This window comes from Prionailurus viverrinus, unplaced genomic scaffold, assembly GCF_022837055.1.
Source record: "Prionailurus viverrinus isolate Anna unplaced genomic scaffold, UM_Priviv_1.0 scaffold_53, whole genome shotgun sequence".
NCBI classification, from domain to species: Eukaryota; Metazoa; Chordata; class Mammalia; order Carnivora; family Felidae; genus Prionailurus; species Prionailurus viverrinus.
In genome coordinates, this window is record NW_025927616.1 from 538,059 (window position 1) to 1,018,151 (window position 480,093).

Sequence of the window (480,093 nt, forward strand, 5' to 3'; positions counted from 1 at the left end):
TGTCCCGGGACCAGGCACCCCGCGCCGTCCCAGCTCTGTCCCAGGACCGGTCACCCTACACTGTTCTCCGAACACTCTGCCAGTATTGACACAAGCCCCCCATTCAGTGTGAGTTTCAACAAACAACCATTACCTGTTTTTTAGTAATCTGTATCACCAACTCTCCACGTGGAGCTCGAACTCATGACCCCAAGATCAAGAGCCCCACGCTCCACCGACTGAGCCTTTTAGTGTAAGTACGTCCCTGCAGTATCTGGGGCACACTTACGCTAAAAAAATACTGGTGTTAACCTGAAATTCGAATTCACCTGCGAAGATGTCTGTATTTGCCAGCCCGGCAGCCCTGCCCGTGATCATCACAGGCCTAGAGGCCTTGGAACCCGGTGCTGCCGGTGGCCAGGTGTGCGACAGTGGTAGTGGGTGGGCCGGGCGCTCGCACCTGTGAGACCAGGGCGTCGCTGCAAGGCTCCCACGAGGTGACCTCTGCAGAGCCGCTGGGACAGTGTCTGGCACAAAGTCGGGGACTAACTGATGGCAGCGAATCTAGTCCCCGCCCCCCCCCCCCACCTCCTTACTGCCCTGGGGGTGCTGAGTGAGTTATAGGTCCGGCAGCAGGTTGCAGACCCCGCCCACGGCGCCGAGGTCACCCCCGCGGGGAGGCACCCCCGCCGCAACCGTGCTCTGCGCCGGGAGGCCACACCCCCACCGGGAGGCCACGCCCCGCGGCGCCGAGGCCACATCCCTCCTGAAGGCCACACCCCCGCCCACGGCGCCGGCGCCCGGGCCACACTCCCGCCCGGAGGCCACACCCCGCGGCGCCGAGGCCACACCCCGCCGGGAGGGGGCGCCTCCCGCTGGGGGAATCACAGCCTGCAGAGCTGCAGACCGCAGTCCAGCCGCAGCGCACCGGGCCCGGCCGCGCCCCTGCAGACACAGGCTCGCCCTCGCTCGCCGCGCCCCTGCAGAACCGGCCCTCGCTCGCCGCGCCCCTGCCCAGACCCCCACCATGGCCGGCATCGCGGCCAAGCTGGCGAAGGACCGAGAGGCGGCCGACGGGCTGGGCTCGCACGAAAAGGCCATCAAGTACCTCAACCAGGACTACGAGGCGCTGCGGGACGAGTGCCTGGAGGCCGGGACGCTCTTCCAGGACCCCTCCTTCCCGGCCATCCCTTCTTCCCTGGGCTTCAAGGAGCTGGGACCCTACTCCAGCAAGACGCAGGGCATCGTGTGGAAGCGGCCCACGGTAGGCGGCGCGGCGGGGCGCGCGGTGGGGGGAACCCGGAGGCATGGGAGGGGTGCGCGGGTCCGGGGAGGAGTCCGGGGGGGGGGGGGGCAGGGGGTCCGGGGTGCGGGGTCCAGGCCTCTGGCCGAGGGCCTGCGCCGGCCGCCGGGAGCGCGCCCCTCCCCGTTACTCGGCGCCCGCTCGTCCGCCCCGCGGCCCGGCCCCTCCCCGCCCCGGCGCTGCCCCGGCCGGTCCGGCGCGCCCTGCCCTCCAGCGCAGGCCGGGGAGCCGCCTTCGGACTCCACGGAAAGTCGCGGTGACGTCAGGGGGTCCCGAGGAAACTAATCGGAGTCCCGTGGGGAGATGGCGGGAGGAGGGGCTGCGGGGAAAGGAGGGAGCTGGGAGGCACGCAGTATGTGACCAGGAAAAGGGGGGCTCCAACTCTGCCTCGGTCTGCTTCGGTCTGCTTCGAGGAGGGCGGGATCCACAGCCTGGGGCCTTTGTGAGTGAGGACTGTCTCATGCGTGGTGGTTACATGTGTCCAATCAGAGTTCCCTGTCTAGTTTTCCAGATGGGAGCTGGCCAGACCTCGGCCAAATATTTACCCTGATGATTGAGGAAGGGCTGGGGTGGTGCGGCAAGGGCCAGATGTTCCTCCTCGTTGCCTGGCCCACAATCGTCCCTGGGGAAGCTCGGGGCCCCTCTAAGCTCCCTTGTCCTGTACCTCCTGCCCGGGCAGGCCTTGGGACAGCTTGCCCTCTGATCCGGTCGCGTCCCCCCGCCCCCCCAACCCCAGCTGGCCTTGGATCCACTGCCACCTGCACCTCCGCAGACTTCGTGGGCTTCCCCCACCAGACCTAAACAAGGATCCAGCCTCAAGATTCCTGACGGAGAGCAAGGTTGCTGCCCCGCGGCCACTCCTCTGTACCTCCCAGGTCACCTCCTGGTCCCCCAAACCCCCGCCCCCCATAGGCCGCAAGTGCTGTAGGAATGCCCCGGACCCTGAGTGCATTCTCTGTCCCCTGAGGGGTGACCCTGCCCCAACCATTTAGCGTCTCCGCCTCCATTTCTTCATCGAAAAGGAAACATGTTGCCTAAATGTTTTTCTCTTTATTTATCTCTCTTTATCTTTTGTTATTCGTCACTGAACCCTGCGGACTTCCCTCAGGTATTTTCACAATTTAGAGAGACAGTTGCATATTATGGTCCTTCCTACTGAACTGGGGGGGCCAGGGGGCCAGCATGGGTATCATTCACCGATATACCCCAGAGCCCAGCAGGGCTAATGCTCTTTGCAACATCCATTCACCCATCCAGCAATATTTACGGAGCACATATTCGATGCCGGGCTCTGTCTCCGGTGTTTGGAATATGTCCGTGAACAGAGAGATGGCGATTCTTCGCGGAATGAGTGAGTGAATGAATGCAGGACTGTAACGAGCTTCCTCTGAAATTATAGTTGTGGAAGTGGTCGAGAAGACGGCGCATCCCCCTGGCATTAGCATAGCACTTCACTCACAGTTTACAAAGTGCGTTTACACACTCCTTCACTTAACTCCTGCGTTCATCCCGTAAGCATTAACTGAGTACCTACTGTGTACCAGGCACAGTGCATATAGTTTCTGCCTCTTTCGACTTTAGGGGCAGGTGGAAATGCCTGTAGGGCTTCCAGACAGGAAAGAGGCCTGGAGCCATTTCAGGACCGCTGCTTAGGGGAGGCTGTTACGGTCCCATTCGGCGGTTGAAGAAATGGGGGCCTGCAAAAGTTAATATGTGCTCTCACGGGTGTCCGGGGTGGAACCAGGAGGCTGTCCAGTCTGTGGGTGTGCGGAGCCCTCGGCTTGCAGCTGCCCTCTGCCTCCGCCCTAACTTCTCCAGCACCGCTGTGGCTGGGGTCAGGCAGGGGAGACAAAATGGCCCCCGGATTTGGACACGAGCAAGGTCATTGGTGACTTTAACAGGGCAAGTGCCGTGGGAAGGGGTGCAGCGCCTGGCTGCTGTGGCCTCCAAGGAGGGAGTGTCCCAGCTACATTCTGAGGGTGTCTGTGGAAGGGGACAGGTTAGTGGTGGGCAGGGCCGGATTTGGGGGTTGAGAGGCTGTGGCAGGTGAGAACGACCTGTGCTGAGTCACCGAGGAGGAAGGGGTGGGAGACAGGCAGAGAGGAAGAGGTGGGGGAACAGGGTCCCCAGGAAGGGAGAGCAGGGAGGGGTCGGCGCAGGAGGGCAGAGGGTGTGCTCCTTCCCAGGCCTGGAGCTCACGGGCTGGGGAGGGGGCTGCAGTTACGCAGGCAGGAAACCACAGCTAGGACAGGCGTGAGTCCCATTGTTCCCTGAGCACAAACCTCCCCGAGAGGTTCAGGACTCGCTTACACCGCCTCAAACCTTCTTCTCCTGCCTCTGGGCTCCGGGGGGATCAGCAACTTGTCTTCCCCTGATAATAATAACAGGTGATGTCTGTGGAGCGCTTACAGAGGCGTCTCAGCATACTTGTCACACCGTCCCCATTTACAGATGAGGAAAGTGAGGCCGAAGGAGGGGAAGGAACTCGCCAGGGTCCTAGAACCCGCTGAAGTGGCAGGGCCTGGGTTCCGACCCCGGTGGTGTAAATCCAGAGCCCACACCCTCGGCCGCCCCCCTGGGACTGTCACAGCCCTGTTGAATCCAGTGCCCCCATGCTGGGCACAAGGGTCGGTTTTCTAAGCACCCCTGGAGCCTTCTTTGACAGGGCTGCCCCTGCAGCCCCCTGGAAAAATCCATCGGGGTTAGGCACCCGGCACACGGAGGAACAGCGGCGGGAGCCCCGTGTGCAGGTTAGTCTGCTGCAGGGGTGCTCGGCTGGCGGGGAGCTCGCCTTGGCAGAAGCTCGTTCTCACTGTCCGTCCCCCGAAACAGACCGACCTGGGCACGAAAGGAATGTGCTTTGTTGCAGATTTCGGCTGCAGGGCAGGGGCCGGACCGGGGCACACCCGGGAAAGGCTCCTGCTTGACCGGAGGGGTGCTCCGGGCGCCGTGGGGTGGAGCCCTTGCAAACCGGGTTGCCGGAGCTGACGAGAACCCTGATTTATGCCCCGGCTTCCTCTGTGGCTCTGGGGTGGGGTGAGCGCTTCAGAGTCCGGAAACACCGAGGGAGGGCGGCAGGAGGGGCCAGAACGGTTCAACAGTGGCTCCCACCAGGCCACTTGCGGGACAATCCCGAGGCCTGAACGCCCTCAGAGACTTGTTGCTAATCAGTTAGAGGAGCTCCGGAGCAGAAAGAGCTGGCTGTGTGCCCGTGAGTTCAAATCCCGGTGCCCTCTGTCACAGAGCGCTCGCTGTAACTTCCCGCACATTGTGCTCCGTGGTTTTATCTCCTTCGCCTGCGTCCTCACCCGCAGAGTGGGGACACGCCCGTCTGTGTTCCCGGAGGGGCTCCGTGAGATAAAGCGCCACACGCAGCCCTGCTCTACGGCAGGTTCACAGGACGTGGATGCTGCAAGGGTCCTGGCCCCGTGAATGAATTCAGAAGGCTAGAAAGTTCCCCTGCATGTACCCGGCAGCACCACCAGACAGGGCACAACTAAACACCAAACCGCAGAGTACAAGTGCGCTGGGGCCCAGAATCCCGGAGATGAGCGAGGGCTGGGCGGTGGGTGAAGGAGGGCTTCCTGGAGGAGGCGGCAGTGAGTCATGAAACGTGGTCTGAGGCGAAACAGGAGAGAGTTGGGCGGGGAGAGGTGCAGGGACAGAGGAGGGGGGCTGGCGTGGCTGGCGGGGCAGCTCCGGAGGCTGAAGGGACTCCACACGTGGCAGAGAGGTGGCATCGTGGCCCCGGGCGTGGCGACACGAGTGCTGGGGTTCCCCGGAGCAGGGGAATGATAAGGACCCAGGGCGGTCTGTCTCGAACCGCAGAACTTCTCCGAGGGGGGAGTGGGAGGGGGGAAGGCGCCTGCTGCGCCCACCGGGAACCGAGGTGTCCTGACCGCAAAAGCGTGTGCTGGTGGCTTGATGGCACCTTGTGGGTCTCGTTCCCAGGAGATCTGCGACGACCCCGAGTTTATTGTTGGAGGGGCCACCCGCACAGACATCTGCCAAGGAGCCCTGGGTAAGTGAGGCATCTGAAGGGGCTGCGGGGTCCTGTCTGCGAGGCCCCACCTTCCCTCCCCTCTCAGGAAGCCCGGTGATTTCCATTTCCGAGGCTTCCTGGAATTTCTCGCCCTCCCCCCGCCCGGGGGTCCACGCCGAGGCTCACAGATGCGCCTGTGCCCCCTGCTCTGGGCTGCTGTTGGGGTGTTGGCCTCCACCCCCTGGGGGCAGCCTTGCTCGCGGCCTGTGACATGGCGGGCTGCGGGCTGAGGGCCAGGGGACGACTCGGGTCTCCGGGGCTCGGGGACCTGGACGGGGACTCAGTGCGAGGGAAGAGGACGCTGTCTGCTGGAGGAAGTTCAGGCCCCAGGGCGTCCTCCGCGGGAGGCGGCCTCGGTGGGTGTGACGTGCACGTACAGCAGGCAGGTGGGCGCGGGTCTGAGGCGGAGGGCTCGCCGCGTCCCGCGTCGGTGGGAAACTCCCGAGTCTGTGGAGGGGTCTGGACAGTTGTCTAAGATGCTCACGGAATCCGCTCGTGGTAAATGGCGGATGTCCGCTCCCGTAGACCTGCGTCCCCTACCGGCTTCAGCCTGCCCCCTACACAGCTCCGTCGGGAGCAAAACTGACCTGAACCGCACCTCCTCTCCTGGCCCGCTTGGCACAGGCCCTGGTGCCCAAAGCAGGAGCAACCATGTGTCCCGAGTGAGTACCGTGTGCCAAACGCTGAGCTGTGACAGCACAGTCCCCATGGCCCTGTGATTATTCCCGGTGTATAGGCGAGGGCGTTGAGGCCCCGGGGAGCTGGGGGTCTGGCCCACAGGCGCAGACGGTCTGACCCCGGGGCCGTCGCGTTAGGCCCCGGGCTAGACTTGTGCAAGAGGGCCTGGAAAGTTCCGGGCCCTGCCGGGGGTCAGGGCAGCTGTGTGAATCGTTAGGCTGGGCGCCCCAGGAGCCCCACGGGAAATGCCTCTTCGAGAACCCGGCCAGCTGGTCCGAGCCTGGCCTGTGCGTGTGTGCAGATGCCTGAGATGCCGGAGCACATTCTTAGTGGGAATCCTCCCCCATCCTCCCCCCTCGTTCCTTTCCACCCCCCCCCCCCCCCCCCCCCCCGCTAGAAGATAGAAGCCTCTCCTCGAGCAATGGGACGTAACAGGCCTGCAAGTTGGCAGAAGCCTTGGCCAACCCTGGGGTTTGGGAGATCAGAACACACACACGGCAGGTGTCACACCCGGCCTGTCACACGCAGCTGGCCCTCGCTCCACACCTGGCCCGCACCCCACACCGGCCCCCCTCCACACCGGCCCCCACCCCACACCGGCCCGCACCCCACACTGGCCCGCGGAGTGTTAGGACACCTTAAGGGCCAAATTGCACCTAACAGTTGCAGGATTTAAGCCTTGTTTAAATAGCACCGGGCTTCTGGAAAGGAGCCGGCGGAGCTCACGTTCCTGGGGTGAAGCCCCTGGAGTGGATCGAACGGAAACAAAACTGCGTGTGATAAGCCCGCTTAGAACGCCCCTGCTGGCGTGTCCTTCCTAAGCTGTCTCACGCCGTGTCGCGGTCTGGCTGTCTTAGCCTTCCTCTCGGAGGCTCCTGGTTCGATGACCATCTGTGACATGTGGTTGACGGAGCTCTCGCCCTGACTCTGGGCACGGGGCGGTCACTGTCGCCAAGTGCCAGCAGGCTCGGAAGCATCTGGAAGGGGCCGCCGCGGCAGCGGCGTCTGGTCACACGAACAGAGGTGGCAGCCAGGGCTCCCCTCTTAGATCGTAGGCGCGTCGTCACTCGGAACCTCCGTCTCTTCTAAAAATGGGGGGAAACGGGGCAAATGGTGTGGCCTCAGAGATGCCCTGAGATGAAGACACACATGCAACCCCCCCCAAAACTTGACTACTAGTAAGTATCGGAAAGCAGTTTTAGATAAATTTTGTTAATGTTTATTTTTGAGACAGAGAGAGAGAGAGAGACAGAGCACAAGCAGGGGAAGAACAGAGAGAGAAGGGGACACAGAATCGGAAGCAGGCTCCAGGCCCCGAGCTGTCAGCACAGAGCCCGACGCGGGGCTCGAACCCACGAACCGCGAGATCATGACCTGAGCCGAAGTCGGACGCCCAACAGACTGAGCCACCCAGGTGCCCCTAGATGATTTAAATGATAGTTTTCAAAAGTCATTCGTATGATAGGTGCCTTTTAAGAAACGTAATAGGCTTTATTTTTCAGTGCAGTTTTAGATTCACAGAAGAATTGGGGAGATAGTAGAGAATTCCATTCCCCCCACCCCCACCTCACGGTCCCTGCGCTTGTTACGTTAATATCCGTCATAGTTAAGCAAAGTCTATACTTGCTTTAGATTCACGTCCTGACTCTGTGCCGGGATCCCATTCGGCGACCACGTGACGTGTCGACTCATGTCAGCTTGGCTCTTCCGGGTGGCAGGTTCAGATTCTCCTTGCTTTGCAGGGATGTTGTAGGACGTTGTAGGGTGCTGTAGGGTGTCGCAGGACGCCCTGTATTGCATTTGCAGGTGCCTTTTTAAAAACTAATGCATGCAGTTTAAAAACAAAAAAGACTGGGACTGGGGCTCCTGGGGGGGCTCAGTCGGTTAAGTGTCCAAGTCTTGATTTTGGCTCAGGTCATGATCTCAGGGTTCATGGGTTCGAGCCCCAAGTCGGGCTCCACGCTGACAGCATGGAACCTGCTTGGGATTCCCTCTGTCTGTCTCCCTCCCTTCCTCTCTCTCTCTCCCTCTCTCTCTGCCTCTCCCCCACACTCGAGCTCTCTCTCTCTCTCTCTCAAAAAAAAAAAAAAAAAAAAAAGGACTAAGAACTAAGTGTCAGCTGCTTTGATGGAGAAAGTAAGTGCCTTCCCTTGTGCTTCTCAGCTGGCGCGTCCTTCGCCCCCCGGGGCCCCTCCGCTCTCGGAGCAGATGTGAGGCGCCCGTGAGTCATTTCCTCCCACCGCCCCCCTGCCAGCTGTAAACGCTCCATCAGGGCCTTGCTCCCCGTGTGCTCCCAGATCCCTTCCTGCTGCCGGGAAGTCTGGAGCACTAGGCCTGCTGTTTGGCGGGACCGGTGTGGGGGTCCCTGTCCTGCCCTGGCTGCCCAGCCGGGCCCACCACACAGCAGGGCTCCTGACCTCCCACCCCCTCACTGCACACGCTTGCAGCGGAGGCCCCAGAGTGCCCAAGAGGACTTTACGGGGTTCCCCTGCCCCCTGCCGGCACAGTGACTGGGCCTTTGTGGGGTGCTCCCTTGGATCCCTTTTCCTGAGGTCCCGCTGCTTGTGACACTGAGAGGATGCTACCCTCTGCTGGCGGACCCCAGTCCCTCCCACACCCGCCACGGGGCTCAGCCCTTGTCCTGCTCCACGGTCCCAGGAGCCTGGCTCGGATCACCCCACCAGTGTCCACGCAGCGGCAGTGCGGGCGAGGGAGCTCCGGGCTGAGGGTGGTCCACACGGAGTCCGGCGCCTGGCCAGCGGGTGCACGCCAACGCTGAAGGACGGGGTCCGTGTCTGCACTCTGTGCCGTGAGCCACTTGGGAGCCCCTCAGGAGGGACTGATGCAGGCGAGGAGCTGGGTTTAATTTTCCAAGTGTAACTGCCAGGAGCCTCGTGTGCGTCGCAGCTATCCAGGGGGTGGTGCAACGGGCCGTGTCGGGATCCAGCCTCCCATCCCTTGCCCTCGGGCAGGACGGTCCCCACAGGCCTGTGCGTCCCCCCCAGAGCCACGCAACAGGTGTGACTAGCGGGGTCAGGAGTGAGCACGTGCGTGTGCGTCAGGCAGAGCGTGGCCTCGGCTCGGCCGCTCGGCTCTCGCTTTGGGCGAATCCCGGGGTCTTCAGGCCTCCGTTGTCCTCATCCGCGAACGCCACGGGGCTGAGGTGACACTAGGCAATGCCGACGGGCGCATGGGCCTTAGAAGCTGCAGGTTGGAAGTTGTCTTCGGGGACGAGCAGCTCAGGTGAGGCTGGGGGCGGCGCGTGTAGCCGTGCGACTCGGTTTCTCCATCTGGCCGGGGGGCCGCATCAGAGGGAAGGACCCGTGCTTCGTGGGCCGCTTTGTCATGTGACCTGGCCGCCCCCCACCGGAGGCTCTGTCCCCGTTCTGTGCTGCGAGGGCCCGCAGGGGCTCCGGAGGTGAGGTGCTCCCCGCTGTGGGCCGTGGGGGCAGCAGGGACGGGGGAGGAGGGGCGTGGGTCCCCGAGCTGGGACCGCAGAGGAAACAGGCACCTGGTGGCTTCCTCCTCCTGGTCTGGGCGGCAGGGCCTCCCTTGCGAGCGTCCCTGATCCAGGCAAGTGCAGAGTGAGGCTGGGAACTTCAGGGCTGTGTCTTCAGCTCCCCCCCCTCCTTTTAGGGCCCTCCTCCAGCAGGGGAAGGGAGGGGTCACTGGCCGCTGGCTGCCAGCTGGTTAACCAGGGCTGACAGGTGGGAGTAAGAGGGGACCCGAGGGGTGTCCCCTCCCCACAGCCGTGGACGTAAATGAGAAGTGATTGAGCGCCGGCTGGGGTGGGGGGAATTCCGGTTTGCGGCTACCCTCTTCTGGGCCGCTCTCGGCATGAAACCGTCACGGAAGGGACGCCCCCGGTGACTCCTCAGCCTGGGCCCCTGGCAGGGTGTGCACGTCCTGTGGAGAAGCTCCGGGGTGACCTGGGGGCGGGGCCTCCCAGCTGCTGGACACTGTTAACCACAGGTGTGTCTGCAGGGTCAAGTGTGGGCGGAAGCAGCCTCGGCATCTTGGTCTGTTTGGTGTTTACGTCGCCGTCACCACGGAAAGCAAAGGAAAAACACCGAGGCAGTGAGCCCCGGGTCAAGCAGGACGGGAGGCAGGGCAGGGCTCCCCGGCCTCAGGGCCGTGGACGGTGGGGGCCGGGTGCTCGTGGGGGCTGTGCCACCGCCCACTAGATGCGCCAGCCCCCCACCCAAAGCTGACAGTCAGAAATGCATCCAGACGGATTCCCTGGGGTGGGGGAGGGGAGTTGGTGACCACGCCCCTGGGGGTGAACCACATAGGCAGGTCCCACAGGCCCTGAGAGAAGCAAGCGTGGGGCGTGCTGAGGCTGGGAGGGCTTCCTGGAGGCAGCGGGCTGGCCTTGGGCTGTCTGCTCTGTCGGAGATGAAGAGCTTCCTCGGTCTTCGTTTTTGGTGTGTGCGTGTGTGTGCGCGCGTGTGTGTGTGCATGCCGCATGTGTGCATCACAGACACGGACACATATGTGCTCACAGTGACACGGGCCCTGCCCTCACGAATCTTCCGTTCTCTGGGGACAGGCCACAGCAGCCGTGCTGGGACGTGAGGACCCACAGCTGGGACAGGGGACAAAAGCCCAGCGTCTCCTGGACTCTGTGCCTCAGTTTCCTGCTTGCGGAGGGAAGGGCTGATGGTAGGGGCAGAGAGGGAGCACCCAGAAGTATCACCGTGCTCCCCTCTGGGAGAAACTCCCGGCAGCCGCAGGTGTTAGTAACCTCTGTCCGTGTCCCGCAGGGGGCCTCAAGTGACCTCGGTCGTGCACCAAGCTGCCCTTCAGGACAAAGGCGAAGGCCCGGGGAGCACAGCCCTGGAAATGTACTGACACGGCTGTGTCTGAATTCACCTTTTCAGAAGGGCCTTGAAGGAGCCATTCATAAGGCGGCCGGGGAGGCCGTGTCCTGGGCGCGGCCTGTGTGGGGAATGGGGGGTGCCTGGAGGCGGGTGAGCCCCCCTGGACACAGTCAAGCCTTTGTCGGGGTCCAGAGGGCGAGGCGGCTGTGCCCAAGGACCCAGAGACACAACCAGTCCCACTTTTCCCAAGCAAGTTAGGAGGGAGGGGGTTCCCTGGGGCCCAGGAGCAGGTGCCTGAGGGTGGGCCCGAGAGACGGTCACCAAATAGTCCTCGGACACGTGAATAAATGAGTACAGGAAGTCTCTCTGCCTTAGGCACAAAATTCGTGGGTAAAAATCCCTCTGAAAACCCATGGCAAGTCACATGCGGAGAACGCGGTCATCCACCCGCAGGGGCAGGGGCGGTTGTGTTCTGTAAGGGGCCCCCCCAACCCCACCCCCATTGTCAGCTGTCACCCCTTCCGGGGCCACAGACCCCGGCCTCAGAGACATCTCCCGTCTGCGGTCCTTCCGCCAGAAGAAGGCGTGTGCTCACATTTCACCTTCACGCAGAGCATTTGGGGTTCATCTCTGAAGCCCCCCCGTGGACCCCAGCTTCCCTATCCACCTGCATGGCCGAGAAAGCCTGGGGTCAGAGAAAGGGAGACATGTCCCCGGGTTCATACACCACGAGCGGGGCGGGCTTCAAATCCAGGTCTTCTTAGCCCGCATCCTGCGCTCGTCCCACCTGGGTCCCCGCCCCCCCCCCCCGGCCGTCGGGGGTTCCTGAAGGCCCAGCGTGGAACAGGGTGTGTGAGGGCCATGCTGGAAGGACACACCCGGGCAGAGTGGGCAGACAGGGCAGCCGAGAGCCAGAACCAGAACCAGATGGGAACCAGGGAGGGCGGAGTCTGCACAGGTGCCTCCAGGGGTGACAGAGGTGAGGGAAGGTTCCGGAGAGGGCAGGTGAGGGAAGGTGAAGGAACGTTCCAGTGAGGGCAGGTGAGGGAAGTTCCAGTGACGGAAGGTGATGGAAGGTGACGGAAGGTTCCAGTGAAGGCAGGCGACGGAAGGTGACGGAAGGTTCCGGTGAGGTCAGATGCTTGAGGGAACAGGTGCGCACACAGCCTGGAGCACACACACCTGTGCGGGGACCCAGAGGTCCCTGCTGGGGAGGGGAGGGTCTCTGTCCACCTAAGTGAAGGACAAGTCAGCCTTGAGGCCCTGCACCCTGCCCCGGTGATTTCTAGAATGCTGGCCTTCCAGCTGCCCCCGGCCCGGCCTCGGACCCCCGGAAGCTCTCCAGGGCGCTACTCAGGTCCGGTCTCCGAGCAGGGCGAGGACTCTCTTATGCTGTGTTCGGGAAGAGGGTGCAGGCTCCTGTGGGCAGCTCCTGCCTGCCTGAGCCCGGGCTGTTGGGGCACCTGGGCGGGCTTCTAGGGCAGGAAGCGGGCCAGAGAGGCCTCTCAGGCCTGTACCAGTCGAGTGTCTCCCAGAACAGAACAGGCCGGGCAGGGGTTCAGCTGGGTGTCGGGGGGCGGGAACCTGGATGTGGGAAGGGCTAGTCTGTCTAGCCCTCCGGGCACGGCCTTGTCTGCTCCATTAATGATGGATGTGGCCGGCAGCCAGCGTGTTCAAGGACCCGTAGTGACCCGGCTCTGACACTTGTCCCTGCCCACGGCCGGGGCGCTGCACAGACCGGGGCAGGCATCGGACTCCCAGGATGAGAGGGTGAGTCACAGCTTTAGACCAAGTGGACGGAATGTGCCAGCATTTGCACAAGCCTCGCCTCAGTGGGGCCCAACCCCTCCCCGTAGTGCACGCGGTAAACCCCGTAGAGAAAAACAGTGAAGAAAAGACGATCCAGAAAGAAGTTGGTGTCACCATCCAGAGAGAAGACGCAGGTGGTGTCAGAAGGACCTTAGCTGACGGAGGAGGCCCCTGCCTTTCGGGCCGATGCCAGACTGCCACGGGGGAGCCTCGCCGGACCCCCAGGAGGAGCTGGTTCTGAGGGGCCCGGTCCAGGGACCCTGCCCGGGTGGGCCGGCAGCCGACGCGCCCTCCCCAAGCAAGCCAGAAGGTTCCAGGGTCGGAGACATGGGAAGTGCATTGCACCCCTCTCCCCTGACCCCATAGAATTACCGGAAAGCTCTAAGCAGCCTCCACTCTTGACCTGGTTAGCTTTGCCCGTCCTGTGGAAATGCACTTGACCGCAGGAACCCTTTCTCAAGGAATACCTGGTAACTTCTCAACAGAATACACGTTGGGGGCCCAGGAGGAGGCGAACTGATTAGCTGTTCTTGCCGACGGTTGACCAGTTCTCACGGGAGGCCTCGACCGGAAATAATTTTCATTTAGAAGAACGATAGTAAGCTATTTTTCTCCTTACTCTAAGGGATGACATGACCAGCTAATCCGTTGAGGGCGTCAAAACGTCCCTAGCGTTTATGTCAAAGGACACATACAACAGTCATCCAGAAATACCTTCAGTTTGTGAAGACAGGACTTACAGAGGGACCCACGGCGCTCCCCCACCTTCTCTCCCACCTGCCTTTTTCCCTTTCCTGGCGTGTCCTACGCATGTTCTGTGCCCTGCTCTGGTTTACGCGACCTCTCGGAGGCTGGTCTGTGTCCCCAGAGAACATCGTCATTCCGCTCTGTGGACGGATGACCAGGGCTCTAGGAAATGACTTATCACCGTCCTTGGTTCACGTGAGCATGTCCGTGGACGACTCCTGCGCCTGGGATTTCGGGGCACGCACTCCGCGTGGTGTGACTGCTCATGGACAGGTGTGAGTGGGTCTCCCCCGGCCCCTCCGGGACCACACGACCTTACTGTGCGATCTGAGAGGTGGAAGTGGTTCAGGGGAACTTCCCTTTATATTTCTTTTATGACGAGTGATGGGAGCACCCTTCAACATTCGGGGTTTTTAAATTTTTTTAAATGATCTCTGTGCCCAGTGTGGGGCTCAAACTCACGACCCCAAAATCAACAGCCACTGCTCCACCAACTGAGCCGGCCAGGCGCCCTGAATATGGCTGAGACACTGGTTTTTCCTTTCTCCGTCAACTGCTTATATCTTTGTCCATTTTTCTATGGAGCTCTCATTTCGTCATTTACTAGAAATCTTTCTATATAACGTCTCGTCTGGGATCTGAATAATAGATATTTTTCCTTGTTACTTTCTTAGTTTGACTTGATCATGATATTTTTACCATGTAGACTTTTTTCTTTTTACTTTAGCGTCGTTAAATGTGTCATATAAAAAGTTTATGGCTTCAGGGGCGCCTGCTGGCTCTGTTGGAGCGCATGGCTCTTGTTCATGAGTCCAAGCCCCACGTTGGAGGTGGAGATTACTTAAAAAAATCAAAAACTCTTTAAAGAAAACTTATGGCTTCCAGGTTACAAGTCGATAACATGTCTTCACTGGAATTCTCCTGTTGTCTTTTCCAGAATGTCGATGGATTTATAAAAATATTGTATTTGTAGGGGTGCCTGGGTGGTCCAGTTGGTTGAGCGTCTTACTTCAGCTCAGGTCATGATCTCGAGGTTCGTGAGTTCGAGCCCCATGTCGGGCTCTGTACTGGCAGTCAGAGCCCAGAGCCTGCTTCAGATTCTGTGTCTCCCTCTCTCTCTGCCCCTCCCCGCTTACGCTCTGTCTCACTCAAAAATGAACAAACGTTAAAATTTTTTTTAAAATATATGGTATAAATACATAGGCAATAAATATATAAATAAAACAAATGGCTCGTTGGGGTGCCTGGGTGGCTCAGTCGGTTGAGCATCGACTTCACCTCAGGTCATGATTCACAGTTCGTGAGTTCGAGCCCCGCGTCGGGCTCTGTGATGACAGCGCGGAGCCTGGAGCCTGCTTCGGATTCTGTGACTCCTTCTCTCTCTGCCCCTCCGCCTCTCACGCTCTGTCTCTCTCTGTCTCTCTCTCAAAAATAAATAAACCTTAAAACAAATGGCTCGATTTACCATATTGACATATCAACTACGTCAATAACGTATTAAAATACATACTTACAATGTGAACATTATTCCATTTGGAATGTATTCCTGTGACAAGATGAGCTAGAACTTGATTTTTATGTTTTGGATGGCCACTCCGCTGTCCCGGTCCCACGTGGGTCCCCTAGTGGGTCCCCTGATGAGAGGCGTTTCGGGTCTTCAGCTGTGAAATGCTCTGACCTGTTTCCTCCTGTTTGCTGTGCTCCTGGTGCTGTTGCCTGGAAGGTGCCATGACAGGCCACCGTCCCGTGGCCTTCGTGACTTACGCTGCAGCGGGCAGGCGACGCATTTCAGGATCTCACGGGCGCATGGTGTCAGGTGTTAAGATACGATATAGGATTTCAGGGAGCTGCTGGCTTGTTACCCCATAGTTTTAAGTTTAGGCTGCGGTTGGGTATTTCTATTGTGGTCTCTCCTGCATTAAAGGAATCAGACCCTCTTAACCAAAAGAAATCTCTGGCAAGGCTCGGGTTTTAAACAAAACCTGGGATTTGATTTAGAGGATTTGCTTTCGAGACCGGCTGGCTGTCTGGTATACAGGCCCCCGAGCTTCGGTTTCTTCATCCCCAAAAGGTGACGCTAACATGGGTAATCGCCCCGTAAGACTTACACATAAACGGTGCAGCGAGTTCTCCGTAAACTGCACTGATCCAGAATGCTGACTGCGCTCGCTGCTCACTGCTGTTAAGAGCCTGAGCTGGAAGGGGAGCCTCTCTGCCCCTTGCGGGATCTTCTGGGACCTTCCAGACGTGTGACCTGAAGCAAGGAAGTCGGCCTCTTAAAGCCGCAGGTCTGCCGTCCAGAAAACACTCTGGGTTGACACGCCCTTCCGGAGGAGACCAGCTAGATCGGAATAGCCCGGCATAAGAGCGCTGTCTCCAGAGGGCAGGGGGCACTGGGGCCTTGCTCCCCCCGCACGGTGGCCAGGGGAGACCTGGAGGAAGAAAACCAGAAGCCACGGAACACGGCCACTGATTCCCGGGATGTGGCAAGAGCCTCCGGATCTGGTGGCGAGCGGTAATCTGAGCTGGGTATGTGGTCAGCACTGACCTAGATGTCAGGCTACAGACACCAAAAGGCAGCACGGTCACCTGGAGCCAGTCTCCTCCCTGCACCCAGTCACGGCCCAGAACAGAGCGCTGTCAGCCGGGACCTCTGAGCGGCCCTGCCCCTCGGGGCCCGGCGGCCACCCTGAGTCCCCAGTCGCACAGACCCGGCGGCTCATCTAAGGGGGTTCAGGGACTCGAGGGGGCTGTGCGGGAAATGTGGGAGCTCTGGCTTCGGTCCCTGGACTCCCCACACGTGGGCCCCTGCTGTCCACGAGCCCGTCTGGCCTCCACGTGTCGACAGACCCAATTCAAGCACCGCGGAGAGTCCCAGAAAATCTCACGCTCACTCAAGAAGAGTGAGAGTCACAGGCACGTCCAGGCTGCCACAGATGTGGCAATGGCCCTGCAGCTCCTGGGGAGTGGCCGGCACATAGGAGGGTCTCAGCTGCCCTGGTGATCAGGGAAACGGGGGTGATCAACTCATGTGCCAGGAAAGTCCAAGGCAGGTCGGGCTGCAGGTACGGCTAGATCCAGGGTCTGCAGGGCTGCTGGCAGGACTTTCCATCCCCGGCCCCTCTTCCTCCGAGTTGGCCTGGTTCTCAGACTGCCCGTCCCACAGCAGCAGCGGACTGTACGTCACTGAGCAGACTCACGGGGCACCTGTCCACTCTCGCCGACACACCAGTGAAGGTCAAGGCACGTTTCCCGAGCCGACCCCCTCAGCCGGGCCGCCTCCTGGAATCGGGGCAGGGTCTGCACTGCCAACACCTCGCAGACTGAGCGTGCAGGGCAGCTGGGGTCTCAGAGGGACGCGGGCTCCCAGGAGGAGAGCGGTGGCCACGAGGTCCCCAGCACCCCCACACTGCCACCCGAAGGAGCAAGAGGATGCATTTGCCTCCCGTTGGTGGCGGACACTCCCTGCAGAGCCGCTGGCACACCGTCACTTCCGAGCGCCAGCGGGAGAGTCTCGTCGAAGAACCGTCAGGGCGCATTCTCCGCGGGCTGCTCCTGTCACTGTCCAGCCCGAACCCCCCTCCCAGGCTGCTCCTGTCACTGTCCTGGGAGGGGGCAGGAGCACGCCCACGCCTGTAGGAGGAGGGTCAGCCGGCCGCGGCCTTTGGGGGGAGAATGTGAGCCCCCACCACGCACTGTCACAGCCGACCACGTAGGACGGTCGCAGTGCTTGTGTGTCGAGCACCTGCCATGGGTGCTGGGTGTGTGGCAGCTCGCGCACGTGCTCCCGTGACGTCTCGGTCACCCGTGGGCCACAGGAGGCCCGCCCCACCGTCCCCACTCTTGTGTCCCGCACGGTGCCCTCCCACGCCCCAGAAGTGACTGCCATGTGCCCTCGGCCCCCGCGCCCGCTCCAGCCAGGCACCCACACCTGCCCCACTCACGACCTGCCAGCCCCGCCTCCCCACCCGACCCCGTCCCTCTGTCTCCCCCTGCTGCCCTGTCCTCTGCTGCCCAAGCCCAGCGGTGAGTCCCGCGCTCCCACAAGCGTCTGCGTCCTCACACCAGAGGGGGCCGGGGCGGGGGCCGGGCTGGGAGGGCTTCCCCCCTCCAAACTGCCCCCCAGTGGGGACTGTCCACACCGGCCCGTCCTTGGCTTCAAGCTCCCAGAGGGGGCACATGGTGTCTGATGTCCTCCTGGTACTGAGACCCCTGCTTGGAGCTCTGTGCTGTGTTCACAGGTGACTGCTGGCTGCTGGCGGCCATCGCTTCCCTCACCTTGAACGAAGAGATCCTGGCCCGAGTTGTCCCCCTAAACCAGAGTTTCCAGGAAAACTATGCTGGGATCTTCCACTTCCAGGTGACTTGGCAGGTGGCTCAAGTTTCTCTCAGCAGGTGCTGGGGGCTAAGGACAGTGCTGGGGACTAAGGACAGGTCCTGGGGGGCTAAGGACAGTCCTGGGGACTAAGGACAGTCCTGGGGTCAGGAATGGGTCCTGGGGGCTAAGGACAGGTCCTGGGGGCCAGGAATGGGTCCTAAGGACTAATGGCAGGTCCTGGGAGCTAAGGGCAGGTGCTGGGGGCTAAGGACAGGTCCTGGGGACTAAGGACAGGTCCTGGGGGCCAGGAATGGGTCCTAAGGACTAATGGCAGGTCCTAGGGGCTAAGGGCAGGTTCTGGGGGCTAAGGACAGGTCCTGGGGGCTAAGGACAGGTGCTGGGGGACAGGAATGGATCCTAGGGACTAAGGACAGGTCCTAGGGGCTAAGGGCAGGTGCTGGGGGCCAGGAATGGGTCCTGGTGTCTAAGGACAAGTGCTGGGGGCTAGGAACAGGTCCTGGACGCTGGAACAGATCCCCTGGCTTGGTCAAGTTTATCAGACCCCAGCGTTTGTCGACTCCTAGGACACGCTGTTCTACAAAGGACTTTGAGAGACTGCAGGAACTCCCTGGCCTGCCCCTGACGGGGACCCAGGGAGGATAGCAGCGGGGAACCTCTAGGAACTTCTGCGGAGGGAGGTAGAGCAGGGTGCTCAGGAAGGAATCCCCAAGTTCTAGAAAAGGGACACAATGGCGAGGTGCTGCCTGCCGTGCTCCTTCGATGCTGGTGAAGGAGAGCACGAGCTGGGGAAGAATGGCGGGGGGGGGGTGGGGGGTGGGCTCAGAGGGAAGGACGTGGGCCGTGCCCTCTGTTCCTCAGCGAGGACCCGCCTCCCGGGATGGGCTGGCGGAGCCTGTGCCGAGGGGCCGCCGAGGCCCGGGGTCCCCGTGCTGCCCCCCAGCACCCCCTCCAGCACCCCCGTGTCTGTGCGCCCGCAGTTCTGGCAGTACGGCGAGTGGGTGGACGTGGTCGTGGACGACAGGCTGCCCACCAAGGACGGGGAGCTGCTGTTCGTGCACTCGGCAGAGGGCAGCGAGTTCTGGAGCGCCCTGCTGGAGAAGGCCTACGCCAAGTGAGCGACCCTGCCCCCCGACCGCCCCGGCTTCTGGGGAGAGCAGGTGGTGTTCAAGGACCACCTCGAGCAGGAGTCCGTTCTACACAAGGACCGCTTTGGCCAGAACTGGGCTCGCGGGCTGCCGGCCGCGCCGCGCCCCGAATCCCGACGGCGATGGCCCTTCCCGACGCTGTGCGCCGGGACGGGCTGTGGCGCCCAGGGCTGGCTCGGGAAGGACCCGCTTCCCTCGCAGGTCACTGCCGGGTCATGTCACATTTTCATCAGCCGGGGGCAGCACGGTTTCTGCCGGTGTGTACCCGCCGCAGGCAGGACACAAGGGTGCGGAGTCCACAGACGAGGGACCCGTCCCCTGCGGCCCCTGCGGGGAGGAGGGCCGGGGTCCCCACGGCCGGCTGGGAGAACCGCTTCTCAGTCGTGGGTCCAGACGGCGCAGCCGGAAGCCGCGGGCCACCACAGGGCGGTCAGGTGCAGCGTGGGGCGCTCTGTGCGTAGAGGTGCTCTCGTCACTGCCCTGTGGCCTGTGTTGAGCTGTAGATGCCCAACAGCCCCTGAGCAGGCTGTCCTCGCCGTCAGGACAGACAGACAGTCCGTGTGGGAGGTCGGACCTTCCGCCCCCGAGGTTCTAGGAGATTTTCGGGCGGCCACGTGGGGGGGAGTCCGAGCGGAGGGTCCCTGGAGCTGCCCGCAAGGGAGGCCTGGGGCAGCGGGGGACACAGGGGCAGCGGCTTCCGTCTCCCCTCAGGGTCAACGGCTGCTATGAGGCGCTCTCGGGCGGCGCCACCACGGAGGGCTTCGAGGACTTCACCGGGGGCATCGCCGAGTGGTACGAGCTGAGGAAGGCCCCTCCCAACCTGTTCAAGATCATCCAGAAGGCTCTGCAGAAAGGCTCCCTCCTGGGCTGCTCCATCGACGTGAGTCCGGGCCCCTCCCTGCCTGCTCTGGCCGTTGGGAGCCCAGCCCCTTCAGCACGGCGTGCGCATCACCTGGATGTGTGGCCACCGCCAGGCTGTCTGCGGGCCGCTGGTGGGCGAGGGTGCGGCCAGCCTGGACCACAGGTTCCCCGAGGCCCCCACCCCTCGGCAGGTCCCGGGGGCCGGACCATGTCCAGACTCCTGCCCCCCGCAGCCTCCCCTGCGCTGCCTCGGGGCCCAGGGGCCTGGGGGGGGGGGGGGCTGCAGGAGGCATCGGGAGGGACATCTCATGGCGGCCTTGCCGCACGGCCCCCCAGAGGAAGGCAAGGTTGCCCTGCGTCCCGTCCCCAGGCCTCTTCCAGGCCGAGCCCACTCTGGAGCCCGGTGCTGCTGTGGGCTTGTTCCCCGCGGGGACAGACGTGAGAAGCCCCCACCCTCAGGGCCCAAGTCTCTGGGCAACTTGCTAGACAACAAACTCCTACCCAGCAAATTTGAAGACCTAATTGGCCTCACTAAGCGGTTCTTGAGTCAGGCGTCTCCCCATCCAGCCGGGGGGTGGGGGGAGGGGAGGCGTCCGCAGAGCTGCACCAAGTGGAAGGGACCCTGACTTCGCCCGCACACCGTGTTGGGGCAGAAGACCCTCCTCTCGGCCCCTCTGCCTGGTCACCAACACAGCGGCCCCCCTTCCGCCCAGTGGTTGGGGTGGGGGGGCTGAGGAGGTTCTAACACAACAGGGGCACATCAGCAGCCACGGCAAACAGCTGTCCTCCTGGGAGCAGCGGGCTGGGCCACCAGGGCCTCCAGCACCCTGAGGGCGTGCCCTCTCCCGTGCCCCCTGCAGAGGGCCGTGAGCGCCCGTCCGCTGGGCTCCCCAGGCCCGCTCCGTCCACGGGCAGCCGGGAGGTTGTCCTCCCCCAGGCCCGGGGGCCGGGGGTTTGGTGGAGGGACTGGAGGGAGCAGGGGTGAGGGCGAGGCCGCTGCGTCCACCTGATTCCTCCCCCGTCTCCAGATCACCAGCATGGCGGACTCGGAGGCCATCACCTTCCAGAAGCTGGTGAAGGGGCACGCGTACTCAGTCACCGGGGCGGAGGAGGTGAGGCGACCAGGGTTTTCGGGGGCGGGTGTCGTGTCCCTGACGCGGCGGTCGGCCTGGCTGGGCGGGTGGTCACCAGGAGGAGGGGGGCGGCCTCATTCCCGCGGCCCGGCCGCCAGGCCTCAGATCCCTGAAGCCGAGGGAGCCTGGGTGGGGCGGCCGGCTGGTGTCCCCTCTCGGCCGGGTCCCACCCTCCCACTGTGCTTGTTTAGACTCACTTTGCCCCCGGGACCGGCTACTGCACGCGCAGAGTGGTGTAGACCCTTCAGAGTGCTTTTGCGTCTGACGTCACAACAATGTTAGCGCCCAAATTCCTGTTCAGATCGGACGGCCTCTGGCCGGCGGCCTGGGCAACTTCTCCTAAACCCCCGCCCCTCCGTACCCCCAAGCTGGAGGCCGTGATGACACACACCATAGGGCTGTTCCCCTGCCCGCGGTCCCCGTCTGCCCACCCACCCCCGCTGCCCGCGGTCCCCCGTCTGCCTGTGGCACCCGCTGCCCGTGGCCCCCTGTCTGCCCGCGGGCCCCCACTGCCCGGGTCCCCGTCTGCCCGCAGTCCCCATCTGCCCACGCAGCGTCACTAGAAACAGGACAGCCCCACTGCCACGTACAAACCCCATGTCGTCTGACTTGTCCGGGGCTCCGTTTCTTTTAAACCCGGGACTTTTATTCTATTCTCCGTCCACCACCCCCCACGCATCCGTTGTTTTATTTTGAAAAAGTTCAAGTCTGTGGAAAAGTTGCAAGAACAGTGTGATGCCCGCCCCAGTGCGGTTTCCCCAGACTCGACACCTAGGGCTCTGCACACGTCCTCCCTCCCTGTGCTGCTTTCCGAGCCGCATGGGAGGAAGTGTCAGACGCCATCACGCTCTGCCCCCGAATACTTCCACGGCCACCTCCCGCGAGTGAGGACACTCTGTCACGTAATGCCATCTCCGTTCCCACGCCAACGAAAATAAACATCCACCCGGCAGCGGCATCTGACACAGGGTTCATGCTACGTGTTCCCAGCTGCTACAAAACACCCTTCGTAGAAACACCCCCCCCCCCCCCCCCGGGATTCACTGGAGATCCAGGCGGCGCACCTGCTTCTCAGCACCTTGTTTCTGCGACAGGTCGGGAGGCGCCGGGGGCTCCCGAGACCACAGCACAGTGAAGCTGAGGTTCGGGGTCAAAGACCCGGGTCCTCCCACAGCCGGCCCCTGGAGGGGTCTGGGGTCCGGCCCTTCTCCCTTTTCTGACCCCCTTGTAACATGGACCCCACCCCTCCTGGCTCGTGGAGAAGGGGCCTTGGGCCCGAGCGCGTCCAGGCCCGGCTGGAGCTCAGCGTCCCCCCTGCCCCTCCCTGTGCCCCGTCTGCAGGTGGAGAGTGGGGGGAGCCTGCAGAAGCTGATCCGCATCCGAAACCCCTGGGGAGAGGTGGAGTGGACAGGCCGGTGGAATGACAAGTGAGGAGAGGAGGCTGCGGGCGGGGGGAGGCCGGAGGCAGGCGGCTGTGCAGGAGCAGGGCCCCGGGGTCACAGGGCCGGGCACCCTCAGGCAGGTGCCCCTCTAGGGGCCACCAGCACATCCCAGCGGTCTGGCGCCCTCGTCCAAGCCGGCGCTCCTGCCGTGAGCTCGAGGTCCACGCCTCCCTGGCTCAGCGTCCCCGCTGGCGGGCCCCGGGGGAGAACACAGGTTCCCGGGCAGGCGCCACAGCGGGGCTGCGGCCAGGTCAGGCCAGGTGCCTGCAGGTCAGCGACACCTTGGATTCTCTGTTCCCGTTAAAACGGGGCTGTCTGGTCCTGGCCGCCAATGCCGCCCCGTCTCCCCCCGGATTGGCTGTCTTCTTCCCGCCGCCGTCCGGGGCGACATCTGGCCTCACCCCCTCTGTCCCTGCGGCTCCTGGCCCTCGAGTGTGTCCCCAGGGCCTCCACTGGGGTCCTGGGGACACATCCTCGCCGGCGCTGGTGCTAACGCCCTCCCGTCACGTGGCTTTCCAGCTGCCCCAACTGGAACAGCGTCGACCCAGAGGTGCGGGAGAGGCTGACCAGACGGCACGAAGACGGAGAGTTCTGGTAAGCTTGCTGGAGGGGTCTGCCGGTGGGCGGCAGCGGGACATTAGGGAGACGGGGGCCGTGGGATCTGCTCCCATCGTTTCAAATTCACCGTAAGACCCTGAATGGAACCATTCGTCCCTCTCAACAAGGGGGTGGCACAACCCCTCAGAAAGCAGGAGGGAGTCCTGCAGGCGTGTCCAGATCCCGACAGAAACCGGAAGGACGGGGCCGTTCTCCCCACCAGTTCCGAGTTGTCCCCACACTCGAGAACCAGGCCTTTCGAGAGCAGGGCTGGGCCCGCGGGTTCACCGGTGGGCAGTGCCCAACGCGACCCAGCGGGAAAGAGCTGGAATCCGCGCCTGCTGGCCGCTCTGCCGGCCCTCACCGGCTCCTGGGCTGGCCTTGGGCGGAAGGTCAGGGTTCGGCAGCGTGCCCTCCGGTGACCGGGGCGCCCTCGCCCTGCCTCCGCCAGGATGTCGTTCGGTGACTTTCTGAGGCACTATTCCCGCCTGGAGATTTGCAACCTGACCCCCGACACCCTCACCAGTGAGTCCTACAAGAAGTGGAAGCTCACCAAGGTGGACGGGACCTGGAGGCGGGGCTCCACCGCGGGAGGCTGCAGGAACTACCCGAGTAAGGCCGCCCGCCGGGCCCTCGTCCGCGCTCGCCTGGCCCCTGCCCGGCCACACCCCACACGCGGCCTCCCCAGCCCTAGGTTCCCCTGTGCCGTGGCCCCCACCACACCCCGTGAGGCCGAGCGTGGTCCCAGCTCAGGCCCACGGGCCACTTCGTCCACGTGAAGCCCAGGCAGCCCCGCCCTGCAGGGACCTCGCCCACGGGGCCGCTGCACACCCGGGCCCCAACCGTCGCCCGCAGCCCTCTTGTGCACTCGGGCCCGGCTCAGACGGGGTCCCCGGTCCCTCCCTCGTTGACCCCCGACCCTCTGCCTTGTGGCCCAGGGCCCCCCTCCCCCCGAGCCGCAGCAATTGAGTCGGTGTGATATGACACATCGGGCCTGGGGACCGTCCCAAGTGGTTTATGTGTGTTTGTCCCCCTCCGTCCTCACGAGCCTCCACGGCGGGCACACTGCTGTCCTCTTCATCTTCAAGGCGAGGGGACCACCGCTTGGAGAGGTTAAGTGACCTCACGGTACCCCTCACGGGGAGGTGACGCAGGCAGTCTGACCGTGGAGGCCACGTGATGGTCGTGTGCCGATCCTCCACTGATGGGGAGACTGGGGCTCCCGTGGCATCCCGGGCCACGGACAGGTGGTGGGACCTCGAGTTCTGGTGCTTCCAGTCCTTCCCCTCCAGCCACCAAGTGGCGGTCCCAGAGGTGCTGGGGAGGCCGTCTGCCCCCGACAAGCCGCTCGCTGGATGCGGGGCCGGCAGATCTCTCAGGGGCCAGATGGGAAACATCTGGGGCTTGGTGAGCGTCAGTTTCTACCGCTTTTCTGTCAGCTCCGCCGCCGTCACCCGAAGGCCGCCAGGCCTTCAACAACATGGCCGTGTTGTCATAAAGCTTTATTTACGGAAACAGGCGGCCAGGGGCCCTCCGAGCTGTAGTTTGCTGACCCCTGCACCAGATGATGCCTTTCCTTCCCCAACAAAGAGTTTATCCTGTTAGGTGGGCGAGGGGAGTTGTTCTCAGACGTGAACGAGTCTCCGGGCCTTCCATAAATGGACTTTGGAACGGGGCGGGGGGGCAGACACACCCTGGGGTGGACAACGGGACACAGAAGAAGAGGCGGGAATTTGCACAGGATGTTCCTGCCTCGGGGTTCACAGAGGGCGCGCGGGAGCGTGTGCCCCCACAGTGCCCCAGCCCGGCCAGCTGGGCCTGGGGCGGGACAGGGGCCGCAGGGGCTCAGCCCTAACACCCTGTTCCCGACTGACAAAGATGAGCCAGCCTGAGGGCGGGCGAGAGAACCGTGCGAGGGAGTTTCTGACGTGGGTCCCCGTGGTCCCCAGGCAAGTGCCGGCCGGCTCTGTCCACAGCCCCCCAGCGCCCGCCCACCTGCCCACCCGTCTTTATGGGGCTCCCTCCTCCTCCCCGTGCGCACCTGCGGGGACAGGGGCGGCCCCGAGTCCTCAGTGACCCGGCCCCTCTCCGGCCGCAGACACGTTCTGGATGAACCCTCAGTACCTGATCAAGCTGGAGGAGGAGGACGAGGACCAGGAGGACGGCGAGAGCGGGTGCACCTTCCTGGTGGGCCTCATCCAGAAGCACCGGCGGCGACAGAGGAAGATGGGGGAGGACATGCACACCATCGGCTTCGGCATCTATGAGGTGGGGGCAGCACGGGCCGCCTCCTTCCCTGCTCTCAGCCCTGGGGGACAGCCCTCCCCACAGGCACGGTGGGCCCTGGGGCCCCGTCGGGAGGCTGGGCCAGGGAAAGCAGGGCTTTTGCAGCAAAACTCTGTGTGCGAGACGTGGCGGCCGGGCCGGGCCGGCGCAAGGAGACGCCCCGAGGTCCCTGCAGCTGGTCCGTGTCCCCGGAGGTGCCTAGGGCTTGCCTAGGCCCCACAGCCGCTTTGGGGACAGTCTACTCTTTTTAGAGGCCTCCCGCCTCTTCTGAGACACCCCCCCAACCAGGCCTGGTGCTCTGCTTGGCCCGCCGACCTCCAGGCCTAGAACAGAGCCCCCACAGGGGACACCTCGGGCAGGAACCGCTCCAGCGTCCGGCTGGGACCAGCTCAGGACCGGGAACGCGAGCTCTGTGCCGCCCGCAGGGGCTTCATTTCCAACCAAGTCAAAGCAAGGCCGGGCTCTGCCCCCCACCGTGCCCGCCCCACTCCTCCCTGCAGCACGGCCCAGAGCCGGATGAGGAGGGGCAGTCCCCACATTCAGGGAAACCGCCGTGGTGGGGAGGGCAGCATGCTGCTGGTAGAGGTCAGAGGTCAGACGCTCACTCATCACTGGCAACAAGGCGCCCGTAACAGGACCCCGCCTGTAGGGTGGGTCACCTGCCGTCGCTGCAGGCGTGCACATGAACTCTGAGCCCCTCGGCCTCTGAAACGGGAGCTGAGGACTTCCGCTCTGGGACAAAGCAACCCCAGGGAAAATGCCAACGGGACGTGACGCAGAGCCCACCCCCCGCCTCATGGGTGTACAAAGCCGGTCCTGGGCTCTGGAGCCGGGGAGCACGGGGGGGTCACTTGGTCCCCTTTAGAGACAAGGAAACTTTGGCAACAGAGGGAGCTGACTTGCCCAAGGACACACGGGCTGGGTGTGACGCCTGCTGGCTCCCGGCCCGGCGGGCACCCTCGAGTTGGGGGCGGGGAGACCTCAGCCGGGCGTTTCACGGCTCCGTGCCCCGGTTTTATGCTCCATAAATTAGCAATGGCGCTAAGGGCTCAGCCACATTGTTGCTGGGTCACGAGGTTTGTCCTCCGTGTGGGAACGGTTGGGGCCCCTTGGAAAATAATTACCGTGCTGAGTCACTTCACGTTGCTAGAGCTGCAGGGGACGGGGGGCAGCAGCCCATCACGGGGGTGACCTCGTACAGCTTCCGGGAATCTGAAGTGTGCTCTCCTTTGTGCCTGCAGGTGCCGGAGGAGGTACGCCTGGGAGACGCTGGCTCGTGTTCACCACCAGGCGCAAGGCCCCGACTGCTGGCTTGGGGGGTCCCGGGAGGCCTGGGCAGGGCTGGCGGCTGGGGGCACCCTGGGGAGGTTGCTCAGGTCCCAGGGCCTGCTGGGCCGAGCTCAGGGCCAGGTCTCTGGGGAGTCCCTGCGGGGCACGGGTCAGCTCTGGGTGGACGACGTGTGGTCTGGGACGCAGGAGGCTCTCCACGGAGTCCTGCAGTTCCCCCTAAAACAAGCCTGAAGGGAAAGGTGAGCCCCAGGACTGTCTGTGCCTAAGATGATGTGGGAACCCAGGGGCCTGGATCCACGCCCCAGCCCTGCCATTTGCAGGCCATGTGACCTCAAACAAGTTATGGGTCCTCTCTGGACCTCGGTTTCTTTTTCTTTTTTTTTTTTAAATGTTTTAAATGTTTTATTATTTATTTCTGAAAGAGAGCATGAGCAGGGGAAGCAGAGAGAGAGGGAGGCACAGAGTCCCAAGCAGGCTCCAGGCTCTGAGCTGTCGGCACAGAGCCCGACGCGGGGCTCAAATTCATGCACAGCGAGATCACGACCTGAGCCAAAGTAGGACGCTTAACCGACTGAGCCCCCCAGGCGTCCCTCTCCGTTTCTTTTTCAATAAAACTTGGTCCACGACCCACCTGGAGGGACCATAGCGATGAGGTGAATGGCGTGAGAGCGCATAGTAGGCTCACAGCTGGCATTAGCAGGACTGGTGGGAAGTACGGCAGCCGTGTGGGTCCATAAAGGCCGCGGCTGATCCAGTGGCCACGCGGGGTGCCCCCCTCCACCCTAGTGGTATACACTGTCGGGCCGGGCAGTGCCGTCGGGGCAAGCTGGGCTTCTCCGGATCCCTCTGGTGAGTTCCGGCCTCGCGGCGGCCAGCCCGGCCACACCGGCCACACCTGCCTTCCTGGCCCGGCCCCGTCCCGACTTTTGTTCACATGTCACACACCACACAGCACTGATCCGACTCCTGCGGGGGGCCTCACGGCCGAGCCCCTCCGTGTGCAGATGGGGTCTCTGCAGAGCTGGGTGCGCGCGGGACCCCCGCCGCACGTGCCCTCAGCCCCTCCGTGGACATTTGTTCTCGTGGGCGGGAAGTTTGCGTTTGATCTGGAACGACGGGCACCGTCGCCTTCTCCGTGAGCGAAAACAATGCGGATTTGGGGCTCTCTCTGCCGTCTACTCCCTTCTGTTTCTGTTTGTCCCTCAGATGACTGGACAGACTAACATCCACCTCAGCAGAAACTTCTTCCTGACGCACCGGGCGAGGGAGCGGTCCGACACCTTCATCAACCTGCGGGAGGTGCTGAACCGGTTCAAGCTGCCGCCTGGGGAGTACATCCTGGTGCCGTCCACCTTCGAGCCCAACAAGGACGGGGACTTCTGCGTCCGGGTCTTTTCCGAGAAGAAGGCCGACTACCAGTAGGTGCTCCTGCCCTCCTCCCGGCCCCCCGGCCCCGTCCCCGTCCCCTGGAGCGCGGCGCCCTCCCTCCGAGTTTCTGCTCTGCGACACCCGCCCGCTTCCAGGTCGCAGCTGGGAGGACCTCAGCGTTACATTCCAGGGAGCAAAGAAATGAGCCACGCGGGGTATTCGCGGTTAGAAAGGGCGGCTGTGGAGCCTAGCGCAGAATCTGCCGTGGCAGCTGCGTCTCCGAAAGATCGAGCTGTCACATTCGCCGTGACGACACGGGTTGGACGGCTGAACCCAGGGACCTCACAGGGAGAAGCCGGGCCGCACCGTATAATCCTTTCCGTCCAGCGGCCCTCGAGTGACGGCCTCGGTGGTCACTGGGCCCAGCGGTCCAGGGCCCCTCGTCAGGATGGCTCGGTTCCCGGTGGCTCCTGCCCCGTTGGCCGCTGCCTCAGCCACATCTATTCGGTTGGGCACCTGATTGCAGAAGACGTAATCCTCCTCGGCGGCTTAAACAAAAGGAGATTTACGGAGGAACACGGGGGCTTTGAACAGATGGGAGGCAGGGCACACGGCACGTGCTGTGTTGCCTCTACCTCGTGCCACGGGCTCCCATCAGACCCAGGACAGTGTGTCCGATGGGCCGGCTCGGGCCAGCCGCGGGCACAGCGGCCGGGGCCCTCGGTGGACCAGTGGAGGGTCCCGGGGCCCAAGAAGGGCCCAGCGCCGCACACAGCACGGGGCGCCGCCCGAGCCGCCCGAGATTCAGCTGAGACCACACCCCGGCCTCCGAGCAGGACGCGTAGGCAGCAGGGACCTTGCCGGATCCCGGGTGTGGAAGGTTTATGTGACAGAGATTGCCGCAGAATCGGAGAGCGGGTGCCGGGGTCTGCTGTCCCCACACATGCTTCTCGAGGAGCAAGAAAGTCCCTGCCCGCCTCCGCCTCCTCCGTGCAGGGCTGCGGTCCAGTGACCCTGCCCGCCCCGCCCTGCGCTGCCCTAACAGTCACACGTGCCGTCGGCCTTGGTTTTGGCACCACGTGCGTCCCACCCCCACCTCCTTTCCGGTAACACAGTCTCCCTCTGTTTCCAGGGTGGTCGACGACGAGATTGAGGCCGACCTCGATGAGGTGTGTGTGACCTCCGGACTCGCCCGCTCTGCCCCCGACTGCCCAGGACCCAGAGGGGCCCCCCTCATCGCTAGGGGGCCCCAGGACCTCGTGCCCCCAGCTTGAAACTAGGGTCGCCCCCTGCACCTGCACCGGCCAGCACGTGGCCCTTGACCACCCCACCCCCACGCACGGGACCACGGGCTTCTCGTCGCCACCTTTCCTGGGCCCCAGTTTCCTCATCTGTAAAATGAAAACGCTGGGTGACGAGATTTCTGAGGCTCCCGAGGGTAACACCAAGGGTCGCTGTTCAAATAGTGGTGAATCCCGAGGGTTTGGGGGTCCCAGGGGAGGCCTGACCACCACAAATCCCAAGTCCAGGAAGGAGACCACAGCCAACATGATGGAAGGCCCTTCCTCTGTCCCCTGTCCCCAGGGAGAGAGTGAATAGTCCAGGGGGCCACTGTCAAAGACCTTCTAGAACATTCCGGCTGGGCTCTGCTTCTGGATCCCCACTAGTGTAGGTCAGGAAGGGCGTCCTGGTTGAGGGCTAGAGGAGACGCCTCCGTGAGGACTTGTTAACCCCTCCCTCAGGCTTTCCATCCCTCTCTCATCCACCCTTAATTCCTCACACTGCCCTTGGTCTCAAGCCCACGGGAGGCGCCTCCTTGGCTCTGACCTGCTCCCGTATCCCCCCTTCCAGAACGATGCCAGCGAGGACGACATTGACGACGGCTTCAGAAGGCTCTTTGCACAGCTGGCAGGCGAGGTGGGTGTCTGTGCACGCGGCCTCTGCCCTGTGCTGTGGTCCACTCGAAGGGACAGTCTCGTCCCCGACGCGACTCCAAAGGGGCAGAGGCAAGAGTAGAACCAAGAGGCGTCGCGGGGGGACTGGGGCTCCTGCCCACACGGTGGGGCTGCCGCTTGGCGTCTGCTCTGGCTCCGACTCCCTCTGGCCTTAGGGTTCCGGCTGCTTCCTGTCCTCTGCGTCCAGCTGGGATGTCCCTGATGTCCACAGAGACGCTCAAGGGACAGAAGGGTCGCACATCTCAAGAGCACGGCTCAGGGCACAGTTCCTTCAGGCACTACCCCCCCCCCCCCACCACCACCGTGCGGCCCTGTCTGCCCAGCCAGTCCAAACAGAGCTCTGGGGCCACCGGGTCTCTGGCCCCATGACACAGACACCTGTTCCCGATGGTCTGCGGCACGTGGGCCCCGCCCCCACCCCTAGGAGAAGGGACTGTGGCCCATGGTGGTCTTGCGACTTGGGCTCGTCCCCCGTCCCTCCTCCCCTGTCCCCCAACACGAGGGCGTGTGTAGGGCACCAGACCCGCCCCGGGAGCTGGGGCCTCAGAGGCAGAGCGGCGGGGAGACAGCTGGGCCCTCACCAGCTTTGCAAGGAGCCAGACCCGAGTTTCAAAGGGGAGGAAGGGGCGACGGGCGGAGGACTAGGATCAGAAGGGCGTCGAGTGGGACCGCACGCGTGGGTGGAGCGGAGGGTTCTCAACTGTGTCCACGGGGCCTGCAGTCCGCCGAGACGTGCGGCCTGCAGGGGGCGCTGGACCCGCACATCACAGGCCCCGCCCAGCCCCGCCCAGTGCACCTGACGTGGGCGGAGCCTCCCTCGTCCCGCGGCCGCCGGGCGGTGACCACGCTTTGCTTCGTGTCCACAGGACGCGGAGATCTCGGCCTTCGAGCTGCAGACCATCCTGAGGAGGGTGCTGGCCAAGCGTAAGTGCCCTCCTGGTGGGGCCCCGGTCCCCTCCCGGCCGCCGGTCCCCTCCCGCCCGCACGTAAACACCCGCCAGCCCCCGGCCCCCTGAGGAACTGGGCAGAGGAGGCTCTGTGTGCCCTGGTCACTCAGGATCAGAGGGCCCCAAGTCGAGACCACCACTGGCCGGCTCTTGCTGGAAGCCCGTGCGCGGAGAGCCTCGGGCTCTCTTGCTGCACCTGGAAAGCAGGAGCGTCACTACCTAACCCCAGAGATTGGGGAGCCTCCAACGGGTGCCCTGCGAAACTGCCTGATGCAGAGCCCGAGCTCCGTGTGGCGGCCCCTCCGACGGTCAGCTGGAAGGGGGGCGGAGCCGTGGATGGAGTGATACCACCTCACTCAGTAGCCAGGTTGGAAGGGTAAACGGGCCGTCTGGAACCACGGAACGGTGTGCAAAGCATCTCCCCAGCGTGCATGTCAGGAGCCTCGTCTGACTGGCATGGTTTCCCTTGAACTGATGAGCCAGGCCAGGGACCTGAGGGCCCAGAGGCGGCTGGCAGGCTCCTGGAAGAAGGGGTGAGGCCCAGAGGGGCCTGAGGAGGGCCCGGGACACCTGGAACTGCGTCCGAGTCAGAAACGGGACAGGCCAGCCCCGGGGACACATTTCCTCCCCCGCAAATTATCACAAGAGCCGCACGGCCCTCAAAGAGACCGCAGTCCCCGCGCGGGTCTGTGTGAGGTCAGACCCCGCGAGCCCCGACGTCACCGTGTCCTGAGCAGCAGCCCCGGGCGCCACCAGCAGCCGGCCTAACCCATGGCAAACTCCCTCACAGCCAGAGAAGAGCCTGGCCGGCCGCCCATCCACCGCGGAGGATGTGGGGAGGGATCCGCTCGTAACCGGTTCCTCCCCGGGCAGGCCAGGCGCGGACAAGAAGATGGTGCGAGTCCCAGAGGCCGCCAGGCACGAGTGAGGTCACAGGGCTGCTGAGGCATGTGGCCGTCAAAGCCTCCTTGTTCCCGCACAGACGGAGGCAGAAAGAGCCAGGCCGCGCCGGGGCTCAGCCTCCCTGCCCCCGGCTGCCCGCTGACCCCTGCCTCTGCCCCGGGCGGAGAGCGGTCTGTGCCCACGAGGGCAGCTGCGAGTTAAGTGGCAGCCTTTACAAGGACAGGACAAGAGGGGGACCCCTCATGGAGTCCGGGAGGGACCAGGCTCCTACTTGTGATGAGGGTCTCCTGCAGGCCGCCAGCCACCCGCCGCGGCCACTCCGGACAGGTTCTGGTCCTCGGGGCACGCGCTCGTGTGGCGAATCACAGGCGGACGCCCCCCTCCCCCGGCCCCTCCGACAGCCACCGGCCTGCTGGGGCCCTGGAGGGACGGATGAGCACTTCCTCGAGGGGGCTCCCGGGGACAGCGCGTCTCTGTGGGACGTAACCATCACTGGCACTTTGTCTTGCAGGCCAGGACATCAAGTCGGATGGCTTCAGCATCGAGACCTGTAAGATCATGGTGGACATGCTGGACGTATCCTTCCAGGAGGCAGAGCCCAGACACGGCGTTTGAGACCCCCGCCCTGGGGGCTCTGACACCGCGCCCCTCCCGTCCAGGGCCCCCTGAAGGGGAGTTGAGGAGCTGCAGATGAGGGGAAGCCGAGGGCCGTGTCCCAGGTCCCCGCACAGGAGGCGGCCGCTCAGCTGTGCCCAAGCGGCCGTGGAAAATACCCTGCAGACCAGTCTCCTCTGGTTGTGGGTTTTCCCGATCTGTGGGCGCGGGGCCCGCCCGCCGTGGGCAGCTCCTTCCCCGGCCGCCCACAGCCTCGACTCGTGGCTCAGGGACAAGTCCTGGGCACGGATGCTCTGTGCTGCTCGAAGTTTTCTCTCGTGGGCTCACAGTGGTTGCCTCACAAGAGGCCTTAGAAGCATTGCAGAACTTAGCGGGGGGGGGGGGGGAAACCTCTGCAGGTCATGTGACAGCTCGTTCTCACCGGGGCCGGGGCCCCCCGCGTCCCCAGACCAACCAGCAAAGGTCAGGGTCGCCAGAGGCCTCCTTCTGGGCCCTCCGCCAGCCTCAGAGGCAGGCCGGGTCCTACAGCAGGAGCCGCCTGCAGATATGCTGTGGGCGTCAGCGCCATCCGGTGGAGGGGACGCACCCACGGCCGGGCTCTCCTTAACCGCGGGCAGTCAGATGGCAGCGGCAAGCTGGGGCTGAAGGAGTTCTACGTTCTTTGGACAAAGATTCAGAAGTACCAGGTGAGCGCCCGGGGGCCGCCGGGGGGCGGGGGGGCTGTGTCGGGGTCGTGCGGGGTCCGTACAACCCTTTGCCAGGTGGGAGGGACATCCCCAGGGTGGCGACTGGACCCACAGAGACAGGCTGGCCACACGCAGACAGCAAAGATGAGCCCGCCTCCTGCCCTCGCCTGGCGCCGACCGGAAACGGGGTCCCCTAACAGCTGCTCCCGAAAGCGTCCCGGAGAAGCCACGTCGCCTTTTGTAACATGGGTTTTTAGCAGCTCGAGCACACCAGTCGGATAAGATAACGTGAGCCGTGGCGGCTGGCTGGTCGGCTGACGGGCATGTTGACAAACCGGCTCACGGGAGAGGCCAACGCTATTAGCTAATCAAGGCAGAAAGGTGGGCGACTCTTCCAAGGCCACCGGAGGCAAAGCTGGGAAATCTGCGTCCGTGCGCGGCGCTCGGCGCGAGCCAACTCGCTGCCTGCCTCGCTTTCGGTCATGGTTCTTGGAATTATTTCTCGTTCCAGAAAATTTACCGGGAAATCGACGTGGACAGGTCTGGCACCATGAACTCCTACGAGATGCGGAAAGCACTGGAGGAAGCAGGTAACGCCTCGTGGCTGTTTTCTCCCTTCCGTCCGGCTGCGGGCTACGCCAGCGCTGGCCCCGTCCCGGCTGTGGGGCACGGGAGACTGTGCTCCGCACCCTGTGGAGGTCGGTGACCGTGAGACAGAGCGGGTGCTGCTTTGGCACAAACACGTCCTTTCCGTTCCCCTTTTAAAAGCTCCCTGGTGAAACGCTCTGCCCGCCATACCTTCCTGAATCGACGTTTCCTCCGAGAGGCTGGCGGGGCGAGCGGGCCCCCGGCCCTTGCCAGGTGCAGGGCTGACACGAGGGTCTCCGCTCCCCTCTGGAGTGAGTCCCCCACGGGCAACATAAAATCCCGACACCGAGACCCCAGATACCTGGATTCAGCGAGAGCCACCTCCCCCCACGCGGTCCCAGTGCGAGGGGAGGTGCCCCCCGCTGCGGGGCCTTCCGGACTAGGACGGCAAGGCACCCCGGTCGTGTTCTGGCAACGGGTGGACAAAAGGAGGGAGAGATGGGCTCCCCCCGCCGTCAGGCACACGACCCCCTGGCAGGACTGAGTCACAAGCCCTCAGTGTGCTGCAGGGGATGCAGGAAACATGGTCCTGATTTCAGGCAGCCGTGGCCCAGTGGAAATCCTGCCACGGGAACAGAAATTATCGCTAATCTCGGACAGTCTGTGCCATGGGCATCCAGGAAGTTAGTCTCCAGGGGATTCAGAGCTAAACAGCCGGGAGAGGAAGCACAGGGAGAGGTGGCCACGGGGACGGGCCACAGGGGTGGGGGTGGGCCACGGGGACAAGGATGGGCCACGGGGACGGGGGCGGGCCGCAGGGTCAGGGATGGGCCATGGGGATGGGGATGGGCCACGGGGACAGGGACAGGCCACAGGGTCAGGGATGGGCCATGGGGGCGGGGACGGGCCAAAGGGACAGGGATGGGGACAGGAAGCCTCATGGCAGCCTGCGGGGACAGGCAGAGCCAGGTGAGCGGTCAGAGTCGGGAGCAAGGGTGGGAGCGGCGGGTCCCCAGGCGAGCACCAGGGGATGGGGCGGCGGCGACGTGAGGGCCACGTCTGTGGCACGGGCGCCGTGTGACGCACACCCTGAGGCCGCGCCCTCTTCCTCCGACTTCAGGCTTCAAGCTGCCGTGTCAGCTCCACCAGGTCGTCGTTGCGCGCTTTGCGGACGACGACCTCATCATTGACTTCGATAACTTCGTCCGGTGTCTGGTCCGGCTGGAGACGCTGTTCAGTGAGTGGCCGCTTGGGGAAAGGCCCGTCCCAGTTCTGTGCTTGGCGCAGGGGAGGCCGCCTGGAAGGGCGTGTGTGCGCCGTTGACTGCACAGACCCTTGTGGGCGGAGGGAGGACCTGGTGACTGAGCAAGGAGGAGGAGGAGGTGGCGTGAGGAGGAGGAGTGAGGAGGAGGAGGAGGAGCGAGGAGGGGGAGGGGGAGGAGGAGGGGGAAGGGGGGGAGGAGGGGGGAGGAGAAGTGAAGAGGAGTGAGGAGGAGGGAAGAGAAGGAGAAGGGAGGAGGAGGGAGGGGGAGGAGGAGGAGGAAGGAGGAGGGGGGAAGAGGAGGAGGAGGGAGGAGGAGGGGGAAGAGGAGTGAAGAGAGAGGAGGAGGAGGGGGAAGAGGGGAGGAGGAGGGAAGAGAAGGAGGGGGAAGAGGGGAGGAGGAGGGAGGAGGAGGGGAAGAGGAGTGAGAGAGAGGAGGAGGGTGGAGGAGGAGGAGGAAGAGGGGAGGAGGAGGGAGTGCTCACCGGGCGGCTCTCCTCCCACCCCCCACCCCCCTCCCTCAGGGATATTTAAGCAGCTGGATCCCGAGAACACTGGGACCATCGAGCTCGACCTCATCTCTGTAAGTCAGCCGCTCACAAGGCACCGGGAGCTGTCACGGGGGGGGGGGGGGGCGGGACAGGGACCCGTGGCTGTTGGCTTAAAAAGCTCCACCTTGCAAGTGTGGTGGCCGTGGGAGGCGGGCCTGTGAACGGGTGTGAGGTCCCACCACAAACGTGCACACCCTTCCCCGCACCCCCCCCCCCCCCCCCCGCCGACCCTCGGGCCCCGGGAGACACTCCCGGTTCCTCCTCCCACGCAATTTGCCAAGTGCACACGCGGGAAAACGTCGAGGGGAAAACGAAGTGCTTGTTCACATGAACGAGAGATGGTGGTCACGTAAGAAAATTCTCCTGCATGAAATTCAAGTGGGTTTGGGGAAGATGTGTCCTTCTTAGACCAGACCTACTTAAAATACTTCCTGGGCAGATTACCTTATTCCCCCACCCCCCGCCCCGGTTAAAAATTCCATCGAAAATACATAAACTTGCCGTAGAGAGTTACCGAGCTCCTGGTCCGGAGCCCCAGCAAGGCCCAGGGGACCGTCAGTCCCAATGCAGCGGGCTGACCGGTCCCGTGAAAAGCAAAGTGCAAAATGTCCTGTCACCCTGGTGCCAGAACGTTCTCCCCTCCAGGAGGAGGGGCACGCCCTCCCGGTCGTGGCCTCACGTTTGCTGTCAGGGGAGCCGAGCTCGGAGCAGCACAGGCTGGCGAGGGCCGGTCAGGGGCCGGTGCCCAGGGGAATGACACGGTCCCATGCTCCAGCCAGGAGCAAAGTGACAAGGGGACAGGTGTAAGGGACTAGGGACTCCTGTCCTTGAACTTTGACCCGGGGGAAGCCAGAATGAAGTAGCTTTGCACCTGCTATGATGCATTATAAAGGACCTTCAGCCAACTGAGAATACATTTTAGCTGGCTACAATGACACTAGGTAACTTCTAGAACGAGGCTGCAGTCTCAGTCTCGGCCCCGGCTGCACGATGCACCAAGGGCAGCTTTGCAGAAGCCGGGGCCCCGGGCCCGGGTCCCGGACCGACTGGAGCAGAGTGTGACCCAGAGCCCCCACTTGACCCCCAGTTGACCGAGGTCGAAAGCACTGGTTTCGGGGACAGCCGAACTAATGTTCACCCGACCTGGAGGGGGCGGCAGGAAATGCCGCGTGGTCCGGTCTGTCTCGTGGCTGTCGGCCTGTGAGCCGGGTCGTGCCGCTGACCTGGGCCGGGCCAGGCTGTAGAAGTGGGGAGGAGAACCCGCGAGTCTGTGCCCCCATCCCTGTCTGCTCCAAGTCGTTCTTCCAGAATGACCGTTAGTTCTGCACAAGGTGTCTGAGCTGACCGGCTGTCTTCCTCCTCACAGTGGCTCTGCTTTTCAGTCCTCTGAAGTCCTAACTGATCTGCCTGAAGACAGCCAGCCGAGGACGAAGCCCCCACAGAGAAACTTTTTATCTGGACCCCAAAATGACGGGAACATTTACCTAACCGATGAATGGCTAGAGCTGAAAATAAAGATACTTTTTGAGACAGGTCTCACGTTTCACAGTAAAAAAGATCTGCGTATCCTGGTATTACATGCAGGTGACTCACTCCATCCTGGGTTAGCTCAGAGAAAACCTTCCATCTATAAACAGGTCCACGGTTTACTTTTACCCACTTGCCCGCTTATGGCAATATCCAATTGGAGAAAAACACAGGGAGGTATTTTTAACCGCTGACCAAACACGAAGTCAGTCTCCAAGGACACGAGGTCCTTGCTGGGAACATTGAAAGTAAATTCCCGATTAACAATGCAGCTGTGGCATTTGCCAAACAGCAGTGCGCGTCCCTGGAGTGAGACGGAAAACAGGAAGCGTCGAAGAGTGACAGGCCGGGCCAGCACGCACACCTCCGTCACGTGGTTGCAGAGAGAGCCAGGTTTTAAGTAGAACGGCCCGGTGACCCGTGTGTCGCAGAAGATGCTGAAGCCACGCGGCCCTCGGCCCGCTAACCGAAGCGTGCACGAAAGCAGGTGCCTGGTGTCCGAGCCCATTACGGGAAAGGACAGGACGAGCCGTTCGTGGCCGGGACGTCGGCACCCCCGCGCTTGTGCGTGGAGCCGGGAGGGACACGGGTGGGAGAGCTTGAGCCCTGCTTCACCCCGGAAGACGCGAGCCGCCTTACACACCTACCGCCTTGTTGCCTTACTTCCTGCTGAACGTGCTGTTAATAAAGGGTGACCCAAGCGGTCGGCGTGCCGTGCTGTCCTTCGGGGGCCCCGCGGCGGGCGGTGCGCCCGGGTCTCGGCCTGTTCCCGCTCCAAGGTCACCTCTCGTTTCCCACTCTTGAGAGTTAAAGGCAGCTTGGAACTACGCAGTTTCTTAATCCAATTCAGAGGCTCTCAAGTGTCCACAAAGTAGGTCCGGCTCTCCTCTGCTGCCCCTGGCCTCCCCCGAGGAGGCCCAGGCAGGTCTCTCGGGTGTGGGGACGAGAGAGGCAGACAGGACAGGCGCGTCAGTCACGGGCCTGCCGGTGGTGCCCCTGCGGGAGCCTTACGACCCAGGAGAGGTGTGCGACGGGCCGGGCCGGGCCGGGCCAGCAAGCGTATCTCCCAGCCTCGTCCAGTGGGGGCTGGGCACACAGGAAGGGGACGGAGGCGCCTTCCCAGGTCGCAGAGGCCCACAAACCGCTTCTGTGCCGGGGGCCGCCCGCAAGGCCCCTGGCTCGCCACCACCTGCCCTGCTCCCTGGTTCGTCGTCACAGCAGAGGAAACAGAGACACGAGACAGCCAAGGGCTCCGCTCCGCTTAGCTCAACCCATTTAGAAAAGGACTGGGGACAACGACCAAGCACCTGGGTTCCCCAACCGGGGAGCACTGGTCATCGCCTCCCTCATGGCGAGAAGGTAGACGTGCCCCCGCCCCCTTTAAAAGCCCCACTTCCGCGGTTTACAAAAACCTGAACTGCGGCCGTGAAGATGCCTCACGGGGCCACCGCGTCTGACCCCGGGGTCCTTCCCGTGGCGGCCCCGCGCCCACAGCACGACAGACACCACAGCCAGAGCAGAAGCGTCTGCGCCCCCCCGACCCCAGACCCTTCTCTGTACCTGCAAACCTTCCCCGCAGACCTCGGGTAAGACGTAAACAAGTAAAAACCAAAAGAGAAAACACGTCGTGGGTATAGGGCTGAGGGGACAATGGATGATCACGGTTCACCAGCAGGTGCACGCAGAGGCCGCTGTGGAGGGCACGGCCGGGTCACGGTCGCTTGGTGGCCAGGAACCAACCCAGGTGTCGCGCTCGCTTCCTGTCACTTTATGCGCTTAAAATCACCCATCCCCGGGGGCCCGGCGCAGCGGGTGATCTCGGGGTCGTGGAGATCACTTAAAACTGTCCCCTAGCGGGGATCCCCCCGCGGCTCCAGGACCAGCACCCCCCTCCGTGCAGCCGGACCCAGCGGCAGCCCCTGGGGAAGCCACTCTGTCCAAGGTCAGCGATCCATGCCGTCCCGTTACCGCAGCGCCCACCGGGGGCCCACCCCACAGCCCCTCACTATCCTGGGGAGCTGGGGGGTCCGAGGCCGGGGTGCGGGACCCTTCGTGGCACGCGTGTGGCCGCCCCCTCGTGGTGACCTCACGTGGGGAGGGGAGGTGGTCCCTTCCTCCTCCAAGGACGCAAATGCCTTAGGGAGGGGGAACTTAACCTGGTGACCTCACGTGAGCCCCACCTCCAAACCCTGCCAGGCGGGGGACAGCAGCAGGGTGGTCCTCTGGTGTCCAGCCCTCGGGGTCACCGCCTTCTCTGTTACCCGCAGAGCGCGGCCTGTTGGCTCTTCCCCCGCCTTCTTGCTGGAACTGAGCTGCCCACAAACAGGCCGGGATTGCGCACAGCCGGTCCTTCCCGCGTGGCTCCTACTCGGTGACCCCACCACACAGAGCCACGGGCTCCGCAACGACTCACAAACCGGGTAACCGATCACAAACAATGCAGACTCAGTCTGAGTTCTTGTCCGGTGAATCCCTGCAGACAGCACCACGAACACCAGACCCTTCCTCTCGCAGAGGCGTGGGGACGGGGCCACCGGCTGTCCCCGTGGCTCCCGATCAGGGCCACCGCAGAGCTCACCAATTTCAAAACCCAGCCGTCTGTAAGAACCTCACTCCTCACTGCAGCCACACGGCCGGGGAAGAAACCGCTACTCTCCCAACAGCGTGGGAGCTTCAACAAGGCTTTTCGTGACACAAAGAACAGAAACCAGTAAAAAGCTTAGAGTCAAAAAGTTTAATTTTATTACAATTGTTTTTAAAGTCAGCAACGATCTTGATAAATTTCATGGTTAAGTCTATATAGCGAGTCTCCAATTTCCAGGATACAAAAGACAATAAATATAGATTCAAATCCCCCTAAAAACCAGATTCCACATTCAGGTAGCTGTGCTGTGGCTCGGTCCCAGGATTCCTTCCACACGCGACTCCGAAGACGCTACAAACTCCTACACGAAGGGCCGCCCACACCCGCCAACACGTGGTTCTGAGCGTGTGGCCTGTGTCCCAAGGTCCCGGGGCCGCCTCCACGGCTCTGGTCCTTCCCGGTGGGGCGGGTGCAGGGGACGCGCCGACCAACAGCAAGCAGGTGGGACACGGAGCCCACGGAGCGGCCCCACTTCTCTCTCAGACGAACATGCTTCCCCAGCACAGCACGGCCAGTTTATCACGCCGAGGTCCCCCTCGGAGAGCCAACTCCCCACATCCTTCACCTCCCTCCAGAGCCCAATCCAGATGCCTTCCAGTGACGTCGCCAGCAGTCTTGTGAAATGTTTGCCACAAACGATCGCGTCACTTCTCCTTACTGATAACAGGTGAGTTCTTCAGAAACTAAAACTCCGTAGTTTCAGGCCAAGCTCCTTTGTCTGGGTTTAATTCTGGGGTACAGCTGCAAGAGAACGGAGAAATGATTTACATGCTGCAGAGACAAAAACCTCGAGTATGGGGGTCTGGTGTCACCGGAAAGAAACGAAGAAAAGGACTCTTTCTGCACGTGAGGCACCCAGCGCCGCCCCAGGACACAAGATTCACACTCGGCACCTCCCCTGCAAAGTCACAGGGGGTCCCACGTAAAAATGCAGGTGGCGCTGAGCACCGGCCCCACCCGCGCGGCCTGCAGCTTCCCGAGCGGACGGGACAGATCAGGGTCTCCTGTAACCTCACTGACAACAGACCCGACTCCGTGACAGGAGACTGAGCGACAGGATGCCACAGACTCAAAGTCTGCCGATTTCAGGGAGGATAAGTGGAGGTTTTTGTGTGGGGATTTTTGTGGTTTTGTGTTTTCTAGAACAAGAGCCGGAGAGAAGAATGGAAGGTCCTGAAGCCACGGGTGAGCCCAACGAGTCATCCAGCTGGCGCAGTAAACAACCCCCTCCTCCCGCCTACACAACGGGAAAAAGGGTTTGCTGAAAGAAAGTGGAGTCAGACTCCAGCCAAAACTGAAAAACGGGTGATCGACACCACACAAAAGATGACTTTTCCGAGAAAACAACTGGTCAATACAATTTTCTAGACTCAAATTTGAACCGCTGATTAAAAACTCAACATTTACGTGAGTTCCTTTTTTCTTTTAAACTCAAAGGAAACCAAAAAAAACGTTACTTAGAGGCAACTTCTACCCCGGGGAGACCTCCAAAAGGCTGGGGTGAACACGAACGTCTCCGACCCAGCCTGACGCGGGCCTCCCGAGGGCCGAGCACCTGGGCCACGCGGCCTCCTCTGTTCAGGAGTCACAGGACCGCTTGGAAAATCACAACAAAAGGTTCCAATAAGCAACTAGTTCCGAGAGGTCTTCAGAGGCAGGAAACGTCAAAAGGTAGAACTAGTATTTGCTGCTCGTGTTCGGCAGGGGGGCGGCTGCAGAGACTCCGTCGGGCTGGATAGAACTCTGGTCGGGTCACTGGAAAGCTCGTTTAAAGGGCTCCGTGGCCCGGGCACCTCAGGTAAGCATCTGACTTACACTCAGGTCATGATCTCACGGTCTGGGAGTTCGAGCCCCGCATAAAGCTCTGTGCTAACAGCTCTTTGGAGCCTGGAGCCGGCTTCGGATTCTGGGTCTCCCCCTCTCTCTGCCCCTCCCCCACTCACGCTAAGTCTCTGTCTCAAAAAAAAATTTAAAAAAAATTAAAAAAAAATAAAGGGCTCCATGATCAAATTTACTTTAACTTTCATCAATTCTTTGTAATTTACATCAGAATCACATGTGTGAATATGATCCAGGCTCAAAGGTTTACTTAACGATAAACGTTGTGAGCAGGGGCAGCAGTCGGGACACACGAGGTCACCCACACGGCACACGAGACATGGGAGCCGACAAGAAGGGTCAGGAGGGGGCGCGGGTCGGAATCCAGGCAGCCAGGTTCCGACACCACGGTCACTCGGCGGAGTAACACGGGGCAGCGGAGCGCTCGCACCCAGAGCCCTGGCTAGAGACCCAGACACCGGAGCGGCTCCGTGCCGCTCAGCCCGCGTGGGTCCGACCTGATGAAAACCCCCATAAAAACCTCTCCCCCATCGCTGCCCATCAGACGCCTCAACAATCTCAGGAGGTGGTGGCCCTCCGGTCCCTCCCGCCACGCCCAGGTGCAGGGGGACTGCGCGGAGCCGCGCCGCTGACCGTCGTCACCTCCCCGGCCGGGCTCTTCCACCTTCCCACGTCGGTCCTCTCCTCGCTCTCCGTTATCTGTCCCGCCCTGGCGCCCACGGCACTCAGGTCGGCAATGCAGCGTCTGGAAAGCGCTACGCCCCCTCCCTTCTCTTGCCCGCTCTCCCGGCCTCCTCCCTGCAAACGCTCCCGAGAGCCCCCTCCACCTAAATCCAGGACAGAAGGTGACTCCTGCCCGCAGTGCCCTGCCCGGTCCAGCCCCGGGTCCCGTGAGGAGCGCAGGAGCTCCGAGAGCACGGGACCCTGACCGTGCCCGGTGGCTCGCCAACACGGAAAATGTGGCCGGACGCGTGAACCCGCCACCGTCCAAACGTGAGGATTCGCCGTCGCGCGCACAGAGGACACACTTACCCCCAGCAAGTTGCGGGGCACGTAGCCCTCCTGGTCCTGCAGGCGTGCCCACCACCACTCGGTCTCCTCCTCGTCCTCCCGCCGCAGCACGGCCAGGCAGTCCCCCTCTCGCAGGGGCAGCTCGTCGCCGTGCTGAGGCTCGTAGTCCCACAGCGCGTACAGGACCCCTTTGTTCATGATGCCCATCTTCTCCTGCACTCCTGAAACCACGGGGGAGCCAGCGGATCAGGGCCCGACGCCCGACGCGCCCCCCACCCCCCGACACCTCCCGTCCCAGGTGCCCCTGGCACGGAGCCCCCGCGTCTGACTGCGCGGACACGCCTGGGCCGCCGGGCCCACACCCGGAGCCTCCCTTCTCTGAGTCTTGGGAGAGGCCCCCTGGAGCAAGCACAGAAGCCGCATCCGTCCCTGCCTCCGAGGCCGCCCTGTGCTCAACGGCCAGGACCGCGCACGACACACAAACGTTTCCCCGGATGCTAAAGCTACTTGGCAACTGCACCCTAGAAACTCCGGGCAAAGGGAGGCAGTAACCCCACACTCGAGCCAGCTGTCGCGAACCGTAAAGGAACTGTGAGCACTGGGCGTAGCCCTCCTCCACCTCCTCGCACTTGTCGGCGGCGGTCTGCGTGTCGCTGTAGGTGGTGGCGAACACGGCGGCTCCGGACTCCACCAGGAACTTACACACCTGCACGTTGTTGCAAGAGGCCGCGCAGTGCAGCGGGGTCCTGGGGGGACACGAGGCAAACGCGCTGGAGGACCTTCCCGTGCACACCACGCCCACGGGCTGGGCTGTCTGCCCACAGCGTTCCAGACTCCACGGTCTGGGCCTTTCTCCTAAAACCTCTTACACACGGTTTTAGAAATCAGTTACACCCGGGGACGCTTCAGTGTGTGTGTGTGTGTGTGTGTGTGTGTGTGTGTGTGTGGCGGGGGGGGGGGGGGTGGTGGGGGGGGGAGTCATTTGGTCAAGCGTCTGACTCTTGATTTCGGCTCAGGTCACGATCTCACAGTTCGAGGCTTTGGGCCCTGTGTCGGGCTCTGTGCTGTCAGCGTGGAGCCTGCTTGGGATCCTGTCTCCCTCTGCCCCTCTCCCTCTTGTGCGCCCTCTCTCTCTCTCTCTCTCTCTCAAATAAACTTAAAAACAGTATCAGTTACACATGGACACATGAACCCGCCGAAGACCGACAGCCACAAAGGGACATGTTGCATACAGGCCACACCGGGCGCCCAGCAGGGCAGCGCGGAGGGCCAGGGGAATCAAGGAAATGAGTGAAGGACAGGAAATCCGTGCAATCGTCTCAGAAAGGGTCGGATGTGTTCTGGAGCACCTGCCTAGTTAGTGCCAGCCTTAGCGCCCGGCCGTGCCAGACCGGAGGGCACGACCGTCTTTGCGGTATAGGCCTGCACTTGAAACATGGGCCTTTACGTGTTCCCTTGTCGTTACCGCTTCTGAAGAAATTAAGGTGCACACAGAAAACTACCTTTCCTTAACGGCTGTTAAAATCCAAGGTGAATTTTAATTGGTAAAAAAAACCCAAAAACACCTTGGTAGTTCAATGCAGACGAGAACAGGGACTGTCAACCGCACACGTTTCAGTCTGTTTGGCAGCTGGCCGGCAGGGACTCACAGACACCATACGGGGAGTCCCCTCCAGCACCTCAGATGTCCCCAGCGAGCGCTAAGTGATCCAGATCCACGGAAGAGGAAGAGGACCCGGCGCCGCGGCCCAGCTCAAGCGTGAACTGGAGGATGTGGACCAGGCCCCGAATTACACAGGTTTCATGCTTTCACCTGTTTCCTCTCTCCCCTCTTTTTATTCCTCTCGAGGGCACAGTCTCTAAGATCACGTATTCCCCCCACCGCTCACTTTGGTATTACTGCAGATTTGTTAAGTGCGTGGTTTTAAAAAATGAAAAACTATACATAAATTCCTAATAAAAGGGAAACGAAGACGTTATGACACATTAAGAACTTGTTGTGGGGCGGGGGCCAGCTGGCTCAGAGGAATGTGAGACTCTTGTTCTCAGGTCGTGAGGTCAAGCCCCACGGTGAGCACAGAGATCACTTAAAAAATTTGTTTTGCTTACGGCTTAAAGTTAAACCAAAGAATTAGGCTAAAATACGTACGCGTACGTAAGCTTTAAAGGAATATACTTAAGAACCACTGATGCTGATCTCTCTACGTCGTGGGGTACGAATGGCTGATCTCTTCCCATTTCCCTTTTTTACACACATTTTCCACAGAGCATACACGTTACTTTTATAAATGTAATTTTTGGGGCGCCTGGGTGGCGCAGTCGGTTAAGCGTCCGACTTCAGCCAGGTCACGATCTTGCGGTCCGTGAGTTCGAGCCCCGCGTCGGGCTCTGGGCTGATGGCTCGGAGCCTGGAGCCTGTTTCCGATTCTTTGTCTCCCTCTCTCTCTGCCCCTCCCCCGTTCATGCTCTGTCTCTCTCTGTCCCAAAAATAAATAAATGTTGAAAAAAAAAAAAAAAAAAATTATAAATGTAATTTTTAAAAACCGTAACCACAATGCTTTGGAACAAACACCCGGGGGATGATCTAAGTGTCGAACAAGAGAGAGAGTCACTCCTCGCAACGTAGGGCTATTCTGCACCTGTGTACACGCACGTGACATGCACCTGTGCACGAGGTCAAGCCGACGTCATCGTACAGCCGCTTACCACGTTATCAGAAAAATAAGCTATAAAAATACCTGCATAAATATCTTCACGTGATTCCAGGTTTTTAAAAATCCTATACGGAGAAAAACAAGTCTTCTTCCAAAAAAGAGCCTATCATAATTTAAAATTTTCTTTTCCCAAAAAGAAAGAAAGAAAAATTACACAATTTACTCTCCATTCTATTACTGTTACCGGGCTGACAATACCTTATCAAGACCTTTAACTCGTTATGTAACAATCCATTATCGCATGAGGAACACTCATCACTTATAACAGTCCCTCCTATGCTTTATGCACATAAAACCATTTCACAAAATGCTCCACAAAAAATGGATTCCACGGTCACGTGTATTTGGGAAAGTCTACAGACCCGACTCCCTCGTGCAGACGTGCAATGGACAGCAGTATATTAAAAACGGAGGTTTCATGGGTGAAGGGACCTTGCTTAAATCGGCATTTCTCAAACTCGCTCGAGTCTACTAACTGTGCGCGGCTGTGACATTTCCTGTTTTTATTACTTAATTACTAAACTCCAACACTCCACGTGCCCCAGAACGGGAACGAGAGGGGAGTCTGGACACGAGCCGTGGCAGGACGCACGCGGATGCTCTCACCACCCGGCAGGGACCTCGCGGTGACACCCTGAAGCCGGGGCGGGGGTCAGCGAGGACCTTACCATCCGTCACTGTCTGCGGCATTTACGTTCACACCAAACTGCACCAGGAACTTCACGATTTCTGTATGGCCCGCGCACACGGCATTGTGAAGGGCGGTGATGCCCTCATCATTCGGCAGGCTTGGGTCATCAACCTGTGACATCGAGAAGGGTGACTGTCACTCACACTTCTGTCACCGTTCAGATCACAATCCACCAGCTGTCCAGGATCAAGAGAACAGACGCAGGCTCCTGGGGTTATTTTCCGTCACAATTAAACCTCAGGAGCCAGGAAAATTCTACCAAGAGCAAGTCTAGAAACGAGGGCGGCGGGGAAGCCAGAGTAAGCAGGCGCTCACTATAAAAAGGCTCTTGCCCATGAAGAGGGGCCGGAAACTCTACCCTCAGAGCCACTGATGTTTACTTACCCTCCGACTCCCACCACAAATTAGTGTCCAAGGACAAGGTGCACTTGCCATGGAATGGAAAACAGGCCAACTAAAAATATTTCAAATAGCAGGCTTCTGAAATAAGGCCCACACCTGCAGTTTAACGCTGCACGGTCCTGACCCACACAGGCACGACCATGAACCCTGTGCGGTCCGGACCCATGCAGGCACAACTGTACAAGAGGGTGGAGATCTCCCAGAGGAAGACCAGACCCCAGAGGGCCCCCAACTTTATGTCACACCTTCCACCGGCACAGCCCGTCCCGGGGCGTGCTCGCCGCCCCCCTTCGACACCTCGCCCCGACCCCCATGATTTAAAGATGCAATTCCCCTCTCTCAGATCGGAGATCCGAATGGGACAGAAGGTCGTATCATTAGACGGTACCTCATAGATAATTCTCTGCACGAGGTCAAACTCCCCCTCCAGAGAGGAGTCCAGGAGCAGGGCCAGGGGGTTGAACTTCACCCTCATGCCATGGGCGATCCTGTCAGAGCCAGTTTTACGTAAGTTTGTCCTTTTGCCCTGCAGAAGAAAGGTGTGAAGTCAGGGCCCTGGTCTCAGCGCGGAGACCGAGGGAAGGGGGGAGCGAAAGGGGCTTCACAAACACACACTTGGCCCATTTTGTAGACACGTAACATCATCCAGACACGGACGTGTATCGTAACATACGGCTTAATGAACGAAGAGGGAAGAACTGAACCGTGTCCCGTTCGGGTGACCCAAGACACCACGGCTGGAGCTAAGGGTGTGACGTGCGATGGCGAGAAGGCTGCTCTGCCGTTGGGTCGAGAACTGGTCTTTGGGTTCCCCTTCTATTTAGTGCGACAGACCCCACAGACTGGGCACACAGTTCTCTGGGCGGACATTGAACGAACGATCATTCGTGAACTCCTCACGAGAACCCCATTACCCCCTTTTACAGATCAGGAAACAAGGCACACGGCCAGTAAACATCAGGGCTGGAATTTAAATCCAAGCGATCTGGCTTCTTCAACTCCCTCCCTTTTAACCGTTTCGTAACAACAAACGCCTGCTTCGGGGGAGAGCGGACAGAATTAAGGAAATAAGAAATATGATCATCTGCCTTAGATACCCTGGGAAGAAACCTTCCGGTCTTAAAGCGCCGTCACTGCCGTCTACTCACAAGTCTAACTACACTCCGAGATACACGACTAAGCTACTCAAGCCCTTCGACCGTTAATAAGCCAGACTTAAAAAACATACGGCGAGTTCGCAAAGACCAGCCCTAACACCGCATACGGTAAGTGCCTCGCACACAGCCAGCAAAGCGGCAACTTCGCGGAGGTGCGCCGTGCTGCACACACGCGGCGCGGTTTCGGGGTGGACAACCACGGCGCTGCGGAAAATGTGCGGCCATCACTCCACTGACGCGCGAGGACTAAGATGTCGTCTCTTGGAAAAGGGAAGTGTGAACGTTACGTGACCGTGACGCGCAGCGCAGGGGCCGTGCGGGGCAGGGGCCCTGCGCCCGCTCGCGAACAAGCAGACACAAGCTGCCCCGGGTCACTCGAACCCAAGCAAGGAGGGGATGGCTCTCCCGGGACAATGGTCACAGACTCCTGAGCAGAAAGCACGACGCGGTCACTAACTGCGGTCTCCTCCGTCCCTGAGAGGACCCATCATTTTGACTGGATGGCCGGCGGGGTGGGGGGGAACGGCCAAACCAGGTGTGAGACGTCTTTCCTTTCCGCTGTTTAACACCAGCTGCAGGGAACCGCACACCAGGCTGAGTACAGTGTGGGCTCGAGGTTAACCTCCGACCGCAGTCGAAGAAACAAGCGTGGTTTGTATCGCAAAGAACCGAACTCTGATTCTTCACAGAGAAAAGGGCTCTTCCCTAAAAACTAAGGTCGTTCTTGGGGCACCTGGGGGGCTCAGTCGGTTGAGCGTCCGACTTCGACTCAGGTCATGATCTCACGGTTCACAGGTTCGAGTCCCGTGTCAGGCTCTGTGCTGACAGCCTGGAGCCTCCTTCACATTCTGTGTGTGTGTGTGTGTGTGTGTGTGTGTGTGTGTGTGTGTGTGTCTCTCTGCCTCTCTCCCACTCACACTCTCTCAAAAATAAATACTAAAAGAAGTAATGAAAAAGTAAAGGTATTCTGAACGTGATGGATTTTTAGGACACTTACGAGACGCACTGCGTGCTGAGGGGGCTGTGAAACAAAAGGTGGGCTGCAGACATGTTTGTCGCCCTGGGCAAACGACCCTGCGAACTCAGAGGTGGTTCCCGGAGCTCTGCCAGTCGACCACCTGGGACACCGTGATGAGGCGGGGGGGGGGGGGGGGGGGGGGCCTCCTGAAGGGACCAGGTGACACGCCACATTACTTACAGGAGGCAGAGAGACCTGCCCCGTGATCTCGGGGGGACGCAGGCTCCCAGAGTCCTCTCCCGGCCCTTCTGGCTCCCCGGTCGGGTACGGCGGGGGCGGGTACGGGGGGTACTCCTCCAGGTACACCTCGAGCAGGTGCGGAGTCTCTGCTCTCGGTTCTTCCACACTATTCTGGAAACGTGGGCTGCCGTCTGGGACTCCTTCGGGCACACAGTCGAGGCCTGGTGAAGGAGCTGGAATGTCGCCGTTCTCCGCACCGGTGCTCCCCACTTCCTCCGGGGACACCGATTCGGGAACCAGAGAGACCGTCTCCTTCTCTGGCTCCACATGTGAGTACGGATTCTGGATTTCTCCTGGGCCTTCTGAGTCGGCCGTGCCTGGAGGCGGCTTGGACGGATACGAGGGGACAGAGATGGTCTCCATGGCAGCGATGGTGGTCCTCTGGTACAAGAGTTTCTGGATATTTGGCCCATTGGGCCCCTCTGGCTCTGTAATGGAGCTCCGTTTTTTCAGCGGCCGTGGGGCATTGGACAGTTTCTTCCGCAGGGCTTCTAAGTCAGCGTCACTCTGGTTCCGGTAGGGATTGGACAAGAAAGGCAGCAATTTGGTCGGGCTGAGCGGTCGAGGAATTCTTTCGTTCTCGTGGTTCTCCTGAGCGGGCGCCACGGGCTCCGGGTCAGGTTCGGGACTGCCGGGCTCGCCCTGGCTGCTGGAATAGACGTTCTCCGGATGCTGCTGCTGGGTCTGGGAAGCAGCGAGCACAGGCTTGCCGTAGACTGATTGGAAAATGGAAACAAAGCCCCGATCAGTATTCAATAAAGCCGGCAGGTCACAGACCCAGCTGACGATAATTAAAACGTCTTTTAATTTTCCAGTCATTACCCAGCACCCTGCACCACAACCGATTTTTACACCCAACGAAGGACAAAGCAAGGCTTCCATCGTGGCACAGTGAACTCGTGACAGAATGAAAACCCTCGCTGACTGTAACACGCCATTATTCTATGTGCCGCTAAGAAAATGCTGCCCTTGTAACTGTTAAGCAATCACTGGCTGTTGCACACAAACTTAAAATGCCAAACCGTGAAAACAGCATAAAAGCAACGGGGGCTGGTAATCCTCTCCTGCGTCCAGATTAAAAGGAATCACGCACCACCCTCTCTTTCCCACTTTTCAAAAGCAAACCCACGTGGAAAATCATATTTGGCTTCCTGAGTTCTCAAGAACCACTTCTTTTTGCCCAAACCCTTCCCCTTATCGTTCTGATTAGGTCAGAGCTATCCAATTCCCAAATCACTGTGTTAGCAGGCCTCACTAAGGACGAGTCCGCTGTGGCACGTGCGGGACGTGTCTGTCGTCTGATCACTTTCGGGGCACTTCAGGCCACAAATGCACGCTGATTTCACGACTAGAAAGCCAATTTCATTCAGTAAAAGAGAGTGAACTTTATTCTAGTTTTATAAACTAATGACTCTCAGAACCCAACAAATTAACAGACTGTGTATCTTTTTATGCTTTTATGTTTAACTAGCAGCTCTGTGCTCATCAGAACGGCTTGAAAGAGAGGGAGGAGCGCTCTTCGGAAAAGCACGCAGGGGCAGCTATCCAGGCCTCCTCGCGCCAAGGGCATGTGTGCGGTCTGACCCGCAGCGAGGACGTGGCCCGGTGCGCGGGGACCGCCTGTGTGCGCCTCGCCCACCAGGAGCAGGGAACAAGTGCACGGGGTCGCCACCGTGCAAACAGCCATGTCCGCCATGGGTTCTAGTCATCTATCACCTACGCTCCCCAGCGCCTACTGCAGTGGGCTGACGTTTAACGGACGTTTCACCTGTTTAAGGTGCCTGAGAACAGAAGGCAAATTAAACAAAACCCCGCGAACAAAGCCATCTCGCTGTGTACCGAGAGAGGACAGCTCTGGGGAGGACATGACCACGTCACCCGCGGCCACCCGCACTGGGGAAAACCGGGCCCAGAAGCTCACCGCTTGAGAAGTGCGGGCCTCTGGAATGCGTCTTGGTCAACGCGCTCTGCACGGCCTGCTGGAAGTTCTTCCCGGGCGCCTGGTGCTGCGTGTACATGGAGTATATGGAGCTCGTGGCCACCGTCTGGGGCTTTCTGAAGGGCGGAGGAGGGGCGTCTTTGGAAGGCTGCGGAGTGAAGGGCCGGACGGCGGCCGCAGGGGGACTTTCTTGCTTACAAGCTGGAGCGAGGGCCGGGCCCTGGCCGACGGAAGGTGCGCCGGGGGACAGCAGACCCCGCTGCTGCCCTGCTGTTTTGGGTTTATTTCCCACGGATGCAGCCGCTGTTGATAACTGCTGAGGGTTTCCGTCCGGCTTAACGTCTGAGGGTGACGGACTCGTTTGCCCAAAATAAGGCAAATTAATCTGTTTTGGTTTTGACGGAACGGGAGGCGGTACTTTAGACACGTTTTTATTTGCAGCCTGTAACACACACACGTACAAAGCCAGTCAAAACACTGCCTCAATGGGTCCGCGGGATGTCTAGACAACCTCATTTCGCCAATATAAGTCACGCTAAAAACACTAGCTCTACGTTTTTAAATCACTAAAAAGTTTTAAATCTCTGAACTTAACCACATTAGATAAGGAAGCTCAGTAATGCAACACCATCCCTGCCCCGAATGACTCCTCGCTGCCACTCCCTACGTAGGAACCCTTGGGTGCCCGCTCGGAAACCTTAACTGCCACCTTACGTACTCGGCGGCCCCCAAACCGAACATCCTCTGCACTCATCAGGATGGACACAAACCAGGCCGCCGCCTCGGGCAACACGCCGTCCAAGGCCGCGGTTCTAACACACAAAACCGTCACAGACATAAACTCAGCTCCCGGTTTTGAAGAACCAAGGTAACTGAAGGACACAAATACGATTGTTCTTCAACGCACCCTCAGTTTTTTAGAGAATCACGCGAAACATGAACCAGCAGCAGGCAAAGCAGCCGCTCTCCAACACGGGGTGAGACCACAAAGACACTTAAGCCGCAGAATTTAAAATCACCAAATTCTGTTCTGTTTTCTCATCTTGCAGATATATTTTGGTCTGTTTTCCTGCTCTCCCTCATATAACATTCTCTCTTCTGAGGGGCACGTACGGAACGAGCGGCGGGTGTTAACACTGAGCTATCCCAACGCACCTGAGCGTCCCGCAAGATGTCCTCACTGCTCTGGTTTTTCCTCAGACCCCCACAGGGGGCAGGGCCAGCCGACTGGTCCACCGAGTCCAACATTGAAAAGGGGCGAACTTTCTTCTCCTTCTCTCTCAGGGGAACCTCTCCATCGTCGACTGGAGACAGAAAAAAAAAAAATCACATGGATATTCAAGCTGTTTGTAGTACAATTTCTTTTGCACACAGAAGTTTCTCTCTCTTCAAAGTCTTTGAAACTCCGTCCCCAGTGCCAACACACGAGAAAACAAGCTAGAGGCTAGAGCCCCACCTCGGTCCCCACCTTGGTCCACGGCCCGCCCAGAGCCGGTGGGGGCAGGCCCGGAAGGCTGGCTCACGGTGACGTCTGCACTTGGGGGGCTCCAGTCAGGGCTGAGTGGATGGATTTTAGAGCCTAGGATGCAGAAAAGCAAGACGGGTAAGCCGGCGCTGGAAAGGCACTTGCAATGGCTCCTTTTGCCACAGGGTTTAATCTCTAAAAACAGCCTCAAGGGACACCTGGGTGGCTCAGTCAGTTGGGCGTCTGACTTTGGCTCAGGTCAGGATCTCACGGGTCCATAAGTTTGAGCTCCACGTCGGGCTCTGTGCTGACAGCTCGGAGCCTGGAGCCTGCTTCAGATACTGTGTCTCCCTCTCTCTCTGCCCCTCCCCTGCTCAGGCTCTGTCTCTCTTTCTCTCTCTCTCTCAAAATAAACAAACGTTACAAAAAACTTAAGATGTAACAATAAAATAAAACCAACTTCGTATTTCAGACTTACAACAATCCCATTAAACTTCCTTAGAAAAATACTGGACTTTATATTTCTAAATTAAATGTACTCGAACTCTTTAAAATTAATCACAGTAAACAGAAAATCTGCTGGAAACAGCGAGGACACGCTACCCCTCGGTCACCATCGCACTGAGAAAACACTTTCCAACTTGGCGGCCCCAGGACTCCGGGTGTAGCTCACAGACCAATGACGCACACGCAACAAAAAAGGCAAAAGTGTGGACATCGATCAGTCTTTCACAGATCGGCGCCCTCAGGCTCTCTCCCCACAGACAAGGAAGCATCAAGGCCACAGCTCTGTCCTCACGGAGGCAAAACTAAAGCAGTTCTTTCCACGGTAACACCCGGGCCGGGCAGCTCTAGGGCAGCTCTAATGTTTCACGCGGGCAAACAGTAGTGACCGTGAAGCTGGCTGTCTCCCGCACGTGGCAGCCAGCGGTCAGACGGAGCCGGCTGCTCCCTGCCTACAGGGGGTCTGAACGAGGCCTGTAAAGGTCGTCTTTACCCTGCTTTTATTACAGCCCTCCCTCCGTCTGCTCCTCCTGCCACGAGACTCCGGCCTGCACCTCCACACGCACCCGAGGACTGCACCGAACGCCAAGGTCACGGACACAAGGAGCCTCTGTCGGTTCACCGTAAGCTTCCAGTATGTTTACTTTTATCGCACAAACTGCTAGCAAGCAGATTCTCACGCACAAGCGCGTGTGAACAGCGCACACACCTCTCGGCAGAACGCACTCACCACCCTGCCCTCTGAAAACACGGCACCACTGCCCACATACGGGGTTTTACACAAAAAGAAAAGCTGTCAAGGTACAGAGATCAGATCAAAATCTCCTTATTAACAAGAAGGAATCGAGAACAATTTTCACTCCAAAAATACTACTACATTTTATTTCCCAGACAGAACCGTATCATTTAGGGTTCAGAAACTTATCACTGCACTAGCAAAAACCACAGGGAGGTTCTTAAAATTTGCACCCGAACGAGGGACAGGAAGACCTTTTGTAAAACCCCCAACCCAGGGGAAGGACACTGAGGCCAGGAGGGCGAGCCGCGGAGGGCCGGGGGGACCGAGTCACCTCTGGCCTGGGCGGCAGCCGCAGACCGCGTGCTGGGCAGCGTGTGTACTCTGAGCGCCCCCTCCGAAGCCTGCAGGGCCCCGGGGCCGTCAGGCAGCGCGGGCTTCACCACCAGTTCCGGCCTCGAGGGGACGCGGGGCATCGTGGACGACTGGATGTAGGGGCCCACCGCGGCCACGCGGCTGGGTGCCGGCAGCCCCTGCGGGGGCGGGGTCCCGTCAACCTTGGGAAGAGGCACAGGTCCTTCAGCGTGACGACCCAGACGGCACTGAACTCAGAGCAGGCCGGGACACCTCCCTCACGTCTACGGGCCCGTGCTTCCGTCCGCCCGGCAGGGAGCTGTGGCCCCGCTCCGCGCTCCGCCCCCCGCCCCGGAACCCTGCAGGCGGCCGGCGCCCCACCTGCCCCACCTACCCCACCTACCGGGGGGCCCTCCTTGTGCTGCAGCGCCGCCTTCTTCTTCCACAGCCGGTCCCGCAGCTCGTTCACGCGCTTGTCCATGACCGCCACCTCGGAATTGCGCTTGTTCAGACACTCCCGCTGCTGCTGCAGCTTGGCATTCTGCTCCTGATTCAATTTGTTTCGTAACTGCATGGGGGGGGGGGGGGGGGGGGGGGGCACGGCAGGGAGCAGGAAGAAAATTTCCCAGACAATCGCATGCTTCCCTCTTCCATACTTTCCCAAACCGCAAGGCCCCCGCCCCCCCCCCCCTCCACCCTCCACCCTCCACCTCCTGGTGTAAAGTGAACGTCGGCCCACGGCTGCGGCTGTAGGGAGGCCCCCGACTTCCCACGTGGGGCACTCGGACGTGCGTCCCGGACCTCGGGGTGACGCGCCCCCGGCTCACCTGCAGCTCCTTGTAGAGGCGGTCGAGCTCGGCCGCGGCGCACCTGCCATCGTGCCGCCCGTCCAGCCGGCCGTTCTTGAGCACCTCCAGCTGCCTGCCCAGCTCCTCCACCTTGGCCACGGCCAGAACCAGCTCCCTCTGCTTCTGCTGGAACAGGCTGTTCATCTGCTCGATCTCCTCCACTGGAGGGACAAGAAGAAAGGCAACCAGGGCTGAAAAGAAAACTACGAACGAGCGCTCCCAGGCAACCTGGCTTTCCGACGAGCCTCGGAACACAGCGCAGACATTTCAGAAAGGCCCCGGAGCCTTCTCTTTCACAGGCGGCTGGAATCGGCAGACGCATTCTGAATGAGCCTCCCTCTGGAGGGGACTTTGGCAGGACCTGGATCTCGAGTATTAAACTGCACACTCGGGCAACAACAAAATTTATTTAGGACTCTGAATCTGCGCTTTATAAAAGCGGTAGAGGGAGCCGTGAAGTCACCAAAATTTTAATTAAGTGGTATTGTAACAGAATACCTATGAATAAAAATCCTTCGTCAAACTTCCAGTCAGAAAGTATTTAGAGGGGAAAAAACCCAAATAAACCACTAGGACAGTTTCCAAAGGTGAGTCAGGAACCTTGTCGAAAGCGCCCAGCAGCTAACTCCTATTCACGGGTGTCCAAGCTGCAGGGAATTCTGCTTTCCAGCAACTCTGAGGTCCCTGCGCACAGGGTCCCGTCCCGCTCTCACCCCTGGCAACGCCTGTCGCCAGCCCCCGCCCTGCCCCCGCACCCACACCGGCCGCCCCCGGGCTCCGCTCACCGAGCCGGCCGTTCTTCAGCCTCTTCTGCTCCACGTGGCCCCTGAGCGCCCTCACTTTCTTCAGCTTCGCCTCCTGGCTCTCCGCGATCTCCTTCAGCCTCTTCAGCTTCTCCTGCTCCGCAGCCTGCTGCTGCTGGCGCTCATCCTGCTGTTTCAAAAACTTCAAGCGCTGTTCCTGAAGACACAGGCCACGGTCAGCGCGCCCTTCCCAGCAGGTGCGCCACAGCCCGGAACGAACCCAGGCCAGCCCGCGAGGCACCCGCTCCTGGCCCCAGCCGTCCATTCTCATGGGGACAAGACCCAGGAACGAGCACATTTATTCCCCGTGGTTCTCATGCCGCGAGCGAACAGCGATCCGGAACTGGTTCTCATGGGCCGTGGCTACAAGTTTAGGAGAAGCTCACACAGAGACACGCTCGCTACAAAGGCGGCTTCGGAGCCAGATTTGGACTCCCAACCCGCGTGCTGCCACTTACTGGCTCTAAGACTGGGCAAACCGCATAACCTCACCGCCTTCCTCAGCTCTAAAGTGGGGCGACCGGCAAGGAGCGAACCGTGAGATGTGACTCTCTTCACACAGCACCTTGCACAGCTAGTGCACACTCAACACACACTTAGGAAAGAGGTGAAGAACCACTTAACGCTCTAGAAAACCAGAGCGTAACATTCTATCATACTAAAATTTTTAACTAAAATCGAGTAACAGAGTCACACAACTTATCATCAAGAGTAACCTCAGGTTAACATGCCTGAAACAGAAGTAACACAAAATAGTTTCGAAATAAGTCCCCAAAATTGAAGATTTGTTCCATTACTCAACCTTATTTTTATCTATCAGCACAGAGCCTGACGCAAAGCTTGATCTCACGAACTGTGAGATCATGACCTGAGCTGAAATCAGGAGTCGGATGCTTAATCAACTGAGCCAACCAGGTGCCCCAGAACATGCATTTTTTTTAAATGTTCATTTTGAGAGCGAGAGAGCGCATGAGCAGAAGAGGGGCAAGGAGAGAGGGAGAAGATCCCAAGCAGGTTCCAGTCTGTCAGAGCACAGCCCGACATGGGGCTCGATCCCACGAACCGTGAGATCATGACCTGAGACAAAATCAAGAGTCAGACACTTAACTGACAGAGCCACCCAGGCGCCCCCAGAACATGCATTTTTAGCAAGACCCCTAGGTGATTCATATGCACGCTGAAGTTTGAGAAGCAATGCCACACCGGATTTTGAAGGTGCTGGTGCCTGGCATCAGAGACAGAAACGGATACATGGGAGCCCTGGCACTATGACAAGGAGGGCCACAGGGCGTGTCGCTGGGGACCTCACGCGCCAGACCACCACTGGTACCCTAGCTCCAGTGAACTTGCAGTCACTAAAAGACTGGTCAGGGGCAGACACTGAGTGTTCAGACCAGGGACGGCAGGTGAAGTCCAGCCTGCTGTTTTTAGAAGTCCGGTTTGGGGGACACAGCCATCCATTCGTTTGCGCCCACGGCCATTTTAGTGCTATAGCCATAGAGCCGAGACCGTTAGCCCGCAAACCCCAGCCTCTCTGGAGGAAGTCTGATGACTCAGACCAGAAACCTGTGGCCGGCAGGAGAGGGAACAGGGAGACCGGTCTGGGAGGTAATGGAGGCTTCTTTTGTTTTTTCACCTGTTCGAGGCCAGGATGAGCCTTAGTCTGTGGGGGCAGGATGCCTCAGAAGAGGGCAAACAGCCGGTTATCAGTGTCACGACGCAGAAGGGGACAGAGTTAGCAGGACTTGACTATAAAGTCCCTCTCGCTTTAGCAACCAGTCAGGACAAGGCCAGTCCGGAGCGGTTCCCACCAGCCAAGTGGAAGCGTTCCTTAAGCTCTTCCTCTGTTACCGATACACGACAGGAATAATTTTGCTCAGGATCGGGGGTCCGGCGATCCTGAACGCGGGGGATGATCTAAGGCTTTCCAGAAAATGCTGCAGCAAAGAGAAGCAGGCTCCGGGAAACAGGAACCTCGTGGGCTGCAGTCTCCTCGTGTGTCTGGGAGGCGACGGCGCACAGCGTGAGCGGCCTCACTCACGCATCAACGGCGGGCCCGCCCGTCCTCCCACGAGACGTTACCTTAGTGGCCAGCATCTGCTGCTGGGCCTCAATCTGCTGCTGCTGGCGGGACGCCATCTCCTGAAGCTCGGCCAGAGTCAGATCCATCCCGGGGCTGCCAGCCTGCAAACGAAACCACAAGCGCTCCGGCTGCCACGAAATGATCACAGAGACCCTCCGCGAAGGTCTGCTTAAGCCGCACCTGAACCCATCAGGCCAAAATCGGCCGTTTTTCTCCCGTAATATTAACGAGACCATTAAGTTTCATGTTAACATCCCCACAGTGACTTATTACGTTTAGACGTAAAATGTACCAATAGACCAGCGCTCTTCAAGTTATAAATGTAAAAGTAAACAGCTTCAGTAGTCGGTGGCCGAAATGGAACTACTTAGAATTACCTTGTTCTGTAGTTAATTTATACTAGAAAAATAACATTTGATCACACTAAACATGACGCTGGGGCACCAGCGGCTAACCTAGAACACAGTCATCACAACGACCCTTAAAAACATGACACTAGCGAGGCGCGCCTGGGTGGCTCAGTCAGTTAGTTAAGTGACGTGATTTCTGCTCAGGTCATGATCTCGTGGTTCGGGAGTCTGAGCCCCACATCGGACTCCACGCTGTCAGAGTGTGAGTCTGCTTGGGATTCCCTCTTTCCCTCTCTCTCTGCCTTCCATGCTCCCTCTCTCTCTCAAAATAAATAAACTTAAAAAAAGGTTTTTTTTAATATGACACTAGCATCAAAAATATTCAAGATACACTGAGTTATGAGGGACAAACAAGATGTCTACTCTCAAAGCATCTACTCAACACGCTCCTAGAAGTTCCAAGCCACGGTAACAGAAAAGAAAAGGCCAGAAGTTGTATCCAGTTTGGAAAGGAAGAAAGTAAACTGTCTTGACTCACAGAAAACGTGATCTGTGAGGAAAATGCTACGGAGTCTACAAAAGAGCCGCCAGAACTAGTGAGGTGTTTGCAACATTGCAGGATAAACGATCAGGAGGCAAAAATCAACTGTATTTCTATATATTGACAACCAGAAATTGAGGAAAAATTTCATGTTTACTTATCTTGAGAAAGAAGGCACATGTGCACAAGCGCATGCATGGGGAGGGGCAGAGAGGGAGAGAGAATCCAAACTCGGGCCTCGATCTCGCAAACCGTGAGATCACGACCTGAACCCAAACAAAGAGTCGGATGCTTAACAGACGCCACCCGGGTACCCTAGAAAAGCATCTTTAAAGGCCGTTTCCAGTAGCACAGAAACCATGAAGTACTTAGGAATAAATTTAACACGATGCACAAGACCTGCACCCTGAAAACTCACAAACTGCTGAGAGAAAGGCCTGAATGAAGCTGGGGTAAGTGACATGCTCGTGAATCAGAAGCTCACGCCCACAAGATGACCACGCTTCCCGAACTGACCTGTACACTCGGCAAAGTGAACTCCCAGCAGGCTTTTTTTAATTCTTAAAAAGGGATTAAAGGTTATTTTTTATTTTAGAGAAAGAGAGAGCGCACGAGTGGGGAAGAGGGGTGGGGGGGTGAGAGAGCAAGAGTGAGAGAGGATACTAAGTGGGCTTCATGCTCAGTGCAGAGCCCGACGCGGGGCTCAATCCCACTAGCCTGGGATTATGACCTGAGCCAAATCAGGAGTCAGACACCCAGTCAACTAAGCCATGCAGGCATCTTCCAGTAGGCTTGTGTGTGTGTGTGTGTGTGTGTGTGTGTGTGTGTGTGAATGAACAAGCAGATTCCAAACTCCCATAAGGGAGGGCACAGGATCTAGAACAGCCACAACAACCTGAAAAGGAATAAATTTAGAAAAGTCACACGGCCTGACCGGAAGACTTCCCCATGCTCTGGTGACCGACACAGCACGGTCAAGACAGAGGAACGGAGAGCACGGACAGACCCCCACGTGTACGGGGCAACGGCCTTGAGACGAAGGTGCAAGGCCCTGGAGCGAGAAAGCACGGCCCTTCCAACGGGCATCCAGCTTGGTCACCTGGACGTCCGCGTACACAACAGCACGAGCTCGAGTCCTCGTACCACAGCCAAGTGTTCAAAGTGGGTCATAAAATTAAATGTAAAAGAACGCGACAAAACTTCTCAATTGAGCGACTATCTTTTATTAAAATTAGGAACACGTCACAGACCAGGGAGAATATTTGCAAAGCATATACCTCATAAAAGACTCGGATCCAGAATAGAGTGCTCGAACTCAGTACTAAGAAAGCAAACAAACCAACAAGGAAAAGTATAAACAAAAGAGGTCAACAAGTATGTCACCAAGTAAGACACACGGGTGGCAAATAAGCGTGTGCACCACAAGCCGTCAGAGAAACACAAGGTGAAGCCTCGGGGGACCGCAAGGCCCCGGTCAGTGACAATTACCAGGACTGACCACGCCAGATGCGGGCGAGGACACAGAACAACTGGAACTCTTGGATGGGAACGGAAAATAAAACGATCACCTTGGCAACCAGTCTGGCAGCTTCTTAAAAAGTGAACACGCCCCTGCCGCGTGACCCAGCACCCCACTCCTAGTAGCTGAAGAGAACTAAAAGGACGTGCCCGTACACAGACTAGGACCCAAATATGACAGCTGGATACAGACTAACCAGAACCGGCAACAAGCCCAACATCCGTCTACAGGTGGATCAGCATGTTGTGCGGATGGAGTGCGTCCCAGCAATGAAAAGGAACCAACCACTGACCTCCAGGACGGAAGGGATGAAAATAGCTATGCTGAGCACATTCAGACAAAAAGACTATATACTGGAGGATTCCATCCATGTAAAGTTCTGGAAAACACAAGTAATTTGTAGCGACAGAAAGCAGACAGGGGGTCCTTGAGGACGGGGAGGGAGGCAGGAAGGGAAGGTTATAGAAGGACATGCGGAAACCCAGCGTGATGGACACTGTCACTATCTTGACTGTGGTGACGGTTTCACAGGTGTGTACGCGTGTCAAAACTCACCAAACTGTGCACTCGAAATATGTGCAATTTACTGTCTGTGGGTCAACTATAGTTCGATAAAGCTGTTCAAGAAGAACCCAGTGAGGGGGGAAGACACGCTGTGTCAAGATGCACTCAAATCCTGTTAATGGCTGAGACCGTTTTTCATCATCTTTATATGAGCCTTCCAGCCCCGTAAGAGAAGTGTAAGATCTAAGAGAAACAAGGAGAATTTGGGGAAAGAGGAGCAAATGGTCTGGATTCTCACGTAAATTTACCATAGACCGGGGAAAGATAACGAGGCGAATCCCTAACCGTATTACAAATTCTGAGCTCTGAAAAGAAAATGTCTACCAGGTGCCCCCAAAGATACTTACTAAAACTCATTACTTGCTCAACATTTGTTTTGTTCTGAATGTGAGGCATTTCCAGCATCTAAAACTGCTCTCGACAGTCACCCATGCCGAGATCATTAAAATCAATCCTTTGTATGAAATAAATTTACAATAACCTTTACAGAAGAGGGCCATCCTTCATAACCCATTGGAGAACAAAGTAATAATGAATGCGAGTTGAAGGTCAAAACAGCAGATCACTGGCACACGTGCGGCACGGATAGAAACAAAAAAAACGATCACTTACGCCATTCTCCTTCCTTCGATGTTCACCAGGAACTTTTACACCGTTTCTTCTTAAACTTGGATCCTGAGACCTTGGTCCACTCACTAAGCACAAAATTCAAAAACCAGGCATTAATACTAGAACGGACAGGTGCCATAAGGAGCAGGTCACCTTGGGGTTGTCACTATCGCTCCTGGATACCGGAAGCAGAAAGGACGCCGTAAACAAAACACCTCCCATCATTTGTTCACACTGCTGCTCCTGGCTCTCCACTTAGCTAGTCGGTTGTGAGATCAACAACTTTCACCGAAAGAAGTAAGTGAAAATTAAATCCATCCTTCCCCGTGCTCATCAGGTGTGTTGTAACTTCCATTGAAAAGAAGCAACTGAAAACAGAGTTAAGAGCCGTCTTGAATATTTTTGGTTTACTGGGGACATTTTATGGTAGTTCATAAGTACTATGAAGTACTTCCCCATTTATTTCAGTAAAAAAATTTCCATTTTCTTAACTTGGGAAAATACTAACTAGAGAAGAACACTGTATATTCTGCTTTACTGGCTAAAAAGAATTTTTCTGGGGCCTGAAGCCTGCTTTGGATTCTGTGTCTCCCTCTCTCTCTGACCCTCCCCCGCTGGTGCTCAGTCTCTCTTGCAAAATAAAAATAAAAAAAAAATTTAAACTGATACGGTGTAAGAAATTTGTAATTTGAAATATCAACAGCTTTTTAAATAAAGAAAATTAAGCTTATATCTGTACTCCCCGTATATTAGAAAACACAGATCTCCCAAGAAATTTTAAATTTTTTTTTTTCAACGTTTATTTATTTTTGGGACAGAGAGAGACAGAGCATGAACGGGGGAGGGGCAGAGAGAGAGGGAGACACAGAATCGGAAACAGGCTCCAGGCTCTGAGCCATCAGCCCGGAGCCTGACGCGGGGCTCGAACTCACGGACCGCGAGATCGTGACCTGGCTGAAGTCGGACGCTTAACCGACTGCGCCACCCAGGCGCCCCTACTAGTTTTATTTTTAAAACACTGTTCAGTTCTGACAACGCGGCTCAAGTCATCTGTCACAATATTTCCACAAGAAAAAAAACCTGCCACTTAAGAGTAATTGTTTTCTTCACCACCTCAAAGAGAGGGCATGCAACCAGTGTCTCGTTAGCATGTTCAGGACTCAATCAGAGTCAGAGGCCCAGGTCCTGGGCCAAGGGCACAGGGAAGAGGGCGGGCGTCCCCTAACCCAGACTCGCACCTCACTGGCGGATGCCGCTGCGGCCCAGTTCGAACGCTGCGGGGCCCTGGTGTGTGCGACAATGTAAACGGCTCCTCGATCTTTGGACTGGGCTTCTCACCTTACAGACACACTGAGGCTGTGTACTGCACTCCTATTTAATAATTTACCCACGACCTGCCCAGAAGACATGGGAACTGTTGGGTGAAAAGGTAAAATTCAACTTATTACCAGAGGATGTGTGCGATAATGTAAGTAAAGGACAAAACAAAAACGCGATTGCAGACGCCAATTTACAACTACAAGAAAGGCGGCTCGGGAACAAAATAAGTGAGGGTTTAAAGGACACCTACAGACAGCAGTGAGGATGGAGAGCGTGCGGCCAGCCTGACTGAGGGGTCTCGGCTGTGCTCCAGGTTCCGCCCCAGACGTGTGACCTCGGGCAGGGCAGGTCACCTGCGTGCCCGCACTCTCCTGCAGTGGGGACGAGGCCACACCACGTCACACGCCACACGTAAGCATTTCTAATGGCTGGGCACCACGCGGGCGCTCGGATTAAGGCAGTAAACTCGAGATGTTCTGTTACATGAGAGCGAACACCCGTTTCCTACATTCCTACTCACGAGAGTAATGTCCTGAGATCACAAACCCTCAAGTTCCCATTTTAAAGGTTCTCACACTTTTAGAAATACCTAGTACTCCCACTTATCGGGGGGCTTCCCCCAGGAACAGAGCCCCTCAGGGTCCCCAGGACGGCTCCACCCTCAGGGTCCAGCCATGGTCGGCCCGGCGTCCCTCCACTGGCGTCTTCTCCCTCCTCACCTCATCTGCACGCCCCGGTGAGAACCCTCATCCCCACAGCTGCGACCACAGCCTCCGTCCAAAGCCCGCCTCTCAGCCCCTAACCCTGGCTCATCTCCTGGCCCAAATCCCCTACAAGTGCTCTCCCTCTGCGATCCTGAATTTAGACGGTCTGGGTTCGGACCCTAACTTCCCGTCACTGCACCTGTTCAGGAACCCGGGACCGCAGTCTCCTCCCCTGCCTAGCCTCTCCCTGCAGATCCCCTCCACCCCTTCCCACCAGCTCAGACGCCGTCCGCGTCCTCCTCCCGATTGGGCCGGCAAAACCCCAACTCTGGGGCAATCTAACCGTCTTCTTCCAACATCCAGACTGCAGAGCCCGGCTAGAAGGAAAGCCCAGGGTCTGGGATCCGCTGTGTCCCGAGTCCGTGGCTGACGCTCTTCTGTTCCCTGTGACGGCTCACGTGGGCCTCTGTGCCCCCCCCCAACCTCAGAGAAGACGACCAGAAGCCCTTCCTCCAGACCCCACACCACCGCCAACCTGCATCTGTCCTCTCTCCCTCTGCACCCAGGAGAAGGTCTCGTGGGCTGAGGGCGCCGCTCCTCAGGGACCCGCCAGCACACATCGCCGCCCCCAAATTTCCACCTCCTGCTCTAGGGACTCCTTTCCGCCCGATTCTCTCCTCTTCAAACACCACAAATCAAAGCAAACCACACCCTTGGCTCCCTGGCGGTCAGGTCTTGGCAGCTGGGCCGTCCTCAGGCCTCCACTCCCTCCCTCTCCTGCACCCTCACTCAAGTCACCAGGCTCCCGACACCCCCCACCCCTTCCAAAGCAAGCAAAGTCCACAGCCCTGTTCGGATTCACACGACGCTACCCACCTGTGTCCCTCCCGGGGGGCCGTTCGTGACGAAGGAAGAAACGAACTTCGTTCCTCTGACTTCCAGACCGCTGCAGAGCCTCAAACATGCGCTCGTTATCAGCAACCGGACGCTCTATGGAAATAAACACATCATGTGACCTGCAGGTCCAACGAAGGGCATTTGCTCCCATCCTTCGTGCAGATTCTGCTGATGGGAATACTTAGCGTCTTAGATAACTTTCTTCCCATTAAAAGAGCCCTTAGATGGGGCACCTGGGTGGCTCGGTCGGTTAAATGTCAGACTTGGGTTCAGGTCACGATCTCGTGGTTTGTGAATTCGAGCCCCACGTCAGGCTCTGTGCTAATGGCTCGGAGCCTGGAGTTGCTTCGGACCCTGTGTCTCCCTCTCTCTCTGTCCCTCACCCCCCCCCCCCAAAAATGAATAAACTTCAAAAAAATTTTTAAAAAGTAAAATAAAAGAGCCCTTAGAAATACAGTGTCACAGATGCTCCACACAGTCCGTGTCCAACCGGGGGGCACAGGAAAGAGGAACCGGTCAGGGCCGGCCGCCAGGAGCACGGGACTCTAGCTCAGTGCCTGATGGACTAGCCGCCGGTAACCTCGAGGGGTTTCTGAAGTCTGTCAACTGTGACACAGGATGGTCTCTGAGGTCCTTTCTAGCTCGGATGTTCTAGGGCTCTCTAAGCATACAAACAAGAAATTAAAAATAACTTTCCAAACAGCCTAGTCTTCCTATTAGGCTATTTTTAAGTTATAATTCTATAAACTATGTTAAAAAAAAAAATCAGACATACCCGTTTCCTAACAAAAGGCTGCTTACTGCACTGAAAACACAATAGACCCTTGAGTAACAGCTATGACCTGTCCACGTCCACTTATGCGGGAATTTTTTTGATAAATACAGGGCAGTCCTGTAAATATTCCTTATGGTTTTTTTGGTTTTTTACGGTTTCTTTACTTTGAGAGAGAGATAGAGAATGTGAGCCAGGGAGGGCAGAGAGAGAAACAGAATCCCAAGCAGGGTCTGCACGGTCAGTGCAGAGCCTGATGCGGGGGCTCGAACTCAGGAACCGGGAGATCATGACCTGAGCCGAAGACGACACTTAACTGACTGAGCCCCCCAGGCACTCCACGTTCCTTATGATTTCCTTACTAGCATCTTCTCTCTAGCTTCCTTGACTGAAGAACAGTGTGTAATACACACGACATACACAACATGGGCTACCAGACTCCCCAGGCGAAAGCAGGCCATAAGCAGTTTGGGGGTAGCTGAAAGTCACATGCGGGTTTTCGACTGTGCCCCGGGGGGCCGGTACCCCAACCCCCCACATCGTTCACTGCATGTCTATTCGGCCCCTCTTCCGGTGAGACCGACAGCTGTCAAACTTTTCTAGAGACAAAAGGACACAGCTAAACACTCTAATAAATGCGAAATTCAGGAGAAACCATGGTTGTAAGCTCCCCTCAAAATACCTTGTCATCTCCAGGATCTGGATATAAACACCAAACCTACTGCGCGCGGACACAACTGCTCCCAATCGGAGCAGCTCCAGTGGCGTCAGTGTGCTACTTACTCAACGTGAGGACGTTGAAGCGGCCGGCGAGAACTCGGCGCGCCTGCCAGTAACCGAGACCACGACGCCAGCACCTGCAGCGACCACAGGGCGGAGAACAGGCAGCCCGTTTTGTGGACTGACCCTGAACTCAGTCCCGTCAGCTCCAACAAAGTACAGTTGTGCTTCCAGTCACGGTAAAACAACACGCGGAGTTCAGAGGTCCCGTCTCTTCCACAAGCCACAGAAATTCTAAGACCCCCCAAAAGGAACACCCCTGACAAGAAAGACACCCCCAAAAGCACTTCTGAGCAGACCTTCTACCTCCTCACCCAACAGAGGCACACACGCGCGCGCTTTCAGAAAAATGAGATGAAACCCCCAGGCTCCAGGAGCCAAGAGACAAGTCAAGGAAGTGAAGAAACCCCAGTCCCCATGGGGGGACTGCTCAGCAGGTCTGGGAGCCGGGGTCCCGCTGGCCGGGAGGACTGACCGCAAGTGCAGGAGCACACTTCGGGTTCCGCAGACCCCCTGCCCACACCCCCTGCCCCAGGTGAGCGGGGCCCGCCATGGATTCCAGGGAGGGATTCCGGGGAGGACGGTGAGGTTAGAAGGCTAGTAAAGGGCAGAGACAGGACTTGATACCCAAGATCTTGCTCCTAACCACAGCGCCACACCAGCAACCCTCAAATGAATTATGAATTCACTACAACCCACCCAAATCCCAATAGGATTTTTCCTGGAACCTTTTAAGGTCCTTCTACATCGTATTTGGAAAAAAAAATACAGAAGAACAGCTCAGGTATTCTTTGAAAAAACAGGGGTGCCTGGGGGTGGGGTGGGGGGTAGGCTCAGCCGGTCAAGCCTCTGACTCTTGATTTCGGCACAGGCCCTGATCTCACGGTCCGTGAGTTTGAGCCCCATGACAGTGCAGAGCCTGCTTGGGATTCTGTCTCTCTCTCTGCCCCTCTCTCACGCCTACACATATTCGCTCTCTCAGAAATAAACAAATATTCGAAAACACAAAAAAAGCAGAACAGTGAAATGCACACCTGGCTTACCGATCCCTAACACGCACTAAAACGACACAGTACTTAGAACAGTTTGGTTCTGTTGTGAACAAAAGACACAAGTGACTGACGGAAGCTGGCAGGAGTGAACCTGGCACGAGATCTACCACGTACACAGAGACGGCTCACATCGGGAAGGAAGAGAGCACCGATCGGAGGGGCACTCAGAACAACTCACTCTCTGTCTGGAGACAAGAACCGGCCCCCTAACTCTCACGAGTCACAGACCGATGGGGGAGGGACAGAAACCACTAAAACCAGCTTTACGGACCAGGAGAACGGGTTCACAGCCTCGAAGTAAAGAAGAAGCCTTGTAAATCACACAGAGAGACCCGGGCTGCAGAGTAGTTGGTTTTGGTTTTAACGCCTACAGATCAAGAGGCAAAAAAGCCAAGGGAAACCTGAGCAATGGCTACAGGGAAACAATTCTCTGAAAATGGAAACCCAGGGGGGTGCCGGGTGGCCCAGCATTTACTCTGGATCTCAGCTCACGACCTCTCAGCTCATGGGCTCGAGCCCCACCTCAGGCTCTACACTGACAGGGCGGAGCCTGGAGCTGCTTCGGATTCTGTGTCTCCCTCTCTCTCTCACTGCACCACCCCCGCTAGCTCACGCTCTCTCAAAAAGTAAAATAAAACATTAAAAATAGTAATAATTTTAAAAAAGGAGCAATTACGTGGAGTACTGAGGGATGGGAGTAGGGACGCGCTTCTATTCTGTCTATATTATTTCCTCTTTTACAAAAAAGAATACGTTCAGGTGCTGTCATTTATTTTAAAAACTAGAAGAGGAGGGGCGCCTGGGTGGTTCAGCCTCTGACTGATCTTGGCTCAGGTCATGATCTCGAGGTTTGTGAATTCGAGCCCCACGTCAGGCTCTGCACTGACAGTGTGGAGCCTGCTTGGACTCGTCTCCTCCTTTGTGCCCCTCCCCCACCTGCTCTATCTTTCTCCAAATAACTTTAAAAAACTAAAACATAAGTTAGAAGACACAAAATCTTCTAAACATCATCACCACACAGTAAAGGGAACTCAAGTGAGCAAGACACGAGAGAAGAAAGAACAGGTAGAATCAGAGTTTCCAGGAGACACTGAGCCTCGGCAAAGAGAGGGACGCCTCTTCCTCTACGAAAAGGGAGGAAGGGCAGGCGGGTCTGGAGAGAAGGTGAGGGGCGCACGATGGGTGCTTCCGATCACCTCAGTAAACCATACACAAGGTCACTTCTGATGCAAGGAGGCTGCCAGAAGCATCCAGCAGTGCGCGGATTCACTCAGGAAGTGCTCAATGAGCACCGCCAGACCCCAGGCCCTCCCCTGAGCCGGGCACACCAATGACAGGGACACGCAAGGCCTCTCCTCTTAGGGAGCGACGTTCAAGTGCACGTGTGTGGGGCCACGGGGATTAAAGCGGCAAGAGACGTGAACGCTCAAGAACCAGCGTGACGTGTCTTAGCAGAGGGGCAGATCAGGGTGACATCACGGCTACTTTTCAGCAGGAGGTTAACGTTTCAGCTGAAGTCCAGGCGGCAAAACCTGGAGGGAGAGCGACACAGGCAGTAAAGGAGCCGGCGCCTGTGGCCCTAAGGAGGGAAGGAGCGGGGATCATTCAGGAACACCAGAGAGCTGCAGGAGGACGGGGAGGAGCCAGTATCCGGCAGCCACAGTCCAAGATCAGAGTGTGGATTTGATTCTACGCAGAAAGCAAGTCACTGAGAAGAGGAAAGTCAGACTACCATTCGGGCCCCTCTTGCAAATGGTCTACTCTAGCTCCCCTGCGGGGGGGGAAGGGAGGAAGTGAGCCAGGGAGAGGGCACGAGACCTCTAGGACGCCCACCGGTAAGCGAGTCGACCAAAGGTGACCAGGAGGTCTTGCCTGGGCCACCGGAGCATCGGGAACGGCGTGGACCCAGTCCCCACGGTGTGCGGCCGGCGCCGGGACACCGGGGGGCAGGGGGCGCTCATGCAGGCTGCACAGGACTGAGGCACAAATGACGGAAAATTACTCCATCTACAAACTCCTCAGGGGCAAGAAGAGCAGGCTGTCCCGCTTCAGAGCTACAAAGATACAAAGAACTAGAGTGAGGGATTGATCTCAAAGCTTAAAACAATACCCAAGACCTCAATCCCCCCCCCCCCACCACGGTGACGCCACACCGACCGCCTTCCCTAAAAACCTGCAAACACGTGCAGAGGGCGATGCACTCGGGACGCCTCACATCTCTAACTCAGTCAAGTCCAAGCACCCAGAAAGCACCTCGTGAGCACCATACGGTTTCCCGGAAGCTTCCACCGGTGCATCACCTGCCTGTCCTCTGACCGCGCACACCACGGCGGCTTCAGTGTATCGCAGGGAAAGAAAGAGCAGAAAGGCTTTATGTGTCACACCACAGCTGGACGGACGCGCTCCCGACGCACGTGTGCCGCCACGTCTACAATCCAGGAACCACACAACGCGGCCTAAGGGGCGCGAGGGGCGCCCGCCTCGTACCAGAGCCGCAGCGCACTTCAGCCAGGTGGCACTCGCTCTCGCCAGGTTCTTTGCACAGATCCACCACATCTCGGCACGTGGTCTCGGGGGTCACGGGGACCTCGGTGAAGTGCTGCTCGTTGTCGCTGAGGAACACGGTGAGGAACATCTGCCAAGAGAGAGACAGCAGCTGTCAGCGTCCATTCCTGTCCCCAGAGGCCCCGTCCAAGTGCGTATGTGCTGGCAGCCATCCCCCCCCGCACGCCCGCCCCCCCCACGCCCCCCGCGGCACACAGCCTGCAGAGCCCCTGGGGTCCCTGGCGTTCGGTCAAACCAGCTCACACAAAAGGCCAAACCGAGTCTTTCTGTAACGCTGTCTTCTGTTTATCATAGACTCGTACGGTTCGTGGTGTGTGTCCCACCCGTCCTGGAAACAGAGCTGCCCACCGATCCCGAGGGCAGCCGGGCCACCACACGTGCGCAGGCTCTTTGGAGGGAGACCTAGAACGTGACACGTATCGCTCTAGAGGTGGGGAAGGGAAGCAGGAGGCAGAACACGGAGGGAAATCTAGTATTTACACCACGCGCGTGTATCACCTACTCAAACCACTGTGTTTCTGGGGCAAAAAGGTTTTAATCAAATCAAATGCCTATGTTACAGCCTGAAGTCTCCATCGACGAGGTACGAGCAGAACGACTCTTAGGGTAACACTTGGCTGACCTCGTAAACACTCGGGCAGCAGAGGCTGGAACCTAACCCCGTTAGCAAAGCCTCTCCTTCTAAGAGCAGACGCTGCATCTTAACACTGATAGAGCAAAGAGTGCAAACTCTCACACCCATTCAATTACCCCCCAAAATGTCGTCCGTTCCCAGCCCAGCCACGCAGGCAAGCGACCCTGGCACCCTCAACTCCGGGGGTGCCTCCTCCGTGCCAGTCGACAGGCATCAGGATAAAGAACCACCTCAAAGGGGCCCAACTGCGGGCATCCATCCTGTGGAAATACTTCCCCAAAGAGAAAGGCAGAGTCGTTGGCACGTCAACCTGTGGACCAGCACGCCTTCTGTAAACATAATTAACCACACCACTAAGCACCGCGAGAAGTTCGGGTTGTAAGGCCACCCAGCAGCAGCAGGAGCAGGACGCGCACTGCGTGCACGAGGACACGCGAGATCACGGGGCAGTCCCGGCACCCACAGCACCCGGCTGCCCCTGCCCGGACACCCTCGCCCCCCAGGCTGGATGCGACAGCCGCAGCACACGTTTCCCTGCAAGAAGGCAGCGCAGGACGCCACAAGGGCTGGGTCGGGACAGGGCACACGCACGGCAGGACGCACTCCCCGGGCACCCTGCAGCCCCTCCTTCGCCCCGCCCGTGTCCTCTGCAGGGCACAGCCCCCCCTTCGGACAGTCCAAGCTCTCAACGCACAGGAGCACGTGCACGTGCAAAGTAACCCGGAAGACCGGAGCACACGAGCAGGTAACCCAGAAACGTTACAACAGCGGGCACCGTTGCAACAATATGTAGGACGTGAAAAATCCTGCACCCTCTCCCAGGATGAGCTGAGAAGCTTCCAAGCTAACTCTATCTGGTTTTCACACCCTGACGAGCTCTATTAATAAAGACACATGGTTCCAGGCCTCACCCGGCCAGAAAGGCAGCCCGTGAACGCACACCCACGCAGCCTAGACAGAATCACCAGGGCAGATGACAGTAACGGAGCTGGCACTCGGCAGCGTTCCCCACACCAATGCTCTCCCTGAACCTGAGCGCCTCGAAAACAGGAACGCTTTTACCGTAAACAACGGGCTTAAGGTGTCCGTTAAACTGCAGGAACATTCTGCGCGCAGTCTGTGCCCTAAGCACACCGGGGGCTGCGACAGGTCCCAGCGCCTGGCCCGGCCCGCGTCCCCCTGTGGGACCTCAGAGACTCACATCAACCCTGAGAGCTGGAGCAGGCACTGTTATCTCTTCATAAACAAAGAGGACTCACGGAAAGGACCCGCCTGGCCACTAAAATGACAGTCAACTCTGCTCTTCCGATCCAGCCTTACCCTTAAGGCTGCGGCCTACGGCAGGAAAATACCAGGAAAACTGGGAAATGCTCTATGCGCCAGTCACCCAAACTTTACTATCTGGGCAACAGCTTTGTTTACTTTAAGCAGGATCACAAGTAAGAATGACGAGAGGCTGTTGCAGGTTACCAACCCCGAAGAGCCACAGCCCTGGCGTGAGGGGCGAGTGCAGAGGCCAACCCCACGTCTACCTACCGCGTGCAAAGAGGTCCTCTGGGGTACGGACTGCAGCAGGTGTCCCGAAGTCCTCGGCCGAGAGCCGGGTGGCACTGCTCCAGACTCCTGGGCAGGAGGTCTGGGCTCTACCCCCAGCTCTGTTAATAATTAGTTAGACCGCCTTAGGGAAATCACATCACTGAATCCCGGTCCTCCCCTTCAAAGTAAGAGTCTTCGGCACCCAAACGGCTCAGGACAGCTCTCTACAGCAGCCTGCAAGCCGCAGGTAGCAGTTCAGGCACCAAGTGAGGGCCTGAATGAGGGCAGTGCATAAGGAAATATTCCGTAGACAGGACCAGATCTGGTGACAAAATGGAGGGGTGGGGGGGGTGTGGTGCTGCGTGTGACCCCCCCCCAACTCTGTGGATGCAGAGTAAATTCGGGAGGAGGAAGCAGGGCTTTGCGGCTGTGGCTGCATCAGGTGGGAAGTTTGTGTGGATTAGCTGACTTGTGACCTGCGCACACCAGCAGCTGCCCCCGTTACCTTTCCAGCACCCCCCATTGCCCCATGTCCGTGACCCTCCCACGCAGCACGCATGCCGGGTCCTGGGGGCCTGTGCACCTGCCCTTCCGTCTGCAGCCCACCAAGCTGCCCCCCCTCCGCCCCCCTCAGGTCTGCACTCAAATGTTGCTTTCCCAGTGAGGCCTTCCCTGGCCACCCTTCCAGAAAATCCCAATACCACCCACACCCGCGCACATACTCCCTGCTTTGTGCTCTCCTTGGCATAGTCACTAACGTAGCGCACATTGTATTTACTTAACTTTGCTCTCTCCATCTTCCCTTCCAGAGGGTCAGCTCCACACGGGCCAGCATTCTGACGGTCAATGCTGCACCCTCAGCACCCTGCACGGGGCCTGGTGCGCACCAAACACGCAGCGGCGGCGTATGAACGGATGAACCCTGGAGCTGGTCCTGCATGTCGCAGAGCCGCCTCGGACAGCACAGCTGGACACGATGCCGGACGGAGACGAGGGGCTGTCCATCCGCCATCACCTCCACAGCATACACCACGCCAGCCAGCTTACGTCTTCAACATCCTTCCTGTTCGTTCAGTACTTACAGACCGTCAAGTGAACAAACTAAGTCCTCAGGTGGAAACCACCTTTAATAAACAGCGAACACTCGGAGGCAAGGGAAACAAAAACAAAAAGGAACTACTGGGACCTCATCAAAATAAAAAGCTTCTGCACAGCGAAGGAAACAATCAGCAAAACTAAAAGGCAACCGACAGAATGGGAGAAGATATTTACAAATGACGTATCAGATAAAGGGTTAGTATCCAAAATTTATAAAGAACTTATCAAACTCAACACCCCAAAAACAAATAACCCAGTGAAGAAATGGGCAAAAGCCATGAATAGACACTTCTCCAAACACATCCTGATGGCCAACCGACACATGAAAAAATGCTCAACATTACTCACCATCAGGGAAATACAGATCAAAACCACAATGAGATACCACCTGACACCTGTCAGAATGGCTCACATGAACAACTCAGGCAACAACAGATGTTGGCGAGGATGTGGAGAAAGAGGGTCTCTTTTGCATTGTTGATGGGAATGCAAGCTGGTGCAGCCACTCTGGATAACAGTATGGAGATTCCTCAAAAAACTAAAAAGAGAACTACCCTACGACCCAGCAATTGCACTACTAGGCATTTATCCACGGGATACAGGTGTGCTGTTTCGAAGGGACACGTTTTGAAGGCACCCCCATTTTATAGCAGCACTATCAACAATAGCCAAAGTATGGAAAGAGCCCAAGTGTCCATTGATAGATGAATGGATAAAGAAGATGTGGTATATACATACACACACACACACACACACACACACACACACACACACACACGCACACAATGGAGCATTACTCGACAATCAAAAAGAATGAAACCTTGCCACTTGCAACTACGGGGATGGAATTGGAGGTTATTATGCTAAGTGAAATTAGTGAGAGAAAGACAAAAATCCTATGACTTCACTCATAGGAGGACTTTAAGAGAGAAAACAGATGAACATAAGGGAAGGGAAACAAAAAGAATATAAAAACAGGAAGGGGAACAAAACAGAAGAGACTCTTAAATATGGAGAACAAACTGAGGGTTGCTGGAGGGGTTTTGGGAGGGGGGATGGGCTAAATGAGTAAGGGGCACTAAGGAATCTACTCCTGAAATCACTGTTTCACTATATGCTAACTAATTTGGATGTAAATTTTAAAAAATAAAAAATTAAAAAAAATAATAAACAGCGAACACAGCACACAGCACAAAATTCAAAACAGAGGGGGCCGTGCGGAGAGGGACCCCCACCTCTGGGAGCACAGGGCAGGAAGGAGGATGCAGAGTGAACCTGGAGGGGCTCAGGACCACAGTCCTCCAGTCCACACGCATCTGCGCGGTCCCAGTCTGCAGCCATCTAAGGGGAAAGGGAGCCCAAGGGCCTGGAGGAAGGGCTGGGTCACACCCGGGGCGGAGCAGGGTCAGCGTAGAGAGAGCAAGGGACAGAGGAACCAACGAGGCCGCTGGTCCTCATGCCAGGGTGTGGACAGAGGGCTGTCCGCCACGGGCTGCAGGGCTGCACCCCCAGCGCCTGCGTGGAACCGGGAAGGGGGCCGAGGGTCTGCGCGTGACTGGAAACCACCATTCAAAGGCCAGAGCAAGGAATGTGGACTCCAGTGGAGAGCCCACTGGAGGCAGAGGCGCCAGTGGTGGCCAGGGTCGCGGTGAGGGACCACTGACAGCTACAGGGCCTCTCTAGGCGTGATGAAAACGCTCTGGAATTAGTGTGCCGGTTGCACAACAGGTGGAAAGAAACCCCTGCAGGGCACACTCAGAGTGGTGGTATGTGAATTGTATCTCCATTTCTCTTTTTTAACAAGAGGTCATTGGAGGATTCCAAACAGGGAGGTGAAGTGACGTCACTGAAATCATTCTGGCTACTACGTGAACAGACACAGGGGACACGCAGCACCTGCAATGGACGGTGACCCGAGCGGCAGGGAACAGCAAGGGTGGTGAAAACGGCTAGACGTGGACAGATCTGAAGGCTGGGCCAGGAGACGTGCTCAACATGAGGCACGGGGCAGGGGCGGGATGTGAACGCGGGGCAGGGGCGGGAGCCTGGATGTGAGGTCTCAGCACCTGGAGAGCCTCAAGGAGGGGAGGAGGGGGCCGGCAGGGGAGCGCCCACGGACCGGACCATCGGGGTCAAAGGGGAGCTGCCTACCAGACACAGGGACTGGCCAAGGAGGCTGCAACACACACACACACACACACGCGCGCGCGCGCGCGCGCGCGCGCGCAACCATCTGCCTGGGGCGAGAGGACACGAGGCCTGAGGGGCCAGACACTGAGGAACACCGAGGGCTGTGCCTGGAGCTGGCCCTGTGACCTGCAGACACCCCCCACCCCCCCAGAGGGCAAGCACTCCGCCAAGGACTGAGGCACCACCAAGGAAACAGAAACTACCCCAAGGAGTGTGAGGCCCAGCAACCAAGTCGAGAGTGTTTCAAACGAAGCCCAACGAACTCAGAGCTGAGAACTGACCCCGCAGCCCCCCCATGTGGCACTCTGGAGCCTCTGGGAGGACAAGCAGAGAGGGACCGGACCACAGACCCCGAGCGGAGGACGCAGACACAGCACCGCGAGGCCTCCAGAGACAACCTGGGTTTATTCGGAGGCCTTTTCAGACAATCATCCAGTATCAGGAAGGAGTTTACCGGCCAGCACATTTAGGCAAACACAGTCTGCAAAAGGCCCTCAGTTCTGGGTCCTGATTGAAGGCCAGAAAGCCTGGACACGAGGTACCTCAGTCCACCTGCCCTACTTCTTACAGAAGAGATCTGTATTAAAATGCAGCGTCCCGTTAATGGGCCATTTTTCCTCATCTCCTAGGGAGTACTGAGGCCAGTATTACAAAAAAAGATCAGTTTCATCTTGTTTTGTTTTTAGATCTTGCAACCTGAATGGATTCCAGTGGGTTAAAAGGCATCCCAAGGGAGAGTCCTTGGGGACTAAAGAAGATCCCACATGTCCTCAGTCTCAGAGAGCATAATCCCTTTCCTCCAGCATACTAGAACGACATGGGGGACGGACAAAGGGCTTTTACTGGGATTCATGGGCCACTGTGCTACACTTAGCCCAGTGTATGCCGAAAATGCACATCCACATGGCTGGAACACGTTTACGAGGGCACTGCTGAAAGAGGCAGGGGAACAGACCTTGGCCCTTTTAACCCCTCCTCGACAGCCAACTATCGATATGTAAATTACTGTCGGGCCAAAAGAAAATCAGTGCATCCTACAACCAAGGGGAGTCTTGCTTGGTCACAGTCCATACCACCCCCCCCAACGTCCTGTAGGCGGGATACAGCATGGAGGAGGAACTGGGGAAGACAGATCAGCTCTCGGAGGCAGAGTCAAGCCTGGGTAGGAGCCACTGCTCTCTGCACCTCACAAGACTGACAGAAAGTAGGGCTTTCTGTTACCAGTCAAACAGCCAAAATGCGGGGCCAGGAGATGAGGCTTCTCCTGGCCAACAGGGTCAAAAGATGAGGCCTCTCCTGGCCAGCTATAGGAAACTGAGATGAAGGCCACCTTTTCCTCCTCCTTCCTATAGATGGGCAACTCCCCAACCAAGGCCAATACCCCTTTAGGATGCATTCTGAAAACCTGACATGGTTTTGATCCACAAACCCTACAGAAAAAGGGGCTCCTTTTCTTCTGCACCGAGGCCTGGCCCTGATACAAATTGGAGGAAGAAACCTGGCCGCCAGGGGGAAGTTATCAATTATAACGCTATCCTACAGTTTGACCTGTTTTGCAAATGTGAAGGGAGACAGGGAGAAGGTCCCTAGGTTCAGTGTTTTTGAAGCCTTAGAGAAAATCGAGGGACGTACAAGGTCGATCCCGGCCTACTGGCAACCCTTTCCAAGGGCCCACAACAATGAAAGGAGGGAACTAAGGGCGCCTTGCTGCACCCACAGCAGACCAGAGACAGGGGAGGGGAAGACTTCCACCTCCACCTCCTCCTGCTCAGGTCCTCAATCTACATATCCAGACTTAAAAACCGTGCACTTTTGCTCCCTGCTGCCCACCTTACCCAGGCCCTCCCCGTAGTGTAACAGGTGTGTTTCCCCAACAAGAAGCTAGGGTGCAGGGAGTGGGGGACACAGGGAGGCACCACCATAAGGTTACAAGTACCTTCTTCATTGCAAGATTTAAGACAGATAAAAGAACAGGTATGTTTTCTGATGACCCTCATAGGTATATAGAGACTTTTCAGAATATTAGTTATGTTCCTGAGTTGACCTGAAAAGATACAATACTTTTGTTGAATCAGACTCTTAATGAGACAGGGAAGTGTGGTGTTCTGGCAGCCGCTGAGAGATACGGGGACGAGGAGCTCCTTAATTACCATGGGGCTGGAGGTCCTTCAAGAACTCCCAGTTCCCTACTGGGGTTCAGGCAGTTCTGCCCCAACATCCTAATTTGGAACTATGATAATCCCACTGGGGAACTGTATCACTACCATTTCCAAGCTTGTATGTTGGAGAAATTAAAGGAGGTCTGAGGTAAAACCCTTAAATTATGCTAAGTCGGTCACTATTTTACAGACACAGGACGAGAGCCTTCCTGGAAAGGTTAAAGGTTAACGGCTATATTTAGCCGAGACCCCCTGAAGCTGAGATGATTTTAATGGACAGATCTGTCACTCAACCAGCCCCAGATATTCGAAGGAAGCTGCAAAAATTGGCTGTTGGCTCGGAAGGGACCCTGGAGGAGCTCTTACGAGCTAACAAGTGGATACATTACAACCGCGATCAAGAGGAGAATCAGGAACAGGAAAGGAGGCCTAAAAAGAAAAATCTAAGGCCTTCATCGCGACCTTGCATACTATGTCAGATCAGACTTCCCGACCGAGGTCCTGGCACCAAGTGCCATTTACGTGGCCATTCAGGGCACTGGAAACGAGAATGTTCTCAGAGGGGACAACAGAAGTGGAAACCCCATAAGCTGTGCCCCTTGTGTGGAGACAGTCACTGGAGATCTGCATGCCCTCGGGGATCTCAATCTGCCAGGGCTCAGATAACCCGTGTCCCTGAAGGGAATGGATGGGTCCTGGGGGGCTCATCATGGTGGCTCCCCCGAACCAACTGTCCACTGGAAACCCAGAGCCTCAGGTAACTCTGGAAATAGAAGGAACTGAGTTCCTTCTTGACTCTGGAGCCGCCTTTTCTGTCTTCCTTTCCACTCCAGGCCAACCATCCAAACACAGCGTTAACAGAGGCGCTTCTGGAAAACGTATGACTAAATTTTTCTCTCAGCCCCCAGGGTGCATGTGGAGAGATTTTTTTTTTTCCACATTCTTTTTTGATAATGTCAGAGAGCCCCACTCCCTTGCTAGAAAGGGACACTTGACTGAATTAGGGACGACAGTGCTGCTAGCTCCAGGACGGATAAACAACTGCCTGAACTTAGAGTAATCTGGGTATCGAAGATCAACCTTTCCTCGAGGTAAAGTTAAATACTCCTTGTGGAGCTATTCCTATGGAAACCGGATGGCCAAAGGAAGATTGAGGATCGAGAACCAAAAACTAGTTCAAATGCTTAATTATTCTAAGCAATAATATCAAAAGATCCAAATAAATGTGGAAGAGGGATAAAAAGCTAGTTAAATTAAAAAAAAAAAAAACAAAAAAAACCAAAAACCTGACCACACACGTCAGGGACTCTCTGGATGGCTACTTCCCATGGTGTGACCTCCTCCCTAGGAGGCATTGCATTTGGAACATTAACGCTTGCTGGTCTAATATTCTTTTTTCATGTCATTCGTAGAAGCCACTGCATATGCCAGAAAAATAAGAAAATTCTACTAGCCCAGACATTCCTGATGCCCTCCCGTTATTTTGAACTTCTGGATAGACCTCTGAACCTGCCCTGACTGCCGGTACCCCTGTCACCGCCCCCCTCCTAGCAGGAAGCAGTTAAGGTGGGTTGTCCCAATTCTTAATGGCAGTTAGGAGTCACATGTTCAAAGGGGGGAATATGACAGAAAAGATGGGAGTTCAGTAGGCAGAGAGGGAAAAGGTTAGGCCCTGAAGTCCCTGAGTGGGGGAAAAAAAAAACAAAGCACACATATTCTAGAACAATGCTGGGTGGGAGCTTCTGACCACAGCAAACCCCTCGGGCGTAAGATTCCTCTTAAGAAACAAATGTCTGTGTCTTATGCCCAAAATAACCTATAAATGAAAAGGGAATCAACTTAGCAAAGAGGATTGTGAGAAATGAGATGATTCATTTTCGGAAATACCGAATAAAAGCTGTGCTGTCCGGTAAACAATAGGTTTACAACCCATGGGAAATGTGTGTGACACCCTCCCCCTCCCCACAATGGAGTCCCAAACCCCTGGAAACTTCACTTCCTGGCTCTTCCCCTCCGTTTCCTGGGCTTATTTTCACGGGCTTTGCAATGAGCATGCGCCAAAGAACTGAAGTCTCTGTGTCACCTCAAGGAATGTACGCTTGTCCCAATCAGACTACTTTTCGCCTTCCGTGGGCACAGGCGACTTCCGGGGAAGGCTGTAACCTCTGCAGTATCGGCCAATGAGGAGCCAGAGGTGCAGCGTCCGGCTCGGGGATAAACGGTCTGCTGTAACGGCCCTGGGTGTGCCTGTCGGGCAGACACCTGCTCTTGCAAGAACTTTCGTTAAAGCCTCGTTTCACTGTGCTCCGAGGCTCCGCTTCCCCCCCTTGAATGGGTCGGTGGGCTCATTTCTCACACTATGTAAGATATAAAATCTAAGGGAGACGAAATTTGCCCATGGAAACAGGAGACAACAATTTACTACTAAGCTAGATGCAGGAGACTGAAGGTAACATGTAAATTCAGAAATGAAAAAACCGAACATGACTGGAGACACACTGACGTTTCAGCAGATGCACAAATTAATGGAAATTATAAGAATAAAAAGTAATCTATAGTAAGCTTACTTCCAAATATGCCATCTTTTCCCGACACGTTGGTAAAACACTGTATTTTCAAGAACACGGAAATGACTTCATCACATCCTTCCCCACAGGGAAGCAAGAGAAATGGGGCCGTCAGAAGCCGCTCCCCCATCCTGACCGCTCTGGCCAACCCCAGCTACAGGCGGAGCCACACCTCCTGGAGCCTCGGAGGCGACCCACGTTCATCACGAAGTGTGCGGCACCAACCAGGTCAAGGAGGCCCGTGAGCCCTCGCAGATGCACCTGACAGCACCAGGACCGTGAACCGCTGCGGTGGACAACATGGGAGACGGGAGAAGCCAACCCCAGATCAGCCCCTCTCAGGGGCAGAGACATGCTGACTTCTTTCTAACCTGCCCAACCTGCCCAACCTGTCAATCAGGAACTTCACTTTTCATCAGATGAGCCACAAAGAGATTATTCAATGAACAATAAACTCTATCAGAGCAGAGGACAGAACAGACGGAGGACATGAGGTAACACGAATGGCAATCCCTGGGAGAACATAATGGTTTTAAATAAATTACAACAATGAAGTACCACTTACAACTATTAAATTCATAATTTGATTAAAAGATCCAACAGAGATGAGACTGTAGGACAGTGGTTCACCCCTGACATGGTGATGGCACTGTACATAAACTGTCAAAACCCTTTTGGAAAGTAAAACGGTCATGTGTCAAAAGCAATAGAATTACGTATACCTCACGACCTTACATCCGGTAATGCATCCCAAAGAAATAACTGAAACGAAGAAAAGTTCTAAATGCCTGAAGATTTTCCCTACAGTGTTAGATCCATGAACAGTAATTTGGAAAACTAAATATCCAGCGACATAGAAAGTAAGTTTAAATACCTTTGCTGGAAGGATTATGATCCAGCGACCAACTACTATGAATACGGGGTCAGCGGTGAAAATAAAGTTACCAAATAGAATCGCGTCAAGTTGTGGATTATAAGCACTTAAATTATACATACATACAAACTGGCTTGTATGGAATAAACAAAATCACTGATTAGGAGAAAAGGGATAGATGTCACTTTAATATTTTTACAATCTCAACGTTAATATATTTTCACGGTAATTTCAGTTGAAAAGTACCCTTAACATACACTGTGATGAAAGAATGTGAAAACACTTCATTAAAAATGCAACGGTGATCATTATTTGCATCTACTTCGTCAGGTGCTCCATCTGAAAGGAAAGAAGGTTCCGGAGAAGACACGCACTCCTCACACTAAGTGGCGCCCAGCCCTCCACACTCTGCACAGCCATTCGTGCCCAAGTCACGTCTGAAGGAGACTTGCCCTTCCAAAAATCCAAAGTCCCAGACAATTTTCATTTAAAAAGAATGGGTCACAGACTTATTTTTAAGAGCTCCCTTTTTAGAGGACTTGTATTCGCTGTGACTATAATGTTCTGCTATTTACATAAGAATGATTCATCTTCAAGGAGGCATTATCTCCGATTAAAATTTGGAAGACTTTTCCAAGAGGAAATACAAAAAAACTGGCTACGGCATTTACAAGAAATTAACTTTGTGCCAGAGGCTAAACTTTATTTCTGGGATTTAAAGAGCCACGTCAAGTTCCACAGAAAGAAAAAGGAACCAGCAGTGGAAGATGCTCCTGGTCACCAAAAGGCAACAAAGCTCTGCAACAACACCTTCGAGTTTTGACTTCTCAAAACTGAAATCCCTCAGGTCTACCGAAGAGAAAAAAGAATACGAGTGGGAAAAAAATGTCCTTTCGAGAAAAATGAACGACCTATAAAAGGGGTGATATGAATCCTCCCCAGACCTTACAACGCACAGGAAACTCGCCAGAAGGACAGCCAGCTAAGGACTTCCCGGCTGGAAGATCAGGGAAGGGTCTGCATGGCTTGGGCTTTAATATTCGGCTGTGCAGAGAGAAACAGAAACTGTCACCTCACTTCTACACTGTGCGCTACCCCTCCTGGAGGAGGGCCCCCGAGTACCTTCCAGAAGAGACTGCCACCAGGCCTCCCGTAACCTGCTCAAGACAAACACCTCCCTCCACACGATCACTTAGAGAGGGGACTCGATTAAGACAAGGAACAACATCAGCCAAAGCTTCTTCAACCTCTCAAATGCACCCAGACACCGGGCCCAGGCAGAAATGAGACTCAGGGCCTCCGCGGCTCCAGGGGTTTTCCGCCCCGCCCCCTCCCAGGCTGGCCACCCCGGACCGGCCGCCATCCTGCGTGTTCAGAGTCAGCACCGCTGCCGTGAAAGCCGCGAGGACTCCGGCCTGCAGTTTACTCTCAAGGCCCTAAAGCTGCTTTTTAAAACCCCCCTATTTCCAGGAGCTACATGTCCCAGGCTCCACCAAGGGCCGGCGACACTGAGACCTACGCTAGGCGCACTGCTTCTTCTTATGGCGTTTCAAAATCAGTCCATCGGTTTCTAAGGCCAAATCTGACTTATTTAAAGCAAAATCATAAAATCATCACTGGGGGTCTTTTTTTTACTCTTTTGGTCACTACAGCCAGTGAATAGAATCTAGAAATCAACAACACATGAAGTCTCGATACCAATCACTGAACACCCAGGACCCACTGCGTGTCATCCAGAGCGCCGTCACTGTCTGAGATGATCACCCTGCCAGAAAAAAACGGTAGAACAAGTAGAAGTGGCTACTTTATTGTGGAGAAATGTTCTCTACATACAGAAAGAGGGTCTCAGAACGCTGCACGCTGGTCTCGGATGTTAGATCACACCCCCACTTCGTACCCGCGGCGACAGAGCAGTCACCTCCGGGACTTGGTCCTCCTCCCAACGTGAGTCCCTCTGGAGAAGCTCCTGGTTCTGAGCCCTCCCGGTCCCAACTGCTGAATGACCTCTGTCACAGCCAGCAGGGGCGAGGACGCTCCAGGGGAAGACACCGCACACGAGGGCTGAGTCGGGAACGATCACGGCGCCAGGAGCTAACCTGATAACACTATGGCAACACCACCTCCATGTGCCCTGGCATTTATTTCTGCACAGTCCAAATTTCACGGAACGTAGTTTAAGGGACAGCCTCAAATCACCAAATGAGAAATCGAAACACCCACAATTTTCCTCACTCACCTCCCTAGATTAGCTCAGCTGTTCCCTACACCCTGTTCCCTACCGTCTAAGCCACCCCATCCTTCTAGGATAATTCAGAGACCTTAAAAGTGCCTCCAGCTCCTCTTCCTCCTCCACGCGCGCGCACACACACACACACCCTCCAGCCAGAAGAAAACTTTCTTTGTCCAACATCTACTCACACTGCAGTTGTTTGTATCCTGTCTTATCTGCCTCACTGGTCTACACATTCCTTTAGGACCGGAGGCTTTGGCCCTAAGGTTTCCTCCACCCCCGAACTACCTTGCTATCTTAGTATCACAAACCGCAAACATGCTCGCTGAGCTGCACGGACACTGTGGGTCAGAGATGCGAAGCTCCACGGCACACGGGAGTCAGCAGGAGAGCAAAACACGACCCAGAGTGAGCTCCGGGGCACCTGGGGGGGCTCAGCCGGTCAAGTATCCGACTCTCGATTTCAGCTCAGGTCATGATCTCATGGTCATGAGATGCAGACCCACTTTGGGCTGTGCACTAAGAGAGCAGAGCCTGCTTGGGGTTCTCTGTCAAAATAAAGAAACATTTAAAAAAAAAAAAAGTGAGCTACTACACGAACACACGGTGCAACTTCTGTGAGCTTTCTCAAAGCCAGACGCCGTCTCTAAAGAAGAAACAGAGCACTCTGCTTATTTGAGGGTAACTTGAGAAATCTGTTCCAGGGGCGCCTAGGTGGCTCAGTCTGTTGAGTGTTGAATTCTTGACTTCGGCTCAGGTCATGATCTCACCGTTCACGAGTTCAAGGCCCGCGTCGGGCTCCACATTGAGCATGGAGCCTGCCTAAGATTCTCTCTCTCCCTCCCCCTCTACCCCTCCCCCACTTGTGGTCTCTAAAGTTAAAAACAAAAATGATAAAGAAGGAAAACCTGTTCCCTCCTTTTCAACCGTGCCCGACGCCAGACTTAGACAGACTTCAAACCCCAAGTACACTCGCTCCAGGCCACTCTGTACTCACCATCCATCATAAACAACAAATAAAGTAAGAGGACTAAAATCTGAACTGCGTCATTCCACACCTGCAACCCCTCCTTCCCTACCGCTGCCAATGCTCTCCTCTAAACTGGGCACCGCAGCCACTTCACGTAAAGGCACTTCCTCGTCCTGTTCTTTGCTCTTCCTCACCGAGCACACGATCTTCCTGATCCACCAGGACACCGGGAGCACGAGCAACCCACTGCTTCCAGTTCTCCCCCCAGCGCCTCCGACTCCATCCTCTGAGACGTCAGCTCTGGGAACTCTGAGGAAGCTCAAAGCCAAGCCAACGATGGACATAAACGAAGCGGGTGAGAACTAGCGTCCCCAAGGACAATCGCCGGAACGATGTGCATCAAGTCCCCACGAGAGACCAGCATGCTCCAGGTGCCAAAACGCACAGGTGTACGCAGGGCCGACAGGCGGACGCACGGGAGAACCGCCCGCGGGGTGCGCACAGCGCCCTGGGACGGAGACAGGCCACCCTGTCACCGTGCCGCTGAACTGGAACCGACAGGAGTGAGCCGAGCAGGAAGAGGAACATCCGGGCAGAGACACAGCACACAAGCACAGCGGCGTGCGGTGACGACTGCACTCCGGGGCTGCTGGGCCATGCAGGCGGAGTGAGACTGGACGGACAGGCAGGGACGGGTCACCGCTCGGCCCGTGAGGCACAGGCATGCTGCGGAAGCCCCGGCGCACGGGCCTCATCTCACACACGCACACAGCTACAGCACGGTCACGGTCACGGGGAGCAGAGCGTCGTGGGCAGAAACGTACGACGGCGTATGCCTGCTGTGACAAGAGGAACGCTGGCCTCAGTCCTGCCCACGGTCCTCACGCAGACCCCCCCCCAGGGAGCACACCCCAGGTGTGAGCGCATCTTAGGAGGACAACACAATTCCGAAGGCAGGCCAGCGAGTGGCGGCACGACCGACACGGCCTTGTTCAGTGTTCTGACTCTACCACTTCCTCTGCGAGGCCTGACACCCTGGAACGAAGTGTCCGGATGACACCAAAGGGCCGAAACCCACTGGGCTGGATGACGGACACTCCGTCTCTGCGGAGGGAGCTTCTCCCATATGCCCTAACAGAAATCGGTCTTGGAGCATGCTGGAGAAGGAAGACACAGACTTCGGTTCAGGAAAAACCACACGGAGGAAGTGCGTGGAACAGACTAAAGGCGCAGAGAGCAGGGCAGGGACGAAGATGGCAAGGAGAGGGCCTAGGCAGCGGAGTGACAGCGCGGGAGAGGGCCCATGACACAGGTGGCGCGGGGGATGGAAAAGCAGAAGGGGCGCCTGGGTGGCTCAGTCAGTTAGGCATCCAACTTCAGCGAGTTGAGGAGTTCGAGCCCCGCATTGCACTCTGTGCTGACGGCTCTGACCCTGGAGCCTGCTTCGGATTCTGTCTCTCCCCCTCTCTGCCCCTCCCCTGCTCACGCTGCCTCTCTCTGTCTCTCAAAAATAAACATTAAAAAACAGGAAAAGCAGAAAGAAATGGCCACAACACCCAGGTCTCCAGCTGCTGAGAGCAGCAAGCCACAGGTACCGGGAAAAGACTTTTCTGCCTTTAAAATGAAAGTGACCCAAAATAGTGGCCCTTTTCTGGAAATCAGCAAGTTACTAACAATTACCCACGTATCACAAACCCTCCACATCTTGCTGTGGTTCAGAGAAGCAATGGCAGGACACCCTGTAGAACTACGGCAACTCGGACTGTAATCTCCCGGATGTCAGGCTACACGTACCTCTGGCAATAAAACGAAGCATCTTGGAATTAAAAACAACTGGTAAAGGAACTTTTAGGTGAAACCATCGGAAGCCGTCCAGGTGGTGTGTTCCCGTGGTCAAACGTTTTCAGGGTTAGGGCTTCCTCAGGAAACCGGATCGGCCCCGCTCGGTTTCACAGAACCACAGAGACGTAGGCTCGTCTTGAGCTCTTTAGAACTTTCTTCTTCCACGAAGTCTGGTTTCCCCTCAGCCCCGCAGGGAGGAGCCCGTGGGTTCGGAGAAGTCTCCCCTTACTACATCCGGCCCTGTTCCCAACCCCAGGCAGGCCGTCCTGTCTCCACTCTCACCCTGACACTTCTCCGCATCTGTACCACCCGAGCAAGTTATTCAAGCAGGTGACAAGATGTGTCAATTGAGTGTTGTGAAGATTAATACAGAGAAACATCCCTAAAGCGGATTCTGGATGCAGAAGGGGAGGCTGGAAGGGGGAGCTGTACCGCTCAAGGTCAATCACAGGAAGAACTGTCAATTACAGACCCAACAGGAAAGCATCCTGAATTCCAGGCCCCATGGGGAAGATGCGTGGGCATCTCCTCCGAGAAGAGACACCCCCCCCGCCCCCCCCACAGCTCAGCCACTGAGAAACCACCATCACCCTCAACCCCGCTGCTTCTCCAGCGGACTTTGGTTCAAAACAACCCCTCCCAACTTCCTTTTTGTCCATAAAATAACATTCCTCTCCTCTTTGTTGGACTTGCCTATGGTTGTCCCAAAGCCAGCCTGTCCCCAACCTGCAATTCTCTGTCGTTATTTCCAAATAAACACATTCCTGCCAGTTTTACCTAAGGTTGACAAGTTCACGCCCAGTTCACACTATGTGCTGGGCCCTTGGGGCGACAAGGTGTGGCTCTTCCCCATTCCAGGTAGCTGTCCATGGACCTTCCACCCCCACTCCTCCCCTTCCCCCCTCCCCGCACCTCCACAACCTACTCTCCACACAGCAGCGCGGGGGTCTGTGCTCATCGAGGAGATGCCGGCCCCTCCCTGCTGTCCCCCCTCAGGGGCACTGCATTCCCTGCAGGCCACTCGGCCTATGCATGTGACCCACAGTTCTGACTAGGTGACAGGCTCCATAGGCCCACGGTTCTGACTAGGTGACAGGTTCCACTCCGTCTCAGCAGGCCCGGCCCAACCCGCATCCAGTCTAGAGTGACCATCCCGGCCACCTTATCCTGCTGAAATCCCAGCCTCACCTTCTCTTCCGTATTTTCCACCCCGAAATTAGCTCAGGGGAGGGGAGCTCCCAGCAAGTGGGGTACCCTTTCCTGCACCCACCAGTGCCCCCCACACACAGCAGACGGTTACTAAGTATTTTCTCACCAGAAGCTGGCCCAGAGTGGCCATCCAAATACAACCAATAGGTAAATGGGGAAGAATGAGGCACATGATTTAAGGGGATTCCATCTAAATTCAATCCCTTGTTTACTTCCGATAAACTCACATCACCGGGCTGAATCGCTCTTCCTTGCTCACTCGGTGCCCATCTCGGCTTCCTGCCGACACCGTGCCGGGCAGGCCACTGCTGTGCCACCCGGGACCCTTCTCTCGCAGGCGCTGGGAGGTCCCCGTCCCTCCGCCTGCCGCTCCCGACCCTTCCTTCCTTCCCTGCATCATCGGCATCATCGCCTTGGAGCCCTGTCTACAGAACCCTGAAGAGAAAGTGACCCCCCATGGTCGCACAGAAACCAGACAGGATGGCCAGCCTACACCAGCGGGCACGGTGCGGTCTCAGGAGAGGCTGCTTCCCGTCCCCGGGGAAAAAGCGGGAGCCCAGGACACACGTCACTCAGGAAGTGTCCTCTCCGCTGCGGGGACGAGCCAGCTGTCCCACCCAGCTCCGACTGGAGAGCACTTTAAACTGGAATCCTGCAACAGTTCATGCATTATGGTTTTCTACTGCTTTTCTCGACTTGCATCTTACACGCTTTTATTTGAAATGTTGGAAACTTAAAGTAGTACTAAGTTAAAAACCTGTTTCTAGAGACACCAGTGAGGTAGGCATTTCAGAAGTAAAAGTTCAGTATTTACTGGCTCAATAAACATTTTCAATGAATGTCTAGTCCTATTAGCACCCCAATAAATCACTTGATTTTGGATATATTTTATGGAGAAAAAAATCAAAATGACCACAAGTTGTGGGAAGCTACTTTTCCTACAGATGATCTATGTTTACAATTTGCGTTTCTCCGCTGAAATAACTTTCTTTTGCTGAGACCTTACACAGAAAGTTTTTGGAGTTATGCCTCCATGTGGCTCAGTACTTCTGCAGGGATCCCCTCCTGACCACAGCCTCTCCTTGGCTCTCCCCAACAGAACGTAAAATTTTAATGTCTCACTCGGCACTCCAAAGTAAGTAAATATTTCAGAGTCTATCACCTGTGTTTTCTTTTCTCAATTACAACTCATTAAAGAAAAATGCTCTCTTCAGTCCATAGCACACCATCAAAAAGCAAGTATTTAAATAATGTTTGACTTGACTAAGTGGCATGAGCTGAAAAGAACACTCTGGATTCCTAAACTCTCTCTCCCACTCTCCTTATCCTTTGATAACGTAGTGGGAGTTGGTGAGAGGTTCACAGCCCAGGATGGCACCCCCCCACCGGCAGGGCCGAGGATGCGTGAGGTCGGCTTTGGACAGACTCAGGGAATGCCTGCCACACACCCTGACAGGTCACCGGACGATAAAAGTCTCAGCATTCCTTACAGGCTTCAGAAGAGAGAGATCGTGTTTTACTGCTGCTGCTTTCTACCTTTGGGGGACGGTGACACAGAGAGGGAGAGAAAACAGCTCTTCCTGGAAGCAGTGCATGACTAAATGACCCTCTGTTTTTGGGTCCTGCAGATAAATGTCCCTTCCAGATAAATAAATTCTATGCAGCTGTTAAAATACAAGCAGGTGTATGCTTGTGCTCAGTTTCTTTGTAAAGTCTAAAATGTTCCCCTGAAACATAAAAATACAAAAAAAAAAAAAATTAATGCTTTTCAGCTTTTAATTAATACAGCAGAAGTCATAAGGCAACAAATCTCACTATAGCACATAAAATGTGAGGTTTTTGCCACATTTTTTAAAACAGAGGATGTGTTTAAGAGCCTTTGAGAATTACAATCCTATAAAGACAGAGAACCTACCTTAAACTTTACTCTGGAATAAAACCTAAGCTTGCTTACTCAACAACAAGAAATTCTTTCACCACAAGGTACAATCATACAAATACAACGTTCTAAAGCTAGAACTTGAAACCTTTCTAATCTCAACACCTAATTTCAGTTTGGAAATATGTGCAAATAAGACTTTTTTTACACGAAAATAATACAAGCATTTGAGCAGAAGTCATGCCTTTGGTCTGTGAGGTGCCCCAGGTGCAGTCTCCTATAGAAATACAGAAATCCTACTGAGCAGGTATCAGACTCCTAAAGGAGATACTGTAAGAACCCATTTTCATTTTAACTCTGAAGTTGGCTGACTTTTTTTTTTTTTAATTTATCTTGAGAGAAAGAGAAAATCCCAAGCAGGTTCCACAATGTCAGCATAGAGCCCCATGCAGAGCTGGATCCCACGAACCGCGGGTGATCATGACCTGAACTGAAATCATGAGTTGGACGCTTAACCGACTGAGCCGCCCAGGTGCCCCATGCCCATTTTTTTTTTTTTTTTTTTTGCTAGACTCCCCAAACTAGAAGCTCAGACCATCAGATATTATCTTACGGCAGCATCATGGAATAACTAGAGATAATCAGGACACCTCTGCAGCACTGGAAGGTAAAATGTCACAAATTTAAAACTTAAATCATGATCAGCACGCCTGGGTAGCTTTCAGCGAAGCCTCCGACTCTTGATGTCCACTCAAGTCACGATCTCGGTTCGGGAGTTTGAGTCCTGCATAGGGCTCTGGGCTGACAGCGTGGAGCCTACTCGGGATTTTCACTCCCTCTCTCTGCCCCTCCCCGACTCACACCCGTACACCTGTGCGCGCGCGCTCTCTCTCTCAAAATAAATAAATAAACTTAAAAAAAAAAAAAGACTTAAACCATGATCAGGTCAATTGAGCTTTTTAAAATAAGCAATCATTTTCTTGAAAACATTACCTGCAGCAGGGCTGTATGATGAGATTTGTTCAAAGAGAACACCAAATAGTTGGAACACACATTTTCCAAGTCATTAGTGGTAGACAGGCCATCACTATTTGGTTTTAAAGCATTAACGGGAACGTGAAGCTGCAAATACATCACTCAAGGGTGAAGTTCTTCTCTGTGCTACCTTGTCAGACTGCCCTGCCCACACAGTGGCCACCAGGCACATCAGCTATCTAGATATATTTAAACTAAATAATCTTTTTAAAATTTCAGTCCCATTAGTCACATGCCAAGTGCCAAAGCTGCAGGTGGCTGGTGGCCCCCATGCTGGCCACAGGGACAGGGGACATCCATGCCCGAGAGAGGATATCTACCAGAGACAAATTCGAGTCCTCTGGCCCTCCATGTGGTTCTGCAGAATACTGTGTGCGGTTCTGTGTGTAGTTTTGGTTTTTGCTCTTTTTTAATTTTTTTTTAAATATCTATTTATTTTTCAGACAGAGAGAGACAGGGCATGAATGGGGGAGGGTCAGAGAGAGGGAGACACAGAATCTGAAACAGGCTCCAGGCTCTGAGCTGTCAGCACAGAGCCCGACGCGGGGCTCGAACTCACGGACCGCGAGACCATGACCTGAGCCGAAGCCAGCCCCTTAACCGACTGAGCCACCCAGGCACCCCGGTTTTTGCTCTTTTTAATCTACCATTTTGGTAGCAGGTACAAATGTTTATCAAGTCATATCTGAACGCTTTCAGAGTTAGCTAACCTCTCTCATAGAAATATTTCTGAATATATGCTTCCTTTAAATATAATGCTTTCCAAAATGAAAGTACGAAACAAGATATACGATATAATTTTAAATAGCTGAGAAATTTTGCTTTTAATCAAATTATCTTTATCTGATAACCAAATACAAGGAGGATGGCTCACTTAAAAAAAGTGACACTCAACCTGCAAACAATTCGTTCTTCAATGAGGGAAAATAAAGTGTCAAGGATGAAACACTAATCCGTTTCTTCTTACCAAGTTGTAGAAATTATCAGAGAATCAGAGACACTGTGGTGGGTATCTGGAAACGAGTGTTAATGATCTCGCCTGCTCTGCTGTACCCTATCATTACCTCTACCCTGACTCTCAGCGTTTGCCTACTTATTTTTAGTTAGCCTACTAAAATGCACCGTCCCCTTCTGGTTTTGGGTCCAATTATCACTTCATGTCCCACATGAAAGTCACTTGACTCTCTACCATTTGGTGAGAAAATACACAAACACATTTATCTGTACACTTTTAATATAACACTGTCTAAGTAGCCAGCTGTTATCTTCAGAATGTCTTTAAGGGCAATGCAAGGAATGTGTTCTTAATGCCACAGGGCTACACACTTAAAAATGGTTAAAAGGGCAATTTTTGTTATGTACATTTAACCACAACAAAAAAAAAAGCACATCAAGACAACGGTCTACATCCTGTGCCGAGCCATCTGTTCCTATTAATCACAACGCTTTTCCTAATAAATTGGGTTAAGATTTTTAATAACTGGTTAAGTAATAAAATGCAAAACTTCGCTCAATGCTAAAATTAAAATCCAAGTGCTGTATATTAAAAGCCAGAGAGGAGAAATACATTTAAGAAAATAGGCTCATTTTCAGGCACCCCAACTATTACAGGATAAAGACACAGAGAGAGTGGTGTTACTGAATGAACACCTGCTTCCCGTGGTTACGTGACACACAGGCTACAAATGTCTGAGGTGGCCAGTCCTGCAAATCCTGCACGAGCCCTTATCCAACACCTACCCCAAGCTGGGGCTTCAGAAACAGGGACCCCACCCCGCTCCTCACAACCACCCTGAGAGCTGGTGTTACCATCGTCCCCATTTACAGATGGTGAGACCGGGAGACGCATCGCTTTTCAAAACAAGAAGGTAGTTCTGGTCACAAAGGGGGCTGAGCAAACACAGAGGCTCTGGCTCCAGGCTGGTGTGCATGGATGGGAAGAACCGTACCAGCCCCCAGGGCCAGCAGCTCTTTACAAACTGGTCAGCCGGTGTCCGGCTGCGACAAGGAAAAGTCTTCTGTTTTGTTTTTAAGCAGGCTTCATGCCCAGCACGGGGCTCGAACTCACCACCCTAGATCCAGACCTGAGCTGAGATCAAGAGTCGGAGGCGGACCCCACTGGGCCCCCCAGACGCCCCAAAACTCTCCCAAGTTTTAAGAGAGCCCAAAGGATACCGTGAAGCCATCCTTAAGAAATCACCTTGCAACAACCAGTACTGGTCTTGCTCCTTAATTTGTAGGAAAATTCGGAGACAACTGCAGAAGTCACTTCCAAAGAAAGAAAAACGTAAATCCCAGGATACAAATTTTAATTGCAAATTCCTTCACCCTCCCCCATGGTCCATTCACATCACAAACCTGACTTCGTAAGCAGGTACTAAATTAAATTGGGTGCAGGACACCGCGCACACTCTAATTCCTTGAATCCTCGCGGGCCAAAACAGCATCGCAAAGCCGTCGAAGTCAATTACCAAGCGCAATGAACTAAGTCGGCCGAGGCAGTGAAAGTGAGGACCCAGGTGGGCAGCCGGGGCACAGAATTTTCTGCTCTGCACCCGTAACTGCGAACGACCGAAACGCGCCGTCGCTCCGTTCCGCAGACGGTGGAAAGTTGCCCGCTCCTTTGTCTGAACACGGGAAGCCCTAGGAAAACACCGCGGGCCGCAAAAAGACCCCTGGACCCGGGGAGAGGCGCGAGCACAACCTCCTGGGGGCGGGGGGTGGGGGTGGGGGTGGGGGCGGGGGGTGGGGGTGGGGGTGGGGGCGGGGGGTGGGGGTGGGGGTGGGGGTGGGGCTGGGGGCGGGGGCGGGGGCGGGGGGCGGGGGGCGCGTGCACGAGCCCGCAGCCCAGCCCCCCCACCCAACCCGCGGGCGCCGAAGGGAAGCGCCTCGGCGCTCCTGCGTCAGCCCTGCGGCCGCCGGGGGCCTCCAGGGTCTGGAGGAGGGGGAAGGTCGGGATCAGGGAACCCGCCGGTTCGAGGCTCAGAGGAGGGGGAGCAAGGGGCTGGGGGCGGGGGGCCTGGGGCTCGGGCGGTTCAGAAGCTCGAGGAGCCGGGGGCTGGGGGGGGGGGGGTTGGGGGCCTCGGGGGGGGGGGCCCGAGGGCCGAACGCGCCGCGAGCACTCGGGTCTCCAGCGACCTGACGACCCCCCCAACCCCGCGCGGGCGCCCTCGCACACCAGGAGCGACAGGCAATCGGACCTCAACAGGCTCCGCTTCACTCCCAACAAAAAGTTTTTAAAAAGACAAAGCACCCGACAGCCCGGGGCCCCAAGTCTCGACGCGCGAGACCCGCACGGAGTGAGGACGCAGGCGGACGCGCCAGGAAAGTTTGGGCGGCTGCGCGCCGGCGGCTCCCTGCCCGCAGGGGTCGGGGGGCTGGGGGGGAGGGGGCGGGTGGGGGATGGAGGAGGGGGCCGCGGCCTGGGGACTAGCCGCCGGCCGCGCGCTTACCGGCATCATGTTGGACCCGAACCGCATGGGAGCCGCGGCCCGAGCCGAGCGGGGCGCCCGGGTCTCGGGAGCGGGGGGCGGCGGCGCAGGGCGAGGCTCCCGGAAGGCGGCCGACCTGTTGCGAGGCGAGGCGGCCGCGGCGTCGGCGGTCGGCGGTCGGCGTAGCCCTCCCCGCGGGCGGGGGCGCCACCGAGCCCAGGGCCCACCCCTCGCGGCCCCGACGCGGCTTTGTCTCCTCAGAGCCCACGACGGCCCGCGCTCCGCCCCCCGCGCCCAACGCGCGCGCTCCCCCCACCCCGCGCGCCCTCCGCCCCGCCCCCCGCGCGCCCTCCACGCTCCGCCCCCCGCGCTCCCCCGCCCCACCCACCTCCGCACGTCTTGCGAGGGCGGGGCGGGACCGGGCGCGGAGGACGCGCCTGCGCAAGAGCTGCGGGGTTCCGCGTCCCACCGCGGCGGCTCGCGGCTGCCCGCCTTCAACCTGGTCATCGCCCGTCGTCCAGTGTAGGACTCAGGTCTGCGTGGCTTTAGGTTAGACACGAATACACTTAAAAGTGACTCCCAGGGTGGAGCCTGCGTATTCTTATCGCAGTCGCAATAAACAAGCCTCTAAAACGCCTAAAAGTGTGTGGAGCGACTTCGGAGGGGCCGCTTCTTTGCCGCTCACGCGGGTCGGGGACTCGGCTCGCTACCCCAGCCCCCGATGGCGGGCCGTGGGGGGCTGCAGGGCTCACGGATGCTCAGGTGGGGGCAGCCCCGGGGGGAGGCGCGATGTCCGGAAGGGTGGTGCAGTCCCGATGGGGTCACCTCCTGGGGGGGGGGGGGGGCGCAGCCCGGAGTGGGGGATGGTGTAACCCCGGTGGGGGGCGCTCCCGCGGAGCCCGGCCTCTTCCAAGAGCCTGAGAAGTGGGGTGCGGAGAGCACCTGCCGGCGCCTGGCCTCCAGGACCACACACACACCCCCTCCCCCACGCCGTACACCCGGTCTCCACACCTGGCAGTAGCGAAGTGTGCTAATCCCATTAGAAAGCAGACTTCTCCAAACCCGAGGTTCATGGTCCTGAGTTCAGCAAAGGGGCTCCACCGCGTGGTTCGTTTCAGCAAGAATTTATGAAACTTTGGCCACGTGTTCTGAGTGCAGATGTCCCGAGTGCCACCGACGCATCAAACAGAACTCGGATGGACGGGAAAACCAATAGCGAAGTAGATCAATAGCCAACGATTACGTGACTTACCAGTTCGATTATAAGGACAGAATTAAGGGGGTCAGGGGAGGAGCCAGCAGCTGCCGTTCGGCAGACGGTGACCAGGCAGGCCGCCTGAGCCACCTGAGAGCCACCTGAGCCTGGCAGTGGAGGGAAGGCTTCTGGGAAGAAGGACCGGCAAGCGGAAAGCCTCGCGGGGAGCCCACCTGGCTGTTCTGCGACAGCTGCAGAGACCGCAGGGGGACAGCAGGGTGACCCACGGGCCGCGGGGCGCTCGCACCTATGGGCCGGACTGAGGGCTTTGGCCTCGCTCCTGCCCAAATGGGGAGCCCTGGGGAGGTGTGGAGCAGATGACCCGACTCCTGTCTCCGAACCTGCGCAAAGCTCTTGGGAAGTGGCTGGGGCAGGACCCCTGGCTGTGCTGAAGGGGGTCAGGTTTGGGGTGTGTTTTGAAGGCCAGCCCCATAGAATTTCCTGACAGGTTAGACACGGACTATGAGAGAGAGAAGGCAGGGAGAAGTCCAAAGTGTTCATCTTGGGGGATGAAGCCCATGAGTGGGGCATCACACCCTGAGGGCCAGCACGTTTGCGCACAGGGAGTCTTTTCTGGCAGCCCGCAGCTCATAAAGGGACCATTTAGCACTAAATAAAACACACAAAAAAACGACCTCCTATTACACTGGTTTTCGTTATTTTCTTGCACACAAAGAAATCTCAGAAACAGCCTAAGATACCATGATCCACAGTCTTCTAGAAAAAGAATTCTGGGCGTTGGTCCCTAAACCTCCAGTCCTCAACAATGGAAAAGCTGTCTCTATCCCCCGGCAGCAGGTCACATGCTACAGTACCTTATATTTAGCACGAGCAGGGACAGTCCTGACTTATTAATTAAATGACCAAAATGGAAATAGAAGCAAGGAAAGGAAATCTGTAATAAGATGGCGCGGTCCTACTACTGTCTGTTGTCACAAAAGCCTTTGCCAAGGGCGCAGAGGGAAGGACACAGGGGCGGGGCCAGCAGCTGGCACCTCGTCCCGAAACTCACTCCCAGCGATGAGAACTCCCTGCTGCCTGTGTTGAGGGTTTGGTTTGGTTTGTTTGTTTTCCTTTTTTTGTTTATTTTAATCATAGAAGCGTGAAACCAAACAAATCTTGTCTCCGCTTTGGTTTCGTTCTCTCGAATGCCGTGCAGTTCGTGTCTGGCTCTCGGATGGGTTGCTTTGTCCCTTCCAAGTTTCACTTTGTTTACTCCCGCCCGCGCCTGCCCGCTCAGTCCGGGGCCTCTCCCCGCTTCTCCCTGCTCTGGGATTCCGTCCGCAGCCTCCAGAGATCAGCCCAGGCTGGGTTTTGTAGCACAAGCTCACCTCACCCCCAGTGCGATTAATTACCTTCTGGGCCTGAGCGCCCAACACCCTCGGCAGGTCCAAGCCTTGCACTGCTGCCCTGTCTCGGGAGGTGAGGGTCCTCCTTAGCCCCTGCAAGGCCAGCTCCCGGGCCTGGCACTCCTGGCCACCCTCCTGTGTCCTTCGAGACTTTCTTCGCACTGACATTCTTATGTCTGTATTTTGCGAGGCACTGGTCTGCACACAACGGCAAAGGGCACACACACTCTGACGTCATGAAGCTCGTGTCCTGGTGGGGAGCTAGACGGTAAAAGAAGAGGAGGGGAAAGCGACCGGTAAACCTAAGAGAACATTATCTGTTTAAGACAGGGTGGTCAGAGAGGGCATCTGAGGACAAAGGAGGGGGGATTCAGACTCCAGGTGGTGGGAACAGCAAGGGCAAAGGGCCTGAGGAGGAGTGTGCGGCGTCCTAAGCATCAAAAAGGTCAGCGGGGCTGGAGCCGAGCGACCAAGGAGGGGGGTTGTCAGATCGGAGGTGGAGGAAGCAGCCGGCCTGGACCACGTAACACCATTTAAGGTTCCACCAAATGCCCTCCCTCCTGAAGGGTCAGAGTCTCTGTTTTTCCAGGTGCCTCCAGACTTAGTTCTGAAGTCCCCTCGAGGCGACCATGATTCAAGAGTGAGATGGGGCCCAGGCTTCCGTCCGAAGCCTCCTGACATCTAGCCATGTTTTCCCCTTGCCTTAAATACCTTCCCCCTTGCCGTACCTTGACTCATCTTTAAGTGCCTACCTAAACCGAAGGCCCTTCCTTCCCTGGAGGTCATGTTTGATGTTAATCAAGCAGAATTAATCCAGATCTCATCATATTGAGTGGCCATTTATATATATATATGCATGGATATATGAATATGTACACGTGTATACTGTTTGCTTTTTTATTTATCATGGGACTTACCACGTGATATAGGAAACAAGCCACCTGTCACCCCAAATTGACTCGATGGCAAAAACCATTTGCTATTCATTTATTTGTCTATCTTCAGGCCTAACATTGCGCTTAGGGCATAGTAGCTCATCAATAAATGTGGAATTGATGGTACCTAAATAGCACCATCGTAAGCTTACCTTCTCGCTTCTCTCTGCGGATTTGGTTCAGTTTTGTCCCCAGCTCCCGCAGGAGCCTGGGGAGGGTCTTCCTGGGTGTGTCATCTCACCGGAGCGGTTGGCAACTTCTAGGCCAAATCCGGCCCCTCTGCCCGTGTTTGTATTGCCTGTGAGCAAAGATGGCTTCCACACTTTTCAACCGTTGGGGTCGTGGGGAGGAAGCAAAGAAAGGAGATTTTGTGACAAGCGAAAATCAGGTTCAAACTTCAGGGTCCTTAAGTAAAGTTTTATTGGAACACAGCCGCTCTTCCTTGTTTCCGTATCATCTACCGCGGCAGGCAGGACTGAGTAGTCGTGATGGCAGTTGTGTGGGCTGCAAAGCCTAAAATATGTACCATCTGGCTCCTTAAAGAGGAAGGCCCCCCCCCCACCCCTGCTCTAGCAGCAACAATGACCTTTTTAGCAGAAGTGGAAGGGTGTCACTGCCACGATTAAAAGTCTTCAGTGAGGCCGGTGGGCCTGTGATGGGCAGGATAGAGGGTCGAAGGGCACTGGGGTCGTGCTCGGACGTTTATTACACTTTTCTGTCTTCTTGTGTTTGCTCTAGCTTCTAGATAATACAATGTTTTAATTATCTGTTCAAGGGGGAGGGGCAGAGAGAGAGGGAGAGAGAGAATCCAAAGCAGGCTCCTGGCCCAGCATGGAGCCCGATGAGGGGTTCGAACTCACCAACAGTGAGATTCACGACCTGAGCCGAAATCAAGAGTCAGACGCTCAAGCGACTGAGCCACCCCGGCACCCCAAGATAATACGATGTTTTCAAAACAGAAGAATGAAAGCCTTCAGTTGCTGTCCAGTGCTGTCGGGACAGCATGCTGTCGACGCGGCCTCCGAGGCCCTGCCTGGGCTAGCTCGTGCCTGACCTCCGAGAGTTAGGGTCCGCAGGACCAGCCGCGGTGGGTACCTCCCTGTGTTCCTGACAAGACTCAAGCTTGGTAAATTTGTAGGACGCTCTCGGGGCTTCGAAGACCTCTGTCTGTGCCATTGGCCGTCCCTTGATTTGTTTAAATAATTCCCTGCCTGACCGACGACTTAGGGAGCAAGGAGCTCGCGACGTCTTACGCTCCGTTCAGTTCTCTCTCCAGCACCTCGCCTCCCCTTATGCAGCTGGCCTGTCGGCCCCAGGCCTCCCCTGAAACAGCCAAGGTCACCAGGGATCTTCATCTCACGGGTGCAGTAAACACGTTCAGTCGTCTTCCTTGGCCTTCCAGAAGCACGGAGATGTTGCCCGTCCCCTCCTCGCGATAGACACTTTACACTTGACTTTGGGACAGCGCTCCAGTGGTTTCTTCCTCCTCCTCTGACCGCTCCTTCTCTTTGTCTCTGAAGGGCGTTCTTCGTCACCAGCCTTGACCTTGCCTCCCCATGGATTGAAGTTTTGTGTGTTCTTCCTGGAAGGTTTCTCCGGGCTCCAGAAATGCACTGCCGAGCGCGACGTCCCAAACCGCGTACAGCCGTGGAATGTGCCGGTGCAGCCAAGAAGCTAAGATCCTAACTTTTTACGTTCTATTGCCAGTGTGCTGAACATACAGCGTTAGATTAGTTTTAGCTGTAAACTGCTAATTTTAATCAGTTTAATGTACATGGCCCCGTGTGGGTCATGGCTACAATGCTAGACCGCGTAGGTACGGAATACGTCCACCGTCACAGAAAGTTGCACTGAACGGGCTGGGGACCCTGTCCAGTCATGTCCAGCTCCTGCTGGACGGTCCTCTTGGCCATCTCAAAGCATTGCAAGTGCGACTTGTCTAAAACCCAACCCATGGCCCCTCTCCGCAGTCCCGGGCTTCTACGGTATCTGCACGAGTGTTCATCCGTTTTCTCAGGCCAGACACGCCCGAACCATCCTCGACGTTCTTGTCCTCACCTCCGACACGCATTCTGGCCGCTCGCCGTGTCCCCAGGGACCCCACCACCGCCGTCCTTGGTGCTACCACGTGGGCTGGGGGACGGGCCGCTTCCAGCCCCTCCTTAACGCCTCGTCCAGGCCCTGAGTGTCTGTCCCCCTCCCCATACCCCTCCCACTCTGAGACCCAGCTACAGCGTCTTTGCCCCCCTGGTGCCCCCGGTACAGGCTGCAGCATAGCCCCAAGGACCTCACCTGTCACCCCTGCCACTTCAGACTGGTTTGCATCACCAGTGTCATTCAGTTAATGTGTCTCTCCCACAGGACCACCAACGGTAGAGCAGGGACGCATCCCTGTTTACTACTGACTCTTCACGACCTAACACGGGGCCCGGGACACGCTAGCGCAGGGTTAGCGTGCGAGCAAAAGAGTGGACGATGAATGATTTGGTCTGTCTGTAGCTCGTGTGGTCAGAGCCACCGCAGTAGTCAGCTTGCTTCCGTAACGGAAAATCACGGACCAGGTGGCAGAAACTACAGGGACTTATTTTTTCACAGTTCTGGAGGCCAGGAAGTGTAAGACCAAGGTGCCCGCCAACGGTGTTCCCAGTACGAGGGCCCCACCCCCCCGTGACTCACAGAAGCGTGATTATCTTCCAAAGGCCCCTCCTCCAAATACCATCACGCTGCGGGTTAAGGCTTCAACACGTGAGTTTTGAGGGGACACAACTAGTCCATAGCAGCCAATGTTCTGGGGCACCTGAGTGGCTCAGTCCGCTAAGCAGCCAATGTTTTGTACGTGTTCCCAATCCCTTGGCCACAGATTATATTTATCACCCCAAAGTACCATCTCATAAATGCCTATAGGAGGTTCGGGTTGAAGGGGACAGAAGATCCACGGAACCGAGCCCACTGCTGGAACGCCACTTGCCCGTGGGGCGGCGTCCGTGAAGAACTGTATCTATAATTCTAACAGTGCTTGAAAATAAAGAAAATCTCCTTGATGAGATGCATTTCAGAAGGTTAAGTTGAGGCTTCACTGTGGACGGGCAAGAGACGTCTAGCTCTAACGTGCAGACAATAGACGCTTCCACTGAGAAGGCGCCATGAAGCCCGTGGCCATCTGCAGAGGCTGCCGTGGCCTCCGTGGCCCCGGCGCAAAGGAGCCCTTATTTCACAGTGAGAAGCGTACATGCATTTCTTCCTGGTCTCTCTTAGAATATTAGAATACTGGCGGGGCACCAGGGTGGCCCCGTCGGTTAAATGTCCGACTTCGGCTCAGGTCATGATTTCGTGGTTTGAGAGTTCGAGCCCCACATCGGGCTCTGTGCTGACCGCTCAGAGCCTGGAGCCTGCTTCTGATTCTGTGTCTCCCTCTCTCTCTGCCCCTCCCCTGCTCATGCGCTCTCTCTCTCTCTCTCTCTCTCTCTCTCTCAAAAATAAACATAAATAAAAATTTTTTTTAAATATGCTTCTGCTGGGGCCCCTGGCCAGCTCCATCAGGGAACCATGCGACGCTTAATCTCGGGGTCGTGAGTTTGAGACTCACATTGGGTGCAGAGATTACTTAGGTAAATAAAGAAAACTTAAAAAATATATGCTTTTATTTATAAAAAAAAAAAATTTACATACAGCTTTTCGGGTTAACTCAGTAGACACTACCGAATGTCTGATATGAGCCGAGACCTTCCTGGGGCGCATCTGTGTGGAATGAAGTCCGCTTACTGAGGCGAAGGCGTGACTTTAAGAACCCCGTGTGCTGGGAGTCTTTTCATCGCCAAGGTAGCCGTGAGGCTGTGCTTTAATTATCCTCATTTTATGAATGAGGAAGCTGAGGCCCAGAGAGGTTAAGTGACTGGCCTGGAGTGTCCCAGCTGATGAGTGGCAGAAGCTGGGATTTGAGCCTAGAGTCTGTGTGTGTTGTTTTTTTAAATTTTTTTTTACATTTATTCATTTTTGAAAGACAGAGAGAGACAGAGCACAAACAGGGGTGGGACGGAGAGAGAGGGGGACACAGAATCTGAAGCAGGCAGACGAGGCTCTGAGCGGTCAGCACAGAGCCCCATGCGGGGCTCGGACTCCCGAACCACGAGATCATGACCTGAGCCGGAGTTGGACACTCAACCCACTGAGCCACCCAGGTGCCCCTAAGGGTCTGTGTTCTTAATCACTACGCCGCTGACCCTTCACTGCCCTGCTGCCCTTTACCCCTCCTGCACCTGCACTCAGGTGCACAACGTTTTCTCATATAATTGTCGCCAACTTTACAGGGACGTACGATTACGTCCATCGTACAGACAGAGAAGCTAAAGCTTTGAGGCGCAGACTCTCTGATCCACTCAGTAACTACTAAGAACCACACGTGCCAGGACAACCCTAGGCCCTGGGGAAATCGCGGTGAGACAGGCGGATGCCACCCTGCCCTGACCTCTGGATGCTCTCGCTCTCACCGAGGGTGACAGATGATAAACCGGTAAGTAGGACACGTGCTGGGAAGGAATTAAGACGACGCCGTCGAGATCAGATGAGGTAAGTGTTTTAGAAATGGAGGTCCAGAAAGTTCCATCTGAAGGCATGGCATTTAAAGTGAGATCTGAATAAGGAACCGCCCTCAGCAGACTGGGATGAACGGGCCGGGCCGGGCAGAGGGAACAGCAAATGCTAAACCCTGGGGCAGAAGTGAGCCCAGCGCCCTGGGTGCAGAAAGCCCAGGGCGGCTGGCGGCTGGTGGAAGATGTCACCCCAGGTCGTGTAGCTGATATCCAGCAGAGCTGATGGTCGGATCCACGTCTGCCTGAGGCCACACTCTGCCCCTCGGCAAACTGCCCAAAGGAACGACCACGACATTCCGTCTGCTGTCATGGCCTGCTGTGTTTTTAAGTTAACTTGGGCAGAACCCCAGGAGGGGAATTAAGAGTCAAAATAGAGGAAAGCCGCACGCGGAAGGGCTTCCCTCGGACGGGAGACACAAAGACAAACGAAGTGCCAGACCCGGCTTCGCGCCCCGGGCCTCACCCTCACCCCGTTATTCACCCCTGCACCCCGCCCTGGGCCTCACCCTCACCCTGGGACGCGCCCTCCACGCTCATCTTAGACGAAACCCCGTGTGGGCCGCAGGGGAGGCAGCTCAGATGCCTGAGGTCAGGAGTTCAGCTTGGCTTGAGGTCAACGGCCCCTCCAGGACCGCCTGGGGGCTCAGCCAGTTAAGCGTCTGACTTCCGCTCAGGTCATGATCTCACGGGTTCGTGAGTTCGAGTCCTGCGTGGGGGTGGGAGGGACGCTGTCAGTGCAGAGCTCTCTTCGGATCCTCTGTCTCACTCTCTCTGCCCCTCCCCCCTCAAAAATAAAGAAACAAACAGACAGACAAAACAAAACCCGTCCAGCTCCTCGCAGGTGTGGGCAGAGAACTAGAGTCTGGAGGCAACTCCAGGAGAGTGGGGCGGGGCAGACGGCTCAGGAGTGGCGTAGCGGGAGTGCACAGGGGAGGCGGGGGCCAGTGACACGGGCGTTGTCATGGGGTAGGAATCCTGAGGCGAGCGTCAGGGCAGACGGCGGGCAGGAGTCACAGACAAGGAGGGCAGCAACGCTCAGTGACATAGGACAGCACGCACGGATCCCAGAGACACGTGTTGTGCCGATACGTCGCTGGGTCCGATGAGTCCACTGCAATCACATCAGCCTGGGTCTCACCGGGGCAGCCACCATCCCAAAGAAAGTTCACTTCTTCCCACAGGGCTGGGTGCCTTCTCTGGATCGAGGTATGCAGCTGTCCCAGCGCAGCTGGGACAGGAAGGTGACGTCACTCCCCTGCTGAGAGCTGGCATAAAAGGAGGAGCTTGTCCAGGCTGTGATGTGTGTGACCCATGGCTGGTGGGCGGACGTGCCTGTCCACCCCCAGGTCTGCAGAGGCAGCTCTTGGTCAGTCAATGAGCCAGGAACCACATCCCTGCATGATGTCGTTGGGAAAACCCCACTGATGATAAGTTCCATGCCAGATCCTGAGAGGACAGCACGTTGCATCTTACTAAACTGTGCCGACACCCCTGTGAAATCGATGCAGTGATCGTCCCAGTTTGCAGACAGAGAGACGGGGACTCAGAGACGTGAGTATCTCGTGCAGATGAGAAGCTGTCCCCGCTATGCACACTTTACCCGTTTAATCAGCGCCATTCAGGGCATCGTACATCTTAAGCAGGAAGTTGTTTGGGTTTTGACAAATGCATAAACTCTCATAAACACCGGAAGGTCCGCCACAGCCACGTCCTACCCCCGCACACCGGTCAGCCCAGCGTCTGCCAACCACCGATCCACTTCCTATACTAACGGGCTCTAGTGTCAGAGACATGAAACCCAACAGCATGAACGCTGCTGTGTCTTCCATGTCTGCAAACTTCTTTTGCTCAGCGTGACGTTGCTGAAATTCACGTTCCTGCTTCTATCGGTGACCCTTTCTTGCTGCCGACCGCCACTCATTGTCCAAACGTTCCCCTCACAGACATCTGGCTTGTTCCCTGGCCCCACTCCTACCAACGAGCCCGCTGTGACCATTCACGTGGTGAAGTCTTTTTCCGAGTATGGATTTTCATTCTCTTTGGTAAATATCTAGAAACGGAACTGCTGGGTCATTTGGTTCATGTCCGTTTACCTTTTTAAAAAATTGCCAAGCCATTCTCCAAAGTGGTTATACCGTTTCACGTTCCCGCCAGCCACGTACTGGAGCACCAGGTGCTGCATATACCTGGGAACATCTGCATCGTCTCATGACTAATGAGGAGCTTCTTTTCGTGTGCTTTTGGGCCATTTGTATATTTTCTTTTGTGAAGCATCGAACCAAGTCTTCAGCCCATTTTAATTGCGTTGCCTGTCATATTACATTGGATTAAGAGCGTGAGTGGGGGCGGGGGGGGGGGGGGAGGTGCAGAGAGAGGGGGCACAGAGGACCTTAATGGTGTCTTTCAAAAAGTGAAATTCTAATTCAAAATTCAACTTATCACTTTTTTCTTTGTTTTGTGCCTTCTGTGCTTTTTGCTTAACGCAAGGTTTCAAAAGTTTTCCTTCCATATTTTTTATGTAAATTTCATGATTTTACCTTTTACATTTAAACCCGCAAGCTAGGGGCGCCTGGGTGGCGCAGTCGGTTAAGCGTCCGACTTCAGCCAGGTCACGATCTCGCGGTCCGTGAGTTCACAATCTCGCGAGATCTCGAGTGATCTCGCGTGAGTTAGAGGCCCGCGTCGGGCTCTGGGCTGACGGCTCAGAGCCTGGAGCCTGTTTCTGATTCTGTGTCTCCCTCTCTCTCTGCCCCTACCCTGTTCATGCTCTGTCTCTCTCTGTCCCAAAAATAAAATAAACGTTGAAAAAAAAAATTTAAACCCGCAAGCTATTTTGGGTTACTTTGTGTGTGTATTATGAAATAAGGTCATAAGCTTTTTTTTTTTTCCCGTATGGATCTCCGGTTTATTCTAGTGAAGTAGGCCATACTCTTCCCGTTTAATTATCTCTGCCCCTTTGTCAGAAATCAATTAACCACATACATGTGGGGTTACTTTTGAGCCGTCCATGCTGTCCCCTTGACCTCTATGTCCCACAGCATCCATGGCCCCCCACTGCCTCCTCTCCAGTCCCCTGCTCAGCCTTGGACTCAAGCCACACCCACAGCCTAAAACTCTGACCTCTGCCTCCCCAGCTCAGAGCCTGATGACACCAAGTCCAAAAGGTATCCCCAGACAGAGTCAGGGCAAACGGGGCTGACCTCACGAGCTTCTTTTTCCTCAGGGACCACAGCCCTGGACTGTGCGTTGTTAAAGTGTCTGAAATAGAAATACTTGTTTCTGGCAGGAAGGCAGCTCGGGTCCCGATCGCTCGGCCAGAAGTGCAAGAAGTGAAATTCATGCTTCTGGCCAGAAGTGAGTGGGTCTCTTGGAGCGAGGGGAGGCCTGGGGGTGGGGGGGGGGGGGAAACGCCTGAGCAGAGACAGCAACAGCGGTAACTCTGTGGTTCCCCACAGGATCGCAATCACTTTTGCTGGTTGCTCAAGTGCACCCTTGGGGGGGGGGGGGCTGATGCCCTAAAAACCCTCAAGAAGGGTTTCATCATCCCCTAGAAGCATGTGAGGACTGGAATCCGCTTATCTGGCTCTCTGTGTGGACACAAATGCACAGGTGTCCACTAACGAGCAGATTCTCCACCCCAGTTGAGGTCTACCAGAAGTCCCAGGTGCCCACGAGAGGGTTACAAGCCACAGTGTCCCTTGGCAGGGCCTCAACAGTCCCGGCAGGGACACATGCGCATCCGGGGAGAGCCTCTCTGGGGGGGGCTAACAGACTCACTGAACCACATGACAGCCTGGCTGTTCCCCGGGGCGCAGGGGACCCAGAGCTGAGCCACACAGCTGCTCTCAGAAGCCACACGCACCGTGACACCATCACCTCTAGGACGTGTGTCTTTGGAGAAGCAGCCCGTGATGCTGGGGACGTGGGCCGAATGTGACCAGTAGATGGGGCGGTCGGTCAGTCTGTGCCCCCAACACCGGCCGGGCCTCAGGACGGCGAGAGGCGTGCACAGATCCTGGTGGACGGGATCGGGTAATGCCAGCAACCTAAGTCAGGAATCTTCAGCCCGTCTGAGAATAAGTCTTTTTGAAAAGATACAGGGCGGGGTACCTGGGTGGCTCAGTCGGTTAAGCGTCCGACTTCAGCTCAGGTCAGGATCTCGCGGTCTGTGGGTTTGAGCCCCGAGTCGGACTCTGTGCTGACAGCTCAGAGCCTGGAGCCTGTTTCAGATTCTGTGTCTCTCTCTCTCTCTGACCCTCCCCCATTCATGCTCTGTCTCTCTCTGTCTCAAAAATAAATACACATTAAAACAAAAAATTAGAAAAAAAAAAAAAGAAAAGATACAGGGCACTAAAAAATCGAGGGAATTTTCAACAAGCCTGAGTTCACCGGCCAAAGCCTGCCTCTAAAATAAAGCCTATTTGGTGTTTAAAAACTTCAGTCTTTGAGGGGCGCCTGGGTGGCCCTCAGTCAGTTGGGCGGCCGACTTCAGCTCGGGTCACGATCTCATGGTCCGTGGGTTCGAGCCCCGCGTCTGGCTCTGCGCTGACAGCTCAGAGCCTGGAGCCTGCTTCGGATTCTGTGTCCCTCTCTCTCTGCCCCTCCCCTGCTTGCTCTCTGTCTCTCTCTCTCTGTCTCTCTCTGTCTCTCTCTCAAATAATAAACATTAAAAAAAAGAACTTCAGTCTCTGAAAACTTATAAACCAGGGTGTCTAAAATCACAGACTTGGTGTCACACAGGACCCAGTGGGAAGCCGCATCGGCCACTTAAATAACCGTGTGGCGTTGGACCGTTTGATTTCAGTCTCTGGAAACCTCAGTGTCCTCATCTGTAAAATGGCAAACGACACTTAGCTCTCAGGTTACGTACTGGTCGTGACGCTACACGGACCTAATCCGGGCCCATGGGGCACCGCACCGGGACCCGGCAGCAAAGAGGCAGTTCAGGTGCGCCTCTTGGCGGTTTCTACGATGGCCCCAGGGACTAGCGGACTTATGCTCCCAGTCTGGGTGCCTCCAGGGGCTGAAGGGCCCAGGGAACTACTTGCAGTCGTAAAAACACTTTGCAAACGGTCTGATCGTACGAATAATTCAGACTATAAGAAATGGAATTAACAAGTTATAACTCAAAACGTTTGCAAAAATAAACTCCCATTGGATTAAAAATGACACATTCTCGTGTAATTGTGAACTCTGTACAGTGGCTGGATTTAAATTTTAACGTTATTGTTGGGGCGAGTCTGAATAAAGTTTCTACCGTGGGCCAAAACACCTTCCTCTGAGCCTCGTTCACAGTCACCGTATGTACAAGACGTGTCCCGTGGGCAACTTATGGCTATATTCCCGTCTTCTGAGTGTTTGAGGTTTTTTTTAAGTTTATTTATTTATTTTAAGAGAGAGGGGCGCCTGGGTGGCGCAGTCGGTTAAGGGTCCGACTTCAGCCAGGTCATGATCTCGCGGTCCGTGGGTTCGAGCCCCGCGTCAGGCTCTGGGCTGATGGCTCAGAGCCTGGAGCCTGTTTCCGATCCTGTGTCTCCCTCTCTCTCTGCCCCTCCCCCGTTCATGCTCTGTCTCTCTCTGTCCCAAAAATAAATAAAAACGTTGAAAAAATTTAAAAAAAAAAAAAGAGAGAGAGTGTGCGAACAGCGGGGGAAGAGAGGGCGGGAGAGAGAAAGAATCCCAAGCAGGCTCCACTCTGTCAGCACAGAGTCTGACGCGGGGCTCGATCCCACAAACTGTGAGATCATGACCTGAGCCAAAACCAAGAGTCAGACACTCAACCAACTGAGCCACCCAGGTGCCCCCTGGTGTGTGGTTTTTGTGGGTTTTTTTTTTTTTTTTTTAAATTTCTGAGACAGAGACAGAGCATGAGCAGGGGAGAGGCAGAGAGAGAGAGAGACACAGAATCGGAAGCAGGCTCCAGGCTCCGAGCTGTCATCACACAGCCGGATACAGGGCTTGAACCCACAGACCATGAGATCACGACCTGAGCTGAAGTCAGAGGCCCAACCGACTGAGCCACCCAGGCGCCCCGCCCCTGGTGTTTTTTTAAAAAAAGGTCTTTCTACGGGAATCCTTTCCCAGAAAAAAGGTCATACGCTCAACCAAACTGTCACTTAAGAGTAAGTGACTGGTCCCCTTCCCGTACGGGCCTGAAGTGATCTCTGAAAATGGATCGCTGTCCCCTGGACCCAGAAACCCCCACAAAATCATGCAGATCTAGAGGCTCCAATCTTCATGTCCACTTTAGGAACACACGTGAAACTGCCCGGGTGTGTGCGAGTCCCCGACGGACGGCGTCCTAGGGCATAGCGCGTGCCCCTCGGTCGCCGTCCTGGAGTGTTGGCACTCACCTCCTCTCCCACGGGACTTCATTCCTGTCCCGGCTCTGTGCTTTTTCTTTAACATTTTAAGATGTGCCCTTTATGAGCCTTTCTGCATTTAAATCTAGTACAAAACCAAAATACATCGTGGCACAAAAGTACTCAGAGACGACGAGGAACCAGCACTGGGGAAGAGGAGCGGTGGGTCAGTGAGGCCAGTGCCCTTATTCTCCGTGGCGAGGACAGCATCACGGTGGCTCGGGGGGGGACACGGTGGCTTCACTATCACGACGTCGAGGCTCAGAGGAAGGAGGCAGCTCTCGCTGAGAGGGGCCGTAGAACTCCTGGAAGACGCGTGCGGTGGCCGATCTCTAGGAGTGACCCCAGTGGCCCCACCCTTCGTAACCTCACGTCCTTTGAGCGTGGGTGGAACAGGACGGTCTTGCCTTCCTGCACAAGGGAGCTTGTCCGTGTGGCCCCGTCGAACCCCCGAGTCTTCTGTGGCAGAAGGAGGAGACGTGAGGTGTGGGGGCGTCTCAGGCGAGGCGCCCCTCTGTTTCTCTGTCGCAGCCCCCCCACCGAGAACAGGGACCTCCTTCCTACGACTGCAAGGAACTGAGGTCGGCCGGCAGCCTGGACGAGCTGGGGAGCAGAGCGGACCCCAGAGCCTCAGGGGAAAAGCCGGGAAAGGCCCCCAGAGGCCCCCCTGACCCCCGCCTGCTCAGCGGGCTCACTGCGGTGCGGTGCGGTGAGGTCGGAAAGGGCCGTGGGGGGGAGCGGCCAAGTGTATGGGTTTGCACGCAGCAACGGACGACTAATACAGGTGACCTGGGAGCTGTGCCCTGAGGGACAGGCAGGACTCTGGGTGGAGAGAAGAGAGGGGGGAGAGTGTGGCCACGCGTGGGCGTGGGAAGGTCTGGGCCACTCAGGGAGCCGTCGGGGCCCTGGCCGGGGCAGGCTCCTTGCAAGGGGTTTGACGTCAGCCCAAGCTGCTAGCCCCTTCTCCGGGATGTCATGACCACATACCGGAGTCTTTCGGGCACAGGAGTCCCTGAGAAGAGCTGTTCCTTTATGTGGACAGTGGGCGGGAAGCAGAGGCGGGAGGACTGTTAGGAACCTGTCACAACCGCCCCGCTCACCAGACACCATGGCACCACGTCCTGTGCCCCGAGCCCCCCCTCCCGAGATTGCGGGGGACAGGCCGTGGTCCTTCTGGGTCCGCCAGGCCCAGCAAGTGCCGGGTCCCCTCAGTGACGGGGACAGAAGCACTGGATAAACGTCTGTCTTCTGGAGGCATCTTTCTGCTTCCTCGGGGGTCCCCGTGGAGTCCCATCTCTGTTGCTCAAAGCAACGTGGACCCTCAGGTATGATTTTCCTCCTTCCCTGTCCCTCTCCCCTCCCTGCACCTCAGATGAGGCTCTGCTGGGGGACAGTCCACGCTGAGGCAGCCAGGCCAAGAGCGTCCAGCCCAGGCTGCTCAAGAAGGAGACAGGCACACCGCGTGGCGAGGCGGGCTGGAGACCCACCTCTGGGATGCGGGGGAGCCAGAGACCAGGCCGAGGCCTTACACCTGTGGCTCCGGGCAGGAAACGGCCCACGTGGGGCGGAAACGCACGCCGTGTGAGGTCCCGGAACCGACATTTACACCAACGTCAACAACACGCACCCTCGGCGGTTTCACATTCTACATCCTTTGGCATAAACCGCTGAGTCAGAAATGCTGAATGTTATTTGTGTAAAGGGGTGGGGGGGGCCGACGCAAGCCCCCGATGGTACCACCAGCCCTTAAAATGGCAAACACCCGCATGGGCCTGCTGGTGGCTTTGCCTGTGGCGGTCACGTCACCTCCCAGGCCCCGGCCCCGTGGGATCCTGCCCGACTGATGTTCCCAGCACCTGGCCGTTCACAACCTTCTAGAACCCACGAACAGCTTACCTCCCTGGGTGGAAAGATGCACGATTTCGTCTTCCTTTCACCCGCAAACAACGACAGAAAGTGTGTATTTTCTGAGCTTCCAGCAAAACCGTAGGTTTCTCCCATTTTTTAAAAAAGTTCATTTATTTATTTTGAGAGAGGCAGAGAGAGCACAAGTGGAGGAGGGGCAGAGAGAGAGAGAGAGCATCCCAAGCAGGGCTGCCCCACGGGGGGAGGGGGAGGGAGGTGGGGGGGTGGCTGAAGAGTGACCTGCCACCCAGGATGGGACAGGCCGGGCCCTACTTCCTCTGGGTCAACAACCCTTAACCTCATCCTTGTGATCACAGGGGGTTTCCCGTGTTTATTTTCCAGAAGAATAGAGGCCAATGGTTTGCTAACGCCCCGCGGATCAATACTGATAAGTCAGCCCCAAATGAGTGCTCGAGGTGTTACGTTTCCTGAGATGACTCACCCTGTGGCCCTCGCCCACACGTGGACCGGCCAACGACCCTGAAGACACTGGTTCTCTCTGAGCTGAGCCTCCCTCCACCCTCCAGGGTTTCCCCCTGGAGGTGGGGCTCCTCAGTACCCACCGCTGCCGAGGAGGCATCGCCAGCAGGACAGAAATGGGATCCCCACCGTGTGATCGTCTAACGTCCTCTTGGGGGGCGACAGTCACACACACCCAAGCCCGCAACATGGCGGAGCGCCAGAAGCAGCCTCCAGAGCAGCGTCCCGGCCCACTCTTCCTACCAGAGCTACCTCCTCCCTCCGTGCACGAAGGGACTGCACATCAGTGCGGGGGGTACAAGGTGTGTGGTAGGAGTTTGTGCGGCTTCTAGAATGTTCCATGTGTCCAGCTAACCCCGTCTTACCGGAGCTGCAGACGGGAATCGTCGACAACACAACTGCTGGTGTTGATCTCCCGACACAAATAACACGTTAGTCAACGTGCGGAAAATTCAGAGAGGCTGAACTCCTTCCCAAACTCCTATTAGATGAGATCGTAGTCCTTTCCTCAAATTCTGGGACGTCCGACCCGCGTCATCTGCCAGCAGAAATAGACCCTGATCGTGGCCTGAGTCAGCGAAACCAAAGCCCTCGAAAGACCAAAGTGTCAGAAAGGAGGTGAGTGCGGGAGAAAACATGGGTCCAGGGGGACAAAAGAGGCCAGAGGCATCTCTCTCTGTCCAAGACCCTGCGTGTCCCCCCGTCAGTGGAGAAGTATCCTCCGATGAGAAGGGGCTTGTCACCAGGAGAGTGGGTCAGGCACTCGCCACAGCTGTGTTTTCTCGTCTACGTTCTATGCTTCGGAAACCACCGTCTGACCCACGACGCAGCCACTGGGAGCCCTTCTTCCACAGGTGAGGGCTGCTCTCCTCCTGCGGGCGTGGATCAGAGACCCAGGCGTTCTGGTCACTGGACGGGGAAAGCCCTCTTGCAAGTCTTCTTGCTGGGATTATAATGATCATGAGCCTGTCACTGGGTGGACGAAGAAAATCCAGGTGCTGGACCTAAAAATCCAAGGACTGAGCTGAGCCCTGAGCTCAGGGACCCCTCCAAGGTGCGTCTTGGGCCCCACTGGATTCCCATAGGTGAAATCCTCGCCCTCCCCTAAAAAAACGCCCTTTACTCATCAGGATGCTTAAAAGTCACACCGGAGTCATAAGGAACCATTTGTGGGGCACCCGGGTGGCCCAGTCAGTTAAGCGTCTGACTTTGGCTCATTTCATGATCTCACAGTTCATGAGTTCGAGCCCCACATCGGGCTCTGTGCTGACAGCTTGGAGCTGCCTTCAGATCCTCTGCCTGTCTCTCTCTCTCTCTCTCTCTCTCTCTCTCTCCCTCTGGCCCTGCCCCACTAGCACGCATGCACACACACACCCTCTCTCAAAAAAAAAAAAAAAAAAAGATTTTTTTTTAATTAAAAAAAATGAGGAATCATTTGTAAACATCTTGCTAGGAAATAATTTTTAGGTATTTGGTTGCCCGCAAAAGTATCTGATTGCTTCCCTTCCATCCACAAGGGACCGAGTACATGACACATGTTTGCACGTACGTACACGCCTATACGGCCCAGATCTGCCCTTAAAGGAATCTCACTGCCTTCAGAAAAAAGTGTCCAAAGCACCAGGCCTGGCGATCCAGGTCCTGCAACATCCATGCGCCACGCCTCTCGGTTCCCTCCGCGTCGCTGTCACCCGGACGGAGCCACTGGCTGATCCCTAAATGGGTCCCGGGCAACCCCCGCTCACGTGACCCTTGCTTGGCTCACACGTTCCCTCCCTCAAGCAGTCAGACAACCTTTTGCACCTGAACCCCTTCTAGAATCTGCCTGCACCAAAGGGCAGCAGGGGACAGCAGTCACAAAAGCCCCAACAGCCCTGTTGTCCAGCAGGCGGTCACATCTGGGGCCAGTGTGACCTCATCACCCTTCGACACACATACCGACTGTCTCCGGGCTCCTACCCATGAGCCCTCACGACACCGCTTTCTGAAAGCTTCGATTCTCACAGCTCGGGCCACCTCTGTTGTTTTCCTTCCCCTCGGCGCCTCTGCCTTTCGGCGACAGACCCTTTCAGCCGCCTCTGGAACCAGGAGCCGTGACAGGAGCCCCATCCCCTCAATCCTGCGCGTGTGAGCCCTCCCCAGCCTTCCCGGGCCGGCCCAGACTTCCTCCATGAGTCCTTTCCGAGTCCTTCAGGCGGGAAGAAGCCGCCCCACCCGGACCCTGCACACCACATTCATCCCCCCACTGAGACACTCGTCACCGTAACTCTACACGTTTCTGGGACTTGGCTGAACTCCTTTCTAGGGAGGAGAATCCAAGTTTGATAAACCTGGGTTTTATTTTTAATTTATCTGTGTTTCCCTCCCAGCCCGGAAGCCTAGGACACCGGCCACAACAAATGCTAAGTCTTTTGTTCCATCGAGGAATCATCTTCTCGCTCTGGAGCCGACTCTTCCCGGTCAGAGCCCGGCGTCCCAGGCTTTCAGGCTTTCGGCCAATTACTCAGCTCCAATTTTAGCCCCCGAAACACAAGGCTATTTCTGTGAGGTGAGCACATCAGAACGCGGTTAGCAGTCTTGCTTGGGATTTTGCGACCAGAATGGTAATGCAGACCCTCGCTTTTAACAGGTGTCAGTCGTCAGTAGCAAGACACGACCCACGTGAAATGCGTTGTTCACATAAACACACACATTTTATACACCCCACGGGACAGACACGCACTCAGGAGCCAGCGACCGAGGGTCCGTCTCAGGGGTTTCCACCCCGGTCCGCAAAGAGCCACTGCAGCTGATGTCTAAAATAAGGTTTGTGTGCAAAGGGCAAGGAATGGACGGGCAAACAGCATCTCCCAGCCGCCCGGCCGCCCAGAGGCCCCAGGCTGAGCCTGTCTTGCAGCCGTGCCGGGGTGACCAGGGATGGCTGGGCTGTCCCTCCCTCTGCTCGACGTGCCGGCTGCTTGTGACAGGCATCCTTTTAGTTGAAAATCATTCATCGTTTTTTGTTTATGTGACAGCTTGATTGGAATTGCTACTTAGGCCTTCGCGGGACCCATAAACAGAAAAAGCGAATCCCTGTGGCCTGCCGGGGGCGGGGGGTGGGTGGGTGGTGGGGAGACGAGATCGGATGTTAAACTCAGGCCAGAATTCCGTAAAGCCGGGCCCGGAACCAGTCAGGAGGCTCCTCTGGTGGCCTAAACCAATTCACAAAAAGTGAGCAAGGAAGGCCCTAAGCTCTAAACCAGAGTAATAAATGGTTTTGCCCCAGAACACTTAAAAAAAAAACTTTCCTGGGGCACCTGGGGGGCTCAGTCGGTTAAGCCACCAACTCTTGGTTTCCGCTCAGGTCATGATCTCGCGGCTCGTGGGTTCAAGTCCCATGTCGTGCTCTGTGCTCACAGCTCGGAGCCCGGAGCCTGCTTCAGATTCTGTGTCTTCCTCTCTCTCTGCCCCTCCCCTGCCCTCTCTCTCTTTCTCTCTCTCTCTCTCTCAAAAATAAACATTAAAAAATTTTTTATTTAAAAAAAAAGCAGACAAGGTATTACAATGGTGTATATGTAGTTATTCTCAGTGCTTTAAAGCAAATGTATAAATACAAAAACATGCACACGTTGTTTATACGATGAGCAAATCCGGGGAATAATAAAAAAACAACTAGTTACTTCTGGGAAAGGAAGTTAGGAGACTTGATGGAGGCGGAGACTTCTTACGTTCTGTTGAGCTTTTTGGATTTTATTAACCTACTTAAGAGTATTTAATTTCAAAACAGCTTCTTCCCAAGAACAATGCAACGTAAAATTTTTAAGGGAAGGTTAAAAATTGGGAACGTAGGGGCGCCTGGGTGGCTCAGTCGGTTGGGTGGCCGACTTCGGCTCAGGTCGTGATCTCGCGGTCCGTGAGTTCGAGCCCCGCGTCGGGCTCTGTGCTGACCGCTCAGAGCCTGGAGCCTGTTTCAGATTCTGTGTCTCCCTCTCTCTGACCCTCCCCCGTTCATGCTCTCTCTCTCTCTGTCTCAAAAATAAATAAACGTTGAAAAAAATTAAAAAAAAAAATTGGGAACGTAAGTGTGAAAAACATAACCTAGCAACACGACATTGAAAATGAATAAGGCTGGCACTCATTTTCCCCTCCACGGGCGGTCACGGTTGCTGGTGGAGACGGACGGAGACACAAAAACACAGACAGGTGATGGTTGTAGCGGAGACCGACCCGTCGCTATTGGAAGAAATGCAGGTTCAGGCAACACCAAAGATGAAAACAGATAAAACAGGAGTTTATGAAATGGTTCTACGCGTTCAGATGCTGTCTGAGCCCTTTCCTGCAAACATCGCCGATGTGCACCTGCTGAAAGGCACCGAGGGTCCCACCCCACCTGCCGTTTCAGAAGGAGCAAGGTCGCCTGCCAGCTGCCAACAAAGGAGGGAGCGAGGGGCACCTGGTGAGGGGAGAGGGGGGAGGAGGGACCGTTTGCAGCTCATCAGGAGACAACACCAGCAATTTATTTCTTGTTGGGAGTTGGAGCTTTAGGGAAAGTGGCAATTGAAAAAAAAAATGTGGGTTTTTTTCCCCCTGTAAAACTACCTGGGAAAATATAATGAGAATTTAAAATTGTTCTTTAAGGGGCGCCTGGGTGGCGCAGTCGGTTAAGCGTCCGACTTCAGCCAGGTCACGATCTCGCGGTCCAGGAGTTCGAGCCCCGCGTCGGGCTCTGGGCTGATGGCTCGAGCCTGGAGCCTGTTTCCGATTCTGTGTCTCCCTCTCTCTCTGCCCCTCCCCCGTTCATGCTCTGTCTCTCTCTGTCCCAAAAATAAGTAAAAAACGTTGAAAAAAAATTAAAAAAAAAACTGTTCTTTAATCCTTTATTTGTACTTTGGTGTCAAAAACCTCCATGTTCGTATCAATGCTATTCATAAAAATGGAAACATGAGAAATAGGTTGAAACTTCATTTTGCTTTTTCTAAAATATATGGAAACGGCTTCTAACGGGGTGTGCGCTAGGTTTGGGGCGAACGGCTGCTTCCGTCCTCAGAAACGAGCCTGTCCGTCCGGCAGGCGCTGTGACAGCACGAGGCAGAGCTGACGACACGGGAGCAGGTCGGCCCTGGCCGAGGAAGGATCGCAGAGGATAGGACACCGGTGTCCCACCTTCGTACCCAGGCGGCCGGCCGGCCCAGGGCTGGGACTTTGCCACACGCAGGAGGGTTGAAGGCCACCTGGTGGCTACATTGGAGAAGCACAGCCCTGAGTCCGGGGGTCAGGTGCACGCCCTGACCACCACTTACCATGGGTCACGCACACAGAAGCATCTTAACGGGCTCCCGGTTCGTCATCACCAGTTCCTGCACGTCCTGTGACTTCCTCTCCGTCTTCGCCGAGGTTCTCGGTCATGCCTTCTCTCGGTCCCAGTCAAGAGAATGTCCTTCTTCCCCGTCTTTCCCCCGAATGCCATGTGCTGGGTATGTCCCCACTCCCCTCCCGGGAGGAAGACCATCGCTGTGCCTTAGCACACCCCTCTTCTTGTCCGGGAACACACAGCCATGTATTTCACTCAAAACAACAAAAATCGAAGTGGTGCTTGATTTACAAAGATAAATACACATTATGTTTCAGTGTCTCTCTCTTTTAACGTCTTGTTCAGGGGCTCCTTGGGGGGCTCAGTCAGTTGAGCATCTAACTCTTGATTTTGGCTCAGGTTGTGATCCCAGGGTATGAGATCGAGCCCCAAAGAGATTGAGCCCCAACTTGGCCACCTCACTGAGCACGGAGCCTGCTTGGGATTCCCTCTCTCTCTCTCTCTCTCTCTCTCTTTCTCAAAAAAAAAAAAAAAAGATAAATACAGTTATTGGCTTTTTAAAAAAAATAAAACACATAAATGTCTTGTTCATTCCATCATTCAGTCAACTCTTGGCTATCCTTTGGGACAGTTGGGGCAATTCACATAATTTAATCGCAGACAATTTTTGCTAGTTTAAAAAAAATTTTTTTTAATGTTTTGAGAGAGAGAGAAACAGAGCACAACTGGGGGAGGGGCAGAGAGAGAGAGGGAGACACAGAATCCAAAGCAGGCTCCAGATTGTGAGCTGTCGGCACAGAGTCCGACGCGGGGTTTGAACCCGCAAACCACGAGATCATGACCCGAGCCGAGATCAAGAGTCAGACACTTAACCGACTGAGTCCTCCAGGCACCCCTAAGTCATTTTTAAATACAAGGGTGTCAGAGAGGCTCAGCCGGTTAAGCGTCCAACTTTGGCTCAGGTCATGATCCCAAGGTTTGTAAGTTCGAGCCCTGCATCGGGCTCTGTGCTGACAGATCGGAGCCTGGAGCCTGCTTCGGAGTCTGTGTCTCCCTCTTCTTTCTTCCCATTCACACTCTGTCTCTCTCTCTCTCTCTCTCTCTCTCTCAAAAATAAACGTTAAAAAATAAACATTAAAAACAAAAAGAATCAGGTCTCCTCCTTCTATGTTTTCACATGAGTGAGAGAGGAGGACGTTCGCCTGCATCTCGTGCGTGAGCCATGGTCGTGCGACCATCTGGGTTCCATCATCTGTGTCCGTGGACCTGGTGAGGCCCGTCTCTTCTGAGAAAGAAGGCATCGGTTTGCCTTGGAGGGCATGGGCAGGTCTGGGGGTCCCTCCTGGGAGCCCGGCTCTCACAGCCCGAGGTGGAGAGCAGGGAGGGCCGTTCTGTGCTGTGTAGACAGAGGCCTTCTTTTTTTCAAACACTCTAATCCAAGGCGGTAGGTACGTGACTCCAGAGACAAATTCGCTGACGTTCCCCGGGAATCTAGTGCATCTAGTCCGCGCGCTTACGTCCGCTAACTTCCATGGTCTGTTACGTAATTTTTTCCACAGCTCATATAGGTTTCTCCACTGTGAGCCATCTGGATTTCAATCTTTCGTTTTTGAAAACGGCAGTTTTGCTTGTTAATCCAATTTCGTTTCTGCAGAAGAATTATAGGGAATCATTTGGATGATTCCCTGGCTCGTACCAAGGGAAGAGGGTCCTGGAGGCTTTCGAAGCCAGCTCTGTTTTCCAGGAAGCTCGGAGGCAGGAGGCTTGGGAAGGATGAGACGCAGAGTGAGGCGGCCTGGAGTTCAAACCTCATTCCAGCACAGAGCGTCTGATAGTCAATCTACCGAGACAACAAGAGCGGCTCCCGGGGCTGTCCGTCTGAAACGTGCGCTGAGCAGTGTCTTTGAACAGCGACTAGAAAGTCAACCTCGCATTGTTATTCTTACTTTAAGGACAAGACTTTTTGATCATGATTTTTTTTTTTTATCTCCAATAACGTGCTATGCAGAATGTGGACTAAGACACGAAGGAGAGAGACGTTTCCGGACATCTGCTTTTCAAGGTTTTGATCGTACAGAAATTATACTGGTCAAGCAGAGACCCACGGGCTAAGATATAAAAAGGTAACGTGTGGCGACTTTCAGATCTGAAAGGGAACCTGGGGGCCGACCGTGAGAGGCTGCCACACAGACAGCGGGTACGTTCTCGCTCCCCAGAGAGCCCGCCGCCGCCTTTTCAGGAGGGCATTGAAGAGGTAGGCGGAGGAACGGGAGGTTATGGGCGAAGCAGTTCCCAAACCACCCAAACTCGGGCAGTTGGTATGGGACAATTCCACCGCTAGTCGATCCTTTGTTTTAATTGTTTAATTTCTTTGTTTATTAAGTAAACTCTCTATGCAACGTGGGCTCGAACTCACGTACCTGAGATCGAGAGCTGTCTGCTCTACTGACTGAGCCAGCCAGACGCCCTGCTATTTGATCTTTTTTTTTTCAACGTTTTTATTTATTTTTGGGACAGAGAGAGACAGAGCATGAACGGGGGAGGGGCAGAGAGAGAGGGAGACACAGAATCGGAAACAGGCTCCAGGCTCTGAGCCATCAGCCCAGAGCCTGACGCGGGGCTCGAACTCCCGGACCGCGAGATCGTGGCCTGGCTGAAGTCGGACGCTTAACCGACTGCGCCACCCAGGCTCCCCTGATCATTTTTAATATAATATGTACCTCATTTTATTTTATTTTAAATGTTTATTCGTTTATTTATTTTAAGAGAAAGAGAGTGTGTGTGAACAGGGGAGGAGCAGAGAGAGGGTGAGAGAGAGAGAGAGAGAGAGAGAGAAAGAATCCCAAGCAGGCTCTGCTCTGTCAGCAAAAGAGCCCAACGTGGGGTTTGATCTCACGAACCATGAGATCATGACCTGAGCTGAAATCAAGAGTCAGACACTTAACAGACTGAGCCCCCCACCTTTTTTTTTTTTACCTAATTTGTTCAAAGTCAGTTACAAACCTTTCTCCTGAAAAACTCCCTGCAATGTACATGTTTTCCAGGCCACAGCACACGCCCAGCCTCCCTAGTCCCCACCAGCCCCACATCTTACCTTCTGACCATGTGGACAGACGGCGGCTGAGGGCTTCCCTCGACTCATTTTCCACCTGCAAAAGCCACGACCTAGACGAATGGTCACCCAGGGAGGCCCCCATCCTTGGTGGTGAGCCGGAGTGCTCTGTGCCTTGACTCCCTCGTCTGCACCCGCCATCCGGGCGGTGCGAATGTCCTAGAGCCAGTTTTGGAAGCGTCCCGCGAATATACTGCGACCATATCCGAGTGACAACTTGACTGGAGCTTGAGGGGCACAGCCCGCCCCTGCCCCCCCAGGAATGAACATCCCTGTGGATCATCTCTGACTGAAAGGGCTCCACGGGTCACCACTGGGCCTCACCCTTGACCCTGAGGGGTCCCGAAGCCCTTGTCTGAGTGTCTAACACGGTTTAACACGGTCACGAGACGTTCTTCCCCGGGGACTCTTCACGACAAGAAGTCCGTTCCCGAAACAGGCTCTAAGTGAAGCTGTTACTCAGGAGTTACATAACCTCTGAAAGGTTTTTCCAATTGTGTTTTGTTGGGGGTTTTGGGGGGTTTTTTTTTGTTTTTTAATTCTCTTGGGCTTCCCCGCTCCCTGCTGCCCCCAAAGACAATAGGAGAGGCTCCCAGGGTAAGGTTATTACATTCAAGTCTTCCCAGAAAACATAAGAAAAGGACTCCTGTTTGGTTGGATCGAAGGAGGAATCTTCCTAAAAATACACCGAGTCTGAGTGAAGAGAATAAGAAGGTTATTAGGGAGCACGGTCAGCAGTTCCCTTCCGTGTCCTTCGTCACCAAGCGATTTGCTTGAACAGCGGCGGCCCCGTGGCTCCGTGGCCTGGCCGTGGGCGACAGAGCATTTCATCTGCGGTCGCCCGTCCTGCCCGAGCAGACGCTGACGTGTGGTGGAGGCTCGCCATGCCCCGAGTATTACTCTCCCCGCGGCGTCCTGACCCTCGCCCGAGCGCAATGACTTCCCTACAGAGAAAGACCACCGAGAGCTGCCACAGGACCTCGCCAGGAGGCGACGGCCGGGGGTCGGACGCGGGAAGCTGCCGGGAATCCTGCCCCATCAGTTCCTAAGAGCGTCGCCTGGGGATTGATAATCATAGCTGCCTCCTGGCTGTCCCCTGAGAACGAAATTGTCTCTGGTTGGATTTTAAGGGAAGGAATGCATTGGTGTCCTCGGCCGCGTTCTCTGTAATCGCAAAGTATTGCGTATCACCACACCGTGTTTCCCCCACACGGTCAGGTAGGAGGAAGCGTGACCTTCTGGAAGCTCCCTCCAATTAGGTCAGCAGAACCCACTCCCCTCTCTGGAGTCCGATGCCCTCTCCGACCAGGTATAATCACAGGGACAAGTGGCTTTCAAGCTTATGCCCACCCCACGCGCTCTCTGATTGCTGATTCGCCCCCGAAGGAGGGTCACTAGACAGTGTTGTGAGTGCTGAGTTCTCTGGCTGCCTGGGGTTGGGGACTTGCCTGGCCCTTCGCCGCTGACGTGCCCCCTGGATTCCTGACCCATCCCCGACCTCTGGCATCACGTGCCCCCTCACACTGTCCTACCACCCGATTAGCGATTCCGACTGCTGGGCTCCTGGGCCAGGCCAATCCTCGCCTGCGGAGGGTGGAGCCCTCTTGGATGGAAAGGCCCACGCCCGGGTTCAAGATCAAGGAGGACAGACCAGGCAAGGACTCAGGGTCCGTTCAAATGTCCAGACGTGACTTGCCGTAAGGCCTTAGATTTCACACATGACGTACATGGTTCGTGCCCCTTCAGGACACTAACGAGGGACAGACTTGTCAAACCTAGGTCACAGCACAGCCCAGCCTAGCCCTCGAAATGCTCACTGGAGCAAACGGCCAGAGATACGCGGGCCCAGAACAGCCTCTCCCGCCCTGAGGACCACGAGCTGGGTGTCATCTCAGACCCTGTACCGAGAGGCCACACAGGGCGTGTTCATTCTGGGAAGGTCTTTGTCGTTTGCAAACACAAAGGCAGAGGATGTAAAATCCCTTCTGTTTCACAGAGAAGTTGTCATTTTAAATGTTCAAATCTGTCGGGGAACTTGAGGTGACAAGCGTGTGGGCGAGAGGCTGGCGCGGAGGGCCAGGAGGACGCTCCCCCGCTCACACACTCTCTTTCAAAAGAAATAAATAAACCTTAAAAAAAAAAAGTTGGGGTGCCTGGGTGGCTCAGTCAGTTGAGCGTCCGACTTCAGCTCAGGTCACGATCGTGTGGTCCGTGGGTTCAAGCCCCGCGTCTGGCTCTGGGCTGATGGCTCGGAGCCTGGAGCCTGCTTCCGATCTGTGTCTCCCTCTCTCTCTGCCCCTCCCCCGTTCATGCTCTGTCTCTCTCTGTCCCAAAAATAAATAAATGTTAAAAAAAAATTTTTTTTTAAAGTTACTTAATTCAAGCACTGACCCTTCAGGGGTGCAGAGGACAGTCTGTCCCAGACGGCCCACGCCTTCTCTGCGCAGCTCGTGTGGGAGAAGGGTCTTGATCTGAACTGCCAGCCTCCTCTCTACTTTCCATCATCGGTCCACATCCCAAGCTCCTGGACAACGTGTCCAAATGACTCCGTCACCCACGTGGCTGCTCTTTCCTTCTCCCATGCCCCGTCCTCTGTCTCGGGCAGAACTTGGTTGGTTACTTCACATGTCCCTCAAATCTGGGGTCTCAGGGGCACCTGGGTGGCTCACTCGGTTGAGCGTCTGACTTTGGCTCAGGTCGTGATCTCATGGCTCGTGAGTTCGAGCCCCGCGTCGGGCTCTGTGCTGACGGCTCAGAGCCTGAAGCCTGCTTCCAATTCTGTGTCTCCCTCTCTCTCTGCCCCAACCCACTCACATTCTATCTCTGTCTCTCTCAAAAATAAATAAACATTAAAAAAAATTTTTTTTAAAACCTGGGGTCTCAAGTCCTGTCTGCTCTGTTCACTGTTGTCTGGTTCTGTTCTGTGCTGTCACCAGCCTTAAAGTGTGGGGCAGGTGACAGGGCAGGGAGGGACATGGAGGAGAGAGGGAGCATCTGAAGGACAGTCACATCACATCGTCCAATTGCTTCGACCTCAGATCTCAGCCTTTCCACATACGTGGGCATTACTCAACACCTTTTACGTTCTGTGCTGTTTAATTCGAATTTTCTTTTTTTTCTTTTTTTAAGTAGGCTCCACGCCCAGTGCAGAGCCCAACGTGGGGCTTGAAGTCACGACCCTGAGATGGAGACCTGAGCTGAGATCAGAGTCAGATGCTCAACCAGCTGAGTCCCCTGGGCGCCCCTGATTGGAGTTTTCGTTTCAAGTATAGGACGTTAGCATTTGTCCCTGTTGGATTTCATCTTGCCGATGTTGGAAGAGCCCATAAGCAAAGCCCAAGGCGAAAGGGGATCGGGACTGGACCTTCAAGGAAGAGGGAATAAGAACTAGGCACGGAGAAGCAGAGACACACTCGGAAGCCTGGCTCGGGATCCGAAATGAAGAGGGCGGCCCGAACTCTGCGTTTACTTTTGCTCTTCCTCAAGCCTCAGGAAATCAACATGATGGGGATTTTTTTTTTTTTTTTTTTTTTTTTTTTAGTCATCAACTTACAAAGATCAAGAGGAAGGGGAGGCCATAGCAGCAATGAAATTTTGGAATCCGGAAAGCTGATGGACAAGTGGTTACGGACTTAGCCTATCTAAGAAAGCAGGTTTCTAACCAGCAGTGGGGAAAACCAAGGAACAGTTTGACGTGCGGCCCCGAGTCCTAAAAGGCTCAGAATTGACGGCTTGGGTTCTGTGGGCAGCGGAGAGCGAGGCAAAGATCAGATTGAGGGCGTAAAGGTTGCTGTGAGGAGCCAGCAGATCCTCGAGCCCCACCCCCACCCCGTCAGGAGGAGGTACATCGTCCGGACAGCAGGGCTCTGTGGAGGCTTGGCATACTGTTCTCAGGGGACAGAAGGAAATATTTCCACTCAACCTCTTTCCTACTGGGAAAATATTACTGGATCCTTCTGTACAGACTTCAACGAGTGCAAAGAGGAAAGACCCAACAATCTAGACTGTATGGTTCCTCGGTGAAATGGCTCCACCTCCATCATCTGAGAAAGCCAACAAACGAGCCTTGTCCAGACCTCGGACTTTCCAGAGAGCCTGCAAGGGTGACCCTCTTTCAACATAAGTAGACATCTAAGGCTCACCAAGCAGCTGAGGAAAATCTCCAGCATGAAAAAGAGATCACAACAAACACACAGAAAAAAGAAAGAAAGAAAAAAAACCCGACTTGGAGGACACGGAGACCACAGTGATAGTAAGACATCACAAAACTACAATTAATAATCTCAGAAAGGTAAGAAGATACTGCATTCATGAAGAATATTTAGAGACCATTAGCAGAAATAAAACCCAGAAGTAAAAGGTTTGGAAGACAGAGTTGAAGAAATTCCCAGGAAGTAGAGCAAAATGACAAAAGGTGGAAATAAGACTGTGGAGAAAAGAAAAGAAAAAGATCGTTCAAGAATGGCTAACATTGAACAGCACACAGGCAGGAACTTCTCTGACATTGGCCGGAGTAACTTCTTCCTAGATCTGTCTCCTGGGGCAAGAGAAATAAAAGCAAAAATGAACCACTGGGACCTCATCAAAACAAAAAGCTTCTGCACATTGAAGGAAACAACCAACAAAACTAAAAGACAACCTACAGAATTGGAAGAAGATATTTACTAATGACAAATCTGATAAAGGGATAGTATCCAAAATCTGCAAAGAACTTATACAGGGGCGCCTGGGTGCTTAAGTCGGTTGAGTGTCTGGCCTTGCTTTTGGGTCAGATCATGCTCCCAGGGTTGTGGAATCAAGCCCCGCATTGGGCTGCACACTGAGCATGGAGTCTGCTTAAGATTCTCTCTCTCTCTCTCTCTCTCTCTCTCTCTCTCTCTCTGCCCCTCCCCTGCTCATGCATTCATGCCCCCTCTCCCTCTAAAATTAAAATAAATAAATAAATAAGAATAAAAAATAAAGAACATCTACAACTCAACACCCCCAAACCAAATAATCCAATTTAAAAATGGGCAGAAAACATGAACAGACATTTTCCCAAAGAAGACATCCAGATGGCCAACAGACACATGAAAAGATGCTCAACGTCACCATCATCAGGAAAATGCAAATCAAAACCACGATGAGATACCACCTCACACCTGTCAGAATGGCTCAAATCAACAACACAAGAAACAATAGGTGTTGGAGAGGCTGCGGAGAAAAAGGAAACTCATGCACTGTTGGTGGGAATGCAAACTGGTACAGCCACTATGGAAAACAGTATGGAGGTTCCTCAAAAAGTTAAAAATAGGAATACCCTACAATCCAGTCATTTCACTACTGGGTATTTACCCAAACCATATACAAATACTGGTTCAAAGGGTTACCTGCCCCCCAGTGTTTACCGCAGCACTATTTACAATGGACAAGATATGGAAACAGCCCAACTGTTCATCAACTACTGAATGGATAAAGAAGATGTGGTCTAGGGGCGCCTGGGCGGCTCAGTCGGTTGAGCGTCTGACTCTTGATTTCAGCTCAGGCCATGATCTCAGGGTGGTGAGATCGAGTCCCTCGTTGGGCTCTGGTCTGAGTGTGGAGCCTGCTTGAGATTCTCTCTCTCCCTCTGCCCCTCCCGCTGCTGACACTCTCTCTCATTCTCTCTCTCAAAAAATTAAAATAAAAAGAATTAAGGTCAGGATTTTATTTAAAAAATAAAAAATAAAAAATAAAAAATAAAAAATAAAAGCTGTCGCCTCTGAGGAAAGAAGTAGAAAGCAGGGAAGAGCAAACATTTTCTAACAAGCCTTGCAGCATAATATGACTCTTTAAACTAGGGGCAGGAAAACTGCAATAAAAATGAAAACCGATGTGAAACACGGGCGAACAAAGGAGGTGAGAAAGCCATCCGGCTTTGCTAAGAAAATCTGCTGAGGGGCGCCTGGGTGGCTCCGTCAGTTGAGCGTGGGAAAGAGGAGCCGTGGTCAGTGACCAGGGCCCCCAGACATGCGCTGACTTGGTGGCGGGGTCCCCGAGCACTCCCACTTCCCGGCTAGGGGCTGGCATTGTGCTCTGGGGCCACAGCGGCCTCCCCGCCTCCAGCCTGGGCCCCTGCACCCCACGCCCCACACCCCAGCCACCTGGCCCATTCTAGAATGAAGTCTGATTGTATCACCCCCCTGACAAAATGCTGCAATGGCTTTGGCTGCTCCCAGCACGAGACCAGCTACCATGACTGGACTCCGCGTGTTTGATCGGCCTCTCCACTCCCATTTGCGTCCACCTAACAGTATGGAAACAGGGCCTTCATCCGGGCCGCCCCACTCTCCTGCCACTGAGCCCCTGCACTCCTGCCCTTGTCACCTGCCTCATTCCCGCACATCCTGGAGGGACTCTGCCGGGCGTCCCCTGGCCTCCTAAACCTGGATGGTTCCCTTCCGCGAACCCCCATGACCACCCCCTCCCTGGGGCCCGCAGCTCATCCCTGTTTCTGGACTGCTCCCACCAGCCAGCGAGCTCTACCAGAGCTGAGCCGAGCTCTGTCTTGAGCCCCTCTTAGCCTTGATCCACTGGTGACAATGACCGCCCTCCAGCTCCAACCAGCAAACGCAAATGGGAACTTATAGGCTGGCGTGTGTCTGCGGGGGAGACAGGTCGCAAACGTCGCTGGAGTCCTGGGCTCCATTCCTTCCCTCTCTTACAGTCTGTCGGCCAGTCTTGCTCTCTCCCAGTGCAGACAGACTTTCCTACCAGCTCACGCCTTCCAACTTTGGGATCCAAATTAAGTAGGCAGTCTTGTCTGCGGGCTCCCGAGGAAAGTCCCGGAAACACTCTGGTTCTCCTTGCCTGGGTAAATGCCAGTCTTGAACGAAGACCAGAGCACCGTGGCCAGGCCCGAGGCCCCGTGGCCAAAGGGACTGGATGCTCCACATGGCCATCCCCAAATACGGGGAGAATTAACAGTGTCCTCAGAACACCTGCCACGTCACCTCCGTGCTCAGCGCCCAGTAGACACATGGTCAATGTTCAACGAATGTTTGCAGAATGAACAGACTTTATGCGCTGAGTCCCAGATGCTGCATCTGCTCTGTCTTCTGACAGCAGTTTATAAAAGCTTGTGATTTCTGCAGCCCTTTGATTGGAAGAAGTTGATGACGCAAGCACCTACAGAGCTCTTCGCATTCGAGGCATCGTTCTAAGAGCTTTGTGTACGTTAACTCTTTTAATATTTAAATTTTTTAAATGTTTATTTATTTTTGAGAGACATAAATGTTCATTTATTTATTTATTTTGAGGGTGAGCAGGGGAGGGGCAGAGAGAGAGGGAGACACAGAATCCGAAGCAGGCTCCAGGTTCCGAGCTGTCAGCACAGAGCCCGATGCGGGGCTTGAACCCGCCGACCGTGAGATCATGACCTGAGCTGAATTCGGAAGCTTAACCGCCTGGGCCACCCAGGTGCCCCCCTTTATAAAAATTTTTTTAATGTTTATTTTAACTTGTTTAATCTCTAAAAAACAATTCTGTGAGGTAGGTATTATTATTAACTGGATGAACCACACCGTAAGAACAATTTCTTCCACCAACACCTTTGGCAGGGGAGCCCGTTCGACCCCAAATCGCGGTTTGAAGTTTGACTTTGCTCTGCAAGCTGCCTGCCGCCTTTGCCGAGAGCGGAACTCACCACCGCTTCCTGCCCGGCCGCCCGGCCCCACGATGCCCGTGGCTGTGGTTTCCTGGCCATCTGCTCAGAGGTCTCGACCGGTGATGTCCCGCAAACCCATCAGACGGGTCGCACGTCACGTCCTTACTGTATCCTGAAAGCAGTTTCCCTGCTGACCTCACGTGCGGTCAGACCCCCGCAGCTCACGGTGCAGACTGGCAGCACGTTCTGGGCTGCATGACCCTCAGGACAGGTTCCAGAGCTCGGGCCACTGACCATGGCGCCAATCAAGAAGCTGAATCCACTTACTGCCAAAGCTCCGTAAACAATTAGTCTGAAGCTCCGTGCCCTTGCTTCCGTACTTCGTTTTCTAGCCTCTTGACATTCTGTGCTTCCTCCTTAATTTGATTTTCTAATAAAAAAAAAAAAACACAAAAAACAAAGCAGAAAAAACCAACGTATCACGTGTAGGAAACAAAGAGCTTTTACAATGTTCTGCCAGTTAAAATCTTTGCCTTCCAGAATCTTTGAGCCTACCGGACTCTTCCCATCCTCGGTGTTTTTCTGTCTCTGTGAAGGACCACACGAGCTTCACGGACGCGCCTTGAAGGTCAGCTATTTATCGTAGTAGCTACAGCTCACTCAGTGGCGAGGTCGGATCTTTCGAGAGCCTGGTGTCGGGAGAGACCAGCGGCTTCCCGTCCTGACCTTCGCAGTAGCTCATTGCACGCCCTCAAACGGGACACCTACGCCCACAAAAGCTGACTGTCCTCGTCTGTAACATAAGTCGGTGAGACTAGATGACACAAAACCTGTCAAAATTCCACAGTCTATGATCTCGTGGGTACCTAATCAACGAGGATGTTCTTTTTTAAAAAATCGTTTTTAATGTTTATTTATTCTTGAGAGAGAGAGAGAGAGAGAGAGAACGAGCAGGGGAGGGAGGGAGCAGATCCCAAGCACCGGGCCGGACGTTGGGCTTGAACTGATGAACCGTGAGACCACAGCCTGAGCCCATATCCAGAGTCCGATGCTGAATGTACAGAGCCACGCAGGTGCCCCCAGGGAAGATGCTGGAAGACAAATCACCATCCTCGTGAGCCGCCCCGACTGTGAACAAAAGCTTCTGACACGGCTGCGGCATTCTCTGCCTCCTGGCGACCACGCCCTTGCAGTGTGGGCCAAGCCTTGGGACTCGCTTCTAACCCAGCACAGAGCGTGGGTGGGAACGTCACCGCGGGTTGAGGCGTGATGCCACGGTGCCACCTGCCGTGGGCGCAGGCTGTGCAGACCTAAGGCCACAACCCACCAGCACCCCCCGCACCTCAGCTGCAGCCCCAGGTCTGGGGGCCCCGAGCCACCAGCTTGCACTTCATACCCAGGGGCCTCTCCCTATGTCAGGGTCAGTAGTTCACTAGAGTGACTCACAGAACTCAGAAGTACTGTACCTATAATTACCGTTGTAAGGGTACACGTCGGGACAGGGCAAAGCTGGAGCAGGTCCCAGTGCAGGACTCCCCGCGTCCTGTCCCCGTGGAGGAAGGACATGTTGCTGGGCTCCCCAGCCAGAGAGCTCGCCTGAACTGTAGCGTCCAGAGATCTTGCCGGAGCTTCCCTCCATCAGTGTCTGGTGTGACTGGACTCCCTCTCCAGGCTGTTCTCACAGGTGTTCAAGTTCAAGCCAAAGTTGCCCCTCCCTGCCCCGGCACGTGGTTCGTCTGCCAGACTGTGCGCCCTGGGTCACCTCATCGGCAGAAACTCGAAGAAGTTTCGCTTCTACGGGGCTTTGAAGGGGTTTCAAAGATTCAGAGGTCGTCTCCCAGGAGCAGGAGAAAGGACCGGAATCTCTACTGTGCCGCATCGGGCATGAGAGATCGCGGCCTTTGTGATGCTTGAGGAGCATCTCTTTTGCCGGTTTCGAGGGAGTAAACAGCATGTTGTGTCCAACAGCCCTTGCAGCACGGAATGGCATCAACCACACAAGGCTGGAGCCTGTCTTCCCCGGTGGAGCCATCGGATGACACCGTTGCCGGCAGCCCGAACCAGACGACCCGGCAGGGCCCTTGCGGGTTCCTGACTTCCAGGGAATAGTCAACTACGAAATGATGTATGTGCGCTCTTTAATTTGCTGGATTGGGGGATAATTGGTTACACAGCAATATGTGTAACAAATACACGGACTCTCTCGGCACTAAAATTCAGAGTGGCGAAGGCAAGTGCGTTTCCTGTAGTTACGTGAAGCAGGCGAAGAAATGGGATGGGTAATCGAGCAGCAAACGACCAGCAGGGAGATCAGGTGACGCGTCTTAGCTCAAATGGGAGGTGAGTGATAGACTGAAGACGTGACCCCCAGTGGCCAGAGTCCAGAGCCTACACGCTGCACGACACGGCCGCTGGCGAAAACCGGGCCGCGAAGCCACAGGACACTTGCCCAAGGTCAGCCACTGCCAAAGACTGCGCCCCTGGAGTTTTTAACTGTTTATTCACGTGCCACTGTTTCCAAAGAGGATATCAAGTGTCTCAACAATTCCAGAAAACGCTGTAATGGAAATTAAAGGGAAATCAAGTGAGGCCATCGGCATGAAAAGAATACAGGGTAGGAAGAACTGAAGGAAGCTGGGCGGGCTTATTCCCCGGGTAGAGACGGGAGCTACGGACCCTGAACTGAGAGTGGAAGGTTCTAGGGCAGAGGGAAGCGGGTTCGAGCCCAGGACGCACGGCGTGCTCTCGGGAGACTGACGAAGCTCTTCCTTGTTGAGACCAGAGAACGCCTTCGTCCACAGGCGCTCAGGAAGGAAATCCTGTGTCACGAAGTCAGCGTAGTCAGCAACAGTCCCCAAAACATCTGCAGGGGCCCAAATGAGGGGGTTCAGCTTCCTGCTGGGGCCCAACGCACGCGCGGATCCCAGACGAACCAGACAGATGGACCCAGCACCCAGCTGCTCTCTTTCTCTCTCAACGTGTTTCCTTCTCAGCATTTTAAAGATTTCTCCGGCCCTCTGACACCTGCTCTCTGGTGTTTTGAGCGTTAGTGGAGAAGCTGTGGTGTCTTGGGCTGAAAACGAAGACCAAGTGTGACATCACTATGACCGTCCCCGCTGTCACAAAGAGGGGGAGGGGCGGAAAGGAGGCTGTCACCCCTAAGTATATCAACCGCTTCCTTCCCGTTGACAAACCGACCCTCCTCTGCAGACATGAGCCCACGTTCCGCCATTCCGCTGGTCAAATGCAAACGCCGTCAGGACACGTCGATCCCAACACCGTCGTCTCCTCCTGCTGCAGCGACCAGGCGATGCGTTTCCGTTTCTCCGCCATGCGATCTCAGCTCCACGACGCGGCCCTCAGTGGGCCCCCCGGGGGATGTGCTGCCTCACGCGGCTCTTTCAAGTCTCTGCCCAACCCCTCTGGTGTCCTGGACCCCAATGACCTCATACATGACGCTATTACATGATTGTGGCAGAGCTATTAAAAATAATGTCAGGAAGCTGAGGGCTGGAAAACAAAGACATCAGTAATTGCCCGGGTCGTGACTGCTCCACGCTCGGGATCCTCAGTAGGCCAGGCTCCCAGGTGGGGGGGGATGTGCCACTGTCCGGGGTCAGTGCCGATGGCTAGCATCCGAGGTCCTGCAATCGCTCCTGTAGGCAAGTGACTCTCAGGGGCAAGGACCATCCCCAGGACCTCTCGGACCCTGGAGACGTAAACAATATAAGCCAAAATCGCACTATAATGTGATGATGTGGTCGTACGTTGGGAAAAAGGAAATGACTGTTTGTACTTTGTAATTTACATCCAAGTTAGTTAGCATCTAGTGCAATCATGACTTCAGGAGTAGATTCCAGTGATTCATCCCCTACCTACAACACCCAGTGCTCATCCCAACAAGTGCCCTCCTTAACGCCCCATCACCCATTTAGCCCACCCCCCCACAACCCCTCCAGCAACCCTCAGTTTGTTCTCTGTATTTAAGAGTCTCTTATGTCTTGTCCCCCTTGAAGTTTATTTATTGAAGTCATCTCTACACCCAACGTGAGGCTCAGACTCACAGCTCCCAGATCAAGGGCCACGCGCTCCGCTGACCGAGCCAGCCGGGTGCCCCCATAAAGCCGGTTTTAAAAGGAAATCTAACACCTTCAAAGCGAAGCTCTTGGTCTCCTCCTTCAGACCTGCTCCTGTAAATCTTCCCCATCTCGGGAAATGTCTGCTCCCTTCCTCGTTTGCTCAGATCCTGCAGTCACGGACTCCTCTCCATATGGCATCTGTATTTTATTTTCATCGACGTGTTAAGGGTGCCCAACCTCTGGTCTCTCCCACCGCCTTCCACTCCTCTGGCCACCTTCCTTTCTTGCCTGACTCGGGAGCCTCCGGCTGGCCTCCCTGCTTCTGTCCTCGCTGCTCCTCTAACTGTTCTGTCCAGTGACCTGAGACATACATGTGACGTCTCTGCTCAAAACTCCCTACTGTTCCCTTTCTCACACAGCGTATACCCCAAAGTGCTTGTATGGCCTATAGGACCCCCCAGATCTGCCCCTACCCGCCCCCCACACTCACATATTCTGCTTCAGGACATTTGACTTGTTGTTCCTTTGCTTTCAGTGACATGGGTTTTGCCCCAGATATCCCAGGGCCTCACCAGAGGGGCCATCCTTATATAAACAGCATTCCCACTAAACAATTATGATACAAATAAAGGGAGATGGACTTTTAAATCTCAAGACTTGGAGGAAATACATTACAGGTTTGCAAGCATTTTTAAAAACTTTTTCTAATGTTTATTTTTGAGAGAGAGAAAGAGAGAGAGAGACAGAGCACGAGCAGGGGAGGGGCAGAGAGAGAGGGAGACACAGAATCGGAAGCAGGCTCCAGGCCCTGAGCTGTCGGCACAGAGCCCGACGCGGAGCTCGAACCCACAAACTGTGAGATCGCGGCATGAGCTGAGGTCGGATGCTCAACCGACTGAGCCCCCCAGGCGCCCCACAGGTTTGCAAGCATTTTAAACGTGAAAGCCGTAAACCAGGGCGCCGGGGTAGCTCAGCTGAGTGACAGTCCAACTTTTGATTTCGGCTCAAGTCATGATCTCAGGGCCATGGAATCAAGCCCTGTGTCTGGCTCTGTGCTGACAGTGAGGACGCTGCTTGGGATTCTCTCTCTCTCCTCTCTCTGTCCCTCTCCTTACTCTGTCTCTGTCTCTCTAAATAAATAAATACATAAACTTAAAAAAAAAAGTAGTTAACCAATTTCTACCAATGAGGAAATATTTTATGTTCCAATCTTAATCCCTTTGACTTCAAAATACTCAAACTTGTTAATTCACTACTATCATTCCTGAAAAACTATTTTCAAAAATTTTAATTTTTTTAATGTTTAGTTTATTTTGAGAGAGAAAGAGACAGAGCGTGAGCAGGGGAGGGGCAGAGAGAGAGTGGGAGACACAGAATCCGAAGCTGGCTCCAGGCTCCGAGCTGTTGGCCCAGAGCCCGACACGGGGCTCGAACTCCCAAACTACCAGATCGTGACCTGAGCCAAAGCCGGACGCTCAACCGACTGACCCACCCAGGCGCCCCACCATTTTCAAAAATTTTAAGGGTAAAAACCTACACATCCAAAGTGTTTATCATGTCGTGTGTACTGTAAACAAAAAACTAGCAACAACCAAAACATCCAATACTTTGTAAATAGGTAAATTACAGACATTTAACATTATAATCACCAACCTTATACAACATCAAGGAAAAGATGTTTCTGATCGGTTTTCTACATGCAAAAGAAACAGAATAAAACTTCCCGTGTTTTAACGCGTACAAGCACGTAACCCGGGCTTACAGCATCTGACAACCTGCAGCGAGGTGGACCCACTGTATTCCAACAGCAGAAATAGAGTTCGGGTTTTCAAACTTCTCTTTAATGTTGATTCAGTACGGTTTTACAAGAACATTTTTATAAAAGCAGAATGAGGTACGCACGCTCGGATCCCGCGAACACCAGTGGCAGCACATTCCTGAAGACGGAGGATTCCAGACCGGGGGACCCGAGAAATCTGCCAAGTTCTTGTTCGTGAAGGTGCCCTGTGCCAGGTCCCCGGATCCGCACCTCCAGAGGACGTGCCCGGGGAGCCGTCTTTTTAACCAGCACCGATGACGAGGTAGCCACTAGAGCAGGGCAGAGACAGCATCTTCGTGACATACAAGATCCCAGGGTACTTTCCTGGCCACTAACTGCTTTCGTCCCATCTGTACGTATATGTGGCTCACTTTTCCTCAGCCCCTCTCGTTCAACAGCCTCAGAGAACCGTCTCAACAAGCCTCCCAAGCTACTTGTTCTTTTTTTTTTAATTTATTTTTTATTTTTTAACGTCGTATTTATTTTTGAGACAGGGAGAGACAGAGCATGAACAGGGGAGGGTCAGAGAGAGGGAGACATGGAATCTGAAACAGCCTCCAGGCTCTGAGCTGTCAGCACAGAGCCCGACACGGGGCTTGAAGTCACCAACCGAGAGATCATGACCTGAGCCGAAGTCAGACAACCGGCCGAGCCAGCCAGGCGCCCCCCCTCCCCCCATGCTACTCGTTCTATGAGCTCACGAGGCAGCAACTTTCTCAGGCAATACGTGGTAACAGGAAAGAAAGGGAGCCTGACTTGGGTCACCCAGCAAAATTACAGGTGGAGAGTAGACCAGACCTTGTTTATGCGATCTGGAGACAGAGAAAAGGAAGTTGTGTGTTTTGTGTTTTGAGGGGGTTTTCTTGCTTTATTCTGTTTTTCCATATGTGTGTTGTTTTTCAGTTTCTGTTTTAATTCCAGTTAGTGGGCCTACAGTGTACTATGGGTTTCAGATGCACAATCTGCGACTCAACGCTTCCATACATCACCCTGTGCTCCTCACAAGCCAGCCCCCTCCTTAATCCCCGTCCCCCAACACCTCCCCTCTGGAGCCCGACAGTGTGTTCTCTGTAGTTAAGGGTCTGTTTCTTGGTTTGTCTCCCTTTTATCCTTTGCTTCTTTCTCGTGTCTTACATTCCGCGCATCTGCGACATCATACGATATTTGTCTTTCTCTGGTTGACTTATTTCACTTAGCATAATACTCTTTATCTCCATCCACGTCCTGGCAAATGGCAAGATTTCCTTCTGTCTGATGGCTGAGCAGTGTTCCCCCGGGTATACATATGCTGCTTCTTTATCCGGTCATCGGTCCGCGGACACTTGGGCTGTTGCCGATGGTGCTACAGGAAACATCGGGGTGGGGAAGCTGTGGTCTTCAGGAGCATTAAAGTGACCGGGATGGCAGCGTAGGGGGAGGGGGAGGTGACGGAAGAAGGAACCGGATAGGAACACAGAGCCTCCTACGATTGGAGGGGAAGGCACCCCGAGTCTTCGGTTCCTGCCCATCCTAAGCCCGGGGTAAGGGCGAGAGCCCCGCGTAGGCCCCTATCCAGGGACGCGGCCCAAGTTGCGTTAGGCTCAGTGCCGGGAGTAAGGTCCCAGGGGAGGTGGTGTTCGTGTATTCATGCCCGATGTGTGACCACAAGAGCCTGTCAGATCAACGATGAGGACCTATACAGCAGGGGAGTCAAGAGAAAGAACAAAAGACAAACCAGGGGTGATGGCTCGAGGCCAGGTCCTCGAATGGAACGTACTCTCTTTTCCGGGCAACAGCCTCACCAGACGGCGAGGGCGGCAGGGCTCCTCAACGCCCCATCCGCACTGGACCCCACCTCGTCCTCCGCTCATCGTGTCCACCCAGCCCGTAAGAAAAGGTCCTTGCCTGCTTGTTTCGCCTTGAACTCTGCAAGTGCACACTGCGTCAGAGTCCGGCCCAGAAGGTTACTAGCTCAGCCACAGGGTCCAACACAGGCCCGCCTCACACGAGCCCTCCCCGCCCGCCTCCTGTGCTGAGAGGATTTCTTAGAACCACCGTTCTGCCACATCCTGCCCCAACCCACGGGACAAAAACGTCCTGGGATAAGAATGCCATGGTTTGCCAAGCCCCTTTGGGATAATGGGCCGCTGGCGGCCCCATCCGAGGGGACGGTTTCTTTACCTCTGGTCCCACCTCGTGTCCTTCGTCCTAGCATCTCAGGACAGGGAATCCGAACGATGCTCAAGGACGGTGGCATTTCATAACACGGCCAAAGATCAAGGCACCTTCAAAGAGGTGACAGTTTCTGATTTCCTCCAGAGGCTCAGCACCTGAACAGGACAGGCATCTCGCTCTTCAGAAGCCCTTCTCTCTGCCCCCCATGTCCTGAGATGCATTTGAACCTAGTGGGGGGTGGGGGTCTGCATCGCAACTGCTAGTTCGGAAGGATCCCCGGGCACCCCAAGCCTGCAGCTCTCTCGCCTCGTCTTGGCCCCCACTCTGTGCCTCCGGTCCTGCGGTCCAGCCCCCACTGCTGGGATCTTCTGTTTCGGCACGTGATCACTTGGCTTTGTGCCCTGACCCCCTTCGCTGCCTAACCTGACACCTGCTTCCACTACCAGTGCCCTAAAACATGCCCCCTTCTGTGGAGACGGGACCATGACCAGGGAACAACAAAGACATCCAAAACGCTGCGTGTCGTGCTTCTATACAAAGTTTGCGGGCGTTTTTTCTTTTGAAAGCTGCGGAACCATTCCGGCTCGTTGTTTGTGTATGGCTTGGGACTCCAAGCCAGGGTATCGCATTAGATGAAGGCTAGAGAAACAGGAAGCGGTTATTAATGAGCCCCATCATCCGCAGAACCAGAATTTCCACCAAAGACCCTAAGGCAGGAGTCTCTGGTTAGTCTGGAGTCAGAACCACTTTTGTCCCTGGAATATGGAGATCGGGATTGATTCAGGGGACGACCTCCCCCCCCAGACCTGCCATGGCTCACACTGCCGACGGCTCCACTAGGCACTGCTTGCTGCCTGCCCTGCGGACGGAGCGGTGATGCTGAGCCCTCCACGGTTGATGAGCTGCCCGCGCCCATCCAATGACTAATAAACAAACACCCCTCGCTCTGCATCATTATTACACAATCTAGTCCCTCGGACAGCTGTCAATGTGCCGTGTGAGGACTCAAGGCATCCGGGGATCTAGGAGACAGGTTTTGTCTCGAAAAGAATCGCAGACGCAAATTTAGGAAGAAAATAAAAGTGGAAGTATTTATTCCCCAAAAGCTGGGTAACCCATTCCCCTCAAAGCTTTATGAAAATCACTAAAGTAGGGGCCAGCACCTCAAAGTCAGGGGAAAATAAAGAAAAAGCGTCCTTGGTTAACTGACCAGAAAGTCCGAGTTCCAGAAGCACTATGAACTTGAGTCACGATCACGCAATCTGAAAGCCCAGCTCCTCACAGATTAGGGGGGTGGGAGAGTGGGATAAATACAGACGATCCAACCGCGTTCCCAAGAAATGGGTGTGGACACAAATAATAAGACGCCTAGGAATAAACGTACGAAGGGTTAGGGCTAGGGTTAGGGTTAATAAGGGTTGATAATAGGGTTAATAATAAGACACCTAGGAATAAACCTACAAAGAGGTGAAAAGACCTGTATTCTGAGAACTGTAAAACACGGATGGAAGAAATTGAAGGCAACACAAAGAAATGGAAGACGTCCCATGCTCATGGACTGCAGGAGACACAATGCTGGTCCCCAGAGGGGAGGTGGTGGGGGTGGGGATTGAGGAGGGCGCTTGCTGTGATGAGCACAGGGTGAGGCAGGGAAGTGCTGAATCACTAGGCTGTGCACCTGAAACTAACATAGCGAACACTGTGTTCGCTATACTGGAATTAAAATAAAACACTTAAAAAAACAAAAACCCAAACAAACAAACAAAAAAGAAATAGGTGTAGGACTTATTTATGATAAAGACCCTCAGATTTGGTGGCTCTCGGGTGGGAATCTTCGTTATTAACCAATGTTCCAGATGGTTCTGATCCAGGATCCTGACCAGCTTGGGGACGTGCTGAGCCAGGGCAACAGGCAGCAGGGCAGGCTGTGGGTAGCTTTGCCAGGAATCACATGGAACCTTCAAATAGCAACCCGTCTTGCTGTCTTGCGCGTCAGCTCTCACCGCCCTGCACCGAAAGCTTCTGTCCAAGGGAGAGCAGCGAGCGGCGGACCCCGAGGCGCACGCTTCAGTTTGCTCTACGGTAGGTCTGCCACATGAGGAGGAGAACTGTGGGAGCACCTACGGGGAAAACGACCGTGAGAGGGACAGGGTGGCAGGGGTACAAGAGGCCAGGGTGACGGCGTCCAGGAGTCAGGAGGAGACCGTCAACGGTGAGGTGACAGCTGTCCAGGGCCCACATTTGCCTGTGCAAGGACCTGGGTTTTCCCTGAGTGGGTGGACACAAGCGGAGGGCCGTGGTCGGCCTCAGGCTGGCGACGGCACTGTGGCTGCTGGTTAGGACACCCAGAAAGGACGCCGGGGAGTGTGGGGGGACCCCCGGCTGAGAGGCTGTCTCAACAAGGCAGGAGGCGATGGGGCAGGGAGGCAGGATCTTCGGAACGGGTCTGCAGGTGGGGCCTACGGGGCTCGCTGACGGATTCGGCGTGGGCCGTGAGAGAGAGGAATCGGGAATGACTTCAACCAAGGGTGTGGGGTCTCTTTCTCGGGTGTCAGAAGTGCTCTGAGATTGACTGGTGACGGTTGCCCCGCTCTGCGAATACCCTGAAAGCCACTTTATGTGGGGGAATCGTATGAAATTCAAATCACATCGTAATAAAATTGTTTTTATTTTTTGAAAGGATGACTTCAAGTTTGGGGGCCTGAGTGACGGAAGGGTGAGACCTCATTAATGCAGATGAGGACGTCTGTGGAAAGGTCTGGTGGGGCTCAGCGGGGGACACGGCAGTTTGGGGCTCAGGTGCCTGTTAGATGAGATGGAGACGTTCCTCAGGCTGTTGGATATTTGACTCTCAGATTCACAAGAGTGGACTGGGCTGGAGATACACTCATTTTAAAGGCACTGGGTAAGATCAGCAAGTATAGACCATAAAGAGAGGAAGTCCAAGGACTGAGCCCCGAGGAAGCCAATGTTAAGGGGTCGGGGGACAAAGAGAGACTGGTGGGTCAACGGAAACCCGGACGGCAGGTGACCTGAAGGCCGGTGCACAGAGTGTCCTCAAGAGAGCAGAGCAATCAGCAGCCTCAAATGCTGCTGACGAGTCAGGTAAGATGGGGACTGAAAATTGGCGGTTGGGTTCGGTGATGCGTAGGCCCCGGAGAACCTCAATAAGGCTGGAGTGAAATCCCGATTGGGGCAGGATCGAGAGAGAGCACGAGAAGCACAGCCACAGGCCCTTTGGAGAGGTTTTGCCGGGAGGGGGTGGCGGGAGGGGGCACTGGCTGCAAGGGTAGGTGAGGCCCAGAGTCGTCTTCTAGGGCGGGAAGAACGGTGCATGAGTGTGTCCAACATACCGGGCGAAGAGAGAAACTGTGAACGTGAGACAGGACGCTTGCCGAGCGAGTGCTTGAGCGCCGGAGACAAGGCGGGCGGAGCAGGTGCGAGGTCGGCCACGCTGGGAGCCCGGAGCTCGGCCAAGGAGCAAAAGAGGGCAGGTGCCGGTCAGCACAGAGAGGACAGGAGCTGCTCAGAGGCCGGGGCACCACCGATTGGGGAGGGGCCGGGACGGGGCGTTGAAGGTCTGGGAACAGAAGGGAGGCTGTGAAGTAATCACCTAGGAAGACGGAGGGGGGAGGAACCCGGGGACGCACGATGACTGCAGGTGCAGGGCATCGAGAACGAGATGTGGGAACGGTCAGGGGGCGCCCGGCCGGCTCAGCCGGTGGGGCGGGCGTGGGTTTGAGCCCCACGTCGGGGGTAGAGAGGACTTAAATAAATAAAACTTAAAAACAAAGCGAGACCAGTCAGCACAGTTGCTGGCAGCCAGGCTGGCCCTGTAACGCGGGGCGAGGGAAGCAGGGCGTTGGCGCTGTGTGTTAACCACGTTTTAGCGAGAAGCTCCACAAAGCCTGAGAGTGGAGATGGGCTGCCGGGAGAAGTGGGGTGGGGGGGTGAGGCAGGAGGCTTCCAGAGCAGGACTGGGGCGGGGGGAGGGTCCTGGGGTCAGAAGATTGTCGGCATCCAGGTAAGAGACACAGAAAACCGCAAAGACGGAAAGAGGAGGCCAGAGACACGCTTGGGACATGTTTGAAGCACAAAGAGTTGCAGGCAGAGAAAGCGAGTGCCCACGAGCAGCTAAGACCCAAGGGAGGCTCCTTGAGAGCAAAGCGACGTGAGGTCCTGTTCTTTGTTTCTGTGTCTTATGAAGCTTGGGTGGGGCGGGGGCGGGGGGGCTTCTCCAATCTGGGGGAGGGGCTTCCCCTCCGCAGGGTCAGCACAGTCCTAGAGAGGACTTTGGGACGCAGACCAGCCCATCCAGACTGCATCTGCACACTTTCGTCAGCCCCCCCCACAGTTCGGAAGACTGTCCCCAGGCCCCGAATCACCCCAGAGCCAGTCCTAGATGACTAGTCCGTCCTGTGACCCAGGGCCGCTGAGACTGTTCAAACTGTCCAATCCTACAACCAGCCCATCCTGCTTCACCTGTTCCTCCCCGTGAAGGCTCTGGGCCAGACTCTCTGCTCCCCTGCCCCCCCCACTCCCCCTGCCCCCCACTCCTCCTGCCCTGCCTCTACCTGGCACACCCCTTCCTGCAGGTGTGGAGCCTTCCTCCCAGGGGTTGTCTCTGTGTCTGTTGTCCTACTCTACCTGATGAACACAAAATCCTGGGCACATTTAAAAACAGGATGCAGAGGGAATTAGGGCATCTGGAAAAGTCATCGGCCCGTGGTGACCATTCCATAAATTAGAGCTATTGTTATAATTCTCAGGATGCCTCAAATCAGACTCATTTTCTCTTCTCCCATCCCCAACCTGAGCCTCTCCCCGTAACCCTCGCCTCCCTCAATGACGTATCTGCCGTCCCGTTGCTGAGGGTGTGTGACAGTATTATCTTTAACTTCTCCGGTACCTTATTTCTAGCACCCAATCGTTAAGTACGGCCAGTTTGTTTCAGTCCGGTCAACTTGAACGATTTCTCTTCTCCACCTTGAAAATCATTGTTCCAATTCACATCCAAAATCTTATTTTTCCCTGACCACGATGCCGTCCTCCTAACCGGGATCCTTTCCATACCAACCCTCTGCCTTCCAATCTGTCCCCAGAATTACTGCCCCAGACACACAACTGAGTCATTCCTCTACCGCTACGGGCTCCCGACGGCCCACAGCGATCGCCCTCAAGTGTTTGCGGACTGGTGGTCAGAGACAGGCTGCCTCAGGGAACAAGAGGGGGCTGTGGGGGCCGTGGGGGGCTGTGGGGGCAAGTCTGGGGCCTTCCCCCTGCTTTGCCGGGAAAGATCTGTTAGGCTGTATTCAGGTTCCCGAAAGATCTTCACTGTAAAAACAGGATTTCCCTACTGTATCAGTCTGAGTCTAACAAAGAGACAGAAGCCAACAGTAACTTGAACAGGGAGAGTCTAATACCCCTCCATGGAGGGAAGGTGTGTACAAAATGGTCTCCAAAGGCAGGAGGAGTCATAAGACAGAATGAAAAGGCCGATAAATCCAGCTTGTGAACCTTTATTTATTTTTGAGAGCGAGACAGAGTGCAAGCAGGGGAGGGGCAGAGAGAGAGGGAGACACAGAAGCTGAATCCGGCTCCAGGCTCTGAGCTGTCAGCACAGAGCCTGATGCGGGGCTCGAACCCACCAACCACGACCTCATGACCTGAGCTGAAGTCAGACGCTTAACCGGCTGAACCACCCAGGCGCCCCTGGAGAAATGGCTTATTAAGGGGACTTAAGTTTTGGGCAGTCACCAGTGAGTAGGTCTCCGTACCCCACCTCCCTCAGGACCTGCTTTTAGAGCTGGAGGCTGGGAGGACGCCGGGGGGCCACGGGAAGGGGTGGGGGGAGACGGTCACAGTCAGATCTCCAGGCCTCGAGGGTAGACGTAGGGGTGCGGGTGAACAAAAGGAAAGAGTGGGGGCAGGGGCTGGTGCTCTAGATGGTCGCGGTCACCAGAGGGGATTTGTTCGAGATGGCGTTAGTCGGCTTACACAGACACCACAGCGGCAGATCGGAACAAGAAGAGACTGGCTAGCCAGCAGGAAAGAGAACTCTAAAGAACGCAGGAACACAAATGTAAGGAGTGGGCACAGCCCCTGAGCTAAGACACAGCCTCCGAGGAAGGGGATCCCTCAGGGCTGAGCCCCAGAGCTTGCTGGAGGGCACAGCTGTGGCTCAGGGGTCGCAGGGCATCGCCCGGGGGCTGTGCTGACAGGTGGACAGGACTTGCTAGAAATCCGCCTCGCTCTCCAGGATGCCAGGGAAGGCTGCTCTTGGGGAGCCCCCCGTCCCCAGCTACTTCCCTATAGACCATTCATGGGAGCAGGGGTGCAGGGGAGGCCGCTGACGGACCGGGCCCTGGAGTTGACATGGCTCCATTGCGCGTTCCAACGGCTCTCCAGAAAGGAAGGATATTTAAAGGGCCTGAATCTGTCTTCACAAAGCAGGCGAAAAAAAAAAAGTGATTTTGGAGCTCAGAGGCAATACATTGAAAACTGGCACAAGGATTTTAAAAGAATTAAGAACTAAAGCAATCGCCACTGGTCTAGGGAATTAAAACCCCGACTCCTGGGCACACGTGCAGGTACCTCCCTCATCTTCCAGCCGCTTACACAGTTCATGCCCTTTGCTCCTACTGTCCCTTTTTCTTTGAAATGTCCTCACATCCTCCTTCGCTTTTTCACTGACAAACCCCTGCGAGTTCCCCGACGCCGTCATCCTTCGAGGCCCAGCTCAACCGCCACCGCTTCCGTGAAGCTCTCCCTGATGCTTCGGCTCAGAACTGATGACCGCTACTCACACGTTGTCATCGGTTTTTGTCTGCACACTTCACTAGTGGCTGGAGGGCGCAGCTAGCTGAATCACTGGGTCTCAAGAACAGAGAACAGTCTGGGAGACTCAACCTATCTCTCCGAACATAACGATGTTGGGAAGACGGTGTGTGAGGAGCCCCCCTTCCGGCCTGCCAGGTCAGTGGGGCCGGTTCAGCGGATCCATGGGACGATCACCTCCGCAACCAGGTCACTTCCTCTTGAAGGCGGGCGCGGGGGACACTATCTTGGTGTCTCCCCAGGGCCTTATCCATTTAGTAACCAATATCCACTTGCTGATTTGAACTCGGGTGGGCTATCTTTCCACAGCGGCAAAGCTTTAAATTAAAAAGAGTGCATCTAATGACAGAATCCCGAGCATTAGCCACGGCAGGAAACTTCCCACGTCATCACATAGTGGGTCTTAAAAAAGATACTTAAAGCAGAACAAAGTTGGAGGCTTCGCAATTCTTGATTTCAAAATGTATTACAAAACTATACTAACCATGACACTGCAGAGTGTGGTCCTCACGTAAAGACAGACATACAGACCGAAGAAATAGAGACAGCCCAGAAATTAACCCTCACATATATGGTCAAATGATCTCTGCCAAGGGCACCAAGACTAACCACTGGACGGAGGGCAGGGTCTTCAGCAAATGGTTCTGGGAAAACCGGACAAACACAAACACGAGAACGACGCTGGACCCCCACCTCGCTTTGCTTACAAACATTAACTCAAAACAGATCAAAAACCTAAATGAAAGATCTAAAACTATAACTCCTTCGAGAAAATCATGGAGGAAAGCTTCATGACATTGGATGTGGCAATGATCTCTTGCCTACGACACCAAGAGCACAGGCAACAAAACTAGATAAATGGGACAACATCAAACTGTCAAACTTCTGTGCATCTAAGGACAGTCAACAGGGTGACAAGGTAACCCACAGAATGGGAGAAAAGATTTACAAATCACATACCTGATGAGGGGCTAAGATCCAGAATATATAAAGAAGTCACACAACTCAACAACAACCATGAAATACACAGACCAATTAAAAACTGGACAAAGTTCCAGAGATGATATACAAATGGCCAATAACCATCTGAAAAGATGCTCACCAACACAAACAGTTCAGGAAATGCAAATCAAGACCACAAGGAGGCATTACCTCACGCTGACTGAAATGGCTACTGTCCAGAAAATTACAAGCGTTGGCAAGGATGGAGAGATACTGGAAACTTGTGCACTGCTGGTGGGAAAGTAAAATTAAAATAGTGTATCCAAGGGGTGTCTGGGTGGCTCAGTCGAGCTCTGCGCTGACCGTGCAGAGCCTGCTTGGGATCCTCTCTCTCTGTGCCCCTCCCCCATGCGTGCTGTCCCTGTCTCTCTCAAGATAAATAAATATACTTTAAAAAATTATAAAAAGAGAAATGGTTAAGATGGTAAATTGTGTTATGTGACTTTTTACTATAATTAAAAAGGAGAGGGGCGCCTGGGTGGCTCAGTCCGGTAAGCATCGGGCTTCGGCTCAGGTCATGATCTCGTGGTTGGTGAGTTCGAGCCCCGCGTCGGGTTCTGTGCTGACAGATGGGAGCCTGGGGCCTGCTTCGGGTTCCGTGTCTCCCCATCTCTCTCTTTGCCCCTCCCCCGCTCACGCTCTGTCACTCTCAAAAAATGAATGAACATTAAAAAACATTTTTAGGGGCGCCTGGGTGGCGCAGTCGGTTAAGCGTCCGACTTCGGCCAGGTCACGATCTCGCAGTCCGTGAGTTCGAGCCCCGCGTCGGACTCTGGGCTGATGGCTCAGAGCCTGGAGCCTGTTTCCGATTCTGTGTCTCCCTCTCTCTCTGCCCCTCCCCCGTTCATGCTCTGTCTCTCTCTGTCCCAAAAATAAATAAACGTTGAAAAAAAAAAAAACATTTTTAAAAGGAGAAAAAATAGTTAATTACAATCTACAGAAACACTCAAACCTCTTTCAAGTTAGTCTATGGGCTCACCCTTCTTTCTCCACATTATAAACCTGCTCAAACATAGGAAAAACAACATCTGGTTTTAGTTTCCTCTTTTTCACATATAAAGCCCTTCTTCCCGTGGAGGGGCCATCGCTTAGCTCGCCCGTCACCAAGACCCACGGCACCGGACCCAACACACCCTGACCAGGAAGGCAGACGGAAAAGGGAGGCCAAGATAACGCCCGCTGTCTGCGTTACAGTAAACTGACTCGACCGTCTTTAATCTGAGGAATTCGAAACTCCACCCATTTGCTGTATCTGCTCATCCTCACACTTGAGACCACCGGCTTGCAAAGGTCCTCCAGTACTTTGCTGGCATGAAACCTCATTTAGAACCCCTAACTCCTACAAGTTCAAATATTTGTTTCAGTTACAAGTTATTTGTTTTGATTGGAGAGGATCTTCAAAGCGAGCATTGATTTCAATAATTGAAACAAAAAAACCGTATGTTTTGAAATTTTCTCTATTAAAAAAAATGTGGGTGGCTCAGTCTATCGAGCATCGGACTCTGTTTCCGCTCAGCTCACAATCTCAGGGTTCATGAGTTTGAGCCCCCGAGTCGGACTCCGTGCCGACGGTGTGAAACCTGCTTGGGATTCTGTCTCTGTCTCTCTCTGCCCCTTCCCCGTTCACGCTCTCTCTCTCTCTCTTTCTCTAAAAATAAATTAACTTAAAAAAAAAAGTATAGGGAATATAAGGCCACCAGATGCAATATACATAAACAGAGGACAGTTTGAATGAGCTTACTGGCAGAAAGTGTTAAGTTGTTTGCAAAGTTTTATTCTGTTGTGCTGATCCGTGGTCACCTGCCCCAGGTTAACCAGTTGGCCACAGGTGGAAAGGGAATAGAATGCTTTTCACACACCGCTTTCAAGCAAAACAAAACTGCATGCAACTAGTGAATTTAAAAAACAGACAAATTAAATTAGGAAGTGATAATTCACTTTTTAAAGAATTTTCCATGCGTTTCCTTTATAATGAGAGTTCCCACAATGTATTTAAAGCATAATTCTATTTATAGGGGTCCAATTTCAATCCAATCTATTTTTTTAATGTTTACTTATTTTTTTTCTTTTTTTCTTTAAATTTTTTTTTTAACGTTTATTTATTTTTGAGACAGAGAGAGACAGAGCATGAACAGGGAAGGGTCAGAGAGAGGGAGACACAGAATCCGAAATAGGCTCCAGGCTCTGAGCTGTCAGCACAGAGCCCGACGAGGGGCTCGAACTCACGGACCACGAGATCATGACCTGAACCGCGAGATCATGACCTGAGCCGAAGTCGGCCGCTTAACCAACTGAGCCACCCAGGTGCCCCAATGTCTACTTATTTTTGAGAGAGAGAGAGAGAGAGAGAGCGCACACGCGAGCGAGCAGGGGAGTGGCAGAGAGAGACGGAGACAGAGAATCCCAAGCAGACCCTGGGCTGTCAGTGCAGAGCCCGCCTCGGGGCCAATTCCATGAACTGGGAGATCATGACCCGAGCCAAGTCAGACGCTTAACCAGGTGCCCCCCAAGCCAACCTATTAACAAAGTATCAAATTTTACTAAAACAGGGTAGAAAATAAATTTCAGACCAATTTGTAATTGGTTCTATGGAGAGCAATAGCCAGGCAGAAAGTGAGATTATAATCTATTAGGGGAGATGAAACAAACATCATAAATTTGTAAATGTATCAGAAACATTTTGGCATAAAGCATTCACTGATGCCACCGTGCCCTGGAGGTGGGGCGGGGTGGGGCAGAAAGAAAGAAAGAACTACGAAGGATTTCACAATCTGCAACAAGATAGGTGCCCACAATGGGGAAAGTGGGCCAAGTCGGCCAGGCCAACCACCACCCCCTCCCGTTAATCTCCTTGCTTTAGTTGACCCCCTTTGCCAAAGCCTGTTTACTCACTTAGCTTTTCCTGCAGTTTCCGCATCTACTACGCAATAGTTAGATTCCAAACCAGAGCTGCAAAACAAAGAACACACTGGAGACTTTTGAGACCCAGAACAAGGATCAGAAAGCTTCAAAAATTAGTCATTTATGCACCCTTATCTTTGTTATAGGATGAGGATACAAAAGTATGGAAATATTAAGTGCTAACCTTAAAAATAGGAGTCAGTTACTTTACCAGTGAAAGTAACTGACTGTTGTTATTTGGGAATAACAGAGAATTGCGGTTGGGGACAGGCCCGCTTTGGCAAAAACCATAGGCAAGTTCAACGGAGAGGAGAGGAACGCTATTTTACGGACAAGAAGGAGGAAGCTGGGAGGGGTTGTTGTTGTTTTTTTTATAATTTTTTTTTTAACGTTTATTTATTTTTGAGACAGAGGAGAGCATGAACAGGGGAGGGTCAGAGAAAGAGGGAGCCACAGAATCTGAAACAGGCTCCAGGCTCCGAGCTGTCAGCACAGAGCCCGACGCGGGGCTTGCTTGAACCCATGGACCGCGAGATGATGACCTGAGTCGGACGCTTAACTGACTGAGCCACCCAGGCGCCCCTGGCAGGGGTTGTTTTGAACCAAAATCCACTGGAGAAGCAGCGGGGTTGAGGGTGATGGTGGTTTCTCAGTGGCTGAGCTGGGGGGGGGGGCAGGGGGGATGTCTCTTCTCGGAGGAGATGCCCACGCATCTTCCCCATGGGGCCTGGAATTCAGGATGCTTTCCTGTTGTCTGTAATTGACAGTTCTTCCTGTGATTGACCTTGAGCGGTACAGCTCCCCCTTCCAGCCTCCCCTTCTGCATCCAGAATCCGCTTTAGGGATGTTTCTCTGTATTAATTTCCACACACACACACACAACCTTTAAATTTTTTTTTTATTTTGAAATAATTGCAAGACAGTGCAAGGAACTCTTGTAAACTCTTCATCCAGATTTGCCACTTGTTAACATTTATGGTATTTGCTTTGTTAATCTCCTCTATCTATTGAACCATTTGAGAGCAAGTTGAGATATGGCCCTCTACCCCTAAAACTTCAATGTGTATTTCCTAAGAGGAACATTTTCTTACGAGATCACAATTATCCAAATCAAAAAATGACATATGATTACATTATCTAATACATAGCCCATATTCAAATTTTGCCAACTGTCACAATAATGTTCTTTAGAGCTACTTTTCCTAATCCAGGACCACCCGTTTAGTTATTTTCTCTCCTTAGTCCCTTTTAATCTGCCACAAATCCTTAGTCTTTGTCTTTCATGACAATACTGTTTTTACAGAGCACTGATCAATTATCCAGGTTTGCCTACCTCGAATAAAGGTTATGCCTTTTTTTCTTTTTTGCAGGAATGTTATGTTGTGTCACATCCTCAGGAGGTACATGATGTCCATTCCTCCCATAACTCCTGATATTAATACTGATGATTTGGATACGGTAGTGGCCACCAAATTTCTCTGTTGCAAACTCCTTTTTTATCTTTGCGATGAACATGTAACTTGTGGGCAATTATTTTGAGACTACCTAAATATTAGATTCCACATCACACCTTTCACTTTCTCAGCTTAGTATTTTTTTGATGATTCCCGCCTAAATCAACTTAAAATGTTTATTTATTTTCACAGACAGAGAGCAAGAGAATGAGTCCCAAGCAGCCTCCACCAACCCAGGGCTCCATCCCACCACCCTGAGACCATGACCTGAGTCAGAGGCTTAACGGATTGAGCCACTCAAGCCCCCCTAAATCAAGTTTTTAATTTAGATATAATTCATATATTCTAAAAATCACTTTAACATTTCAGGGTACTCACAAGGTTGTGCTTCCTCTATCTCAGACTCTGAAGCGCCTTCATCCCCGGCCCCACAGGACGCATCTTCCTCCCCTCTGCCCCCCAAGTCCCCGCTCCTCCGTCCCTCGCTCCTTCTTCCTCACCCCAGCAGGACCCTGGCCGCAGCAGGAAGCAGCTCCCTCCCCCGCATCCCCCCCCCAGCCCTGCACACATCTCCCCCAGCCCATTACCCAGCAGGACGGCCCCGCACCCCACCATCACCCAGCAGCACCTTGGCCCCGCACCCCCCCCCATCACCCAGCAGCACCCCGGCCCCGCACCCTTCATCACCCAGCAGTAACCCGGCCCCACACCCCCAATCACCCAACAGGCCGGCCCTGCACCCGCCATCACCTAGCAGCATCCCGGCCCCGCACCCCCCATCACCCAGCAGGACGGCCCCGTACCCGCCATCACCCAGCAGCACCTTGGCCCCGCACCCCCCCATCACCCAGCAGCACCCCGGCCCCGCACCCCCCATCACCCAGCAGTACCCCGGCCCCACAGCCCCCATCACCCAACAGGACGGCCCCGCACCCGCCGTCACCCAGCAGCACCCCGGCCCCGCAACCCCCCCCCATCACCCAGCAGCACCCCAGCCCCACAGCAGGAAGCAGCTCCCTCTCCTGCATCCCCCTCCCTCTTCCCCCTTCCCCGCCCCCTCCGCGCCACGGACTAGGCTGCAGACTTCCAGAAGAGTGTTGTCCCTTGGACCTGGTTTCTGTCATTTAGCTTGATGTCAAGGTTCTTCCACTTGCTTGTTGCAATCAGTACCTCACTCCTGTTACCTGCCTAAACGAATCACTGCTGGGTCCGCGGAAACCACGACTCTGAGCCGCGTCCCACCTGCACTCAGGCGACACTGTGGCCACCGTCCCGCGTCAGGGGGCGCGCCAAGAAACGCGCTCCGGCGGACAGCACTTCAACCGGCCGGGCTCCCTCGCGCTCCGGCCCTGGGCGGCTTCGGGTCGCCTTCCCGGGGCGGACACGGCCCGACCCCGCCTCCCCGCCGCGACGACCTGCGACCTCAGCGGCGACCTCCGCGGCTCCCTCCGCGCGTCCCCGCGCAGGCTCCGCCCCTCCGGCGCCCCGCCCCGCCCCGCGCCCAGGCGGAAGTGACGCACCGGAAGCGCCCCTGGGCCCCTTGCAGTGGGGGGAAGGCATCAAACCCCCAAGATGGCGGCGGCGTCGGAGGAGCGGATGGCCGAGGAAGGAGGCGGCGGCCACGGCGACGGCGGCCCCTGTGCGGCCGCCGGCTCTGCCCAGCGCCTGCCGCCCCCGCCCCCGGCCCCGGCCCCGCAGCCGGGCTCCCAGGCGTCCCCGGCCCCGCCGCTGGCTCCCGACCAGCTGCCTCAGAACAACACGCTGGTGGCGCTGCCCATCGTAGCCATCGAGAACATCCTCAGCTTTATGTCCTACGACGAAATTAGCCAGCTCCGCCTGGTGAGGCCCCCGCGGGACCCCCGCCGCCCCCTCCGCCGGCCGCGGTCTGGGGAGGGGGCGGAGAGGCGAGCGCGTCCCCGGGGAGGGAGGCGCAGCCGGCTCCGGGACGCGGAGTCCGGGCGCCGGTCAGCGGGGTCGCCCCCCTTCCTGCCGCGGGGTCGGGACGGCGGGGCCCGGGAAGCGGGGCGGGAGTTGGGCGTCCCGCCGCCGCCGCCGCCGCGCCCGAGCGCCGACCTCGCGGCTCCGGTCGCCGCCTTTTGTGCCCCACCTTCCAGCCCCCCGGCCGGGCCGCGCCAGGTTCGGCTCGTCCGTGGGGATCACGCACTGTGCCCCCCTCCGCCCCCTAGGTTTCCCTGCTGGTCAGGCCTCCCCCACCCCGGTGGGCGCCCGGAGGGGCGGGAACGCGACCCGGCACCCCCCTCCTCCGGCTGGCCGGTGACGAAGCCCGGCTGGGCCTCGCCCCGACCCTCCCCACCCCCGGGCCGCGCCGGGTCTCCCGGCCGTTTCCTAACTAGTGACCCCGGGCCCCCGGCCGCCGGCTCTGGGGGACGCCGTGCCCCCTCCCCCCCCTCCGGAGCCGCGGAGGTTCCGCGATCTGTGCCGTCAGGACCCTACCGCGCGCCGAGCTTCGGCCGAGGGCTTGACGAACGGCTCAGTTGAGGGAGAGGTTGTGCTTCCTGTCGTGGGTTTGTCTCCGAGTGGGAAGGAGGTTGAAGGAGGTGGACATTTTGAAGGGACTGCAGACCGGTTCTGTGTCGACGCGAAATCCGGGCTCGGGGTGGCTTCTGAGAGGACAAAGACGGACTTCTGGATGCGCTGTGCGCGGCAGCTTCCCGTCGACCGGCCGCGTTCACACCTGCAGCTCCGGCTTGGCCATGACCGCGCTGTGGGAGGGAGACCAGACTTCTCAAAGGAAAGTGGACGAATTTTGATTCAGACCGACGGCCGGTGTTCTTTCTCGCCAACCCGGGCTGCAGGGCGGAGAATTCTTCCGCTGGAAAGTGCTGTTTCCAAACCGGTTGTCCCCGAGTTCCCAGAGCATGGCACCCTGGAAGTCCCTGTGGAACCTCCAGCATTCCCTCGGGTTGGTAAAGCATGGTGTCCGATCAGGCTTCCTGCCGTCCTGTCTTGTGTCTGCGGGTCGAGCCTCTGAGCCAGACAATGGCTCTGTAGAGCTTGGCGCGGTCACACTTCTGTAGGTGTGGAGGACACTGGGTTCTTTCTCAGTCGTTCACTTTTTTAGAAATTAAAAGCATTTTTAAAGGGGGTGGGGGGACTGGCTTCTTACGGGACAGAGTTAAAATGCATCCCAGTTTATTGATAAATGACGTCTTTCCAGTGAAATACTGAGCTGCATTCTTAAGCTGTCACCTGTCCCAAGCGTTTAAGGATACGATTTGTGGTCTCAAACAAGGATTTTTCATAGGGAGTCCCTTACCATCCCCTGCCCCACCATCGCCCCCCACCCCCACCCCAAAAGGTTCTGCAGCCAATTTTATGTCTCAGAGAGGGGTGCTTTTTCCCTCTGGTTTAGTAATGAGGAAATTCCTTTGTTTACTTAAGATCAGTAGATGATTCTTAGATTAAGTGGATAATCTTTTGTGGGGATTTGGAAATGTCTTTGGTTTCAGAGTCATTGGTTTGGTGTCCTAAGGCACAATTCAGGTAGCATTATAAAAGAAAGATGTTCTTTCTTGCCACTAGATGTCAGCATTAATTTAGTTGTGGTCTTTATGAAATTGGCAGTCTAGAAGCTGTGTGGCGGGTGCAGGGGGTGCCTGACGTGCCCTTTCTAGCCAAGTGGCCGTTTGTACCTAAAGAACTGTTTGCCAGAAACTCCAGGAACGTCAGTGTGGGTGCTGCTATCTGGAGCGTCAGTTTCTTAGCTCCTTTCATTTCTAAGTGTGTGGGGATTGTTTGTTTGTTTGTTTGTTTGTTTGTTTCATGGAATTAAGGCTGGATATGCTTTGAAGAGGGCGATATTAATTAAGAACAGAATTAGCTTCCGTAAAGCTAAATGTCAACTACCCAGCGGTTGATGTTGGGATATTTGGGGTTTTTCTTCCTTCCCAGGTTACTTGCCTTACTAGGACCTCAGCTGTAACTGTTAGCACCTAAATTAGGGAACAGGCACAAAAGATTTGCTCTCAAAAGGTTGAAATTGCTAAAATAACATTCTCGAATTCTCTGTGCACTTTGGTTGGTGTAGTCTTTGCTTCCTGTGGCCACGAATAATTTAAATTTGACTCCGCAGTCTGGCTACTTCCAAGGGATTGTGCAAATAGCCTGTTGAATTGTTGGGGCTTCCCTGCCATTGACTGTTACTCCAAAAATATGCCCAGAGCCTGGAAATCCTGGTTACACAAAAATAGTTATTTAAATATTTAACTCTTCCAACATACTTAAAATTATTTGGCCAAGTAGAACTTTTGAAATGACAAAACTTGTACTTTGAGTTGTTTTTCCAGTAGATCAGACAGATTTGTGCTGATGCAGCTTTAGACGGTCACCTAGGCCCCCTTGACAAGTTTGAGAGTTTTTGAAACAAGTAGCAAAGGTTAAGAAGTGAGTTCCTGCCCTGTTAGGGAGCTTGTCTAAGCCAGGCTTGAGCGCAGAGCTCCGACTGGTGAGCACGGTGTTCTCACTCACTGAATCACGAATGTGGCAGGCATTTTCAAAGATGTTTTAGCGAGATCCTAGGAGTTTTTTCCTGTGTGGTTTGAGCGTAGCTCCTGTAAATTTAATGGAATCCTATTAGCGGTTCAGGTCATAAGTACGACTAAAGGTTAAATTCAGAAGGCTTGCTCGTTATCTAGAAGGAAATTTTTCGGTAGGTAACCAAATGCAGACATACTTTATCCCAATGTATTGCCTTAGACACTCTAGCTACTTAAATCTGTTCCCCGTTTATAGTTCCTTTTCCAGCTTGTGTTCAAATATGCTAGAAAAGTGTAGTCACAGAGAAGGTTGATTGGTAGAAAATACAAAGGAAAATGAGAAACAGTTATTCTTTATTTTTTAATAGCCAAGCTGTTTTCCTCATCTTTGTTGTTCTGTAACATTTTTTTTTTTTTAAAAATCCGGGACATCTTTACACTCTTAAAAGTTATTGAGAACCTAAGAGCTTACCTTAGAAAATTCTAGAAGACACAGGAATAGACAGTACATACGTCATCAACTGTCAAAAAACGTTATCACGTGTCCCGTTGCCTCTGGAAAAGCCCACTATGTGTTATAAAAGAACGAGAGTAAAAGTGGCAAGTTACATCTTGGTATTAGGAAAATAGTTTGTCCTCACAGACTCTCAAAAGGATCTTGGGGAGCCCAGGGGTCCCTAGAGCACACTTGGAGAACCACTGCTCTTTGTTGCGGTGTTACAGAGAATATATTCTTTGTGTTGCTGATTTGTGGCTCCCCCCTCCCCATCTCATCATTAGGTTATTTTTATTACCAGGTACTTAAGTACAGGTACATGATTATAACATGTGGGGGACAATTCATTATTCCTGAAGATTCTAGTCTGAAAGAGGGTTTCAGTCAGTAAGCCTGCCCGCAGGATCATGAAAACAGAAGGAGCATACTTACAAGGCGGCAGATAGCAAGTGCAAAGATGATAAATACAAGAATGTTGAGGTTATTCAGGAGAGGCTTCCTCAAGATGAGTTTTTGTCCAGTTAGTAACAGTGAAAGAACGTTCCTGGCGGAAACAAAAATGACATGCAGTGTGACGAAGTGCTTGGAGCAGGGTGACTAATCAGAGCAGCAAGAGGATTGTGTGGCGTGTCATATGACCTACGGCAATGGTCAGGCTCCCCCTCCCTTTGCCCTTTTTCATGTCACAGACCAGCCAGATTTAAGAAGCTGTTTTGAGAAGCTCCAGCGTGGACAACTTTTGGGGGGGGGGGGGGGGGGGGGGGCAGGTGAAGACATCAGGAAACAACCCGCACCCCTTCGTGTCATCATTTCCTGACCGGGGCCAGAGGCACCTGCGCGCCCCACATGCAGGGTGTGCGGGTTCTCGCGGGGTGGGAGAAGGTGCTAGCTTCAAAGGATGGCCTGTGCGTACGGTCCAGTCTTTGACGTTTGAGACTAGGAGCAAAAGATCACCTTTGCAAGAGGTTTCTCCCGGGCACCTCCTTCCAGCGTCTTGCACGAAGGTCGATTGAAACCAGCATCGGGGCGCCTGGGTGGCTCAGTCGGTTGGGCGTCCGACTTCGGCTCAGGTCACGATCTCACGTCCGTGGGTTCGAGCCCTGCGTCAGGCTCTGGGCTGATGGCTCAGAGCCTGGAGCCTGCTTCCGATTCTGTGTCTCCCTCTCTCTCTGCCCCTCCCCCGTTCATGCTCTGTCTCTCTCTGTCCCAAAAATAAATAAACGTTGAAAAAAAAAAATGAAAAAAAAAAAAATGAAACCAGCATCGTCGAGCTGTTGGGTTTCCCAGATACCCCAGTCCTGCAAGCACGCCTCTTCTGTCCGCAGCCGCTCCTGCCTGTCTTCGGGGTACACCGTCCTGTTAGCACCGCGGGAAAGCCTCTGGGATTCTTGCCTGAACTTGACCCCCTCCTGTTCCTCGGAGTTCCCCCTACAACACTGCTGCTCTTGCGTGTTGTGTTGGAATTGTCTCCGGAAGGGCCGGTCGAGCGCTGAATTTAGGCTCCTTATACCCTTTCATCAGGGATCCTTCATAGTCTGTGATTCTGTATCAGTATTCAATATTTGTTGAATAAATGAAATCGTTTTCTCTCTCTCTCTCTTGTTTAAGTTTTTTACTTACTTTGAGAGAGAGGGAGGGAGAGAATCCCAAGCAGGCTCTGCACTGTCAGCAAAGGGCCCATTGCAGGGCTCGGCCTCACAAACCGTGAGATCATGACCTGGGCCAAAACCAAGAGTCCGACGCTTGACCAGCTGAGCCACGCAGGCACCCCTGAATCGTTCTAAAAAGCACTTCGCTGCCCCGTGTGACGAACACAACATAAATGTTGTTGTGAGGGGAGTGTATTTTCTGTACAAATTATAGCAGAGCTGAAACGTGAGCTGCTTCGTATTTACCTCCAACAGACAAGATGAGAAAATGTTTTAATTTAGGAGCATTTTAAGAAGCTTGAGTGAAAAATTGTCTTTTTTTTTTTTAACGTTTATTTATTTTTTAAAGAGAGAGAGTGCGTAAGCAGGGGACGGCAGAGAGGGAGGGAGACGCAGAATCCGAAGCAGGCTCCAGGCTCCAAGCTGTCCGCACAGAGCCCGGTGCGGGGCTCGAACCCACGAACTGTGAGATCATGACCTGAGCAAAAGCCGGACACTTAACCCGCTGAGCCCCCCAGGCGCCCAGAAAAATACTCTTAATGATAACAAACATCGATAAGATGATATGAAGCTAGTGTATAGTTAGTGAGTAGCTGTCTGCAGGAGAACAAGAGACAGAGCAAGACAGACAGAGTGAGCGGCAGAAGGGCAGACAGGGAGGGAGAGACAGAATCCCAAGCAGGCTGTGCGCTGTCAGCACAGAACCCGACTCGGGGCTCGATCCCACGAACCTCGAGGTCATGACCTGAGCCAAAATCAACAATTGATTGCTGAACTGACTGAGCCACCCAGGCGCCCCAGAAAAGTTTTTCTCTTTGGCTTTTAGGAGGCATTATAGAAGTCCTGGGCACAGGCTTTTCTTCCTAATTGTTTTGCTCAGTCTGATAGTAAATTTATATTTTCTTTCCAAGTGAACATCTACGGGGGAAACCCAAAAAATGTAAAAGTTGTGATTCTAGTACATAATTAACTCTGTGTCTCTTTATATGGGATTGTATATTAGATAATCCATACCATGGAAGCACAATTTTTAAGTGATTTGTTACCCATCATTAACTTTTTGCCACATTTGCTTTATCTCTTTCAGTTGTCTGATCATTCTCTCCCTCTCTAAATCTACACACAGATTATTTATTTCACTAAACCATTTGAAAGTCAAATGCAAATAAAATGACATTTTTGTCCTTTTTGTAATCACACTATTATCACTTTCCAGGGATTTAAAATTACATTTTACATTTTAATTTCTCAATTGTCCCCAAAATGTCCCTATAGTGTTTTTTTGGTTTTTTGGTTTTTTTGGTGGATGATAAGTGCTTTGAATCTAATAAAACATTTGTCTCTTTAGAACATTCTCCCTCCTTTTTTCATTCTTTCACGCAGTTGGCATTTTGAAGAATCAGGACAGATGGCTTATAAAATGTTTTACAGTGCAGATTTGTCTCATTGTTTTCTGGTTTTTGAACTTTGGAAGAATTTTAGAAAGATTTTGGTCTAGCGCCATCTCTCTAACCTCAGCACTGTGGGGAGAACACCCACCGATGTCCTTGAGACCTCATGTTGCCTGCTCAAGAAGTCCTACTTGAGGCCGCTGCTGACAGTCCCTGCCGCAGGACAGTGTTCGTGAGACCGCAATCAGTTGAGAGTAATTAGGGTGATTATTTCCATCTCTGTGCTGCCGATTGCTAAATTTAAGAAGATACTAATTAGAAGCCTGAATTCTTAATTTTACTTTTGCCACTGAATGGTGTGGTGACTTTGTGCAAATTACATAATTTCTTAATGTCTCCATGTCCTCACTGAAGGTTCTGGTGTCTTAAGTTCCTTCCACTTTGAGGGTTATTAGTAAGCAGCCTAATCTTTGGTAATAGCTTCTGGATTCATTGGAGAAAAACATCAAGTATTCAGTTCACTTGAGAACGTAGACCATGAAATAAGTACATGAAAAATGTGGTTCCATTACAATATTTCCTTGATTCTAAGATACAGCTTCAGATTTTAACATTTTTGAAATCAGAATGTGTCTTGATCAACTTATATGTAGATTTGTGTAGCAGTGTTTATGTTCCCGCCCCCCCCCCCCGCCAGAAGAGCTTTTGTTAAATTAGTAGCATCTTAAAGTCTCTATAACATCTTAAACAAAATCAAAGAAGTCCACCATTTTATATTCCAAGGCATTCTAAGACATCTGAAGAAGAAATGCTGCCAGTTATAATTCTAGGACCATTTCCAATGTCAAATGTTAAAATATGCAAAAATGTGCATCTTAGAATCAGCCAAGATTTTGATATTAAGATTAGGTTTAACAGGGAAATTGTGGGTCGCACACATTGATGGCGTACGTGTCTTGCATCGTCAAGAACCGTGGTGGCACAACATGTCAGAAAAGATTTCTAAACAGAGTGAAGAAAAATTTTCATTACTACTTATGTTAGAAAATGATGAAAAAGATAAACGTGGCATTTTAAATCTTGAAGTACTTAACAAGGAAAAACCACATCTGTTCTCTCAAAGCAGGACAGCAAGAGGGACCCAAACCAAATGTCCCCATTAGAGGCTGATATTCCATCAGCTCCGTTCTATATTGATAGTGTAGGTTTTGGCTGATCTATAAATGTCATGGTAGTTTTTGACAGAGTCATCATCTTTGTATATTAGACTTCAGAATTGTATTTTACTGTCTTAGGCAAATGGCTGAATTGCTAGGATTTTTGTTTTGTTTTATAAACCAGGGAAATAAATACTCTTCCCTTTAGCTTTGGGAAATTCTTTTTTTTTTTTTCCAATATATGAAATTTATTGTCAAATTGGTTTCCATACAACACCCAGTGCTCATCCCAAAAGGTGCCCTCCTCAATACCCATCACCCACCCTCCCCTCCCTCCCACCCCCCATCAACCCTCAGTTTGTTCTCAGTTTTTAACAGTCTCCTATGCTTTGGCTCTCTTAGCTTTGGGAAATTCTTAAACTACCCATATGTATAAAGCTATATTTTAAATGAGATAATTTTGCATTGCAAGCTAGCATACATAATCAGGTATCGCAGGGGGAATTAGCGTACAGTTGACCTTTGAACAACGCAAGGGTTAGGGGCACCAACCACGATGCATTTGAAAATCCCCATAGAACTTTTGACACCCCCCCCCCCCCCAAAAGCTCAACTACTAATAGCTTACTGCTGATCAGGAGCCTCACTGGTGACATAAGCAGTCCATTAACACATGTTTCAGGTGTTGCACATATCATATGCCTTATTCTTATGATAAAGTAAGCTAGAGAAAAATCATTTACAGTTAAATAATCTTTAAAAAAAATCATAAGGAAGAGAGCTGTACTGAATTTATCCACAAAAAGAAAAAAGGAAAATGCATGTATAGGTGGCCCCGTGCACTTCAAATCTGTGTTGTTCGGGGCCCAACTGTTCAGAGGCCACTTTGCTTCTTTCTGAATTCTCCACAAAGATATATGATCCGTTGTATCTTTGTTTTTGTGCTACGGTCAGTCCATGCTTATCAAACATCCAGGAAAGAAAGAATACCACTTTAAAGGCTGATCTTTTCCTACAGTATTGACTAATGCTTAAAATATTTTTGACTTCAGCTTTTTTGGTGCTGTTCCAATTTGTCTGTCTTTGTGACCTCCTGTTTTCTCTTTTTACCAGCTTTTTTTTTTTCAAGTTTATTTATTTTGATAGGAACACCCTGGAGGGGAAGAGGGAGGAAGGGAGAAAGAGAGAGAGAGAGAGAGAGAGAGAGAGAGAGAGAGAATGAATGAATCCCAAGCAGGCTCCACACTGTCAGCATGGAGCCCAATGCGGGGCTCAAACTCACAAACCATGAGATCATGACCTGAGCCGAAACCAAGAGGCAAGACACTCAACCGATTGAGCTACCCAGATGCCCCATCTTTTTACCAGCTTTTAACATTAAATATTACTTGAGGGGCACCTGGGTGGCTCAGTCCGTTAAGCATCTGACTTCTGCCCAGGTCATGATCTCCCGGTTTGTGAGTTCATGCCCTGTGTTGGGATCTCTGCTGTCAGAGCAGAGCCCACTTCGTATCCTCTGTCCCCTTCTCTCTGCCCCTCCCCTGCTCATGCTCTCTGTCTCAAAAATAAAATAAACACTTTTTTTAAATTTTGAGACTCTGTAGATAAGCCTTTATTTCTTTATCTTCCATTTCTTCCTTTGGGGGTTCATCTTCATGGATTTTCTGGACCCACATCTTTGGTCCTAATAGTATAGCTGCTTACAGAAAATGACCATTCTCCATACGAGATCTTTCCCAAAATGGGCAGTCTTTTTAAAGTTCTTTCTCGTTACTGATTTCTCTGCTCCAAGTATTTCACTCACTCAGCTTTGCCTGCACATCTGCTCTGTTGTCACTATTTGCTCAGTGGCGTAGTCACTCCAGACCCTGTGCCTTCGCACGGGCCACACCTCTATCTTAGGCCCTTTGTCCTCTTGAATGGAGCACTGGTTCTTCAGGTTTAGTCCTGGGATCCCAAAGCGGTTCCCAAGACCCTTTGAAGGAGTCTGTAAGATCTAAAATATTTTCATTATACTACTAAGCTGTTCTTGCCCATTTTTTCACTCGCCTTTCACAAGTGGACAGAGCTTTCCAGTAGCTGTTGCGACATTAGATGATGTCAGCAAACCGAGAGTTCATGAAATGTATCCTTGTGTATTATGTTTTCTAGGATTTTCCAAGGTAATATCTCAGTAGATTGAATACAGAAGCAGATATGATATTTTACATCCTCTAAAGCCACATATCAAAGAGATTTGCAAAAATGGAACTCACTAGATACTTTTAGAAGCATTATTTTTCCTTTAAAAGTTATTTATGTTGGGGCACCTGGCTCGCTCAGTCGGGGGAGCATGAGACCCTTGATCTCTGGATCGTGGGTTCAAGCCCCACGTTGGGTGTAGAGATTACAAAAAATAAACGTTAAAAGTTATCTTGATACATATTGTTTTTATTACTGTCATTTTCTTTAGTAGACATTGAAGGTATGTTGACAGTTGGTTTATTTTAGTTAGAAACAGATCCCTCCAGGGCAGCTGGGTGGCTCAGTGGGTCAAGCGTTAGACTTCAGCTCAGGTCATGATCTTGTGGTTTGTGAGTTCGAGCCCCACATCAGGTGAGCATGAGCCCTGCTTCTCTCTTCCTTCTCTCTATGCCCTTCGCTCACTTGTGCCCTCTTTCTACCAAAAAGGAAGGGGGGGGGGGTAGAATCCCACCATATTTTAAAATACCATTTATTAAGAATTACTCAGTACTTAAAATTTGCTGTTCTTGTTTTCAAATTGAAAAGCAGTGTTTTTTAACACCTTTCATCTGGCGCGTTGTGAATTAGGAAGCCCATAGTATTTAGTACTAGAGCAGTAAAGCCTTCATTGTCCAGGTTGCCAGAATTTGTGTGTCTGTGTTCTCAGGGGAAAACAGACACCAAGGATTTCATCAGCATTTCCGTTTCAACAAGGGAAACGTTTGTGCAAGCGTTTGTGCTTGGGCACCACGAGAGATGGGAAGAAGCACATGACAAGCCCACCTGCTTGACTTGGCCTTGGTACAGATTTACCTGTGTCGTGCACTCTCAGTGTCCACACTGTGCAGTGAGAGCTGGTGTTCAAGTTGATGGCCGAGTCACTGCCAAATTCTCAGGGATCAGAGAAGAAATGGATTTTGCGTAGCAGGTTTTGTTAGGATAACAAAGGTGCCGGGATGTCGCAGAAATCTAGCATCTATGGAACAAAGTTTTCAAATTAGTACGAAGTTCAACAAAATTTACTTAATGTAATCTTTACATAGTACTTTAGAGTTTACCAAGTGATTTTAGCGTCTGTTGTTTCATTTAATCCTAATGATCTCCCTGGGAGTTAGATGCTGCCCACCTTTTACACACGGTAGCTGACTTGCTCAAGAATGTGTAGAAGTCAGGCTCCACTTTAGATGTTCTGACTGTGGTTTGGTGCTTTTACTCTATAAAAAGTACAGTATTCCTCAAAGATTCAAAATATTCAGGATTCTGCTACATATGTTAAAATATGTCATGGAGACTATGGTAGTCTAGCAGAGACTAACTCTCTGTAGTTAACCCTGACTGGTAGAAATAAATAAGAATTCTCATTCTGATTATAGGTGATATAAACTTTATGAGAGGTTGAATACACATTTTTAGCTAAAGGAGAATTTTCTTTTTTCAAACTTGGAAAAACCTTTTGAGAGGCGCCTGGGTGGCTCAGTCAGTTCAGTATCCAGCCTCGGCTCAAGTCATGATCTCACATCTTGTGGGTTCGAGCCCCTCGTCGGGCTCTGTGCTGACAGCTCGGAGCCTGGAGCCTGCTCCCGATTCTGTGTCTCCCTCTCTCTCTACCCCTTGCCCCGCTTGCGTACTCTCTCAAAAACTTAAAAAAAAAAAAAAAAAAAGTTTAAAAACCTTTTGAATACGTTGATCTTCATGACTATAGTTCTGACCATAGTGGTGGGGATACATTCAGAACATTCAACAAATAGCTAAAGGTGAAATATCCCTTGTCTACACTAATATTAATTTCTTAACGTAATGTTGCAAGAGTTAGAAACTATGAGGCATTCGCCCGTATATACTGATTCAAAGATTCAGACGGCAAACGAGGGGGCAGCATCAGCACAGAGCACTTGCAGCTGACAGGAGTCTAGGTTAATTGTTATTTATTTGGTTTTTACTTTTTAAAATTCTTTCTCCTTCTTCCTTCCTGTAGGTTTGTAAAAGAATGGACTTGGTCTGCCAGAGAATGTTGAATCAGGGATTTCTAAAAGTGGAGAGATACCACAATCTATGTCAGAAACAAGTTAAAGCACAACTTCCAAGGTACGCTGTGGCTAGTGACGGCAGTAACTTACAAGTGGGGGTTTTTGTTCGTTTCTTGGTTGTTTATGTTTTTGGAATTTATGTCATCTCTACACCCAACATGGGGCTCAAACGCATGATCCTGTGATCAGGAGTCACAGCTAGGCACTCCTGTTTATTTGGGGTTTTGTTTTTTAATCTGGGTAAGTTGACGTGTTACACGGTTTCCAGATTTTTGTAGGGAAGGGTACCCAGATCACAGTAAGTGATTTTGACCCTCGTTTGTCCACCATTTCTGTTCAACATTTTATTGAGGGTTGTAGCCAGGGCCGTTAGGCCAGAAGATGAAATAAGAGGCGTCCAGGTTGGAAGGGAAGAATTGATACTCTCTTTTCATAGGTGACGTGATCTGACACGTATGTGATCGCGTACATAAGGAGTCCACTAATGGTTAGAGCTAATAAACACGTTCAGCAGGGCCACAAGATGTGAGATCGATACACAAAAAGGAGTTGTGTAATTGTACGTACTAGCAATAGATGATCCAAAAACCAAAGTAACACCGTTCCAGGGTGCAGGGATGGACAGAGTGGATGAACAGGAGTGGGGGATACAGGCTTCTGGTTACGGAATGAGTAAGTCATGGGGATGAAAAGCACAGCACAGGGACTCTAGTCAAGGGTACTGTCACGGCGCTGTGTGGTGCCAGACGGCAGCTCCAATTGCCGCGAGCGTGGCATAAGGTACAGAGACGTTGAATCACCACACTGTGCGCCTGAAGCGAATGTAGCACTGTGTGTCAGCTAGACTCAGAAAGGGGGGTGGCTCCCGGCGGGCTCAGTTGGTAGAACATGTGACTCTTGGTCTTGGGGTTGAGTTCCAGCCCCACATCGGGCGAGAGCTCACTTTAAAGAAAGGACCAATCCCAGGGGCACCTGGGTGACTCAGTCGGTTAAGCATCCAGCTCTGGCTCACGTCATGATCTCGCGGTTTGTGGGTTTGAGCCCCCCGTTGGGCTCTGTGCTGACAGCTCGGAGCCTGGGTCCTGCTTCGGATTCTGGGTCTCCCTCTCTCTTTCTCTGCCCCTCCCCCTCTCGTGCTCTGTCTCTGTCTCTCTCAAATATATTTTTAAAAAGGCAGTTCCATTTACAGTACCATCAAAAAGGATAAGATGTATGTAATGACTGTAACAAAAGACGACTTGTCCCCTGAAAACCAGAAGACATTGGTAAAGGGGATTTGAAGAGACTTCAAAGAGACATTTCACGGTCACAGATGGGAAGACTTCATACTGTGAAGACAGCAGTTCTCCCCAAGCTGGTCTGCACATTCACTGCAAGTCCCCTCAAAATCCAAGTTGTCTTGTTTTGCAGAAAATGACCGGTTCGTCTTGCAATTCTTACTCCGAATAACCAAAGCAATCTTGAAAAGGAGGAACAAAGTTGGTAGAGTGCTACCTCTTCCCAGTATCAAAACTGACTGCAAAGCCACAGTAATCGAACCAGTGTGTTGCCGACACAAAGACAGACATATGGACCAACGGAGCAGAACTGAGAGTATGGAAAATAGATCCTGATACGTTTACTCCGTTGATTTTCAACAAGGACGCAAGACCACTCAGTGGGGAAAGCGATGTTTTCCACAGATGACGCTGGGACACTTGGGTGTCTGTGCGCCAAGGAATGAACTTGGACCCCTTCCCCACACCATCTACGAAAATGAAGTCCAAATAGATTACAGATCTAAGTGTGAGCGTCAGGGCTGGACGATAAACCCTTAGATGGAAACAGAGTCCTGACCTCCATAAACTTAGATTAGGCAGTGGTTTCTTTGCTAGGACACCAAAAGCACAAGTAACAGAAGAAAAAAGTCTGGACTTCATCAAAATTTTAAACTGTGCTGCAAAGGACAACATCAAAAAGTGAAAAAAACACCCACACAAGGGGAGAAAATATTTGCAGCTCATACATCTGTTGAGGGACTTGTGTCCAGATTGTGCGAGGAACTCTTAGAGCTCAACAAGAAACATAATTGAGTTAATCCACTGACAAATAACCCAATTTAAATGTGGGCAAAGGGCTTTAGTAGGTATTTCTCCGGAGACGATAAACTGAAGGCCAGCACACACGTACGGGGGCTCAGCATCATCGGTCAGCAGGGCATTGCCCAGCGGAGTGCTGACATACCACTGAACACCCACTGGGACGGCTGAAACAAAAAAGACAAAACGTCTTGGGAAGGATGTGGGCAAACCGGAACCTTCACAGATCGCTGGTGAGATCGTACACTGGTTCTGCCACTTGCGAAAACACTTCGTTCCTCAAAAGGTTAAACATAGAATTACCATGGGACCCAGCGATTTCACTCCTAGGTATATAGTTAAAAGAAATGGAAGCATAGCCACACAAAAAAATTGGGACAGGAGCATTCAGTGCAGCATCATTCATAGTAGTCAGGAAGTGGAAACGACCCAAAAGTCATCAGCCGATGACCGGAAAATCAAAGTGGTGGCGTGTCTATATGATAGAATATTAGTCGGCCACAGAAAGGAACGAAGCCCGGGTGCACGCTACAACGCGGCCGAGCCGGGGGAAGCGTGCTGCGTGAAGGAAGACGCACACAAGATGCTGCAGGCGCTACCACTCCAGATATCTGAAGTGCCCAGAATAGGCGGATCCAGAGAGACAGAAAGGAGACCAGCGGTTGCCAAGGGCTGGGGAGTAGGAGTGACTGATGACAGTTACGGGCCCTCTTTCTGTGGTGTGAGAATGTCGAGAAGTTAAATCATGCTAATGGGGGCACAGCTCTGTGAATATACTAAAAGGCATTAAATTATACACATTAAAAGCGAATTTTACATGTGAATTACTTCCCAGTGAAACTTTAAAAATTTGAGCTGATTTTATGGGTAAAAACATACAGTTCACTTGTCTCTGTGTCCCTTTGTAATTCTTTCCTTTACCTGATTTTTCTGATTCAAATGGCCATTCGGCTCGATATAGCCAAAACACAAAGAAACTGACATTTTTTTTCAAGTATTTCACCAGTGCGTACTAGTCTTCGGCAGGGATTTCTGGATATGGCGATTCATTGATCGTTAGTTACAGTTAAATGGTGACCCGACTGTAGAGATCTGAAGTAACATGTAAATGTTCAGACTATTTCAGTAAGGCTTTTTTTTTTTTTTTTTTTTTTAACTTGAGTGAGAGAATCCTAAGCAGGCTCCACACTCAGTGCAGAGCCGAGCACAGGGCTCAGTCCCACAACCCTGGGATCAGGACCTGAACCGAAATCAAGAGTCTGATGCTCAACCGACCGAGCCCCCCAGGCGCCCCGAGGCATTTTCATTGCTTAACATTTTGGTCCACGGTACTTCGTTCATGATGCTTTCCTTTATTACAGGAGGGAGTCAGAAAGAAGAAACCACTCGTTAGCTCGCCACGCAGACATTCTTGCCGCCGTGGAAACAAGGCTCTCACTGTTAAATATGACTTTCATGAAGTATGTGGATTCCAATCTCTGTTGCTTCATCCCAGGAAAGGTAAACTAGGATTGCTTACGTAGGACAGCTGGTCGCTCTGCTTAAGCTGAAATTACTAGAAAGTGATTGTTGAAGTGTCCGAGTTGTTCCTGCCTCTCTGGACTGAGTTTCTGTGAATGGATTTGTTTAGCTTCAGTACCGAAACTGATATAAATACGTCCCGTATGTGATCTTCATGTTCAAGGTTCACGTTAGGAAGCGAACAGCAGAAGCCCTGCTGTGCTCTCGAAGCTTGTTAGAAAGTTTATACTGCACCCCAGTTAATACACCGTTTCCGTAAATATGAAGGAAAAAAAGAGTTCATGCTGAAGAACACATCTGTGAGCTTTGTACTCCTTGTTAAGAACGGCAGCGAACAAGATAGGTGTCTTCCCCGCCTTCAACTGTTATAGTTTGGGGGTCGGGGGAGGGAGAGGGACAGGCTAGTGTGGTCGTGTTTGAGAAGTGTTTCCTGAAGACAACTCAGAAACTTCCAGGTTTGGTAAGAATAGATGGTCACTGGATAGCGGCACACACAGGGCTGAGGAAGAGAGTTGTTTAACGGGTGTAAGTCTCCTCTGGCATATTTACTGTCCCCAAGGTAGCTGAGACTCCAGCCCTCCATGTGCCACTCCTGCTGCGGACAAGTACTGCGGCGTATATAACTCCGGCACGGCCTCTTGCTGCCGGAGTGGAGAGTAAATTCAGGCACGGTCTGTGTCTGTCGTGTGTGGAAGGCGTGGAGAGTGAATGATAGTAGCAAAAGATGCCCTTACTGTGGTTGGAACCTAGTAAAATTTAAAAAAAAAAAAAATTTTTTTCTGTCATTTCCATGGATCATGAACACTGGTAATATTTTCTATATACTTTTCTTCAGTTTCAATTTTCTGTGAGTTTATGGGAGGGATTCCATTTCTTATTTTATTTGAAATAGTCTTTTTTTTAATGTTTATTTATTTTGAGAGAGAGACTGAGTAAGTGGGAGGGCGGGGGGGCAGCAGAGAGAGAGAATCCCAGGCAGGTTCCACGCCACCTGCACAGAGCCTGACGTGGGGCTCAATCTCACGAACCATGAGATGACCTGAGCCAAACTCGAGAGTCGGATGCTTCACCGACTGAACCATCCAGGCACCCCTGGAATATTCTTCAGTATATCTCACTTCCCACGTACTAGCTACAGATTCTTTTGTGGGGTACTTAACTGTAGAAGGTGACCAGTCGGAAACATCAGATTCTGATTCTTACGCCAGATTTTGTCCAGGTCTGCTTTATCGGCCTTAACACTGAAGTGTTCTGGGAAGTCCATTGAACTAGCATAGGTTGTCCCCTACAGTCTCCTGGGTTTTTTTTTGCATGTCTCAATGTTAAGAATATGGATATTTAAGAAACATCTTACGGTTTTCATAACCTCAAAACCGATTCAGCCAATCGTCACCAAGCAGAGTGGAGTAGTTTGTGCTAAGTGCACGTGGCCTGCAGAGCCGAAGCTGGTCGGTGTCTGGCCTTTACCGATGTCTCCGGTCTTGGGTCTGAGTGACCAGGGTCACAGAATTGGAACGCTGGTCTTCGCTGTCTGAAGGAATAAGGTCAGGTCCAGATGAGTCCTGCGGGGTTTTGCAAGTTTTTGTTGACTTTTCGCTCCGTTTCTATAGCAGAACAGCAGCCGAGGCAGCCACGGCCGAGAAAGTGTGCGGTTTTCAGGTGCAGTAGGCCCTGGGCGCCTTTCTGCGCCCCCCGCGGGAGAGCAGGTGCGAAGGAGCCCGGTGCCCGGCTTCCCCTGGGCACAGCTGTCCGCCCGGCCCTGTCCCCAGCCGTTGCTCTTCCTCTTGCATTCGCGAACCACTTGGGACTCGCGGAGTGCTCGTCTGTGCCCGGACTCGTGTTCCGGTGGGAAGAGAACCAGGGCCTGGCGAGCGTGCAGGGAGTGTGCAGGGTTTGAGCAAAGCTACACTCGAGCCTTCTGATGTCCCGGTTGTGTTCTTTACCATTTTCTCCCATTTTTTCTTAGTAGTGCCCGTGCCCTCACAGAAACTCCCCGTGACTGCTACTCCTCCTGTAAACCTGACAGACAACCCCACCAGAAAACACAAGCGAGTTTTGTTCTTATTATCGCGCTTAACTCATCTCGGGCTATTTTGTTTCTTAAAAGTGCCGTCTTGGGGCGCCTGGGTGACTGTCGGTTCCGCGTCCGACTCTGGACTTCGGCTCAGGTCATGATCTCACAGTTTGTGGGTTCGACCCCCCCGCCTGGGATTCTCTCCCTCTCCGCCCTTTCCCCACTTGCACTTTCTCTCTCAAAAATTAAAAATGAAAAAAAAGTTCAGGAGTTTTCAGACTTTATAAGGGAACTCATTTCTCTGGTTTGTATAGAACATATGCACCTCGTTAGAATTGAGGTCTATAGGAAGCAGTTCATTCGGAAATTACTCTCTCATGAGCTACTTAAGTGAATCTGGGTCATATCAACATTGCAGTTTAAATGAGAACACTTGATCTATATCAGAGTTTTGGGATTTTACACTAACGGCTGGAAAAAAAGCTTTGTTAAAATTATTCTCGAAAGAGCAGATTTACTCTTTACATCGAATGGTAGGTCCAGGATGGCAGACTGAATACATGTTTACCTCTGACCCGTCCCAAAGCTTGCCCAGATAGCGAAGGAGCTAATTTTAAAGAGGAAGAAAAGACGGAGACCCGTGAGAGCGAGGTCAGGAGAGCGGAGCACCAGAAGTCTGGGAGCTGGGAAGTACACGAACCAGTGGCAGCAGGCCTGGCAGAGCGGAGGACTTTAAACCCTAGCTGGGCAGTGGGGAGCCGGGAGGCAGCGCTGTCTGCACAGCCAGCCTCTGGAAAGCTCCAGGCACCGGCGACAGTGGGGCCGACACGGGAGGCTGGGTTGCGAGTCTCCATTTAGAAATGATTTAGGGGCTGCTGGGGGCCTCAGTCGGTAAGTGTCTGACTCTTGATCTCGGCCCAGGTCACGAGCTCAAATTAAGCCCCAGTCGGTCTCTGAGCTGACAGCGTGGAACCAGCTTGGGATTCTCTCTCTCCCTCTCTGCCCCTCCCCCGCTCGCACACTCCTGCTCGCTCTTTCTAAAAAGTATAAGATGAAAATAAAAATGATTTCAGCCTACGGGTCCCTTCTCCAACTCCTCACAGCTAGGTCATTGCCTTTCTACTGAGCGAAAAACCAGGTCTGACGGAAGGGGGTTAAGATGGCGTCTCTGGACGGGGACGATACTGGTAACGGCGTTAGGAGAAGATCTCTAGAGTTCAGAGCAGTTGGGAGTTTGCCACTGTCCTCCCTGGGGAGAGATCCGCAAAGTTTTCCTGTAAAAGGCCAGGCGGTACGTGTTTCTGGCTTTGCAGGCCACGTGGTCTGTCACAGCTCCTCCTGTGTGGGGAACAGCCGTGTACGACACTCGGGGAGGACACGTGTGTGCTTGTGTTCCCGTGAGACCGCTGCGGGTCCACCAGGGCCGCAGCCGCCGACCCCAACCGCTCTGTTGGTCCTCCGTTCATCTCCTCTCAGAACTGAGAGCTTGCAGATACCGGGCTTACCCCCGCGTACGGTTTTCAAGCCTTCTGACCTGGAAGTCCCACTTCTTACAGTAAGTTCGTGGTCCGTGTTGGCAGTTCACACATGCTGAGGCACACAAGTGAGCAGAGGCCAGCTAACCGTTCTGGGACATGGAAGCAGAAAGACAGGGACACGTCCCTGTTCTTAAGCGTTACTAGGGGCCCCGGAAACACTTCTGCTGAAACATGCTGGTTCCCCAAAGTCAGGATTTTCAGTGTAAGTGATGATGCGAGGTCACGAGTCTAGATTTCCCCCGAACAAACTTCAAATCTACGTATTAGGTTTTGTGGGTTTGTTTTTAGTGTTTTGGCCGGAGAGGCGGCGGGGGACTGGTGGGGTAGCATTTTTTAATCTCTTCTCATTTTGGTAACTTCTTGTCTCGATGCAGTTTCACGTTCACACAGCAATTGCAGGAATCGCACACTGAGCTCCTGTGTGTCTCTTTTCCACATCCAGCAATTGTTTACTGTTTGTCCGTCCCGTTTGTTTCACTCTCTCTCTGAATCTGGCTTTTTTTTCTGAAAATAGTGGAGATACTGTGATCCTTTATTCTGAAATATTTCCACGTATTTCCTGAGAAAGCACATCTCTCTTACTGAGCAGCACAGTCATCAAAATCAGGAAATGTAACCTTGATAAGGTAACACTTCCCCGACAGCCCACATTCAGATTTCATCCCTGATCCAGCGATAACCCTCCCTGCTGCTTTTTCTCCATCCAGAACCCAGCCTGGGGTCACGCGCAGACTTTACCTCCTTAATGTCCCCCCTGGGATAGTAGTGTCCGCCACCCCCCCCCCCCCATGGGAGTAGTCCCCTGTGCTGCTTCTGTGTTGTCTCGATCTTCACCTTTTTTAAGAACACGGGTCCCTTGTTTTGAGAAATAGCCTTTAATTTGAGTTTATCGAATGTTCCAGAATGTTGTTTTTTTGTTTCTTTTATAATTGATTTTAACATGAAGACACTCTTAAAAATCAGTGTTATTTAGGAGCATTTCTTCCCTTTACTGTACGTGTCCCAAAATAAATATAAACAGTCCCCGAGCCTTTACATTGAAAAAAGAAGAGGGGGTGCCTGGTGGGCTCAGTCGGTTAAGGTCTGACTCTTGATTTTGGCTCAGGTCACGATCTCCCGGTTCGTGAGTTCAAGCCCTGTGTCAGGCTTTACGCTGTCAGTGCGGAGCCTATTTGGGATTCTGTGTCTCCCTCTCTCTCTGCCCCTCCCCTGCTCATGCTCTCTCAAAATAAATAAACTTTAAAAAAGAAAAAAAGAAGAATCAGTCTGTTCTCACGTTGACTTTTGTGGCCACCCCACCCGCTGTCTTCGCTGACCAAGGGGTTCCTATGAGCCGTCTGTGTGCTCCGGTCTTAAATGGGAACAGAGAGGAAAGAATCACCAAACTGATACAAAACACAATAAAACAGGGAAAACACCTTTGAGAAAACCATACAAGAATATAAAACTTAAAAAAGAAATTGTGACTAATATTTTTTTTTTTTTTAATTTTTTTTTTTTTTCAACGTTTATTTATTTTTGGGACAGAGAGAGACAGAGCATGAACGGGGGAGGGGCAGAGAGAGAGGGAGACACAGAATCGGAAACAGGCCCCGGGCTCCGAGCCATCAGCCCGGAGCCCGACGCGGGGCTCGAACTCACGGACCGCGAGATCGTGACCTGGCCGAAGTCGGACGCTTAACCGACTGCGCCACCCAGGCGCCCCGACTAATATTTTTTTTTAATGTTTATTTTTGAGGGAGAGGGACAGAGCACAAGTGAGGAATGGGCAGAGAGAGAGAGGGAGACACAGAATCCGAAGCAGGCTCCAGGCTCTGAGCTGCCACCACAGAGCCTGATGCGGGGCTCAAACCCACGACCTGAGCCAAAGTCGGACGTTTAACCGACTGAGCCCCCCCAGGTGCCTCTGAAACTGACTAGTATTCTAAGAGAAATTTTAAAAGGATACAGTCAAACACATGCCACGTACAAATCTTCAGAAAATTTTAAATGCACTTCAGATTTTAAACTATGAACAAAAATGTTTGATTAAAGGGGTAGAAGCGAAAAAGATCTCAGGTACAAAAAGATGGAAAGTGAGAAAAAATTGAGGACACAGGAGGTTCAGTTTTCTGATGGGAACTTTGCTGAACAGTGGATTAGACAAGATAGAAATTCTCCCTCACTCACAAGAGTCTGAAGACTTAAATCGTGTCCATAATATGTCATTTACTGCTGTGCCAGTGGAAACACGAGCGTGACTGGATTCTCCCAAAACCAGTATTACGCTATATGTTAACTAGAATTTAAATAAAAATTTGAAAACAAATGAAATGAAGCAAACGTGAGCACGACACGGTGAGCTGCGTGTTCTAAAAATACGGTGGTCCCTCACCATATCTGGTATGTATCCTACTTTTAAAATATTTTCATTATTTTTATCATCTCACGCTCGGGTAGGACTCGGCATGTGGCACGTTTGAAAGCTGTAGAAACAGCCAGTAAGAGTTTAAGCGACCGGGGGCGCCTGGCTGGCTCGGTCAGTGGAGCACATGACTCTTAACTTCAGGGTCGTGAATTTGAGCCCCACGTTGGGTGTAGAGATTACTGGAAAAAGAAAAAGAAGATTGAAGGAATGCTCTGCTGAGAAGTAGAAAATCAAAAGTTACTAAAATAAGAGAGTTTAAGTGACCAACCTGTGGCCTGTGATCTCTCCAGGAGACCTCAAGACTCATTCCGCCATTACGTTCTTGCTGCTAAAGTAATTAAACCCAATTAGAAAGTGAAATATTGTGAACATTGGGTAAATACCGTGTTTTCTTAATAAGTGCCATTGCAGCCACTGGTGACCGAATGGGAGAAGCGTCGTGGGGCCGGCGTGCCATGGTCATTCCTCCTTCATCTTGTCCTTTGCATATAATTTTTGGAAAGAGAATGTTCTTAGTTTTACTGAAAACATGAATTATCCCACTCGACTAAAAGAATCTGTATGTAGTAAAAGTTAGAAATGTTGCCTTTTTTAATTATCTTTATTCACTTATTTTTTTTTAATTTTTTAATATTTATTTTTGAGAGAGAACGAGTGGGGGAGGGGCAGGGAGAAAGAAAGAGAATCCGAAGCAGGCCCCACACTGTCAGCACAGAGCCTGACGTAGGGCTCGAACTCACTTGTGAGATCGTGACCTGAGCCGAAGTCAGATGCTTAACCGACTGAGCCCCTCAGGCACCCCCAGAGTTTACTTTCCCTAATGGAAGACTTGAGCAAATGGAAAGAGATAGCTCGTGTTCACAATATATTTAAAAGCCCACATACACTAAAGAGAATATGGTACGAATGAGTTGACAGGTGTGATTTATCAGTTCGTTCTAGGGATGAAAGCTGAGGGTGGAAATGCAGGTTCAGCTACGGTTCCAGTAAGAGAACTGGGAGCCAGGGTGGTCGGAACGGTTTCTCCTCCGTGTCTGCCAGGCCTGTGTGTGTCCCCCACTGGCAATTCCCCGCGAAGGGAGGAGTCTCTTGCTACCCTTTGGGATCGCGGGAAAGTGGGGTCTGGGGACACCTCATTCCGGTCCACAGCCGGTCTACAGAAACAGAACCCGGAGGATCGAGCCCCTGCCGACAGCGAGAGGAAAGGACTATGGGAGGCACTGGGGCCGGGGTGGGGGGTGGTCTGGGGCCGGAGCGAAGCGGCTCGTGCCCCACCCATGTGTCGCCCGGTTTCACTGCGGTCTCCTTCAGAACAGGAGCTGTATTTTATTCATGCTCGCTCGGCCCCAGCGCCTGATACGGAGGATCTGTAGAAACGTGCGATTGAAACGCGGGGAGTGTTAGAGCCGGCCCGGCCCTCTGGTCTCTGTGGGGACCGGAGGAGGGGCCGGCCCTTCTCTCCTTACTGGGCCATTGCCTTTTAAAAGCAAACTTGAAAGTGCTAACGAGAACTCTTTACTTTAGGTGATCGACGAGATTTACCGTGTGTTGAGATACGTCAATTCTACCAGAGCCCCTCAGCGAGCTCACGAAGTACTTCAAGAGTTAAGGGATATTTCCTCCATGGCGATGGAGTACTTCGATGAAAAGATCGTCCCAATTCTAAAGAGGAAATTACCAGGATCAGACGTCTCTGGAAGACTCATGGGCTCTCCTCCAGGTATCCTTGTTTATTATATGTTCCGTTTAAAGTAACACGCGGAGTTTTGTAACTCACTTTTTCCCCCCATTTAATCATATATCTTGACCTTTTCTGTGTGTAAATGTGTATCTGTAACATGATCATTAATGATAGATTGATTAGAGACCGTAACTTGCATAACTGATCCACTACCGTTAAGCACATTTGTCTCTAGTTTTTCGGTATTTAAACTACACTTTGAAGAACGGTCTCGTGGCTAAATCTTTGTACATATCCATAGCTACTGACTCACAATACATTTGTTAGAATTTCTGGGTGAAGAGCTATAGATATAGGGAGTTTTTTGTTTTTTTGTTTGTTTGTTTCTGACTAGTTAATATCCATTATGCTAAAACAGAATTAAACATACGAGGGAAAAAAACCCAAATTCTTCATCATGGAATATTCAGGTAATTATTTCAGTCCCCAGGCTGTCTGGCTGCTACTTTAAAAGACAAGGTGCATAAAGGTATTTTAAACACTGTCACTTCTTCTGTGGTAGCTATTTTGCAAAAGTACATCATAGCCTAGAGATTTGTGCCTTTATCTACTGAAAGACCAAATTGTTCAGAATATCTTCAACCCTTGCAAATACTTTAAATCAAGAAAACACTTTCAGTAAGACATTTTGTTTTGTTTGGATTAGTTAGCTCCCTGGAGTACTCAGTGGGGTAATCGAGTGGCTCTCTGTAATTTAATAATAAAGCCTACAGCATCTCAGCGTTAATACGTCAGTTATTTATCAAGTACCTGTTATGCGCACAGCACTGTACTGTGTCCTGTGGAGACTAAAAGGAAGTGTAATACGTGGTGTCTGCTCTCGAGGATCTTACTGTGTCCCCAGGTAAGATATATGCAGACTCAAAATGAAATTATCACCGGCAAGAGAGATATTTTAAAGAAGTGTCCGTTGAAATGCCAAACAATTAGGACAGAGAGAATCTTAAGGAAGATAGAGTCATTGTTGACTGGTCTGATTGAGAGTTCACAAGAGGTAAGGATTGATCGAAGCCTCGATGTGGTTCGTGGAAATCAGATAAAGGTAAGCAGAGAGAGGAGGAGGAGGGATGTGTCAGTCGAGGAAAATATCCTGCTTATGTGTGTGTGCAGGAGAAAGAGAAAGGAATGCAGGGTATGAATAGATCCACCATTCTTGTAGAAAACAAGAGGTAACATTTTTTTAAAGGTAGATTATAATAGTGGGTTTTTGGTTTTTTTTTTTTAAGTTTATTTGTTTATTTTGAGAGAGAGGGACAGAGAGTGTGAGCGGGGATGGGGCGAAGAGAGAGGGAGAAAGAGACAGAAGGAGGGGCAGAGAGAGAGGGGAGAGAATCCTAGGCAGGCTCCTGTCAGCGTAGAACCCTACCTATGCTGGGCTCAAACTACTGAACTGAGATCATGACCTGAGCAGAAACCAAGAGTCACATGGTTAACAACTGAGCCATCCCGGTGCCCCTAGGATAGTGCTTTTTATGCCGATGTTACATTCTATTCCTAAAACAGAGTGATTCCAGATCCTTCCTGCATGTCAGAAATTCTTCATGATCATCACGTGTGATGTAGCCCCCCTTTTTTAATGGCATCTCTGTTTGGCTGAAGTTGAAGCTTTTACATCTAAGTGCACAGAGGACTTACGAACATGATAGGCCTTGGGGCGGACGCCTGGGTGGTTCAGTCGGTTACGTGTCCGGCTTCAGCTCAGGTCACGGTCTCATGGCTCATGAGTTCGAGCCCCGCGTCAGGCTCTGTGCTGACAGCTCAGAGCCTGGAGCTTGCATCAGATTCTGTGTCTCCCTCTCTCTCTGTTCCTCCCCTGCTCACATTCTCTCTCTCTCTCTCTCAAAAATAAAGACTTTAAAAAAATGTTTTTAAAGAACATGATAGGCCTGTACTTCGAAGTCTAACGTTTGTATTTGCACGTGAGAAATAAGACGGAAAATAATCGTATTCTAATTTTACTACTTTTGTTTTCTTAGTAGGTCTTAAAAACGTTTTATAATACTTAGGACAGGTTTATGTCAGTAAGTGCCCTTGTCCACGTGCTGGCGGTGCGCATCGTGTGGCAGGAACAGGAGGATCAGGAGTCAGATTCCGGTATTGTTAAGTTAACGCAGTAAACCGAGTGGGCTTTCAAGAGGCGATAGCGGGAGTCCTGCTACGATGATACCCCGCTTCAAAATAAGCCTCCTTACTGAAGTGTTGCCAGGAGTGAGACGTTTGAAGTGATTGACTGACCGCTTGAAACTCTCCCTCCCCAGTTCCGGGACCTTCTGCGGCCCTCACGACCATGCAGCTCTTCTCCAAGCAAAACCCGTCGCGACAGGAGGTCACCAAGCTCCAGCAGCAGGTGAAGACCAACGGCGCGGGGGTGACTGTGCTCAGGCGGGAGGTGTCGGAGCTGCGCACTAAAGTGCAGGAGCAGCAGAAGCAGCTTCAGGACCAGGACCAGAAGCTGCTGGAACAGACGCAGATCATCGGCGAGCAGAGCGCGCGGCTGGCCGAGCTGGAGCACAAGCTGCGGGAGGTCATGGAGAGCGCCGTCGGGGACGCTGCGGCGTCGGGGCACGGCGAGGAGGCCCCCCGGAAGCGGAAAAAGGCGGCGGAGGCCACGGACTCTCTTAGGAAATCTAAGCGGCTCCGGAACCGGAAGTGAGGCGGGGCGTGCCTGGAGCTGCAGAGGGGGACCAGGCCCGGCAGCGTTGGCGGTGACGACGGTGGCGGGAACGGTGACGGTGACGCGGACCCGGACGCCCGGTCGGCTTCTCGGGCTTTCGGGACACACCTTCCGCTGGAACCCTCCGGGCCGGGACGCCGCGTCCCCGCCTCCCGGTGGGACCGACGCACAGATTCTTTTTACTTTGCAATAGATTTGTACTAACCAGACCTGCTCTATCGTGTCGAGGAGTTCACTTTTTTCTGTGCGGATGGTGTTTAAAGTCGGTTTATTTGTCCTGCGTATATGCACATTACAGAAGGACCTGAAACAAAGTCTGGACAGACTAGAAGTTAAGTCAAATACAGAAAACGTCCTGTTTCACTTGAAAGAAGAGACCTACTTTTTAAACGGACAGTATCTTGTTTAAAAAAAAAAAAAAAAAAGCTGACCTTATGTTATAAGTGACCTTTGTCTGGAATGTCTGAAAAGTAGTAAATGCTTTTTGGTATTGAGGTAATGGGTAACTAAGACGGACTTCCATGGCGTTGACTGTAGAAGGGGCCTCTACAGTATTGACTCTCTATTTTTATAAACTACTGGCAAGGGACTTCTCCAGTTGTTAGATACATGTTTTCAGTTCTCTTTGGGGGCCATGTCCTACATTTGCATGGATGGATGCATGCATCGCCTAGTCAGCCCACTTAAACAGCTCTTGCACTGGTATTGATCTGGAACCTCTGTACTCCTCCACTTTTTAGAGCAGCAGCGGTTTCTTTCAGCGCTTCACGCCCTCCACCCCGGCAGCTCGCCTCTAGGGAGGAATCTGTTAGTCCGTTTGCCCTCCGGTCTTACAGGAACCAGAGGGCTCTGAAGCCCATCGCTTTGTCTGTTCTCTGTAGGGTTCAGGTCCACTGGCCAAGGCAGAAGCCCAAACTCCAAGACGCTATTGATGTCGGACTCTGGTGACTACAGGTATCCTTTACTCACCACCGTGTGTGCTCACGGAGCCGTGTGGCGATCACCACGGCGGTGAGTAGGGGACCTAGCTGTGGGATGCAGTTTTGCCATTGAAAGGAAGCTCACTGAAGAAAATCGTACAGCGAGAAAGCATTTTGGTCATGTCGTTTCTGGGGGATGACCCGAGGGAAGCTTCTAAATGTTAATTTCAGGCTTTCCTTATCCTACAACTTTAAACAAAAGCTTTAATTTTCGTTTGCACTCCTGTTTTGAGCGTGTAACTGGAAAAGCATGTCTTGCACTGTTCGCCCTTCTAAGCGGTCACTTTAACAACCTCCAAATTGTGTGCGGTGGTTATTTCCCCCAGTTGTATATTTTTGAGACATTTCACCTCTTACTGTCCTAGGTTTATTTTAATGTACTAAATTATGTAGTTATTATTTGACTGGTGAGTTCTTTTAAACAACTGTTGCCGTGGGCTTCGGTTATTTAAAATAGGTTTAGGTGTAATATAGAAAACTGTCCCTTTCCAGGTGGGAGTCTGACACCTGCATAAAACCTAAGGATTTGGTAAGTCCCTTAGTTGAATAAAAGCACAAGGTTACCACCCTTTTTATCCGTCCAACACGACATGGTTATGCATCCTTTAACCTCACCAAATGGAACTTTTTCTTATCCATTTTTAATATTGTCCTTACAGAATACTGTCCTTAGATTTTGGTCCATTCTATGTCTGACTTGGAAACTCCATTGACAATGTTGTGTGTTTGCAATGAAACACCATAACATCCAAGTGTTACATGGTTTGTTGGGAAGGTAATTTTAAAATAAAACAATTTCCAAAAAACATTTGTCAGCCAAGGTCATCCATAAAAGTCCCCGTCTGGAACTCATTTTCTCAGCAGGTCTCGTTTTTGTAATCCTAGGATTTAGCCATATTGTCCTAACTTTGGAGCAGGCCCACCGGATACTCCATGGCCTTTACTAGTCTGCTTTCCTGGTGATAGGAAGACTCTTTAAAGTAACATGTTTACAGGTTTACAAAGTCGGATCCTGATGCATCAAAGGATAGAACCTCAGATGATCAACAGTTGTTAATTGTTTCAGCTTTTCCAGGTTCCTTTGTAAACCACATCTAGATACCCTAAATGTATGTGTAGTCTTCCATTAGTTAACATGAGTGTGTGGCTTCCATAACAGGCATTCACACTATCAGAAGGTAGATTTTTCTGTTTCAAAATCCACATTTCCAGAGGACACGCTTGTAACCACGTGTCACGAGGTCAGTGCCCGTAGCGGTGGGGGATGAAGCACAACACATTCATCAGCGGTTTGTTGGAGGCTTAAATCTGGCCGAAGATCTCTCGCTGAAAAGCATGTTAGGATAGCGCCTTGACCAATTTGATGGCTGTTGTACTTGCTTTTGGGTAGCGGTATTTAAGGTTCAGCAGACGACAAGTTACTGGCATCAGCTAAAACTGCCACGTGGCGGCAGGAAAGGTGTAGATGATCCTCCCGCGCTGGAGCTGCCTCGCCCCGTGTCAGACGGCAGGCGCTTCGGTGCTGCGTGTGAGTTGTTGTTGTCCTGGGACCGCACTTCACGAATCGCCCTCGGCTGCTTTTCAGGGGAGGCGTCTCTATCGTCATGGGTCGCGCCCACTTGTAAACTGGGTAAGGTGAGCGCCATAGACCTAGACACGTGGGGAGAGGCGTAAGAAGGCAATGACGGGGACTTGCCCCTGCCTCACCCTAACGGAGCCGTAATCTGAGAGATGGGTTATTTCAGAGCCCAAGGTTACAGAACCTGCTGCTTTTCAGTTCCTCTTTTATGTTCAGAGCCTGGAAATAATGAGGCAAACACAGATGTGGCCAGAGTAATTAATCACACTGTTTTAAAAACTATTGGGTGCCATCTGGTCTAAAGCCACTGGTTTTGGAAGCAGCTTTTTTTTTTTTTTTTTTTTTTTTTTTTTTGGGTAAAACGTGTTTTTTGGAGTACTGAACTTTACAGGGGCTTGCCTTAATCTCTAGTAGTTTCAAGATGTATGCGCTGTTATTCTACTTGTTAAAATGTTAAAATGTTCTATGTAGCCCCGAAGGTGGGTAAAACAGTATAAGTAATGCCTAAGTAAATAAGCTAAAGGTGTCACTACAGCTGAATTTTTTTTAGAAGAGATGGACACATGAACATAGGTTATGTGTAATAAACAAAAATTATGGCACCTGAAGATTGCACTATTTTATGCATTATTTTATATGCCACGTCATAGCCCGCACTTTAATCTCCAAAGAAACGATGTATGACGTCCCAGTTGTTCCTTATTACTAATAACCTTTTTCCTAAGACAGGGCACTTAACTCTATTTTCCTGAAATAGTTTCTTGGAGGTGGATTCTTTTCTTGAGTTCTCTATTTCCTTAGCCATAATATTTTCTAGGATCTAGGAACTCCCTATCTTGTCTATTTCCAACAGTATATAATTTTAATTTAATGTGATGTAAAATCTCGTACTTGGTGATCAGCAGCACACTCTTACGTCCTGCCCTAGCAGTGAGTACCCATTTGTTAGTATTTACCAAACCCTCTAAAAATACCACGCAAGTACGATTTGAAGCCAAGAATAAAGGCATTCTGAAAGGAGCGTCCTCTATGATGCAGTCTCTTGGAAATGACTATTTCTAATCTATAATATAAAGTCCCGATTCGATAATGCCATCCAAGTTCTTGAGATCAGAGTCCCTTTAGCCCGTGAAAGGTTAATTAGTAGGTTAAGACTCCTCTGAAATAACAAACATCTGTAGCCTGCCGTCTGAGGTCGAGTCTTTTCAAAAAATATTAACATAAAAAATGAAACTAGCAATTAGTTGACTGCTGCTTACCGTTTTATTTTTAATAGCAGTCCATTGTACTCGTGGTAAGTACGATAGGCTTAAGTAGTGTCGGCCTTTTCCAGCTTCCTAAGAATCTGTTAAATTCCTAAAATTCAAAAGTTAAATCCAAATTTTTCCTCTTGTGTCTGAAGAGAATGATGAGATTTACACGCTTACTGGTGATTTATTAGGTCCACTGCCAAAGTGTGTGGTCCATATTCAAAGCTATTACCAAAAGTTGAGAAGTGTTTAAAACTCCTTTATGTGGTACCGTGTCTGTTTACTTATGCTCATGAGCAACAATAAATTACTAGTTTACCTTCTGGAATTTTAATTGTTATAACCGAATTCAATTATTGGAAGTGAAAAGCACCTCCCGGTCACACAACAGGGTACGTAAATAAATGTGTTGTAACCAGTGCTACTTGTTTTCTTTGTATTTCATGCACAAAAGGTTGTGGAGCTCTGCTTCCAACAAGCTATATTCCTAGCCATCGCGTCCAGAAGGACTGCTGTGTGTATGTTTTCCGTATGTTCCTACAGGCTTCACAACTGCCTTTGAGAGCAGGGTTTACTCTAGCTGCAGAAGCTAAACACAGGGTAGGCAGCATATCTCCGGGATCATACGAGCAAGTGCCTGAGTGGGATCTGAACACAGACCTGCCTGCCTCCAAAGCTCAGATACTTCCTGCTACACTCTACTACATTCTGAAGCAGCTGGGAGCTTCGAGACTCTAGATTATGTTAACTCTTACGTTTAATAATAAGTATATATAGATGAACATTCTATACAGCTACTAGAAGCAGCCAGTGGGGGCGCCTGGGTGGCGCAGTCGGTTAAGCGTCCGACTTCAGCTCAGGTCACCATCTCGCAGTCCGCGAGTTCGAGCCCCGCGTCGGGCTCTGGGCTGATGGCTCGGAGCCTGGAGCCTGTTTCCGATTCTGTGTCTCCCTCTCTCTCTGCCCCTCCCCCGTTCGTGCTCTGTCTCTCTCTGTCCCAAAAAATAAATAAAAAACGTTGATAAAAAAAAAAAATTTTAGAAGCAGCCAGTGGCAAAATCACTAATGGTAAGAGTAACCTACGGAACTTACTATCTCAAAACAGTTGGGCTTGGAGAAGACAACTTTTGTCCTAAAGTTTTTTGGTAATGGGTTCACCCTAGATATACAGGCGAAACCTTTTTAAGGCTTCTAGAACCTCTAGTCCTAAGAGGCAGTCCTAACAGTAGATGGGGTCTGAGGCCACTAACACAAGTCCGTAGTTGCCTTACTATATGTTGCCAAACAATTCAAAAGAGTGATCACCCCAGTTCATTTGCCCTGCCAGGGAAGAATATTCGTCCTCTTTACAAAACTCCCTCCAGCTCTAAAACTACTCAGAATTTCAATGAAATGAACATATACAAATCACTTTCACAAATTGGCTTTCATGAAAATTTGAAACTTTTGTGCATCAAAAGACCCTATCGACAGAATTAAAAGACAATCCACAAAATGGGACAAAATACTTGCAAGTCATAAGTGGTTAATATCCACAATATATAAAGAACTCCTAAACCCCAGTGATAAAAAACAAAATTAAAACCATGTAAGGACTTGAATAGGCATGTCTCCAAAGAATGTGTACAAATGGCCAAGAAGCACATGGAAAGATGCGTATCGCCACCCATTAGGGAAATGCATATCAAAACAATGAGATACCACCTCACATCCACTATGATGGTTACTATATTTAAAAAACAAAAATCTGGGGCACCTGGGGGGCTCAGTCGGTTGAGCGTCCGACTTGGCTCAGGTCATGATCTCAGGGTTCATGGGTTCGAGCCCTGTGTTGGGCTCTGTGCTGACAGCTTGGAGCCTGGAGCCTACTTGGGATTCTGTGTCTTCCTCCATCTCTGCCCCTCCCCCACTCATTCTCTCTGGCTCCCTCTCTCAAAAATAAACATAAAAAAAAAAAAAATAAATGAAGGATGTCTGGGTGGCTCAGTCAATTAAGTGTCTGACTTCAGCTCAGGACATGATCTCACTGCTGGTGGGTTCGAGCCCCACATCGGGCTCTGTGCTGGCAGCTCGGAGCCTGGAGCCGGCTTCGGATTCTTTGTTTCCCTCTTTCTCTGCCCCTTCCCCCCACATTTCTCTCAAATACAAACATTTAAAAAAATTAAAAACGAAGTATTGGCAAGGATGTAGAGAACTTGGAACTATCCTGTTTTGTTGGCAGTAATGTGAAATGATACAGCTGCTGTGGAAAACAGTGTGGTGAACCTGCAAAAAAATAAAAAATAGGAACTTCTGGATTGGTGAACACGTGGAGATGTGGAGAGGGTCATGTGCCTGGAGGGGGCACAGAATTCCAAGCCCTTTACCCATACCTCGCCCTGTGCATCAATTCCATCTGGCTCTTGGTTCATATCCTTTGTCACATCCTTTAATCAGTTGGCAAACATTAAAAAATTAAAAATAGAATTACCACGTGATCCAGCAATTCCAATTCTGGGCATATAAAAGAATCGGAAAGCAGGGGCTTGGAAAGATATTAGCACACCATGTTCATGGAAGCAATTCACAATAGCAAAAATATGGAAGCAACCCAAGTGCCCACTGACGGATGCATAAGCAAAACATGGTGTATGCACACAATGGAATACTATTCAGCCTTCAAAAGGAAGGAGACTCTGACACCGGCTGCAACACGGATGAACCTCGAGGGCATCGTGCTGAGTGAAATAGCCAGCGACATAGGACAAATACTGTGATTCCACTTACATAAGGTACTTGGATGAGTCAAAATCAGACACAGAAAATAGAATGATGGCCGCCAGAAGCTGGGGAGGGAGTTTCAGTTTTGCAAGATGGAAAGAAACAGTCCTGAAGTTTGGCAGGTGGTGATGGTTGCACAACACGAATGGACTTAATATCACTGAACTGTACACATAAACCATGGTTAAGGTAGTACATTTATGTTGTGTGTATTTTACCACAGTAAAAAAATAAAATGTTGGGAATAAAAAAAGCATTGACAGCTATAGATCTCCCTCTACTGAGTTGCTGAGCCTCATCACGTTTGGTGTTCTGTGTCTTAATTTTCATTCAGTTCAAAGTTTTTTTCTAATTCTCCTTGCGACTGTGTCTTTGACCCATGGGTTATTTAGGACTGTGTTGTTTAATTCCCACATATAGGTGAATTTCCCAAATTTCTTTCTATTTTGACTTTCATTCCATTGCTCAGAAACATTGTATCATTGCAATCCTTTTTACTTTTCAAAGCTTTGTTTATGACCTAAGATGTGGTGTATCCAAGAGGATGTTCCATGTGCATCTGAAAAGAATACATGTTCTGCTATTTTTGTATAGAGTGCTCTACAGATACTTTTTAGGTCTAGTGGGTTCATGGAGTTTTCAAGTCTTCTATTCCCGTGTGGATCACGTCTAGTTGTTCTCTCCATTAGTCAAGTCTCCAGCTACTACTGTTGAACTACTTGTCCCCTCACTTCTATCAGTTTTGCTAGCATTATAAAATGTCCTTTATGTTTCAAGTCTGTTACGCCTGATATTTGCAAAACCACTCCAGCTTTCTTATGGTTGCTGTTTGCATGATATGTCTTTTCCCATTATTTTATTTTCAAGTTATTTGTATCTCTGAATCAGAAGTGTGTCTCTTGTAGTCACTATATAACAGATAGTCCCCAACTTAAGATGGTTCGGCTAACGATTTTTCAATGTTATGATGGTGTGAAAGCAATATGCATTCAGTAGTACTTTGAATTTTGAATTTTTATTTTTTTATTTATTTTTTAAGTTTATTTTGAGAGATACAGAGACAGAGTGAGTGGGGGAGGGGTAGAAAGAGAGGGAGAGAGAGAATCCCATGCAGGCTCCACACTGTCAGCACAATAGCTATCAGCACAACCGGACGTGGTACTCAAATCCATGAAACTGAGATCGTGACCTGAGCCAAAACCGAGAGTCAGACGTTTAACCAACTCAGCCACCCAGGCGCCCCTTGAATTTTTATTTTTTCCTGTGTGAGGCAACACTGTTTGGTGATGCTTGGAGGCAGCAGTGAGCCACAGCATCCAGGCAGCCATGTGATCATGAGGGTAAACGACTGATACACTTAAGCATCCTGCTCTTCACTTTCAGTACAGTATAATTCGATAAGTTATGTGAGAAATTCAACACTTTATTATAAAATAGGTTTTGTGTTAGGTGGTTTTGCCCAACTGTAGGCCAGTGTAAGTGTTCTGAGCACATTTAAAGTATGCAGAGCTAAGCTATGATGTTCTGTAGGTTAGGTGCAACCTACAAAAATGTATTTTGACTTAGAGTTCATATTTTTAACTTACCGTGGGTTTATCAGGACACAACCCTATTGAAAGTCAAGGAAGAACTGTAGTTGGAGCTTATTTTTTTATCTAGCCTGTCAATCTCTGCCTTTTGATTTGATTCTTTAATACGTTCACACTTAATGTTATTACTGAGATAGCTAGATTTATCTTTGCTATTTTTACTTTTTGTTTCTGATATGTCTCATGTCTTCCCCCCCCCCCCCATTCCTCCTCACCACTTTCTTTTGTATTTAGTGAATATTTTCTTGTGTAAAATTTTAATTCCTTTAATGATTTTTTTTCACTACATGTTTTGGTTATGTTCATGGTGGTTGTTCTAGGGCTTACCATATACAACTTACTTATCAGAATATTTCAAGTTTACTGTAACCTAATTCCAGTGACATATAAATGTTACTCCTATATAGTTCCATTTCTTTTTCCTCCACTTTGTGCTATCATTGTTAAACATATTACATCTGTGTATGTTACAGGTCCCAAATACACCATTATAGTTGTTAGTTTCTATGATTTTATGCCTCAGAAAGAAACTGAGAGGAGAGAAACTGTATATAGAGTTTGTTATACTAGCCTTCTTACCATTTTCATTTCTCTTCATTGGTTTCTGTGGATTTGAGTTACCATCTGGTGTCATTTCCTTGATCCCAGGGAGCTTTGCTCCCATCACATCTTTTGTGCTGTTATTGTTAAATATTTTATATTTCTATATGCTATAGGGCCAACAATACAATTATATACATATTGCTTTATATGATTGCTTTTTAAAAACATTTTTATTTTACTTTTTTAAAGTTTATTTATTTTGAGAGAGAGAGAAAGAGAGAGCAAGCATGCAAGCGGGGGAGGAGCAAAGAGAAGGAGAGAGAATCCCAAGTACACACTGTTAGTGTGGATCCTGATGTGGGGCTAGAACTCATGGACCGTGAGATCAAGACCTGAGCCAAAACCAAGGGCCAGACGCTTAACCAACTGAGCCGCCCAAGTGCTCCTACACAACTGCTTTTTAAGCCAGTTAAGAGAAGAAAGTAGAAGAAAAAAAGTGTTTATGCCGTCTTTTATATTACTTAGCTTTTCTGATGCTCTTTATTTTTTCACGTGGACTCAAGTTACATTCTGGGGTCACTTACTCTCAGCCTGAAGAACTTCCTTTAGTATTTCTTATCAAGTGACTCTTTGAGCAACAAATTCTCTCAGTTTGTGTTTATCTGGAAATGTATTTTACCTTCATATTGGAAAGATAGTTTCGCCAGGTGTAAGATTCTTAGTTGCCAGGGTGTTTTCCCCCAGTACTTTGAATATGCCATCCCACTGCCTTCTGGTCTCCACTGTTTCTGATGAAGAGTCAGCTGTTAATGCTGTGGAGTCTCCTTGAATGTATTGAGCCACTTCTCTCTTGCTCTTTCCAGATTTTCTCCTTGTCCTTCGGCATTTACCATGATGTGTCTGGGTGTTGATCTCCTGTTTTGTCCATTGAGCTCGTGAGCTTGGAGTCCATTGTGCTTCTTGGATGTAATAATGTTTTTCGTCAAATTTGTGTAGTTTTCAACTATTCTTTATTTGAAAATTTTTCCTACATTCCCATTACATGTGTATAGATTATCTTGATGTTGTTGTCTCACACTCCTCTTAAGTCTCTATTCTTTATGTATATGTGTGTGTTAAAATGTACATAAGTTACCATTTAACCATCTTTAAGTGTATAATTAAGTGGCATTGAGTATATTCACAATGTGGTACAACCATCGCCACTATCCATTTCCAGAACTTTTTTTTTATCACCCCAAGCAGAAACTCTGAATCCATTAAATGATAGCTCCCCTTTGCCTTCTCCCTCCAGCCTTTGTTAATGTCTATTATTTTTTCTTTGTCTATGTCTGGCCAACTTTTATACTTTAACCACAGCAGCTCCCTTTTTATCAGGCTTTCAAGAAGTTGTGGGGCGGGGGGAGTGGGGTTGGGAGCAACTATTTAGCTTAAATATATCATTTGAAGAAAATTACTGCCTGGGGAGAAAATAGAAAAATATAAGCCAGGTGGGGATGAGAATGGTGATGAATTTCATTCAAAAGGATTTTTTGAGTAACTCTGTGGTTGGAAATTGTCCAAATTGAAATTTGATATTCAGAACCTGATAGGACAAAGAAGACATACGTTCATGCCGATAGGCACATGAAAAGATGTTCAACAGGGGCACCTGGGTGCCTCAGTAGGTTAAGCGTCCAACTCTTGGTTTCAGCTCAGGTCACGGTTTGTGGGTTTGAGCCCCACATGGGGCTCTGTGCTGACAGTGTGGAGCCTGCTTGGGATTCTCTCTCTCCCTCTCTCCCTGCCCCACCCACACTGTCTCTGTGTCTCTCAAAATAAATAAATAAACAAAGAAAGAAAGAAATAGAACCAAACACACACACACACACACACACACACACACACACAAAGATGTTCAACATCACTCACCATCAGCAAAATGCAAATCAAATCTACAATGGAATAACACCTTACACCTGTCAGAATGGCTATTATTAAAAAAGCTGTTTTCTTGTTTTATTTTGATACTTTTGCAAAAGCATTCCTGCAAAATGCTTCATCTTCAAAGAGATTCATGGAAAGGACTCTGAAAAGTACAAGTTTCTGATAACTTCAAAATCATAAAACTGGGGCGCCTGCGTGGCTCTTTCAGTTAAGCGTCCGACTTTGGCTCAGGTCATGATCTCACGGTCCGTGGGTTCGAGCCCCGCATCGGACTCTGTACTGACAGCTCAGAGCCTGGAGCCCGTTTCAGATTCTGTGTCTCCCTCTCTCTCTGCCCCTCCCCTGCTCATGCTGTGTCTCTGTCTCAAAAATAAATAAAACATTAAAAAAAAAAAAATAAAAGCCTCTGAGGCCAGGAAGCCAAGCCGAGGATTTTCATCACATGTTACCTGCAATACTTACAGTTTGGGTGAATTCCTGTCTTCTTGAGACCCCCCCCCCCCAAATGCCGAGGTTCCTGGTTCTACCAGGAAGTGACATTCCTAACTTACCTGGTAAGGCTGCCAAGAACCCTATGAACAAGGCTCCAGAGTGACTTATCCAAGCAGTTCCCGAAAGCTGTGTGGTCATATCTGAGTTTATGCACCTCTCGCTCAAATATGACATTCCAGTCAAACCCTTGGTAAATAGCCAGTGTTTCCAGTTGTTTCCTGTTACGAAGAGAACAGATTCTTACTGAGCTTATGCAAACAATGAACTATATGGCATATGAAATGAATACTCAAGGGTTTCTGAATTCTGGAGGCATCAGGTATGGAGAAAAGGTAAATATTTCATCTTTATTTACAAAGGTATACTTTACCAAATTGCTGTTAATTCACAAATAGTTTAAGAGAATACATTTCGCTTAAGTCTAGAAAAACAAAACATTAAGGAAGCAGCAGTGTTTAAAACAAAAAGTCACAGAAAAATTACAATTATCTCCATGAGTTTATTCAATCCAATATAATTAGTTCTTGTTCTGCTTGAATCTAGTTTTTCTCTTCTGGAAATTTGTACCCAGTTTAGTTTTGTGATTTTATTTAAAAAACATTTTTTTTTAATGTTTATTTATTTTTGAGACAGAGAGAGACAGAGCATGAACGGGGGAGGGTCAGAGAGAGAGAGGGAGACACAGAATCTGAAACAGGCTCCAGGCTCTGAGCTGTCAGCACAGAGCCGGACGCGGGGCTCGAACCCACGGACCATGAGATCATGACCTGAGCCGAAGTCGGACGCTTAACCGACTGAGCCCCCCAGGCGCCCCCTCAGAGGCTTTTAAAAGTTCAGTCTGAGATCCCTTATGAGAAGTTCAAGCCTTAAAACGAGTTTATATGGCTCAGCCTTAGCGCCATCTTCTTGGAAAACTCTGCGCCATGAAGGCTAAGTGGAGGAAGAAGCAAATGCGCAGGCTGAAGCGTAAGAGAAGAAAGATGAGGCAGAGGTCCACGTAGACCAGTAGTGTGTGCACCCGGAAAGAAGGAAAGCCAGAGGCCAGAGACACTGCTACCAGTGGTTGGACTGCGAGCCTACTTTCCAGAGCTTGATTCAATGGATCTAGACCATCCATCACCATCTGATCGCAACCACCACCTTTGAGAGACTCCCTGGGCCTGTGACTTAAAGCACTAATTCTGTTTTCGTTTGTGGCTGAACGTAACACGTGTATGATAAACCATCTCTTCTGCTGCCTTAGCTGAAGAAGAATAAATAAAAGAGTTTATATGGTCAATTGCTATTCTTGATGCACTACGTAGATAATCAGACCAAATTTCATAAAAAAAACAAACCCATTTGTTTACTGTGGTTATCTTGGTAGGAAAAAAAAAAGCGGGGGTGATTCTAGACAGGAAAACTATGTTTGCACCTGTGTAGACATTAGATTCTAGTCTTGCTGTCGTAGAGGATGTGTTATGTGCCCGTAAACTGGACCGGTTCCTGAATGTTTCCAGCTCAAATACCTGGCTGTGACTGTCCGAATTAATGTTTCCAATTCTCTCCCACCCTTCTGATTTGCGATCACTAGGGACAAAGACTGTGCTTGAACCCCCTCGTAAGGGACTAAACCGGTCCTCAGCCACACTGCAGGGACCTGAACCTTGGGTACACATCCCACCGCAAAAGAAGGCTCCACCTGCCATCTGGTCCTGTGCAGACACTGGAGACCTCCGAAACAAACCGGCAAGGAAGGGAAGCCGCTGACGTCATCGATGGAGACTGCTTCTTCCCCAGATGCCAGATCAAGACGTCATACTTAAACGTAAAACCCTCTCTCGTCTCTCTTGTCCTTTATTCTGGCATGGCCCGGAAAGGTAACACCTACGTCTGTGTCTCCCCGGCCATTGCGCAGTGGGGCGACCTTTCAGACTGCTGGCTTTGCCATCAAAAACTCCAGTCTGTCCACGATGCTAGAGATGGGTGGTCCTCCCCGTGACCAACTTCTCTTCTATTTCCAACGCATCCCCCCTCCCTCTTAGAACTCACTCGTAGAGTCTGATCTTCATGGCCACAGCACCCGGCGCCTTGCTTTTACCTTTCTCCAATGATAACTGCACTCGCCCAGTTAGACACAAACACCTACGCAAGTCACAGCACATTCGCACCCCCACGTTCTCATGATTATCTAAACCAGATCTTACCAGTGGCAGGCATCTCTGCAAGGACAGAGTTGTTTCCGATGGCAGGACAGGCCTTGATCGTATCTTGGTCACACAAGGGGGCGTCCGTGCTGCGGCCACCACCCCAGTATTAACGTTTCTGCCGAAGCTGAAACTCGGCCTCCCGAAATCACCGAACGAGCCACTTCACGTAGAAATTCGGTCACTCCCTCAACACGGTCTTTCTCCGGCTCGATTGCGGTTGGTTCGGGTCTCGGGGGCCGTGGCTCTGAAGCGCACTCCAGACGCCGGGGCCACCCTAAGCAGGACCACCGCGGTCTCGCCGGCCGGCTGGACGCTCTCAGAAGCTGCGGAGGCCTGTTCGCAGCGCCGACCACCGGGCGCATCGGCCCCCCGCGACTGGAACGCCAGGAGAGGAGCGGAGACGAGGAGCCACTTAAAAGGCGAGGGCCTCAAGTCGCGACCACGGGGCGTCAGCACACGCTGCCGGGCCTGCAGAGCGCAAGCGGGGAGTGGCGCCTAGGCCTCACATTTCTGGCGTCCTGAGGCAGGCCGAGGGGCGGGCCAGAAGAGGGGGCGGTTGTTCGGAAGGAGACAAGGCCCCAAACGGACTCACTCGGGCCGAGTCCCAGTCGGCAAACCAAGACGTAACACCCAACCCAACTGCGGTCTCGGCCTCTCCCAAAAGGTGACCTTCAGCCCGTCGACCTGGGACCCCCATCCCCACCAGCCAGGGGACCTCCTGGCACGGGGAGGGGACCGCCTGACATGGGGAGGGGACCGTCAGTGTCGGCTTTGAACCCCCGGTCCCCACCAGCCAGGGGACCTCCTGACACGGGGAGGGGACCATCTGACATGGGGAGGGCACCGTCAGCCGTCGGCTTGGAACCCCCGGTCCCCACCAGCCAGGGGACCTCCTGACACGGGGAGGGGACCTCCTGGCACAGGGAGGGGACCATCTGACACGGGGAGGGCACCGTCAGCCGTCGGCTTGGAACCCCCGGTCCCCACCAGCCAGGGGACCTCCTGACACGGGGAGGGGACCTCCTGGCACAGGGAGGGGACCATCTGACATGGGGAGGGCACCGTCAGCCGTCGGCTTGGAACCCCCGGTCCCCACCAGCCAGGGGACCTCCTGACACGGGGAGGGCACCGTCAGCCGTCGGCTTGGAACCCCCGGTCCCCACCAGCCAGGGGACCTCCTGACACGGGGAGGGCACCGTCAGCCGTCGGCTTGGAACCCCCGGTCCCCACCAGCCAGGGGACCTCCTGACACGGGGAGGGGACCATCTGACACGGGGAGGGGACAGTCAGCCGTCGGCTTGGAACCCCCGGTCCCCACCAGCCAGGGGACCTCCTGACATGGGGAGGGGACCTCCTGGCACAGGGAGGGGACCACCTGGCACGGGGAGGGGACCATCTGACACGGGGAGGGCACCGTCAGCCGTTGGCTTGGAACCCCCGGTCCCCACCAGCCAGGGGACCTCCTGACACGGGGAGGGCACCGTCAGCCGTCGGCTTGGAACCCCCGGTCCCCACCAGCCAGGGGACCTTCTGACACGGGGAGGCGACCTCCTGGCACAGGGAGGGGACCACCTGGCACGGGGAGGGGACCACCTGACCTGGGGACGGGACCGTCAGCGTCGGCTTGGAACCCCCGGTCCCCACCAGCCAGGGGACCTCCTGACACGGGGAGGGGACCGCCTGACATGAGGAGGGGACCGTCAGCCGTCGGCTTGGAACCCCCGGTCCCCACCAGCCAGGGGACCTTCTGACACGGGGAGGCGACCACCTGGCACGGGGAGGGGACCCTCACCCCAAGCCCGCCCACTCCTCCCCCGAGGCTGCAGGCCGCGCGGCTCTGAGCTCCTCTCTGACAGACGGGACGCGGGGTTAAATCGCGCTTTTCTTTGAACGTCATCTTCCTTTCTGTAGTTTCAGCCCAAGTTTCTTCTCGACGGGAGAGGTGGGAACGGGCTGTGTGACCGCCGCCCCTCCCAGGAGAGGCCGTGGCCGCGACCGGCCCCGACGAGGCTGGACGGCGGGGGCAGGCAGGTCCTCGTCCCTTCCCTCTCCTTGCCGGCAGCGGCTTCTCGTCTCGGTCGGCCCCCAGCGGCCGCGCACCCGCGTTCTCCTTCGGGCCCCGCTTCCCGCAGGGGCCGACAGGCGCCGCCGAGCGCCCGCGCGGCACAGCTCACCCGAGGTCTCGCGCCGTGGCGCCACCGGGCGGCGGGAGAGCCCGCCTTCCGCGTAGGCAGCCCGGAGGCGGCGGGGCGGGGCCAACGGAGCAGGCGGGGCCGCTGGGGGCGGAGCCCAAAGGGCGGGACCAATGGGGCCGGCGGGGCGAGGCCGGCGGGGCGGGGCCAGAGGGAGGACCGCGGGGCCCCGCCCCGGCCTCTGTCTCCGCCGCTCCGCCCGCCGCCGGCTGACAAGAGCCGGGAGCCGCCGCCGCAGCCGCCTCACAGGAGCCGGGCCGGAAGCGAGAGCCGGAGCGGGGCCCGCCAGCCGCCGCCATGGGGAACCGCGTCGCGCGAGAGGATTTCGAGTGGGTCTACACTGACCAGCCCCACGCCAGCCGGCGCCAGGAGATCCTGGGTGAGGCCCGGCCCGCGCCCCGTTATGTGCGCGCGGCCTCCCGCCGCCGGGGCGCGCTCTGAGCTCGGCCTGCGCTCCCCGGCGCCCGTGGCCCGTTAAGGGCCCGGAGGGAGGGGTCCCTGCGGGGGAGGGGGTTCCGATGTGGAGCGGCCCCGGCGGCGGGGGACTGGGAGGGAGGGGTCCCGGCGGTCGGCGCGGGGAGGCCCGGCTGCGGCCCCGGTGGCGGCACGGGCGTGGAGCGGCCCCGGCGGGCGGTTGGGCGGCTCGGAGACCCTCCCCCCACGGCCCCCGGGGCGCTGCCGCGGGCGTGCGCGGAGCAGGGCGTAGTCCGGGGCGGGGGCGCGGGGAGGACGGACGCTCGGAGGAGCGCCGGCTGGTCCCCGCCGCAGACTCGGGGCCCTTCCCCGCCGGCGAGCTAGGCCCCGCTCGGCCCTGCGGGCGGAGGGCGCGCGCAGCGGATGGAGGCTTCTCGCGGTCTGCAGGGCCCCCCTCCCCGGAGGCCCCAGATACTGGGCCCGGGCAGCGTGCTGCGTGGGCCACAGACGTGCCCCGGGGTAGGGCCTCGCAGTAACGAGGTGGCTGTTACCCCATGTTAAAGATGAGGAGTAGGTAAAGGGCGAGTGAGCCGTTCCAGGGGGAGTTCTGATCGCGGTCATGTTGCCTCCAAGGCAGGTGCTTTTAACTTCTTGGAAAAAATCAGAAAGCTGATGGGTGCTGAGTGGAATAGGGGTAGTACTTAACTGGTTTTTATTTTTTGTCTCAGCACCAATTGGCCCAGTGAAAAGGGAGAGCAAGCTTTTTTTTTTTTGCTGGGGTGTCTAAAGTTAGAAGTTTCACGCTTGTTTGCAAATAGGAGTTAGTAGGTCCACTTAAAATGCATTAAAAAAAAAATCGAATCAGTAAAGTGGTAGCTTGAACCTATACAGTTGCGTGCTATCTTTTTTTTTTTTTTTAAGTGTATTTATTATGAAAGAGAGAGCGAGCACGAGTGGGGGAGGGGCAGAGAGGGAAGAAGAGACTCCCAAGTAGGATCCAGGCTGTCCAGGCAGAGCCCCACTGGGGACTGGACTTGGGACTCCAGCCTAACGAACTGAGATCATGACCTGAGCGGAAACCAAGAGTCTGGTGCTTAGCCGACTGAGCCACCGGGTGCCCTTGGATGTGTGCTTTTTAATTTTTAATTAAATTTTTAATTTTTAATTAAAGCAAATATGATGCAAATCACTTAGACGAAGAGATAGCATAATGGTACTTTTTACTTATGACTTATCAACGTGCTACACAAGAATAAGCTGGTATCCACCTTGTAAAAACCCAACGCCTCAATACTGGAAGTTAGCCATCTATTTAATATTCAGAAAATCAAGGAAGTGGAAAGGTGCTTATTGATGCTTATCTCGGCCATGAGCCTTTTCCCACATACTTAACATCACTGAACCATTTCACTTGGAGAGTGACAAATGCCGTTGATAAATGTCTCCGTGAAAATATAATCTTCAGCGTAGGTGCAAATACTGCTCAATGTCCCATTTCAGGAGCGGAGATGGGAAAAACCTCAGGAAAGGTAACACTTAAACGACAAGACGTGTGTGTGAAAGTGTTGTGTTTTGGGGGCAGAAAAGCAGTGCCTGTGTTCATCAGTCTCTCTCACTCGTCAGCTCTGGGCAACCCCTAATCTACTTTCTGTCCCTCCAGATGTACCTATTCTGGACATTTCTTAAAAGCGAATTCATACAGTCCTTGGTCTCTTGTGGCTGGCCTCTTGCCCTTAGCCTAACGCTCATCCATATTGTAGCATGTCAGCATTTTATTCCTTTTAGCGGCCAAGTAGTACTCCATTGTACGGGTGGATGGTCCACATTTCGCTTGTGCGTTCGCCAGCTGGTAGACTGTGGGGCTGTTTTCACCTTTTTTTTTTTTTTTTTAACGTTTATTTATTTTTGAGACAGAGAGAGACAGAGTATGAACGGGGGAGGGTCAGAGAGAGGGAGACACAGAATCCCAAGCAGGCTCCAGGCTCTGAGCGGTCAGCACAGAGCCCGACGCGGGGCTTGAACTCACGGACCGTGAGATCATGACCTGAGCCGAAGTCGGCCGCTTAACCGACTGAGCCACCCAGGCGCCCCTGTTTTCACCTTTTGACACCGATGAATAATGCTGCGGTGAACACTCGCAAGTTATCAGATGGATGTGTTTTCACTCCTCTTGGGTAGCTAGCCAGGAGTGGAATTGCCGGGTCATTGGTAGCTCTGTGTGTAGCATTTCGAGGGAAGGGCCAGACCCTTCCGAACCAGCTGTACTATTTGACACGGTCCCCAGCAACGCGCGTGGGTTCCAGTTTCTTCACATCCTTGCCATTGCCTGACTTTCGACATAGCCCTTCTAGCATGTGTGAAATGGTAGCTCATTTTGGCTTCATAGTGACTAATAATGTTGAGCACCTTTTGTGTGCTTATTGGCCGTTTGTATATCTGCTTTGGGGAAAACTCTGTTCGGACTCTCTGCCCATTTTAAATTGGGTAACGAATGGTAAGAGCTTTAAGAGTTCATCCTGTACTCTAGGTTCAAGTCACTTATGAGATAGGTGATTTGCAAACATTTCCTCCCATTCTGTGGGTTCACTTTCTTGATGGTATCCTTTGCAACACCAACGTTTTTGGACGCTAGTGCAATTTATCAGTTTTTTACTTTTGTTGCTTATGTTTTTGGTTATAGTATCTAAGCCAGCTACGGTTATGAAGATTTCCTTCTGTGTCCTTGTAAGAATTTTATAGTTTTCCTACATTGAGGTCTGTGATCTGTTTTGAGGTAATTTATGTGTATGGTGTGAGGAAGGGGTCCAACCCCATCCTTTTGCATGTGGATAATCAGCTGTTGCAGCGCCATTTGTTGAGAAGGCTCTTTCCCTGTTTACTCATATTGGTACCATCGTGGCACAGACTTTACAGACTAAAATAAGCTTTTCAAGAATTTGGTACAGAATCACTTGGGACAACTTGATTTGTCCTAGAGAACAATGCATAGGAGTTTCGTCATTTTATTTTTTATTTTAAATGTTCGGTTAGAGAGCGTGAGCAGGGGAGGGGCAGGAAGAGAGGGAGAATTCCAAGCAGGCTCTGCCCTGTCAGCGCAGAGCAGGGACATGGGACTGGGGACGTGGGGTGGGGTGGGGTGTTGTCAGGAGATCATGACCTGAGCTGAAATCAAGAGTCAGAGGCCTAAATGACTGAGCCCCCCACATGCCCCTCCTGATTTTAGAATACCTATAAAATGCGTATCGCCTTCTATGCTGTGGCAGATGTGTCCATTGAATCCTTGTATAAGGTGAAAATACCGGAGCTCTGTCTAAACAGAAATACATATTTTAGTACCAGTGAGTTACTGCTTATCCACCAATTAACTGAACAGTTGTTCTCCTGTGGTGGAAATTGCTCCCCAAATGCTCCTATTTTAACGAGTGACTGAACAACTTTTCATTCATATGAGGAAAATTGGTTTTAAACTAATTCACGTCTAGGCCTGTAGGGTTACTTTTTTTGGTCTCTTGCCTACAACCCGATTAACATTTGATGAAATGAACTAAATCAACAAAGACCAGAGGGAGTGGGGAGAGAGAAGTGGGAGTTACTCACCGGGGGTTAGCGCCACCCCCATGTCCCATATATAAAACTGGATGAAATTGCTTCCTGCCTTGTAGCTTAAGCTTTGGTTGAGTTCGTCATGTCACATGTAGGGAAAAGAGGGTGAAGCTGCACTCTTCCCTTCCGTATCTTTTCCAAAATATTCTGAATGACCCGTCTCCAGAGAAAGGGCCTTTGGGGCGCCTGGGGGGCTCCGTCGGTTAAGCGTCCCGACTTCGGCTCAGGTCACAATCTCATGGTTCGTGGGTTCGGGCCCCGCGTCGGGCTCTGTGCTGACGGCTCAGAGCCTGGAGCCTGCTTCGGATTCTGTGTCTCCCTCCCTCTCTCTCTGCGCCTCCCCCGCTCATGCTCCATCTCTCTCTCTCTCTCTCTCTCTCTCTCTCTCTCTCTCAAAAATAAATATTAAGAAAAAAAAGTAAAAGGTCCTTTGTCCTTATGCCGTCCTGGGTCAAACCTAGTCAGCAGCACATAAAACCAAAGGTTCACCATGCCTGGGCTTCCCTCCACAGGCAGGCCGTGAGACCAGAGAAGAGTCAGCATTTGCCCTTGGGGGACACGTGCTGAGATGCAGAGTTTTTGCTATTGGCCTTTTTCCTCCTGCTTGCATATTTGCGCATGTGCTCAACAGAGAGAATAAGACCCCAACAAATTAGCAGTTATAACACAGAAATGAGCCCTTAGGAAAGTGGCATTGTAAATCAGCAGAATCCTTTCTGTATTATCCTGATGACTGTAAGAAGCCTACGCTGGCAGAAATATGAGAAATCTAAATGTCTACAAATAGGGAAGTGGGTAGAAGTGAAAACTGGCAACCAGAAGTGATTTAGTCACTGTAAAGGAAATTATGAAATCTCAGTACATACTGTCTGTAATATAGTATTTATATGTGCAAATAGATTGCATATGCATTATATATAAGTATATACATGTATTATCATAAGTATATAATACATTCTGTCAGACACTAGGATAGATTTCTCAGACTATGATCACAACTTTGTAAAACTTATAAATTTTATACACAAAGAATTACTAGGGGTGAAAAGGGAATCGGATACCATGAAATCTTTACTCATGTGTGACTTTCTTTCTGTTAGTATGGAGACTCTAGATTTTGAGGCTAATTTTTACTGCATAAATTCTCAATTTGTGGCGACATGGTACTTAGTACCTTTACTATGAGAACATACCCCTCCCTCCAATAGAGGCCATTTAATGATTTGGAGAAAAAAATTAACTCATGGGTTAATTTAACGGCGTTGGCTTAATTAGAATTACAGAACTATTATGTACTCTACTCAGTTCCTGATTGTTTGTTTTTTCTTCACAGCAAAGTATCCAGAGATAAAGTCCTTGATGAAACCCGATCCCAACTTGATCTGGATTATAGTGCTGATGGTTCTCACTCAGCTGGTTGCGTTTTACTTGGTGAAGGACCTGGATTGGAAGTGGGTCCTGTTCTGGGCGTACGCCTTCGGCAGCTGCATTAACCATTCCATGACCCTGGCTATCCATGAGGTCTCCCACAATAGCGCCTTCGGCAACAACCGAGCTCTGTGGAATCGTTGGTTCGGAATATTTGCTAATCTTCCCATTGGTGTTCCATACTCCGTTTCCTTTAAGAGGTATCACATGGACCATCATCGCTACCTTGGGGGTGATGGCATCGATGTGGACATTCCCACCGATTTTGAAGGCTGGTTTTTCTGTACCACTTTCAGAAAGTTCGTGTGGGTTATCCTTCAGCCTCTCTTTTATGCTTTTCGACCTCTGTTCATCAACCCTAAACCGATTTCTTACCTGGAAGTGATTAATACTGTGATCCAGATCACTTTCGACATTATAGTTTACTACGTTTTTGGAATTAGATCTTTAGTCTACATGTTGGCAGCATCCTTGCTCGGTCTAGGTTTGCATCCGATTTCTGGACATTTTATAGCTGAACATTACATGTTCTTAAAGGGACATGAAACTTACTCGTATTATGGGCCTTTGAATCTACTCACCTTCAACGTGGGTTACCACAACGAACACCATGACTTCCCCAACGTTCCCGGGAAAAACCTCCCACTGGTAAGTAAAGGATTTGAAACATTCTAACTTCTGATGATCATATGACCAAAATCAGTTGTAACTTGCCCATTTTATTTATTTATTTATTTATTTATTTATTTATTATTTTTTTATTTTTTTAATGTTTATAAGAAAGAGAGAATGAGCAGGGGAGGGGCAGAGAGAAAGGGAGACACGGAACCCCAAGCAGGCTCCAGGCTCCGAACTGTCAGCACAGAGCCCAACGCAGGGCTCAAACTCAAACGGTGAGATTGTGACTTGAGGCGAAATCAGACACTTAACTGACTGAGCCACCCAGGTGCCCGTAACTTGCCCGTTTTAAAAGGAATCTAATGTATTTTGTCCACCTGAGTTGCTCATCAAAGCAGACAACAAGTAGAGATCCCGAGTCCGCCCCCCCCCCCCAGTGTTACAGGATTTACTCTCCGAATCCCTAAGTCTGGGGGTGGCCCTTGGGGGTTAGGAGCTAAGGGTCTGCCGGCTTGCAAAGTATATCCGAGATCGAGCAGTGCCTATGCAAAGGGAACCGAAGTTGACGTTGCTTTATCACTGTTAGATCGATGGGCTCAGCTAAGATTTATGTGCTGGCTTGTTGGGAAATACACACGTCCTGTGGAATTGGCCTGCACGGTCTGTGAACGATCCATTCCAGAGCTGCAAACGTCCCTCGGGCAGGGACTGTCTGTCTCCCTGCCCGTCAGACTTGTATGTGTTGTTTGTGGAGCACATGAAGGAACACGCTTGGATTTCCCTGTAGGTTTTTAAATGCTGACTGATGACAGACACACATCACATGAACACTAAATGGGGACAAAGCATTGTGGACTGGATTTGTGCTTGAGGAAGGAAAAATCCAGAGAGAGGACTTTGGGTCCGTGGGGAGGCTTTCAACCTATACCGTGTAACAGCTAATACCGTGCGGATACTCACTTTCTTGAGTGTGAACATGGTATCCTGGCTTTGTGGGAGAAGGTCTTTGTTCTTGGGGAATACTGAGGGGGAACGTGAGGGTAGGTTGTCACAGAATGTCTGCAACTTACTCTCAAAAGGCTCGGCAAAGAAAGCAAATTACGTGGTGTGAATCTGCAGAGAGAGAGACTCACGGTTTCCGTTGGGGGGCCTGGGGAAAGGGCATGTGTCTGTTTTACTCTTCTCTCAACTTTTCTCTAAGCTTCACGTTTTTCAAAATAAAATGGAAACCACACAGCTGAAGACAACTTTGAAAGCATCTTAACGTGACACTGGCACAGCTCCTTTGTGTCTTTCTGGCCGAGTACAGGCCCGAAGACAGCGTGTGGCCTGTGTTCACTTCTGCCCGAGGAAGTGGACTTTTTACTTACTTTAAAAAAATTGTTTTAATGTGTATTTATTTTTGAGAGAGAAAGAGAGCGTGAGCAGTGGTGAAACCGAGAGAGAGGGAGACACAGAATCCGAAGCAGGCTCCAGGCTCCGAGCTGTCAGCACAGAGCCCGAGGTGGGGCTCCAACTCAGGAACTGTGAGATCATGACCTGAGCCGAAGTCGGGACGCTTAACCGACTGAGCCACCCAGGCGCCCCTTTACTTACTTTTTAAAGAGGCTATAAAGGTGGTTGCCCTTTGGACAAAGTCATTTTTTCAACATTAACCATACAGTTGATCCTTGAACAACACTGGGGTTGGGGTGCCAACTCCCCGCATGGCTGAAAATCCACATGTGACTTTTGACTCCTCCCAAATGTAACTGCGAATAGCCCTCCTGTTGACCGGAAGCCTTACGGATGACTGTGATGACTGACGTAAACAGTCGGTCAACACATGTTTTGTATGTTACAGTGTTGCGTACTGTGTCCTTGCAGTAAGGTAAGCTGGAGAAAGGAAAATGTTAAGAAAAATCATAAGGAAGAGAAGACACATTTACAGGACTGCACCGTGTATCTGGAAAACACGTCTGTGTGTTAAGTGGACCTGTGCGGTTCACACCGTGTTGTTCGAGGGTCAGCGGTACTTGAACTCATAAGTTTCCTGAATAGCCCCCAGCACACTTGGCTCGGTTCAGGTTCACTTGACGTAAGGCCCAGGGCTCTGTAGTGTCCTCCTGGTTCCCGCTCAGTGCGTGCGGTCTTAGTCCTTAGCTCCTTACACGTGTCCACGTCCTCAGTGCTGTGGTCGCCTTCCCTCTCCTGCCCTTCCTGTCCAGTGCGTATCAGGGAGCATTCTGCTTCCTCCGCGAATAGCTGGTATTTACCAAGTAGTGACAATGCATGTGACTAGCACGTCGTTAACCGGTGTGCATGACGAGGTTTCTTTTGAACACTTTACTGAGCTGTAACTCACGTACACAGCTCACCTATTGAAAATACACAGTTCAGAGCGTGATGGGAAAGACTCCATAATCCTCGAGGGTCAAGTATATTTTGGTGTTGAGATGCAAACTGTCTTGTGGTAGCATTCCCGAAGCCGCTGCCTTTCCCGAAGTGTTGGCTTTCCGGAGGGCGGAAGGTCTGGTGGTTTCTCCGTGTCTGTGTCGGGCATCCGTCTGTCCCGTTCGATCGCGCTCGGTCAGCGCTCACTACCCACGTTGCTGTGTGTTTGCTCTCGTAGGTGAGGAAGATAGCGGCTGAGTACTATGACAGCCTCCCTCACTATACCTCCTGGGTCAAAGTCCTGTACGACTTTGTGATGGATGATACGGTGAGTCCCTACTCGAGAATGAAGAGGCACCAGAAAGGCAAGGCAGCCCTGGAGTAAGTGTCACCGCGGCCGAAGGAAGGTCCTCTGTGAAACTTCACCACAGCTGAAAAGTGGCGTTTCTACATTATTCATCCAGGACCGCGATGCTGAGAAGCCCCTCTTACGGGGTCTGCACGTGACCCCCGCGCCACCAGGAGCTTACCTGGCTGTCAACAGCCGGCCCGCCTGGCCGCCTTCAGCTGCGCTCGCAGAGACGTGTGTGCTGCGTCATCGTGGGGGAAGTTTTCCCTGGTGTCTGAGGTTTTGTAAGCATATCATAAAAAAGCTTTAAAAAAAAGCTCTCTCTAGTATGTTATTTTCACTATAAAGTTGTACTTTGTTAAAACAGCTAATAAACTGAGCTATTAATCACGTAGCATTTGTGACACTTTCATACTTGACTGTCCTCATCTAGTACGGTACTGGGGTGAGTCTACTTCAAAATGTCACCGCCCTCCAAAAAGAACGATCCGGACACCTCTTTCCCTGTAAGCCGAATTTTTAATTCCTCCTATTGTACACGGTACTGGGGTGAGTCTACTTCAAAATGTCACCGCCCTCCAAAAAGAACGATCCGGACACCTCTTTCCCTGTAAGCCGAATTTTTAATTCCTCCTATTGTACACGGAACTTACATCACGCTGCTGAAACTCGTAGCCTGTTCCCAGAGAAGGTGCCGCGTTTAATCACATCCAACATTTCACTTCCTTTTTCAGACGCACAGACTCAAATTAGCAGCTGAGCTGAGGTTTCGTGTCATCTCACTGCAGCGGAAGCGGGCTGCGATCTGGTGGCAGGGAGCGGCTTCCGGCAGCCGGCATCCCGGGTGTCAGGCTCGCAGCCCTGCGTCCCCGGACGGTCACGTGGGTGAATTTAGTGTAATGCGGTACAGTATTTAAAGATAATACGCGGGATCAAAAAGTCAAGGAGGTCTCCAACACAGCCCTCAGGTAGCTGTACCGGGAGATGTGACAACATTCCTCTAACGTCATGACCGCCCCGCTCAGGGTGAAAACAGAAGCCTTGGCCTCCGAAGGGCCAGCAAACCTGCTTGACAGACCTCGTCTCACCCCCACAGGACTTTGCTTTCCCCTCCTGGCCCTCCCGCCTGGGAAAATCCCCGGTCCCCGAACTGCTGCTTACAGAACCATCGCGTGAACAGTGAGCAGCGTTCAGAGCACTGACGCGATGACAGACGACACCATCTGTGCAGCACGCCCCGGACTCGATGCGTTGAGTCTGCTGTGTCCTCTCCTGCTGTCCTTGCCTGCGGGACGCAGCCACGCAGGCCGATGGCCCCCGAATCCCCCCGCCCCGTCAGGCGGCTCTGCCTTCTCCGAGCCCCGTCACTGCACAAGTACACGCCCAGTTGGTCACCCTCAATATACTTGGTGCACACGCTTAACCCTTCCCCAGGCCTGCGGCTGGTGGTCCCGTCACCCGTCCTCACCTGGGTGGTGGGTCTCCTAACCCAGCAGCCCCTTTTCTGTCCCCAGCAGTGACTTTTCCCAAGAGAGGCCTCTGACTCGGGGGGCCGGACCCGGCGGCCGGGGAGCTCCAGGGCGGGGCGTGTGAAATCCTCCCATGGCTTTGCACAACTCCCTTCTGCCCACATTTCCTTTCCCCTTCCGGTCCGCTTGGCTCACCTCAGAAGTCACGCCAGCCCTCGCGGGCTGTCCCCACTCCCCAGCGGTCCAGTGCCGCTCTTGGACGCCCCGAATGATTCACGGCCCCGCGTTCTGCTTAGACATGTGTGGTTTGTGTCCCCGTGAGGCGGTAGCTCCCGGGGGGCAGGAAAGATCTTTACTGTCATCTGCCAGACCTAGCAAGGTCCACGCTTGGCTCTGAGGTGGGCTCGTAGTAGATGGAGAGCAACTTACGGAGATGGTCCTTGAACAAAGCCAAAGCCGGAGGGCGTTTGGGGTTCCGAAGACAGCGACCCTACCGCCCGCGGAGCCTGCATCCGGCCTCCTTGGGTTCATCCTTCCGCGACGCACACAGAGACGGCTTGGCAGCGCTGAAACTGGCCCGAGGCCGCCCTGGGCGAGTGGCAGGGGCGGCTTATCTGCTGAGCCCGGCTCAGGAACACGCGAGAACGAGTTCCTTCCAGGGCCTGGGCGAGCACTTCCTACGTGCCTGCGGTCAGGCTATATCTCTGGGGTTTAAACTTTTAACCATCCCAACTCTGGCGTTTTAGAGTTTGGCTTTTTATCGAACGTGTTGCAGCAGGGGTAGTCGAAAAGCCCAAAGCCCAAGCTGCCGCCAGACTCCTCAGATTCTTCCTCTTGGGTCCACTTTCTCCTGGGGGGAGCGTGGCACTGGGGGGGGGGGGGCATCGGGGGGAGGGCAGGGCAGCTCCCCCAGCCCCTCCGCTGCCCCTGAGGCCCCCGATGTGGATGCCGGCCGGCGCCTCTGCAGACGAGCCTGCCAGAGAGGTTCAGTATTTACGCCGGCATCGCTCTCCCCTAAGTGACGTGCCCGTCGTGTACAGGAAGGGGACCGAGGAGACGCGGGCAGCGTGCACACGGCTGCCGGGCGTGGTGAGCGCCAGATGAGGCGAGGGCCTCACCCCGACGCACCCGAGCGCCTAAGCCGAATCTGAGGAAAGGGCCGGCCTAAAATGCCACTCTGGAACATCAGCGTGTAAACTCAGAGCAAAAATGCATTTCCTTATTCAGTCTACAGGCACTGCGTCAGGCAGTGAGGACGCGGCCAGAGCCCGGTCCCAAATTAAAGAGCTGATGCTCTGGGGCAAGGACTGTGCGTGCAATCGAGATCCCCCCTAAAACAGGGGGGTCCCGTGCGGCTACAGCCGAGGGGGGGCGCACAGCTGCCTGCAGGCCACTGCGTACCTCGTGCTGGGCTAGCACGGAGGGAGCCCACACTTTCTCAGGAAGAAACGTGCGGCCCGAGAGACTGGCCCGAGGGTGTGTGCAGAGCGGCCGGGCCGTGGGCCGGGGCGCCTGTCGCACTCGCCCTGCCGGCTGGGAGGCTGCGCGTCGGATGAGGAAATGTGTTCTCTCTTGTCTTGCCGGAGCGTCTTCCAGGAGCCTTAGTCATGTGGAATGAAGAAGGATGGGCCGGCAGGCCCGGAAACGCCACCCCAGAAGCCCGAGACCCTGGAGCGGCAGCAGCTGGTGGGGAGGCCGGGGGAGGAGACAGAGGGCGGGAGCCACGCGGGGCGGAGGCGAGTGCCACCTCCCGGGCAGCCCCAAGTGGGAGAAGGGCAGGCCGTGCAGGTTGCATCGGGCCGGTGCCCTTCGGCTGGAAAGTCGACGCGGTTGAGAACACAGAATGAGGAGCAGGGGGAAGAGGGCGGCTTCGTGGCTTTGTGGTCGCCAGGTCCGGCCCGCCGTGGCCGACGGCCCAGGAGGGCCCAGCGGAGGGAAGCTCTCCCCCACACCGACACACGCAAGCCTCGGGGCGGTTGGGAAGGCAGCTCAGGCGGGCGTGGCTCAGCAAGGGGTTGGGACGCTGTCCGAGATGTGTCGTCTGTCACGGGGCTGCGTGGGGGTGGGACACACCCCTTCTTGGCCTGGGACACACACCTGGCATTTTCTCCCAAAAGGCAGGATGCACAGACACACAAAGAGCGTGCTCACAGCCCACGTCCTTTTATCGGTGGCCCCGGCGAAAGGAAGAGAATGGGGGCTTTGTGGGAAAGGCCTGGAGGAACTGCAGTGCCCTCCACGTGGGGCTCCGGATCCTTGGAGACCAGCAGTTTGCTGATCCAGCACGGCCTCTAATCTACCCCCACAAGGCCGCTGGACGGGCCGTCGGTGGGGGGAGGGGGGGTGGGAGCGGCCCTGAGTGAACAGCCGCTTGTCAAAACGGGAACAGGGCCGGCAGGAGCCCGGGGGGGGGGGGGGGGGGGTTTAGGCCTCGAGTTTCCCTCCCACTTAGCGGAGGTGTCCCAGCCCCAAGCACACACCCACCGTCCGCCTTCCTCTGCGGTGGCTGTTGTCTTGACCGGCACATCATGTCCCCTCGCCAGCTGGGGCTGTCAGAGCGCTGACGGGAAAAGGGCCCCCAGCCCCGGGCCCCTTGCGGCCCCTTGGGCGCCCTGGCGCTCCAGGGGCATCGGCTCTGGGCCACCCACGGCCAGGTTCCCCGGTCAGGAGCCCGGCGCTTCTCCTCAGCCGAGGGGGCTCCCCGCTGCGCCCCACTTGCAGACTCCAGTTCACACGCTGCCTCCTCCCCAGTTTTGTAAAAGCGACTCTTAATCTCCGGCTACCGTCTCAAAAACAGACAAATACAAGCGAGAGGGCTCAGCGACAATCAAGACGGAGTGACAAACTCAACACACTCTTGACAGATTCTTTCTCCCCCTTGAGCGCATGTGACCCGCGGACCCCAGGCCGCGCTCTGGGCTTCCCCCGCCACCCACCGGGGGCCCGGACCCCAGGACGGACCCAAGCAAAACCCAAACTCCCGTGGCCCCTCGGGAGCGGAGGTGGTGCCCGGCTAACGGCTCCCGAGCCCCGGGCCCCACGCGGTCCACCCATCCCGGTGTTGGCTCCTTTCTCCGCGGACCAGAGACGCGTGACGACGCCCTGCGAGAATGTAGCCACGTTATCTCCTCTCAAATCAGACGACTCGGTTAAAGGAGCAGGACAGAGACAAAGTCAGGCCGGCCGCCCGCTCTCCGAGGAGCCGCAGAACGACAAGCTTCAACTAGATCCTTCTGAGCAGGAGCCCTTGGCGCCAGGCCACCTGCCTCCCAGCACCCGCCTCTCTCGGTTCCCCATGTGGACCGAGGGCGCTGGGCCACGTGTGAGGGGCCCTGGGTCTGACTGGGGGGATGTTCTGCGCTGAGGGCTGGGCCCCAACATCTCCCCGCCTCCCAGGGAGAAGGACCAGCCATCTCTGCACCTCTAGGGGCCACCTGGCACGGCTCCAGGCCCCGGGGGACCCGGCCGCTCAGACGCTGCCCTAGCTCTGCATAGGTTCGCACGGGGCCATCTCTGCCGCTTTGCAGAGTTACATGTTACGAGGGCAAAAGAATTTTCTGAGGAGGAGAAGCCAGCGGATGCACATGAGCTACCTATGCACAGAGTCCTGCCCGGGGGTGGGGGGTGGGGGGCGCGCGGTGCCGAGGGGGCTCCTGGGGGCGGGGTCTGCCCGCGTGCCTTCAGTCCCATCATCCTCATTGTGCAGCTAAGGAAACAAATTCAGAGTCTGTGACATTTTTCTTGAATCCAGGGCCCACTTCCTAATTAGTCTGACAACTGAAGTGTCAAAGACGGGATCAGGTCTGTCACTCCCAGGAATGTGGCCCTCCTCCCCCACCTCCTGGCCATGTGGCCGGGCGGGTGTGACTGCTGCTCTTCAAGCTGTCTCCTCCAAGTGCTCCCGAGGCCCGGAGCGCACATCTAACCTAGCATTTTTTTTTTTTTTTTAATGTTTATTTTTGAGAGAGAGAGAGAGAGAGTGTGTGAGCAGGGGAGGAGCAGAGAGAGAGGGAGACACAAAATCGGAAGCAGGCTCCGGGCTCCCAGCTGTCAGCACAGAGCCCGACGCGGGGCTCGAACCCACGAACCGCGAGATCGTGCCCTGAAACGAAGTCGGATGCTCAGCTGCCTGAGCCACCCAGGCACCCCAAACCGAACGCTTTTAAGAGCTGGCTCAGGGGCAGCTGGGTGGCTCAGTCAGTTAAGTGTCCGACTTCGGCTCAGGTCATGATCTCACGGTCGGTGAGTTTGAGCCCCGCGTCGGGCTCTGTGCTGACAGCACGGAGCCCGGAACCTGCTTGGGATTCTGTCTCCCTCTCTCTCTGCCCCTCCCCCACTCACACTCTGTCTCTCTCAAAAGTAAATAAACATTAAAAAAAATAATAAAACAAAAAACAGTTCAAAAAAAAAAAAGAGCTGGCTCAGAATCATACGGTTTGCAAAGGACACAGCTCTGTAGAGACCATCCCGCCCCTGTTCTTGGAAAAGCAGGCAGGACCTGGGCCCAGTTAGCCAGCAAGAAAGGAGGTGGGCACGGGACGCAGTGAGCGCCCCTGCCTGGGAGGACGGGAGTGGGGGGGCGGCCGCTGCAGACCCAGCTCCAGGGCCCAGGGCCCAGCCCCGGCCTGTGAGCGGGGCCCTGGGAAGGGAGCCCGGCCGGGCCACCGCTGTTCCGTGGCGCTGGGAGGACACCGCGTCACCTCTCGACACCTTGGAGACAACAGGGAAGAGAAACCGCAGCAAAGCCCTCTGTGCCGCTTCCCTGTCCTTCCGTCCACCTCCCAGGGCGGGGGAGGGGGGGACGCGCTGGGGGACCCTGTATTGAGGGCACGGTCACTGCCTGGCCTTAGCTCCTCCTGCCCCTGGGAACGCCGCGGTGTTGAAACTGGCCACCAGCCGTCTGCCGCACGGCTAGCTCTGGAACGGGCCCCCCCTACGGAACGGGTGCGTCTACACCCACAGAACGACTGCCCAGACGCTCCTCCTGCCCCCGAGGCCACCACTCCGCCTTCCGTGCCTGTGATCGCGACGCGGGTGTTCCTGTTTGAAAAGAAGCGCAAGTCTTAACCGCGCACCGGCACCCACAGCAGTCGCTGCGCGGGAGGCCTGTGTAGGGGCAGCCGCGCCCACCCCGCTCGGCTCGAGGCAGCCGCCGGCGGCTGGGGTCCACGGGCACGACCCCGGCCCGCGGGAGGTCTGCCTGCCACCGGGGCCTCTGGGCCTGGGGACCCGCACGTCCCGCGTTACCGACAAGACCTGCTTTCCTGACCGCCTGATTTGAATAGATTCTTGTCCCGGGACTGGAATGGCCGCGTGACGTCGGCTTTTCAAAACTCAGCTCGCCGTGAACGTGCGCCTGAATGTGGACGCGCGGGTGCAGCTGGGCGGGGTGGGCGGCGAAACGGGAGGAGCGGGCGGGCCTCGCGCCTTCTTCCCGCCTCCCCCGGGACTCACATACGTGTGAGCGAGCACACGCGTGTGCCCGCGGGACCTGGGGGCCCCGTGTGACGCGGCCTCGGCTCCCCCACTCGCCGGCGGGGCCCCGGCTGCGGGGTCTGCCGCGCACACGCTCGGGCCCCAGCGGCTCCAGGGGCTCCGGCCGCCTCTGCCCGGAACCGCGTCAGTGTTTTCACTGAGGGCAGAGGAGGGGAATTAAACACGGAGACGAAAAAGAAAGCACGACTCGGGCGCCGGCCCGGCGCGCCCTGTGAAGCACCAGGCGGGCGTCAGGGAAACGTCCCGGTGGTGGGGAGGCCCGCAGAGCTGCGGGATCTGTCCCCCAAGGGCCCCGTGTCCCGGAGGGAGCGTAGGGACAGAGGCAGGTGACCGGTCAGGGACGCCAGACCTATTTGACGGGAAGTGTTGATCAGGGACAAAACCACCCGGCGCGTCTGACGGGAGGAAAACTTAGGCACAACGTTTGAAACACGTGAACAGTGCTGGTCTCGGAGAAGTGGGATTCGGTGGGATTCGGCCACCGTTCTGTAAGTTTCTAGGGATTCCTGTAGCGGCAGGAAGGTCAGCATCGGCATCGCCAGCGAATCACGAGCTGGTCAGCGGACCCGGCGCCGGGCACCCCCTCATCGTGTGGACCTGAGGCCGGGCTTCCAGGACTTGAGTCCTCTCTCCCCGGGTGAGTCACCGCTCTGCCTTGGGACGGCTCGCGGAGCAGCGGCCCAACCCCGGACCAACTGCCCCCGACCGTCCGTTGTGTCTGTAAAGAAAGGGATTTTCAGCCGCGAGCCAGCCGGCTGCTCCTCTGGCTGTGGCCGGCTCCTCGCGCCGTCGGGGGTCACTTTCCTCACCTGCTGACCCGGCGGGGTTGCCAGGACTGCCCCGGAGCGTCTTTGCGGAGGGGGCAGGACAGACACACGGACACAGGACTGCCCGGCCGCAAGGCTGCGGCCGCGAGGGGCCCACAGGGCCCACACCATGATCCCACGCAGGGGAGCCCCGCGGGCCTTGCCGGCTGCCTGTCTGCTATCCCCGACGCGTCCGCACACAACGGCACGCTCGGCCCCTGAGCCCCGTGTGCCCCGTGTGCACGTGAGCATCCGTGTGTCCGGCTCACTGACCAGACCCCCACCCCCAGGAGAGCCCCACGGGGACTCTGGGTGTGCTCAGAGCGGAGCGGCCAGGGACCATTTTTTGTTGAACCAATTCACGAAATCTTTGTCTCTGCCCTTGGGTCTCCAGTCCCAGGCCCCGCTGGACGCCGGACGGCCGTGCCCACCAGGCTTCAGGACGCGCTTCCCTGATGACCGTGGTTGGCGTTACTTGCCGGCACGTACTACGGGCCCGAGTGGACAGAAACGGGGGTCCTTCGCGGTTGGCGACCTGAGCGTCTCCCAGGCTCCTTCTCTGAGCTTTGCGACCCTGCGTTTGTCCCTGATCCCCCCTCACTGCTCAGCCCGCCTGGCCCCCGGCCCGGGCCACCCCGCAGACTCTCAAGCAGAGGCGCCCTTTCACCTCAGCAAACACCTGCCGGGCCTGGCGCCCCGGGGAGGGCAAGGGCAGGAGCAGGTGCCGAGACACCAGTCTGCTGGGTCGGAAGGTGCTCCCACGGGCTTCACCCCGCGAACAGGCAGGCCACCCGCAGCCCCGGAGGCGGGCACATCTGTGTGGTGAGTCAGGGCTGGAGGGAGGCTGAGGGTTCCCGGCCCGTGTGACTGCCTCTGTGACCTTGAACCTGAGATCGCGTCTCCCTCAGCGACTCTCAGTCGTGCCGTGTTTCCCGAAAGCAGCCCCGACTCTAAAAATGCTTCCTTTGTGAAAGACGCCACAGATACAGGAAGGAGCGTAAAATGTCCGCCTGGCACTTGAACGGTCACGACAGAGCCAGGATGGGGTCACCGGTCAAGGGCACAAAGCGTGTCGCAGGAGACGAACCGTGTGTGTGTCGTGCCCTGAGCCGTGCTTACCAACGCCGCGCCGTCTGCCTACAAACTCAGAAAGCGGGTAGATCTAAGGTCACATGTTCTTATCACGAGCAGGAAAATTAATGAGGGTGGGAGGAGGTGACAGGTTTATGCCACGGAATGTCATAACGACTTCACAGGTGGCCGCTTATCTCCAGTCTCCTCCAGCCGTATTCAGTGGGCACGGCGTTTTGTACACAGTTGTACTTCAGTAATGTGGGTCAACAGGAACGAAGCAGGACACGCGCGCCACAGAGGACCCCGGGCGCCCGCCCCACCCCACCCCGTCCCCCCAGAGGAGACCATTACGTGCCTTTTGTGCCAATCCCTTCCTTGTATGTCTTCTCTTTTTGTGAAGTTCTCCACGAAAAAGTGTCCTTGAGCTTTTCGAGGAAGCGGAGATCAAACGCACTGTGAACACGCTACCTTCTAAATTGCTGCAAAACGTTTCTCATCTATTCGTTCAGGGAATTTCTTCAAATTACTGCCACAAAATTTTTTTTTAACGAGAAAACATTTTTTCATTAAAGCATAATCGGCGTGCGATGTTCTGTCCATATTTCAGGCGCACAACAGTGTGGTCACCCTCTGCCATCACACGATGCCGTGACAGGAGTACCGACGGCATTCCCCATGTCGCACGTCACATCCCCGCGACTTACTTCTTTGTAACTGGAAGGTTCTGCTCTGGATCCCCCTCGGCCTCCCTGGGGCTCCCTGGGGACGCCGAGGCAGGTGCCAGGCGCGGTGTGAACGAGGTGCCCCCTGTCCGGCAGGAACCCGATCAGAAGCTCGGAGGGAGTGCGCCGCTCTGGGCCTCCTGCCTCCAGACTCGCTGGCTGCCAGACGGCGGAATCCGCGCACTCGGCTGCTCGGGAAGCGAGGTGACCCGCTCTCCGGGGAAGGGACAGAAGAACACGTGCTGAGGGAAGGGGGCCAGGCAGTCTTCATGTTCAAAAGACCGTGGGAGGCAGGTGTTCGCGCCGTGGTTACGCCCCGTGGCGGGTCCGTGTTGTGAGCGGCTGCAGGCTGGGCAGGCGGCCTCCCCGAGGGCCCCCGGCCTCCTCCCTCTGCCCCCCGTCTTCTGTTCCTGGGGTTCCTCCTCATTCTGGTGGGGCGCATCCGGACACCCTCCTGAAGGGTGGAAGGGGCGGGAGTAGACAAGACACCCCCTGCTTCCCGGGACCCCCCTCGCCTCCCTGGAGGTCGGCGGGGGGGGGGGGGGGGGTGGTCCCGGAAGAGGGCTTGCCACTGGGCTCAGGAGAAACTATCAGAGCCTTCGGGGCCGATGGGGTCGCAGAAGACTTGGGAGGGGCAAGTCCCAGCCCGGAAGAACTTCCGTGAGACCTGGCCCGCCGGTGGGAACCCTTCAGGAAGCGGTGAATGGAAACCCCGGGCCGGAGGTGCAGGCTCAGATGGGGGTGCGTCCCACGCCGGTGTAGCCGCTCTTACTGCCCGGAGCCTGGACGCGAGGCCTGGGCGCCGGGCACCCTCCATGGAGCACGTGAGGTCTGAAGGGTTGGGGTTCAGACCCGGCAGCCAAGAAAGAATTCTTGAGAGCTCTTCCGTGCAAAAAGGTGGTTTCATTAAAGGACGGGGACAGGATCCGGGGGTAGAAAGGGCCGCCCTGGGGTCGTGGGGAGTGACTGGTTATAGAGTTGGGGGAGGTAAGGACAGAAGTTTCCAAAGGGACTTCCATATGTGAAACTCCCAGGATCCTGGAGGCCTGGCTATTGTCAAGCTAAGGTTGTTTTTCTCTAACAAAGCATTAACGTTAAGACGTTAAGGCGTTAAGGCAGGGAGTTCCTGGAGAAACGTTTCCCCTGCCAGCTTCAGGTGTCCCTCAATGGGCTGCAGGTCATAAGGAAACTTAATTTTTTCTGCCATTTCCTTCTGCCTTTGTTCCCATTATCAGAGGATAGGCCAGCCGGCTCTGCCCAGGAGGAGGGGCCCCGCCCGCGGTCTGCTCTGCCCCTGCCCATGTGCTGCAGGGGTGGTGGGTGGGAAGGCGGTCTCAAATCAGTCCAAGCCATCATCTCCCCATCTCAAGGCTGGCGAGCGTCTGCGGTCATAGGACAAGCACCTGGGCCCCACCCCTGGGCCCCACTGACGGTGTTTTTGGGCAGTTCGTTCCTGGGTTCCCCACCTTTAACTGCAAGGTGGGGTTTTACGGGTCCTCCCCGGGGGAGACCGAGTGAGCGGGGCCCCCCACGCCCCACCCGGGGACCCCGAGTCAACACGTATCACGGAGGGGACGCACCGACAGGCGACTCACAACCCAGAAGTTCTGAAAACCAACCGCAGGTAGTATTTTCCCAAACGAAATCCAAATGGTGCAAACGTCAGCGTGCCGCGTGAGCTCAGCCCCTCGGTGGGCAGCCCCAGAAGACACGTCCACTGTTCTCCGGAATCTAGAAACCACTTCTGCTTCTGCGGAGGATAGGTGGGCACATTCCTGACTGTCCAGGGGGGTTCAACATTCACCCATTTCCTTAAATCTTTGACTCGTGAGGCTGGACAACAGGGTAGCTATTTCTTCGCCCCCACGGTATCCATTTAAAAAAAATCACTGAACTGAAATACATATGGATTAAACGATACATCGTCTCAGGTTCATTTCCCAGTAATCCATGGCGGGCAGTCTTGAGGGACGGACAGAGGGAATGAGACTGGCGACGAGCTCGTCGGCGGAGAAGCCGGGTGGGGGCGTGTGGGGAGTCACCCTGTCTGGACCAGGTGACATTGCTGTGCTTGGACCAGGTGACGGTACATTGCTGTGTTTGAGCTGCAAAACAGCCGCTGCTTATGGTTTAACCAAGTACTGTTCTTCCATATGTATTCAAAAGTTTCCATAGGAAATCGCTAAGTCACGCATTTGTTTTTACCTCAGTGGCTACATCTTGCTCCATAGACCTTGGCCTGCAACCCGACAGTCATTTCAACAGGCTGTTGGTTTTCACAACTGGAGAGTTCACAAGTGGCTCGCGCCTAGAGGCTTCTGATGCTAGTTGCTTGAATTCGAAGAAACGTTATCCATTATTTTAAAAAGATTATCGGGGGCGCCTGGGTGGCGCCGTCGGTTAAGCGTCCGACTTCAGCCAGGTCACGATCTCGCGGTCCGTGAGTTCGTGCCCCGCGTCGGGCTCTGGGCTGTATGGCTCAGAGCCTGGAGCCTGTTTCCGATTCTGTGTCTCCCTCTCTCTCTGCCCCTCCCCCGTTCATGCTCTGTCTCTCTCTGTCCCAAAAATAAATAAACGTTGAAAAAAATTTAAAAAAAAAATAAATAAATAAAATACAAAGATTATCGTTGTTTCGAGTCATACTAGTTAATGGAGGCAGAACCTCTTACAGACCCAGGAGACACGACACAGAATTCCACTTCCTAACAAAGCAGCCAGTAGGATGTAGGAGGACAGAGGCTTTAGACTTAAACCAGTCTTGGTTCGAATCCCCAGATGTCACTTGTTAGCTGTGTGACCAAGGGCAAGTTGCTTAACCTCTCTGGGCCTCAGTTTTCTCAAATATAAAAGGAAGATACTCTATTCCTCAGTTTTGATGTTTTAGTAAGATAATGTCTATAGTTCACCTTCCTCTGCATGCCCAACCCAGGCCACCGGGCAGAATGGCAAAGCTGTGACGTTTTGTGTTAAAGCACAGATACTCCAAACCTGTGCCCTGCAGAGCGTACGATGACAGTGGAAGCAAGTGAGTCCCTGTTTAATAAGCAAATCTAAGCTGGAAGCAAGGGTGGAAAGGTCTGCTCGTTACTTCAGCATCGAAGTTCTTCGTGAGCTAAGAATCAAGGAAGCACCCGAAAGCCAGCAGACGTGAGGCAGGGCTCACGAAGCGTGTGTTGAATTAACACGAGAACTCGCATCCGGCGCTTAGAGCTGATCTGGTGTGGGCGCCACAGTCCAGGTGGGCACAAAGCAGTTTGTGCAGAACCCAGAGGGAGGGATTGGGCGGGGCTGCTCGGGAAGAGGCACTTTCGGCCCTGGGGGGGCGGGGGGCTGTTCCAGGGAGCAGGGACATCCCAGCAGTGGTTCCATGTGAAAGAACAGTGCGCCTCACTGGAGAGACTGGGGCGGGACAGGGGCCAAAGCTGGTGTCGTATCACAAAGGTCCCTGTGTTAACCTGAGAAGTGACACTGTGACCCAACAGTGCAGAAGTGACGAGAGGCTGATGGCTGTTCCAGGCAGGGATTTACTGGGGCCCCGAGGAGTCGGGGGGGTTGGGGGAGAGAAGGCAGGGACAGGTCAGCACGTAGAGATGGGACTTTAAAGGTCTTGCTTCTGCTTGGGCTGTGAGTCTGCTGACACGTTAAACCTCCGCCCTGGGCATGGGTTTTAGGAGGGTAATGAGGTAGCGCGGGGGACAGGTCGGCGCCGGGGTCCATCGAGGCACAGATGGGGTCGCCAGTCCCTGCTCGGCTTCTTTCCTACCACGTGGGCTTCGCAGGCACCGGGTTTTTACGTCTTTCCCTCTTCCTCACGGAGGATCCGGGTCACGCGCTGGATCTGGCGGCTGGGGCTGAGGGGACCCAGGTGCTGGCCCTGCTCTGTGTCAACAGGAAGAATTAGAGATCTGGAAGGGCCACCCTGTGTGACAGTGTGCGAGGCTGGAACGGGACAAGGCACCGCCGCCAGGGCCGCGTCTGGGGAACTCTCAGAAACGCTCCTACGGAAGCAGGGCCTCACCGCCACTCGGAGACCAGGAGCCGCCTTCAAGACTCGGAGCGCGGGAGAGCAGGGTGGCAGGTGCAGAGCAGGTGCTGCTGGGACAGAGGGACCGACCCACGTTCGAGTTCCTCTGTCGCGCCGTGGTCTTGGGAGACGGAATATTCTGGGCCGTGACAGAACGTGCACTACTGGCCTCCGTGGCTGGGAGCCCCAACCCGACAGGCCTCCCTCCTGCCCCGGGGCAAGGCTCCCTCGGCCGCACAGTCATATCCACACCCAAGAGGGGAAACGGTCCAGGAGGCAACTTCTGTCCACCCGCCCTCAACGGCTCACCCTCTGCTCCTGGGAGCAAAGAACAGCACTGGCGTCAGGCCAACTGAAATAACGCTCCCTCCCTCTTTGCCTCAGTTTCTCACCAGCCATGGGATGGGGGGACAGAGCGCGCAAAGCACCAGGGGTCTCAAGGAAAACGGAGGAAAGGAAGGTCAACTCAGCCTTGGGCCCGTGTGGCTGTTCGCGGCTAAGTAACCCCCGCTTTCAGTACTGATGCTCTGTTCCTAATCTTCAATGTTTTCTACTATTGAAAGTTTTAATTAAGAAAAACATTTTTAAATGTTTTTATTTTGAGAGACAGAGCATGAGTGGGGGGAGGGGCAGAGAGAGGAGGAGACAGAATCTGAAGCAGGCTCCAGGCTCTGAGCGGTCAGCACAGAGCCCGATGTGGGGCTCGAACTCACAAACCGTGAGATCATGACTTGAGCCGAAGTCGGACGCTCAACCGACTGAGCCACCCAGGCGCCCTCAAAATGTTTACTGTAAATCACATCAGATAAAGGAGGGTGAATTATAGGGAAAATTGGGAAGTTAGTTTAAATTCTTTGACTGAGGTGAAGACACAGGAAAGAGCCCAGCACGGGGAGTGAGGACTTGCCACAGAGACCATGTGCCCGTGTGCTGGGCACTGGGTCCAGACCCCTTCCAGGCACCACCAGCCCAGGAGTAACCATCGGCCCGACTGCTAATGGCATCCGTGGCCGTGGCCTATTTGAACTTGATACGTTCCCGAGCAGGATGCACGAGGTCTGGGATCCGAGAGCATCGCCTGTGCGGTTGCAGGGTCGCACCCCAGTGACTGGGACACCTCGAGCGGCCGCTCCACTGCTGACGGATGTCGGGGCTGTCCCTGGTTCTGGTCTGGGATGGACTCTGCCGCTGTTTGGTGAACACGTGCACACGTTTCCGTCGGGTAGACGTGCAGGAGTGAGTTGCCGGGTTATAGGCTCTTACGTGTCCCGGCCTCGGTTTCCGTACGACAAAGTCAGATTTCTACGACCCGATGAATCCACGTCAAGTCCGCACGTGGAAGGGCCACGTGCCGGGCAGCAGTCTCCTCGCGATGGCCTCGTAAGACCGGAGAATTCACTTTCATTGGACGCGTCCCGGCACCAGGCCCTGGCTGGGTGAGGAGACCAGACGGGCAGGGAGCTCAGCGGCCGAGCCGGGGTGGGCGTCGGACGACTCCAAGGCTTGAATGTTTAGCTGCGTGTTTGTGTTTGACCTTTTATACACGGAAGTTGAAGATAAAAGGCAAACGTTGATCCTAGCGATTGGCACGGTTCTTCCACATCTAGAGCAATGGGACCACGGACTGCGTCTGAGTGAGGAGGGCGCCAACTTAGGCTGGATCCGTGGCTTCTCAGCTTTGGAACACGAACAGGACGGTTTCCGAGTGAGGATCCCGTCCACTGTGTCCAAACGTGTTCAGTCCCCGAGTTCAGGCAGCAGAGCCTGGATGGCGAGACACCTGCCACGCGGACGCGTGTGTCAAAAACGCACAGGGTGATTAGGTAACTAATCGGGTATTTAGGTTACTCTGAGCTTTTGGAAATAAGATCCTCCTGCGGACACGACTTCGCGCGGTTGTGGCGATAACCTGCGAACGAAAGGGAACGCCCACCTGCTCCCCAGGGACACCGGCCCCAGGTCTGTTCTCAGTTCAAGTTGCTCCTTCCCTTCCGGCATTTCCATCCTGGCCTCCAGGGCTCAGCTGAGACCTCGCTTTCTCAGAACTTCCCTGGCCCCGGTGTGGCCCGGCTGCCCGGCCCCAGGCCTCCTCTTACCGCGTCAGAGCTCTGCTCGCGCTGGTTCACAACTGCCTCTTTCCTGGTCTGAACACTGTGTCAACTAGGCCGTTATTAGTCTGGCTGCCCTAACGGAGACCAAAATATAAATGGCTTAAGCCAGACAAAGGTCCGGTTCATCTGAGTCTGAGAAAACCGCTCACAGGTGCCCAGAGACCTTGGCTTCTTACCCCTTGTGGCCCCGCTGCCTCCCAGAGCGTCACCAGGTACCTGGTGGAAGGGGTTTGTGATCACAGAGCACAGCCCCGCAAAGGGCAAGGGTGGCGTTGAAAAGCCACACCAGGCTTTCTTTAACGAACACACTGGTGTTCGTTTTCCAACACCAGTTGTGGTCTTCGGGGACGATCCCAGAGGCTCTGCTTACGGCCTCGGATCCAAGGCTTCCACGCAGGCTGCCCCAGGTGGGACAGGCCACGCAGGCCAGGCCGGGTCAGGTCGCTGTTCTCAGCACACCCTGTCACCAGAGGAAGAAGGGTGAACAGATCGTGGGGGGCCATCGCTGTTTGTGCCACACACACCAGCCTGGGCGAGGAGTTGAGGTCGTCAGCACCAAGTGTTCAGGGAGACCACGGAGAGTTTCCACATAAGGACAGGACAGAATTCCAGGTGTTTCTGAACACAGGACCGGGTCTTTCTCACAAGTGGACTAAAAGCTGGGCAGGTTGAACTAGAGAGCCATATTCGTGAACCAGCTCTGGACCTCACTTCTGTCTGATGAGATGGGGGCGGCATCTGCCCCCCGGCGCGAGCTGGGGACCAAGAACTCATGACCGTGTGCAGCCTGCACATCGTGCTTACGTGGTGGCACCTTTCCTTCCTTCCGGAGAAGCACTGGCAACACGCACTGTGACCCTAGAGGGTTGGCCTCCCGCCTAGTAAGCGCCTGCCGTCCACCCAGGCCCAGCTGTCGGTGAGGCTCAAGGACACGCGGCCTGTCCGGTCGCTCACGCTCAGGCTGAGCTCAACTACTGAAAGGAAGGGTGCTCAGACCTAACGTTCAAGTGCCACGAAAACCTTAGCCTTTTCTCATGATTTGCCAGCTGGCTCTCTCCTTCTATCTGGCTGCAAAAACAGTCGAACCTACTACTCAGATTTAGGGCCCCAAACCTTCCGGCCTCTAATAACTGCCCTTCATCCTTCGCCACCTCTAGCACATGATGCCGTTCCACTGCCCCTGTGTCCCGTCCCCTAGGGTCCCAGAGCGCTGTCCTCCCGGCGCCCTGCCCCACGCAACAGCACCTGCGGCAACCGTGGGAGGGGTCATGTCAGCGGTCGCCGTGCTTCTGCGGGCTCCTCGATAAAAGGGACGGTGTTTTATCTGCCTGGTGTGCTTTCCTCTATTCGTATTTCCTCCACTTCATCAAGTCCATTCTTAAAAGTAGCATAAACATGTCTGGAGCATGAAGGAGAGACTCTGGGAGGGGCTACAGCCGCGGACCCCACCGTGGGGAGCGCGGTAAACGAGGTGTAGCAGAAACACAGCACAGAGTGGGGCTTTCAGGACGGAGCAGTGACCCGCGGAAGCCTCAGAGGGGCTGTGGAAGGAGGACAGTCTGGACACCACGGGGACACAGCTGAGTCTGGTGAGGAAGGAGACACTTCCCTGGTTTCCAGCACCTTCCACAGGAGGGCACAGCTGGGGCAGCTGGAGATCTGGAAGGGGCCTGAGGCCACGGGACAGCGGGTCCCACGGCTGCTTTCTCGGTCGGGGGGGTGTCCTGGCGGCAGGAAACAAAGTATCTGGGGGTGACGCGGCCTCAGGTTGGCAACGCACCTCAGACGGCTCGGGGAGAAAAGCTCTTTTTGCTGTGATTGCAACTTCTCCGCAGCACAGTTGAGAACGGTTCAAAATAAACGTTTTATTTAAAAAAAGTTATCAGTGATTTTATTTCAACAGTTAAACGTGTTTTACTTAAAGAGAGGGGAGGGTGTTCCCACGCGCGGCTGGTGGATGGGAAGCGTCTTCAGCTCGGAACGGGCCGCCATCCGCGTCAGGTCGGAAGGGGGGTCACCGGCTGAGGGACCGCTGCAGGGCTTCGTACATCACCTGGTCCTGCGAACAGGGGACAAGACACAGCGCTGGTGAGTGTGAGGTGGGCCGAGCCGTGCCCCCGAAACGCGCAGGCGGATATCCCAGCCCCCCAGGGCCTCGCGGGACGGTGACTGGAGGAAAGATGTTTAGGGAGGCGGTTACGTTCAGTCGAAGCCCCCGGGACGGGCTCTAAGCCAGCACGACCGGTGTCGCTGCAAGAAGACGGGCGAAGACCAGACAGGTGCGGGGACACCGCGTGAGGACGCCCAGTCTCCGGGCCGAGGAAGGAGCCGCCTGCCCCCACGTGCCCCCCCTCCCACGGGGACTGAGGTTCGCCGTAAAAGTCGGGTGACGAGCTGCTTACGGCTCTATCCACGCAGCAAAGAAAGCCGGATTCTAAAGTGTTCTGAGCGTGGACGGGAAGGGGACAGAAGCACCTGCAGGAAGCTGCCGGGGCAGCTCCAGCGGGGGGAGCGGGAGGGGGGGGAGGGCTGCCTTCAGGGGGATGCCCCGTGGGGTCTCGCCGGGGCCACACACGCACGCCTCTAAGGTCTGGGGAAGCGGCTCGACTGCTGCTTGTTTAGGCCGAGGCAGGACGTGCTTGTGTTTCGAGCCCTCGAACACCTGTTTTTAAAATCCAATGTCGTGGGGCGCCTGGGTGGCTCAGTCGGTCGAGCGTCCGACTTCAGCTCAAGTCATGATCTCGCGGTCCACGAGTTCGAGCCCCGCGTCAGGCTATGGGCTGACGGCTCAGAGCCCGGAGCCTGTTTCAGATTCTGTGTCTCCCTCTTTCTCTGACCCTCCCCCGTTCATGCTCTGTCTCTCTCTGTCTCAAAAATAAATAAACGTTAAAAAATTAAAAAATAAATAAATAAAATCCAATGTCGTTCTTCTTCCGGATGCGCGAGGTGCTCGCGAGGTTCGAGGACCCGACGCAGTCGCAGAGTGAACGAAGCCCCTCCCGTCGACGCTGTTAGGTCTTCCTTCCGCGGCACGAGCACTGACGCCGCTGCGTTTCCCTCGTGTTTGACCGAAGCGGCGGCAGAGCACACAGGACCCCTGCGTCCCGACGGCACGTTTAGAAGACACTCCTCTCTTCCGAGTTGATCCGTCAGAGCGTCACAGCGGAGCCACCGTCGAGTCCGCTCCGCTGTCGTGAGTGCTTCCAGGGGAAGTTCCCAGAGCCGCCGGGCCAGCCGCAGCGGGAATCCGGTTCAGTCCCGGGAAAGGGCTGTGCCCCCCATCTCCTCGTGTCGCGGCCAACAGGCATCATCAGGTTCGGAGACTCTGCCTGCTGCCAGGCAGAGACGAGTATCTTAGTTGCTTTTCTTCCATTATCAGTAAGGTGAGGAGTTTTCCGTTTCACGAGCCCGTTGGCTTTTCCGTGAAGGGTCTGTCCCTGTTCTTCACCTAGCGCCTCTTTTCCAGCATTTTCTGTGTCGGTCTTTTCCTCATCAATTTCTGGTCGTTCTGATTCACCCTTGGTGACATTAACTGCAAATATTTTCCTTATTTGGTCATTTGTCTTTTGACGAGTTTCTTAGCGCAGAAATTTTTATCCTCGTGTGTCAGATTCTGAGTCTTTCATTTATGTTGCCGGGTTTCGCGCTGAGAGGAGACAAGGCACGCCCCGCTTGAACTTCCAGACAAATCTCTGGTCTCCTCCTACTTTGATGGTTTCAGATTTTACTTTTAAACTGTCCCGCCGCCCCCCGCCCCCGTCCCCCACCTGCAGTGTGACATGCGGGTCCGACTTGAACTTCTGGAGACGGCTTCCCAGCTGCCCCGACATCGATCACCATGTTTCCATCACTGGTGTGGGGGACACTGTTATGTACTGTATACTACGATCAGTTCCTGTGCCATTATCACAATGTTCTGATCACTGAGGCTTGTGTTTTTTAGGCCCCGCCCCCAGCTTGTCCGTCCTGCATTTCCCCCAACTGTTCCAGTTTGCTTGGTTTTCCACATGCTCTTTGAATCGTTCTGGTTTGGTCCCCAAAACAAAACGAGCAAAAATGAAAACAAAGACCAAAGAGTAGGGCCACTGAAATGGTTTCAAACAGTAACAAACGGCCTCAGCACGGACGTGTCTGCCGGCCTGCTCGGGGAACTTCTGCCAAGGGGACGTGGACGTCCCGGCTTCCGGCAGGCACGAGGACAGGGCTGCTGAGAGGCGCGCAGAGACGCAGCTACGCTCACAGAAGCAGCCACGCACGGCAGGCTCTTCAGCCCGTATGAGGTTTCTGACCTTTTACGAGTGAGTTTGCAACCAGTATCTTCTTCTGAGGACAGCCCTGAGTCGGATAAAGGCAGAACGGATGTTCTCTCTAGGCAACGACTCAGAGCCGTGAAACAGAGGGCAGGGCGGATTTTCCACTCAAGAAGGAAACCCATTTCCTGGACTGTACTCAATGTTTACCCCGGTTTGAGAGGCGGATTTGAAAAAAAAAGTCTATGTACTTACTTCACTCATTTTTCCAAGTACCTCTCAAACGGTTTCAAAGGTAAACAGAGAGCAGGTATTAGTGAAATGCTCAATTAACTTTGAAATAGGATAAAGAAAGGGTCCTTGTATACCAATATCACTGCTAAATCATAAACAGTAAAGACATTTTAAGCGTGCTTTGTTTATAACCAGGTTAAAACAATTCCTTTTTCTGCAGTAAAATAACTTTTTAAAATTCTAGAACATGATTTATTGGAGAAATATTAGAAAATATAGATCAGCAAAAAAAAAAAAAAAAAAAAAAAATTCTCATTTCCAGAGGTAACTACTATTATTTTGGTCTCCCAGAACTTTTAAATTACTATTTTGTCAATTTTGAATTCTTTTGAATAGGTGCTGCATTCTCAAGGTTCAAAGTTCAAAGAGGAGAAAAGGTGAACTTTTACACCCCTGTCCCCCTCCGCCACCCCCTCCAGTCTCTCCCTACCAGCAGCTGTCACCCGTTTCCTAAGTAGCTGTCTCGTGAGGGCCAGTTAATCTGCCAAACAAGGAGGGGGCTGCCTTCACCCTGATGTTATGCCTCCTTTTTAAAAGATCAAACAAATTAAAAATCAGTTTGGTCATCTGCTTTACTTAGTATTTATTCAAAATTCATACTATGCCTACCTCCAAAAGAGAAGCTGTAGCCTCTTATTCACCAAGTTCTCCAGAAATCAAATATTTAAAGTTTAAAAATTTACGACCACCACAAATATTAAACAGAATAGAACAGTACAGAGTCTCACCAGCCCATACATGTAGCCTTCCACAGATGTTCCTAAGAGAATAAAAAAATTCTACAAGGTCTGGAATGATGGGTTCATGACTGTTTTTAATAAAATCAGTCACACTGCCTTTGTCATGCGGCCGAGACCCTTTAAGCCAAGGCCGCACGCGAAGCACCTGCGACGTGGATGGAACCAAGGGGCCAGGTTAGTCCGTGTTCTGTGCACAGGGGCCCCGTCTTCCGCAACTTCTGCATCCGCGAGCCCAGCACAGGGCCTGCGCACGTGCAGAGCTTCGCGATCAAGGTTGAAATCTGGATCTCAGGCAAGCTGCTAAAACACAGCTAGGGGAGAAGGGACTCTGACTTGAAACGTTCTTCTCTCAAGTGTCAGCGGGGTAGAAATAGTCAGGGAAATGAGTGACCCGTGTACTCCTGAGTGGGAAGAAGAGAATCAAAGAGCCACGGCCACGACTTCGATGAGCGAGTAAGCAGTTTCGTGGTGTGGCTTTCATAGAGGAAAGAAAAAACATCAGACCGTATGTTTGATGAGGTTTCCTTCCTGGTGGTGGAACAGTGCCACAGTAAGCCGAGTAAAGAGACTATCATCTGAGGTAATAAATATCTGGGGAATAACCTCAAGGCCTCGACATTTATCAACGGCTAACTGGGTCTCCGGTCTCTGGTGAGCAGTGAAACCTGCACGGCGGTTATGCTGTGCTGGCCCATGAAGCGACACAGCCTAGACACAGGGCTCTGAATTCTGAGACGCGGCTGGCGGACGGCCGCCTTATTTGTCGGGTGTCTGTCCTAATAGGGTGACGACCCATTAGGTCCTCTCAGCACCAAACGGGACCTGGTAGCCCGGGCAGGGGTCTTTGGAGGAGGGAGCGAGGACAAGCAGGGATGGGGAAAAGGAAGGTCTGCTCACTGCTGTCACCACCCACCCTCAACCAGTTACCGAGGGTTTCCCGGGTCGGGTGACACACTGCTACGTTCGGCCTCTGAACTATGTCCGCCAATTAAGTGCGGACACGGAGTCCACCTGACGTGCTGTCACTGCCCAACTCCAAATGAAGAATCATGTGGTGCCAGGGAGGAAAGCGCTCTAAGGTAAGAAACGGCGCCAGCTGGCAGGCAGGTGCACCTGGCTTAAGAACGTGCTGGGTATTTCAGGACTAGAATGACCGGCCCTGCAGATCTGGGGACAGTACGGGCACACCTTTCTTCTTGGATGTCTCCTGACCATTTATTCAGTGTTAACGCGTCTCGAAGCAATTGCCACTTCTTCAAGTACGTCTTCAGGCTAAAACGTGATGTGTTCCTTTTGCATTTAACAAAATCTAGTGATTCTTTTTCAGCGTGAAAAGATGACTCAAAATCCCAACCCGGCCACTAACAGGTCAATTAACTTGAGTACCAGAATCCTATCTACAGATTTTCATTCTAGGTCTTGAAGTCATGACCTTTATAAAAACTCTGTGGCCCTCACAACCCAGCCTGGCCAGAGTATCGAATTTCCTAACTGGCCACACTGGTTGGTTCTGGCGTGGGGTCCTAAACTGGGCTGGGCCGACCGCAGACTCCCCTGACACTCTCCCACCAGAGCCGGCAGGGAATTCTCTTGGTGGGGGGTGTCTGGGGTTGCAGGCAACCAGCTTCCCCCAGGAAACCCGTAACGAGGTTCCACAGCCAGCGTGCCCAATGCCAACCGTGCTCCCACGACCCTTGCTATGTGGACGAGTTCTGTTTCCCCCACTTATCTTAGCTGGATTGGGTTTCCATCATTTACAACCAAAAGAGCCCTAATATTAAAAGCAGAAAGAGGTGGCTTATAAATGGGCCACTCAGTTTCACATCCAGAAAAGCATCACCACAAATGCCAAACCTTTCTTTTGGTTTGATTTTATTTCCCTTCGGTTTGGCTTCTGAAATGGGTTGTTTGACTCTGCCTGTGCCTCGAATTTCAATGGAACCGTCCTTAACCAGAAGGAAGACGCTCTTCGCCACCACCCAGAACTGAGAAGACCAAGAAAAAAGAAGGAACGGAGACCCCTCCAATAAACATAATATACACTGGTTTCAAATTCACCAGCAAAAGTATTATACAAAGGTGGTAAAGCAGACTTAATCCTTAATTATCATAAAAAACATGGGCAAATTTAGGAATCAGGTCAAGCAATTATCGAGCTTTGGATCACACATTTGTGGCTATTACTAATAAAATCGCTTGAGCAACAAACATGGAAACTTCAAAATTACAGCAGAAATTTAATCTAGAAAATTGATCTTTTTGGAGGCAAAACAAGTAAGAGAATGGCAAATGAACCAGCCAAGGTCAATATATAAAAACGATTAGAAAACAAAATGAAAAACATTGACAAACAACATAAAAAAGTATAAATTATTTGGGAATGCAGTTGATGAAAGATGTGTAAGGTATTTACACCAAAACTCACAACATTACTGAGTAAATCAGGTGGATCTAATAAGTGAAATGAATTAAAAAATGAATAAACTCTGAGAAATTAAATGAATCTAAATAAATGGACAGATGTACTAAGTTTATGGATTTTTAACTTCTGCTCTCACAGCTGATATACAGATTCAGTCTCATTCAAAATCCCAACAAGCTTCTCTTTCAGGAAGCGATTAGCTGATTATAAACTTTATATGGAAACGCAAAGGGCCTAAAATAAACAAAACAATCTTGGGGGGGAAAAGGGACAGATTTGGAGAATTTATACTACCCGATTTTGAGACTTATATATCTATAATAGTCAAGACTGTGGTAAGAAAGATACAGCAGCATAAGGTCAGATGTAAAGATCAATGGAACAGCACAGAAAGAGATTCTTGCATTTACAGTCAATGGGTTTTCAAACAGATGGTGCGGTAATTCAGTAGGAAAGTTTTTCCCACAGTCGGGTCAGAGTCAGTAGGCAGCTGCATGGAAAAACATAACCATGACCCCTAAGTCGCATCAAACTAAAACAGTAATTTGAAATGGATCACAGGCCTAAACGTAAAGGCTAAAACTATTACGCGTCTAGAAAAAAACAAAGGAGAGAATCTTTGCAAACTTGAAATAGCCCAGACTTCTTATGACAGAACATGTAATACGTCAGCCTTCATCTAAATTAAAAGCTCCTGCACGATTTCGGCTCAGGTCACGATCTCTCATTCCGTGGTTCAAGCCCCGCGTCGGGATCTGTGCTGACAGCTCAGAGCCCGGAGCCTGCTTCGGATTCTGTGTCTCCTTCTCTCTGTCCCCTCCCTGCTCCTGCTCTGTCTTCCAAAAATAAATAAATGTTAAACAAAATTTTATATAAAAAAATAATAAAAGCTCCTGCTCTTTAGAAAGTTATCCTCTGTGTGCCCATCTGATTAAAAGCCTTCAATCCAGACTAAGCTAAGAATTTGTACAAACATTTATAATAAGGAGAGAAACAACTCAAGTTTTTAGGGGCCAAGCACAAGGACAGGAAACAAGAAATCCAACTGACCGGCAAGCATGTGAAAATATGCTCACCTTCCCGGCTGTTCGGGAAATGCCCCCTTAAACTACATGGGACACTGGTTCATATCCCTCGGACGGCTGACATCAAAGGACAGTGACACTCTGGTGTTCGTGAGCCCGTGGAGAAGCAGAAGCCCTCACGTGCGAGACCCAGCCAGGCCCGTCTGGGTGCTTACCACGAGAAGTGAAGACACGTCCCCCCTCTCTCCCTTGCTCTATCTCACACACGTTCAAGGGACCTCTATTCATAAAAGCCAGACCCCGGAAACGGCCGAGCGTCCCCCAGCAGGAGAAAGGACGAGACGCTGTGGTACGTTCTTACCCTGGGAAACCGCTCTGCAGGAGGAAGGACCAAACTCCAAACGCACAACACCGTGCACCTCAGAGACATCACGCTGAGCAAAGAAGCCGGACGCGCTGAGTGCGCCACACAGCTCCACGTGTGCCAAGTCCTCAGAGGGAAGAAGTCAGAGCGGGAAGACAGGTCAGGCCTGGGGTCGCCCGGAACACCGGCCTCCACGGACGCCCCAGGACCTCCTGCGGGAACGGAGGGTCCTGGCGCTGGCCACAGCTGTCGCATGTGGCAGGACTGTGCTCTGCTCCACTGCGCGTCAACTACATTTCAACTGAAAACAGGGACGCTAGAAGGAACGGCAAATGTGGGGCCACGTCCACATCTAACTGCTGGAAAGGCCCCAGACTCCTGCCGCAGGTGAGGAATCATTTCAGCCGAAACAATCTTTTGCTGACGAAATCTTGGGGGCTTACATCACCAGTCTCTTGTTGATTAGCAGGAAGAGCCCCAGGACTATGAAATGTCAAACTGTCCCCAGTTTTAATTGAGAAGACTGTGTTTTTTTTTTTTTTAATTTTTTTTTTTTTTAACGTTTATTTATTTTTGAGACAGAGAGAGAGAGAGAGAGAGAGCATGAACGGGGGAGGGGCAGAGAGAGGGAGACACAGAAGCGGAAGCAGGCTCCAGGCTCCGAGCCGTCAGCCCAGAGCCCGACGCGGGGCTCGAACTCGTGGACCGCGAGATCGTGACCTGAGCTGAAAGTCGGACGCTTAACCGACTGAGCCACCCAGGCGCCCCCGAGAAGACAGTGTTTTACAAGAAGATGCTCAGGGGAACAAGCACACATCCCTGTGGTCGACAGAATGCCCGGGAGGGGAAGGCAGACGGTTGTTTCTCCACAGACGGGGAGGACTCAGTCCCGGTGCAGCGGACTCTCGCTCAACTGCAGCCGGAAAAGCAGTCGGTCACATGCCTAAAAGATCCCACCGGCCCACACCAATGAACCGGTTGTTGTAGTTAACAGTGGTAAGGCTGGGGGCTCCTGGCGGGCTCAGTCGCTAGGACGTGCGACTCTTGGTCTCGGGGTTGTGAGTTTGAGCTCCACGATGGGTGTAGCCATCACTTAACAATGAAATCTTTACAGAATAACTACACGTGGGAAGGTGGCCACCTCACCGAGAATGTTCAGAACAAGCCCGGAGGCTCTGGGACAGGGCAGCCCATCACCTGTAACCGCTAGGACTTTGACTCCCCGTTTTCGATCAGTAGTTACAGTGGGAAACACCAGGCCTAGGGTAATAAATGGCTAATGATTTAAAGGAAGTTTGAGTCCAGCAATAAGCAGGTCTCATGGCTAAGGCGTACAACAGTCCTAGGACATAAAAGACACGAAAGTGAATCAGACCAATGATGACAGAACCCGAGATAGAGGCTTCCTAGGGTTGGACACGTCCCCCAGTGGCCCTGTGTCACCGCAGCCACCCGGGTTACTACAGACGGGTCACCTTGGCACAGTAGGAGGCAAACACACAAAATCTGGTGTTTTATGTAAAGAAATGTCAGCCATTTCCTTTAGCCCTTCGCCAGCCTTCCGCAAGGACATTTGCACCGGCCTGGACACCAGGGCGAGTCTGGCTCCAGGCAGATAAAAGGCTGCCTGCAAGGGTGGAGAAGCTCAGATAACTGGTGAACCAGACTGATTAGAAATCCCAAGAGGGTGGAGACAGACACGAGGGGTCATTCCCTTCTGGCTTCAGTCTTCCAAGAAGTACAAAAAACTACAATCTCTCAAGAATGTTCTCACAAAGGCAATTATTCTCCTTGTCATGAGCTACCGGTATTGATTCCAGTCTCTTTTCTGTGCACATTTTGAGAGCATTTCTTACCTTTTTTGATATAGATGATTTTACTTTCTTGAAAGCTTCTTCAAAGTGCTTCTGACTGACCTTGAGCTCACCTGTGGGGCAGACGCACAGACACACGGGTGGGTACAGCGTGCTCACTTCCCATCGGTCAAGGGAATGTGGGGAAATGAGCGATCACATTGCTTCTGCTTTTCTTCAGAGCGATTCAAGCCTGAAACAGTCTGCTTATCACATTTTCTGGACATTTTCTCATTTTCATTTAATTTACACACACCTGACCATATTTAATCTTACACACAAGTGCTTAAGTTTTGTATCGGTGTCTATCGAGGCAATCAAAACAGTTTATTTTGGGACAAATTATAGAAAAAAGTACTTTGCTCACCTTTAATTAGAGACTCTTACACTTTGAAAAAAACAAAACAAGTCCGTGATCTCATTACCCGCCCCCCACTGTTTACCGAGCTGTTATTAACATCGAACACACGTAAGCTTAAGGTGTGCCGTGTGATGGTCTGACACACGCACCTGCATGTGGGAAAGTGCCCACCACCACAAGGTTAGTTAACACCTCCCTCCCCTCACACAATCGCTTTGTGTATGTGTGGCAATAACTTCGAAGATTTACTGTCTTAACATCTTTCAAATACATAATCCATATTGCTAACTGTAGTCATCACGCAATACATCTGCTCCCCAGAACCTGCTCATCTTCCAGCAGGAAGTCTGTACCCTTTGACCAGCGTCTCGCCATTTCTCCTACCTTGTGCTCATCAGATTTTACTGCAGGATACCCCGAAGAGACATCACATACCCTGTGGGGGGCCCTCCTTTAACACTGTTTACCCCTTAATGGTGATATTTAATGAAGAATAACTAGAACTGTTCTTTAAAAAAATTTTTTTTCTTGGTGTTTATTCATTTTTTGAGAGAGACAGCGTGCGAGTGGGGGAGGGGCAGAGAGTGAGGAGACACGAAATCTGAAACAGGCTCCAGGCTCTGAGCTGTCAGCACAGAACCTGATGTGGGGCTTGAACTCATGAACCGTGAGATCATGACCTGAGCCGAAGTCGGATGCTTAACCAACTGAGCCACCCAGGCACCCCCAGAACTGTTCTTTTTTAGGATAAATTCCAATAATTTAACTAGGAACAGACAGTATTATTCCATAGTAGTTATGAGTCCATGGAGCACCCGGGCGTCTCAGTCAGTTAAGCATCTGACTCTGGCTTAGGTCATGATCTCATAAGTTTGTGAATTCAAGCCCTGCACTGGGCTCTGCACTCATAGTGCAGAGTCTGTTTGGGATTCTCTCTCTCTCTCCCCCTGTCCCCAACTCCAGCTCTCTATCTCAAAACAAACAAAAAGAGCCCATACATGTAATTAGATGTTATGGAATTATAATATATATATAATGTACAAAGATAATAACACAACAATGGGTTATAAGGAGCTCCGATTTTTTTTAAAATTTTTTTACAATTTTATTTTAGGGGGCGCCTGGGTGGCTCAGGCAATTGAATGTCCAACTCTTGGTTTTGGCTCACGTCATGGTCTCATGGTTTCATGAGTTTGAGCCCCATGTTTGGTTCTGCGCTGGCAATGTGGAGTCTGCTTGGGATTCTTTCTCTCTCCCCTTCTGCCTCTCCCCTGCTCACACCGTCTCTCTCTCTCTCAAAATAAATAAACTTAAAAAAAATAATTTAAAAAATTTTATTTTAAATTTTTTTTTTTTTTTTTTCAACGTTTATTTATTTTTGGGACAGAGAGAGACAGAGCATGAACGGGGGAGGGGCAGAGAGAGAGGGAGACACAGAATCGGAAACAGGCTCCAGGCTCCGAGCCATCAGCCCAGAGCCCGACGCGGGGCTCGAACTCACGGACCGCGAGATCGTGACCTGGCTGAAGTCGGACGCTTAACCGACTGCGCCACCCAGGCGCCCCTAAAAAATTTTATTTTAGAGAGAGATGAGTAAGCGAGGGAGAGGGGCAGAGGCAGACAGAAAATCCCAAGCAGGTTCCATGTCCAGTGCAGAGCCCAATGCAGGGCTCAATCCCACGACCACGAGATCGTGACCTGAGCCGAAAACAAAATGTGTAGTCGAAGGCATCAGTCAGCAAGAGACCCGTTCAGAGTCCCTGGAGGACAGGGAACTAGAAATGCTAAGTGCGGCAGGGCAGGGGCATCAGAATGTGCTGAACAATCACCAAGTCACGTCCAAACAGCATTATTAGTAGTAGCGGCCAATATGCGGAGAGAGGCCTGTAAATTTCCAGCGAGAAATCCTTAAACGCTGTCAGACTCGGCTCTCAGGCAGCACGCTCACATGTCGTTCCTCTCAAGATACCCTAATTTTGCAAGTTACATCACCTACTTCCGAGAGGAATTTGAAACAGCTTATGATAAAAGAAGTTCGGGTGCCTGAATCCGACAATTAAACAACAAAAATTATGGCGTGGGTGGTGGGTGCTGATGAACGTGACCCACACAGATGCTGGGTGACGAGGAACAAAAGTTAGTTCGGAGACTCTCGGTAGCCAGAGGAAAGAAGGGAGGAGAAGAAAGAGAAAATCAGTGGGAATAAAAAAAGACAAGTTTTGGAAATGCACGGAACAAAAGATCAATATGGACTTGACCTGCAGATGAAGTGCAGGCTGAGAGGACAGGGAGGTGCGTGTGAGGGTCCGTGGGACTCGGGAGAGCACGGCCACGAATTGCAGGCGACCAGGCCAATGCGGCAGAAACCAGGCGAGGTGTGGGCTCCTGGACGGGCCCCAGCCGAACATCAGTGCTAACATCACAGGTAAGAGCTGCTATGACAGGGTCACCTTCCGGGTCAGTAGTGGCTTTAGCGATACGGGGTGCTAAGTAAGTGGAATCGAGAAATTCTGGAAAGAACGGTACCTTTCTTGCTCCCACTCTTTGGTTCTGCCATTTCCTGTCTCAGAGCACAGACAGAAGCTTCTCGTACCAAAGCAGAGAGGTCCGCACCCCTGCAAAAACATAACCACACTCACTGATTTATTCTTAGACACTGCAAAGAACAGAAAGAAGTCTGACAGCAATTTTCAGTCACATATTATACAATTAGGCAAGAAACCAACCGATAAAGGTGGGGTAAACAGATGATGGTCAGTAGGAAAGAGCTTCTCACTTTTCCTTAAAATATTTCTAACTTTTAGAAGAAGGGTAATTATGATGCAAATAAAGCAATGAATCGGAACTACTCCGATGCTAATAGCAATAGATACTGTTAATGCAAAAAGCGAATCGCCGAGTCAAGAGAAAGAAACGGACACATCTGTCATAAAATCTTCATTCACAAGGCCTAGGCTGCCGACAAGCTGACCGCCCACACGCTCGCTACCTGACATCTCGAGTAAGCTCAGATAACAAGTCATTTATGGCACCTAGTTCAAAACAGGGAAACGCAAAGGCTAGAAAGTCTTTAATACCCTTGATTCAAGCCTGAGCTGAGTGGACCTATCATAAATGAGCTAAAACAGGAAAACCGGCAAGCCTTCACATAATTACTCTGGGCAGTAAATAATATGCCGTGTCAACATGGTTCCTGAGTTCAGCGGAAAACGCTGGTGCTGACTGGTGCTTCACTACATTACATCTTAAACAGAATTCCTGCAGCCCTTCGGGAAAGAGTTTGAATCTGGGGGAAATACCTCATTTCTAGCCATTAAACCTATTTAACGTCTGAAGTTGATAACCCCGATAATATATAAAATTTAAATGCCCACAGAGCTTACATTGTGAAGTGAATCTAATGTTTCTGTGGTTAGGTGCCGGTTTACAATGCTATTTAATAATTACACACACGCTTGGGTGTTCACTGCTCTCCTTAACACTGAAACCCCTTACACAGGTGTGGAGGCGTCTTTATCACAAACGAGTAGCTGAAGCCTAGAATTATCGGTCTCTCAAAGTGATTACAGGAGCATAAACCCTAAGCACACACCGTTCAACGTTAACCCTGACACTTTATAATGCACACCCTACGCTGTGTAACCCAAGGATGTGGCCCGGGCTTAGCTCTGCCGTGACACGCCCTTTGTTGTGAACGGAACATCTTTTCAGATTTTAGCGCTTGAAGCTGTAAACTACTCACTTAAGCCTTTGCCCCGTTAACAGTAACTTCCCAAGAGGGCTGGGGTAGAGGTGGAGACACTCTCCTTACAGGGTGGGAGGGGCGTTCACACGCTGTCACCACAGTGCTCTGATCACGTCCTGTCGTCCGGACAACCCCTGGACCTCGGGGTTCCTCGGGGCCTCGAAATGGGTGGTTCCTTCACTAAGAAGGAAGAGGCCGACAGAGGGGTTTCACCCCTGACTCAGTGCTCCCCGCAAGACCACTCTGCCTCATTTCGCCCCTGAGGAAATGGAGCCTGGGAGACATAACGGGCCCGAGACCCGGGTACTCACGAATAGCAGTCACAGCGAAGGTCCCCAGCAAGGGCTTCCAAACTGACATCTGCGGCCAGTGGGGGTTTGGTGCCATTCTAAGAGAGAAGACACCAGCTTCCAGTGAGGCTTTCAAGAGCAGTACTTTTCCACATTCTAGGCTCTCAGTAAATAGTCACGGCCGCTTGACTAAACGAGTATCACTGACCAGTTTGGGAAGAATTTTAAAAATTTCAGTTTCGAGAAGAAGGTTACGAAGCAGATGCCAACACTGACGAAGCGAAAGCAAACGACTGATGCCTGTGACGTCCAAAGAAAGCGTGCAGCCACAGCAGGAACAAAACCCGCCCCCCGAAGCTGTCCAGAGGGGAGGAACACCTCCCCTTGGCAGGTTACGCGTGGCGGACACTTGGGCAGTGCTCCGCTGTGACGCGGGACCGGCCGGGAAGGCGGAGCGGCTCAGAACTTGACCAGGGACGACGACACAGCCCTTTGGGCTCCGCGTGTGCTTTCGGAGGCCTTATCTGAACCTCGATCCAGACTTTGGTGCCAAGGCCCCTCCGGCTCACACACCGAGGGAAGCCGGAGAGGACGAGCGTCAGAATACGCCCCACGGCACCTTGCGTGCGCACACTGTGGATTTGGTGACATTTCAGTGACTGAAACCGCAGAGGCAAACAAAACAGTTTCTAGTGAGTTAAGACCTGGTCAGAGGGTAGGTATCTGCTTTACTATCCTGACTCACAACTTACATACACTGCAGGCGGTCTTTCCGTTGTAGCAAACGCTATGTTAGAACACACAGGAAATAAGTGAGTAAACACGCCACTCAGCCTCAAGGTGAGTATTAGGTATCAACGCGGCAGGCGCCCAGAGCAGAGGTTGCCGCCAGCCGGCCGGGCTCTGCACGCAGACGTCCGGTGTCTTATCACTTCTTCCCAGCTCGGCCTGCGTAAGGATTTCACAAACTATACAACTGCGAGCTGCTATTATTTGATAAAACACAGATGCTCATCTAACATAGGTTCAAGAAACGGTTGTGTTTCCTGCTCGATGCACTCTGATCCGGGAAGTCCTCACGGGGAATAAACTCCAGGGGACCTCAGGCAAACAATCTTGGTGCTTTTTTCTGTTTTCCCTCCAGTTGTGTGTAAACTAGACGGCCAGACGGCATGATCTTTTCTATTGCACAGGTTTTCCATTAGTCGGTTAACCGTGGGCACAGGTGGTGGCAGCAGGGGGAGCACAGCTTCTGTGGCTCTGGTGGTCACCTCTTCTCTTACTGTGGTAAAATGTACTTAACAAAATTGATCATTTTAACCATTTTTCGTGTAGGGAGCACGTCTGTGGTACTGTGCAGCCATCCATGTCTACAGCTTTCTTCATCGTCCCCAAATGAAACTTCGGACGCACTAACCACTGACCCTCCCATACCCCCTCTCTGGCCCCGGCGACACCACTCTATGGATGTAATTGCTAACGTTCATGTACTTTTTGAAAAAGATTGTATTTAATTTTTAAAAAATTCTCTGAGCAGACAAAACCAGTCTCATCATAAAAATGTTAATTTGCAAGACTAACTTGACCTGGGTTATGTCTTGCTTATACCTCTGAAAATAAGATTATTTTTTTCTAAAAAAAATTTTTTTTAATGTTTATTTATTTTGAGAGGCAGGGGGAGGGAGAGAAAGCGCACAAGCAGGGGAGGAGCAGAGAGAGAGGGGGAGAGAGACTCCCAAGTAGGCTCTGCACTGTCAGCACAGAGCCCAATGTGGCGATCGATCACATGAACCTTGAGACCATGACCTGAGCTAAAATCAAGTCAGATTATGAACAGATGGAGCCACACAGGTGCCCCAAGACTTCACTTTTAAGTAGTCCCTACACCCGTGGGAGATGAACCCACAACCTTGAGATCAAGTGCCACATGTTCCACTGACTGAACCGGCCAGGTGTCCCTAAATGTTCTCTTTCTTGATCTGGAGGTTTTGTTTACAAAGACTCTTACAGTGGGCATATAACGATACGTCCACTTTTCTGTATGTGTATTGCACTTCATTAAAAAGGTCTAAAAAGAAGAAATAACTTTGGACCAGGAATTAAGAAATGTGAGTTCTGCAGGTCAAGTCTGCAGCTGAATGAAGCTTTGGAAGTTCCTAAATCTCTGTTATTTATTTTGGTAATAAAAAAACTAGTATCTATGTATTCTAAAAACCAGAAAAGGATGGAAAACTTCCAAATTCATTCTATGAGGCCAGCATTATCCTGATACCAAAGCCAGATAAAGACACCACAAAAGAGAACTACAGGCCAATATCCCTGATGAATATAGACGCAAAAATTCTCAATAAAACACTCGCAAACCGGGGTGCCTGGGTGGCTCAGTGGGTGAAGCATCCGACTCTCGATTTCGCTTCAGGTCGTGATCTCGTGGTTCCTGAGTCTGAGCCCCGTGACAGGCTCTGTGCTGATAGTGCAGAGCCTGCTTGGGATTCTGTGTCTCCCCCTCTCTCTTCTCCTCCCCTGCTCTCTCTCTCTCTCTCTCTCAAAATAAACACACAAACTTTAAAAAGGTTTTGTAGATCAACATGATACATTACATCAGCAATGGATAAAAAGGATAAAAGCATATGATCCTTTCAATAGACACCGAAAAAACATTTGACGAAGCACAACATCCGTTCATGATAAGAACCCTCAACAACTAGGGACAGAGGGAACATACCTCAATATCATAAATGCTGTATATAAAACACTCACAGCCAACATCATCCTCGATGGGGAAAAACTGACAGACTTTTTTCCCCTTACGGTCAGGAACAAGACAAGGGGTGTCCACTCTCACCATTGTTATTTACCAGAGTACTGGAAGTCTCAGCTTCAGAATCAGACAAGAAACAAATCAAAGGCATCCAAATCAGCAAGGAAGAAATCAAACTTTCACTATTTGTAGACCACATTATACTCTATAGAAAATCTGAAAGACTCCACCAAAGAATTGCTAAAACTGATACCTGGATTCAGTAAAAGTCACAGGACACAAAATTAATGTACGGAAATCTGTTGCATTTCTATACACCAATAATGAGGTAGCAGAAACAGAAATTAGGAAAACACCACTATTTATAATTGCACCAAAAACAATAGAATACCTAGGAATAAACCTCACCGAAGAGATGAGAGACGAGTGCTCTGCAAACTGTAAAACGCTGATGGAAGAAACTGGAGATGGGGCGCCTGGGTGGCTCAGTTGGTTAAGCGTCCAACTCTCAGGTGTAGGCCACCTCCATCCAGCACGCTTGCTTTTAGTTTACGTCTAGAAACTACAGTCCCAGAAGCTGCACATATCTGCAAAAATGGCAAAATCTTACTAGGCCTTTTTATGTCCTGAGAACTGAGTCTGGAATTGTCAGGTTGGAGGCTCAAAACTATGGCCAGACAGAAATGTGGGTTAAACTTCACTTGCAGCTTGGATCCTACCAACTGCTGCCAGCCCTTTGGGAAATTACAGCGGCCACCGTGAGGAGTGTTACAAGTAGATACGATTACTTTTTTTTAATTTTTATTTATTTATTTATTTATTTATTTATTTATTTATTTATTTAATTTTTTTAAATTCTTGCCCCATCATGTGAGACACTGGGTTTTTTTTTTTTTTTGAGGTTTTTATTTATTTATTGATTTTAGAGAGAGAGAGAGAGCACAAATGGGGGACGGGCAGAGAGAGAGGGGGACAGATCTGAAGTGGGCTCTTCGAGGACAGCAGAGAGCCCGATGTGAGACTCAAACTCACGAACCATGAGATCAGGACCTGAGCTGAAGGCGGATGTTTCACCAACTGAGCCACCCAGGCGCCCCTCGATTACTTTTTTTTTAAAGGTAGGCTCTATGCCCAATGTGGGGCTTGAACTCATAACCTCAAGATCAAGAGTTGCTTGCTCCACTGACTGAGCCAGCCAAGCGCCCCTGATAGATCATTTAAAAAAAAAAAATTTTTTTTTAAATGTTTATTTATTTTTGAGAAAGAAAGAGAAACAGAGTGTGAACAGGGGAGGGGCAGAGAGAGAGGGAGAGACAGAATCCGAAGCAGGCTCCAGGCACCGAGCTGTCGGCACAGAGCCTGACTCGGGGCTGGAACTCAGGAACCGTGAGATCATGACGTGAGCCAAAGTCGGCCACTTAACCGAGTGAGCCACCCAGGTGCCCCGTCCCTGATAGATCATTTTAAAAATACACTTAAAAACAAGGGTTCCAGGGGCACCTGGGTGGCTCAGTCGGTTGAGCATCCGGCTTCGGCTCAGGTCATGATCTTACGGTTCGTGAGTTCCAGCCCCATGTCGGGCTCTGTGCCGACAGCTCGGAGCCTGGAGCCTGCTTCCGATTCTGTCTCTCCCTCTCTCTCTGCCCCTCCCCTGTTCACACTCTGTGTTTCTCTCTCTCAAAAATAAATAAGCGTTAAAAAATAAATAAATAAATAAAAAAAGGGTTCCGAAACCAAAGAGAATGGGATACTTATCTCAATTGGCATGAAGACGCCTCCAAAATGCTCCGAAACTCCAAAACTGCTACAAAGAAAGATCTATGGCAAATGCTAAAGCGAAATGAGAAATGAGAGGCTGTGAGACATCACTGGCTCCCCGCCTCCTTCTAGTTCTCCTCAGCCTCAGCCCCTTTCACTCTGAGGAGACTATCAAATAGGTGCCTTTCCAAATAAGACTACCCAAGGCCACGGCCACGGCCACGGCAATACTCTTGGGGCAGCTTTCAATCCTTGGCCAACTGCCAAATTCAAGGTCCCAGCTAAATAATTTCCTAAACCCAAGGAGGATCCTTGAAGGTTTCTACACTTGCGTTCGCTCCAAAGATTAACGGGTCGATAGAAGGCAGGAAACAGGATGACAGGCCACGGATCCGATTTTGAAGGGCGAACTCTGGAACAAGAGTGAACAAAATCGGCCCAAGTAGCTCCAGCACAGACACTCCATCTGCCCAGTAAGGAGGGCCCCGCGGGCCATCCCCGAGCTGGTTGAGGCTGTGGGGGACCCGCTGGCTGGCGCGGCCTCACCCCCAGAACAGCCGGGGCAAGCGGAGATGATACTTAGTGGGAAACCTTGTCAAAGTCTGGCAGGTGCAGGGCCTCTCCCTGTCCTCACACCTGCGTGGAAACTACACGTGGGATCCTGGAAACAAACAAGAGCCGCCCGGGGGTGAACGTGCTCCCCCCGAATCAGCCCTCCCAGACCTCTGTGTATCCAGCAGAAAAAGAAAGAGAAAATTTTTTCTGCACCCTATTTGGTGACGACTCTTTAAGTCCAAGGACTGGTTCGATATTGCCAGAAACATTTGCTGTGTGTCGCAGCTAAAACAGACAGCATATTTAAGAAGACTTTTTTAGTACTTGGCTAAAGTAGAAGCCGATATTCAGAGCCTGCTTAGGAACTTTTTCCCGGGCTTGTCCCCTAAACTATGTACCCAGACGGAAAGAAAAGCCTTCCATAGGCTTTGTGGAAGGATTCCTAAGACTCTTAAAAATACAAAACCCAACCCAGGTGTTTGCAGCTTTCTTTCCCCCAAGTTCACATGATCTAGGATAATCTTTGGTGACTAAAAGCTACTTTCAGTTTGTTGGTGTAATCAGAATAGACATGTCTTTGAACTAACACTGAATATAAGGCAACTGTTATTCTACCTGGTTTGCTAATCAGATACATTCCTGTTACCAGTTACAAAACTGGCTGGTCAGAAAACTATGTGTCCCAGGTCAACGAAGTTTTCCTAAGTAATCCAGACAAGCACTGGGGTGGCTCAGTTCACTGAGCACCCGACTCGATTTCAGGCCATCATCTCATGGTTTGAGAGTTCAAGACTTGAGTGGGGTTCTGGGATGACACTGCAGAGCCTGATTGGGATTCTCTCTCTCACTCTGCCCCTCCCCTGCTCGTTCTCTCTCTTCCAAAAAAAAAAAAAAAGTAATCTAAACATAACTGTTAAGAACAAATGATTTACACAGATGTAAATGGGAACAATTTCTAGGTGGAATTTTCAGCAAATAGTTTCCAAAATCTTTTGGTTACTCAAAACCTTAAAGCTAAGGTTTGCTAAATGAAATTCACTGCATACCTAGGTCATCCCCAAATGAAATACCCAAAAACTACTAAAACCAGGTTCATCTACATTTGGCTTTGCAGAGGAACACGGGATCCCTGGGTCTGGGAGGAAACATGTTTTGTGTTGCCAAAGCATTTACTGTGAGGAAAGCATACGGTTCTAGCAATTATAAGTATTTACAGGGGCGCCTGGTGGCTTAGTCGGTGAAGCATCTGACTCTTGATCTCAGCTCAGGTCATGATCTCACAATTGTGAGTTCAAGCCCTACCCTGGGCTCCATGCTGGGCATAAAAAAAAAATAATAATAATAAAATAAATACAAAAGAAATATTTATAAATTTGCAAAGGCACGGAAGACTAGTGAAGGGACAGTTCACAATTATTCACTTTTTAATTTTCATTATAAATTAAGGTTTTTAAAAGTTGAGAAATAATTTTATGCATGGTCAAGGTAAGATTGAATTTTAAGGGTTAAAAAAAAAAAAGCTTTAATACCAAGTGTGCTTATGCACAACTGAATCTGAACTTGATCTCATCTGCAGCAAGGACAAGTTTCCTTGGATTACTTCCCGATTTCAAATCCTAAATTTTTTTTTTTTAATCTTAGAATTAATCTTGAAATTGACCAGAGGGCCCCTAAAACATCTCAAAAGATTTTTTTCTCTCCTTCTAGAGGGAGATGTTGAAGCAAGGCTCACTTGATATGTAAAACCAACATGTCAAGTAAGAAGTACAACCAGGGTGGTATTTGTGCAGTTACAGAACTATTGCAGAGAGAGTCTGATACGTCCTGGAGTAACGTTATCATCATAAAACCAGTTTTCATTTAAAAATGCTGCGTCACAGAACCAATCAAATCTCCCATCAACTCTATCACAATGAACTCTAATCAGATCTTTAACAATGGGCCTTGTTTGCAGGTGTTTGTCATTTATAGAGAGTTACTGTTTTACTCAGATGCTTTTGCAATAATGTTCCTGCCAAAGTGGGTCATCAAGGAGGTTCACAGCAACGCCCTGGCAAACACAGGTTTCTGGTGACTTCAAGATCATAAAAACGAACTGGGTAAGAATTTCCAGAACTCATGGCAAAACCTGATTCGAACAGAACAAGAATTAGTAACGTGGGACTGAATGAACTGAGGTTACAGACTTTACCACTCTGCTTGAGGCACGGGTTCCTTACGTTTTATTTTTCCAGATTTGAGGAACCAGATGTGACCTACAACAGTCAGGTAAAGGACACCTTCGGAAACAAAGATGAAACATGTACTATCTCCCTACCTGATCCCCTAACATCCGAAAAATGAAGGTAACTGTGGAGACAAACTTCTCCGCACCTCCGTCATCCTCCCTTCTAATCCTGTCAGGTGCCTCTGCCTGACAGGTTACCCACCTGTCACGAGACCGGTCCTGAAATTCCAGTTTCCTCAAACATCTGGCTACAACTCTCCAAAATAACATTCCACTTCCTCGGCCCCCTTCGTGAATGAGGATCTCTGAAGGGGCCATGCCAGGTGGTCCTCACTGCCCAGAGGGCAGCAAACTTCGGGCTTCACCTCTGGGTACACGTCACACGGCACAAGAGGTTCCGCCTGCGCCAGCGGGACCCGAGTTGGGGGGAGAAGCGATCACCATCGAGGTGGCCTGCTTCCTCCCAGCACGCCAGACGAGGCCTCCACACGGTCACTAAACACAAACCCCTCTCCCCGGCATCGGCCCGAAAAGACAATGTCATCACCCGTATCGCCCAGGCCAAGACCAAGGGGGTAATCCCACCTCCACATGACCGCTGTACTTGCCACGAGCCTCCTGCCTCGGCTTCTCTCGAACAAACTCAGCGCTTCTCCATCACCCGTCTCTCTGCGCCTACGGTCCATTTCCCTGTCTCTAACAAACCCAAACCCAGGGAGCCCCGTGTCCAGGCTCTATACAAAGAAGACACAAGGCACATGTAACCAGAATAAAACCATCCGCGTGGTCCTCAGACCCTTAAACTTTGCTGGACTCCCTGGCTGTACCAGAAGACTCTCGTGATTCAAACTTAGCTCCTCCTGGCAGGTCCCAGCTTCCGTGAATTTGGTTAGGAATAAATGTAAATGAGGCTAAGATGAGGAACCTCTCCTCAACTCTTGAAAATCTGCCACTAAAGCAGAGTCATCTAATGAAAATCCTCAGACTCTGGCCCAAGTTGTTTCCGATGGCAGGACAGGCCTTGATCGTATCTCGGTCGCACAAGGGGGCGTCCGTGCTGCGGCCACCACCCCAGTATTAACGTTTCTGCCGAAGCTGAAACTCGGCCTCCCGAAATCACCGAACGAGCCACTTCACGTAGAAATTCGGTCACTCCCTCAACACGGTCTTTCTCCGGCTCGATTGCGGTTGGTTCGGGTCTCGGGGGCCGTGGCTCTGAAGCGCACTCCAGACGCCGGGGCCACCCTGAGCAGGACCACCGCGGTCTCGCCGGCCGGCTGGACGCTCTCAGAAGCTGCGGAGGCCTGTTCGCAGCGCCGACCACCGGGCGCATCGGCCCCCCGCGACTGGAACGCCAGGAGAGGAGCGGAGACGAGGAGCCACTTAAAAGGCGAGGGCCTCAAGTCGCGACCGCGGGGCGTCAGCACACGCTGCCGGGCCTGCAGAGCGCAAGCGGGGAGTGGCGCCCAGGCCTCACATTTCTGGCGTCCTGAGGCAGGCCGAGGGGCGGGTCAGAAGAGGGGGCAGTTGTTCGGAAGGAGACAAGGCCCCAAACGGACTCACTCGGGCCGAGTCCCAGTCGGCAAACCAAGACGTAACACCCAACCCAACTGCGGTCTCGGCCTCTCCCAAAAGGTGACCTTCAGCCCGTCGACCTGGGACCCCCATCCCCACCAGCCAGGGGACCACCTGGCACGGGGAGGGGACCGCCTGACATGAGGAGGGGACCATCAGCCGTCGGCTTGGAACCCCCGGTCCCCACCAGCCAGGGGACCTCCTGACACGGGGAGGGCACCGTCAGCCGTCGGCTTGGAACCCCCGGTCCCCACCAGCCAGGGGACCTCCTGACACGGGGAGGGGACCATCTGACACGGGGAGGGGACCGTCAGCCGTCGGCTTGGAACCCCCGGTCCCCACCAGCCAGGGGACCTCCTGACACGGGGAGGGGACCAGCTGACACGGGGAGGGGACAGTCAGCCGTCGGCTTGGAACCCCCGGTCCCCACCAGCCAGGGGACCTCCTGACACGGGGAGGGGACCATCTGACACGGGGAAGGCACCGTCAGCCGTCGGCTTGGAACCCCCGGTCCCCACCAGCCAGGGGAACTCCTGACACGGGGAGGGGACCATCTGACACGGGGAGGACACCGTCAGCCGTCGGCTTGGAACCCCCGGTCCCCACCAGCCAGGGGACCTCCTGACACGGGGAGGGGACCGTCAGCCATCGGCTTGGAACCCCCCATCCCCACCAGCCAGGGGACCTCCTGACACGGGGAGGGGACCATCTGACACGGGGAGGGGACCGTCAGCCGTTGGCTTGGAACCCCCGGTCCCCACCAGCCAGGGGACCTCCTGACACGGGGAGGGGACCGTCAGCCGTCGGCTTGGAACCCCCGGTCCCCACCAGCCAGGGGACCTCCTGACACGGGGAGGGCACCGTCAGCCGTCGGCTTGGGACCCCCGGTCCCCACCAGCCAGGGGACCTCCTGACACGGGGAGGGGACCTCCTGGCACAGGGAGGGGACCATCTGACACGGGGAGGGCACCGTCAGCCGTCGGCTTGGAACCCCCGGTCCCCACCAGCCAGGGGACCTCCTGACACGGGGAGGGGACCTCCTGGCACAGGGAGGGGACCATCTGACACGGGGAGGGCACCGTCAGCCGTCGGCTTGGAACCCCCGGTCCCCACCAGCCAGGGGACCTCCTGACACGGGGAGGGCACCGTCAGCCGTCGGCTTGGAACCCCCGGTCCCCACCAGCCAGGGGACCTCCTGACACGGGGAGGGCACCGTCAGCCGTCGGCTTGGAACCCCCGGTCCCCACCAGCCAGGGGACCTCCTGACACGGGGAGGGGACCTCCTGGCACAGGGAGGGGACCATCTGACACGGGGAGGGCACCGTCAGCCGTCGGCTTGGAACCCCCGGTCCCCACCAGCCAGGGGACCTCCTGACACGGGGAGGGGACCTCCTGGCACAGGGAGGGGACCATCTGACATGGGGAGGGCACCGTCAGCCGTCGGCTTGGAACCCCCGGTCCCCACCAGCCAGGGGACCTCCTGACACGGGGAGGGCACCGTCAGCCGTCGGCTTGGAACCCCCGGTCCCCACCAGCCAGGGGACCTCCTGACACGGGGAGGGCACCGTCAGCCGTCGGCTTGGAACCCCCGGTCCCCACCAGCCAGGGGACCTCCTGACACGGGGAGGGGACCATCTGACACGGGGAGGGGACAGTCAGCCGTCGGCTTGGAACCCCCGGTCCCCACCAGCCAGGGGACCTCCTGACATGGGGAGGGGACCTCCTGGCACAGGGAAGGGACCATCTGACACCGGGAGGGGACCGTCAGCCGTCAGCTTGGAACCCCCCATCCCCACCAGCCAGGGGACCTCCTGACACGGGGAGGGGACCATCTGACACGGGGAGGGCACCGTCAGCCGTTGGCTTGGAACCCCCGGTCCCCACCAGCCAGGGAACCTCCTGACACGGGGAGGGCACCGTCAGCCGTCGGCTTGGAACCCCCGGTCCCCACCAGCCAGGGGACCTCCTGACACGGGGAGGGCACCGTCAGCCGTCGGCTTGGAACCCCCGGTCCCCACCAGCCAGGGGACCTCCTGACACGGGGAGGGGACCTCCTGGCACAGGGAGGGGACCATCTGACACGGGGAGGGCACCGTCAGCCGTCGGCTTGGAACCCCCGGTCCCCACCAGCCAGGGGACCTCCTGACACGGGGAGGGGACCTCCTGGCACAGGGAAGGGACCATCTGACACCGGGAGGGGACCGTCAGCCGTCAGCTTGGAACCCCCCATCCCCACCAGCCAGGGGACCTCCTGACACCAGGGAGAGTGGTCAGCACTAGTGAGACAATCCCCGCAAAAGGCCCTTCCGACCCCTCAGGAAGGTGTCCTGGTCTGAAACGACACACTTCTTGCTAACACACTTCCTGTCCCACCTCCTTTCTGCCTTTAAAAGCCTTTCCTTTTCTACAGCTCTTCGGAGTTCCTTCTACCTGCTGGACGAAATGAAACGTTCCACATTCATGAATTGTTGAATAAAGCCAATCTGATCTTTAAATTACTCAATTCGAGTCTGTGGTCTGACAATGTCAATGTACCAATGCCAAAGAATGGTACACTTAACAATGGCTAAAATGTAGGCAGTGATTTTCCCTGACCTTGGCCATAGAAACATTTTTCCAGATAGGTCCCCTCGGGCAAGGGAAAACCAAAGTGAAATTAAACTGTTTGGACTACATCAAAATAAAAATCTTCTGCACAGCGAAGGAAATAATCAGCAAAACTAAAAGGGAGCCTATGGAACAGGAGAAGATATTCGCAGACGACATATCCAATAAAGGGTTAGTATCCAAAATCCATAAAGAACTTTACACAACTCAACATCAACCCCCAAATGGACAGAGAACCTGAATAGACATTATTGAGGAAGACAAACAAAAGGCTAATAGACACATGAAAAGATGCTCAACATCACCAAATATCAGGGAAATACAAATCAAAACCACAGTGAGGTATCACCTCACACCTGTCGGAATGGCTCAAATCAAAAAGACAAGAAACAACAGATGTTGGCAAGGACGCGGAGAAAGGGGACCTTCTTGCACTGCTGATGGGAATGCAAACTGGTGAGGCCACTCTGGAAAACAGGGTGGAGGTTCCTCAAAAAGTTAAAAATAGAACTTACCCTACGACCCAGCAATTGCACTACTAGGTACTTACCCAAAGAATACAAAAACACTCATCCAAAGGGGCACATGCACCCCAATGTTTATAGCAGCACTATCGGCGATAGTCGATGGAAAGAACCTAAGTGTCCACCGAGTGATGAATGGATAAAGAAGATGTGGTATATATACATAATGGAGTAGTACTTAGCCATAAAATAGAATGAAATCTTGCATTTGCAACATCGTGGATGGAACTGGAGAGTATTATGCTAAGTGAAGTCAGAGAAAGACAAATATCACATGATTTCACTCATATGTGCAACTTGAGAAAACTAATGAACAAAGAGGAAGAGAGAAACCAAGAAACAGACTCTTAACTCTAGACAACATACAGCTGATCACCAGAGGGGAGGTGGGGGGCGGGGATGGGGATTAAGGGGCGCACTTGTGACGAGCATGTTGTATGAGGCGTTGGATCACTGTATTGTACACCCGAAACTAATAAAAATGAAAAAATAATGGTTAAAATGATAAATTTAAGTTAAACATATTACCACGATTAAGAGAAAGGAAGTTAGGTGCTCCTTTCGGCAGCACGTATACTAAAATTGGAACAGTAGAGAAAAAAAAGGAAGTTATGACCCATTTACACTACTTTTCCTAGAATTCTGATTAAATACTACATGTATGGAAAGCTCAGGTTCAAAAATATCTCATGACGTACTATTACTTTTATTTCAATAATTAAATGTATCTTTAGTCAGAGAAATCTATTCTTTGTCATGTAACAGCGTCTAGAATCAGAACGACATCTATTTATATAGTTGATTGAAAAAAACAAAGAAAATTAACATAATCTTAGCACCATTAATTTACAATTTCTTGCCAGTCTCTAAACATATACATCTAGAAATATACATGTCTATACCCCACTTTTGTGAGCTACCGTTTGCTCATCACTAAAATGGAAACGATAGTTGAATATTTAAATATCTCATTTCAAACAGTTCAAAAAGCAGTTGGAAGGATTAAGCATATCCATACATGCACAGTCATGACCTTCAAAAATATTACCTGTTGTTATAGCTGATATTCTTGGCTCATGAAAACTGGACAGATAACATTTCCAGGTGAGATATTAATATATATTTTAGTCTCATGGGACACAATTTAAAAAATGAATAGGGAATTTGGGGTCTTTTAGTGGGATTTTTATTGTAACTTTAAAAACCACACATTATCTGGGGTGCCTAGGTGGCTCAGTCGGTTAAGCAGGGCCTCTTGATTTCGGCTCAGGTCATGATCTCATGGTTGGTGAGTCTGAGCCCTACGTCGGGCTCTAGGCTGACAGTGTGGAGCCTGCTTGGTATTCTCTCCCCTTCTCTCTCTGCCCCTCCCCTGCCCACTCTCTAACTCTCTCTCTCAAAATAAATAAACATTTTTAAAAAAGCATTATATAAGAAAAGACTATTATCTCAAAGCCCTTGGCAGTTATCAAATGATCATTTTGGCTTTTTGATATAGGGCAAGTTCTAATGATGTTTATTTAGGGAAGAAAGGAAAAGAAGGAATCCCCCTTGCCCAAGGGGGTTTTTACTGATAAGCCTCTTGTTACCACATCATTACCAGAAACACCAAAGAAAAGTAGGTTGTCATCACTAATTTTTCTCTTAAAGAGAAAACTCCAAAAGACTCTAAAAGATACGGAGAAGTTGCTCTGACCTACAGATCTTTTCAGACTTTTACGACCAAGATGAAAGAATTTTATTGTAATCTTTCCATATTATTTCATGCATTAATAAGAAGAAACAGCATATATAACAATCTGGGGGATTCAAGTAAGATGCCAGCAAACTTTGAAACCGGAAGGGTAAACATTGAAAATGCCACTTTTTCTCAGGTGGGACTGATTTATACAGTGTGTGCAGCCAGGGTGTCTGACTGTGGACCCTCCCCTGAAATCAGAGGCCTGAGTCCTATCCCTCTGCCCACTCTGGCTCTTTATGAACAAGAACATTCCAGGAGGGAGATGAAGAGGGGGGAGGGGGGGAGAAGGGGGAGTAGGGAGGGGAAAGGGGAGAAGAGGGAAGGGAGGGGGGAGGAGGGGCAGAGAGGAGGAGGGGGAGGGGAGCAGGAGGGGAAGGGAGGGGAGGGGAGGGGGGAAGAGGAGGGGGAGGCGGAGGGGGACAGGAGGGGTGGAGCACACTGCAGTGTGGGCACCTCTCTGCAGGGTGGGTGCCCAGGCTCCCGAGGGAGAGCAGAGCACCCCCTTAACTCGAGCGGAACTACCCACTGAGGTCAGAGAGGAAGTCACCGGACGAACGCCTCCTCTGCCTGCACCGCTGACACAGGCTGAGGACCGAGCACGTAACAGTTCGAACCACAATGCTACAAAACGCTGCTTTTTAAAGTCAAACTGATTTTTCTATCCGAATGTCTTTTTGTTTTTTTTCCTTTCCACATTCACAACCTTGTGCATGAAAGTTGCCCAAAGGACGTCTGTCTGATTCTCCGCTCTTCCTCTTAAACCTCTACATTTATGCCAGAAAACCATTCTTCAAAAAAAGACCCCCCCCCCCACACACACACACAAATATTCTACACGCTCACGACAGAACGTGTGGAAACACAAGGCGGAGGACAGTAGCAGTCCTGGACGCCGGGCGGCTCCCAACACCATCAGGCGGGCCTCACTGCTGCCCGGCAATGTCCACACTCACGGCCAGCCGGTGCTGTTCTCCTGGCGGACAGAACGTCACGGAACGTGGACATCACACAAGGCCGCCCCGTGACCAGGACGGACCAAGACAAAAATGACACAAACAAGCCCTGACATCACCGTGTCTGAACGCAGACACGCGCACACAGGGTCCAAGCCACAAAATGGTCAGACTCCCCCGTCCTGGCTAACACGTGACGGTGGCTCTGTTACCGACCTCAGTGTCCCCGCGGTCTACCCTCCCTTGCAGGGACATCTGAAGACAACCCCTCACAGCGTCATGTCCGCCTTTTCAAGGTGACTCGGAGCAAAGCCCCTTCCCATCTCCGCAAACCTACCGCCGAGGCGGAGCGCTGACCTCACTGAGGTGAGCCGCTCACAGCCCTCCCGGCGGCTGGTCCAGCGACGGTGTGCGGCTGGCGGTCAAAGTACGCGGCTGGTCCAGCGACGGCGGGCGGCTGGCGGTCACGGCGTGCAGGTGGCAGGCAGTGTGCGTGCGGCCGGAGGTCACACTGGGAGACGCCGACAAAGCCCCCTGGGGGTGCGCACTCTGCATTCATACGGCGGACACGGCCGGGCTATCTTCCCTTCGCTTTCCTCCCTCCTCGGGAACGGATGAATGTGCTTGTTGTTTTATAAACATCACACTATCCTTTGGTCTGGAAGACAAGCCCCTCAGCGGCAAGGCCTACGTCTTAGGTTTTAGGGTCCGCAGAGTTCACGCGCCATCGGGAATATAGGTAGGTTACAGTAACGCAGGCTAACCCTCTATTATCTCATTTTCTTGGTAATTTTACCTTTAAAGTGGGGGGCTTTGAGCATGCGCTCCTCAGTCTGAGGACTAATTACTTTGGCAGACAGCACTGAAAATTCTAGATGAAGAAGCGTCCAGTTGTCCCCCGGTGCCAAGCGCCACACAGAGGACGAAACACACCTGAAACAACCGTCGATCGAGGCCCTGAACGCCACCTGCGTCTTGTCTGGCACACGCGCTCCGGTCTCTGCCCTTAATGAGTGATATCCCAGGGGCAAGTGTGAGTTATCACATCATGGCAACTGTGGGCACAAACAGCGAGCACACGCACATGCTCGGAGGTGCTTACATCCGTACACAGAGGCTTTGACCAAAGCAAACAAAACCTCGGGAACGCGGCTCCCAGACAGAGCCGGGGGAGGGGGAGAAAGGCCACACGCTCGTCACCATACTCACCGGACACACAACCGCAGCAGGGTCCCCTGGTGTCACTGACGCTTTGGGTCGGATAACTCGTGTTGTGCCCCGTAGGTGGTCCGGCAGCACCATCACCCCGGCCTCCGCCCTACATAAATGTCCCCAGACGCTGCCCAGGGGTGGCCGGGTAGATCGAGAGCCCCCGGAACGAAGCGGCATGTGTTCATGTCTCTGACCTGCAGCCACGTGCTGGTGGCAGCCAGAGGGCTCTCGAGAACTCGCAAGCTCCGAGCTGACTCCAGCCTGGAAAACCCCCGGGGAACCAGAACCTCCAGCAGCATCGCCTCCTCGTCCCCGGACCCTCATCTATTCAGCGGTCTGAGCGGAGAGTTCACCCTCCTCGGTGTCTGCCCCTCGACTCTACGGTCAGTCCAACATCCTATGAAAACTGGACACGGTTCTCACACCCACGTCCTCTTCGCTGCGCCCGACACGGCCTGGGTTCCAGGGAGCCTCACCGCACAACCTCTGCCTCCCCTTCCTCCGAGCGGTCTTCCAGACTGCTGTCAGTGGGGGCCTCGGCCCACAAAGCGGGCCCTCGCTCCTCTGTCGGGAGGCGGCCGCACACGCTGCTCTCTGCAGTTGGAAGCGATGGCCCAGAGTCTCCCTCTGCCAGTACAGAAGGGGGGCGTCCTTCCCCCAGGCAGCCCTGCGGCACCGGGGGCACGGCCGTGGGGACGGGCCACGCTCTGGGTGGATAGGGCAGGTCCGGGTCACCACACGGGGCGTCGTCCTCGTGAGGGTGAACCTGTGCCAGCTCGGCTCCCTCTCCCACGCCAGGCGTCAAGGACACAACTGCAAGGCAGCAGCAGCACCGGGCTCCCGGCAGAGCGGGAAGGGACGGAGGCGGGAGCGGGCCTCCCCACTGGGACGAGGAGGCAGCAGGGCTGGGGGTGGGGGGCAGAGAGAGGGAGGGAAGCACGGCAGGGAGAAGGGACGGGAGAAGGGACGATGGAGACAGTTAGGGAGCACGGGCGCAGTGTTCCTAGTGCTCCCAGTGTTCACCCGGCACAGTGAACACGGAGAAAAAGGCAAAAGCCAAAGCGCGGGACCAACGATAAGGGAGACAGAGCAGAAATCGGGCGCCTGAGAGGAGAAAGCCCAGCGCAGGAATCAGAGGTATCCAGACGTCCGACACACAGCCCCTTGCCTGCAGCAGCTTTGGCACCCCACACCCAGAACGTGAGCCCACAGCCAGCAGGCCACCAGCGGCAGCGAGGCACCCGCCGCCCTTACCCAGCTTCCCAAATGCAGACCAGGCAGAAAAAGCACATCATCCCCCAGGGGGAGGAGAAAGCGCGCAGCGGCCTCAGACATCTTTACAGACTCAACGTCCTAAAGGCATTTTGCAGAAACAGCTCAGTCGGTCGAGTGTCCGACCCTGGATTTCTGGTCAGGTCATCATCTCAGCATTCATGGGTTCGAGCCCTGCATCAGGCTCTGTGCTGACGGTGCGGAGCCTGCTTGGGATTCTCTCCCTCCTCTCTGCCCCTCCCCTGCTCACACGTTTTTCTCTCTCTCTCAAAATAAATAAACATTTAAAACGTCAAATCACTATGCTACACACCTGAAACTAAAATAATATTGCATGTCGACTATAACTCCATTAAAAATAAATAAATAACACGGGCTCCCCACTGGCCCAGTCGGTGGAGCATGTGACTCTCAATCTTGGGTCATAAATTTGAGTCCCACGTTAGGCATGGAGATTACATAAAAAATATATACATATATAAATAAAAGTAAAAAAATAATTTTGTAATTTCTACAAACACCAGGAAGAAAGACTGTGTGACCAAGAAAAACTCAATTCCGGCTACTATGTCATAAGTATAGTAACAACCAGCAGATATTCTTTAAAAGACTTAAAAAAACTTTTTTAATGTCTATTTATTTTTGAGAGAGAGACACAGAGTGTGACCAGGGAAGAGGCAGAGACAGAGGGAGACACAGAATCCGAAGCAGGCTCCAGGCTCTGAGCTGTCAGCACAGAGCCCGACACAGGGCTCGAAGCCAAGAGCTGTGAGACCTGAGCCGAAGTCGGATGCTTACCGAGCCACCCAGGTGCCCCAACAACCAGCAGGCATTCTTTTTTTTTTTTTTTTTTTAATTTTTTTTAACGTTTATTTGTTTTTTGAGACAGGGAGAGACAGAGCACGAACGGGGAAGGATCAGAGAGAGAGGGAGACACAGAATCTGAAACAGGCTCCAGGCTCCGTGCTGCCAGCACAGAGCCCAACGCGGGGCTCGAACTCACGGACCCCGAGATCATGACCTGAGCCGAAGTCGGATGCTTAACCGACTGAGCCACCCAGGCGCCCCCAGGCATTCTTAATCAAAGAAAGAACTCAAGGAACATAGCAGAATGAATGAACTATTAAAAAACATTTTTTTAATGTTTATTTTTGAGAGAGAGAGAGAGAGAGAGAGAGAGCGCGCGCGTGAGTGGGGAGGCGCAGAGAGAGAGGAAGACAAAGAATCGGAAGCAGGGTCCAGGCTCTGAGCCCCAGCACATGTGGGGCTCGAACTCATGAACTGAGAGATCATGACCTGAGCCGATGTCGGACGCTTAACTGAAGATGTAGAGTTTACTTAAAAAGAAGAAAAGAGGGACACCTGGGTGGCTCAGTCAGTTAAGCGTCCAAATTCGGCTCATGTCATGATCTCATGGTTTGTGAGCTTGAGCCTTGAGTCAGGCTCTGTGCTGACAGCTCGGATTCTGTGTCTCCCTCTCCCTTTGCCCCTCCCCCGCTCACACTCTATCTCTCTCTCAAAAATAAATAAATGTTAAAAAAAAAAAAGAAGAAAAAAAAGATGGTACACATCAGCATGGAGGACAGACTCAACACTGTGGTTTCAAAACTCAGTTTTTCTCTGGATATTTATAATGGGCTTGTATTTAATGTCCAAAAGTTTCTATTCCATTTCAAATCCCTCTAAAGACAATTTCCGTAAAGTAACAATCAAAGATCTAAAAGAACAAAACAAAACACCAAAAAAAAAGGGGGGGGGGGGCGCCTGGGTGGCTCAGTCGGTTAAGCATCTGACTTCAGCTCAGGTCATGATCTCACAGTTTGTGAGTTCGAGCCCCGCGTCGGGCTCTGTGCTGACAGCTCAGAGCCTGGAGCCTGCTTCGGATTCTGTGTCTCCCTCTCTCTCTGACGCTCCCCCACTCACACTCTGTCTCTCTCTCTCAAGAATAAACATTAAAAAAAATTAAAAAAAAAAATTAAAAACAATTTTATATAAAAAAATTAAAAAAATAAAAGAACAAAACAATATGATCAGAGTAAAATCTCAGTTATATCAGTTGAGCATTTAACTCAAAAGTTAACAAATATCCCTGTCATTTTAAGCAAATAACAAAGAATGCACAGTCTCTTCAATGATCAAAATCTGTCTTTGGGAGACATAGCCGAGCAAATATTGAAAGCAACAGATGCTAGTCTGCATCTGCAATGAGACAAACACACCCCAAATACACCATTTGCTGTACTCACTTGGGTGATGGTTTTCAGGATGGCCAGGCGATCCGCTGGGGGCGGCAAACCCACAAAAAGTGTTTTGTCCAGGCGTCCTGGGCGCAGGATTGCAGGGTCAATGATATCTGGAGAAGAACGGAGGGTCAAGACTTCATAAAACAGAATCTTTTTAAATAACACAATTAACGTGAGAGGTGGGAAGAGCACTTTTTTTGAAAAGAAAAAACTGATAAACTAGACTCATTAAAAACTCCTGCACATCAGAGTATATCCTTAAGAAAAGCCCACCCACCTTCCTGGCCAAACCCGCTTGGCTCCAGGCCTCTCTCTCCCCTCTGAATGGGCGCCTTCTCCTGACCCTGCCCTCAGTCAGGACTGAGGGGAGCTCCTCACTGGCCCCGTGGGTCCACTTCCCCACTCTGGGACCCTGTGTGGTGCCTGCAGAACTAGCCCACATCTGTCACCACGGCAGGCAGGCCCTCAAGACCTGACCGCGCCCTTTCTGGTGCCCTCTCTCATATTCTCCTTGACTCCCACACCCCACTGACCAGACCTCTTGCTGTTCCTGAAACAACCTGAAGCCTCAAACCTCCTCCTCTTCGCTCTCAGTGGTTCCTTCCTCTGAAATGCTTTCTTCCTCATTTACACTACTGGAATTTTCAAACAAGGTCTCCTCCAGGAAGCCTTCCCTGAGTCCCCCAGAAGAAAGTTCCACCCTCCTTTGTGCCCACCATATTCTTGGTACCAGTAGCAAAGACCAAGTCCCAAACTGCCTGACACTGAAGTCCATCAGGAACAAAGAGCCCATTTCTTAAGCCTAATCGCTTCTAATGGTCCCTCAATCATTCCAGAGAAGCTTCCCAAAGCTCACAATAAGAAGACCTTTGTTCGTGTACAGACACACCTAGAAATGATGGGACTCGTGTTTTCTAATGCACGTATTGAGACTTAACCATTAATTTATTCTTCCATAAAGAAGCAGAGTTCTTTACAGCTGAAATTCTGATTTTGTTTAGTTTTGTTCTTCAGTTACCTTGGGGAAGCTAAATACTTAATTCAGTGATTTTTCAATGTTCAACAAGCTACTGGACTTTCAAGATGCGAGGAAAAACTACTCGGAAATGGGGAAAGAAAGATTACTGCACAACACTCGCGGCATCGTGATGGAGCGCCGCCCCACGCGCCTGGGCGCCATCCTACTCTACAGGGCAAAGGGCCCCACACGTTCAGGTGTCAGGAGACCTCTGCAGTTTAAAAACTTACAGAGGACCCCCCGTGACCTTTCTCTCCTGCTCTTCCCTGACCCCACGAAAGTGCAAGCACGTTCTATGTGCTCTGCTTTCTTCTACTCAACACAATTATCCACGTTCACCTAAGTTCCTGCGTGTGTCAGTATTTATCCTGTCTGTATTGCCGGGCAGTATTCCACCGTATGGATACGCCTCGATGTCAGGACAGAAAGAAGTATTCATTCTTCTGTTGATGAACATGTGGTTTCCAGTTCTGGCCCACCAGAAGCACACGTGGACATGTGTTGGCGTGAGTTTCTCGTTCTCTCTGGTGAGTCCCTCCGTGTGTGGCAACATCGCACTGTAGGACGTGCTGGTCTCAAGGAATCCGACAGAGTGTTTTCCAAACTAGCTGTGCCATGTTACGTCCCCTACAATTGCTTGTACAATCTTTCTAATTTTAGTTCTTTTTTTTATCTCAGAGAGCGAGCACAAGTGGGGCAGGGACAGAGGAAGATATTCCCAAGCAGCCTCCTGCCCAGCACAGAGCCCGATGTGGGGCTCAGTCCCATGACCGTGAGATCATGACTTGAGCCACAATGAAGAGTCAGATGCTCAACACACGGAGCACCCCCCACCCCCCGCCCCGGTGCCCTGGTTAATGTAGGCTTTGTAGTAGTCTCTCACGGCGGCCTTCACCTGCATCTCCCTGACGACCAGATGCCGAGCACATTCCCATATTTATCTGCCGCCGGGATCCCTACTGCAGTGAACGTCTGTGCAGTCCTTGGCCAATTTTTCATGTTTTTCTTTTACTAAGTTTTGGGAATCCATCGCGTGCTGCAGATATAGATCCTTCATCAGAGACACATTCTGTAAATGTTGCCTCCACGTCTGCGCGGCTTGTCCTTGTGAAGAGCAGTTCAATTTATCCTTTTGCTCTAAAACACTGTGCGTCTGATGTCATACCTAAAAGATCTTTGCTTAGTCCAAGGTAGAAAACACTTCTCCTCTGCCTCCTTCCAGGAGTATTACAGATGTGACTTTTCATTGGTCTTTGATCCATTTTGGGTCAATTTTTCATGTGGCTTCTAACAGGTTAAAGGTTATTTTTCCTACACATCTCACTGTCCCAGCACTATTTGTTTAAAACGCTATTCTTTCTCTACTGCATGGCCTTCGTGTTCTATAACAACCCAATTATCCAGACCCTCTGCCTCCGGGACCGGACAACACCCTATTCTGAACTCAGCTCCTCGTTACCGGTCAACCGTGAGCTCCCAGGTTCGTCAGAATTATCCCACCGAGGTGGAGGCCGCCGTCAACGTCCTGGTCCGCGCGCACCCGCGGGCCGCCTACCCCTCCCTCTCTCTGGGCTCCTGTTTCCACCAGGAGGATGTGGCTCTGGAGGGTGTGGACCACTTCTCCCGAGAGTTGGCTAAGGAGAAGCGGGAGGGCGCTGAGTGTCTCTCAAAGGTGCAAACCCAGCACAGCAGCCGCGCCCTCTTCCCAGACGTGCAGAAGAGGTGCCGGGATGAGGGGGTGAAAGCCTGCATGCCATGGAAGCCGCCCTGGTCTGGACCAGGCCCGTTTGGACCTACAGGCCCTGGGTCTGGCCCGCGCAGACCCCCAGCGCCGCGACTTCCAGGAGAAGCACTTCCTAGACGGAGGTGAAACTCTTCAGGAAGATGGGCGACCCCCCGACTCACCTCCGCAGGCCGGCTGCCCCCCCTCCCCAGGCTGGGCGAGGCTGGCGTCTCTCGGAAAGGCTCACCCCCCAGCATGACTCGGGGTCTCTGGAGCCCAGCAACCCGTGAGGGGCCCCTCCGGCAGCCCCCGGATGCCAGGGCTGGTGCCCGAGCCTCTCTCTGTGGCCACCAGGCAGCTTTGCAACACCCTGGAGCCTGCTCCCACGCCACGGACCAAATGGAAACAGGAAAGCTTTTTGCAGCAGGAAACAACAACAACAACAACAAACCCCAAAAAACTAATCATCCAGATACGTGGGGGAATATTTTTATAGGTATTTTATAGGTAGGTCCTATCATGTTTCAATGATCTGTAAGTCTGTGTCTATGCCAATACCAAATGGTGGAAACATCTTTTAGCTTGAATATACAAGTACATATTAAAAGTCAGAGCTGCATGCTCAAAAATGAAGCCTGATGTAAACAATCCCAATCATAATTAGAAGGCACTTAGTTTAGGAATTTTATAATCATTTAATATCTCTAACTGACAAGCACCATCTTTAGTTTATTACAAACTTACTTATTAGTTTATTTTAAGGAATTACTTATTTCATTTCGAGTAAAAAGCACCCTGAGCACTTTATTTTTTTTTTTTAAAGATTTTACTATTTTTTAAGTAATCTCTATACCCAATATGGGGCTTGAACTCATGACCTCGAGCTCGAGTCGCAGGCCCTCAGACTGAGCCAGCCAGGACCCCCACCAAGCACTTCATACAGATCTTACTATGGGATGGCAAACTACCGCTCTGTCAAAAACTTTTCCAAAATTCGATGCATTACACCATCTCTCAAAGAAAATCCAGTGCTGTGTGTCTAGAGCTCGTAGGTACCAAGCAGCTTCTTACACTTTAGAGGACGATAAAGGGAAAAGGACTCCTGTCGTCCTCTAAAGGGAAAGAGCGCAAGGAATGGGCGTTGTAGAAAGTGAGAAGCAGGCGCACACCGGCACCTCCCCGTGACAGAGAGCCATCCTGGACGTGACACACTTCACACACGCCCCGATCTTCTCCCATGTCCTCCCCGAACGGGGCAACCATGCTCTCTCCTGCCTTGGTTGAGGCCAGCTCATCCTTCCAGTCTTTCCGGCCGAGACCTGGAGGCGTGGCCGGGCTCCACTCACTCACGTCCACAGCCAATCCATTAACAGGTCCTGTCAACTGATGACACTTCCACACCCCAGCCATCAGCTGCTGAGAACACTAACTTCTCGCCCTGGGAGTACTGCCACAGCTTGCTAAGTGGCTCCCCACCTCGATGTGGCACAGATGGAGTCTTCGGAGTCAAGATAATTCTCACATCCGCAGTGAACAAGTCAGCCCAAATCCCACCGCTGTAAAGACAAAATCCGCTCACTCGCAAACAAGAAGGATGCGTGAAGAGCCCTCCCTTCCATCCGCTGGTGAGGAAGCACTGCTCTCCCACCGAGTACCAAAAAAAGCTGACGTTTAAGAGCTAAAGGTAGTGACTTCCAACTTCAGGAAAAACTCCCATCTTGCTGCAAACGGACCCCCGATTTTCGAGAGGTGCCCCAACAATTCAACGGGGAGAAGATGCCACAAATGGTGCCGAGGCAAGCGGACGTCCACGTGCGAAAGGGTGAATCGGGACCCCTTCCTCAGAGCACACAAACATTAACTCAACATGAACCTAAGATCGAAGTGTGAGCCCTGGAAGCGTAAAACCATCACCACACCCGGGGGTTAATCTTTGTGACCCTGAATCAGGCAATGGGTTTTTGAGACAGGACACAAATTGCATGTGATTAAAAACCTATCAATTGGACTTTACCAAAATTTAAAACTCTTGTTCTTCAAATTACACCAGCGAGAAAGTGAAAAGACAGCCATAGGCTGGGAGAAAAGACATGCAAATCATACATCTGGCTGTGGATTTGTATCTGGAATTAGTCATTCTTTAAAAAGAATTTTTTTTTTTTTTAGTATTTGTTTATTGTTGAGGGAGAGAGAGACCGAGCACGAGTGGGGAAGGGGCAGAGAGAGAGACACACACACACAGAATCTGAAACAGGCTCCAGGCTCTGAGCTGTCAGCACAGAGCCCAACTCGGGGCTGGAACTCACAAACCGTGAGATCATGACCTGAGCCGGAGCCGGCCCCTTAACCGACTGAGCCACCCTGGCGCCCCTAGAATTAATCATTCTTACTGCTCAGTGACAAGGCATGACCCAACCAAAAAAAATGGGTGAAGGACTCAAACAGGTATTTCTCGAAAGAAGACACTACAGTACCTCACACCCACTGGAGTGGCTGTAATCAACTAGAAAGGTTGTAACAAGTGTTGAGGGTGTGGAGAAATCCGAACTCCCACACTCGGCTTTGTTATAATTATCGGCAGGAACAGAAAACGCTGGGCCTCTCTGGAAAAGTCTGGCTGCTTCCTGAAGTGTTAAACACAGAGTCACCACGTGGCCCACAGACCCCACTCCTAGGTATCTACCTCCTGAGAAATTATGATACACGGCCACACGAAACCTTGTATGCGGAGGTTCACAACAGCCCTAAAGTGGACACGACCCGAATGTCCATCAGCTGGAGAACGGGTGAAACGTTGTACGTCCACACGACAGAACGTCATCCGGCAGTACGAGGAACAGAGTACTGACACCGCCACACGGATGCGCCTTGAACACAGGACGTCGAGCGGGAGAGGGCACACCCCGCAGCCCACATGTGTGACTCCACTTACACACAGAAGCGGAGGCCTAGGGAGACAGTGCTGCAGGTGGGGACGGATGGGGAGGGGCAGCTAACACGCACAGATCCTCTTGAGGGTGACAGAAATGTTCTCAAATCAGGCTGTTGGGATGGCTGCACAAGTCTGTTAATATCCTCAAAACCACTGAATCGTGTACTTAAAATGGGTAAAATTTATGGCATATTATAGATCTCAATAAAGCCATTTTCTTAGAGACTTAGAAACTGGACTAACAAGACCATCAATACTATGTCTATGAAAATTACCGCAAGATCAGACGACCTTCACGGAACAGGAGTAGGTCTCTCCTTACAATTCACAAAACAAATACTGAGTTTTATTATTTACGGTTCCTGAGAATCAGCAGAAATGATGCCAGGGCCTAGGTTACTTTTACAAGGGAAGCATTGTGCCAAAGGGCGAGATACACAGGTCGGGACACGGCACCAACTCAAGGAGAATTTAACAGCGATCCAGGGCCATTCAGACTGGACACAAAAGGGAAGGTTTTACTTGGAACTTTAAGTGGCTGAATATCTTACTGTGTGTAATGGAATAAATCTCTTCTTTGTTGCCACCCATCGAGTCGCCTGACAAAAAACTACTAAGGACTTATTACAATGGATAAAGACTCTGAACTAGGAACTTTCTCTCAAACATAAAACTGCAGACCTAATCCTTGTCCAGAAGTTTACACTTCTGGGGGCGCCTGGGTGGCGCAGTCGGTTAAGCGTCCGACTTCGGCCAGGTCACGATCTCGCGCTCCGTGAGTTCGCGCCCCGCGTCGGGCTCTGGGCCGATGGCTCGGAGCCTGGAGCCTGTTTCCGATTCTGTGTCTCCCTCTCTCTCTGACCCTCCCCCTTTCATGCTCTGTCTCTCTCTGTCCCAAAAATAAATAAAAAACGTTGAAAAAAAAATTTTTTTTTAAAAAATAAACAAAAAAGAAGTTTACACTTCTGTGTCATAATTTACAGATTTAATTTTTCAACAGAGCTGCACAGAGAGCAGAAACTCCTTCTGGATCCCGTGTTGCTACTGTAGGAAACAGACCCCCGCTGAGCAGTAGAGACCCTACCCGGTTGGTGTGGCTATCTGGGTATACCTGTCTGCAGGAGTGTTTTTAACCAGCGGCACAGAGGATTCAGCGGGAACAGACAGCTCCTCTCTGAGAACGTCCTTTACAGGAGCCGGTACCAGAAGGAGGAACGGGCGCACGTGCGCAGGAGATGACAATCAGGGCATCGGTGGTCTTAGTGGACTTTGTCCAGGGACCTTCGTCTCCTGGGGCTGAGCACAGGGAAGCGGATCATTTCCGGGACAGGGGGTGGACTCTGGTGTGCCACACATCACACAAGGGACATCACAGGTCTTGAGAGCAGCCAAGTGGGGAACCTCAGCCTCCCCACTGCTGTCCCCCGGGCGCTGCCTCTAGCAGGAATGGCAGCCTCCACCCTCGTCTCCTGGAACCCTGCGGTCACATGAGAACGAGGATGTAGGATCCTGCCAGCGGGAGCCCACGCCACCAGCAGAGGCCTGGAGAGGGGACGTTCCGTGAGGAGGGGACAGAGATGCCGGAGCGTCACCGCGGAGATGGTCCTCTGGCCCTGCCACTCCAGCTGATGGCACTGGGATCGGAGAGGAACCTCTGGACAAGCCCTTCCGGAGTCCCCGACCCACAAAATTGTGGGTCAGAGCAAAAATGGTGATTTGAAGCCACTGAGTATGGTGGTAGTTTGTCATGTGGCCAAAGCCATCAGGCAGGAAGAGATTTCTGGAAGCGGGGAGAAAACAAGTCACAAACAGAATGTTGCAGGACAGCGCACTAGGGAAGAGAACCGCCACAGGCACGCCCACAGGCGACACGGGTGACCCACAGGGCCGCTCTCGGATTTCTGTAGGCAGCAAGGCAGCGGGACCTCTTCCGCGGATAAGGGGACAGGGGAGGGGACGGGGGAGGAGGAAACAGGTTCAGGGACACCGGAAGGGACAAGACACAGGTGCCCACCGTGTTCCTGTCTCCCTCACCATGGCTAAAGTCAGCACAGGCTACTGTACTCAGCCCAGGCTTTCGCGGCTAAGAATCCGGAGAGCTGTGGAGAATTCAGAGAATTCAGAGGTGAACAGAGACCGGGAAAGGACACGCACCTGCACTGTTTGAGGCGAGGATTCACGTAAAACCCAGGGACACAGGGGGACCTGTTATGTTCTAGTCCACAGATACTAAGCTAAAGATATGTGTTTACGATCACCAAACACGAAAACGGCGAGTGCCAGGTGAAGACAGGATGGCTTACCGCAGACTACGGTGTCTTCTCGAAATCTCCCAGAAAAACTCCGCGTCTACCAGAAAACGCAGGGTGTGATTCTGCACAGAGATCTGTGAGGTTTTTCAGATTCCCCCGGGGACAGCTGTGAGTGTAGGACCTCGGGACCGCCGCCCTGGCTGTCACCAAACGTGCTCTTGGCAGAGGCAGGAGTTACTGAACAGCTCCTTGCCACACGCCGTGGGAGACACACTGCCCTTTATGACCATCCTGCCAACTGGCGTCATTATCCTGGAAGTAACGTGTGCCCAGAGAGGAGGTGGTGTAACCAAGAAGCCTTCTGCTCTTTGTCCCCGGTTCCTGTCAGAAAGCTTCAAATAGCCTTGCCATTCCCCAGGGATGGGAGTCTTTGCTACGCTAATGACCAACTCAAGGTCGGCCCAAGATAGTAACTTCAGGATGGGCCAGTTGTCAGAAAGACCAAGCCCGCGGTTAGAGGATAGAAGTGGGAGCCACATCTCTGGGGAGACGGGTTCAATCGCGCGGCCATCGACCAACAGTGACTAAGGCGTAAAACCCCAAGGGAAGCTCTGGGCGGCAGACCTTGGGCGCGTCCTGCTGACGAGCACACCGGTCTCCCAGGCTGGCGTGTGCCCTGGCTCCAAGGGGAGAGGGCCCCCAACGTCTGCACTGCCCCCCACACCGGGCCTTGTGTGCATCCTTTACAACAAACAGCAACTCAAGTACAGTGAGCCTTGAACGGCGTGGGCGTTAGGGGCACCGACTGCCCCCTTTCCCCAGCCCCGCACACTCAAAAGTCTTGTGTAACTTCTGATTCCCCAAAACACTACTAGTGGCTACTGTTGCCTGGAAGCCTTACCGGTAACATAAAAATTAACACACGTTATGCACGTTCTCTGTGTTATATGCTGTATTCTTACCATAAAGTACAGCCGAGAACAAAAACATTACGGAGGCCATAAGGAAAATACGTTTATAGGACTGCACCGTGTTCACGAGAAAAAGCCGCGTGTAAGTGGACCCACGTAATTCAAACCTGTGTTGTTTAAGGGTCAACTGTACGGTGCTTTCCTGCATTCCTTTAACTGTTGTGGCGAATTACTGAACCTGAGGGTTCACCTGTAGCTGGCCGGTCAGCAGCGCGAGGGTCCTGGTGGCAGCCTCGCAGGCTCTGACACCAGCTCCGTGTGATCAGTGTCACACGGGTGACACAGGTGCTCGGCCGGTGTCACACGGGTGGGGGTGGAAACAGAACCGGTAAGAGAACAAGAGTTGTAGCCAGGACTCAAACCCAGGTCCGCCGGATTCCAGAGACGGTACTTTACTGCCGTCAAAGTACAAACCTTCATATATTTCCATTTAAAAATGAAATCGTGTATATTTCACGGAGGTTTTACCTTTCAAAGTAACTTATAAGACCCGAAAGACAAATTCTGTGAGCTTGACGGTGGCAGACAGTTGACACCAGTGTCCACGCGGGGTGGCTACGACACAGCGGCTCACGAGGACGGCAGGGTAGTTAGCACAGGAAGAGACTCTGGGACCCTCAGTAAGAGCCGGGTGCTGACGTTATGAGCCTTTTCTAAGCCCCTCGGCTCCGCTGAAGCTCGTAACAACTTTAAGTAACAGTTACTGCAGGGATGGTGACGTGGTCCCGGTATAAAACCTTGTGACTCTATCTTCAACCTTCACATGCAGTGAAGAGCCTGGTCCTTGTTTCCTATAAGCTCGGGAGAAACCGCGGGACACCAATTCTGATAACATCTGTGTGGTCAAAAGCGGACACTGGGTTTTCTGCCAACGAGACAACCTTCCGAGGACCAACACAGAAAAATCCCCCAAATCTAAGCAATAAAAGTCTTTTTTACTATCACTCGCATAAAAGCTTCCTAAGGTTTTATTTCAACTTACGAGCCAACAAGGGATTTCCTAAACTTCACCCTCCTCTAGTGGCATGAATGTAAATCCCGGTGTCGTGGAGCGCTGACGGTCATGGGGAGCACCCCCTACCTGGCCGGTTGGTGGCCGCCATGATAAAAACCTGCTGCCGCGCTTCCAGCCCGTCCATCTCGGTGAGCAGCTGGTTCACCACGCGCACGCTCGCCCCCGTCTGAAAGGGAATGAACACACCTCCGTCAGTTTTCAGTAAAAAGAAAACCACATCGTCATTCTTTTCCATACACAGTAACGTACTAGCTAACTTCAAGAAAGCTTCTGTCAAGAGGTAACGGCGATTATTTTCTGAGTGGTCGCTACATCCCGGCAGTGTGCAACGCAGGGGCAGGAATTCCCCGGAATCGTGTTATCCACTGTTCCACGAGGAAGCTGAGGCTCGGAGAGGCCACGTGTCCAGGCCTCACAGCCAGACAAGGGCAGGCCTGGCTGATCTAAATCTCGTGCCTCCAAGTTATTCAAAGATCCAATGGCTACGGGGCACCTGGGGGGCTCAGTCAGTTGAGCGTCTGTTGGTTTCAGCTCAAGTCATGGAGCCCTACATTGGGCTCTGCGCTGAGAGCGTGGAGGTTGCTTGGGATTCTCTCTCCCTCCCTCTCCACCCCCCTCCTCGAGCACACATGCATTCTCTCTCAAAATAAATAAACTTAAAAAGAAAAGAAAAGATCTAATGGCTGTGGGGAATAAGTTTAGGAATTCCCTGAGCTTGCACCATGGGTTAATAAGGCATAAAGAATTAGAAAGTCACAGGGTGAACATACCCAAGTTTGGGTAAACGAGATTAGGTAAACAGGGCAAAGGCCCCCAGTATAGGACAAAGGTATAGGAATAGGAAATCTGAAGATGAAAACATCCAAGATGAAGTAAACAAGATTAGGTATTCAGGGCGGAAATGCCCCCCAATTTAGTACAATAGCAGAAAGCTGCTTTCACAGGAAGGAAGAACCAAAATAGGTAAACAGGTAAACAGGACCTAAGACTACAGCAGGGTGAAGTTGCCCAGAGCGGAGCTAATTAGCAAAACAAAGGTGCCTTGCTGACCCTGAGGTAGCATGCTCCTCTTTCTCCTTTCAGTCCCCTAGGCCAGTCTAGGTAAACAGAGGTGGGGCCTCCTGTCTGCTGTAAACAACCTTCCACACAGCCAGGATTTTGTTTTGTATTGACACAAACCCTAACACAGCATCTCTCCAAAACCCCCTTTCCCCCACGCCCATGAGTTAATGTTCAAGACTCCACTGTCTCTTTGTGCACGGCCAGTCCATCACGCTTGTAAGCCTTCTGATCCAAACAAAAACGGAGCCAGGACCCTTACTCGGGGCTCTCGTCTCCTCCAGGACATTAGCCTCTCTCGCATTTTCAATCCTGTGTCCCAGTCTCTTGCTGGACAAGAGAGAACTCTACATCCAGAGTCGCAACAGATTTCCTACTGGGCAAATGTAGACTCAGCCTCCCGAGAGCCCCTGGGATGTGAGATGTTCCAGATCTTTGGACTGGGACACGAGGCTTCTTCCCAGAGGCACACAAGCAGATCTACGGCAATACCCAAGGGAAAGGTCCAGGGCGGTGGTGGACACAGGGGAACTCACTCTGACACAGAAAGGTTTTAAATGCCCAATGGGAGAAATGAGAAAAGTAGTGCTGTGTGTGTGTGGCGGGGGGGAGGGGGGGGCGCGGTGGGATTACTGCGTTTCTTCAACACAGAGGTGGTAACAATTTCTCCGGAAAAGAAACGATGCATGTCACCACTCCCTGAGGACACAAAGCTAACATGTCAGGAGATGCACATAGTGACAATCCTGACTCAGAACAGTAAAGCAGCCCCAGACACCAACCAAACACGGTCCCACCTAAACCAGACAAAATCCTCAGAATCAGCACAGGAATGTGAAAGGCAGGTTTTACTATAACAAAATTATAACATTGTACGTAATAAAAAAAATTAAAGGTAAGTGAGACGACTGGGAAAAACGTGCCAACACACACAATCAGACAATGGATTAATTTCTAGCACACGTAAAAGCTCCTATAAATAAAAAAGAAGTTTTAATAGCAAAAGGATCAAAGTATCTGATCAGGTAATTTCTAGAAGATGAAATACAAATTCACTGAAGACAATCAACCTCACTGATAATCAGGGACGTGAATACGAAGATTTAATGTCACGTTTGACAATAAAACTGACGAAAGATTAAAAGATGGGTATTAGCCATTGCTGACAATACTGTTGGCAGGCATACGTATCCGGTATTTGTTTGTGAAGGATGATTTAATGTCAGCTCCAAAACACAGTATGTATAGGTCCACATACATGTGCACAAAAGCATGTGATTAGAGTGTTATTGCAGTTCTGTTTGTAAGAAAAACAATTAGAAACAATGTGAATGTCTAAAACAGAAAATTATTAAAGAAATCCTTCTGTTTCCAGACTGTAGAATATTTATGCAATCGTTTAAAAATTAAGTCATTAAGCACATGGGAAAATCATCAAGATGCATGACCACATGCATGACCATACACGTTTTTAAGTTTATGGAGAAAGTTGTAGAGTAACAAATGCTACATACAAAACTGAGCGATAACCTCCAAGGAGAGTAATAGAGGGAAATAGGAAGAAGGACTCTTGATCTACTAACACGTGTAGAACTTAATTTGAGTTCTGTCACAAGCGTGTGTCCGTGCATAACTCACGCGCTAAAAAAAGATATATGTATTCCCATTTTTCTCCCTATTTCTCTCCTTCAGAATCCCCTTCGGGTGAAAACGTCCAAAGACAAGAACACAGGTACTGGAAAATGGAAACACGTGTTAGTAAACATCCAAGAACGAGCGAGAACCCAGACGTCAGAGCACGGTTCGTGCGGCCACAGACCCCTCTGTGGCAATGGCTGACCAGCCGCAACCCACTCACTGCACCTCTCCAAAGTCAAAATCACCAGCCGTTAACAGGCGGCTGCAAACCAACATAGGGGCTGTTGACAAATGAAGGGTTTATTCAGAACCAAAGACAAGGAGATAAATAGGAGTCAACTCCAGAGCACAACATGCCTTGACCAGCCGGACAGAAAGGGCAGCGCTTTGCTCTGGATCCCCCACCAGATTCCAGGATCTGCCAGCCGGCGGGGTGACCTGAGAAGGACCTCTGCGTGGCCACTGACCTCACCCCCAGAGATAAGACCAGAAGGACTTTCTGGGATGCTACTGATGACTACTGGATGAGGAAACAGAATCACTGCGACATGAATCACACTCACATTAGTCAAGTTTTGTTCTTGAGACTTTGGAATGTTTCTGGAGATTCTAAGTGAAATGAATTTAATAAATGTTTTACAGCCTAAGGGCACACACAAGATAACTATCCGAAGATGAATCACAAGAGAAACATAATCACTGCCTTAGTCATCGTGTCACAAATGTACCCACTAGACAGTCTTCATACTGGTTTCCAGAAGGCCATGTGCTCTTTACACCAGTGGACTCTGGGACAAGGTCCTTCTGATAACGACTGCTTCCAGGCCCCGGCTGTGCTGACATTCCCGTGACCAGCGACGCTGCAGACTCGTGCAGGCGGAATGCAGTGCAGGCCCATTTCCCGTCCTCCCCAGGCACGAACGGTACAGCGTCAGAAAGCACACCGCCTGACCCCATTCTGGGTGCGTGGAACCGCGAGGCACATTTTCTTGGGCCTCAAGAGCCCATTCGCCTGATGAGGATCAAGATTACGAGGCGGGCTATTCACAGCCACCATCACTGCAACCCCCAGCTGCTCACCCCTGTGAGTCACAAGTGTGCCACCAAAATGACACAGACAAACGGATACGAGGGCTGATAACAACACAACTGTTACGCCTAGGCCCTCACTCCAAATTACCAGGTTTCTTCACTTAAAGAACCTCAGTGTTCTCAGGAAATGACTTCATAAGAACTTACAAAAGGCTCATGGTGCATACGCCTACCTCTCGGTCTGACCTTCGAGGGCACAGGGCGTCCACTTCGTCGAAGAATATGACACAGGGCGCGGAGTTCTTGGCTCGCTGGAACACCTGTCGTACTGCACGCTCACTCTCACCAACGTACTGAACACACACAGAAATAAAATGCAGAGACTGTTCAACTTTGGGGCTTTGGGCCAAATTACAGTAAAACTAGTTTTAAAAGACATTTAAATATCAGAGTCCACAAAGTACTAGGCTGATCCGCATGGAACTGCTGATATATAACCATTTTTGATGCAGAAACACAGCCAAGTGTATATGGTTCAACTTAATAAAATCAGCTATTATTGAAGCCTATAGATTACCTCGTTTGTAAAACAAAGACAAAGTAAATGTAAGGTCTTCTCTAGGTCAGACACAATCCCATAATTCTACACTGTGATTTTGGAACTAATCTCCTGAGGGGCACCTGGGTGGCCCAGGAGGTTTGAGTGACCAACTGTTGATCTCGGCTCAGGTCATGATCTCAAGGTCTGTGAGATCGAGATCCACGTCAGGCTCTGTGCTGACAGCACGGAGTCTGCTTGGGATTCTCTCTCTCTCTCTCTCTCTCTCTCTCTCTCTCTCTCTCTCTCTTCCCCTCCCCTGCTTGCTCTCTCTCTTTCAAAATAAATCAATAAACATTAAAAAAAAAAAAAAGAACTGATCTCTTACGCTGTATGCATATAAAACACCCAGCAGTAATTTTCATTAATCCAACATTACTTTACTGCCATTTCCTGCTCGACCATCATTTCCATGTGGGTCAAGTAGAAAGATCTACTTTGTCACTTGGCATCAGAGAAGGCGAAGTGAGCCAGTGAGGCCTTCAACAGGTTTCACTGGACATACCATACCGTAAAATCTAAGTCAAAACATAAAACAGTAAGATCAGTCAAGAAACACAGTAATTCATAACGTCCTATAACATTAGGACAAGTTAATGCAGAGAGCTACATGTAAGAATATGGTCTCACTGGTCATGAGGCCTAAGAGACTGTTCTCGTAAAATTTCAAACTAGTGAACCAAGCATGTTTTTCTCCTAATAAAATTGCTAAATAGGACAGAGTCTGCAAACTGTTTCCAGTGCCGACCCCACCGCCGGTGTTTGTTACGCTCTCGTGACCACGTGGCCGTGATAAGTAATGCAGGCAGAAAGCACACGCCATGGACGACAGTGACGGGAGGGTTTTCTGTCTTCTCATCTGTCCTGTCTTTTCTTGGTACTTTTGCTCAAGGTGCTTCCCTTACTTGATCTGTCTTCCAACCTGCCTCCACTTCTCCTGGTATTCGAGAAGGTCCCCAACTTTCTTCCTATTGCTCTCCCCACTCTGCCCTCACAGAGTCTCCTGCTAGAGACTCCCGGCTGGTCTAGATAGTCCTTGGGAAGCAGAAGTTGTGGCCTTGATCATAACATCTTGTGTGGTATATAAATACAGTAGACTGGCTCAATTTCCTAAAGAATCCATGTCAGCAAAAATTACATTTGAAATGCTGGACCAAAATAGTAGATATTTTAAAAGAAAAAGTAACAGTGAGCTGGGAGAGGTCAAGTATCAGACAGGGGTCGACGGAAACGATCAACACAGCTGGCAAATGCACTGTGGCTAGAGCAAACCAAATGGCCAAAGGGAAACTTAATTTAGGGGAAGATAAACCTACAATTTCAAAAGGACAGATTAAAAATCAATCTTAACAAAGGTGACAGTGATTAAAAATAAGCAAACAGAAGAAAATCCCACTATCTTGGCCTTTATGAAATATTTCAAATAAGGATCCTATAGCTATCATTTCTAACTTCTTATTTGCCTTTCAGTTTTCAACCGTGATAACCTGGCTTTTGCAAACACCCTTATTGAAAACACCCTCCCTGAAGTCACCAATGACCTTCTAATTGCCAAACCCAAAGCCCTACTTTCGGTTTCTCGTACGCTGTGGTTACTGACAAGATTGAAGAAACAGCCTCCTGGATGTTCAGGCTCAGAAAGTCTTGGGCGTCCTCCACCCTTACAAGACCAGTCTCCTCCTTCCCCATCCCCAGCAGTGTTTTACTGGGGTCAGGGACCCCACTGCTTGTCCCCAGGGTTTCCAGTGCCACCCCGAATCTCCTGAACTCCGGGCTCACATCCCTGTGTCTGCTGGAAGTCTCTGGACTCCTTGATTCTGAATCGCCCTACAGCAAACTCATTATCTAATCCCAAGAAGTTTATCTTCCTCATCAGATCACCTCATCTCTCCCAGTCATTCCAGACTCTGCCACAGACCTCCTCCCCACCTTTCCCTAGGAAACAAGTCAGAACAGAATGAGAACAAGGCTCAGTCCTCGGATTGGCAGGAATGGTGCGGATGTGGGACAGCGGGAACCCCCACTCACCGCTGGTGGAGGCGTAACAGCAACAACCGTCTTGGGGAAAAGCTGGCAAAACTTTCTCTTTCAGGAGTGAAGATACAGCAATTCTCCTTCGGAGAACATACCCTCGGGGGAAATAGCTCACTGATGAAAGTAAGGATGTATGTATGTAATGTTCGATCTGAGCATCAAGAAAGAAAGAAACTGATTTTTTTTAGAAGTGTGGTTCTGTTCGTTCAGCGGAATGCCACACGGAAAACTGATGAACTAGAGGTAAACACATCAACAGAGATAAGTATTACTGCGATCTAATGATTTACAAGAAACATACATTTGATCACTCAGATGACTAAATGTACTTCTCAGACATATCTGGTTTTCCCCAAAAGTTTCTGAAAACTGTCAGAGCCACAAAAGCGAGTGGAGGTCTTGTTAATATGGACTCCACTAGAGGGCGGGGCTGGCTGCCAGGAGGGCCAACCCCCTGGTTACAGGGTGGAACTTTCAGTGTCTCCCCCCCCCCCCCCCCACACCTCCAGGCAGGGGAGGGGGCCGGAGACTGAATAGACAAAGGTCAATGACTCAGCCAATCATGGCTCCACAGAAACTCAAGGGCAGTTTTTGGTCCTTCCAGACCTGGGGAACCATGGAGCCAGGCCCCAAGGCCCATGAGACTCCAGGTTGGGACTGTGCCCTATGTACCTCTTCATTTTGCTCTTGATTCTTCTTCTTTATCATGTCCTTCAACAACCTGGTAAACACAAGTGTTTCTGGGAGTTCTGCCAGCGGCTCTGGCAAATTAATCAAAACTGAGGAGGAGTCCGGTTGGAGCCTCTAATCTGTAGTCGGTGTGTCAGAAGCACAGGTGACAGCCTGGGGCCTGTGACTGGTGTCTGCCATGGGGGGTGGGGGACACTCCTGTAGGACCGAGTCCTCAGCCTGTGGAATCGGATGTCGTGTCCTGGTAGCATCAGAACTGAGCTGAACTGAGTCGGTTCTCAGACACCCTGCTGGTGTCCAGACTGCTCGAGGTCTTGTGACCACATACTTCCACAAGTTAGTCTGTGCTCCTCCGGGTAAGTGTGCTCCCGTCCCCTGCTCCACCGGTCCCTTAAAAATTACTGTCTTAACATCGAGTATCCAGTGAGTGTTCAAATTTCCAACTGCCTCATTAAACATTTTTGAAACACGGACAGTAATACTACATGTCATTTAGGGATAAATATACATATGTAGTAAAAGCAGAAAGTACACAGAACAAAGACCAAATTCAGGATTATGGTAAATTCTGTGGGAGAGAGAACAGGGGACGTGGTTAGGGAAGATCCAGGGGCTTTGCTGGGTGATAGATACGTTACTCTTCCTAATTTCTCACGTGCCTGGAACAGATCCTCAGCATGTGAAGCAAGGTTATGCCCTTGCTTACAGCCTCTGTCGGCTCTGGTATTCCGGAGACAACACCCAGCTCTGGCTGGGGATGACAGCCCCTCACTGTCAGGCAGAACTGTCCTTCCCGGCTTCCACCCGCAACAATCCTCTCCCTTCAAGGTTCCTTTCTAACACCTCCTCTGCCAGGAAGGCAAAAGAAGCACAAGGAAAGTAAAGACGTACATAGAAAGCCCGCAGGAAATGCTTAAGTACAAACCCTTATTTTAGGAGGAAAGTAACACATACGATAGGAACACATACAAACTGGTAAGGGGGAAACATTTAAAAAGCCTTTTGAAACAAACAATACTTTTTTTTTTTTTTAAGTATGTTCCGCACTCAACGTGGGGCTCGAACTCACAACCTTGAGATGAGTCACATTTTCTACTGACTGAATCAGCCAGGAGCCCCCGAACGATACCACTTTTACTTCTTTGTCTGAACGCATTACAGAACGGAACGGTGTTTTTACTTCTCATAAGGACGAAGGGTTAATACAATATTCAAAATCTCTAAAATCTGAGATATCATATAAACTGAACGCAGAGAGGAGTTGCTGTATAGTATTGTAGCATCTCCCCCCAGAGTACTCTTACTTTTTGAGACAAGTCATGTGAGCTACCGGACATCAGGATGAGGCAAGCACGCTGGGAGTCACGTAGCCCAGGCTCCAACCTCAGCTCTCCTCCCCCAGGGCCACTGGACTTTGGCCAAGGTGTGTGACACCTCCAGACTTGAGTTTCCTCATTTGCAAATCAGGAATCAGAGGAAACAATAACCCGCATCTCACAGGACTGGCACCGTGAACAAGGCAGGGGTTGGGGGCTGACCACCCACCCTGCTGTTGAAGATCCACGTGTAACTTTTTACTCCCCTAAAACTCAACTTGTGATAGCCTGCTGTTGACCTTTGGGAAGCCTTACAACATGAAGTCAACTGACTTTTGTCGGCTGTGTGTTCTATGTATCAAACTGTGAATTCTTACCATCAGGTCAGCTAAAGAGAAGGAAATATCAGTAGGAAAATCATAAGGAAAATACACTTACAGGACCGTACTTATTGAGAAGTCTCCGTACATAGGTGGGCCTGCGCAGCTCAAGCCCGCGTTGTTCAAGGGTCGGCTGTATATGTAGAGTGCTTGACGAATACACGGCACAGAGTATACGCTTTATTTATTTATTTTATTTTTCAGAGTACACACTTTAAAATGTCACCTGGGTGGCTGAGTCAGTTAATCAACTGACTCGATTTTGGCTCAGGTCATGATCTTGTGGTTCATGAGTTCAAGGCCCACACTGTGATAGTGCGAATCCTGTCAGGATTCTCTCTCTGCCCCTCCCTGCGCTCTCTCTCAAAATAAATAAATGATCTTTAAATAATTTTTAAAAGTAAAATAAAATGCCAACTTTTAAAAAAAGTTTATTTGGGGGGTTGGGGGGCGGGCAGGCAGGGCAGGGCAGAGAGAGAAGCAGGCTCCACACTGTCAGCACAGAGCCTGACTCGGGGCTCAAACCCACAAACCGTGAGATCATAACCTGAGCCGAAGTCAGATGCTTGACTGAATGAGCCATCCAGGAGCCCCTAAAATGTCAACTTTTTGATTATTTCCATTTTGTAGGAGGGAAAATAGAGGCTCAGAGCTGAAGAGACTTAGTTAAGAGAGCACTTATCACACTTCGTACAACAGAGCAAAGCAATGTCTTCACTCCTGCGCCGGAGACTTCACCAAAACGTCCCGTGTTTCCAGGACGCAGGGACGCTCTGCTCGTAACTGGAGCAGCCGTTACTTCTCATCTACGACCAAGGCTAACGCCACAACTTACCATATTTAGCAATTCGGGGCCCTTGACAGATATAAAGTTCAGTCCGGACTCATTTGCAACCGCCTAGTGAGAAAAAAACCAAGATACAAATCAGAAAAATTTACAGTAAACAGTAATTTGTGACAACACAGGACTTTTTGCAGTTTATACTGTGTCTCTCATCAGAGGAAGGAGATGAAAAGGAAAAGGAGAAATGGGTTAAAAAAAAAATCAAAGAAACATCTACAACTTTCTAAGAATCACTCAGACGAGAAACCAGACAGGGTGATGTGGACCATCTGTGTGAAGGTGTTGCTCACACAAACACGCTTACACACACACGTCTGTAGCCCGGCTTGCAGTTCCAGTGAAATCCCAGTCTGTGCAGCAAAGCGTGCCTTGCCCAATGAAAGCAATCGTTCACTCATAAACCAAAAGTCAAAAACCTCAGTATTAGTCTTGGCCACGGGTCAGCGCTTACAGATTACTTTCAGTAACGATTAAACTGCACGGCTCAAAGCCAACACGATCGTACGTGTAAAAGAACCCGAGAGAGGTCACCTGAGTGCCGAGAAGAAATGTGAATAAGTCACCAAGGATCAGGGAACAGAGTCCCTTCTCTCCCCGGAGCCTGGCCTCGGAGCTCCAGAGCCACACCCGACAGGAAGCTCGGCATCTCCTTCCGGACCTGATGTCTCAAATCCGTCATTTCCAAAGCAGGACGCCTGGATCTGTCCCAGCTCCCTCCACACCCCACATCCCCAACTCCGACAGCTTTTAGCCCCAGACCCTGGTGGCCCCCTTGACCCTTGTCACATCATCCAATCCGTCTCCAAGTCCCGTCAGCCTGAGGCCAAAATGTCCGCGTCCCACGCTTTCTGCTCCTCCGCCACCCACCCCTCACGCAGACCACCTGGGTGTGCAAAGAAACCAAACCGAGACTGGACGAGACGACCCTCGCCGGTCCCCTTCCACTCTCACTTTCCTCTACCACTCACCAGAGTCCCCTTGTAAGAACGCCAATCACATCGTCTCCCTAGGACTCGCCTTCATCCTTGAGTACAACTTGAAATATTTACCACAGCTCACCAGCCTGTAGTCTGGGACACGGCGGTTCCCCTCAGTCCGCCCACTGGCTTTCTCGGGGTCCCTCCCCGCTTCAGGGCCAAACAGGCGGTCAAGGCCGCTACGCGGCTGGCGCCAAGCCCCGCGGCCACCGCTGGCAGAGGGACGCATGTGGGCTGCCCGCACCGCTCAGCTTCCTCCTCTGGCCACCCGACACCGCGCGTGACGGAGAGTCAGGGCACATCGACTCAAGTCTGACTCCTCCGCATCAGCTTCCAGGCTTCCACGTGTCACGTAAGTGAGATTTAACCCACCGTGCCCGCCGGCATTTCCTGAAATTGCCGGAGATCTTCACCGTCTCCTACGTGGGACACGGTGACCCTACCGTACGTTTTCTTCCCGGACGTCACCATGAGCCTCACCTGCGGCGTCAGCAGCTGCCTGCGTCCGCACCAACGTCCCAGGTGACAGATGACGTTTATTAGTCACCAACCCACAGCGTGCTGGCTCCGGGAATCACACACCTGCACTTTCTGCTGCTCACGGACGTCCTATGTCCTCGCGCATAGGAAACTCACTGCGATGGGGAGTGAACCAAAGCAGGAAGACCAGCCCAAACCCTCATCTTCTAACCAGGTTCTGTCCAGCACGCGGATCCACAACTTTCCCAAGGTAACATCTCGCTTCTGCCATTCGAGGGCATTTTCTGCTATTTCTACTATTCTATTCTTCCAGGCATGAACCTCTTGGAGCATCTGAAGAAAGTGGTGAGCCCTCTCCCTGGAAAAAACACCGCGCGCATCCAGTGGGCTTGAGGCCCACCGGTGGAGTCCCGGGTAAGACTCCCTGCTCCGGACGAGCGAGGTGCCAGAAAGCTGACTGCACAGACAGGTGCCAAATTGCTGACAGTGAGGGGAGGCAGGAGCAGGGACAGGAGGATAATCTGCTCTGGGATCTAACAATATCCATGGATTTCAAATAACCCGCCTCCTTTCTGCCAGGAGCAGGGCTACTCAAAGGCAAATGTAACTCATTAAAAAACAAACGATACAAGGCACCCGGGCCAGGGAACTGCGTCCACCTGGTGAACTGACATGTTCACGTGCAGGACCTTCTTTCGGGCTACATTCTTCCCAAACTGCTGTCAAGAAAACAGAGAACCACCTCTGCCGGTGTTCCCACCCCCTCACAGCAATGCCTCGCAAGAGTACTGGAAGTGTTAAGCAAGGAAACTCAGTAATATCAGTACAAATAAGTCAGGAAAACTTCATGTATGTATTACACACGTGCACATGAATACATACGTGAGCAAATGGCACTGTGGGTATCTGATTATTTACGGAGCACTCACAAATTATTTGGCTGCTGTAGTACTTCCTAAAAAGTCCTTACTTTTAATTTCCTAATTTAAGAGTAATTCAAATAGTTTAAAAAGTTGACAAAGGCTAAGTAAGTTATAGGTGGAACATCATACAGACATTAAAAACGACAGCTAACACGGGGCGCCTGGGGGGCTCAGTCGGTTGAGCGCTGACTCTTGATTTCGGCTCAGGTCGTGATCTCACAATTCGTGGGATCGAGCCCCATGACGGGATCAGCATTGGTGGCATGGAGCCTGCTTGGGATTCTCTCTCTCTCCCCCCCTCTCTTTCTGCCCCTCCCCCATTCACGCTCTCTCTCAAAACAAACTTTTAGAAAATTGTTGAAGCAAAAGGGAGACACATTATTTACAATCCTCTCTCCTCCACCTACTACGAGCCACTGCTTCATTTTGTTGTCAGCCCTTCTCGATGTTCTTCTGTGACGCGGATGTCAAGATAACGTGTACCATAACTTTTACACGAATTCTGACAAATACGAGCTTTTTAAAAGTGCTTTTCTCACACAGCAATATTAAACATCTTCCCATACCAATATATGCACACGTCTGTATTTTCAATGTCTGTGTAGAATTCTATCGTAAAGGTATTCTATACTTTACGGAAATGACCCCCACTGAAACACTACATTGAATAGTCCTGTACTTAAATTTTTGTACCTCGACCAGTCATTTTATTAGAATGCACTTCTAAGTAATTTTTCAATAAAAGGGATGTTTTTAAAGCTTTCGACCTGTTCCACTTGATCAAAATGACCCATTACCAGATCACATCTGCTTCCTTACCAAAGTGCCTTCTAGACCGTCTGTGTGGATTCTACCCTGTCTCCTGAGTGTCTATCCTGCACACACTGAAGGAGTGACAGCCATTAACATTGCTTTTAACCTTTGACGGTCTGGGAGGCAAAAATGGTTTCTTACGCTTCTTAAGTGGCATTTTAAAAATTACCAGTGGGCTTTAAAGACTATACTTGTTGGCTTTCACTTTCTTTCTTTTAAAGTTTATGTATTTTGAGAGACAACCCAGGAAGGGGAGAAGCAGAGACAGGGAGAGACAGAATCCCAAGCAGGCTCTGCATTGACAGTGCAGAGCCTGATGTGGGGCTCGATCTCACAAAGCTGTGAGATCATGACCTGAGCTAAACCCAAGAGTCAGACACTCAACCAACTGAGCCACCCAGGTGACCCAAAAAAACAATTTTTTAAAATAACAATTGTAGGGAACAGCGAAGAAAACACTTAGGTTATAAATAACTACAGCAAAGCAGGAAACAAGGTCAGCTACTACAACTATGCGATAGTACTCGTTAAAAAGCCACAGTTACAGGGAATATGACACTTGCTATATTAAAATTGATGGAGCCATGGCTCATGTAAAAAACTTTTTCTTTCATGGGGGTGTCTGGGTGGTTCAGTCGGTTAAGTGTCTGACTTCGGCTCAGGTCATGATCTCGCGGTTTGTGGGTTTAAGCCCCGAGTCAGGTCTGTGCCGATAGCTCAGAGCCTGGATCCTGCCTGGGATTCTGTGTCTCCCTCCCTCTCTGCCCCTCCCCTGTTTGCACTCTCTCTCTCTCTCTCTCTCTCTCTCTCTCATAAATAAACATTAAATAAAAATTAAAAAATTTTTTCACTTCACAAATGTCCAATGATGTACCTTCTGTAATTAAAATAAAAGCGGGACACATTCCTGAAAACTGTCAGTCTTACTAAAATGACCTTGTGAGAGAAATTATGTAAAACTAGCCCACTCTAACACGTAGGCTAAATTCCCAGGACCCGACGAGACAGCAGGGGAGAAAACCCGCAGCTGCACTCAGCGCACCTTGGCCAGCAGCGTTTTCCCGCAGCCGGGCGGGCCCGCCAGGAGGACTCCAGCTGGGGTCACCAATCCGAGGGCTCTGAACTGATCGGGGTTACGTACCGGTGCCTGTAAAAAACAACGCCAGAGTCGATCCATTACGGATGTCCATTCACGCTGCGCGTCCACGTTCTCTCCAGATGCAAGCTGCCACCGTGACCATGGGGTCCAGAGGTAAGCACAGTGCCGGCAGGGCGCTTACCTCCGCGCCAAGCACGGGGTACGTGGTGATAAATCAAGTCCCTGCTCATGAGGAAATCACACCTAAACGTAAGTTCTGAAAGCACTTCAAACATAAAGACACAATACCTTCAGCATCTTAAAATCAAGGTTTTTAAAAAAACTACCCAAACTTCCAGGCTACGAAGCTTTCAGAAGGTGTCCTAGAGACGGAGGAGAGGCCGTGCTGTCCGTGGTCAGGAGCCAGGCACGCCCAGCCCCTGCACCTGCTCCTCTCCCAGCAGCTACACACCTCTACGTAGATCGTTCCTCATTAAAGATCAGTAAAGTGGAAAAGTAAGAGTGAACGAAAATCGATCCAGACTTTTATGAAACTTCTCTGACCCACAGGAGTGGGAGCGAGTTAAGAGAATATCTCTCAAATGGTCGGCTCTTGGTTAAAACCCAACTTTTTTTTTTTAATTCACTGCCACAGAATCCAAGCACAACCACAGAATGAGCCTAAAACAGACTTCGAAAGAACAAAACAGGTTGCTGGAGGCTGAACGATAGTACAGGAGAACACATGAGAGAAAACGTACAGTCCAGCCCACCTGCACCTGTCACACGGGCCAGCGCCGTTCCACGGCGGACACACCTACCAGGATGGCCATGGTGAGCTCCTCTCTGACATCTTCCAGGGCACCGATGTCTGCCCAAGTCACATTGGGGACAGTGACAAAGCCCTCCCTTTTGGCCGAGGGCTGGACGGAGGACAGAGCAACAATGAAGTCATTCAGTTCAATGCGCAGCCCTTGCAGCCGCTCCTCTGAGAGGGGGTCCTGGTTTCGCAGCAACGCCAGCAGCCTTTGCAATTCATCCTTAAAGGGAGCGATCGAAGGGAAAAGTGAAAAACTGCATATTTGTTGGAAAACTTATTTTTGTGCTTTTAAAAATTATTACTGCAATATTTCTTTAAGCTATAATGAACTACTGTGGATTTTCACAATTTTCTCCACTGACAGAAGCTATTTCTTTTACTCTGTGTAGATGAAGATTTGGCCGAGGAAAGGTCCACGGACTAGAACCAAATACGGGACAAGGACGTCCGTGTGCTAACAAGGGCCAGCTGTGGCAAACACGGGCGGCTGGTAACCGTCATTTCTGCAACTATTTCTTCCAGTTTTCATTTACAAATAATCACGAAGCAGCTGAATCTTGATGAAATTCAAACAAAGTTACTCTGGTGGCAGTAGAATTCAAAACAAGGTTCCTCGAAGGGCACTACATGGAGCCCTGAGCTTCGGAGGCAAACAGACTCCCTGTTCTGAGGAGACTATAAAGGTGGGAGGAAAGTAACCCGGAGTCAGTCTGTCAAGTCCTAACTTCTGTGTGTCTCGTATCAGGAATGCGCTTACTATTCTTTTTAACAGATGGGCCGTGGCTCCAAGTGAGTGAGGAGGAAAAAGACAGCTGACAACCACAGACCGGGACCTGCTCTGGGAAGCAGCTGTGTGGCCCGGGGCAGGCCATGGTCGCTTACGCTTCGTTCCTTCGATGACAGGGCCGTATGAAGCCCGCGCACGAAGTATGAACTCCTAGAGCTCACGGCTGCAGCGTTGACCTCGGACACACGAGTGCCCCCTCACGCACGTACTGTCCTCCAGAGCCGCGCGGCGCCAGCTCACGGACACAGGGCGCCAGAGGACCGTCCTGGCGCACCCGACCAGAAGGTGACCAGGGAATACGACCGAGTGCCCGGCGCTCCTACAGCAGCCGACCAGCTCTCTCTGGCCAGGTCTGGAGGGTGGGCACCGCAGGCCTGTGGGCCGCACAGTCTCACGCCAGGGACCCCCGTGGGGGCACCGCTATGAAGTGTGGCGGCAGGGAGGCCACATGTAAATACAGGAGTGCGGCTAGGACTTCAGTTTACAAGATGGGCACGCGGTGGGGAGGCTTGCCAACCCCTGGTCCAGAGCCTCATAATCAATACCGTAAAAGGAATTTATTCAGGATCAGCTAAAAAAGTAAAACAATTTGTACTTTTGAAGCTACAGACATTCTGGGTGTGACTGATAATTAGTCTGTGGATAAAATGCCAATAAAACATAAATCATAAACCTCAACCATACCGACGCTTGCTGGGCGGCCGACACGAAGGACAGGTTCGGCACCTGCGGGGAAAGCTCCCGTGCTTCGGAAGCGGGCTTCGTTCCGATCCCGTCTCCCCGGCCTCCTCTGGAGAGCAAAGCTTCCATCTCGGGGTCGGCCCGCGGCTCGGGCAGCTTCATCAGGACCCTACTGACCGCACACATGGCTGCCTCTCGGCAGAGCGCCATCAGGTCAGCGCCAACAAAGCCTGGAGTGAGGTGTGCCAAGTGGTGGAAATGAAAAGTTTCCGGAAGCCTTAGTTTTCTGCACAAAGTTCGAAGTATTCTGTAGGAAGGACAGGGAAGAACTTCAGCCTCCTTACCCACCAGAAAAAACAAGTCACCGAACACATCTGAGGTCAATTCTGCTTTTAGAAAAGATGAAATGGACACCTGCCGGAAATAAAAGCCACCAGACTCCAAGTAAACCATGAATTCCATCCATCACAAAAAGCTGTAGTGATACACCCCTTGCATCCAATTTTATATTAGGACGGTTACTTCTCCAACTTCACGGGATCGTGCGTATGCAGAAGTCCACTCGCCTGAACCACAACGTGGCACGGGCCAGTGACCCGTGGGCCTCCAGGTCATTATTATGAAGGAGTCCCTTAACAATCTGTGTAAGACCCAGTGAAGAAAGCGTGAAAGCGGGAACATTGGTTAGGGCGGAGGCTCTGAAGCCAGCTCTACCACACACGTGCCTCAGTTTCCTCACGCGCGAGCTATAGGAGCGCTCTGCGCAGGGTGAACACACACACACACACACACACACACACACACACACACACACACACACACACACAAAGGCCTTCAGAACAGTGGCCGACCTACGGCGAGGGCCCAAGGGTTTGTTATTACTACCATTCACACACCGTGATATTCCAAATTAACTCAGACAAGGAAATACGTTTTGCAATTATCAAATTTGTGGCAGAGAGGAGTATTTTCAAGTGTCGAGCCAATGGACAGCGAATTACAGGAAAGTCATCTGAGATCGTGTCAGTGAACCGGAGGGAAGCAGGTGAACATTACTGACCAGTGAAAAATCACTCAGGTACTTTACACACCAGCAACCCACAAAAGGCTCCATGACAGAACCATTTCCTGAAGACTCAGACCTTATTCGCTGCATTGTACAAGGATACTAAGCAACTTCCAATGTTATGAAAAATAGCTCACACAAAGTAAGTGTCACCCGTTTCCCAGTTACAACTTGTATTTCTGAAAAAGTGTGGACACTTCCATTCATCGTACTCTGGGAACTCCAGAGGAGGAGAAAATAACCAGTAAGAGAGCTCCAGTTTCAAGATGGTAGATGTTTCAGCAACATTTCCTCTGCCGGAAAAAAAAAACACCAAGAGGCACAAACTCCACAGTGAACGTAACTAGGAGGCTGCCTGGACACCCCCACCCCTGCCCCCGTTCTGGGAGGGAACTGCAGGGAACTTGCAATACAAGGATCTGCCTTTATTATTATTTTTTTTTAAATTTTTTTCCAATGTTTATTTATTTTTGAGAGAGAGAGAGACGGAGCGTGAGTGGGGGAGGAGCAGAGAGACAGGGAGACAGAATCTGAAGCAGGCTCCAGGCTCTGAACTGTCAGCACAGAGCCCGACGTGGGGCTCGAACCCACAAACCGCGAGATCATGACCTGAGCTGAAGTCAGACGCTTACCGACTGAGCCACCCAGGCGCCCCATGATCCGCCTGTATTCTTACAAGGACTTTAACCAGCTGTCAGCACTGGGCTTAGGCCACAGGCTTGAGTGCTGCTCTATACAGAGAGGTAGGGGCGCCTGGGTGGCTCGGTCGGTTGAGCGTCCGACTTCCGCTCAGGTCATGATCTCATGGTCTGTGGGTTTGAGCCCCACGTCGGGCTCTGTGCTGACGGCTCAGAGCCTGGAGCCTGCTTCGGATTCTGTGTCTCCCTCTCTCTCTGCCCCTCCCCTGCTCATGCTCTGTCTCTGCCTCAAAAATAAATAAATGTTAAAAAAAAAATTACACAGGGAGAGGTACTTATGCTGCTCGGATACTGAAAGAACAGGTGTTTGGGGGGTTCTGAGGTTTACACGTCTTCCTAGCAAAGAAGAGAAAGGCCTCTCAACACGGGGCTCTGTGTCAGCTCTAGCTGATGCTCTAAGGTCGGTAAATCCTTAAAAGATTCTGTTAAGGGTTCCCAGAATAAATGATGCAGACTAATGCTATATTTGGCTATAAATAGGATGAGTTTTAACAAATTCTTTAAAAAATACACCTTTTATTTTGGAAGTTTTGGATTTACAGAATTATTGCAAAGACAGTACAGGGAGTTCTATGTACCACAATACCCCTCTCCTATTAGGACAGTTTTGAGAATTAGTGACCCAGAACTTTGTAGATCACCCCTCAATGGGGGACTAGCCTGATATTTTTATGGTGATTAGACTAAGTCAATGTATTTGGGGGAAGAAGACGATAGAGGTGAAGCATGGTCCCCACTGGTCCCACCAAGGGTACACACTGTCGGCCCCCTCACCACCGGGATGCGAACGCTGACCACCAGGCCTTACGCCGTGTCTGGAAGGGTTTCCACCGTGGGGTTGAAATCCTTCGCCCTTTTCCGTACCGCACTCTGCGGTAAGTCAACGTGCCCAGCTCGCATTTCAGGGGTAGGCAGTGGGAGTCTGCTTCCTTCAGGGCGGTGCGTCCACACACATTATCTGGGATTCTTCTGCACCAGAGACTTGCCTCCTCTCACCCGTTTAGTCAATCATTTATCCATACCAGCACAGGCCGAGAGATATCTGACTGCCTGTACTCTCCAACCACGTTTATCAAGAACGGAAGTAGGGAATAGTAAATGTCCAGGAGAGGACACAAAGCCAGAATCAACCCTTTTCAGAGAGGTGCGCTAACGAGAAGGAAGTGTATCTGTCTGGCGAACTCCAAAGACCAGGAACGGGAGGCCTCAAAGTGCTGGACCATGGAAACTGGGGCCACAGCAGAGCCCAAAACCCAAGTGCTGGGAGTCGTGCGTGAGATGTGCTAAGACCCCACATCCTCCCCATGCCGCCTGCCAGCAGGAGAGGGAAGATCTGGGCACGCGCTCCACCAGGAAAACAGGGTGTACAGTTCCTCAGCATCCTTCCGACCTGCCTGTGTCGGAAGACCGGCAGCTAGACCCACAGCCCATGGTACGGTCTCAACACCTTCTCCTGAAAGATCTGAATCGACTCAACAAAACGCATCTTCAGAAATTGACCCTTGAAGGTTTCTAAGTAAAATGTTAGCTGGTCATCTGCTTTACAGGGGGGCCAAGCTTCAACAAAACAGCTTACATTGCAGATGTCCTATCAGCCGTGCTGTTAGAACAGAACCTCAGACGAGGACTCCCACTGGAGGACAGCAGCAACAGGAGACAACAGAATTCACACCAGACACTGCTGTTCTGACTTCACATCCACTATTTCCTACTGCCTCTCACCATCACATAAGGTAAGGGACAGACCCACACCCGCGCACAGGCACTTGGAGGAAACACAGAATGTGAAAAAAGCTGCAGGCCTTCTTGCAACAAAAATGTGGCAATCGTGGGTTCCAGAAAAGTTACAAAGGTAAAGAAAGGATGTGTGATCCTAACATGTGACTTGGGCTGGCAGCGAACAATCCCTGTGCAGATGAGACAGGAACACGCTACATGTGGTTATACTGAAAATCCGTAATGGTTTTATACCGCAAACTTATGGATGTGGTTCGGACATCGGATGTATCAAAGAATTATCAGTGAGCACGTAGGTTAAATAAAAAGTCTTCACCCGTTAGATTCTGAAGTATTATTGTGGAAACAATATGGCGCCCGAATTTTGCCTTAGACACTCCAGGAAAAAGCATGGGGGACAGACAGAACAGGACTGAAACGGTGAGGATTGTTTGTGGCTGGGTCATAAGACCCGGGCTTCACCATCGTGAGGGTTTGAAAGGCATGTCTGTAAGTTCTCGGCTCTCCTCTTCTGGAGTCTGGGCTGACCTCAGCGGCTGGTCAACAGCACAGAGCTGTGGGACAGATGCTATGAGACCGCCCAGCTCTGAGAAGCCCAAACCGTCCCGTGAAGGGAGCCACACGGAGAGGGGAGGAGGGGAACAGGCATGGGGAGACGCAGCCGAGCCAGGTGAGACAGGCAGGTGTGCAGACGCGCACAGCCTGGCTGCTCCAAGCTCCAGCTGCCACCTCTACAACCACACGGGAGCCGGGCCGGGCACAGAACCGACCAGCTGAGGCCTTTCTAAATTCTCTACCCACAGGGCTTGTGAGAGACAATAAAATGACTGTTGCTGAAAGCCACTAAATTTTGCAGTGGCTTGTTCTGCAGTAACAGAAACTAGAAGAATTGTATCAGACTTCTTTTGTGTACGCTGGAACGTTCCGTAACAAGATACTTTCAAAGTCCAGGAAAACACCAAGAGCAACCTTAACATTTCTACGAGTCAGAAGCTGTGCTGGGTGTATTGATGCAATCCTTACGAGAAGCCTTTTAAAGCGGGGGTACTGTTCCCATGTAAAGATAAAACAAAGCACGTTACTATTATTACTTTGTTACAGGCAACCAAACAAAAGCTAGGATGAGTTAGGAATCTGGGAAAAGGCAGAGGGACGTGGGGCACCCGCCGCTACTTCCTCCGTCCCTCCCAGGTCCCCTCAGAGAAAACCAGCGGCACAGAGGCTCAAATCAGAAACCTGAAGGGCGCCCAGGTGGCTCAGCTGGTTAAGCTTTGGACTTCGGCTCAGGTCATGATCTCACGGTTCGTGAGCACAGGCCCTGCCCTGGGTGAGCCCTGCTTCTCTCTCTCTCTCTCTCTCTCTCTCTGCCTCTTGTGAGATTCCCTCTCTCCTGGCCCCTCGCTCATCTGCACCCTCTCTCTCTCAAAAAACAAAAACAGATAGAAATGGGACTATTCCTTCCTGCTCAATCACAGCTCCCACCTTCCACATGTACCTTCTGCCAAGAAATGCAACCCACTGGGTCTACTGGCTAAACGACTGATCACTCCAGATGCGCTCTACCTGTGTCCTCCCACCAGGCACCGCTCTGCTCATCTCCACCTATTGCCCATCTCCTTAAGCCCATCACCGTCTCGTCCAGACATCATAACAGCCCCATCACGGGGTCACCAGAACCTATTCTTGCTCTCTTTCCCTTCATTCTTCATGCTGCAGCTACAATGATCTCTTTCCAAATAAAAAGTCTGTTTCCATCACTGTCTTGCTTACATTAATTGCTTTAATTCCTTCCCACCACTCACAAAGAGGTCCAAAATCCTTACCAACTGTATGTGAACTGCCTTCTGCATCCCTTGCCAGCCTTTCCACGCTTTATCTCTTCTACAGCCACAGTGTTCTTCTTCTGGGTTCCTGGACTCACTGAGCTCAGTCACCTCAGGGCCTCTCTGCACATGCTACTCCTCCCAGGGACACTCTCAGCGTCACGTTATCAGTTAATTGCTATTATTCTTAAAGTCTCAGCTTCCTCAGAGAATCCTTTAAGAAACCCCCAGACCAGGTCTGCTTTGCCTGATATCTCCTCCCTAAGACCCCGTTTCTTTCTGTACTCAGCGTTCTTCTGATCACTCAGTGACTGAAATGCCAACCGCTGTGCCAAATGTTAATCTTGCAGGATTAAACTGCAAAATGAAAAAGTACTAGAAATTTGTTCCAAAGTAAATAAAAATTAATATTCCTAAACCATACTGTTAAAAACGGTTAGCATGGTGGTAAATTTTATGTGTTTATTTTTACCAGAATAAAAATTTTTTTAAAATATACTCACTTAAAAAATTCTCACTCGCGATTATATTCAAGAGCTATCATCTTTCAGGCTTTGACCCCACTCTACCCACCTGGCCTTAAACACAGCGAACACCTAACATCCCCTTCGTTCTGAGACACAATCCCTGTGCTGGCCGCCGTGCCTGAGCCAGGCCACCCAGCCTACGTGAAACACCGATGTGAACGCCAACAGACCTCACGCAGAGTCTCGCATGGAATTTGGACAAACTGACAACAGGCAGCCATAAACACCCTTTGGTGCCAGAAATATCTGGATTACGTTAAGAATAAAGGAAAAAGGTACCTTTAGAGGAGAAAACTCTTGACAAACTTCTCAACCGAGTGACCGGACTTAACAGGACCAATAATGACACAAAGGAACACTCGGAGCCTCCTGAGAGGACGCTGAGGACACCTCACCACCCAGGCAGTATTTTGCCCAAAATGCCTACGCTGAGTCCCATCAGGAAGAGACGGTCAGGCAAGTTGAAACTATGAGGCACCTGGGAAATGTCAATGTCATGAAAACACTTCCTCCCTGAAGAGGCAGGTTAAGGTTAAAGGGTCATATTGATTAAACAGCAGGTTTGATCCCAGAATGGATGACACATGAAACACAAAACTACACAAAATCAAGAAGAAAGCAATTAAAATGGACATTTTAGGGGCAACTGGGAAAATCAGAACAGACCGTATGTTAGTATTATCGCGTCAGTGTTAAATTTCCTGAAATGGTGTGAAATGGAGTGACAGTCACCCCGGGAAGCACTTATGGCTGAAGCGTCATCCTGTTGTCCTCCGTCTTCAAATGGCTTGGGAAAAAAAAAGGTACACACACACACGCACACAAACATACGTAGGTTTTCTGCAGAGACTGGAAGGGGGTGTGGATGTGCGAGTGAGTGGTGCCCCCAGCTGAAGGGTGTGCACATACTCATCGTGCTATTCTTTTAACTTTTCTATAGGCTTATATTTTTCAAACCGTGGCCCTCAGCAGAAGCCCTTTAAGGACTCTGTCGATGAGGGAATGCTGGGTGGATGAACAAAGGGTTCCGTCTAGCAGCGAAGACGGGCCCCACGTGTCCCTCTCTCTACGGAAGGTGGGCCCAGGAGGAAAAAGGCTCCATAAAGGACACAGGCCTCTGGAAAGCAAGGACTCGTCACTCTTCGTATTCCTCACAACGCCTTCCAGAACGTACCAGCACACGCCATACACTCAATACACGTTTGTGGCGTAAATAGGAACAACTCAGACATTAGCTGTCATGTTGCGGCAGGTTAAACACACTAAACAAGCCTGAGTGGCTGCGTGACTGTTTGAACATCATACGTGTGGCAGTACGAGGAGCACATGAGCTGGACCGAACACGGTAACCGAGGAAGGAACTGCAAACAATCAGAAGCTGAAGCACATCACATACGGGGAAGAAGGAAGGTCGATGCGCTCCTGTCTCACTCTCTAACCTTCTCTCCCACCATGTGCCTTACAACCACGTTTACTTCCGCGAAGCCTCCTGCCTGTCACCCCTTCCCTCCGTCACCGTCCTGTGACTGTTTCTTCTCACTACATGCCACCCACTCCTCGAACCACATACACCAATTTTAGGGTCACAAACTTAAGCCCAAAGCCACGACAGACACGGCGTTACAGAAAAACCCTTATCAGACCTCTATGCGCTGCCTCAATGGTGCCTCCCACACCTTCCTTGCTTATTGAGACACTGGCAGCGATCTCTTTGCTCTCCGGACGTTCAACCCCCATTACTAGGAAAGGCTGGTCCTGCAAAATACACAGACAGCTTTCACTTACAACTCTCCAGCTGCCTTGTCAGGAAACCTGTGGTCTTAGGCAGGTTAGTGGTCAATGCAACTGACAAGTGGGCCAGTGAGCACGCTCTGTTCCCCAGCTGCCCACACTGTCCCTACGTTGATCTGCAGACTCCATGACACCAGCCACCGTCAGTAGGACCAGACCAAGGGGTATACACACATACATCCACCATCACTACTGGGAAAACAGCCTGAAACAATGGCCCTGTTATTGACGAGCACGTTAGTTTCTTAAGTACTAATTTAAAGAGGGCCTTTTCCTGTCCACGTCAAGGTTACTGGGACAAGAACAAAGAAAAAAAAAGGCTACGTGGTTTTTGTCACCTCTTGTTTTCAAAACATTCAGTTCAGATGACCCGTGACATACGAAGAGTGTACCTTTCCCTGGATGCTTCATCTGGGATACCCAGGCATATTTCTCGGTCGAACCTTCCTGCACGTCTCAAAGCAGGGTCTAATGAGTCCGGGCGGTTAGTGGCTCCAATGACTAGGACCTGAGCGGTGGCAGCCATGGTATTCAGATCTAGTAAGAAGCAGACACAGGATGAATGGTGGATAAGGCCCCAGGGACGGAGGGCGATCACGTTCACAGAAGTGGTTTAAGTGGCTAGAGAGTAGTTCACATTTTGCCAGCAGTATGGACATAAAGCTATCGTTTACTAATTGTCTAATATGCGAAAGCTGTAAAGAAAACAGACACTTTGTCCTCAAGAAGTTCACAACCTACGGAGAAAGCCACGGGACAAATTCCGTGACACAGTAACAGGTATAAACAAAGCAACACAGGAATCCGACGGAAGAGAGCACGGGTTCTGATGGAGGACCGAGGGAGATTCAGAGAGGAGGTAATGTTTGGGGAAAGCCTTGAAGGATGAGGAAGGACGCTAATAAGCGGACACGCGTTGACGAAATCCACATGACGACACGGTGTGAGCGACAGCACGGAGGCACGAACACGTGTGGGAGCAGCCCAGCGGCCGAGTCTGGCAGGAATGAGGAGTGGCGGTCTCACAGCAGACGTGTGGTGTGGAGACGGGGCGTGCTACCGTCTGTGCTGCTCTGGCCCAATCTAGACAGTTCTAGGAATGACGGACCACGCGGCCCCACGTGTACCCTTCCTTCGGATTACTGCCTTCAACTGAACCCAGGTGGGCCGGCGGGGAGTCTGAGGTCACACTCCTCATGGGTAACAAGGGAGTAAGATGCTCAGTAAGTACTCTGACATCCAAGACACAAGAAACTTGTAGAATATCCCTTAGCCAACAGGAAGCCAGGAAAGGGTTTTTCTCATAAGGTTTGTGTTTCAGGAAGACAATTCTGATGGTAATTTGAAAGAGTAAAGAGGAATACAGGGAAGAGCTTATTGCGGTCTGATCACAGCCATCAGGCGAGAGGAGAGAAGGCGGGGAAGAAACAGGAAACACCCAATTCCAGGGCAGCTGCAGACACAGTGGAGGGCACGGAGAAGGGAGAGACACGAGGGCCTCCTGTGGATGATAAGGAGGGAGAGGGTACTGCTGGCTGAGCGCAGAAATGGGAGGGAAAGGCAGAGGGGCGACGGGGGGAGAGGGTCCGGCCTGGGACACACAAACTGTGACGGATCTCGCAGGCAGCCGGGAACAGGTGTTGGAGGCTTCTTAGATATCGAGGTTACAGATGAAATTTGTGTCTCATGAAGAGTTGCACAGGAGACGGTTGGGAGATGGGCAGAAGGCAAGGAGAAGACCGAGTGGGAAACCTTACAGAGCACCTCTGTATAGAGGATGGGGGGAAGCAGGCAGGCATGGAAGGGGACCGGTGAGGACGGGCCGGAGAGCCAGGGGGCCGCCAGAAAGACAACGGTCATGCTCCAGCCACCTGTGCCAACGACGACCAGGACGAGGGGGTTGGCCACATCGAACACTGTTGAGAGCTACCGAGCTGACCTGGCACTCACTGCCTGCCAGGCACCAGGGCACAGTGGCCCTTGGCCAGGCCCCACCACACCTGCAACAGGTAGATCCGGAGACGAGGAAACTAAAGAACAAAGGTTTGGAGAGGTCAGCGCTGGGATGCCCCACGATCATTCCACGATGCGCCTCAGTACGATGGCAGAGGCGGACGTGGAGTTATGGGTGAGGTGCAGGGTGGAACAGAATACAAACGTGTTTACTTGACAGCGACTATGCCTTTGGTAAACCTCAGGGTGAGAAGAGAGACACAAGGTGGGAGGTTTCACTGACACAGGAAGGCTCTTACATACTTGATGAAAACTGCATAAAAGCTCAAGGAAGACGTTCATGCTGTGAGGTCACTGCACAAGCGAAAGAAAGTACAGGAAGGGAGGTGGCACCTAATACTTCAGGCAGCATCATGAGCTGCACACGCGCGTTCGCGTGATGACGCTCTGCGCGCGCTGAACGCCCCTGGGGCTGCGACCGGGATGGGAGCAAAGCTGATCCCACTGCTGAGGCATGTGGGTTTTAACGCCCGCAGCCAAGAGGACGAGCAGCAGGAGAACTCTGTCCTAAAGAGAACCCTGCAGCAGTCAAGCAGCAAACACAAAGGCACTGAAACAGCAACATTTCCCACATGTACTGTTAACAAACAACCAGGGGCGCCTGGGGGGCTCAGTCGGTTGAGTGTCCAACTCTTGATTTCAGCTCAGGTCATGATCTCAAGGCTCGTGAACCTGCTGGGGATTCTCTCTCTCTCTACCCCCTCTCTGTCTGCCCCTCCCCCACTCATGCGCCTGCATGCTCTCTCTCTCTCTCAAAATAAACAAATAAACAAAAAAGATGCAAGCAACAGGTTATATATAACAAGGTGTATGGTGCGATCTCAGCATTGTAAGAAGCAAAACACGTCAGTATATTTCTGTCTGTGTATAAATGTATTAAAATAACCGTCAGATGCACTCCAAAAAATTAATGATCTAATTCTTTATGAAAAGGACTTTTTACTCTCAGCTTTACTCTACCTGAATGGCTCATGTCCTCACATGTTACTTACACTGGTAAAAGAAACACAATTTGTCATCTTAAAATGAACGTAATTTTTTAAACTGACCGTCCATGCAGGTTAGGAGCTGGGCCACAATCCTTCGTTCCATATCTTTTGAAGCAACATCTCTTTTGGGGGTAATGGCATCAATTTCATCAATAAAGAGGACACAGGGTGCATTTGACTGGAAATAAAAATACCACAAAAGGCCATCATAAACTGGAATTTAAATAAAAACTTAGAAAGAAAAAAATATTTTCTCCATTATTGCTAAAATACAAGTTCTCTTCTAATTTCTTACCAGCTTCTATACTGGCCACGTTCAACAACCCTTACATATTCTGGGTGCAAATAATGACATAAAGTTGATCTTTTCACTTTTTCTTAGTTTTAACCACAGTGACAACTAGTGACTCTCAAGTGTGCACAATGTCACAGCATCTACAGGGCATCTGCCATGAGCTGGGCAGGCCACTGAGGGTTTGTAAGGATCCTCCCATTTATTTTTATTTTTATTTAAAAAAAATTTTTTTTTTCAACGTTTATTTATTTTTGGGACAGAGAGAGACAGAGCATGAACAGGGGAGGGGCAGAGAGAGAGAGGGAGACACAGAATCGGAAACAGGCTCCAGGCTCTGAGCCATCAGCCCAGAGCCCGACGCGGGGCTCGAACCCACGAACCGCGAGATCGTGACCTGGCTGAAGTCGGACGCTCAACCGACTGCGCCACCCAGGCGCCCCAGGATCCTCCCATTTAATACGCCCCAAACTGCCATGAGATTTGAGCATTATTATTTTCTTTAAAGCGTATCTATTTTGAGAAAGAGAGAGGAGTGCAAGTGCCAGCAGGAGAGGGGCTAAGAGAGACAGAACCTCAAGGAGTCACTGCAGAGCCCGAGGAGGAGCTCGGTCCCAAGACCATGAGTCTATGACTTCATGACCTGAGCCAAAATCAAGAGTTGGACGCTTAGCTGACTGTGCCAGCCAGGCACCCCTTGAGTAATGTTATTAACCCAGCTTCCCGGCAAGGAAACTAAGGGTTACAGTGGTTAAACCTCTTCTGTCCACGACCAGGCGGTCAGTGCATGGAGGCACGAGGACTGGAGACCGTGACTCCGACTGGCAAGCACAGGCCTGTAACTATCACGTATCCTCAGGATAAAGTTCTAATAGGATGTAAATGTCTTCCCCAGATGTTCCTGAACACCGACATTGTAATAGTGAATTAAACAGTAATTTAATAGTAATTAACAGTAATTTAATAGTAATTAAATAGTGAATTGAATAGTAATTCAGAAATAAATTACAATTAGGATAAAATCCAGTCTCGTAATTTCTCTGGTTAACAAGATTTTCTTTGTACAAGTTCAATTAGGCAAAAGGAGAAGAATTTATCCTGGCATTTCTATGGTTGTTTTTAGAATGTGATAATCCTAAATGTTAAAAATTTTCAAACTACTTACAAGTTGTTTGGTAACTTAATTTGTGCAAAGTGAAAGTGACAGAAAATCTCACAAGGATAATGTATTTTCTTTTTTTTTTAATGTTTGTTTATTTTTGTGGGGTGTCTGGGTGGCTCAGTTGGTTAAGTGTCTGACTCTTGATTTCAGCTCAGGTCTTGAACTCAAGATTCATGAGTTTGAGCCCCACATCAGGTTCTGTGCTGACAGTGCAGAGCCTGCTTGGGATTCTCTTTCTATCTCTCTCTGCCCATTCTCCGCTCACATTCTCTGTTTCTCTCAAAAGTAAATAACATAAAAGAAATTTTTAAAAAATATTTCTTTTTGAGAGAGAGAGAGAGAGATCGCATGCACACACGCTAGTGGGGGAGGGGCAGAGGATCCAAGCAGGCTCTGAGCTGATAGCAGAGATCCTGACGTAGGGCTGGAACCCATGAACTGGGAGATCATGACCTGAGCCGAAGTCAGAAGCTTAACCGACTGAAGCTTAACCTAGTGAGCCACCCAGGTGCCCCAGGGTATCTATTTTCAGCAAACACCCACTGGGTGTGACAGCCCAGAATTTCTCACCAATTACAGTTACACTTGATTTCAGACTGAACGGACGATGTTATCCAACAGTCTGTATCAGTGGATCTACTTTAAATATTTAGTCATCACGGATAACAAATCACCAAGTTTACAAGAGGATGGCAGGCGACCAGGCTAACAGACACTGGCCCTGGATGGACAGGCTCTCCGTCGTAACGCCGCACAAGCAGACAGCCCGACGTGGGTCACTAGCTGACTCACCACTGCCTGCTCAAACAATTCTCTCAGCTTCTGCTCAGACTCCCCAGACACGCCGGATACGATCTCCGTGGCAGCTACTTTCAGAATTGGGAGGTCCAGTTCCTGGGGACAAACACAGGAAAGAATGACCACATTTTGAAAATTTATCTTCCCCCTCCCTTTTCCTTATTCAGTCCCTCTCTCAAAAGTGAATTTTTTTTAAAGTTTATTTTTGAGAGAGAGAGAAAGAGCATGGGGGAGGGGGTGGACAGAGAAAGGGAGAAAGAGAGAGAGAGAATCCCAGTCTCTGCACCATCAGCACAGAGCCCGACACGGGGTTTGAACTCGAACTGTGAGATCATGACCTGAGCTGAAGTCAGATGCTCAACTGACTGAGCCCTACCCAGGTGCCCCTCAAAATTTAATTTTTAAAATGACCTCTTTTCTGAGGAACTTCATCTTTTGTGTTGGTCTGATGAAAACCATTATTTAAAAATCTACAGTTTAATTCAAACACAGCGACTAGATACCTCCACCTGTTTTTACTTCATAGGAGTCACCAAGAAATTGTCGTTACGTCTTCTGAATAAAGGGCCTTGAATCTGCAGAGACATGTTTACCCCCGACTTATAGCTGAGCCAGAATAATTTTTTTTCCTTAAAGAACTTTTTTTTAATGTTTATTTATTTTTGAGAGAGAGACAGAGTGTGAGCAGGGGAGGTGCGGAGAGAGAAAGACACACAGAATCCGAAGCAGGCTCCAGGCTCTGAGCTGTCAGCACAGAGACCGACGCATGACCTGAGCTGAAGTTGGACGCTCAACTGACCGAGTCACCCAGACACCCCGAGCCAGAACAATTTAATAGGAAAGGGCAGGGGTTGTGACAGTCCTTCCCGCTCACGCTACAGGCACTTCTCACCCCTGCATCCAGAGGAGGAGCCAGTTAGTCGGCAGAGGACAGGTTCCTGTCATAAAGGAGGAGCAGCCACTGCGGCCCCACCAGCACGGAGGGCAACAAGCCTGCCTAAGCCCTACTCATCCTCAGGCTATTCTGAAAATCACTTCCTCAACCACGGGCAACCTGGGACCAGATAGCATCCCACACTTCCTGTCTCCCACTCATTTCTGCTGTGACCGTGCACAGCGTTTACTTGTATGATAGCTGCTTAATGTCGGCCTTTCCTATTAGACTGAAAAGCTCCTTGAACGTAAACCTGGGTTTTCTCTATCGCTGTTTTCCAGCATCTGGCATGCACCTGTCACAGGACACTTTGTTCAACAGAGGAACAAGTGAGGCAAACCTGTCGTCCCATAAGAGCCCCAATCCCGCAGATCCTAACCTATCAGTAGCTACTATGACACGCTGTTCTTCAAACTGAAGTCACTGGGACATTTTGCATTTACCACCCAACAGTTTCCAAAAACAACTCATGGGATGAAAATAAGATCGGTAACTTTATTTTGCCAACTAAGTATTATTACCATTTCAGAAATGTTATTTTAACACTAAAAATTATAAGAACATGACTCTGGAGATTTTCAGTATATTTAGCTGTGAAAAACAATATAGTCCTTGGTTTCCTCATTTACCGCTTTTGAGAATCACTGGCTTAAAGGGAAAAAGGAAACTAAAATATACACTGTGTGTTAAAAAAAGGGCGTTATTATATTATTTTGCTTCCCACCCAACCTTTGCCATATAAATGATCGGATGCACTAAAAAAATAGCATCTCACAAAGAGCTGCACGAAAGAGGTGAAAAATGAAGAGAGGATCAGTCCTCCTGGGAATACGTCAAGTCTGGTTCAAGCTGACCAAAGAGGAAAATAAAGACAAACAGAACAAAAGCAACAGAAGCAAAGGCGTGTCAGCGAAGCTCACCCCTGCAATGGCGTGCGCGAGCAAGGTCTTCCCGCAGCCCGGCGGCCCGTGAAGGAGAACCCCACGCGGCGGGGTGGCGCCCAGGTGGCGGTACACCTCCGGGTGACGCATGTGGATGAGCATCTTGCAGACTTCCTAGCAGGGAATAAACAGGAAAGAGGTCTTTCACGGCCTGAGAGAGAAGGAATCCAAGTGGAAGGAAGCCTGTTCTGCAAAGTAGCAGACTCATGAGTTTGAGCCCCGGCTCTGGGACCTACGGCGGGACTCCACAGGAACCTGCCTGAGCCTCCGTGTCCTCAGCTGTGGTAACAGCTACCTGGCACCGATGATGGAAAGTAACCACCACGGTAACTGGCAGAGTAGACACTGGACAATAACTAACAGGGTTACTTACAGTTTGGGTAATGCGTTGGAGTTTCTAGGAATCTCCATTTCTTCCACATTGCCCAGTTTGTTGGCATATAATTTTGCACAGTATTCTCTTAGAATTTTTTGCGTACAACAGTATTACTTACAAAGCACGAACCTTACGTACACCATAATTAGTGGTGGAAAAGCAGAAGGTACTGTTTCTTTTATCCCTCAGCACCCTGCGGGGTACAGGCCAAATTTCACCACCACCCCCCCCTTCCAGGCTGCTTTCCGTGAATAACTGATTGGCAATATACCATCTGAGTAAAATTCTGAACGTGAACTAACTTTTAATGTCGTATCGCTGCCTCCAACATCTTCAAATTTCACCTTGGAGATCTGTAATTCCAGCCCCTTGGCGTTAGCTGGCAACCAAACGAGGAGACGAAAAGATTAGTGATTCAGTAGTAACTCAGCGCTGCATTTAATAATGTTTAAGTAAACTGAGACCACGAGACACCGAAGTGTTTTCTCATGAACCGCACACAGCAGGCCCCCCAGAACGACAGCTGGGACTAGCGAAGCCTCTTTCACAGCATGCTCAGCCCCCCAGACCCGTGGCTCACCTTTCCTCTGCAGGACAGCTTGTATTTCTCCGTCTACTTCCTGAAGGTCTTTCTTCCTTTTGTTTCCCTTGCGCTTCAGCCTGCCTTTCCTTTTTTCATTACTCTCCAGCAGAGAAGCGTCTTTGGAATCCTGGAAAGAAAACAAATTTAAATATGCCATGCTTGAAATTACAATGGCAATGTTTTCTTAAAGAGGGCTGTTATTTAGGCGCACCTGGCTGGCTCATTCGGAAGAACATTCAACTCTTGATCTAGGGGTCATGAGTTTGGGTGGAGAAATTACGTAAATAAATAAAAAACAAAAACCAGGGACGCCTGGGTTTTTTTGTGTTTTTTTTAAACAAAAACAAAAAGATGGTCATTATTTAAAATACCCCATTTCTTTTAAGTGTATTCTTATTTAGAGAGAGAGAGAGAGAGAGAGAATGTGTGTATAAGTAAGGGAGGGGCAGAGGGAAAGGGAGACAGAGAATCCCAAGCAGGCTCTGCGATGTCAGCACAGAGCTTGACGCAGGGCTTGAACTCATGAAGAGAGAGATCATGATGTGAGCTGAAATCAACGTTTGGATGCTTAACCGACTGAGCCACCCAGGTGGCCCTAAAATACCCCATTTCTGCCCTGGCACTTGCACCTACCTTGGCTATTCCCAACCTCTCTGCTCCAGGATGGTAGCTGCTGGAAAGCATCCTTCTTTTCCACAGCTGTAAAGCTCAGTTTATGCCCTGACACACGATTCTTCTCGTTAATCTCATGCCCATATTCCCAGAACGCTGAATTTGCGACTGTATTATAGCCTGCCATAATCTGCCCTGTGTCTGAGCAACTCTCCTTGTTTCTTTCACGGGAGATGAGATGCTCATGTTCACCTTTAATTTCTCACTGAGCTTTTCACCAGTTGGTCTTCATGTGATGCCTGATGAACCGCTAAATTAAATATGACTACAGAGCTGCTTTGAAGGCCATAAAAAAGTATAATTCAACTTAAGACTCAAGCTATTTCCTTAACTTTGCAATAATGTCCTCTAAAAACATGATTAACACAAAGAGGTTTGAAAAAGGTCTAGTGAAAATTCAAAAGGAGAACGGTTTTGCCACACCAAGTAAGTGGTTCTCGAAAACCACTTACAGTGGTGTTGTTCAAGAGAAACACAATGCCACATACAAAATTTTAAATATGTTCTAGTAGCCACGTTTAAAAAAGGGGGAATCAACAAGTGAAATTTAGTACCTTACTTAACAAAATATACTCAAAATATTATCGTTTCAACATACAGTCAATATAAAAAATTGAGAGGTCTTACATTATCTTTTATAGTAAGTCTCCAAAGTCTAACATGTATTTTATGCTAATAGCACATCTCAACTCGTACACTAAATTTTAGTGGGAAATATTTAATTTGCATTTAGACTTCATAAAACTTACAGCTGAAAGAGTACATTCACATGCTCAAGTTGTTCCAAACACACTTAGAAGTTTTTTTGTTTTTTAATTTTTTTTAAATGTTTATTTACCTGTGAGAGACAGAGATAGAGCATGAGGGGGGGAGGGGCAGAGAGAGAGAGGGAGACAAGAATCTGAAACAGGCTCCAGGCTCCGAGCTGCCAGCACAGAGCCTGATGTGGGGCTCAAACTCACGAACTGTGAGATCATGACCTGAGCTGAAGTCGGACGCTTAACTGACTGAGCCACCTAGGCGCCCCATATTAGAAGTTTTCTAATAACTGAAGTATTATTTTACAAATTTAAATGAACAATTCAGTTCCTCATTTGCACTAGCCACATTTCAAGTGCTCAAGAGCCACGGGTGGCTAGCACTTACCACGCTGGACAGTGAGCCCCGGGGGCATACTCAGGGCCTATCGTGGGACAGATCACTGTAAATCCCCTCTCCTAGAGGATCTCCTAGGGGATCTAACGCCAGGCATTAGAATCAGTTAAGGGGGTACCTGGATGGCTCAGTGGGTTAAATGTCCCACCCTTGATCTTGGTTCAGGACATGATCTCACAGTTGGTGAGATGGGAGCCCCACGTTGGGCTCCGTGCTGACAATGGAAACCTGCGTGGGATTCTGTCTCTCCGTCTCTCTCTGCCCCTCTTGCACTCGTTCACGTGCCTCTCTCTCTCTCTCTCTCTCTCTCAAAAAAAAAAAAAAAAAAAAATCAGTTAAGGATGGTGCCCAGTGTGTTCACTTTGTGATAATTCATCCAGCTTCACTTTTATGTACAGTATACTGCAACTTACAAAGGTTAAAAAAAAAAGGGGGTCCCTTATTCAGTACATTTTCACGGTATGCCCGTTTGTACGGGCTCCCTGAAGGCATTACCCGAGGCTCAACACGAACCACACAGCTGTTGCACGAGCTGACTTCCCTTCCTCTGACAACAACCAGCCTTCCAAACATAACACGCAGACGAGGTACCTATTCTTTAACTCGTGCTGGTAAACGCACCTCGGAAAGTTCATCAGGCACGAATTCGACCAACTGCCTGACAACGACGTGCTGGGTGCATTTTAGCCAGGGAGACGCTATGAAGCAAAACAAAGGTCCTGCTCTCCGAAGCTGAAGACAGAAGACAAAGAAGAAACCCAACTAAACGATTCTACAGTAAGTTCTAAGTGGTCACAAGGGCTTGACCAAAAGGAGATGAGGCAGGAAAGAGCATCCCACGACGTGCTATTTAACACGTCAGTATGTGACTCTGCGAAGATTACAGGGAAACAAGATGGTGTGAGTCACAGGAACCTGGGGGAGTTTCAGACAGAAGCATGAGTGCAAAGGCCCCAGGTGAGAGTGAGTGGGTGTTCTGGAAACAGCGCCAGGCCACGGTGGCTGAGGCGAAGCGGGGAGGCGGGCAGCAGATGACTGAAGTGCCAGCAGGACAGCCACGCACACAGGGCTTTCCCAGCCATTACTTGTGAGGACTCTGATTCTAGACTGAATGGAGTCATTCTTAATACGCGAAAGAACCCCCCGACTTAACTCGTAAAAAGACATCTGCGTGTGGAGACTAATCTGGAGGAAGGTCATCTCCGTCAGAAGGCCTGCACTTGGAAAGAAGCGGTGGCGGTAACGGGGCCTGAACACATCACTACAAAAGTACCTCTCTCTCAGATCCTGGCTTCTTGTGCTTGCTCTTCTCGTCTGCCAGGTCCATCTTTCCACCGGGAGTTCTATCAATAAACCACCCTCCCTCTGAACCCCTGGCAGGGGTCTTCGAAGGAATGGAGTCTGTTCCGGAAGGTGTCCGTGGGGCCGAGTCGGTGGCTTCTCTGTGATCCATCTCGGGAGTCCGTGAAGCAGAGTCGGGATGTCCTTTCCGATACAAGGAGAGCAGGGAGCTGTTCATGTGATTTGCCGCCTGGCAGAAACACGACATCGCCTACGTCACCGCGCTGGCGCTCACGGACACGGGCTACCCGCACGAGCAGCCACCAGCAGCTTCCCTCACAGCACTTCCAGTCAGAAAACACGGGTGCTGACAGATGCTTCACCAACATTTCCTGTTCAAACAGATGTGCCCCCGCTTCACCGCCACTTAATAAATGAAAGTTAAAGAAAACCGAGGAAGCGTGCTCGCTTTTTAAAAATATAACATAGGGGGCACCTGGGTGGCTTGGTCAGTTGAGCGTCTGACTTCGGCTCAGGTCATGATCTCACGGTCCGTGAGTTCGAGCCCCGCGTCGGGCTCTGTGCTGACGGCTCAGAGCCTGGAGCCTGTTTCAGATTCTGTGTCTCCCTCTCTCTCTGCCCCTCCCCTGCTCATGCTCTGTCTCTGTCTCAAAAATAAATAAACATTAAAAAAAAAAAATTAAAAATATAACAGAATTGGGGGCCCCTGGGTGGTTCAGTCCATTCAGCCTCTGACACATGATATTGGCTCAAGTCATGATCTCGCGGTTATGAGCTTGTGCCCTGCATCCGGCTCCTCACTGAGCGTGGAACCTGCTTGGGATTCTCTCTCTCCACCTCTGCCCTGATCACTCTCTCTCTCTCAAAATAAATAATGAACTATTAAAACATATAACAGAACTGGGCTTGACAATGAGCTGGCCAAGAAGAGCCACTATTATCTCATCAACTCAAAACCAGATCACATGTCATTATCATCCTGATTTTGTCAATAAATAAAAAAAAAATGGAATTACCAATGGGAACAAAAGAGAGTAAGTTATAAATCATCTGGCATCACTTAAATGTCTCTTAAATGCAAACTTACTTATTTGCAACCACAGCCTTTTAGCAGAAAATGTATCCTTCTCCCAATTTTTACTATTAATTCCCCTTTCTATTCCTATGTACCCTTATTTCAGGCCATTCTCTTCCCTTCTTCTTCCTATAAAACAGGCCATAAACACAAATACTGAAAGGAATCCCAAGGATTCCTCAACACTGTCCACAGAAGTATTGATGAAGACGTTTACAATTTTTTTTTAATGTTTTATTTATTTTCGAGACAGAGAGAGACAGAGGGTGAGCAGGGAAGGGGCAGAGAGAGAGGGAGACACAGAATCCGAAGCAGGCTCCAGGCTCCGAGCTGTCAGCACAGAGCCCGATGCGGGGCTCAAACTCACAAACCGCAAGATCATGACCTGAGCCGAATTCGGGACGCTTAACTGACTGATCACCCAGGCGCCCCTTGATGATGATGTTTAAATCTCTTATTCTATTCCATACTTTTTTTTTTTTTTAAGGAGGGTCCATAATGACTAAAAAAAAATAAAAGTGGGTCCATTAAATGTTTGGCTTACCTGTGGATCTGGGTAATCTTCCGTATTTGAATCATGATCTGAAGAGCTTTCAGTATACCTCAGTAAGAAGAGGAAAAGAAACATCTTAAAGGCTTTGCTCCCACATCCTAAAAAAAATTACTACCCCAAACAAAAAATTTACTAAGGCAAAGTATTATGGTGCTTGAGAGCCCAGGCTTTGCGATCTGAGAATTCTGGTTACTGGTTACTAGCTTCTACTTAACCTCTCTGAGCATCAGCTTTCTTATCTATAAAGAGAAGATAACATGTAACGTTCACATCTCTGAGTCATTAGAGGATTAAACAAGCTGACAAAGTCCTTAGAATACACGTAAATGCTTAAAAACTGTGGTTATTTTAATGCACGCAATAAATAAAAGTGAAGTGCAGAGTCCTATCAGACCCAAAGGTCTCATTAGGAACATCAGATGCCAACAAAAGGAAATATTCCAGCAAGCCATCAGTAAGTAATTGAGTAACAAATACACAAATTCAACAAGACCCATCTGTGTGACCAGGGTAGCTTTCCCAAGTCTGCCCATGAGAAATGAAGGTAGGAGAGATTTTCATATGATGCATGAGAAACAGGGATAAATCCTATTAACTACAAACTGTAGCGCAGGCTCAGCTCATTATAACCCAGAGGTGATGGACCCTGCTACCGTTCAATGGTGTTTCTTTAGAAAATAATTAATAAAAAAAGGACTCTTCCTAAGTAAAAAGGTTTACATGCATGACATGACCCATCTTTATAATTAAGACATGAATTCTTTTGCTATTCATTAAATTCTATTAATATACTTTTGGGCGTTTCTAATCAATGTAAAGAAGGTGGATTATTCAACTATTTGGAAAAGAAATAATTTTGCCTTACAATTTATACCCTATAAAGTGGATTAAAGAGTTAAATGGAATGCTATAAAGAAACAAGGATTCCACATATTGTTGTGAGACGTCTTTCTGAGTATTTCAGCACAAACCATACAGGAAAAGACCGACATATCTGACTAGGTAAAGATGCAGAACTTCTCTAATCAAAAGACACTTTTTTATTTTTTAAAGTTTATCTATTTTTGAGACATACACACGCGCACACACACACACACACACACAGAATCCCAAGTGTCAGAGCAGAGCCCAAAGCGGGACTCGAACTCACAGAACCGCAAGATCATGACCTGAGCCCAAACCAAGAGTCGGCTCTCATATGACAGACAAAACCCATAAGCAAGCAACTAACAAAGGAAACAGGAAACAGTCAAATAGTTTTAATCTCACTAGTTATCAAAAAACTACAAATAAAAACATCAACTTTTGCCTAGGAAGCTGGCAAAGATTCCGTAACAGTGTAACTAGGATTGCAAAGGTACAGAGAAACGCACTCTATTTTTTTTTTTTTAAGTTTATTTATTTATTTATTTATTTATTTAGAGAGAAAGACAGCAAAGGGAGGTGCAGACAGGGAGGAAGAGAAAATCCCAAGCAGGCTCCACACTGTCAGCAGGACTTGAACCCACAAACCGCGAGATCATGACCTGAGCCTAAATCAAGAGTCAGACGCTCAACCAACGGAGTCACCCAGGCACCCTGAAGTCTTTATACAAAGTTGCTGGGAATATAAACTGAGGCGACGTTTTTTGGGAAAAGAACTCCAAATGTAACAGAATTCTGAAAAAGACATCTTTGACCCCAGCAATACCACTTCAAGAATGTAACATTAAAAAAAAAAAAACAAAAAACATATACAAAGATATATGTGCTGCAGGATTATTTACTGTGTGTACGATAGTGCAAAACTGGAAACAACCAACTGTCCACGAGTGTGGAACTAGTTAAGAAAATAATGGTAAATCCAAACGAAAAGGCAGCAATGCAGCTATAAGGTGAAAAGGAGCAATCACCACAGATCCTATAAACATTAAAAGAAAAACGAGGGGCGCCTTCGGCTCAGGTCATGATCTCATGGTTCGCGGGTTCGAGCCCCGCGTCGGGCTCTGTGCTGTCAGCTCAGAGCCTGAAGTCTGCTTCAGATTCTGTGTCTCCCTCTCTCTGTCCCTTCCATACTCATGCTCTGTCTCTCAAAAATAAATAAACATTGAAAAAAAATTAAAAAAAAAAAAGGAAAAACGAGAGGATATCTTGAAAACTTTAAGCCAACAAATTCCACACTTCAGATGAAATGGGCAACTTTCTTTAAAAGTACAACTTACCAAAGCTGATAGAAGTAGAAAAATAGGAAGAGTTCTTTGTCTAACAAAACTGTTATCTAGGGGCGCCTGGGTGGCGCAGTCGGTTGAGCGTCCGACTTCAGCCAGGTCACGATCTCGCGGTCTGTGAGTTCGAGCCCCGCGTCGGGCTCTGGGCTGATGGCTCAGAGCCTGGAGCCTGTTTCCGATTCTGTGTCTCCCTCTCTCTCTGCCCCTCCCCCGTTCATGCTCTGTCTCTCTCTGTCCCAAAAAAATAAATAAACGTTGAAAAAAAAAAAAAATTAAAAAAAAAAAACTGTTATCTAAATCCTTTCCAAAAAGAAGCCTCCAGGCTGAGATGAATTCTAACAAACTATTTAAGAAAGCAGTAACAGTAACGTTATACTAATTTTTTTGTCAAATAGAGACAAAAAACATTTTCCAAACAATATGAAGCCAGCATAACCCTAACACCAAAACCTGACAAAGACACTGCAAAAAAGAAAAAAATTCAGACCATTATGAATACAAACATAACCATCTCCAAAAATGATTAGCAAAATGATTTAATAATATAGAACAAAGGATAATATATCTGGACCAAGTTGGGTGTATCCCAGGATACAAGACTGGCTTAGCACTCAAAAATTAATGTAATTCACCAACAGAACAAAGGGAGACAACCATAACAGAATCTTTCATTAAGTGCATAAAACGTATTTAACAGGGCGCCTGGGTGGTTCAGTCAGTTAAGCAACTGACTTCGGCTCAGGTCATGATCTCACAGTTCGTGGGTTCGAGCCCCACATTGGGCTCTGTGCTGACAGCTCAGAGCCTGGAGCCTGCTTCGGATTCTCTATCTCCCTCTCTCTCGGCCCCTCCCCCACTTGTGCTCTGTCTCTCTCTCTCTCTCTCAAAAATAAATAAAATGTAAAAAAAAAAAGTATTTAACAAATGTAAAATCGATTCATGATAAAAACTCTCAATACACACAACCTCAAGCCGTATGATAAGCATCATAACAAACATCTGTAACCAGGAGCTAAGGAAATACTCAGGAAGCCAAGGCCCCACAAAGGCACTAATGTAGCCTCTTGAAAGCTGAGTGGGAGTTCCTAACGGGAATGAACCCTCCAGCTACAGAAAACCACTCATACAAAGGCACAAAGAAAGAATCCAACCTCTCTGGGCAATAGTGAGCATTCAGTGTGCCCAAAGCAAAGGTCTGGAGAGGTCAGGTATTCTGCACAGCCTCGCTGGCAAGGAAAAGCCACGGAAAATTTCACAACTGGCAATGTATGTGATCAGGTTCATGGCTTTCAAGTCACCCCCTTTTCTGTAATCCTTACTCGTTTTCCTCTTCACCTTGTCTTGCTCTTTTGGCCAGATGCTCATCTTCCAATTCTGTTAGATCCTTAGGTTCTTTCTCACTGGCAATTACGCTAAATACTGAAACAAAGAAATAGTCGTGAGCTAAAGCAATTCTTTAACTTCGTTAATAATTCAGCTCTAACACTAAAAGACTCACCTTTTTCTACCTGAATCCTAAAAGCATTTCTTTTTCTTCGACCATAGTCTATACTGAAAAACAGAACAAGAAGCTTAGTACAATGGTCTCCACCAACATTTTCCCGTTAAAACCAATCTAAATTGATCCCATTAATTTGCATGAATATATAACTGTCACTGAATTCACACCGACCATAAGCTTATTTTTGAGTAACTTCTGAGTTTACATTTTCCCTACTGTAATTTTTTTTGGTTAGAGACGGGGTTACAGCATCAGAAACCCCGGTAGCTTGTACTGGAGGAGACAGGAAGGATGAAATGAAGGAAGGTGGCCGGACTTCTGGGATTCTACAGGAGAGGGGCCATCCAGCTGTAGACATGTGTTATCCTTCCAGAAAAGGGATGAACGCCTCAGAAGGAAGCTCAGAGGTTGGCAGGGTTTCCACCACCACCATCGGCCCAGGGGGCACGGGCCCGGGGAGCGGCATGGGCCCGGGGAGCGGCACGGTCTCCTCGGTTCCAAAGGGCAGGGCGGCCATCCTAGTGGGCCCACAGGACAGAGCACTGAAGCAAATTAATCCAATACGACTGGTATTGTAATCAGGATAAGAGGGGTACATGACTTTTATCTTATTCTATCCTATTCTATTCTATTTTGAGAGAGTAAGTGCAAGCTGGAGAGGGGAAGAGAGAGAAGAGGAGAAAGAATCCCGAGCAGGCCCCAAAGTACCAGCACAGAGACTGACGCGGGGCTCAATCCCATGAACCACGAGATCATGATCTGAGCCAAAATCAAGAGTTGGACACTTAACTGACTGAGCCACCCAGGCACCCCAGAATAAGAGGGGCGCCTGACTCTGGATCTCAGGGTTGTGAGTCTGAGCCCCACTTTGGGTATGGAGATTACTTAAAAATAAAATATTTTTTTTTCCTTTTTTTTTTTTTTAATTTTTATTTTTTTAAGTTTATTTATTTTTGACAGAGACAAACTGTGAGCATGAGCTGGGGAGGGACAGAGAGAGAGGGAGACACAGAATCCGAAGCAGGCTCCAGGCTTCCAGCTGGCAGTGCAGAGCCCGACGCTGGGCTCGAACTCACAAAGTGTGAGATCATGACCTGGGCCGAAGTCGGACGTTTAACCGACTGAGCCACCCAGGCGCCCCTAAAAATAAAATCTTAAAAAAATAATAACACAAGAAGAGATTAGAATACAGACAGACACACAAAGGAAAGACCATGTTAGGACACAGGGAGAAGATAGCCATCTGCAATGCAAGGAGAGACAGTGACCATTAACTTCTAGCATTCACAACTATGAGGACTTAAACTTCTGTTGTTTAAGCTCCCCAGCCTCTGATACTTTTTTATGGCAATCCTAGCAAACTAATATACTGAGAAGAAAAAACAGGAGACTTTGAAATATACAAAGTGGTAATAATTAACGGAGGGACCTATCAGGAGGGGTGGGATTAGAGACACAAGAGAAAAACGGAATCTTTAGTAGGAAGCCTAGAGATGTTTCAAAGTAGCCAGGAGGCTCAGGCAGACCATGCCTACTGGTTTTAATCCTTTAATGAGATACGAGAAGAGGCCACACTGCTGACCAGTCTGGAAGGTACTGAAAGAGAAGCAGCAGCCATTGCCCTTAGTAACAAGGACAGCACGTTGCACATAACAGGTACCTGATAAATCTTTGTATAACTGAATTCTGAACCTATGGACTGGTGAACTAATGCCAGCAGCGGTAATATCAACTGAAAATGTGGGCGAGATGGAAACTCAAAATGGTAGGAAAGAAAGGCAAGAATCTGGAGACTACATCTCTTTACCTGTACATTCTTTGTAAATCAGATGCTAAAACTCCAGTGTCCACATATTTGCCACATCTGTTACTGGTGAGGTACTGAAACAGAAAATACAACAAATATTCAACACTCAATCTTTCAAACTCAGATTTTAATCAGAGATTGAGCTACTCAAACATGTTATGCTGTAATGTAAATTCGTTATTAAGCGTATCAAAAACACAAATAAAAATTACCAAATAATTGTCAAGTCTGGAACCAGAGAATTTAATCAACATTATTAATCGCTATGATGACACAATAGCAACAATTAGAATAGCTGTAAGATAGTGAGTGCTTACTGTATCCTAAATTCCCAAATACCCCAGAACAAAGCACTAAACTCACAAGGGCATCAAAGGCTATTTTGAATTTAAGGGAACATATAACATTTGCCACCCGTCCAACACTGCAGGGACTTCCAGCCTGAGAAAATTCATGGTTTCAATATTAAATCACCTTTTGATGGTGTCATATTTTTACAAAACTGGGTTTTTAGCCGTTGCTGTAAGTAAATCCCATGCAAAAATGAACGTGGAACAGGAAATGAGAACGGCAGGGTCAATCTGATCCAATAGGCATACAAATCCCATTCGTGTGATCAGTTAAGAATGAAATACAACTATGTTAATTTTCCTTCCATTTTTACATGTTATTTTTTCAAAAAGCTGCTAAGTTATTTGGACTATATAGTCACTAAGTGGCTTGAATGTAACTACCTAATAAACAGACCTAGCAGGTATTACTTTTGGGCTGGAGGCACCAGGAAAAACTCCCAAGAAACTTGGTGCGCCGTGCACCTGCTGCATCACATAGTCTTTCAGCAGCACTCACAATCCTATGAGGTGGATGTCAGTCTTCCCAATTTATAGATGGGAAAGTTTAAGAGCCTTTAAAAGGCTAATTACTTGGGAGAGCGTAAATTACAGGGCCAGATTTCAAACCAGAATGTCTGTCAGCTTCCATGTGTCCAGGCTTCCTGGTTATCCCGTCAAGGGATGCCTGCCTTCATACCTCAGCTTCTTCCCAAGAACCCCTAATGGTCTTGGCACAAATGCCTCCAGTGACAAGAGACTAGACACACAAAGCAGGACCGTTCCCGCGAACCTTCCCCTCCTCTGGACTCCTATCGCGTGTAGCCACTTGCTACAATTAATGTTGGATTACGCATACTTGTGTACATCTCATCTCCACAAGCAAACAGTTCCTTGACGGCAACAGAAATAACAGCTAAATTTGGGGGTGGTTATGCAGCAACATGTAACTAACACCCTTGTTAATAGGAGACAAACGCACTACGTGTGGGGAGAGGACTACAGTCTACCGCTAAGTGAACAGAGCAAGCAGAACCAACGCGGATGAGCCCGTCCGTGTGAATAAAATCTAGGCTTACGTATAAACTCTCCATGCTGACCTCTACAGACATGAAGATGAAAGCAAGTCATTTTCTTTTACACCCTCCGTCCCTTCTATTTTAAACCGCAAGAACCTAGTGTTTTTATAATGAACCCAAGTAATAACAATAGGCGAAAACTGAGAATGTGAAGTGGTGAAGACTGAGAAGGGCCACTGGATCCAGCCATCAGGAGTCACTGCTGAGACACCTCCCGAATAAAGAGATGCAGCAGGGGGTGGAACATCCAAAGCCAGCTGAGAGCTCCCAGAGCGAAGGTCAGTGTGGTCAGGACAGTGGAAGCAGGCAGGACAGCAAGGGACACAAGGGCAGGGAGGAGACGGGGGCCAGAACGTGGCAGGCTCCGTAGGAGGGGTTTTCTTCAGCCACTGTGGGAGTCCACCGGAGCTCTGTGAGTGCGGCCCTGCAAGCTCTCTTTAAAGGGACCTCCCTGGCGGCCCTAACGAAGGACAGACCTTATATAAAACCAGAATCACAGAGCTCACCTAGGGGGCTACTGTCATAGTCTAATGAAGAGATGGCAGTTTGGGGGCACCTGGGTGGCTCAGTGGGCCAAGCCTCTGACTCCTGATCTCGGCTCAGGTCGTGATCTCATGGAACTGTGAGCTCGAGCCCCACGTCAGGCTCTGTGTGGACGGTGGAACCTGCACGGGATTCTCTCTCTCTCCCTCTCTCTGCTCCTCTTCTGCTCTCTCCCTCTCAGACTAAATAAAATAAACGCTAAAAAAAGAAGAGAGACAGAAAGAGAGATGGCAGTTTGGGCACAGATGGTTGGAGGTGGAGATGGAAAGGAGTGGCTGGGTTTGGAGTATACAAATAAATTGCTAATTAATTGGTTATAGAAGCTAAACAGGGACATCTGAGTGGCTCAGTCTGTTGACTGCCCAACTCTTGATTTCGGCTCAGGTCATGATCCCAGGGTCATGGGATGGAGTCCCAGGTCAGGCTGGGGCTGAGCACGGAGCCTGCTTAATATTCTCTCTCTCTCCTTCTTTGCATCCTGCCCCCTGCTCATGCACTCTTTTCTCTCCTTCTAAAATTAAAAAAAAAAAAAAAAAAAAGAACGTGAAACAAAGGAGTAATAATGGTTGTTAAGATTTTTGGCCCCGACAATGTGTCATTTACTGATACAGAGAACATTAAGAAAGGACAGGTTTGGAGAGAACACAAAAAAATTCAGTGTGGATATGTTGGTGGAGGCACCGGTCAGACACTCAGGAGGAAATGTTTAGTGGGCAGCTGGGTGTTCAAGATAAAATCCACACTGGAGACATAACTCTAGGAATATATAGATAGTATTTTCTAAAAAAAAAAAAAAAAAAAAAAAAATTTAATGGTTATCTTTTTTTTTTTTTAACGTTTTATTTATTTTTGAGACAGAGAGAGACAGAGCATGAATGGGGGAGGGGCAGAGAGAGAGGGAGACACAGAATCGGAAGCAGGCTCCAGGCTCTGAGCCATCAGCCCAGAGCCCGACGCGGGGCTCGAACTCACGGACCGTGAGATCATGACCTGAGCTGAAGTCGAGGCTCAACCGACCGAGCCCCCCAGGCACCTCTATAGGTAGTATTTAAAGTGGGGCGCCTGGGGGGGCTCAGTCGATTGAGCCTCGACTTCAGCTCAGGTCATGATCTCACGGTTCGTGAGCTCGAGCCCCGCGTGGGGCTCTGTGCTCACAGCTCAGAACCTGGAGCTGCTTCGGATTCTGTGTCTGCCTCTCTGCCCCTCCCATGCTCGTGCTCTGTCTCTCAATAATAAATAAAATAATAAAGTGAATATGTCTTCATTTAATTTATAACTATGTTTGTATTGAACTTCGTGTTTATAGTATTTTTAGTGAATAGGTAGTGTTTTTGGGTTTTAGATTGGATGAAATCCCCCAGGAAGTAGGTAAGAGGACAGAGAAACAGCACAGGGACTCAAGCCACTTCCAACATTTAGAATTTGGTGGAAGAAACTGATCCGCAAAGGAGGAGGCAGCGCTGGCAAATTAAAGAAAAACAAAGTATACATTCCTCCCCCCCTCCCCGCCCCCCCCCCCCCCCAAGTGCAAAGTGAAGGAACGGGCCCTCTCCTCCTACGAGTGTCTGCAGACTGTGCGTCTGCAAGGCATTCAGCACACAGACTGTCTACCCAGGGATACAAAAGTGACAAATCCTAGGCAGGACACCTGGGGGGCTCAGGCCGCTAAGCGACTGACTTTGGCTGGGGTCACGATCTCACGGTTCGTGGGATCCAGCCTCGCATTAGGCTCTACGCTGACAGTGCAGAGCCTGGTGGGATTCTCTCTCCCTCTTTCGCTCTCCCTCAAAATAGGTGAATTCGAACTTAAAACAAGAAAACCAGATGCAAAGGACCTATTACAACGTCAAACCCACTCCAAACACCGGCCCCTGTCCTGGCTCCTCAGGGTCCGCACCCGCCTGGTCCCCGGCTCCTCAGGGTCTACACCCGCCCGGTCCCCAGCTCCTCAGCGTCCGCCCCGTCCCCGTTCCCCGGCAGCCCCGCCGCGGCGGGAGGGCTGCCCGCACCCCGTCCAGGACCCGGGCCGCGGCGGGCGGCTGGCCCAGGCGCCGCCGAGAAGGGGCCGCGCACGATACCCACCTGCACGACTCGCTGCTTCAGCCTGTTGTCCACGAACCTCGCGGGCCGGGGCTTCATCGCGCGTCCGGGAGGCCGCAGCCAGGACGCTGGGCTCCACGGGCACCGGGATCCTCACCGGGCTGCCCTCGGCGATCGCCGGGCAGGCCGCTCCGCCTTCTCCCGCCCGCCCGCCGCCCGGGCCGTGCCCCCGGCGCTGTACCTTCGCTGTCCCACCGCGAGGGAGGAGAACGCCACCGAGGACGAGGAGACCTGCCCACACCCGGGACTTTCCGGGCGGCCTATCCTGCAGGCTTGTCCGGCGGGCCCTGGATGCCAAGGACCCCTTTTGAACACGCTCAACTTTATTGTTCCCCGCTGCGCGGACACGGGCGCGTGGCGGCTGCTGGGGCTTCCGGCGAGCGTCTTGCGTCTTTCCGCTCGCGCGTCGGGGTCGCACAGCAGCTTGCGCGAGGCCGCCTTGGTCCTGGCTGCAACCTTAGCAAACCCCGAACCTGGGGCGCCTGGGTCGGTGAAGGCGGGATGAACCCGCAGGGAGGCCCCCTGCGGGCCCGGCGGGTGTGCGCGGTGGGGGGGGGGGGGGGGCGGCGTCCGCCGCCTTCGGAAACCTGGCTGTCTTGCCCGATTTTCCACCTCCGGTTTGTTAGCACGTCGAGTGCAGGACTACAGCTTGACCTAGAAGCTGCCCAGAATTTTGGTAAACGTCCGTATTTGCCCGTAAAGTTTTATGCAGTTAAAGAGACACAAACGGACAGCGTTCACACACACTCGCTCGCAGTTATCGGCTTTCGTTTCCGTTTGCTTGCTTGGTTAATCGCGTGTTGAGGCTGGGGTGGGGGGTGATGGAATCAGAAGGCTGTGAGACGTGAACACATGACTCTTCTTACTCAAGGTACCGCAGGGTAATTTTTCCCTGGGAAGTGCAGATCACGTGGCTGCCCTTTTCAGTGGTCCTTATCCATATAGATGCTCACGCTGGTATTCAAAACTTTGGTTGACTTGGCTCCGCCTTCATTCCTCACTTCTTCACTGTGTGTGCACCCTGCTTGCAGCTAAGCAGCATTGCCTGCGTTTACGAGTCAGTACTGAGCACCTGCTATGTCCCAGGCACTGGGTTCAGCTATGAAGAAACAAGAGATTCCTGCTGCTCCGAGGCTTCCGGTTGTCTTGGAAGGTAACGCTAATAGACACGTTGATCACACGCAGCTCTTTGCTCTCACCGACATCTCCGCTGGTCTATCATGCCCTTCCTGGCCAGTCTATGACTTGTAGATTCCTAACTAACCATCTCCCTTTCAGCCTTTCCAGATACTTCCCTTCGTTACAATCTCCACCCAGGGAACCCTCCTCTCACTGAACAAAAATTTAGAGTGCCTCCCAGTTCCGGTCCCTGCCCTGCCCTTGAGTCTTGTGGGGAAAAGCAAAAGAATTACGATTATACCTTTTTACAATATCTTTTTTTATGATTAGGTTACTTATGTACTTGATTATATTAAGCTTTAGGGAAGATTTCATACAGTAAATAACACAAATACAGTCAACGCCCAGTAACTTTTTAAACGTAATTTAATTCTGTGCATGTGAAATGTATCACACAGAAAAAAGCAGGCTAAAGGGCCCAGCAGCATCACACTGCATACAAAGCAGCATGGTTTGTAGTCTGTAATTTGTCATAGAATACTATTCTACATTTAGGGCTGGCTTCATGGGTGCATGACCTGTGCATGCACAGGTGCCCCTATATGTGTTGTTTTTTTTTAAATGTTTTGCTTAGGGGTGCCTGGGTGGCCCAGTCGGTTAAATGTCTGACTTCGGCTCAGGTTATGATCTCACAGCTCATGGGTTCGAGCCCTGCATCCGGCTCTGTGCTGATAAGTTAGAGCCTGGAGCCTGTTTCGGGGTCTGTGTCTCCTTCTCTCTCCGCCCCTTCCCTGCTCGTGCTCTCTCTCTCAAAAATAAATAAACATTAAAAAAAAAATATTTTGCTTAGGGGTGCCTGGGTGGCTCTGTCGGTTAAGTGTCTGACTCTTGATTTCAGTTTAGGTCATGATCTCACGGTTTAGGCTCTGCGTTGACAGTGTGGAGTCTGCTTAGAATTCTCTTTCCCTCCCTGCCCTCCCTCACTCTCTCGTGCTCACACACACTCTCTCTCAAATACATAAACTTAAATATTTTGCTGGGGCACCTGGGTGGCTCTGTCGGTTAAGCGTCTGACTCTTCATTTTGGCTCATGTCATGATCTCATGGTTCATGGGTCAAGCCCTGTATTGGGCTGCACGCTCACAGTGTGGAGCCTGCTTGGGATTCTCTCTCTCCCCCTCTCTCTGCCCCTTCCCCGCTCGCTTGCTCTCTCTCTCTCTCAAAACAAATAAACTGTGTGGAAACCAATTTGCCAATAGATGTTTAAAAAAATAATAAAAGTAAAAAAATAATAAAAAATAAATAATAATAAATAATAAATTAAAAAAAATAAATAATAATAAATAATAAAAAAATAAAAATAAACTTAAAAAATGTATTTTACTGAATGTAATAGTATTCACAGTATTTCATCGTTAAAAGCATTAAACATTTAAAATATATGATATGAAATGCACCATCTTTGATAATTATTTTTTTGACCATCTTTTTGTCAACCCTAATTTAATTAAGAAATTTAATACCCTAAACACTAGAATTTTAGGCTTTTTAAAAATTTTTGTATGGCTGTCAAAGGAAGGTATTACTTTTAAGCAGTATAGTAGTTCTCATTGTTCCTAATCAAAGGATTTCTTTCTTCTTTTCTTGGAAATACAATTGACACACAGTGTTTCCACCTTGGAATTCTTAAAACTTTTTGAACAAGTAGCCTGTTATTTTAATATTGCACTGGGAAAGGGGCACCTGGGTGGCTCAGTCGGCTAAGAATCCGACGGCTCAGGCCATGATCTAACAGTTTGTGAGTTTGAACCCCGCATCGGGCTCTGTGCTGACAGCTCAGTGCCTGGGGCCTGCTTCGGATTCTGTGTCTCCCTTTCTCTGCGCCCTTCCCCCACTCATGCTCTGTCTCTCTCACATATAAATAAACATTTAAAAAATTAAAAAAAAATATTGCACTGGGAAAGTTTGCAAATTATGTGACCCCTACAGACCTGAAGCACTTTTCCACAATGCCTACTTCTTAAGGGCAAAAGCATTATGTTTTTCACCATTTTACTACATCAGGCGCAGCAGGCAGTAATTGAAAATAAGTTAATGCTAGGTATTGATAATGGTATGCTTGAACATTTTCCAGTGGATTTCCTGCTAGTAATTATTTCTCTGAAGACAACTTCCATCAATTCTAGTGTTCAGATTAAATAGTATCCTACATCTAAACCAAAAAGATGACTGAGTAGTAACCCGAGTGCATACGATCTCAAGAACTTCCTGCAGTAATTGGAATGTCCTCCAACCCCACCTAGTGGTACTGGCACATGTCACCTTCTGTGCTTCACGCCTTGGCCCTCCCAAACTTTGTATCTCACTGGCAGCCTAATTGTGCTTTATAATTTGGGTGATCTATATCCTGACTTAGGATAGTCCCGATTTCTACCTCTTGATCCAGCATGGTTATTAATAGTGTAGCAATTGGTGGAAATACATGAAAATCTCCCAAACGAGAACAGGCAAAGACTATTCAGAACTTGGCAATAGCAGGGGAGGCCACCACCATCACTTGCATTCTGGCAGAGACTCAAAGGGTCGCGGAGGGGTGGGGAAGCTTTGTGGCTGAAACAGGGATGGCGTCCGGGGTGCCCTGGTTGGAGGCTGTTGGCCTGGGGAAGCTGCAGGAGGGTGTATAGAAGCAGGGCATCCTATGTGATTAGGGGCGTGGACTCGGCTCTTTCTGGTTGGTCCTAAAGTTGGGAGTGGGGACGAAAACCAGGGAAACTGTCAGTTATTAATGGAGTCCTGGCCATGTGGGGCCAGTTGTTAATAGGATTTATTGTTTGGCCTCCTGGATTATTTGTTAGATTAATGGTCTGGTGTTTCTATCAGCCAGACTACTGGCTTCCTGGGTTGGATGCTGCAGGTTGTAAGGCAGAGTTCTGTTTGATTGATTCATTGATTGATTGATTTATATTTATTTAGAGATGATTTATATTTATTTAGAGAGTGCAGGTGAGAGCAGGGCAGACAGAGAAGAAGAAAGAGAGTCCCAAGAAGGCTCCACGCTGTCAGCACAGAGCTTGATGTGGGGCTCAAACTCACAAACCGTGAGATCGTGACCAAGAGGTGGATGCTTAACTGACTGAGCCACCCAAGCGCCCCCAGAGTTTTGCTTTTCTATATAGCCTGGCTATTGTTCATTTGTATATTGGGTTTCTCACCCGATATCTCAGAAAGTTCCAGCTTGTACAGTACATTACGTGGTCACCCCATGTATGATAGCCTGCTTGCTGGAAGCTAGAGACTGAGTCTGTATCCTTGCTTTCTCAGGTTAAGGAAAAAACTTTTGGGGGTCCCTGGGGGGCTCAGTCTGCTGAGCGTCACACCTTCAGCTCAGGTCATGATCTCATGGTTCATGAGTTGGAGCCCTGCATCAGGCTCTGAGCTGACAGCACGGAGCCTGCTTGGGATTCTCAATCTCTCCCTCTCCCTCTGTTCTCTCCTGCTCGTGTGCTTTGTTTCTCAAAATAAATAGACTTAAAAAAATAAAAACAAAAGGAAAAAAACTTTGATTTCTTTTATCTGATAAAGGCTAGTAATTCTTTTAACATAAAATTTTCCCTCCTTTGAGATGATTGCCTCTAATTTTAAAAGTTTTTTAAAATTAATTTTTTTTTAACACTTATTTATTTTTGAGAGACAGAGCATGAGAGGGAGACACAGAATCCAAAGCAGGCTCCAGGCTCTGAGCTGTCAGCACAGAGCCCGATGTGGGGCTTGAAACCATGAACTGAGATATCATGCCTTGAGCTAAAGTTGGGCACTCAACCGACTGAACCACCCACGCACCTTTCATGTCCCTAATTTTAAGTAAAATGAAAATAATACTTTGAGCTGACATTTTGTGTATTAAATCCACAAATGTTTGTCATCTACTCTCTGCTGGGTCTGTGCTATAGTGAGGCTACAATGACTGTCAAACAGATTATGGTCCTGAAGCTTAATGTTCCAGGGAGAGGGGCAGGCCCCAGACTGGCAAACAGTAAATGTATAGTTAGAATGATAAGAAATAGGGGCGCCTGGGTGGCTCAGCCAGTTAAGCGTCTAATTCTTGATTTCGGCTCAGGTCATGATCTCACGGTTCGTGGGCTCGAGCCCCACGTCAGGCTCTGTGCTGACAGCGTGGAGCCTGCTTGGGATTCTCTCTCTGTCTCTCTCTCTGCCCTTTCCCTCTGCCCTTTGCGTGCTCACGCAAAAGCTCGCTCTCTGTCTCTCAAGAAATAAACATTAAAAAAAACAAATAATGAGAACTAGCAAGGCTTTCACAGCCCCTGGAATGGTCCCTTTGGAAGAAGGTGTTGGATGCATGATTGTCAGGAAAGTGAATGAACGGGCTGAAGTAATTAACAGTGTACTCGGGTGTCCACAGTAAGAGGGCACCTGCTTCTGTCCAAGCGGCCAGGGGAAAACTGTGAGAACGTGACAGTTAAGGACCTCTGGGAGGGCAGAGACTGGTTGTGTTGGAAGTTTCTGGTCGAGAGAGTGAGCATAGGTCCTAACACCTCTGCCTGTTCCAGGAACGGAGAGAAAAAGTAGACTGACTTATTGCTTAAAGCACTGTTACTTGAAGTTTCTGTCAGTCAGAATCAACATGAATTTGAGCCAATGTAGGTTATTCGGAGGAGTTTCCGAAGTTGAGTCCAAGATGAATATGGAGGGACAAATGGCCAGGAAGAGCCCATTTCCTGAAGGAGAACTCAGCACCTGCTCTCTCTTTTTTTTTTTAATTTTTAAAAAAATGTTTATTCATTTTTGAGAGAGAGACAGAGAGCATGAGTGGGGGAGGGGCACAGAGCGGGGGAGACACAGAATCCAAAGCAGGCTCCGGGCTCCGAGCTGTCAGCACAGAGCCCGACACGGGGCTCGAACCCATGAACTGTGAGATCATGACCTGAGCCGAAGTCGGGCACTCAACCGACTGAGCCCCCCAGGCGCCCCCGCCTGCTCTTTTTTAAAAAACTCTATTGAGGGGTCACGTATGATGAATGCATCTGTTTTAAGTGCATAATTCCGTTATTTTCAAAACGGAGGTAAAATTTATATAACCCAAAATTCTCCGTTGTAACTATCTTACACTGTGAGATTCAGTGGCTTTAGGGCGTTAGCTCAAGAACGGTTTCCTCGGCCCAAAAAGAAGCCCCGCGCCGTGTCCCTCCCAATGCCTCCCTTTCCCCTCCCTGGAAAGCACCAAGCTTCTCTCTGTCTCTATGGATTTCCCTGTCCTGGACGTTCATTTCAATGGAGCCACACGATACGTGACCTTTTGTGTCTGGCTTCTTCCACTTAGCACAGTGTTTCCAAGGCTTATCCGGCTTGTAGCAAATGTTCGTCCTTCGCTCCTTATGGTTGAATAATATCCCACCGAGTGGACAGATCACATTTGATTTATCAGTTCATCAGTTGATTGACATTAGGATTAGTTCCTCTCTTTAGCTCTTAAGAATAATATGCTGGAACGTTTCTGTACAGGTTTTTCTGTGAATACCTCGTTTTAGTGCTTTCGGGTACATATCTAATGGAGATTGGTGGGTCATTGGTGATTGAATGTGTACCTTTTTGAACAGTGACCCAACCGTTCTCCACGGTAGCTGCACTGTTTTACATTCCCACCAGCACTGCATGAGGTTCTGGTTTCTCCGAATCCTCCCCAAAACTTGTTTTCTGTCTTTTTTGTTTTTTAGCGAGAGCCATTTATGAAATGATATTTCATTGTGATTAAAAAAATTATTTTTTAATGTTTATTTATTTTTGAGAGAGACAGAGCACGAGCAGGGGAGGGGCAGAGAGAGAGGGAGACACAGAATCTGAAGCAGGCTCCAGGCTCCGAGCTGTCAGCACAGAGCCCGACGCAGGGCTTGAACTCACGAACCGTGAGATCATGACCGGAGCCGAAGTCAGATGCCTAACCAACTGAGCCACCCAGATGCCCCATACCACATTGTAAATCCATTAATCCACCAGTGGACATTTGGATTGTTTCCTCTTCTCTGCTATCGTGAACAACACTGCAGTGAACATGGATGTGCAAATATTTCTTTAAGATCTTGCTTTCAGTTCTTTTGAATATATACCCAGAAGTGGGATTGCTGGATCGCATGGTAATTCTACTTTTAAGTTTTTGAGGAACCTCCATACTGTTTTTCATAGAGGCTGCACCAATTTAAATTCCTATCAACAGCACACAAGGGTTCCAATTTCTTCACATCGTCACCAACAGTTGTTATTTTCTGGGTTTTGGTGGGGTGTTTTTTTGTTTTGTTTTGTTTTTGTTTCTGTTTTTTTGATAGTGGCCAACCTTAGGGGTATGAGGTGATATCTCATTATGGTTTTGATTTCCTGAGTCTGATAATTAATGATGTTGAGCACACTTTTCATCTGTTTGTTAGCTGTTTGTATATATTCGGAAAAATATGTTTGAATCCTTGCCAATTTTGTAATGGGGTTATTTTTGTTATTGTTGTTGAGTTGTAGGAATTCTTTATTCTTGTTAACTCCTTATCAGATACATGATTTCAAATATTCTCCTACTCTGTAGATTGCCTTTTTGCTCTCTCAGCAGTTTCCATGGATGCACAGTTTTTGTGGTGTTGTTTTTTTTTTTTTAATTTATGATGTACAGAAGTTTTTTAAGTTTGATGTAGTTCTGTCCATTTTTGCTTTTGTTGTCTGTGCTTTTGGTGTTATATACAAGAAGTCATTGTCAAATCCAATGTCATGAAGTCTTCTTCTTAGACTATGTAATTTCAGTTAATGTATCTTCAAGTTTGCTGATTATTTTTCTGCCTGATCACACCTTCTAGTGAATTTTTCATTCTAACTCCTTACTTAAATTCTATTGGGTTCCTTCTGTTGAAATCAGTGTGTGTCCTTCAACTTTGATTTTTTTTTTTTTTTTTCAGAATTGCCGTAGCTATTATAAGTTCTTTGTCTTACCATATAATTTTTATAATAAGCTTGACATTTCCTTTGAAGAAATCCTGCTGTGATCTTGATTGGTTTTGTGTCGAATCTGTAGATCCATTTTGGAAGAATTGACATTTTAACAACTTCGACTCTTCTAAGCCATGAACATGGTATATCTATTTTAGGTCTTCTTTGATACATTTCATTAGTGTTTAATAGTTATCACGTACAGATATTGGAGATATTTGATCAGATTTATCCCTAAATATTTCATGCCTTTTGGTGATACTGTAAGTATTACTATTTTAAAATTTTGATTTCTGTTAGTGGGTAATAGAAAAATGCAGTTGATTTTTGTGTATTGATTTTGTGTTCTCCAACCTGGTTATAAAGACAATCTATATGGACTGAATTGATTTCCTCTTTTCTAGTCCATATGTATTTTTTTCTTCTTTTGTGCTAAGCAGACAGCAGAGATGTACAACTGAACACAGCAAGATTAAGCGAGTGTCCTCACATGAAACCCCAGCTCCATTTCCTCATTTTTCCTTCTCAGAAATCTGGCAAGTTTGGCTTGTACTCTTCTAAGCAAGAGTTTGGATTCTTTTCTGGACTAACCGAAGGGCTCTAGGGAACAGACACACATTTGAGGAGGTGAGGGTCAACCACTGACCGAGTAGCTGACCACTGATCAACACACAGTGAAACCTACTAGTCAACCAGCCCTGCCCATCCACACTGAGCTCCCAACCACCTTTTTTGCATTTTTATTTTTTATCTTATTTTTAAATTTTTTTTAATGTTTATTTATTTTTGAGAGAGAGAGAGCACAAGTTGGGGAGGGACAGAGAGAGAGGAAGACACAGAATCTGAAACAGGCTCCGGGCTCCAAGTTGTCAACACAGAGCCCAACGTGGGGCTCGAACTCACAAACCGTGAGATCATGACCTGAGCCTAAGTCAGAGGCTTAACCTACTGAGCCGCCCAGGTGCCCCTTGTTTGCATTGTTAAATTTAACATATGAACAGACAGACCATCAAGGATTAAAGTTAATCTCCAACGTTGAAACACAGACCAAAACAAATTAGTGGAAACAGAAATTAGAGGTAACAGAGGTAATGCTCAGAGCAGAATATGTCCGATACACCAAAATTTATATCCTCAGGGAAATGAGAAGATACTGTATCACTGAAACAAGAAGAGGATAGTATAAAAAAAAAAAACAAGACAAAAAGGATCTCTTATAAATTAAAGAGAAAACAGTAAATAAGCTTCATCAGAAGGTTTGTCAGGTAGAGTTGAGGAATTCCCACAGAAAGTAAAACAAAATACACAGGGATGGAAATAGAGGAACCATCCTGTGTCTAGGAAGTCCCAGTGTATTAATAAAAGTTGTTTTATGAAGCAACAAGGTACAAAACAGAAGTTTTACAAAACCTTAGCAACCCTGAAAACGTATGAGAACTGGAAGGCATGTGCTTCACATCCACAAGTCCACTGAGTGCCTAACACAGTGAAGAAGACGTGTCGTCATGACACTTCAGAACGTCAGGGAAAAGGGAAGGTCCTAAGTCTTCCCGGAAGAACGGACAGAATACATCCGTAGGATCAGGAACTTTAGAACGCACAAAAATTTCAACTTAGGCACTAATAACAAGCTAGAAGACAAGGGAGCAATGCTGCAAAAATTATTCCAGAAAATTTCCAATCTGTAATTCTACACTAATTCAAACTATCGATCAAGATAGGACTAGAACAAAGCTAACCCCAGACATGCTAGGTGTCAAAGATTTATATCCATGTATCTTTTATGTGGAATCTTCACCCAGCAAGTGAGGAATCCATTCAGTTTGAGAAGAGTATGTATTCTGTTGGGTGCAGTCATCCGTTGATTCATCCATAGATGTGAATTACATCCTGTTGATTGATGGTGTTGCTGCACTTGATCTCAGCCAAAAGGCCGAGAAGCGATGATTGATGGTGTTGTTGAGTTCAGCTGTGTCCTTACTGATTTTCCATCTGCTGTGTGTGTCCATTTCTGTCACAGAGTTGTTGAGGTCGCCAAGTGTAATGGCGGATTCATTTATTTCTCCTTGTAGTTCTGCCAATTACTGCCTCACATATTTTGACGCTCTGTTAGGCGCATACACATTAAGGATCGTTGTGTCTTCTCGGAGGCTTGGCCTTTTATCATTATGCAGTGCTCCTCCTATCCCTGATAATCTCTCTCACTTTGAAGTGTGCTTCCTCTGAAATTAATATAACTTCTCCTACTTTCTATTTTTAATGTTTATTTTGAGAGAGAGTGTGCCAGCAGGGGAAGGGCAGAGAGTGAAGAAGAGACCGAGAATCCCGAGCAGACGCTGCACTGTCAGCATGGAGCCCTGTGCTGAGCTCGAACTCAAAAACGGTGAGATCATGACCTGAGCTGAAATTGAGAGTCACATGCCTAGCCGACTGAGCCCCCCAGGTGCCCCTATCCCACCTTCTTTTGATTAGTGTTAGCATGGGATATCTTTCTGCACCCCTTTACTTTTTTTTCCCTCCAGCTTTATTGAGATCTAATTGCGTATAACAGTGCCTAAGTTGAAGGTGTACGGCATAATTATTCGCTGTGTGTAAGTAAGATTAATGAATACTTCCTTTGCCTCATGTAATTACCATTTTGTTGTTCTGGCGAGAATATTAAAGTTTTACTCTCATAGCAACCATCCCTTTACATTTAATTTATACGTGTCTTTATATTTAAAGTTTCTTCTAGACAGCATGTAGTTGGGTCTTGTTTTTTGATTCGCTATGATAATCTCTGTCACATAATTTGTACGTTTAGACCATTAACATTTAGAGTGATTATTGGTACAGGTGTATTCACATCTACCATTATTTGTTACTGTTTTCTATTCATTGCCTTGGCGTTTTTGTCTTCTATTCCTTTTCTGCCGTTTGGGATTTTAATAGAGCATTTTATATGATTCCTTTTTCTCTTCTTTCTTAGCGTATCAATATCACTTTTGTGTGTGTGTGTGTGTGTGTGTGGTTGCCCTAGAGTTTGCAATACATATTTATGATGACTCCATGTCTGCGTTTAAATAATATGATCCTGCTCTGGCATTTACAAATGGCCACTTTTGCCTTCCCCTGTTGGAAGATTTTTCTTCAGTCTTCACTAGGAAAACCTGAGAGAACTCCAGGATGTAAGATTCACACTAGTGTGGCTGCTCGAGTTTTCTATTCAGCCTCGTCCCACTGAGCCTCTGACTTTGTGTCACTGTTGAGGGTTTCCTGCCCCAGTGGAGATTTCTGCCCCGACAAGTCATGATTGCGACAGCCTGTCTCTCTCTCGTGTATTTGAAGCAGTGACCTCACTCCTCTGATAGATGTAAGAAATGTTGATTTTTGGGGCTCCTGGGTGGCGCAGTCGGTTAAGCGTCCGACTTCAGCCAGGTCACGATCTCGTGGTCCGTGAGTTTGAGCCCCGCGTCAGGCTCTGGGCTGATGGCTCGGAGCCTGGAGCCTGTTTCAGATTCTGTGTCTCCCTCTCTGTCTGCCCCTCCCCCGTTCATGCTCTGTCTCTCTCTGTCCCAAAAATAAAATAAACATTGAAAAAAAAATTAAAAAATAAAAAAAAAAAAAAGAAATGTTGATTTTTCAGTTTATTTGGCTTTTTATTTGTTAGGACCTAGGGGTAATTTGCTAGCTCCTTACAAGCCAGACTGGAAACTTTAACAGTTCAGTTTATCCTTTTAACTTTTTTTAAGGTTACTTACTTATTTTGTAAGAGACAGAGCATGAGTGCTCAAGCAGGAGAGGAACAGAGAGAGAGAGAGAGAGAGAGAGAGAGAGAGAGAGAGAGAGAGAGAATCCCAAGCAGGCTGATGGTGTGGAGCCTGACACAGGGCTCGAACTGTGTTATTGTGACCTGAGCTGAAATCAAAGGTCAGATGCTTAATCGATTAAGCCACCCAGGGGCCCCTCAATTTGTACTTTTAAAAGCATAACCCATGTTTTATTTAAAAAAGTTTTTTTTAAGTATATTTCGAGCGAGAGAGAGAGCAGGAGCAGGGGAGGGACAGAGAGAGAGGTTGAGAGAGAGAATCCCAAGCAGGCTTGGCACTATCCGTGCAGAACCCGATGGGAGGCTTGGACCCATGAACCCTGAAATCATGACCTGAGATCGACTGAGCCACCCAGGTGCCCCAAGCTATATTTTAAACCCAAAGTCTTGATCTCTCTGTTTCTCTCTCTCTCTCTCTTTCTCTCTCTATGTCGCACACATACACACTGTTTTTGAGTCCTGATCAACATTGTTCTCTCAAATTTTGCCATTGCAACCATGTTTTGAATTTTCAAGTAGAATGAGGCACAGACTGTCTTGATTAGAACTTGCAACTCTCACTCTTGATTCTGGTCCCAGATTTTTTTTTTTTTTTTTACTCAGAATTAAACAGCACATAAAGAATATGGGATAGCCTGTTGTTTTCTGCTCCAACTTGAGAGGAATGTAAGATTAGGTTTATGTTTTTAATAAAATCTGGAATAATTTTAATGAAATTTCTCCTTAGAGTCTGTATAGGTCATTCGTTTAGCAAACATTTATTAAACACCAGCTATTTACAGGATGGAAGCTACGGGGGTGTACAAAAACTAATAACATCTGTTACTTTCAGTGTAATCTAGGGCATGGCTGGCTGGGCACGTGGAGCAGTTGATGTGATGAACGCTCTGACAGTGGTGTGTGCAAGGTGTGGGGGGAGTATAGTCCTAGCTGGTCTATCATCTGTTCCCTGTCTGGCATTAACCTATGAATCATTGGTGATCTTGTGGATTTATGCTCCGTGCAGGAAATCCTGTCGGTTTGCGGTCACATGGGTTCCCTTATTCATCCTCTCCTATGTGGTTTCCTTGCAGACAAACCTGACCCCTTCCATACCTATAGCGCACCACACAGAAGGATGTTTTTATTAATTTTTTAAATGTTTTATTAAAAAAAATTTTTTTTTGATGTTTCTTTATTTTTGAGAGAGACAGAGACAGAATGTGAGTGGGTTGGGGCAGAGAGAGAGGGAGGCACAGAATCTGAAGCAGGCTGCAGGCCCCGAGCTGTCAGCACAGAGCCCGACGCAGGATTTGAACCCACAGACCGTGAGATCATGACCTGAGCTGAAGTCGGATGCTCAACCAACTGAGCCACCCAGGCACCCGTGGAAGGATGTTTTTAGAATGTAAATCAGACCAAGGTACTTTTATACTTAAAACTGTCCTGTGGTTTATCATCATATGAGAATAAAGGTGAAACTTGTGGGGGTGGGGGTGGGGGTGGGGGGGTGGGTCCACAAGGCCTGTGTGACCTTTCCATGCCACCTCTGATGGCAGGTCAAAATTCTACCCCCTTGTTCATTGTAGTACAGCCACATGGTCCTTTTTTCCTGTTCCTTAAAGACGTCAAGTTTCTATGAGCAGTGGGGCCTTTGCAATCCTGATTCCCATCTTCTGAAACACGCTTTTGTTCAGAGTTCAAATTAGATGTTAGCTGGTCAGCCTGGCTTTGTTCAGTCTGCAACGTTTCACCTCCCTGTCTTCTTCCAGTTACTTACAACTGCCTGTCAGTAATAGATTTTTGTTGTTGCCCTCGGTCTCCCCCATTGTAATGGAAGCTACCGGAACTTAAGGACCTTCCCCGTCATTCTTCGTGTATCCGTAGGGCCCAGGAGCTGGCACATGTTAGCTGGCACCAGAAAATACTGGTGGGGGGATACCTGGCTGGGAGTTGCTTGGGCTTGTGACTCTTGATCCCAAGATCGTGAGTTTAAGCCCCAGGTTGCGTGTGCACCCTACTTAAAAATGAAAATGAAATAAAAATAAAGTATTGGTTGAACAGATGTGTGAGTTTGATGGATTTTGCCTTTGAAATAAATGGCCTCTTCCCTGTGACTCCCGGCCTGCCTGGCTGGTTTTTGTGCCTGGGGTCAGAGCAGGTCTCGGCCTGCAGTGGGGGCGGGTGCGTGAATACTTGCTTAGTGAACAAGACGACACACTGCGGCTTCAAAAATCCTAACGTCTGCAGCGGAGCGAGTGGGCGCTGCAACAGCTGAGGCAGGGAACGGTGAGGCCCGCCGACAACGCGGCATCAGGAGGGCGAGTCTCCAGCGGGGTTGTCGCTGTCGGACTTGCGCTTTGCGAGGAGAACCCCTTCCCGTGGCCAAGTCGGGTGCCCGGGGGACGCAAGCGTTCTGTGAGTGCTCGCTGATTACTTCTGATCACCGTTTCCGGACCGGTCAGGATGAAGGTGGAACCCCGCCCTCGCCTCGCGTCCACGTCGGGGCTCGCGAACTACACTTCCCGGCCTGCGTCGGGACGGCGGCGGCGGCGGACTACAAGTCCCGGCATGCCGCGGCGCCGGGACTACGCGCCCCAGCGGCCCCGGCGAGGGCCTATCAGGGGCGGGCGGGCGCGCCGGGCGCCGGGGCCGGTTTGACGGAAGGAGCGGCGGCGGAGGAGGATGGAGGCGGTGGTGTTCGTCTTCTCTCTCCTCGACTGTTGCGCGCTCATCTTCCTCTCGGTGTACTTCGTATCCTTGGCTGAGGCGGGCGGAGGCCGGCCGGGCCCGGCGCCCGAGGGACGGGGCTGAGGCGGGGCCGGGCAGGTGCGGGGGAGTGGGGGGCCCGGGCCCCGAGCGCGGAGCCGGGCGGGAGGCCGGCCCCGCTGCCGCTCGCGCACCCCCCCGCCCCGCCGTCCCCCTCGCCGCTGCCGCTGAGCCCTTCCCCTCCCCACCCACCCTTGCCGGGGGCGCGCGGGCCGGCGGGCGTCCCCTCGGGTCGCCGCGGAGCCCTGCGGGGGCCGTGGCGGCAAGCGGGCGTCGTGCGGACCGGGCTTGCGGGGCCCCTGCGGCGGCCGCCTTGGCGTCGGTGCCCGGCCGCGCCCGCACTTTGTGGTCGTGTGCTGTCGTCACGCGGTTTTCGGGGCCCCTGCGTGGATGTGGGACCCGCACCCGCCCGCAGGGAGCGTCCAGCCCCGGGCCAGTCAGAGGTCCTTAAACAGCGGGGAAGAATCCGCGCCAGGGTGCCCCTTGTCCTTCCTCTGGGATCACGGGAGCTGCTTCCTTTGTCATGTCTTCCTTTTGCTTTTTGTTTTAATGTTTATTTCTTGAGAGAGCGAGCGGGGGGAGGGGCAGAGAGGGAGAGAGAGGACCCCAAGCGGGCTCCTTGCTGTCAGCGCAGAGCCCTACGGGGCCTCCACCCCACACAGCCCGTGAGATCGTGGCCTGAGCCACCATCGAGAGTCGGAAGCCCCCTCGGGTTGCTTTCTGAGCGAATCAAACTTTCTTTTCTCCAGAGCACCCTGGCTTGGGGATAGGCGTGGCGTGGGTTTTCGGTGTGACCTCGAACTTTGTTAGGGACAGGCAGCCTGATCTGCAGGGAATGGACACAGTTTGCAGTGAGGACCCCAGTGCTCAGCGAGAGGCTCGCCGTGCGCAGTGTTGCACCTGGCTCAGTCTGTTCTGGGTGAAGTGGGAAGTGTTTACTTCCCAGGAAGGGGCGTGTGTGTGTGTGTGTGTGTGTGTGTGTGTGTGTGTGTAGTGAGAACACACGTTCGGCACCCAGCACGGTGCCCGCCCCGTGGCCACTGGGCTCTGCCCCACCCCAGCCCAGTTCAGCTGCATATTTTTCTTTACCAGATGAATTCTAACGAGAACTTCAGATTGTTTTGTTTTTGCTTTGAAGATTTTTATTTTTTATTAAAAAAAAATTTTTTTTTTTAATGTTTATTCAGACAGCATAAGTGGGGCGGGGGGCGGGGGCGCAGGGAGAGGGAGACACAGAATCCAAAACAGGCTCCAGTCTCTAGCTGTCAGCACAGAGCCTGACGCGAGGCTCGAACACACAAACTGAGCCGAAGTCAGGTGCTTAATGGACTGAGCCACCCCAGCACCCCTCAAGATTTTATTTTTAAGTAATCTCTACACCCAACAGGGGGCTCAAATTCATGACCCCGGGATGGAGAGTCGCAGGCTCCGCCGACTGAGCCAGCCAGGCACCCAAGAACCTTCAGTTTTATTAGGCTTGGTGAAATGACTGAAAAAGCAGAATTACTGGCCTCAACTTTGGTGACCTATGTCCCTCTTATGACATAAAGAACTGGGACTTAACAGAGAAATAAAACCTGGGTTTCTGGTTTTGATGTTTGGAAAGCTAGGCTCGATTTAAAATAGCCTTGGCTTATAGCAAATTGTGTGCAAAGGAAAGTGTTAGGTAGACATTAAGGTGCGTGTAGGGTGTGTTTCGCTGGGATTCAGCACGTTACTGGCATTTTGGATAGTTGCCTGAGCTTCCTTCTGGAGGTAGAAATGGTCAGGGTAGAAGTTCTGTAGGGATGGGAGTTTCCTGGACTTCGAACCCCGAAGAAAGCCTGTGCCGAAGGGGAGGGGTGGGTGTTCAGAATCAGACAAGAGCAAAGGTGCAGAGACAGGCATGTTTATGGCATTCCTGGGTGATGGGGTCAAGGCATAGAGCATCTGGAGCACACGGTTGATTTTGGCCGGAGAAGGTCAAGTTTGGAAAGGCTGGATTAGATCAGACTTTGAAAGCTTTGCCTGTGAAGGTGGGGACAACTTGAGCTTTCACTTCTATCCTCGAGGCAGTAGGGAGCCATGGAATGTTCTTGACATTAACAAATGGTGTGTTAGGAAGATGAGTCTGTAGAGTGGGTTGGAAAGAGGAAAGACTGGAAGGTAAGAAACCATTGGGGAATGGGCCTGTGTGGGTTTGAAATAGGGTTCGAACCGTGGGCCGGTGGGAGGCAGGATTCTTGGGCACAGCAGGCCGGTGAAGGCTGCTTGTGGGGTGTGAACACGAAGGCAGCGATGACCCCCCGGGGTTTGAGCCTGGACAAGTGATGCTTGTGTCGGCGACAGAAACGAAACCCGTGTGGACGTGGAACAATTTGTGAAGACGGTGACGAGTTTGACTTTTATCGTGTTGAGGTGATAGGGGAATATCCGTACAGAAATGTTTAGAATTTGGGTGAGAACACTTACTTTCACTTGTGTTATTGGACATTTCCAAACATTACAGTAGAGAGCGTAGCGTAATAAACCCCGTGTTTCTGTCGCCTGCTGACAGTGATCTTCAGCATTTTGCTGTTTTCCTTTCTGCTTTGTCCCAGCTATTGGGGGGCAGGGGGTGGGGGGGTGGAGAATTTATTTGACAGTAGTTTTCAGGCCTTCTATCATTCAGTTGAGGCTGTTTCCTTCTGTGTCTGTCCTCACATTTTTGTGAGTTTATATTTTATGCTAAAATTCGTTTTTTGCTTAATTCTACTAGAATGTGTGCTTACTGTGCAAAGTTTGGGAAAGAGAGAAAAATACTAGGAAAACAAATCCTCTATGAGGAGCCATAACCACTGCTCACCATTGACCCCACTGTATCGATAGTTTGTGTCCTGTTTCCTTTTCACACATCTTGAGTCTTCGAAGACATTTTGTGGGTCTGTCATAAATAAACACTATTTTTCTATTCAGGTTTTTCACATTTAAGTTGTTTTTGTAGGTCTTATTTTCCGATTCTTATGGTCATTTTCACTTTTGAGGAACTCAGATTGGATGTTCTGGTATGGGTCACTTGAGAACTGAGCATACTAAGATTCTTTTGTGAAAATAATTTGTTGAAGGAACATAAATGAGAAAATTGAGTTGTCTAATGAGTGAACTTTAAGGAAATAACTAACATTTTTTTCAAGGCAAATCTAATTCTGCACTACAGTTGGGTTTTTTTCCGAAACTTAAAAACACTTAGCTATAACAAAGAAAAAAGTCTTGTAGGGGCACCGGCGTGGCTCAGGTCATGATCTCACGGTTCACGAGGTCGAGCCCCACATCAGGCTCTGTGCTGACAGCTTGGAGCCTGGAGCCTGCTAAGGAGTCTGTGTCTCCCTCTCTGTCTCTGCCCCTCCCCTGCTGACGCTCTCACGTGCGCGCGCTCTCTCTCAAAAACAATAAATGAAACAAAAAGTTAAAAAAAAAAAAAAGTCTTGTAATTCCTTATCTTGATCCTCAGATAATTACATTGTCCGATTTAGAATGTGATTACATTAATGCTAGATCATGTTGCTCCAAATTAAACAAGGTAAGACATTTCCTTTCTCGTTTTTTGTGTTTGAGGTTATTATAGATAACCAACATATGTATATTTGGTTTTGAAGTGCATGTTGTTTCCTACTCGTTGGAATGTTTGTAGAGCTGCTGTGTTTCTGCAATATTTTAGGTCGTGAAACTGTACTGGGAGACCCCACTTGAAATTTGTTGCTTTGCTTGGCTTCTACCTTGTCCCTGTGTCCGTAGGTACTTTAGGACGAAAAGGCTTGTTATGAGGATAACCGTTTGTGTCTTCTGTGTCGAAACCCGTCCTCCCTGCTCGTGACTAAAAAGCCCGGTCTGTTTTGTTGCATAAAAGATGCCCTTCTTTTCGTGGTTTGCTGAGAAATGGAATAAATTAGTTTATTTGTCTCGAGACCATTTTAACTTTAGTTCATGGTCAGAACTCTATGTTGGCAAGGATGCTCTGAACCGCAGGGTTTGTCTGGATGTAGGGAAACCAGTTAGTCCTGATTCATTTTACGAGCTGAGCAGACAGAAGACTTTCTGGATAAAAGTTCACGTCACAGCTCAGTAAATCCTTCCAGGTGCTCTCGGCTTCACCCGGAAGTCATTCCCGTGTGTTTTTTTCTCTTCTGCATCTGCTTCTATTTCTCTGGTCCATGAGGGAAAAATGTGACATTCGGACAATTAAAATTTCTGGCAAACTATATTCCTCCTCTTCTTTTTTTCTTTATTTTGAATTTTCCAGAATGTGGTTTCATACAGTGATAGACCTAGTCTTCGAAATAAAAGATTTTGTGTGTATTTATCTGCCAAACTGCAAGACTTAAAAAAAATCGAGGCGTAATCAGCATTATATTACTTTCAGCTTTCTCATCTTTAGGAGAATGGTTATTTATTTTACCAGCTGGATTGTATTTTTTTTTTAAATGATTATTTATTTTGAGGGAAAGAGCCTGTGCATGTGCACATGGGAGAGGGGCAGGGAGAGAGAGAATCCCAGGCAGGTCCGTGCTCAGCACAGAGCCCGACACGGGGTTCCAATCTCACAAGCTGTCAGATCATGACCTGAGCTGAAATCGAGAGTCCGGCGCCCAATGGACTGAGCCCCCCGGGCGCCCCTCCCCTCTTTTTCTCTCTTCTCTTTCACCAGCTTTCACGCGCTGGATAATTCATCTGCTGGATTCTCTGCCCGTTCTTTTTTAAAAGTTTTGTCCCTTTGGGTTTTTTTCTGCCTTTCGGTCTTAAGATTCCTTCTGCTTCATCTTCTGATTTCCTACGGACACGCCATTTACGGCAAGGTTTGCATTTCTGAGACCTTGTTCCCTTGCTCAGGTGTCAGTGTCCTGGCTCTCTGAGAGTCTCGATTAGAGTAGTTTTGAAATTGCCTTCTGCTTCCTGCATTATATCTGCTTCCTCCAAGCTCCTTTCCCTTTGTTTTCCCCTCGGGGGGGGGGGGGTCCTCAATTCCTGGTACACGGCCGTCGATCCGTGCTTAGGGCGAGGCACTCACAGACTCACGGAGGCGCCGGGCCGTGGGCCGGCGTGTAGACAGGCCGCCTCACCGCGGGGTCATCGGCGTCCCCCTGGACTCTTGCTGGGGCACCCGAGAGGGCGCTGTTCGCACGTGTTCTGTCGCGTGCCGTTCAGCTACTCCACGGGAGGACTTTCCGGGCCCCTGCCCAGGGCAGGTATTCAGAGAGCAAGTTAGGGGGAGGACACCTCGCTCAGGAGGGACGACCACGAAAACACAGGGCTTGGCTGAAAGGAAGGCAGGCAAGCGGAGGAAAGCGAAGTGTGGCTTCCTAAGACTCTTGCCTCTCGTTTGTGGCTGTAAAACAAAGTGACTGCCGCCCAAGGTAAGAAAGCCAGTTTGGAAGCTGCACTGGGGGCCGGGGGCCGAGGGTGCGGCCGGCGGGAGCAGTAAAAGCGTTTCCAGCTCTGCGGGGGCCACGCCTGGTGTCCTTCCGGGCAGCGGCGTCCTGAGGGGCGAGGTGCGGGTGCGGGCATCCTCAGCCACGGTTTACAGATGCGACAGTCGTGGCTCCGAGAGGGGCAGCGAGCGACCTTTCCTGAGCCTGCGGAGCCCATCAGTAGGGGAGAGCAGGGATCCAGCTCCAGGTTTGTTTGACTTCGGCAGCTTACCCTTGTAAGCGTTGTGCTCGATTGGTTACGCTTCAGAAACTCTATTTTGTGTCTTTGAAAGTTTGTGGACTGCCAGTTAGGTTTAAGGCCTAGCAAATCCCTTCTTTGTTTCCAAAAATAAAGTATCTAAAATGGAAATGCGAGAGACCTGGGCCCAGAGTGTTTGGACTTAGACTATTTTATTCTGCCAACTAAGTAGCTTTGCGACCTTGGGCAAATTACTTAACCTCTCTGAGTTTTGCCTTTCTCCTTTCTGCAAGAGGCGGTTTGTGTCTGCCTGTTACTGTTAACTTCCACGGAAAGGAAAGTCTCTATTCGCAGGGGAGGAGGATTACTGGCGGAAGGAGGGCCTGCTGCCACAGCTGTTGGCGCATGAGCAGTAGAGTACTCCGTGGTTGGCAGCACGCGTAGGTAAGGGCCCGGGCGCCGTGGGGCCAGTAGGCTGGGATTCCCGGATCCGGGTCCGTTGTCATATGCGGTCAGCTCCTCGCTGTTACTGTGAGCTGTTAAGGTACGTGTGTGTGTGTGTGTGTGTGTGTGTGTGTGTGTGTGAGTGAGAGAGAGAGAGAGAGAGGGAGAGGGAGAGGGAGAGAGAGAGGGAGAAAGGATTTCCCTCACGGTTCGGGAGATTGGAGAATGTTTACGAGTGATATTCTGATTTGCAAGGCAGTGTACATTTGGGTATAAACCACCCCGCTTAGAGTGAGGGGCTTTGGCACAGACCTCGGAATAGCAGGTAAATGATGCTCCGTTTTTTCCCCAGTTGTCACTCATACCCGCTTAATGAATGAATCTGAACCTTTGCTGAGGATAAAACTTAATTGCAATTTAAGTGCATTATGTGTAAGCTGTGTGTGACGTGTTTGCACGGCGTGAGCGTTGGCAGCGTGTGCACATCTGGGTCATCCGAGTCTAAAAATAAATCTTGGAACACCAGCTTGTAAACGCTGCGTATCCACTGACTTAGCTTCAGATAACACGGACGTCCAGGAAGAACACAGCAGGGCGATGTGACGCCGTGTTCTTCCCTTGCAGTGGGTCATTCCCGAGCTGACCGGCCACACCGTCGTCACCGTGTTAATGCTCGTCTCATTGCACTGGTTCATCTTCCTTCTCAACCTGCCCGTGGCCACTTGGAATATATATCGGTGAGTATAGTTTAGTTTGTTTACCGATGCTTCGTGTCCTGGCATTTCAAGGAAAATTTAAAAAAATGTGTTAATGCTTTTTTTCTGCAATAAAATACGTGCCGGTCACGAAATAACTGACAGCCGAATGCCATGTGGAGTCAGCATAAATTCCTGTTTACTTTGGCAATAGCAGTTTGCATCGTCCAGTCTTAGAGTCAGAACACGAATTTACACGCATAAATTTTAACAACTTGTAATGTTCAGTTGCGATGTCTCAGGACGTGTGTGTTTTCCATAAGAATGGTCAATAGTCTAAGAATATAAGATTCTTGTTACTTATATTATAGATTTTAATTAGAATATACTGGGAATGCTTCAGAGAGAATTTCACTTTAGGTTTTAATTTATCTTTGTACTCTAATTTTGTTTTAAGTTTATTTATTTTGACAGAGAGAGAGGGAGGGAGAGAATACCAAGCAGGCTCCACTCGGTCAGTGCAGAGCCCCACATGGGGCTCGATCTCACCAACTGTGAGATCAGGACCTGAGCTGAAATCAAGAGTCAGATGCGCTCAGCTGAGCTGCTCAGGCGCCCCGAGGATTTCACTTTAAAGCCTGCAGAGTAGATCACATCAGAACTCTAACTTAACACATTCGGGAAGTGTTTCAGGCCCCGCTCAGTGGACACACACTGGATGTGCTTTTATTGTAGTGGGGCAGTTATACGGGATGCATTTTCTTGTGAAGGTCTGTGGGGGGATGGGATTGCTTTTATTGTGCCTTGCTGCTCTGCTAAATTTTTAGGTTTTGGTTTTATTTTCATCTAGTTTTTTGAGGTGTAATCATTCATCATAATTTTACATGTGAGTTTTTATTTTTATTTTTTGAAGTTTATTAATTTTTTAAAAGTTTACTTATTTTTAGTAATCTCCATACCCAATGTGAGGCTCGAACTCAGGACCTCGAGATCATGAGTCACGTGCTTTTCTGATAGAGGCAGCCAGGAGTCCCATAAATGTGATTTTAAAGTGCAGTTAGAGGGGCGCTTGGGTGGCTCAGTGGGTTGGGCGTCTGACTTCAGCTCAGGTCATGATCTCGAGGTTTATGGGTTCGAGCCCCACACTGGGCTCTGTCCTGACAGCTTGGAGCCTGGAGCCTGCTTTGGATTCTGTGTCTCCTGTCTCTGCTCCTCTCCTGCTCACATTCTGTCTGTCTCTCTCTCTCTCAAAAATAAACATTAAAAAACAGTAAATAAATAAACATGAAAAATAAAGCGTAGTTAGAATCAGAAGGATGGGGTACCGCCAGCTCAGAAGCGCATGTGACTCTTAAGGTCCTTAGTTCGAGTCCTGTGTTGGGTATAGAGATTACTTAAATAAATAAGACCTAAAAAAAAGAAGAAAAGAATAAGGGAGGGTGGGAGGAGGAGGAAGTGAGCAGATTTGGGGGATGAATTTAAAAAGATCGTGAGACTAGGACCTGAGCCACGGAAGGGATTTTAAATCTCTGGACCCCTTTTCCAGAGGGAAGCCATTACTTTTTAAGTTTCTCAGTGTCCTTGCATGGTCATCCCGGAGACCAGCACCCTGACCTGAGCTCAGCCAGAGCACGGGCCCCTGCCCCAGTTGGCAAGGTGCCGTCCCACGCAGACTTTGAGCGTGGCTCAGTATCCCTGTGATCAGGAACAGGAATTTGGGAGGGAGAGCGGGAATCCTGGGACTGTATCTCAGTGACTCCCCGAGCCCGCACCGTCATTCGTCTGTGACAGCAGAGAGTGCCAGAGGAAGGGAGGCTGGCTCCGTGCGGCCTCTTCGTGCGTGGTACCAAGTATGGTGGAAGGTTCTAGCGGGTTTACTGGGGGGACAGGAAAGTTGCATAGATTCTGTTTCCCGTCATCACAAAGATCACGTGGGTGTATTGCCCTGATAATTTATTCCCCCAGTGACAGATTGGCTGGCTGTTCCCAAATTTACCTGCTACTTAAAAAGGTTTAAAAAAAAAAAAGAGTCAACAGACGGACCCTTTCCTCTTTGCAGACATCTGCACTTCCTGCTTTTGGGGGCACAGACCTGTGTGAGACAGGCTCTGCCCGCAGGCCAAGAGGCAAACGCTGAGTGACAAAATAGGCAGCTGGCTTCAGTACGAGGCTGGCTGGGGCACCCGATGGGTGGCGGGGAGGCCTCGCGCTGGGACCTTCCCAGGAGGGGTGTCTGCGCAGAGCCTACACTCGGGAAGGTCTGACAGATGGGAGGGGGGAGGACTTCTCCAGGGTGTGCGGACAAGGGAGCGCTGGGGGGCTGGAGGCAGACGCACCAGGCGTAAGGGCCGGCAGGGTGCAGGCGCGGACGAGGGAGCCGGAACAGCTGCTGATGCGGTCAGGACACGCCACCCAGAACCGCGCACACCGGCCCACGGAGCCCATGTATCAGCACGCACGCTGGTGGCAGGACGTTCACCCACTGCGTGTTCTCTGTTCAGGATCTGTCTAGTATGTTCCTACGTGTAAGCAGCCGGCACCAGTCTGTTCTAGAACATGCTCCTCACCCCAGAAGGAAGCTCTATACCCATTAGCAGTCTCTCCTCCCCTCCCCTCCACTACCCTTCCCCTCCCCCTTCCCTCTTCTCCTCTCCCCCTCTCCCCCTCTCCCCCTCTCCTCTCCCCTCCACTTTCCTCCCCCTTGCCTCTCCTTTCCCTTCCCTCTCCTCCCCTCCCCTCCCCTCCCCTCCCCTCCCCTCCCCTGGCCCCGAGCAATCAGTTTACCTTCTGTCTCTCATAAGATAACCTATTCTGTGCAGACCTGTCAGACAGGAGAGATCAATATGTGCTCTTTTGTGACTGGTTTTGTCACTCGGCACGTTTTCCAGGCTCATCCGTGTGGCGGGTACCGTGTTCAATTCCCTTTAGTTGCCGAATCCTGTTCCACTGTGTGGACAGCCTGCATTTTGTTTATGCAGCGGATGGGCATTTCCGTTGCTTGTACTTTGCGGCTGTTACGAACAATTGCCCTGTGAACATTCATGTGCGTGTTTTTGTGCGGACACACGCTTTCTTTTCCTAGGAGTGGATTTGCTGGCTCATGTGGTAACTTTGCATTGAACTTTTTGAGGAGCTGCCTGGGGTTCAAAAGCAGCCACACCATTTTGCGTTCCCATCAGCTGTGTGTGCGGGTTCCTGTTTCTCCACATCCTCGCCAACACCTCTTGTGTGTGTCTTTTTTTTTTTTTTTTTTTTAATTTTTTTTTCAACGTTTATTTATTTTTGGGACAGAGAGAGACAGCGCATGAACGGGGGAGGGGCAGAGAGAGAGGGAGACACAGAATCGGAAGCAGGCTCCAGGCTCCGAGCCATCAGCCCAGAGCCTGACGCGGGGCTCGAACTCACGGACCGCGAGATCGTGACCTGGCTGAAGTCAGACGCTTAACCGACTGTGCCACCCAGGCGCCCCTGTCTTTCTTTTTTTTAATTTAAGTAGCATCTACCCCCGTGGTTGTGACCACCAGATCATGAATCGCACGCCCTTCCGACTGAGCCCACCCTGCGCCCCTGTGACTTTTCGTTTGAGCCATCCCATTGGGCGTGGTGTTTCGCTGTGGTTCTGACCCCATTTCTCTGGTGACTAACGACCTGGGTACCTTCGAATGTGCTTCGTAGCCATTTGTGCATCTTGTTCGCTCTGTATGCTTTTGAGCAGCTAAGCTGATGAAGGAAGTGATCTTTGGGAAGATTTCCTGGGAACATCGGGTGGTAAGGACCGGCTGGTGGGGAAGAGCCAGGAGGCAGGGGTGGGACCGGAGGGCCGGGGCAGGGCTGTGACGCGGACGTGCAGAGGACACCCCCGTGTGAGCGGGACTCGGAGGGGAGGGCGGACGGAGAAGGAGTCTGACCGCCTGTCGGTGACAGATGAGGGCCGGGGCAGTCGGGACCTGCGGGAGAGGGCTCAGAGACGGAGCGGAGTCGCTCAGCTCTCGGTTACTCAGGGGCGGCAGGATTGGGGGAGTGGGGGGGGGTGGTTAAGTTTGTGGAACTCGGGGGCATTTGCATCTCACGGACGTCCATGTGAGAACCGCGCGTGGTAGGAAGGGACCGGCACGTGCGAGGTCAGGGCACGTCCTTGTACATGTAGTCCCGAGGGGTGTTGAAGCGGGTGGACGCTCCCCGAGTAAGCCGGCTCCTCGGCTGTAAAGGGGGTCGTGTAGGGGAGCACCTGGTGCACGCGCAGTGATGGGAAGGAAGTGGGAAAGCCTGAGGGCTTCCCCGGCGTGTTAAACCAGGGCCTTCAGACTTTTTAAAAAAGTTGGGAGTCCCTCCCGAGTCTGGGAACATTGGGTTGAACTGGTCTGGCGTCGGAACGCAGAGCGGGCTCGCGGTGCCCTCCCTTGCTTTGGCCTGTGGCCCTTGCTCCCGTCCCCGCAACTGCCGCGCCTCCACCGCTCCGCAGAGGGCGTTTCTGACTTGTCGGGATATGATCGCTTAATAATACCGTGCACTCAGCCTGCATTTTTAACAGTTCCGTAAAGTTAGACGTTACGTGCCGTGTCTGAACTATTTACTGTCTGAACTGAAGAGGGGTTTTGTTTTATCGGGGTAGCACTTACTCTAGATCATTTCCCTTCTGTCTCCTCTAAATTGGGTCTGTAAACCGGCACCATTCACAGACCGTGCGGATGGAGGCGTGTCATCCTCGGATCAGGAGCCTCCCTCCTTTGTGACATGGGAATAACTGAGACTACTCCTCCCCGTAAAGGTGTTGTGGGACAAATTGTATTAATTATTTCAGAACTTTCTAGATAAACAAGTTTCTAAGAACTTGATAAAATTGGTTTGGTTTTGGAGTCCCCTTCGCCGTGTCTGCTGGAAAACGGCTGTAGGTATGACCGGTTTAGAAGTTTTCTACAGGTGGGTAAAAGGGTCTCAAAGCATAAAATACCCTTCTCTAGAGTGTTACCAGATTTGTTTAGAGGGCAGAAAATTAACAAGCGTTGTATCTTTCAGAGGAAAACCACGTGGTGGCCAATGACATCATCATACTCAGTCCGTCCGTGTCTGGTCTGAATTTTAGGTTGCTGTGATTGGTCACTTTTATTTTTTTATGTTTTTGAGAGTGCGCGAGAGAGAGCGAGCGCGCACGAGCAGGGGAGAGGCAGGGAGAGAGAGGGAGACACAGAATTCAAAGCAGGCTCCGGGCTCTGAGCTGTCAGCACAGGGCCTGACGTGGGGCTTGAACTCATGAACTGCGAGATCATGGCCTGAGCTGAAGCTTAACCGAGTGAGCCACCCAGGCGCCCCTGTGATTGGTCACTTTTAAAGGCTGGTTGTTGTTGGCTACTTACTTTGAATATTTGTGCTGATGATTGGATTTCCTTTTATCGCGTGTGCATCAGGTTCATTATGGTGCCGAGTGGTAACATGGGAGTGTTCGACCCGACAGAGATCCACAATCGGGGTCAGCTGAAGTCGCACATGAAGGAAGCCATGATCAAGCTTGGTTTCCACTTGCTCTGTTTCTTCATGTATCTTTACAGGTGAGTTCACGGCCCCCTGGCGTTGCCCTGCACGGACGCCTGCTCGCGGTGGGGGGCTGTGGGTTCTGCGGCAACGCTGCGGAGCCTTGGGGGGCCCTGTGGAATTCTCCGGGCCTAGACTTGTGTGTCATCGGATCAGCGATCTGTGTGACCTGCCGTAGGTACTCGGGATGTTAGTTGCTCCGTGGCTGTGGAGGCTGTCCCTGGCTCCCAGGGACCGGCCGCCTCGGGTTTCCGGGGGATGTGGTGAGGACGTAGGTGTGCGCTGCCTCGCCACGTGCCAGGCAGCCCGTCCCCGTAAAACCGCGTCTGCCTTCCAGTCGTAGTGGATGGGGAGTGACGGGTACCAGCAAGGACTGGCCCCCAGACGCGGGAAGCCTCGTGCGGTCCTGTCTGAACCTTAAATTGTGTTATAGGGAGAAACATGCCACCTTTTCCCTTATCTGTCGCCAGGCCAAGGAGTCGAGCAAAGAAGAGAAAAAAATTGTGTGTATGATTCGATTAAACCTTTAGGAGACTAGAAGTCAGCCTTAACCTTTTTTATGCAGGCTTAACGAGATCATTCCTATTTTTCTTCCCAGGTAAATTTTAATTTTTCACACAGCCATGAGGACTGTTAGAAACAACTTGTGTTGGCCTAAATTTTTGTCACTCAGAGGGTTCCGATATTTAGAAACTGCATAGAGATGGCAGGTTTTTTCTTTAAGTTCATTTTGAGAGACTGAGTGCGAGCAAGGGAGGGGTAGAGAGCATCCCCAGCAGGCTCCGTGCTGCCGGCACAGAGCCTGACGTGGGGCTCGAACCCGTGAACCAGGAGATCATGACATGAGCCAAAATTAAGACCCAGATGCTGAATAGACTGAGCCACCCAGGCGCCCCTTTAATAATTTATTTTTAATGTTTACTTAGTTTTGAGAGAGAGCCAGCGTGTGAGCAAGGGAGGGGCAGAGAGGGGGGACGGAGGCCGACAGCACAGAGCCCGACGTGGGGCTCGAGCTCATCAACCATGAAATCGTGACCTGAGCCGAAGTCAGACGCTCAACCGACTGAGTCCCCCAGGCGCCCCTTGTCAGGTTCTAACGCGGGGATTTCACGTGGGTTCTGTCTGGAATCGCCTGCCGCGTGGCGGACACTCACCTCCGTCCGTGTTTCTTACACAGAATGAAAGGGAGAAATGCCTGTATTCTGCAGATAGTGATGGGGTCGATGCTCTTGGTGTTCCGCTTGGGTGCTGGGCTCGTGCGGTCTGGGGGCGACCGCTTACCGTGTGACCCAGGGCTGCTGCTTAACCTCTCTCTGCCTCAGTTTCTTTGTCTGAAAATGGGACGGTATCTAATGCCTGCCTCGTTGGATTATGACCCGGACTAAATGAGATAATGCATGTAAAGCATGTAGGTTTGTGCTGACTGGCGGTAAACTCTCAGACTCTTTCACGGGGATTAGCCGCTCCCGTGAATCTGGCTGCACGTGGGCCGCCCTTGGTTTGGTTAGATTTGGGCAACGAATCACTGCATTAGTAACGTGTAAGGGGGTTTTTGTGAAGTCTGGTCATCTAAGCAGGGAAAGAAAGTGATGGTAGTTGCGTTGCTGCTGTCAACCGTGGTGGTTTTAGCGGAGTGTTTACTGAGCGACCGCTGAGTGTCAGACGCCGTCAGGCTGCGCGGGCGGCGCCCAGGAACAGCCCGGAATCCCGCGTGGAAGCGAGGGTCCTGCCCGGTGCACTGCCGGGCTGCAGTTTGCATGTGCAGAGAATTAAAGTCTTGTTTGGTTTTCTGTGTTTGCTCCAAACTGTAGCCCAACGTTGGTTTCAGGTTGTACTCCCACCCCCACCCCAGTTATTTATTTTTTTCTAAGTGAAAAAAAGTAAGGCTTGGAGAGGCCCTAATTACACATTTTTTTAAAGTTTATTTAGAGAGAGAGCAAGCACGGGCAGGGGAGGGGAAGAGAGGGAGAGAGAGAATCCTAAGCAGGCTCGCGCTGTCGGCACAGAGCCCCACTCGGGGCTCGATCTCACGACCTGAGCTGAAATCAAGAGTCAGAAGCTCAGCTGACTGAGCTCCCCAGGCGCCCCTGGACATTCTTTCTTTTACGTGTAAACGATGGTCTGTTCCTTGCTGAGCCTCAGATGGCGGCGTGGCCGGGCCGGGCTGGGCTGTGCAGGAACGCCGCTGAGGAGACGTCGGTAACACCGATCTCTTCTCCCCGCAGTATGATCTTGGCTCTGATAAACGACTGAGGCTGCGGGCGCTGCGTCCGGAGCCGGCCCACACCACCGTGCGTCGTCGGGGAGCCAGAGACCACGTGGATCATCCTGAGAACCGTGACCATAGCAGTATATTTTTTCCTCTTTGAACAAAATAAAATATTTTTGCTGTATTTTTACCATATAAAGTATTTAAAAAACACGAATTGAGTTTTTGTAGATTTCTGGTTCTCCACGTCAGCCTGAACCCCAACGTGTGGTTTTCATCGTCTGTATGTCGAGGACTGGCGTTTGCACGTAGTGACGGCACGGCCGCCCCAGCCTTGCCCGCTGCAGAAACACAGGGAAGCCTGTGGACAGCAGAAAAGGCAGAGTGCAGAGCGCCGCTGGCCACCCAGGCAGAGGAGGAAAGTGTTGCCCTTTGGCCTCTGTCGAGGCAGCTTCGCTACGTTCAGTATGGTTTAAAGGTTTGTGGGACTGTTGGCTGAGTTTTCTCACAAGAACGTTAACAGAAAGTGACATTTCAAAAACGTATTTCTTTGCAGAATCTGTGAAACCTTATAAGCCGTTTGCCCAGGTACAGTTGTAATTCCCGCTTCTAGAAAGGAAAATAAATCAAAAAAGCAAAATATTATCAAGCATTTTCATTTAAAGCCATGGCCTCCAAACTCCGCCTCAAACCCATTCGGCCGCACTGGCTCCAGCCGGGTCTTGCTTTCGTGTTCTAGCCGATCCCGCTGCGTTTGGTTCCCGGGGTTAATGGGTTTGGGGCAGTGATTTGGTACGAGATGCTCATCAGATTAGAGCAGGAACGGCGGGTCGTCGAGGGACCTTGGAGCCCGTCCCCGCTCTGCCTGGGGCCCCGCTACCGCGCCGATGACCAATGCGTGATGTGGGAGACCTGGACGAGCCGCCCCTGCGGTTGGTGGGAGCCCCGGGGAGCACTCACCTCTCCGGCTCCGCTGGGATTGAAGTGAGCCAGGCCATTTCTGTCATTCCTGTCTGGCACCCTAACGCCACTCTCTGAAGCTCTGGCCGTGGCAGAGCCCGAGGGGTAAGCCCTCTGCGTGGCGTCCGCAGTTGACGGGTGAGGAGAGGTGCTCTGCCGGCCCCCCGGGCCCCGACAGGCTCTCCCTGCGAGTATTTGTGTCTGTGCCGGCAAAGAGCCGAGAACCTGTGACCGAAAAGGTACTTTTCTTACCTTTTCCTCTGGAGGCACCTGGCTGTTTGAGAAGAAACCCGGTTCTCTGCCTTCCTCTCTCATCTCCCGTGGCTCTTGGCGTCCCCTCGAGCTCTGAAAGCGGTGAAGCTGCGGGAGAGCACGGGCCCTCAGAGCCCAGAGACGACGGGACACCCTGGGAAGCTGGCAGGTGCTGGGGGCTGTGGCCAGAGTGGTTTCCTTTCTCCCACAAGCCTTCGGAGCCAGGCGGGAGCCCGTGCGCCCTTCCTCCTGACACGCTCGCCGTGGTTACAACTGCACAGCCGCCCGTCTTGTGTGGCTTGCGTGCGGCGGGGCCGGCGGTGACCAGTGTGGGCGTGTATTTTTAGGGGGGTCTTCCCCAGGTGACGGCGAGGGGCAGGCACCGGCTCTCAAAGCTGGGCGACGTGCTCGGGTCCGTGTCCTGTGTTCCCTGGAGGGGACCCACGTCGCTGCTGCTAGAGGTGACCTCGGAGCCCCGAGGTTGGCCGAGGCCACTCCTTCCCCGTCCGTTGGCGAAGGCGAGACCCGGGGCCCCCGCTGATTGCCGAGGAAGCCAGACCGGATGTAGCTGGGGCCCCTGGGGAGAGAACACACGTGCACCCCTGTGCGTCCTCGCTCTCCAGGTGCTCTTCCAGCAGGAAGGCCCGATGGAGCGGTGCCACCCAGCCCCACTGGGTTCGAGGCCGGATTGGAGGCCGTGAAACCCGAAGCCGGGGTGGCGGAGTGTGCCGGGCCGGGTGTGACCGTCCCCAGACGTGAGTAACGCTGTCCTGGTTGTGCAGGAACTGGCAACGAGCTGGAGGAGGGGTCTGAAGCCCTGTGGGTACCGCCTAGGCACCCACCACCGGCCACGTGTACTTTGGACCAAGAGTTTGCTGCGTGGCGAACAGACAGACACATTCTGGCGAGGTGATGCTCATTCAGCTAGGCCGTTCTGGCTTCCGGGGCAAAGCCTTGGGGTTTTTGGCTATAATTTCTGTGAAAACTCAAGGTGGCAAGCAATCAACTTGTCTTTAATTAAATCTGTATTCCCTTTGGTTGGCCCTGACTGATCTGAATTCCCAGATGAGGGTCACCCAAAGCTGAAGGGCAGCGGGAACTGCGGCTGTCCCGTCCAGACTGCAGGGGTCTCAGAGGTAACTCGGTTCTGAGTCAGCTGCTCTTTCAATTCCTTGACAAAGGCTGCTTCCCCGGCACCTTTCCCAGGAGGGTCACTTTGACAACTACTCCAGGTCCCACTCCCCGAGGGCCCTGGCGGGACCTGACCTTGGCTCCCCGGTGAGCCCCTCCACGTTCACTGAAATCGCTAATCTGTCAGTGACAGTGTGACAGAGTTGAGGCGGAGGAGGAACGGATCTCCCTTGACAGCTGATCCCACGTTTATTTCGCAGACTGGATGCACGTGGGGGGAGCGCCGTGCTCGGCGGGCCCATTAAAAGGGACGTGTCCGGCTGTCCATCCATCCTCCCCGTCAGGATTCGTGTGGCCGCACGGGAACATACTGACTTTTGAAGACAGAGAAGGGACTGGTTAATGGTATTTGGTAATTCTGTATTGTATCAGCTACAGTAATCGGTCATGGGTATTCTTGTTTTATGCGTAATCTGCTCCCTCCCCCTACTGTTCTGAAGTCAGATGGTTTTGAATATGAGACATCATTACATCTGTGCTATTTTGGCCACATCTCTGTAGGATAAGGGTCCTGAAAACACACGACCACGGGACCGATATCCTACATAAATGCGATCTCTTGGTCCGAAGTATCTGGTTGGTGCTCACATGTCCCCCATTGGCTCACAAGCGTTTCCGTTGGTTTGTTCACGCTCGCATGGATCCAAACCAGGTTTACACATCTCCTCCAGTTAATGTCTCCTCCTCCGCTAGGTTCCCTCTGGTTTTCCGGCAATCTGTTGGAAGAAGCTGGGTCGTCTGACCCAGGTCAGGTCAGCTCAGGTCGTGTGTTGTGCAGAAGCTCCATCTTCCGGATTTTGCTGACTGCATCGTCTGTGCTGACTTTTCAGCCCGTCTTCAAGCACAGTTTGCCGAGCGACTCCGCACACGCCCTGTGTTACGGAGCCGAGCGCCCAACACCGTTAGCTGCGCCTGCAGGTCAGGGGGCACGAAGTAACTTGTGTAAATCACCACACGTCCAGTGATCGGATTTAGAGTCAGGTCTGAAGATTCCAGAACCCATGATTTTAACCACTACGCTATAAATTTATGCACTCTGAAGATGCGCAGACTTACTGTGGGGGCTCTCCTCTGTGAAACTTCCCGCGTCTGTTTTATGGACCACTTATGTGGAGAGAAGTCTCTTGATAGACTTTCGAGACTGTCATTTTCTTCTCTGAGCTGCGCAGTCAGCCAGAACCGGCGGGCCCTTCCAATCTTCGCCGACCTTTGCCAAGTTTGAACGGTTTTGAGTCCAAGGTAAGTGGCTACCTACGGACCAAGGGAGTTTGTTCTTGGCGGTGCTTAAGCACGTGTGCTCGGAGGCACCCAGCTCAGAGGCCCCACGCCTGCAGACCGGTTCGTTTGAGCCTGTTTGTCTCGTCTGTAAACCAGGCACTGGAGTCCGTGCCCCGTGAAGCCACCGGAGAACGAAAGAAAAGCACGGGAAGCAGCTGGACGGCGGCCGAAGTGAGTGCCCACCGCGTGGGGACCTCCCTCCTCGGCCAGACAGATGCGTGGTGCCGCGGCTGGTCCCTGTCCATCCCCTCCCCGCTCGGGCTCCTGCTTCCTGGCCTCACTGCCAAGATCACAAGCGCGGGCTCTGCACCAGCATGGAGCGCCAGCTGAACAAATGTGTTCCCAAATGGGACTCGCAGTCTGGAAGCTGAACCGCTTACGTGGTCCCGGGTTTAGAAGAGCAGACTGTGGAATCACAGGGGGATTTGAACCCCAGACCCGCCACCCCTCAGTCACGTTCGCCTCGTGAGGCCGGGCTAGATAACCGGCACACAGGGACTCTCTCGCTCACAGGGACTACGTGACACGCACGCTGAGCACGCCTGGCACCTGACGGACGTCCCGAGGCCTCGCATGTGTGCCAGGAGGGAGAGCAGGGACAGAAGTGAAAGCAGGCATACTTGCTCAGGGAGGGGGGAGGTCTCTGTGGATAAGGAGACTGAGGCTTGCTGGAACGTTCTTTGCATGCAAGCCCACGAATAGGGACAAAGCTCACCGAAACACACCTGCCTGCCTGAGAAAGGCTCGGGCACCTTCACTTAAAGCCTGTTTTCCTTTGCAAACTGTAGCTTTAGGAGCCAGAAGACAGGGTGCCTGGGGGGCTCGGTCGGGACTCTTGACTTAGGCTCAGGTCATGATCTCACGGTTTGTGGGTTCGAGCCCCGTGTCAGGCTCTGTGGTGATGGTGCAGAGTCTGCTTGGGATTCTCTCTCCCCCTCTCTCGCTGCCGCTCCTCCACTCATGCGTGCTCTCTTTCAAAATAAATACACTTAAAAAAAAAAAAAAACACAACTTCCACACTTAGATTCGTGAAGGCTGGAAAATTCTCCATGCTGGATACCGGGCTCTGACACAAGAGCTGACGTGTAAATGAACAGTTGGGAGTTTCCAAATCCGCGAAGGAGCACCTTACTTAAAGAAAACACATAGATCCCCCTAGCCCGGCTCTGGCGGCCACCAGCCCCCCATGAGCTGCCTGCCTGGTGCTGGCCTGTCACAGGTGAACGTCCTTCTGTGCAGGATGCTGCCGCTGGCCGGAAGCACCTTACAGCTCTTTCCCTTTCTCTGTAAGCACAACTGTGCGGTGGGTTTGCACACACTGAATGCTTTCTCCATGGAAATGTTTAAATTCTCCAAATAAGAACTATAGAATTATTCATCAGGAAATACATTTTTCAATTTTTAAAAAATGTTTATTTTTGAAAAAGAGACACAGCAGGAGCGGGGGAGGGTAAGAGAGAGAGAGAGAGAGACACAGAAGCCGAAGCAGCTCCAGGCTCCGAGCTGTCGGCACAGAGCCCGACGTGAGGCTCGAACCCACGAACCACGAGATCGTGGCCTGAGCCGAAGTCAGACTCTCAACCGACTGAGCCACCCAGGTGCCCCAGGAAATAAGTTTTAATCTTAAACTGGAAGCATATTTTCTCCACTAATCAACATATCCAACTCCTAACGCAGAATTTCAGATGCAGTGACATTTTTGAACAAAATGGAGCAGGCATGTGATTCCTTTAAAATGCAAGTATCCCTTAAATTTTTTTCTAAACTAATCCCTCCATGATTACACAATTGCGCTTTACAAAAGACGTCCCAGGGACGCCTGGGTGGCTCAGTCGGTCGAGTGTCCAACTTCAGCAACTTCGGTCCAGGTCAGGTCACGGTCTCGTCCGTGGTTCGTGAGTTCAAGCCCCACATCAGCGCAGAGCTTGCTTTGGATTCGGTCTCCCCACTCCCTGCCCCTCCCCCGCTTGCGCTCTCTCAAAAGTAAACATTAAAAACAACCTCCAGGGAAACAGAGGAAAGTCAAATTCAGCAAATCCATTGTTTTAGGTTAAAAGTCATACTATGTAAGCATTCAGATGAGTGGATATTAGAGGAGATTTAACACGGCAACAATTTCTTATTCATTCTGTTTATTGGATCGAGAGGGAATACAAACAATTGGGTAAGTGCTACGCACTGACATGGAAAAGGTGTATTAAAAAAAAAAAAAATCCCAGTAAAGCAAATCAAAGTTAATGTAGTTTCAATTGAACAAAATTTTAAAGACGCTTAATATACTACACATTTATAAAATAAAAGTTAACAAAGAATGTTTTGTAAATAATTAGTAGAACAAGTGAAAATAAATACCGGAGACCTGAAGTTTTTTATGCTTTAATGAAATAATAAAGCCAAGAAATTTAAACTACTAAATATAATCTGAGAGGCAGTTAAAAAAAAAAAAAAAAACCAGAAACAAAAAACCAGAACTCCCCCCAATTTAAGAACACAATCCTTTGAAACACTGAATCAGTCCATAGCGATAGTTATTACATACCGAAAGCTCTAAGCGTTAACTAGTTCCACCACAATGCCATGTAAATCTTGACAATTTAGGTATCTTGAGATCAACACTTAAGTTCTTTCCCTGATCTCTACAGCTTGGTTTGTTAAAGTACATACATGCTTTTGTGGATCTATTCCCCTCGCCACACACACACGTTTTCCAAGGAGCCAGTGACATTTTTTCCATCCGTGCCTAAAGATGTTACGACTCCGTTTTAGCACATTGGCCCCGATAACGCAAATGTTGAAGCGTGGGGACACATCTGAGTCTTATAAAAATATACCAGTATTAAGCAGACCTTGAGTTCAGAGAGGGCACCTCACATGTGCACGAGACTTCCTAAAATTGACACGAAGAGCCCAGAGAGCTGTTTCTAGGGCTTTTTAGGAGTTCGGTACGCTCTCTTGCACACAGACACACAACACGCACACGTTTTTACACTAGTAGTTTCATTCAATCCAGCCTACCTGGGCTAAGTAGACAGGGGGCGGGCTTTTATAGGTCTCGTTTCTGCAACTAGAGGGCAGCTACTGTGACAACAGCTCAACAGCACTGAGGACTGCAATGAAGGTCACCCTGTTTTTAGAAAGTGTCTAAGTGTAAAGAGACGCAAAGTCACCTCTTCTCTTAAAGTGAGCAGTTTCGATGGAATCGGGGATGTTGTGAAAACCCAAGGACTCTTTTGGAGAGGAACGCCGAAAGAGAGTTGCTGAAGTCTAAACGGGAAGTTAAAAACTAAAGCGAGGTACGAGTCCGTTTTAGAGACGGGACCAAAAGGATATTAAGAAAAACGTCTTCTTTCCTCCCCATTCAAAAGCTGCCATTCTTCGGCTGTGAAAGAACCTGACAGATATTTCCCTTTCAAGAGATGTACGATATATTTACCACCGTGAGCAGAGTGCTAGGTCAGTTCTTGTGTGCAGGAAACAACATCCTAAAAAAGAAAATTTCGAGGTGGGGAGGGGTGGGGAAGAAGGGTTTTCTATTAATGTCACGGAACGCCACTCTAGAGGGAGAACATGCCTAAGAACGGAAAAATCGCATTTCTACGAGCGGGATTTCAGACGAAAATACTGACGAGGAGTTAGGATTTTTTTTTTTTTTCCCCTTACAACTAGGCAGGTGACTCGAATCACTTAGTTTGTATTTAAAGTTAAGTAATCCCGTTTGCTCTCCCACCCACGAACACCGGCCAATCCGTGGGGACGCTCGCCGGCACAATCTCCTGTTTAAGCGACTTACCTGGTTTAAACACAACATGTCTGCCTGACCTAGAGGAGCAGCGGGAACGCGGAGGGTAGGGACGCTAGCTGTCACCCCTCCCCGCCCCCCTCCCCCAACTTCTCCGTCGCCACCCCCACCCGCCTCACATCCAACACTGTGCTGTCGAGAACCGATTGTTTGGAGGCAAAAGGCATTCCATTTTAGACTTGCCCTAGCCCTTAAGCAACCAACAACAAGAACAAAAACATTTTTAAGCACATGGAAATGAGCCTACTAACCTGATTTTTGGAGCCCAAATTCTCCACTCTAGTTTTGATCTATGTGCAAAAAGTATTGGTACTTTTCAGTTTCTACGTTAGTACGTTGCACCGGCTGGGCCGTCCCCTTGCTCTCGAGCCTACGCAGAGACTAGAGCCCTGGCGGAGCTGGTCACTTCATAGCTACGGGCCACCCCCGGCCTGCCCTACGGGCCCCCGCGCGGCAGGTGCAGGAGCGGGCACGGCGAGGCACCCGCGTGTGCGGGACACCGCGGGGTCCTCGGCATCATCGTTACTCCGCCTTAGTGGAGTTCTGTTCCCTGGCCCGCGTGTCTCCCTTTTATTCCGCTTTTTTAGAGGTCCTCAACTACCCGCGGAGCACTGGGCTCCTGCGTGGGGGCGGCCGGGTGAAGTGGGAGGAGCGGAGGCCGAAGCCCACGGCCGGGCGCGGACCTCAGGGAGCGCGCTGGACCTAACCTGTCAGCAGCCGTGGCGTTTCTGGGCCCACAGTTCGTCAGAGATGCTACTGTGGAGACGGGGTGCATTGCCTAACGGCTTCGGGGCGGAAAACGTGCCTGGACTTAACTGTACTGCGGGAAAGAGAAGTTGCCACTGAATTATATACAGTTACCAATGAAGACTTTTATTCAAGCTTAAAGTAAGAAGTAATTTTAGTTAAGAAAAATGAAGTACCAGATAAACTGTAACAGACCGTTATTGTAACTTAGAAGTATCAAAACAGGAATTCTTGATTCTCTAAGTGGGGGTCTCTGCAAAATGGAGCTTAAAGAAATCTTTTACATACCAATTTGATAAAATCATCTGCTGACACGGTCTGTCGCTTCCTCTTACTATGAGCTTTTGGGAGAATCCGTGCTATTTTAAGGCCAATTGTGTTTTTCTTTCGTCTCCCCTCCCTGACGTCCCCGCCCCCCCAGGAGAGTCCCTGCCACCCAAGCCCTTCTCGCTCTGCTCTGAGGGTCCCGGGCCCCAGAGGGGACTTGGCACAGGCCCTTTTCCTCGCCAGAACCTCATCTCGGGGCCACCTCCACTCCTCTCCCCACCGTAACAGCCGCGGTCCCCTCGGACCCTCTGCCGGAACGGGGAGGTGGTTCCAAAGGAGACGAAGTACGCCGCGTCCAGCTGTTACGGGGTTTAAAAGCACAATGTGAACGGGAGGCTTTTGGCTTCTTTCAGATGTGAACTTCTCAAGATTAAAAGTGCTTTCCCACGGAGGACACCTTTCCTTGAACTACCAGGGGAGGGGGAGGCAAAGACTACCCACAGCACCAGTTTGGAATGAGGTTCAGTCTGGCAAGATCTGAAAAACTGAGGAGGAGCGTCCTGTACGTGTACGTCCCTCGACAGGTCAAAACGTTACGGGCAGTTCAGACACAGGACTATGAGGTGTGAAACCCAGTTTCGGTCTGTGCCCTGTGGAGTCTTCTAACACGCTGGGTCATGCTATGAACTTCCCCGGTGGTCACACCTGCTTTCCACTCGTGCCGGACCCCACCAGAGCAGACCTCCAAGCCGGGAACAGCTCGGAACACGCTTTGCGGAAAGCCTACACTGACTCACTACCGAGCTCTCCTGTTGGTATAGGCTTAAAATTCTCTTTTGGAATCTTGAATTTCTTCGACATCAGGTACTGATGTTCCTTCGGGGGAAAAAAAACCCAAAAAACAAAAGGGGGGAACCTCCAAGGGGTTGTTACTCTGGATTTCCTGTGTAATGTCCTTCCAAGCTCTGTTTCTGACCAAGTCTCATGTGGGATTCCGGAAGAGCGTCAGTTTTACTGCGTATCTTAAGTCATAGAGGAAACTTTTTTTTTAAGCTGGTTTAGATTCCAAATGTATACAAATGAAGTCACTTTAATCCTATAAATACTTCTTAATTTATTTTTAAAAAATTGTGCTGTTAACCCTTTTACGGGGCAACAAGCTATGTGAAAAGTACAAAACTTTTTGTCAAATGTAATATTGAGAGTGCTTTTGACATAGTTCACTGGTTTGTCATCTGGATCAGTATCTACTGCGCAACGGGCAAAGGCTAGAATCCATGAACCAAGCTGCAAAGATCTCAAGCTAAATAAGGCGGAAAGATTTGGAGAAACAAAAGAAGGAAATTCTTTCCTATCCAATGTGTACTCTTCAGACTAATGCACTCCTTCTATCAAGCCTTCTAAACTGTTAAATAAAGTTTTCCAAACAAGCATTTAAACTTCATTACACAGAAGAGCAACAAGAATGGTGTCCCACCAGACAAAAGGCAGGAGGGAAAACAATATATATACGGAGTTCGGTGGGTAAGCCTGAATGTAGCACAGTCCTTCACAACCGATGGGGGCGATTCAACATGGCGTCCAACAACGTTCTAACGACGTGCTTCATCTCAACTGGTTACTATGAAGCAAGGTGTAAATGTTTGGCCCCAATCGGGCTTCAGAAATGGTTCTTTTTTTCATGACGAGCATGTCTGTCCAGCTATCAATCATGTTTGTTTGCACCAAATCCCAAGCCATTAAAATACGACTAATTTTAAGTTAAACAGAAGCCGTCTGCTCCACACTCGCCATCAACTATCCATGCTACTGCATTCCTCTGAACGAAGACAAGACGAAATGTGTTTGGAGGGCGGGGAGGAGGTGGGGGGGGGGGAGGGGGAGAGGGGAGGGGAGGGGAAGAAAAAAGTTACCAGTTAGTAAGTTTTAATATCAGCATCGTAACATTACAACCCGTACTCCCACTGAAAAATGATCACGCCAAGGCACACACTTGACATTTCCACCATAATCATTAAAACCAAGTGTTTGTATCATGTCTTAACTTAGGACAGTCTACATTCATTACTCTGTTCCCCAAGTGAACGATCACACTAGACTCTCACGGCCCTGCGACCATGGCCTCGCTTCGCCCGTCTCAAGGTCTGCAGTCATCAGCCTCCCCTCTCTGGCTGTGGGTCAGCCACACACAACACACACAACACACACAACACACCCACTTAGAGCGCACAACTCAACAGTTACTACCGGTACGTCCACAGGACCGTACAACCATCACCTCCATCAACTGTGGAATGTTTTCGTCACCTGTTGGCACTCGTCCGCAAACACCGGCCCCCAGCCCGTCTACTTTCAGTGTCTGGGGGTATGCCTGCTCAGGACGTTTCATACAAACAGAATCACACTCAGCGGTCTTTCGTGCCATCCAGGCTGTAGCAGCGTCACCGCCTGTGAACTCTACCGTTATCATAAAAGGATCTTACTTAGGGTGTCATGGTTTTTGGAGGTTGTCTTCTTCAGCCTCACCTATACTTTTCAAAATTTCTATTCCAAACAGGTGTTCATTAAAAAAAAAAAAAGTTTCTTCGAGTGGGGGATAAAGAACCGGAAGAGTGCTACATAGAAGGCATGACAGCCACATATCCGGTTACACAGAAGCATTTTTCCTGTTTTAGGGCTACCTGTCTCTGGCTCTATCGACATTGCCAAAACCCAAGGCAGAGTTGTTGACCCGGACCAGAGCTCAGAGCCGCACCACATCCGGTGCATCCGCATCAACTAACCACCCCCCCCCCCCCCCGCCCCCCTGCCCCGCCCCGCCCCGAGCAGGACAGCGGCTCTTCACTGCCATAGAGAGAGAAGCTCAAGGGTGTGTCTAAAATAAATCCACTTAGAAGGTCAATCTGTTACCACAGACCGAAGATTCTTCTTCTTCGCCTTCAAATCTTATTTGAAGAGACAACTTCCAAATGACTGATAAGGTTAGAAACGCACGTACGACCACTGACGGACGTATGCAACATAGAGCCCTGGCCCAGAAACTGAAACAGGACAACGGATGGAGCGGAGGCTGAGTCCTCATGGCTTTCCCTGAGGAAGCGGGTCTGCCGTGCGGTGACGCACAGGCCAGTGGCCCTTCGGGCCCTGAACCACCGAGCAGTGGTTCACAAACTTCACCCCTGTCGTCCTTCGGGCTCCCGCTCTCATCTGACAGCAGCTGGTTGCCTTTCTGGCTCATTTATGTGGGACAAAATGAATGCAAATCTCCTCTCGGTTTTCTAGGTCAGGGACTTCCTTCTAAGCAAACAAAACACTTCACCTGCTCTGTGTGAAAGCGGAGTTAAGTCCTTTCCATAAACCTTCTCATCACGTCTTCCCTCCAGCCACAATGTCTTGCTCAACGGAGCCTTGTCCTTCACTGTTCACTTCCTCGCTCTGGGCCTGCTTCGTTACCAAGCATTCCAAGGTCGTGAGAAAACCCTCTTGGATTCGGGACTCGAAGGCCGGCAGCGCTCGAGTGAGGCCTGGCCCAACTCCGTCTGGAACCCTCCAGAACTGAGGGTAAACATGTCTCTCGGAGGGCCAGGAGGATTTGTGCAAGACCGCACACGAACGACCAGGCCGGCATGCTGCCTGGCCCCAAGGTACGGGGGAAGTTCAGTTTCCTTCCCTCTCCTCTGCACAGGGGCTGGGGTGCCACATGGTACCATACAGGTTTATTTTTAAGAGTAAAATCCATAATCAAGATCGTTCTAAAGTGGTTCACATTTTGGATAATGGCTAGTTCTTGTGGGTATAAAAATATAAAATGCTTCCTGCATCATGAAGCAAGATGATTTTCCATACGCTGTTGAACTGACCACAGCCAGAGGATATGAAGGAGGTGGCACATTCCAGTTTATTCTCCCCACTGTCACCACGCACACACATGCACACACGTGCACAGCCCCCACCCCACCCCCCCGCCTCTCACATTGCTTACACTCCTGTGAAGGGAGAGCGTATACAGCCTCTGAATGACGGAGAACATAAATTCTGTCCCACGCTTAAAAGTCCTGCAACTTTACAACGAGTGGGGCCCTGTTCCACCGGGAGGGAGCCTGGCTGCCGTGCAGTGGGGTTACCTTCAATATTCTGGTGGTCTATAAAAGGTGCTGGTCCCCATATTCTAACAGTGCCGTCATCGGAGGCGCTGGCCATCAGGGATGGGATCTGTGGGTTCCAGCTCACGCAGTTGACTGTGCGCGTGTGCCCTGTCAGCTCTGCGATGGGCAGTTCGCTACGTTTGTGCCAGATGTAAACCTTGTGATCTGAACAAACGGCAATTCAAAGAAAAGTTAGGGAGTTGTCCTACCGACCTTCAATTTTTATTCGTTACACACAGAACATGCGAGGTGATTATCAAGATGTGCCACGAGCAGCTCAGTAAGTTACCTTCCGAAAAAAGCCATTTTAACAAAATACACATTCCCCTGTTAAAGGTGATTGATTAGCCCTCAAATCATCACAGACTCTGCAATGTTCTGTAACACCTGAGCAACAGTCTAGATCTTCTGACGTGAACAAACCTAGGACAGAGACAATAAATGCTAGGGAAACTGGACGTGGCAGAAAAGCCATGTGTCCAAATTCAGCAACAGCAATGACACAGGTGACAGCGGACCCCTCGCGGGGTGTGTAGCGCACACTAGGTCCCGGGCACCGTGTCCTGGGCCTACACGGTGCTGCCCACGCCCTTTCCGGGCTCGGGGACAGCGGAGGCTCTGGAGCCGCGGCTACTCAACGCCTGGCCACCCTCCACCACCGCCCAGCCCCGTTGCTGTGGACACATAACCCGCTCCTGGCGACACTGCAGCCGTAAAGGAGGGACTGGACTTACCTCATCATGCACGAGGGTAAAATGAGTTTGTGTAAGGAACAGAGTTTTGAAAAGAGCCTGGCACAGAGGAGACACCACGTGCTACCATGAAGTGATGGTCCTTAAACAGAGGGCAGAATCCTGGCTGAGTTAGAAAAGCATTCAACCTCAGGACGTGCCAATAGTGGCCAGCGTGGGAGCTCCCGGTGGGGGGGCGGTCAGTCCTTTATGGGAAAGGACGATGTCCCGGCTTCAGAACGTCTAACGTGACGATGTGAGGCTGGGGCTGCCTCTGAGCATCCTGCGTGCATGTGTGAAGCAAAAGCGGAGACCCCCGCAGGAGAACTAGCGGAGCTCGCCTAGAAGGCGTGTGCTGCTCGATCATTTCTCCTTGCAGAAGAAGAAAAGACACGGAGAAAGACCGGCAGATTAGCCACGCTTCCCCCCGAACTGGAGGGGCTCCAAAGAAGGACACCACGGGTCTGAAGAGCGTGAAGGTGCCTGCCTACTGTGGGGAGCACTCTGTGAGCACACACCCACGGAGTGTACGGCTGAGGCGGGGCTCAGGGTCAGAGCCACCGTCCAGGGTACCCACAGCTCACGCGAGGGCAAAAAAATAAAGCAAGTTTTTTTTATATCACCAGCACAATGAACACGCTTGAGTAACAGCAGAACTCTTCTGGGAAAAGGTTTCCTCATTGCTCTATTTTATACTGCTGTTCACGTGTTTGGGGATTTGGAAGGTTCTTGAAATATTTTCCTTGCAAACGAATGACAGGTGGATTAATGTGACCGTCTCGGGACAGGAGACATTCACTACATCCGCTTGGTGCTCAGGACGTTTTCAGAACCCCTCTACCACCCGGACTGGAGAACGCGCGTCTCGCTATTCCAGGTATGTGTCACTTGTAGCCCCGGAGAGAACATACCGTGCTGTGCTCACGGTATTCATCGTTAGTTCAAAGTCTGTTCGGGGCCTAGAATGAAGGACTGTGTCACTGGCGACAGAGGCGGCTAGACGGCTCTCCGGGCATTTCTAGGGCACGTGTGCCATCCGGAAGGGCCGTGAGGCTGAAGAGGGGGAGCGGGGCTGCGAGAGACCCGGGGGGGAGGTGGACAGGCAGGCAGAAGGCTTCCCAAGTGTGGACCGTGTCAAAGTAGGAGCCAAGGCGGAATCCGGGCGAAAATAAATGATTAAACTACCAGGAAAAAAAAAAGGATTTCTAACTGCAAAGACATAATCTTTTCAAAAGTGTCACCTACCAACCACTCTTCTCAATCTTATCTGTTTTTTGTTTTTTTTGTTTTTTTTTTTTTTTTTTTTAAATTTTTTTTTTCAACGTTTTTATTTATTTTTGGGACAGAGAGAGACAGAGCATGAACGGGCGAGGGGCAGAGAGAGAGAGGGAGACACAGAATCGGAAACAGGCTCCAGGCTCTGAGCCATCAGCCCAGAGCCCGACGCGGGGCTCGAACTCCCGGACCGCGAGATCGTGACCTGGCTGAAGTCGGACGCTTAACCGACTGCGCCACCCAGGCGCCCCTGTTTTTTTTTTTTTTTTTTTAGTGAAAGAAACAACAGATAAATTCGTATGCTTCATATGAATCCCTAAAGGTCTTTGTCCTGATTCTTTTTTTTTTTTAAAGTTTACTTTTGAGAGAGTGAGTGGAAGTGGGGGAAGGGTAGAGAGAGAGGGAGAGAGAATCCCAAGCAGGCTCCATGCTGTCAGTGCAGAGCCTAACGCGCGGCTCGAACTCATGAACCGTGAGAACACGACCTGAGCGGAAATCAAGAGTCCGACGCTTGACGGACAGAGCCACCGGGGGGGCCCTGTTCTAGTTCTTAAGTACATCTCACACTCAGAGGAAAAACTCCTGTGTTACTCTGTGATCCTCTGTGTACTGACAAGACAGGGGTAGCAAACATGGAACATTAGCAACATAATCCAGCACCTTGGTCTAGCTTGTAAAACTAGCTTCAGTATTTTTAAAAGTGACTTAAATAACTTGCTACCTAGTACTCAGAACAGTAGAGTGGGTACTCAACGTGGCCAGTGAAAATTTTCAGTAATTTCCCATGACGTGTATTTCTTTCACCTTAAAAGGTACACTAACTCTCAGTACTTACTCACCTACCTATGTTGCATATTTTAAACAATTTCTCTCTTAAACCGGACTACTTTGGGAACAAGCCTGCCTGAAACACTGATGTTAGCCAACTGGAGAGCACATTTACTCTGAAAGGCAGTAGAGACTCTTCCAGAACTTCAGCTTTTCTGAGACTGTAAGAATTATCAAACTCTATTATTCTCTTTGGCCATCACAAAACCACTAAAGATCTAGCGATCGTCAATTTTGTCTAAGTTCAGCTAAATCATCATAATCAACCTGACTTTTTAGATCCTACTAACCTCTGAATGCCACCAGCCTCATGAAGAGAGCAGGCCGGCATTTGAAAGAGTTTGGATCTAAGTAGACCTTGATGTGACGCACGCACCAAGCGTGACCAGTGCTCTCTTACAATTTTTACCCGTGTTAACGCCCTGAATCTGCCCGGCAACATGGCCGCCTTCACACACGGAGACGGTCACAGAGCTCCCACCCCATCCGCACACACGCTCCCACAGTGCGCACGACTTACCTTCACTGCCACTGGCGATGAAGTCCTCGTTGTGGCCTCCAAAACACGAATGAATCGTATAAAACCCTTGCGTGACACCTTGATACTTTCTTACTAAAACTCTGTCTTGCAAGTCCCATAAATGAACTCCCTGTAGGCAACAGAAAATGGACATATTTATTCTCCCTCAATTCAAAAGAATTTTAAAAAGTCATCTGTGAATTTCCCTTTGCTTGATGGAACAGTTTTAGTGTCTCGTTACGCAAAATGCCAACGTTCTGATAAATTTACGGTTGACTCTACACCTTTAAAGGTCAAACACGTGGTAAAATTTAAGAATCTGTAAAAACAGCAGTCTTGAAGAAAAAGTATTTGTAGAAATATTCGTTTATACACACACACACACACACACACACACACCCCAAAAATCGCAATTAAAATCTGAACTACACTAACACTTTGAGAGAACGAGAAGCTTACCTGAGTTGCTACATTTAACAAAGCTAACCGGCCATTCTTGGAAATAGTAAAAGACATAATGGGGTGATCTTCTTGTACTCTGTAACCAGAAAATAATCTGTCAGAAGCAACATACTGAAAAATCAAGACATTCAAATTATCAAAATGTAACCTGTTCTACTAGCTTAAAGACCACAGTTCTGTCTGTAGTCACCGCTACGCGCTATTTTAATCAAGGAAGAAAATCTGAGTTTCTGGGTACTCGGCACCACCAGACCCGCCGATCCAAACAGGCAAACCAAATCCACAACATAAAAACTCTTCTTCTACTATAGCAAGTTCCACCACACGTCTTAACATAAATCAACGAATATTTAACGGATACAAAAAATAGTTACATGTTCCTATCTGTAAGGTCCTCGAAGTTGTACCCCCGGATTCGCTGGTGTGTATCTGATGCCAGAACCGTCTTGCCGTCGCTCAAGCACCAGAGGCATTGCACTCTGACCCCTTCCCAGGAGTCAAGGAGGTTACCATCTAAATCCTGAGGAGAAAAGCACCATTTAGCCCCAAAGCTGACCAGCACGTGGAAAGCAAACAAAGAATCTCTCGGCAATGTCTTTCTGCAGCAACGTTTGTTTTTTCCCGATCTCAACGTAATTGTTCCACGACTGGTTTTAGTCACAAAAATTTGAATACAGGGCAAATTTCATTACAACAATAAAACTGTTGGGAGGGGGAGAGAACCTCTGTAAAATCCATCTTTCCTTCAATAGCCAGCCAGGCACAGGCAAATACAATAAATAGAAAGAATCCCTAAATTCCAAGTAAGGGCCTCGCTACTGTTGGAAAAGAATTCAAATGCTCCTTTAAGATGCATTATACTGACGTTTATCCTAACCACTCAGAAGCTGTGATCTAGAAAAGGTTGCTGACACGGTAATTGCAGCTTTACGGAAGCCAGAACGTGCTACAGCACTTTAAAAACTTGTAACGTGCTCCAGTGTGGAATGTGTTCTACAGATCAGAGCTCCCAGGATTATCATCTTGTTGAACGTTCCAAGGTCGGAGAGGCACCCTGTTCCCGTTCCCCAGGGGGCCAGGCTGCCAAGTCCTCGTCCCGAAGGGGTCAATACCGTAGGGGACGGCGGGGTCGGCAGAGACGTCGTGGTCGGCAGAGACGTCGTGGTCATCTTGCAGCCAGGGACTTAAGAACAAACGGCTTAAATGCTGCCACGTACAGCGTGGTGACTAACTTGCAGATTGAGAGTTGCTAAGAGGGTGTATCTTAACAGTCCTCATGACAACTTTGGATGGTAGTGGACAATTACCGTGGTCGTAATTTTCAACGCACACGAACATCAAGTCATTATGCTGTACCCCTGAAACTAACATAACGTTACGTGTCAGTTGTCCGTCCGTTAAAGCAAAACGGAGGGAGTAAGAAATAGAAGTAGGACAGTGCACTAGCCCACGAACAGAAACTCCACTTAAAAACTGGGAGGATCACACGCAGATCAATACACTGTGCTGAGACGACTGGGAACAAAAAAAGCACTGGGGCTTGTAAGCAAGCACGTGTCCCACGGCCAGCTTAACGGAAGGCCCCCCAGTCTGTGACGACCACGTTACGCGTCACGCGTTACGCGTCTTCACGATACGCATCTCCGGCGACATTTAGCGATTCACGGGATTCAGGATCTTGTTTAATTCTGGTCCTCAAAACATGTCTCGAAGTGCCCCTGGCACTGAGCCTCGAGAAGACAGGGCCTGATGACATCGCACCCCTGGCAGAGCTGGCCTCGTGACAGGACTCGTCACAGGACTGTCACCTAGTACTTCTGCTTGTCAGACAGCCAATCCAAGATCAGCAGGGCAGATGCTAATCAAAAGACATTTCAAATAACGACTGGAAGGCTCTCTGGTAGCTCTCCTCACCACTTTTAGTCCTCGAATACTTAAGACCACCTGCTCACGAAACTCCGCATATTTTTGATACAAAAAACCTAAAACCTCAAAAGAATAGTAAAACATTTTTCAATCCTATACATTAGAAACTTGTTTATGAGAACAAAACGCTCAGTAGAATAACTTTTTACGTCTTACTAAACTCAAAGTCCATAGTCTGTATAAGAAGGAGAACAGACAGTTCTGCACACTCTGCTCGTTCAGAACGAGCGCGAAGCGGGTCTTCGCGGGACGTGTCTTATACGAGATACTAAGGCAAGCGACTATTTTAAACTTTTTTTTTTTAACGTTTATTCATTTTTGAGAGAGAGAGAGAGAGAGAGACAGACAGACAGACAGACAGACAGAGCATGAGTACAGGAGGGGCAGAGAGACAGGGAGACACAGAATCGGAAGCAGGCTCCGGTCCCCGAGCCGTCAGCACAGAGCCCGACGTGGGGCTCGAACCCACGAACTGTGAGATCACGACCTGAGCCGAAGTCGGACGCTTACCCAACTGGGCCCCCCAGGCGCCCCGGCAAACGAACTATTTAAACACAACGAAGAGCAGAGGCGTGGAGAGGCGCACGACATACTCACACACTGATAGAACTGGCCGCGCTGGCCTCCGGTCACAAAGCGTTTTCCGTCTGGATTCCAAGCCACACTTGTTAAACTGTCCTCGTGAGACTGGCTCATTTTTGTCCTTAGCTCTCCCGTCTACAGAGGAATAAAACTGTGGATAAGACCTTCAGATATTCTTCTAAAGGGAATGTATAAAGAAAAGCCAACAGTGACTGGGCTATCTGGTTAGTTTAGTCCTCCTAACTGGAGAAATGAACTATTTTCACCAGCCTCATAAAAAGCAAACGAACAAACAAAAACACCGCAGCCTCAAAGAGAAATTAAGAATGTGGTGAAAAGCTCAGCCTGCAGGCCTGTTCCTTCTGAGTTCCCACTTCTCCTCACCCCATAGTCCTTTACAGATTTATTCTAAAATTGCAGTTAATGCCATTAGCAATTCCTCAAGAACATGAGTAATAGATTGAAAAACTGTGCCCTGGAACTAGGGCAGGGGTGTTCTACATTATGTCAAATTTTATACTCAAGATGCTCAAAATGTAGTAGGGAAGATGGGAAGAGAGAAAGGAAAATTATTTCTCTGATATCTAATTTTTTTAAGTTTATTTATTTAGAGAGAGAGCATGTGTGCGTGAATCCCAAGCAGGCTCTACGCTGTCAGCGCAGAGCCCGACACGGGGCTCAAACCCACAAACCGTGAGATCATGACCTGAGCCAAAATCAAGAGTCAAACGCTTAACTGACTGTGCCACGCAGGCACTCCGATATCTAATTTTATCTCAACTAAAAGTCTCAGAAAAGAAGAACTTTCGTACTGTTTGGCGTAGCCACTTTAAAGTATTCCCGACTACGAAAGACTGTTTAGTGGTTACAAAACTGAAACATCCTCCTCTCATTTTTTTTAGGTTATTCAACTTAGAAGGTAGGCACATACCATTTAATCTAGTCTCGATTCCATTTTGTTCATGGATTAGAAAGGCTCTGAGAGAGATTAGCTGCCCTTGATGTAATAAAAAGTACATGGGCATAATTTTCCTGTGAGAAATGGGTAATCGAAAGTAAAAAGAAAACAGTGAAAACAAAGTGTAGGATCAGGAAACGGGGCCAAGTAATAAAAGCAAAGAGGACACTAAACTAGAAAACCAGAAGTCTCCCTGATTTTCCCTGGTCCAGCACCGTTAAAACCTTCCCCCGTATTGTTAATTGCTCTCACCTACTTATCTTTTTGGGTTGCTAGAGAGAAACAGTTTAGAACCACAAGTACACACGCAACAGCTAAATCCTCCACACTTCCTGTCACAAACACGTTAGTACACATTTCTGTAGGCAGAAATGGTCTTTTCTTCTGTTACGCTCAGGACAGCACGTATATGAGTATGTAATTACGAAACAACCTAAAAATATAAAGGAATAAGGTGAAAATGGACTACGTAACAGGCCCATCGAGTAACACACAAGCAAACAGGCGAGCTAGAACATCGTGTAACTGTCTAGAAACTCAAAACTGACCCACAGGAAGACTGTGGCCACCATAAATCCTGAGTCTACCACTGTAGAGTTATGACGACACAGGTCTTCCTTTGAACGGGGGAAAACAGCTTTGACGGAAAAAACCCCTTTGGTCTTTTAGGGGAGATTCACTTCAGGCCTGTTTGGCTGAGAAAGCCACGGACTCTCCTGTGCCTTGCCGCTCCCTGAACGGGATCCCGAACACACGCTGTGTGTACGCTGGTTTGATAAAAATGGCACGAAGACACTAGCAGGGCACTGGGCGTGTCTGATCATGAAACGAATGTTAGACATTAGAGGATTAATTATAGCTAACGTCAGGTTAAGACGGGAGCGCGTGTTATATGGGAGAACGTTATTTTGTAGCGGGTACGTGCCTAAATATTTGGGATAAAACATCCTACGTGTTATTTCCTTCCAAACGTTTTGGATGTGGAGGTCTATGTGAGTGTGTATGCACGTCCTCATGCGTGAGCACACACGTGTCCACACAGAATGTACGGAATGCTAACTGCCGAATCCAGGGTGCTGGGCCCGGGTCACCGCTGTATTCCTCCACTTTTGAACGTTTTCCTTAAGAAAGCGGGGTCTCACACACGAACAGCAAGTGAGCAGTGACAGAACCGCCTGGGGCAGCAGCAGAGCGAGAGTGTGGCCGGTCACCTTCAGGGGTACCCCCTGTGCACACTTCTGCAGAGTTTGAGCTCCACTCTCTCAGTAAAAACCAACTCACTTCTAGGCCCCCGGACTCCCAGGCCTAGCTCATCGACTCGCATTTTTGCATTCAAACCACAGCCTGGACCACGTTCTGGCCTCGCGTCAGGAAAGTGAAAAGAACGGCATCGAATCAGCCATCTTGCAGAAGGAAGTTAAAAAAACCAAAACAAGCCTCAAATTGTAACTATAAGGTTTCCCAAACATAGTACAAAATTAATGGCGGGAACTTAATGCTAATTTTTAAAAAAATGGGACCCTAGATAAAGGCCAAGTTTTCATTTAGAGCCAGTAACAGAGCGCTTACTACTAAGAGCTGAAACTTCCTTTGTTTCCCAGATTAGATGAGAACGCCAAACACAGGCCAGGGGACAATGGTGTGGCCGCCAGGTGAGAAGTCTAGCCCCGCAGGGAGGCTGTCACGTGGCAGTTCCGCGTACATCAAACTATGAAACCGCAGGGCATCCTCTGGGGCGGGCGGGGAGAGTCCCGCAGTCAACAGCGTCAAGTCCGCCATCCCTGAAAATACTCATTCCTCTTTCTTTTCAAAACTCTAGGACGCTCAGCATGATATTTAGCTTTATACATTCGGACACCTGGGCTCCACCCGACGGATTCTCTTTGCCAAGGGGGCCGAATGGCTCTGCTCTACGGGACAGTCAAGCTTCGAGTGTGTGGACGTGCGGAACGGCTTTCCTTAAGGGCCGAAGCAGGGACGGAACGCGCTCACCTGTACGTTCCAGAGCCAGAGTTCAGAGCAGTCGTCTGGGCCACACGCAACAAGATAGTTGTCATCCGGACTCCACGCAATGTAAGAAACGCCGTACGCGTGTCCTTCTAACGTCTTAAGCAGTTTTAGCAGGTGTGTGTCCTAAGGGGGAAAGAGGCCACTCGGTTAGAGTCCCCAGAGTCCATGTCCTACTTCAAAGAGCTGCGAGGGTATACTCTGAGAACGTAATTCACTCCGAGGAAGTTTTCACAGATTTCACCAAGCTCCCAGCCGAACCCCAAACAGCTTGCTTCATAAAAGACACGTCCACACGGCAACATCCAGTAAGCATCCACCACGCACCAGGCCCCGTGTGCCAGAGGCCAACATAAGGGCACAGGCCGTTACCTGGTGATGCTCTCGGGGACACCGAAAGCAGGTGTCGTCACGGCTACCTTTTCATTTTTGAAAACTGTTTTCTTGAGACACGACTTAGGTACCACCCTCTCAAAGTATAGGACCTAGTGAATCTAGAACATTCTGTGGCCTCACAAAGAAGCCCCGTACTCATTGGCCGTTACTGCCCCCACCCGCCTGCCCTGGCAGCCACTCCTGTCTCTCTGGATCTGCCTATTCTGGACGTTCCGTACAAGTTGGAGCCATCCAATATGGCGTCCTCTGCGATCGGCCTCTCTCACTCTGTGCGTCTGCGTGGTGCTTCCAGAGCCCATCTGTGTTGCAGCTGGGGTCAGCATTCTGTTCCTTCTCCCTGATAAATCCTCCATTTGTGGACACGTCAGACCCCGTGTACACCCACTTGTCAGCTGACCAACACGGGACTGTTTCCATGTTTCTGGCTACTATATAGCTAATGCCGTCACGACCGTGGACAAGTCTCCTCTGAGTCCACGCGCGTGAGCGGAGCCGCCACCTCTCTGTGTGACAACTGAAGAGTGGCTACGGTCTTCTGAGCTTCTGGCTGTGGCTGGGCAGGACGGGCACCGTTTGGCAACAGCGCCTCGTGTAACCCTCATCAGTCTCCAAGGTTACCACCCCCCCTCGCCCCCACGGTACAGGGAAGGACGCAAAGTCTGTGAATGTGCAAGGCCTGCCCCTGCCCGGGCCCTAGCGTGAGCCGTGTGGAAGGGACTGCGCCGTGAGAGGGGAGGTGGCGAGTGACAGGGCTGAAGAGTGGGCACCTGCACTTCGGGCCACGGGTGAGAGGAGAGCCGCCGCCGACAAGTTTTAAACCGGGGGCTATGGGACGTGACATCTGGCTCGAGGAGGACGTGGAAGGTGAGTCTGAATGAACGGACATAGGAAACATACACTCATAAAGAGCTGACACCACAGCCATTAACAGTTAAGACAGGCCATCCAAACAAAAGTCTGGACCGAAAGAGGTCACACACAACAGAATGGGATGACCTGTACATTTTTGTTGTGGGAACAGGAAACGGGGGCAGGAAGCAAGGAGTTCAGTTTTAGGTTTGGTCAACGATAGAGACCAGTATCAAGCCTGCAGGATTCCAACGGCGAGGGCCCAAAAGTAGTTAGGGATGGGTCTGATAAACTACTCCGATAAAAATAGGTTGGGAGATTTTTCCAGAAATGTAACTGACAAATGGACGTGTCTAATGTACTTTGTTTCTTCACTGGACCCTAAGTCTAGCATTTATTCAATCGCCTTGTCCAAACCGCCGTTGTCCGACAAAACTAACTAGGGAAGGTAACACTACAACTGCCTGTGATTCCTCTCTGGGAGAAGGCTGACAGGCGTGGGGATCTGCACAAAAACAGAGAGTCTCCGGCATAATTTAACAGGGAAGTCTAGGCTTTTGGACCGGCTCAGGATCTTCCAGCAAGAAACTCTCATTCATGCGGTCCTTCGTATCTACCCAAAGATTCACTTCTAAACTGATGACAAACTACTTTAGAAGTATGTAACTAGAAAACGAATTGTTTCATGCACATTAATTCATCCTGAAAAAAAAAAAAAAAGCGCAAAACATCAATGGGGATATTAATACTAGGTCATTGCGAGCACGGCGTCTCTATACTAACCTGTTTCAAGTGGAAATATGATGTTCATGGAATCCACTGAACTCTGCTTTAGATTTTGGGTGGGGAAATGAGTAAAATGTTTTTTGGGGGGCAAAGGTAAGAAAACCTGTCAAAAGAAATTAGGCACTGGAATCACACCAACTCAAACCTCAAAGGTCCCTACGTATTCTTTTTTCTATCTATTAAAACACACACACACACACTCAGGAAGATCACCAACTTTCTTACAGGTTTTTCAGACAGTACTTGACATAGAATACCATCGTGCTAAACTCTAAAATCCACTGCATTTCAAATTGGAACAAAAGCACGAATTCTGCATGTCCCAAGCTACTCTGGCTACAAAAGCCCTTCACGTGGAACTCCTGGCCTGGCAACAGCACCCTGGGCGATACCAGCATGAAGGCCCGAAGTCCCCAGCAAAGTGTACAAGATCCTCCTCGACTGGCTGCTCCGTACATCATGAGCCTCGTCTCCTAGTCCGCAGCGTAGCCTCTTCCCGGAACTGCCCGGATGCCAGCCATGTCCTCCTGTACCTGGGGGCCAGCAGTAACTAGCTTGTCTAAGTAACCGTTTACTCCTCCTTCTCCGAAGACTTACTTGTCTTACTCTGCCCTTGCTCTCCAGCTCCAAGGGGGTTTCTTCTTTGAGGCCCTGTAGCACCCAGTGTAGAACAGTCACACTGTGTGACCATGAGCTGGCAAGAAGGCCTCGCATACAGCACGTGCTCAGAAAATAGGTGCCAAACGGTGGGAACCGCTACACATCGTTGCCAACAGAAAACATAATAAAGCACAGTCTGATATGCTTTCTTTCCAGACATGTTGCAAATAACTGCTGAAATGCGACTCCTTGGAATGGCACTCAAAGGCCGAGACTAGACCCCACGCTATTCTCCTAATCTGATTTCCCACTCTTTGCCTGACTCACCCTATTCTCTTACTTGAAGGTGGGGGAGGGCAAGGTAAGGTCCCTCTCGCCCCAAAATGCCCCTTCCTGTCTCCCTTGATGGTGTGCACATCAAGGTCAGACTAGGTGCGCTCACCTGAGCGGCGGGCCTGCGCTCTTGTGACCCTTTGTACATATTGCATGAAACTTCCTTCACCTGTGTGGTCTGCAAGGAGTCATTCAGGAACGGAAACGGGGGTCTCTGAACTTGAATGGGACAAGTGCATATCTTTATTTTCACTAACCGCAGGCCAAAATTCAGTATTTCCTTCAATCTTGAATGAAGGCAATTAACAAGGCGGCATCAGGTGATACACGAGGGGCATTCACATACTGAGTATTAGGAAGGATAAGGTGACGGTTAACAGAAATCTCAAACATTTTCACAGCACGTTACTTGTTGCAGGTATCTTGAAACACTGACGCCCATCACTTCAAATCTGATACTTGTTAGCTCTCTTGCTAGAACTTGTTGTTTAATGCATTAATAAAAAAGCACCATGTTATTATACTGTATCTGTTTCTATACTATCTTGACAACTCTATTTCAGCATACTTGGGCTCCCTATATGTTCTGGTTTATGCATTTAAAAATGTTATGGGGGGGGGGGGGGTCCCTCCAGAGTAGTACATGGTACAAAACGAGAACGCCTGCTTTATCGCAAAGGGTAGGCCTTGTTTACCTTTCATCATTCACAGCACATAGTAGGTAAACAAATCTCGAGGTGTGTTCTCCAATTTGATTTTGTTTTAAAGTAATAAACTCCAAGCCCAACACAGGGCTTGAACTCACAACCCTGAGATCAAGAGTTGCACGTGCTACGGACTGAGCCAGTCAGGCACCCCTGATTCTTTTTTTTTTAGATATTTCCTTCTAAAGGCACCCGGGTGGCCCCGTCAGTTAAGCATCCAACTCTGGATTTCGGCTCAGGTCCTGATCTCACGATTTATGAGTTCAAGTCCCGTGTCAGACTGCACTGACAGCGCAGAGCCTGCCTGGGATTCTCTCTCCCTCTCTCTCTGCCCCTCCCTGACTTGTGCGCTTTCTCTCTCAAAAATAATTAAATTAAAAAAAGAGATTCGGAAGGCAAAATGGTAACAAGTCTTCTCCTAACTTGTGACACAGTGGATGCCGTACCAATCCGGAAATCAAATATTAGCACACAAACCGGCAGGGGGCATTGAGAGCAGTGGGTCTGGAGTGAAACCCTTCCTGGATCTGAGCCTAACTCCGCCACTTACGAGCTCTGAGAGCCTGGGCACTTAACTTTCACCTCAGTTTCCTCACACGGAAGCAACAGGTGTGGGCAGAGGATGAAGCCAGATCTCGCGTGCACGGACTCAGTGCCGGCACGTAACGCGCACGCAGTGTTGGTGTACGCGCATCATCTAGACAGCACAGCAAGAGGGAAGACGTGACCAGAACGGCAGGAGAATGCTTAGAACTCATTTACGTGTATACACTTCACTGACAATCAGTCGATTCGATCACTGATTACCTTTTTGTCATCTAAACCCCCCTGCAGCAAAGTACCTACCAGATCAACGTGCCATATGATAACGGTCGTATCTTTTGATCCTGTTGCTAGTTTAGTGCCATCGTTCGAGAATTTACAGAACCACACTTCATTACAATGCTCCGTAAGGATCTGCTGAGTGTAACACGGGAACTGTCTCCTGAAACAGAGAGGTCCACAAGTAATTCTTCGTTCAAAGCAGAGGAGAATGAGAACAACGAAAAAGCGATAGAACCGCGTGGAGATCAGAAACTTTACAAACGAGATACCGATGTCCTTATAAATCTGGAGATTCATGGCAGCACCTCGGACAGCTTCCTGAGCTAACCTGGCAAGGCTCTGGACCCAGCCCACCAGTCGCGGAGCCTGGCCACTTGGGGCTCCCGGCCGCGTGACATGCGGCTGGCATAGCTGAGGAACTTGAGTTTTAATTTTAGTTTCTTTACGTTTAAGTGGTCACATATAAATTAGTGACTGCGTTGGGGGCAGTACGGCCCTGTAACGGTCTCTGTAAGATTATAAAACAGTTACACATTAGTGGAGAAACTTTTCTTAACTCGAGTACACCTGACATGATGATAGTAAATGTCTTTCAGGCGTGTGGCGGTGCCTCAACCATTGTTATCACCGCAACAGGTGTGTTATACACGGACTGCGTTACCTGTGCTGTACTGCTCATCCCTGTGACTTGATGACCTAAGTCTGTCTGGAAAAATGGTTTTCCCTATTTTTTTACCCAACGAATCTATAATCTAAAGATATATTTTTATCAATTCACCAGCCTGAAGAGTAATCTAGATTTAAAACCAAGTTAACACTCTTTATCTGCACACAATGACCACCTACCGCAGCACTTGACTACCGGCAGGCTGCTTTAAACTGCTTTAAACTTTTTAAACTGTAAGTTGCTTTAATATTAAACTGTTATTCTACATCTAAAACATAATCGATACCAGCTGACATTTAGTAGGCACTTTCTAGATGCCCTGCACTGTTGCGTACTTTATATATAGTACTGCTACTTCTCAAGACCAGCTTGCAAGGCAAGTAAACATCTCCGTCTTCGTAAGGCTCAGAGGACAAATACCGAGTCTCACAGACCGATAACTGAATTAGGATTTAAACCTATGGCTCACTCCCCAAGACCAGTTTTCTTTCAATTATCATTTTTTAAGTTGCATTTTTCAAGACACTGTTGGATAAAATTCCAGTCAAGTAGGTACTTTCAATATCAACAGTGCTTCCCCCCCCCCCCCCCCCCCCCACTTTATGGGTAGTAATTGAGAGTGATGTCTTTTACTCAGCGAGAAACACTTTATATTTAGGCATAAAATACACAATAATTCAAATGGGTAAGATTGATCCCATGATCAGTGAAATGACAGCTCTATAATCAGAGCAATAAAATGTTCTTGAGAAAGGACCAATTCATAGTAAGAATTTAGGGCACAAATCATCCAGTCTACTACCGACAGTCATTAGAGTAGTATTTAAATTGTCATTATTTTTATCGTTAAATAATTTCTGAAAAACAGCCCTCAGTTTATTAACAGCCTAATTTTAGATGTACACAAGTGAAAGTTGAGGACTTAGTTTTCAAGTAAATTTAAAATTTAAGATGGCGTTGGGGCACCTGGGTGGCTCAGTGTATTGAGCGTACAACTTCAGCTCAGGTCATAATCTCACAGTTCATGGGTTCGACCCCCAGATAGGGCTCTGTGCTGACAGCTCGGAGCCTGGAGCCTGCTTGGGATTCTGTGTCGCTCTCTCTCTGCCCCCACCCTGCTCGCTCTGTCTCTCAAAAAATAAATAAATGTTCAAAAAACTTAAAAAAGAAATTTAAGACGGTGTTAAAAATAGCACCTTCCCAAGTAAAAGTGAATAGTATAGCATTTTAATCAAACTGAATCTTCACATTTTAAGTTTCTATAAATATTTCATAATAATCTTTTACTAAAAACTCAATACTTACAAAGTTATCTATGGAAACATCCTTCCACTGGATGCTGGTGAAAAACCCCACCAATTTAACCAAAAATAGGCATTCACTGTCACAGATACAAATAATACATGATCTAAAGAAAACTCTTCAGTGCTGATTAAGATTTCTACAAGTTCCCGTTCACTTATTCATAATCAATTCTCTGTCCTCCAGAGAGAAGAAAGAAAAGCTGGTATTTAGATTTCAATGCTAAGATTTAATTTATGAGAATACAGTTTTCTAGTCCCAATGCTAATCTTATTTCCCCAAGGGAGTAGAGTAGGTAATAAAAGACAGCAAAATTTCATTTGAAGACCTCTAGATGAGAGGGGAATAGTAGGAATTAAATCAAATCCAGGTTTTCCTCTCCTAGTTCAGCAACAAAGGAACAGCTCACCGTAAAGACGTGTATCCCAACGTTATGCCTGACGCATCCCTCCCCGGTGCCGTTCAAACGCACCCCTAATATGTCCCTCTAGGCTGACTCCCAGTGTTCTGGCTGGGAGAATCTGGGCAGACGGGAGCCCTTCACTGAGACAGGGAAGTTAAGAGGAAGAGCAGACTCTTCAGGGACAGGAAGAGGAGAGGGAAGTCCACTTTGGACGTGCTGCATTTAAGATACTCGAGCAACAAGCACAATTGTATTAAGGCCCAAGGCTTAGGAGATGAATTCTGCAGCCCTTGCCTGGACCCGGGCACCGTTAGAACCCAGAGGAGGAAGGCGGGATGACAAAAGAAACTGTCTGGAACACAGTTAATAAAGCACAGGTAACGAGCGGCAGCCAGCAGTGAAACCAAAGAGTCTGCAAAGCAGTCATTGGGTTTAAAAAAGAAACTGTTCGTCACCAACATCTGCAACAGTTACGGGGCTGTGCTGGCTGCAGAAATCTGAAGAGCGAAGGACACAGACAGTGTGACTGCACAGCAGGGAATTATCTTAAGCAGCAGACTCTGAGGCAGGTGTGTGTGCGTGTGGCGTGCACAATGGTAAGTAGTGGAAGCGCAGAGTCAAAGTTTTATTTTGATTTTAAAAGACTACAGGGGAGACCTTCCAGTCGACGGTGAGTTCTGAAAAGCATGAACTTTCACTCCCACGTAAAACTTCAGGAGTGCTTTCTACGCAGGTTCTAAGAGCCTGATCCCCGATCTGAGGGCAAGACAAAGTCAGACTAAACATTTTCCACCATTTACTTTCACAGGTCCTACTACAGACATTAAGAAAAACGCAGGTCCCGTGCTCATAGATTTGAGTTTCCACACAGGAAGGCAAGCCCTTCACCCACCGACACCTCTTAAACCATAAAGGCCACCGCAAATAGCATTCTGCCAGCAACAAATTCATGCAATATTCAGCAATAAGTTAAATCTTAGAAAGGCCTGGCTTCACAACTGCCTTAGTTTTAACACTGGTCTCACATTCCCCACAGGAGCTGCGAAGGATGAAACCATGCCGCTTTTTAACTATAATCTCCTACCTCTTTTCAATTGAAAGATTTAGAAATTCGAAGTTAAAGAACAACATTAAACAGTAAAACAGGAAAAAAGAAAAGGACTCTAATCCATCACTTTCAGCAAGCTTAAGACACACACCAAGTCATTATCCGCTAGGTGAACGCCAACCATCAGCCTCCTGTTTCTACTGCATCTGGGGAGGGGAGGCAACACCGAGCCACACACAAAGCGCTCTGTGCATGCCTGGACCACGCGCACCAACGTTCGGGTTCCTGGACCCAAAGCCCGTCGCCATCCGCACTCTGGCCCCACCTGCCCACACCAGGGGTTCTGCAGGGGCCTTTGGCAAAACAAACTGGGCACGCACAGCACAGCTGTTCGTGTTTGGTTCACCAGACCCAGATCGTCTCCCTCCTGAAGCCTGAAATATTTCCAGATTCGTTCTTTAGCACCTTATTTACTGAGAGAGAGAAAGAGAGAATACACGTGTGCGAGTGGGGGAGGGGCAGAGAGGGAGAGAGAGTCCCAAGCAGGATCTGCATGGTCAGCAACAGAGCCCAATGCGGGGCTCAAACCCACGAACCGGGAGATCATGACCTGAGCTGAGATCAGGAGGTGGATGCCTTACACAACTGAGCCCCCAGACGCCCCTGTTCTTCAGTGTCTTAAAAATTAGAGCTCAGCTTTTAAAAAAAAAAAAAAAAAAAAAAAAAAAAATTTTTTTTTTTTTTTTTTAACATTTATTATCGAGAGACAGAGAGAGACAGAGCATGAGCATGGGAAGGGCAGAGAGAGGGGGAGACACAGAATCTGAAGCAGGCTCCAGGCTCTGAGCTGTCAGCACAGAGCCCGATGCAGGGCTCAAACTCACAAACCGCGAGATCATGACCTGAGCCGAAGTCAGACGCTTAACTGACCTAGCCACCCACGCGCCCCGAGCTCTGCTTTAATTTGGAGATCGTCATTAAAATAGTAGGGACAGTTTCAGTCAAAATACTCCTAATATCAAAAGTGGAGGCTCAATCCCTACAGGTTAAACTACGTATTTGGACAGATACAGCAACAAACCCAAACCAGAAAGTTAACACCTGTTACTCCAACCATGTTTAGTTCAGGGGCCAGGTTCTACTAAAAAGCAGACCTACCATTAGGAACAAAGTATTTCCATGATCTTTATGGGCAGGAAATAATTGGGGCCACTGTTAAAATAGCGACAGCATCCAGAAAGAGAGTCCTGGCCTCCAAGGATGGCCAACACTAGGGTCAGTGGCCTCCCCACCCGACACCACTCACAAGCCCTCACCGGGAGGGCTGGACACGGAAGATCAGCGACCCGCCCACAGACAAGAGGAGGAAAGCACGCTCTCCAGCTGAGGGTCACTACATAAACACCTGCACGTTTCTCTGGAAACGTCAGCCTCGGTAATCCCAGCTCCACTCGTGAACATGAACGCGGTACCAGAGACAAATGGGTTCACCGCGACAGGACAAAACTCCAAAAAAGAAAACATTTTAACAAAGTTCGTACTGAGTCTGTAAGATGTTAGCCTACTTCAGAACATAAGAAGTTGTTCTCTTACCTACTGCAAACATGATCTATGAGCAGAGACACAGAATCTAGGTTATTATCAAGTTTGGTATTGTGATATAGGCACCGATCCCTTTGTAGCTCCACCGCCTGCCGCAGGAGAGTCTGTAAACGCCGAGGGGGAAGCATCACCGATGGCGGTAAGTAGGCTTCAGGAGAAGATATTTTTAAAACAAGAAATAAAAGTAAATGTTAAAACACCAAGGCAGTATAACCTTTTATCGAAGACATTTGCTCGCTCTCTGCTGCACTGGCCCTGACCCGATAATTCAGGCCCCCTGAACAGAGCAGTGGCGGGCGGTGCGACAGAATGTGGGCTTCATCAGTATTGGTCAGCGGCTACGGGGGCGCTGCCGCAAAACGGGACAGACGGGAAGGCTTTAACTTGTATTTTTTTTTTAAACAATTTTTAAAAACTTTATTCATTTATTAAGTTAGGCTCCACGCCCAAAGGAGGGCTCAAACCCTTGATCCCGAGGTCGAGGTCACATGCTCCCTGACTGAGCCGGCCAGGTGCCCCAGGAGGGCTTTCACTTGTATGTGAATTTCCAAAACTAAACAAAAGCAAAAGCAAAACAACAACAAAAAACAAACCCACCACCAACAACCCCCCTCCCCCTAAAAGGCAGTGATGGAAAGAAAATGTACAGACGACCATGCGCCCGAGGGAACTAAGTGTCACCGCACGTGCAGGGAAATCTAGAAATCTAGAGACGGAGGGGGACTGGTGTTTTGATGCAGACACCAATCTATTCCAATCCTTCCGTGCCTCACACCTCCCGGACCACACGGTTTCCCGATTCCTAGGATGTTTACTCCTGCACCTCAACGTGCAATACACAGAGTAAAGTGATTTAAAATCCAAGAGGGCAAAAATGTCGTTTATGTATAAAACTGTGGCAAAAATAAAACCCTTTTGCTAATTTGGAAGCTACCTACGACATTGAGGAAAACAATTAAATATGGGCCTTCCTATTGAAATCAACAAAATATGTGAAACACTTGTAGTTTGGTGGCTCCTGGCTGGCTTAGCCGGTGGAGCGCGTGACCCTTGATCTTGGGGTCGTGAGTTCAAGCCCTACGCTGGGTGTAGAACTTACTTAAAAAAAAAAAAAGTACAATAAAGTCTTTAAAAAGGAAAAACAGTTATTTAAAGGTCTGGTTTATGTCCTTTTTCTCGAACCACAGCACTTCCCCCACAAAGAAAATCTTAACGGGAACGTGACTGCGCAACACAGGCGCGAGGAGAGCTGCTCTGGGACCCGCACCCCACGCCCCCCACGGCTCCTGAGGATGTGAGCTACCTCCCAGACTCCAGGGCCCCGTCTGGAAACCTCTGGTTTAAAGGGCTTCGTGATGGATTTTCCCTTCTTCCCTACATTACCGCTCACTGCTCACTAAGAGTATGTCTAGACACGAGGCTACCTAATCAATTCTCAGTATCTATTTCTAACATAAGCGAAAACACAGAAACCAAAAACGAAGACTCTTCTTACTCTGAAGTTTGTCCAACAGTTTGGATCGGGAAGCCGTTCCTTTGCCCTCCCATTCTGCTTTTGCCCGGAGGTCTTCCGCATGGCTGCACATCAGGTAGCTAAAAATGCGACAGAGAGAAAGCAGTGAGTACCAAACCCTTTGCTTCGGATTAAACATAATTGGAAAATATTGATTATATTTTCACTAAGAAAAACTCATCAAGAAGAAATCTCTTCAGTGGACCCAATTCACTAATACAACTTGGCACCTGGGCAGGATTACTACAACGTAATACAGTACGACAGCAGCATGTGCAGTAACTGTTACGATGGTGTCATCCACTAGCAGATTATTACAATCCACCAGGGCACACGGGCAGCTCTCCCCGTGCGCCCGGCTCTGCTCCAGGCGCTCCACGCACTACTTGATTTAACGCCCACCGCGATCCCGCCGCAGTCCGCATGAAGCAAGCGCTAGCGTTCTTTGTACAGACGAAGCACGGAAGGCACAGAAAAGCTTCAGGAACTGGCTTAGGTAAGAGGCAAAAACGAAGGGGATGTGAACCCAGGCATGTTTAGCTGCAAACGTTGCTCTTAAATACTACACTAACTCAGCTGCTCCTCAGTGGTAGAACAAAACTCCAAAAGACCCCTTCAGTTTACACGATGTTAATTCAACCACAACACACTTTCAAGAGCTGATCACAGACGTCACTCAAGAAACGGAACGACTGGATAATCACCCTTGTGTCATCCCGTGAAAGGTATCGTGATCCCCCAAAGCGGGAAACCTGGGAACCGTTTCCTGGCTCACCGTGAGTGCCAAAGGAGGTGTGAACGCTCAAGTCACGGATTCTGGAGAACACAGGAGGGCCCCGCGGAAGTGGGACCCTGACCTGCCTCTGGCTCCTCTCAAGAGAACGGGCTTTGAAAGTCAGGGAAGCGAAGGCATGGTTCGGACACAGCGACCAGACCTAGCGAAGGACCCTCCTCCTGCTTTTACTCTGGGACGATGCTCTCTGACCTGTTCCTCTCACTTGGAAAAAGGGCACTAAATAGGGAAGTAAGGATTAAATAAGAGGGAGTACTTGAAGTACTCAGTCCACTGCTTGGTATGGACGCAGAGCTTCCTGAATGATGAGAGAAACCCCCGAGACCTCCCAGTTAACAGGAGTGCCGCCCCCTCTCCTTCCGAACTGTACTTAGCAGCCAGTAACTTAGGCCCTTCATCCTCAGGAGCAGACCTACTCGCTCTCTTGCCATTTAGCATACGGTGTCTTAGCTACTTTAATAGCATGAGGAGTTTGGCTCAAAATACCCTATAAAAAAAAGCCAGATATCATAAAAATGTTGGTTTCTAAAATAAATCTTTGGGAGTAAAATTTATCATCGGTAATTTTATGGAAAAATTGTTTACTTTGCTGGGAGGCTCAGTCGGTTAAGTGTCCGACTTGATTTTGACTCAGGTCATGATCTGACGGTTCCTGAGTTCGAGCCTTGCATCGGCCTCTGCGCTGACAGTGTGGAGCCCCCTCGGGAGTCTCTCTCTGCCCCTCCCCGACTTGCTCTCTAAAATAAAAAAATTAAAAGAAAATACACATTACACTTTAAGGGTTCAAATGAACCTGTTTATGGGAAACCACAGAGTGTAACTGAAAGGAAGGAGAGGGTGAGAGGAAGAAACCACGGGTCTGAACGCCAAGTCCACACCTGGCCATCTCTGGGCCATTTCCTTAACGTGAAACACTCAAGGGACACACTGGATGAAGATCATTCTGGAATAAAGGCTATGTGATAAAGTTACGTGTTCTGTGACCAGACAAGACAAACCTCGTCATGGGAACGTTCTTTAGCTGACACAGAAACCAGACCCCGTGTCGGAGAGGTAAACAGAAGGAAGGAAGCGGTCAGCTACCGTAGGACATCCAGCGGCAGCACCATTTCCAGAGGCAGCGGGTGTGGACCGGCGACTCTGGAATCAGTCAAGCCGGAGTCTGGGTCTCGGCTCTTGGTGGTGTGTTAGCTGTATCCTGGACTGGCTACGTCGCTTCTCTGACGTTGTTTCCTTTTCCTCAAAAACCCTAAAATGAACCCTATGCCTCTCTGGGTCCATCGTTTTTACCCATCATTTTGTATCTGGAAACTCATCACCTGTCAGTGCTGTCCTGGATGCTGGGGCCCTGTCCTATAATAAAAACTGCTATGAAGAAAAACATGAAGCACAGCGATGTGACAGAGAACGCCTGGGGGGTGGTTTTAGGAGAGGGTATTTGGGCTGGGACCCTAGCAACTAGTAGCTCCTCCGAAAAGATCAGGGGAAGAGCATCTAAGATAGAGGGAACAGGCAGTGTAAGTGGCCTGGCAAGTTAAGGAACAGAAAAAACATTCGTGTCACTGGAGCGAATGGATCAAGGAAAAGACGGCAGGGAAGGACCAGCAAGCATGGGGGCTTAAGCAGAGATTCTGGATTTTAAGACAGGGAGAGAAATGACTTAATGTACGGTTTTACTTCTGTATGTAGCCAGCTGCTGCGTGAACCGTGTGCCATTAGAGGAGCAAGGACACATACAGTGGGACTCATGAGTTGGGTACGGGAATAGTCTAGGAGAGCTGGTGTGGACTAACTAGGGTGGAAACGGTGGAGACGGAGAGAACTGGACAGATCGGGTAGGTTTTAGAGTTGGGCCGACACACAGCAGAGCGAAAGGGTTAAACACCTGCAAGGATGAACCTTGGGCTTTTTGTTCGGACGAGTGGGTAGAAGGTCTTACCGTTTACAGAGGCAAGAAAGTGAGAGCGGGGGTGGGGGGAGGGGGCAAGCGGACCGGCGAGCTCTGCTGTGAGCATTCACCCGACACACCCTGGAGACACCCCGAAGACGTCACGCAGGCCAGAGACACGCGCGGGGAAGCGGGAGCCTCGTGCACAGAAGGCACCTGAAGGCGCGGCCCAGAGCGTGCGCGCGGCCGGGAGGGGGGCCGGATCCGAGCCCCACGGCCCCCCGACACGCACGCGACTGACGCGAGGCTCCAGTGGGGCGCCTGGCAAGGGCCCGGGACGCGACGGGCACGCGGGAACAGAAATGTCCGACGCTTCGCACCGGAAGCCTCGCTGCCCACTGTCTTCGCAGACAGTCGTGCCACAGGGCTTTCCCGTAAGACCACGAAATGGCAGCACGCGCTTCCTCTTTCACCCTCTCGCGTGGCTGATCCCAGAGCCTCCCGTGAGGACAACAACGGCTTGGACACGTGAGCGAGTTTATCCAGACGAACGCGGCCCAAGAGTTCAGCCATCTTCAGGTGCGGGCACGCCGTTAAGGAGAGGGACTCGGGAGCGGCCCCCTCATCGGCCTGGCTCGGGCCGGGCCTCCTTACCCGCTGAGAACGTGGATGCGCTCCGTGTTGTATTTCAGTGGCGTCAACTCGCAGCGCAGAACTTGAAGTGCCTCCAGGACCTTGCCGTCCTCCAGGTACTCCAGGTACTTCTGCTGCAGCAGCAAAAACTTCATCCTCTGACATGACAGAAAGCAGCAGTCAGGGGAAAAAAGTTGACGGAAGTTTCAGAAAATGTTTGTGCCTAAACAGAACAGTAGAAACCATTCGACTATGCCCTTTGAAAATAACTTTTCATAAAGCTCTACGATGACTCAAACATTTCGGGTTAACAGAGTCACAGCAGATGAGATGTGACTGCGCAATCCCACATCTTAATACAACTCTGCTTTCAACGCACAATCGCAGGTCAGGGAAGGCCACTAGTGACCATCGCATCAACACAGGGAAACACGAACTCTGCCCTTAAAACATCCACCTAGAGTTTTCTTTCTTTTGTGAAAATTCAGAACTATTCCAAGTATTCTAAATTTGTTTTAAACACCTGACTTTTATAATTGCATTAGGGGGTTTTATGCAACAAGTTTGGAAAAGACAGAAAAACTGGTTCTCAGAGGAATCATTTAAAAAGTACAATGCAGGGGCGCCCGGGTGGCTCAGCCGGTTAAGCACACGACTCTTGCTTTCAGCTCAGGTCATGAGCTCGGAGTTCGTGAGTTCGAACCCCGAGTTGGGCTCTGCACTGAGTGCGGTGCCTGCTTGGGATTCCTTCTCCCTCTCTTTCTGCCCCTCACGTGTTCTCTTTCTCTCAAAGTAAATAAACTTAAAAAAAAAAAAAAAAGAAAAAAAAAAGAAAAAAAGCTAACCTGAAAAGTCTGCAGAAGGATTCCAGTTTCGTATTTGGGGACTGGGAACAACCAGAGCTCTTGAAGCCCTGAACTGGGAGGCAGACAATTATCAGCTCTTTGCCCCCAAAATGACAAACCACTTCCAGCTTTACGAAGCACTTTCACATTTAGTTTTTTCTGGAATGAGTTTGGTTCTAATTCTTTTTAATGTCCCTTTACTCCAGTATTAGCTGGAAAAGAGATACTTATGAGCAGCCAGGTGAGAATCTTTTACAATCGAAGACCCCTGCTTACAGGGGCTCTCTTGTCACCTCTGCCTGTGGCGCCTGAGCAGGCCACAGGTGCAGAACGTCAGTCATATTCGAGACCCCAAGGAACTCGGTGGCAAAGATTTTAAGTCTACTTAAAAGAAAAAACCAAACGATAGTTTCTTCTTCTTCAGTAAGAGGCTTACTGTGAAAACATTATTTGTATACTGCTACCCAAAAATGGTGTGGTGAAATTATTTCTTCACAGAGTTAAGGGTACCATGAGCCTCCCTACATTAAAAAAAAAAAAAATTTTTTTTTAACGTTTATTTATTTTTTTGAGACACAAAGCAGGGGAGGGGCAGAAAGAGAGGGAGACACAGAATCCAAGCAGGCTCCAGGCTCCAAGCTGTCAGCACAGAGCCCGACACGGGGCTCCAACCCACGAACCGTGAGATCATGACCTGAGCCTAAGTCGGACGCTTCACCGACTGACCCATAGGCGCCCCTACACGGTTTTCTATTAGGCAGTATTCAGAAAAAAGGCATACGTACAAGCTTAGAAAAATGGTTTCTAGCAAAAGTAAACGAAACAAACCCTGTCACTTAGGCCTACATTTAGACACATTGTTTATAAGACATACTGCATATATTTGGTGATCATCTAAAACTTCAACTTGTAACTGAAGAATGATGAAAAAAATTTCAAACTGTAACATAAGCTCCTACAACTCTAGAATTTACCCTTACCCAAATTTACACTTAAAAGTCAGACTGCCTAGTGAATGCTTCAGAGACAGACCAGGACCAAGACGCCCTGCAAAGCGTGTTGTTCATGGAGCCAAAAGCTAACCTCTGTGTGTCAAATAAAAAAATACTTTGAAGTCCATCAGGTGACAAAAACCAAAAGACCAACTTAAAAACAAAAGAATTTTATATTTGAAGTTATCCTGGATATTCTCACCATTTTATCTTCTGGAAAGAAAAAAAAAAACCTCTATGAAATGTAGATTTCCATTTATCAGTCTGCTGTTACAAGTTTCATTTCACGTAGTGTTTCTAATTAAACTTGAGAATCCTGTTTAGTGGCAAAATTTTTCATTTAAATGCCACATGGAACTGGCCAATAGTATGTGTACTTGATTTCTTCAATAAATTTTCTCGGCAATTGGAAACTTGGAGAAAATTACTTTTTAGCACTCAGGGCGAACCTTTATTTTCTGGGTATCCATCATTAGGTTCCAGGCACACCCCCGCTCAGTGTAGGTGGGGACAGTGCCCCGAGTGGGACTTCCCCTTTATCTTGCCACCAAGAGCCTGCGATACGACGTTACTCTCTTCCTAAGGGGCAGAGGCAGCACAGGACACAGGCAGAGGACGTGGTCGGAGAAGCCGGTGTGAACACGCATTCCCTGTACATACGGGGCACGCCAGACAGGCAGTGCACAGACTACCCGAGGAGGCCTTCTATCCGGATTGAGACAAAGAACACCCTCGCAGGGGCACCAAACCCTGGTGGCGGGCATGGCAAGTGACACACCGCTGGCCAAGCACGGCGAGCGATTTGGTTGCAAGAGAAAATATTTATTCTCCTAAAAATCAGTTCGATTTGTATTTGACGTGTATGAGAAGGGTGAAGAGTACAACTGTGACTTACTTCCCAAAAAACCTCCCAGTTTTATTTCCCAAAACTGTAAACACAAGTTCAAGAAAATTAACATCGTTCATAAATGATGTTAATTATTTACCAAAAAAGTTTTAAAAAATTCGGCAAAAGTAAAGTTTGCTGAGCTGGAGACAGAGCATTATTAACTTTTTTTTGCTTTAAGAGCACAAGCTTCTCAAATGAAGAAAGAAAGAGGCTAAGAAAACAGGCTCCCCTTTCTGTCTTCTCCCAGCTCCTAGGGGGACCTCTGTGAGAGATTATTTGTGTCCTCTGATCATCTCTCAGAGCCCTTCCGCCCCGGGAGTCTCTGTCCCTTCTACCATCTAACGCAAGAAATGGATAAGGGACAGCTCCACGTGGTAAACCCTGTCCCCCACCACCCCACCCCACCGGCCCACCCAGTATCGGGGCTGCTTCACTCTTTCCTCCCACCATTCAACGGGAAGGAAAACCCCGAAGTTGCACAGGAAGTCTGGTTATCCCGGGCAGCCTCCTAGCTAACTCAGGAGGGCCTCTCACGAACTCTGGAACAAGGTTATAACCAAGTCGTAGCAATTAAACCATGACTCAGAGGAAAGGGGAAATGAATTCTATTTAAACCATGGCTTTCAAAACCCCTCCCTATTTAACTTCAAAATACACTAGTTAATCTCTGTCCCTCCAATTAGCATTTGAACACTTTTCTTAAGCACATTTCTATACATTAAAAAATACATAAAACTTTTAGGGGCGCCTGGGTGGCTTGGTCGGTTGAGTGTCCCACTTCGGCTCAGGTCATGATCTCGCGGTCCGTGAGTTCGCGCCCCACGTCCGGCTCTGTGCTGACGGCTCAGAGCCTGGAGCCTGTTTCAGATTCTGTGTCTCCCTCTCTCTGTGACCCTCCCCCGTTCATGCTCTGTCTCTCTCTGTCTCAAAAATAAATAAAAACGTTTAAAAAAAAAATTAAAAAAAAAAAATACATAAAACTTTTAGACCGAGTTTCCTATTCTACTGGCCTCTACTACCAACCCAAACTCCCCAAACGTGTCAAACCATATTTGAACCCAAAATGAAAAATGTTGATTCACGAGCTCACTTTCCAGAAAGTCCAGAGCAAATTCTGCTATTTCTGGTATCATCTGACTGGAAAGCATTTAAAAATATGGTATTGGGGGGGGGGGGGGGGCAGGCGGGCAGGGAGTAGATTGGGTGAATAAAAGTATTTGAGTTTAAAAAATAAAATATAGGGGCGTCTGGGTGGCTCAGTTGGGTTAAGCGCCGGACTCTTGATTTTGGCTCAGGTCATGATTTCATGGTTTTGTGGGTTTGAGCCCCAAGTCGGGCTCTGCACAGAGCCTGCTTGGGATTCTCTCTCCCCCTCCCACATGCTCTTACTCTCTCTCTCTCTCTCTCTTGCAAAATAAATAAACTTGAAAGAAAAGTTTAAAAAGTAAAATACAATTTTAGCCTAGACTAAGTCATCAAACGTGTCTGGGCATACAGTAAGAATAATGACGCTAAAAGAAAGCTCCATGTTGTGTTCCATGGCATTATTACAACTACGCTTGGATTAGATGATCTTTCTGGAGATCGAGTGCGGAGAGGAGCAAATCTGAACACAGACTCGAAGGGTGATAAAATGCTGAACTGGATCTTAAACCTGGAACCTTTCTCTTCGTATAAATACCTAAAAAGTTTGATGGCGTGAGGCTCAGCCAGAGATTTAAGCTTCATCTTTTATTAGATCCTAGAACGTTCTACAGACTGAACAGGCTGTAGAAAGAAAGGATTCCTCCTCATTATCTACAACTACCTTTCCTGAGTTTACATGTTGCTTCTAATGAAGATTTCAAATGAGACAGTCATACCCTAAATCCAAGACACAAGCCCCACATTTCTATAAGAAAAAAATAGGAAGTGAGCCTATTAAAATTTCACTACTAAATTACAAATGTAATTTGAAGCAAAGTTTACAAAAGGCAAACAATCTCCCCCAAACTCACACACTTATATTTTTTGTCTTTATTTCAGGGTTATCTTCCATTCTGCCAGAGCTAATCGCTTATGAGAAACTGCTTCATTAAAATATACTTGGTTGTTTTGTTTGTTTGTTTGTTTGTTTTGATAAAACCCAAACATAATGACTGGGGAAAACTTATAACTGCTGGAAAATTTATAACCCTCTTAAATATAGATGTTTAACTTCTGTTTTCATTTTTAATATTTGACAGGGAACTGATTATTTCATGAGTTATTTTATTATCAATCGTCTGATTCAAAAGTAAAAATTTTAATATTTAAGTATCTACTGAAAGCAAAACCATGTATACTAGATCATCAATTTAAACTAATCCACATTTGTTCATACTCTGTACCTTTAATTCGCCTTAAGTCTATTCCCTAGGATTATATATTATTGTATAAAATCGTATCATGAATTTGAAAACTCTTTTGTAATTAAGATTCACACACACACGCCAAAAACAAAAATAAGAGACCCTGTTAGGTTTACGGACAAAAGCAGAAAGATTAATGTTTGGCCTAATTAAAACAACAACAACAACAACAAAACAACAACCAAAGGTAACAGTAGTCACTTACTAATATTTAACAAACAGCTGGTTTCCCTACTTCACTTCCTATTGGTGCTCCTTCCCTCCCCCACCAGACAGGAAACTGCTTTTGACAACAAATGAATCAGCTAGAAGTTAAAAGGCCAGGAGCCTGCAGCTGATTCTCCATGGTTTCCAATCACAGGCACTCAGAACATCTTATCCCCTCCTCTCCCTCACCGACATCTACAGAAGAATTGAGGTCCTCTCAGTATAAAAGGTTCCTGAAGACTGAGCAGAGAGGCTAACCAGTTTAACTACTAAGTTGACCTCGTCAGGGAAAGAAGGCCTGTGAGCCGAGCTCCGTGGTCAGATCTGCTCACAAACCCCCTACCAGACCAGTATACACTGACCAACTCAGACACTGTCAGTTCACCCGACTGCGAGAATGGAAAATGGTGAGCACACCGAAGGAGTTGGCCTGAATGGACTGTGATTCCCAAAGATTAAAGAAAAAAAAGACAATGTACCAGCTACTTAGGATAGATCTCCTTTGCATCCTTAGGATACATCTCCTTTGCCGGTACGTTCAGTATAGGTAATAGAAAAGTAGAACTTATGTTTGATTCCACATAAAACTGTTCTTAATGGCACCGAGAGCACAAACACCTCTCGATCAATTCTGTAGAAGCTTAATTCATCAACTAGGTTCAGACGACACATCTATTAAACATGACTTTAAAGACGTTTAACACGATTTGCAAGACATAAAACTCAAGACTTTAAATCATTAACACTCATCGCAGTTTACAAACTTAACTATGCAAAATTTAACAATTTTTAGGCTTTATCTTTTATAGGTAACAGAAGCCTACAATTATCAATAACCTACTAAAATAAGCATGAATGTGAAACTAAGAACAAAAGTGTATTTACCACAATTATTCCCAACAACGTTTGAGAGATTTCAAGTGCGCCTCTTACCACAATAGCATGAGGAGAATGCACTAAGGGCTTTAGTTCATTCAGGTCATTTTCTGCCTGCAAAAATTGGTATAAAAGAAAAACAGAAATGTCACCGGATGCACATTCAAATACATAATTTTAGCAGCAGTCACACAGCTCTATATGCCCTACTTTACCTTATCCCAGTCTCCTTCCATGACATGATTTCGGAATTTGGTGGCAGAAGGATGTTCTAAACGACATCCTGACTCTTGCATGAGGAGATCAACAGTCTGGCTGCAGGAGAGATACAGTGTAAACAGACCTGGCCAACTTTAGGGTTTACCCTTCTAAATACACTAACGTCCATAACAACAGTTGCGGAAGTTTTCAAGCTAAGTTCACGATGAAGAGAAAGAAAGAGAGAAAGAGCTTTTCAATGTGCTTGGCTCACCAAACTTGCATTTTTAAACTGCCACCTTCCTGTGCTTATGTCAAGTTAAAGGCCTTCTTGAAACCAGAATCAGAGTTAAGTTCTTCCGATTTTTACCACGTAATTCCTCAGCAGTTTAGCAAAGTATGAAATCTCCAAAGACGTGCCGTAACAGACGGGTCAAATAAACGAAGACCCAGGAGGCACAGACTAACCACCTTACAACGTTTTAGAAGACAGAAAACTGTCAGCTCCAGATAAGGTGATCGGGACGACCTGGGTTAGGGAAGGAAGGGCCTTACATCCAGATATCACGTTCGCACGGAAATTCTACTAGGTCGCTCTTTAAAATTAAAATAAATCCAGCATCAAAAATCACTCTCTTTCTCGCTCTACTAAAAATAGCAAATTTACTATGGTGTAGGTTCCAAACAGTCACGAGTTATTTCCTCCTGCTGCTGTCAGCTTGCTTCTGGTCTCAGTAATATGCTCTGTTCACATTTACAAAATCTGTTTCCATACTAATCTTTTTCCTCAGGGAGCAAAGTGAAATCTTTCGAAGACGTGTTTGTCTTTGTGAGCTGAAAAGACCGATCGAATGTAGTTTCTTTCATCAGATAGTTCGATACCTGAGACTCTCTCCTTTACATGTTTGTGTTTATGATTCGATGCTTTCTTGCTCAGCTCCGTGCGTTTTGCCAGAGAATCAGAACACTGAAGTCACTTCTAGAAAGTGCCCCCCCCACCCCCCACCAAATCTATGAATCCAGAACCACAGCTGGGCTGGCCCAGAGCTCACTGGGGCCCCTGCTTCCAAGCGGAACTGGCCGGCCGTCCAGGGCACCCCCACCCACCCCACCTTCCACCCGGGCAGGGTTTCTTTGTGCGCACGGCCCGGTGGGTTGTGGCCCAGGTCGCTGTCCACCTTCGCCCACCCAGCTTTAGGCACTGCAAGGCCACCCGCATCGAATCTGCACATCAGCTGTCCCTTTTTCACAGGCAATGGCTTTCTGGGCCCGAAACCGGGGCCTGGGGCAGTTGGTGGCAGGCCTCCTGCTCGTACACAAGGGCCTTCAAATGACAACAGGGTTCCACTCGTCCACTCCCACCAGGCTTCCTGCGCGGCCTCCCTCCCAAGCGTCCCGGCCCCTCCGCCACGGCGAACACTTGTAGGTGACTGTCCTCCCGGGCTGGTGCTCTGCCCGGGGGTGTCCGTCAGGGCGTGGGGGGGGGGGGGACCGGGGGGCTGTCCCACAAAGACGCCTCTCACATACACTCGAAAAACAAACCCTCCGAGGTCCATTATTTCCGTCCGCCCCTCCCCCCGCACCCGGACACACTCCCGCATCTGTCTGGACCGACAGACGAGTCCCCGGCCCCCCTCCCGTTCGCGCAGCCCCCCTGCCCTCCCCTCCCCCCACGCCCCCCCCCCCCCCCACCGGCCCGTCCGCACCGGCCGCCCGGAGAGGACACTTACTTGAGCCCCAGGCCGTTCAGGTGCTGTCCTATTAGCCGAATGACATCCTCGTCCGACTGCGAGAGCCGCTTCTTCTTCTTGAGGCTGCTGCCCAGCTCCGGGGTGGCCGAGGACGCGGCGGCGGCCGAGGCGGCGGCGGTGGCGGCGGCCGCCCCGCCGGGGACCCCGTTATTGACGTTGAGGCTGTTGCTATTGTTGCTGGCGGCGGACGGGGCGGAAGGCAGCAGCCCGTTGGCGTGGGCCAGGTCCCCCGCGGACGACGACGACGACGGGGACGACTCCCCGTTCTGGGCCGACAGGCAGGCCAGCTCCTGGGTCTGTCCCTGGCCCCCGCCGCCCCCTCCGCCGCCGCCGCCGCCGCCTCCTCCTCCTCCTGCCCCGTTGGCCTGCATGATGCCGCCGCTGACCAGGCTGTGGCCGCTACTTCGGTGGGGGGCGGCGGCGGGGGCCGCGGCCGGGGGCAGGCCCACCACCACCACCACGGAGGAGGAGGAGGAGGAGGACGACGACGACGACGAGGACGAGGACGAGGACGACGAGGACGGAGGGGAGAGGCCTGCTCTGCCTGCCGAAGCCCCGGGCTCTCCTGCTCCCTCCGCCGCCGAGGCTCGGGGTTTCTTCCGCGGGGGCGGGGAGGCTCCGCCGGCGTCCGAGTCGGAGGAGGAGGAAGCGGAGGCCAGAGTTTCCTCGCCGAGAGAGGCCGTGGTGGGAAGCCGGCGGGGCGAGGCGGGGGCCGGGGGAGGGTCGGGGCGAGGGGGCCGGGGGCGGGGAGGGGGGGGTCGGGGCCGGGGCGGGAGGAGGGGCGGGAGGAGGGAGAGGAGGAGGAGGAGGAGGAGGAGGAGGAGGAGGGGGAGCAGGAGGGTCCGGGCCTTCCCCCCCTCCCCCCCGGCGGCTCGGAGCGCGGCGGGGGCGCGCCGGGGGTCGGCGGGCGGCGGCGGGGGGCGCGGGGCCCGCCGCGGGGCTGAGCCCCGGCGCTGGCGGGCGGCGGCGGCGGGCGGCGGCGGAGGCAGCGGCCGCCTCGGCGCTCGGTGGCTGCGCTCCGCTCCCTGGTGTGTTGATTCTTCCCCCAGCTGCTGCCTAATGGAGTCCAGGCGCTCGCGTCACAGGAAATGCCTATACTGCCCTCCTCACTCACTTCCGGTGGCAGGTATGGAGCCTATGGGGGGCCTGTCAGGCGGCACGTGCGCGGGGTGGCGGGGCGGGCGGACCGCGGACGCGACCCCGACCCCGGCCCCGCCGCCCCCGACCCGGGGCCGGGCCCCGCGCGGACGCGACCCCGACACCGGTCTCGCCGGCCCCGGCCCCGGCCCCGCGCGGACGCGGCCCCGACCCCGACCCCGACCCCGGCCCCGGCCCCGACCCCGCGCGGACGCGGCCTCGACCCGGACCTCGGCCCCGCTGCCCCCAACCCCGGCCCCGCGCGGACGCGTCCTCGATCCCGGCCCCGACACCCCCGACCCCGGCCCTGCCCGGACGTGACCCCGACCCCAGCTCCGGCCCCGGTCCGCGCCGACCCCGACCCCAGCCCTGCCCGGACGCGACACCAGCCCCGACCCCGGCCCCGCGCGGACGCGGGCCCGACCCCGACGGCCGCCTTAGCAGCAGTAAGTGCGGCAGCCCCAGGTCTGGCGCGGGCCGGGGTCAGGAGGGTCGAGGTCGGCGCGGGTAGGCATCGGGGCTGGGGTTAGGGGGTGAAACAGGGCCGGCGCGGGCCGGGGTCTGGTGGGGGTTGGTGTCGGCGGACGCCGGGTCGAGTTCGGGGTCAAGGGGGGTCGGGGTCTCGGCGGGCTTCGGACGGGGCGGCGGGATCTGGACGAGGAGGCGCAGGGTGGGAGGCCCCGGCGGCTCAGCCAGCGGTAACCCCGGGCGAACAACCTCCTGGTCCTAGTGTGGAGCAGCTGGAATTTGCGCGTGCCGCCCGAGGGTCTGGGGCGGCGGGCGGACGAGAGCCCGTGTGCACCCCCTGGGGAGGTGGGCTGCTGCGGGGAAACCGGCGGTGCTCGGGCACCTGCCTAGGGGCGGCCCCTCTGCCTTCCATCCGCCTCCTCCAAAAGTGCATCTCTTCCCAGCGGGATTTGAACTCCGCTTGGGATCCAGGCATGACATTTTTTGGTGAAACGTAAGGCTTCCGTGTCACTGTGATGTACGTGTTTGTGTTGTTGCAGAAATGCAGCAGCAAAGACTGGGCTGAACCTTGACCACTGGTGAGTGGTCTACCCTACCCCAAACGAGTTTTATTTACGTGTGGGGGTGATCGCTCACACACCTAGTGTGTGCGTTTTCTCAGAAATTAAAAAAAAAAAAAAATCTATCTCCTAAGTCGTTTCCTCTGGAAAAAACACGGACTTAACTAAGCATTTTCTGTCTCTGAAATTTACCGTCATAACAAGTCATGGTAGCTTTAACCGGGCCTTGGGACACTGTCCTTTTCCACTTTGGAAAAATGGTAAAGGATGATGCCGAGGAGAAATTGGTAAAGGAATCCTGAGCTCTGTTGATCCTCAGACTGGAAGAAGGGAGAGGAAGTCTCATGCAGGGTCCTACAGAGACCTAGCTTTGTAGTTGTCATCACTTAAATATGCTTCCAGGTGGCGGTGTAATCGCAAGGTGACTCACTTTGGATGTTTTTATTCTCCTGAGACAGACCCGAGTGCCAGCTAAGGATCGTAGGGCACAGTCCCTGTAGCCAGCAGAGCCTGAATTACTGGATGGTTAACACCTTCAGAGAGCCCTGTTTGTATGTTCACTTTAGACAACCTTATTATTATTAAGAGTTGTTCATAATAATTTGTCAGGCTCCTAACAGTATTGAGGACAGGTTCTCGGTGAAGTGTATAGCTTTCCTAAGGAAATGGTTACTTAGTGCAGATAAGGCTCACACTTCATTAACAAAAGTAAACAGGATGGGGGCGCCTGGGTGGCGCAGTCGGTTAAGCATCCGACTTCAGCCAGGTCACGATCTCGCGGTCCGTGAGTTCGAGCCCCGCGTCGGGCTCTGGGCCGATGGCTCGGAGCCTGGAGCCTGTTTCCGATTCTGTGTCTCCCTCTCTCTCTGCCCCTCCCCCGTTCATGCTCTGTCTCTCTCTGTCCCAAAAATAAATAAACGTTGAAAAAAAAATTAAAAAAAAAAAAGTAAACAGGATGAAAAGACACAGAAACTGGGCTCAGTTGCTGTCTAAACTTAATACGTATATCCTAGCTTTTCTATTTTTTTTTTTATGTGATCCCGACTGCTCTCACTAGAATTCTGAATTTATGAAGTCTACGTGCACACGCATTTTTCTCTGTGCTACAATATGGCTGGAGAACCTGGTGTCTGAACTCTGAGTGGCTTTAGAGCTGGGTTTGCAGTCCGTGTGCGGAAGAACAATCCTGGAATAGCTCTGTGTACACTCAACCTTCACTAATGCCATTATCACCTCCAGGATGAAATCCACCGTCCGTCTTGCTCTCTGAAGACTGACCGCAGGCTTTCTTTTCGACCTTATCCCTTACCACTCCCTTTATGAACCCTTCGTGACTGTCCCCTAGACGTGCTGGGCTCATTTCATCTTTTGAAGTTCTACCCTTCTGATTCCAGTTCGTCTTTCGAGATTCAGTTCATTTTGGGCCCCGTCAGGGAGGCTTTCCTGACTTCCAGCATCCTAGAGTAGCACCTGTGTGGCCCTTCGGTTTTGAAGGCTGTTTGTAATGTTTTCTAATTTACTAAGACCCCTTCGAGTCCACAGAGAGGAGCCTTTCTAGACCTCTGCCCCCAAGAGAATGAAACCATAGATAATATCCAAGGAAAACACTCATAGGAAGGACAGTTAGGATTTTGTGAAGGTTTTGTTTCAATGACAGATATGTATCTAGGCTTTACAAAGTAAAATATGTTTTTTTCTGTAGGACATTCTCAAAAAAAGACTTAGAAAAAAAGACAACTCAAGAAATAGGCATTGGGTATTGAAATGACAACTTCTGAGTACCATCCAGGGCAGTATCTAACCGTAAAAATTAAGAGCTACTGGATTTTTTAAAAAGCTGAGATAGTATGTGTGTTTATAATAAGATATAAAAGCACATTTCCACAATTTTTTTACTTTGTAATATTTAATAATTAATATTAATTATTAATAATTATTTTATTTTTTAAAATGTTTATTTTTGAGAGACCCTCAGTGGGGGAGGGACAGAAGAGAAGAGGGAGGAAGACACAGATACTGAAGCAGGCTCCAGGCTCTGAGCTGTCAGCACAGAGCCCGACGCGGGGCTCGAACCCACGAACGGTGAGATCATGACCTGAACTGAAGTTGGATGCTTAACCGACTGAGCCACCCAGGTGCCCCTAAGTTTTTATTATTTTTAAGTAATCTCTGCACCCATTGGGGCTCAGACTTAATAACCCAGACATCAGGAGTCCCACGCTCCACCGACTGAGCCAGCCCTATCATAGAAGTCTTTGTCAAATGAGTCAAGACTATTATTCTGTCACGATGTGGCTTTGGTATCTCAACCTGGTACTTAGCAACATCAATATTATTCAATTCATTAAATTTTTGTTAGGAGGAGGTAGTTTTCATGATCTCAGGTATCCCTGGGGAGGGTGTGTTTCTATCCCTGGCTCCTTTCCTAGCTCTTCTTCAGCGTTCTGACATTCGCAGGCTGGCCTGGGACTTGGGTGGGTGAGGGAGAGATCAGGAAAGAGCACAGTGCTTGGAGTCAGGACACTTAGCTGATCAACCTCGGGTGAGTTGTGTAACTTTGCTGCCCTGTAGTCATTCCGTCTTGTAAGTACATACAGAAAATGACCTCAGCCTACCTGTTGAGTTGTTGTGGTAGTCAAACAAGGTGACAAATATAGCAAACGTTTGGGAAAATGCTGTCAAAAGATTTCAAAATGGATTTAAAAAGATTTTATTTGTCTTTATTTATTTTTGAGAGAGACAAAGCATGAGTGGGGGAGGGGTAGACAGAGAGGGAGACACAGAATCCGAAGCAGGCTCCGGGCTCTGAGCTGTCAGCACAGAGCCGACCGGGGACTCAGACCCGCAAACCACGAGATCGTGACCTGAGCCAAAGTCAGATGCTTAACTGATGAGCCACCCATGCACCCCTCAAAGTAGATCTTAAGCCTGCCGTCATTTCGAAAAGGATTTGAGGCAACTAAGTGCCAAGATGTAAGATGGTTTTCCTGTTCTTACCAGTCCTGAGCCGTAGACCCCGTGGTCACGCTCCCATGTGACTGTGTTCCCGCGCCCCCGGCCCCCAGGCAGGCAGCTCCTTACCGTCGGTCCTCAGTGAGGGGGAGTTTCTGACACCTGCTCGCTAGCGAAGGCAAGCTAACCTGGCAGTCCTACCCGCTGTTCGCTCCGGTTCCGCGCCCCCCTGTTTCCTCCGCGAACATCTCCTCCTGCCGGGAGCCTGCAGGGCGCACCTGTAAGCGGCAGGGGGTGGGCGCGTTGAGCGGCCCTGAGCGCAAAGGACCTAAGAGCAAAGACAGGCTCCTGCATTGCCACGGGAACCCTCACGCTCAAAAGCGAACAGGCGGAAGCGTTCACGTCCCTCAGCCGGAAACAGGCCTTTCCCGTGCTGTTCCCGAGACCCATGGGGTGTAAATCAGGGCGTCCCAGGAAAGTTTCCGAAGCACCCAGATCCACCCGGGAAACCAGAGGCGTTCTTTTCCAACCACACAAGTGGGATAGACCGCTTGGAGCCGCCTGCATGGACTTTGGCAGCAGGTCGCGTTGAAAAACCACTTACAACACCAAGCCTTGTGTGCAAAGCTATTCCCTGAAGCGCCGTGCGCAAAAGCAAAAAGAATGTGGTAATAGCTGTGCTGATCTGAAAGTATCAGGATACGTACGCTATTAAGGAAAAAATGCATGTAGCAAAACTGCGTAATCTGCTTCCTTTTAGGGCGCCTGGGGGGCTCCATCGGTTGAGCATCCGACTCAGGTCTTGAGATTGAGCCCTGCGACAGGCCCCGCGCCGAGCGTGAGTCTGCTTGAGATTCTCTCTCCCTCTCTCTCTGCCCCTCCCCCACGCACACTTGCAATCTCTCTCACAAAAAAAGAAAAAAAATATGATTCTTTTAGTAAACAAGTCAACATATGTGCATACGTCATTTTTCCAGTAGGATAGAAAAGCCTGACCTTTTGTTCTGTTTTTTTAATTTATTTGTTAGCAATATGCATTTATTATATTAATAATATATTTATCTACCAATAAAGTAATAACACTTATTAATAAATATAATAATACTCATCAATAAATATTGCCAGCGCGGAGCCCAGTGTGGGGCTCGAACTCACAAATGGCGAGATCATAACCAAGAGTCGGACGCTTTACTGACTGAGCCACACAGGCTCCCCAAGAAAAGCCTAAACCTTCGGGTGGAAGGACTCCAGCGGTGGGAAGGCACTATTTTCTCCATCTGATCCTTCGGTGTTTGCATTTTCTAACTATGAGTATTTTTTTAAGTGTCATTTGGATTTTGCTTTCTTTTGTGTGTGTGTGTTAATGTATGTTTTTAAGGTACTCATGTGTTTTAAAATACCCTCAAAAACCATCAAAATATTCACGACAATTTAGTCATAATGAAAACGTGCCGGATAAAGCAGTGTGGTGCATATTTAATTGACATGAAATCTGTACGTTCTTTACGTCTCCTTTTCATCACCTGTGTCTTCTGTGTGCCCAGACTGCTAACTGAATGTACCCACCCCTTTCTCTCATTTGGTTAAATTCATCTGGGGAATAAAGGGCAAAAAGACACTCCTATTTATTAACTTGGAAAAGTAGCTAAATAATTCACGGCCCCTGGAGTCTGCATGGTAGACAGCAAGCCCTTTGGGCAGCATTCCTCATTCTCAGTGTCATATGTGCTGTTTGTTCGCTTCCCTGGCATTATGATCATTAAAGAACAGTCCATGGTAAAGCACAATTAATGATTGTTCACAAGAAACAAGTTCGAATTAAGAGACAATATGTTTTCAGAATGTACACACAGGGTCTAATGGCTAGACTTCTGTTAACATTTTTTAACGTTTATGTATTGTTGAGAGAGACAGAGACGGCAGGAGCAGGGCAGGGGCAGAGAGAGAGGGAGAGAGGGAATCCTAAGCAGGCTCCCTATGGCCAGCCAGCGCAGAGCCCAATGCAGGACTTGAACTCACAAAGCCGTGAGATCATGACCCGGCTGGAAACCAAGAGTCAGACACTTAATCGACTGAGCCCCCCAGGCGCCCCTAATGGCTACACTTTTAAAAATTAAAAATTTTAATGTTTTAATTTCCAGGACCTCTTCGGTTCATTATTCTTATTTTGAAATTATTCTCTCTACTAATACTAAGCGTGTAGACAGATGTGAAACATTAAAATAGCGTCAATAATTTTAGAAAGTTGTTTGAAGGAGCCCAGGGATGCCAGTCATTAACGACGAGAGAGTGCAAGCAGCTCTCAGCTCCGATTTGGGGCGAGTGGAGTGGCAGTGTCTGAGTCCAGACTGGCAGTGCACGGACTTGCAGCCTCCCTATTTAGCGTGCGTCAGGTTTGCATTGTCGCCCGAAGGAGCAGCCTTTCTGTATACGTTTCTGAAACCTAAGGCTGTCCACTTTCCTGGTAGACCTCTGACCTCTTACCTCGGAATATCTTTCTCTCTCCCCAAATTATTGACAAATATTGTTTGGTGACAGATGGAAATAGATGGGTTCGTAAAGTTTAGCCACAGAGTTTCAACAACAGCGTTTTATTTATTTATTTATTTATTTATTTATTTATTTATTTATTGTTTATTTTTGAGAGACACGGAGAGACAGAGCATGAGCAGGGGAGGGACAGAGAGCGAGACACACAGAATCGGAAGCAGGCTCCAGGCTCTGAGCTGTCAGCACAGATTCCGATACGGGACTCGAACCCATGAACCGTAAATAATAACCTGAGCCAAAGTTGGACAGTCAACCGACAGAGCCGCCCAGGCTCCCCTTAACAACACTGTTCTTTTCCTTCGGCTTCCGAGGAGCCTCCCTTCTCGTTCTCTCTGTCCATGGCTTCTGTAGTGATAGGATAACACGAGGAGCCAACACCAAGCATTGTTTTGAGCGCTCTACACAAACTGTACTATTTTAATCTCATCGGCCTTGGGAGGCGTGTACATTACCTGCATTTTACAGGTGATAGACCAAAGCACTGGCAATTTGGGGCCATGTAGCTGGTGTTGGGGAGAGCTGGGCGCACAGGCTTCAGAGCTGTGTGCTCCCCCCCTACGCTCTTCGAGATGCCTGGTATTAGAAAAGCATCCACTGTTGAGGTCTCTGGGGGTCAAGAGAAAAATGGAACAGTCCCATAAATTCATTTTTTAACCTTGCCCTTTTTGTGTACATGAAACCTGGGCCTCTTCCCTTTGAAGCCGTCACTGTTTCATTAGCCTGATTAATAGATAAGTGAGCCTCTTGGGGCGGGTGGTAAAAGGTGGTCCTTCCTCCAGGAGCCACCACAGGGAGAGCTCATTTCTCCGAGAAGGCCTTGTCCACATGGCCTGTTGCCCAGAGGGGGAGCAAACTAAGCTAGGTGCAACCTGGAGATTTGCTTATCAAGTCGGTGGCCTTCACTGCCAAGTGGTGAGTGAGGGCCAGAAGGAAGGACTAGACCTGGAGGGCTTCCTGGGAGACACGCTGGGTCAGGAGGCCTCAGTCATGTTATTTTTGTAACCACTTGAGTCTTTTCTCGTGAAGCGTTTGTTTCCCGACTGTGAAAGCCCACACCAGTCCAGGATCCCAGACTTGTTTTATACAAGAATTCCTAGTTGATGACTTTACACCGAGAGAGGCTGGACAGCACAGGTTTACTGTCTGGGCATAAGACAGAAAGAGTTAGCTCAGGGAGGCTGTGGGAGCCTCCGTTAAGAGTCTTCTGTTCCAGGGAGGGCACCCGGGCTGCTAAGAGACCTTCCGACGACGGCATATCCCTCAGAGCGTACAGATCAATGACTACTCTTCTGTAAATATTTTCTATTTAACTGCTTCTCTGAGAGTAGACGTTTCCTGTGCTGCTCAGTGTGCAGATGTGGCGTGGGCCCCTGTGTTTCAGATACCCCGCTCGATAAGGAGGGAATGGCCAAGTTGACTTCCTGCGGTCCCTGTAGCCTGAGGGTTCAGTGTTCATGGTTTCCATTGTCACTGCACGATATGATTTGATTATGTCGGGGCCGGGTGGCAGAGAGGAGTCACGGATAGCCCCAAAGCATAACACCTTGGCTGTGCAATAGCTTTAAAAAGCTATTTTTACAAATACAATAAGCTATTGTATTAAAAAAAATACAATCTTGTTATTATACAAGATTGTAAACGTGCACAGAAGTGCAACAGTACAGGTGACCCTTGAACGACACAGCTCTCAACTGCGCAAGTCCGCTGAGATACGGATTTTCTTCGATACGCTGAGCCCAGTCCTGTGAACGTATTTTCTCTTTCTTACGATTTCTTAACGCTTTCTTTTCTCCAGCTTACTTTTTTGTAAGAATACAGTATATAATGCGTATAAAAATGTGTTAATTGCCTATTGACATTATTGGCAAGGCTTCCAGTCAATGGTAGGCTATTAACAGCTAAGTTTTCAGGGAGTCAGAAGTTACACGTGGATTTTTGGCTGCGGAGGGGAGTCAGTGCTCCTGCCCTCCACGTTCAAGGGCCACCTGTGCAGCAATCCCCAGGTGCTTACTGTCCAGCAATACTGGCCAGTGACTCATCTATTCTTGTTTTACTGTCCTCCCTCGTCGGTTATTACTGAAGCATATCTAAGGTATTATTTTATTTATAATGTACATATTTATACTTCAGTAGGTAGCTCTAAACGATAAGAACTGTCCTTTTTCTTTAAATGTTTATTGATTTTGAGAGAGCGAGTTCATACTTACGTGTACACGAGCGGGAGTGGGGGGCCCAAGGGAGAGGGAGGGAGAGAGAGAGAGAGAATCCCGAGCAGGCTCCGCACTGTCAGCACAGAGCCCAACGCAGGGCTCAGTCCCACGAACCACGAGATCATGACCTGAGCCGAAATCAAGAGCTGGACGCTGAACCGACTGCACCCCCCCCCCCAGGCGCCCCAAGACCTCGCTGCAACACCATCACGTCACCCAAACGCTGGAACAACGTCTTCATTATCATCAAATATGCAGTTGATGGCCGAATTCTCACAAACCCTTTCTTAACAGTTGCCTTGTGTGAAACAAGATCCAGTCAGGTCTCCACATTAAATTTGCTTGATAGATTTCTCAAGTCTCTTGCTTTTTTAGGAAACATGTTTATGAAAGCATCCTAAATAGAGAAGAGCACATAAATCCCTAAGTGTGCAGCTCACTGGATTCTTTCCTGGGAGGCCCCTACCCCTGCCACGAAAGCAAACATTGCCTGACCTGAGCAGCGTCTTACCGTCGTTTTAATTTGCGTTTTTCTGATGACTAATCATGTTGAGCCCTTTTAAAATAGTTGTTCTTTTTTTGGGGGGCGGGGTGCCATGGGATATTCTCTTTTATGAAGCGCCTTTTCAAGTCTTTTGCGTCTCCCTCCTTTTAACAATGTGTTTCCTCTTTCTCATTGATCTGTGGAATTCTTTATGGATTGTGAGTGTGAGTGTTTTGTTGGACCCACGTCCTGCAAATTCCTTCTCCCGCTGTGTGGTTTGCTTTCAGTCTCTTAATGGTGTCTCGACGAGCAGAAGTTCTTAATGAAATCCAATTCATCAATTGCTCCCCTTATGGTTCGTGCTTGTTGTGTCCTACTTCAGAAGTCATTCCCCGTCCTCAAGGGCACGGAGATACTCTTCTCAGACAGACTCTGCAAGCTTCAGAGGTATCCTTTGCCTGCCCTGGATACGTCCACACTCCGAGACTTTTTGTTTTAAAGTTCATTTACTTATGTAACCTCTCCGCCCAACGTGGGGCTCGAACTCGTGACCCTGAGACCAGCAGTCACACGCTCTTACATCTGAGCCAGCCAGACGCCCCTAGAGTTTAGCTTTGTGACTGGTGTGAGGTAGGATCAAGGCTCATTTGTTTTTCCGTGTTTACATCCGGAGGGTCCAAAGACCATGCCTTCCTCTCTGCCCCGCAGTGTGGTGTCGTCACCATGAATTAGAGACTGGCACACGTGTGCGTCTGTTTCTAAACCCTCTTGGTTCTCTTGGTCGGTTCACGTATCTTTGCGCCTTTGCTGGCCAAAGTTTGTGCTAATACTGTACTGACTTAACTGCTGTAATCGTATGATAAGTCTTGCCATCTGACAGAGTAAATCTTTCAACTGTGTTTTTCTTCTTCAAGATTTCCTTGGTTCTCTTGGTCCTGTGCATTTCATAGAAAAAAAAAATGGAGTCATCCTGTCAGTTTCCACCAAAAATCGCCAAGATTTTGACTGGAATCGAATACGATCCGTAGATCAATTTGGGAAAAGCGAATATGTTCACGGCATTGAGCCTTTGTGCCCAGGAACACGGCATGCTGTCCCATTTATATAGGTTTTCTTTCTTTTTTCTTGGTAATGTCTCTGGATTCCCTGGGCAGGTTTTGCACCTCTTTAATCAGTAAGATTGATTCCTGTGCGCCAGACGGGTGTTTTTGATGTTAATGTGAATGGGTATCATGTTTAAAATTTCATTTTCCTCTCCCTGTCCTAATGTTAAGATTGCTGACAGGTAGCTCATCATCCAAGATAAGTTAAAAGTCCATCTCAGAACTATTGTTTTAGTCTTGAATTTAGCATGTTTTTACAGCTTATACTCGTTTTCCACTTACACATAATGTAACAATGCAACTGGGCTTTCATTCGTCCAAAGGACCGGACTCAACCCGCCCTTTGGAAGACTCCAGAAATCTATTTAGGTGAGGAGCGAGGGATTCTCCTGGGAAGAGCCCATCTTAAGGGAGCAGGAGCCAGGCTGGCCCCACTTGACCCTGTAACAAAGCCCCTCCCCGAGGGAGGGAGACCGTGTGTGTCTGTCACTCACTTGTCTCCTGGCCCGGAAGACTCTGACTGCAGTGAGTCCCGGGAGGACGACGTGAGAAGGGAGGGCTGTGGGGATAAACCGTCAAGAACATTCTAATGATAACTTCAGAAAACAGTGGACGCCATCTCTCCTGCTCTGCCGGCCCCGTTGGTAGCATGTTGCAGAAGGAGGGCACTGCCCCTGAGCTGGCAGCAGGATGCCCGCAGCTTGGGCTCCCTGTCTTAGGACTTAGCGAGGCTTCCCCAGGGCTGGGAGGGGCGGCCGTGGGAACAACAGCGAACATTTGCTGGGCCCTCACCGTGCGCTTCGTTCATTTAATCACCGCGTTATTTTCCCGCGTTATTTTCGAGACGGAGGCACAGAGAGGCTAGGCAACTTGCCCGGGTCACACAGCTCCCACATGGCAAAGCCAGGATTCAACCAAGCAGCCAGGTACCAGAGCCCACGCTTTCCGAATTGTGCATTTGTTCTCGTGGTGGCAGCTCGTGGTGGGGGGGATGGGGGGGGAGAGGACGGGGCAGGGGGGCAGGACAGAAGGAATAAAGTGGGGTCCTTGCAGAGCACTGGGCCAGCCAGCCGGCTGTACCCGCTCTTCAGCCCCTGTGAGGTATCCCTTGAGGCCTGTGAGAACTGTCTTGGGGAGGGGGCTGCTCTCGAGGATTCTGGGGCCCGAGTTAGCCAGGAGGGCAGGAGAAGGGCAGCAGGTGAGGCAGTCGTGGTTCGCTGCTTAGATTCACAGCCGTGAGAGACAGGGCAAGGTTTGTTCTTTAATTTTCTCCCCTTAAAACTTCCTCGGAGCGAGTGGAACCACGGCTTCTGGTCTGTTCTTTCTCGGAGGTGACAGGCGCGTCTATATTTAGACCAATAGTCATGCTTCTGTGGCGGTGGCCCAGCGTGTGCCTCCAAGAACGGCCGCGCTGAAATCCTAACATGCGGATCTTCACGAGCAGATAAATCACCCATGTCGTGGGCTGGATGTGCACCCATCAGAGGGACCTATCGTCGACGGTGGCTCAAGGGCCGAAGATAACTGGCTGGGCAGGCGGCCCTGAGGCGGCCTCACATGAGCCGGCCACTCTGGCCTGGCCGCCTCTCGACCCCCACGCGCGAGGCCACACAGACCACAGCCCCGTCCTGTCCGTCACCTCCCGCACGTTGAGTGTCACTGAGTCCCACTGATTCCACCCTTTTAACAGCTTCCAGTCTGTGACCACTCTTCCTTCTCTGTTGCTGCTGGGCGCTGACATCCAGGCGTTTTCAGGCCCAGAGGGGACAGTGACCCACGTGCTCTGCTCTGTTCTCTTCTCGTGGCCTTCACTGCCACCCAAACTATCTTTGTAAGTCAAAACCCATCATGTCACCTCCCTACTTAAAAATACCTCAATGGCTCCCGCCTCTCAGAGGATTGAAATCCAGCGCACGGGGACTGGTGCGCGAGGCTCTCTTAAGACCTGGCACGTGCCCCCCCTTCCAGGCTGCACTGGCCTGTGCCCCCACCCCATCCAGGCCTCACACCCCTCACTGCGTCACGCGGGGCTCCTCTGGAACCTGCGGTCTGTTCCCAGACGTGCTGCTTGGCCGTGACGCTCCCCGACAAGGTGCCTTCCCTGTCACCCCTCTGTCTCCTTTGCCCATTTGGCCACCTCTGACCTTTCCTGAGACTGTCCTCACATTCCCATCGAGCAGACAGCTGCACACACTTCCATGAGCTTCTCTTGCACCACACTGGTTCGGGTAAATGTCCGTCTTCCATGGCGGACTCTGGAGTCCTCGTTGCCTTATTCCCAGCGCACCATCGGCCCCTCGCAGGGATGGCCTCCTCTGCCCTCCTCCCTCATCCAACTGTCCGTCCGCTCGTTCAGCTGGCGCTCTCCAGCACTGGCCATGTGCAAGGCCCTGTTGTAGCGGCTAGAAACAGTCCGTGAACAAGACACAGAATGCCCACGTCCACAGAGCTTGCATGCTAGCGAGAGGAGACAGACAAGAAAGAAACACACAGGAAATAAATGAGGGGGTGTGAAGTGCCAGGCAGGGAATCAGGGTAGGGTCACGTGACAGAATGCGGGGTGGGGGGATGCTTGGAGTTGGAGGGCCGGGGAGGGCCCCTCTGAGGGGCTCCCCGGAGGCCGAGACCTCTGTGAGCCACCTTCGTGAAGATCAGGGTTGGGAGCATTCCAGGCTCAGGCAACAGATAACACAAAGCCTCGGGGTGACAACAAGGTGACTTAGAATGAGCCCTGGTTACCTGAAGCCAGGCCGGTCATAGGGTGCGGTGAAGAAAATGCCTCTGAGAGATAGAAGTGGAGAGAGAGAGAGAGAGAGAGAGAGAGAGAGAGAGAGAGCGGGGGTGGGGGGGTGGGAGAGCAGAGGTGGGGAGAGAGAGCGTTGGGGGGAGAGAGAGAGCAGGGGGGGGTGTGGAGAGAGTGGAGGGGAGAGAGAGAGATCGCAGGGGGGCAGGGAGCGGGTAAAGCTGGTTTTGGAGTCAAAGGTGGCTCATTCTTTGGAGCAGGAGCAAGCTGGACACTGACCAGCAGTGGCCGAACGGCGTTCACAGCTGACACAGGAGCACTAGATGCCGAGTCTCCCCCGCCCGACCCCACGTCCCCCGCGTCATGAGGGCCTGTGGGTAGGAGCTGCTCACTGAGAACTCGCTTGGCTTTCTACTCTTCTTGGAGCCTTTGTTTCGCCCGAGGCACACGGTTCATACCACCACAGGAATGTGAAATGCTGCTGTTGTTAACCTGTGCGGCAGGAGGCCCTGAGCTCACCCCTGTCACTGTCCTGCAGCCTCGTGTGTGCTAACCCCCTTCCCGTGCACGCAGTGTGCAAGATCTCATGTGTGCCCGCTCATGCACGTGCGGGGCCGTGGCCGAGGGTTATGTAACGAGAGCCTCTCTGAGCACACTTGGCCCCTGCGGACAGCCCCGGTGTGGCAACCACAGGCCTCACCACAGGTAGGCTGAGCGTGAACTTGAAAAGCAGGAGTCGCGGCTCCAGACAGCCTGTCGGCCCGCTTTGTTTTCTGGCTCAAAATGTTCCCTTGAGACACTGGGTTTCGGTTCAAAAAAGACCCACGCTCGTTCTGTCCCCCAGAGAGGTGCTCCCCACCGCAGTCGCGATCGTCCTCCCCTGCGGGTGGTGGCTCTCTTGCCCGAAAAAGTGTTCACATCCCTGTGTCTGATTAACCAAGCAACCCGGCCACACCAAGGCCACGTCTACACAGTGGGATAGACCCTGCTACAGCACAGTGATCTATTTTGGGGGGTTTTCTCCTATTAGTTATGTTCCCCGTTGTTCCTGTGGGAAGTGACCATCTAGAAAGTGTATTGAACTCTGCAGTGTGGTCATTTAGTATTGAAAGGAATCTGGGCCTCTAAACTTTTCAGACAAGGTGACCGTGACTGACATGCGTGATGGCCAGGTGTCTTGCCCAGATGTCCTGGCGAGGCCTGATAGTCATACATTCCTGACTTTGAGGGCAGTTCTGTTCCCAGTGACTTCCTTTAGTCATCTAAGGTGGGGCTGGCAAAGTGGTGACCTGAGATTGTTCTTTTTTTTTTTTTTTTTAAGTTTCTGTATTTATTTTGAGAGAGAGAGAGAGGGGAAGAGCCAGCACAAGTGGGGGAGGGGCAGAGAGAGAGAGAGAGAGAGAGAGAGAGAGAGAGGAAGAGAATCCCAAGCAGGCTCTGTGCTGTGCTGACAGCACAGAGCCCAACATGGGGCTCGAACTCATGAACCATGAGGTCATGACCTGAGCCAAAACCAAGAGTTGGACACTCAACCGACTGAGCCACCCAGGCACCCCCTGTTTTTTTTTTTTAAAGCTAATAGTCCATATTTATTTATTTATTTATTTATTTATAAACACACTTTCTTAATGTTTATTTATTTTTGAGAGAGAGACAGAGCTCGAGCAGGGGAGGGACAGAGAGAGACGGAACATGAACGCTACATTATTCGGAGAAATAAATTGCAAGTAAGCACCTCCCCAAACACACCACCCTCACGGCTTCCTGAACAAAAGTCGCCATGCTTTACGTATCCAGGACGCAAACGGCCCCTTGGATGGGCTCATTTCTACTTGTGAACTTTTCTCTGGTCTCTACTTCTAGCTTCCTTCAACCCCACCAACTAAGATTTCTTCTGTGAAGCCAGGAGGCTCCATACAGGTTATAAATAATTTGGCTATATTGTGCTGAGCATAATTGAAATGTCATGAGCCATCTAGAGAGCAGGGGAACCAGTTCTCGCTTGCTTCTATTGGCTTAGTCTGTTTACTCCTCTGGTGCCTGTCACGGAAGCTTGGGCTGGGAGACCTGGTGAGGAATGTTTCCTCCTCCGGGGTTTCGACGGGCCCAGCTCTTTGTCATGGCCTCAGAAGCTGCGTGGCTACGGGTAAGGAAGGCTGCCCTTCTGGAGGGATAATTATGGTCCGTGACCTCTGAGCTTTTAGCTTGATCTTACCCTGCACCCAAACTCTGCGCCCAAACTCAGGTGTGACTCAGGAAGTCATCTGTTTTTGTGCGTTCACGTTGATGATATCCTTCCCCCTTTTATGGAAGGGGATCAGCCTCGGGTACCGGTGAGGAGACGAGATTCTGAATCAGGCCTTTTGCCTGGCCGGGTGCAGGGCTTGGAGGAGTGTCTGTGCAGGGAGGTTTAAGTGGAGGGAGGAGTCATGGTCATTAGGGTACCATATGCCTGGAAAACCAAGCACGGCCGCCCACCTCCTCTCTGACTCACCCTCCCAAAACGTGATTAAACTGGAGGGGCGTGTGGCAAGCAGGTATTTGATTCAGCGAAGTGGGCGGGGCCTGAATTCCATCCTTTCCCACCCTCGACACCCCATGGTTTTGTTTTGTTTTTTTTCAGAGACCTAGAAGCTTGGAGGATCTCGTGAGACACTGACCTGTGGCATCTGTCTGGGCCTTAGTGTAACCCTGTCACATGAGTGGCCTCATGAAGGAGACTAGACTATTCATGGGCTTGGGAGGCTCGTTGACTTACCAGGAATCCAGTGGGTCCAGGATGATCCAGGAGGGGAGGCTTCCTGAGGTAGGCAAACCCAGAGCAAATTAGGGTGGTGCTCGACGGCCCCTTCCCTTGGCTCTGTCTGTCCCTCCTCAGGGACAGTGTTCCCTCTGAAATGATCACGGGAGTAGTCTGGTTAGCATTATGAGAGATTTTTTCAATTCCGTACCTCTGATATCATGTGTAATAGGAGAATGGAGAACAAAACACCTCCACGGCCAGACCAGTGTTGGCCACATCAAAGCAACGATTATTGTACCAGTCGTGGTTCATTAACGTGGATCCCACTCTAAATGTTGCTCTGTCCTTTCTTATTTTTAAGTGAATCATTTGGCTTGAATATGACGCTTGAGACATCGAGCATAAAATGCATGGTCGCATTTGAATATGAACACTACCTACGTTTTAACGATAATTGCCGCTTTTATTACGTGTATGGCAACAGGTGTATTATTTTAAATTACACACATGACATGTAAGGTGTAGAGTGACTTCAATAGTTACTGTTGCTTCACGTGGCCTGTGTGGGACGGACCAGTTTAGACTATGAGGCCATTCCAATCACAGAAAAAGGTCACCTTCATCTGCCTGTCAGAATGCGTGGAGATCACGAATCTGGAGTCGTATTTAGACGTCAGTGATGTGGTACGGGGAGTGTCGAGCTCTCCCCTTACCCCCACCCCCTCCCACAAGCTTGGCATCCTTATAGGTGGTAAAGTTTCACCCGTGAGAAGCCCCAGTGTGCAGTGGGTCTGGACCCGAGGCCAGAAGTGGGGTGTGGTCCAGGGACCTCTTCCTTTTGGAGACTCTACAGATGTGCTGTTTGCCTGGAGCCACGGTCGTCGTGCCCCCCACCCCCACCCCGACCTTGTTGTAATGGGCTGGCTCTGGTCACCCCGGAATCGCCCTGGGCGCTGCCCGTGAGCTGAGCCCCCAAACCTGCTGGACAGGGCCAGGCCCGGCTGGACGCGACTCTGCGTGCAGAACTTTACCTGTGCAGGAGGGGTGGCCGAGCCCGCCTCTGTGTGCCCCGCGGTGCTCACCTCTCCACTGGCCTCTGGCTGGGGAAGGGAGACGGCCCAGGCCATCCTCAACGCTTCCCCAGAGAACCCCGCCGCGCTCTCATGGCTTCTCCAAGGATCAGAGGCTACCCAGTGAATGGGAATCTGTGGCCTGAGAATTTAAGGGGTTTGCAGCTCCCCTTACTCCCCCCACCCAATGCCGTAGTAGACAAAATTCGCACCAAAGGGCCCAGCACTGCCAGGGGGGTCTTGCCACCCTTCCTGGCGCTCCCCTGCCCAGGGCTCTGGGAGCATTGTTGGTGGCTCTGACACCTGGTGGCCATCCCAGGAACTGCTCCCGGGGAAGGGCCCACCCTACTCCCCCACCGGCCCAACCCCGGCCCTTGCTAGTAATTTTGATGTAGGATGTACTTTATAAGTGAGTTATTGTTAATGAAATTGTTTATAAGTTACATTCTTGCAAATACATTCAACAGAAGGTATCTGGACAGAATATGTACGTACTGAGGCACCAGCCCTGTATAGGGCCTGCCGGCAGGTGTTGGGGAGTTGGGGGGGGTGGGGAGAGGCTTTTTTAATCTTATAGCTTTAGTTCCCTCTGAGATCTGTTGTGCACAGAAGGGGTGAATTACTTGACATTGTAGCTGAAGTACCAGCTAAGGCAGGATGCCCAGAAGCGCAGGATGTTCCCTCCGGGGCTCCTGCCCCCCTTGTTCCGCATTCAGGCACCTTTAGTCCCTTCATGCGTTTTGAGGGAGCACCGTGCACCTGGCACTCACTCACCGGCCCGCTGCTGAGGGGAGGCTGGTCCTGGAGCTTGTGGTAGCTCCTCGGGGCACAGGAGGGAAGGCAGCAGCCCCTGCCAGGCTGCCCCCCTCCGAGGGGCTCCAGGTGGAGAGCCAAGCCCGCGCTCAGGTCCCTGCCGCCTCGCGGGTGTGAGGCCCCAGGAGCACCTTTCACCGGGCGAGCGAGGCAGATTCTCCCAGGTTCCAACTCGGAACAGGGCTCGGGTGGGGTGGCCTGCCTCCGGCAGGAGAGCCGGGTCTGATGAAAGCGGCCACCTTCTCTGTGCTTCTCGCTGTCCGATACCCGTGTTTCCTGCCCCTGCTTGACCGTGCCCTTCACTCAGCTCACCATGAACCTGTCACCTGTCTCTCCGCTTTGCATTCTCATGCCCCTCTTCCCTCTTACCAACCCCTCCCCCCCCCCCCTCCCGCCGGCCTCGGTAAACAGAAGATATTTCTGGGGCGCCTGGGTGGTTTAGTCGGCTGAATGTCCGACTTTGGCTCCGGTCGTGATCTCGCTGTTCGTGAGTTCAAGAACCCTGGGCAGCTAAGCAGCCTTGGGGAACGTGCAAGATGTTCAGAGTCCCCGGTGCCGAGTTCAGTCCTCGTGGGGAGAGGTCCCTGGAGGGTGGGACCTGAACACAGCAGTGAACTCCTTTGCAGCCATTGGTCTTTAAGAAAGGTTGTTGGTCTTTAAACCCAGGCGTTTCAGCTCCGGACGTCAGCCCTTTTGTGCCCTCGAGGGTCAGGACAGTACGCGTGTTATCCCGGGATCGGTTCCTGCATCCACCGTCTTTCTGGCTCCAAACAGCCGGGCGCCTGACCTGCTGGCCATCGCCCTCTCCCTGCTCAGGGCAGCTCCGTCCTTACCTCCCGGAACAGTCAGAGCACCTCCCTTTGCCCTTTCCCCTTCCCGCGGCTGCTGACCACATTCCAGGTCTGTAGCAGCCACCATGTCAGCCCGAGGACGGGGGCCACACACCGAGGACCACGGCAGAAGGCTGACCCTGGATGACCTCACGGACCTGCCAACACAGCCCGCGACTACGAACTTCTGGTCTCCAGGAAGTGAAGATCAAGCTCGTGGGTCCGTGTTAACCGAAGCCAGACTTACAGATGGGGACCCTCAGTGGCACCCACCCGTTTTCCTGTTCTCACCCAGACCACGGCACAGGGCCACTGCTCTCATAAAGAACAGAAATCACACAACTCGGATCTCTGGTAGGACTCTGCGCACAGCAAAATGGATCTGTTGGTGCCGTCGTTCTTGGAATTACTGAATTTTGAGTGTTGTTGCCGTGGAGGTGGGGTGGGTGGGGTGGAGCTGGGCTTCCATAAATGCACAGAAGGATCTTTGTTTAAATGTTCAATTTAGTTTTGAGAGGGCATGCACGGGGGAAAGGCAGAGAGAGAGGGAGACACAGAATCCGAAGCAGGCTCCAGGCTCTGGGCTGTCTGCACAGAGCCCGACGTGGGGCTTGAACTCACGAACAACAAGATCATGACCTGAGCTGAAGTCGGATGTTTCACCGACTGAGCCACCCAGGGGCCCCCATCACTGTACGTTTTAAACAAAAGATGTGTAATACAGACTTACCTCTGAGTCATTATACGTTTTGGAGAGTAGATGTTTTCATAACCAGTACGACTCTTACCCCTTTCCTTCCGTGGGGAGATCATCATGCCAGTGTTCCATGGAACAATATCCGCACAGAAGGGGCTCCTGCTGTCCTGGTCCCATGTCCAACTCGAGACCACAAGTAAAAGAGATGTCACGAATTCACGTATATGTCTGTTTTTGACAATATACTTTTCCTCGCATGTGTGTGCCTTCCAGAATAACCGTATAAATCATTTCTTCTTTCGGTTTTCATAGTTTTTAATTTTTAAAACATTTCTCGAGATTTTAGTGAACATACCATAAAATTCACCCACTTACGTGTACAGTTCAGTGGTTTTTAGTACATTCACGGAGCTGTGCACCAGCACTGCTCTCTTAAATTTAGAACATTCAACCCAGAAGAAACTGTGTTTTGCCAGTTAATAGTCATTCCCTGTTTTCCTCCTCCCCTGGTGGCTCTTACCCACTAATAATCCACGTTTGGTCTCTCTTATTTACTTACTGTGGACATCCCATGTCAATGAAATCATATCGTATGTGGTCCTTTGGGACTGGCTTCTTTTACTCCGTGTGGTGTTTTCAAGGTTCATCGTGTTGTAGCGTGGATCCATACTTCACCCCCTTTGTCTTTTCAAATAGTCTTTATTTTGTAGAGCAGTTTTAGGTTCACAGCAAAATTGAGTGGTAAGTACAGAGAGTTCTGGCGCAGCCCTTACCCCACACAGGCACAGCCTCCCCCACCGCCAGCACCCCACACCAGATGGTGCATTCGTTCCGATCTGTCCACCCGTGTTGACACGTTGTTATCACCCATCGACAGCATCCCTAAGGATTTGCTCCTGATGCTCTACGTTCTATGTTGGTTTTTTCTTTTTCTTTTTTTTTACTTGAGTGTAGTTGACACACAATGTTCATTCTATGGGTTTTAACAGATTATAATGACATGTATCCACCGTTACAGTATCATTCAGAATAGTTCCATGTCACAGACTTTGAGTCTGGAGTTCTCTCTTGTCCAGCAAGGGAGAAGATGCAGAATTGAATATGAGAGAGGCTAATGACCGGGAGGAGACAAGAGCTCCGAGTAAGGGTCCTTGCTCCGTATTTAGTAGGATCAGAAGGCTTACAAACAATGGTGATGGACGTGCAGAAAGAGACAATAAAACTGTGAACATTAACTCGCGTGTGAGAGAAAGGGGGTTTCGAAGATATGTGGTGTTAGGGGTTTGGGTCAATACAAAACAAAATCCCGACGCAGGGCAGATGGCTGTTTATGGCAGGCACGAGGCATGTCTGTTTATCTTAACTTGTCTAGGGGATAAGACGGACTGAGCATGCTACCTCAGGGTCAACAAGGCACCTTTATTTTGCTAACTAGCTCAGATCTGGGCAATTTCACCCTGCTGTGCAGTCTGTAGCCCTGTTTACCTGTTTACCTATTGTGGACCTTGCATTCTGTGGAAGCAGCTTTCTGATCTTGTACTATGCTGGGGGCACTTTTGCTCTGTTTACCTAATCCTAGGTGCTTTAGTCCTAAACCCTGTTAACCTATTGGCGCAAACTCAGGGAATTGCTAAACTTACTCCCCACAGTTCCACGGCCCTAAAAATCCCCTGTGCTCTGCTTATCTTTGTAAAGAGCTGCCCAACTGTTTTGCAAGGTGGTCGGACCATCTTATGTTTCCACCAGCGTGTGGGACTGCTTTGCCCATTTAAAAGATTGTGTTGTTGGGGCGCCTGGGTGGCCAGTCGGTTAAGCGTCTGACTCTTGGTTTCGGTTCAAGTCATGATCTCACTGTTTGTGAGTTTGAGCCCTGAGTCGGGCTCAGAGCTTGCTTGGGATTCTCTCTCTCCCTCTCTCTCTCTCTGCCCTTCCTCTCGCTCTCATTCTCTCTCTGTCTCTCAAACTAAATAAACTTTAAAAATGTGTTGTTTTCTCGTTATTAGTATTTCAGAGTTTTTTTATGTAGTGCGAATACAAATCCTTTATCAGATACACGTTTTAAAGGTTTTCTCTCAGTTTACAAGTCATCTTCATTCTCTTAGGAGCTAAATTTAAGATTTTGACTAAGTGCACTTTATCAATTTTTCTTTTGTGGGGTCACGTTTTTGGTGTTCTAAGTAATCTTTGCCTGCCTCCAAATCACACGATTTTTCTCCAACATTTTTTTCTCGAAGTTGTACCATTTTTGGTTGTGCATTTAGACCTATCACTCCATGTTGCATATGGCGCCAGGTATGAACTGGAGGTCATTGTGTTTGTGCGTGGGTATCCAGTCATTCCAGCCCTGCCCTTTCTCCACTGACTACTTTGGCAGCTTTGTCAAAAAGTAGTTGTCCATATATGTGTAGGTCTATTTCCGGGTTCCCTGTTGTGTCCCCTTCATCTGTGTGCTTATTTACACCAAATCACACTTTTCAATTCTTGTAGCCTTTATACAAATCTTGAAGTCAGGTAGTTTGAGTTCTCCAACTGTATTTTGTTTCGTAGCGATTTTTGGCTATTCTAAGCTCTCCACGTGTTCATTTAAATGTTAAAATCACCTTGCTGATTTCTGCAAGATCCACCTGGGATCTTCGCTGGCATTGCACTGAATCTGTAGAACAATTTGGGGAGAGTCAACGTCTTAGCAATATTGAGTTCTCAGATTCGAGGAAAATGTATATTTCTCCACCCTTTAAAAAGCTCTTCTTTAATTTTCTTTAGCAATGTTTTGTAGTTTTCAGCGTAGCTGTTTGCATACCTTTTGCCATGTTTATCCCAATTTTCTTTTTTTTTTGTTTTGATGCTGTTATAAATAGTATTATTTTGAAAAATTTCAGTTTCTGATTTTGTGTTGTGAGTATAAGAAATACAATTGACCTGTTATATTGCTCTTATGTTCTTATTAAACTTACTAAACTCACTAGTTCTGGTACCTTTTTTTAGATTCCATCACATTTTCTACTTGGATGATGATATTGTTTGGGGCTAAGGGCAGCTTTATGTTTTCCTTTCCAACCTCGATGCCTTTTATTTCTTTTTCTTGCTTGATTGCACTGGCTAGAGCCTCTAGTACACTGTTGAACAGAAGTAATGAGAATGGATGTCCTCATGTTGTTCCTGATCTTGGGGGGAAGTATTCAGTTCTTCCCCACTAACTATGATGTTAGCTATAGACTTTTCAAAAAAATTTGTTTCAATGTTTATTAATTTTTGAGAGACAGAGACAGAGTGTGAGTAGGAGAGGGGCAGAGGGAGGGAGACACAGAATCTGAAGCAGGCTCTAGGCTCTGAGCTGTCAGCGTGGGGCTTGAACGCACGAACCATGAGATCATGACCTGAGCCAAAGTCGGATGCTTAACTCACTGAGCCACCCAGGTGCCCCAGCTACAGGCTTTTCATAATGCTCTTTATCAGGTTGAAGAAGTTTCCTTCTATTCCTAGTCTGTTGAGTCTTTTTGTCATGAAAAAGTGTCGCATTTTATCAAATGCTTTTTCTGCATTAGAGATGAGCACATGGTGTTTCTTATGAATTTGTTAATAGAATGACTGACATTCTTTTTCAAATGTTAAACTGAGGCTGCATTCTTGGGATAAACCATGCTTAGTCATAATGTACTACTCTTTTAAAATTTTTATTTTTTTTTATTTATTTATTTATTTATTTATTTATTTATTTATTTATTTATTTATTTTTTTTTAGAGACAGAGTGAGTACAAGTAGGGGAGGGGCAGAGGGAGAGGAAGAGAGAGAGAATCCCAAGCAGGCTCCATGCCCAGCACAGAGCCCAATGTGGGGCTTGATCTTATGACTGTGAGATCATGACCTGAGCCAATATCAAGAGTTGGGCGCTTAACCAACTGTATTACCCCTGTACTACCCTTTTAATAATTGTTGGATTCCATTTACTGAAATTTATTTAAGAATTTTGTATCCATGTTCATGAGGATATTGCTCTGTGGTTTTTTTCTCTTATAATGTTTTTTGGCCTTGGTATCAGAGCAGTGCTAGCTCATAGAGTGAAGTGGGAATTATTTACTCTTCTTCAATTTTCTGGAAGACTCTGTGTAGAGTTGGTGTTACTTTTTCCTTAAATACTTGGTAGAATTCACTATCTGGGCTAGGAGCTTTCTTTGTGGAAGGATTTAAACCTTAATTAATTTAATTTAATGTCTTTAACAGAAATAGTTCTATTCAAGGGGCACCTGGGTGGCTCAGTCGGTTAGGCGTCCAACTTCGGCTCAGGTCATGATCTCGCAATTTGTGACTTTGAGCCCTGCCTTGGGCTTTGTGCTGACAGCTCTGAGCCTGGAACCTGCTTCAGATTTTGCATCTTCTTCTCTCTCTGCCCCTCCCCCACTTGTGCTCTCTCTCTATCAAAAATAAATAAAATATTTAAAAAAATTTTTAAAAAGTCTATTCAAGTTATTTATTTCTTCTTGAGTGAGCTTTCGTAGTTTGCATCTTTCAAACAATGTTTTATCTAAGTTGTCAAATTTATAAGCATAAAGTTGTTTATAATATTCTCTTGTTATCCCGTTAGTATCTGTAAAGTCTGTAGTGATGTCACTTACTTCTGTCATTCCTGATATTGGTAATTTGTCTCTTCTCTCTTTTTTCCTGATCAGTCTGTCTAGAAGTGTATTAATTTTATTGATCTTGTCAAAGAACCACCTTTAGATTTCATTTATTCTGTGTGTTGTTTTTCTGTTTTCTATTTCATCGATTTTCTCTTTGATCTTTGTTATTTCCTATGTTCTGCTTACTTTGGTTTCATTTATTCTTCTTTTTCTAGTTTCATATCATAGGTCCTGAGGTCATTGATTTTGAGACCCTTCTTTTATTCTAATAGGCAATTAGTGCTGTAAATTTCCCTATAAGAATTGCTTTAGTAGAATCCCACAAACTCTGATAGGTTGTATTTTCATTTTCATGTCATGAAAAGTACTTTCTAATTTTCCTTTTGATTTATTCTTTGACCCATGGGTTATTTAGAGATGTGTTATTTAATTTCCAAATATTTTGAGATTTTTCCGGATATCTTTCTGTTATTCCTAATTTAATTCCATGTGATTACAGAACATACTTTGTATGAGTTAAGCCCTTTTACATTTATTGAGATAAGTTTTATGGCCCAGAATATGATCCATCTTGATAAATGTTCCATGTGTACTTGAAGAGTGTGCATTTTGCTTTTGTTGGACACAGTTATTATTTATCTGATTACATTTTTAAAAGTTTATTTTATTTAGTTTGAGAGAGACCGTGTGAGTGAGTGACCAGGAGATGGTCAGAGAGAGAGGGAGGGAAAGAGTCTCAGTAGGCTCCCACTATCAGCACAGACTGATGCGGGGCTTGATCTCACAAACAGTGAGATCATGACCTGAGCCAAAATCAAGAGTTGGACGCTTAACCAACCGACTGAAGCACTCAGGTGCCCCTCATATGATTACATTTAAATTTATCATCGGAGCACCTGGGTGGCTCAATTGGTTGAGCGTCCGACTTCGGCTCAAGTCATGATCTTGTGGTTCGTGGGTTTGAGCCCCGCATCGGGCTCTGTGCTGACAGCTCAGAGCCTGGAGCCAGCTTCACATTCCATGTCTCCCTCTCCGTCTGCCCCTCCCCTGCTTGTGTGCAGTCTCTTTCTCTCTTGAAAATAAATAAAAAACATTAAAAAATTTGGTTATGTGAAATATTAGAAAAATAAATTTATCATTTATATTTGTTTTCTATTAGTTTCATCTGTTCTTTATTCCCTTTTTCCTCTTTTGCTGCTTCTTTTGGATTTGAGTATTTTTTGTGTTTCCATCTTATCTTTTTTATTTGTTTGTTTATTTATTTTTGAGAGAGAGAGAGCATGAGCAGGGGAGGGGCAGAGAGAGGGAGACAAAGAATCCAAAGCAGGCTCCAGGCTCTGAACTGTCAGCACAGACCCCGACGTGGGGCTTGAACCCACAAGCCATGAGATCATGACCTGAGCTGAAGCTGGACGCTTAACCGACTGAGTCACCCAGGCGCCCCTCCATTTTATCTTCTTTGTTGGCTTGTTAGTTGTATCTTTTCACCTTGATGTTTTAGTGGTTACGTTGGGGTTTTAGGGTCACGGTATTGTCTTTAACTCGTCAGTCTGCCACCAGGTTACATTCTGCCACTGGAGGTGTAGTGTGAGAGCCCGTGGAGTCTACCTTTGTTTCTCTCCTCCTGGTTTCTATGCCATTGCTGTCATATCTTTTACTTACATATTTGCTATAGTACGTAAGAAACCCTAGGCTATATTGTTGTTTTTGTAACAGTAAGAAACCCTAGGCTATATTGTTGTTTTGTAAATAGTAAGTTTCTTATTCTCTTTAACTTTGTCTTTTGAAATGATTATAGATCCACAGGAAGTGGCAGAGAAATGTATAGGAAGGTCCGGTGTCCCCTTCAGCCGCCTCCTTCAGTGTTGATCTCTTGTGTAACCATAGGACTGCATTAAAACTAGGAAATTGGCATTAATACAACCCAGAGTTTATGCAGATTTCCTCAGCTCTACATGTACTCATTTGCGTGTGCACGGATGTGTGTATGTATGTATCTGTGCAGTTTTACTTTATGCGTGGCTTCCTGTAATTGCCACCGCAAGTGAGATATAGTGTCTCTCATCACCACAAGGCTCCCCTGTACCTTCGTAGCCACTCTGCCCCCCTTCCTCCAATCCGTGACCTCCGGCAACCACTCATCTGTTGTCCATTTTGTATTCTAGTTATCTCAGGAATGTTATGTACATGGAATCGTTTACATGGTATCGCGCAATATAAAGCCTTTTGCTTTCCCTGGAGGCCAGCCTAAGATCTCATTGTACCAAGAATTTGTGCCTTTTGGTCTCTCAGTAGTATTCCTTGGTGTGCATGTCCCACGATGTATTTAATTATTTAGACATTGAAGGACATTTGTGTTGAGTCTAGTTTTTGGCTATTACAAATAAAGTTGCTATGGACGTTCACGTATAGGTTTTTGAGTGTATGCAGGTTTTGATTTGCCTGGGATGAATACCCAACAGTGCTAGGGCTGGGTTGCATGGTAAGTGCATTTTTAGTTTGAGAAGAAAATGCCAAATTATTTTCCAGAGTGGCTGTAGCCTTTTATATTCCTCCCAGCAATCTCTGGGTGATCCAGTTTTTCCACATTCTTGCCAGCACTGAGATTTTTTGTTTTGTGGCTTTAACGTGCATTTCCCTGGTTGCTGATTTTTGACATTGGGTCGTTTGGTTATTTTCCACCTGTATATTCACTTCATTGACATGTCCTTAACCAACTTTCTAACCGTATTGTGTGCTTTTCCGCTATTGAGTTTTGAGAGTTCTTTATATATTCTAGACACCGAGTCCTTTGGTAGATGGGTGGTTTGCAAAGATTTTGTTCCAGTCTGTAATCTGTCTTTTTGTTTTCTCAACAGGTTCTCTCACAGAGCAAACATTTTTAATTTTTAAGAGGTCTAATTTGTCAAGTTTTCCTTTTTACGGATCATATTATTAACGTCAGATCTAAGCACTCTTCCTAGTTGAACATCTTCAAGATTTTCTCCTGTGTTGTTTTTTCCTCATAATTTCATAGTTTTACATTTTACATTTGAATTGATGCATTTTGAGTTAATTTTTTTAAACGATGGAAGGCTGTGGTTGAGGTTCATTTTTTTTTTTTTTTTTTTTTTTTTTTTGCCAATTGACTTTTTATCAGTTTTCAGCATAGATATGATGTGCCTTGAAATGGCTTTCTTCATGTTGCAAGTGCCAGGGTTTATGGGGCCTCACATATCTGTGGCTTTACAGTTTCCATGCAATTTGGAAAAATTTCAACCACTGTTTCTTCAAATATTGTTTTATGTCCCTATGCCTCGTACCCTTGGGGGATTCCCATTACATGTATATGAGGCTGCTTGACATTGGCCCACAGCTCACCGAGGATTTTATTTCTTTAAATTCTTTTTTTTTTCTCTTTCTGTTTACTTTTGAGTAGCTTCTATTGCTATGTCTCAAATTCACTAACCTTTTCTTTTGCAATATCTACTTTGCCATTGATTCCATCTGACCTAATTTTTGTTTCAGATAATGTAGTTTTTGTCTCTAGAAGTTTTTTTTTTTTTAAGGAGTTATTTAGGTGTTGGCTGGTATTTTATTTTATTTTACTTTATTTTTTCAGCTTTATTAAAGTATGATTGACAAAAAAAATGGTAAGATATTTATTTTTTAAGAATCTTTCTTTGTTTAATTTTAGAGAGAGCGGGAGCAAGGTAGAGGGGAAGAGGGAGAAACAAAGAGAATTCCAAGCAGTCTCCACACTGTCAGCGCAGAGCCCCGTTCGGAACTCGAACCCACAACCTTGGGATCACGAGCTGAGCCGAAACCAAGAGTCAACGCTCAACTAACTGAGCCATCCAGGCGCCCTAAAATGGTAAGACGTTTAAAGGATACACTGTGATGATTTGATATATGTGTACATTGTGAAAGAGTTTCTCCAATCCAGTTAATTAACGCACCCATCACCTCCCATATTTATCTTGTGTGTGTTTGTGCGTATGTGTGTGAGAACATTTGAGTTCTCTCTCTCTTAGCAAATTTCAGTTATGTGACACAGTATTATCAGCTGTAGTCCCCATGTTGTGCATTAGATCCTGAGTCCTTATTCATCTTCTAGCTGAAAGTTTGTGCCCTTTTTTTCTTTAATTTTTTATTAAAAAAAAAATTTTTTTTAATGTTTATTTATTTTTGAGGCAGAGAGAGACAGAGCATAAACAAGGGAGGGGCAGAGAGAGAGGGAGACACAGAATCCGAAACAAGCTCCGGGCTCCGAGCTGTCAGCCCAGAGCCTGACGCGGGGCTTGAACTCACCGACTGCGAGATCGTGACCTGGCTGAAGTCGGAAGCTTAACCGACCGGGCCACCCAGGCGCCCCTTGTGCCCTTTTAACAACCTCTCTATTGTCCCCTCCCCCGCTGTGGCAACCACTTGTCTCTTTTCTGTTTCTTTTTTCTTTTTTTTAAATTTTTTAAATGTTTATTTATTTATTTATTTATTATTATTTTTTTTAATTTTTTTTTCAATGTTTATTTATTTTTAAGACAGAGAGAGACAGCATGAACGGGGGAGGGGCAGAGAGAGAGGGGGACACAGAATCGGAAACAGGCTCCGGGCTCTGGGCCATCAGCCCAGAGCCCGACGCGGGGCTCGAACTCCCGGACCGCGAGATCGTGACCTGGCTGAAGTCAGACGCTTAACCGACCGGGCCACCCAGGCGCCCCTTGTGCCCTTTTAACAACCTCTCTATTGTCCCCTCCCCCGCTGTGGCAACCACTTGTCTCTTTTCTGTTTCTTTTTTCTTTTTTTTTAATTTTTTAAATGTTTATTTATTTATTTTTTTATTATTTTTTTTAAATTTTTTTTTCAACGTTTATTTATTTTTAAGACAGAGAGAGACAGCATGAACGGGGGAGGGGCAGAGAGAGAGGGGGACACAGAATCGGAAACAGGCCCCAGGCTCCGAGCCATCAGCCCAGAGCCCGACGCGGGGCTCGAACCCATGGACCGCGAGATCGTGACCGGGCTGAAGTCGGACGCTTAACCGACTGCGCCACCCAGGCGCCCCTAAATGTTTATTTATTTTTGAGAGAGAGACAGAGAGAGAGAGACCGAGAGACAGAGTGCCAGCAGGGGAGGGGCAGAGAGAGAGGAAGACAGAATCCGAAGCAGGCTCCGGGCTCCGAGCTGTCAGCACGGAGCCCGGCGCGGGGCTCGAACTCAGGAGCTGGGAGATCATGACCTGAGCCGGAGTCGACCGCTTCACCGCCTGGGCCCCCCAGGTGCCCGTCGGTTCTCTGTTTCTGTGAGCTTGACTTGTACTGTTTGGTTGCACACGGAAGTGACACCATGTAGTGTTTCCCCTTGGCTTAGTTCAGTTCGTGTGATGCCATCAGGGTCCATCCACGATGTCACTAGTGTCAGGGTTTCCTTTCTCGTGGCGGAATGATATCCCAGTGTATGTACGCGTATGTGCGTGTGTGCACGTTGTCGTCCATTCCTTCGCTGATGGACACTTAGGTTGTTTCCATATCTCGACCCTCGTGAAGATTGCTGTAAGAAGGGCGCCTGGGTGGCTCCGTCGGTGGAGCGTCCGACTTCGGCTCAGGTCACGATCTCGCGGTCCGTGAGTTCGAGCCCCGCGTGGGCCTCTGTGCTGACAGCTCGGAGCCCGGAGCCTGCTTCGGATTCTGCGTCTCCCTCTCTCTCCGCCCCTCTCCTGCTTGCGCTCTGCCTCTCTCAAAAATAAATAAACATTGAAAAAAGAGAAAAACAGTTTTTAAAAATGTTTATTTATGTATTTTGAGAGAAGGAGAAAGAGAGCACCTGGGGGAGGGACAGAGAGAGAGAGAGAGAGAAGGAGAGAGAGAATCCTAAGCAGACTCTGTGCTATCAGTACAGAGCCCCATACACAGCTCGATCCCATGAACCACGAGATCATGACCAAAATCAAGACTCAGATGTTTAACTCACTGAGCCACCCAGGCATCCCATGAAAAACAACTTTTTAAGGATCTTCTTTTTTTAAAAATGTTTATTTATTTATTTTGAGAGAGAAAGAGAGAGCTGTGCACGAGAGTGGGGGAACAGAGAGAGAGGGAGAGAGAGAATCCCAAGTAGGCTCTGTGCTGTCAGCACAGAGACCAGTGTGGGGCTCAATCTCACAAACCGTGAAATCATGACCTGAGCCAAAATCAAGAGTCAGACGCTTAACTGACTGACCCACCCAGGCGCCCCTAAAGATTTTAGTTTTAAGTAATCTCTACTTGGGGCCCGAACTCACAACCCCAAGGTCAAGGATTGCAGCTCCACTGGCTGAGCTAGCCACGGACCCCGAAAGACAGTTTTTTGAAGAGAATTACCAGGACTTTTAGTTTTGTTTAGTTTCATCAAAAAACAAAAAACAAAAAACAACCAAATATGTCATAAAGCTTTTTTTCCTTTAGGGAGAAAAAAAAAAAAGGAACAATTTTCATAAGATCAAGTAAGCCATGGTAACTTGAAAAACGTCGGGAATCACCGGTTTACAAGTTGTGCGTGAACGGAAGAATAACCATCACAGCCCCAGCTGGCCGCTTCATGCCAATGGCAGCAAACAAGGTCAACTCGAGAAAGATCAATTAAGCGTTTGGAAGTCCTGGTGAGTGCTTAAGCAGACCGATTCACGGGGACATCAGTGTAGATCTGTCTTTGGTATGCGTATGTCAATATCCTCGGCATGTTTTTGAGTTCTGCTCTGGGATGCGGTTACGTTCATTGTCAGCAGTCGTCTGGTGTCGCCTGCCCTTGTTCACGAGGTCCCTGTGCAGGCGCTCGGGCTCCGCCATATCGGGCGCCTATGGCGTCTCTTCCAAGATGCTGGCTTTTCTTGGTCATTTGGAGACCCTCACGTCTCGTGAGAACACTCTCGGGTTTTCACAGGAGGACCTTTCTCTCTCCTCCCTGCATTTTCTCCTCTTGAAGTCTTAGAACTGTTGTCCAGCCGGGGGAAAGAGGCCCCTTCACGAGTCACTCACTGTATCAGGATTTCTTCTTTGTTTTCAGGCCTTGCTCGTTTTCCATCCCAGGCGGACTGCCGTTTTTCTTTTGCTTTCTCTTTCCCCCTTTCTCGCTTTTAAAACTTAGGTTATGGGAAATCTTAGTCCTGCCCAAATACAGAGACGGTACAGTGGGCTCCCGTGTGCTCGTCAACGACCATTTTTCCAGTGCTGCGGATTCACAAACATTAGAGACTCGTCTTCGAGTACAGACGTCATGTGGGGGGACGCACAGCCCTGGTCTCGTGTGGTGTGGGTGTAAGACTCCTGGTTTGTTTTCCAGGTCCAGACGGATACAACGCGAAAACTAAGAGTCTTCAGTGATTTTCAGGGGACGCACCAGGCATCTAAATACTCTCTTTTTGTTTTATGCGTGGTCCTCGCAGCCTGTAGCTTTTTCTGTGCTTTGTTTACGGTCTCTGGTTGATTTAGGCCGTATCTCATCTTTGATCTGGACCTACACTCCATGCATGTAGTTCCTAAGCTTCCTTCGTCTTCCTCCTCTTCCCCCTCTCCTCCTCCTCTTCCTCCTTCTTTTGCGTCTTCCTCCTTCTCCTCTTCCTTCTCCTCCCCCATATATATATGTATATACACATATGTATGTATATACGTATATACATATATGTATGTATATATGTATATACATATATGTGTGTATATACGTATATATACACACGTATTTTTATATATCAAGTAATGGATAAAACCACACTAAGATAAAATCACAAGAGGCGTCTGGTAGAATCCTGTCACTACTACGTACTAGTTAGCGTGACTTTTCCAAATCTGAACCTCTCTGAGGTTCAGCATCATCATCTATAAGTTGAATAGTGCCCACCTTCAGGAGGGTTGGTAGGATCAGAAATAACACAAGTAGGGGCGCCCGGGTGGCTCAGCCGGTTGAGCGTCCGACTTCGGCTCAGGTCATGATCTCGCGGTTCGTGGGTTCAAGCCCCGCGTCGGGCTCCATGCTGACAGCTCGGAGCCTGGAGCCTGGAGCCTGCTTCGGATTCTGCGTCTCTCCATCTCTCGGCCCCTCCCCTGCTCATGCTCTGTGTCTCTCTGTCTCTCAATAATAAATAAATGTTTAAAAAATTAAAAAAAAAAAAAAAAAAAGAATGCAAGTAGAGTGCATCACAGTGCCGGGAGCACAGGAGTAACTCAGGATGACAACCGCCACGATATGGCACATGTGGCATGGCTGAGAAACGGGTGGCAGAGAATATTATCCCCGACCGGCGGCTACGCAGGCACCAGTGACTAAAACACTGGCTGAAGTCACTTATGGAGCCAGTGACAGATCCAGAATCAAACTCATAAATGCCACTTCCTGGACGCAGAGGCTCCTGCAAACATACTCAAATCTAATTTCCGCTCGTATCTTTGTGGGTGAATTCTTTTTTGCAACAGAAATGAGACATTTCCAGCGGCTCTTTTCGGGGGGTTTACTAAATTCATGGTTCCGGGCGTCTCGTTTTGGGCATTGTGCCCCAAACCGTGCCCTTGTATCCACGGTGAGACCTTGAAGGAGCCTCTCAGACCAGCACCCGTCTGCCGGGGCGTGTTGTTGAGTTCACTTGTGGACAGGCTGCCTCTCAGAAGCACGGGCTGCAAGTGGACAGCGAGCAGGCAGCCCGAGGAAACGGCCGCGACGCGATGTTTCACGGAGAGGAGGGAATGCTAAGAGTCCCGCCCACCCTGCGTCTGCCTCTGCGACTCTCTCTGCCTTGCTGTCTCTCTGACATACACACAAATGGAGTCCCGTCGAGCTTCTAGTCTTTACGCCCTGGAGGGGCGTTCACACCTCTGCCACTGTGTACGCTTTCCAGGTGGAGAGATGGTCCCGTTCAGCCGTTTCTCCTTACATGTGACACAAGCGTCGCCGTGTGTCGCGGTCAATCACCTGGAGATGTCCCTAGGATATAAATTCTGCCTAAAAGCGAAAGGCGCCTTCAAGCAGAATTAGTGAAAATTGTGTGGACGAGGCTCCCGCTTTTGTCCTAAACGGACAAAGTTTGGGGAGAAAAGGACTGTTTGAAGGGGATCTGGAGAGAGGCCCCTGGAACTGTCGCCTGCTGATAGGAGACCTCTTCTCACCCGGGACTCACGGGGTTATGTTCTCCCTTCAGTAGGGACGACCGTAAGCAAACCGAGCAAATCAGGATGCAAGGCCTGGGAGAGAATGAAACCCTCTCCTTCCTCAACAAGAAGCAGCTGGGTTCCTCCCTCTTGTCTTTTTCAAAGCCCTATCCCCCCCCTCCCCCCCCCCTGCACTGAGCACAGCGGCTGTCCCTGAGGCATCTTTGTGCCCTTAGCGCCTTTCACCGTGCTTTACATACAGTAAGCACTCAATAAAGAATTAGGTTGCGTGCTGAACGCATAAATGTGTATAAGGGGCAAATCTGCCGTTTTGCCAGGCGCTGAGTGGACCACTAAGGATGTGTAGCCTGGAGTTTCTGAGTTTCACTGAGCTTGCTGTCTAGATGGGGTAGCAGTTTGGGGAAAAACTTGACCATTATGTCTTCAAGTGTCTTGTCTGTTTCTCTTCTCCTCTGTGACTCTAATTGCACGTATGTTTACTCTTCTCATAATGTCCTGCAGCTTCCTGAAGCTGTTATTTTTTCATCATTTTTTTTCCCCTTTGGCTCTTCAGAGTAGAAGACAAATCTACTGGGGCGCCTGGGGGGCTCAGTCGGTTAAGCGTCTGACTTCAGCTCTGGTCATGATCTCATGGCTGTGGGTTCAAGCCTCGCATCGGGCTCTGTGCTGATGGCTCAGAGCCTGGAGCCTGTTTCAGATTATGTGTCTCCCTCTCTCTCTGTGCCCCTCCCCTGCTCAAGCTCTGTCTCTCACTCTCTCTCTCAAAATAAATAAATAAACATAAAAAAAAAAAGAGAGAAGAAATCTATTCATCTGTCTTTAAGTTCGTCTTCATTCTGCTGTTAAGCCCATCCAGTGGTTTTTAACATTTCAGATATATACTTTTCAGTTCCAGAATTTCTATTTAGTTCTTTTTATAGTTTCTAGTTACCTGCTGGTATTTTTCATTTATTATAAACGTACTTTCCTTTATGTCCTTGAGCTTAGTTATGATAATTGTTTTATAGCCCTTATCTGCTAATAGTATGTGAATCATTTCAGGGTTGATCTTCATTGATTTTATTTCTTTCTGGAGTGTAGATAATGTCTTCCTGTTTCTTTGCAATTATTCTAAGTACTTTTTTAAGTTTATTTTTTTAGTTTTTAAGTTTATTATTTTCCAGAGAGAGAGAGAGAGAGAGAGAGAGAGAGAGAAAGAGTGTGCGTGCATGTGGGTGGGGGGAAGGGCAGAGAGAGAAGGAGGGAGAAAATCCCAAGCAGGCTTCTTGCTGTCAGAACAGAACAGAGCCTGACATGGGGCTCAGACTTGTGAACCATGAGATCTTGACCTGAGCCAAGGTCAAGAGTCAGACGCTTAACCAACTGAGCCACCCAGGCGCCCCAATTGTTAAGTAGGTTAGAACCGTGTCCTGAACATTGTGAATGATGTGTTGTCGAGATTCTCAATTCTGGAATGTTCTCGTGAAGAGATGTGTTCTGTGTCTGTAAGAGTTGTGTTCTGTGTTTGTTGGTTTGTTTGTTTGTTTGTTTGTTTGTTTGTTTGTTTGTTTCTGGTGGTAGGCAGTTAACTTGGTTGCATTCAGACTGCTAGCTTTGTCTTCTGTGCTGTGAACCGTAGGTCAAATTTCTGCTCACTTCATGTAGTCTTGGCTGGATGGCTTGAGGGCTGCTTCCTCCAGTGTGGTTCTGGCACGACCCAGGGACTCCCGCAAAATTTATGCACGCAGTCTGGGGCTCTCCCTTTCTGGCTCTCCACTTTCCAGGGTTTCCCCTTTGCTTTACAGGAGCTGTGTCTCTCTCAACTCTATGTTCTGGTGCTTCACGGGAGTAAGACTTTGGGTTTTCTTTCTGACTTTTAGCTGCCTCGTATACTGTAATCCAAGCACGTCCCCCTGGATAAAAGCCATAAAAACCAGGAAATGCACCCACTTCTTTTCCCTCCATCCAATTGCTCACTTCCTTCCGGTATCTGCCTGTTCTGGTTACTCCCCAGTGTCTTTGGTTAGTTGTTTTTAAGTTTTGCCCAGAGTTTACAGTTGTTATTTGTGAGAAGGTTGGTTTGACGGGAGCCACACGGCCATGACTAGAAGCAGGTATGGAGAGAGGTATGTAGGACCACAAGATGGGGACAGATAAGCAAGTCACTGTCACAGAAGGACTCAGAGATGAAAATACCTTAAGAAAACAACTTGGCTTATAAAGAAGTTTGTAAGGGAGTCCAGGCTTGAGAAAGACAGGCTGAGCAAGGAAGAAAGGCAACAGGTGTTTAAAGGGAAGAAATTAACGAATCACTGAGTTTACAGCCAGTCTGTTTAGGGTAGAAAAATTCGTTTTCTTCCATGATTTTAGTATTTACAGAGGCTGAGATGGATCTTCAGACATCAACTTTGTAAAAGTTAGGGAGAGACATGTTTTTTTTGTAGGAGGTCAGTAACCTGCAGGAAAGGTTCGAGGTTTCATATTTTGCGGGCTGGGAGCACACAGAGCGATCCTGGTTTTTGTGATTTGGTTCTGTTTGTTTGTTTGTTTTGTCTCCGGGTGCAAAGTGGACAGGTGTGCAAAGTGGACGGGTGCAAAGGTGAGGGTGGGCCAGCCAGTTCTCCTTACAGTCCAGCCCCAACCTGACACTCAGATTTGACCTCTTAGGTTGTTTTGAAGTTTTCTGGTTCGGTGTAACTCGACTGATATCTTGTTACGTTCACTGGTTCACCGTTTATGTTCACTGGTTGTTAATACACAACTTTCTCGACTTACAACGGAGTCAAGTCCGATAAACCCCTTGTCAGTTGAAAATACCGTTAACCCGGAAATACAGTTAATACACCTGCCGACCTCGAAACTTCTCAGAAACCCCCATTAGCCTGCAGTTGGGCAAAATCATCTAACACAAAGCCCATTTTGTAGTGAAGCGTTGAATCTCTCGTGTAATTTATTGACGACTGTACTGAAGAGTGTAACGGTCTTGTGGGCAGAGAATGGCCGTGGGCGTGCGGTGCTAACCCCTTGACCGCCGGCTGGCAGGGAGCGGGGACCTCTGCCCAGCCTCGCCGGAGAATGTCACAGATCGCTAGCCTAGGAAAGGGTCAAAATTCACCACTGGAAGTGTGGTTCCTACCGGGCGTGTAGTGCCTTGCTTCCGTCTCAAGAGTCGGAAACCAGGAAGCGGAGCCGTTCCAGTCAGGGGCTGTCTGTACAGAGACATCCTTGTCGCATGCTCATAGAACCAGGGCAGATCTGCTCTCAGAGTTAACTTGTAAATCCTCTGTCGCAGTCATTTACTTTTTTTTTTTTTTAAGAAAGAATTTTTCCTTTTGTTTTTGATGTTTATTTTTGAGAGAGAGATAGAGTAGGGGAGAGGCAGAGAGAGAGAGAGAGAGAGAGAGAGAGGGAGACACAGAATCGGAAGCAGGCTCCAGGCTCTGAGCGGACAGCACAGAGCCCGACGTGGGGCTCAAACTCACGAACTGCAAGATCATGACCTGAGCCACCCAGGCGCCCCTCGCTGTCATTTACTTTCATGTGTCAGAATTATTTCATCACCTTGATCAGCTCGTCTCCTGAGCTAAGGAACAAGGACCCTTCCGTGTGGTCCCCTGTGGTTTGACTGTAGAGGCGTCCTCTGTCTGAGACGCTGCAGGTTGTCAAGTTCCTGACCTGCAGGGAAATTCTCTATTACCTGCAAAGCGGATGTTCTATAAGCGTGGGTTCCAGGAGACTTCCCCCAGAGCTGACTGCCGTTGGCTCACAAGCGAGGATCGTTAAATCTGCAGGAATCTTGTAAGCTGCTCGTTAAACAAGGCCATTACTGGAAATTAAACTTTGTAACTTTCATTCGACTTTGTCATTTTCATCACAGGTTTTCTTCCTGCTGGATTCTAAGGTGGGATGTGGGCCTAGCGTATCGCTTACGGAATGTTCCATTGCTGTTCATGAAAGCAGGTTAAGCTGATGGTTAGAGACGAGGGTAGAAGCGTTTTTCCTCACATGCCTGCTTAAGACAGAACCTTCACCTCAGTTCAGTCCGCTCCCTCAGTCCCAGGAAGTCGATGTCTGTTTTGCCAATCTCAGGTTGATCATCGACCTTCACCGAGTCACCCGTTTCCATGCTGGAAGGTCCTGGAAGCCCTGACCAAGCCTGGTGGCCCGGACCGGACAGATGTCCGTGGCCGCACTGGCGGGGAGCACTCGGGAGTGGGCGTCGCTGGTCGGGAGCCCCTGCTCCAGGGTGATCGCATCTCGTTTTGAGGTTATTTCCAGAAGTTTCAATTTCATGCCTGAGTTTACATCAGAGGCCGTTAGGCGCGTGGAAGATAAAAGCAGACGCCATCCGTTGATGGCAAGACTGAGTGACTTTGGCTCCTTTGGTGTAACGTCCGGCAGGGCCAGAATGGAACCAAGGAGCAGGCTCGTCACTTTACAAGGGTGTGGTCAGCGACGTCCCCGGGTAGCGAGGGCTTTTGTCCCAGGGCGCGTTGATTTCTCACCAGTGGACAAGGGCATTTCAGGATGAGAAAGAAGAGATTTTTCCTTTTTATTTATTTATTTATTTAGTTAGTTAGTTAGTTAGTTTTAAAAGTTTATTTATTTTGAGAGAGAACGTGTGATCACGTGGATGGGGCAGGGGGCAGAGGGAGGGAGAGAGAGAGAGACTCCCAAGCGGGCTCTGTACCGCCGCCACAGAGCCCGACGTGGGGCTCGAACTCACGAACTGTGAGATCATGACCTGAGCCGAAGAGTCAGTTGCTTCACCGACGAAGCCACCCAGACGCCCCTATATGCGGCAATTTTGTATTTGCAGAGCATGGCGATGTTTACCATTTTGTTTTGTTTTGTTTTGTTTTGGCCTTTAGAGTTGTGCTTAGCAAACCAAAAGACCAGGGAAACCTCCCTGAGGCTCTGAAGGGTTTGACACCGAGTGTGTGTGAGTGTGGCTGTGAACATGTATGTGAGAGTGGGCGTGTGTGGTGTGTGTGTGTGCGTGTGTGGGTGGGAGTGTGTGTGAGTGTGTAGATCCAGGGTGCGTCTCTGAGGTAGTTTCCGCCCGCCCCAGGGGCTCAAGGAAGGGGTGTGTGTGCTGTCGGCCAAAATACCAACACTTTCCCATTTGGACAGAGGTGCAGGGGAGGTTGCACGGGTCCCGGGACAGAACCGGCACAGAGGTGGGCCAGAGCCCGTCCTGCGCACGTGAACTGCCTGAGGAGTTGCTTACAGAGAAATCTTCTGTTTTTCTCCTTCACCTGTTAATTTTGATTGACTTCAGGGTTATTCTATTTGTTACATTTAAATATTATTGTAATGAGTAATGTTGTTTTTAAACCCTTTGCAATACAGATTTGCCTCAACTTAAAAGAAGTTCATTGTGGAAAGATTCAGAATAACAGCACAGTGGAATAAATGTTCACCTTTTAACATAAGATTTGTTGCAGAATTCTCTTTCTTTCTCTCTTTCTGTCTGTTTATTTATTCAAGTAATCTCTATACCCAACGCGGGGTTCAAACTCATGACCCCGAGATCAAGAATCGCATGTTCTAACAACTGAGCCAGCCACGCACTCAGAATTCTTTTAATTCATATTTTTAGTTTTAAAAACATCAATCCAGAAAGTTTGGGAAGTAGAATGAGAAATAGGTTACCCAGGGCGCCTGGGTGACTCAGTTAGTTGAACGTCCGACTTGAGCTCAGGTCACGATCTCCTGGTTCGTGAGTTCGAGCCCCACGTCAGGCTCTGTGATGACAGCGCAGAGCCGGGAACCTGCTTCGGATTCTGTCTCTCCTTCTCTCTCTGTCCTTCCCCCACTCACACTTGGTCTCTTTCTCAAAAATAAAATAAACATTAAAGAAATAAAAAAATTACCCATATTCCATCACCCTAATGTATTATCAACTTTGGGAAATTCTATTCCAGAATTTTATCAAATGTACATCTATGTTATTCGAAACCTTTATCCATAGTGCGCACACAGGTTTGATTGTGACTCTTTCTCCTAACACCGACTCTAAGCATTTTCCCATCTTTGTAGCCGTCGTTTTGGTATTTGAAGCTCCCTCAGCGCCTTTCCAACGTGGGACTGTTTACAAAGACCTAACTGCGCACAGGTTTTCGGCAACACGGCCGTGGTGTCAGAAGCACAGACAGGCTGAACCGAAGCCAGGTCGGGGTTGGTGACGGGGAGGCACACGCCGGGAAACCAGTGCACCTTCTCATCCAGGAAAGTGATCCAGTAATTTCTGAGTTTCTCAACCAGGTGTCCAGGCGACCTAGAAAGGTGTGTCCCACATGTCTTGTTTCTGTCATGGTAAAGAAAATGGTGTCATTTGCGGATAACGGGTTCGTCTCAAGTATCGGAGATACAACTCGGGTCCTTCTCTTTGCCTGGTGGCCCTGAGTGCCTGGGGGCCCAGCAGTGGCGCAGGGGAGGCACTCTCTGTCCCCAGCCCCGAGACCCCGTGCCCTCCCCCTAGTCTGCTCACGGGCCCAGGCGCCTCTGTCTACACCACTCTGCCCCGGAGCCATCGCTGCGTAAGTCGTCTGTGACCGACTGCAGACTTTTCACAGGCGGTGCACTTGAACACGTCGATCTGATCTGATGTGGCTCTTCAAAGTAACAGCAAGGTCCGGAATCAAGTCTCCAGACTCTCCGTCTTAGAAGCCACCGGGGCCCGTGTCTGAACCGGTCTCATCCCCTGTGCTGGGCCAAAAACTGTGATAATGTAATTTCTGAGTATTGTACCTGTGGTGTTGGTATTTCACGCCCTCTGGATAGAATGGACCACAAGGACTTGGAAAAATTAAATCTCATATCATTTTCATACAGAATCTCAAAAATCACCAAGTCCTTTGGTTAGAAAAAATTTTTTAACATTTATTTATTTTTGAGAGAGAGAGAGAGAGATACAGAGTGTGACCAGGGGAGGGGCAGAGAGAGTGGGAGACAGAGAATCCGAAGCGGGCTCCAGGCTCTGAGCTGGCAGCACAGAGCCCGATGCGGAGCTCAAGCTCACGCACTGGGAGATCGTGGCCCGAGCTGAAGTCAGACGCTTAACCGACTGAGCCACCCGGATGCCCCAAAAATCACCACGCCCTTGAAATGCCGCGGAGTCCCAGGGATGAGAAGGAATCGAATGTGCACATCTCCCCGGCGCCCAGCTGTCCCTGTGTGTCCCCGTGTCCTCCCCTCGCCTGGCAGCACGGGGCCTCCTCCAGCCTGCCTTCTGGAAGCAGGAAGGCGGGCAGGGAGAGTAGACCAAAGGTAGGAACCGGTTTGTCAAGTCCTCTGCCTGCCGGCCCTGTGCCTGGAGCCACATTTCTCGCAAACCTTGTTCCTCGGTCACAGTAAGGCGGAAGCGGGCCCAGGAGTGAACGCAGGACCCACAGCCTCCTGCAGCCGCAGTTTTCAGGTTCTTCTCGCCACTGCTCTGTCCCTGCGAGCTCTTGGGGCTTCTTCCTCATCATCATGGGAAGAAGTGTTTTCAGTGACTGCACGGTGGTGGTTGTTAGCCAGACTTTCTTGAGCTGATCATTTCACAATATACACAGATATTGAGTCACCGTGTCTGCAGGTTAGACCTCAATAAATAAGTGCGTCGGTGAAAACAAAGAGACAAAACCGAGCTCCTCGGCTGGTCAGGTCGGTGCCAGGTTGTGTCGCCGCTGAGGGTCCCAGGAGACACGGTGGGGGGAGGGGGGTGTCTGCGGACACTGATGAGGGGGTCACCCTGCGCGTGCACGGCCACGATAGCAGCAAGTGTGCCCCAGAAGCTGGGTCCACGCGGCCAGGAGGGCACAGTGGAGAGGCGGCGTGGCCGGCGGCTGAGGGGTCCTCCCTGGGGCGGGGGCCCTGAGCCCCCAGGAGCGGTGGGGCTCCCAGTGCGGGAGGAGAGGGCTTGGGAAGTTGCTGAGCGCAGGGAGGGCGGGATGCCAAGTCCCTGGGGCGAGAGGAGCAGAGATAAAGGAGGTGAAGAGGGGCCACTGAGTTTGGAGGACGGAGGGGATGGGGGAGAAGGGGAACTGTAGTTCGAAATTACAAGTTTAAGATGTCTAGGAGATGCCCGAGGCGGGAGGCCTACCCACAGGGCTGAGCTCCTGTCTCCTGGAGCATAACCCGGGGAGTGGGAGAGTCCCCGAGGCCTCTGGGACAGGGGTCGGGGGCTCTCTGAGCTCCTGCGACACAGCCGGCCCCCAGGCAGCTGCCTTCCCTTCTCGGTACATCGGAGTTTGTGCTTTCGCCTCCTCTGGGGTCAGGCCCGTCGCAGAGGCTGCGAGAAGGCCGTCTGTGTGCCGCCCGGACACGGAATCGGGGACCCCTGGTGGCTGGGCCACACAGTGAACCCGCTGCCACCTGCTGACCGTGGATTTTTGTGTTACGTGATGATGTCTGGAGTTTTGCTAAGTCTAGGAATTAATCAATTTGCCGTGGCGTATCCTGGTACTTTGGGTCAGAGACCTGGGTCGGATGTACGTGTGGGGTCCCATCCCCCTGGTCTCTTAGTTTGGGTCAGAAGACCTGGGTCAGAGGTACGTGTGGGGTCCCATCCCCCTCGTCTCTGGCATCAGAAGGGGCTGCATTTCCCGGGATGTGGTGCAGGTGACCATGCAGGTGACAGGCCCACCTGTGAACTTTTGTGTCCGGGTCTGGGCGTGGCTTGGAGCCCCTGAGTTTTGTCCCTGCAGAAGCCGCGGGGCTTGCTGTGTGCAGAGGCCCCTCAGGAGGCTCTTGGACTCAGGAGAAACCCCGAACTGCCTCACAGCAGACGGTGAGGGACTTCCCCAGGGTGGGCCCTGCAGCCAGGCCCGGTCCTGGGCCGGACTGAGAAGTGCTGGACGCCGTGCCTGTCCCCTGCCCGCCTCTCCCCGCCTGGTCGTGTTTGGCCGCGTGCCTTCCATCCGCCGCCCCCGTGAGGAGTGTTTTCCACAGTGAGCTCATCACGTTACACACTGGGGTGTGAGCGGCCCGTTTAAGCTGCATTTGTGCCTTAAAGGAAGACCGAGAAAACTCGGAGGGAGGACTCTTCAGCCGTGTGGAGGGCGGGGGGGGGGGGGTGGTTTGCTGTTTGGAAGCAGGGGTGCCTTCCTGGGCATCCCTGGAATGGTCCCGATTCAGGCCCCATCTGGTCCCCGGATCTCAAGGCCAGCCTGTTCTTGCTGCTGCCAGGCCTGTGCCTCCCGGGACAGAGAATCGGGAATGCGGCTCGCCTGCCGTGCTCCCGGGAGCCCGCTAAGCTGGGGCCGCGGCAGCCCCGGCGGGGGCAGCGCCCACAGTGGCCGGTGCCGGTGGCAGGGGCGTCGTTAGCCACACTCGTGAATCACTGCCGGGCTGGGCTCTCTGCTGTGACTCAGCCTGAAACTTTGTTCTGCTAACAGGAAGCCAGCGGGCAGTGCAGTCAAAGCTTGTGGGAAACTCTCTGGATTGGAAACCCCTGGGTGTTTTCAAGCTTCTGTTTCTACAACAAAAAGGGAAATGATCAGATAGCGGCTCCCCGTCTCCTTCGATGCAGAGGGACTACACTGGCAGGGGGCTGTCGTGAGCCGGGCTCCTGGGTCTCGTGACGCGCAAAAGCTGTATAGGAGTTTCCACAAACAGGAAGCGGCAAGGAGCGCGATGGGAATCGTGTAGATTAAACAGCGGGTCTGGAACGCGGGTGGCAGTCTGCCCGTGGGAAGCTCTGGGGACTGAGGATGGGCGCGGCCAGGTCGGGGAGCACTGCGCGGCCAGGAAGAGGCTGCGAGGCAGGGGGGCGGCTCCGGGGTGTGGAGCCCCGGGCCGTGCCGGAGCAGTGGGCCAGCCGGGGCTGTCTGTGGACGCAGGGACAGGAGATGCGGGTGTTCGTATTCCTCGTGGACGTGGGGACAGAGCCACGTGAGCCCTGGAGGCCTCTGGCCGTCCCCCGGGGCCGGGAGGCTGGAGCTCACTGGCAGCTGCCATGGCAGGTGCTCCCGGTGGACATCTGGGAGCACCATGACCTAGATCAGTGGCTCGCAAACTTTTGGGAGTGCGGACACCTTGTTATAGCTTGCTTTGGGGTGTATTCTTGTCCCCACTGTTTCTTTTTAATCTTTAAAAAAAATGTGTATTTATTTTGAGAGAGGGAAAGCAAGCAGGGGGAGGGGCAGAGAGAGAGGGACAGAGAGAGAGAATCCGAAGCAGGCTCCAGGCTCCGTGCTATCAGTGCAGAGCCCGATGCAGGGCTCGAACTCACCATCCGTGAGATCATGACCTGAGCCACAGTCCAGAGTAGGATGCTTAACCGACTGAGCCCCCCAGGCGTCCCTTCTTTCCACTCTTTAAAGTATTGTTAGTTGGGAGCGCCTGGGGGGCCCAGTCGATTAAGTGTCCGACTTGGGTTCAGGTCATGATCTCGTGATTCGAGAGCTCGATCCCCACGTCAGACTCTGTGCTGACTGCTCGGAGCCTGGAGCCTGCTTCGGATTCCGTGTCTCCCTCTCTCTTTATGTCCCTCCCCCACTTGTACACTCACTCTCTCTCCCTCTCTAAAATAAATATTAAAAAAAGTTTTTTGAAGTATTGTTAGTTAAAAAAAATAGATTAAAATTAACTTTGTTTTAGATTTCCAAATAAAAAGCTTCTGTCTTTTTGAAACTTCTGAGACAGCTGGATAGCCGTCGGAGTTATTGCGATATTAGGATTTGGAGCCTCTCAGCTGTGGGCTGTTTGCTCTTAGGGGGTGAAGGAAAGGCCTTCAGCGCTGATAACAGGAGACGCTGTGCAGAAGTGACTGCCTGCTCGCCAACGCCCCCTCTCCCCACGACGTCGACATCTGGGGATATTTGATAAAATGTCCTTTCCCATACCCGTTACTAATCACATTATTTATTTATTTATTTATTTATTTGCTTCTAATCTCCCTTCCCTCCAGTCTGCCACTCATCCTGCCATGAGAGCTAATTTCCGAAAAACAGATTCCATTACGCCACCTCCTTCCTCAACAATTTTCAGCGAGTCTCCCCGCTGCCTATATGAAGTCTGGCACCCTAGCATGGAACAAGGAAAGCCTCTCGTGGCTTAATCCTCAAACCTTCCTAGTTTCGACGTCTTTTACATCCCTCTCTGCACCCGCAATCCTGCTATACATGAGCATCAAGCAACTGGAAAGCTTAGCTCAAACTGCTTATCTGAGACAGGGATTTATTTGCTCCTGGGGCTTAAAAAAAAAAAAAAAAAAAGTCCACTATAGCATGAGCTTCAGGCAAGGCTTGATCTAGCAGCTGAGCAATTTCCCCAAGGACTTCATTTCCCTCTGTCTGATTTTCACAGTCCCAAGATGGTTGCCAGCAACCTTTGGCCTTTGTGTTTCTTTGTTCTCATCTCTAAAGAACAGGAGAACGCGTTGGCACCGCATTCCTAACCCACCTTCATTCTGACTAGGTTTATTTACGTCCATGTTTACCCTGCAGCCATCCCTGTGGCCAGTGGGACTTGCTGACTGGTTATCTGCTGCAGGGGTTTCCGAGGCCAGCCGCAATCCCAGGCTGTCACTGTACTTCTGACTGACTGGCTACACGTCGGGGTTCCCACGACTCCCTCCTGGATTGGATAATTTGCTAAAATGTTTCACAGAATTCAGGGAAGCGCTTACACCTACCAGCTTATTGCAAAAGACACAGATGAAGGATACAGATGAAGGGGCGCATAGGGCGAGGTCCAGAAGGGTCCACGGAGCCGGAGTGCAGCAGCCTCCTGGCACGCGGACGTGTTCACCAGCCTGGAGGCTCTCATTTTTTCTTTTTCTTTTCTTTTCTTTTCTTTTTAACGTTTATTTATTTTTGAGAGAGAGAGAGTGTGCGCACAAAAGTGGGGGAGGGGTGAAAGTTCCAAGCTTCTAAACATGGTCTAGACTCTTTGGTGCCCCCAGGACCCACCCCTCCACCCCACTGAGAGTCACCTCATTAGAACACAAGACACTGGGGCGCCTGGGTGGCGCAGTCGGTTAAGCGTCCGACTTCAGCCAGGTCACGATCTCGCGGTCCGTGAGTTCGAGCCCCGCGTCGGGCTCTGGGCTGATGGCTCAGAGCCTGGAGCCTGTTTCCGATTCTGTGTCTCCCTCTCTCTCTGCCCCTCCCCCGTTCATGCTCTGTCTCTCTCTGTCCCAAAAATAAATAAGCGTTGAAAAAAAAATTTTTTTTTTAAATAAAAAAAAAAGAACACAAGACACTGGAAATCACCCAGGAAATTCTGAGGAATTTAGGAGTTCTGTGTCAGGAACTGTGGTCAAAGACAAAATATTAGTAGGAATGGGGGGCAGAGACCAATAAACATATACATATATAGATTCTTACAATTTTGTAGCATTATATCCATTATTCCTCTGAGTCCTTAATTCAACAGAAAGAACCTTGAGTTAGAGAGTTGTTTTTTTTAAACATTTATTTATTTTTGAGAGACAAAGCCTGAGCAGGGGAGGGGCAGAGAGAGAGAGGGAGACACAGAATACGAAGCAGCTCCAGGCCTCCAGGCTCTGAGCTGTCAGCACAGAGCCCCATGTGGGGCTCGAACTCACAAACCGCAAGATCGTGACCTGAGCTGAAACCGGGAGTCAGACGCTCAACCGACTGAGTCCCCAGGTGCCCTGAGCTAAGAGGGATTCTGACTGTGCTCAGTGTAGAGGCTTGAGTGTTGAATAAATGGTTCCCAATAATAATAATAATATCTTTACCGAGAGCTTTCTGCGTGCATGGCTCTTTGTTAAGGTCTCTTCCCACAAAATCTGACTTAACCCCCTTCCTCTGGCCTTGTAGCCAGCAGGCAGTGTGGACTGGAACCCGGGCTCTCCTGCCCCTCAGCTCATGTTCTTCTGCACACTCGAGTTTCATACAGAGATTTATGTGCCCAGAGTCACTTCCCTGGATGCTGAGTCCGGCAGAGATGACAGGGAGGGTTGGGGGGCAGAGGAGCCTGACGCTCCCCCCAGAACTGCACGGATGGTGTCGAGGAAGGTGGGGTGGGCAGGTGAGCGGAGGACCCTCAGGGCCCCGTGCAGGGTGGTTTGCGGGACAAGGGTCTCCCTCCAGGATGCCGCTTGTGGGCAGGGTCCAGGCGCGGCGGGGTATGGCGGGCAGAGAGCGAGCCCCTTGTCTCCCTGGGGTCCTCAGAAACTGGGGGGGTTCAAGCCATTCTCTGGCCCCACGAAAGAGAGACACCTGCCAGGATGAGGTGGCTAGAGATTACGTGTGAGAAGGCGGTGGGTCAGTGGAGAGTGGGTCCACATGGCCCACGGGGAGCAAGGGGAGGGGGCCTCCTTTGGTCCCTGCCAACAGCCGCCCATCTGGAGGCTCTCAGCCCCACCCCACATCCCTGCTTCCTGGGACTCCCAGCTTCGGGAGAGCAGAGGGCGGATCCTCTCTCCTGGTCAAGGCACCCTTGGGGAGGGGGATGCTGTTCCAGCAGGAAGAGGTGGGGAGTGGAGGGGGCCAGGTGACTGGAGACCCCATCGCTGGGCATCCCCCTCCCCCCCCCCCCCCCCCCCCCCGTACTCCCTTCTGAGCTCTACTCTTGAGCAGTCGGTTGGGAGAGACCGTTCCCCTCTGATAGTCTTTTCTGGATGTTTTCCAAAGGCATTTAAACCCTGGCAAACAGAAAGGAAAGCTGTTCTCCGTTCTCTAACCACAGAAAGGAAGCCGTGGATTTAAGACCATGAGAATGGGGAGGAACAGAGACAGGCCGGCAGGAGAAGGGGCGGGGGGCACGGTGGGCCGGGTGCTCTGGGGGAGAGCTGTGCGCAGGCACCCGGCCACTCGCGAACGTGGAGCCAGCACCCTGGCGGGGAGGAGGATGTGAAAGAGAACGGCCTTTATTTTGTGTGAGACGCCAGAACACTGTTTAGCCCACGCGCACCGAACTCTGCCTACGACGTAACTCTGAGGAAAGTTGACATGTGTTGAGCGCGGTCTGAGACACGGGCCCCATACTTGCCCGAAAGCTCATCTTGCTTCTTTCCTGTGCTGGTCCTCAGGCTCCCAGTCCCTCTCTGTCTTGTCTTTTGCTCCCCTGCTTCTTTCTTCCTGCCCCGGGTCTCTGTGTCCCCCGCCCTAATCCTGTCTGGTCTCCGGGACTGAACTTCACAGGCCGAGGCACAGGGGCCAGCCCCGCCCCCCCCCCCCCCCCCCCAGCCTAATCTCATCCTCACACACCCTGCCGGCTGCACATGGAGCCTGAGAGTCATGAGGCAGCTGGTGACTCTCCCTGTTCACAGCACAGCTGGGGCAGAGGAGATAGGACCGCGGGCCCAGCCCTCTGGCAGAGGCCACAGCGGGGACTCTGGCTACCGTGGAGACGCAGGCCTGGCCCAGCGGGGACTCACACAGGGGCCCAGCAGGACACACACAGGCAGGCCCAGTGGGGACCCACACGGCCCCAGTGGGAACCCACACGGGCCCAGCGGGGACACACACAAGGGCCCAGCGGGGACACACACACGGGCCCAGCGGAGACACACACGGGCCCAGTGGGGACACACACAGCCCAACGGGGACACACACACGGGCCCAGCAGGGACACACACACGGGCCCAGCGGGGACACACACACGGGCCCAGCGGGGACACACACACGGGCCCAGCGGGGACACACACACGGGCCCAGCGGGGACACACACGGGCCCAGCGGGGACACACACACGGGCCCAGCAGGGGGATTCACACGGGCCCAGCAGGGACACACACACGGGCCCAGCAGGGACACACACACGGGCCCAGCGGGGACACACACGGGCCCAGCGGGGACACACACGGGCCCAGCGGGGACACACACACGGGCCCAGCGGGGACACACACGGGCCCAGCGGGGACACACACGGGCCCAGCGGGGACACACACACGGGCCCAGCGGGGACACACACACGGGCCCAGCGGGGACACACACACGGGCCCAGCGGGGACACACACGGGCCCAGCGGGGACACACACGGGCCCAGCGGGGACACACACACGGGCCCAGCGGGGACACACACACACGGGCCCAGCGGGGACACACACACACGGGCCCAGCGGGGACACACACACACGGGCCCAGCGGGGACACACACACACGGGCCCAGCGGGGACACACACACACGGGCCCAGCGGGGACACACACACACGGGCCCAGCGGGGACACACACACACGGGCCCAGCGGGGACACACACACACGGGCCCAGCGGGGACACACACGGGCCCAGCGGGGACACACACACGGGCCCAGCGGGGACACACACACGGGCCCAGCGGGGACACACACACGGGCCCAGCGGGGACACACACACAGCCCAGCGGGGACACACACACAGCCCAGCGGGGACACACGGGCCCAGCGGGGACACACACACGGGCCCAGTGGGGACACACACACGGGCCCAGTGGGGACACACACAGCCCAGCGGGGACACACACACGGGTCCAGCGGGGACACACACACACGGGTCCAGCGGGGACACACACACAAGGGCCCAGCGGGGACACACACACAGGCCCAGCGGGGACACACACGGGCCCAGCAGGGACACACACACACGGGCCCAGCAGGGACACACACACGGGCCCAGCGGGGACACACACGGGCCCAGCGGGGACACACACACGGGCCCAGCGGGGACACACACGGGCCCAGCGGGGACACACACACGGGCCCAGCGGGGACACACACACGGGCCTAGCGGGGACACACACGGGCCCAGCGGGGACAGACACACGGGCCCAGCGGGGAGACACACACACGGGCCCAGCGGGGACACACACACGGGCCCAGCGTGGACACACACACGGGCCCAGCGGGGACACACACAGGCCCAGTGGGGACATACACAGCCCAGCGGGGACACATGGGCCCAGCAGGGACACACACACGGGCCCAGCAGGGGGACACACATGGGCCCAGCGGGACACACACGGGCCCAGCGGGGACACACACACGGGCCCAGCGGGGACACACACACGGGCCCAGCGGGGACACACACGGGCCCAGCGGGGACACACACACAGTGGCCCTCGCTGGGGGCGGGTGGGCATGAGGAGTGGGTGTCACAAAGCCCAGCTGGTTGTGAGTGTACCAAACTTCCACTCAAATTACTTGCTGTCCCTCGGACTCTGTCTTCATCTCAAGAATGCAAATAATACTGGTCCTGCTGAATAAATAGGTAGTTTTGAGGACCGTGCAGTTGAGCGGTGCCCTCCACACTTAGGTCTGGGGTCCAAGCCCTCCATGGCCGCAGGTCAGCCAACCCTGGCACCTGCCGGTCCAGGTCGCATTTCTCCTTCGGGACTCGGCTCCCCCGAGAAGGCTGGGCCACGGCCCCGACTAGCCCTCAGTCTCTGCCCAACTTCCCGAGACATGACCGTCACCGGCCGGCACACGCCCGTGTTCACAGATCCGGATCGTGGGAGTCCAAACCCAAGCCTGGAAGCAGGTGCTTCAGCGGGTCGCTGAGAGCATCGAACGAGACCCACCCCCGAACCAGTCAGCGTGCTTGGCTCGCCGTCCGTGCTCGGTCGAGGTTTGGGAAGACTTCTGTGCTGCTCGGCGTCTAACAGGATCGTTTGCTCCCCGTCTCGGGCGTGAGCTCTTTAAAAGCCAGCCGTGTCTTCTGTTCTCTCGCTAGATCACCAGTTGTGGCTTTCGTGTGTGGGGTGATCCATAAACACCTTGACGTGCCCCCACCCCCATTTTGGCTAACTTGTGTCTCACAGCTGCAAGAACATCAGATTCCTGCGGCAGGTGTAAGTGTCCCTGTTTCACCAACAAGAAAACGAGGGCCCGGAGGGACTTTGTGGCGGGACCGAGGTTTCGCGGCTGCCAGACTGACACTATGGCCTTGTTTGTGCCGTGCGGCACAGTCTCGGTAGAACAGATTCTAAGCCTTAATCTTATTTCCTGGTTATATCGATATCGCAGACTCTCGGTGTTCAACAAAACCAGCAAACTCTTGATTGATTATAAAACGTCTGGAGGTGCAGGGGTGCCTGGGTGGCTCGGTCGGTTGGGCGTCCGACTTTGGCCCAGATCACGATCTCGCGGTCCGTGAGTTCGAGCCCCGCGTCGGGCTCTGGGCTGGCAGCTCAGAGCCTGGAGCCCGCTTCGGGTTCTGTGTCTCCCTCTCTCTCTGCCCCTCCCCTGCTCTCTCTCTCTCTCTCAAAAATGAATAAAAGGTTCATCAGCAACCTGGAGGTGCAGGGTGTGTGAATGGTGCCAGAGCTTTAACTGAAGGCAGTAATGTGCTCCCTGTTGTGCTACAGGTTTGGTTTTCTCCCGAATCGATGGGCTTGCAGGCTCGGCCGCGTTTGCCGCTTTGAAAGCACGCGCTTTCTCCTGTGTGCCCCAGCCACCCCGAGTCACAAAGATTTTGGTGCCCAAGGTCCTCGGGCAGTTTTCTGACTTTCAGGAATGTTGGATCATGGAATTGTGACCACTGGCGATCTTTTGGGAACGAATCTTTGGGGACTAGCGCATGTCTCAGGAGCGAAATTCCTTTGTGACGGGGGGGCGTCACACAAAACCCAGCGGGGAAGTGGCGCTGTGGTGACTCAGCAGGACGCGGCGTCTGCCCCTCGTCCGAGAATGGTGGCGCGTGCGGCCCTGCAGGCAGAGCTCCGGCGCTGGCACGTCCCATCTTCACGGTCTCTGCTCCTTCCCCTTCGGGCTCGGCTCTCCCTGCGACACTCCCCTCCCGGCCTCCACCGCAAAGGTCCTGTGGCAGCCAGGACTGTGCTGTTTGCTCCTGGGCCCAGCCGTGGGGGAGCTAGTGGGCTCGGGCTGTGGGGGCGGGTCCGTGACGACAGCCCGCCTCGCCCCTACTTCCAAGGCCTTCCCTGTTCGGGGAAGCGGGGGAGCCCCAGGGCAACCCACAAGCCCCCAGGTCTCTAGCAGCCGCCTGTGGGACGAGGAAATGGTCGTTTTTACATTAGACCCTTTCTCTGCTGGAATGTTGCGCGCGTTCGGCAATCGGGCCGTGGCGGTGCGGGACTAGGGAGAAGATCTCATTTGGATTCTCAGCACCTGCGTGAGAAGTCCTCGTGTTCACAAAACAGTGAATGCGCCGGTTCTCAAAACACGAGAGGCTAAATCGGGAGAATCGTAGCCACCCAGAAAAGAGGCCAGGCGTTAGCGTCGTCACAGGAGGGGGTCCAGACAGGTTGGGTTCCAGTATGGACTCTGTCACTTAATAGCACTGTGACTCTGGCCAGATTAAGTACCCTTTCTGTGCCTCCGTTTTCTCGTCTCTCAATGAGGAGAACAAGAGTAACCGCCGTCTGGGTTTATAAGAGCATTAAATTAAATGAATATCGTTATCTTATTTTATTTTTTTAAATGTTTTATTTATTTTTGAGAGAGAGAGGCAGAGTATGAGCAGGGGAGGGGCAGAGAGAGAGAGGGAGAGAGGCAGAATCCATGAAGCAGGCTCCAGGCTCCGCGCTGTCAGCCCAGAGCCCGACATGGGGCTCAAACCTGTGAACCACAAGATCATGACCTGAGCTGAAGTCGGATGCCTAACCAACTGGGCCACCCAGGCGCCCCAAACTGAATGAGTATCTCAAAAGTGATTAAAATAGTGCCTAACGTGTAATAAATTCTGCACCAGGGTTTGCCGAATATGCACGCGTATTTAGAAGCTCTCTCCGCTGTGTACATCCCCGTGATGTTGGATACAACAGCCAGATTTGTCAACTAGGGCCCATCATTAAGCCAAAAGGCTTTGAGTATACCACAGCATACTGCCGTATGGAAAGCTCACCTCCACCCCTGCTCTTTCCTCGAGGTTGTCTGCGAGAAATGGGTACCTGGCATCGCGTCTCCCCGTTGGATTCTTGCCGAGGTGCAGACGCCCATAGGCTCCCCGACTGAGGGGCGCCATTGGTGTTTCCACCTTGAACTGAGGCAGGGCTTTAAACGGGCTGTGTGCGCTCGGCTTTGGAGAATGCTTGCTCTGCGCGGGCCCTGTGATGAGAGGAAGAAGGCCCACACCCGGCCCCTGCTGGGAGCACTCTCTCTGGGCCACACACACGTTGGGTGCCCGTGGGCCTGGGGTCAGGCATTTCTGGACAACCGGCATCGAGTCCTAGGGTTTTCTCTCTGGAAGGAAAGTCCATCTCCCTGCGTGCGAGGAGGGCCGCCCGCCCCCCAGAGCGGTGGATGAGAGGCGATTCCATCGTCGGTCCTCACGCCCCGTCACGCGGGAGCACTGTGAGAGCCCGGCCTGACACGCGTCGGCAGTGGCGGGTTTTACAAACCGGAAGCTAGACGGTTTGAGACAAAGCACACCGTCCTCCCTTTGCCCGAAACACACGCTTCTCCTTCCTTCCCGGGTCTCCAGACACGTTTCTTCTAGATGGTGGTCATTAAAGCCAGACGCGGGCCTCTGCAGACTCGTGGGAGGGCGCAGCTCGGACGTGGGGGTGCGGATGCTTCCGGCCCTGGAAGGAGCAGGCTTTCCCGGCTCGCGCCGTTGGATCTCGTGCTGTGTGTGTCTGTCCTGATTTGCGAGATGTGAGCTTCGGTGTCAGGGTCATGCGGTGGCCGGCGCTCTGTGGTGCGGCCCGAGGGCCCCTCGGGATGCTCCGTGCAGGGACTGTGCGGGCGGGAGGGAGGGACTGAGAGCTCCGAGCGCCTTCACTTCGGGGGACACAGGGGACCAGGTTTCTTTGCTGAGCGCAGCTGGGATCAGATCTCCTTGCGAGCCGTCCGCCAGTCCGCATCGCTAATGGCACCAAATATGCCAGTGTCCCCTTACTTCGGCATCCCTCAAAGCGTGGCTCAGTCCAGCCTCCGTTTCTCTTGCGGAGGCAGGCTTCCCTCGCTGTCCCAAGGCGGAGCGTTCCTCCGGAAACTTCCGTAAGCTGAAGCGGCGTAAACGGAAGAAGCAGGTACCTCTCATTTATAGGGAAGGCATCGGAGCGTTCCCACCCCCGAGGAATAGCCCGCCAGGCTTTTCTGGTACCGTCGGGCACATCTGGCCGACGGCTGCACAAAACTGATGCTCAGAGACGCCCCCCGTGGGGAGGCCGCCTGGGGATGTCGCGTGGGGCCCGGGGAAGGAGCTGGGCGGGCACCGTCGCTGCCCCCTAACGGCCGCTGTTTCACTTCCTCTCATAAAAGTGAAAATCTGCTTCGGGTTTCTCCTGCTTAGCGAGACCGGGTGCTAAGGAAGGTCTTTCGAAGAAGCAGAGCACACCACACAGACTTCTGGGAAGCGGGGTTCGCGCCCCTGGCATATTCTGTCTCCCGCAGAGTCACTGGAGGTGGAGCCATAGAACGGGCGGCACAGGGTCAGACACCGGAGCTGAGGCCCGGGGCACCCGCGTGCCTGGGGAGCCAGTCTCTGCTGGTCCCTGCTGGCCACTGGGGGCCCCTGCCGGTGTCGGCTGTGACGCCGTGACCCTGTCCCGGACAGCGGCCAGAGCGGCAGTCACGCCACCGCCCACGGAGGTCCCTCGCGGCTCCCCCTCGGCTGCGGGACAACCCGGAAGCCCTGAGCTCTGGGGGGAGGGGGCTCTGGGCCCCGCAGTCTCGACGCCGGGGTCACCGTGATGCTTTTGCGCGGCCCCCGAGAGCGGCGTCCCCAGGGCTTCGATGGATGGTGCAGGTGTCTCCCACATCCTCCCCGGGGAAGGGGCGCCTGAGAAGGGGCGGCCGTCCAGAAGGCTCTCTGCCTCGGTGGGTCTGTGGGAGACGTGGAGGGGCTTGCGGCCTCGTGGCTCGAGTCCTGTTCCCGCGGCCCCCCGCAGCTTGGAGCCCCCACTCTGCTACCCGTGCCTCTCCCCCCCGCCTGTCCCAGCTTCATGGGATTCCCTCCCCGGACTGGCCTCGGGGGGCGGGGGGTCTGCGGTGCTCCCCGAGGACCCGCCCCAGGGGCTGCCCTACTTCTGGGAAAGGGAGACAGGCTGCCGCCTGCAGGGGTGTAGATCCGCCTCCGGCAGGTGGGGGGACCTAGGGTTTTCCCCCGGGGTCAGATCAGGGCTCTAGGATTGTTGCAGGTGGCCGTCTGGAGCCCTGGAGGCCCGTCAGGGGGCCAGGACTTGAGGCGCGGAGCCAGGGAGAGCAGACACCCCGCTAGTGTCTCGGGGACCGCCAGCCCTCGTGCCTCGGAGTCGGGTGGGCAGGTTAGTGTTGCCGCGAAGAGGTGGGTTTGCTGCGGCTCTGAAGGGGCTTCTGGAGCGGCTGTTCCCCCCCGTCCCTGCTCCTCCCGGGCCCTGTCTGCCGAGAGGGGACAGAGCACGGATGACCCAGTGCTTGAAACAGCCTGGCCGAACATGTACAATAAAAGGCAGAGGATGTGGTTTGGGCTGTCCCCGAAAAAGGTCTCTATTTATATGTGGAAGGATATTTATAAGGATATATGTGGACGGTCTCTATTTATATATGGAAGCCCACAAGATGGGGCTTCTTGTGGAGGCGGTGGCTGTCCTCTGCCCGAGCTGCCCCCACTGGGCCCGTGGTGGATGCGTCACCGCCGCGGCCGGGTGGGACGTTTGTCCGCTTTCTAGACCCGCGGCCCCCCCCCCCCCCCCCCCCCCCCCGCTGCCCCCGCCACGGCTGCGCGGTTAGACCAGATGCTTCGCCTTGCCCAGACCCTATTTAATGAGTGCCTCTCCGCCTTTTAGGAGGTGACAGGAGGTGCCATTAACTCCTGTCTGTGACATGCTCAGAGGTCCCCAGATGAAAGTGCTGTATAAATACCTGGATTTTGTCCATGAGGAGAAACCTGTTTTCACAGCCACCTGTGATCATCGAGCCGGTAGACCAGCTTTCAGGACTTCGTGTTCAGATCCTCGGAGGATGCTTTCTTCCTTCAGCGTCTTTTCCTTCTTCTTCAAAAATACTGTTTAGCAGGGGCGCCTGGGGACCTCAGTCATTGGTTAAGCGTCCAACTTTGGCTCAGGTCATGATCTCACGGCTCCCAAGTTCGGGCCCAACGTCGGGCTCTGTGCTGACAGCTCGGAGCCTGGAGCCTGCTTCGGATTCTGTGTCTCCCTCTCTCTCTACCCCATCACCTTGCTCACGCTGTCTCTCTTTCTCTCAAAAATAAATAAACATTTAAAAATAATAAAATAAAAATACTTAGGAAAATTTTTTTAAGTTTTTAAAAAATTTTAAGTGTTTATTCATTTTTGAGAGAGAGAAAAAGAGAGAGAGAGAGAGAGAGAGAGAGAGAGAGAGAGAGACAGAACCTGAAGCAGGCTCCAGGCTCTGAGCTGTCAGCACAGAGTCTGACGCAGGGCTTGAACCCACAAGCCATGAGATCATAACCGCAGCTGGTCAGATGTTTAACTGACTGAGCCCCAGGCAACCCAAAACTTTGTTTTTAAAATACAGGAAGTTGGGGCGCCTGGGTGGCTCAATCGGTTGAGCGTCCGACTTCGACTCAGCTCATGATCTCGCGGTCCGTGAGTTCGAGCCCCGCGTCAGGCTCTGGGCTGACGGCTGGGAGCCTGGAGCCTGCTTCCGATTCTGTGTCTCCCTCTGTCTCCGCCCCTCCCCTGCTCATGCTTCGTCTCTCTCCCTGTCTCAAAAATAAATAAAACATTAAAAAAAAGTTTTAAAAAATAAAATACAGGAAGTAAAACATTTGTGTGCCCCCATCGTAGCCCTTCCCTTCTCCAGCCCCCGAGGTGACACCGTCATGGCTGTGCGCTCCGTGCCGCCGCGTCCCCCCTGCGCACAACAGAACCAAGCCCCGGAAGGATGTGGGCACGTGAAGCATGGAATTTGGGGTCCGCCGGACCAGGGCTCGAGACCTGCCTCTGCCACCTGTGGCCTGTGTCCTTTGGCCTCTGAGACTCACACAGGGACACAGGGGCTGGGACAGGGAACGTGGGTCTTAGGGGGCACAGGGGACACAGGACACGGGTCACGGGGAGCGTAGGACACAGGACACGGCACGGGCAGGAAGGGACAGCAGGGGGCAGCAAACCCGCACGTTCCTGCCGGGAGATGGCACCTGGCTGAGTGCCGGTTTTCTCAGCCTGCTCTTCACTCTTGTTTCCGGGGATTTGGTCATTTCTCCTGGTCACAGTTAGATTCCCAGCTTTGTCACACAAACCACCCCCCTTTCTGGAGGACGGAACAGAAAGCGGCCCGAGGTTGTAAGGATCCACAGGAGGCTGGCGGTCAGCGCCCTGCTTCTAGGCGGTGGCACCTTGGCGGCAAAGAGCCCCTCGTTCATCATCCTTTTTTTTTTATCATCAATATCAGATTATTTATTTATTTATTGTTTCAAAATTTTATTTAAATTTCAGTTAGTTACGATACAGTGCAGTCTTGACTTTAGGAGTGGAACTCAGTGATTTTCATCTCTTACCTGCAACACCCAGTGCTCGTCCCAACAAGCGCCCTCCTCAGTGCCCAGCCCCCACCAGCCCCCCCCCCCCCAACCTTCCTCCACTTACCGCCTTCCTCTCCAACATTTGAACACAAATCTGCTCTCTAGCTACATTATTTGCTCGGTATTTTAACCGCCACTCATATGAAACGGACACAGACGGATTTGAAAAGAAGCCCACTATCATCTATGGGAATTACTATACTTTCAGTACATACTGGGCGTTGTCTCTCAGAGCGGTGGCTTCCGGAACCTTCTGATGGCCCGCTGTCGTGTGAGTGGGCGCCCAGCAGGTGTATACCCGTTTATTTGTAATTTTATACGTGCATTACGGTACCAATGTATTATGCTCCTTATAAATATGCGTAAAAATCCAGAAAAGACAGGTGAAGATAATGTAAACAGTATTCTTAAATGTCTTGTCAAATGCAATGTTTTGGTTACTGCCATCAGCTAATATCTGAGGCACCGTTTATGCCTGGGATTAGGTTTCTCGTTATCAACACCGAATGTAAAGGTACCTTGCCGATGGTCTTGATAATTTGGGAAACGTTTGGCTGCCTCATCTCCCCCGTGATGTGGCTGACCGAACGCAGGCTTTTACTTGTTCACTCGGTCTTGCGTTATTTAACCCACGTTTCCTTCTTAGAAAAGAATGGAGGCCTCGTGCCCATTTTTCAGATGATTAATTTAGTTAAAAACTAGGTCTGCTCTGTATATGCACTTCCCTAGGCCGTCGTAGGTCACGTTGTGAGATGGCCCCGGGATGGAGTCCCCGCTGTCAACCCGGTGTCCCGTCCCTGGAGAGCTCGATGACGGATCGCTGATGAGTGGACCAGGTGAAGGTGTGAAAGCCATTGCTTATATGAATATTAAAAGAACCTCATTTATTTTGTATTTAATTATATAAAAATAGCTGGAGGTTCCCCGCAGCATCTGAAAGTATCTGAAAGCGTGAAACCTTCCATAAACCGAAGTGGCAGAGAGGAGAAACAGTTACCGTTGGTTTTTATGGGAAATATTTTTAGCGTTTCCAGACCAAAGAAATAACCTGTCTTGGGCTTTTCTGACACCGTAGGGCACATCTTACCGACGGATGCACAAAACTGATGCTTAGAGGCACCTGCTGTGGGAATGCTGCGTGGGGGTCCGCGTGGTGGGGGGGAGGGAGCTGGGCGGGGGCCCGGGTGCTGCCCCTGTAACAGCCACTGAGGGCTATTTTCTCTCTTCACTTTCTCTCGTAAAAGTGGAAGTCCGCTTTGGATGCCTTTCAGTTAGCAAGAGCAGGTGCTAATGTAGGTCTTTGATAAAGGCAAAGCGGTTTGAACTGGACTTTCAAAAACCGGGGGGCACCTGCTCTTCTTCAGCTACAAACCCACTACCGTTTGGCCATGTCCGTGATTTTTTTCCACGAAAATGTGAACTTTTAAAAAAAAATTTATTTTTGAGAGAGAGAGACAGAGAGAGAGAGAGCATGAGCAGGGGGGAGGGGCAGAGAAAGAGGGAGAGAGAGAATCCCAAGGAGCCTCTGAGCTGTCAGCGTAGAGCCCGATGTGGGGCTCGAACCCACGAACTGCGAGATCGTGACCTGAGCCAAGATCAAGAGTCTGATGCTTGACGGGCTGAGCCCCCCCCCCCAGCGCCCCGAGGCCATGACCTTTGAGCGCAGCCGTGGCACCCTATTCATCGCTGCATTTTCAGAGCCCCGCTCAGAGCTGCAAGTGGCAGATTCTTGCATCTCAAAGCAAAAGTGCTGCGGTAAAGCGTCCTGGGTCTTCCGCTGTTGGGGTCGGGTCGGGGCGAACCCTCTCCCCAGCCCCGACAGCGGGGCCTGGCACACCCTGTCTCTACAGCCGTCTCGGGGCACGTGGTCAGTGGCGTGGTCCTGCACAAAGGAGGCTGATGGGCCGTGTGGCGGGTGTGGCGTCTGCCACGGGTAGGACACGGCCGAACGGACGGGGCAGGCGCTTCCCTACCCTCTGTCCCTACACATCGCTACGGTGACATGGTTCTCCCCGCGGGGCCTTCCTGGGCCCCCTCCGGGTTTTTCAGGAGGCCTGGGTGTGCACCTGATGGTTCGATCCACTCCTCAGGGCTGGCTCGTTTCAGGGGCAGGATTCGCGGGGCCTGGAGATGGGGCACCTGCATATTCATTGGCAGATGTGGGACATACGTGTGTGTGTGTGTATGTGTCTCAGCTGTTTCCCTCCCCCCTCTCAGCTCGCCTGAGCTGATGGAGGTGGGGGGAGAGTGGTCCCCATGAACCCCACGGACCTGGGTCGCTGCGGAGGGAAGGGGCCGAGCTGAGCAGATCTTGGAGGGATGCCTGGCCCTCAGGGCCTTAGTCCGTGGGGTGTGCAGGGGCGGCAGGTGGGGGAGCTTAGGTGGCCGAGCTGGCCCAAAAACCCGGATGCAGGAGCTTGGACCCCGCACCGAGCTTGCGCTAGGCTGGGGCGGGGCTGGTCTCAGCCCTGCCGGGGTTTGCGCATCGCCCCGGATTGGCCTTGGTGCCTCGTTGCCAGGGCATTGCTGTGTGATGGGAGATGCGTTCTTGGCTTTCTGTTCTGGAGCGAACACTGGCAAAGGAGAAATGCTGCACGCACGGCCGCCGGGGAGGCCGCAGCAGCAGAGCGGGCCCTCCCAGGGGTGGCCACTGACTGCAGCCTCCACACCTCTCTGTGTGTGCGATGCAGCAGCTTGTTCAGTGCTGTGGATGCATCATTACCGCAATAAACATTTATCGAGGGCAGGGCGTTGGGTATGCAAGATAGACCTGGTGCCTGCCCCCGGAGCCTGTCTCTTTCATGCAGTTGCTGTGATCACTCTGTGACCCAGGCCGGGCGGGAGAACTAGCCTCATTTTTACCCCCGGGAAACTGAGGGAAAAGAGTGACACTCTGGGGCAGGAGGAGCATCTGTGGCTTGTGTTCCTCATTTAGTCCTGTGCTGGCACGCAACCGGATGGTGATCATCCGGATAGTTTTAACTCAGCAAAGGGTGGTTGACTGAAGGCCTGCTGGTTCCTTGTTTGCCACGGCTGTGTGAGGAGAGGCCCCGCGTGTCCGTGGATTGTAGTGGAATAGTTTGGACGTGTGCAGCTGTGAGAAACAGGCAGCCTGGCTTCGTGCATGTGGTTTTCCCGATAAGCAGCCTGGAGATGGCAGGTCTGGAGCTGGGTCGGTAGCTCCGGGACATCAGGGCAGTGGGTTGGCATTTATGCTATTCTCTTGGCCCTCCCCTCACAGTCGCAAGGTGGCTGCAGCAGCTCCAGCTATCACATCCCCATCATATCCCCGTATACTTGGCCCAGAGGTAAGCCCAGGACAGCACGTGTGTGGACTGTCTTCATGAACCTCCTTTCCTTTCAGGGAGGAGGATTTTTCCCTGAGCCATACGTCCACAGCAGATTTCCCAGATTTCCCCCTCTAATTCATTGACCAGAGCTTGTTTTGAATCCATCCATTAAATAATCTGGAAACAGGAAACGTGTTTGCTAATTTTGACTTGGTTTGATTCATGCCCTAAAGCGAGCATATTGCCAAGCAAGCAAAACTGAGATTCCGTCAGCCGGGAACAGGAAGTATTGGGAACGGACACGGGGTGGGTGAGTCGTACTGTTTGCCCCGAGTGATCGACACCCTTCGAGTTAGGAAATGACTTTTGTTCTCACCCGTCCTTCCACCGCCGTGCCCCCTCTAGTGACGCTCCCCGGTTTTCCTTTGGGTGTGGAGGGTGCTGGGGGAGGACTCTGTCTCCACCGTCCCCAGGGTGGGAACACGATCTGAGCCAGGCTGGGGCTCAGTTTCAGGACTTGTCTGAATGTTGGGAGGAGATGTGTTTGCCTCACCCGGGGTGTATGCAGGGAGCATGCTAGCCCGGGGTGGCTGCCTGCACGAATGAGCAAAGCTAACCCAGAGGAAAGGAGGATTGAAGGTGGGGACAAACGTGGTCCGAATGAAACTGCCTGAGCCCCCGTGTGCAGCCGTGACAGGTTTCTGCCTGACTATTCGGTTTCACGACCCGGTGAACCTGTGCTCCCTGCTCTGATCTGATCTCTTACACACAAGCTAGTTTAAGTTGTGAAAGCTTCCTGCCTGGAATCAGTACAGGGCAGTGGGGTGTTACACGCGACGGAGCCAACAATGTCCCATCCCTGCTGCTGGCTTGAATTTCACTGCTGTGGGGGGAGGGATGGGGTGGAGGCCGCCAAGCTGAGGGGGAGGGTAGAGCCCTCGGGCGGTTGCTAAGAGACGGAACTCCCAGGCCAGAGCCCGCAGTAAGGATGACTTCTCTTGCTTTGGTTAATATCCTGTGAAATGACTAAATACAAATGGACCGACGGAGCGCTAGGTCCTGGGCTGACCGAGCACTAGGTACTGGGCTGACGGGCCACCCTAATTCGGTACGACCTCAACTTTATTACACCTGCGGAGATCCCATTTTCTAACAAGGGCACATTCACGGGTACTGAGTACGGTTTCTTACAGGTACTTGTACGGCTGGGGACACAGTTCACCCTGTTGACGCCTGCTAAGCAAGATGTAGGTGGTTAATTACTACTTGTTGAGTGAACAAACGAAATGCGTGACGTGTGATGGGATGTAAGGGGTGTGCGTGGTTAAGCGAGGTGACAGGACCTTCAGTGCTGCGTGGAGTTCGGACTGTGCTTTGCCTACGGTGGTAAAGCCCATTAACGGAAATGCTGAGTTGATTTTGCAGGGTCAGGTGGCAGAGAGGAATGGTTTATAGTTTGAGATTTACGAATTTTACTTTTGAATTAACTTTTATTTTTTTAGTTTATCTTTTTTATTTTTTTTTTAACGTTTATTTATTTTTGAGACAGAGAGAGACAGAGAATGAGTGGGGGAGGGTCAGAGAGAGAGGGAGACACAGAATCCGAAACAGGCTCCAGGCTCTGAGCGGTCAGCACAGAGCCCGACTCGGGGCTTGAACTCACGGACCGCGAGATCATGACCTGAGCTGAAGTCGGACGCTTAACCGACTGAGCCACCCAGGCGCCCTTATCTTTTTTATTTTGAGAGAGAGAGACAGACAGCGCAAGCAGGGGAGGGGTAGAGAGAGAGGGAGAGAGAACCCCCGCAGGCTCCTTACTGTCAGTGCAGAGCCCGATGTGGGGCTCAAACCCACAAACCGTGACCTGAGCTGAAACCAAGAGTCGGATGCTTAACCAACTGAGCCCCCACAGACGCCCGGGATTTAAGAATTTTAGATCTTCAGTCTGCCTAGAGATGTCACCTTGATTCTACAAACCAACGATCGTTAAAAATACCACCGTTGGAACACCCGAGCAGCAAGTCCGCGCGGGCTCAGAACAGAGGTTCCTTCTGCGTTGAAGTCTTCGAGAGGACCCGTAACTGACTCCGGAAAAGCAAACCTGGAAAAAGCCAGCGGTCAGACCAGCGTGACCGTGCCCATGTCTTCTACTGCTACGGGGTCCCTTACGGCCTCCACGATCGCACGTCGTCACCACACACGGCGCCTCCGCGTGAGCCTCCAGAGTCTCGCGCGGACGTGGCCTTTTCTACGGCGTCGTGACAGAGGCCGGTGCTCTCACTCACGGGCACGTCCAGGCTGGTTCCTGCCGACTGAGCGGCGGCCGGTGCGGGTGCCGTGCTGGCGGGTCCTCGTCAACGGGCACAAGAGGAGAAAGCCGCGTGGGGGCGGGGACGCGCACGGAGAAGGCCGAGGAGAAGGCCGCGTGCAGGCCCAAGCCCCACGGCGCGGTCCAGCGAATGCCAGGACGGCCAGCAAGCGCCAGGAGAGGTGAGGGTGGGTGCTCCCCTCCCTTGAGGGAGCACAGCCCCGCCATCGCCTCGATTTCACACCTGTGGGGGAGCCCTGCTGGCCGAAGCCGCCAGCCTGTGGTGTGGACGGCGACCCCGGGCGACGAGGACCTCGTTCCTTCATCCCAGGTTAGCTGTCTGAAGCTTCGTGTCCTTGTGTCCTCTGCTCCGTCGGCACGTTAGCCGTTGCAACTATTGACAGTCGTTGGGGCTTGGGGGCTGCTGCTGAGCTTGTTCTGGAAAGGGACCGTGTCGGCAGGTGACCCTCAAATGTGGTGGCTGAGGACAGTTAAACGAGGGGACATGCAAAGGTGTGGGCGGGGGAGGGCCTAACGGGCGGTGAGGGGTGAGTCCCACCACAGGGTGACAGAGGGGGCCGGGACAGGCAGGGCGGGGGCGGTGCCCACGAGGTGCCTGCGTGCCGGGACCTGGGCCTGCCATGGACACGCGTGGCCACCGTCACCTTCAGAGCGGCAGGGGGCGGGGGGCACGTTTCCGATCGTCTGCTTCATCTATCCTCGGATGCCTGTTGGCCTCTCCCGACCAGAAGCTGGAGGCCAGGGAGGCCGCGGCCGCCATCTGCGAGGCTGGCCTCCCTGGATGCAGAGTGAGGTCCCGGGACACGGGGGGTGGGCAGTGTGTGCGGCTGGGGCCTGTGCAGCGGGGGCCAGCAGTTGGCGGCCTGCCCCAGCCACCTCTGGTCTGCCTGTCCCGGGTGTGCCCGGTTGGGACAGCCCCCTTTCAAGCCTGTTTGCATTTTGGTGGCACTTTTTTTTAGGTGGGAAGTGGATGTTTCTTAATGCCAAGTTGTCATGTATGTTCTCTGATGGCTCGAGGGTGAGGGGGCAGAGACGGAGGGAGGGCCACCTAAAATTAGGACAAGTCACGGGGGAGGGGCTGCCAGCGGAGAATACTGACTCGGGTAGAGGCGAGGATCACCGGCCACATGTGAGCTGGGTGCCACGCGGCGGAGAGGACAAGCTGCGGAAGGTTCCGGAACGATGACGCAGACTCAGCCCCGAGACAGAGGGGCCAGGGGTTTCCGAGCGTGTGAATCAGGGGGAGCAAAATAGCGTCCTCCTTGTGGGCTGGTGGGGCGGCGTAAGTGCGTCCACGCGCGGAGAAACGCTCGTTGGCCAAAGCACTGTGTGGATACGCGGCAGCTGCCGGGCCTTCAGGGAGACACCTGGCCAGCGTCAGTGGACCCAGTGGGCTGTGAGCCACCGCCTGCTCACGGTCAGCGTCGCCCCCAGCACACGACTCCATTCCCTCCACCAGCACGGGACCCGGGGCAGGAAGGGCAGATTGAAGAATAGGAATCGGACGCACCGATCGAGGGGGAAGGGGTGCAACCTGGGCTTTGCCAAACTGCCGACTTTGTTCAGTGCTGGAACCGTCCCCTGAGAGTCTCACGGACATGGTAGTTTTCTGCCGAGAGGAGGCGTGCGTCCTGAATATTCATGAGCAGGTGTGTGGGGGAGGGCCAGGGCCTTGAACCACCTCCAAGGCCAGGTCCGGTTTGATCCTTCCACTCTGGTTTTAGCCAAGACAGGTAGCAAACTCAAAGAGCTTTGGTTTGGGGGGATTGTCTTTCCTTTTATTTTAAATTAAAAAAAATTTTTTTTAAGTCTATTTATTTTGAGAGACAGAGCACGCAGGAGGGACAGAGAGAGAGAGAGAATCCCAAGCAGGCTCTGCACTGTCAGCACAGAGCCCGATGCGGGGTTTGAAGTCAGGAACCGTGAGATTGTGACCTGCGCAGAAATCAAGAGGTGGATGTTCAATCGACTGAGCCCCCCCAGGCGCCTCTGGTTTGGGGGTATTTTCAAACCCCATGACCCCGTTCCCCTTCGTGAGCGTCGGGAACATTCCTCTGGCTCTCGCTGTATCTTGGGCTGTGTCTTCTCTGTGATTGTTCCTGGTCCCCTCTCTGCTTATGGCTTAACTTCACAACTTAAATGCAGCTTTCCTCCAAGTTCTATCTTCCCGTCTTTTATCTTCTTTTCCAGGCTCCCTTCCTGCAGGGTCTGAGCTATGACCGTTTTTCTGACGCTCTCCTGGATGTCCTCATGCACATCTCTCATCAGTGATGAAAACTGGCCGCATTGAAACAACACCCGCTTTCCACCTCGCTGCTCCGTTTGCCGTGTTTACCTGCGTGGCTGCTGGGGGCCCCTACCCTGGCCGGATGCCCCGCCAGCTTCCAGCCCTTGCCCTCCATTCTCTCTGGACTCCGGTGCCTCTCGACGTCCGAATGATCGATTGCCAACCCTGTGCTTTCTTCCTGGGAGCCTCCCATCCCAGGGCCGTGGCTCTGCTCTAACTTCCACCCTGATTAACTCTACTCTGGGTATTTCAGGAGCTTCTGGGTGGGTCAGGTTTGCAGCCCATTTTCCCCGTTGTCACGCGGGTGTTCTTCTATGACGCGGGTCAGATAGTGTCTGGTTCAAGCCCTGGTTGTGGCCTCAGGCCCTGGAGGATGTGGCCCCGACCTGCCTTTCCGGCCCCCTCGCCCACCGCGTCCGTCTCCTCCGGCTCCCCGCGCCGCCCCACCTGCCGTTCCTGCCTCCATGTCCTTGCTCTGCCGTCTGAGGGACCCTCCTCGCTTCCACTCAGAGCCTCCTCCCCTGGAAGCTTTCCCTCCGCCGCCTGGTTGGAACGCGTCGGTCCCCGCTTTGCCCTTCCGCATGGTTTTGCTTCCTCTTCTCCTAGGGAACCTCTTTCCTGTCTGCTTTGTATTATAGCCACCCGCTTTGTCTCCAGATCGGGAGCTGCGGGAGGAGGGCCACGGAATCTTACTCACTTCTGTGGCCCCGTGGCTCCATCCACGGGACCGTGCGTGAAGCCCGGTGGGTTCTCCTCACCTGTCAGCTGGTGCACGACGACTGCCGAAGTCACACGCTGTGGGTAATCGTGGCCTTCAAGGCCGGCCTTGAAGATCGCAGCTTCAGAACCCCTGCCCTCTCGTCGCCGGGGACAGAGGCGCAGAAGAAGAAAATCCGGTTCCTGGAGGCGCAGTGCAAATGCAGCTGTGTTTCCGTTCCACTTGGCTCCCGTGGCTTTTGTCTCATGGCCTTGACTTGAAATTTCTGTTGGAAACTTGAAACGCAACCCAAACCGTTCCTTCCGTGTGGCTTGGTAATAGGGCTCTCTGAGCCCTTAGCTCCCGCTCGGGCATTGGCCCCGAAAAAAAGGAACAGTGCTGCCAAATGGGGCTAATTCCACTCTACCGGCCCTGCGCGTGTCGTCGTGAGGAGGGCTTGAACCGGGGCACTTGTAGACTCTCCGATATGCCAACAAGCTAAGCGCTGCGTTCCTCTAAAACATGTGAATCAATGCAGCTGCATCTGGCCGTACGAACAATCAAAGGGAGACTGCGGTGCTAAACCAGGTGAGAAGAGGCTCTAAATCGAGAGAGACACCCAGCTTCGAGGATAATTTAAGGAGTATTAATAAATATATGTGGAAAACTCAGGCAGCAGAATTCATACCTCCAGCTTGTCTTTCTGTCGCCCTGCGAGCCAGCAAAACTCGTAATGACAGCTTTAGAACAACAAAGAGAGAGCTGGCAGATTACCAGAACCAATTAAGTGGCGAGAAAGGAAGTCACATGTGTTCGACACGCATGTTGGAATTCTCCGCTACTATACTTAAAATAATTATATAACTTTGTATGTCTCATTAGAATTTTTTTTATTAAGAGTTAAGCTGTGTTCAGCTTCCAAAACCTGTGTTTCCAGCAGTCACCTTGAAAGTGTTTGTTTGAAGGCCTAACGCACTTTCTCCTAAAAATACACGGGGTGCCTGGGTGGCTCAGTCGGTTAAGCGGCCAACTTCAGCTCAGTTCAAGATCTCGCGGTCCGTGAGTTCGAGCCCCGCGTCGGGCTCTGGGCTGACAGCTCGGAACCTGGAACCTGCTTCAGATTCTGTGTTTCCCTCTCTCTCTGCCCCTCCCCCCCCTCACACTCTGTCTCTTTCAAAAATAAATAAACATTGAAAAATTTAAAAAAATAAATTAAAAACTGATAATATCAGTCGGTGCCAGGTTGTATGTCTGCAAGAAAAATTTGTAGCAAAATCCGTCTCCATTGCAACATTAGCATGTAGGTAAGTGATTTAATCCATCATCCATGAAACTGATTATGGAAGGTTTTCATTTTTACTAAACAGGGACACCTATGGGGACATAGGGCTAGTTAAGGAAGGATGATGGTATAGATCGGTGCTGACGGTCCGCAGGGAAATGTGGGTCCTTAGGCATTCCGGGAGGTGATGGGATCTTCAGGACATGAGACCTGGCTTCCTAGTGTCAGGCCTGCCTTCCTCCTCAAGAGGGTGTATCGCTGGCACTATTGTGCACTAACCACGCTGGGCTCGCTTTTCCTCGGCTCGCACGTGGAAGAAACTGGAGGACTGGGGCGCCTGGGTGGCTCAGTCGGTTAAGCAGCCGACTTCGGCTCAGGTCACGATCTCGTGGTCCGTGAGTTCGAGCCCCGCGTCGGGCTCTGTGCTGACAGCTCGGAGCCTGGAGCCTATTTCAGATTCTGTGTCTCCCTCTCTCTCTGCCCCTCCCCCGTTCACGCTCTGTCTCTCTCTGTCTCAAAAATAAATAAACGTTAAAAATAAATAAATAAATAAATAAATAAATAAATAAATAAATAAAATAAAAATACAACTGGGTGCCCAGGCTGGCCCACTAACACCATTTAAACTTATAATATTGGGGCGCCTGGGTGGCTCAGTCGGTTGAGCATCCGACTTAGGCTCAGGTCATGATCTCACGTTCCGTGAGTTTGAGCCCCGTGTCGGGCTCTGTGTTGACAGCTCAGAGCCTGGAACCTGTTTCAGATTCTGTGTCTCCCTCTCTCTGACCCTCCTCTGTTCATGCTCTGTCTCTCCCTGTCTCAAAAATAAGTAAATGTTAAAAAAAAAAAAATTAAAAAAAAAAAAGAAGAAACTGGAGGACAGAGGGAGTTTCCCTGAGGGAATTGAGGACAAGTTGCACGAGAGGAAAGCGGGAGACGAGGCTCTTGAATAGGGTGCGTGTGCGTACGAGAAATAAATTTGTCTGGCTGGGAAAATGGGGCTGAGTCAGCAAAACCGCCCCATTTCCCCTTCAAGGAGAAGCAGCCGTTCATCAGATTTGAGCGTCTGGGCCGTTAGCAGGCGGGGCCGTGGCCTCTTGACCTCGGGAGGAAGGAGAAAGGAGGCGGCAAGGAACTGACTGTTCTTTATGGGACGTTCTTCATAAATCGGTGTCTACTGTTCTCTCTCATACACAACTTTGGCTTTCATGATGATGATTTCTCTCTCTTCCATCCTCCATGCAGAGGGAACATCCGTATCCTATCTCGACACTGTTTGTCTCTCTCCGTCTCCACCACCGTCACCTCTGATCCAGCCTGGTGCCACCATGCAGACGAAACTTCCGTCACACCTGTCTCCAGCCAAAGGTTTGGTGGTTTCCCGTCTCGTTGTAAGCGGGAGCTTTGTGCCGAGCGTTCGAGGCCCCCGCCGCATTCTGGGCTCCTATATCTAGGCCATAGGAGCCTAGAAAGGTGTGCCACGCTTAGGGCTCTTGGTGGAAAAGTACAGAAACCATTCCCGTGAACCTGGGCAGAAACACTTTGTTACGAGGGCATTTTGTAGCTCCCAGAATGACCAGAATGCTCCCGGAACCAGGCTTGGACATGGACAGGACCAAGGGCACTAGGTGTCTGACCAGGGGCCGTCTTGTTGGAACGCCACCATAGATGTCTGCTGTCCACCCCTCCACATAGCAGCTGCGATCGATGATCTTTGTAAAACTTAACTCTGACTGTGAAACTCTCCTGCTGCTACGTCGTAAGGAATTTCTTTGGTCTCTGTCCCAGGTTCCTAGCGTGGAGCTTCTAAAACCCACCGGATTTCCCAAGTGATGGGAGTGCCACTGTTTCGTGGTGGTTCTTGATGGTTTATGCTGACGAGATAGCCCACCCCAGAAGCACCAAGCCTGTGGTCAGTCGGGCTGTGAGCACGTGGTGCCAGCCTGCCCTCGGGGGAGGAGAGGCTGTTGAAGGTGCAGTCCAGGGGCTCCTGGGTGGCTCAGTCAGTTGACCGTCCGACTTTGGCTTAGGTCATGATCTCGTGCTCCATGAGTTCAAGCCCCGCATCGGGCTCTGTGCTGACAGCTCAGATCCTGGAGCCTGTTTCGGATTCTGTGTCTCCCTCTCTCTGACCCTCCCCGTTCATGCTCTGTCTCTCTCTGTCTCAAAAATAAATAAATGTTAAAAAAATTAAAAAACAAAAAAGGTGCAGTCCAACCACGTGGCCCATGATTCAGCCCGCCAGTCTCTCCGTGGTGACCAAACCCCACAGATACTCTGGGCACTGAGGCCGGAGGGAGCTGCCCCGGTTGGTGATACACCCTGGGTCCCTGGAGGTCCCTGGGGGAGGCGATGGAGGCTCTGCCTTTGGGCCTCCCCCAGACCTGGCTTTATGTGTCTCTCCATCTGGCCGGTCCTGATTCGAATCCAGCTCTAACCACAGGCACCGCGCTTCCCTGGGGGCTGTGAGTCACCCTAGCGAGGAGGCCATAGCAACCCCTGCATTTTTAGCCTCTTGGTCAGACGTGTGGGCGGCCTCAGGACCCTGAGCTCATAGCTGGCATTGAAGCAGTGACTGCCTTCTTGGGGGCTGTGCCCTTGAACCAGGGGGCTCTGCGCTGCCTCTGGGTGGTCAGTGTCAGAACCCCAGGAAACTGCCTGCTTTTCGCCTTCAACTGGATTTTATTAAACCAGAAGAAAATGAGTTCTCATCCTGGCTGGGCCACACGTGACCCCGCTGTCTCTCCGGCACCACGTCCCTCTGAGCTCCTCCTCGTTTGCCGTGCTCCAGACACGCCGGCCTTTCCCCGTCCCTCACGCTCGCCATGCTGGCTCCCTTTCTGGGCCTCGCACCTGCCGTTCCCTCTGCCTGGAATGCCTTTCCTCAGATCTGTGCCTGGACCTTCCTGGGGCTGGAAGGGCCGTTGGTCCTGTGTGCCACGTGCGTCCTGTGCACCTCCAGACCCACAACCTGGAGACGCAGCTGGGTTGCTTGCTTGGTTATAGATCACAGGACAGGACTCAAAAGAGACGCGGTGGGTCTGTTACTGATAATTCTGCAGTCTGCCCGATCAGGTGTGAGGTCTGACCTCTAGTAGGTGGCTCTGGGGCTGTGAGAGACAAGAGGTTCTCTTTCACGGTCGTCGAAGCTTTATGGGTCTCGAGCCTTGCAGCCGCTAGCGTCCCTTCCGGTGACCCATCCAGACGCCCATGTTTGAGTGTGTTCGCGGGGCTGTGTCAGGAACTGAGCGTTAGTGCTGTCGGGGAGCAAAAGTTCCTCTAGGGTTTTAAACAGAGGGAATTTAACGCAGGAATTTGGTAATGGAGGTCTCGCAAGAGCGGCCGAGCAGAAAGGGAAGGCGAACGACTCAAAGACCGGCTGCTTTAGGAAGCCCGGCCGCCTCCGGGGGCTGGATGCACAGAAGAGAGCGTGGTGTTGCCCTGAGCCCACGGCCGCCACAGCAGCAGCGACCGCATCTCCCTGCCTCCCACTTCCCACCTCCCCGTGCAGAACCCGCTGGCAAGGGAGTCTGGGAAACGCAGTGTTCAATCTTCCAGCCCTGGGGTGGGGAGGGGAGGAACTGTGGGCACAGACTCTACCCTTTCCCTCCCTCCCCGCCCAGGCAAGCCTGCCCTGCCCTCCCAGACCAGAGCAGATCACACTGTGCTCCCTCTTAGAGCTTTCTGGACCTAGACCCTCACAGATCTTCCCGCAGCTTGTTCCAGGGTGTTATGTTTATATGCACGCACAACGTGCATGTGTATGTATACACTACACATGTATTTATATCAGTTTCTGTTTTCCCTGCTAGAAGTTTCTAGAAGGCAGGGCCTGGGTGGGTTTTGCTCTTCGGTGTCCGCGGCACCTGCACAGAGCGGACACTCACAAACGTTTGTGAAACGAACACGGAGCTGCGAGCATCCCACTTACTTCACCAGGCCTCGCCTCTGGTCTGGACTCGGGTGCCTTTCCCCTAACTCTCAGGAAACCTTAGGGTCAGCAGAAGCCTTAGCTCTGACAAATAAATGTGTTTGAGTCCGTGACACTGTCTCATTGTCTGCCGGTGATCCTCACGGGGCATCTTTCCTAAAGAGACGGTGATGGGGCACGTTTGACGCAGGGCTCTGGACGGAGACATGTTTTTTTTAGCAACAAGGACTGTGACAATCATAAGCCAGAACTAAGACATTCAGCCCCTTAACTGGACCGTTGAAGGATGGTCGATGACCACAGGATGGGTGAGTACCCAGGGGCTACCTGTGTTCCCACTTTCAAGGTTGTCTCCATACTGGAGGCCGAATGAACAAAAGGATGTCAAAATTCAAAACAGCGATATTTCCTAACAATTGGAGATATTTCAGCTTCTCTGGCAATTCGATAAATGACCAGGGAGGAACAGAGAGGGCCCCCGACTCTGAATTGGTCTGGAAACAGTGCCAGAGTTTTCAATGTGAAGAAATTCTCTTTTTGCCCTTCTCTTTCCTGGGCTTTGCCTGGTAACTACACCATAAATATCCCAAAGGAGGCAGTGCTGAGAGTGACATAGACACCTGTCACCCACCGGGCTCCAGGGCCTGGAGGGCAGAGCGTCTCGTCTCCTCTGGCCCCTCTGACTGATGTTGATTCTGACCGAAGTGTATTAGAACTTACATTAGTGTTTCGTGGTCATAAAATATTTGGTTAATGATTGTCACTTTTAGTTGTCACTTTACAGATTTATTATTAATTGCTGAGAAGTCAGAAGTCCCCAAAGAATTGCTTTTCCTTTCCCTGTTATTCGTATAGTGTTCTTATTAAAGGAAAACTTTTGGTTAGGAAATGCCAATGTTTCTCAGCTATTTCTCAGGCTAACCAGGTGGGGTTCCGGAGAACTCCTCCCCTCCCAGCAGCCGTCTACCTACGCGCCGTCCATTCACCAAACCTGTATTGGACACCTGTATTGATCACCCTCCACCCAACTGGCAGCGAGATGCCCGTCCCTGATGCGGGGAGCATGGGTTGCCCCTGGCGTGCTCTACTGATGCAGTCATCCCAACTTTTGCTGGGGCCAACTGGAATGCAACACCAGTGGGAATGAATGCACTGGCCACGGTGGTACGTCAGGCATTTGCCAATTAAGGAGGAAGCAGTAATTTAGAAGCTAGAACTGGAAGGTCATAGACAGGGGAAATCGGTGCATTGAAGAAAGATAGTCAAGGCTAATGGTAATCAGTCACCAAATAAGGCCAAATGGGAAGGCTGTGCCAAATGGCCCAAAACAATTGGAAGAGTACAAGTGTCCCTGAGAGGGTTGAATTGTCATTCTGTCAAGCCTGCTATGCCGAGGTCATGGCCCTGAGTTGGGAAGAATAGAATCCTGAGACCACAGTGGGGACATCTAGGTCAGTAAAATCTTGAATCTCTAGATCCCTCTGAACCTTCTGGGCCCACAGAAGTGATGTGTTTCTCACTGTTAAAGGCTAGCACTCCCTCTTTCTTTAAGATGATGCCACCAGGCCAATAAGTATAGTTGAGCCCTTCCATAGCCTGGCTGGAGAAGTGATGGGCCTGTGAAGGGAGGAAAGGGACCATAGTCTGAGGGAGCTACAAGACCTCGACACCATTCTCTGGCACGAGCTGGGAGATTATATGTGGGAAAGGATTCTGTGGGTTCTAGATCAGTGTATGTGGGGGAAGATTCTGAGAGAGGGTGCTGGATCAGTAGATCAGTGTCCATGGCGGGGGGGGGGAGATTCTGAGAGTTCTGGGATTCTAAATCAATGTACAGGGGGTTCCTGAGCATTCTAGATCAGTGTACATGGGGGAGGGTTATAGATCCATGTATGTGGGGGGGATTCTGAGAGAGGGGTCTGGATCAGTAGATGAGTGTCCTGAGGTTTCTAGATCAGTGTACATGGGGGGAAGATCCTGAGGGTTCTAGATCAGTGTACATGGGGGAGAATTCTGAGGGTTCTGGGATTGTAGATCAGTGTATGTGGGAAAGGATTCTGAGGGTTCTAGATCAGGAGAGGACATAAAGTTGGATGATGGAAGCATATCAATGTGGGACTACGCTTTCCTGATATAGGATTTAATATCCTTGCAAAGATCCTGGGAGATGGTGCTAATATACTGCAAAGATGGCTCTTAGAAGCCTGGAAAAAACAATGGTTCATGCTAACGGAGGTAGAAATGTCAAATGCTGTGGCAGTGAAAGAAGGAATCATAAGTCTCAGAGAAGTGGGTATGCTAGAGTGGAAATCTTATCTAAAGGTTTTCCGGAAAGCTCACCAATGACTGTGTTTGGTGGGCAGGTCTGACAACACTCTGTTTTCCAAAGTAATAAGGTACATGCTGAAGAAAGGAGCACCAGCATCCTTGGGAAGCTCAGCGGTGACTCCTCTACAGGCCAGGGCTGCTCTCGGGAGACACTGTGACAGAACAGGGTTCTCTTACAGAAGTGGAAATTATAGATTCCCCAAAGAATTAAGGCCAGGTGGTGGCACATATGTGTCAGAAGCAAAATGGAGCATGATTATTATTATAGCGAGAGGCAAGGTCAGAGTGATAGCCATAGGACCAGGCTCTCGGGGACCTATGGGGATGGTCAGAACACGGTCAGAACACGGTATCCCTAGGGGCCACGAGGGATAAGTGCCATGGGTATTGCTCAGATATGCACTCAAAACTTTTGCAAGGCAAAACTCCATCAAGGATGGAGGGCCAGGAGGCTGAGGGCAACTGTCACAATTTAAAAAGTAATAATTTTTTGACTAGTTTCCAGACATGAGACAGTTTTCGGACCCAAAACTGACTACAGAAGAGGCCAAGTCTCCATGGTCTCTGCCATAGAAGGACCCCACAGCTCCACGGCAAGGGGGTATGATAACCATTCCCCCCATCCCTATTGTCATTTACTTGGGTAGCTGGGTTTACTGACAAAAAGGGAATGTTCCGACATTTCAGTGAACGCTCTATATAGGGTCAGAGTTGAAATCGATTTCCAAAGTGTTATCAGGGCTTTCTGTAAGATTAGGGAGGCAAATGGAAGCCAGGTAATAAATGTCGTCCTGGATTCGGTATGGTTTACTGCATCTACGACGGGAACGCACCAATCAACCAATTAGGCAGAATGGCTTGACCAGTGATGTAGGCTAGCCTCTCTCACTGGTCACTCTGGTGCTACGTGGACACAGCAGTGGGGACTCTGACTCGACAAGGCTGCTACGTATACTGCTGCTGCTGGACGCCCATCTTCTGGTAATAGGGATCAGTGCTAAGCTCCCGATACGTCATCATCTCTTGAGAAGACGGACCAACCACTTGGTGTCAAGTTGATCGCACTAAACCTGTTCCCCTTGGAAGGCAGAGTGATTCATCTTACCTGCAGTAGACATGTATTACAGGTATGAGTTTGTCTTTCCTGACTTTAGGGTCTCAGCCAGCACCGCCAACTGGGGGACTCAGTGTTTGACCCACCGACATGGGATCCCATGTAACATCTCAGTGCGTCAAGTAACCCATGGAACAGCACACGAGATGGAACAGTGGGGATGTGATTATGGGGTCCACTTGACCCATCACACTCTCCATCACTCAGAAGGTGCCGGACGGAGGGAGAAATGGAGTCCTCTTTTGAAGGCAAAACTGAGGCATCAGATTGGAGACGGTGCCCTGAGAGGGTGGGACGCCTTCTCCAGAAGGCGGCATACACCTTAAAGGAATAGCCATTGTACGTCATGTCTCCAGTAGGTACCATGTATTATATGGGCCTGGACACCAAGGAGTGAAGGCAGGACTGGCTCCACCTTCCGTCACTTTCCAAGATGTACTGTTTAAACCATTTGCAGATAATGTGATTATAAATACATTTGGCTTTAAATCTATCATCTTGTCCTCTGTTTGCTCCATTTGTGTTTTATCCCTCCTTTCCTCTTTTTTCTGCATTTTTGGAGACCAACTGAGTACTATTTATGATTCCATTCTATTTACTTTGTTGGCTTATTGGCTTTAACACTTGGTCTTTTAGTGTTTGCTTTTGGGTTATAGTCTACATCTTCAACTTGCCACAGGTAATATCATGCCAGTCAGATATCACAAACAACTTATAATAGTATATTTCCAACCTGCCCTCATCTTTTGTGTGATCTTGTTGTTACATATTTTATTTGTATATGTGCTATAAACATCAGAATACATTATTACTATTGCTTTAAATAGCTCGCTCATAAAAAGATTTAAATAATAAGTAGAACATTTTATATTTACTGTGGGAAGCAGGATTCACACAAGGTCTCCAGGAGTCATGCCCTAATGCACATTATGCTTTGTAATATTCTCCTCCCCTTGAGTGTGGGTGAGGTTTGTGAATATGATGAGATCTCTCTGTGATGAGGTTACTAATGAGTTGGCCTTGAGTTAACCAAGACAGATTATCCTGGTAGGTCTAACCTAATCAGGCGAGCCCTTTGAAAGACGGTTTGGAGGTCAGAGGCTCAAAGTGGGAAGTGCGGGAGATTTTCCTGCTGACCTGGAAAGGGCATACAACCATGTCGTGAATTGTCCGTGGAGGGGCCACAGGGCCAGGACCCACGGGCAGCCGCTTGGAGCTGCAAGTGATCTTTAGCTGACAGCTAGAAAGAAAAAGGGACTTCAGATTTACAACCTTGATTTTAGTTTAGTGAGACCATGAGTAGAGGACCCTGCTAACCTGAACCCAGACTCCCGACATATGGGAGCTGTGAGATAATAAATAGGTGTTGTTTTAAGCCACTACATTTGTGGTAACTTGTTATGTGACAAGAGACAAGCAGTACATTTACCTGCATGGTTACCTTGCTGGTTCTTTTCATTCTGCTGTGTAGATACACACCTCCACCCGTTATAGTTCTCCTTCTGCCTGAAGGACTTCCTTTAACATTTCTCGAGGGGTTTGCTGATGATGAATTCATTCACATCCCTGAGATAGAATCGAAGGGTCTGACCAGTTTTGTGCTGTTGACTTTGGGGCTTACCCTAGGGGGATGAATTTGTCAACATTTGTAGGTATGCATAAGTCTTTATTTCATGTTCATTTTTGGAAATATATTTTGGTTGGGTATAGAAGTCAGGGTTAACGTGTTTTCCGGTACTGAAAACATTTTGCTCCACTGTCTTCTAGCTTCTGTTGTTTCCAGAGAGAAGTCTGCTGCCATTCTCTCTTCTGATGTGTGTTGTGTGTTTTCCTCCTCTGGCTGCTTTTAAGACTTTATCACTGGTTATGAGCCATTTGATTTTTGATGTATTTGTGTAGTTTTCTTTATGTTTTGTGTGCTTGGTGTTCATTGGGTTTCTTGCATCTGTGGGGTTTATAAAGTTTTAAACAAATTGGGAAAAATTTCTTTAGGGGTGCCTGGGTGGCTCAGTCGGTTGAGATCCAACTTTGGCTCAGGTCATGATCTCACAGTTCATGAGTTCAAGCCTCACGTCGGGCTCTGTGCTGACAGCTCGGAGCCTGGAGCCTGCTTCAGATTCTGTGTCTCCCTCTCTCTCTGCCCCTCCCCTGCTTGTGCTCTGTCTCTCTCTCAAAAATAAATAAACATTAACAAATGAAATGAAATGAAATGAAATGAAATGAAATGAAATAAAATAAAATAAAATAAAATAAAATAAAATAAAATAAAATAAAATACGTTTTCTGTGCCTCACTCTCCTCTCTTTTTGGATTCCAATTGTTTGGCTGCTCGAAGTTATAGTACAGGTACTATTGCTATGTATTTATGTTCACAAATCTTTTCCTCTGCAATTTCTACCTACTGTAAGTCCATCCAGGATACTTTTAATCTTAGACATTGCAGTTTTCATTTACAGACCTTCAGTTAGAATCTTTTTAATATCTTCTGTATTTGTACTTAGTATATACAATATTTCTGCTAGCTTTTTCATCATATGAAATACAGTTAGAAAACTGTTTTTATAGCCATGTCCCCAAATTCTATCATTTTTGTGATTACTGGATCAGTTTCAGTTGATAGATTTTTTTCTCCATGTTATAGATTATATTTTCCTCCTTTTTGCATACCCTGTATTTTTTGATTGGATGCCAGACAGTTAATTTTACCTTGTTTGGTCCTGGGTACTCTTGTATTTCCTCTAAATATTATTGAACTTTATTTGGGGATGTGCTTAAGTTACTAGTTTGATACGTTTCCATCTTGTTTTTAATATTTGTTAGGTGAGAGCAGAGCAGCAGTTAATCTGTGGATAATTTTCCCCAAGTACTGGCACAGACCTTCTGTAGACTCTGCTGAGTTTCTGTGAATTATGAGAGTTTTCACTCTGCCTAGTAAGAAGAGGAACTCTTTCTGTCATTGTGAAACCCCCAGGAATTGTTCTTTCTAAGACTTTCTTGTGATTCTTTCCCCAGCCTTAGTTTCCTCACACATGCAAGCTGGTCAGCATTTGGCTGACAAATAGAGGAGGAATTTCTGTAGATCTCTTAAGTTCTTTCTGTGAACAGCTCTCTCTTCTTTGGTGCTTTGTCCTGGGAACACTAGCTGTCTTGGCCCTCCTGTGTTCCCGTATCTGTGTCCTCAATTCAGGGAGACCATGGGGCTCTGCCTGGGTCCCCCTTCCTCCTCTCTGAGCCATAGCCTGGAAACTCTCTCAAGACAGTAAGAGGGCCAATGTCGGACTCACGTTTGTTTGTGTTCTGCCTCTCAGAGATCACCATCCTTCATTGCTGCCTTCCATCCTGTGTCTTGAAAACCATAGTTTTATATATAGTTTGTCTGTTTTCTTAGTTGGTTCAAGCAGGAGATAAATCTGGGCTCTGTTTCTCCATCTTACCTAGAAGTCAGCCTATAGTTTCCATTTTTTCTTTAATGTTTATTTTGTTTTATTTTTGAGAGAGAGAGAGAGGCAGAGAGAGGGAGACACAGAATCCAAAGCAGGCTCAGACTCCGAGCCATTAGCACAGACCCTGAGCCATTAGCACAGACCCTGTTGTGGGGCTCGAACTCACAGACCAGGAGATCATGACCTGAGCCGAAGTCGGATGCTTAACCCACTGAGCCACCCAGGCACCCCTCATTTTTTCTTTAAATAATATATTAAACTTACATTTCCTAATACATCAATTTTCATAAATAAATCCGTGTCTTGACTCTCCCTGTGAAATGTGGAAAGAAATACAACAGCACCTCCCTTTTCAATCTCCTGGTTTTGGCAAGATGTGAAAATTTCCCCCAATATATTATCATCAAATTATTATTATTATAAAATTGATTTAACTCTTCTTCCACGATTTATAATGATTTTATCGTAGTTACCACTTATTAGGATTTATTTCTATGTTTAACTGAATTCAGATCACCATTAGTTGTTTTTTTTTTTTTAATACCTTGGCTTCTCCACGCATGAATTCATTATTTCAATTCTTCTTTTCATTGTGGAGTTCACTGTTGAAGGCAGAGTGCTTGTGCTGTGCACCATGGTGACTTTGCATTGATTTGTAATCTCAGCTTTCTTAGGCTCACCCAGAATGGAACAGTCTCTCCAGGGAGGATTCGTTTTGCCCAATTTCACAAGAGATTTGTAAGGAATATAATATGCTATGTTGTTCCTTTATAATGAAAAATGAGAAGACCAAGATACTTGTGTTCTTTGGTCAGTGTATTGTGTCTCAGTAGGAAACTTACGCAGCAGGTCAAAGTGTAAAGCTTCTGTGCAATCATAGCAAGGTGGTTGTGGGGAGTGAATTGTACCTCTTTTTTTTTTTTTTTTTTTTTACTATTTTTTAAAACTCAAGTACAATTCACATACAGTGTTATATTACTTTCAGGGGTACAAAATTCAATAATTATTTTTTAAAAAAATGTTTTATTTAGGGGTGCCTGGGTGGGTCAGCCGGTTAAGTGTCTGACTTTGGCTCAGGTCATGATCTCGCAGTTTGTGAGTTCGACCCCTCCATCGGGCTCTGTGCTGACAGCTGGGAGCCCGGGGCCTGCTTCAGATTCTGTGTCTCCCTCTCTCTGCCCCTCCCCTGCTTGTGCTCTCTCTCTGTCTCAAAAATAAAATTAAAAAAACATTTTAAAAATTAAATTTTTTGGAATATTTTTATTTATTTATTTTGAGTGAGAGAGCGAGAGAGCGAGCATGAATGGCGGGAAGGGCAGAGGGAGAGGGAGAGAGAGAATCCCAAGCAGGCTTCATGCTCAACGTGGAGCCCAAAGTGGGGCTTGATCTCACATGACCACGAGATCATGACCTGAGCCGAAATCAAGAGTCAGACGCTTAGTTTACCGAGCCCCTCAGGCACCCGTGATTCACCAATTCTATACATCACCCGATGCTCATCCGGGTAAGTGTACTCTTAATCCCTTTCACCTATTTCACCCACCTGTCCTCTTCCCCTCCCCTCTGGTGACCATCAATTGTCTGTATTTAAGACTCTGGGTTTTTTGTCTCTTTTTTTCTTTGTTTTATTTCTTAATTCCACACATGAGTGAAATCATATGGTATCTGTCTTCCTCTGACTGACTTATTTCACTTAGCGTTGTACCGTCTAGCTCCATCCACCCTGTCGCAGATGGCAAGATTTAAATCTTTTTCAGGGCTGAATAATATTCCATTGTGTATACGTACCACATCTTCCTTATCCATTCATCACGTGATGGACGTTTGGTTTGGTTCCGTAATTTGGCTATTGTAAATAATGCCACAGTACACACAGGGACATACATATCTTTTTGGATTGGCGTTTTCATATTCTCTAGGTAAGTCCCCAGTAGTGGAATTACTGGATCGTATGGTAATTCTATTTTTAATTTTGGGGGGGGGGAGGGAACCTCTATGCTGTTCTCTAAGACGGCTGCACCCGTTTGCATTCTCACCAATCGTGCACGAGGGTTTCTTTTTCTCCACTCCTCGCTGACATTCGTTATTACACTTCAAAAATATTTGAAGACCTCAGGGTCAGAGCACCCGCCCGCAAGGTGGAGACGTCCCTACTGTGCGCACTCCGGATCTGTGGACAGAGTCATCTCCGTTTGCAGGTATCTTGGGTGGATGTTTGGCAGCAGCCGCCCCCAGCTGCCGTTGATTCTGTCTATGTGCTAACGGGGTCCCTGCTGTGCTTGCATCATCTCCTCTGCCTCATCTTTGGGTCTCTAACCATGCAGCAGGAATCTGCTCGATTATCCAGTGTTTGGCCCTGGGAATGCTTTATCTTTGAGGTAATTTTGTACACGCAGGATCTTTTGGGGGAACTTTGCAGGTGCCTCTCTGATGGTGATCTTTTCCTTCTCCGAACGCCTACCTGTCACTCGTTATTCGTTCCTGCCTCATTCTGCTTGTTGTCTTTTCTAACCTTGGTCCTATCACATCTGACTGCCAGTATCTTGAGGGAGGTCCTTTGTGTATTTGCATACACTAGTATTTAGCTCGACGTCTTATACGGAGGAGATGTTCAAGAGATACGTGTCAGGTGGAATAAAAATATTCCCTGGCCTCCTGCTTTTCTTTGGCACCTGAATGCCCAGATCTAGACTCACGTCCCATGTGTCTTTTTAAAAAAAGGAGATTTAGGGGAGCCTTGGTGGCTCAGCGGGTTGAGTGTCTGGCTTTCGGTTTCAGCTCAGGTCATGATCCCACAGTTTCATGAGTTCGAGCCCCATGTAGGGCTCTGTGTTGGTGGTGTGGAGCCTGCTTGGGGTTTTTTTTCTCTCTCTCTCTCTCTCTCTCTCTCTGTTCCTCCCCCACCTTGTGCTGTCTCTGTCTCTCTCAAAATAAAGAAAGAAACATTTTTTAAAAAGGAGATTTGGGGACACCTGGGTGGCTTGGCCGGTTAAGCATCTGACTCTTGATCTCGGCTTAGGTCATGATCTCATGGTTCGTGAGATCGAGCCCTGCATCCGGCTCTGTGCTGACAGCTCAGATCCAGATCCTGGAGCCTGCTTGGATCCTCTCTCCCCTTCTCTCTCTGCCCCTCTCCCACTCATGCATGCTCGCTCTCTCTCTTTCTCAAAATAAATAATAAAAGTAAAAAACTTAAAAAAAGAGAGATTTGGGGGGTGACTGGCTGGCTCAGTTGGTGGAGCATGCAACTTTTGATCTTGGGGTTGTGAGTTCGAGCCCCACATTAGGCATGGAGCCTGCTTTTAAAAACTTAGAAATAGGGGCACCTAGGTGGCTCAGTCAGTTAAGCATCCGACTTTGCCTCAGGTCATGATCTTGCAGTTCATGAGTTCAAGCCCCACATTAGGCTCTGTGCTGACAGCTTGGAGCTCAGAGCCCAGAGCCTGCTTCAGATTCTGTGTCTCCCTCTTTCTCTGCCCCTCCCCCACTCATGCTCTGTCTCTGTCTGTCTCTCTCTTTCAAGAAATAAACATTAAAAAAATTTTTTTTAAACTTAAAAATAGGGGCACCTGGGTGGCTCAGTCGGTTAAGTGTCCAACTTCGGCTCAGATCATGATCTCATTGTTGCTGAGTTCGAGCCCCACGTCGGGCTCTGTGCTGACAGCTCAGAGCCTGGAGCCTGCTTCAGATTCTGTGTCTCCCTCTCTCTCTGCCTCTCCCCTGCTCGCTGTCTGCCTCTCTCTCTCTCTCTCTCTCAAAAATAAACATTAAATTTTTTTTTTAAATAAAAAACCTTGACTATAAAAAAAAGGAGATTTGGAAACTGATTTGAATCTGCTCAATATTATGAGGCATGGTTGACCCAAGGGCGGAGACTCATGAGTGGTGGGGGGAAGGGAGCTGTTCAAGAAGGAAAATACGTATTAAAAGGCCATGGCAAGTGTATTGAGCATAAAGTTGCAGCGTCCCGAGTGGACTAAGTATGATCACTGCTCACAGCGTGCCCAAGCAGCTTTACTGGGTTATTGAGCATTCGGAACGAAGCGTCTCCGACCACAGGACCGGTGTATATCAGCTCCAGCTTCTTGGGGGGGAGGGGGTAACAGCTTCTATTAGGGATCTAATCATTGTCGCTCACAGTCCTGTATGTGCTTAGAGAAACTCAAACAATTCAGCGGGGGGGAGGCCAGGACCACGTGTGGCACAGAGACCGTGGTCCGGCAGTCGGCAGTGAGGTTTGGCGTCAGGAGTGTTGGCAGCAGGGGACATTGGGGTGTAGACAGTCATCTCCATCGTCCACATCAGCGCTGGCCCTTCTCCAGGGCTCTGTCCAGGGGCGATCCCCTCCTGACGGCTGCTTCCTGGGCTTGTAGCCCTAAGCCCACTGAACGGTGGCGGCCTGGCCGCTCGTTTGTCTCTCCCAGGGGCCGTACCGTGTCCTCCGCAGCTTCGAGTACGGTGCTTGGTGCGCCGTGGTGGTGAGTGAACGTTCGAGGCGCGTCCGCAGGAGGGGCGGTGGGGTTAGCAGAGGGGTGGGCGGGGTTGCGATCCTGGCCGACCTGCCACCCAGGTGTCACACACGCACCTGGACTGCCGGGGACCTGGAGTGCAGACCGCCTGAGCGCGGCGTCATCTCACGCGCTCAGTCGGACACACGTGCGAAGGTGCGCTTGCTCCACGGGGACTCTCGTGGGCTCGCGTGGCCCATCTGGCCAGCTGGGCGTCTAGCCGGTTGGCGGGTTTCCTGCCTTCGTCGCCTGGTGTTGGCGCTCAGCCTGTAGGAGGCACATCGGGTGTCTTCTCCTCTGGCAAGAATCCCTTTCTGTTCACTTCCACAAGCACATCTGGGTTGTGGCACCCCCAGGGGGGCGTGGACGTGTGAGTTCAGCTTGAGGTTCAGGCGACGCACCTGATTCAGCCACCGGATTTTGCTCTTTTTACACCGGGGGCATCTCCACGGGGTACTGGTGCCCCCCACGCCCCATTGGCCCCCTACCACAGCCCCCACGCAACATCTCCCCTGTCGGAGGTGGGGCTCCGAAAACGCCTGTGTACCCCTCAGCCTGTTTCCTACAGATTTATACCCAAACATGTACCGAAGTGGAGTCTGGGTTTCTTTCACATAGGAGTTCACACTACAAATCTTTTGGTAGTACGTTTTCTTCCCTTCCTTCTTCCCTTCCTTCTTTTCTCCACCCTTTCTCCCTTCCCTTCCCCTCCCTTCCCTCCCTTCCTTTCTGCCTCCCCCTCCCTTCCCTCTCTTCCCTCTTCCCTCTTCCCTTCCCCTCTCTTCCCTTCCTCCCTCCATCCTTTTCTCTCTCTTCCTCCCTTCCTTTCCCTCCTAACAAACAAAATGGACGCTTATAAAGAATTACCTTGACCTTTTAAGGGCCTATAAAACACCAAGTTGGCATTCAAGTAATTGATTCCTCTGTAGGAAATATCCATCTGCTGCAGATCAACCACTCGGTTGTTGATTAATTAATCATGTAGTTTTGCAAAAATTCTCCTTTTTATCTCTACAGGCATAAATAATCCGCCACAGGGAGGCTGGAAACTCTTTGAGAGCCAACAGCGTGAGGGGCTCCATTGGGAGAATCGTGTCTGTGCCCCAGATTTCTAGCTCTCTGCTCAGCTCCCACCTAGGGTCTGCCTGAGTGACGTGCCCTCGCCTTGTCCCGAGAACCCTGGTGGAAGAAGCGTCTCTGTCTGCTCTGGCACTCACTCACTTTGGAAAGATGTGGTAATGATTGTGGGTTCGCGTTCCCACAGCGGAGCCACATTTCCACGAACAACACACTCAGTCGACACTTACTATGTGCCGGGCACGGTTAGGAGCACTTTACATGTATTAGCTCCGTTAATTCTCCCAACCTTTTGAAGTGGGTCCTTATTGGGCTCCCGATGTTACACGTGAGGAAACGGAGACTCAGAGAGGTTGATCCACTTGCCTCAGGACGCACAGTGAGGTCCGGGAGCAATGGTTTGCACTGGGGCAGTTCTGACTGTGGGCCCTACACTCAACGATCACAGACCTCCAAATGCAGTTAGGATTTATTTATTTACTTATCTTGAAGAATTCTGACGTTGGTTTTTATATAAAATCATGCTATCAAAATTTCTTTTTTTTTCACAGTTCAAAAGCATCTTTATTCAAGGAACTTACATCGTTAAACTATCAGAGAAATCCACAACCAGATATAATAAACTGTTAGCTCTTTGAAAGTAGTCACCCATTTTATTTTTCTTTTGTTATTCAGGATCCCAATAGATGGTCTGGGATGCATTTAATTATGCATTCAACAACCATGAATTTGTGACTATTATATGCTATTCCAGGGCTTGGAGATAAATAAATATCACAGTTCCCTTTTGATGATGAGCTACTGGAAAAAGGTGTGGGACAATGTAAGATAGTCCCTTTGTCTAGCCTGGTGAATGACAAAAGATTTCCCAGAAGAGAGGATTCCTGAGCTGAGCTTTGAAAGGGGGTAGGAATAAGGGATGCACAGGAGAGGGAAAAGTCAAGGGTCAAGGGAAGAAATAGTGCTTAGAGAAGGAAAAGAGCTAAGAGAAGAGGAATGCCTTGGAGGTTAGGATGATGTCACACAATAACATGATAAATAAAATATTCTCAAACAACATTGCATTGCCTTTTTCTTTTGGTAGCCCATACCTTTCTTTTATCTATCTATCTGTCTATCTATCTATCTATCATCTACCTATCTATTTTAATTCACATCCAAATTAGTTAGCATGTCGTGCAACAATGATTTCAGGAGTAGATTCCTTAAGCCCCTTGCCCATTTAGCCCATCCCCCTCCCACAACCCCTCCAGCAACCCTCTGTTTGTTCTCTATATTTAAGAGTCTCTTCTGTTTTGTCCCCCTCCCTGTTTTTATATTGTTTTGTTTCCCTTCCCTTATGTTCATCTGTTTTGTCTCTTGAAGTCCTCATACGAGTGAAGTCATGTGATTTTTGTCTTTCTCTGACTGACTAATTTCACTTAGCGTAATACCCTCCAGTTCCATCCACATAGTTGCAAATGGCGAGATTTCATTCTTTGTGATTGCCGAGTAATACTCCATTGTAAATATACATACCACATCTTCTTTATCCATTCATTCATCGATGGCCATGTGGGCTCTTTCCATACTTTGGCTCTTGTCAGTAGTGCTGCTATAAACATGGGGGTGCCTGTGTCCCTTCGAAACAGCACACCTGTATCCCTTGGATAAATGCCTAGTAGTGCAATTGCTGGGTCGTAGGGTAGTTCTCTTTTTAGCTTTTTGAGGAACCTCCATCCTGTCTTCCAGAGTGGCTGCGCCAGCCTGCATTCCCACCAGCAGTGCAAAAGAGATCTTCTCTTTCCGCATCCTCGCCAACATCTGTTGTTGCCCGAGTTGTTCATGTGAGTCATTCTGACAGGTGTGAGGTGGTATCTCATTGTGGTTTTGATCTGTATTTCCCTGATGGTGAGTAATGTTGAGCATTTTTTCATGTGTCGATTGGCCATCAGGATGTCTTCTTTGGAGAAGTGTCTATTCATGTCTTTTGTCCATTTCTTCACTGGGTTATTTGTTTTTTGGGTGTTGAGTTTGATAAGTTCTTTATAAATTTTGGATACTAACCCTTTATCTGATACGTCGTTTGCAAATATCTTCTCCCATTCTGTCGGTTGCCTTTTAGTTTTGCTGGTTGTTTCCTTCTCTGTGAAGAAGCTTTTTATTTTGATGAGGTCCCAATAGTTCATTTTTGCTTTTGTTTCCCTTGCTTCTGGAGACGTGTTGAGTAAGAAGTTGCTGTGGCCCAGATCAAAGAGATTTTTGCCTGCTTTCTCCTCGAGGATTTTGATGGCGTCTTGTCTTGGTTTAGGTCTTTCATCCATTTTATTTTGTGTCTGGTGTAAGAAAGTGTCCAGCTTCATTTTTCTGCATGTCGCTGTCCAGTTTTCTCAGCACCATTTGCTGAAGAGACTGTCTTTTTTCCACTCAATATTCTTTACTACTTTGTCAAAGATTAGTTGGCCATACGTCTGTGGGTCCATTTCTGGGTTCTCTATTCTGTTCCATTGATCTGAGTGTTTGTTCTTGTGCCAGTACCATACTGTCTTGATGATTACAGCTTTGGGATACATCTTGAAGTCTGGGATTGTGATGCCTCCTGCTTTGGTTTTCTTTTTCAAGATCGCTTTGGCTATTCGGGGTCTTTTCTGGTTCCATACAAATTTTAGGATTGTTTGTTCTAGCTCTGTGAAGAATGCTGGTGTTATTTTGATAGGGAGCTATCGAAATTTCAAATAATGGATAGGACTGTTCAGAAGAGTCATCACTAAGAAAGCTGGACTGTTTGGTATCAGTTAGTTCCCTGGGTTCCCTAGACCCTTGGATAGAAAGCCTCCAAAAGATCTTTTTTTAGGTCTACTTTTTTTTTTTTAATTTAAATTTCAGTAAGTTAACAAACAACGGAGTACTGGTTTCAGAAGTAGAACCCGGTGGTTCATCATCTACATATGACACCCAGTGCTTGTCCCAACAAGTGCCCTCCTTAGTACCTATCCCCCATCTAACCCACCCCCCCCCCCACCTCCCTCCAGCTGCCCTCAGCTTGTTCTTTGCCATTAGGAGTCTCTTGTGGTTTGTTTCCCTCTCTCTCTCTCTTTCCCCTCCCATATGTTCATCTGTTTTGTTTCCTAAATTCCACATGTGAGTGAAGTCATACGGTATTTGTCTTTCTCTGACTGACTTGTTTGACTTAACATAATACCCTCTACTTCCATCCACATCATTGCAAATGGCAGAATTCCATCCTTTTTGTTGACTCAGTAATATTCCATTGTATCTGTACACCAAGTCTTCTTTCCCCACTCCCCCATTGATGGAAATGTGGGCTCTTTCCATACTTCGGCTATTGTCGATAGTGCTGCTATAAACGTGGGGGTGCATGTGCCCCTTTGAATCTGTAGTTTTGTGTCCTTTGGGTAAATATCCAATAGTGTAATTGCTGGATTCTAGGGTAGTTCTACCTTTAGCTTCTTTTTTAATGTTTATTTATTTATTTTGAGGTGGGGGAAGGGGCAGAGAGGGAGGGAGAGAGAGAGGGAGAGAATCCCAAGCAGTTTATGTGCTGTCAACTCAGAGCCTGACTTGGGGCTCAATCTCACAAATCATGAGATCGCGACCCAAGCTGAAATCAAGATTTGGACACTTAGCCAGCTGAGCCACCCAGGCGCCCCTATTTTTAGTTTCTTGAGGAACCTCCATTTTCTAGAGTGGCTGCACCCGTTTGCATTCCCACCAACAGGAGGGAAGATGGTTCTCCTTTCTCCACATCCTCACCAATACCTGTTGTTTGCTGAGTTGTTAATGTTAGTCATTCCAACAGGTGTGAGCTGGTATCTCATTGTGGTTTGGATCTGTATTTCCCTGATGATGGGTGATGTTGAGCATCTTTTCATGTGTCGGTTGGCCATCTGGATGTCTTCTTTGGAGAAACGGCTATTCGTGTCTTTTGCCCGTTTCTTCACTGGGTTATTTGTTTTTTGGGTGTTGAGTTTGGTAAGTTCTTTATAGATTTTGGATGCTAACCCTTTATCCGATATGTCGTTTGCAAATATCTTCTCCCATTCTGTCGGTTGCCTTTTAGTTTTGCTGATTGTTTCCTTCTCTGTGCAGAAGCTTTTTATTTTGATGAGGTCCCAGTAGTTCATTTTTGCTTTTGTTTCCCTTGCCTTCGGCGATATGCTGCGGCTATAATTACGATTTAATGGAGACCAACAACATTTCCGTCATGGTGCAAAGAATTGGATTTATTGATGGCTTTGATGGCCCTTCTTTGTGGATTCAGGACGACACTGGCCAGGCCTGTTTAAAGACCTGACGAAGTCTTTCTGAGGCCTCATCCTACAACATTAAGAAAAAATAAAATGCTACATTAAATATGCATTTTTGCTATAAATACTTGGAAGATGTCCTGAAAGTAATTTGCCTTTGAAGTAATCTAGCTGTGAACAATTTGCTTAATTCATGATTGGCTGCGATGTCTGATTCACACTTGGAATTCTTGTGGTTGTTTCCAAATGTAATGACATTGTTATGAATATTAATTTAGCAAATGAGGTTGACATAATATTATTACATCTCGCAGACATATAATGAAACGTTTAGCGATTGTGGTTTGCAATGTTCTTTTCAGAGTTTTGAGCCAATATTTTCCCTTCCTCAGTGTTGAACCTTCCCTTGCCCTTGGATGGACTCTGGGCCCCACTCCTCGTCTGCTCGTCCCCTGACGCCGACCCTGAGCCGGGAGGCCTCGAGGCTGACCCCACGGTGGGTTGGCTGCAGGGCCCCTCCTCCAGCTGCCGGGGGTGTCACAGGGACTCCGCCAGGGCTGATGAGCAAGGGTGGCGAGTGCCCCATGGTGGGCACAGCACGTGACATCTTTACCACATACCCCTTCTCTCTCTTGTCATTTTCTGCCTGCGGGCGCGGGGCATCGGCTCTCTGTCCAAGGCCCTGAAGGGAGAGGCGGGCATGCCCGGCGGGCTGGTTTCCTGTCCTGCATCACCTGCCCTTGACTTTGGGATGGTGCCTGCCTGCCTCAGCATGCGCTCTCCCAGGTGGTAGGGAAGAGGCCTGGCTCTGGGACTTGGACCCACGGAGGATGTCATGCCAGCACTGACCCCTCCTGGGCGACCCTGGGCTAGCGCTCACCCTCTCCAGGCATCCGTGTGGACGGCACTGTCCACGCTGGCTGGCTCTGCACTGGACCCGGCAGCCGGTTCACCCTGCCGGACCTCCGGGCAGCGGGTCCCCCGCGTGGTTTGCCACTCGCTGCCTCTCCGTTCCTGCTTCCCGGTGTCTGTGCCACACGGCCGCTCTCCAGAGTGACCCTCCTGGGCAGGGTTTAAAATGGCTCCTGGCGGTGGCCCTTCTCCCTCTCGTGGGTCCTGCACCCTTCCCGCTGCTTTCAGAGGGGGTGGGCCTTATGTCCCAGGCAGTGCCCCTCATAGGCTTGGAGAGAGAAGATGTACTGTCAGCTTCCCAGCTTTCAAGGACCCTCACCCCTGCTTCCCCCCAAGAGACCTCGTCACAGGACAGTCTGTACTCCAGTGAGGGGCAGTCGAGGGTCAGGAGTCCTCGGCGGCTCCCGACTGTGTGCCTCGGGAGCTGTCCACGGGGCGTGTTCATACCCACTTTGGTGTCCCAGCACTGTGACATCTCTGTCCCCCACCATCCTAGTGCTTTCCCGACCGCCCGTGGAAGGCGTATCACTATCTCTACCCTGCAGAGAAGGAAGGAGACTTGGAATTCACGGTCACACCGCGAAGGGGTGAGGATGGGCACGCCCCGTGGACAGCCCCGTGGCTCCCAGGTGTGAGGTCCCCGCGGGCTGGGCCACAGCCGTCTGACGGCTGGGCGCCGGGAGGAGGCCTCACGCACCTGCTGGCTGTCTCGTGCCTGCTGGCCTCTCTCTGCTCATGAGGACAGTCCCTTCTTCCGGGAGGCCGGGCAGGGCTTCCCGACACAGTGGCCTGGGGTCCCAGGACACAAAATCTGCAGAGCCCTTGAGGTCCGGGCTCCGAAGCTCCGGTGTCACAATCGCCACATTTATTGGCCAAAACACGTCACAAGGCCCACGCGGATTACGAGCTGGCCTGCTTTTTACTGACCTCGTGCTGGCTGGCAAGGCTGCACGAGGTGCTGCTCCCGCTGGAACAGACCGCTGTCCCAAGCAGCCCCTGGTGGGAGTGGTGACGAAGTCACAGGAGGGGGGTACCCCCCAGGGCTGGGCGGGATTACAGTGGCCCACGTGGGCCAGCAGCCGGGGGCGGGGGGGGGGGGGGGACGAGAGAGACGGAGAAATGAGGCTGTGGGCCAAGGACGGCCCGTCCTGCCTCACGGTCCACGCACACCCCGTGCCGTGACTTCTGCACGACGACCCAGTCATTTCCAGCTGTTCAAGTCAGTCAGTTCTATCGCCGTGAGCTAGCAAAATCCTAATAAATGTTAACATTTGCATGTTGTTTTCATTAAGAAATAAATGTCATTGAAGGACAAAGGGGCTCGAAGGTACCCTGTGATTGCCAGAGGACTGACACCTGGGTGCGGCCGGCTGCCAGGCATCCCCCAGGAGGAGGTGGCCCCGGGGCCGGGACCAGAGGCGTGTCCCCCAGACTCTGTGCTGCTGGGCGGCCAGCTCTGCTTCCAAGGACATTTCTACTGATGATATTTCCTATTTCCTCCTTTTGTTAAAGAAAGAGAGGGCTGGTGACGCTTCATCCTATCAGGACATTAACTTGCGGTTGGTCCTAACGCCCCACCTTCTGGCAGAATCTTCACCTCCTACCCGTCAGACAACATGTGCAGCAAGTTCAGAGGCAGGGGCCAGGTGTGTCCGCACGGCAGGCCTGGCGTGGAGGCTGGAGGCCAGGTGCAGAGGCTGGAGGCCAGGTGCTGGCTGACGCAAGGCGGGGGCGGGGTGGGCCCGGGACGTGCACTGACCCGGGTGGCGCGCCGGGATTGCGACTCGCTGGAGGAGGTCACGGAGAGGACGCGGCCGCTAGTCAAGCCAAGAGCTGGCCTGGACAGTGGGGGGGCTCCTGGCCCCTTGCTTGTCCTCAGGTGCCCCTTCTGCTCACTGTTCCCGCAGTGGAGGCTCGGGAGACCAAGGTGATGTTGGAAGCACCTGGAGGGTTTACGTGGCTGAACCCAGTTGAGGCCACTGCACAAACCTTTAAGAAGTGGCAAGCGGGTGCGCGGGGATCCAGGCGATCTCGCTGTACCTCGCGTGACCCCGCCACCGCCCCTACACAGTGTCTGCGTCTTTCCTCCGTCCCTCCCCGTCCTCGTGCTCAGGGGTGACAGATAAATTGTATCAGCATCACAGAAGGGGACGCAGGCACGGCGTGAAGCGGGGAGGCCCACGTCCGTGAGAAGGAGAGAGCATCGTGGCCGGGTTGACGGAAGGACGAGAATACCGGACATTTCACACGGGGGTGCGTGTGCACGAGTGTGTTTCGTGAACTCAGGCAGGGTAGTCAGAAGAGAATTGGGTGGAGGGAAGAGGGGGCGGAAGGCGTGTTGGAATCACAGGGGTCCCAGAGAATTCGATTGGCCGCCACCCTCTTGGTCGGTCCTGCGGCCGCGAGGCTCCAGATGGTGACGGTGTGGACTCATGTCCGGGAGGGAACTAGACTCTGAGGTTCCTCTCCAAGTGAGGGTTGGACAGATGGTTCAAGGGAGTTTCTAACTTTATACTGTTGGGTACCAGGTTTCAAACTAAATTTGGCCAACAGCTTTTCTGTTGGCCCTGGACTGAGAATAGCCTCTCATGTCCCAGCCATCTGGTCTCTCCTGGTCTCTCCTGCCGGGTGGCGTCTCCTGATATCTTCCCATGGAGAGGACAGAACTTCAGACGAAATCTATATGGTGAATGACGTTTTTCCAACCGGCGATCCCCCGGCGGGATTCTGGAGAGGCATAGGTCCCCACACTAAAGGGGTCTGTGGGGTGTGGGTCGTGTTTATGTTTGATCTGATGGAGTGGGCTCCTGGGGAGAGCCACGTTGGGGTGGGCCCTGGATGGGAGAGTCCCTGCACGAGTTTCTGGATCTCTGGTTTCTGGAAGCTTCCTTTTCTGAACAAGCAGGCTCCGGTGCTGCCCCTCCATCATCTAGCCTCCGTGGGTATGTATAAACACCTGCTACCTGCAGGTGGTCCAAAGTGGTGGAAGGAACAGTCACTGCTGGTTTGGAACGTGTCTGGTTTTCTAAGACAACACAACTAGTTAGGTCTAACCATTATCATTTAAAAAATGTTTTTTTAACGTTTTATTTTTTGAAGGACAGAGAGACAGAGCGTGGGTGGGGGAGGGGCAGAGAGCGAGAGGGAGATGTCAGCACAGAGCCCGACTTGGGGCTCAAACCCACAAACCGAGATCGTGAAGTCAGACCCTTAACCGACTGAGCCACCCAGGCGCCTCTTAACCGTTATTTTAAAATTTTTTTTTTTTTTCAACGTTTATTTATTTTTGGGACAGAGAGAGACAGAGCATGAACGGGGCAGGGGCAGAGAGAGAGGGAGACACAGAATCGGAAACAGGCTCCAGGCTCTGAGCCATCAGCCCAGAGCCTGACGCGGGGCTCGAACTCACGAACCTCGAGATCGTGACCTGGCTGAAGTCGGATGCTTAACCGACTGCGCCACCCAGGCGCCCCTTAACCGTTATTTTAAAGGAAAGAATCCGGTGTTATGTCCGCCAGGACTGTCTGTGCACCAAAGACTGGTACCCGGGTTTGTGGAGACCTCAAGACAGACCGCACGCTGAGCTTTCTTCCCCTCGAACCCTCAACCCCTACCTCTGGTAACCGGCATTTTTATCCCGGTGAGGTCAGGGTCAAAAGGAACGTCGAGGGCTGCTTGAAAGAGGGTCAGTCACAAAATGAGCCCACGTGACCCGAGGGACGGAACAGAAGTGGAGGGAGGTGTCACCACTTGGTCAGCTCTGGGAAGTCTGGGGGCTCTGGCCCCCACCTCCCGCACCTCGCCCTCTCCGTCCCATGTCACAAATGCCCCCAGCTGATCTGATTCATCAGTTTCTCAATGACAACAAGCAGGCCGCTCAGAACAGGTACTTTGGCCAAATAAACTTGGCGAGGCTCAGAGGCCCCCGTTCGTCTGTACGGGGGGTGGGGGCGGGGTGCCCCTACAAGTAGGGGACCTAAAGGTGACTGTGGGGGGGGCTCACTGCAAATGTTTTCTTCTTGCAAACATTGCAGGCAAGGCTTGTAACGGTGGTTTAGGTTTCTTTTGTCCGGTGGTGCACCTCGGGTCGCTGTCCTGGCCCAGCCACACCTCTCGCCCGCACGTGCCTGCAGTCAGGAGTGTTCTCGTCGCAAAAGTGCAAAGCACGGTAGAAAATCGAGGTGGGGTTTGTGAGCGCTGATGCTCCCTTCTCAGGGGAGAAGACTGCACATTTCCTGGGCTTGTCCGGCAGGCCTTCAGCCCTGGGGAGCTTGGACCTGCACCCCTGTTTGCTCCAGGCCCTTTGGTCTGCGTGGCTGCCTTGTGCCCTGTGCAGGCTCCCTGCCCTTGGCCAGTTGGGGGCTTTCTCCCCTGGCTTCCTGGGCCTGCCCCACCCCGCTGCATTGGGCCACCGGCCACTCCTCTGTGGTTTGTTTCTGTGTCCCTCCAGGATGCCGCTTCCCTGAAGTCCGTCCCGGCGAAGGGATAGAACTTTGTATGTGTTAGTTGCCTGGACGTTTTTCAAGTTGCGTCGCGGTCATGGAAGGAAACTGTGGGGAGAAGATCAATGTCAGAGCCTTTACTTATGAAAATGTCAACACGGCCCGCAACTCCCCTTGGTTTGACAGGTGTTTTCAGACTGACTCAGAGAGTCACAACATTTGGGCTAGAAGGTGATTGAAAAGCGGGCACCGAGCAGGGGGTTCTCTTCGGTCCTTTCCTGTCCGTTACGGAGCCCGAGCTGACTCGGACCGCTGGCCGAGACAGGTGCAGCTGGCAGGCAACCAGGCCGCCACGATTTCATTTCTCCCCCATCGGACCGCCGCTTCTCTCATCCTGGCCTCACGAAGGAGACCTTTCTAGTCAGAACCGTGGTGGGGGGAGGGGGCTGAAACACCTGCGGGCGGTTATTTGTAGTAACATGGGCACAATGGCCAGGCTGGGGGGTGGTAAGAGCCGGGGACGAGGGGGGAAGCCTTGCTCTCCGTGACTTTGAGCAGACCCTGTGTGTTCCCCCATCTACCAGCCGGTTGGGGTTGTAAGGAAGCCACCGTTTGGTGTGAACTCAAGTTTGTTCTCAAGTACGTACGGCGAGAGAAGAACGGGAGGGCGAGGCGCCCAGCACACGCCAGCCCTGCGCTCCGCGTCACACACTTATCACGTCACTTAACCTTTTCATTAAATACTAGTAGCCTCCAAAGGACACTCGTGAGGTGTGTGCAGTGTATGACGGATGGTGGGAGTGCGCACCTGTGTGCGGCTTCCTGTTGAAACCTTCCTCCCCCCACCGCTTCCAGACACAGCCCTTCTCCTGAACGCGTTTATGATTCGCTTTCCTTTTATTTATTGATTTTTTTTTTGCTTTCTTTTACTTTTACCTTCTCCCTTTTCTTTCTATCCCCAAACAATCTCCTTTGTCGTTTTTGCGTGTTTCTGGACTTTGTCGACGCGGAATCGCGCTGTACGTATTTTCTGCAACTTTCCTTTTCCACGGAAGTGTTCGATTGTGAGACCCATCCGTGCTGTCGGCTGGACGTCTGGACTGCCTCCCACTGCTTTCGTGCACATGGACAGGAGGTCCAGGGCGTTACCTTGGACACCGGACCACAGGCACTCACGTCTCCACACGCGCGGGTGATTCCAGGTGGTTCTCCAGGTGCTCGTCCCATTTATACTCCCGCCAGCAATGTGCAAGCGTCTGGTGGTTTCTCTCCATCATGGCCAACGCTTGATTTTGTCAGACCTTTTACCTCTTACCAGTCCCTTGGTGTGAAACGGTGTCTTGCTGTGGCTTAATTTTGCTTTCGCCGATTATACTCGGGGTTGAACGTATTTCATTTGGACATAGCTGTCTGTATTTCTTCTTATGCAGAGAGCTAGTTCAAGTCCTTGGCTAACCATTTTCTATTGGGATGTGTGTGTTTTTTTTTTTCTTCTAGACTTCTCTCAGCACAGCCCCCGAGCCTCATGTCCTCTGCCCAGTTTTGAATTGGGCTGTTTGTTTTCTTGTTGTTGAGTTGGAAAGGTTCTTTCTTTACATGTTCTATTTTTAATCCCTTATCAGATATGTGATTTGCAAATATGTTCTCCCACTTATTGGGTTTGTTTCACTCTCCTGTAGTGTCTGTTGCTGGGCAATAGTCTTTAATTTCGATGAAGTCCTGTTTATTTTTACTTTTGTTGCCTGTGTCTTGGGTGTGATATCCAAGAAATCGCTGTAGTCATGAAGACTGTCCTCTGCATTTTCCTCCAGCTCTGTAGTTAGAAAACATTTTTTTTAACATTGATTCATTTTTGAGAAACAGAGCGCAAGTGGGGGTGGGGCAGAGAGAGAGGGAGACACAGAATCCGAAGCGGGCTCCAGGCTCCGAGCTGTCAGCACAGAGCCCGACGCGGGGCTCGAACTCGCGATCCATGAGACAGTGACCTGAGCCGAAGTCATATGATCAACTGACTGAGCCACCCAGGTGCCCCTAAGTTCTGTAGTTTTAACACTTACATTTAGCTCTTTGATCTTTTTGGATTAATTTTTGTATATGATGTAAGGTAAAGGTCCAAATTCCTTCTTTTGCATGTGGATATCCACTTTTTCCAGAACCTTCTGTTGACAAGATTGTCTTCTCTCCATGGAATGCTCTTGGCACCCTCGTTGAAAATCAATTGACCGTTATTCCAGGGCTTGGCCTCACCACATGTCTCCTTCGTGTTTCTGTGGGTTTTGAGGGAACAGATACTCGTGAGTGTGTTTAGTCTGCGACCTGAATTGGAGCCCTAAGATTTCTGGAAATAAAAGAGGCATCGTCGTGGGGAAAGCCCTGGAAGTCACCACACTGGCTCTTCTGCTCCCTTCTCTCCGTCATTGAGAAGCCTTCGCTCTTGGGTCCACTTCCACGCTCTGCTGGTTCATCTGACCGTGTATCTTGACTGACACACGACACGTTGCTCATCGCTCTTGAGACGATAATATGAAGAGCCCAAGGCATGCTGATTATCTCCCAATGTGAGGAGGTAAGAGAGGTGGTCAGTCGCAGTGCTCTGCGGCGTGCATCGTGGGGTGAAGGGATTGTCCTCCTGAGCGCCTTCTTTCATTATCGACTGGTTGGCTTTGTCAAGGGGACAGGCTTCATTTTTCTTTCCTTGGAAGATGATGCGTTAAGGCCATATTTGGCTCATCTGCTTTGCTAAGGGTCTTTAGGGATGACATTTGAGTCACTCATAAATAAGCCTGGAAGTGGAGAGAGACAGACAGACAGACGTTGTCATACCCAAATTAGGGCAGGATAGGGACTCTCGGAAGCTGGAGGGGAGGCAGCCGGGGCTGGGTGTCCTGATGCGTTTCCGCACCTCTGGAATCAGACAGGACGTGGCAGGTGGGAGCATCAGACATCCGTCCGTACAGATGAGAGCGCGGGTGTGCTTACGATGACAAAAATCAGCAGAGGAGATGTGGGAGGCTGGGGTTTCCTCTACCCTCTCTTTGTGCTCCCTCCTCCAGCTCTTCCTGCGTTCATTTATTTAACTGCGGTTTGTGGTAGACACACAGCCATCGAAGGCCAGGGCTCAGAGTATGAACGAGTATTAGCAGGAAGTTTTAGAGGGAAGTATTTTCTTTAGCAGGATCTGGGGTGAAGACAGGAAAGAACAAAGTCTATCACTTTTCTCCCCGAGGTAAGTACTAACTAGTTTTTCATCCAGAATAGCGATCGATATTGAAATAACCGGGGTGCTGTCCTATGCGCAACGTACCCGAATGGATCCCCGCAGAATTCCCTTCTTACCTATATAGGTAACGGGAGGGAAGGGGTTTTCCTTGCCTGGATTCCTCTTGGAGAGAGAGTATGTGTTTTGGGGAAATAGTAGGAGGGGCCTGTTGAGGGCAGGGCCGGGGACCCCACAGGACATGCTCAGAATCAGCAGGCGTCGGATGCCTCTAGGAAGGGGGAGTCCCGCTAGCCCGCGGGCTGTGCTGTTCTGTGAGCCGCTCCTGTATGCCTGCTTTACTCTTAACGATAGAGGGGAGGAGATTTTGACTTTAATTTACTTCTCAGCCCTGTGACTTCAACTGACGTGTCGCTGAGGTCCACAGCATGTGCCCGGGGCCCGCACGCACATTTCCCGGGGCGTTCGTGGTCTCCATGAACAGACCGTGGAGAATTCGGAACTCACACTTTTAGAAACATTAACCTTTAAAGACATTGCTCTGAGTCCTGTGAGTTTGGGGTCCTGGACCGTCCCACTCCATCTGCCCCAGGCACATACCAGGCGCTGTAAGAATTGAGAGGACGGAGGGAGCATTTCTGGCCGGGGACAGTCCCGAGTGACCACGGGGGCGAGTCTCCAAGGACCGAGAGCTTTGCTAGGGAGAGATGGGTGGGTTTGTGTTGGGTAGGTGGGGAATGCCAGGGGTGTTGAGTCCCTGCTCGAGGGTAGAAATGCCAACCAGAGAGGGGACCAGCTCGGCGGAGCTGCGGGACGGTGAGGGACGAGATCTGAATTGCGTGTGGGGCCCAGTGAGTGGGAGCCAACCGTCAGCTACCCTCCTCATTGTTGGGAATCTCTGATGGTTTTGGACAGCATCCGAGAGATGCCTCAGGGAGGGCAACGAGGGTGCGGTAGGCAACAGTGAGGGTGTGTAGAGACCGGGTAGTTTGGTCAGTGATCCCTCAGGAAAAAGCTCTTCGACCATTTTTGTTCATTCCCTGGTTTTAAACTGCTGGCATGTTAGGGACCCTTGGGTGGCTCAGACAGTCGAGCGTCTGACTCTTGATTTCAGCTCAGGTCATGGCCTCAAGGTTCGTGAACTCGAGCCCTGAGTCAGGCTCTGCGCTAAGCGCTGAGTGCAGAACTCAGCTTGGGATTCTCTCTCCCTCCCACCCTCTCTCTCTGCTCCTTCCCTGCTACTTTGGATTCAGGGCAGTGGCAACGGAGATAGACGAGAAGGGTCAAACACCCAGATCGCAACAGAGAAAATTCTGCCATGACGTTGGCTTTATTCAGCAGTTCACGAATGGAGCCCATCTCGCCCGTGGATAGGAAGGAGCCCCACTGGACTTTAGCGAAGGAAAAGTTATTACAGGTGGAAATCATGAGCAAAGAATGCATCGTTTGGGGCAAGGGCGCCTTCCTGAGGGGGATGGAAGAGCTCTGCTGGGCGGGTGGCCCCCTGGTGCGGGCGGGCTATTCCACCATGACTCGTTCGAGTTGCTGGGGCTGGGCAAGCAGACACTTTACAGAGCAAAGGCATTAGAAAAACATTCTCAAGTTTCTGTTGCAGAGAGTCACATGCAATCCCCATAAATACTGCACATCTAATTTGTCCTTAAATCTCAGAATAACGGGAGATTCACAGACAATGTTATACCTGGTGTTATATCAGACAGCGAGGTTCTGCTTGATCTTGAACAAATTGGATGTAAGTCTGGTCTGTGCGCTAGAAGAAAATTAACCGGTTCTATCACAAACCCTTAATGCCAGAGCAGACAACGGAAAGGCAGAGAAAAAGTGCCGACGTAGACCCTTACTTTTGTCATGAAGCAAAGGGCGGTAAAGATATCCACCTTGCCGTCATCAGGACGGCAGAACTTGAATGTGATGAACAAGCATCGTTATCATTTGACACGGTATTTTGGCTCCACGATTCAGCATTGTGAGCCTTCGTGTGAGACGAGGACATGGGAGTCTCAGAAATGTCCATGCGGGTTGGCCAGCGTTAAGTCTGTGACGTTAGGACCGAGGGGTGTGTTTGGGAACGCGGAGGACCCAGCTGCTGCTGGTGTTGAGGGGGAAAATTTTTCCTCTTCCCTTCAAAGCTCCCCCGGCTGGTCTAAGAACGACATTGACACGATGAGACAGACTAACAGGAACAAATCAAATTTAATCTCGTACCTCCCGGAACCCCACACACGAGAGGTTCAAAGACAGAAAAGGTAGGGTGAGACATTTGCCATCTGGCGCTAAGGCATGGGTGGGGGCCTGGGGCCTCAGAGCGGAGGACAGTGTTGGGTAAGGAGATGTTTGCCCTGCCACACGGATATAATGTCTCTCTGGTCATAACTCTTCATTCTGGGTAGGAGCCCCAATTTTCATTCTAGGACGTTAAGGCAGGGGCACAAGTGTCTCTTGAGTCGGCTACGCCTTCATGGCCTTCACCTCAAATAGGCCTCGTGCCAGAGGGGCACTTTCTGGGGAGACTTGCTCTGAACCCCTTCACTGGCTTCCCCGGGAATCTGTTACAGGCCAGTAAGACATTCGTGCATGTGAACGACCCTGGAAACACCTTCTGTTCTCAGCCTACACGGCTTCTCTCCATTTCCTTCCCTTGAAAATCCCAAGCCTGGGGCACACCCCTGGAGCCTGAGTCCCACGGTGTGGGCCACAGTTTAGCCCTCCAACCCCATCTCTCGCCTCTCGGGGCACCCTGGGATCCTCCGGGCCAGGAGATGCCCTCTCTAGCATGCTTCCACAACTTTGGTCTTTTGCCCTTTGCTTATAATGCCTTTCCTGCCGTTTCCCTCGATCCAAAACCTACTCACTTATTTTTCAAGGCCTGACTCAACGTCCCCTCCATCGTGAAGCCTTCCAGCCCCCACAGTCATTCAACACGCATGTAACAAAAGCATCCTGCCTATGCCCGGCACGGTGCTGATGTGAATAAAGGTGGGAATGGTCCCTCCAGGGGGTCACATATGTGCCTCCTTAGCCTACGAGGGGATGTGCAAGGTACTGGTGCGATTGAATCAAAATGTGGTTCTTTCATTCGCGAAAGTCCCTGCCCCTGGTCGTCCTGAGCTCTGCACGTGATGAATCCGCGCCTCCGCGGAGAGTGAGACGGGAACAATCAGGCCCCAGTTTCATGTTTGGAGTTGTTTTTGAATCTGTAGTCGGGCAACTGTCTCGAAAGGCAGACTTTGTTGAAAGAGAAAAGGGCTTTCTAGAGATACGAGTTGTCCCCTCTCATGGCGAGAACCGACTGGGCCTGTGCAGGTAGGTCACGGGCTCTTCCCTGAGCGTAGGCAGAAGTGCAGATCTGATGTGGGGAAGTTCTCACCGCACAGGAAAAGGACTTACAGAGGGCTTACAGGCTCGAGCCCCAGAGCACACCCACGTGCGCCCCACACTTCTGCGTTCGGGATCTTTCCGGACTCACCCTACACGCTTCTTCGTCCAGCTGCGCCCTCACTGTAAGCTGGTAATCTCGCAAGGACACTGGCTGCCCCGAGTTCTGTGAGCTGCTGGTCTGGCAAATGAATGGAACCCACATGGGAACTGCCCATTTACAGTGTTAGAAGGAGACCACAGGCCCCAAATGGAATCACTCAGGCCAGGCCGCGTCACCGAACTGGGGCTTAACACCTAACCTGACTGCAGTTTCAACCTCCCCCCAGAAATGTTGTCTGAGCGGGCCAGGAATGCTCTGGTCGGCACGGTGAGGCACTCTGTCCTGAGGGCCTGTCTGTCCGAGGAAGGTGAGGTGATTCACCTGATAAGATCCCTGCCTTTTCCCCCAAGGGAAGGCCACCTGGCCTGAAGCAGTCTTGTCTTTGCTTGCCTCACCCTCCAGCCTATAGAACCTTCCATGTTGTAAACTTCCCAGAGCTCCCCTCTACTTGCTGGACGGGGTGCCGCCTGATTCCTGAGTCGATTAATAAAGCGGATCAGATCTTCACATTTACTCGGTCCAATTTTGATTTGTAACAATGGGTCGGAAGCCCGGTAGAGACCTGCACTTGCGTTTGGCCTCTGAAGCAGGGGATGGTCTCGGGGGTCCGACGCCCTCTCCGGGTGGGCAGGGTCTGAATTGGTGAAATGGTGGGTCACCCAGCTGGTGTCAGGAATCGCGTGATGTGGGGGAGTCCTCCCATCAGGGGACGGAAGCTGACTCGTGAACGATCTGGTTCTCCCAGCGGCATCCGCATCTGGAACCGCTCAGGGGTGACGCGTGGTGACCTGGGGACCCTGGAGACGTGAGGGCAAATTCTCTGCTTCCCTGGGACACCGCCAGCCCCTTAGAGGAAGTCTGGCTTTGATGCGACTGTCGCGGCATGGTATGTAGAGCGGGTCGAATGGGTAGCCCCCGAATCTGGGTTCGCCTGGAGCCTCAGAATGAGACCTGATTTGGAAATCGTTTGCAGATGGGATCCGTTAAGGCTCTCTAGAAGAAATCCTCCTCGATTTACGGCGGGGCCTACATCCAGCGACTGGACTGGTGCCCTTACAAGGCGGGTGAGGACAGAACCCGGGGAGAGACGGGGAGGACGCAGGCGGAGACGGGGCGATGCGGCCACGGGTCCAGGAGCGCCAAGGGCCACCAGAGGCTGGAAGAGGCGTGCGAGGGTCCTGGAGAGACCATAGGGGGGCGTGGCCCTGCTGACATCTGGGCTTCAGACTTCCGGCCCCCAGCACCGTGAGAAAATCAATTTCTGTACTGTAAGCCCTCCAGGTTGCGGGACTTGGTTCGGGAGGCCACGGGAGAGGGTACCGTGTGCCCCGGTGGGTGGTGCTGGTGCTCTGGGTCATGTTCTTGTTGCCCGTGCCCAGCGTGCTGCCATGGGCCCCGCAGTCTGCTCGGCTGGTGGGGGTGTGGACCTGCCCGAGGAGCCGCTGAGGGAGAGGAGGCCAGACACCCAGGACCTCAGCCTGGGATGCCGGGAGACACCGGTCACAACCCAGGAGAGGTCAGGGGACAGCAGGTGGACCGCAGACCTGTGCGGGATGCCGCAAGGTAGGAAGATTCCTCCTGCACCTGGTGCCATCGGAGAAGGAAGCAGGTATGTGGCCAGCGCCCCTTTGGAAACAGGAAGCAGATCTGATAGGGAACTCGCACTTGGAAAGTCAGTGCACATACACGGGAAAGAAATGTTCCCAGTCTACAAGAGCCTGAGCTATTTTTTTATCGGAAAATCTGTGTGTTGTCAGTGGGGACTGAGCACAAGGAAAGACTAGTTATAGAAAATCTATTTATAGTTTTTGCATGTTTGAGTTTTAGTATATAAATTCCCCGGCATCCCTAAATATTTACCATAAGCTGTGTTTTTTCCCTCCTGTGTTTGCTTCCAAAACTAAACTGTGAACTCTCTGTGGGTAGAGATGATGTTGTGCCTCTTCGGATATCTGTCCCCAAGACTTAATGGGACAACCCAGACACATACTATGGTGTCATTGAGTATCCGTTGAATGAATGACAATATTCAAAATGTGTAAGCAGCATTTTCTTTTATTTTTCCTCAATAGCTTTCTTTCAAGTTTTTTTTTTTTAAATTTAGTATTTACTTTTATTTTTTTCCAGTCTTATTGGGATCTGTCATATAGAGCTATACGAGCCCAAGCTGCACAGCATAAGGTGCTATATGCGTACATATTGTGAAATGCTCCCCAGGAGAAGGTTAGTGAACGCCAGTCATATTTACAATGAGCCACACTTTTACAATTTTTCTTCTTGGGATGAGAACTTTCAAGATGTCTTAGCAGCTTCCAAATGTAGGGCACCGTGCTCCCCACCGTGGTCACTATGCTTGTGTCCCCAGGACTCACTCGTCTTGTACCTGGAGGTTTGTACCTTTTGTCCCCTGTCACTCATTCTTTGCTAGTTTTTTTAAAAA

At 51.5% G+C, this 480,093-nt stretch overlaps 7 protein-coding genes and 2 long non-coding RNA genes across 22 annotated transcripts; 6 read left to right on the forward strand and 3 right to left on the reverse strand.

The window, feature by feature from the left end:
- The first annotated feature begins 829 nt into the window (after positions 1 to 829).
- CAPN2 (calpain 2) lies at positions 830 to 37,573 on the forward strand. 2 transcript variants are annotated; one of them, XM_047848100.1, is made up of 21 exons: positions 830 to 1,243; positions 5,234 to 5,303; positions 17,620 to 17,738; positions 18,695 to 18,828; positions 19,574 to 19,742; positions 20,752 to 20,835; positions 22,198 to 22,283; positions 22,818 to 22,892; positions 23,347 to 23,507; positions 24,994 to 25,163; positions 26,423 to 26,434; positions 27,678 to 27,889; positions 28,972 to 29,008; positions 29,691 to 29,756; positions 30,661 to 30,718; positions 32,156 to 32,220; positions 32,877 to 32,945; positions 33,457 to 33,535; positions 34,654 to 34,770; positions 35,319 to 35,377; positions 35,991 to 36,700. In XM_047848100.1, the coding sequence occupies exons 1-21, from the start codon at positions 1,007 to 1,009 to the stop codon at positions 36,150 to 36,152; spliced, it is 2,241 nt and encodes a 746-aa protein (XP_047704056.1). In that variant the 5' UTR covers positions 830 to 1,006; the 3' UTR covers positions 36,153 to 36,700. The 2 variants fall into 2 exon arrangements, with proteins under 2 accessions (XP_047704056.1, XP_047704055.1); XM_047848099.1 differs by lacking the exon at positions 35,991 to 36,700 and adding an exon at positions 36,712 to 37,573 and having other exon boundaries at positions 832 to 1,243.
- Positions 37,574 to 39,591: 2,018 nt separating this feature from the next.
- Positions 39,592 to 92,936, reverse strand: TP53BP2 (tumor protein p53 binding protein 2). 3 transcript variants are annotated; one of them, XM_047848097.1, is made up of 18 exons: positions 92,669 to 92,933; positions 68,916 to 69,063; positions 63,804 to 63,917; positions 60,907 to 60,989; positions 57,320 to 57,421; positions 55,220 to 55,394; positions 54,414 to 54,595; positions 53,990 to 54,154; positions 53,567 to 53,789; positions 51,996 to 52,106; positions 51,683 to 51,831; positions 50,510 to 50,969; positions 48,529 to 49,304; positions 46,562 to 46,699; positions 45,749 to 45,882; positions 42,946 to 43,112; positions 42,388 to 42,587; positions 39,592 to 40,257 (listed from the first exon to the last, which is right to left on the reverse strand). In XM_047848097.1, exons 1-18 carry the CDS (start codon positions 92,693 to 92,695, stop codon positions 40,216 to 40,218), a joined length of 3,396 nt encoding a protein of 1,131 aa, XP_047704053.1. In that variant the 5' UTR covers positions 92,696 to 92,933; the 3' UTR covers positions 39,592 to 40,215. The 3 variants fall into 3 exon arrangements, with proteins under 3 accessions (XP_047704053.1, XP_047704052.1, XP_047704054.1); XM_047848096.1 differs by having other exon boundaries at positions 51,984 to 52,106; XM_047848098.1 differs by lacking the exons at positions 42,388 to 42,587; positions 42,946 to 43,112; positions 45,749 to 45,882; positions 46,562 to 46,699 and having other exon boundaries at positions 51,984 to 52,106; positions 92,669 to 92,936.
- A 54,413-nt stretch (positions 92,937 to 147,349) lies between these two features.
- FBXO28 (F-box protein 28) lies at positions 147,350 to 177,436 on the forward strand. 2 transcript variants are annotated; one of them, XM_047848149.1, is made up of 5 exons: positions 147,350 to 147,633; positions 159,182 to 159,291; positions 162,673 to 162,811; positions 170,316 to 170,511; positions 172,791 to 177,436. In XM_047848149.1, exons 1-5 carry the CDS (start codon positions 147,367 to 147,369, stop codon positions 173,183 to 173,185), a joined length of 1,107 nt encoding a protein of 368 aa, XP_047704105.1. In that variant the 5' UTR covers positions 147,350 to 147,366; the 3' UTR covers positions 173,186 to 177,436. The 2 variants fall into 2 exon arrangements, with proteins under 2 accessions (XP_047704105.1, XP_047704104.1); XM_047848148.1 differs by lacking the exon at positions 147,350 to 147,633 and adding an exon at positions 147,711 to 148,717.
- Positions 177,437 to 188,886: 11,450 nt separating this feature from the next.
- DEGS1 (delta 4-desaturase, sphingolipid 1) lies at positions 188,887 to 197,885 on the forward strand. Its single transcript, XM_047848150.1, has 3 exons — positions 188,887 to 189,085; positions 194,057 to 194,799; positions 197,381 to 197,885. The coding sequence occupies exons 1-3, from the start codon at positions 189,004 to 189,006 to the stop codon at positions 197,525 to 197,527; spliced, it is 972 nt and encodes a 323-aa protein (XP_047704106.1). The 5' UTR covers positions 188,887 to 189,003; the 3' UTR covers positions 197,528 to 197,885.
- A 17,153-nt stretch (positions 197,886 to 215,038) lies between these two features.
- Positions 215,039 to 304,372, reverse strand: NVL (nuclear VCP like). Of its 7 annotated transcripts, XM_047848141.1 has the most exons (24): positions 304,062 to 304,370; positions 300,029 to 300,102; positions 298,219 to 298,271; positions 298,040 to 298,139; positions 294,505 to 294,562; positions 292,857 to 293,114; positions 292,205 to 292,315; positions 289,754 to 289,883; positions 289,476 to 289,552; positions 288,777 to 288,911; positions 286,917 to 287,018; positions 284,731 to 284,848; positions 282,061 to 282,205; positions 274,030 to 274,333; positions 272,560 to 272,778; positions 271,703 to 271,807; positions 267,459 to 267,521; positions 261,839 to 261,958; positions 257,943 to 258,042; positions 247,969 to 248,075; positions 228,559 to 228,635; positions 227,029 to 227,117; positions 224,145 to 224,215; positions 215,039 to 215,252 (listed from the first exon to the last, which is right to left on the reverse strand). In XM_047848141.1, exons 1-24 carry the CDS (start codon positions 304,116 to 304,118, stop codon positions 215,208 to 215,210), a joined length of 2,718 nt encoding a protein of 905 aa, XP_047704097.1. In that variant the 5' UTR covers positions 304,119 to 304,370; the 3' UTR covers positions 215,039 to 215,207. The 7 variants fall into 7 exon arrangements, with proteins under 7 accessions (XP_047704097.1, XP_047704098.1, XP_047704099.1 ...); XM_047848142.1 differs by lacking the exon at positions 224,145 to 224,215 and having other exon boundaries at positions 304,062 to 304,371; XM_047848143.1 differs by lacking the exon at positions 292,205 to 292,315 and having other exon boundaries at positions 304,062 to 304,368.
- Positions 304,373 to 318,563: 14,191 nt separating this feature from the next.
- On the forward strand, positions 318,564 to 333,447 carry CNIH4 (cornichon family AMPA receptor auxiliary protein 4). Of its 2 annotated transcripts, XM_047848187.1 has the most exons (5): positions 318,564 to 318,720; positions 322,205 to 322,273; positions 325,426 to 325,538; positions 330,902 to 331,042; positions 333,251 to 333,447. In XM_047848187.1, the coding sequence occupies exons 1-5, from the start codon at positions 318,652 to 318,654 to the stop codon at positions 333,276 to 333,278; spliced, it is 420 nt and encodes a 139-aa protein (XP_047704143.1). In that variant the 5' UTR covers positions 318,564 to 318,651; the 3' UTR covers positions 333,279 to 333,447. The 2 variants fall into 2 exon arrangements, with proteins under 2 accessions (XP_047704143.1, XP_047704144.1); XM_047848188.1 differs by lacking the exons at positions 318,564 to 318,720; positions 322,205 to 322,273 and adding an exon at positions 324,778 to 324,801.
- Positions 333,448 to 342,822: 9,375 nt separating this feature from the next.
- On the reverse strand, positions 342,823 to 378,450 carry WDR26 (WD repeat domain 26). Of its 3 annotated transcripts, none has more exons than XM_047848185.1 (14): positions 377,632 to 378,450; positions 375,919 to 376,018; positions 375,713 to 375,817; positions 369,526 to 369,662; positions 366,173 to 366,270; positions 364,669 to 364,825; positions 359,677 to 359,815; positions 355,148 to 355,288; positions 352,213 to 352,332; positions 350,064 to 350,209; positions 349,687 to 349,765; positions 349,228 to 349,357; positions 345,853 to 346,038; positions 342,823 to 343,547 (listed from the first exon to the last, which is right to left on the reverse strand). In XM_047848185.1, the coding sequence occupies exons 1-14, from the start codon at positions 378,021 to 378,023 to the stop codon at positions 343,522 to 343,524; spliced, it is 1,956 nt and encodes a 651-aa protein (XP_047704141.1). In that variant the 5' UTR covers positions 378,024 to 378,450; the 3' UTR covers positions 342,823 to 343,521. The 3 variants fall into 3 exon arrangements, with proteins under 3 accessions (XP_047704141.1, XP_047704140.1, XP_047704142.1); XM_047848184.1 differs by having other exon boundaries at positions 375,761 to 375,817; positions 377,632 to 378,167; XM_047848186.1 differs by lacking the exon at positions 352,213 to 352,332 and having other exon boundaries at positions 377,632 to 378,167.
- Positions 378,451 to 393,937: 15,487 nt separating this feature from the next.
- Positions 393,938 to 398,436, forward strand: LOC125159642 (uncharacterized). The gene is made up of 3 exons (XR_007149858.1): positions 393,938 to 394,005; positions 394,483 to 394,665; positions 397,152 to 398,436. It is a non-coding gene; the product is annotated as an uncharacterized LOC125159642 (long non-coding RNA).
- Positions 398,437 to 406,425: 7,989 nt separating this feature from the next.
- LOC125159638 (uncharacterized) lies at positions 406,426 to 447,009 on the forward strand. Its single transcript, XR_007149857.1, has 3 exons — positions 406,426 to 406,485; positions 409,055 to 409,248; positions 446,181 to 447,009. It is a non-coding gene; the product is annotated as an uncharacterized LOC125159638 (long non-coding RNA).
- Positions 447,010 to 480,093: the final 33,084 nt, after the last annotated feature.

Coding starts and splice junctions, on each gene's coding strand:
- CAPN2 (XM_047848100.1), top strand. CDS start 1,007: ATGGCCGGCATCGCGGCCAAGCTGGCGAAGGACCGAGAGGCGGCCGAC. Junction 22,893..23,346: donor CACGAAGACGGAGAGTTCTG/GTAAGCTTGCTG, acceptor TGCCTCCGCCAG/GATGTCGTTCGGTGACTTTC. Junction 29,757..30,660: donor TTGCACAGCTGGCAGGCGAG/GTGGGTGTCTGT, acceptor TCGTGTCCACAG/GACGCGGAGATCTCGGCCTT.
- TP53BP2 (XM_047848096.1), bottom strand. CDS start 92,695: ATGCGGTTCGGGTCCAACATGATGCCG. Junction 57,422..60,906: donor ATCGAAGGAAGGAGAATGGC/GTAAGTGATCGT, acceptor TTTCGTTTGCAG/GCTGGCAGCCCCGGGATGGA. Junction 52,107..53,566: donor GGCTGCCGCCCAGGCCAGAG/GTGACTCGGTCC, acceptor TCTGCATCCTAG/GCTCTAAAATCCATCCACTC.
- FBXO28 (XM_047848148.1), top strand. CDS start 148,445: ATGCGCTGTGCGCGGCAGCTTCCCGTCGACCGGCCGCGTTCACACCTG. Junction 159,292..162,672: donor GTTAAAGCACAACTTCCAAG/GTACGCTGTGGC, acceptor CCTTTATTACAG/GAGGGAGTCAGAAAGAAGAA. Junction 170,512..172,790: donor ACTCATGGGCTCTCCTCCAG/GTATCCTTGTTT, acceptor CTCCCTCCCCAG/TTCCGGGACCTTCTGCGGCC.
- DEGS1 (XM_047848150.1), top strand. CDS start 189,004: ATGGGGAACCGCGTCGCGCGAGAGGATTTCGAGTGGGTCTACACTGAC. Junction 189,086..194,056: donor CCGGCGCCAGGAGATCCTGG/GTGAGGCCCGGC, acceptor TTTTCTTCACAG/CAAAGTATCCAGAGATAAAG. Junction 194,800..197,380: donor CCGGGAAAAACCTCCCACTG/GTAAGTAAAGGA, acceptor TTGCTCTCGTAG/GTGAGGAAGATAGCGGCTGA.
- NVL (XM_047848141.1), bottom strand. CDS start 304,118: ATGAAGCCCCGGCCCGCGAGGTTCGTGGACAACAGGCTGAAGCAGCGA. Junction 294,563..298,039: donor CAAGGTGAAGAGGAAAACGA/GTAAGGATTACA, acceptor CTTCTTACTGAG/GTATACTGAAAGCTCTTCAG. Junction 261,959..267,458: donor GCCCCGAATTGCTAAATATG/GTAAGTTGTGGC, acceptor GTGTGTGTTCAG/TACGTTGGTGAGAGTGAGCG.
- CNIH4 (XM_047848187.1), top strand. CDS start 318,652: ATGGAGGCGGTGGTGTTCGTCTTCTCTCTCCTCGACTGTTGCGCGCTC. Junction 325,539..330,901: donor GCCACTTGGAATATATATCG/GTGAGTATAGTT, acceptor CGTGTGCATCAG/GTTCATTATGGTGCCGAGTG. Junction 331,043..333,250: donor TTCTTCATGTATCTTTACAG/GTGAGTTCACGG, acceptor TTCTCCCCGCAG/TATGATCTTGGCTCTGATAA.
- WDR26 (XM_047848185.1), bottom strand. CDS start 378,023: ATGCAGGCCAACGGGGCAGGAGGAGGAGGAGGCGGCGGCGGCGGCGGC. Junction 355,289..359,676: donor TCATATGGCACGTTGATCTG/GTAGGTACTTTG, acceptor TTTCCCCCTTAG/GACACACACCTGCTAAAACT. Junction 350,210..352,212: donor GCGGCCAGTTCTATCAGTGT/GTGAGTATGTCG, acceptor TTTTCTCCTCAG/GATTTAGATGGTAACCTCCT.